Consider the following 494,883-nt stretch of genomic DNA (forward strand, 5'->3'; position numbering starts at 1 on the left):
TTTCTGCCTAAAGTGCCTTCGGACTTCCATCTTAACGAGCCTATCATTTTAAAAACTTTCTTTCCCAATCCTCAATCACATGCGGAAAGAACTTTGCATTCCCTTGACATTAGAAGATGTCTCAAGTTCTATTTACAACAGACTTCTACAATCCGTAAATCTGACCAGCTATTTGTAGCCTACGGAAGGATGCGACAGGGACATTCAGTATCCAAGCAGACTATAGCTCATTGGATTTCTGCCGCAATTTGCCTCTGCCATCAGCAAGCAGGAAGACCATTGCAAACAACTCCGAGAGCACATTCTACAAGAGCATTCTCCTCTTCTACTGCTCTCTTTGCGGGTGTGCCTCTTCATCAAATTTGCAGAGCTGCAACTTGGTCCAGCAGACACTCTTTTACCAAGCACTACTGTTTGGAAGCTGCCAGTGATGCAGATACGTCAGTGGGACAAGCGGTTCTCCGTAATCTTTTTAAATAAGGTGAGCCTCTGTTCTTCCGTCCTCCTCTGTACTGTTTCTCAGACGCATTTCAGACATGATTATTATATATCATAGCATTGCCCTGTATATCCATATATACATGTATTTATGCATAGTAGAGCATTCTAGTTATGTTATTGCATAATGTCTTTTGTACATATGTTTATGTTACAAATAGCGTCTTATGAGCATTATTGGCGTACTGCTTTCTATTCTGATTCAGGCATGTGAATCTATGAAAGATACCCCAATACTGCAGAAGAACAATAGTTACTTACCTGTAATCTGTGGTTCTCCAGTATTGGTATCTTTCATAGATTCACATGCAACCCACCCACCTCCCCTTAGAGGCTGGTTTATGCTCTTATCACTTGGTTCACTCTTGTACGAGAAAATCTGAGAGCCTCAGCCTCTGAGGAGAGCATTCTAGAGGGTGCTGTTGCCTGATTGGCTGCAGTTTGGACTATATATAATGACTTGGACAAGTCGTAGAAGTGGAAGTTTTTTTCCTTGTAGTTTATGACTACCTTACTTCCTGGTTCTAGGTTACCTATGTTATGGTTATTATGTGCATAATTATTGCTTTTTTATGTACCGTGGGACTCCCACTCCGACAACGGGAAATGATTCAGGCATGTGAATCTATGAAAGATACCAATACTGGAGAACCACATATTACAGGTAAGTAACTATTGTTCTTCTTGGTTCAGAAAGAACCCTTTTTGTTAAATGGTGTAAATCCGTTCAGTAGTTCCTGAGAATATCAAAAGTAAAAACACATATATATCTAGGGCCGTGCACAAGCTTTATGCTAATTGGCTATCAACACTCCAAACCAGGAAGTGTTGGCAGCCATCCTGTGCCTCGGTAGAACCGAGGCACAAGAAAACAGAAAAAGTAATGCGCAAAACGCAAAAAGGGGGCAGGGTAGAAACACCCTGACCCCCTAGGCCTGCTCAGGGGCTCCCGCAAGGACCCCCAGGGCCCAAAAAAGCATTTAAAAAAAAAAATCGTCGAGATTCGCGCACCCAGCGCAAATTTCGGGCCAACATTTTTTTTTTAAACGAAGCGCGGGAGGCCGCGCTTCGTAAATATTTAGCCCCCGGGGGCAATATTTGTATTGGGATGGGGACCCAAAGGGGCTCCGGGGACCGCCACCCCCTGGGGCTTTTCAAACATAATTGCGGGGGGCTCACTGCCCCTCCGCAGCCCCGGGGACCGCCACCCCCCGGGGCTTCTTACTTTAATGTTGGGGGGCCTCTAAGGGCCCCGGGGCTCTACTTAATTGTTATTGCGGGGGGCACACTGCCCCCCCCCCCGCAGCCCCGGGGACCGCAAGCCCCTGGGGCTTTTAAAAAAAAAAAAAATAACCTGTGTGGGGGGCTCAAGCCCCCCACACGCCCGGGGACCGCCACCTCCCCGGGGCTCTAAATATTAAAATTGGGGGGGTCCTTGACGGACCTCCAGCCCCCGGGACCAGCACCCCCAGGGCTTTGTAAATTGTGGGAGGGGGGCCACGTGGCTTCCCTTCTGGAACCTTGTCATGGCCCTGGGGACCGCCACCCCCCAGGGCCGGCTCCTGCAGTGTCCAGGGGTGCCCACCCCGGGACACTGTAGTTTGCTATGGCAGGGCGGGAGCCTCGCGGCTCCCGCCCTGCCGTAGCAAACTTGATTTGGATTTTGAAAGAGAGAGCAGGAAAACTGTTCCCACTTTCAAACTGCAAACCAAATTGCTTTTCCACACGGGGAGCTGCATCTTAGCAGCTCCCCATGTGGAAAATCAATGCCGACTCCCGAGGGACGCAGGGAGCCGGCGGGACCGTGGGGGGATTGGGGACGCCCCAACAGTCCCCAACGGAGAGGGCCAACCCCGGAGGATGGAGTCCCCGGGCTACAAGTGGCTCGGCCCTCCCCAAAATTTAAAAAAAACAAAAGCCGGCCCCCGGGGCCATAAGTGACCTGAGGAGGGGGGCAACGCAGCCTCCCTCCTAAAGAATTAAAAAAATAAAAATAAAAGGCCATGCCCCGGGGGATGGGGACCCCGGGGCCGATTAAGGCCTCGGGAGGGGGGCCAAGCGGCCCTTTCCCAATTTATACTTTTTTTTTTTTTTTTAATTAGGGGGCAGGCCCTGGGGGATGGGGTCCCCAGGGCCAATAAATTAGAAAAAGAAGGGGGGCCACACAGCCCCCCTTCTTTAAAAAAAAAAACACCCCAAAAAACAGCATCACGCCGGAGGCCACGCCCCCGCCTTGCAGCACTCTGCAAACATGCTCCCTGTCGCGTTTGCAGATGGGGAACGAATTCCCTTGAACACTGGGGGTCCTTGGGGGCCAACTAGCCCACCAGGAACCTCCAGTATGCGTGAGGGGGCTGCGTTGCAGAGAGGTGTTCTGAGGCCACGCCCCTTTTTACACCTCTCTGCAACGCAGCTCTGTGGCGCTTAATGGAGGTAGCTGGTGGGCTAGTTGCACCCCAGGGACCCTCAGGATTCAAGAGGAGTTAATCCCCTAACTTAAAACGCGCCACGGGTGCATGTGCACAGTGGTGAAGGGAGGTGGCAGGGCCTGAGGTGACATGTGTGCAAACACGCCTTGTGGCGCGTGTTAAGTTGAGGAATTAATTCCTCTTCAATTCTGAGGGTCCCTGGGGGCCAACTAGCCCACCAGGTACCTCCAGTAAGCTCCACAGAGCTGCGTTGCAGAGTGTTGTAAAAAGGGGAGTGGCCTCTGAACACCTCTCTGCAACACTGCTCTCTGGTGCATACTGGATGTACCTGGTGGGCTAGTTGGCCCCACGGGGACCCTCAGGATTGAGGAGGAATTAATTCTCCAACTTAAAATGCGCCACAGGGCGTGTTTGCAGACATGTTACCCTACGCCATGCCCCCTTCCTTCACCATTGTGCAAACGCGCCCCCTGGCGAGTTGTAAGTTGGGAAATTAAATCCCCTTCAATACTAAGGGGAACTAAGGGCCAACTAGCCCAACAGGTATGTCCAGTATGCGCCAGGGAGCTGCGTTGCAGACGTGTTCTGAGGCCACGCCCCTTTTTACACCTCTCTGCAACGCAGCTCTGTGGCGCTTACTGGAGGTACCTAGTGGGCTAGTTTGACCCTAGGGACCCTTAGGATTCAAGGGGACTTAATCTCTCAACTTAGAACGGCCACAGTGGGGAAGGGAGATGACGGGGCCTGAGGTGACGTGTGCAAACACGCCCTAGGCCGCGTTTTACGTTGGGGAAATAATTCCCCTTCAATCCTGAGGGCCCCTGGGGGCTAACTAGCCCACCAGGTGCTTCCAGTAAGCGCCACTGCGCTGCGTTGCAGAGAGGTGGTCCAGGCCGTGCCACTTTTTACACCTCTCTGAAACGCAGCTCTGTGGCGCTTACTGGAGGTACCTAGTGGGCTAGTTGGACCCTAGGGACCCTCAGAATTCAAATGAAATTAATCTTCCAACTAAAAACGGCCACAGGGACTGTATACACAGTGGTAAAGGGAAAGGAAGGGGCCTGAGGTGACGTGTGCAAACATTACCTGTGGCGCGTTTTAACTTGGGGAAATAATTCACCTTCAATCCTGAGGGACCCTGGGGGCCAACTAGCCCACCAGGTGCTTCCAGTAAGCGCCACTGCTCTGCGTTGCTGAGAGGTGGTCTAGGCCGTGCTCCTTTTTACATCTCTCTGCAACGCAGCTCTGTGGCGCTTACTGGAGGTACCTAGTGGGCTAGTTGGACCCTAGGGACCCTCAGGATTCAAGGGGACTTAATCTCCCAACTTAAAACGGCCACAGAGCGTGTTTGCACAGTGGTGAAGGGAGGGGACGGGGCCTGAGGTGACGTGTGCAAACACAACCTGTGGCGCGTTTTAAGATGTCGTTTTAATCCCCCTGCCCTATTATATACTAGGGGCTTACAGAGGAGATCATACTAATCACAGGGGGACCACAACGCATAGTGTTCCCTAGTGTATGTAGGCGTTTTCACTGTATTCTATGTGTCTTTTAACCAAGCACTGGCGCTAGGACTGGTTAGTCAGACTCAGTTACCACCAGTATCCGTCTGAAAAGGTTGAGGGTACAGGATGATTTTGCAACAAGGCTTCTTTCTGCTCTTCTGCACGTTTTCCTTCTTCCTGCACTTTTCTTCGTCTTTGAGGACTTCTTTTGCTTCTTTCTGCATTTCTTTTTTTTCTGTCTGTGCGTTTTTTCTTCTTTCTTCACATGTCCTATCTCTGTAGGCATAGTTAGAAATTAGCATTTAAAAAACCTTTGAAATTCACTGAAAAAACCATAGGTTTCAGGCACGTTATAGTTAGGAATTAGCATTTAAAAAACCTTAGAAATTCACTGAAAAAACCATAGGATTCAGGGGCGTTATAGTTAGTTGGACATTTCACTCGTGCAAAACCATTGAAATTCCCCCGTTATAGTTAGTTCAGCTAACTATAACTCGTATGCCCGCAATGCACTGCTGATGACGTCACATATTACATCCCTCATGACATGGTCAGTGACATCACTCATGACATCTCTGATGACATCTCAAATGACATCACTGATGACATCATCCTTGTGATAGAGTGGCAGACCTCTTCTCACCCTAATATAACCTTTGATACACACATTCAAAAATAGAAACTAAAACTTTCAAAACAATGGACATACCAATACCAGTTACAAAAACCTATTCAGTAATTGTAAGATCCACATACACATCCACTCATTCACCAACAGTCCTATACAGTCCCTCATACATGTACTCACTCATCATATGTACTCATACACCTATACATCCTGTTACACACCGCCACTCATCCATAGAGTTACTCACACACATAGTCACTCATACTAATAAAAAATCAAACATCCATTTACTTGCACATACAGTTATACACACACCACCACACTTACTTCTACAGAAACTTACACATACTTAGTCTTTTAAACAATCACTTATAGAAACACATACTTACAGGAAGTCTTCCAATCTCTCACTCTCACATATACTCACTTATATACACCAATAGTCACATATACTAGTTTAAAACATATGTAGTTACTCATAAAGACACTATTGAGGCAGTCATTCCCTCACTAACACACCCATACACACACTCATCCACCCATACAGTCCTGCACACATGCTGTCTTCAACACATACAAACAGTGAGTCACTCATTCATGCATCTATGCACTACGTAATACCCCCACCGAACCATAGAGACACTCAGACATTCATACTGATACTCAAAAAAACAACTAATAACCTATATAGACACTCATGTAGCTACTCAACAACCCATGCAGCCACTTATACACAAAGTGAGAGACTGATACAGATATTTACATATTTAAACATTACTCACTAACCCATAAGATACACTCAGTCAGTTATACAATCAATTTTTCATAAAAGAAAATCATCCATTTAGACACTTATATACCCATTTATTCTTCCTTTGACCTTCAGATATACATATGTAAAACATATTTAATTTTCAGAAAAACACACATTCACTAGATGATGTCATCAGTGATGTCATTTGAGATGTCATCAGTGATGTCATGAGTGATGTCACTGACCATGTCATGAGTGATGTATTATGTGACGTCATCAGCAGTGCATTATGGGCGCGCGAGTTATAGTTAGCTGAATTTACTATAACGGGGGAATTTCATTGGTTGTGTACGAGTGAAATGTCCAGCGTACTATAACGCCCCTGAAACCTATGTTTTTTTCATTGAATTTCTAAGGTTTTGTAAATGCTAATTCCTAACTATAACGTGCCTGAAACCTATGGTTTTTTCAGTTAAAATATATATATATATATATTTTTTTTTTTCACTGAAAAAACCATAGGTTTCAGACATGTTATGGTTAGAATTAGCATTTAAATAACCTTCGAAATTCACTGAAAAAACCCTAGGTTTCAGGGCTGTTATAGTCAGCTGGACATTTCACCATTGAACCATTGAAATTCCTCCATTATAGTTAGTTATGCTAACTATAACTCGCGCGCCCGCAGTCCACTGCTGTGAGGAAATATGAATTTTTATGATAAATTGTGTCCCCTATCTTAGACCCCAACGGCTCCATGTACATGCTACAAGTACATGTATGTTCCCTCCACTTCCAGCTATGAAGACGCAAATACATATGCGTCCAACGTTAACATGTCCTCTTTCAGATCCACCATGAATGGGTCGGATATTCCGTTCCTAAGTATGCCTTGCCACCGTCTTTATATGGTGTACTTTTCACGTTTTTCAGCTCTGGCGAGTTAGGCCCTGAATTCTGCCATCGAGCCTTTTCCTGCTTTCTGCCTCTGAATGCTCCAGCCTGGACCTGCATCTGTATCCATGACCTTTGTCTTACTTCCTGCGCGGCTAACGGTGCCTGGCCCGGCCTGTTGCCTGCCAAGATTGTATTCAGCCTTCAAGTTATCTGCTCCGCTCCTCGAGAAATACATTCCTGTCTAGTAGTTTAGGTAAACATCCTTCCAGCTACAGAGCAAAGGGCCCGGCCTTACTGTCTCCGTGCAAGTAACTCATAGCTCCTGTTACCATGGTAGGCCCATGCCCCCTCGCATCTCATGTAGACACGTAGACGCTTATACATGCACTAGAAGTCAGTATAGGATAGCCTCTGCCTGAGAGACCTTTCCTTCCAGATAATACAGTTCCTTAAACACAAGATATTAGATACGATTTGGGATTAGGTTGTTCTGACATCCCAGACTTCTGTCTCCTCATGTAGGGCTAAATGTCAAGTCCCCTTCACCCTCCAGTTACACGTCAATCACACGTCATGCTGCCGTGTGCGCATCTCTGCCATGTATTTCTGCTGACTTTGCAGGATTCTCTTATGGATCCACCTACCTGTGTCATCCTCAGAATGACGTTTCTAGTACACGCCCTTATGCACGCCTATTGTAACGCCTTTTTTCATTACGTATGTGTATTCTTATCTCTCTTCTCAGCTGTCACGCCTTCTGCATCTGTCTTCACTGTAATGCATTTACTATATATATGATAACCTGTCAATAAAGTATTGCCCTATCCCTTCCCGAACCTTCGTGGTGACGGAATCCGATTGCCTGGTTCGAACCAATTCCTTTGTAAGGAATAAATCCCCTTTTAAAACCTCAAATACCACGGATTCTGCCTCTTATCTTTACTGAGTTATTCTTATTGAATTTTACCGCATAAATTAAGTCTAGGTAATTAAAATTTACCACATAATTGGCGCCCGAATAGGGACACCTCCCCCACCCCACGCGCCGGAGGTGCATTGCAGACCCGGTCTCCTGCCACAGCCGGACGGACAACTACGCGTACCCGCAGGACTTCCTGTATCTCCCTCAGGCCAACGGAGGTGACTGAGGCTGCGATCAACACCCAGACGAGGCGGTGAGGAGTGCGGAGGATCCCGACCAGAGCCTAGCTGAGAGAGCAAGATCCGAGGTATACAGAGGCCCACCAGGTTCTGAAGTTCCGAAGTATCCACGTCACGAGTCGAGTCGAGTCCAGTCTGGTCTAGTCCAGACCAGACTTTCCGAGGCCTTCTGTTCCGTTCCGTGCTTCCCGGTGAGTACCGTTGCTGGGGACGCATCTAGACGTGCGCATTGGTTTGTGCCGGTCAAGACGGGTTTGGGTACACAGACCTGGTCTGCACTGTTTCAGCAGTGTATCTGTACTGTTTAGCAGTACATCTAGTATTATGCAGTTAGCTAGTTTTATTCTAATTATCATTGTTCGTTTTAAAATGTTTTAATATGTTTTAAATGTCGTGGTATGAGTGATTGTTCGATCTTCATTACTGTGTTTATGGTATTAATTGTGTTCAAGTCCGAGAAAGAATCAGGTAGCAAGGTTTAAGATGCCGTTATTCTCAAAATTAAGACAGATAAAAACTAGAAAAGGGATACTCGAGGAATCCGTTCCCATTCCACCTCGGGACACTCCAGGGTACTTTATGTACCATAAACATGGCCTAGATGCCGTATTATATCTCGAATTGTGGGTAGACTACACCAAGGATTTAGCAGAGAATCAGAGATGGCCCACTACTGGGACATGGGATGCAGATTGCATCATGAGAGTAGAAGAAGCATTATGGAAAAAGAAAGCCAGACAGTCACAGAAAGATGCCATTGAATTATTGCGTAAAGAATCACATAGACGCACAGAGAAAGCGCTCAGAAAAGAAGAGAAAAGTAGGGAGGATTCAGACAAAGCCCGAGAAAACGTATTAATTGAGGAAGGTATCCGAGCAAAAGCAGAACAAGTAGACAGACAAAGAAACACTCTTATGAATGGTATGTATCCTCTTCTGGCCGAGGGTTTACCTAAGGCCACCCTGGAAGTACCGAAAGATCTGCCACCTCCATTGCTTCCGACTAAATTGCTCCCCAAGACCGCAAAGGACATTTTCCTTTCTTCCTATTTAGACGATGTAGCCCCCGAATATGTTAATGCTCCGCCGCCACGCACACCACCTGCTAATGACGCTCGACCCCGAGATAATCTGCCCCCACTTCCGCAGCAACATACTCCTCCTTCCGTTCCAAACCTTCCGCCCGTTCCTTCACTCCTTCCTGCACCTATTCTTCCTACCTTACACCCAACGAATCCTTTTGGACCTAGCACCTCAGGAGGTGCGACAGGAAGTTATCATACGCCACCATCAGCGCGTCGATTGACTTATAGGGATTTAGCACATCAACGTACACCTCAAACAGCGAATTATGACATATTTACAGAGCCTCTTACAGATTGTAGATATGATCCAGTACCCGGTAAAGACGACAGAATGATGCTATCATCAGTACGTCTACGACGAGTTGCGAACTATTTAATGATATTACCAGGAATGATTGATCATCTAGACAAAATATATCACTTTGTCCAAACAGGGCAAGGTCCTGAAAGTATTGGCGAGGCCATGGCATACCAGAAAGTGGACACGCAAAAACTGTTGTTACGCTTCTTCATAAACTGCCTGATAAGACACAGAGATAGGCCAGGTGTAGACCCGGAAGAAATGAAAGCACTTAACAAATGGGGTCAGAATATAGCAGACGGAAAACATGATAAACAGAATAGTATAGAAAGTATGTACCGAAGGATCCGAAAAACAGTAGAACAAATATGTGAAAGAGAACAGCCTGAAAGAGAAACAGATGCAGATAAGACTGAGTCCTCGGGGGAGGAGGAACAACTAGAAATGACAACAGGACAATTACAATTACCAGCTAGAGAAATGATAGCTTACGTAGGTAAGGGAAGATCCTTTAATAATTCAATACGTCCGATACGTCCAGAAAGTAAGAGAATTTTTCAAGCAGCCATGTGAAATCCAAAGACCCCTGAACACTTATTTCAGGCTACTGATAAAATACTTCAAGGACGAATGGGGTACCATGTACTCGATTCTATGGATGAACAAGAATTAGCCAGGTCAGCAGTACAATGGGCTGACAGTTCTGAGAAATACAGTGATGACGCACTAGTACATACGTTTTTGAATCTTTCACCAGACGAACAGCGTTTAGCTGGTATGTACATGATACAACACCTCCTTATATTGTATAAAGGCCAACACTCCGATCCTGGTCCCCTACCTGATATACTGATCGAACTACTCATGAATAAATGGAGAGGTCTAGGTACCGATCTAATTAAAGTAATTCTAGAATATCGACACAGATATAGTGCCTTTCTGTGTCCAGAGCTTGATCCAGCTCCCTCCATGGAAAGAAAAATGTATTACATAGACAGACAGAATCCCTTACGCGAAGTGCACCCAGTTAGAAATGATGATAATACTTTTAGACGCGTGTTTGTGTACACGCCTATAACTAAAATAGAACTATTGGAAATGAAAAAATTAGTGCCCAGCCATGACAGAGATCCAGCAGGTTTTCACCGTGAAATAAAAGACATGTTACTCATGGGTGATTATACCTATCCTGACATTATGAAAATATTAAAAGTATTATTGCCTGCCGGTATTTACGAGAAACTCAAAGAAAAAGAATGGGAGGTGGGAGAACAAAAGATTGATTGGACAGCATTAGAAAACGAAGAAAATGCCCGAACTGCAGGCCTAGGGCTTGGGGACAAAACTAAAGCATTACCAGGATTATTAGTACAAGTATTGCCACGTTTATTAACTACGAAAAAGGAAGACTGGGGAGCAATCTCAGCTTGCAAACAGAAACCCGATGAAGACACTAGTGATTTTTATTCCCGATTTGAAAAATGTTTCGGTATTAATAGCGGTCTGAAAGCAAGTAGCGATTCATATCCACATCTTTTTGTAACAAAATTAGTCGAGAATTCCTTGCCACAGGTTAAGAATAGAGTATTGAAAGTAGAGAGCTCTTGGCAGGCTAATACCCCGTCACAAATGTTACAAATGTTACAGTACCACCAGAATAGAATTAGAGAAGAACATGAACACGAACAAAGACGTATGAAAGACACGAAAATGAAAATGCTCGTCGCCCAGTCAGTTCCAGCTGACAGTCATAAAAAGGGTGCGACACAGTCCAGTAATTCAGCGGTTCCTGTTAAAGGGACATGTAACTATTGTAAACAGCCAGGTCATTATATAAACGATTGTGCAGTTCTCAAACATAATATCTCTACGGGTAAAACCAAGGAGAGACCGCGTCCACCTAGACAGGATCAGATCCAACCACAAGTACCTCAGAATGTACAGCCTATGTCAGCTTCACAACAGACCGTAGCGGTACCGCAACCACAGCCTAGTGTCGCAACACAAAACACGACACAACAGATGTACCAGTATGCACAAAATGACTATCCCGACTATCAGCGATACACATGAAACAGCCTAGAGAGGGAAGTTGGCTTACCTCTTATTGAGGTTCCTGTAGATCAAGAGGGTCCTTATGTACATAGTCAAGTATTAGGGAAAGACAGAAAGTTTTTAATTGATACAGGGGCAAGCAGAACAACTATAAATCACGACGAGGTTCCAGGGGCACCCCTCTCAGGCTCACAGAATGTTTCCCTCGGATTTTCAGGAAAACCTATTGTTAATGAAGTATCGCAACCTCTTCCTCTTGCAGTTGGTCCATTGACACGGACTACAGATTTATTGCTTACAAAATCATGCCCAGAAAACTTGTTAGGTATAAAGACACTGAAAGCTCTAGGAGCTGTAATATGTTGTTCCCCGGAAGGGGTACGACTATTTTTGCGTGACTTTAAAGGTCACTACGTATTTAGAGACATGGATCACCGGTTACAGAATGTCCCTGCACATTTATGGGCACAAGGCCCCACTGATGTAGGTTGTATGCATATTACACCATATCGAGTTACACTCAAAGCAGGAGTGGTATTACCACGAATTCGACAATACAAGTTACCTCCAGATGCTGTAGTGGCTCCCCTGCAAATCATTGACGAGCTCATTGCACAAGGAGTGGTTGTGGAAACCGACTCCAATGTATGTAATTCTCCTATTATTCCAATTCTTAAACGAACTGATCCAAATGCACCCCCAGTTTATCGATTAATTATTGATCTGCGCGAATTGAATAAATGCATTGTACCACAGTACCCCGTGGTTCCAGATATCTCTTCATTATTGACAGCTATTGATTCAGAAGCAACGTTCTTTACTGTAATTGACCTCAAGAACGCCTTCTTTAGCGTCCCAATTGATCCGGAAAGCCAATATTTGTTCGGATTTTGTTTAAATGGACGAAGCTTCAAATTTGCACGCGCACCTCAAGGATTCACAGAAAGCCCCAGCATCTATAGCCAAGCACTGAAAAGACAACTTGACAGTATCCACATGCCTGTTAACACTACCCTGCTTCAATATGTCGATGATCTGCTGATTACCGCCCGAAGCGAACCCGAGTGTGAAAAAGCATCACTGACGGTTTTACATTTTCTGGCCGACAAGGGGCACAAGGTGTCCCCTTCGAAGCTGCAATTCTGTGTTCAGCAAGTTGTGTACCTTGGGCACTTGCTGTCCAAGGGGGGGGAGACAGCTCACACCTGACCGCATCCAGTTAACTGTAAACATGCCACCACCCAAGACACAAAAGGAGGTGCGGGCCTTCATAGGTCTCACTTCGTACTGTAGACAATGGATTCCCCAATATGCATTTCTAGTAAAGCCACTCATTCAGTTGACAACCCAGGAGGCAGCGACTTCGACTGTCCTCCCTTGGACTCAGGCACATACACAAGCTTTTGAAGACTTAAAGAAAGCCTTATGTCAAGCACCTGTTTTAGCGACACCATGTTACAGTAAGCCTTTTACACTTTTTGTTACAGAACGCGAAGGTACTGCCTTGTCAGTACTCACTCAGGAACAAGCAGGTTCACACAAACCGTGTGCTTACTTTTCTAGCACATTAGATCCAGTAGCCCAGGCTCTGCCTACATGCCTGAAATCAGTCGCAGCGACAGCTTTAGCGATCAGACAAAGCGATTCCATAGTATTAGGACATCAATTGACAGTGCAAGTTCCACATTCCGTGGAAGTTCTTTTAAACCGAACTCAGACTCAGCACTTGACTATAGCACGACTGACAGGTTATGCATTAACATTGTTCCAGCCACACATAGAAATCAGACGCTGTAGTACATTAAATCCTGCCACACTTTTGCCATTAAGTGGAACAGACCCATTGGCACATGATTGTATTGAAGTCATTACTATTACGACGAAACCCAGACAAGACTTGACAGACATTCCATTACCAGATCCAGACCTGACACTTTATGTGGATGGTTCATGCATGAGAACAAGTACAGGAGAGTTAGTGGCCGCTTACGCAGTCACGACAGACACCGAAGTTATTGAAACGAATTGTATTGACACATTGTCAGCTCAAGCAGCAGAGCTCATCGCTCTGACACAAGCCTGTATTCAAGCCAAAAATAAAAGAGTCAACATATACACAGATTCACGTTATGCATTCGGAGTTGTACACAACTTCGGAGTCCTTTGGCGAGAGAGAGGTTATTTAACTTCTCACGGTGCCAACATTCAACACGGTCCCCTCATTCAAGCTCTGTTAGATGCAATACATCTGCCTACTTCAATATCTATCATGAAGTGCAAGGCCCATACAAAAATTACCGATATCATTTCCCAGGGTAACGACCTAGCAGACCGAACAGCTAAGCAAACAGCACAGAATCGGACTCATGCAACTGACTTGACAAAGACAATAGTTCCAACATCGACACACTGCATGACAGTTAGGGATCCCGCCCTTGATGTAATTGACATACAGACACATGCTACACCAGAGGAAAACAAGAAATGGACTGAACTAGGAGGGATCCAAACAGATCAGGGATGGATGACGAAGGGAAAATCTACATGGTTTCTTCCCGACTCCATGGTTCAAGTTATCATTAACACAATACATAGTCCAGCGCATCTAGGAGAGAAAGCTATGTTAGACAGTATTCAAAACATTTGGTTTAATAAACACTTACGAGCTGCAGCCAAACAGAAAGTGCGTACTTGCATGATTTGTTGTCAGTTCAACCCAGGTAAAGGCGTTCCTGTAGAACAAGGTGGATTTCAACCTCCCGATCACCCTTTTGAAGTCCTCCAGATGGATTATATCCAGATGGAACGTTGTCGAGGATTCAAATATGTCCTCGTAGTTGTATGCGCACTTTCTCGTTGGACAGAAGCATATCCAGTCTCAGATTACACTGCCCCGACCACTGCCAAGCAGCTGGTTCGTGAATTCTTCCCACGGTATGGTTTGCCCCGTATCGTGTATTCAGATAACGGTCAACCATTCTCATCCGAGCTAATGAAACACATTTCACTCCTGTTAGGCTATCAATGGAAATTCCACTGTGTCCGGCATCCCGAGGCAGCAGGTCTCGTGGAACGTCATAATCAGACCCTGAAAATTCGACTTTCTAAAATCTGCAGAGAGAAAGGCGTCGACTGGATAGTAGCTTTACCAGTTGCACTCTTTTACATGAGAATGATAGCACATTCTCGAACAGGGCTATCCCCGTACGAGGTGGTCTTCGGTAGGCTACCAAATATGTGGGGGACGCCTATACCTCGTAAAATCACTGATGTTGATTGTAATATGCTGACAGATTACCTTGCTTCCTTGATGTCTGCACTACAATCTTGCCGTTCACAGGTAGCTGCAGCCTTTCCCGACAACACCGAGGTGAAGCCCCATGAAGTGGTTCCCGGAGATTTTGTTTTCATAAGAAATTTCGACAGGAGGAGCCCGCTGGAGCCCCGCTGGCAAACGCCGAAATTAGTACTCCTGACCACGAGGACAGCAGTGAAGATTGAGGGTCGCAAGGGTTGGCTACATTCGAGTCATATCAAGAAATTTCATGGACTGCCTTCTGATTTGAACTCTCAGCCCTGCCCTCCTTCACAGACTGACTCAAAACTCCCCCAGGTCGAGAAAACTGCTTCCCAAGAATATAAACTGAAACTAAGGTCTAGCAAGTCAGACAATTTGATTGTTTAAGTCCTCTCCTAGGTGAATCGGTTAAATTAGTCTCTGACATGTATCCTCTAGACCGAAACAGAGAGAAAGATAGACAGAAACAGCTCAAGAAACGTGCATATTGTAAATCACTTCATAGTCACTGTATAGTGACATTGTTGATTATGTTTTTTCTAAATCTTCTGATTATTGCTGCAAGTATACTGTTGCACATATACTATCCTATTTTCAAGCGTGCACATTCTGCTTCCGATGTTACTGCCGAACATTCTTTTAGCGAATTACCTCCACATGAGTTGCCCTACAGATTTGCGCTGCGCAATAACACATTCATTAGTATGTTACATTACTCCCATCAGGCCAACAACGCTACAAATTGTTGGATATGTGGCCGACTCCCTCCCTTCCAGAAATACAAGGGAGTTCTGCCCCTCTTTCCATATCCATTCACACACAATGGTTCCTGTGGTGCATGGTTTAGTTTGATTAATTCCTTAGATTCAAATACCGTAGTTTACCAGAGCAACTGGGTATGGGGAAACCTGAACTTAGTTTTGCTTAAAGCCTGCTACCCTAACAAGGAGGGACTTCCCAAAAGGACAGGAACTGATCTAGAAAATGAAGTATATGGATTAGGTAACTTTACACTTAACCTCATGATTCTGAATGTTGAATCCGAAGCTGCACCAGTCTTGCCTGCTATGTCAGTATTACCAGTCAAAGGTGAATTATGTGTAAGAAAGAATGGTTCAGTACACTTGGGTCATAGTAAATGTACTACTGTGATCGAATTCAGTGATCAAGGCAAGTCTACATGTAGAGCTTCCCGTCATTCCTACTTCATTTGTGGTCATACCGCATATATACGTTTACCGCTAGATTGGGATGGTACCTGTTACATTGCATTCCTTCTGCCACCTGTTTTCCTAGCCCCTCCTGATTATCATAGAAACACCCATCTAGTACACAATAGACCCCAGAGAGATCTCCCGATTGTCGACTACACTGAAACGGCATGGGAACAATACACAGACTTCAATAAAGGTCTCATTCCCTACATAGGTGTTGTCTCTAATAGTAAACTGATACGCAGATTAACCAGAACCCTTGAAGCAGTAGTGAATGAAACTACCTCTGCCCTAGGCAACTTAACAGAGGAGCAGTCTGCGATGCGGATTGTTGTTCTCCAGAATCGTCTTGTCCTTGACGTCATCCTGGCCGATAGGGGTGGAGCCTGTAGAGTCATCGGATCGAGTTGCTGTGTTTTCATTCCAGAAAACGCGCCATCAGTATATAAAGCCATAACTCGTCTTCATAAGATTGCAAGCCAGATACATCAGAATCCAGGCACCTGGACGTGGTCCGGTTGGTTCTGGAGCATGTTGTCAGCCTGGGGATGGAAAGTCCTATCCTTCCTAGGTATTGGCCTTCTCATAGTATTCAGTTGCTGCCTGTGTCTACAATGTGGACCAGCGATTTGCGGCCTGTGTGCCACATCATGTATTCCACGTTCAAGTTCTAATTCAAAATCCCGGAAGAAGAAAGAAGAGCAAATGATGTTACATGAACAGATTGATGGATTCCTGAGGATCGATATCTCATGAAGGGTCCGTAGGGGACAAGGAGGGAATGAGGAAATATGAATTTTTATGGTAAATTGTGTCCCCTATCTTAGACCCCAACGGCTCCATGTACATGCTACAAGTACATGTATGTTCCCTCCACTTCCAGCTATGAAGATGCAAATACATATGCGTCCAACGTTAACATGTCCTCTTTCAGATCCACCATGAATGGGTCGGATATTCCGTTCCTAAGTATGCCTTGCCACCGTCTTTATATGGTGTACTTTTCACGTTTTTCAGCTCTGGCGAGTTAGGCCCTGAATTCTGCCATCGAGCCTTTTCCTGCTTTCTGCCTCTGAATGCTCCAGCCTGGACCTGCATCTGTATCCATGACCTTTGTCTTACTTCCTGCGCGGCTAACGGTGCCTGGCCCGGCCTGTTGCCTGCCAAGATTGTATTCAGCCTTCAAGTTATCTGCTCCGCTCCTCGAGAAATACATTCCTGTCTAGTAGTTTAGGTAAACATCCTTCCAGCTACAGAGCAAAGGGCCCGGCCTTACTGTCTCCGTGCAAGTAACTCATAGCTCCTGTTACCATGGTAGGCCCATGCCCCCTCGCATCTCATGTAGACACGTAGACGCTTATACATGCACTAGAAGTCAGTATAGGATAGCCTCTGCCTGAGAGACCTTTCCTTCCAGATAATACAGTTCCTTAAACACAAGATATTAGATACGATTTGGGATTAGGTTGTTCTGACATCCCAGACTTCTGTCTCCTCATGTAGGGCTAAATGTCAAGTCCCCTTCACCCTCCAGTTACACGTCAATCACACGTCATGCTGCCGTGTGCGCATCTCTGCCATGTATTTCTGCTGACTTTGCAGGATTCTCTTATGGATCCACCTACCTGTGTCATCCTCAGAATGACGTTTCTTGTACACGCCCTTATGCACGCCTGTTGTAACGCCTTTTTTCATTACGTATGTGTATTCTTATCTCTCTTCTCAGCTGTCACGCCTTCTGCATCTGTCTTCACTGTAATGCATTTACTATATATATGATAACCTGTCAATAAAGTATTGCCCTATCCCTTCCCGAACCTTCGTGGTGACGGAATCCGATTGCCTGGTTCGAACCAATTCCTTTGTAAGTAATAAATCCCCTTTTAAAACCTCAAATACCACGGATTCTGCCTCTTATTTTTACTGAGTTATTCTTATTGAATTTTACCGCATAAATTAAGTCTAGGTAATTAAAATTTACCACAGCTGATGATGTCACATATTACATCATTCATGACATGGTCAGTGACATCACTGATGACATCTCAAATGACATCACTGATGACATCACTGATGACATCATCCACGTGACAATCGGATACACCTCATCATACACTAGTATAACCTTTCATCACTCATTGTAAAATACAGAGTACCATATTTGAATCCATTGATACACCAATACTAGTTTCTAAAAACCCACTCAGTGATTACTACATGGTGCTGAATGGGTCACTAGAAGAGTGCAAGGGGAGTGACTTGGTGTTTCCTGGAAGTGTATGGATACTGATACTGACTGGGGAATTGAAGGTGTGAAAGACACGTGTGTAGGTGGTTAGAGGACTGCATGCATAGTGGATAGGGGTTTGAAGCAGTCCATGTGCTAAGGCCTGGCTCACTGCATGAATACTTGGGTACTGACTGAATGACTAGAGTACTGCAAGGAGAGTACCTGGGTGAATTTATAAGTGTTTGGGTTTTGGTGCAGTGAATGGATTAGTACATGATGCTGAATGGGTCACTAGAGGAGTGCAAGGGGAGTGACAGGGTGTTTGCTGGAAGTGTATGAATACTGACTGGGGAATTGAAGGTGTGAAAGACAAGGGTGTAGGTGGTTAGAGGATTGCATGCATAGTGGATAGGTGTTTGAAGCAGTCCATGTGCTAAGGCCTGGCTCACTGCATGAATACTTACACAGTGGTGAAGGGAGGGGATGGGGCCTGAGGTGACGTGTGAAAACACGTCCTGTGGCGCGTTTTAAGTTGGGGAAATATTTCCCCTTCAATCCTGAGAGCCCCAGGGGGTTACCTAGCCCACCAAGTGCTTCCAGTAAGCGCCACTGCGCTCTGTTTCAGACAGGTGGCCCAGGCCGTGCCCCTTTTTACACCTCTCTGCAACGCAGCTCTGTGGCGCTTACTGGAGGTACCTAGTGGGCTACTTGGACCCTAGGGACACTCAGGATTCAAGGGGACTTAACCTCCCAAATTAAAACAGACACAGGGCGCGTTTACACAGTGGTGAAAGGAGGGGATGGTGTAGAAAAGTGGCTCTATATATACTGGACCAAAGTAAGGTACAGTGTGTATAGAGTCCCCAGAGGTTTGGCAGAGGTTAAAGTTAGATATAACCTTACTCTCTAATGTGGTAGCTTGGTCGAGCAGTAAGGCAGTATCAGAGGACAGTGTAAAGCATTTGTTGTACACACTCAGTCAGCAAATGGTCTCACACACTCAAGAACTGAACTCGAGGCCAATTGTTTTGTATCAAAAGATATAGTTGTTTTATTTTAGAACCAACAAGGTATCAAAATAAACTCTTTCAGGATAAGTTACTTTAGTTAAATACTTTTCAAATAGGCAATAGACTTTTTGAATGCAATAGTTACAGTTTGTTGCAATAGGCAACTCAATTTCAAACACGATGCAACATTGAGCTCAATGGGAATTTCTGGTTAAATGCAATTAGTTACTTTGTAGATTACTTTTCTAACCAGAGGACTGGATCCTAGATTCAGTCCCGGGACATGAACTGTAAACAGTTAAGTAAAAGCGCAGTTCGGCTGATTTTAGAGGAATATTTGTAAGTTTAAAAAATCGACACTTAGAAACTTTTTCAGCAAAAAGCAGGCAATGATATCCTATGAAAGGAAATTCAAGTTACTGGTAAGTACGGTTAGAATTACTTTTCAGGATCAGTACTGGGCTCAAAGATGCAGCACTGAGGTCTCTCCTGATAACAGGTGAGTAAATCGGAATTCGTAGTTCGGCTGATTTTAGAGGAATATTTATAAGTTTCAAAAATCGACACTTAGAAACTTTTTCAGCAAAAAGCAGGCAATGATATCCTATTGAAGGAAATTTAAGTTACTGGTAAGTACGGTTAGAATTACTTTACAGGATCAGTACTGGGCTCAAAGATGCAGCACTGCTGTCTCTCCTGATAACAGGTGAGTAAATCGGAATTTGTAGTTCGGCTGATTTTACTTTGGTCCAGTATATATAGAGCCACTTTCCTACACCATCCCCTCCCTTCACCACTGTGCAAACATGCCCTGTGGCGTGTTTTAAGTTGGGGAAATAATACCCCTTGAATCCTGAGGGTCCAACTAGCCCACTAGGTACCTCCAATAAGCGCCACAGAGCTGCGTTGCAGAGAGGTGTAAAAAGTGGCACGGCCTGGACCACCTCTCTGCAACGCAGCACAGTGGCGATTACTGGAAGCACCTGGTGGGCTAGTTAGCCACCAGGGGCCATCAGGATTGAAGGGGAATGATTTCCCCAACTTAAAGCGCGCCATAGGGCGTGTTTCCACACCTCACCTCAGGCTGCGTCCCCTCTCTTCCCCACTGTGTAAACACGCCCTGTGGCTGTTTTAAGTTGGGAGATTAAGTCCCCTTGAATCCTGAGGGTCCTTAGGGGCAAATTAGCCCACTAGGTATCTCCAGTAAGCGCCATTGCAGAGAGGTGTAAAAGGCGCACGGCCTCCACCACCTTTCTGCAACGCAGCGCAGTGGCGCTTACTGGAAGCACCTGGTGGACTAGTTGGCCCCCAGGGTCCCTCAGGATTGAAGGGGAATATTTTCTCCAACTTAAAATGCGCCACAGGGCGTGTTTGCACATGTCACCTCAGGCCCCGTCCACTCCCTTCACCACTTTATAAACGCGCCCTGTGGCCGTTCTAAGTTGGGAGATTAAGTCACCTTGAATCCTGAGGGTCCCTAGGGTCAAACTAGCCCACTAGGTACCTCCAATAAGTGCCACAGAGCTGCGTTGCAGAGAGGTGTAAAAAGGGGCGTGGTCTCTGAACACCTGTCTGCAACGCAGCTCCCTGGCGCATAAGGGAGAAACCTGTTGGGCTATTTGGCCCTCAGGGACCCTCAGTATTGAAAGATAATTAATTCCCCAACTTAAAACGCGCCACGGGGAGCGTTTGCACAGTGGTGAAGGAAGGGGGCGTGGCCTGAGGTGACATGTCTGCAAACACACCCTGTCGTGCCTTTTAAGTTAGAGAATTATTTCCTCCTCAATCCTGTGGGTCCATGGGGGCCAACTAGCCCACCAGGTACCTCCAGTATGCGCCAGGGGGCTGCGTTGCAGAGAGGTGTTCAGAGGCCACACCCCTTTTTACAACACTCTGCAACGCTGCTCCGTGGCGCTTACTGGAGGTACCTGGTGGGCTAGTTGACCCCCAGGGACCCTCAGGATTGACGAGGAATTAATTCCCCAACTTAAACCGCGCCACAGGGTGTGTTTGCACACATGTTACCTCAGGCCCCGCCCCCTCCCTTCACCACTGTGCAAATGCACCCCGTGGCGTGTTTTAAGTTGGGGGATTAACTCCCCTTGAATACTGAGGGTCCCTGGGGTGCAACTAGCCCACCAGCTACCTCCAGTAAGCGCCACAGAGCTGCAATGCAGAGAGGTGTAAAAAGGGGTGTGGCCTCAGAACACCTCTCTGCAACGCAGCCCCCTGGAGCATACTGGAGGTTCCTGGTGGGCTAGTTGGCCCCCAGGGACCCCCAGTATTCAAGGGGAATTCGGTCCCCCTCTGCAAACGTGCCAGGGGGCGAGTTTGCAGAGTGCTGCAAGAAGGGGGCGTGGCCTCCGGCGCGATGCCGGTCTTTTTCTTTTCTTTTTCGTTTTAAGAAGGAGGGCTGTGTGGCCCCCTTCTTTTCCTAATATTTTGGCCCTGGGGACCCCATCCGCCAGGGCCTGCCCCCCAATTTTTTTTTTAATCAAACATTGTGAAGGGGGCTGCGTGGCCCTTCTCCCCAGGCCTAATCGGCCCCGGGGACCTCATCCCCCGGGGCTTGGCCTTTTTTTTTAAATAAAATTATTTTGGAGGGGGGCTGCGTTGCCCCCCTCCTTAGGCCACTTAAGGCCCCGGAGACCCCATCCCCCGGGGCCGGCCTTTGTTTTTTTTATTTTTTATTATTTACTTAAATTTTGGGGAGGGGGGCTGTGAGGCCCCCCTCCCGGGCCACTTGTAGCGCCGGGGACCCTATACCCCGGGGCTGGCCCTCTCTGTTGGGGACCGTGGGCGGTCCCCAATCCCCCTATGGTCCCAGCTGGCTCCCCACGTCCTTCGGGAGCCGGCATTGCTTTTCCACATGGGGAGCTGCTAAGATGCAGCTCCTCGTGTGGAAAAGCAATTTGGTTTACATTTTGAAAGAGAGAGCAGGTTTCCTGCTCTCTCTTTCAAAATTCGAACGAAGTTTACTTTGGCAGGGCCTTGCCATAGCAAGCTAGTGTCCTGGGGGTGGGCACCCCGGGACACTACAGGAGCCGGCACTGGGTGTGGCGGTCCCCAGGGCCATAATTGGCTCCAGGGGGGGGCCGTGCGGTCCCCCTCCTCACATTCTCAAAGCCCCAGGGGGTGGTTGTCCCCGGGGCTGGGGGGTCCGTCATGGACCCCCCCAATCTAAATATTTAGAGCCCCGGATAGGTGGTGGTCCCCGGGGCATGTGGGGGGGCTTGAGCCCCCCACACAGAGTATTTTTTTTTAAAAAGCCCTGGGGGTGGCAGTCCCCGGGGCTGTGTGCCCCCTCGTAATCAAAATTATATCGAGACCCGGGGTGGCGGTCCCCGGGGCTGGGGGGACCAGAGAGCCCCCCCACCTAATTCAAAGAAGCCCCAGGGGGTGGCAGTCCCCGGGGCTGGCGGGCCCCTCTGGGCCCCCCTTGTATTGCCCCTGGGATTAGGCCCCCCCGGGGCTAATTAACAACGAAGCGCCGGAGCAAGCAATTTTTTTTTAATTTGCCCGAAATTCGCGCTGCGTGCGCGAATCTCGCCGACTTTTAAAAAAAAAAAAGCTTTTTTTGGCCCTGGGGGTCTTTGTGGGACCTCCTGAGCAGGCCTAGGGGGTCAGGGTGTTTCTACCCTGCCCCCTTTTTGCGTTTTGCAAGGTTTTTTTCTTCTTTCTTGTGCCTCAGTTCTACCGAGGCACAAGGTGGCTGCCAACACTTCCTGGTGTGGAGTGTTGACAGCCAATTAGCATACAGCTCGTGCTCGGCAGGGTGCGCAGATCCACCTTTGCCATAGATATATAAGTGATTTGAATTTTGATTTTCTCAGGAACTACTGAACGGATTTACACCATTTAACAAAAAGGCACGAGTGTGAACCAAGAGCTACCTCTTTGCCAAATTTTGTATAATTCCGTTCAACAGTTCGGGCTGTAGCTGCGATTAAAGGTTCCTATGGAAAATTGCATGGGGAAAACACGTTTTGGGACGCCCCTTTTTTCTCGGCCCCTGCTTGACGAATCTCCCCGAGACTTTCAGGATAGGAGCGGACCGGAACGCCCCACCAGTTTTGCGAAGATTCGTCAACCGGCGCATAAGTTATTCCAAATAGAATGTTGCGGATTTCCTATGGATAATAGGTCCTAACTATAATTACCTACTGGTGACCGCCAGTAGGTAATATATATATATATATTCACTGGAAAAACCATAGGTTTCAGGGATGTTATAGTTAGAAATTAGCATTTAAAAAACCTTTGCAATTCACTGAAAAAACCATAGGTTTCAGGGACGTTATAGTTAGTTGGAAATTTCACTCCTACAAAACCAGAGAAAAACAGCTGTTATAGTTAGTTGAGCTAACTATAACTCACGCCCCCGCAATGCACTGCCGATGACGTCACATATTACATCATTCATGACATGGTCAGTGACATCACTGATGATATTTCAAATGACATCACTGATGGCATCATCCAGTAACTATGTGTTTCTTTAAAGTTTAAATATATTTTATATATATATCTGCCACGGTGTATTGAAGAATGAGGGGGTATATAACTGTCTAAATGGATGATTTAGTACGTGCGTCACTATCTATATAAGTGAGTCATTAAAGGTGTTTTACTGAATGCATGGGTTAGTGATTAAACTGTGTAAATGTCTGAATCAGTTTGTCTGTTGGTGTGTAAGCGGTTGCATGGGTTGGTGAGTAGCTAAATGAGTGTCTATATGGGTTGTTGATTGGTTGTCTGAGTATCTGTATGGCTGCCTGAGTGTCTGTGTGCGTGGGTGGGGGGTGTGGGACTCGGTGCCATAGATGCGTGAGTGGGTGATTCCTTGGGTGTAAGGGGTTTAGGAGTGCATCTGTGAAGTGCTGGATGGGTGGGTGAGTGTGTGTATGGGTGTGTTGGTGAGTGAGTAGATGTCTCAGTGGTACATGTGTTAGTAACTACATATGTGAAAGGCAGTATATGTGAGTGTTGGAGTATATAAGTGACTATATGTGAGAGTGAGTGATTGTGAGATTGGCTGTATGGATAAGTGTATGCTTGTATCAGTGATTGTATTAGAGAGTAAGTATGTGTTAGTATCTGTATGAATAAGGGAGGTGGTGTGTGTATAACTGTATAGGTGAGTAAATGGGAGTGTGATTAATTTTTTGCATGACTGACTAGGTATGTGAGTAACTCTGGATGAGTGGGGTGTGTGAGTCTCTGTATAGATGTATGAGTGAATATGATAGTGCTTATTGATGAGTGACTGCATCTATGAGTGACTGTATGGGTGAATGAGTGGATGTATGTGTAGACCTAGGAAATAGTGAGTGGGTATGTAGTAACTAGTATTGGTGTGTCAATGGTTTCGAAAATGGTAGTCTATATTTTAGAGTGGGTGTATCAAAGGTTATATTAGGGTGTCAGGAGGTGCATCAGAGGATCACGTGGATGATGTCATCAGTGATGTCATTTGAGATGTCATCAGTGATGTCATGAGTTATGTCACTGACCATGTCATGAGTGATGTATTATGTGACGTCATCAGCAGTGCATTATGGGCGAGCGAGTTATAGTTAGCTGAATTTACTATAACGGGGGAATTTCATTGGTTTTGTACGAGTGAAATGTCCAGCGTACTATAACGCCCCTGAAACCTATGTTTTTTTCAGTGAATTTCTAAGGTTTTGTAAATGCTAATTCCTAACTATAACGTGCCTGAAACCTATGGTTTTTTCAGTTAAAATATATATAATAATAATAAAAAAAACCATTTCTAGAGCGCCTGGTTACACTAACATAGTGTGTCCCTGCGCTAACAAATGCCGCTGCTCCCCTAAAAGACCAAAGTCCGGGGCACGCCCGGATCCAAATACAAAAAATGATTAGTTTTTACACGGAAATAGGTGGGTTTTCAATTTTAATCGGAATCTTGCTTCAGAGGGCTCCATGCGAAGATCAAGAGGAAGCCTGTTCCAGTGTTTGCTGGCTAGGAACCTGAAGGAAGCACCTCCAATCTTGGTCTTGCGAACGCGGGGAAGTTGGAACAACATAGCTCCAGCAGATCTGAGATTGCGGATGGGACGATGGAGAGTGAGAAGGTTACGCAAGTAGCCAGGGCCTCTACCCTGGGCGATGCGATGAGCAAAACAGAGAGCCTTGAACCTGATTCGCTCCTCGATAGGGAGCCAATGGAGTTCATGAAGTGCCTTTTTACCTGATGCTCTACGTGGGAGGTTTAACACCATACGTGCAGCAGCATTTTGTACGCACTGAAGTTGATGAATACCTTTTTTGCTAAGGCCCAGAAGGAGAGCATTGCCATAGTCCAAATGATGCGTGACTAAGGCATGAATGAATATATATATTTATTTTTTTTCACTGAAAAAACCATAGGTTTCAGACATGTTATGGTTAGAATTAGAATTTAAAAAACCTTTGAAATTCACTGAAAAAACCATAGGTTTCAGGGCTGTTATAGTTAGCTGGACATTTCACTCGTACAAAACCATTGAAATTCATCCGTTATAGTTAGTTCTGCTAACTATAACTCGCGGGGCCGCAATCCACTGCTGATGATGTCACATATTACATCATTCATGACATGGTCAGTGACATCACTGATGACATCTCAAATGACATCACTGATGACATCATCCATGTGACAATCAGATACACCTCATCATACACTAGTATAACCTTTCATCACTCATTGTAAAATACAGAGTACCATATTTGAATCCATTGATACACCAATACTAGTTTCTAAAAACCCACTCAGTGATTACTACATGGTGCTGAATGGGTCACTAGAAGAGTGCAAGGGGAGTGACTTAGTGTTTCCTGGAAGTGTATGGATACTGATACTGACTGGGGAATTGAAGGTGTGAAAGACACGTGTGTAGGTGGTTAGAGGACTGCATGCATAGTGGATAGGGGTTTGAAGCAGTCCATGTGCTAAGGCCTGGCTCACTGCATGAATACTTGGGTACTGACTGAATGACTAGAGTACTGCAAGGAGAGTACCTGGGTGAATTTATAAGTGTTTGGGTTTTGGTGCAGTGAATGGATTAGTACATGATGCTGAATGGGTCACTAGAGGAGTGCAAGGGGAGTGACAGGGTGTTTGCTGGAAGTGTATGAATACTGACTGGGGAATTGAAGGTGTGAAAGACAAGGGTGTAGGTGGTTAGAGGACTGCATGCATAGTGAATAGGCGTTTGAAGCAGTCCATGTGCTAAGGCCTGGCTCACTGCATGAATACTTACACAGTGGTGAAGGGAGGGGATGGGGCCTGAGGTGACGTGTGAAAACAAGTCCTGTGGCGCGTTTTACGTTGGGGAAATATTTCCCCTTCAATCCTGAGAGCCCCAGGGGGCTACCTAGCCCACCAAGTGCTTCCAGTAAGCGCCACTGTGCTCTGTTTCAGACAGGTGGCCCAGGCCCTGCTCCTTTTTACACCTCTCTGCAACGCAGCTCTGTGGCGCTTACTGGAGGTACCTAGTGGGCTACTTGGACCCTAGGGACACTCAGGATTCAAGGGGACTTAACCTCCCAAATTAAAACAGACACAGGGCGCGTTTACACAGTGGTGAAGGGAGGGGATGGTGTAGAAAAGTGGCTCTATATATACTGGACCAAAGTAAGGTACAGTGTGTATAGAGTCCCCAGTCCCCAGAGGTTTGGCAGAGGTTAAAGTTAGATATAACCTTACTCTCTAAAGTGGTAGCTTGGTCGAGCAGTTAGGCAGTATCAGAGGACAGTGTAAAGCATTTGTTGTACACACTCAGTCAGCAAATGGTCTCACACACTCAAGAACTGAACTCGAGGCCAATTGTTTTGTATCAAAAGATATAGTTGTTTTATTTTAGAACCAACAAGGTATAAAAATGTACTTTTTCAGGATAAGTTACTTTAGTTAAATACGTTTCAAATAGGCAATAGACTTTTTGAATGCAATAGTCACAGTTTGTTTCAATAGGCAACACAATTTCAAACACGATGCAACATTGAGCTCAATGGGAATTTCTGGTTAAATGCAATTAGTTACTTTGTAGATTACTTTTCTAACCACAGGACTGGATCCTAGATTCAGTCCCGGGACATGAACTGTAAACAGTTAAGTAAAAGCGTTTTGGTTACAGTAGTGATTTTTAAGGAATATTAATGTATTTTAAAAGTTGACACTTAAAACTTTTTCAGTTGGAATTACCAATGTTATCCTATGGAAGGAAATTCAATTTGCAGGTAAAGTATGTTCACATTACCTTTTTAATCCACTACTGGACTCCTAGGTTCAGCACTGGGACTTCTATCTAAAACAGGCAAGTAATTATTTTTTTATCGTTGGCACAATTTTTAGAGAATATTTGTAAGTTTCAAAAATCGACACTTATAAACTTTTTTAGCAAAAACCAGGCAATGATATCCTAGGGAAGGAAATTCAAGTTACTGGTAAGTACGGTTAGAATTACTTTTCAGGATCCGTACTGGGCTCAAGGATGCAGCACTGTGGTCTCTCCTGATAACAGGTGAGTAAATCGGGATTCGTAGTTCGGCTGATTTTAGAGGAATATTTGTAAGTTTCAAAAATCGACACTTAGACTTTTTCAGCAAAAAGCAGGCAATGATATCCTATGGAAGGAAATTCAAGTTACTGGTAAGTACGGTTAGAATTACTTTACAGGATCAGTACTGGGCTCAAAGATGCAGCACTGCTGTCTCTCCTGATAACAGGTGAGTAAATCGGAATTCGTAGTTCGGCTGATTTTAGAGGAATATTTTAAAGTTCCAAAACTCCACACTTAAAAGAATTTCCAAGTGAAAAAGTCAATGTTAGTCTATGGAAGTAAATTCAAGTTACTGGTAAGTACGGTTAGAAATACTTTTCAGGATCAGTACTGGGCTCAAAGATGCAGCACTGAGCCCTCTCCTGATAACAGGTGAGTAAATCGGAATTTGTAGTTCGGCTGATTTTATTTTGGTCCAGTATATATAGAGCCACTTTCCTACACCATCCCCTCCCTTCACCACTGTGCAAACACGCCCTGTGGCGTGTTTTAAGTTGGGGAAATAATTCCCCTTGAATCCTGAGGGTCCAACTAGCCCACTAGGTACCTCCAATAAGCGCCACAGAGCTGCGTTGCAGAGAGGTGTAAAAAGTGGCACGGCCTGGACCACCTCTCTGCAACGCAGCACAGTGGCGCTTACTGGAAGCACCTGGTGGGTTAGTTAGCCCCCAGGGGCCCTCAGGATTGAAGGGGAATGATTTCCCCAACTTAAAGCGCGCCATAGGGCGTGTTTGCACACCTCACCTCAGGCCCCGTCCCCTCCCTTCCCCACTGTGTAAACACGCCCTGTGGCTGTTTTAAGTTGGGAGATTAAGTCCCCTTGAATCCTGAGGGTCCTTAGGGGCAAATTAGCCCACTAGGTATCTCCAGTAAGCGCCATTGCAGAGAGTTGTAAAAAGGCGCACGGCCTCCACCACCTCTCTGCAACGCAGCGCAGTGGCGCTTACTGGAAGCACCTGGTGGACTAGTTGGCCCCCAGGGTCCCTCAGGATTGAAGGGGAATATTTTCTCTAACTTACAATGCGCCACAGGGCGTGTTTGCACATGTCACCTCAGGCCCCGTCCACTCCCTTCACCACTTTATATAAGTTGGGAGATTAAGTCACCTTGAATCCTGAGGGTCCCTAGGATCAAACTAGCCCACTAGGTACCTCCAATAAGTGCCACAGAGCTGCGTTGCAGAGAGGTGTAAAAAGGGGTGTGGTCTCTGAACACCTGTCTGCAACGCAGCTCCCTGGCGCATACGGGAGAAACCTGTTGGTCTATTTGGCCCTCAGGGACCCTCAGTATTGAAAGAGAATTAAATCCCCAACTTAAAACGCGCCACGGGGAGCGTTTGCACAGTGGTGAAGGAAGGGGGCGTGGCCTAAGGTGACATGTCTGCAAACACACCCTGTGGTGCCTTTTAAGTTAGAGAATTATTTCCTCCTCAATCCTGTGGGTCCCTGGGGGCCAACTAGCCCACCATGTACCTCCAGTATGCGCCAGGTGGCTGCTCAGGAGGTCTTTGTGGGACCTCCTGAGCAGGCCTAGGGGGTCAGGGTGTTTCTACCCTGCCCCCTTTTTGCGTTTTGCGAGGTTTTTTTCTTCTTTCTTGTGCCTCAGTTCTACCGAGGCACAAGGTGGCTGCCAACACTTCCAGGTGTGGAGTGTTGACAGCCAATTAGCATACAGCTCGGCAGGGTGCGCAGATCCACCTTTGCCATAGATATATATGTGATTTTGATTTTCTCAGGAACTACTGAACGGATTTACACCATTTAACAAAAAGGCACGAGTGTGAACCAAGGTCTACCTCTTTGCCAAATTTGGTGTAATTCCGTTTAACAGTTCGGGCTGTAGCTGCGATTAAAGGTTCCTACGGGAAATTGCATGGGGAAAACATGTTTTGGGACGCCCCTTTTTTCTCAACCCCTGCTTGACGAATCACCCCGAGACTTCCAGGATAGGAGCGGACCGGACCGCCCCACCAGTTTTGCGAAGATTCGTCAACCGGCGCATAAGTTATTCCAAATAGAATGTTGCGGATTTCCTATGGATAATAGGTCCTAACTATAATTACCTACTGGTGACCGCCAGTAGGTAATATATATATTCACTGGAAAAACCATAGGTTTCAGGGATGTTATAGTTAGAAATTAGCATTTAAAAAACCTTGGCAATTCACTGAAAAAACCATAGGTTTCAGGGACATTACAGTTAGTTGGAAATTTCACTCATACAAAACCAGAGAAAATCAGCTGTTATAGTTAGTTGAGCTAACTATAACTCACGCCCCCGCAATGCACTGCCGATGACGTCACATATTACATCATTGATGACATGGTCAATGACATCACTGATGATATTTCAAATGATATCACTGATGACATCATCCAGTAACTGTGTTTCTTTAAAGTTTAAATATATTTTATATATATATCTGCCAAGGTGTATTGAAGAATGAGGGGGTGTATAACTGTCTAAATGGATGATTTAGTACGTGCGTCACTGTCTATATAAGTGAGTCATTAAAGGTGTTTTACTGAATGCATGGGTTAGTGACTAAACTGTGTAAATGTCTGAATCAGTTTGTCTGTTGGTGTGTAAGAAGTTGCATGGGTTGGTGAGTAGCTAAATGAGTGTCTATATGGCTTGTTGATTGGTTGTCTGAGTATCTGTATGGCTGCCTGAGTGTCTGTGTGCGTGGGTGGGGGGTGTGGGACTCGGTGCCATAGATGCGTGAGTGGGTGATTCCTTGGGTGTATGGGTTTAGGAGTGCATCTGTGAAGTGCTGGATGGGTGGGTGAGTGTGTGTATGGGTGTGTTGGTGATTGAGTAGATGTCTCAGTGGTACATGTGTTAGTAACTACATATGTGAAAGGCACTATATGTGAGTGTTGGGAGTATATAAGTGACTATATGTGAGAGTGAGTGATTGTGAGATTGGCTGTATGGATAAGTGTATGCTTGTATCAGTGATTGTATTAGAGAGTAAGTATGTGTTAGTATCTGTATGAATACGTGAGGTGGTGTGTGTATAACTGTATAGGTGAGTAAATGGGAGTTTGATTAATTTTTTGCATGACTGACTAGGTATGTGAGTAACTCTGGATGAGTGGGGTGTGTGAGTCTCTGTATAGGTGTATGAGTGAATATGATAGTGCTTATTGATGAGTGACTGCATCTATGAGTGACTGTATGGGTGAATGAGTGGATGTATGTGTAGACCTAGGAAATAGTGAGTGGGTATGTAGTAACTGGTATTGGTGTGTCAATGGTTTCGAAAATGGTAGTCTATATTTTAGAGTGGGTGTATCAAAGGTTATATTAGGGTGTCAGGAGGTGCATCAGAGGATCACGTGGATGATGTCATCAGTGATGTCATTTGAGATGTCATCAGTGATGTCATCAGTAATGTCACTGACCATGTCATGAATGATGTAATATGTGACGTCATCAGCAGTGCATTTCGGGGGCACGAGTTATACTTAGCTCAACTAACTATAACAGCCGAATTTCTCTGGTTTTGTATGAGTGAAATTTCCAACTAACTATAACGTCCCTGAAACCTATGGTTTTTTTCAGTGAATTTCTATGGTTTTTTAAATGCTAATTTAATGTCACTAAAACCTATGGTTTTTTCAGTGAATTTTTAAGGTTTTTTAAATGCTAATTTCATAACTATAACGTCCCTGAAACCTATATTTTTTTAGTGAATTTCTGAGGTTTTTTAAATGGCAATTTCTAACTATAACGTCCCTGAAACCTATGTTTTTTAGTAAATATCAAAGTGCTATTATGCTATTTATCCTTAAAAATCTTTTCAAATGTTACCACCACGTACAATAAAATAAACCGAAAAACTATTATGTAATGTATTTCATAAATTACACTGTTGCTTTTTAAAACTACAACATAATTTAACATTTAAATAACATTTTATTTTCCCATTTTTTGGTGTTCTCAGATTCCACTTAACTTCACCATACACAGTGATGTCAATGTAGTATCATCATGAAACAGCGAGGAAAAAAAAACTAATCAACTAGATTGGTAAAAAAACAAATGAGTGTAGAACATTATTTTCAATAGCTGTATCTATATGTGTTCCTCCTTATTATTTTTTTCATTACATCCTTCTTCTACAGGATGGCTTTTTATTTAACTCAACAACATTTTCAAAATGTACACAAATTTACATCTCTTACAATATACAGAACAAATATGTAAACTATTTTCATTTCAACGCGATTTTTCCAAATGCATTATCAATCAGCACAAATAATAGTCCCAACACTAGTTATAATTAAGGCTCCATTAAGGCTCCCTGTTTTCCGTTTTTACAGATAAATACAGACAGAAAAAATTCATTTTATTGTCATTATTTATTTTTAAATGTATATAAAAACGTAAATTGGGTGCTTTTTGAGTAATTCTAAATTATGACTGCCAGGCCAAAAGCTGTGTGGATTGATAGGTAAGGGGGTTAAAAAGGAAAGGAATTTTAGTAAAGAGGCTTTAACAGCAGAACATATGCACACGCCTGGTACTGAAATGTGCATATTTTCATATGAATGCACTGATTTATCTTCTGCGGGTGTTTACAGCACTGAAACCTGGCAGACATTCAAGCATGAGTGCATATTTATCGGTTAAATAAATGTGGAAATATACTAATTTCAGCCTCATTTTTCCACAAAACCCAAAATAAATATGGAAAACTACAGATAAATGTAGCAAAAAATAAATCTGGATAAATGCTGACGGAAATGGCGAAAAAATAAATACCATAAAACCGGGTGCCCTAGTTATAATTAGTAATTGTTTCCAGTGCTCTCTACTTTCTGTTCACATTTTCCCAATAGGCCGGATAATGTATTCAAAACTTTGGTTTATAAAATATCCAATATGAATTAGTTAAAGCATGTTTACATCTTCCCAATAGGGCGAATGATGTATTCAAAACATAGGGTTCAAAAATATCAAATATGAATTTGGTAATTCGTAAGGCAATCTGGGTTTTATTTCCATGTGTGCGTCATTGCAATGTGTCCATCCTTTATTACACTTTAAATACACAATATAGTTTCCAGATGTTGTAGTAGGTCCAGCATGGAAAATATTAGCCTCTGTTTTAAAAGTTCTTCCAGAAATAGATATGTGACTGGCAACAACATTTTTAATTCTAGTTTCCAGTTTTCTTCCATTGGCTCTACAACGTTATAGCATTAAAATCAGATATTTTCCATACCTTTCTATGTGTAATGTAGATAACATCTCTGATAAACAATGAGAACATTTCATATTGTGGTTTGCTGCTTTTACTAGTTTGTTAGAAACTACAGATTTTCAGGCAGGTTTTGTTAAGTATTTGAATCGTTCTGTGTCGACTACAGTGCTTGAAGTTAATGAACACGGTTCACATTTATGATTACATTTGTAACTTAGTCCAAATAAGTTTTTCAATCTGTATTCCTTCATCTTCTAATACTCCAAGCATAACCATCAGAAATTCTTGTGCATCTTTTTATATATAAAGATTGAAGGTCAAAGAATCAGTACATATATCCAAGAGTTGGCGAATACCACAAGCAGTATGGATTTTACTTCTGTCAGTTGTCAATTGTTCAACTACATTATAAAGTGCAGAACATAATCTTTTTTCCTGATTTCCCATAATTTCGTGATGAAGATCTTGTAGGTAAAATACAACATTCAGAATAACATTACTATATCAGTTGATACCTGAACTATTTTCCAATTGGTATCCCACAACGTCATCAAAACACTTTCCAATTTTTGTTTCTTCACACATTTTCCTTTGTCTTTGTGTTTTTTTTATGCTTTTCAATTGCACTTGATTCTTTAACATATTTTCGTTTTGAACACACAACACGTTTCTCATGAATGGGATATTCACCTGAATTTGGTGCATAAAGTCTTCTTAAACGATTATATTCTCTTATACAATTTACATCAGCCCTAATCTTGTAGTCATCGAAATCAATCAAATACAAACCAGACAATGTTCTAACTCGAGATAATGCAACATATGCCATTCCCTCTTTGAACACAGTCCTTCCAATATTTACCAAAGCACTGTCTACCCTTAAACCTTGAGATTTATGAATAGTTACTGCATATGCTGAAGACTAAGGAAACTGTTTTCTGCGAACATGCAAGTCTTTTACAAGCAAAGAACGTACAGCACAACGCCCAATCTGTCTTACCTCTGTAATCTGATAAAATTTTATTTTCAAGAATTCTATTCCATCTCTGTTCTGATATTTTACAAAATCAACAACTTTCCCCATTGCTCCATTTACTAAACCTCCTTCTACATTCAATTTACACCGCAAAATTACCCGACAGTTTATACATACATCTAAAGTTTTTTCTGAGCCAGCAGTTTTAGATACAGACTTTTCCAAAGAGTCCAATTTAGTCTGTAGTTTCTCTGAAAGAAGAATGGACACTCCCTGATGCTCTATTTTATCAGTAGCTTCAAAGTGAACTATTTCTTGTTTTTCCAATTTCAGAACCTCTTGATTAAATGTGCAGCACTCTTGCAGTGTAGGCATTAGGCAAACTATAGACTTATTTTCTCTAATCTTCTTATACATTACTTCAGCTGCTGTGTTTTCTGTTGTAAACAAGTTCCTTCGTAGCCGACTTCCTAAAGCTTGTTTATAATGTTTCGTTAGGACACCAATTCTTATATCTTTCAGAATATTTCCATAATCTTCATCAGTTGCTTGTCGCATATTCTTTATAAGTTCTTTACATTCATATTTTCACATTTCCAATACTTCCCAAACATTTCCTAGTGTCTTCATGCACAAGTGTTCTAAACACTGGTTCTCCTTTTACAGGAGTTAGTTGCAGTAGATCTCCAAATACAATTACATGTTTTCCTCCAAACAGAACATCGTAATCTGTTTTTAAAACCTGTTGCATTCTCAAGTTTACAAAGCCAAGCATTACGTTTGAGACCATGCTCACCTTAACAATGATTAGAAGTTTAATTTTCTTCTGCACTTTTGACACTCCATAAGAAGCATCTCCAGACAACTTCTGATATTCTCATTTATTATCATGTTCAACTGGTAACATAAGTAATCTATGTAATGTAATTCCTTTAATATTGTGCAGTGCTAATCCAGTCGGAGCTGTTACAACACAAAATAAATGTGAATCTGTAGTTTTTTGTAGATAACTGGTCAAAACTTTAATTAAAAAACTTTTACCTGTTCCAGCTTGACCACTGATGTACATAAGAATAGGTTTAAATGATGAAAATATACATTCCTTTTTTTCATGCAACAAACCATGTTGTATCGGTTCTATTACTTGTACATATATTTCTTTCTGTTTAATATTTAGTTGTTCTTCTAAGTTTTCCAACTTAGTATTCTCCTGTTGTGCTTGTTGCAATGCAATTTCTACTTCATACATGGCTGTTGCTGCTTCATTTTCGTTTATTGGTTGTCCCAGTGGATCTTGAATAGCTGGACCAGACCTTTGACTATCTTTAGAACTGTTGTTAGTTATTTCAGCTGTAATAGTCTTTTCTTGTTCAATTTCATCATTTAACATTTGTAGATATGTAGGGGAAATTGTACATGCAGTGATATCTTTACATGCATTAAAAGAATCTTCATAGCAGTCGAAATGTCCAATTCAGTTTCGCTAAGCCATGGCTTGAACAGTTGCAAAAGTGCTAAATAGAAACATTCTCTCTTATCTGGAGTTTCGCAACTGAGTTTTCTGTGGTTAATGAGATTTGCTTTGGCATGTTTTACTAAACAACTGTCAATTACTGCATATTTTCCTTGTTTTAAATTCTGTGTAAAATTTCTTTTAAAGCTTTAATGTTGAAGTATTTGATACAGACATAGCTCTTCCAGATGTAGACTCCTTTTGGGATATTATGTATCCAACATATTAGTATTAAGAATTTCTGTAATTTCCGGTTCATTCACTGCTAAGTATTCAATTTCTTCTAATGTTTTCAACATTCTATTTCGTGTGCAGGCAAGACCTAAACTTACCCAAATTATTCCTCTTGACATTGAATATAAACTGGTAGAGCACAAGCGTTCTGAACATGCATAGGATCCAATTTCTCTGTGGGAAAGCATTTTCAAGCTAAAGCTGTACAATTTTTTGCTAAAGCTCTCCTCTTGTGACATTTCTTCCCACATTTCTTCCATCTCTGTTTTTTCCGATTTAGTTATATATGATGTAACATACTGTGCAACGGCAGTTGAGTTATCTGCAACATATTGAATGTTCATGTTTGCATTCCACATTTTCAAAATAACTAGATTGTTGTCATTAATATACTTTTGCTGTTCTGTTCTTTTTAGGTTGTACGTATTCTTTGGAGATTTCCGAGTTATTGTATGCCTTACAGCAGACATAAAAGAATTTACTTTTCCTTTAGAAATTACTGGACGTGGGAAACCAAACCGACACTTGGTATAAAACTTTCCTTTAGACTTGTATTTTTGTCGACAGTACTTTCCACAACGGTGACTTTGGAAACGTAAAACTTGTTGTCTCAAGCTTTTTTCTCCTCCTTTTCTTGGAATCTCACAGGTAACATACTGTTCGATGAAAGACAATACTGTTTCATCAGAATCCGTTCCAAATTTTGGAGCATTCCTTATCCATGAGAGCATGTGTATATGTGGAGCATCTCTCGCTTGATACTCTTTTGGCCCAAAAAAATCAATAACTTCTCCAAGAAGACAATTATCTTTATTGCAGATAAAAGACATCATAGCTTGAAACCTATGATTAAAATACATGGACACATTTACAGGATCCAATTAACACAGTTCTCCTGGTGGCTTCATTTCAATATTTTTTATATTGGAATTTGCTTCTCGTAGAAATTCAAGTAAATCTTCCCATGCATTCTCCGCACAGCTAAGGGTTACAAACCATGTTGGTGTACCTAAGTTTCTTAACATACACTTAAGTTCACCATGACGACGATACCAATACTCGTTGGTTCCACGTTGACATGCCATCAAATTAATTAACTGTGCTTCTAAATTTGTATCTGTTCATTGAACTTTGTCCATGAATTCTTTGGCTGAAACAAGTGATTGATTAACTCCCGTTTTAAGTATGTGGTTTTCTGCATACGAAAGAGAAAACAAATTACTTTCAAACAAAAGGTGAAACATATATGGAATGCACTGTCGAAATCTAGGCTCTTCAAAGTATAATCTTGTTAAACAATATTCTGAATCTGGAATCCATACAGGTCGCTCATCAAATCGTCCACCTTCTCCAGTGGGGAACAGCTGTGGAAAACAACAAGCTTCTAAGCTTTTCTCCCATACACTGATTGGATTTCCGTGTGCTTTTTTCATTTGAAATAACTCAATGCTGTTTCCTATTACTTCTTTTGAATGTAGAGGACATATTGTGTATTGTTCATAAATCTCTACACTGCTCGACTTTTCCACTTTCTCTATTTGACCACTTAAAATTTCTGATTCATCTTCTAAACTTATTACCTGTTCATCAACATTTATAGTTTTATAATAAATATTGTTCTGTACAAGATATAACGTATCCTTTTGAAGTTTATTAACATCTACAAACTCTTACCATATTTTCCGACTTTTTGTTGGTACACCGTTTACTAGAATAACTACTGGCTCATTTTCCTCTCTGTCTCCACCAACAGTTTAAATATTTTTCTTAAAATCTAAAGGTAAGTACACAACTTTTCCTTTCAGACCTCTTTGTAAGTCTGTTGATGGCAGTTTACCTGTTTTAGGCTCCATGCGAATTATAGCTTGAAATGGGTGAACAGATTGAATAAGAACTGACTTATATGTATTCAAATTTGCCAGTTCCTCTGGAATAGGTACTAATTCTAAATTGTTATGTACTCCTCTAGCTGGCATTTTGTTCTCTTCTAATTTGTTGTAGCAATATTTACAAATACGTTGATCTGTACCCAACTCAAATCGACCTTCTACCAACAAGTAAGCTCCAAATTGCTGCCACATATCATTGTTCTCCTTTTCACTTTTTAAATACAAATTAACATTCCTAGTTTGACTTTTATAATGAGTATGTTGACAACAAATACAAACATAGTTTGATTTTTCAGAACACACTGTCTTAAACTTTCTAATTTCTTCTTCAAACTGATCAATGCTAATCTCTTTCCCATGTTCTTCAACATCTGCAGTTGTCAAGCTCTCAGTTTCTACACACTGCTGTTCTGAACCAAAAAAATGAAATGCAATTTCATCACACATTTTTCCTGCATCTGATAACCAACCAATAAAAGAGCTGTGTTCAGTTCACTTAAACATAATGCAGGGCTCTTTACATTATACACTTTCCTTACACACTTCCACATTCCTGAGTGGTGTACTGCTAACATTCTTAAGTGATGAAAAGTACTCTTACTCACTTTTCTTGAAAGGCAAGCCAGAGAATGTCTGTGCTTCTTAGTATATTGTCTTACATTACATTGATCTAGTCCTTGTAATAACCTAATCTTCCTTTTAACACTTTTCTGTGCATATTGACGTAATACATTTCCAATTATGTCAATAGATTCCTGTCGAATACTGCAAATACTGCAACAAACCCACTTATATACAGGAGCTTGTGTACATTTCCCTTGCTCTTCTTCAGCTATGAATTCTTCTGCACTCATAAAAACAATTTCTTCTTTTCGAATGAGACAACCATTCCGAACTTCGTAACAGCGACCTCGAGTATCAACTTGCAAATTGTAAATTATTTTGTTGAAAGTAGCTTTCTTCATTAAAGAAAGGCTCACTAGTAGAAGTGTGTTTTCATTCACCACTGAAACTTTTACAAAAGTTAGTCCTATTAACAAGTCTTTTTCTTTTGTTTTTGTCTTTCTCAAACTTCATTATTTTATTTAAAGATTTCATTCGTTTTAAAATCAAAATAAATAATTTTCGTTTCAACTTAAAAGCAGTATCAACTACAGTTTCAATCTGCTGCTTCTTTTTGTAAGCTAGCACTCTTCTTTTATACTTCTTACAATGTTTCAATAAATTCTGAATAACTCTACTTCGAAAGAGTCGTTGTCGAATCTCTAGAAATTGTTTTTGTCTTCGAGAAACCTGTGTTTTTTCCTTATTTTTATTTTTTTAATTTTCCTATGAAGTGTCATTCTCCTTCTCCTTAGTTGAAAAACTCTTCTTCTTCCTTTCATTCCTATTGTTCTCATATAATTTATCCACAACATTTTTAAGAAACTGTTTAGTGGTCTTACCTAAACAAACTTTATCCTTGGTAGGATTCTCATTTGTTTCTAACACATTTTGTTTCTTTTTCTTTAAGTAGATCTCTTTTTTTGTTTCCTTCTCTTTCTATCTTTTCTTGCCATCTTGAATTTGTCATCCAAACAAAATAATTTTCTGAAAAACAAAGAACACTTTCAATAGTTTCTTACATCTATTTAATATTTGAAAATAATTACATATGATTACTAATATTAACTTCCAAGCAATTATTTACATTACTATTTTCTGGATTTCAAATTTCAAAACACTACTCATTCCATTTAAATATATAGTGTGTACTTCAACAGTACCTTCCCAAACACTTATACAAAGTACCATAATCACTAATTCCTTTCCTATCATGTCTTTAACCTCATTCACCTCTTGCATCTCACTACTCAGCAACTACTAACAATGTTGGGCCTACCCAAATGCAAACCAGAAACCCTTTCCATGTCACAGTTGAAAGTCTCACCATATTACTGAAAGGACGCATCTCCCTGTCCCTTTTCCTAGTGGCATCATACTTAAAAAAACATACAAATAGATCTATACCTGTGTTTTATAGGTATCAGATATTCCAATACATAACTCATGTGAAAATTACATGTTGAAGCATAGATGTAGCTCAGCAAAGTTAAACTATTAAGACAAATCATCGAACAATGTAAATTGGGGCGATGTGCAAGTTGCAACTATGTGCGTTTTTTTTCTATAGCATAGAAGTTCATTACGACTTTCTCTGTGCTCGTCACATGTCCCCAGAAGGCCAGTGAGGGTCAACGCAGATGGGCCTCTGTTACCTTCCTTTTACAAACAAGGGGAGAGGAACTATTAGAGACCGGGAACAAAGAGGAGGGGGGGGTTAAGGGACGAGTCATTCCCAGTCTCTCGATGTGCTGCCCCTGTGATGTAGGTAGCTTCAGCACAAGCAGGAAGCCTGACAATTGCCTTAACTTATATTCACATGTGCTTCACCAGTGTGAGCAAACCCGTACACCAAGTATGCAGGCAACATTTTATTTTTTCATCTCCCTGAAGTTAATAAAGCATGTCCCTTTTAAAGCCCCTCCCTAGTATTTTCCCAAAAGGTTCAATCTGCAGAAGAGCATTTCTTGTACATTTCCCTAGCCGATTTTGGACCCCAATTGATCCCTCTACCATGGTCACAAGACTATGTAGTCCTTGCAACATAACACATTGCACTCGTGTAGCATTCAACCAATTGTGACTTTCTCTGTGCTGTACAAATGGCACCAACAGGCCAGTGAAGGTGTAAGTGCTATTTTTCACGGTAGATGGGCCTCCTTTACCTTAGTTTTACAATCAACGGGAGAAGAACCGTTAGAGAGCGGGAGGAAGGTGGGGGGCCAGGCTCAAGGGACGTGTCATTGCCAGTCTCTCGATCTGCCGCCCCGTGATGTACGCAGGTTCAGTATGAGCAGGAAGCTTGACAATACCTTATATTCACGTGTTCTTCACAAGTGTGCAATAACCAATGCACGAAGTGTGCAAACAACATTTAATTTGTTTCATCTCACTGAAGTTAATAAAGCATGTCCGTGTTACAGCCCCCCCCAACAGTATTTTCCCAGAAACTTCAATTTGCAGAAGGCCATTTCAAGTACATTACCCCGGCCGATTTTGGACTCCAATTCATCCCTGTACCTTAGAAACAAGACCATGTAACCCTTGCAACTTCACAATCTGCACTCGTGTACCACTGACACTGATTGCAACTTTCTCTGCGCTGTACAGATGCCACCAACAAGCGAGTAAAGGTCTAAGTGCTATTTTTCACGGTAGATTGGTCTCTTTTCCCTTCCTTTTACAAACAACGGAAGTAGAACCATTAGAGAGTGGGAGGAAGGAGAAGGAAGGGCTCAAGGGACGTGTCATTGCCCGTCACTCGATCTGCCGCCCCTGACAATACCTTAAATTATATTTACGTGTGCTTCACAACTGTGCACAAACCAATGCACGAAGTGTGCAAACATTTCATTTTTTTCATCTCACTGAAGTTAATAAAGCATGTCCGTTTTAAAGCCACCCCCCAGTATTTTCGCACAAATTTCAATCTGCAGAAGGGCATTTCTTGTACATTACCCCAGCCGATTTTGGACACCAATTTATCCCTGTACCTTAGACACAAGACCATGTAACCCTTGCAACATCACACCCTGCTTTTTCAAGGTACATGGGCCTCTTTAACATTCCTTTACAAACGACGGGAGACAAACCGTTAGAGAGCATTAGGAAGGAGGGAGGGAGGGGGTCAAGGGACGTGTCATTCCCAAACTCTTGATCTGCCGGCCCTCTGATATACGCAGATTCAGCACAAGAAAAGACCCTGACAATTGCCTCCATTTATATTGACATGTACTTCACCAGTGTGAACAAATTCATACACAAAATATGTGTGGAACATTTCCATTTCTTTTTTATCTCTCACACATAAAACATATCTCTTGTAAACAAACGCCCGCTCCACCCGCCCCCCCCCCACCTGTATTTTCCGACAAGGCACAATTTACAAGCATCCCTATTTCTCTTACATTGACCGGACTGGTTTTCGATATTAATTCAACCCTGTACCTTACTCGCAACACCAAGCAGATCTTTCAACATAAGAGACTGCATTCCTTATTTCACAAAAACACTTAAATATATATGGCGCACTTCAACAATACCTTCCTAAACACTCATACGAAGTACCATAATCACTAATCTCTTTACCACCATGTATTTCACCTCATCTGTATTTTCATTCTTCACTACTCAGCAACTACTAAAAGTGTTGACTCTATCCAAATGCAAAGTAGTAACCCTTTTCATATCACTGTTGAGTGTCACCTTATCACTGAAAGCATGCGTACATGGAGCTGTATCTTTTCCTAGTAGCACATACTTAAAAGAAACATACAAATAGATATATACCACTGTTATATAGTTAACAAATCTCCTGATGCATAACACTTGTAAAAATACATATACAAAGGGACGTGTCATTCTTAGTCTCTCGATCTGCCGGCCTTCTAATGTCTGCGCATTCTGCACGGCCAGGGACTGTGACAGTTGCCTACACTTATATACAAATATAGCTCACCAGTGTCAAAAGTCCGAGCACAACGTCTGCACACAACCTTTCTTTTTTTGGTATTTCCCTCAAGTTAATAAAACATGCTTCTTCTAAACACCCCCCTCCCCACTATTTTTCGACAATTAACAATGTGCAAACGTGCCACATTTTCTTTACGTTGCCCGAATCCATTTTGGAACCCAAATTAATCCTGTACCTTACTTTGATTGATTGAGATTGTACTTGTAGAGCGCGACTATCACTCCGCGAGGAGTATCTTGGCGCTAGCGTCATACAGTGAAGAGAATAACAGGGAGTGAGTTTCCTGAGAATAACTAAATTAGTGCAAGACAACAATCCTCCGGTGTACTATAAATCCAGGTTTTAAGGTCTTTCCTGAATGAAAGTTCAGTGTTGCACAGTTTGATCTGAGCTGGGAGTTTGTTCCAAGCTTTGGCACCCAAGAAAGCTAGGGTTCTTGCGCCTTTTAGTTTGTATCTAAAGTTGGGAAGTTTAAGAAGATTAGCCGAGGATGATCTGAGCACTCTGGTGGTTGTATATGGAGTGAAGCGTGCTGACAGAAATTTGGGGCCGACCCTCAGGATTCTTTTAGGGACCGAGAGCCAATGCAGTTTGTTCAGAGCTGCGGAGGCTGAAGACTTTCTGGGAAGTTTAAGAACCAGGCGGGCTGCGGCATGCTGTACCACCTGAAGCTTCTTAAGGACTGACTTATTGACTCCAGCCAAGAGTGCATTACAATAGTCAATACGAGAAAGTATTAGGGCCACAGCAACAGACTTTCTTGCAGACAAAGGCAGAAACCGGAAGAATTTTTTTAGAGTTTTGATTAAACTAAAACACATCCCTGCAACTGCTTTGGTGTGGGGGAGAAAAGAGAGGGAGTTATCAAATTGGACCCCCAGATTCCTAACAACTTTCACAACCTCTGGTGGAGGGGTTGCTCCGTCGGGCCACCAATTGGACGGCTGGAAGAGAGTATCCGCCCCAATAGGGAGGATCTCTGTTTTGTCTGTATTACACTTTAAATGGTTGATCGACATCCATTGAAGAACCGCAGTCAAACAGAATTTAAAGTTCATCTCGGCTTGCGTGGAATCATTCTCCAAAGAAATAATCATTTGAGTGTCATCCGCGTATGAGATAACCTCAATCCCAAAAGAATTAATCAGGGTAATAAGGGGAGCCATATAGACATTAAAAAGTAATGGGCTCAAGGAAGATCCCTGAGGGACTCCTGCAGAAATGGATCGTTCAGAGGAGAGAAAGGGGCCTAGAGTGACCGCCTGTCTCCGGAAGGTCAGGAAGGATTTGATCCATCTCAGCACCATACCAGAGATACCGCTGCATTCGAGACGTCTCAAAAGAATGTCATGAGAGATCGTGTTGAATGCAGCTGATAAATCCAAGAGAATCAAGACGGCCCTCCTGCCCCTATCCGCAATCATTTTCAAGGATTCGGAGACCTCAATAAGGGCTGACTCTGTGGAGTGTTTGGGCCGAAAACCAGCTTGACATGGATGGAGGGTATGTTGCTCCTCAAAAAATTTAGTTAACTCCTTTAAGACAAAGATTTCCGTAATTTTGCCCAGAATTGGAAGAAGTGAAATGGGGCGCAAGTTTGGGAGTACTGCCGAATCAATATGTTGTTTCTTTTTTAAGGGTTTGACCAGAGCCAACTTCCAATCAGTTGGTACAATGCCCGTCCTAAGAGACGAGTTGACAATCTGGTTTATTATCGGATTAACTACCTCCAATAATTGATGTAGAAATGACGGGGGGCAGGCATCCAATGGAGACCCTGATTTACATTTTTCGATGGCTATGAGAGTCATATCCAACGAGACCGGTTCAAAAGTAGAGATGGAGGCAGAGGTATCCATCAGCGGAGTTTCAGAGATGGAATTACAATCTGGGAAATCTTTCTGAATTTTGAGGATTTTTTCCTCAAAGAACAGGGAGATCTGATCACAAAGTGACTGAGAGGCTAAAAGGTCCCTTTGTTCCGCCCTAGGCTTAGTGAAAGACTCCACAATTTTGAAAATCAATTTTTGGTTATCTTTGGCAATGGTGATTTTTTTTGTGAAAAATTCCTTTTTTGCTAATTGAACCGGAGAAAAATACGCTTTCCTACCTTCCCTGAAATTTTTTTTTTGTTTCTCCATATACCCCCTTCTCCACTGTCGCTCCAGTTGTCTGCAATGCAGACGTGCTCTGGCCAATTGGGGCGTGAACCAGGGAGTATTTAGGTTTTGTGATTTTAACGGCTTGTTGTTCATGTCCGAAGGCATGAGTGCCTTGCCGACATTAGTCAGCCAGGACTGAAACAGGCGAGAGTCTATCTCTGTATTGCCTGTCAACATGGGAGCAAGAGCATTAGCCATCCTCAGTAGATTCGGATTTTTGGCAATCTGTGCCCATGGAGGCCCTTGCTGAGGATTGTTAAAATGTTTCACTATCTGTGTCTTCGGAGGCACTGTGATTCTAAGGGGAATGAAGGAATGGTCAGACCAGATTAAGGGAGAGGGAGTGTCTGCCACGAGCCAGGGTAAGTTAGAACAGACCCCGTCAAGGGTATGTCCTGCCAAATGGGTAGGACCATTCACTATTTGTTGCAGCGAGAATAAGTCTAGGTCTTGAAGAAAATTACCTGCCCCAGGCTCGGTATTGTCCTCTAAGTGGAGGTTAAAATCACCTAAAAGAGTAAAATTAGCGTATTTAGGCATGAAGTAACTCAGAGAGTCACTAAGAGAGTCAATAAATTTGGTATTTGGACCAGGGGGCCGGTAAATAAGAGCACCTGAGAAGCATGAGGTAGCGTTTAGAGAAAGGCAGAAGCCTAAGCATTCGGCTTCTACAATCGTGTCTGGTTCAAAAAAAGTACAGACAAGAGAATCACGCAGGATAATGGCCAACCCTCCACCCCTCCCCACCAAACGGTCCTTCCTATGTATCAGATAGCCAGGTGGAACTGCGTCCGCAACATCCGGGCTACTCCAATCCTTCAGCCAGGTCTCTGTCACGAACAGAATATCCAATTGAGAATCTAAAATGAGATCTCTGATATCCTGACTGTGTTTGCCCATGGATCGTGCGTTAATGAGACCTCCTATGAGTGAACCTCCATTCTTGACATTGCCAGAGCTGGAGATTAATTTCTGAGTGGAAACTCCTGTCGCGAGTACGAACGGAAGATCTGCCAGACATGTACGACACGAACAAGCTCCGTAAATGAGGTCTGGGGAAAAATGTTGACAGGGCGATTTCGAAGTTAGGCTTTTTAAGACATCAGCCTCGTACCTTCTAATCGGTTGGACAAAGCATCCCATCCTTGTCCCGTCCTTGGCGCGGACGGGCGCAGACGGGCTTGCCTTAGGCGTGCCGCCGGCGCGCCACCGGCGCGCCCGCTGCGCGCGTCCGCTGCGCGTCCGGTCCAGCGTGATTGAAGTAGCTGGCCGGCGCGTGAATCCCCAATCACCGCCCTTCCTGGAGGGTCTACCAACACGGATGCTGGTTGGCTGAGGCGTAAGAAGGTGTGTCCGCTTCCCTCCAATCGAACGGCAGCAAAGCCGGCGTTGGACCGAGGAAGCGGAGACAGTAAGCCCACGAAGTGTTCAATATAGAATTGCAAGAATCACCACATTTCAATACTTTAAAAGCAATAAAAACACATCAATTCAATTAAAAATAGAGGAGGAGTGCAAGGTTTAGTTTATCTTTTTAAAAGCAGGAAAGTGCAAATGCGAGACCTGACAAATGTGCAAATTGCAAACAGAATCGATTCCAACAGTAATTCCCCCCAGATCAACCACGAGCAGCAATTAACGATATGCAGTTTTAAAACGCAGGATGAGGGTTTTCTCACCATGTAAGACGCTGCGCGTCCGGTCCAGCGTGATTGAAGTAGCTGGCCGGCGCGTGAATCCCCAATCACCGCCCTTCCTGGAGGGTCTACCAACACGGACGCTGGTTGGCTGAGGCGTAAGAAGGTGTGTCCGCTTCCCTCCAATCGAACGGCAGTAAAGCCGGCGTTGGACCGAGGAAGCGGAGACAGTAAGCCCACGAAGTGTTCAATATAGAATCGCAAGAATCACCACATTTCAATACTTTAAAAGCAATAAAAACACATCAATTCAATTAAAAATAGAGGAGGAGTGCAAGGTTTAGTTTATCTTTTAAAAAGCAAGAAAGTGCAAATGCGAGACCTGACAAATGTGCAAATTGCAAACAGAATCGATTCCAACAGTAATTCCCCCCCAGATCAACCACGAGCAGCAATTAACGATATGCAGTTTTAAAACGCAGGATGAGGGTTTTCTCACCATGATATACTCCTTTAAAAATGACAAACTACACTTCTTCTTCCTCCAAAACTCCTAAATATATATGGGGTACTTGTTCAGCAACTACTCACACTCTATGCACATTTTGTAACAAATGAGAAACAGCACATTTCAGCAACGCTATATTATTTAAAAAATAATATTTTCAAACTTAAAAATATCGCCTCAAAGACTTAACCACTACTGTACAATATATAACACAAGTTATTAATTTGTAACTCACCTCTGTAGTTGGTATGCAGATTTCGATTTTCACAAACACATGCAATATTTTCTTTCTCAGACAATAAATGTAATTCTAGACTCTCGTCAAGAATAGAACCAGTATTGGCAACATTTCACTCTCTTTCCGCACATAAACACATGTACATAACACAAAATCCTTCCTTCATTATTTCAAATTGCAAAACACATTCTTATTGGTTACTCATATTAACCCTCTCTAACTCTCTTCTAAAACGCCCCAACTGGTTCTCTTATTTTGTGGATTGGACACTCCCCGACACTGCCGCATCGCCATACAGCCCGAACCATTACAACAATTCAGAAGCCTATATCTAATAATACTACTGCAAATTTTAAAGAATACACTTCTCTAGACATACTACTCATTTAAAAAAATTAACTTTAATAGCTTACCAGTTCTAATTAATTTTCCATTTCATATTTTAATACCACAGTTATTTCTATTCCTCCCCCAATCACCTTCTTGCCAATTTCCATACCAACAGTTTCTGCACTATTCAACGGAAGGCTGCAGGTCACAAGTTCACCAAATTTCATCCCAACAGTTTCTGCAACATTCAACGCCACGTGCAGGTCATAAGTTCAACATACTTCATCCTAACAGTTTCTTGAACATTCAACGCCACGTGCAGGTCACACGTTCACCATACTTCATCCTAGCAGTTTCTGGAACATTCAACAGCAGGTGCAGGTCACAAGTTCACCATTTTTTAAAGATCAGAACAGTACCTTCCAAATGCAAGTAGCAGGTGTGGTTGCGCTCCGCACGTGTGATCGTATCCTATGTAGTGTACCTTTCAAACATTTTTTATTAACCAATCAGAAACATACTTTTTCACGAAAGTAACATGCACCCTAGTTTTCACTACAGAATGTTCTTCATCACCCAATCAGTAATCATTTTCTCAAAAAAAAAGCTTCTTCTCCACCTTTCAACATATCTCTCATTCTACCAACGGACTACATGAGCTGCAAACATCTTTTCATTCCTCCCAGCCATACCTTAAAAATGCTAGTATGGATCTTAGGACAAAGCTATGTTTTATGGTGCAAAAGGTATGTTGAACACGGACGTAGGTTTACAAAATGTGGACATTAAATGGTTTACACAGAGAGGATTAAAGTGGCACAAATTGTTGCCTTTGGTTAAAACCTCTTTGCATCTCCAACCCCCTGACTTCATGATTGTTCACTGTGGTGGCAATCACCTACACACATTGACTGGGGTAGGTCTGGAAATGCTCATGAAGGATACCTATGGACAATTATGTTGCTTTTGCCTCAAACTGTCTTTGTATACTCCAATATATGCCAAAGACAGAAGTGGAAATGGTCAAATCAATTCCGTCCTCAGATTGAGAAAGCTAGGAGGATGTCAATAAAGCTGTGTCTGCATACCTCGGAGATCACACTGCAATTTTACGTATACCTCCAAATGCGTGCTGCTCCTCAGAGTGGAGAGGAAGGGAAGACCCGTACCCCCCCATATCATTACATGTGCTCCAAGGAAGTGGCGATCCCCGTGACAGAAGTAAACCATGCATCATAACTAAATATTGCTCCCGGGAACTGGCCCACCCGAGGGCTTAATTAAACGAAGCACTGGACACTGCACTTAGTTTTTCTTTTTCCCGCCGTGATTTCCAGTCCCTACACGAATCCCGCCAAAACATATAAACATGTTTCTTTACGTTCCGACTCCCTGTGACACCCCCTGAGCACCCTAGGAAGATCAAAGTGTTCCTATCCTACCCTCTTCTACTTTTTTTCCACCCTACTCGTTTCAGCGGACAAAATGGCTGCCAATGCTTCCTAGTTTGAAGTATTGGCAGCCAATCCTAGGCTAGCTCGTGCGCGGGACGCCTCAGCCAATCAGATCTCACAATTCTCAAATATCGATATCTGTACATCTTTAAATATCTCAAAAACTACTGAACGGATTTACACCATTTTAACAAAAGCGTGCTTTCTGGACCAAGAGCTATCTCTCTGCCATATTTGATGTAATTCCGTTCAGCAGTTTGGGCTGTAGCCGTGTCTAAAGTTTCCTATGGAAATTACCATGGAGAAAATGCGTTTTGAGACCCCCTTTTTTCTTTGTTCCCCTTCACAATTCCCTCCCAAACTTTCGAGACAGGAGCTGACCTGAATGAACAATTTGTTTTGAAAATTTTGTGAAGATTCGTCAAACGGCAGCAAAGTTATAGTTATTGGCAAAACGCTTTTCCTATGGAAGCTAGGTTCTAATCATAACTACCTACTGGCGCCCGCCAGTAGGTTTTATATATATATATATATATATATATCCAAACACCTCACAAGTTGCCTGCTGAGGAAGACATCGCACCACTGGTAAGTAGATTGCCAAAATTCGTTTATTCATAGAGAGCTGCAGCCTGTAGATAACTCGGTTCACAAGTCAAAGGTCCAACCCGACGCGTTTCGTGATATACTTCATCAGGGGCATAGGACTCGAGTGAAGCAGCAGAGCAGTTTTGGCGGCAACTCCTGTCTTTCAAATACCCTGCCTCAGTGGGCGTGGCCTTCGCACGAAGGCTTGCTGGTACTTGTGGTTCCGCCGTATTTCTCAGGTGAGTAGCCTGCTGCTGACTCGAAAATTAAAAGATTCAAATCCCAGTGGATCGTGGCCCAAGGTTATTGTTCATGTCACAGCTGTGGATCTCTTGGAAAACGGCACCAGTGCCATACGTCAGTCCGCCGGTTAACGGACCAACAGGAATGCTGGAACAGCATCGGAACGTCTTCCGCGGCTCAGGCCAGCCGCTTAACTTCAAACACCTCACAAGTTGCCTGCTGAGGAAGACATCGCACCACTGGTAAGTAGATTGCCAAAATTCGTTTATTCATAGAGAGCTGCAGCCTGTAGATAACTCGGTTCACAAGTCAAAGGTCCAACCCGACGCGTTTCGTGATATACTTCATCAGGGGCATAGGACTCGAGTGAAGCAGCAGAGCAGTTTTGGCGGCAACTCCTGTCTTTCAAATACCCTGCCTCAGTGGGCGTGGCCTTCGCACGAAGGCTTGCTGGTACTTGTGGTTCCGCCGTATTTCTCAGGTGAGTAGCCTGCTGCTGACTCGAAAATTAAAAGATTCAAATCCCAGTGGATCGTGGCCCAAGGTTATTGTTCATGTCACAGCTGTGGATCTCTTGGAAAACGGCACCAGTGCCATACGTCAGTCCGCCGGTTAACGGACCAACAGGAATGCTGGAACAGCATCGGAACGTCTTCCGCGGCTCAGGCCAGCCGCTTAACTTCAAACACCTCACAAGTTGCCTGCTGAGGAAGACATCGCACCACTGGTAAGTAGATTGCCAAAATTCGTTTATTCATAGAGAGCTGCAGCCTGTAGATAACTCGGTTCACAAGTCAAAGGTCCAACCCGACGCGTTTCGTGATATACTTCATCAGGGGCATAGGACTCGAGTGAAGCAGCAGAGCAGTTTTGGCGGCAACTCCTGTCTTTCAAATACCCTGCCTCAGTGGGCGTGGCCTTCGCACGAAGGCTTGCTGGTACTTGTGGTTCCGCCGTATTTCTCAGGTGAGTAGCCTGCTGCTGACTCGAAAATTAAAAGATTCAAATCCCAGTGGATCGTGGCCCAAGGTTATTGTTCATGTCACAGCTGTGGATCTCTTGGAAAACGGCACCAGTGCCATACGTCAGTCCGCCGGTTAACGGACCAACAGGAATGCTGGAACAGCATCGGAACGACTTCCGCGGCTCAGGCCAGCCGCTTAACTTCAAACACCTCACAAGTTGCCTGCTGAGGAAGACATCGCACCACTGGTAAGTAGATTGCCAAAATTCGTTTATTCATAGAGAGCTGCAGCCTGTAGATAACTCGGTTCACAAGTCAAAGGTCCAACCCGACGCGTTTCGTGATATACTTCATCAGGGGCATAGGACTCGAGTGAAGCAGCAGAGCAGTTTTGGCGGCAACTCCTGTCTTTCAAATACCCTGCCTCAGTGGGCGTGGCCTTCGCACGAAGGCTTGCTGGTACTTGTGGTTCCGCCGTATTTCTCAGGTGAGTAGCCTGCTGCTGACTCGAAAATTAAAAGATTCAAATCCCAGTGGATCGTGGCCCAAGGTTATTGTTCATGTCACAGCTGTGGATCTCTTGGAAAACGGCACCAGTGCCATACGTCAGTCCGCCGGTTAACGGACCAACAGGAATGCTGGAACAGCATCGGAACGTCTTCCGCGGCTCAGGCCAGCCGCTTAACTTCAAACACCTCACAAGTTGCCTGCTGAGGAAGACATCGCACCACTGGTAAGTAGATTGCCAAAATTCGTTTATTCATAGAGAGCTGCAGCCTGTAGATAACTCGGTTCACAAGTCAAAGGTCCAACCCGACGCGTTTCGTGATATACTTCATCAGGGGCATAGGACTCGAGTGAAGCAGCAGAGCAGTTTTGGCGGCAACTCCTGTCTTTCAAATACCCTGCCTCAGTGGGCGTGGCCTTCGCACGAAGGCTTGCTGGTACTTGTGGTTCCGCCGTATTTCTCAGGTGAGTAGCCTGCTGCTGACTCGAAAATTAAAAGATTCAAATCCCAGTGGATCGTGGCCCAAGGTTATTGTTCATGTCACAGCTGTGGATCTCTTGGAAAACGGCACCAGTGCCATACGTCAGTCCGCCGGTTAACGGACCAACAGGAATGCTGGAACAGCATCGGAACGTCTTCCGCGGCTCAGGCCAGCCGCTTAACTTCAAACACCTCACAAGTTGCCTGCTGAGGAAGACATCGCACCACTGGTAAGTAGATTGCCAAAATTCGTTTATTCATAGAGAGCTGCAGCCTGTAGATAACTCGGTTCACAAGTCAAAGGTCCAACCCGACGCGTTTCGTGATATACTTCATCAGGGGCATAGGACTCGAGTGAAGCAGCAGAGCAGTTTTGGCGGCAACTCCTGTCTTTCAAATACCCTGCCTCAGTGGGCGTGGCCTTCGCACGAAGGCTTGCTGGTACTTGTGGTTCCGCCGTATTTCTCAGGTGAGTAGCCTGCTGCTGACTCGAAAATTAAAAGATTCAAATCCCAGTGGATCGTGGCCCAAGGTTATTGTTCATGTCACAGCTGTGGATCTCTTGGAAAACGGCACCAGTGCCATACGTCAGTCCGCCGGTTAACGGACCAACAGGAATGCTGGAACAGCATCGGAACGTCTTCCGCGGCTCAGGCCAGCCGCTTAACTTCAAACACCTCACAAGTTGCCTGCTGAGGAAGACATCGCACCACTGGTAAGTAGATTGCCAAAATTCGTTTATTCATAGAGAGCTGCAGCCTGTAGATAACTCGGTTCACAAGTCAAAGGTCCAACCCGACGCGTTTCGTGATATACTTCATCAGGGGCATAGGACTCGAGTGAAGCAGCAGAGCAGTTTTGGCGGCAACTCCTGTCTTTCAAATACCCTGCCTCAGTGGGCGTGGCCTTCGCACGAAGGCTTGCTGGTACTTGTGGTTCCGCCGTATTTCTCAGGTGAGTAGCCTGCTGCTGACTCGAAAATTAAAAGATTCAAATCCCAGTGGATCGTGGCCCAAGGTTATTGTTCATGTCACAGCTGTGGATCTCTTGGAAAACGGCACCAGTGCCATACGTCAGTCCGCCGGTTAACGGACCAACAGGAATGCTGGAACAGCATCGGAACGTCTTCCGCGGCTCAGGCCAGCCGCTTAACTTCAAACACCTCACAAGTTGCCTGCTGAGGAAGACATCGCACCACTGGTAAGTAGATTGCCAAAATTCGTTTATTCATAGAGAGCTGCAGCCTGTAGATAACTCGGTTCACAAGTCAAAGGTCCAACCCGACGCGTTTCGTGATATACTTCATCAGGGGCATAGGACTCGAGTGAAGCAGCAGAGCAGTTTTGGCGGCAACTCCTGTCTTTCAAATACCCTGCCTCAGTGGGCGTGGCCTTCGCACGAAGGCTTGCTGGTACTTGTGGTTCCGCCGTATTTCTCAGGTGAGTAGCCTGCTGCTGACTCGAAAATTAAAAGATTCAAATCCCAGTGGATCGTGGCCCAAGGTTATTGTTCATGTCACAGCTGTGGATCTCTTGGAAAACGGCACCAGTGCCATACGTCAGTCCGCCGGTTAACGGACCAACAGGAATGCTGGAACAGCATCGGAACGTCTTCCGCGGCTCAGGCCAGCCGCTTAACTTCAAACACCTCACAAGTTGCCTGCTGAGGAAGACATCGCACCACTGGTAAGTAGATTGCCAAAATTCGTTTATTCATAGAGAGCTGCAGCCTGTAGATAACTCGGTTCACAAGTCAAAGGTCCAACCCGACGCGTTTCGTGATATACTTCATCAGGGGCATAGGACTCGAGTGAAGCAGCAGAGCAGTTTTGGCGGCAACTCCTGTCTTTCAAATACCCTGCCTCAGTGGGCGTGGCCTTCGCACGAAGGCTTGCTGGTACTTGTGGTTCCGCCGTATTTCTCAGGTGAGTAGCCTGCTGCTGACTCGAAAATTAAAAGATTCAAATCCCAGTGGATCGTGGCCCAAGGTTATTGTTCATGTCACAGCTGTGGATCTCTTGGAAAACGGCACCAGTGCCATACGTCAGTCCGCCGGTTAACGGACCAACAGGAATGCTGGAACAGCATCGGAACGTCTTCCGCGGCTCAGGCCAGCCGCTTAACTTCAAACACCTCACAAGTTGCCTGCTGAGGAAGACATCGCACCACTGGTAAGTAGATTGCCAAAATTCGTTTATTCATAGAGAGCTGCAGCCTGTAGATAACTCGGTTCACAAGTCAAAGGTCCAACCCGACGCGTTTCGTGATATACTTCATCAGGGGCATAGGACTCGAGTGAAGCAGCAGAGCAGTTTTGGCGGCAACTCCTGTCTTTCAAATACCCTGCCTCAGTGGGCGTGGCCTTCGCACGAAGGCTTGCTGGTACTTGTGGTTCCGCCGTATTTCTCAGGTGAGTAGCCTGCTGCTGACTCGAAAATTAAAAGATTCAAATCCCAGTGGATCGTGGCCCAAGGTTATTGTTCATGTCACAGCTGTGGATCTCTTGGAAAACGGCACCAGTGCCATACGTCAGTCCGCCGGTTAACGGACCAACAGGAATGCTGGAACAGCATCGGAACGTCTTCCGCGGCTCAGGCCAGCCGCTTAACTTCAAACACCTCACAAGTTGCCTGCTGAGGAAGACATCGCACCACTGGTAAGTAGATTGCCAAAATTCGTTTATTCATAGAGAGCTGCAGCCTGTAGATAACTCGGTTCACAAGTCAAAGGTCCAACCCGACGCGTTTCGTGATATACTTCATCAGGGGCATAGGACTCGAGTGAAGCAGCAGAGCAGTTTTGGCGGCAACTCCTGTCTTTCAAAAATTCGTGCGAAGGCCACGCCTACTGAGGCAGGGTATTTGAAAGACAGGAGTTGCCGCCAAAACTGCTCTGCTGCTTCACTCGAGTCCTATGCCCCTGATGAAAGTATATCACGAAACGCGTCGGGTTGGACCTTTGACTTGTGAACCGAGTTATCTACAGGCTGCAGCTCTCTATGAATAAACGAATTTTGGCAATCTACTTACCAGTGGTGCGATGTCTTCCTCAGCAGGCAACTTGTGAGGTGTTTGAAGTTAAGCGGCTGGCCTGAGCCGCGGAAGACGTTCCGATGCTGTTCCAGCATTCCTGTTGGTCCGTTAACCGGCGGACTGACGTATGGCACTGGTGCCGTTTTCCAAGAGATCCACAGCTGTGACATGAACAATAACCTTGGGCCACGATCCACTGGGATTTGAATCTTTTAATTTTCGAGTCAGCAGCAGGCTACTCACCTGAGAAATACGGCGGAACCACAAGTACCAGCAAGCCTTCGTGCGAAGGCCACGCCCACTGGGGCAGGGTATTTGAAAGACAGGAGTTGCCGCCAAAACTGCTCTGCTGCTTCACTCGAGTCCTATGCCCCTGATGAAGTATATCACGAAACGCGTCGGGTTGGACCTTTGACTTGTGAACCGAGTTATCTACAGGCTGCAGCTCTCTATGAATAAACGAATTTTGGCAATCTACTTACCAGTGGTGCGATGTCTTCCTCAGCAGGCAACTTGTGAGGTGTTTGAAGTTAAGCGGCTGGCCTGAGCCGCGGAAGACGTTCCGATGCTGTTCCAGCATTCATGTTGGTCCGTTAACCGGCGGACTGACGTATGGCACTGGTGCCGTTTTCCAAGAGATCCACAGCTGTGACATGAACAATAACCTTGGGCCACGATCCACTGGGATTTGAATCTTTTAATTTTCGAGTCAGCAGCAGGCTACTCACCTGAGAAATACGGCGGAACCACAAGTACCAGCAAGCCTTCGTGCGAAGGCCACGCCCACTGAGGCAGGGTATTTGAAAGACCGGAGTTGCCGCCAAAACTGCTCTGCTGCTTCACTCGAGTCCTATGCCCCTGATGAAGTATATCACGAAACGCGTCGGGTTGGACCTTTGACTTGTGAACCGAGTTATCTACAGGCTGCAGCTCTCTATGAATAAACGAATTTTGGCAATCTACTTACCAGTGGTGCGATGTCTTCCTCAGCAGGCAACTTGTGAGGTGTTTGAAGTTAAGCGGCTGGCCTGAGCCGCGGAAGACGTTCCGATGCTGTTCCAGCATTCCTGTTGGTCCGTTAACCGGCGGACTGACGTATGGCACTGGTGCCGTTTTCCAAGAGATCCACAGCTGTGACATGAACAATAACCTTGGGCCACGATCCACTGGGATTTGAATCTTTTAATTTTCGAGTCAGCAGCAGGCTACTCACCTGAGAAATACGGCGGAACCACAAGTACCAGCAAGCCTTCGTGCGAAGGCCACGCCCACTGAGGCAGGGTATTTGAAAGACAGGAGTTGCCGCCAAAACTGCTCTGCTGCTTCACTCGAGTCCTATGCCCCTGATGAAGTATATCACGAAACGCGTCGGGTTGGACCTTTGACTTGTGAACCGAGTTATCTACAGGCTGCAGCTCTCTATGAATAAACGAATTTTGGCAATCTACTTACCAGTGGTGCGATGTCTTCCTCAGCAGGCAACTTGTGAGGTGTTTGAAGTTAAGCGGCTGGCCTGAGCCGCGGAAGACGTTCCGATGCTGTTCCAGCATTCCTGTTGGTCCGTTAACCGGCGGACTGACGTATGGCACTGGTGCCGTTTTCCAAGAGATCCACAGCTGTGACATGAACAATAACCTTGGGCCACGATCCACTGGGATTTGAATCTTTTAATTTTCGAGTCAGCAGCAGGCTACTCACCTGAGAAATACGGCGGAACCACAAGTACCAGCAAGCCTTCGTGCGAAGGCCACGCCCACTGAGGCAGGGTATTTGAAAGACAGGAGTTGCCGCCAAAACTGCTCTGCTGCTTCACTCGAGTCCTATGCCCCTGATGAAGTATATCACGAAACGCGTCGGGTTGGACCTTTGACTTGTGAACCGAGTTATCTACAGGCTGCAGCTCTCTATGAATAAACGAATTTTGGCAATCTACTTACCAGTGGTGCGATGTCTTCCTCAGCAGGCAACTTGTGAGGTGTTTGAAGTTAAGCGGCTGGCCTGAGCCGCGGAAGACGTTCCGATGCTGTTCCAGCATTCATGTTGGTCCGTTAACCGGCGGACTGACGTATGGCACTGGTGCCGTTTTCCAAGAGATCCACAGCTGTGACATGAACAATAACCTTGGGCCACGATCCACTGGGATTTGAATCTTTTAATTTTCGAGTCAGCAGCAGGCTACTCACCTGAGAAATACGGCGGAACCACAAGTACCAGCAAGCCTTCGTGCGAAGGCCACGCCCACTGAGGCAGGGTATTTGAAAGACCGGAGTTGCCGCCAAAACTGCTCTGCTGCTTCACTCGAGTCCTATGCCCCTGATGAAGTATATCACGAAACGCGTCGGGTTGGACCTTTGACTTGTGAACCGAGTTATCTACAGGCTGCAGCTCTCTATGAATAAACGAATTTTGGCAATCTACTTACCAGTGGTGCGATGTCTTCCTCAGCAGGCAACTTGTGAGGTGTTTGAAGTTAAGCGGCTGGCCTGAGCCGCGGAAGACGTTCCGATGCTGTTCCAGCATTCCTGTTGGTCCGTTAACCGGCGGACTGACGTATGGCACTGGTGCCGTTTTCCAAGAGATCCACAGCTGTGACATGAACAATAACCTTGGGCCACGATCCACTGGGATTTGAATCTTTTAATTTTCGAGTCAGCAGCAGGCTACTCACCTGAGAAATACGGCGGAACCACAAGTACCAGCAAGCCTTCGTGCGAAGGCCACGCCCACTGAGGCAGGGTATTTGAAAGACAGGAGTTGCCGCCAAAACTGCTCTGCTGCTTCACTCGAGTCCTATGCCCCTGATGAAGTATATCACGAAACGCGTCGGGTTGGACCTTTGACTTGTGAACCGAGTTATCTACAGGCTGCAGCTCTCTATGAATAAACGAATTTTGGCAATCTACTTACCAGTGGTGCGATGTCTTCCTCAGCAGGCAACTTGTGAGGTGTTTGAAGTTAAGCGGCTGGCCTGAGCCGCGGAAGACGTTCCGATGCTGTTCCAGCATTCCTGTTGGTCCGTTAACCGGCGGACTGACGTATGGCACTGGTGCCGTTTTCCAAGAGATCCACAGCTGTGACATGAACAATAACCTTGGGCCACGATCCACTGGGATTTGAATCTTTTAATTTTCGAGTCAGCAGCAGGCTACTCACCTGAGAAATACGGCGGAACCACAAGTACCAGCAAGCCTTCGTGCGAAGGCCACGCCCACTGAGGCAGGGTATTTGAAAGACAGGAGTTGCCGCCAAAACTGCTCTGCTGCTTCACTCGAGTCCTATGCCCCTGATGAAGTATATCACGAAACGCGTCGGGTTGGACCTTTGACTTGTGAACCGAGTTATCTACAGGCTGCAGCTCTCTATGAATAAACGAATTTTGGCAATCTACTTACCAGTGGTGCGATGTCTTCCTCAGCAGGCAACTTGTGAGGTGTTTGAAGTTAAGCGGCTGGCCTGAGCCGCGGAAGACGTTCCGATGCTGTTCCAGCATTCCTGTTGGTCCGTTAACCGGCGGACTGACGTATGGCACTGGTGCCGTTTTCCAAGAGATCCACAGCTGTGACATGAACAATAACCTTGGGCCACGATCCACTGGGATTTGAATCTTTTAATTTTCGAGTCAGCAGCAGGCTACTCACCTGAGAAATACGGCGGAACCACAAGTACCAGCAAGCCTTCGTGTGAAGGCCACGCCCACTGAGGCAGGGTATTTGAAAGACAGGAGTTGCCGCCAAAACTGCTCTGCTGCTTCACTCGAGTCCTATGCCCCTGATGAAGTATATCACGAAACGCGTCGGGTTGGACCTTTGACTTGTGAACCGAGTTATCTACAGGCTGCAGCTCTCTATGAATAAACGAATTTTGGCAATCTACTTACCAGTGGTGCGATGTCTTCCTCAGCAGGCAACTTGTGAGGTGTTTGAAGATATATATATATATATATATATATATATATATATATATATATATATATATATATATATATATATTGCTCCTCCACGCTAGAGTAACTGCCGCCGCTGCTCCAAATCAGAGGGTGCGTCGTCGACCGCGGACTACCCTAGCAACGTCCGCATAACAACACGTAATCCCTTGAAAAGCTCCCAAGGATGACGACGGCTGACTGACAAATAAATACGTTTGAGCCAGGACAAGGCGTCGTCATCCTTGGGAGCTTTTCAAGGGATTACATATATATATATATCTCCTACAGGCGGTCGCCAGTAGGTAGTTTTAGCTAGGACCTATTATCCATAGGAAATCCGCAGCATTCTATTTGGAATAACTTTGGCACCGGTTGGCGAATCTTCGCAAAATTTTCAAAACTGGTGGGGCGCTCCAGTCCGCTCCTATCCTGAAAGTCTCGGGATGATTCGTCAAGTGGGGGCGAGAAAAAAGGGGGGTTCCAAAACGTGTTTTCCCCATGCAATTTTCCATAGGAACCTTTAATCGCAGCTACAGCCCGAACTGCTGAACGGAATTACACCAAATTTGGCAAAAATGTAGCCCTTGGTTCAGAGTCGTGCCTTTTGCTTAAATGGTGTAAATCCATTCAGTAGTTCCTGAGAAAATCAAAAGTAAAATCACATATATATCTGGGTGGAGCCTAACCACACATCTCATCTTGAGATCTGATTGGCTGTCAGCACTTCATCCAAGAAGTGTTGGCAGCCATCTTGGGACCAATATACATGATAGCACCTCATTAAAAAGCATTGAAGTTAATAGAAGGTTTTAAGACTTTAGTTACTTTATAAATCATTTGTTGATGGTACCTTACTCATTTTAGGAATTGTGGTGTGTTCTAAGGTGATTTTACCATGTGAAAAAGCCTTCTGCTGGGATATCATGAATCATGTTTGAGAGAAAACTATTTTCTCATGCTTTTCCCACAGAGGTTTGAAAGGTGATCTATAAGCTAAACTGAGAGCATATTTTCTGTAAATTCACATTATCTTTCTCAGTCATGTGAGAATGAAGTCTGACATTCTCAGTAAAACATGTACATCCAACAAGGGCAGAGACTGTCAGTTGATTCCTTTGTGTTCTACTGCAGCTTCCCAGAGTGTTCTAAGAACAACTAGAGCTCTAACAGTCCTACTTATGACAAACGTATTGCACACCTGAAGCCATCTTGATTGGAATAAAGTGGTAACTCTTAAAACATTTAATTTAAAAAGGAACACAATTAGGGGGTTCATTTTGCCATAGAAAGTATGATTAGTGCTGCAGAAAGAAAAATTATGGCACATTTTGAGTGACTTCTCAAATCCTCTTCTATTTCATTAAAAAATTCTGACATGCAGACTGAAACATGCACTTTTAATACCAGCAGCAGACTTCCCTGGTGAGCAGTAGCTTTACTACAGTGATCTAATGAGCAACTAGAGTGCTAACATTCAGAATTTATGGCAAATGTGTGACATATCTGAATACCTTCTTGATGGAATCAAAGTAAAAAACTGAAAGCATGTCCTACTGAGGAGACTACAGTAAATGAGGAAATTAGGAAACTTCATAACAAATAAATCTCCCAAGATGGCCACCAGAGACAAAAGAGCCCAAATGCAGCACAAATATCACCCAGATGTAGCCCACATGTAGCCCAATGACAGAAGTGTGCAAAACACTTTTTATTTTTTGTGTTTTTGCAGTTTTATATAGTGCAGACTTGTCAGGTATTGGAGTGCTTTACATGAGCATTGGTTACATCACACAAGAACAAATTCATTTTGGTTGTAGACATGGGGAGATTAAGTGATTTGACCAGAATCACAGAATGTCGAGCTGAAGCAGAAACTCCAACCTGGGTCCTCAGTTGCAAAGTCTGCAGCTTTGGAAGTAACACCACATCCTCTCCCCTACGTGCAACATTTCATCAAGTGGTCAACTGGATAAAAAAACATAAAGATAACAAATAATTTAAAAGTGCTTTGTCGCTATTTGAAAACTCAGAAAATATGTCCTCATTTTAGTTTTCTAGAGCCCTAACCATAATTTTGATGCAAATTAGACCCTCTCATATATGTAATTTCTAAAGGAAATGCTCTAAGTATTACAGTTTTGATTACATCAAGATGACGTCAGGCGTTCCACACTTTTGTAATAAATATAGAATGTTAGCAGTCTAGTTGTGCATTAGGATATTGTTGAGGGGCAGAGGCCAGGGGCACAGACTGAAAATTGAAGGCAGGTAGGAGGGTGCAGAGGCAACAATTTGACCACACTGGGCAGGCAAGAAGGGCAGTGGCAGCACAACAGACTACGGAGGGCAGTAGAAAGGGGGGCAGGGGTAACAAACCAACAATACAGGACTGGCAAGAGAGGCTGTGGCAATATAATAGACCATTGTGGGCAGAAGGAAGAGGCAGTGGTAGTACAACCATACATGCCAACAGACCCGATTCAGCCAGGAAATGTCCAATGTTTTTAAGCTCAAATGGGCTTTATTTGATCTGTCTCCTGTCTACAGTCTCCTCTTTTTCAATGTAACTCAAAGGGGAAAATCAATACCCCAGTTTGTTTCCAAAATCTCCCTCTTACCAAGTTCAAAATGTTCGCAAGTATGGTACATTGGATCATGGAAGGCAGAAGGAACTGTTCAAAGAAGGCGGGTATTAGGAACTTTATTGTTTTTAAAATATGTGTCCGTGCAAACTACTTGAAATATGAACAAGTATGCAGCATAATCTCACTTTTATTCAGGAAGAAGAGGACGTTTGTGACTGTGACTCCGGGCTCATTTGGCAGAAACACCCCCTGACCCTCCACCCCCCCATCGCAAAATGTAATGCCCGTGAAAAAGGTAGGTGAACGCAGTGTTATGTAGAATATAGTCCTGAGAGCACGATTGAAAATGAAAACTAGATATAGTGTATGGTATAAACTTTGCACCAAAAAGTGTGATATAAGATGAACCGGGGCATGAAATATAATATGCAATCCATTGTGCACAATGACAGATTCATTGGAGAGCGCGAGATAGCACAGGCACTAGCGCGTGCTATGCGATATGCACCTTGGAGTGTAATATGCACAGGGCAGTGTTGTGTAACCTATCTAGTCTCTAAAGTTGTAATGTAAAATATGTGCTGGGGAGTGTAACTTTGCATATGCTCTGTGACAAAGATATGGATCCCAGATTGTAATATGTATGGCATAGCGCTGTGCGTTATAACATAGGCATCGAGGAAGGCACGTTAGATGGGGCAATATAACCCGTGCGAAGGCAAGTGTGGCATGACATATTCACGGGGTGCCTTGCTCACTTTGCCACTGGATTCAAGATAGCCTGGCTGATGAGGGTTATGAACCCGAAACCGGTCCCAGAATGCTTGTTCCGGTCCAGAGAAGACATGGCTTGGCAGTTCGGGCTGGACTGTTCCCATGAGGCACAGGGTCAGACTGATTTGCATATGGCCATGTCTGAACTGGGGTGGTGGAGTGAGCTAAAGAATGATGATGGATTAAACCGAGATCAGTTGACTGGGGGTGAGTGTTTGATTTGCTCAAACGCTCCGTCCATCATCCCCTTTGGTATTGCTTTGTTCGCCCTAAGTTGGCAGGGTATGCCCAGACGTGGGTCCCTTGCTCACTTTGCCACTGGATTAAAGATAGCCTGGCTGATGAGGGTTATGAACCCGAAACCGGTCCCAGAATGCTTGTTCTGGTCCAGGGAAGACATGGCTTGGCAGTTCGGGCTGGACTGTTCCCATGAGGCACAGGGTCAGACTGATTTGCATATGGCCATGTCTGAACTGGTGGTGGAGTGAGCTAAAGAATGATGATGGATTAAACCCAGATCTATTGACTGGGGGTGAGTGTTTGATTTGCTCAAACGCTCCGTCCATCATCCCCTTTGGTATTGTTTTGTTCGCCCTAAGTTGGCAGGGTATGCCCAGACGTGGGTCCCTTGCTCACTTTGCCACTGGATTCAAGATAGCCTGGCTGATGAGGGTTATGAACCCGAAACCGGTCCCAGAATGCTTGTTCCGGTCCAGGGAAGATATGGCTTAACAGTTCGGGCTGGACTGTTCCCATGAGGCACAGGGTCAGACTGATTTGCATATGGCCATGTCTGAACTTGGGTGGTGGAGTGAGCTAAAGAATCATGATGGATTAAACCCTGATCAGTTGACTGGGGGTGAGTGTTTGATTTGCTCAAACGCTCCGTCCACCATCTCCTTTCGTATTGCTTTGTTCGCCCTAAGTTGGCAGGGTATGCCCAGACGTGGGTCCCTTGCAAACTTTGCCACTGGATTCAAGATAGCCTGGCTGATGAGGGTTATGAACCCGAAACCGGTCCCAGAATGCTTGTTCCGGTCCAGGGAAGACATGGCTTGGCAGTTCGGGCTGTACAATTCCCATGAGGCACAGGGTCAGACTGATTTGCATATGGCCATGTCTCAACTGGGGTGGTGGAGTGAGCTAAAGAATGATGATGGATTAAACCCAGATCAGTTGACTGGGGGTGAGTGTTTGATTTGCTCAAACGCTCCGTCCATCATCCCCTCTGGTATTGCTTTTAAGTTGGCAGGGTATGCCCAGACGTAGGTCCCTTGCTCACTTTGCCACTGGACTCAAGATAGCCTGGCTGATGAGGGTTATGAACCCGAAACCGGTCCCAGAATGCTTGTTCCGGTCCAGGGAAGACATGGCTTGGCAGTTCGGGCTGGACTGTTCCCATGAGGCACAGCATCAGACTGATTTGCATATGGCCATGTCTGAACTGGGGTGGTGGAGTGAGCTAAAGTATGATGATGGATTAAACCCAGATCAGTTGACTGGGGGTGAGTGTTTGATTTGCTCAAACGCTCCGTCCATCATCCCTTCTGGTATTGCTTTGTTCGCCCTAAGTTGGCAGGGTATGCCCAGACGTGGGTCCCTTGCTCACTTTGCCACTGGACTCAAGATAGCCTGGCTGATGAGGGTTATGAACCCGAAACTGGCCCCAGAATGCTTGTTCCGGTCCAGGGAAGACATGGCTTGGCAGTTCGGGCTGGACTGTTCCCATGAGGCACAGCGTCAGACTGATTTGCATATGGCCATGTCTGAACTGGGGTGGTGGAGTGAGCTAAACAATGATAATGGATTAAACCCAGATCTGTTGACTGGGGGTGAGTGTTTGATTTGCTCAAACGCTCCGTCCATCATCCCCTTTGGTATTGCTTTGTTCGCCTTAAGTTGGCAGGGTATGCCCAGACGTGGGTCCCTTGCTCACTTTGCCACTGGATTCAAGATAGCCTGGCTGATGAGGGTTATGAACCCGAAACCGGTCCCAGAATGCTTGTTCCGGTCCAGGGAAGACATGGCTTGGCAGTTCGGGCTGGACTGTTCCCATGAGGCACAGGGTCAGACTGATTTGCATATGACCATGTCTGAACTGGGGTGGTGGAGTGAGCTAAAAAATGACGATGGATTAAACCCAGATCAGTTGACTGGGGGTGAGTGTTTAATTTGCTCAAACGCTCCGTCCATCATCCCCTTTGGTATTGCTTTGTTCGCCCTAAGTTGGCAGGGTATGCCCAGGCGTGGGTCCCTTGCTCACTTTGCCACTGGATACAAGATAGCCTGGCTGATGAGGGTTATGAACCCGAAACAGGTCCCAGAATGCTTGTTCCGGTCCAGGGAAGACATGGCTTGGCAGTTTGGGCTGGACTGTTCCCATGAGGCACAGGGTCAGACTGATTTGCATATGGCCATGTCTGAACTGGGGTGGTGGAGTGAGCTAAAGAATGATGATGGATTAAACCCAGATCAGTTGACCGGGGGTGAGTGTTTGATTTGCTCAAACCCTCCGTCCATCATCCCCTTGGGTATTGCTTGGTGTTACAGTGCACATGGGCTAGAGAGTGTCATAGCATACGCCCTAACTGGTGGAATACAACATAGAGGTGTGTGGCACTCGGCGGGCACTGGTGGGTGTAAGACAGCATTGGGCTCAGCCAGGAGCGCGCTGTGACTCTCAAGTGAGGTTCGTCTCCTTTCCAGAGAGTAAAATAAAAAGTATTACACATCCGGCGTTGGATGTGTGTTTTATTAACTGTGAGGGGGGTTTCTTGCATAGTTTTGGTCGAATTTTTGTCGAATCTCTTTTGAATGGGTTAGTGTGCGTGTTTATTAAATGTGCCCGTCAATAGCCACCCAGCGTTGTATAAATAAATGACAAGGGTGTCTACTTGGAGAGTACCCACCGACGGGGGCACCGGGATTAGGCACGGTAGGGCGTCAGACACATCAGAGCTTCACTAGCGGTGTAAACACATTCCACTTGGATTCATTGTATGCATAGTCGCCTTTTAATGAATATCACGCAAATCGTCATGGTGATAGGTACGTACGGTTTGTCCAGCATGTCCTAGGTGTTTCTATAAATATATTAAAAAATAATAATAAAAAACAAAGGCCGATCCTCGGGGATGGGGTCCCCAGGGCCATAAGTGGCTTGAGGAGGGGGGCAACGCAGCCCCCCTCCTAAAGGTTTTTTTTTTTTTTAAAACGCCATGCCCCGGGGGTTGGGGTTCCCAGGGCTAATAAATTAGAAAAAGGAGGGGGGTCACACAGCCCCCCTTCTTAAAAAAAAAATTAATAAATAAAAGACCGGCATCACGCCGGTGGCCAAGCCCCCTCCTTGCAGCACTCTGCAAACGCGCCCCCTGGCAAGTTGTTAGTTGGGGAATTAATTCCCCTTCAATATTGACGGTCCAAGAGGGCCAACTAGCCCAGAGGTATCTCCAGTATGCGCCAGGGAGCTGCGTTGCAGACAGGTGTTCTGAGGCCACGCCCCTTTTTACACCTCTCTGCAACGCAGCTCTGTGTCACTTACTGGAGGTACCTAGTGGGCTAGTTTGACCCTAGGGACTCTTAGGATTCAAGGGGACTTAATCTCTCAACTTAGAACGGCCACAGGGCGCGTTTACACAGTGGTGAAGGGAGGGGACAGGGCCTGAGGTGACGTGTGCAAACATGCCCTGTGGCGCGTTATAAGTTGGGGAAATAATTCCCTTTCAATCCTGAGGGACCCTGGGGTCGAACTAGCCCACCAGGTGCTTCCAGTAAGCACCACTGCGCTGCGTTGCAGAGAGGTGGTGCAGGCCGTGCCCCTTTTTACACCTCTCTGCAATGGCGCTTACTGGGCGTACCTAGTGGGCTATTTTGCCCCTAGGGACCCTCAGGATTCAAGGGGACTTAATCTCCCAACTTAAAACGGCCACAGGGCGTGTTTACACAGTGGTGAAGGGAGGGGACGGGGCCTGAGGAGCTGTGTGCAAACACGCCCTGTGGCGCGTTTTAAGTTGGGGAAATAATTCGCCTTCAATCCTGAGGGACCCTGGGGGCCAACTGGCCCACCAGGTGCTTCCAGTAAGCGCCTCTGCGCTGCGTTGCAGAGAGGTGGTCTAGGCCGTGCCCCTTTTTACATCTCTGCAACGTAGCTCTGTGGCGCTTACTGGAGGTACCTAGTGGACTAGTTGGACCCTTGGGACCCTCAGGATTCAAGAAGACTTAATCTCCCAACTTAAAACGGCCACAGGGCGTGTTTACACAGTGGGGAAGGGAGGGGACGGTGCCTGAGGTGACGTGTGGAAACACGCTCTGTGACGCCTTTTAAGAGGTAGTTTTAACCCCCTGCCCTATTATATACTAGGGGCTTATAGAGGGGGTCATGCTAATCACAGGGGGACCCCAGCGCATAGTGTTCCCTAGTGTATGTAGGTGTTTTCACTGTATTCTAAGTGTCTTTTAACATAGCACTGGCTCTAGGACTGGTTAGTCAGACTCAGTCACCAGTATCCGTCTAAAAAGGTTGAGGGTACAGGATGATTTTACAACAAGGCTTCTTTCTGCTTCTGTTTGTTCTTTCTGTTCTTTCTGTACGTCTGCACTTTTCTTCGTCTTTGAGGACTATTGTTGCTTCTTTCTGCATTTCTTTTTTTTCTTTCTGCGCGTTTTTTCTTCTTTCTTCACATGTCCTATCTCTGTAGGCATAGTTAGAAATTAGCATTTAAAAAACCTTTGAAATTCACTGAAAAAACCATAGGTTTCAGGGGCGTTATAGTTAGCTGGACATTTCACTCGTACAAAACCATTGAAATTCCCCCATCAGTGATGTCATGAGTGATGTCACTGACCATGTCATGAGTGATGTAATATGTGACGTCATCAGCAGTGCATTGCGGGCGCGCGAGTTATAGTTAGCTGAACTAACTATAAAGGGGGAATTTCATTGGTTTTGTACGAGTGAAAAATCCAGCTAACTATAACGCCCCTGAAACCTATGGCTTTTTCAGTGAATATGTATATATATATATATATATATAAACACACACACACACATATATATGTATATTCCAAAAGACAGCCAATGCATTGGGACACCCATCCTAGCGGATCAAGGCCTTTGAGTCGCATTAATCCTCAAACGTTCCAAAAGCACAACACACTCCATCTCCAGGGTAGTGTAATCAGGCCCAAATACTGTTCATAGTAATAATCCTGTATTCAGACAAAATAGCTAGCATAACATGTTCTGGCTCTCATGAGTCTTTATCATATGCATGGATTGAGTGTCCACTCATTGGTCTTCATTTAAATGAGGAATACAAAAAACAGCGACGAGGGACACAGTCAACTGTGGTTAAAATTGAGGAAAGACTTCTGTTGGAAAACAGTCTCCTAAAAAAAGTTAAATTTCTTTGGTGTAATGAAAATCAGTGTGAGTTTTTATATAGTTTCATGCCTTGGTAAATCCAGTAAACTTTGCTGCTTTTTATCTCCAAATGTACAACAGTGAGCATTGTTCCTCATGTCTCAGGGACCACATTACCCACAATGCAGCAATATTGTCAATTATTTGTCTGTGTCCAACAAGTCACTGGTTTGCAATGTTAATTACCTTGGTTCATGACGTGTTCACCTTTCACAATCCAGCCTTTAAAGGATATATTTCATGTCCTTAGCCGAGGTTGCAGAACTCACATCGTGAAATCATGCTGGCATTTGATTTCAAACTCCTTTCCCTTCATTAGATTCTCTTAGGCACGGTATGCGAGGGTTAATACCTTTGCAAATCCTGGCTGTCATTCCATAGGTTTCCAAATTTAAATAGTGCGGGCCGGCCTTCCAGCAATGGCCCAGCCTCGATCTTTTCGTCCACTTTATCGATACACAGCCGGCGGGCATCCCGTTTCCATATGTTCCCAAACACAGGCAACGCATCGGGACGCCCAGCCTAACGGATCGGGCCTGTTGAGTCGCGTTAATCCTCAAACATTCCAAATGCACATCACACTCCATCTGCAGGGTAGTGTAATCAGACCCAACTACCGTCCATAGTAATAATTCTTTATTCAGGCAAAATAAGTAGCATAACGCGTTTCGACTCGCATGAGTCTTAATCATATGCACGGATGGAATGGCCACTCATTGGTCTTCATTTACATGAGGAATACAGAAAACAGGGACGAGGGACACTGTCAACTGTTGTTAAAATTGAGGAAAGACTTCTGATGGAACACAGTCACCTAAAAACAGTTAAACTTCTTTGGTGTATTGAAAATCAGTTTGAGTTTTTATATAGTTTGATGGGTTGGTAAATCCAGTAAACTTTGTTGCTTTGATATATATATATATATATATATATATATATATATATATATATGTGTATATATATGTGTATATATAGATATATATTATATATATATTTACATATATAAAACAGCGAGCTGTCCCAGAGATTGGAATTCCTCTGATTTTTGGCCATTAATACCTTTATGCCCATTGAACGAATCTCCACTAAACTTTGCAGACCTATAGCTTTTTCTACATTGGTGGTTAATGCAAAGTTTTCTGGTGACTGGTTAAGGGGAGGCAAAGAAAAAAGAGGGACTCCAAAACCTGTTTTTTCACTAATGCATTTTCTGTAGACTTATGTGTCTCATGTAGTGCAAATGTTAAAAAATATTTTGTTTTTGCTTTTAAGTCTTTATCATATATTTTCATGACATTTGCTGTCTGATTTAAATCTTTTGATGGCTTGGCTTGTGTTTTGGCACATAAAGCCAGGCCACATCGCTAGCTCAGCTCTTCCCAATGCAGTCAGTGCCCCCCACCACTCCAAGACATTTAGTGTCTCTATGCCTTTGGACCCATCTCTCTGTGATCTGCAACTCCAGCAGATCTGTCATCTCAATGTAGAGAAATTATGAAAATAATTTTTGGTCCATATAACTAAGGTGATTTATTCCTGCGGCTCTACTAATTCATTTAGCACTCGATCTCAGGAAAAGGGACATGTGATATAAATTACGGAAACTTTCTGGGCCAGATGGTGAATATGGGGGACCTTTCCAGCGCTTCCAGCATGCATGGTCATCCTACCTAAAGCTGATATGTGAAAAAGAATTGGTGAAAATGTCTGCATTTTTCTGTAACATAGCAGTTATCCCTCCCATCCAGAAGTACATAGTACTCACCCAGCCCTTTCTTTTCTGTCACTTTCTGAAGCCAGAAGGACCACAGGGCCAGAGTGCCAACTCAGGAGGACCATCTAATCCCCGTTCTGCACCCTCTGCTCCACAAAGACTGACTTGGGAAGGCTGCATCAAACAAGGCTGAGTATAAGAGGTCTCTAAGCCCCATCGAGTTGTGATGTTACCAAGGACCTTTTTGCCTGCTAGTGGAGCTAACTCCCAGAATGTTCAATAGGATCCAGCTGTCGCTGCCCAAAGCGACTTGACGCTTTCAAGTTGCTGCTCCAGGACTGCATTTGGAAGGAAAACTGCATAAAAGTTTTTCCCCAGGTAGGACCAATCAACTACCAGCAATACTCAAAAGTGCAAAAAGAATAGGATTCTGGGAACAATGAGCTTCACCAACTAAAACGAAACAACTGGTGTCTGTTGGCTTCCATCTCTAGATAAGTGTGTTTTGCTACCTTTCACAACCTCTCTTCTGACCCTCACCCTGCGAAGGCCCTCCCAAGACGAAGGCAAGTCTGGCCATGCAACACATTGCAGACACCAAGCCTCCCAGTGTTCTGAACTTCTGCCCTGCAAGGAAGTACACTTCCAGGGGCACTGACATGAACAAGGCTGTGGGTCACCTGCTAGGGACACCAGATGCACAGTGAACATAGGTAGCCTGCTTCAAGATGACCTCTGTGCATAACCCAAGTGCACACATCACAAGGGCATATCCCATGGCCGCCCTTTCTCCACGTGAACATAATTATAGCCCAGGAGACTAGACAACTTAGCAGCCAGCGTCCTATCATTTCTAGTGGTCTTCATAAGTTATGGTTAACTTGGCAATACGGTTACCAAAAAGTGAAACAATTAACCAAACCCAACAGAATACCAGGTGATTTGGCATGACCCTGTGCCCCTTCTCTGGTCCTACTTTACTGCCGAACACAGATACAGTTTGGGTCACTAGATTTGGCAGCCAAAAACATGTGAATTTGAATCCTGTGCTTGTGCTTGCATCTGAGTTTTCTATTAGTGGATCTAGATACACCACACAACAACAAACACATACACCTAAAACATTCAGACCTATTGGTTTTACCAATGCTTGTTAGCTATGATTTCTTATTTGTATTCAATATCACACAAATCAGTAACAATTCCCATGCTTCCCTCAGCAATCTGTCTTCTGCAATCAGCTTTACTCATACTAATGTCGAGTGTCAGAAGCCTTTAAATCACACTCCTATACAGAGACAATTAATCTTGCATGTGTAAATCAACGTACAGGAAATGTTCCACAAGACAATGAGGACTACAAGGTGTAGGAGTCACATGTCATCAATTATGGTAGTACATTTTGAGAGTGCTTGATTAGGAGAAGTAAAAACACAGGATTTAAAATATAGCACAGTGGTTGGCTTTACTAATAAGAATGAAAAATGTCCTGGCTAACGTAACGGAAAGTTTCAATTCTATTAAGGACTCGGAGGCCAGGATTATGCTCTTCTTTCTTCACTTTATTCACAGCAGCCATTCAAAGATAAACAAACCACCATTCCCATGAACCATAGGGAATAGAACACAAAACAATAGAGAGTCCCAGGATAGACAGTCCTCTTGCAATGCACTAATCATGGGGTTCCTAGGAGTATGTAGTCCTCTGTCCCTCTTCACTCTTTCTCTTTCGTTGCTCTAAGCCAGCCAGTCCAAATCTTCAGGAGTCTTGTTTGCCGGCGTCTCCTGCAGGAGCAAAGCACAATGTAAGCGAAGATCATAGCATATGAGCAAAACCCACAGAATAGATTCCTGAGCCACGTAACAGAATCACCAAACAACAACCAATTACCCTAATACGAGGGCGGGTTACAGGCCTGAAACAGGTACCCTGGGTGGGATAATTGTCGCCTCCGAGTCCTTAATAGAATTGAAACTTTCCGTTACTTTAGGTAGGAAATTTGTCATTCTATGTCAGGACCGAAGGTGAAGATTATGCTTGTTTAAAGCTTGCTCACCACCAAGTGTGCCATGTCCAGCACCGGCTTAAAATAAAACCGTTTAAAGGTGGATACGGAAGACCAGTCTGCTGCGTTCAGAATGTCTTCCAGGCGAGCTCCCAGGGCAAACGCTTTAGAAGCCATGGCCCCTCTGGCCGAATGGGCACCAAAACTCCGCAGATCAATTCCGGCCTCCTGCATCACCCAACGGACCCAACGGGCAATCGTGGGGGAGGAGACAGCCCTATGAGGCTTCTTGAGCGCGATAAGCAACTGCCATTCACCTGGAGGACGGACCTCCTCAGACATCTCCTCGTAAGCCTTGAGGCAAGCAACGACACACAACTTAGGAGTGTCCGGGAAAGCGGGGTAAGAAACGGATGTCGTTCCGCATTTCGTCCGTCGCCAGATCATGATGGTCACCCCGGAGGGAGAATTAATCCTTTCTGAGTCGTCCAGGGCTCGCACATCTGAAACGCCCCTGCAAGATATGAGGCAGAGGAGCATGGCCAGCTTGGCCGAGAGCTCCTTCCTGGACAAGAATCTGTTAGGTTGCCATGATAAGAACAAGTTGAGAACTTGGTTTACGTCCCACAACTGAGAGTAAGAGGTTCAGGAGGCAAGGAAAGTCGGATGCCCCGAAGAAGCCGACAGACCAAGGGGTGTTCGCCCATGGTGGAGCCATCTACCATGGAATGACCAGCCGAAATGGCAGACCGGAAGGTGTTAATGGTTCTGTAAGCCAAACCCTCCTCCGCCAAGGCCGCCAAGAAATTCAGTATGGCCATTACATCTGCTGCCACGGGATTGAAACTCCGTCGCAGACACCAGCGAACCCATCGTCTCCATGTAGAGCGATACCGCTTGAGGGTACTATCGGCCCAGGCCTTGGACATGAATTTCTCAGCCGCTCCCGAAAGGCCTGGGACCGCCCATCATCCCCTGTAATCCACCGCGCCATCAGAGCCAGGGAGCCCTGAACAATGAGCGGATGGGGAGCTTTGTCTGGACTGCGCAGAAGAGTTGGAAACCGGGGGAGTGGGATTGGAAAATCCCAAGAAAGTTCCAAAAGAACCAGAAACCAGACTTGAGACCTCCAGATGGGCAAAATCAGCACTATGTCCACCTGCTGGCGGCGACCCTGGGCTGAGACTCTCATTGATATCGCGAACGGAGGAAAGACATACCCTGCCTCCTCCCTCCAATCCTGCAGGAAGGCATCCGTGGCCGCCGCCAACGGATCCGGCCTCCAACTGAAGAATCGGGGAAGTTGAAAGTCCAGACGGGAGGCGAAGAGGTCAGTTGAGAATGGGCCCCAGACGCTCTGGAGATCCGCGGAAACCCCCAGATATGAAGCCTCCATTGGCTCATGTCGTGGAAATGGTGCGAGTGGAAATCCGCCACCTGATTGTCGAGGCCCGGAAGATACTCCGCCGTGACTGAGACATGGTGAGCGAGGCAATACTGGCAGAAATTTGCCACCAAGTCAGCCAGAGCGCGCAAACGTGTGCCTCCAAGATGGTTTATGTTCCGGCCGGCAGATATGTTGTCCATTTTGAGGAGAACACAGGATCAGACCGACTCCTTGGCCCAACAATTGATCGCAAAAGAGCCCGCCAAGACCTCCAGACAATTGATATGAAGCTGTTGCTCCTGCGGAGACCACACACCTCCGGTAGTGAACTCTCCACACCACGCGCCCCAGCCGGATCTGCTGGCATCGGACTCAATAACGATATCAGGCACGGAACCGAAAATCGCTCGCCTGTTCCAGGCCTCCATATTGGCCAGCCACCATTGGAGCATCTCCCTGGCGTCGGCGGAGAGGGCGACCTTCTGCGAGTAAGAAAAGCCCCTGCGAAGGTGGCGAGCCTTGTGGCGCTGGCGAGCCCTGTAATGCAGAGGGCCCGGAAAAATCGCCTGGATGGAGGCTGAGAGAAGCCCTACGATCCGGGCAAGTTGACGGAGAGACAGGTGGGATTGAGCGAGGGCTCTCCAGATCTCGTGGTGAATCTTCGTCATCTTCCGAGAAGGGAGGCTGAGGGTGGACTCCACGGAGTCGATTACAAACCCCAAAAACACCACCTTTTGAGCGGGCACTAGAGTGGATTTCGCTTCGTGGACCACGAAGCCCAAGCTCTGAAGGAGGTTGACCGCCGTCTGTAACTGCAGCGATAGGGCCCGGGGACATTGAGCCATCAACAGGATGTCGTCCGATATATGATCAGACGCATGCCGGACGCCCACAGACGTTCGATCATCGGTTGCAGGACCTTGGTGAAACACCAGGGCGCGGAGGAGAGGCCGAAGGGCAGAGTGGTAAACTCGTACACCCTGTCCCGCTAGGGGAGTTGAAGGAACCGCCTGTGCGGGGGAAAAATGTGAATTGTAAGATAGGCGTCCTTCAAGTCGAGGCGCGCCATCCAATCGCCGGGTCTGAGGAGGTCACGCAGCAGATGGATTCCCTCCATTTTGAAGTGGCGGTACACCAGCCACCAATTGAACTCTCGCAGGTTGATGACCGGACGCTGCGTACCATCCGACTTGTCCACTAAAAAGAGGTTGCTGAGAAAACCTCTGGGATGCGGAACGGACTCCACGATCGCCCCTTTGTCGAGAAGAGAGGAGACCTCTTGGTCGACCAGAGTGGCATCGGAAGCCTAGAAGGAGAGAGGGCATGGTGGAAGACGTTGTGAAGGATCTCCGTGACACTCTATATGAAATCCCTGGACGGTCTGCAGGACCCAGGCGTCTCCAGTGACAGAACTCCAGGCCTGGAAAAAATGCACCAGACGGCCCCCACTTTTAGAAGGGAAGAAGGGAGAACACTCACCGGAAGAGTTGGAGGCTCTACCGCCTCGGCCGCCTCTGCCTTTCCCACGACGTCCTCTGGTCGGGTAGAAATTGCCGAATCTGGCTTGATCGTGGTACTGACCGCCTCGGGAGCCTTACCCCATGCCCTGATTTGGCCGGCCGGATGAGCGGCCCCTACCTCGTCCGGCCCCCCGGAAAACCCGAGGGCGAAAGACCTTGCGAATCAAGGATTGGGCCTTATCCAGCGACGTGAAAGTATTCACGAACTTGCCTAATTCCTTGATTAAGGGCTCTCCGAAAAGACCCCCTTGGGCCACGGAGCCAGCCTCCGAATCGGCCAAATCCCGAGCTTGGGGTCAACCTTGATAAGTGAGCTCCTGTGCCTTTCCGTGGAAAGCGCGCAGTTGGCATTCCCGAGGAAGACCACCACACGTTGGGCCCAGGCGGAGAGGGTCTCTGGAGAAATAAGGGACCCTGACTGCTTAGCCTCCTCGGCCATATCTAGAATCTTAGTAATGGGGCCTAGGATATCGAGGAGCTTGTCCTGACAAGCCCGCCAGGACCTATCGATCCCCCTCTTGGGGTCCTTAACAAACTTTTGGAGAAAGGTGGCCATGCGCGGGTCAATCTCTGGATTAGCCGCCACCTTTCCCTCCAACGTAGGACGGGGGCACCCCGCCCTCAGACAGCTCCTAGATGTGGCCTCTAACGGCCGGCGGATCCTACTGGCCACATACTGGGCTACTTTCTCAGAGGGGGCCCAGTCCGAGGACCGGGGGTGCAGGACATCATCGGGGTCGAGCATGTCCGCGCAAAGGTTCTGCGAGTCAGAAGGTGGGTCAGGACGGGCGGGGCAGGAAGGACCAGGCTCGTCATCCGCATCCCCCGTATCGCCGTCCCCCGGGGGCGTTGAAGGCACCTGTGTGGACTTGCTAGCCAAAAACACCTGCTTAAGGTGGGCGAACGCATCCAAATCCACCCCGGACTCCCTAGGGCGCTTAGCCGGTGGGACCTGGGAGTCGGCGGGGGTTACGACGTCGCCGGACGAAGGAGCAGGAAGGATATGGGAAGCCTTGGCTAATTGTGCACAAGCCTGCTCAATACGGCGAGACAGGCGATCCTCCAAGGAAGCCATGGCCTGCTCCACTGCCCTGTACATGGAATCGTCCACGACGTTATAAAAATCATCATCCCACTGGAGGGAAGTGAGGGGGTCCTCCTCCCACTGGTCATCCTGGTAGGGCTCCTCCTGATACTCTTCCATTAGAGCAGGAAGCTGGGGCGCCACACAGGTAAGTGGGTAACTGGTGAGGGGTAGCCTCAACTTTAGGGAAGGGCTGCGTGTCAGCCTAATGAATGGTAAGCTGTGCCCGCGTGTATACTGGGCAGAAAACCCTGGGACAATCTGCCCTGGTGCAGTAAGTCTAAAGGGCAGCCTGCCAGAAGGAGAAACTGTCCCAATACAGACTCCTGAAGGAGCGTGACAACAAAGGCCTAAGCATACAGGCCCCCCAAGAAGTCAAACAACCCACAAGCAACACTGCCGAGTGGCAGGTACAGACTCGCTGCACACGCGAGCGTTCACGGGGGCGTAAATTAGCGCACAGCTGCCTAAAAGGCAGTTATACCGACCACAAACAGGGCGTGCTGGCAGGCAAGGCTCTAGCGATCGTCCGCGTCTCCGTTTAGCAATGCGCGGAATGCCGGAGACGCGGACGAACAAGAGGACGTGTCTGGGCGCCCTCTGGCGGCGGGAGGAAGGCACCGCGAGCCCTCACCACTAAGGTAACTGCCGTTAGGGAGTGTGAAGGCTCCCACGGCCGAGCGAGGGACCGAGTAGCGGTCGCCTCGCAAAGACAGTGAAAATCTGTGGAAACCACCTGCAAATGTAAGCTGAAGTACAAACACGCAACGCGCCTAGCGCATAACAACCATGAAATGGAAGGTAGGCCCAAGACAGGCCAGGAAGAACAGCACGTAATAAAAAATCAGAGATCAAATGAAAGATAACACTCTGAAACAGCAAAGCACATGACCAACACTGCTAACAGTACTGCAAGTGATAAAATCACATAGGAAAACACTGCACAGAAACCCACATAGCACATATGAGGAGAAACAAAAAGCAACACTTATCTGACTGCAGCAGCGAAGAAAGAGGGAGAGTGAAGAGGGACATAGGACTACATACTCCTAGGAGCCCCGTGATTGGTGCATTGCAAGAGGACTGTCTATCCTGGGGCTCTCTGTTGTTTTGTGTTCTATTCCCTATGGTTCATGCAGTGGTGGCTGGTGACATTTGAAAGTGGTGAGGCGTAAACGTTCTGTCTGAGTACACAGCAGCGAGCGAGCGCAGCAAGTGAGCCCAAACAACTTAAGGAGGGTTCGGGGGTTTTTCCCCGCGAACATTTTGAAAAAAGAGTGGGTAAATGGTGCATTTTTAAGCAAATTTGAGAAGCAAGAAGGTTAATAAAGCAATTGTGAAAGTGCAGCTATTACATTAATAAAGGGATGTCATATAACAACATGTAGATAGAAATGTTTCTGAAGCTAGGCCCTGCCAGTGCCACGAACCTCTAAGCAATATACCATCCAGCAGGGCTTAACGTCAGAAACATTTCTATTGTTATGTTTCTGAAGCTTGGCCCAGTGCTGGCACTCAGTGAACGTGTAAATGAAATACATGAGTCCAAAATACAGCCAGATTTCAGTTGCCAGGGGAGCACGGAGACACATCAAACAACAGTTTAAGGGGAAACGCTCAGCAGGGTGCTGGCAAATCGCTGGTGACGGCTTCTATTTTTATATCTGACAAACTCACATCACTGTTCTTCAATTTCTTTAGCAAGGTGGTTTTACAGTAAGTTTAGGTCGCAGGTGTCTGTTGACTTTAGTCATGTGGCAACGAGCATCGCACTTGATTAACCTCCTGAGGCTCCAAAGGGAATTACTGAGTGCGGAAGGCGAATTAGAGGACTACCACACCATTAAGACACACATTAGACATTCAACTCAGCAGGCATTCCCCCACACATGTATGCACTTCTGCTGTGATGCATTTTAACTTTGACCTCCTACCACTAATTCCTCAGGAAGGAGAAACATTCCTTCACAAATCACTTTCTTTTTCGCTTTGTTGCGAGAGAGAGGATGGGGCGGACCTGCCGACTTTTGAGCTATGGAACCAAGTCTCGGTTTCGGTTCAACATCCTGTGATTATGAGGCAAATCACTTAATCTCCCCGTGCCGTAGAAAAATGAATGCGCTGTTGTGTATTGTAACCGGCGCTCATGTAAAGTGCGCCAATACCGTCCCGCAATGTCAAACTGCAAAAATTAAATAAGTGCAGCAATGATGTGCTTTGTTGCACCAGAAAGGGGTGGTTAGGTTTGTAGAAAGCACGTGCCCTGAGTGCTAAACTATGAAACTCTTCCAGCGACAGAAGAAGGTCATTCGTCTGCCTACACATGAGAGCAGCACAGGACAACGTCTTGCCCACAGTCCTCGATATGAGGAAATGCGGCATAACTAGATTTACAGTCTACGGTTTAAAGAAGCAGTTGCGACTCGCAGCACTTAATATTCGGGGGGGGGGTCGCGCGGGTGTTGGGGTGGGGGTCGCGCGGGTGTTGGAGGGGGGAGGGGAGGGAGATGTGAAAAGTAACTTACCTGACCGGGTCTGCCTCTTCTGCTCGGCCGGGTCCGGGTCTGCCTCTGCTGCTCGGCCGGGTCCCGCGCCGCCTCCCGCGCCGCCTCTGCTGCTTTCAAACACAGGAACAGGCATGCTGCTCCCTCCCCTCCTGTAAAGGCAGCGTTGTGATTGGCCCTGAGCCCCGGGCGGCGCCCAGCCGGGCACCAGTAGGGGCGCCATTTTCTCTATGTAGGCTGCATGCAGCCTACATAGAGAAAACGCACATGACGCCTGACTGCTTTGGTCGGCCCCCAGGGCCGACCAAGCAGTCTGGGCACTTAGAGTGGTGCAAGCCACTCCTCTCTGACCCGCCCACACGCCCGCCCCAACCAGGCAATCCCTCCCACCCACCCCCTACCAGGCATACCCCTGACATCTGCTTTCTCGCAGTGCGAGAAGCAGGAAATAAAATGGTATTTTAAATACCGTTTTATTTTCTGTTTCTGGCGCAGCGAGAAAGCAGTAGGGCGGCGCCCCAACGCCCTAATGGAGCGGCGCCACTGGGTTCATGGGAAAAGTGGTTTGTTTATCTTTGAATGGCTGCTGTGAATAAAGTGGAGAAAGAAGAGCATAATCCTCGCCTCCGGTCCATACATAGAATTTATTTAAACCCAGACACATCCTTTTTTAGCAACGTTAGGATAATGAAAGACAAGGGAAAACTATAAGTTTCTAACCTATGTCTTGCATGCAGCTGTTTGTTGCCAGTTCATAGCTCACTGTGCTACATTAGGATCTTAGTAACAAAAAGATCTCTGTGACAAAAGCTGTAGCCCACTTAGCCATCTATAGAAAATACAATTCTGTGATCTCCATGGTACTCATGTTTTGCAGCAGGCACCTTAACCCTCTGGGCTACTTTATGGTGAATCGAAACCGTGACTTGACAAACCTCCACCTCTCAACCTCCACCTCTCTCCTGCTGGTGCATTAATCACCAGAGTTACAGGGTCATAATTTTTTGTTTTTTATTAACACATTCCCTTTTTTAGGTTGAGCCTGTGCAGCGCATGCGCTGCTCTGCGATGCATGCTGTATTGAGGCATGGCATAGAAGCTCCACCCATTTCCCGCCCATCTTTGCAATCGGCTCCTGTTCCTGTCCTTGCGAAATGGTTGCTTTTTATTTGTGAATAGGCGTAATATCCTCGCCTTGGTACCGCCTTGTCTGCATTTGTAACCTGCCATAACGACTGGACTTTTTACTTGTGTTTTTACATGGTCTGCTTTATAAGTCGTTGAGCAATATTTTCTTTAATGAGCTTCCCTATTCCACCCACCACATCGCAGCACGCTGCAAAGCTTTTAGTAATGTATTTATTTAAATTACAGCGCAGTCGGCTTTGAGAATAGCGTCCACGCTTATTTAATTAACAGTGCGGGCCGCTTTCACTTTAGTGGCTGCACTACAGAATCTTTCTAAAAGAATTTAACAAAATTCACTTCGGGTAAAAGCGCCCCATACACACATTTCCTTTAATGCCCCTTTCTTTAGACGCTGCTCACTGTAACCTAAATACGCGAGCAGCATCTAAAGAAAGAGTTTGTGCTATTGGCATTAAAAATAACAGTGCCTTTTATATATGTGTTGGTTCTAAGAATACATAAATAAAAAGCATTGTCATTTACAATGCCAATAGCTTAAACACTCGCAAATACGAGACCTACTGCATTGAAAATGCTTGTTTTTGATTGGTCTTAGGCCAGTCCTTTTGGAATTTACGAGGGCATTTAAAATATCCTATTCCTATTTTGATAGTACTTTCTACTGCAGTTTTGCTTTATCTAAGTGTTGCAAATAACCAAGGTTGGTCTTTCTCAATTTCATTAGTACTTAATTGTCTGACCTAAGAAAGATGGAATGCTAAGTTGGACATGCAAAGATCTTTGATTCCATTAGTCGGTGGGAGGTGGATTCAAAGCATGTCATCCACCCGTGTTACTATTGTTATCAATGCTTGTGTGCTCAAGGAAAGGGGAACCTTGGTAATGGCCAACAAGGACTGCTAACGAAAGGAAGCCTTGACCAGCTGCAATTTCTGTTTTAAGCAGAAGGAAGCTGCTGAATGGCTTTTTTGAATTGAGAAATGAAGTACGATAATTCCTTCTGGATTTGGACCCTTTCAAAGCAGGTCATAAGAAATTACTTGTCTTCTCTCAGGGAGAGTTTAGAAAAATACTATTCTGAGGACAATGGTCATATCAATGAATGGGTCTTTCAACCTTTTCTAGCTCATCTTCCAGAGCTCCTTCAGGAAGGCCTAATTGGGGTCCAGAGTGAATGCCTTCTCGAGATGCATTTCAGCAAAATCTCATGGGGGAATTTTGGCTGAAAATGTCTGAAGAACATTCAGGTTTGTCAAAAATTGCAGTCAAGACTCTTCTGCCTTTTAGCTCATCATATTTATATGAGATTGGGTTCTCTGTATTGGTAGTATTAAAGGCGAAGTTCTGTTCAAGACCTGAAGTGGAGCAAAACCTGAGGATGGCAGTAGCAAGAATACATCCACATACTGACTATCTTTCTGGAGAAAAACAGTGCTACCCAGGGCAATTGCCAGTGGTTAGACCTGGAAAGAAGCATCAAAATGCACTTAGACTTAGAACAACCTTTGGGTTCTAGTCCATTTATCGGGTCAGTTCACTTCAGAATTCTTGCTTGCACAATTGCTGAAATGGTTTTGTAGAATTGTCAGTCATACACTTAGGGGGCACTGGACATAGACACCCCAAATGGGCAACTAGATTTAATGGTTTAGGGCTTAACAAACCTGGTCCTATATCAGGTCCCACTGACAATTTAAAAAGGAGGTTCAAGATCATATAAATTATATGACACATAGTCATTGGACGCCATAGTGTAGGCATTTTACATCTCATAAAACTGTCCCCGCTGCAGATAGGTGGTGTAAACAAATTGGGTTTCTGGTTGGCAGAGGTATGCACCCTGTCCAAGCACAACCTAAATTATCCTGTGCTCACCCACTGGTAGCTTGCCACAGAGTAGTCAAGCTTAACGTAAGAGGCAATGTGTAAAGTATTTGTACAACACTTCCTACAACAACACAACACAGTGAAAACACCACAAAAAGACTTTACACCAGGTTAGAAAAATAGATTATGTATTTTTTTATAAACAAAGCAAGACCAAAACAACAAATATCCATCCAGTAGAAGTCAAGATATGAATTTTTAAAGGATAAATGCAAAAATAGTATTTAAACGAAGTGCCATTTAAGACTTGAGATGGAGCACAACCTGAGGGTGGCAGTAGCAAGAATACATGCACTGGAGAAAAACAGGGACACCCATCACTTTAGTTCAGAAAGGTGTTATCATCCAGATAAGTTTTGTCAAATTATATTTTGTTTATGAAAAATAAAGTACCATTGTGCATTTTTAAGGGAATCGTTTTTGGAGACTTTTTGTTTGAACTGTTTAGCAAGCCTCTGACACTGAACCACAGTCATCCACAAACCTTTGGTTCGCTAAACACTGTTTACATTTTTTTGCCCACTTTTACAGGGGCTCTTGGCATCAACAAGTTTGAAGACCTCCGCACTAGGGTATGTCAATTAGATTGTGTTTAAAGAGGGGAGTAAAGGCAATTTACCGCTGGTTAGCAGGGGTAAAGTGCACAGAGTTTTAAATCCTGCAAAAACAAAAATAGGGTCCAGCAAAAGGTGAAAAATCCAGGATTACCAAGCAGAAAAAAAATATTTCCTACAAAGACTTTGTACATACACTCATTTATGGATATGTTTTTACAGTTTTTAGTCCCTTCGCTGCTAGGCCTTTTCTCCCCTGTGATAAGCTTTTTTTTGGTATTTGGGGTAGTTCGCGCTTAGACACCTGTAACTTTTTGACTACATAAGGTATCCTCGCCAAATTTGCGTCCTATTTTTCCAACATCATGGGGATTCTAAAGGTACCCAGGGTTTGTGGATTCTCCTGGAGGGGACCCAGAAATTAGCCAAAATACTGCCCAATTTTGTTTTTGGGGGGAAAAATTGAAAAAAAGGCTACAGATGAAAGCATCTGTTTTTTCCCCTGCAAATGTTATAAAAAAAAGTGGCTGTGGTGCCGAAATCACCATCTTCACAGCTTTCAGGGACAAGCAGACTTTTGTCAGAAAACCAATATTTTTTACAAAGTTTTGGCAGTTCTCTGGGACATAGCCTATTTTTGCTATTTTTTGTGCTTTCAACCTCTTTCCAGTTAATGGCAGAAATGGGTATGAAAGCAATAATGGATCCTGGAAAGCTATACATTTTAGAAAAGTAGAAAAAAATCTAAATTCAGTAAGGGGTTATTTGTGTAGATCCTTCAAGGCTTCTTTATAGAAACTAAACGTTGAAGATAGGAAAAATTGAAAATTAGTTGAAAAAACACAGCCATTTGTGTCAACGGTTTCACCTGTAACTTCTTCTAATTATTACAGCTGTTTAAAAGCAATATACCGTTTCATCCGCTCGACCTCTCTGGTTGTGGGGATATATAGGACTTGCAGGTTCACCAAGAACCCAACGAACCCAGGGCCAATAACTGAGCAGCAACTTGCAGTGTTTTTTTATTATGTACCGGGTATATAGCAATTATTCTGGGAAAATGTATACATGGAAAAATTGGTATGAAAGACACATATGTATTTCTGAAATGGGAACAAAATATAGAGTTTAGAAACAGTAGATATTTGCACATTTCCGAAATTGGGAATACCCATACTAGCATGAGAATTATAGGTCATTTTTCAAAATGACTTCTTTTTTACACATTGTCTTTCATTTGGAAGGCAGAAATTCATCGAATGTCAATAGGTAATGACCCTGTTTTTTGCAAAGTGCCTAGCTGTAGTTTTTGCACCCTAGCTCAGCCGGCACCTAGGGAAACCTAGCAAACCTATACATTTTTGAAAACTAGACACCCAGGGAATCCAGGATAGGGTGACTTGGCTGGCTCTCACCAGGTTCTGTTACCCAGAATCCCTTATAAACCTAAAAAACTGTCCAAAAAAACAAATTTTCCTCACATTTCTGTGGTGGAAAGTTCTGGAATCTGCATAAATCCCCAAAATTCCACCCACCCTGCGTTCCCCAAAGTGTTCCTAGAAAAATGGTACCTGACTTGTGTGGGTAGGCCTAGTGCCCGCAACAGGAAACGGCCCAAAACGCAACGTGGACACACCACATTTTCACAGTGAAAATTGACCCTTTTTTGCAAAGGGCCTAGCTGTAGTTTTTGAACCCTAGCTCTACCAACATCTAGGGAAACCTAGCAAGCCTATACATTTTTGAAAACTAGACACCCAGGGGAATCCAGGATGGGGTGACTTGACTGGCTCTCACCAGGTTCTGTTACCCAGAATCCCTTGCAGACCTAAATATTTGTCCCAAAAAATATGTTTTCCTTACATTTCTGTGGTGGAAAGTTCTGGAATCTGCGTAGATTCACAAAATTCCACCCACCCCGCGTTCCCCAAAGATTTCCGAGAAAAATGGTACCTCACTATGTGGGTAGGCCTAGTGCCAGCGACAGGAAATAGCCCAATAAGCAAGGTGGGACACACCACATTTTCACAGTGAAAAATGACTTTTTTTGCAAAGTGGCTAGCTGTAGTTTTTGAGCCCTAGCTCTGCCGGCACCTAGGGAAACCTAGCAAACCTATACATTTTTGAAAACTAGACACCCAGGGCAATCCAGGATTGGGTGACCTGACTGGCTCTCACCAGGTTCTGTTACCCAGAATCCCTTGCAAACCTAAAAAATTGTCAAATAAACACATTTTCCTCACATTTCTGTGGTGGAAAGTTCTGAAATCTGTATGGATCTACACAATTCTGCCCACCCTGCAGTCCCCAAAATCTTCCGAGAAAAATGGTACCTCACTGTGTAGGTAGGCCTAGTGCCAGCGACAGAAACGGCCCAATACGCAAGGTGGACACACCACATTTTCACAGTGAAAAATGACTCTTTTTTTGCAAAGTGCCTAGCTGTAGTTTTTGAACCCTAGCTCTGCCGGCACCTAGGGAAACCTAGCAAACCTATACATTTTTTTAAACTAGACACCCAGGGGAATCCAGGATGGGGTTACTTGACTGGCTTTCACCAGATTCTGGTACCCAGAATCCTTTGCAATCCTGAACAATTATCAAAAAAAAAAAAACGTTTTCCTCACATTTCTGTGGTGGAAAGTTCTGGAATCTGTGTGGATCCTCAAAATTCCACCCACCCCACGTTCCCTAAGTCTTCCGAGAAAAATGGTACCTCACTTGTGTGGGTAGGCGTAGTGTCCGCAACAGAAAACGGCCCAAACCGCAAGGTGGACACACCACATTTTCACAGTGAAAAATTATCCCTTTTTTACAAAGTGCCTAGCTGTAGTTTTTGAACCCTTGCTCTGCCGGCACCTAGGGAAACCTAGCAAACCTATTCATTTTTAAAAACTAGAAACCCAGAGAAATCCAAGATGGGGTGACTTTGCTGACTCTCACCAGGTTCTGTTACCCAGAATCCCTTGCACACCTAAAAAATTGTCCAAAAAAACACATTTTCCTCATATTTCTGTTGTGTAAAGTTCTGGAATCTACGTGGCTCCACAAAATTCCACCCACCCAGCGTTCCCCAAAGTCTTCCGAGAAAAATGGTACCTCACTTGTGTGGGTAGGCCTAGTGCTTATGACAGGAAACGGCCCAAAACGCAAGGTGGACACACCATATTTTCACAGTGAAAAATTACCCTTGTTTTGGAAAGTGCCTAGTTGTAGTTTTTTAACCCTAGCTCTGCCGGCACCAAGGGAAACCTAGCAAACCTATACATTTTTGACAACTAGACACTCTGGGGATGCCAGGGAGGTATGAGTTACGTGGATCCCCCAACGTTTTCTTACCCTGAATCCCCTGCAAACCTCAAATTTAGCTGAAAAAATCACTTTTTTCACATATGTTTGTGTGGGAAAGCTGTGGCATCACCGGGCTGACACAAATTCCCTACCACCCAGCGTTCCCCTGGTTCTCCCGATAAAAATGAAGCCTCACTCGTGTGGGAGGCACAAGTACCCGCTACAGGCAAGGGCCCAAAACGTATTGTGGCAACATAAAAATTGCCTATCACAAAACGACCTGGTTTGGCAAGGGGGGTCACCTGGGTTTTTGGTCCCGTGCTCGGCGGCCTGCTAGGGAAACCTACCAAACCCACACATTTCTGTAAACTAAACACCCGGGGGATTCAAAGGAGGTATGCCGTGCGTGGATCCACCTACGTTTTCTTACCCAGAATCGCCTGCAAATCTCAAATTTAGCTGAAAAAAACACCTTTTCCACAAATTTTTGTGTGGGAAAGTTGTGGCATCACCGGGCTGACACAAATTTCCTACCACCCAGTGTTCCCCCAGGTCTCCTGATAAAAATGGTGCCTCACTCGTGTGGGAGGCACAAGTACCCGCGACAGGCAAGGGCCCGAAACGTATTGAGGCAACATAAAAATTGCCTATCACAAAACAACCTGGTTTTGCAAGGGGGGGTCACCTGGGTTTTTGGCCCCGTGCTCGGCGGCCAGCTAGGGAAACCTACCAAATCCACACATTTCTGAAAACTAGACACCCAGGGGATTCCAGGGAGGCATGGCTTGCGTGGATCCCCCAACGTTTTCTTACCCAGAATCTTCTGCAAACCTCAAATTTAGCTGAAAAAAACACTTTTTCCACACATTTTTGTGTGGGAAAGTTGTGGCATCACCGGGCTGACACAAATTTCCTACCACCCAGTGTTCCCCCAGGTCTCCTGATAAAAATGGTGCCTCACTCGTGTGGGAGGCACAAGTACCCGCGACAGGCAAGGGCCCAAAACGTATTGAGGCTACATCAAAATTGTCTATCACAAAACAACCTAGTTTTGCAAGGGGGATCACCTGGGTTTTTGGTCCTGTGCTCGGCGGCCATCTAGGGAAACCTACCAAACCCACACATTTCTGAAAACTAAACACCCCGGGGAATCAAGGGAGGTATGCCGTGCGTGGATCCACCTACGTTTTCATATACCCAGAATCCCCTGTAATCCTCAAATTTAGCTGAAAAAAACACTTTTTCCACACATTTTTGTGTGGAAAAGTTGTGGCATTACCGGGCTGACACAAATTTCCTACCACCCAGTGTTCCTCCAGGTCTCTCGATAAAAATGGTGCCTCACGCGGGTACTTGTGCCTCCCACACAAGTGAGGCACCATTTTTATCGGGAGACCTAGGGGAACGCTGGGTGGTAGGAAATCTGTGTCAGCCCGATGATGACACAATTTCCCACAGAAAAATGTGTTGAAAAAGTATTTTTTCAGCTAAGTTCAGAAAATCCCTGGTGGCTAGTAGACTTTCTGTCCCACCTCGGGGGGGGGGCAGATAAGGGGTATTGCCCCATCTGCCTCCCGGGGGGGGCAGAAAGACTGTATCCTTTTTTTGGGGGAGTGGGGGGCCTTGACATGCACATTCTGGTCAACCCCACCTCTACCTATATAAAAAAAAAAAAATCCCTGGCGCTTAGTGGGTCTTCTGATCCCCCCCGGGGCAGATCAGGGGCTATTTCCCCCATCTTCCTCCTGGAGGGGCAGCAAGTCTTTAGTTTTCTATGGGGGTATAGGGTGGGGGCATTTGCATGCCCATTCTGAGCAGCCCCCACCCCGGGCCTATAAAAAAAATAATCCCTGGTGTCTAGGGTGCTTTCTGCCCCCAATGGGGGCAGATTGGGGGCTCCTGCCCCATCTGCTCCCTCCCCCAGGGGGGCAGAACGACTGGAATGTTGTTGGGGGGAGGAGTGGGGACATTGGCATGTCCATCTTTGGCAGCCCCCACCCCTAAATGAATCGTAAAAAAAAACCCTGGCGTCTAGTGGGCTTTCTGCCCCCCTCCCACCCCTGGGGGCATAAAGACTGGAATTTTGTGGGGGGAAGGATGAGGGCATTGGCATGCCCATATTGGGCAGCCTCAGTCCTAATTATAATTAGCAGACAGACTGTGTTTTTATGGCCGGGGGGGTGGACGCATTTGCATGCCCGTTTGGGCAGCCCCCACCCCTAAATAAAATATAAACAAAAATCCCTGGTTTCTAGTGGGCTTTCTGCCCCCGCGGGGGCAGGTTGGGGGCTAGTGCCAAAAGACTGGAATTTTGTGGGGGGAGGGGTGGGGGCTGCCCATTATGGGCATGTCAATATTTAGAATTATAATTCTCAAAAAAAATACATGGTATCTAGTGGGCTTCGGGGGCTACTGCCCCATCTGCCCCCCCAGGGGGGGCAGGAAGACAAAATTTGCCCAAAATATTACGGGGGGAGCAAAGGCCCTTGCCCAAGGGGCCGCTCCCCCCTCCCTGGTGCCTAGTGGGTGGATCCCTGCTTGGGGATTGCCCTCCTGGGGTGATCCCCAATCAGGGATCCACTAGTGAGGGGTACCATTGGAAAGGGGAGATTCTCCCCTTTCCAACGATACCTCTCCTCACTTTTTACGTGCTCAGGGGGCTGAGATAGCCCCCTGAGCATGTCGAAAGTGAAACTGAAATTAGCCTCTTGGCTCATTTCAGTTTCATTTTCATTGGAATGACGTCAGCGCGCCATGCAGGCGATCGGCATTGCAATGAAAATGTAAATTGGCCTCGGGAGGTTGGGGAAGCTCTTCCCCAACCTCCCGAGGCCAATTAAGAAAAAAGGGAAATCCCTCTGCTGTCTGCAACAGAGGGATTTAGTGCCACTGTTCTCATGACAGAATGATTCCGTCATGAGCACAGGAGCACCGATGCTCATGACGGAACCATCCCGTCATGAGCATGGAAAGTGTTAAAGTAACCCAACAAATGACATTTATTTAGTAGTATGGATCAGACATTATATGTAATGATATGTACTGCGACTGACTTTCAGTCTCAATGCTTTACTGTTTTACATATGATGGTTTTAATTAAGTAAGCATGATTATAAATAGAATTGATGTATATGAATTGTTCCACAAAATAATTGCTCATTTTCAATTACAGCACATACATCTTATAGAAAACCCTGTTGCTTAACAAAATCTTGTATTGGACCAAGTCATTTTCAATGTTGCAACATCAATTGCACCAGCATACTGCAGTAAGTATTATGCAGTTCGTCTTCTGTGCTTGCTTTAAATAAGGATCTGAGCTTGAAGTTCGAATCGTTGCGTTCAGACAAGCATTGCCCAGACAGAGCTCTGGGTGTACAGACTGCATGTTTGTTATTACGCGATATTGGTATATGCATACCTGGCATTTCTTTCAATAGGTCCTCTGCAAGCGATACTTAGATATGTTATCAACAAGGTTAAAGGCAGGAGCATAAATATTTAGTTTTGCTGTATTCATGGGGTGGCATGGTGAGCAAAAGAACGATGGATTAAACCCAGAACTTTGTGACTGGGAGTGTATGTTTGCATTGTTCAGCATTCCTTCCATCATTTGTTCGTTTTGCTTTTGTCGCCCTAAGTGGGAACGGTATGCCCAGATGTGAATCCCGTGCTCACTGCGCCACTGGATTTAAACTAGCTTGGCTGATGAGGGATGATGTGCTGAAACCTGTCCAAGGATGCTTGTTTCCAGCCCAGGGAGAATCTGCCTGCTCAGTTTGGGCTGGACTGTTCCCATGAGGAGCAGGGTCAAGACTGATTTGCATATGGCTGGGTCCAAAATGAGGTGGCGTGGTGAGCAAAAGAATGATGGATTAAACCCAGATCTTTGTGACTGGGGGTGAATGTTTGCATTGTTCAGCATTCCACCCATCATTTGTTCCTTTTGCTTTTATTCATGTGGGGGACATTTATATCTTTGTATCTTTGTGTTCTTCTGAATTCACCGTAGAAATGTTAAACCTATTGGCTTTGCTTGGTTTTGAGGATAGAGAAGCTGAAGTGAAATGGTAAATCCAATTGGTCTACATTGGCAAAGCCAAAAGGCAAGCCCTGTTGGCTTTGCCAATACCTGTGTGTTTTTTATACTAGCTCTCAGCCTCACAAGAGATGTATTTTCTCTCTCAAATTGCATGTGCAGCTCATCTGCTTTCTCTAATACACGTGACATCTGGGCTCCTGGTATTTGGCTCCAGGTTTAATTCTTGGGAAGGACATTTTATATAGTTTTAAGCATAGGTCTGCTTTGTGGGTGCTCTCTCTGAATTTTTAAACTGTATGTCTCTGCTTATTCTGCCTTATCTGAGCTTTTTAGGATCTTGATCAAAGCAGGAAAACTTCTAAATATTAACATGCATCCTACGATAGAGAAGATAGTTACCTGTAATTCTAGTTTTCCATTATGGGTATCTTCTGTCCGATAGGCTTACTTTTCCCCTCAAATCCCACAAGGGCAAACAAATAGGTATAGCACTAGGGAAGGCGCTACAGAACATATTAGCACTTTGGAGAACAGATACTACACCGGCGATACAGTGCTGGTTGCACCGCCTTTGGTACATCCTTGGCATGGAGCGCATCTCCTTTTCATTGCAGGGCGATGGGGCTTCCTTTGCTGATATGTGGCGACCCTTTGTATCGCTGTAATCCAGTATTGGGGTATCTTTCATAGATTCACATGCCTGAATCATTCCCCGTCGCCGAGGCGGGAGTCCCACGGTAAATACAAAAGTAGTGCCAAAACTAAATAATAGTAGAGGGCTAAAAGAAAAGGCCTAAGGCCTACATTCTAATAGCCTGTCTACATCATTATAGTAAAAAGAACCAAAACGTGGTTCTAACCAATCAGCTACCAACACCCTCTAGAACCTTCCCAGCAGAGGCAGTTCTCCTCAGATTTTCACCTCACGTCGTGTGGAAGGGAGTATTCCTGAGTGCCACTCAGTTCTTCTAATTTTTTCTTCAGAATGTCTGACAGGAAAGCTCTTTTCAAACCCTGCAGGACCTGTGATAAAAAGAGGGTCCATGTGGATGATCAACATAAGGACTGCATTTATTGCCTTTATCCCAAACATGAGACAAAATTTGCCGTACCTTCCCTACCAAAACTCTTAGGGATAGAGAGGCAAGGCTGCTCTTATGGCTCAAATCTTCTTCGGCTGAAGAGGATGACAGAGCGTCTACTTCCAGCAAGAAAGCCAGGTCCCATGACAGCTCTTCAAGTGAGGGGAGAAAACACTTGAAATCCTCCCATGATGTTTCTGACCCTTCACAGAGGTCACCAAAACGTTCCTCTGCGTCAACGCTGTCTCCGTCATCTACAGCAGGCAAGGACTCAAAAAAAGCTTCCACTTCAAAAACTGTAAGTAAAAGCCATATTCAATCTGTCACGGTGACTACTTCATCCACTATCTCTGTGACTTCTTCTTCTGCCTCATCATCTACGGCTACTATTTTAACTACGGCCATTCAATCGCCTATTCTGTCTACAAAGATCTCTATTTCTACTAAAAAAACAGTTTTTGAGGAGTTGTCGACGAGAAAGTTGAAATCACCGTCGACGACCGCATCGACATCGAGCTCATTGATAGTACAGTCGACGAAGCCTCTGCCGTCGACGAAGTCTGCACCGTTGACGTATGCCTCGACGACGATGGCAACATTGAAGATCTCATAGTTTACGACCCTGTCGACGAAGAGCCCGTTGACGACGATCCCGTCGACGACGATTCCATCGACGACGGTTTTACCTGTTCAATCCACAGTTTCTGCTGGTTTAACTCTACCTGCGCAGTCAACGCCTTAGTCATCAGGTTTTTACCAGCTTAAGACTTTTCAAAGACAACCAGATTACAAGATCTCACCACTTATGCCATCACATCTCCTAGACACTTATACTAAAGAAGATGACTATGAGGATGAAGAGGATGAGGGACCCTTTGGTACGGCTCACCATCCTTCTGAATTAAATATCAAGTGTCAGGATGATGACTACCAGGAGCATTATTATCAAGAAGATATAGTTGTTCCACATCATAGATTCCATCATCGGGAAGGACGCCAGAGGGAAATGAGTCACCTCCCTCCAACGCTCATTCAGGATTTACAAGCCATGCTGGCGGATTACCGACAAAGGTTTCCCCCACAGCAGACAGTTCCGGAGTACCCACCCATACCAGCGGTGGTTCCTGTTCCATTGACTCAACCGGAAGTTCCTGTTACATCTGTCCCTCCTTCAGATCAAACGGAAGAAGTGCAAAATGACACTACCTCCTCCGTAGAAGAGGTTGAAGAGGGTGAACTACCTGACAATACTAATATTCCGGACCCATGGGATGACTACGTAATTCCAATGCCTTCTCCACCTTTTCCTCTGCCGTCTGATTCCCCACCTGAGGACATCGGGGGCTTCCATAATTTGATGCAACGGGATGCATCCAGATTTCAATTGCCGGTAACAGTCGAGCAGACAGAATGTTTCCTTCATGATTTCAAGGAAGAGTCCAGGAAAATCACGAGAGCTGTACCTATAATAGATTATAAATGGAATGAAGGGGTAAAAATCATGAAAACCCCTGCATCTGCCCAGGGTTTTTCAGCGCATAGAGAAAAAATATCGTGCTCCTGCCAACAGCCCAGCTTGCCTCATTGGTCACCCGCGTCCTGATTCGGTGATTTCACAGGCCGCCCAACAGCGATCTAAGAATCCTGCAACACCTGTCACCACACCACCTGATAAGGAAGGACGTCGTCTGGACCTTATAGGCAAGACATTCTCTACCATGGCAGCGGCCTCCATCAGAGCTGCCAATTCTTTAGCCATTATCAGCCGTTACGACCGCCAAATGTGGTCAGACATGACGAGTTTCATTGACCTCAATCCAGAAGACCGTAGGCAAGAGGCAAGAAAGATTCTGCAGGAAGGGGAACGTGCCGCATCAGAAACTATAGATTGCGCTTTAGACATCGTAAACACCCACTTCCGTCTGCTTGCAGGAGCGGCAGTGCTTCGGTGCCAGGGATGGCTTAAGGCCACAACTTTCAGACCTGAGGTGCAAACAAAGATTCTGGACATGGCTTATGACTGAGAGTCCTTATTCGGGAAGCACATTGATGAGGCCCTCTTAGCCATAACAACTGACACGGATACCGCACGATCATTGGGTACCCTTCAGTACAGGCGTGGAAATTTTAGAGGAGCAAGAGGGCGTGTTTTTTCATCAAGAGGAGGATACCAGTATCAGCAGAACAGGCAGTATCAATCCCATTATAGACAGCCCTACAGCCAGTCCTCATACCGTCAATCGTCCACGGCTAGTTTCTCTCGTCAGGGTGGTCGGAAGAGATTACAAAATCAAGGCAGAGACACTAGCAGGAAGCAGTGATTTCCACAGGGCCCCAACCATATTACCCTCCGTACCCGTGGGCGAGAAGATTTCAGCTTTTGTACACAAGTGGCAAGAAATCATGTCATATCAATGGGTTCTAGAGCTAGTAACCAACGGCCACACCCTCGAATTCATCAAACAGTCACCTACTACTCCGCCCAGGGGTCCCCCTCCCCTCGTCTTCACTTATTATTCAAACAAGCCATTACGATGCTCCTCAAAAATGCCATAAAGTTCCATCATCTTAGAAAGGAACAGGTTTCTATTCTTGTTTCTTCTTCATCAAAAAGAAGTCAGGGGAATGGCGACCAATTTTGGATCTCTGCAAGTTAAACAAGTTTCTCAAGAAACAAAGTTTCCGAATGGTCACGCTTGCCGAGATTTTAAGTTGTCTAAATGAAATGGATTTTATGGCTTCTCTGGATATGGAAGACGCTTACTTTCACATACCTATACACCCTAAGCATCGCAAATATCTTCGATTTACTGTGGCTGGCGTACACTATCAGTTCAAAGTGCTCCCTTTTGGGCTGAAATCGTCTCCAAGAATCTTCACGAAGTGCTTGGCACCAGTAGCGGCAGCATTGAGATCCCAAGGAATACAAGTATTCCCTTATTTAGACGATTGGCTGATCAAAGGTCCTTCAGAACAAGATACCAAGGTTGCCACAGAAGAATGTTTACATCTATTCGCTTCTCTGGGGCTGACCCTCAACGAGAGCAAATCACAATTACGCCCTCTCCAAGTCATACCTTTTCTCGGAGCACGGTTAGACATGGTCCAGTGCAAAGCATTCTTGTCACACGACTGCCAGCTGCGTCTTCAGAAATTGGCAAAGCTAATTGCAAAAAGAAAGTCAGTTTCAGTCCGAATGTTTGCTTCGCTCCTCGCAATGTGCTCTTCTACGATACATCTCATTCCCTTAGCACAGGTCAAAATGAGACCTCTTCAGGAGGAACTGCACCTTCAATGGCAGCAGACTATAGGTTCGTTCGACGATACTATCAGGATCACACAGCGCATAATAAATTATCTACTTTGGTGGTCTCAGGCAAAGAATTTAACTCAAGGCCTCACTTTTCTACAGACCATTCCAGATTTCGTTTTAACAACCGATGCCTCCATGGAAGGATGGGGAGGTCATTTGCAGGATTTGCAGATTCAAGGGAGATGGTCTCAAGTTCAAAGGCAGCAACATATCAACAGTCTGGAGCTCCGCGCCTTCTTTCTGTCTCTCCAAGCGTTTCTCCCAAGGATCGCGGGAACCTCTGTGCTGGTTCGTACCGACAATACGACCAGCATGTATTACATCAACAAGCAAGGAGGAACAAAATCAGTTACACTCTCGAAGGAGGCTCAGGAACTGTGGGAGGGGGTCACATTCCACAAGATAACACTGAGAGCCGAACATGTCAGGGGTCTCCACAATACCCTGGCGGACACGCAGAGTAGGTCTCTAACGGACTGTCACGAGTGGGAGCTAGAACAGGAGCAAGCGAACACAGTGTTCCAGGTTTGGGGCAGACCTGCTCTAGACTTATTCGCAACGAGGGAGAACAAGAAATGCCGATACTATGCCAGCAGGTTCCCTCAACAGGGATCAAGAGGGAATGCCCTGTCCATGTGATGGTCAGGGATTTGTGCTTACACTTTTCCCCCAATACCATTGATTCTGAAAGTGCTCCGCAAGATGAAGCTGGAGGGTTGCCGTTTAATACTGATTTCACCCCGTTGGCCAAGACAATATTGGTTCCAGGAACTTCTCCTATGGTCCCAAGACAGGTCCATTCGCCTTATTCCAACGCCTACAATGTTATCAAGGGACAGAGGGCAATTACTTCATCCGGACCCACAGTCCCTGCACTTGCACGCATGGCTCCTGATTTCTTAGAATTTAAGGACCTCAACATTCCACAGGACTGTCGTGAGATTTTGGCCAAATCCCGTTCCCAAAGCACAATAAAGACTTATCGCCTCAAGTGGAAGCGATTTTGCTATTGGTGTGAAGCAAATAATATTCATCCAATTCAGGCTCCTGCAGAACAAATACTCCCGTATCTGCTTTCTCTCGCCAAGTCTGGGCTTACTTTTTCATCAATTAAAGTACATCTTGCTGCTCTTTACAGATTCAGGAAGTGCTCAAAACTTTCTTCTCTTTGCTCATCTTCACTTGTCAAACAATTCATGAAAGGACTTTTCCAGGTTTTACCTCCAGTGCGAGCACCCCCTCCAGAGTGGGAACTCAACACAGTGTTAGCGCAATTAATAAAGCATCCATTTGAACCGATCCATAAAGCGGATCTCAAATTGCTTACTTGGAAGGTCGCCCTTTTATTGGCTCTCACCTCTGCAAGAAGGGTTAGTGAGATCCAAGCTTTCACTATCAAGGAGCCCTTTTTGTAGTTTACTAGTCACTACGTAATCCTTCGAACAAATCCCAAGTTCATACCTAAGAAATCGACGCAATTTCACTTGAATGAGCCGATAAGATTAAAAACATTCTTTCCGGATCCTTCCACTCCAGCCGAAAGAGCATTACACTCCCTGGATGTTAAGCGCTGTTTAAATTTCTACCTACAGAAAACTAGGGACATCAGACAGTCTAACCAATTGTTCGTGGCCTATGGTCAAGCAACTCTTGGGAATGCAGTAACAAAGGCAACTATAGCCAGATGGTTGGCATCTGCTATCCATTTCTGCCATTTGAAAGCTAATAAGCCTTTGCAGAGGAAAGTCAAGGCTCATTCGACAAGGACTATTTCAACTTCTACAGCTTTGTTTGCTCGAGTGACTTTGGAGAATATCTGTCGTGCTGCGACATGGAAAAATGTCCACACGTTCACGAAACATCACTGCCTACAATCTTCGCATCAAGAAGATGCAGCAGTTGGACAGGCTGTTCTACACCATCTCTTTCATTGAGATCAGATTCAGGTACTTTCTCTTTTATGATTAATCCGTTATTTTTTAATATGTATGCAAATATACAGGTTGATATGTCTAAAGATCGTACTTATCTCTGTATACATATGTATATATATATATATATATGTTTATATAGTGTCTTATAGTTTTCCTTATTAAAGGATTGTTTAAAGAAAAAAAGAAAGATATATGTATGATGTTTTTCAACCTTTGTGGATGATATTTGGGAGTTTATGAGCACGTGTCTCCCACCATCCGCGAACGACAGTATAATGGTATACTGCTTGCTACTCTGATTCAGGCATGTGAATCTATGAAAGATACCCCAATAGTGGATAAGAAAACAAGTTACTTACCTGTAACTACAGTGATCCAGTATTGGTATCTTTCATAGATTCACATGCACCCACCCTCCTCCCTGAGGAGACAGTTCTCTATATCTGGTATACTTATTTCTCACTTGTGCTAGGAAAATCTGAGGAGAACTGCCTCAGCTGGGAAGGTTCTAGAGGGTGCTGGTAGCTGATTGGTTAGAACCAAGTTTTGGTTCTTTTTACTATAATGATGTAGATAGGCTACTAGGATGTAGACCTTAGGCCTTTTCTTTTAGCCAACTACTATTATTTACTTTTGGCACTACTTTTGTATTTACCGTGGGACTCCCGCCTCGGCGACGGGGAATGATTCAGGCATGTGAATCTATGAAAGATACCAATACTGGATAACTGTAGTTACAGGTAAGTAACTTGTTTTCTTATCCACCGAGTTTCGTGAACTATCCTGCCTGAGATACTTAAGGCTCCTCCGCCTGCCTGCGCTGACTTACAGCGCAGGCTAATGTCACTATCCAACCTGACAGGGACTGCACCTGCTTCTCACTTTCATGCTAAACATACTTACCGGGGGAGGAGATGGGAGGGGGGAGGAGAGGGTGGGCAAAGAGAGGGGGGGGAAGGGAGTTAATTCTGTTTTTTTGTTACCTTTCGATGCTCTGCGCAGCGATATGATAATTACCGGCCTATTCTGTGGGCCCCACTATCCATTGCATCTGTTTATTGATAATTCAATAAAAAAGATTTCAAACTAAATTCATAAACATTTGACTATGCATGTAGAATGATAAGCAGAAAAAGCATGGCAACACAGGGCAACATAAAATATGCAGAATTAATTCAGTACAACACTATGTTTAAGTTTACGAAAGACAATTTACAACTGGTCTACTAAAAGGGAAATGGAGGCAAATGAAAGAAAGTTAAATGAACACATCTATTTCGCTCTAGAATTGTGCAAAACCAATATAATTTTCAATACTTAGGCGCTCATTACGGACGTCAAGTTATTCTCAATGGGCTGGTAACCATGCTGCCAGCCTCATCTGGAATGATACCATCTGCAGAGTTACCATGAATGTTGTGTCCCATCCCTCCTCCAACCCCCCTTCACCCCCAAAGCATGCAAAATCTCAGTTGGAAACTACAGAGGAAAATGGGGAATTTCTACGGGACTCGGACCTAGAATTACGAATTCCCCCCGTAATTCCTTACAGGTTTTGCAGGGCTTAATCTGGGATCCCTATAAATTTCATACACTTGAATTTAATGCGACCTACCCCACTGGTAACATCAACTCCAAGAGTATGAATTATCATTGCCACATTTAGGGCCCTCATAGTGAGGCCTTTAGTGTGAGTACATGTCACTTTTTCTTTTTTTATTAAAGTTTTTATTAAAACAACAATGATCTGCATGCGTTATTTTACAATCTTAATGTTACTTCTTTACAGTCACTTGATATACATTTCTACATAGGTTCACATTTGACTTCCACAACATTACGTCTTCGCCCGAATCGCTATTTTCTTCTGGGGGTGTGCAGATGTTTCCCCTATATATTTTCCATTTTCCCAACACCCTACCCCATTTTTGAGGGCATTTCCTAATTATGAATGAGGCCTTCTCTGCTACCATGACCATATCCATATCCTTACACCAATTCAATAATGTTGGTACGATCTCCACTCCCCACTTTTGTGCTATGTTCCGTTTAGCTCTTATCGTGCCTGTCGTTGCCCACTGTCGTTCGGCGTGATTAAGGTCTGTCGGACCGCAGACATTAAAAAAGGCAGCATTTGGGCTCAAGCGGGACCTGTTTCTCGATGACTTCTGCGATTGTTCTTACCACTGCCTCCCAGTAGGATGTGAGTTTTGGGCAGTCTCATGAGGTGTGATAATAGGTACCTACGTCCCCACAGAGGCGCAAGCAGCAGGGGTCAGGGGCCCTTCCCACATGTTCCTTTTTCAATTCCTTTATTGTACATCTAGTCGGTATGCTTTGATTTTGTGCTTTCGGAGGAGTTCTTTTCTCTTCTGCCTCCATGCACACATTCAAGCCAGTTCTTCTGCATGTACGAATCATCCTTCATACTGTACCATTCTTTCTTTCTGGTGTAGGACAATATTTGCAAGATTTCCGAGCAGTGCTTAATTTTAAAAAATATAAGTGACAGGGCCCTCTTTAGAAGGCCACTTTCGCTTGCACCGCCCATTGCAAGCACTGCCATTTTCAGTAACAACACAACTACTAACCATCACACGCCTATAAGTGTGACAATTCAGACTATTCCAGGCCTCCAAACCTATGAGAATGGCTTTGGTGGCAGGTATTAGTCATTTTAAATTCAACAAGCAGAAGGAACAGTCTAGTTCAAATGATGGTATACAAAAGACTTTTCCTTCGGAGTCCACTAACTCCAATAAGTAAACAACAGGAAAAGTTCCAAGTAGTTGAAATTAATAGATGACATGCATAATCTTTTTCAAGACACATATGTTCTAGTACGCTTTCTTTATTTCTTCACTTTCTTTATCAAAAAGGAAAACAGCCAACGTGTTTCATTCCAACACATAAGGAATTCTGCGGGGCTGGTAAAAAAACATGTAAGACAATATAATATAAGCAAACAGGCAATCCAAATGTATAAAAATTGGACAATACACGCACATGAAGCGACATAACATTATACAAGTGATGAAAAAAACATGAAACATCCATGCTACAAATTGCTCCAACAGTGACCTTAATTGATAAAAACAAATCAAGCTCACATAGAAGTATACCTGGGAAATTCCAGTTGTGTCTTTAGAAATGCTACCATTTGTGAAACATTTGTTATGTACTCAGATTTAAGCGGATGGCATAAGTAAGTAGAATATTGACATAGAACAGCAATAAGAATTTGTTCTTAAGCCCTTCGATGCCCATGATGGAGCGGTTCCGTCATGTGCATCGGTTGGGCTGTGCTCATGACGGAACCGCTCCGTCATGGCACCCACCCATGGGGAAAGCACTGGCGCTCCCCCCATGAGCAGCCCATCATGTTTCCACAAAGGGGGATGGCAGCGGAAGAGCTTCCGCTGTCACCCCGACGATCCTGTGACATCAGCACGCACAGCGCGTGCTGATGTCATCAGGAAGCGATGGGACACCTGGAAGCCATTTGCTTCCAGGCGTCCCAAGGAGAGGGTGAGTGTTTGTGTGCTATGGTGGGGCGGGGGGCCAGATGCACACGCATTGAGGCATCGGGGGAGAGGAAAGAGTATTTCCTCTCCCCTAATGTCTCAATGCAGGGCATTCCTGCTTTATGATCGCGCACAGTGTCGCGATCGTGCAGCAGGAATGCCCCACTAGAAACCAGGGATGTCTTTTTTGGATAAAAGGAAGTGACCCCTTGGGCAAGGGTCGCTTCCTATGGGGGCCAATTTATTTTAAGACTTTTCAGCCCCCACGTGGACAGATCGGCTGTTTTTTTGGCTGTTTCTGGCCCCAGTGGGGGCAAAAAGCCCACTAGAGCCAGGGATTATTTGAAAATGTATATGGAAGCAACCCCTTGGGCAAGGGTCGCATCCAGGGGGCCAATATTTTGAGTATGGGAATTCTGCCCCCACGGGGGGCAGATCGCCCTGTGTTTTTGGCCAGGGCAGAAACCCCCACTAGACACCAGGGTGTTATGTAAAATTTAAATAGAAGCGACCCCTTGGGCAAGAGTCGCTTCCAGGGGGCAATTTATTTATTTTTTTTTTTTTTTTTTTTTTTTTTTTTTTTTGAAACCGTTTATTGCAGTTCGTAAAAGTTACAGGTATGGGCCTACAACCATCCGGCCGGCCGCTAGAATGACAAAAACATATTGCACACATACAGTAAAAGTCTCTAGGCAGTGTAGAGCAGTGAAACAGGAGTAATCAATGGTGCAGGCCACACAGCTCCAAGCCCACAGTACGGTTCCCTTTTCTTGAAACAAAACAACACCAAAAAACCACACCCGCAAGGCAACCCGCGATCCAAAATAACAGCACGTGCTCCATAAGTGGGGGATCCAAACCAGCAGCAGAACTCTGGAGAGGGGAATGGGAATAGATCAGGGACTGGGGGACCGCGCGCGGCAATTTTATTTTTAATGTGTACTCTGACCCCCCGGGGGCAGAACAACGTATTTATTGGGCCTTAAATCCCACTAGACACCAGGGACTAATTTTAAAATTAAAATGGAAGTGACCCCTTGGGCAAGGGTCGCTTCCAGGGGGCATATTGTTTTTATATGTGTACTCTGCCCCGTAGATGTAAATGAGTTTCATTTCTCTGCATGAATGTGTTTTTTGCAAATGGTGTAATAATAGCAGTATGTTTGGCTTCTGTTTTTTGAGTGTCAAAAACTTTTTGCATTTGTGCTCGATGTGTATTTTGTTGTCTTGTGAGTAATTGGTTTTGTTTTTTTCTTTCTAGTGGGATATCGTTGGTTTTTGCTGTGTCTCTGCAGAGTACGTGCTGGTGAGTGCAGCTGTCTCTTGCAAGTGAATCGTATAGTTTTTGAGTATATAGATCTTTGTGATAAAGGCACACATTTTTTTACTTACGTATTTTGCACAGTGTTGGTTGTTGTTGACTTGTTTATGCAGTCTCCTTTCTTAGTAAGGATAATGGCTAGCCGCAGGATTACTGTTCAGCAGGTTGTTGGTATGCTTTTTGAGTCTTCCTCTAACCATGGTTCAGAGACTGACTCTGCATCTGAGCCAGAGGAGGGAGGGAAAGATTCAGGCAGTGAGTTTTCTCTCCACATGGAATCATCGGATGATGAAACTACTCTCAGTGCGGATGAAGCTTCTCTTAGTGCGGATGAAGTGCCTGTGTTGGAGGAGGACATTGATGTGCCAATAGTGCGGCAAGAGGAATCTGGGCTGCAGCCTGGGGCTGGAAGGCTTCCATTTGAAAGTGCTGACCTCTGGGTTGCCCCAGGCATGGTGCTGCCGGCATTGCCAGACTTTACTGGTGTTCCAGGGTGTAGAGTGAATACTGAAAACTTTTTGCCAATAAATTTTTTCAGTTTATGGACGATGTATTTATGGCAGAGATTGTTGAGCAGACTAATTTGTATGCCGAGCAGTTTTTGAGGGACAACAGTGCCAGCCTTAAGCCCCACTCTAGAGCTACCTGGTGGACTCCCACAAATCTGGAAGAGATGAAGAAGTTCTTGGCTTTAACTTTTTTGATGGGCTTGCTAAGGAAGCCATCAATGCCTTCATATTGGTCTACTAGTCCCTTGATGGCAACAGCTATATTTCCGACAGTCATGATTCGTGATAGGTATTTGCTTTTGCTTCGGATGCTGCAGTTTGTCGATAATGGTTTAGCGTTGGCACAAGATCACCCTGATTATGACCGTCTTTTTAAGATTCGGCCTGTCATTGATCACTTTGTTGATCGATTTTCTGAGATCTATGCTCCAGGAAAAGAAATAGCAGTGGATGAGTCTTTGGTGTTGTTCAAGGGCCGCTTGGTTTTTAGGCAATTCATTCCTAGTAAGAGGGCACGCTATGGAATTAAGCTGTATATGCTGTGTGGCAGTAGGACTGGATATGTCTCTAATTTCAGGGTTTACACCGGTAAGGAATCCAGGATTAACCCCCCTGGTTGTCCGTCCACTTTTGGAGTGACTGAGAAAATTGTGTGGAAACTTGGTAGAGGACTTTTTAACAAAGGCCACCATTTATATGTAGATACCTTCTACACTGGTGTGCGGTTTTTCAGGGAATTGGCCAAAGTGGACACTGTTGCTTGTGGCACAATCCGCTCTAACCGTAAAGGTTTCCTAAAATAACTTGTTTGTCAAAAGCTTGTGCGGGGACAGTGCAGTGCGTTGCGAGGAGCTTCTAGCTGTGAAGTTTTCAGACAGGAGAGCTGTCTACATGCTGACTACCATCCATGATGAAAACACTTCACCTGTGACTGTTTGGGGTCAGGTTGCTGAAGTGCGCAAACCTGTGTGCATTTTAGACTATAATAGGCACATGGGTGGAGTTGATAGAGTAGATCAGAGGTTGGAACCTTACGCTGCTCTTCGTAAGGCTTACATTTGGTATAAGAAGTTGGCTATCCATCTTTTCCACTTGGCAACCTTTAATGCTTTTGTTGTATTCAAGGATTCTTGTCCTGAGTCAAAGATGACTTTTTGCTTTCAGGAGTCTGTAATAGGCAGCCTTGTTCTAGTGGAAGAGGCAAGTGTTCCTACAGTTGGAGTGGTGGAGGATGTGGCTAGATTCAAAGATCAACCAAAAAAGTTAAAAGCTATGAGGTGAAGTGTTGGTAACGTAGATTTATGTGCTAGGTTGTATACACTGCCTCATCTGGGGTCAACATGTTTCTCGCTCTATCTGAGGATTACTCTAGCGATTCTTCAGGACCTAGTGTATTCTATCTACATTTAGACTGTTTATCCAGTATTCAGTAAGCATTCATATTGGTAGCTAGTGTTTCACAAGTTTACCTGTAACCCGGTCTACCCTACCAATTCCATAGGATAGCACACTGCAGTTCCTGGTAGGCTACGCAAGGAGTTCCTTGCGTTAGACACCCCGAGTCCGTGTCACCGGTCGTCCTACCCCGCTCCTCCCAGTCCTGGTAGAGCGGGGTAGGACGACAGATAAATCTACGTTACCAACACTTCACCTCATAGCTTTTAACTAGGTAAGGAGGCTTCATAATAAACTGATTGAGAAGCACTCCCATCCCTATTTTAATTCACAATCACTATCTCCTTTCATCTACATTTAATTAGAGCCCCTCACCCCCACTTCACCGGACGGCTGTTGGATAAAAGATCTCCATAAGAGTGTTCCCTAATAAGGAGCCCGTCGGGTATTGCACCAGCCGACTCGACGTGGAGCAGCCCGATGATGAAGCATGACATCCTGATGGGTGTGTGAGGGCTTCCATATCCAACATTGTTGCCTCTACACAAACTCTCATGCACACCACTTGGTCCGTCTCGTTTGTTAAAGGAACAGCTTCAACACTTTTTTGGTTGTACATTTTAGGGCTCGCTTAGCTGGACCTCCTTTCCAAAGCCCTGTTCGCCCCCCCCCCCCTTTTTTCTTTAAATTCAAAGATCACCACTTTCCTGATCACATTCCTCCCACACCCTCAAAAGACTTTCCCAGTAGGAGATGTAGAGTCTGTTGGCGAAGAGGTACCCGGAAGGAGACTCATTTGTACTGCCCCGAGTGTCCTTCTAACCCTGGGCTGTGTGTGCCTGCTTGTTTTAGAATGTCCCACACGCAAAAAAACTTTTGGGAGCATCCATGAGTGGTAAAGTGAACTGCCTGGCCTCTATTGTTTAATATTTTTTTTTTTTTTATTTTTTTTTTTTAAAACCTTTATTCTGTAAGATCAGTGACACAGCTATTCAGCCGACAACCCGGAGGTACGGCAGCTTTAAAAACACAACACATGCTAGCGTCAACATTCCAATGACAGGAGAATCGAAGGTTCTGTTTTAAATAAACACAAACCCAAACCTAAACACAAACAAGGCGATAAGTACTGTAAGCACCAGAAGGGGTTCTCATCAGGGGAAGCGAGCCCCATTTTGTCTAACAGGCACAGGTCTGTAGTAAGGGAAGGGAGGGGAAGCCAGAGACTCAAGAAGACATACACATATCAGTAAGAAGTTCAAAGCCGGAAAGAAAGCTAAGGGGAAAGCTGCTCCTCGGGCGGGTCCGGGTCCGGGGGCAGGCATATGCCCCCTCTGTACTGGTTCCAGCGCCCCCATTTCCGAGGGCGCCCTCGAGCACAGTACACTGTCTTCTCCCTAAACATGCTCCAATCCATGTTTTCCATCCATGCTGTCAATGTAGGAGGCCCATTAGAGCCCCACAGACGAGCAATGTCGCGCTTGGCAATCATGTTACCCAGGGTCACCCACTGTGCCGCATCGTGGTCAGTAGGACCCCAAACATTCAGAAGACAACACCGCGCCACAGGCTGCATGACGATGCCCGTCACCTCCCCCATCACCTCGTGGATGCGCCTCCAAAACTCCATAATCGCACCGCATTCCCAAATATTATGTAGGAAGGTGCCCACCATACCACAGCCTCTCTTACATAAGCCCTCCTCAGAAAAACCCATATGGACCAGCCTGGGCCCCGTCACGTAGACCCTATGGAGTATTTTAAGCTGCACCAACCGCAGGCGCGCGGGGATCGCGACCTCTTTGAGAGAGGAAACTGCGTACTGCCAGTCCTCGTCATCTAGTTCAAGGCCATCCCTTGTCCATTGAGCACGTAACCCTAGAAGAAGATCTGCCCGAACATTAAAAAGTTTCTTATAAATGAGCGAGATCGTACTCTCTGGCATATGGCCATCCAGGATCCGGTCCTCTAACGGAGAGGACTCAGGCACCTTCTCCCCTTCTACAAGAACTGACCGCAAGGCGTGGGACACTTGAGCGTATTGGAAGAACTCCGTGCTCCCCAGCTCATATTCCTTCTGCAGCTCCTCGAATGATTTTATCCTACCCTTAACCAAGAGGTCTCCAACCCTGGATATGCCGATCAGGTCCCATTTCTCAAACCCTTTTGTATGCCAAAGCTTACCCAGAATATCGGAGTCAAACAGAGGGGTGGCAAGGGTAAGCTTACCCTTCCAGCCCAGTGAATCCGTCGCAACCTTCCATACATGCACAGCCACCCTGGTGGGCCCCGTTAGGGTGAAGTCTAACGACTTCGAATACAGCGCTCTGGAGTAGTTACCCCCACGTAGCAACCATCGGTCCATGGCGCAACCAGGGCTCAGCGCCGGACCATATACACCATGGTTAATCGCACTCAACTGGGTGGCCCAGTAATAACGTCGGATGTCCGGAAGCGCAATACCCCCGTCGTACCACGGAAGCGTCAACTTAGCAATCGCTATACGCGGACGCCCTTCCCACAATAGCGCGCGCTGGTGGCTTTCAACCTCACGGAAGTAACTGGCCGGGACCCAGTCAAGAGTATTCTGCAGGGCATAAAGGAACCGGGGAAGAGACATCATCTTGAACAGTGCGGCACGGCCAAGGAGGGAAAGTGGCAACCGCCGCCAGCCCGCCACGTCCCGCCGCAGACGCGCCAAGGGAGGGAGCAGGTTCTTCTCGTACCGCAAAATGGGTTCGATGGAAATATAGATCCCCAAATACAAAAAACCCTGCTGGGCTATCTGGAGCGGGCAGTTGCGCGGGACAGGCGGGACATCCCCACACAGGACATACAAGTATGACTTCCCCCAATTAATGACAAGACCAGAGTTTCTACCAAAAGAAGTCAAGACGTCACAAACCACTATCAGAGATTTCTTAGGCGAGGCGAGGTATAGCAGAATGTCGTCGGCGTAAAGTGAAATACGGTCTTCGTGGTCAGGCGACCAGCGAATCCCACGTATATCCGGGTGCCATCGTATCCACGCCGCCGCCGGCTCAAGAGCAAGTGCGAACAATAACGGCGACAGGGGACAACCCTGCACAACGACGCTGGCGAGAGGTCCCTCATTGAGCAACCTCACCCAGCCCACAAATCCAGGCCCAAAGCCGAACTTGGCTAGCACAGCCCACAAATACGCCCACTCCACCGTATCAAAGGCCATCGTGGCATCGAGGGACGCCACAACAGCCGGCTCCCGCATCGTGCCCGTCCTGGCAATCTCACCATGAAGGCGTCTAAGATTCAGTGCAGTGTTACGGTGCGGGATAAAGCCCGACTGATCCGGGTGGATCAAGTCGCCAAGCACCCGGACCAGGCGGTTAGCAAGGAGCTTAGCAAGGATTTTCGGCTCGGCATTGAGAAGTGATATCAGCCGATAGGAGCCACACTTGTCACGGGGCCTACCGTCTTTATGTATTACCACAATCGTCGCCAGCCGTTGGTCGAGCGGAAGAAATCCTTTCACCCGCGCCGCCACGAACATGGCACGCAGGTGAGGAGCCAGCTTATCCGGATGAAGCTTATACAGCTCGACCGGCAAACCATTTGGGCCCGAAGCCTTACCGGAGCGCAACGCGCGGATAGCACCCGCCACTTCGTCGACAGTTATATCTCCATCAAGGTCATCCCTATCAATGGCAGAAAGGCAGGGCAGAGCGATATCCCGCAACAGGTCACACGAATCCTCAGTCGGCCTATCCGAGACCGAGGTGTATACCGTACGAAAATGGTCCGAGAAACACTGAACTATACCGTCAGGGTCAGTAACAACCTCTCCCCCATCCTTAGACAACTCCGGCACCACTCGATTGACACGCTCTTTTTTGTCCAGCCACGCCAGCAATTTCCCGGCCTTATCGCCGACATCATACAGTCGACCCTGCTGCTCCCTATGAAGGGTCTTAGCAGCGTTCGTCACCAGATCCCTATATTCCAGTTGCTTCAAGCTCAAATTATGCAGTGTGGCCGGTGTAATATCCTCTTCCAAGGCCACTTCCAAAGCCGCTATCTCGTCCTCTACTTGCGCCACCTCGGCATCTCTCCGCCGCTTGGAGGCCACTACCAGGGAAAAGGCCTCCCCCCTCAATACAGTCTTAAAAGCTTCCCACAAGGACACCGCAGATTCAACTGAACGCTGATTCTCTTGGAAATAGCGGTCAACTGACTTCAGCAACGCACTGCGCAGCTTGGGGTCACGAAAATACCAGGGGTTGATGGGGGCCACCCTGCCCCCCGCCACCCGGCCAATATTCAAGCGGGCCCACACCGGTGAATGATCAGAAATGCCCCGTGCCAGGTGCCTAGCCTCAGATACCAAAGAGGCGTGCGCAGCCAAAGTGAGCAAGTAATCAATCCGGGAGAGACTCCCGTGGGCCCCGGAATGGAAGGTATATTGTCTTTGAGTGGGGTGCCGTAGCCTCCAACAGTCTACCAGACCAAAAGTGTCTATAAAATCGGGAAGCCACTTCTGAGCACCCCCGGTGTCCCTGGGCGGACACCTATCAAGCATTCCAGAACCAACCGCATTGAAGTCTCCTCCCACAACCAGCATCCCTCCGGGGAGTTCCAACAAGGCCTTGCCCAGATCAGCAAACGCGGAGGCCTGCAGGGCAGGAGGGACAAAAACAGAAACCAATACCAACGTTCTGCCCACCCATCTCCCCGCCACAGCCACAAAGCGCCCCCTGTCATCAGCAATGGTGGAATCAACCTCAAATGGTAGGGAAGCTCTAACAAGTATGCCCGCACCCCTGGAGCCCGAGGAGAACCCCGAGTGAGCAATGAATTTATAGCCCTTTCTATTGAGTGCATAACACGTATTCCCTATAAGATGGGTCTCCTGCAGGAGGACCACATCTGGCGAGGTCCGTTTCAAAAATTGCAGGACTATCCCCCGTTTAATGCGATCCCCTAAGCCATTAACATTCCAGCTGATTATGCTCAAGCCCCTATCCCCCATCCCCGAACACAAAGAGACCTCCACCACCCCCCCGGAGAACCACGATCGGACAATGTTGACAACAATTGCTACGCCTTGCAAGAAAGAAAAACACACCCCCCAACAACAACCCCAACATCCCAAGTCCCCCCCCCCTCCCTGCACCCCTGCGTCAGCTTACAAAGCCCCCCCAACTTGCAGTGTGCCTGTCGCCCTATCAAAAACAAATCTACAAAAAGTACCCCAAGGGAGGAAAGATCTCCTATCTTCCCCCCGCCGCCCTCCCATTACTGCAGGAAGGTGCGAGTCACTGTCCGGGGCTGAGTCAATACGTGCCAACACCGGAGGTATCACTTCTGTCCATCACGATCGCCTTCCGCTCCGTCCACGCTGTCCCGGCCGGGCTGCCGCCGAGGGAGCGCATCCAACCAGTCCCCCGCCATGTCCAGTGATTCGAAGAAGAAAGTCCGGTCCTCATACACCACACGTAACCTGGCGGGGAAAAGCATGGCATACTTCAGGTCCATATCTCTGAGCCGCCGCTTCACCCCCAGGAAACTCTGCCTCTGTTTCTGCACCATCTGGGTGAAGTCAGGATAAAAACTCACAGAGGCGTTCTGAAAAGGGACCGGGCCTGTCACCCTCGATGCTTGCAGGATAGCATCTCGATCCCGAAAATTAAAGATCCGGGCTACAATCGGTCGCGGGGGGGCTCCCACCTTAGGCCGTCCTCCAGGCACTCGGTGAGCCCGCTCCACCGCAAAGAACTTGCTGAGGCCCTTAGGCGCAAGATGATTCCCCACCAAATCCTCGACAAGTAAATCCACGGAGAGTTCCTCTGAAGTTTCCGGGACCCCAATAAGGCGCACATTATTGCGCCGGGCCCGACCTTCGAAGTCCTCGAGCCGGCGGGCGGAGAGGTCACTCGCGGTTCGTAACTTACGAAACTCAGCCTGAAGTTCCGAGACATCGTCCGCGAGACCAGTGGTCTTGAGGTCCAGGGACTTGACCCGCTCATTGGTTTTGCCCAGGTCCGCGCGAATCAAGTTGACATCAATCAGAATCATGTCCACCTTGTGCGCCAGGGTCTCGAACTGTCGCCCAATCGAAGATTGCATCCCATCTATCGCCCCTTTGATATCCTGCAGCGATAGCTCCGAGGCAGGGGATGAATCGGCCTTCTGCGCTTCCAGCGACTGTCCCGATCCACCAGGCGACCCCTTCTGCTGGGCATAACGATCCATATTGTTGGATTGGGTATAGCCTCCCCGCCGGGTAGTCTTAGACTTCGACCTGTCCGCATCCGATTTGGTCGACATCCCGAACAGCAGGACAATCAATTGCCAAAGGACGTCCCTCACGCAGCTAGAGGAAACAGGGTCAAATAGGACTACAACAGTCAGTCAGGACCGAGTGGAAGTCCTCCAGGCAGAGGAGGATATGCGTGAAGCGCTCCCAAGCCAGAGCAAACAAAGGGCGAGAAAGCGAAAGTGAAAGTGCAGCGGCATCCGTCCGTCAGTTCACACCTCCCAGGGCCGCTGTTGTTCAATTAGTGGCCGGGCATCCTGCCAACGCAAGCCCCTGGCATCCTTCGGAGGTAGGCCGCAATCTTCCGCCATGCACAACTTCGGTCCCCGGTGGGCGATCTTCGCCCGGACAGCGTCAGTCGCCCCAGCTGTGACTCATCTGCAGGATTCCGTGCAGGAAAATCAGGATTTAGGACAGGATAAGTGCAGGAGGGCGCGAGGGTAGAGGGAGCTCAGGGCTCACGCGGCCATCTTGGTCAAGCGCTAGGCTCCTCCCCCCTGTTTAATATTTTTTGTTCAGTTTCAAGGTTGGCATTTGTGTAGTGTATTAAGTTTCAAGTTCAAGTTCAAGAAAACTTTATTTCGGAGTAACTCCATAAAAGTACATAAAATCAGTATAAAACATTTAACAACAATAGATAAAATCATTAAAAATAATGCAACCACACAGCTAATACATACTAATTACATACATGAATCAGATTGGCATTTTTAAGTATTTTTTCCGTTTGTGCCAGAAAGCCCCCAAGAATTTTGCCACTGCAAACACAATGTGCACGGCCGTTTCACTCTTAAGAATTCTAAAGGCTTCATGGCACCTGGTGAAACCCAGGTTCCTACAGATAGGAATAATCCATTTTCTGCGCGCCTCAGTGTAACCCGTGCAAAAGAATATAAGATGCAGCTCAGTTTCCTCACTTAGACTGCATGCCGGGCAAATACTGGGTGTCGACAGGGACCAGGAACTAGTGAAAGCACGAATTGGCAAAGACCCGTGCCTCCATTGCAAATAAAGCTTCCTGATTATTATAGGGTAAACATTGTCCAAGGCCAATTCAAAGGTGTAAGTACTCTTCATAAGAAGGAATTGATGTGTTAGAGACCCTAAAGAATTAAAAGGTCTGAGTAAAGGTGCCTTGGAATCATGATACACTTTGGTTAAAGCTTTTTTGGAAAGCTTGGGACAGGCATTACAGGGATCATTCCATAGTGCATCTAGACCTAGGCTCATCAAACTATTCCTAACGAATTTAAGCCAGGGAATCTTCCCCGAATTTGGGAAGCTGAGAACTTCCTGGAGACCCTGTCTGTAGTGAATCAATTCGGGCACCGTCCACAATCTACGCCAATAGATCACTGGACGAAGTGCCAGCTCTTCCTCCATTGGTCTAATGCCTAGGTCAAGTCGTAGAGGCACTAGCGGTGTACTCGGAGGAAGAGCTACTAGACACCTGAGGAATCTATTCTCCTCCTTTGTCAAGCTGTCCAGTACTTTGTGACCCATAATTCACTACCATAAGCAACTGCTCCTCTCGCTTGGACCCTATAAATGTGGAGAGGAGGACCTATGGGTTTAAGGGTTGACCTATTCTTCCCCATCATTGCTAATATTCCACCAATATGTTGCACTAGCTTCAACCTCGTTTTCTCCTGGTGTTGACCCCACCCCAATTCCTCGTTGAGTGTAACACCAAGGTATTCAAAGGTGCTTACTCGTTCGAGTATATTTTCCCCTATGCGAGGAATACGGTGGAACCTGGGTGGCGGATTGAAGGCCATGAATTTGGTCTTTGTAGTGTTTATTTCCAATCCATGCTCTCTACAGAAGTCCCCAAAACCATCCAGGACACGCTGGATTCCCATAGGTGACTTGGAGAGAAGGAGGGTATCATCAGCAAACATAATTGCTGGGACCCTCCTTCCCGCCAGCTTCGGGACATCCGAATTGGGGACCCCGTTGAGGTGGTCAATGACCCCGTTGACAAAGAGGCAGAACAGGGTCGGTGCAAGTACGCACCCCTGTCTTACCCCTCTCTCAACGGGAAACTTGTTTGAGAGTGCACCCTGCCCACCGCACCTCACACGAGCATAGGTATTTGTGTGGAGGCGGATGATCATATTCAGGAGGTCAGCTGGCATCCCAACGTTCGCAAGGACTTCCCAGAGCTTACCACGTGGGACCAGGTCAAAGGCTGCCCTTAAATCTACAAATACAGTATAGAGGCTGCCACCCTCCAACTGTATTGTTTTCCAATGTAGAAGGGACAGCCTGAAGACCTGGTCTATAGTAGAAGTCTTCTGGCGAAACCCGGCCTGAAGAGGGCTCAAGATATCCCTCTCCTCGATCCAGTCCAAAAGTCGATCCAACAGAAGCCTCGCAAAGAGTTTCTGTGGGACGTCTATCAGACTGATCGGTCTGTAATTAGCGGGGAGCAAAGGTGAGCCCCTTTTAAAAATGGGCACAATCTCCGCCCCAAGCCAGGTTGGAGGGAGTGCCATCCCATGGATGATGGCATTGAACAGTACCAGAAAGTATAGTGCCCAAATTCTGACTTCATGCCTTAAGAGGTCGCCTGGGATCTTATCTAGGCCTGGCGCTTTTCCTGAGGAAAGGCAAGTAATTGCCCTTTCCAGTTCCTCCAGCTTAAAGTCTCCCAGCTCGGTATGATTATCGGTGGTGGGGGCCACTAGGCTCTCAGGCGGAGTTCCCATTTGGTCTTGCCCAGCTCTACTATAAAGCGATGAGAAATGTTTTTCCCAGACTTCCGGTGCAATGTTGCCTTCTATTGCCATAACAGGCTCAACTGAGCCGTGTTTAACTATGTGCCAAAATTTTCTTGAATCTCTAACTTTGAGAGCAGATGTTATTTCTGTCCAGTTCTCCCAGTCCCAGTCTATTTTTGCAGATTCAATGAGAAGCTTATAGGCCACCCTCTTTTCCCTAATCACCGAGGATGATTCCTTATTTTTGAGCGCTTGGAGGAGATCTTTCTTAGCTCCCCTACAGCTGGCATTGAACCATGAGGCTCTTTCACTCCTCAGTTTCCTGCCCCGGACCACAGGATTCAATACCTCAGCTAAATTGTCGCAGAGGGTCTGATGAATATCCTCGAGGGAAGAACAACCTTCTGGCGAGGACAGTTGAGGGAGGAGACTTTCCACTCTTTCCAAGGTTAATGCCACTTGCTCGTATATTGCCCTTATACGGGTCGGTTTCTCTAGCAATTTGTCCCACCTTAATCTTCGTCTGTTACTGGATAGGGTGAGACTGGGGGCAGGTAATCTATTTCCTCGAGTTTCGGTCCTAAGGAAACCATCTGCAGCTAATGAAAGGATTAGGGGGTTATGATCACTATCTTCCCTTGGGACTATTTTGAAATCTAATGCCAATTTCCAATCCTGGAGTCTGATCAGTATGTAATCAATCCGGGACTCCTGTCGTGGTCTATTAAAAGTTGGCTGGGGCGGATTGTCCCCCTTGAACCTACCATTGCATGCTCTAAGTGAATATGCCAATGTTAATGTTAGAACTTGCAGTAAGAGGGGTGATGCTGCCCTGACTGGCGGACCTGCAATACTTTGGATTCCCCAGAAATCATCCTCCTCACTGCTAATCCCATCTAGGTGAGTCGGAAGTGGTTCAAACTGAATGTTAAAATCCCCTCCGACCAGGAGTGTATCTGGGCCGGTGAAAGAGTCAAGAAAAGTCACTAAATCCTCCAATGTCCTTGAGGTGGCCACAACTCCGACTGGTCTAGAATATATGTTTACCAGACTCAGACCCATCCCATTGGGCCAACGTAAGACCACACACAGAATGTCCAGTGAATTAGTTTCTACCACCTCGGCCGTACAGCCTAAATGACAGGCGATCCATGTTGATAGTCCTCCAGACGGGCGTCCCTTCCCACCCCATCTAGCTGGAATATTAAAAATTGCGAAACCGGGGTGGCAAAGGTTTTCTCTGGCCCACGTCTCTTGGAACATGCATATGTCATGTTCTTTGATAAAAGTTTCCCAGTCAGTATTGCCTAACTTATTAGGGAGCCCAGCCACGTTCCATGACAGAATCTCTAATGGCCTCATGGTCCTATTTGTGGGCATAGAAATCTCATACGGAGTGCTTTCTACCATCCTTGAAGGGGCACAGACCCCCAACTCACTTTGTGCTTTAGATGAAGACCCCTGCAGAACTTTGGTCTTTCGTGAAAAGCAACCTCCCTCCACCTCTACCCACTCCTCCCTGTGTGCGGAACGATAGGGTTTAATAGCTATTTCATCTACGGCCGCCAAGACGTATTCCAGGGGCACTGTATGAGTCGCCGGTAAGGGCAAGTGTGGCCCAACGGAGATAGAATGATTTGGGCAGGAAGTCAACAAATTGGGAATCGGATCCATATCCTCAACCTGGTCCCCCTGTGTGCTAAACCCATAGACAGAAGAAGTACTATGTCAGTCGCAGTCATCGACTCCTGATAAGGCCCCAAATCTATTAGCAACTTCGAGAGGAGTAAATGGTAGCGTGTAGTTCACCCTCCGTGGTCCCATTCTGTGGTTCCCAGGTGGAACCTTGACCTATTCTGCTGCATTTCCGTATGCCACAGAACTGGGTGCATACATGTTGCAGTGTTGAACAAGGGGAGCAGATGTTGCTAAGAATGGGTGAGGGTGAGTCACCATTTTTACTGGAGCCCTGGGGTATGCATTATAAGAGACTGTTGATCTTGGGTAGAAGTAGGATAATACACGGGGATTTATAGACCCCCATGTAGAACCCAAGGGGTAGTCTAAGATGTATTTGACTGCTCTAGGGTCTCTAAAGTTGATAATGATTACATCCCCTTCAAGATCCTTGATTCTGCGACCTAACCAAGGAAGTCTCCGGACATGCAGTATCTCCCCATTAATGTTGGGAGGGAGGGGTCTGTTTGTCCTAAGCCAGTGCACGGTTTTATTTTTTAAATTGTAATAGCCCTCATTTTTGCCCTTTTCCAGAGGCGGAACTTCTGTTAACACTACCACGTATGGTACTGCCTCTGGGGGTAAGTTAACTTGATGGCTATGCAGGTCACTTGCTCTAGCTAAATGATGATTCTCACCCCTCTCCTTTAGGGATGTTACTAAGATAGGGTTTACTATTTCCTTCCTTAATTCACCCTCTTCATGCTGACCATGACTTTGATAAGTTGTGGTATGGGAGGGCTTGTCCCTATGCTGAGAATTAGGGCTACCTATCTCATTAGTCCTAGTGTGCGTAAGAGATACATCTGAAACCATAGGGAGGGGCGGGAGTAAGTGAGTAGAATCTTCCCGTGGCCCCGGGTGTTTTATGATTAAAGATTCTAAATTCCCCAATCGTGACTCTATGTTTTTTAGTCTTTCTATAATGGGTAGAGTAAATGATCTTATCAATTTCTCGATGCTCTCAAGATATGATGGCATTGTACCTAAATCAGGTAGGAGCAACGGAGAACGAGACAAGTCAAGAGGGGGGGGGGGACCAAGGAAGTAGAAGATGTTAAGACCACATCGTGTATTATTGATGGTGGTAATGGAACCTTTGTCAGCGATGCTATGCCTACAGTTTGCATGGGGCCCTTGCCAAAATCAGTGTGGTTGATCTTACCTCTTGGCAAGTTGCCTAACCTCTTTCTTCTCTTGGGCGGAGGGGGCCTTGGAGCTTTAGACACCAACGCCCTCCCTGCCTTCTTAATAGACAACTTAGCCTTAGGTTCAGAGGGAATAGTAACAGTATCAGTTTCCTTTTCAAGAATAATAGTAGTACTAGCAGGGGGCAAAATAGTTAAAACTGGTGACTAATTAAAATTGCTGGGTGTAGAATCAATTGTTCTAAGCAGCTCGGGGACATTATCCATAGCTAACGCCTCCTGCGTCAAGGTAGGAGGACTTAGCACAATAAGGGACGAAGTCAAAGGAGATATACTGTCCATTAATGTCCTATTTTTAATACACTCTATAGAGCGACGTCGCTCAGCCCTTCGTTCGGCGAGCGTAGTCTCCTTGTCCGTGGGTACAATAACCTTTTTAAAATAATCTACCAATGTGCATTTGGTTGGGGCACCATGTTTTGCAGGAGAGTTAGTAGCTACAATCTCAGCCATGTTATTGCTAACAGTATCGAACTGAGGACTCACGGTTAATGGCTAGCACGAATAGAAAGTTCCCCCAGTCCGGTCTCCTCGTGTCTCTGAGGGCCTCAGAGGGCCCGCTCTTTGCCCGGTCTTCGCTCCGGCTCTCGTCCCGCACGCGTCCCGCTATCGCGCGAGAGCCATATTGTGATATTGTAGAAGAATGGGGCGGAGATAGAGGAGGAGTCGGGAAGAGGGCCAGGTGCAGCCAATGTGCTACGCGCACAGCTCCCTGGTCCTCGCAGTCCCGAGTGCTTCGGTGTCACTGCAGAGTCTCCCCTGTGGCAGGTAATAACCTTTCAGGCAGCGTGATGAGTACCAAGATGCAGCGTCCAGTGAAAGCGCTATGCCCCAGGGACCAACAGCAAGGCGGCAGTCCTCGAGCGGCCCCCGCGAAGCGGGGGCCGCGAGTCGTCTTATGCTCGGCAGGGGAGGAGTCGGGAAGAGGGCCAGGTGCAGCCAATGTGCTACGCGCACAGCTCCCTGGTCCTCGCAGTCCCGAGTGCTTCGGTGTCACTGCAGAGTCTCCCCTGTGGCAGGTAATAACCTTTCAGGCAGCGTGATGAGTACCAAGATGCAGCGTCCAGTGAAAGCGCTATGCCCCAGGGACCAACAGCAAGGCGGCAGTCCTCGAGCGGCACCCGCGAAGCGGGGGCCGCGAGTCGTCTTATGCTCGGCAGGGGAGGAGTCGGGAAGAGGGCCAGGTGCAGCCAATGTGCTACGCGCACAGCTCCCTGGTCCTCGCAGTCCCGAGTGCTTCGGTGTCACTGCAGAGTCTCCCCTGTGGCAGGTAATAACCTTTCAGGCAGCGTGATGAGTACCAAGATGCAGCGTCCAGTGAAAGCGCTATGCCCCAGGCACCAACAGCAAGGCGGCAGTCCTCGAGTTTCAGATTTTGTGTTAGTAGATTTGTATCTATTTGCAATTTGTTTGTGTTTTTTTATTTGTATGTAAAAATCCGAAAGGTGATGGCGGTGTGCGTGGAGTGGCGCTTGTCTGGCGGTGTGCGTGGACTGGCACTTGGCTGGCGGTGTGCGTGGACTGGCGCTTGGCTGGCGGTGTGTTTGGACTGGTGCTTGCCTGGCAGTGTGTCTTTTTTCACACATTTTTGTGTGGAAAAGTTGTGGCATCACCGGGCTGACACAAATTCCCTACCACCCAGCGTTCCCCCAGAACACCTGACAAAAATGGTGCCTCACTCGTATGGGAGGCCCAAGTACCCGCGACAGGCAAGGGCCCAAAACGTATTGAGGCGACATCAAAATTGACTACCACCAAACAACCTGGTTTTGTAAGGGGGTCACCTGGGTTTTTGGCCCTGTGCTCGGCTGCCATCTAGGGAAACCTACCAAACCCACACATCAGATTTTTTTCAGCTAAAATTGATGTTTGCAGGGGATTCTAGTTAAGGAAACGTTGGGCTATCCACGCAAGCCATACCTCCCTGGAATCCCCCGGGTGTCTAGTTTTCAGAAATGTGTGGGTTTGGTAGGTTTCCCTAGATGGCCGCCGAGCACGGGGCCAAAAACCCAGGTGAGTGGTAGGAAATTTGTGTCGGCCCTGTGATGCCACAACTTTCCCACACAAAAATGTGTGAAAAAAGTGATTTTTTCAGCTAAATGTGAGGTTTGCAGGGGATTCTGGGTAAGGATACGTAGGGGGATCCACGCAAGCCATACCTCCCTGAAATCACCTGGGTATCTAGTTTTCAGAAATGTGTGGGTTTGGTAGGTTTCCCTGGATGGCCGCCGAGCACGGTGCCAAAAACCCAGGTGAGTGGTAGGAAATTTGTGTCGGCCCTGTGATGCCACAACTTTCCCACACAAAAATGTGTGAAAAAAGTGATTTTTTCAGCGAAAATTGAGATTTGCAGGGGATTCCGGGTAAGGAAACGTTGGGGGATCCACGTAAGCCATACCTCCCTGGAATCCCCCCAGTGTTTAGTTTTCAGAAATGTGTGGGTTTGGTAGGTTTGCCTAGATGGCCGCCGAGCACGGGGCCAAAAACCCAGGTGACCCCCCTTGCAAATCCAGGTTCTTTTGAGATAGGCAATTTTTATGTTGCCTCAAAATGTTGTGGGCCCTTGCCTGTCACGGGTACTTGGTCCTCCCACACGAGTGAGGCACCATTTTTATCGGGAGACCCTGGGGAACGCTGGGTGGTAGGAAATTTGTGTCAGCCCGGTGATGCCACAACTTTCTCACACAAAAATGTGTGAAACAAGTGATTTCTTCAGCAAAATTTGAGGTTTGCAGGGGATTCTGGGTAATGAAACATTGGGGGATCCATGCAAGCCATACCTCCCTGGAATCCCCCGGGTGTCTAGTTTTTAGAAATGTGTAGGTTTGGTAGGTTTCCCTAGATGGCCGCCGAGCACAGGGCCAAAAACCCAGGTGACCCCCCTAGCAAAACCAGGTCATTTTGAGATAGGCAATTTTGATGTTGCCTCAATACGTTTTGGGCCCTTGCCTGTCACGTGTACTTGGGCCTCCCACACGAGTGAGGCACCATTTTCATCGGGAAACCCAGGGGAACTCTGGGTGGTAGGAAATTTGTGTCAGATCGGTTATGCCACAACTTTCCCACACACAAATGTGTGGAAAAAGTGATTTTTTTCAGCTAAATTTGAGGTTTGCAGGGGATTCTGGGTAAGGAAACGTTGGGGGATCCACGCAAGCCATACCTCCCTGGAATCCCCTGGGTGTCTAGTTTTTAAAAATGTATAGGTTTGCTAGGTTTCCCTAGGTGCCGGCAGAGCTAGGGTTTAAAAACTACAGCTAGGCACTTTGCCAAAAAAGGGTCATTTTTCACAGTGAAATTGTGGTGTGTCCACGTTGCGTTTTGAGCCGTTTCCTGTCGTGGCCACTATGCCTGCCCACACAAGTGAGGTACCATTTTTATCGGGAGACTTAGGGTAATTCAGATGTGTAAAGCAACTGTTATTACCTATTGACTTTCAATGCATTTCTGCCTTCCAAATGAAAGACAATGTGTAAAAAATAAGTCATTTTGAAAAATGACCAATCATTCTCATGGTAGTATGAGTATTCCCAATTTCAGAAATGTACAAATATCTACTATTTCTAAACTCTATATTTTTTCCCATTTCAGAAATACATAGGTGTCTTTCATACCAATTTTTCCATGTATACATTTTCCCAGAATAATTGCTATATACCCTGTACATAATAAAAAACCATTGCAAGTCGCTGTTCAGTTTTTGGCTCTGGGTTCGTCGGGTTCTTGGTGAACCTACAAGCCCTATATATCCCCACAACCAGTAAGGTCCCGCGGATGTAACGGTATATTAATTTCAAAGAGCTGTCATAATTAGAAGAAGTTACAGGTGAAAATGTTGACACAAAAAGCAGTTTTTTTCAGCTAATTTTCCAATTTTCCTATATTTAACTGTTAGTTTCTTTTTTTTTTTGGAAAATTCTTTTTATTGGCATTTAAGAATATAAGCATACATACATCACTTTCCTTGAAAATGGGTACGTTACATGAGCGGACAAATAGACCAACGTCAATATAGAGAGTACGTATATGTCTTGTTCCGTGTGGAAGTGGTCTGTATGGTAGCAGATCATTGCCTGTATAGAAAACTGGGGAGGAGAACCAAACTGGGGGATGCCATGAAGTTCTGAGTGACGAGGTCTAGGCTATGTCCCAAGTCTGCCATTGCCCATTCGGCTATATAGCTGCCTCCCATCTAGGGGGGGGTGGGTGTGTGCACAATCCGGGATGAGGAGCCGTGGGGTGCATCAGGTGAGCAGAGGGGGGAACTCATCTGGCCCGGAGGTGGTGCGGGGGGACACTGGGGGGGATCCCCCGCCGTGGAGACCCGGACCGCGTGAGGCGGTGCGGCGTCGGGGGTATTCATGTCGGCTACTAGTGCAGCTGGGGTCTGAGATTGTCTGAATTGGTGTAGTAGGAGCGCCCACTCTAAAGAGATTGGGGTTTTACGGGTACCTTTGGCCTCCTCCTCTCGTATTGCGTCCTCCTCCGCAGCAGCCCATTTAAGAACCGCCCCTACCCAAGCTGCAAGTGGAGGACCAGTAGGGGACCGCCAGTGCATTGCTATACAGCGTTTCGCCAATAGGTGGGCCAGGAAGACGAAGCGCATCGACACCTTGTGTCGCTTTCTCCGCCCCAGGATACCCAACGCGCATCCCTCCCAGGTAGTCAAATGGGTCAGCCCAGTGAGATCTCTGAGTGTTGAGTGGATAGAAGTCCAATAGTTCTGAATGCCCGGACAGGTCCAGAGCATGTGAAAGAAGGCAGCATCCTGCGCCTGACAACGAGGGCATAGAAATGTAGTGTCGGGATAAAAACGTTGAAGGCGCGCTGGCGTCAAATAGGCCCTATGGAGAATGTGGAACTGTATATTCTTAAAGCGGGCATTCCTGGATACTTTTTGGGGGAATTCTATCGCTCTGCCCCATTCGCTGTCGTGAAATGGTCGTCCCGTCTCCTCCTCCCATAGGGCTCGGAAAGGGCACCAGCAGTGGGGGTGTTAGGTCCCCAATTGATTTATTCAACCATGTAATAAGGTGTCGACCCCGTCCCAGTTGTAAGAGTGTGTGAAGGACTGGGTGTGTGGGAGGCTCCCCTTGCGTGAGGTCAGAATATGGTCGAAAGTGGCTGAGGAGTTGATGATGAAGCAGGAACTGGCCTGGGGGCAAATCGTATTCCTCCATGAGCTGTCGGTATGGCCTGAGCTGTCCCTCGTCAAATAGCATTTCCGCTTCGACAATGTCCCTCGCCGTCCACTCCCGAAGCATGGCGGGTGTGAAAAATCCGTCATTTCTGGGCCAGCCGACCAGTGGTAGTGATGGCGTGTATGGAGGGCAGCGCGGTGCCATGCGGTGGATACGTTGCACACATTTCCGGGCAATGTCCACCTGCAGGGGGTAGGTTCGCGTGGGACGGGAACCCGGCAGAAGCGGGCGACGCAACTCGGGCAGGGGCACACGTCCCGTAACAGTGCATGTCTCAAGCAGGCATCGCTCCGCCGTCCAATATGAGAGCCATTGGAGCTGCGACGCCAGGAAGTAGGCTTCGAATGAGGGCGCCCCAAGCCCCCCTTGCGTCGTGGGCAGTCTTAGCTTGGCCAGCGCGATTCTGTGCTGTCCCTGCCCCCATATTAGAGAGCTGAGGAGCGTATCTAAATCTTTGAAGAAGGAGCGGGGGGAATCACTAGGAGATTGGTGAAGTAGTACAAAAGCCGCTGGACCAGTATCATCTTTGCCAGGGCTACCCGGCCAATCGGGGCCAACGGTAGACTCCGCCAGAACCCAATGGAGGATCGTATCCCTGCTAGTGCTCTCCGATGGTTCCCCTCAAAAATGTCGATTGGGGAATGATATAATCGGATCCCGAGGTATCGGGGACCCTCCGTCGCCCAGTACAGTTTCCGGTCATCGATCCAGACCTCCCGAGAGGGGGCGTCCGGGTGGAGGGGATAGACCATCGATTTGTCCCAGTTCACCCTCAGCCCCGAGGCCTCCGCAAACTCCGCCAGGGCGGTCTCAATGGTGGTGAGATCTGCCGTCACATCCCGTATATATATGAGAAGATCGTCTGCATACATGGATACACAGTGTGTGACGTCCGCCAGTGGGATACCCCAGGTCTGCCCATCCCCACGGAGCCGGATGGCCAAGGGAGCTACCGCGAGTGCGAATAAGAGGGGCGAGAGGGGGCAATTTAAATGTTAGTTTCTATAAAGAAACCTTGCAGGATCTACACAAATGGCCCCTTGCTGAATTCAGAATGCTGTCTACTTTACTAAACTGTATAGCTTTCCAGGGTCCATTATTGCTTTCATAAACATTTCTACCATTAACTGGCAGGAGGTTGAAAGCACAAACAATAGCAACAAGCATTTGCAATGCAATAGGTCTCGCATTATTAAAGTTTGAGATATTGGCATTGCTAAATAATGCAACACCAATAGCTCAAACTTTAATAATGCGAGACCTATTGCATTGCAAATGATTGTTATGTTAATCTTGACAGAAGTGCAGGATTGCATTGCCCTGGACACGCACGCACGCACACACACAAACAGAGGAATGCACATACACACATGCTTCGACATACACAGGCAAACACACACACACAGATGCTTTCACATACACAGGCAAACATACACAGGCATGCACATGCACACAGGCATGCACACACACACAGATGCACACACGCCCAGGCAGGCACACACACACACACAGATGCGCACAGACGCCCAGGCATGCACACACAGGCCCAGGTACGCACGCGCACACACACACAGATGCGCACACATATACCGGCACACACATAGGCACGCACGCACACATCTCCAGACACAGATGCTTTCACATACACAGGCAAACACACAGATGCGCACACACGCCCAGGCACACACATAGGCACGCACACATACACACACAGATGCATTCACATACACAGGCAAACACACACAGCCATGCACACATACACAGATACGCACACACGCCCAGGCACGCACACACCAAACACACACACTTACATTCATGTTTCCGTCTGCAAGGCTGCGAGAAACAGTCCATTCCAAACTCAACAAGTAGAAATCCTTAGTGCACAATTTGCCCCACAGCCGGGATTCCGTTTTGGATGCAAACTTCTTTTTGCAGCACATCGGGATGTACACAGCCCTTGGGATACAGAAACAGTGTCCATCAGAAAAAAAAGGGAAATTGTGCATGTAATAAAAGAAACGACGAGCTACAGTGCACACCAACAGTCTGGCTTTTTTGTCCAGCGTAGCTTGGTGTGAGAGCAGGTGTAGGTTAAGGGAACCGAGATGTCAGTCAGCATTATGTGAAGTAAAATGTGTGTCAGAAAAACACAGAAAGCGGACTTTGGACAGTGCGTGTTATCACACACCCTGGCCTCTCTCAACCCTGCACCTTTCCTGGTAAACAGACTGAAGTGAACAATAGGTGCTAGCGTGAGAACCGACAAGGGAGACACGTGATCATTTTACAGCTGCCACCACTTCCCCAAAGCGGAAAGGAAAAAAACGTTATATATCTGTTAGAGTGCGCTCACAGCCAGCGTAATTGCGATGAATAAATATAAAAAGAAGGAAACGCGGAGCAAAAGGCGGGTAATACATTTTTTAATTTTATCTCTTTGCCCCCGACTGGGTTTGTCGCACCCCCTCCCACGCCCCGCTAGTGTTGAGGGTCACGGCCGCACCGATTGAATCGTTTCAGGGGAGGTGTATACCGAGTAAGAGGAGTCACCAGAGTAACTGGGTCGCCGACACAATATATACTGTAGAGAGCGGGTGTGTTCTTTGGGAACGTGGAGGGGACGAGTTCAACCACAACACCTCTCAATTCGATGACTGGGACAGAAAAGACCTCTGCTGAAGAATACTGTTTTTCTGTGTCACATGTGTGCTATTGTGTCACGGTGGAGCTTGGGGAGGAGAAGGGGCACTGTTGAAATTATGGTATGCCATGTTCAAAGTTGCAACTGAATACTGCTGCCTGGACCGGTCATTAAACTCAATAAAGATGTATTTTAAAGAAAGAATAAAAGGCATTTTTATTTATCTACAGATACTACCTGTACGATTCCTCTCTCTGCTACCTAAAGAATAGGTTGCCATCACAGCCATGAGCCACGAGGGATGGGGCAAGTTCAGGGAACTGTCCAAGGCCAGGGTACTTTGAGCTGTTTAAGATGCGTAAGCTGGATGAGGTCTGACACGGTGTGTTGTGTAAGTTATTTTCCTCTGTAGCGTCTGTAGAGAGTATTTGCTATGCTTCATCACAAGATCCACAACATAAGGTAACAAAAGCATTAGGGAAGCTGAAAAAGGCCCTGTTCAGAGCGTCACCACAATGCAGCTTGTGTCCATCACTCTCATAGCCCCTTCACTCTACATGTTACTTGAAACCACATTGTTGCCCAAAGCCCAGCTCGGACCTACAGGCATTCCTCGGCCTCTCGGAAACAGCTGGCTGATCTCGGCACCAGCGCCACGGCCGGAGCAGGGCTTGTCTCAGCACTTCCCTCCCTCGCCAACACATACACTGTCCGCAAATAGACTTTATGACTCACAGTTTCCAATACAAGCGTTATAGGCTTTAGTACAGCGCACGTTCTGCCACAGGTGCGGCAACTTTCCAAGGAGGACCTGCATGTGCAAAGATAAGCAAACCGCGATTTCGGTCTCGTGAGATCCAGCACTTTCCTCCAGTTAGACTCCCACCCAACATGAGCCTGGTGATCTATCTTCCACTATACGACTCATCTTCCTTTAGTTGATTAAAACAACGTACACAAGAACCAAAGATTTACTCCTCGCATTATCGTCACCCCGCGCGCAGTATGTACTTCCGGGCAGCCTACACATCCCATATGGTGACTTCTGTCCACACATCAGTTACTCTCGTAATGGCATGCCCAACATCTGCCCTCCTGTCATTATCACCTGATGATATTACCCCGCCCTGCTGCAGTGATCGCTTCACAAAACATCTCACAACCAGCAAAGCTTTAACATTTACACAACCACCTTCCTTACGGTGCTTACAGCCTCACAGTAACACTGTCTAAAATCCATAGTCTCAGAGATAATCGAAACCCTCTCCAGTCTGGGGCCAGGAGCATAAACTGGTCACCGGCCACCTTGCCCCGATGAACCCTGTGCTCTCTCCCTGTGACATCGACCCAACTTTGGATACGCCGATGTACCGTCTCTTTGGGAGCTGGAGGAGTGCTCAGGTGAACACTCAGATCTCCTCTTCTAAACAAACGTTTCCTCCTTGAAGCGCGGCGCTGAGCTCCAGCCCCGTCCGCAGGTTCACCAGCCTGCCTGCTTTCAAACTGTATGCTATAACCAAAGCTCTGTGCCCCGTCCGCTAGGATCCGAGTCACCCTTCCTTAGGTACGGGTTCTCCCACCTGCTTACCCCCCCTTCTCACCAGGGCTCCATGGGCGGTGCTCGCGTTCTCCACCATGGCCGGCGCCGCTCTGCTGCAGAGATTACAGCTGGCATATGGGCATCGACTTCTCATAGGTGGTTTCAAAGTACGAAAAACTAATTGGCACCAGAGCTAAACTAGAACACACTGCTGCAAAGAAAATAAAAAATGCAAAGAGGGCTTAGCCGCAGCCAGGGACACTAACCAGTTCTTCGGAAAGTAGCAAGAACCTGCGAGCGCTGGTACCAGGAAGAACAAGCAAAAGAGAAAGCAGCTCCACATGCGGGCCGGGGAGAAGACCTGCGAGGGCTGCCCGCGCATGCGTGGTACATGTAACTTTTGAGTGTTCTGCAGCTCGTGCCCAGTGGCGGCGTGTGCGGACTTCAACACCGCCGGACTTTTAATTAGTGCCGCGCAGCTCGTGCGGCCCAGGGAGGGGGCCGCCAAACAGTACAGGAAGTCCGGCGGGAGCCCACCCCGCCTTCGTGAATGGTGCATGGTGTGGACAAAGCAGGATTTCAGGCGGGGCTCCTGTGAGCAAAACAGAGCCCAGCGTGTTGCTGCAGTGACCGGCAGGAAAAGCAGAGGAGCAGCGCAAAGTCCCAACAAGAGCCGGTAAGTGCTTGGAGCGCGCGTGCGCATTTAAAAAAAAAAATGAAATAGCATTAGGCTGCCTAGGACGTGCGTGTTAACGAAAGTGAAACTGCCTGCTGGCTTGCGAGGGAAGGGGGACAGGAGATGTGCACGCCGCGTGGCTGTAGGCGCGTACACCAACTCAAATCCGCCGAGACCAAGCACGTGCCCATCTCCTGTCCCACTTCCGAGGCAAGTCAGCAACAATAGATCTCGCTGGCGACAGCGCTTCGCGCTGCGTTCGCCAGGCGAGACCTAAAATAGGCTATGTCCCAGAAAAATGCCAAAACTGTGTAAAAAATGTTGGTTTTCTGTCAAAAGTCTGCAATTCCCTAAAAACTGGGAAAATTGTGATTTCAGCCCCACAACCCCTTTTTTGATACCATTTGCAGGGAAAAATCCAGACGCTTTCATTTGCAGGACTTTTTCCCCATTGTTCCCCCAAAAACAAAATTTAGCGTTATTTTGGATAATTTCGGGTCCCCTCCAGGGGAATCCACAAACCCTGGGTACCTTTAGAATTCCCATGATGTTGGAAGAAAAGGATGCAAATTTGGCGTGAATCCCTTATGTGGTCAAAAGGTTACAGGGGGCTAAGCGCGAACTACCCCATATAGCCCAAAAAAAGCTTAGCACGGGGGGAAAAGGCCTAGCAGTGACGGGGTTAAAGAAGAAATGCCCCAATTTTGCAGGTAGTGGCTCCCCTACAGAACACATATTGGAATTTGTTGATGTCATCCTCAAACCATTTGTTGTTAACTTAACTTCCTTTGTGCAAGACACAACAGGCATACTAAGTAAGTTTGAGGATGTTACATGGGACTCGGAAACAAAAATGTTTGTGACCCTGGATGTGGAGAGCTTGTTTATGTGTATTAAGAAAGATTTCAGTTTACGAGCTTTGGATTGCTTTCTCTCTACCAGGCGAGACTACTTATGCAAGCATTCCCAGTTGCTTTTGGATATGTCTGATTTGATCTTGAGCAAAACAAGTCTTCCTAGATGATGGACAGTGGTACCAACAGCTTCAGTGAACATCTATGGGGTCCAGGTTTACCCCCTCTTATGCCAACTTTTTTATGGGATGGTTTCAGAGAGTGCATACCTGGGCCCCAGAGGCATCAGAATGGACTGAACATGTCCAATTTTGGGGACGCTATATGGATGATGTCATAATAATCTGGACAGGCTCCCTGTCTCAAATTGAAGAATATATTGAGTTTCTCAACAACAATGACAGGAATGTTAAATTCACTATGAACTACCACAAGGATAGGATAGAGCTTTTTGTTGTTACATTATTACATTTCTGGTGAAAAAATTCAACTTGTAATAGTACTTTTCTGGCGAATAGTGCCAATCCCTCATGCACTATAAAATATATTCCTTACGAAGTGATGTTACATGTCAGGAGAAATTAGTAGGGAGGAGAGGGAATGTGAATTGATCTAAAACTAATGACATATGGGGTGGCACAAAGAGGATATACTATCAAACACCTCAAGAATACACAAAGGAGGGTCAGAAACCTGGAAAGAGATGACCTTCTACGCAATAACAGCTGACAGGAAAAAACCCTGGGATGGCTAGCATTTATTACCACATTTAATTCCTCAAACCAACAGATATGGCGCATTCTGAACAGACATTGGGAATTACTAGCTGGCGTTCCAGACTTGGATTCCACCTTAAAGAGTAAACCGATGAGTACCTATAGAAAAGGTCACACCATCAGGGACATTGTTAGTCCTAGTTATTCACCCCAGGCAAAGGCCAAAGGCACACTGAATTGGTTACCTCCACAACCGAACGGTTTCTTCACTTGCACCACATGTACTATATGCCAATATGGTATGAACAAAACTACCACCTTTAAGTATAACTCCTCTTGCAACTACAAGATGCCATAATCTGTACTAGTGGCAGAATGTACCTTGGAAGTACCACCAGGGAACTAAGATTCAGACTAACGGAACATATCAGAGTCAGTCATACCAGAGACGCAGCATATCCCTTGTCTTCCATACATGCGATAGGGACATCCATAGCCCTTTCAGATTTCATGGGATTGATGTGATACCAGTTGATGGCTGTGTTTGGGATAGGGAACGCACACTCAGACAATGTGAAGCAAGATGGATTTCGTGCTTACAGACAGTAGAGTTTGGTTTAAATAAGGAACATGAATTTCACCTCTTCCTTCGATTTTGGAACAATTTTGCATTCTCTCCGCGTATTGCTGACTTTGGAATTATGCTGAATGTCTAGTGTATTCTTTGTCAGCTATTAGTAGATCATAGTTTAGTAACTTAAATACTCTTTTGTGGCTATGTTTAGTTGCACGCTGCTGTGATGCATTTTGAATTAACTAGGTTTATACTGTAGTGGCTATACATTATTCTCTGCTCACGTCATTGAACTCTGGGACCTCCTCGACACCACATCACCGGACGTCGCCTTCCTGACCGAAACTTGGATGAACGAAACCTCCTCACCAGACATCGCCATAGCCATCCCAGTCAGGTACAAGATCACCCGCAGAGACCGCACCAACAAGGCCGGAGAAGGAATCGCCATTGTCCACAAAAACACCATCAAGGTCTCAACTAACGCCAACGACGCCCTCAGCACCGACGAACACATGCACTTCCAGATCCACACGGACCCCAAGACCACCCTAAGAGGCACCCTCATCTACAGACCGCCAGGACCCCGGCCTCAATTCTGCGACTTCATCACCGACCTCATCAGGATGCACGCGCTGACCTCCACCGAATACGTCCTCCTCGGAGACCTGAACTACCACCTGGAGAACAACAACGACAGCAACTCCTCCACCCTGATCGATAATCTCGCCAACCTCAAACTGAAACAGCTCGTCACGACGCTGACCCACATCGCCGTCACATGCTAGATGCCATCTTCTCCTCAAGCCCCCACGTCACCTTCAGCCACGCCTCCGAACTCACCTGGACAGACCCCCACTGCATCCACTTCTCCTTCCGGAAACCCCTCACACACCACCGCTCCCTGCAGACCCCCCACCGCTGCTGGAGCAAAATCTCCCAAGAACAACTACAGACAAACTTCGCGCTCAACCCTCCGACGAACCCCAACAACCCTGATGAAGGTGCACTCACCCTCGAACACTGGATGAACGACTGCGCCAACACCGTCGCCCCGCTGAAAAACCCCACCAACAGAGACACCAGCAGAAGAGTCAGCTGGTTCACCCCGGAACTCCTCGACTCAAAACGCACCTGCCAGCAACTGGAAAACATATGGCACAGCGACAAGACGCCAGACAGCCGCGCCGCCCATGAAGACGCCATCCGCAACCACCACCACCTCATCAGGACCGCCAAAAGGACCTCCTACTCAGACCGCCTTGACAACAACGCACACAACAGCGAGGAGCTCTTCACCATCGAGAAGGAACACTCCAACCCCAGCTCCAACGCCAACGACATCCCACCCTCGCAAGCCCTGTGCGACTCCCTCGCCGCCTTCTTCCACCGGAAAATCACCGACATCCATGATAGCTTCACACCCCGGACAGCCCCTGCCGACCACACCGCACCGAACCCACTGCACCCCACTGCCCACGACACCCTGACAACCTGGGCCAACGTGAGCATCGAGGACACAATCAAGACCATGGGAACAATCCACTCCGGATCCCCGTCCGACCCTCTCCCTCACCACATCTTCAACAAAGCCAGCAATTCCATCGCACCCCACCTGCACAAAATCATCAACCTCTCCTTCGAGACCGCCACCTTCCCTGATAACTGGAAGCACGCAGAGATCAACGCCCTACTGAAGAAACCCAAGGCGGATCTGAGCGACCACAAGAACTTCCGGCCCATCTCCCTGCTTCCGTTCCCAGCAAAGGTCATCGAGAAGATAATAAACACCCAGCTCCCCCGTCACCTCGAAGACAACAACTTCCTGGACCCGTCCCAATCAGGATTCCGCAGCAACCACAGCACCGAGACCGCCCTCATCGCCGCCACAGACGACATCAGGATCCTTCTAGACAACGGCGAGACGGCGGCCCTCATCCTCCTGGATCTCTCCGCCGCCTTCGACACCGTCTGCCACCGCACACTACGCTCGCGCCTCCACAACGCAGGGATCCGAGACAAGGCCCTGGACTGGACCACCTCCTTCCTCTCCGGCAGAACTCAGAGAGTCCGCCTCCCCCCGTATCGATCGGATGCCTCCAAGATCATCTGCGGCGTCCCTCAGGGATCTTCCCTCAGCCTGACGCTGTTCAACGTCTACATGGCTCCACTGGCACGCATCGCCTGACCACACGACCTCAACATAATCTCCTACGCTGATGACACTCAGCTGATCCTCTCCCTCACCAAGGACCCCCTCACCGCCAAATCCCACCTCCACCTGGGAAAGAAGGCCGTCGCAGACTGGGTGGAGGACAGCTACCTCAAACTGAACACAGACAAGACGGAAATCCTCATCCTCGGGTCCAACCCCTCCGCCTGAGACGACTCCTGGTGGCCCACGTCACTGGGGTCCCCCCCGGCACCCACCGACTACGCAAGCAACCTGGGAGTCATCCTCGACTCGAGCTCTCCATGGCCAAACAAGTCAACGCAGTCTCCTCCACCTGCTTCAACACCCTCCGCATGCTTCGCAAGATCTACAGATGGATCCCGACAAACACGAGGAAGACTGTCACCCAGGCCATAGTCAGCAGCAGACTCGACTACGGAAATGCCCTCTACGCCGGAGTCTCGGCCAAGCTCATCAACAGACTACAGAGAATCCAGAATGCCTCTGCATGCCTGATCCTCGATGTCCCGTGCCGCAACCACATCACCCCCACCTGAGGAACCTGCACTGGCTCCCAGTCGACAAAAGAATCTCCTTCAAGCTCTTGGTCCACGCACACAAAGCTCTCCACAAAACCGGCCCAGCCTATCTCAACAGTCGGCTCTCCTTCTACGAACCCAACAGGAAACTCCGCTCCGCTGACCACGCCCTGGCCACGGTACCACGCATCCGGAGAGCCACTTCCGGAGGCAGATCCTTCTCCCATCGAGCCGCTAGAACCTGGAACACCCTCCCCCTCTACCTGCGACAAACCGAAGACTTGCTGACCTTCAGGAGACAACTCAAGACCTGGCTCTTCGACCAATAACAGCAGCATCCTCCCCCCCCCAGCGCCTTGAAACCCTCACGGGTATGTAGTGCGCTTTACAAATTATTGATTGATTGATTGATTGCTTGTTCACTGTACATAGTGTTAATATCCATTTCGAGTATCATTATCACTAAGTAGCTACACAGCTATTCCAATGGCTTGTTATCAGGAGATTTCTATTTTTGTAACATAGCGTTTTTTCTGCTTGCTAACTTGAGCTAATCTCAACATGCTTTTCAAGCGTCATAATACATAGACGTGGATATACAGTTCTCTTTATGGCTTGTTTACAGGAGATTTTTTAGTTTTGTAACATATGGTGTTGAAACTTGTTGTTTTTGCTGTTCCTGAATGTCGTTTACTTCCATTTTAAGATGGACGACCCATATTCTGGAAGCTTGGTGCTATTTTGTGAATTGCGGTTTCCCACTATAAGCTGGTTGACACCAGTTTTTGTACAGCATTGATTTGCTTCCTTTGCGCTATAAATTAAAATTTCTTCTTGACAGCTAGACAGAATATTATATGATATAAGCCTTCTGTAATAGCGTGGGGATGCATGGAATACCTTGTATTGAGGGCGAAGTCCCGCAGGATACAGGGGCCAGATGTGTTTTCTTTTTTCGAAAGGTATTTGGTTTAGTTTAAGATGGCTGGCGCATTTTTAACGTTTGAGATCCGTGTCTTAAGTTATGGCAGGTGTGCTTAACCTCTTCTGTGCCCATGACGAGATAGTCTCGTCATGGAGCATGGTCGCGCTGTGCCCATGACGAGACTATCTCGTCATGAAACCCGCCCACTAATGTTACGCCCGGCACAGGAGGGGGAAAGGGCGTGGCACAGAAGGGGTTAAGCTGGTCGTTTGTCGGGTACTATTTAAATGGCACAGCAACTTCTCACAATCTTTTTGCCATCCAAGTACACACCCCTCGGACGTTTTAAGATAACCCACGTGGTATACACGTAGGTAAGTGAGGAACATTTTGTCGGTAATTCAAATGTGGCAATTGGAATAGCATGATGTTGTTTAAATGGTTCAGTCACACCGAGCATGCTCAACTTTCCCTTTAAAATTTTTATTTTAATGGTGAGCATTGAGAAAATACAATCATAGGTTATGCCTGAAACTTTTGCTAAATTTTGATTCTGAGGGTAAAGGGGCGGTTTGGTGCGATTTCATATGTTCGGATACAGTATTATTGACACTACGTTCTGTGCTAATGTTTGTCACTGTTTTTCACAATGGGAATTCTACCTTCTGTAGTTGCTCGATTTATCTTAGAGGGGCCACTTCTCGTAATATAAGTGCGTCACTCAAATGGATGGAAGCTAGTGAAATTCTGATTTTGTCGCATAATACTTACCGCGCTCTAGAGCATTTGGAGAGCAAGAGTCACATCGTCCTATGGTGTTTCTTTTTATGGCTTTCATTATAGTGGTTTATCTCTTGAAACATGAACTGAATGCTGCTGGACTCTGGTTGTGAACTTTCTTCTATGAGGTTTTGTTAAGTTCAATCTATTTGTTTTTCGCTTGCGCATCGTGTGGTAGTCTCTCTACATGTGGATTGAACTGCCCCTTAATTTCTTCCTATACAAAGTGACGTACGTTTGAAATGGGAGTTTTGCCATTATTTATCCCTGTATGATTACTGAGTGCAACCTCTTTGACTACAGGTGCATAAATAATATACATCTTTTTTGTGATGATCTGTGTACTGCCTGACATAGGTTGTCTCTTGTGGCCCTTGATGAAATTAGGGTGGGGTAGCTGGTGGTGTTTACAATATAATTGCACCCTAAAATAAGTGCACAGCATGAGCCTTACTTCCCCACTGCATATCTTAACACTTAGACTTCAAGAATTAATCTGGAATAGTGTCACATTGGATGAATGTTCCTTTGTACATATTAACGCTTTTAGTCTTTGTGTACTGCGGTAGTTGGTGAAGTGTGGTTTTGCAATAATAAACAATCCTCTCCTCTATCTACCGGACACTGAATCAAAATGAGGAAGAACACAATATAGCATTTCAAGGACCCAGGACAAGATTGTTATTCTTTTGGTAAGCATGACTACTCCTATATGACTTTTGGGTATTTTCCTCTACATGCAGAATATGAGACGTAGTTTTGATGAAAGAAGAAACTAGTCCATATTGTATAATGTGGAGAAATAGTTTAATGGATTCAGCAGCCATTTCCTCCTTAAGAACAAATTCTTATTACCTATCTAAGTCAATATCCTACTTACTTATGCCATCCCCTTATATCTGACTAAATAAATATGGTATACACCAGGTTAATGTCCACATTTACTATGGGTACCAATGGATATAGTCTAGTAATCTATCTTGTTTAACAAAAGTTTCACAAGTTGTAGCATTTCTCAAAACACAGCTGGTCTTTCCCGGGTGTACTTCTATGTGAGCTTGATCTGTTTTTATCAATTAAGGTCACAGTTGGTGCAGTTTCTGGCATGGATTGTTTTATGCTGGTTTTATCATTTGTATAAAGTTATGTCACTTCATGTGCTTGTATTGTCCAATTTTGATGCATTTGTATTATCTTTTTGCTTATATTATATTCTCTTATATGTTTTTTAACAGCCCTGAAGAAGTACCTATGTGTTAGGATGAAACGCGTTGACTGTGTTCCTTTTCTCTTTTTGATATAGAAAATGAAGAAATAAAGAAACAGTACTAAGAACATATGTGTCTTGAGAAACTTTGTGCATGTCATATATTAATTTCAACTCATTTGAATTTTTCCTGTTATTTACTTATTGGAGATAGTGGACTCAAAGGGAGAAGTGCTTGTATGACGTTACAACATAGGCTTTTACTCTGCATGCCGTTACAACACAATGTTTTACCCCAACTTGCTGTCGGGGGTGCGCTGGAGTTTGGAATAATATAATTTACTATTCCAACTCCAGTCTGTGCAACAGTAGGGAAGGTGTTGGAGTTAAATCCAACAGCTCATATCCCCAACAGCAAGCCATTTTCGTTGTAATGGCCTGCGGGATAAAAGCATGCGTTGTAATACATGCGTTGTAACGGTTGTTTCCCATTAAAGGTGGTTGGCCCTAGGAGTCAGCACCTCATATTGCGGGAACATTACAGTTTGCGGTAACAATATACCAGAACCGCCTATCCTTTTGCTTTTTGTATGTAAACAGTGATTTTAAATGTATACTGAATTAACTTGTTAACCGCGGCGGAAATTCCGCCGCAGTGCGGCCATTTAGCGGAGTGGGCGGGGCCGCATCGGCTAACGGACGTGCGCAGTACTACGGAGGTAGTGCTCGCGACGGCCGTTGGCCGATGTGAGAAGTTGGCCTGATGTATGATGTCACTAGTTATAGTGTACACCTTATATCAGTCCAAATACCCTTATGGTGATCGGTTGTAAAGTCAACCTTATAGACCAGCTATCCTAGTGGTAGCATGGACAAGAGCAGTCTTAGGCTAAACTCTGAATGGCATGTGAAGCCAGCTGTGATACCATATATAATCCCTTGAATACCAAATGAAAGGACACCACAACAGATATATATATAAAATAAAGTGTATTTATTCTAAGCAAACCCTCAGCACTCTTTATGAGATTAGAGGTAAGTACAACACAGTCTTATTTATGCATACATTAAGTCACACAGGTAAGTAATACAGTTAGGCCCTAGGGGCCACGCAAACCATATACTAAGTAAGTGGTATAAGAACCACTGTCACGGAAATAGAGTAGGCCTAGGCCTAGGGAATCGCTGGGGCTACACTACACTAGCGTTAGTTAGGAAGTGGGAGGCCCACGGGATTCGTGTGCAGAGTGGAAACACTCACGCGTAATGCGTAAAAGTCAATAGCAATAGTACAGTTTAGAAAACGGTAGATTTAGGACACTTCCGGAGTAGCTAGGAAGTTGAGACTTGAAAACTAGACACTAGGATAGTCACTATCCTGATGAGCACCGGAGTACCCAAGTTACCTAGCCCACAGGCTGCGGGTGCATAGGGGTGAAGATGCGTCGTTTTCGTCGTCGACTCCTATGGATGCCTGAAGAAAGATGCTGACAGGCAGTCAGTGAAGAGTGTCCGGTGGATCCCAAGGCTGGGATCAAGAAGAGAAGAAACCTGCAAGCAGAAGGGACAGAGTCAAGGTCACTAGCCAGTGACCACGTGGAACCAGGAAGGAACCAGGCGATGTCGTGAAGACTTGCAGGTGAAGGTGAAGCTTGTCGCTGCAGCCAGGAGGACCAGGAAGCGTCGAGGACGACCAGGACCAGGAGGCGAGCTGTCCCACGAAGGCTCTTGCTGTCGGTGGCGTCGAAGTTGGACTAGGACTCACCAAGCCTTGGCAAGCGGAACCCACGAAGGACTTGCTTCTGGTGCAGACCAGGAAGGTCTGGGGTGCTTCTTCTTTGCAGAGAAGCGGGAGCCAGTCTGGAGGAGCCAAACCAGCGCAGAAGATTTCAGGGTGCGTCGTCACAAAGGCCACTAGCCAGCGGGCAAGCAACCGGACAGACGCGGCAAGCAGAAAAATGCTGAAGGGCCCCACGCAGGACTCGTGGAGTGTGGGGGGCTGATCTTCGGTGCAGATGGTGCTTGGAGTTGGGGCTTCTCAATCCCCGGTGCACAACTTCGAGGGTACCTCAGAAGCTGCGCTGTAAGTTACTAGCCACTTTTTCCAGGTAGCCGGTCCCACGTCGCTCGTCGCCTCCACGGATCTCAGCTCTGCTGCAGATGTGGATGAGGGTCGGAGAAGTCTGGAAGTCAAGGCTCTGGTCGGGCTCTGCAGTCGGTTCCTCGTAGAACGGTCGCAAAGCAAAGGGTAGTCTCTTGATGGTGCCTGTTTGCACAGGGTAGCCACTCCTTGGCTGCAAGGGAGATTCTTCAGTCTTCTTCTTTCGTCGAATGTCGAAGGTCCAGAGTTTCTGTTCAGTTTTGCAGGTTCAGGATAATCTAAAGTCTTGAGGCCCAACTCCCACTCTTATACTAATCTGGGGGGCTGGGATACCTGCTAGGTCACGCCTTATGGGTGGGACCTGGGAGGGGGTGGTTACACCCACTTCCCTTTGTCCAGTTTCGCGCCAGAGCTGGGGCTGGAGTGCCCCAGCGCCGGTTTGAACTGGACTATGCAAGGAACACCTTGTGTGCCCCAGGCATGTCTCATTCCTTTCAGCCCACCCTGCCCCAATACACTAAAGGCTGTCTGGGGAGGTGCTAGCACCTCCCCAAGCAGGAAACCTATTGTCCAGGCCTCCCTGGCTGGGATCACTCCCAGCAGCAGGAGGTCAGACTTGTGTCTGTGGCAGCAGCATCCATTTTGTGATGCTGAGGCTTTGGTTAGAGTTAAACAGCAAAGTAGGATTTTAACATGTCTCTCCCTCTAGAAGGGAGGAATAATATCCTCATCACCAGAAATGGTATGGGGGTATTATTCCAAAGTGTTAGACACCTTACACGACATGTTTTGATAAAGCCAAACCATAGTTACCATAACCGTTTAAGATTATAAGGCACTTTAAGAGTATATGGTAGGCTATATCATAGAACAGCTATAAGGACTTGGTTCCGAAAGCTGCAGACAGGCTCAGCTCATGCTAGAGCACCATCTCACATGTTACCAAGCACTCTGCCTCCAGGATTGTTAAGGCCTGCCATAGGAGTGACTGATAGGTACACATGTGTCTATATATAAGGGTAGATATAGGCATACTATACCTAAGCAAGGGGTGATTACACGACCTTGCCCCAGCTGAGTGGTCAGCCAGTTGTGTCTGATTGGAAGGCCAGACCAGGGGTGGCATAATACATGCTGCAGCCCCTGGGAGGCCTAGGGTACACCTATGCCCTGGGTACCTAGGGTACACTGTACAGGGTCCAATAAGGTGATCCTTACCAATTGTGTATGTACCTAGGGTACATGGAGTCCATTTTACAGAGAGAGCAGACAGCCTGAGACCCTGAATGGCAGGATCTCAGGCCAACTAAGTCGAAAAACCAGCTAGACACTAGGCAAAAAGTTGGGGGTAACCATAGTCAGATATCCACCTTCCTACACAACCCCCCCCCCCCCAAACGAAAGGAGATAAGGCTGGCCTTGACAAGGTAAGCCTCTATTGCCTGAGTGGCCATATAAGGAAGAACCAGCACTGGCATGGTTACCCCCTGTCTCATGGTCCACTAAGCAATCCCTCATCCTAAGGATATCATAGGGTCTCCACCATAGGGAATCTCTACCTTTGGTGTGTCTTTGCAAAGTAAAAGGCTGGTGTTGAGATGGAGTACTGAAGTGAGTGTCCTTAAAGTGAGGCCTCAGCTTCCTCCAATCATCCTCCACCATGGATGCCTTTCTTTCTCTAACTGAGTTGCACTGTGCTCTCAGGGTCAGCCTCTGGCCACCTAAAGCTGGAGGCTGGGTCCCTTTTGTGGGCTTACTGGAGGGACAGGTCAGGTTTGGGGCCCTAAGGTCCCATGTTTGCCTGTGCCCAACAGAATCCCTCTGGGGGAGGTCCCTAACTACCTGTGAAGGGGATCCCTCAGGAATGTTTTTACCCATCACCTGGCTAGGGCAACTAACCAGGCAATCCTCATTCTTTTGATGGGGGGGTTCTTGTGGACAGGGGCCCTCTTGGGGTCCACTGGCCTCCCTGACCTCTGCAGCCCTGGGCTGACTGAGGCAGGGTAGAGAGAGGCAGGCTACCTGCACCAGACTGGGTCCCACCTTGGAAGGGGCCACTGACATCAGAGGCTCTGCCAGGCCAGGCCTGGCTACCTCTGGGGCAGTTCCTTCACAAGGGGTGAGGTCAGATCCCTGAGGAGGCTGACCTTTTCCTAATGTCTGGGGAGAGGGAGACTTTTCTTCCTCCCCACTACTCTCTGTTTGTGTGGAGTGATCCATAGTTTCAGGCTTCACTACACCTATATCAGTCTGAGTGTGGGCTGAGACCATTACAGCCTTGCCAACCTTTTCAGGAAGGCACTCAGTTTGTGTTTGAGCTGTGACTGTCACAGCTCTGCCAATTTCTACAGGGAAGTCTGTCTGTGCCTGGGCTGTGGCTACCACTGCCCTTCCAACCTTTTCAGGGAGGAAAGCTACTTGGACAGGGGTTGTGACTGGCACAATCCCACTACCCTTTTTGGAAAGGCCTACCATTTTAGAATGGGTGTCTTGTTCAACTCCAGCCCAAGCTGAGAGTTCTAAGTCATTCCCCAGTAAGCAGTCCACAGGCAAGGTTGGAGACACTGCCACCCTTTTAGGGCCAGTGACACCTCCCCAGCTGAGACATACCTCTGCCATGGGATGACTGTTCTGTTTGCCATCAATGTTAGTTACCTGGTATGAGAAACCAGGCAAAAGCTGCTCAGAGGGAACTAGCCTATGGGCCACCATAGTGATGCTAGCTCCAGTGTCTCTGTAGGCCTCAGCTTTTCTACCATTGATGTAGGGTTCCTGTCTGTACCTACCCAAAGTGTTGGGACAGGCAGTGAAGTTGGCAAACCCCATGCCACCATCACAGACAAGAGTAGCTGCTGCAGGGGAATTGGCTAAGCCAGGATCCCCCTGTGTTCCCCAAGAAAACCCAACCAAATGTTTGGGGGCACTCCCACCACCTGGGGGATTACTGCTGACAGTAATAGGTGGTGTGACAGGAGTAGTTGGAGGAACAGTTTTGTTTTTAGCCTGTGGACAACTGCTGTCAGTTTTCCAATGCCCAGGTGTTTTACACACATGGCAGTAAGGCTTTTTAACTGTGGTAGAGGAGGGAGCTTGGGACCCACCACCCTGTGTGGAGTTTTGGGGCCCTGAGGAAGATTTCTCTTTTGCTTTATCCCCACCCTTCTCTTGAGGCTTGGTGGTATCTTTCTTTTGGTCACCACCCTGATTTTTAGGCCTAATCCTGGTCCTGACCCATTTATCTGCCCTCTTTCCCAATTCTTGGGGAGAGGTCAAATCTGAGTCTACCAGGTGTTGATGGAGAAGCTGGTTCTGACAATTACTAAGGATCTGCTCCCTCATAATCAAGTTGTACAATCCTGTATAGTCCTGCACCTTGCTGCCATTTAACCAACCTTCCAAAGCCTTAGTGGCACAATCCACAAAATCAGACCAGTCCTGTGTCTGTGTCTTCTGGGTGTCTCTGAACAACAACCTATATTGCTCAGTGGTTAAGCCAAACCCATCTATCAGAGCACTCTTCAGGACTTTGTAATTGTTTGCATCCTCATCACTGACTGTGAGGAGCTTGTCTCTACCTTTGTCAGAAAAGGAGAGCCACAAGATAGCTGCCCACTGACTTTGGGGTACCTGCTGTACTTTGCAGGCCCTCTCCAAAGCAGTCATCCATTTGTGGATGTCATCCCCATTCTGATATGGGGGGACTATCTTGCTTAGGTTTCTATGGTCATAAGACCTATCCCTATCTCTAGGAATGTTGCTGCCACCAGTGGGTTCTGACCCACACAATTTTTGCTCTCTAGCCAGAGCAAGCTTCTCTTTGGCAAGGGCAATTTCTTCCCTCTGAATCCTCAGATTAGCTTCCCTCATTCTGGCTTTATGCTCCTTTCTCTCAGGTGAAGTCATTCCCCTGTGAGAGGAAGCATTAGAGATGCTAGAAACATGGGAGTGGATGGATTCCCTTGAAGGGGATCTGTCCCTCCTCTTTCTCTGTGTAAGCCTACTTGTGGGTCTGTATGGGGGGACCCCATGCAAACTCCCATGTAAGCTTAGGTTAGCCTGGCTAAGTCTTCCTACTTGGCCCTGGCTGTCTACCTCTTCCTCTGAAGTCCCATCTGACTCATCTGTGGTGGGTAGACCCTTATCTACAGCTATGGCACCATCCCTGGCAGCTCTTTCAGCATCATAGGCCTCCAGAAGCTCCACTAGCTGTCTAAGGGTAGGGTTGGAACCCTGTTTTATTCCTCTGGAGGTACACAAATGTCTCATCTCCTGGAATGTTAAGGTATAATACCTAGAGGGGGTCTTCTGCAGACCTGCCCCTCCTGAGAGAGCATCCACTTGATCTCCTCCCAGAGGCATGATCTAGTGAGGGTGTGGTGTGTGCACCTACCTACACTAGTTGTTTCTACTAAACCTCTCTAGTAGTTGTAGTCAGGGTGTGTTACTTCCTTCAACCTACAACCACTAAGTCCAGTAGGACTTAAGTATTATAAACTATGTTATATGTACCTAGACAATATCTGTGTGATCTTTCAATTTAGTATCTCAAGATTACAATGGTATTACAACAGCAAGCTCAGATCCCAACCGCTGCTCACCAATGTGAGAAGTTGGCCTGATGTATGATGTCACTAGTTATAGTGTACACCTTATATCAGTCCAAATACCCTTATGGTGATCGGTTGTAAAGTCAACCTTATAGACCAGCTATCCTAGTGGTAGCATGGACAAGAGCAGTCTTAGGCTAAACTCTGAATGGCATGTGAAGCCAGCTGTGATACCATATATAATCCCTTGAATACCAAATGAAAGGACACCACAACAGATATATATATAAAATAAAGTGTATTTATTCTAAGCAAACCCTCAGCACTCTTTATGAGATTAGAGGTAAGTACAACACAGTCTTATTTATGCATACATTAAGTCACACAGGTAAGTAATACAGCTAGGCCCTAGGGGCCACGCAAACCATATACTAAGTAAGTGGTATAAGAACCACTGTCACGGAAATAGAGTAGGCCTAGGCCTAGGGAATCGCTGGGGCTACACTACACTAGCGTTAGTTAGGAAGTGGGAGGCCCACGGGATTCGTGTGCAGAGTGGAAACACTCACGCGTAATGCGTAAAAGTCAATAGCAATAGTACAGTTTAGAAAACGGTAGATTTAGGACACTTCCGGAGTAGCTAGGAAGTTGAGACTTGAAAACTAGACACTAGGATAGTCACTATCCTGATGAGCACCGGAGTACCCAAGTTACCTAGCCCACAGGCTGCGGGTGCATAGGGGTGAAGATGCGTCGTTTTCGTCGTCGACTCCTATGGATGCCTGAAGAAAGATGCTGACAGGCAGTCAGTGAAGAGTGTCCGGTGGATCCCAAGGCTGGGATCAAGAAGAGAAGAAACCTGCAAGCAGAAGGGACAGAGTCAAGGTCACTAGCCAGTGACCACGTGGAACCAGGAAGGAACCAGGCGATGTCGTGAAGACTTGCAGGTGAAGGTGAAGCTTGTCGCTGCAGCCAGGAGGACCAGGAAGCGTCGAGGACGACCAGGACCAGGAGGCGAGCTGTCCCACGAAGGCTCTTGCTGTCGGCGGCGTCGAAGTTGGACTAGGACTCACCAAGCCTTGGCAAGCGGAACCCACGAAGAACGAAGGACTTGCTTCTGGTGCAGACCAGGAAGGTCTGGGGTGCTTCTTCTTTGCAGAGAAGCGGGAGCCAGTCTGGAGGAGCCAAACCAGCGCAGAAGATTTCAGGGTGCGTCGTCACAAAGGCCACTAGCCAGCGGGCAAGCAACCGGACAGACGCGGCAAGCAGAAAAATGCTGAAGGGCCCCACGCAGGACTCGTGGAGTGTGGGGGGCTGATCTTCGGTGCAGATGGTGCTTGGAGTTGGGGCTTCTCAATCCCCGGTGCACAACTTCGAGGGTACCTCAGAAGCTGCGCTGTAAGTTACTAGCCACTTTTTCCAGGTAGCCGGTCCCACGTCGCTCGTCGCCTCCACGGATCTCAGCTCTGCTGCAGATGTGGATGAGGGTCGGAGAAGTCTGGAAGTCAAGGCTCTGGTCGGGCTCTGCAGTCGGTTCCTCGTAGAACGGTCGCAAAGCAAAGGGTAGTCTCTTGATGGTGCCTGTTTGCACAGGGTAGCCACTCCTTGGCTACAAGGGAGATTCTTCAGTTTTCTTCTTTCGTCGAATGTCGAAGGTCCAGAGTTTCTGTTCAGTTTTGCAGGTTCAGGATAATCTAAAGTCTTGAGGCCCAACTCCCACTCTTATACTAATCTGGGGGGCTGGGATACCTGCTAGGTCACGCCTTATGGGTGGGACCTGGGAGGGGGTGGTTACACCCACTTCCCTTTGTTCAGTTTCGCGCCAGAGCTGGGGCTGGAGTGCCCCAGCGCCGGTTTGAACTGGACTATGCAAGGAACACCTTGTGTGCCCCAGGCATGTCTCATTCCTTTCAGCCCACCCTGCCCCAATACACTAAAGGCTGTCTGGGGAGGTGCTAGCACCTCCCCAAGCAGGAAACCTATTGTCCAGGCCTCCCTGGCTGGGATCACTCCCAGCAGCAGGAGGTCAGACTTGTGTCTGTGGCAGCAGCATCCATTTTGTGATGCTGAGGCTTTGGTTAGAGTTAAACAGCAAAGTAGGATTTTAACATGTCTCTCCCTCTAGAAGGGAGGAATAATATCCTCATCACCAGAAATGGTATGGGGGTATTATTCCAAAGTGTTAGACACCTTACACGACATGTTTTGATAAAGCCAAACCATAGTTACCATAACCGTTTAAGATTATAAGGCACTTTAAGAGTATATGGTAGGCTATATCATAGAACAGCTATAAGGACTTGGTTCCGAAAGCTGCAGTCAGGCTCAGCTCATGCTAGAGCACCATCTCACATGTTACCAAGCACTCTGCCTCCAGGATTGTTAAGGCCTGCCATAGGAGTGACTGATAGGTACACATGTGTCTATATATAAGGGTAGATATAGGCATACTATACCTAAGCAAGGGGTGATTACACGACCTTGCCCCAGCTGAGTGGTCAGCCAGTTGTGTCTGATTGGAAGGCCAGACCAGGGGTGGCATAATACATGCTGCAGCCCCTGGGAGGCCTAGGGTACACCTATGCCCTGGGTACCTAGGGTACACTGTACAGGGTCCAATAAGGTGATCCTTACCAATTGTGTATGTACCTAGGGTACATGGAGTCCATTTTACAGAGAGAGCAGACAGCCTGAGACCCTGAATGGCAGGATCTCAGGCCAACTAAGTCGAAAAACCAGCTAGACACTAGGCAAAAAGTTGGGGGTAACCATAGTCAGATATCCACCTTCCTACAGCCGACGAACGCACGCAAAGGGTAAATAAATGGCTGTTGTTTTGCATGTCTCTAAATGAGCCCGTCAGGAATTGCAGCGCCGACCTGACGAGGGGCAGGCTCAAATGATGAAGCATGACACCTAGCTTGCTGGGTGTGTGAGGGCCCTAGTTCCAACTAAAGGGTCTCCCCCCCCCTTTTTCATGACAGACGAAACTTTTTGCTGAAATCATTATTTGTTCTTAACTGACCTGAGGAACTCTGTACCCTTTTTGTCTTACTAGTCGCTTGGGTATGTACACTGGACCTCGTTAAACTTACCCATCTATCCCTCCTTTTGTTGACACATGTCTCTAAATGAGACAAACACTGCCACCATGTGGCAGACTGTCATATGTGCCGCAGTTGGCAATTAAGTGCCGGAGGCGAGTACTGGTAACCACTGGCTCAAATTAAGCACTGTTTTAAGGGCTTTTTCTCTATAGCTAAACTTCGTACCTTTCTTTTTAAATGGGATGTTGTTTACCAGAAATGTCACCCTCCTTCTCTTCCTCTAGATGGTAGCATTGCAATTATATGTGCATCATTTCATTTTATTAAAGTATAGGGCCATAGGTATTAAGGATTTTTGCATTCATACCAAGCCCATAGATACGGAAAAGTGTTTCCAAATCGCAAAAGGTGTTTAGAAATGGTTACTGAATTCGTACTTGGAAATTGAATGTTTGGGCGTCCCTTCTAAATGCTGAAGTGTTACCCTGTGTATCAATGGTTTACAACAGGAATTCATGTCGCAAACCATTGATAAGTTGCTGACTCCCAACTGGGGCGGTCGAAAATTCGCCTTCACTTTGGCTAATTGGGGAGGCAGCTTCAGGGGTAGTAGGTAGTGGTCCAGTAGACCCCTCCCAACCTTCACTAAAGTTTTAGTTTTTCAGAACAGACCTGTTTTCTTTAGTGAAATCGCGTTGCTTTAAGAAAACAAGTTTTCAGTTTTTAGATGCAGAGACAGGTATGGTGGTATGCTTCCAAACACACAAAAGAAGATGGGAGGAATGCTTGCCATCAGTCTAACCACTGGCAATCGTTCAGGGTAGTATTCCAACCTGTTTATTTGTTTACCCACCATGCATCCTCAGATCAGACCCAGTCATTTGCAAATCAGTCTTGGCCCTGCTCTGATAGAAACAGTTCAGCCCGAACTGCTAAACCAGGTCCTTTGCGTATTGGAACACAAATTCGGTCTTATTGGGCCTATTCAGTTTGGTGTAACATGCTTAAGGAATACAGAAGGGACGTTGGACACAAGCATATGGCTGAGTCAAATCTGAGGTGGCATGATGGGAATTAGAACAGTGGATTGGAGTACTACCCCGGGCAATTGCAGATGGTTAGATCTAGAAAGAAGCACCAAAATACACATAGGCTTAGATCAAACTTGGGGTGCTAGTTTATTTATCGGGTCTGTTCTATTCAGAATTCTTGCTTGCACAATTGCTGGAATGGTTTTGCAGAATTGACAATCATCTAGTTTCACTTCATTGGGATGCAGTAGAAGACCATCAGTGGTGCACAACACCCAATTCAAACAACAACCGACGCGTGATGACTCAGACTCTTCATCGCAAGTCCCAGCAGATGCGCAATCACATGTCCAGACCGAAAGCATGCATACTATTTCTCCCACTGCTCCAACTGTGCAACGACGCACGGCAACATATCCACACACAATCTGGGACAGCTAGACAGATGATAATGGCAGGACAGGCCCCAATTCGCAGAAATTAGCCACATCCACAGGTAGGCAGCAAAGTAGCCCCGATACCCCGTCTAATTCACATATCCTGGACCTCACGATCACCACCCCAGTTTCACTCCCCACCTCTGAGTTCAGCACTGTAACCGGTAGTTAATATACCAATACGCAACAGGAAAGAGATGTATCTCCCTAGGAAAGGTCATGTGAACCAGGGTGATATTGTTTATAGTAGCAATTGTACTATGTAATAGATAGATGATCATTCAGATAAATAACTGTAATTCCAATGTTTAACAACGCACGAAATGAAGTCAATCTCAATGTTTTACCATGCAATGCGTTTCGCCTCTGAAAATATTAAGGAAAATATTTGACAAAACAAAAATCAGTGGTGCACAACACTGCTTTTTACATCTCTGCTTAATACATATCACAATAGAATTTGTACCAGAGTCAGTATAGGACTCATTCTCTTGCATATGAGTTTAGGCACTCAAATTTATCAGCTTGAACCCCTTGAAGATTTGGTGAGTCACACCATGGTAGAGAAATGTCACTTGGGGGACTTATTATTGTAAGAATCCTTCCTTGGGGGGGCGTTCCTTTCCAGAATTGAGTGCCAGGACACAATTAGTTTTGTTCTCTAAGAAAGACTCATCGCTAGTTGCAATGGGGGCATTAAAATTAGGATGCAAGCCTCCCAAACTAGGGCATGGATCCTTGGGATTGCTAGTCAGCATTGCATACAGATCATACAAGGTACATACCAGCACTGGACAAATATCTAACTGTGCCATACATAATCAGTCAAGACCTGGGACTAGTGTGGTCTCATGTATAGTTGAATTCCCTCAAGATTGAGCACACAGAAGGGGCGTTGGACATAGACACCCCGAATAGCCAACTAGGTTTAGTGGTTTAGAACTTAACAAGCCTGGTCCTATGTTAGGTTCTATAGACAATTTAAAAAGGAAGTATAAGATCATATACATTGTATGACACGTAGACATTGGATGTCATAATGCAGGCATCTAACCTCTTAAAAGATTGTCCCTACTGCACAAAAAGGTGTTAAAAATTGGGTTTCTGGTTAGCAGATGTATGCACCCTGTCCAAGCAGGAACCACAATGGTAGTCACGGTCGGTCACAACACAACCTAAATTATCCTGTGCTCACCTTCTGGAAGCTTGGCACAGAGCTGTCAGGCTTAACTTAAGAGGCAATGTGTATTTGTGCAACACTTCATACAACAACACTGTGAAAATACCACACAAATACTCCACACCAGGTTAGAAAAATAGATTGTTTTTAAAAACAAAGCATCCAGTAGAAGTCGAGATATGAAGTTTTAAAGGATAAATGCAAAATTAGCACTTAGAAGCAAATATCGCTCAAAGAGTTAATTGGTCTCTTTGGACCGCAACAAAGTCAAGAGATCAGGCCACCCATGATGGAGTGCAGGCCTGCTTCAGGACCATGCAGGGCCCACTGAGCAATAGTCCCCAGGCCTCGAAAAATCATAATGTTACTAGACGTGCAGGTCTAGTGGCTTAAATAATCTACTCGACCTATTTGTAATGCTCTTGACCCATAAACTGGTTTCAAATGATGTGATTTAGGGCAAATATTTTATTTAATCGAGCCGCCATTTTTTTAATTATGACAAATGAGAGTACCTTCAAATATGCGAGTTCAGCATGTCTGTTGTACAAAAAACTCTTTTGTTTGATTTAATAGACTAAACTTTTGCTCCATATAGAATACGAATCTAGCCACATATATGACCCCTGACTTGCCTTTTAGTTCATTAACAGCATCGTCATCAAGGCAGGGGCAGGAATGTTTCTCAAATCATGTGTAAAAACTATCACTTTTAATAAATACATAACTAAAGCATGACGTGGTAGCACACTGCCATTTGCAATCAGCAGACTTTACATTGAAATTGCCACAAACTTTCCAACTGACATGAAGTTCTACTGATAAAACTGTATAATGTACAAACAATAATGTTTGGAAATAGAATTTCTCTTGTAGGGGATTTCCGTGATAGTCATAATCATGTGAATAGTCCCGCCCATGTGCGTGGACCCCGGGGCACTTCATTAGATATATCTTCTTAAGTTGTCATCTTCTGCCTTTCTTCAGGAAGGCCTGCATAGACACTTAAGAGATAAAGAGATAATAATACAGCCTAACTAACTAGGCTACACTGGCCATTACTTCATCTTGAAGTGAAAAAAGATAGCCAGTTAAGTTTTAAATTTAGCAATTTTACTGAGTTTCAACACATAGAAAACTCCCCTTCACAAATCTCCTTTTTTTCATGATAGAGATGAAAGGGTTGGACAGAGAAGCCCCCATGGGCTGCCATTATGTGTCTGCAAATGGATACCGTGCCTTTAAGAGTCTCCAGAGACCCCTGGTATCCCATGATGCACAGCCAGAGGCAGTTACTTTCAGTTCTTTTTTCCGGCTCATGCTAGCAGGACCCTGGAGCATTGAGCTTACCTATTTTGGTATTTTCTTCAGAATCTTCTTCAGTATTTGAATTTTTGCAACTTCACTCGACGTCTTTGGCCTGTATCTACCTTCTGCTGTCTTTTTTTGGCAGAATTTCTACAGTTTTCTTGTCATAATGCCTTCTCTGTTTGACAAGTGTCCTGACTGTGGTAGAAAGAAGGCCAAGTCTGATGCACACAGTCTGTATTCTGTGTCTACCTGTCTCTCATGTGCCTGACACCTGCTCTATCTGCAAAACCTTTTCTAGACACACCCTGCGTGACAGGGAGAAGATTCGGCTCTAAGGGTTGGAGCAGCGAAGACAGAAGGCAGCATCTACAGCCTCTGGGCAAGGAGAGGGTAAGTCCTCTGCCAAAACCGATGCTTCGACCGCTGGTGGGCTCCCCAGCCAAAAAACGGTGAAAAAACTGCGCCGATCTGCGTCGGAAGACGACAACGTCGAGAGCAGGAATGACGAAGATATGCTCTCCGTCGACTCAGGGCTCTGGGTCAAAGCGACGTCGACGCTCCACGTCGAGGAGAAGGACGGCGAGATGTTGGCCAAGATTGCCGTCGCGGATGTCTCCTTGTTCAACGTTGACTCATCAACGCAGATCGCTGTCGAGGCATCATCGTCGCAAGGGTGGTCGCCGGCGATGTGACACCGCCGATCGCCATCCACTTCTACGAGAAGGTCGACATCGAGGAGAAGGTCGAAAAGGTCAGTGTCGAGGAGTCACCACCGACGTTCGACGTCGAGGCACTGTTCCGGGACTCGTTCCGTAGTGAGCCTGTCCACGTTGACAGGGAGTTCATAGTCCAGACGACGTTGCCGTTCGCCGTCAAGCAGTCGATCGACGTCAAGGGGGAGGTCTGGCGTTGAGTCCAGGGCGCCTTCTTTGCAGCCAGCTCGAAAACGGAGGAGGCTGGTCTCTTCTGCAGATTCGGAGTACTCCTATACCCATTCACCATCAAGGACGCCTCCTCCTCCTCGTCAACCGGTGGACCTGCCTTCAACTCCTCACCACCACCACTGCCTCCTCCTTCTCCTCCTCCTCCGGTTTATTCTCTGCCTCAGTCTGGTCCCACAGCTCCTCAGCCCACGCGTCCTGCAGGGCCTCGAATACCATGGTCACGGTCTCGGCCGAGACATCGTTCCCGTAGCCACCACCGGTCTTCCACGCGATCTCATCGCCATCGCTACGAGAGATCTTGCTCCCGGCGTACCAGGGACATGTCTTCCACGAGTACAAGGAGGTACTTGCCTACTCTAACAGACTCTCCTCCTCAAAGAGTGTCTGCAATTGATGATATCACCACCTTTCAGGACGTTATGGTCAGAGGGGCGTCAAAACTTAACATTCCCTCGTCTGCTCCTATGCCGTCGACTTCAGTTATATTTGAAACCCTCCAGCAGAGACAAGCATCTTGTCCCTTGCTTCCGTTGGCGCCTGGTTTATTGGAACCTGCTATGGAACTGTTCTTGACACTATCTTTTATAAAATCTGCGCTTTCAAGGCTACAGAAGAAATACCGGCCACCTGATTCGGATCCTGCCTTCCTCCAATTAAACCCCACCCCGGACTCGGTCATCGTGGTGGCGGCAAAGAAACAGCATGCTACGGCTCCGACTTCCACAGTACCACCTGATAAGGAAAGCCGTAAGCTGGATACAGTGGGGAGAAAAGGTTGCAACACCACAGCTACATCCATGAAGTCGGCCAGCTCTACTGCCTTGCTGGGTCGCTATGACCGATTCCTGTGGGAGTCGCTCAAACAGTTTGTGGACCTCCTGCCCAAGGTCAAGCGGGAGGATTTTTATGAGATATTGAACGAAGGACTGATGGTTTCGAATCAAATCAACAGTGCTGCAGGGGATACTTCGCTCCTTCAGCCCAAGGGTATTGCCACGGAGTTTCTCTCCGGAGGCATTCCTGGCTTCGTCTTACCTCACTGAAGCCGGAGGCGCAACAGCGCATCTCTAATCTACCATTCTCTGGCACAACCCTCTTTGGTTCCCATGCGGATGAAGAGATGGCCCGCATTAAGACGGAAAGAAGACTTTAAAGGCTGTAGGTCTAGAGAAGCCTAAAGAGCAGCTCAAAGCCTTCCGCCCATTCCAAAAACGTTATTCCTCCCAGAGGTTCCAATGATTTCAAAGCCGTTAATTCAATCAACAACAACAGTTTCAGCGGTCTTTTCAGACGTTTCAGAAATGCGAGGACGGTCCAACCAGCAGTCTGCACAAGGGAACAAGGCCCCTGCTGGTTCCAAGCCCTGAATGGTTACTTCCCCTTCTTCTGTTACCCACTCTGGTGGGGGGAAGCATTCAAAATTACCTGGCAGAGTGGCAGAAAATAACTCAGGACAATTGGGTGCTGAATATTGTTCGCAATGGATTCTCGCTACATTTCACAAGCCCTCCTCCAACTCGCTCACAATACATGCTATACGAGTTACGGGGGAGGCCAACATCCTCTTACAGAAAAGGGTGATAGAACCGGTTCCTCTTGCACAGAGAGGAACAGGACTGTATTCTCGGTTCTTTCTAGTCCGCAAGAAAGACATGAACAAGTTCAGACCCATCCTCGACTTATGACATGCAAACAAATGGATTTGCAGAGAAAAGTTTTGAATGTTGTCCTTGCATCAAATCTACCCTCAGCTTCATCAGGGAGACTGGCTATGCGCAATAGATCTGCAAGACGCATATTTTCACGCGGCCATAGCAAAGAAACATTGCAAATTCCTGTGATTCACCGTAGGCAACAACCACTATCAATACTCCGTGCTTCCCTTCAGCCTGAAGTCAGCACCCCGGACATTTTCCAAATGCATGGCCGTAGTTGCTGCACATCTAAGGAAGAACAAGGTGTTCGGCTACCCATATCTAGACAACTGGCTGATCAAGGCAGCTATGTTTCAGGAAGTGCAACTGCATTTCAATCGGTCTTCCAATCTCCTTCTTCGTTTGGGCCTCCCATCAACCTCACAAAGTCTGTCTCAGCTCCTGTCCAATGTCTACAGTACCTGGGAGCCACCACCGATACTCGCACGGCAAACGTGTGTCCTTCGGAAGAGAGACGCTTATCGATCCTTCTGAATGCTCAGGCTCTCATGACCCTGCCCTCCCCGATGGTGAGGAAGGTATCTTCTCTCCTAGGCTCCATGGCCTCCTGTATCGCCCTCACTCCAAATGTACGCCTTCATATGAGACCCCTGCAAGAATGTCTGGAGGATCAGTGGGACCAGAAACTAGGGGATTGGGAAGACAGGATTCAGCTGTCGCAGCAGGCCCTCCAGTCCATCCGATGGTGGTGTTCTCCCCGCAATCTCCTCCGGGGGATTACTTTCCACAAGGAGATACCGATGCAAACCATAGTGATGGATGCGTCTCTCCGCGGCTAGGATGCGCATTCCGACCACCTTCAGATACAGGGCACGTGGTCCCGAAACTTCCTGGAACTTCGAGCAGTTCATTTGGCGCTGAAAGCCTTCCAGCCGTCATTTCACACCAGCTCCCTGCTTGTCCAGACGTACAATATGACAACAATGTTCTATCTCAACAAGCAGCGGGGCTCGAGATCTCGAGCGGTATCTCGGGAAGCCCAGGTCATCCGGAAATGGCTATTGGCCAGGAACCTGACCATCACAGCAACTCACCTCCCAGGTGTTCAAAATGCTCAAGCGGACGCTCTCAGCAGACTCATTCAAGAAAATCACGAATGGGTCTTAAACGATGAAGTGGTTTGAGACATCTTCGGAAAATGGGGTACTCCAGAGGTCGATCTGTTCGCTACCGCGGAGAACAGCAAATGTCGCGACTTCGTCTCCAGGTTTTACCAACTGGGGACACTGGGGAATGCACTGTGGATCAACTGGTCAAGCGGCTTTCTCTACGCTTTTCCTCCAATTCCCTGATCCCGACAGTACTGATCAAGCTCTCACAATCACGGGCAAAGATGATCCTCATTGCTCCGGAGTGGCCCCGTCAGCGGTGGTTCACAGACCTACTCCACCAGTCTCTTCTGCCACATCTCCATCTTCCCTGCCGGCCATACCTTCTAACGAAGTTCGGCGGACAGATGGTGCACCCCAACCTCTCGTCATTGAATTTGGCGGCATGGTCCTGAGTTAGTACAGTACGGACATTTGAATCTCCCTCAGGACTGCATGGAGATATTGAAGGAGGCCAAACGACCATCTACACGCACTTCCTATGCATATAAATGGAAGAGATTTTGCATCTGGTGTGCGTCTTAAGAATGTGCATTCTACCTCCTGCAAGGAAGATGTCATCCTTCTTTACTTGATATACTTTGCTCAATCTGGCCTCCAGTTTCTCTCTATTAAAGTTCACCTGGCAGCTTTAACTGCTTATAGGAAATATCCTTCACAAACTTCCTTTTTTTAAATCCCAGTTATCAGAGATTTTCTTGAAGGATTGAAAAAATTGTTTCCTCCCATTAGGCGTCCTTCGCCTCCTTGGGAGCTCAATGTGGTTCTTTCTCGACTGATGAGGGAACCGTTTGAACCCATTCATAAGGCTTCTCTTCAGCATCTGTCTTGGAAGACAGCTTTCCTTGTGGCTATAATATCTGCCCTCAGGGTTAGCGAACTTCAGGCACTCTGTTGTCAGGAGCCATATACAGTTTTTCATTCCTCTAAGGTACTCAGCCTAAGTTCCTCCCTAAAGTAGTTTCAGAGTTTCATGTGAATCAAATTATTTCATTGCCTACATTTTTTCAGAATCCCTCTTATCCTGCTGAGAGGTCGCTTCATTCCCTTGATGTCAGGAGGGTCTTGAAGTTCTATTTGGACAAGACTAAGGATATTCGTAGATCAGACCAGTTATTTACAAACTATGGCTTGATCCGGACTGGCCTAGCTACCTCCAAACAATCTATTTCTAAGTGGATTGTTTGCTGTATTCAGATGTGTTACCAGAAAGCCAACAAGACTCTTGTTAGTAAACCTAGGGCTCACTCTACCAGAGGTACAGCTGCCACAGCGGCTTTACTTCGTAATGTACCTATTTTGGAAATCTGTAAGGCTGCCACTTGGAAGTCAGTCCATACATTTACTAAGCACTACTGCCTAGACACTGATGCTAGGGCATATGCTCAGGTTGGGCAGGCTTCACTTCGAAATCTATTTGCACAATAGTAAAGTTATTCTCTGTTTCTTCCACCGCTGGGGAGTTGTTTTTTGGGATGGGCTTGCTAATCTATTCACATGATTATGACTATACACGGAAATCCCTTACAAGAGAAGGAATAGTTTCTTACCTGTAACTCCAGTTCTCTTGTAGGAGTATTTCCGTGATAGTCATAAGCAACCCGCCCGCCTCCCCGGTGGCAGAAACAGACGTACCAGGGACTCAGCAGGCATTGCTACTCTACGCCTTCAACAAGAACTGAAAGTAACTGCCTCTGGCTGTGCATCATGGGATACCGGGGGAAACTCTGGAGACTCTTAAAAGCACGGTATCCATTTGCAGACACATAATGGCAGCCTATGAGGGCTTCTCTGTCCAACCCTTTCATCTCTATCATGAAAAAAAGGATTTTTGCGAAGGGGAGTTTTCTATGTGTTGAAACTCAGTAAAATTGCTAAATTTTAAAGTTAACTGGCTATCTTTTTTCACTTCAACATGAAGTAATGTCCAGTGTAGCCTAGTTAGTTAGGTTGCATTATTCTCTCTTTATCTCTTAAGTGTCTATGCAGGCCTTACTGAAGAAAGGCAGAAGATGACAACTTAAGAAGATATATCTAATGAAGTGCTCTGGGGTCCACGCACATGGGCGGGACTATTCACATGATTATGACTATCACGGAAATACTCCTACAAGAGAACTGGAGTTACAGGTAAGAAACTATTCCTTCTGCAAATATACACATGACCTAGTAAAGTGTTCTGGTTTGTTTTGCTCCTATTTAACTCGGTTTGCCTCACACTTCTTCTTCACAAACACATGTACATTGGTAGTTCCTGATATATTTTGAATTATTTGTAATATTAATGTACAGCCTATTTATTTAAATGTTATGTGTTAGAGAAGTATAACTGACATCTTCAGACAACTCACTTGGTAAAAACCTCTAACTGTAGTAAAGAGAGAAAAATAAACTCAGTTTTTCCAAGCAGCAATTAGTATAAAAACAAGATTTTATGGAATCTTTATTGCTCATTCACTTTCTGAATGAACATAACACCTGTTCCTTTTCAGCCTCAATTCACTCCCCAGATGGGACTAGTAAGTGCTAAAAATAGCTGGACCTGATAAAATTTGACTGAAATATTGTGAGTGGGCGAGTAGATTTTTTGAGGCCTGGTATCTTAATCCTTGTCGCAGCACAAAAATGCATTGATGATGGGTGGGTGGGAAATGGTTGATCGTAACTCACTGCCACACTGAATGTATTAACTGTATTGAAGTCCTGACTATGCCAATGTGACATGAGACGTGAGATGTTTATCATGATTCAACTTGTGACCGCATTTCATTTTTGCCCTGTCATTAATAAAAACAGTTTTAAGAAAAAATGCGTTGATGGTCTCCATGCAGTAGGGGTGCTATGCCGGAGTTCTCCACGCAGCTACGGCGATGTGCCAGGTCCGTGAGCGAAGATTCAGTTCCGAAGTACGGCAGTTCTGAAGGTGATGCGCCAGGTTTCTCCACGTTGTAGAGGCGATGTGTCGATCTTCTCCACGCATTAGTAGCGATGTGTCGGTTCCAAAGCGGTGGCTCCGGATGTGATGCGAGGGGTCAGAGTACGATCTGCCGCGCAGTTCCTGCAATAGCGGCAATACATCAATTCTGCCCTCGCAGCAGAGGATCAGCAATTCCACTGTAGCAGACCGCTAGGCCCACTTCCAAGGGTCCAAGATTTGAGTAACAACCATTGGCGGCTCCTCTGTTATGGCGAAGGAGCTTCGCCCCCCCCTGCTCAAAGCCAGCAGAGGCAAGGACATAAATAAAATGATAATAAAACATTTTTATCTGATAGAGATTTCTAGCTGCAGATTCCTTACCACCCAGGCGTACGGACGTCAGTTCTTTTCTTTCCACGTCAGTTAAGCACTGATCCGGGAAGAGCTACCCCTCTGTCGCTTTTTAACAGGCCGTTTTTCCACTTTTGTCAACTTCGAAAAAAATTCTAATTAGTGTGTGAGGATGTTGTTGAGGAAAACAGGGTTTAAGCTGTGCGGTGCTTGTCACTGTATGATTAAGGTTACCGACCCCCACTTCGTCTGTCTCTGTTGTCTCAAGCGCAACCACGATTCGAAGTTGTGCTCTGACTGTTTGGCTATGGCTCAGAAGGCCTTGCGGTAGCTGGCTATGAAGCTCCTTGCAGCCCGGCAGTCGACATTGTCCAGCAAGACTCCGCGGAGGTGCTGGTCCCGATCGAAAAAGTTGAGTTCGCGGGACCGCTCCAGGAGCCCCAAGTCCTCTGTGTCCCACTCTAGGTCTTCGGCACACTCGGGGAAGAGGCACAAGAAGAAGAAGAAGAAGTCCAAGCAGACTTCATCTTTGCCTTGACTGTCGTCCGTTGACGGATGAGATAACTAGCACCGATGCTCTAGGCACGGTTCTGTGGAGCCAGAGCCAGGGTTAACTTCACGCCTCCCTCCCTTTCTAGGAGCCGGAGCAACCCCCACTCACATTAAAGAATTTTACGAGGCCATGCAACGTGTCTTTGAGCGGGCTGACCCCACTGGTAAGCCCTCGGGCCCCACGGGTTCGGAAAAGGCCCCATCGGGTTCTACACCGTCAGCTGTGGCTATGGTGCCGGTGGGGCATCAGGGATCCTATTCCAGATCCAGGTCGATGCCAATCGTGCCATTGCAACCTCCTCTGGCGCCAGCCCCATCATTATCCCCGACGACACGGAGTCGGAACGCCGTCGCTCAATGCCAGTTCCGGTGCTGATTGAACCCAGGGGTTCTATGTTGTCTCGCCTGAACACTTTGATGATGTGTTAAGCTCGGGAGAGGAATGGGAGGGGTCTGTAGACCCTGTGGAACACCAGGATTACTCTGCAGGGCAGTTGGACTGGTATAGGGAACTTGGGGAAGCCAGTGGACTGGACACTTCCCCAGATACTGGCATGCTCTCTCCGCCAACTGAGGCTATGCAGGAAGGGGCATCTTATGCCATGATGGTTAAAAGGGTGGCTGAAGTCCTCGGTCTAGGGCTGCCTTCTGTGCAAGTCAGGACTAATCTCCTGACCGAAGTGCTTCAGCCTGGGGCTTCCACCTTCTGAGCCTCTTTATTGAAGCACTAACCTTATAGACACGTGGTCCAAGCCTAGCATTGGGGCGCCTGTGAAGAGGGCACTGGCACGCCCACATTGCCCAGCTCTGGGTGACCCAATGTTTCTCAGCCAACACCCCACATCCAAAAGCTGGGTGGTGCAGGCTTCGACATCCCAGAACGCTTTCCCTTCCGCCCCTCCAGATAGGGAATCTAAGAGGCTAGATTCACTTGGTAAGAAAATGTTTTCTTCCTCCAGCCTGCCATTGCGGTCAGTGAATACCGCATGCTTATTGGTCATTTCTCCCACTCCCTATGAGAGACGGTTGCCCAAGTGCTGCTACGAGTCCCGGAGGAGGGCCAGGCTGTGCTCTCTCAGGCAGTTAAGGACGGGAGAGATACAGCAAAATTCGCCATAAGGTGTGGCCTTGATACGACTGATTCGCTGGGCAGATCGATTTCCACAACAGTGGCCTTGAAGCAGCATGCCTGACTCTGGCTTTTCAGGTGATGTCCAGGCAAATTTGATGGACATGCCATTTGATGGAACCCTTCTTTTTGGGTAGAAGACAGACTCGGCCCTAGTGAGGTTCAAGGACTCTCGAGCTACGGCCAGATCCTTCGGCCTCTCTTCTACACCTCATGGCCAGTCTAGCTTTCGCCCCTTTTGTGTCAATGGAAGGGGGTTCCAGCCGCGTCAGCCTTATCCCAGCCACAGTCCTGTGCAAACTTCCCAAGCCGTGTGGGGACATGGACGCGTTTCATTCCGACCTAGGATTGAAAGCCAGAAGTCGTCTGCCACCCTAACCTCGGCAGCCGCAGCCTCCGAGCACTCCTAGTCTGACTCTGCAAGACCACACCACTCCAGTTGGCTGGAGAATCCATCATCATCTACCCGCTGGAGGTCCATAACATCGGACAAGTGGGTCTTGCAGATCATTCAGGAGGGCTATTCTCTGCCTTTTCTTTCTTTTCTCCCTCCCATTCTGCCAAATCAAGAACGGCTGACGGAGGATCCTTTGAAATTACTCCAGGAGGAAGTTACAGCTCTCTTGACCAAGGGAGCTATACAGAGGGTCCCGGATTCAGAAGTAGGCAGTGGCTGTTATTCCCACCACTTTCTGATTCCGAAAAAGAACAAAGGGTTGCAGCCCTTTTTAGATCTTCGGACCGTCAATCTCTTCATCAATGTTATGTTATGTTATGTTAAATGAATTTTTAAAGCGCACATACACCAAACAGTTTCAAGGCGCTGGAGTCCAGGGGATACTGCCGCTTGAAAGGTTTAGTCATATGCCTGCTGAAAGAGCCAGGTCTTTAAAAGTTTCCTAAACTGAGCGTAGGAGATCAGTAATCTAATATCCGGAGGGAGAGAATTCCAGAATTGGGGGGCCAGTACCGCAAATCTTAGACCCCCATGTTTCTTGCGTTTAAAGGACGGGACGACCAGAAGATTCAGTTGGGAAGACCTGAGATCCTGAGAAGGGACGTAACGCTGAACCCAAGAAGATATAAATGCCGGGCTGTTGCCATAAAGAGCTTTGAAGGTAATTGTAGTGAAAGAGCCACTCTTGTGGTTTGGCACCCTTTGATGGCCTTCGACTACCACCATTTTTAATTGATTTTAGTGTGTTATTTTACCCTAGCCTTAATGTAGGACTGTCCTGCATATGCCTGCTTCTTTTCTGTCTTGTTATCTTGCTGTCTTTTAGTGGGAGGTGTCATGGAGTAGAACAGTACTAGTGGCTTTGACATGGTCTCATGTCATCTTGTTTTCTGACTTTGCCTTGCTTCTGCGTGCACAGCAGTGCTTGCAAGTTGTTAGGGTTATGAGAATTATAGGTGCTTACTATTGGCTTTGACATGGCCTCATGTCATCTTGTTTTCTGGCTTTGCCGTGCTGCTCGCACGTAGCTGCAAAGTGGGGAGGGCAGATTTCTGCTCTTCACTTGTTTTTCGCTCCTCACTGACCAGAGTGAACTGGATATTATCTGTTGAATGTTCAACTCGGCCTCGAAGTCAAAATACGGGAGCTTGGCCAGCCTCCGTCTTGGCCTTGATGCAGACTGGTACAGCCAGCTCGGTTCTTTCTCATGAGAAGGTGGCGAGGTTTTCTAGAAGCTTCGCCTCACGTTGAGTAATGGTACTAAAGTTGGGAGCCTTCAGGGGCCAGGTGGAAGTTCACCACAGGTTAGGCATATTGCTGTGGAGGTGACGGAACTTGAGTCCTGATTGAACTCCTTCCTGGGCTGTTGAAGGGCTTCCCCAGCTTGAGTTGGCAAGGAGGATGCAAATTCAATCGGTGAGGTGTACCTAACCATTTTGTATATATTTTCTACTCTGTGCTACTTGTATATACTGCATTTTATTTCATTCATTCATTCATTGTAAACTTTATTTCGGCCACCAAGGCCATAAAAGTAACACACATTTTTACAAGACACACAATTATTTAAAATGCATCCAAAACAAATTGCAGTTATACAGTAAATTGTACAAGGCTTCAAAAATGTACAAAGATATATTAGGGCTTGATAATTAGTTACAATATTTCCTGCGTTTTAACCACATGGCATTCAGGAACCGGGATACTGCAAAAACAATTGGGGGATGGGTATCATATTTCAAGACTCTCAAGGCTTTTTCACATTCTCTGAATCCCAGATTTCTACAAATAGGTATTACCCAACGTTTTCTTTGCAGGTGGTACATTGGGCAAAAAAAGAAAACATGTTTTTCATCCTCTAATCTAAAGCCACAGGCAGGACAAGCAGTGATTTCATTAACATCCCACCTCGAAGAAAAGGACCTAAGCGGTAGACTACCTATTCTCAGTTGGAAGTACAACTTCCTAGCAACCGGCGGGGAGATCAAATCTAAAAATGCCTCACTCCTGTAGTTGTCTTTAATCTGTAGAAACTGGGCGGTCAACCTACCAACACCAGGACTCGAATGCAGGCGCAGAAGATGAAAATGTCTGAATTGTTCAACCAATTTGGCCTTGGAAACAACCACACATGAGGCCTCCGGAGAGCCCCATAGATCAGGAAGGCCAATTTTTACACAAGTGTCCCTAACAAACTTTAGCCAAGAAATATTCTTGTTTTTAATTTGGGACCAAACCCCCTTGAATTCTTCTCGGTAGGGGCCCAACTCTGCATTGGACCAGAGTCTCTTCCAATATATCATTGGCCGCAGCGCCACGACCTCTTCCATGGGCATCAGCCCCAGATCTAACCTGATAGGTACCAGCGGGGTACTAGGGGGCAGACCAAGCAAATTCCTCATAAAGGAGTTTTCGGTCCTTTTTAGGGTATAAATCTTGGAATGACCCCATAGTTCTGCTCCATAGATAGAGGCTGCTCTTACTTGAGTTTTGAAGATTTCTATTGCTGGTGCTACTGGCTTGGAAACCTATCCTCTGAAGAGTTTGGAAATTCCTCCTGTTGTTTGAGACAATTTTAGTGTGGAGTTAGCGACTTGGCCCCCCCATCCAAGGTCTTCCTGGAGTATGATCCCCAAATATCTTTACCCGCTAAAGGGGAATACCATTCAGCGCTGGGTTTGGGCGTGTAGACTTGGGGGGGTTGAGGATCATAAATTTGGTTTTCGCTAAGTTAATCTCCAGGCCTCTTTCACCACAGAAATCCACAAAACCGTCTAGAATACGCTGGATACCAGTAGACGTTCGCGACAACAACAGAGTATCGTCAGCGAACATCAAAGCTGGTACCCTACCCGTAGCTAGTCTTGGGATATCAGTGTCCTTGATGCCTTCCAGGTGTTTTATGAGCCCGTTAATGTATAAACAGAATAGCGTGGGTGCCAACACGCATCCTTGACGGACTCCTTGATTTACATGGAAGCGTTCAGACAACTCTCCATATTTCCCGCATCTAACCTGAGCGAAGTTTTCTGTGTGGAGTCTTCTCAGGACATCCAAAAGATATGGAGGAACATTGAGTGCCTGAAGAACTCTCCACAGATTTTCTCGTGGCACCAGGTCAAATGCCGACCTCAGGTCAACAAAAATGAGGTAGAGGCTGCCACCCTCCAAGCTCACAGTTTTCCAGTAAAGGACCTGAAGTCGGAATATCTGGTCCACAGTTGAAACACCCTTTCTGAAACCCGCCTGCAGAGTGCTTAAGATGTTATTGTCTGCCTCCCACCTCTGCAACCTCTCCAAGATTATACGTCCAAATAGCTTCTGAGTAATATCAATTAAGCTAATGGGCCTATAGTTAGAAGGTTGTGATGGGCAACCTTTTTTAAATATTGGCACAATCTCAGCACCGCGCCAGGTTTCTGGGGGTTCTGCGCCATACAAAATGGAGTTGAACAGGACACAAAAATACGGTGCCCATATCTTGGGTTCCGACCGATAGAAATCGCCTGGGATTTTATCCAGGCCCGGCGCTTTGTTGGATATCAGCAGGTGGATAGCGATTTCTACCTCCTTCATCGTGATCGACGGGACATCCTCGGCTCGGCATTCAAGATTGGAGGGAGGGGTGATAATAGATGGTGTACTGTGATTTATGCCTGAATACAGGCCCCCAAAATGATTTTCCCAGGCTATTGGGGCTATATTAGAAAATGTAGTGGGCTCAGATCCTTTTCTACCATTAACTACAATAGTCCAAAGCTTTTAAAATCTTTGAACTGTAGGGATAGTCGCATCTCCTCCCACTTATCGTCCTCCCAGGACTTTCTTGCATTTTATTTCAATTGTTCATTTAATTGTTCACTTGACATTTGGGAATCTGCATTCACTGATATATTTGGCCTACCGTTCATCAATAAACTTGTGTGTGTTATTTTAAATGTCCTTGAATTTGTCTTCTTGCCTCGCCTAAAGGGAGTGCTGCGTCCTTTCCTCGTCTTTAGGGGGTGCTGCTCAAAGTGTGTGTTATTTAAAGGTGCAGTGGTATATTTGCCTCCAAAGTGGGAGTGCAGGGTTTGGGTGTGTCCTTTTAGTGAAAAGCACATTCATTACATCTTGGCGTCATTCTCACAGGATTCAAACGTTGAAATTAAAAGGGGAAAAAATATGTTTTTTCTAGAAAACCGAAGGCAGATTCCCAGATACCAATTGAAATTCCTGGATGGGAGGTAGTCCCATATAGCGCATTAGCTCATGAGTGGGCTGATTGTGCTGGGCTGAGTGAGAATTGGAGTGTGTGTTTAGCTGATGCTGAGTCAGCACAAGTGGTTGCGTGTTTGCAAAAAGTGCCTGTGATGAAAGGAGAAGCGTTTGCTATGTTTGGAAGAAGAGGCTGGATCCTCTTAAGTGCTTATCGTAAAATGCATGAAAAATATGTTCAGCTGAAGAGTGGATTTGAAAAATTAGAGAAACAGTTTGTTGAAGCCAAACATGCCTCTACAATGTTAACCTGTCAGAATAAGTTATTGCAAGATAAGGTGGAAACCTACCAGACTGTGGCAGAAAAGGCTGCAGTTCGTATTGCACAATACAAGTATAGGAAAAGGAGAGGAAGGGTTAACAAGAGATAAGTACGTTTAGCTATTGCAAAGGTTGGCATTGACTGGGACCCTGAAACGTGGGATGTAAATATTTGGGATTCCTCAGAGTTTTCAGAGTCCGGAGGAGAGTGTGATAAAGCTGGCGAGCCTGATCAGGCTGGCGGACAAGGTGAGTCAATGGAATGCAAAGTGATTCAGACGCAACCCATATATCGTCGAAAGATACAAGGTGGTCCAAATTACCCACTGGGAGTTTTGATGGACTGTATGAAGGATTTTACTCAGCAGGAGATTAATGACATTTCAGACAGATTCCGACAGAGACCCGGAGAATCTCTGCTTACGTGGATGGTGTGGTTGTTTGATCTAGGCGCTGCTGGAGTAATGTTAGATCATGGAGATGCAGTGAAATTATGTACGCTTAGTTCTGATTCTACAGTGCAGGAGTAGTTTAGGAATTACAGTGACAATAATCAAATCAGCTTGTTGCAGTTGGCTGTGATTGGATGTAGTCATAAATACCCGACAGAGTCAGACTGGCCAGTGAATGACAAACCTTGGTATACATTGAGAGATGCTATACGGAGGCTTAAGGAGGAGGTGATGAAAAATGCGATTCTTCTGGATAATGCTCATAGGTTGATGGATGGGCGGTTGAATGCGTCTGTGCGAAATAGAATATTTAGTACAGCTCCCCCCACATACAAACAAGTGATGATGACTTTCCTAATCAATCTGACTGGTAATACTTTGGCACAGGTAGTTGAGGCAGTGCATGAGCTAGGAGAGTTGGGAGACTGGATAAAGACTGAAAGAGCTTTCAGGTCTGAGACTCGTACAGACAATAACAGGTTGTCTAGAAGAGACATGTTTATGGCTTTGTTGAATGATGGAGTGGAAACGGAGAAGATGGATGGAATAGAGACTAAAAGTCTGTGGGAGATGTACCGGAAAAGAGGTTTGGAAGGAAGCAGGAGAGTGAATAAACAAAATAAAACGCAAAGACAGTCAGATGAGGACGAGAGCGAGGAGCAGGAAAAGGAGGGGGAGAGACCTGCCAGTTCCAGCAGGCAGGAAGGGAGAGATCTAGAAAGCGACTGGCTCACTGAGGACCCGAGGGAGGAGGATTTTCTCCCTCGAGGATATGAAAAATTGTACCCGGATTTGACTTGGGCAAAGGTTCACAGATACAAAGCAGATTAGGAAATAGGTCAAGCTCCAGTATAGAGATGAACTCGCAAAGACAATAGACCTTATGTTGACATAGAAATTCATTGGAAACATCGTAATGTTCAGAAGGCCCGAGCCCTAGTAGATACCGTAGCGTAGGCCACTTTGATATATGGAAATCCCAGAAAGTTTAAAGGACAGTATTTCACAATTACAGGCTTAGGTGGTAAAGAGACAGCAGCAGTGCAGACCAAGGTCCAAATGAAAATAGGGAGAATACCAAAAAGAGAATACACTGTATTGATTGTGCCCCTCTCTGAATATATTATTGGAATTGATATTTTGAAGGGAATGACTCTGTATTTGGAGGATGGGTACTATCAATTTGGATCAAAGAAGTACATTTCAATTGGCGCTGTAAGGGTAGGTCACTTGAAAATCCCCCCAGCGAAGGTACCTCAGGCTACTAAGGTAATTCATTTGAAAAAGGTAGAATTCCAGGAGGTCATGAAGAGATCAGTGCAACCATACAGGACTTGATAGAGGCATGAGTGGTGACTCCGGTCACTACTGCTTGGAATAACCCTGTGTGGCCTGTGCGCAAAAGTGACAATACTTGGCGCATGACAGTTGATTATCTTGAATTGAACAAGTATACACCTCCTTTGACTGCTGCTGTCCCAGACACTGTTACTTTAATTGAGAAAATACAGAAACACCCTGGGACTTGGTATGCGACTGTTGATATTGCCAATGCTTTCTTTTCGATACCAATTGTCCCTAAATGTCACGAGCAATTCAGTTTCTCATGGAATGGTAGACAAATGACATTTAAATATTTGCCACAAGGGTACTTGCGTAGTCCCACGATCTGTCGCTGGCTGGTGGCAGAGCATTTATATGAGGTTTCAGTTATTCCTGGAGTACAGCTTTGTCATTACATTGATGATGTGATGATACAGGGAGAGACACAAGAACAAGTGCAAACTCAGTTAGACAGGATTGTGGAGCATTTGCAGAGCAAGGGATGGGAGATAAATCCCGCCAAATTACAAGGACCCTCTCTTGAAGTGTGAGGTTTTTGGTTATTCGGTGGCATCAGGGACACAGAGAGGTGCTGCCCCAAGTGAAAAAAAAATCTGAGAATTTGCAGTGCCCCGAAACAGAAAGGAAGCCCAGTGGTTCATTGGTTTGTTTGGTTTTTGGAGACAGCAAATCCCTCAATTGAGTCAAATTTTGGCTCCTTTGTACAAAGTTACGCGAAAGAAAAATGCATTTGAATGGGGAGAGCAACAACAGATAGCATTTGAATTAGCAAAAGAGGCTATACAGCACGCTTTGGATTGGTGGCCAGTACGGGAGAGAGATGTATAACTGAATGTGACAGTACAAGGACCATATGCTAATTTGAGTTTGTGGCAGAAGCAGGGAAGAATGAAAGTACCTTTAGGGTATTGGACAAAGAAATTGCCAGACGCTGGAGAGAGGTACACCCCCTTTGAAAAACAGTTGCTTGCATGCTATTGGGCTCTGGTGGATACTGAGCAATTGACCCTAGGGCACGATGAAATTTTGGGACCTGAAATTCCAATAATGCAGTGGGTGATCAGTTCCCCCAAGACTCACAGAACTGGTCATGCGTAGGAAGCCAGCATAATCAAATGGAAGTGGTATATACAGGATAGGGCCCGAGCAGGTCCCAAAGGCACCACGGTGTTGCATGAGCAGGTGGCGCAGGTGCCAATGGAAGAGACAGATGTGTTGCATGATGTACCTGAAATACAGGAGTCTCCTGTAAAGTGGGGTAAGCCATTTAGTGAATTGTCTGTGGAGGACAAGAAGCATGTGTGGTTTACTGATGGTGCAGCCAGATATGTAGGGGCTAAGAGGCACTGGAAGGCGGTGTCATACAATCCTGTGACCCAGAAATTGTTGACCACTACTGGAGAAGGAAAGAGTAGTCAGTTCGCAGAACTATATGCTGTGTACCAAGCTTTGAAACAAGAATTGCCAGGAAAATGTCATATTTACACTGATTCGTGGTCTACTGCCAATGGGCTAGCAACTTGGCTTCCCACATGGCATGCTCATAATTGGATGATAAATGCAAAGTAAGTGTGGGGTAAGGAATTGTGGAGAGAGATCTGGACCATGTTGACACAAAGTACAGTTACCGTGTATCATATAGACGCTCATTGCTCCACCGACTCACTTGACCGCTGGTTTAATTCTCTCACAGATAAAAAAGCTCATATTTCAGTGGCTGAGGTGGCAATGTAGGATTCTGACCTGGTTGGGATTGCGAAGTGGGCACATCAGAAATGCGGATACTTTGGAGAACAGATTACTAGCAGGTGGGCAGAAAATAGAGGGATACACATTCCCCCATATTTGATTAAAACTGTGTTTTTGCAGTGCCCTGTTTGTCAGCATGCCCGACATAGATCAGTCCCACAGATAGTCAGAGGACCGCTAGGTAGAGGAAAATTACCAGCACAGATTTGGCAGATTGATTATATCGGGCCTCTGCCAACTAGTCGAGGATGTCAATATGTGTGCACGGCTGTGGATACATACTCTGGATATTTGATAGCGTTTCCATGTAAACGTGCTACTCAGGTGAATACATTGAAAACGTTAGACTTGCTGATTTTGTACTATGGAATTCCATTACAGATCCAAAGTGACAATGGGTCTCATTTCAAAGGCAGATTGGTGCAGGAATATTGTGTACAACGTAATATTGAGTGGATCTTTCATATCCCATATTACCCACAGGCTGCGGGTTTGATTGAGCGCATGAATGGATTGTTCAAAGACCAATTGAGAAAGTTGTCTGATGGCTCTTTAAAACATTGGAGAGATCATTTGAGTGAAGCATTACAAATACTGAATAATAGACCTTTAGCAAATGCAGAAACACCTTTAATGTGAATGTTAACTCCAGCTTTGCAGATTCAGCTTCATGTGGTCACCAATACCATTCTTTACTGGGAGATAGCTCCTGGAGCTTTGGCCCCGTACCGGGCGACACCGGAGGCTGCAGGTCTTGACCTGCATGCTTTGAAACTGTACAGACTGAAACCAAGAGATATTACACTCATTGAAACAAGAGGGGGAATTCAGATACCCCCGGAGCACTTTGGTTTAATTGCCCTTCGATCTGGATTGGCTTTAAAGGGCATCCAAGTGCTGGGAGGAGTCATTGATGCAGACTATCAAGGTGAAATCAAAGTCATCCTACTTAATAGTGTGGAAATGAGTCTTTTTAGGGGCCCACTGGTGCAGGGTTCACCCGTATCTGTCCACGGGTCCTTAAACCACCAAAGAAGAAATTGGCACTGAAGCTGAAATATCAAACAACATGTTTATTCATCACTCATGAGGAGGGACTTCATCAATACAGAACCCTCAGGAACTGTATGAGGTAGTACATACAAGTCACAGAACACAGGCCTTATATACAGCTTTTTCTGCACTGTATGCATTGAGACTCAAAGGGGAGGTACAGGCATATACAAGAATAGTTATTGACTAACATGGTCAGACAGGAATCACTTAGCCAGCAGAGTGGGAGGAGAAACCAAACTGCTTACATCAGTTAAAATAGCCTGGCAGTTACACTCTAAGACAGGTGCCTTCTAGCAGCTACAGTCCTTTCTGAGCATACATTGCTCTGGCTCAGTGCTGAAGGAGTTAACTATAGTTGATGACTCAAGCAGAATAGAAAATCAGGCCACAGTAAAGACGGAAGAAGCACTTGACTAGCACGTGGCTAACTAAAATGGCTGCCACAAGCAAAATGGCTTCAGCTTATGCTAACGGTAATTTCTGCGATTTCCACAATAGTGGTGATGCAAATTTGATGATACAATCTTGGGACAGAGCTGCTCAAATGGTGATAATGCCAGTGTACGGAGGGGTAGTTAAGAAAGGGACTGCCCCAGCCCTCCTCACCGTATGTGGGGAAGGAGGGTTTGGCTCAACTGATAAGAACCCAGGAGCCAAAGTGTGGGTAGAGTCTCCAAATAGTCCCCCTGAACCGACAGAAATCATTGCAACTGGAAGGGACAATGTCCTATTGATCATGAAGCCAGGGCAGGAAAAATGTGCCTGCTGATAAATGTTACTTGCGAGAATGAATAATACCTGTTTTATTGCTGTTCTTTTAGATCACAGTATGGCATGTCGGTGCTCTGCTTGCGCTCGCGCTGGTGTGGTCGTGTGTGTGTGGGGCTGGGGCTGGGGGGGACGAGGAGCCCCTTACCCCGAAGTGGCCAGCAGACCACGCAGACTGACAGTGCTGCTAATGCGACCTGATAACGTGTGGCCTTATCTTGCACAGACAGTCCTCAACAGATCGTACTTCTGCATATCCAACATGAAGAGCACCATGGATATCGTTTCCACGTGCATTGTAACTATACCTACCCCTGTTGCGGTGCTCTTGCAGACAATCAATGTTACAAATGCAGACGGGGCAGTGGAGGAACATGATGTAAGATCTCATTTATCACCATATGAGTGTTGCCGATTTTGTCCGGAAACTACGGACAATGACTAGAAGAATTTAACCTGAGTGATTACGTTTAACATATCCAACGGTGATGTTTGCTATAATATGTCCTGTGACCCTGTTACCATTGGTAAATGTGCTCAAATACGACTTGACAGTACTCAACCTACCATGGCATGGCAAGAAGAAACTTTGTGTAAACATCGAAATGACAACGTTTGTAAGAATGTGCAAAACCACAGTATCTGCTGCTAGTCATTTCAGGCATGTCAAACTGCCTGTAGGGTGGCTATTCTCATGTGGTAACATTACTTATACGTAAATTCCAGCGAATATCACAGGAGGACCTTGTGCCTTCACTAGATTAGGTCTGATGATGTTTCCATTAGATCCAGCATCACATGCTCGAAATACGAGAGAAGCTGTTCAGCTTAGTAAACATTGTGACTCTGAAGTTCATTTGTTGTCTAAATCTGAATATATTAGTTTAGCTACTTCATTAGTAGGAATTCCAGGCCTAGCCATTTATAACTCTAGAACTATTAGTAGATTGACATGTATAATGGTGAAAAATATTAATCATACTTCGATTGCTTTAGCAGATTTATTATTAGATGTACGGGGCAAGGAAAGCCATATTACAGAACAAAGCCGCTATTGATTATTTGCTCCTGAAGCATGATCATGGATGTTCAGACCTTGAGGGAATGTGTTGCTTTAATCTTTCGGATCATTCTAAGTCAATTCAGTCCCACATTGATGCTTTACACAAGTTAGCTAAAGATGTCAAGCAGAATGTAGAAAAGGGATGGTGGGATTGGTTGTTTGGGTGGTTGCCAGATTTTGGTAAACTTCGCTCTGTTCTAGGTGGGATATTATTAACGATATGTATCCTGGTATCTTTATGTTGTTGCATTCAGTGTATGCCTAACCTCTTGTCTATGCTTCGTCCCCAAGTAGTTGATTTTAGACCGATATGTTATAGGAGTCATTGGTCCAGGGATGAAATGTTATGAGTGAGGAAAATATATATTGACCATTAACTCCATTTTACATAACTGACTCCATTCTTTGCTATTTCTACATGCTTTGGAATGATTATTACATGCTTTTATGATTTCACAGTATTAATGCTTGTGCTTTCAGTCCAGTACATGAGTTACTGCTTCAGTTTTTGATTTATGAATGTGATGATAGTCGAAGGTCATGGGGTGGAATGTAGTGAAAGAGCCACTCTTGTGGTTTGGCACCCTATGATGGCCTTCGACTACCACCATTTTTAATTGATTTTAGTGTGTTATTTTACCCTAGCCTTAATGTAGGACGGTCCTGCATATGCCAGCTTCTTTTCTGTCTTGTAATCTTGCTGTCTTTTAGTGGAAGCTGTCACGGAGTAGAACAGTACTATTGGCTTTGACATGGTCTCATGTCATCTTGTTTTCTGACTTTGCCTTGCTTCTGCGTGCACAGCAGTGCTTGCAAATTGTTTGGGTTATGAGAATTATAAGTGCTTACTATTGGCTTTGACATGGCCTCATGTCATCTTGTTTTCTGGCTTTGCCGTGCTGCTCGCACGTAGCTGCAAAGTGGGGAGGGCAGATTTCTGCTCTTCACTTGTTTTTCGCTCCTCACTGACCAGAGTGAACTGGATATTATCTGTTGAATGTTCAACTCGGCCTCGAAGTCAAAATACGGGAGCTTGGCCAGCCTCCGTCTTGGCCTTGATGCAGACTGGTACAGCCAGCTCGGTTCTTTCTCATGAGAAGGTGGCGAGGTTTTCTAGAAGCTTCGCCTCACGTTGAGTAATGGTACTAAAGTTGGGAGCCTTCAGGGGCCAGGTGGAAGTTCACCACAGGTTAGGCATATTGCTGTGGAGGTGACGGAACTTGAGTCCTGATTGAACTCCTTCCTGGGCTGTTGAAGGGCTTCCCCAGCTTGAGTTGGCAAGGAGGATGCAAATTCAATCGGTGAGGTGTACCTAACCATTTTGTATATATTTTCTACTCTGTGCTACTTGTATATACTGCATTTTATTTCATTCATTCATTCATTGTAAACTTTATTTCGGCCACCAAGGCCATAAAAGTAACACAAATTTTTACAAGACACACAATTATTTAAAATGCATCTAAAACAAATTGCAGTTATACAGTAAATTGTACAAGGCTTCAAAAATGTACAAAGATATATTAGGGCTTGATAATTAGTTACAATATTTCCTGCGTTTTAACCACATGGCATTCAGGAACCGGGATACTGCAAAAACAATTGGGGGATGGGTATCATATTTCAAGACTCTCAAGGCTTTTTCACATTCTCTGAATCCCAGATTTCTACAAATAGGTATTACCCAACGTTTTCTTTGCAGGTGGTACATTGGGCAAAAAAAGAAAACATGTTTTTCATCCTCTAATCTAAAGCCACAGGCAGGACAAGCAGTGATTTCATTAACATCCCACCTCGAAGAAAAGGACCTAAGCGGTAGACTACCTATTCTCAGTTGGAAGTACAACTTCCTAGCAACCGGCGGGGAGATCAAATCTAAAAATGCCTCACTCCTGTAGTTGTCTTTAATCTGTAGAAACTGGGCGGTCAACCTACCAACACCAGGACTCGAATGCAGGCGCAGAAGATGAAAATGTCTGAATTGTTCAACCAATTTGGCCTTGGAAACAACCACACATGAGGCCTCCGGAGAGCCCCATAGATCAGGAAGGCCAATTTTTACACAAGTGTCCCTAACAAACTTTAGCCAAGAAATATTCTTGTTTTTAATTTGGGACCAAACCCCCTTGAATTCTTCTCGGTAGGGGCCCAACTCTGCATTGGACCAGAGTCTCTTCCAATATATCATTGGCCGCAGCGCCACGACCTCTTCCATGGGCATCAGCCCCAGATCTAACCTGATAGGTACCAGCGGGGTACTAGGGGGCAGACCAAGCAAATTCCTCATAAAGGAGTTTTCGGTCCTTTTTAGGGTATAAATCTTGGAATGACCCCATAGTTCTGCTCCATAGATAGAGGCTGCTCTTACTTGAGTTTTGAAGATTTCTATTGCTGGTGCTACTGGCTTGGAAACCTATCCTCTGAAGAGTTTGGAAATTCCTCCTGTTGTTTGAGACAATTTTAGTGTGGAGTTAGCGACTTGGCCCCCCCATCCAAGGTCTTCCTGGAGTATGATCCCCAAATATCTTTACCCGCTAAAGGGGAATACCATTCAGCGCTGGGTTTGGGCGTGTAGACTTGGGGGGGTTGAGGATCATAAATTTGGTTTTCGCTAAGTTAATCTCCAGGCCTCTTTCACCACAGAAATCCACAAAACCGTCTAGAATACGCTGGATACCAGTAGACGTTCGCGACAACAACAAAGTATCGTCAGCGAACATCAAAGCTGGTACCCTACCCGTAGCTAGTCTTGGGATATCAGTGTCCTTGATGCCTTCCAGGTGTTTTATGAGCCCGTTAATGTATAAACAGAATAGCGTGGGTGCCAACACGCATCCTTGACGGACTCCTTGATTTACATGGAAGCGTTCAGACAACTCTCCATATTTCCCGCATCTAACCTGAGCGAAGTTTTCTGTGTGGAGTCTTCTCAGGACATCCAAAAGATATGGAGGAACATTGAGTGCCTGAAGGACTCTCCACAGATTTTCTCGTGGCACCAGGTCAAATGCCGACCTCAGGTCAACAAAAATGAGGTAGAGGCTGCCACCCTCCAAGCTCACAGTTTTCCAGTAAAGGACCTGAAGTCGGAATATCTGGTCCACAGTTGAAACACCCTTTCTGAAACCCGCCTGCAGAGTGCTTAAGATGTTATTGTCTGCCTCCCACCTCTGCAACCTCTCCAAGATTATACGTCCAAATAGCTTCTGAGTAATATCAATTAAGCTAATGGGCCTATAGTTAGAAGGTTGTGATGGGCAACCTTTTTTAAATATTGGCACAATCTCAGCACCGCGCCAGGTTTCTGGGGGTTCTGCGCCATACAAAATGGAGTTGAACAGGACACAAAAATACGGTGCCCATATCTTGGGTTCCGACCGATAGAAATCGCCTGGGATTTTATCCAGGCCCGGCGCTTTGTTGGATATCAGCAGGTGGATAGCGATTTCTACCTCCTTCATCGTGATCGCCGGGACATCCTCGGCTCGGCATTCAAGATTGGAGGGAGGGGTGATAATAGATGGTGTACTGTGATTTATGCCCGAATACAGGCCCCCAAAATGATTTTCCCAGGCTATTGGGGCTATATTAGAAAATGTAGTGGGCTCAGATGCTTTTCTACCATTAACTACAATAGTCCAAAGCTTTTAAAATCTTTGAACTGTAGGGATAGTCGCATCTCCTCCCACTTATCGTCCTCCCAGGACTTTCTTGCATTTTATTTCAATTGTTCATTTAATTGTTCACTTGACATTTGGGAATCTGCATTCACTGATATATTTGGCCTACCGTTCATCAATAAACTTGTGTGTGTTATTTTAAATGTCCTTGAATTTGTCTTCTTGCCTCGCCTAAAGGGAGTGCTGCGTCCTTTCCTCGTCTTTAGGAGGTGCTGCTCAAAGTGTGTGTTATTTAAAGGTGCAGTGGTATATTTGCCTCCAAAGTGGGAGTGCAGGGTTTGGGTGTGTCCTTTTAGTGAAAAGCACATTCATTACATCTTGGCGTCATTCTCACAGGATTCAAACGTTGAAATTAAAAGGGGAAAAAATATGTTTTTTCTAGAAAACCGAAGGCAGATTCCCAGATACCAATTGAAATTCCTGGATGGGAGGTAGTCCCATATAGCGCATTAGCTCATGAGTGGGCTGATTGTGCTGGGCTGAGTGAGAATTGGAGTGTGTGTTTAGCTGATGCTGAGTCAGCACAAGTGGTTGCGTGTTTGCAAAAAGTGCCTGTGATGAAAGGAGAAGCGTTTGCTATGTTTGGAAGAAGAGGCTGGATCCTCTTAAGTGCTTATCGTAAAATGCATGAAAAATATGTTCAGCTGAAGAGTGGATTTGAAAAATTAGAGAAACAGTTTGTTGAAGCCAAACATGCCTCTACAATGTTAACCTGTCAGAATAAGTTATTGCAAGATAAGGTGGAAACCTACCAGACTGTGGCAGAAAAGGCTGCAGTTCGTATTGCACAATACAAGTATAGGAAAAGGAGAGGAAGGGTTAACAAGAGATAAGTACGTTTAGCTATTGCAAAGGTTGGCATTGACTGGGACCCTGAAACGTGGGATGTAAATATTTGGGATTCCTCAGAGTTTTCAGAGTCCGGAGGAGAGTGTGATAAAGCTGGCGAGCCTGATCAGGCTGGCGGACAAGGTGAGTCAATGGAATGCAAAGTGATTCAGACGCAACCCATATATCGTCGAAAGATACAAGGTGGTCCAAATTACCCACTGGGAGTTTTGATGGACTGTATGAAGGATTTTACTCAGCAGGAGATTAATGACATTTCAGACAGATTCCGACAGAGACCCGGAGAATCTCTGCTTACGTGGATGGTGTGGTTGTTTGATCTAGGCGCTGCTGGAGTAATGTTAGATCATGGAGATGCAGTGAAATTATGTACGCTTAGTTCTGATTCTACAGTGCAGGAGTAGTTTAGGAATTACAGTGACAATAATCAAATCAGCTTGTTGCAGTTGGCTGTGATTGGATGTAGTCATAAATACCCGACAGAGTCAGACTGGCCAGTGAATGACAAACCTTGGTATACATTGAGAGATGCTATACGGAGGCTTAAGGAGGAGGTGATGAAAAATGCGATTCTTCTGGATAATGCTCATAGGTTGATGGATGGGCGGTTGAATGCGTCTGTGCGAAATAGAATATTTAGTACAGCTCCCCCCACATACAAACAAGTGATGATGACTTTCCTAATCAATCTGACTGGTAATACTTTGGCACAGGTAGTTGAGGCAGTGCATGAGCTAGGAGAGTTGGGAGACTGGATAAAGACTGAAAGAGCTTTCAGGTCTGAGACTCGTACAGACAATAACAGGTTGTCTAGAAGAGACATGTTTATGGCTTTGTTGAATGATGGAGTGGAAACGGAGAAGATGGATGGAATAGAGACTAAAAGTCTGTGGGAGATGTACCGGAAAAGAGGTTTGGAAGGAAGCAGGAGAGTGAATAAACAAAATAAAACGCAAAGACAGTCAGATGAGGACGAGAGCGAGGAGCAGGAAAAGGAGGGGGAGAGACCTGCCAGTTCCAGCAGGCAGGAAGGGAGAGATCTAGAAAGCGACTGGCTCACTGAGGACCCGAGGGAGGAGGATTTTCTCCCTCGAGGATATGAAAAATTGTACCCGGATTTGACTTGGGCAAAGGTTCACAGATACAAAGCAGATTAGGAAATAGGTCAAGCTCCAGTATAGAGATGAACTCGCAAAGACAATAGACCTTATGTTGACATAGAAATTCATTGGAAACATCGTAATGTTCAGAAGGCCCGAGCCCTAGTAGATACCGTAGCGTAGGCCACTTTGATATATGGAAATCCCAGAAAGTTTAAAGGACAGTATTTCACAATTACAGGCTTAGGTGGTAAAGAGACAGCAGCAGTGCAGACCAAGGTCCAAATGAAAATAGGGAGAATACCAAAAAGAGAATACACTGTATTGATTGTGCCCCTCTCTGAATATATTATTGGAATTGATATTTTGAAGGGAATGACTCTGTATTTGGAGGATGGGTACTATCAATTTGGATCAAAGAAGTACATTTCAATTGGCGCTGTAAGGGTAGGTCACTTGAAAATCCCCCCAGCGAAGGTACCTCAGGCTACTAAGGTAATTCATTTGAAAAAGGTAGAATTCCAGGAGGTCATGAAGAGATCAGTGCAACCATACAGGACTTGATAGAGGCATGAGTGGTGACTCCGGTCACTACTGCTTGGAATAACCCTGTGTGGCCTGTGCGCAAAAGTGACAATACTTGGCGCATGACAGTTGATTATCTTGAATTGAACAAGTATACACCTCCTTTGACTGCTGCTGTCCCAGACACTGTTACTTTAATTGAGAAAATACAGAAACACCCTGGGACTTGGTATGCGACTGTTGATATTGCCAATGCTTTCTTTTCGATACCAATTGTCCCTAAATGTCACGAGCAATTCAGTTTCTCATGGAATGGTAGACAAATGACATTTAAATATTTGCCACAAGGGTACTTGCGTAGTCCCACGATCTGTCGCTGGCTGGTGGCAGAGCATTTATATGAGGTTTCAGTTATTCCTGGAGTACAGCTTTGTCATTACATTGATGATGTGATGATACAGGGAGAGACACAAGAACAAGTGCAAACTCAGTTAGACAGGATTGTGGAGCATTTGCAGAGCAAGGGATGGGAGATAAATCCCGCCAAATTACAAGGACCCTCTCTTGAAGTGTGAGGTTTTTGGTTATTCGGTGGCATCAGGGACACAGAGAGGTGCTGCCCCAAGTGAAAAAAAAATCTGAGAATTTGCAGTGCCCCGAAACAGAAAGGAAGCCCAGTGGTTCATTGGTTTGTTTGGTTTTTGGAGACAGCAAATCCCTCAATTGAGTCAAATTTTGGCTCCTTTGTACAAAGTTACGCGAAAGAAAAATGCATTTGAATGGGGAGAGCAACAACAGATAGCATTTGAATTAGCAAAAGAGGCTATACAGCACGCTTTGGATTGGTGGCCAGTACGGGAGAGAGATGTATAACTGAATGTGACAGTACAAGGACCATATGCTAATTTGAGTTTGTGGCAGAAGCAGGGAAGAATGAAAGTACCTTTAGGGTATTGGACAAAGAAATTGCCAGACGCTGGAGAGAGGTACACCCCCTTTGAAAAACAGTTGCTTGCATGCTATTGGGCTCTGGTGGATACTGAGCAATTGACCCTAGGGCACGATGAAATTTTGGGACCTGAAATTCCAATAATGCAGTGGGTGATCAGTTCCCCCAAGACTCACAGAACTGGTCATGCGTAGGAAGCCAGCATAATCAAATGGAAGTGGTATATACAGGATAGGGCCCGAGCAGGTCCCAAAGGCACCACGGTGTTGCATGAGCAGGTGGCGCAGGTGCCAATGGAAGAGACAGATGTGTTGCATGATGTACCTGAAATACAGGAGTCTCCTGTAAAGTGGGGTAAGCCATTTAGTGAATTGTCTGTGGAGGACAAGAAGCATGTGTGGTTTACTGATGGTGCAGCCAGATATGTAGGGGCTAAGAGGCACTGGAAGGCGGTGTCATACAATCCTGTGACCCAGAAATTGTTGACCACTACTGGAGAAGGAAAGAGTAGTCAGTTCGCAGAACTATATGCTGTGTACCAAGCTTTGAAACAAGAATTGCCAGGAAAATGTCATATTTACACTGATTCGTGGTCTACTGCCAATGGGCTAGCAACTTGGCTTCCCACATGGCATGCTCATAATTGGATGATAAATGCAAAGTAAGTGTGGGGTAAGGAATTGTGGAGAGAGATCTGGACCATGTTGACACAAAGTACAGTTACCGTGTATCATATAGACGCTCATTGCTCCACCGACTCACTTGACCGCTGGTTTAATTCTCTCACAGATAAAAAAGCTCATATTTCAGTGGCTGAGGTGGCAATGTAGGATTCTGACCTGGTTGGGATTGCGAAGTGGGCACATCAGAAATGCGGATACTTTGGAGAACAGATTACTAGCAGGTGGGCAGAAAATAGAGGGATACACATTCCCCCATATTTGATTAAAACTGTGTTTTTGCAGTGCCCTGTTTGTCAGCATGCCCGACATAGATCAGTCCCACAGATAGTCAGAGGACCGCTAGGTAGAGGAAAATTACCAGCACAGATTTGGCAGATTGATTATATCGGGCCTCTGCCAACTAGTCGAGGATGTCAATATGTGTGCACGGCTGTGGATACATACTCTGGATATTTGATAGCGTTTCCATGTAAACGTGCTACTCAGGTGAATACATTGAAAACGTTAGACTTGCTGATGTTGTACTATGGAATTCCATTACAGATCCAAAGTGACAATGGGTCTCATTTCAAAGGCAGATTGGTGCAGGAATATTGTGTACAACGTAATATTGAGTGGATCTTTCATATCCCATATTACCCACAGGCTGCGGGTTTGATTGAGCGCATGAATGGATTGTTCAAAGACCAATTGAGAAAGTTGTCTGATGGCTCTTTAAAACATTGGAGAGATCATTTGAGTGAAGCATTACAAATACTGAATAATAGACCTTTAGCAAATGCAGAAACACCTTTAATGTGAATGTTAACTCCAGCTTTGCAGATTCAGCTTCATGTGGTCACCAATACCATTCTTTACTGGGAGATAGCTCCTGGAGCTTTGGCCCCGTACCGGGCGACACCGGAGGCTGCAGGTCTTGACCTGCATGCTTTGAAACTGTACAGACTGAAACCAAGAGATATTACACTCATTGAAACAAGAGGGGGAATTCAGATACCCCCGGAGCACTTTGGTTTAATTGCCCTTCGATCTGGATTGGCTTTAAAGGGCATCCAAGTGCTGGGAGGAGTCATTGATGCAGACTATCAAGGTGAAATCAAAGTCATCCTACTTAATAGTGTGGAAATGAGTCTTTTTAGGGGCCCACTGGTGCAGGGTTCACCCGTATCTGTCCACGGGTCCTTAAACCACCAAAGAAGAAATTGGCACTGAAGCTGAAATATCAAACAACATGTTTATTCATCACTCATGAGGAGGGACTTCATCAATACAGAACCCTCAGGAACTGTATGAGGTAGTACATACAAGTCACAGAACACAGGCCTTATATACAGCTTTTTCTGCACTGTATGCATTGAGACTCAAAGGGGAGGTACAGGCATATACAAGAATAGTTATTGACTAACATGGTCAGACAGGAATCACTTAGCCAGCAGAGTGGGAGGAGAAACCAAACTGCTTACATCAGTTAAAATAGCCTGGCAGTTACACTCTAAGACAGGTGCCTTCTAGCAGCTACAGTCCTTTCTGAGCATACATTGCTCTGGCTCAGTGCTGAAGGAGTTAACTATAGTTGATGACTCAAGCAGAATAGAAAATCAGGCCACAGTAAAGACGGAAGAAGCACTTGACTAGCACGTGGCTAACTAAAATGGCTGCCACAAGCAAAATGGCTTCAGCTTATGCTAACGGTAATTTCTGCGATTTCCACAATAGTGGTGATGCAAATTTAATGATACAATCTTGGGACAGAGCTGCTCAAATGGTGATAATGCCAGTGTACGGAGGGGTAGTTAAGAAAGGGACTGCCCCAGCCCTCCTCACTGTATGTGGGGAAGGAGGGTTTGGCTCAACTGATAAGAACCCAGGAGCCAAAGTGTGGGTAGAGTCTCCAAATAGTCCCCCTGAACCGACAGAAATCATTGCAACTGGAAGGGACAATGTCCTATTGATCATGAAGCCAGGGCAGGAAAAATGTGCCTGCTGATAAATGTTACTTGCGAGAATGAATAATACCTGTTTTATTGCTGTTCTTTTAGATCACAGTATGGCATGTCGGTGCTCTGCTTGCGCTCGCGCTGGTGTGGTCGTGTGTGTGTGGGGCTGGGGGGGACGAGGAGCCCCTTACCCCGAAGTGGCCAGCAGACCACGCAGACTGACAGTGCTGCTAATGCGACCTGATAACGTGTGGCCTTATCTTGCACAGACAGTCCTCAACAGATCGTACTTCTGCATATCCAACATGAAGAGCACCATGGATATCGTTTCCACGTGCATTGTAACTATACCTACCCCTGTTGCGGTGCTCTTGCAGACAATCAATGTTACAAATGCAGACGGGGCAGTGGAGGAACATGATGTAAGATCTCATTTATCACCATATGAGTGTTGCCGATTTTGTCCGGAAACTACGGACAATGACTAGAAGAATTTAACCTGAGTGATTACGTTTAACATATCCAACGGTGATGTTTGCTATAATATGTCCTGTGACCCTGTTACCATTGGTAAATGTGCTCAAATACGACTTGACAGTACTCAACCTACCATGGCATGGCAAGAAGAAACTTTGTGTAAACATCGAAATGACAACGTTTGTAAGAATGTGCAAAACCACAGTATCTGCTGCTAGTCATTTCAGGCATGTCAAACTGCCTGTAGGGTGGCTATTCTCATGTGGTAACATTACTTATACGTAAATTCCAGCGAATATCACAGGAGGACCTTGTGCCTTCACTAGATTAGGTCTGATGATGTTTCCATTAGATCCAGCATCACATGCTCGAAATACGAGAGAAGCTGTTCAGCTTAGTAAACATTGTGACTCTGAAGTTCATTTGTTGTCTAAATCTGAATATATTAGTTTAGCTACTTCATTAGTAGGAATTCCAGGCCTAGCCATTTATAACTCTAGAACTATTAGTAGATTGACATGTATAATGGTGAAAAATATTAATCATACTTCGATTGCTTTAGCAGATTTATTATTAGATGTACGGGGCAAGGAAAGCCATATTACAGAACAAAGCCGCTATTGATTATTTGCTCCTGAAGCATGATCATGGATGTTCAGACCTTGAGGGAATGTGTTGCTTTAATCTTTCGGATCATTCTAAGTCAATTCAGTCCCACATTGATGCTTTACACAAGTTAGCTAAAGATGTCAAGCAGAATGTAGAAAAGGGATGGTGGGATTGGTTGTTTGGGTGGTTGCCAGATTTTGGTAAACTTCGCTCTGTTCTAGGTGGGATATTATTAACGATATGTATCCTGGTATCTTTATGTTGTTGCATTCAGTGTATGCCTAACCTCTTGTCTATGCTTCGTCCCCAAGTAGTTGATTTTAGACCGATATGTTATAGGAGTCATTGGTCCAGGGATGAAATGTTATGAGTGAGGAAAATATATATTGACCATTAACTCCATTTTACATAACTGACTCCATTCTTTGCTATTTCTACATGCTTTGGAATGATTATTACATGCTTTTATGATTTCACAGTATTAATGCTTGTGCTTTCAGTCCAGTACATGAGTTACTGCTTCAGTTTTTGATTTATGAATGTGATGATAGTCGAAGGTCATGGGGTGGAATGTAGTGAAAGAGCCACTCTTGTGGTTTGGCACCCTATGATGGCCTTCGACTACCACCATTTTTAATTGATTTTAGTGTGTTATTTTACCCTAGCCTTAATGTAGGACGGTCCTGCATATGCCAGCTTCTTTTCTGTCTTGTAATCTTGCTGTCTTTTAGTGGAAGCTGTCACGGAGTAGAACAGTACTATTGGCTTTGACATGGTCTCATGTCATCTTGTTTTCTGACTTTGCCTTGCTTCTGCGTGCACAGCAGTGCTTGCAAATTGTTTGGGTTATGAGAATTATAAGTGCTTACTATTGGCTTTGATATGACCTCATGTCATCTTGTTTTCTGGCTTTGCCTTGCTGCTCGCATGTAGCTGCAAAGTGGGGAGGGCAGGTTTCTGCTCTTCACTTGTTTTTCGCTCCTTACTGACCAGAGTGAACTGGATATTATCTGTTGAATGAGCAACTCTGCCTCGAAGTCAAAATACGGGAGCTTGGCCAGCCTCCGTCTTGGCCTTGACGCAGACCGGTACAGCCAGCTCGGGTCTTTCTCATGAGAAGGGGGCGAGGTTTTCTAGAAGCTTTGCCTCACGTTGAGTAATGTTATTAAAGCTGGGAGCCTTCAGGGCCCAGGTGTAAGTTCACCACAGATTAGACGTATTGCTGTGGAGGTGACGGATCTTGAGTCCTGATTAAACTCCTTCCTGGGCTGTTGAAGGGCTTCCCCAGCTTGAGTTGGCAAGGATGATGCAAATTCAATCTGTGAGGTTTTCCTAACCATTTTGTATATATGTTCTACTCTTTGCTACTTGTATATACTGCATTTTATTTCAATTGTTCATTTAATTGTTCACTTGACATTTGGGAATCTGCATTTACTGATATATTTGGCCTACCATTCACCAATAAACTTGTGTGTGTTATTTTAAATGCACCTGAATTTGTTTTCTTGCTTCGCCTAAAGGGAGTGCTGCGTCCTTTCCTCGTCTTTATGGGGTGCTGCTCAAAGTGAGTGTTATTTAAAGGTGTAGTGGTATATTTGCCTCCAAAGTGGGAGTTCAGGGTTTGGGTGTGTCCTTTTAGTGAAAAGCACATTCATTGCAGTAATACACCCCAGCTTAAATGTGCTACCTTTGGCTACCGGAAGCCAGAGTAATCTTTTCATTAGTGGCGTAACATGGTGCCATTTAGGCTGATGGTAGATTAGTCTGGCCGCCTGGTTTTGCGCCAGTTGCAATCGTTTTATATGATATTCCGGAATGCCAACATAAAGTGAGTTGGTATAGTCAATGTGGGAGATGACTAAGGCCAGTACTACTTGGGTCAGGGCATCTGTAGTAAGTAATCTGCTAATCTTCCTGATCCTTCGAAGCTGAAAGAAACAGGCTGAAACCACTGTCCCAATCTGGGCTTTCATAGATGGATCATTGTCGATGGTGATGCCCAGACTGTTGATTGAGCACGCGGGGAGTGGAGGATATCCCAATTCGGGTGGCCATAAGTTTGAGTTCCAGGGTTTAGTTTGCCAGCTGATTAGGATCAGCTCCATTTTATCGGGGTTAAATTTCAGATGGTTACTATTCATCCACTCACTTATAAATCGTATGGTGGATTTAAAATTGGAAACAGAAGATGCCGACTGACCGATATCAAATATCAGATAGAGGTCATCGGCGTAGTTGAAGGTATCAACCTTCCTTTCTCCGAGGAAGGGAATAAGGGGCAGTAAGTACAGGTTTAAAAAAACGGTGAGAGAGAAGAGCCCTGCACCATCCCACAGGCTAGTTTGACTTTGGGGGAGGAGAGGTGGGCAAGGCGGAAGGTTGAGAACGGTCTTTCAGAAAGGATAAGAGCCACTTAAGGGCCAAGCCCTGGATCCCGGCGTTACTGACACAGTTTGCCAGAAGATCATGGTCAACCGTGTTAAATGCTGCAGATAGATCAAGGAGTACCAGGGCCTAGGTAATACCCTTGTCGCCCCCGCCTACGTTCGTCCAGAACCGTGAGGATGACGGTCTCTGTGGAATGAGCCGGTCTGAAGTCCGCCTGGTGGGGGTCAAGATAGTTAGGACTGTTCAATTAAGGAGCTGAATCAGCTTGCCACATGTGCTTCCAACACCTTAGCTAAGTAGGGGAGCAGGGAGATTCTTTAGAATGGGAACAATTTCCGCTTCTTTAAATACTATTGGAACAATGCCCTTCTTGAGGGAGTTATTCAGAAGCGCGAGAGGAGGACCCGGGCAAGTGAGAAAAGCTTCCCTTAATATGTGCGGTGGGCAACAGTCAGTAGGGGAGCCAGATCCCACCTTCCTTAGAAGGCTGAAAAAGGCTTCCCTGGTAATTAGAGGGACCTGTTCTAGCAATTGAGGATTCCGAAATGTGGATGGTTGGGCTATAGCAGGGGTATTGGCAGGTATGCTAGACCTAATGGTGGCAATTTTTTCGATAAAGTAGGTTGTTGAGGGAGTCACATAGTGCTTGAGTGTAGGGGGAACTTTGCTGTGACTCTATTTGGCTTGGATAGTTCAACCACAATAGGGAAGATTTCCTTTAATTTATTCGCAGAGCTTAATATCTTGTTAGAAAAATAGGTGGTATTGGTTTGTAAAATGGTGTTTTTATATTCTTTAAGCTGGATTAAAAATATATCTTTTTTGTCTCAGGAGTAAATTCGTCTCCAATTACGTTCTGCTTGACTTAGGGTGAGTTTCATACGTTTTATATTTCTTTCCTCAAGAAGGAGAATTTCATGATGCGCACTTTAGTGGAGAAGTGTGGCTCAATGGTTAGAGCGGCAGACCCTGATGCAGAGTTCTGGCCCGGGACCAGAGTTCAATCCCCCGCCTCGGCGGGTCTTGGATTCAATTTCCTCAGACCTGATAATTCTTGCCGCGGTGCCTATTCTAATCATGGGTCCCACGCTGCAACTCTGGGCAATAGCTTGCTTAATCTCCACAACGGCCCCAGCAGCGCTGGGATGCCTGGCTTCACCATGGGGATGCCCAGGAGTGGACATTTCACAGGGAAAGGCCAGGAAGGGTTCCACAGCGGTATGAGTAAAAGCGCCAGGATACCCCCGTTGGGGGTGGCAGTGCGCTATACAAGTACATACACATTTACATTTACTTTAGCTCAGGTCTTGGCTTCCCTAGACCAAGAAGACTGGATGGTAGCGTTGGAGCTACAGAATGTGTATTTTCACATCCCCATCCTGCTGCTGCCACAGGCGTTACCTGCGGTTCAAAGTAGGCCGCGAGCACTTTCAGATTACCGTGCTTCCCTTCGGCTTTACCAGTGCCCCTCAGGTGTTCACCAAGGTGATGGCCTTGGTCGCAGTTCATCTGCACAGGTTAAGGATGTCAGTCTTACTCTACCTTGACGACTGGCTGTTGAAGGCGTCCTTGCCCCAGGCTGTCATCTCCCACCTTCAGACTACGGCGGACCTACTGCATTCGCTGGGCTTCTCTATGAACGTGCTGAAGCCACACCTGACTCCTTCTCAGACGCTCCCTTTCATCTGAGCTGTTCTGGACACAGTGCAATTTCGGACCTATCCTCCCGAGCAGCGAGTCCAAGATATTCAGGTTATGATTCAGATGTTCAGCCTCTATACTGTATTTCGGTGAGACTGACTCTCAGGCTTTTGGGCCTCATGGCCCCCTGTATCCTGTTGGTAAAGCATGCCAGGTGGCGTATGCTGGCTCTGCAGTGTGACCTGAAGTTCCAGTGGGCACAGCATCGGGGAAATCTCACCAATGTAGTCCAGATCTCGGAAGGAACTGCAAGAGATCTCCAGTGGTGGTTGACGAACCACTAAGAGGTCAGCGGCAGACCCCTCTCCCTTCCCCAACCAGAGCTCACAGTCATGACAGATGCCTCACTTCTGGGATCGGGCGGCCATCTGGGTGAGGTGGAGATCAGGAGGACACTGGTCAACGGCAGGGTCAGGGCTCCACATCAATTTGTTGGAGCTTTGAGCAATTCGGTTGGCATTGAAGACATTTCTTCCCATCGTCACGGGGAAGTTAGTGCAGGTGTTCACGGACAACACCACAGACATGTGGTACTGCAACAAGCAGGGCGTGGTGGGGTCATGGCTGGAACAGCAGGGCATAACCCTGATGGTTCAACACCTAGCAGGTTCTCTGAACGCCAGGGCGGACAAACTCAGCCATCGATACCTAGTAGACCACGAATGGCATCTCCAGTCGGAGTTGGTGCAAGGTCTCTTTCAGCAGTGGGGAGAACCTTAGTTCATCTGTTAGCCTCCAAAGAGAATGTGCAGTATCAGCAATACTGCACTCTGGAGTTTCCAAGGTGGCTATCGCTCAGCGATGCCTTTCAGTGCTAGAGCTCAGGCATGCTGTACGCTGCAGTGGGACCTTAATTTGGTCCTCACTTATCTTATGTGTTCTCCCTTCAAACATTTACACAACTGTCCCCTCCGGCTGCTTACCATCAAGACAGCCTTTCTAGTAGCGATAACATCTGCCCGGAGGGTGAGTGAGTTGCAGGCGCTAACTTGTAAGCCTCCCTACATGATGTCTTTTCCAGACAAAGTGGTACTTTGCATCCGTGCTTCATTTTTGCCAAAGGTTATGACTCCATTCCATCTCGGTCAATCCATCACACTGCCCATCTTCTTTGCTCCCCCGCATCTCTCTAAGGAAGAGGAGCGTCTCCACTGCCTGGACCCAAAAAGAGCATTGTCATTTTACCTTGACCGCACTAAAGAGTTCCGGGTGGACAATCAACTCTTTGTGGGGTACGTGGGAGCTAAGAAGGGGCGGGCAGTGTAGAAAAGGACCATCTCTCTCTGTGTCATTCTCTGCATTAAGATCTGCTATGCCCTGCCCAGAAATCAGCCCCCTGAGAGATTACGGGACCATTCCACCAGGGAAAGACTGCGACTACGGCCTTGGCTCGGGGTGTCCCAGTCCTGGACATCTGTCAGGCAGCAACGTGTGCATTTTTGAACACGTTTGCCAAGCACTACTGCCTGGACAGTCAGGTCTTCAGGGACTGACATTTTGCACGTTCAGTCCTGCAGGACTTTCTAGTGTAATGTATTGATCCACAACCCACCGCCAGGATGGTATAGCTTGGGTATCTAATTCAAAGGTAAGGAATCTGCAGCCAGAAGTCTCTATCAGATGAACAAGTTACATACCTTCAGTAACGCATTATCTGGTAGAAACTCTAGCTACAGATTCCTTATAGCCCCACCCATGCCTCCCAGCTTTGCGGACTGATTTTGTTAGGGTTAGGGTACTCCCCTTTTTAGGGCCCTAGTTTTGCACACGACTACGTCCGTAACTTCGTGGCTCTGCACTTCTGGCGTGGAAAAAATGAAAAGTACTGACGTCCACGCGCCTGGGTGGCACCTATATAGGTAACCGCAATGGTATAACCAACGCTACGCTGCCAATGACGTCACTTGGAGCCAATGGAGCCACCCGATGGCGCACGCAAGGGGTTTTGCTCGAGCAAAAGTTTCCGGATCCAGCCTGATGCATGGGAAATTCAAATGTATGGAACCTGCATCTAGATAGAGTCTCTACCAGATAATGCATTACCAAAGGTAAGTAACTTGTTCATTATCATTTTATTTTGCGTCCTGCAGGCTGCCTGCCAGTCGAGCCGAGGGAGGAGCAGGGACAGCCACAGTGACGCTGCAGCAAGCACCAGGGAGGAAGGGGGAGGGGTGAGTACTGCTTAGTGCGCATGATGGTTTGGCCAACCCCAGAGGGCCGACCAAACACTCTTGGGCACTTACCCTTTCTCCACGTAGCTGTGTTGTACAGCTGGGTGGAGAAACCAATGCAGGCTCCCAGTCAATGTCTTAGCACCGAACTGAGGCGCTCAGACAAATCCCAGCGCTGCTCACATGCTGGGAATAACATTCCGGCCATGTGAACAGTGCTGGGATTGGGAGCTGGGATCCAGCACAGTGTGCAGCAATTCCTGGAAGGAGGGGAGGATCGGGAGGAAGGCAGTGGCATTCGGAGCAGGTAAGTGCTCTATTATTCATTTTTTTATTCTGTCTTTTTTGTGTTCCCCCTCCCCTCGCCCCACTACTTCACAGTACTAGCGGGCGCTACTGGTGGCACCACTTGGCAGGACAGACTCACAAGCAGATGAGCCCAAGGGTTGGAACAGGGTTTGGGTTGGGAGGGTGGTAGTGTAGGAGCATGAACTATGTGAGAGACAGTTTTAGACCTGCTGCCAAAAATATGATGTACAGGTGCTGGTGTACTGACATGACTGATAAGGGGAATTTGTCATCACCGACCCAAACTGCAGAGGCTGGTCAAGGTCAGATGTTTAAGCTTCTGTAGTCATATATTGGTAGCCCTCTCTTCAGGAAACTAGGGGCCACATGCATCAAGCTTTTTACCATTCGCAAACGGGCCGATTAGCAGAATTGGCCAGTTTGTGACCAGATAAAGCCCTTTTCTGATGCATGAACCCATTTCCATTTGCAAATTAGGTAAGCGCAATTTTTTGCGATTACCTAAATTGCTAATGCATTTAGGGAATCGCAAATTGGGATTCCCTATAGGCGATGCATCAAGCCTTCCTTAATTGCAAACTGTGCGTTTAGGAAACGCTAATTACCATCAACTTCAAGTTGATGGTAATTTGTAAAAAGTGCATTCTTCAGTGATATGTGGCGCACACACATGCTCTTAGGGCATGTGTGTGCACCACATGTGCACACTTACCAAATAGTGATTCTCACTTTGCAAATCGCCTTTAGGTAATGTTTATGAATCACAATTTATTTTGTGATTCTGACATGCATAAGGAATTGCGATTCATAAATAGCGATTCATTAAAAATCGTTATTTAGGGGGGGCGTGGCCTAGCAAGCCATGATGGCGGATGTGTGCTAGGCGAGCTCCGTCCAGCCTTGGCTAACATCCTGAAATTATCCTGCTTCTCCGGTCTGCTGCTGTGCTCCGACCGTGTCCCTCGTGGGGCGCGACCGGGGGCTGTGCTTTAAGCTCAGTATTGGAGCTCCGTATTGGACATGAATTGCTGATTCGAGAGTCGAGACAGAGGCGGTCTGGAGTGTGACATGTGGCCGGCGGAGCTTCATCGCCCGGCGTGGCGGCTAGAGGGACGGTTCGTGCTTTGCCTGAGGTCCCCAGTGGGTAGCGGAGCAGACGACGGAGAGCCTGTGGGATGCCTTCGCGGCGAGGGGATCTCAGAGCAGAAGGGAGCATCCGAGTTTAAACTTCTGCCCTCGGTGAGCGGTCGTCTCCTTCCTCCCCTTCTCCCCACGAGGTGAGGCCTGACTGTCGGCGGCCATATTGGGCCGCGAGTGGAGCCGGGCGGGAGTGCTGCCGTGTCGAGGGGCCGGTGGGCGCTTCTTTGACCCTGGGCCGGAGCGGTGTTTGTGGCCATTCCTGATCCTCAGCCCCCGGTGGGAGGCCCTCCACCTACTCTCCCCCTCACAGCGCAGTGCACTCGCATCGGCAACCTATCGGACCACGCAAGCTTATTGAAGGGATATTGGTGGTGGGCCTGGGCCGGAGCCGTGATTGGGGCCAGTTCTGAACTCCGGCGCCCGGCGGGAGGCCCTCTGCTCACCCTCTACCCTATTGCGCGGCATACTCACATTGGCGGCCTATCGGGCAGCATGAGTCCATCGCGTGGGTACTGGCTGTGGACGTTGGCCACTGTGGTGACGTTGGGCCGCTAAGTGCAGGCCCTCGAGGGGGCGAAACAGAGCCTGTGGGCCCCCCAGATTACCGGCTGGCAACGGCAGCAAGAGCGGCGCCTGAGGGTGCGAGGCGGTCCAGAGGGTCGACACCGCTGGCCCCGGTGGGGCATGGTACCGCCCAAGGGGTGGACACTACCGGCAGCGGCTGCTTCAGTTGTGCTGGGCTCCCTGGCCCCTTCCCTCCCCCATTGCTGACGGTCCCGTGTTCAGCTTGCAGGTCGGGCCGCTTGGGCCGAGTCTTCATATTCCTGCTGCCTCCATTCGGCTCAAATAATCCTTGGACTCTGGTGTTGAGGTGGGTCGCTGGCATAGGGGAGCGTGCTTACTCCCTCCCTTCCTTGCATTGGGGGGCCCGCTGTCTCCTTGCGGACCTACACGGTGTGTTGGTGTGAGGCTATCCTGGGAGCCGGGGGCTCGTCGGCCGCCATGACGAGAGACATAGCAGGAGGTGGCTCGGCCAAACAGAGCACGCTTGACACATTTACAGGCCCTGGGGCCTCTGCAGTGGCACCAGGGGGGGCTCATGGAGACATGCCGAACAATGCTGCTCTCAAGGCTGCCATCACGCAATCTAGAGATGCCCTGGACGCTAAAATTGGAGCAGTCGGCTCCGACGTCATGCTGCTGCAGCAAGACCTGCGCAACGCGGTGGCACGTATCACGGAGGCTGAGACGAGAATATCTGGAGTGGAAGATGTGGTCGTTTACCCTGCAGAAGCGAGTGGCTTCGCTGGAGACTACCCAATATGAACTGGTGTCAGGAGTGGAGGATGCCGAGGGAATGGCCCGGTGCAACAATCTCCGCTTTGTTGGTTTCCCGGAGGGTTGTGAGGGGGGAAACATGGAACGGTTCCTTACCCAGTGGCTGGAGAGCTGGCTCCCCCAGGAGTCCTTGTCCCAATGTCTTGTGGTAGAAAACGCCCATAGGGTTCTGATGCAGAAGCCTCCGCCTGGAGCCCGCCCAAGGCCGGTCATCTAAAAACTGCTGAACTATCATGATTGCGACGTTATCCTGAAACAGGCTAGGGCCAAGGAACCATTGCTATTTGATAATGCCCACACCCTGATATTTCCAGACTATACCAAGCTGGACCAGCAACAGAGACAATCATTCTTGGCGGCCAAAGCTCGTCTTTGGGATCTCAAGCTTCCTTATGCTTTGCTGTATCCGGCCGGGCTGCAGGTGGTGTATCAGTCCCGCACCCACTTCTTTGACTCGCCGGAGGAGGTCTTCCAATGGACAGATGAGATGGTGCGACTTCGTTCTCACACGCCGCCCCAGAGGTAGTTGGACTCTTTGTCCAGGGAGGCTGCTCGGAAGCAGCCCAAATTGAAGTCAAAAGGGAATAGACGCTCCAGGTCCAGACGTCGATCTCAGTCGTGCGGTGCTTCTTCCCGGGCTGGGTCGGCCCCTCAGCAACACACATCGGCTGCCTAACTGATGGAAGTGGCCGCAGCCCCATGGGTCTTTGACGCCTTCGTTGTGACCGGAGAAGCACATATGAAGGCCAGTATCTCTGTTGGACCTTATCTGACAGGGAGAGTGCCAGCTGACAATGAGCTGTATGTTGAGGATCCATTGGCGGGTGAGGGGTGGGGCCTTCTGTTGGAGTCTGCAGGCCACACCCGCCGCGACAGGTACTTCATTGTTCTTGAGGTATAGGGTGGGAGAGTGTTGGGTTGTTGTGGTTTTTGGCCTCTGATCGCACTGGTCCACAGTAGTTTAGAGCCACCATGCAAATACCATGCACTTTTCCATGCACCAATGATTTGCATCAGGGCCTCACATAGCAGCTCCTTCAGGTAGCCAACGGGATCCCTCCGGGACTCTTCGAATAGTAAGCTGGAACGTCAGGGGGGTGCTGGACAAAATCAAACGTGGGGCTATACTCAAGCAGGCCAAACGGATCCATACCAACATTCTCATGCTACAAGAAACGCACCTCATGGGGACTAAGGCACTATGCTTTCAACGCTTTGGCTACATCCAGGTATTCCACTCGGGGTTCGTGAGGGAGTCTGGGGGGGTTGCAATCCTGATTCATCGCTGGGTACCCTACACACATGTCAAGACATGGGCAGATACTCAGGGCAGATATCTGTTCCTCCAGGGTACTGTGGGTGAAGAGACTATGGTACTGGGGTGTGTCTATGCCCCCCACCACTCTCCTGGGGTCTGGTAGAGAGACTTATGACCCTGTGGGCAGACATACCAGATACTGTCTGTAGTTGGGGGGGATTGGAATGACGTGATGGATGTGACCAGAGACCGCTGGAGGCCCGGGGGATCTACGGATGTCCGCCAACCCACCAAACTGCACTCTCTGGTGATGGGGCTTGATTGATTGGACCCTTGGCGCCGACTACACGGGACAGCACAAGGATACACATTTCTCTCTGCGGTTCTAGATTCCTATTCCCACCTTGATTATTTATTTGTCCCCTGGGCGGCGGAAGGCAGGGTGGTGGAGGCGGATATCCTTCCACAAGGACAATCTGACCACTCGCTGGTGGCCCTCACGTTACAGGTGGGCCGGGCGCGACAGCCTTTTCGGTGGCGCCTTTCGGCCTGGAACCTACAGAAAGATGACTATAGGGAGCTCATGGAGGGTGCTATTGAACAATACCTGACACTTAACATAGGTTCGGTGGATGGGGCTGAACCTCTATGGGAAGCAATGAAGCCCACAATTGGGGGTGTGGACATCTCCTTCTGTGCAGCAGCCCGCAGAACGCAAAGGGAGTCCCTGGTACAATCTGAGGCTGAGTATTGATCTCGAGAGCCGCAGTAGAGATGGGTGGGACAGTCAGGTCCATCAACAATTGCTGCTGGCACAACAGAGCTATGCCAACCTCCTGCTGGACGAGGCCCGCCAGGCTTGGTGAGCGACCCGTAGCAAGACTTACCAGTGGGGAGATAAGTCTAGTAAGCTGTTCCACAGGCTGTGTCAGGGGATACTGTACCCCCAAGCCCTCCCTGGTATTGTGGGCCCAGATGGGATGTCCCTTTCGGATTCCTCTACAATCGCTGAAAGTTTTGCTACGTGCTATGCAGAGTTATATGCCCCCAGAGAGTGTTTGCATGAGGATGTGATAGGCCGTTTCCTGGATGACCTCCCGCCTAAGGCTTTATCTGACGAGGCGAGTGCGGAGCTGGTTCTTCCACTCACAGAGGAGGAGCTGGGTGCCGCCTTAGGGAACCTGCCTACTGGTAAGGCCCCAGGGCGAAATCGCTTTCCATGTGTGTTTTTTAAACAATATTTTCTGCAGCTAGGGCCCCATTACCGTAGGGTGGTGGAGGAGGCCAGGGAGCGGGGCTGTTTGCCTCGGGATTGGAGACATGCGGAGGTGGTGGTGTTCACAAACTTGGTAGACCTCCTGACCAGCACGCGTCATATCACCCTATCGCTCTACTGAATGTGGAGGCCAAGATTCTGGCTAAGGCTTTAGCCAAACGCCTTCGGTCTCATATCACTTCCCTAGTACATCCCGACCCGACCAGTTTTATGCCCCAGTGGGCGACACGTCATAATATTCGTCGAGCGCATGTTGCTCTTGTGGCTGTCCAAGTGTTGGGAGAACCAGCAGCATTGTTACTGGCAGATATGGATAGAGCATTTGACTCCCTCAGTTGGGTAAATTTATTAGCGCTCTTACGTAGGATGAATATTGGGCCTCGCTTCCTGTCCTACCTGACATTGCTCTACACCGACCTCACTGCGTCAGTGCGCGTAGCTGGCTCTATCACCTCCACGTTTTCCATTGGACGGGGCACCAGACAGGGTTGCCCCTTGTCTCCATACTTGTTCGCGTTAGCTATGGAACCCTTGGCCGCCTGGGTGCGGATCGATGCACAAGTGACGGGCTTTGAATGGGCGCACGAACTGTCGGATCGTACTGCTTTGTACGCCGTCGATGTGCTATTCTTTCTCACCAATTTAGACAGGACGGGGCCGAGGCTGCTTCGCATTATGCAGATTTTCGGGGAGTCCTCTGGCCTATATATGAACCCTCGAAAGTCCACTCTCTGGGTCCTCGGGGATGCGGCGGGTCTCACCTCCTGGGCGTCCTCCGTTCAGGTAGTCTCTGGGTGGATTAAATATTTGGGAGTGTTTCTATCAGACTCGCCTATCTGGCTCCAATATGGGACCGTGTACGGGAGGATCTTAAGACTTGGTCCCATATGACATTGTCTATATATGGCAGATCAGCCATCTTCAAGATGGTCTCGCTCCCCCGCTTACTCTACCATCTGCAAAATCACCCCTATCCGATCCCTCCCAGATGGTTTCGACAGGTCAACGCGGCCCTGGGACAGTTTCTGTGGGCCGGTGGAGTGGCGAGAGTTGCCCTACGGACTTGTTTTCAAACTGCATACTGTGGGGGACTGGCGACCTCTGATATTTTATCGTACTACATGGCCTAGCACCTGCTTGTCTTAAATGAATGGTGGTATGGGGATAGGGCCGACCCTGCATATGCTGTTGAATGGAGGTGCATGGGGGATCTCTCTTTACACACTATACTATACTCTGCACCAATGCGCAACTCCTTGCCATCTGTCACAAAGGTTGTATTCCATATTTGGCGGCAGGCTCTATGGAGGATGGGCTGGTGGAATAGGTTAACGCTGGAGCCTCCCCTCCGGCACAATGGGCGACTGCCGCAATTGGCTACTCTACCTGGGTTTCGTGGCTGGGATAGTATTGGTATTTCTACTCTGGTTGACGTAATGCGGGGGCCGGTCCTGAAGTCCTTTCAAGATCTACAGAAAGATTTCCATATGCCGAAAACCCAATTCTATAGATACCTTTAATTCCGGCACGCTATTTCCCCTAGTTTGGAGGGCCTAGAGTCATTAGCCGAGTTTAGCTCGATTGAGACAAAGGTGTTCATGGGAGATCTCCAAGACCACGAGATCTCAAAAATGTACCAATCTCTGCTTACTCATAGCTCCCCCACGCCGCAGAAACTCAGAGAAGCCTGGGAGGGGGATGTGGGCCCACTGGAGGAGAAGGACTGGACGGAGGCCCTGGCCTCCCCGCGGGGGGCTGCCATAGCCATAAGTCTACGCCTTATCCAGTTCAAGTACCTTCATTAGGTGTACTTCACCAGGGTTAGGTTGTGGAGGGCAGGTTTGGTGGCTTCCCCTGCGTGTCTCAGATGCGAGCGGTAGGAGGGTACCCTGATGCATACAGTCTGGCATTGCTCTGCTTTGGCACGTTTCAGGAGGGGAGTTATGGCATGCCTCTCGGAGGTGTTGGGTTGGAACCCTCCCTGCTCGCCGAAGCTGGTACTCCTACACCTTATGGACGGGGTTAGGGGCAACATATACAAATGCCATCTTATGCTGCTGGCGTTCACTCTGGTTAAAAGAGATATTGCCAGGGCTTGGAAGGCACCGGTAGCGCCCTCAGTGTCCGCATGGAAGAACGGTCTGGACTTCTGTATGATGGGTCTGGAGATTTCCATCTTCACGGCCAGAGGGTGCCCGCTTAAACATTTTAAAATATGGACGCTATGGGCGGACTATCGAGACTTGGAGCTGGAGCCCGTCTCTACGGCAGGACCCCTCGACCCTGCTTAACTCTCTATTTTGTTGCTGCAGGACATAGTCTCATGTGCAGTGACGGACCATACTTTTCATAGAAGGTGCTTTTTCTGTTAATGTGCTGCCCTGGGGTGGACGTTAGTGCGGTGGGGTTATGGTTACTTTGTTGTTTTTTTTCATTTGTATTGCTCTCCATTTTTCCTTGTTTTGCTCATGTAAACAGTCAAAGTCATGATGGTATACATTTCTTATGCAGAAGTTTCTGGCGTACAGAGCTCTGCTCTATATTTGCTACTTGACAAATAAAATCTGTTTTTTACAAAAAAGAAATCAATATTTAGGAATTGCGAGTCCTCACGTTGATGCATGTGGCCCTAACACTTTATATTGTGAAGAGATAGGGAATATGGTTACGTTCCACATAACAACCGTCACAATTGGACATATTAAAGACAGACTAATGAAACATATAGCCTGAGTGTGTTTATGCATCCAAAAATAGGTTCTGTGCAGTTAAAAATTGTCCAACTGATATTGGGTTTTGTGTATGATTTGTTTGTATGAGGCTATTTTCAACATTTCCATGGTTCAGGATGAAACTGGATCTCCTGGGTCCGGGAATGTATACCTTGATCAACCGCCATGATGGTAGCAAGCCAATCAATGTCTGTGTTGATTTGAATGCTCCACATCAGGTGTGTCATGTAACAGATCCATATTCACGGATGGCTGGATTTTGTCACCATTGTATTCAGACATCTTGCCTGACACCCAGTACCAGAAAGGATCCAGGGTTGTGGTCACAAAGACGATGTACACACATCCAGCAAATATATAATTGTGGTACCATCCTGCCTGTCTGAGTTCAAGTGGAGTCCAAACCAACTGTGCATGACTTTAACACAGTTTAACTTTGGTCTTGCCTCTCTCAGAATTCTATTGAGGCGGAGCAAAAGCCCCACCCATTCATAGTCAGAGCAAGTACAATTAAGACCAGATTACCAGTACAACCAAGTGTCTTATGTCTATGAGTCTGGAGAATAATTGTGATGATCAAGTGCAGTCTAGAAATAACTTCATAGTTAAGCACCAATTTTTCCAAGTACACAGGAATTGAGAATAGTTGTGGAGTATATGAAGGTGAGCCTGTCTGGCTCTTCAAGCAGTAAACAAGTTGCATGTAATGCCATCATTTCGTATCATCTAAACCAAATTCTCTGAGAAGTGAGGCAAATGTTTTCAACTGAGCAAGTTATCAATCGCATCCATCCCCAGCTAGAGTAATGCCTCACCGCAAATGAAGAGTCCTGCATTTCCCAAGAGCAGAAAGAGCATTGTAGTGCAGGAATCTGAAAATGTTACGTTTTTAGACCATTATTTAGACCCTTGTCCTTTATTTTATTCTGTATTTGATAGTCACTCACCCTCAGATGTCATGCTAGCATGGAGTCTGCCTGTAATAAGAAATGGGTGTTTGCCTGCCCCTTCAATTTGTTTGATGCTGCTGTTGGTGTGTAGAGTGGGTAGTGGGACATGGAGTGTTCACATACTGAAAAATAGTTGTATCTTAGTACAATAACCATTTTCACACTTTGAACCTTTCCCCACATTGATAGCTGAAGTTGGAACTATTGAATATTAGCAGACGCAAGTAGTCTTGTATCATCATTGCTTGTCCTCTTTTGATTAGAATGCTCTGATAATTAAGTGCCTTTATAATCCAACAAAACCTGTACAGTCCTATGGCAATGATAGTCGTGTTTCTGAACAGCTGTATGACACATTTGTGCCACTTACTCTTGTAACCTGAGAAAGTCATCAAGAAGGATGACCAAGTGTGGGATAGATGTTCTGGAGTTTGAAATGGTATTCAAGATGTCGGCATACAGTATTACCTACTGTTTGTAACGTGGAAACCACTCCTCTGTTTAAAGACTGATGGATAGCTGCAGACAAGGGTTCTAACACTTCCAGGGACAGGAGCAGTGATATAGGGACCTCTTGCGGTGTGCGTCTAGTATTAGGAACATTTCCATATGAAACTTAGCAGTCAATAAAGGCTTTAGGAGAGAAATATATACACTTGACTTTGGAAATGAAATATTGACCCCTGCCTGCCTTTTCAAGAGTTTTTGAAAAATAAGACCAGCCAGGCCAGTCAAAAGACTACTTGGTGTCCAGAGAGGTCTGTCAACTCCCTGGGGGTCATGTTTAGTCTATCTTAGTGTGTGTGTGTGTGGGTGTGTGAACATTCGTCAATGGTTCCTTGATGATCTGCCTGACATAAATACTACCTGAGAGGGGTGTAGCAGTCAAGGGAAGACCTTCATTAATCTATCGGCTAACAGATTGGGAAGGACATTTGTATTAGCACTGTTAAACTTCAGCTTCCTAGGCATCCTTGTATACCTTGTGCAGGACAGGGGATAAGGGAGAAACAACAAGTTTATAGAATTCACACAGGAGGCAATCTTCCCCTAAGGATTTGGTGCCTGGATTCTGTATGACTTCTGGATACTTCACTGATGTAACTATCAACCTGCAGCATGGCCATTTCTTTGTCAGTAAGCATGGTCATCTGAATTGGATTTATGAAGCTTTACTCAACTAACAAACAGCGCTCTTCAAATCATACAAGTCATGAAAGAAATATGTGAAATTGGCTCTGTAGACATGGGATGAGTTTGAATTATAATGCATTCATCAAAAAGTGCACAGGTCGCTGTTGAAGCCTGCTTTGGGTTAACTAGGCAGTCCCCTCCGCTGTTTTTGAAGGATTTGCTAAATGACTTCTGATATTTCCTTGACCAAAATATCTTCCAGAAACTTTGCTTATCGTCATGCATTTTTCCATAAGTTGTAGGGATTGTCCATGTGAGCCTCTCTATTTTAGCTGGATGGGCTGTGGACGACCTGCTCCCCCCCCCCCAGCTTATACCCTTGCTTTGAGTAAGGGTATATTCTGCTTTTGATGTAAACAGGGTGGTTAGGTTAGTTAGAGTTACTTTTCCAGAGGGGTAGGCCAGTGTCCATGGATCAAGTAAACCACTATCATTAAATAATGTCCTGTCAATAGGTTTGTCTATGACTGGTCCAGAGGCCAAGTATGGGCTCCAGAGTTAAGTTTCAGGTACCATCCATAATAATGTGTGCCCAGCCAAACTATTAGAACAGTCTCAATATCTTGAAGGAAGGCTGTCTTGGAGGTATTTGGGAATTAAATGGAACCTTTAATGAGTTTATTTTTGACATTATCAGTTTAAGCAAAAACAAATCTGCCTTCAGGATCCACTTAAGGCTTCTGAAGCCTATATTGTAAAGACATTCTAAGTCGAATGGTGACCTCACATTTCTTAAGGCTAAGGGTTGTACTAAGTTAGTTGTTCCCTGTAGAGTGACATGACTTAACAGGATTCTTGTCTAGGCAGTGTTCTTGGGAGTTGAGGCCAGGGGCTTACATCTTATCTTTGTAAATAGGGACAGTCTTAAGACCTGCTGCCTCACCTCGTAGGTTTTGTCACAAGTAATTATGTGTATAGTAGTGCTTCTGCTTAGTTCTCATTCTCACGCACAATTCTGTGTCACCAATTAAAGGTCTGCAGTTTTGCACTAAATTTACCATCATGATAGACAATACGTTGTATAGTCTATGCTCCTTTGAATTTGTCAGGCACCGTCTTTTAAGCAAAAAGAAAATATCTTGATGTCACCTTAAGCGCAGAATAATGGCCTTTAATTCTCCTTCAGGGCTTGTTTTAGTGATCTGTTAACCCAGTGGTCTTTGGTTAACAGGACGTGTTTTTGTGTATGGCTTTACCCGTAAACATGAAAATAGACAATTCCTCCTTGTGTGTTAAAATGGAGACTAGCTTGTCTATTATATTTAATGTATTTTAAAGTATTTAGAAAGTGTTCTCTGTGTGAAGCAGTCAAAAGAAGAAGGGAGTTACATTGAATAGCAACTTGGTAGCTGAAATGTCATCTGCCCAGGCTCATAGAATAATGCTAGGCGTGACAAATGTGAGGCTATTACAAAATTTCAGTAGGCTAATAAGTTTAGGCTAGTAATTTGGTATTTCTTAAATATCAAAGAAAGAGATGAAACATTATTACCATAGATGATGAGATGAGGATACCATCATCAAAATTAAGAGAAATTATTTTGGAGACTGGAAGCCATTTTAGTTGTTTCCGATATTCTAAGACTTGATCACATTTTCTTTGATTAAATGCAATGCGCATGAAGATGTTCTGGATTTTTTGAAGTTTAAAAAGACTTATTTTTTTGGGAGACCTAAATAAACTAAAGGTCGTGTTTAGAGTTTAGTGGGTACGGTACTGCATCACAAATGTGTCTGATATCCCATCCACTGTGTTATAAGTGCCAAGGGCTTTAATGCACTTGTAATACGCCTGATGGGGCATCCAGCACATTAGTGACGGAGTATCCCATTCTCAAATCTCTAAATAAGGACCAGGGCTTCCATTATCCAAAGCTTGATTGGACAAAAGGATTTGTGAATGTAACTATGAGTGAATAGTAAAAAAGAAAATATCCTGTTACTCTCATATGAAAATGGCATGCTGTGGGCATCTAGCAAAAAGGTGAGAATCAAGTGTGATACCCTAAGTTTGTAACCCCTTTTATTGGTTCTGATGCAGTGCCCATGACGTGGGTCCCAGAGTTGGATTCCACATGCTTTCTTTATAAAAGATGGTAAGGGTTTCTGATTTGGTAACCTTAAATTTAAGAAAATGATCAGTCATCCATGGAAAGGTTGTCTCCAAGGCACTTAAAAGAATGGGAAATTCGGGCTGAGAAGAGTTTATTAGGTTAAAGCTTAACTGAGTATCATCAGCATATAAATACACTGTCACATGAAACTGGTGGAGTATTTCAGCCAGTAAATATATATGGATATTGAGTAAAAGAATGAAAGTTATTGCATCTTGGAGAACACAGTTGGTAGGGACTGAAAAATTCCCATCTTTTCTGAGAAGAATCCTGAGGAGATGTTGATCCAGTCTAGTACTTAACTCCAGTATTACAATCTGCTACACCTAGGAGTAAGAGCTTATGATCTCCTACACTGCATGTATAGTAGGATCTGAGAGCAACCACGACTGCGTAAGGAGTGGTCTATTCCATCACAAGAAGAATTAACTCTTTGCTGTTGTTGCTTTGGCTTATCAGCCACACCAGATCAACGCTGTCCTGTAAATGGGCTCCAAAGGATGGATGTGGCTCTACAGATACCGATTCTGTGCCTTTGGGCTTGCCAGGGGCTGACATTTTCTGCAGCTGCTGTAGAAACGTGTAACTCCCTTCTGACTGATGCACATTGTGGGTGCTAGAGAATACCTTTGTGCTGATTCCCAGGTGCTTCTCCCACACTACTGCTTCTTGGGCACTACGACGGTTTGCCCCAGGTTGCTTTTATTTTATTAGTGACTAAACAAGAAGGAAATCAACCTTTTAATCCTAAAATACCCTGCATGTGGAATCTACATTCCCAGCTGCTTTCCATTGACTACCCTCTGCAATTACAGGACTTCGAAAGTTGTTTCTTGGTATTTTCTAAAGCTAGGATCGTTTCTTCAAGTTTAGGGAGACAAACCCATGAGCTGCCATTGTAGTGTATTGTGTACGGGTGAAGGGGTAAGGTTCTTGTACTGCTTGTGCTCTCTGGCTGAGGGCAACTCTTAAGTATATGGGAGCCACTAAAGGGCTTCAGATGTACTGGAGCAGGGTGTGTATTGCCTCACTGGCTCCTACTTTACTTTCCTAATGGGCACATATCCTTGCATGCTCATTATCTTTACACATGCCCTTGTGTCCTCCCTCAATGTGTATATTTTTTTCTATTGTGGCTTATTGCACTAATTTCCTTGTACATTGTGCAAAGCCTTTGTCCTTGCTCACAGCACACTTGCCATTGTAGGCACCCATGTTGGGCAAATTGCCTTGTCAAATTAAAATGTTTGGCACTTTAGCCTATCTGGCTTGTTATCTAAGAGACACAATTGTATCTTAACCTTCGAATGAAGGGTGAATAAAAAAGCTATGGTGCTTTTAGGAAGGTTGGTTCCCGTTAGCTGTGGCAGTTCCTTCTCTTTAAAACAAAGGGATATGGATTTTGTTATTTAATCAGTCCATCACATAGTGCTACGGTTAAAAGCTCAAGCTGGGAAATTCTGAGTTTCATTTTTATCGCTATCTTGCATCCACCTAAGTGCACTTTATGGCTAGACTTTTCTTCTTGATAATAGCTGTAAAGATGGGCCCTAGTAGGAATTTAAAGACAGCCTAACGGAAAGATATCCCTCCCCTTACGACTACAAATGCTCTCATGGCTGTTCAGATAAATATCGCAGCAACAGCCAACACAACCCTCCCACCTGTCAAAGAATTGGACTTCAGAGGGTCACAAACTCGCCATAGAAATGCAGAACTGAAGATGACCTTTGAGGTATGCTCATGGACGTCAATTCTCCAAAATCCCAGGGGTAGTAGATGTGACAGGACTTGCCCATCGTAGTAAGTGAAATCAAATGACATTTTATTCTGATTACACCATGAGAAGGGACATCAATGCTGATAAAGAAGTTCAAAACTTCCTTTATATTCTCCTTACCTGCTTCCCTTTCATCCAGTTGTTTCTTTCTCATCCACCTGCCTGTCTCAATTTGTTCCATTTCTTTGCCTGCTCTCTCCTCTCTTGCAGCTGTCTGTCATCCACATCTCACCTGTCAATACTCCCTACCTCTCTCATCTATTTGCATCCAAGCTGCTATCTCTTTATGAGACCTTACTCTCACCTGTCTCCATATCTCTAAGGTATTGCAGCAGTTTCTTTGTTCCCCTTCACCTATCTCATACTATGTCTCTTAACAAAGTCTTCCCCACCTGTCTCTCCCCTTCCACCCCTCCTCTGAAATGTCTTTTTTACCTGTCTCTCTCACTTGACTCCTTATCACTTCCCCCACCCTTCCTACCCCTCTCACTCCCTCACCCATCTCTTTCCCCTTCTTGCCTCTCTCTCTATATCATCTACCTTGCACCAGTCCCTTTACCCAGCTCTCTCCGATCTGCCTTTTACCCCTCTATCACCTCTCTAGATTATTTCCCCTTCTCTCAGCGGTCTCTTTAGGCCACATGCATCGCAAAAAATGGCCGATTGCGATCCCAAAATAGCCATAAGCAATGCATGAAGCAAATTCACAGAATCTTCCGCAAAATTGCAAACATTTACGATTACCTACATACCGATTCTCAAATAGCGAAGCTGTAATAGGTAATCTCTAATGGGTAATCGCAAAGCCTGTGCATGAAAAATTTGCAAATTGCGAATTAGCTGCAATTCGCAAATTGCATATTCTAAATACCACCAAATGAAATCAGGTGGTGACCATTTCTAAGTTAACAAATCAGGTGGTAACCATTGTCAAACTATATAAGCAGGCCCAGAAGGCCTCAGAAAGTTTCACAATGCAACGCTCTACATCATGGCGAGGAGGATGAGACTATGAGCAGCAGCACAGAGAAGAAGGAGGATACAGAAGCGCATTTTCAGAGTGCGCATTACATTGTTGGGGCAGACAGAGGAAGAGATATATGACAAATATAGGTTGAGTGCAGACATGATCTATGATCGCATAGCTGAATTAGATCCACAACTACAGCGTCAGACTCGCAGGACACATGCCGTCCCCACTCATGTGCAGGGCCTATGTATGCTCTCTGCACATCCTAGCGTCAGGTAGCTTCCAGGAAGTAATAGCTGCAGCTGGAGGTGTCTCGCAAAGTGCCCTTCACACTTTTTCAACTCATTCCTTGACGCCATGTTGCAGAGGATACACCACAACATAAGGTTTCCCACAACAGGAATATACCAAATAGAAACCAAATATGACTTCTATCAGGTAGCCCATTTTCCCCACGTAATTGGTTGCATTGATGAGACGCATGTAGCCATTAGTCCGCCTACAGTGAATGAGTACATTTACAGGAACAGAAAATCATACCGTTCATTGAACATACAAGTCATCTGCAATTCCAAAAACATCATCACAGACATAGTGGTTAGTTACCCTGGCAGTACACATGACTCCTACATCTTCAGACACAGTGGAATACACACACGTCTCCTTGCGGATGAATTTGGCGAAGAATACCTGCTTGTCAACATATGTAATAGTGTCTTGCAGACTCTTTGGCCATGGTGACACATACCAGTGAGTAATGTTTTTGCTTTACACCCTGTAGGTGTTAGCGCATACGCTGTGTGCTCCTTCAGACTTACGCCATACCTAATCCAAGTACCCCAAATGAGCAGCGATATGATGAGGTGCATATTTCCACCCACAACGTGATTGAGAGTACATTTGGATTACTGAAATCTAGGTTCCGCTGCCTCCACAAAACTGGTGGTGCATTGCAGTACAGGCCAGATACCTCCTGCAAAATTGTGGCCACTTGTGCCATGTTGCACAATATTGCTACTACAAGAGGCCTACCCCTGGAACTCTCTGACAGCGAGCCTGAGGAAGACAATTAGCCAGGACAACCACCACAAGCGCCATGCGGTCTGAGCGCAACAGAGGGGAGACAGAGACGTGCAGAAATCACACAACATTTTTTTTATGGTGGGTAATGATGAGACAACACACTACATGCTCACCTGTTTAGTAAAACAAGATGTGGTAGTGTTAATGCACACATATCAAGGGGGTCAAACAAGCATTGTGTTTTTATAAAAATTTAACATGACATTGCCATGGTGCTTTGATGGCAGTCCAGACAATTTGCATGCTACTGGTTACCTCACCAGATTTAACTTCGTCCCACTGTTGCTTCTTGCGGCCATGCACTCCCGGGGCCTTTCTGTGGGCTTTGCCACATCCCTTGTGGAGCCTTTGGAGCCAGGGGTGCTCTGAGTACTGCACCTCCTGCTTGTGGTTACTGGTGCCAGGAGACTACTGAGGCTGGAGCCCTCCTCACTCCCCCCCCCCCCCTCCAGTGCATAGTTGCCACCAACTGCAGCAGTCTGGAGTTGCTCCACCACATTGGTGACCTGTATAAGGCCCCTGGCCACATCCTTACAGCAATGGGTCATCTCCGCTTGCAACCCCACAGACACAGCTGAGCTGTGGTTGTGCTCAGCCGATTGATAGCCCTGGTGTTCCCATCTAGACGCACCATCAAATTATGATGCCTTTTATGTTGTGATGCATGGTCATCCTGCATCACCCTGCACCATGCATGGCTTTTGTGACATTTGTGAAATTGTCATTTGTGGCCCTCTGTCCTTCCACAACTGTAGTGGTGAGCTCCTTCATGCAGTCCCTGATTTCTCCAATGTTTGTGGCCAATGTACCCAGTTAGGCCTGCATTAAGCACATTTTCTTACATTGTTGGCCCTGGACCTTCAACATCTGTCCCTCCAGGCCACCCCAGACAGCAAACCCATCATCTCCTGCAGCTGCCATGTGTTCCCTTGCCCTGCGTCTACGTTCTGCGCTGCATCGGTACCTCTGCTCCTGTTGTGGGGGTATGGCAAGCCTGTGATGTTGGACGGTCAAGTTGGCTCCCCTCTTTACTTTCAGAATCTGTCAGTGGTGGCACTGTGGTCCTGCGTCTAGTAGATGCGGGTATTGGTGTTGCTGGTGCAACTTGTGTCTCCTCTTCTGACTGTGCCTCAGTATTGTGGGTGTCATGGATTTCACGACCGCCCGACTCCTGCGCAGCTTCATCTGTGATCTTAAGCAGTGCAAGTTCAGTTTTTTTGGTGGACATGTATGTCACATTGAGCATGGCATTGTTTAATAAAGTAATTTAGTTACACACAATGTCTAGTTTATTCACTAGCTTGTTGTACTATGATGCACTAATTATGTTTTGATCCCTCCTTGCCTTTCATATTGTATGTGCTGTCTGCTAATCCCATAATGCATTTGTGTGTGGCAAGTAAAATGTGGACTGGAGTCAGATTTGCTACACTAATCTGCATAGAGGGGAGATTTTTAAGATTTAACAATGAATGACAATTTGCATGGATCTTACCTTGTGAAGTCCTGGCTTGTTCCGAGATGTCAATCTGTGTTACGCCAACTACTGTTCTGGCTGCAGTGTTGACTCCACCATGACCTCCAGGGGTATGTTGGCTGGTTCTGTTGATGGTCCCCCTCCTTTCTTTTTGGCATCTGCAAGCCTTGCGGCCACCCTTTCCTTCGCACGGCTCCGTAGGTCATACCAGTGCTTGCGCAGGTCTGATATGGAGCGCTGTGTGACCCCCACAGCATTGATCCTGGATTGGATCCCAAGCCATATCTTCCTTTTCACCGACCTGGAGTGACAGCTTGCCAAACAGTTTGTCGTGGCTCTGGACGACTTCCTAAATTAGGACTTTAAGTTCTTTGTTGCTGAATTTCAGCTTCCTCTTGCGCCCTTCTGCTTTCTTGTCACCTGTTTCAGAAGCCATGCTGGTGTTCTTGCACAGGTTCTGCTCTCCAAAATGCTTCATTCTGCTCTGCTCCAGCAGTCTGCCTCCTTCTCTGTCTCTCTCAGTACACAGGTGTGAGCAATTCCAGCATCACTTCCTGGTTGTGATGTCATCATGCTGCATCGATATTTGCAAATCGCTATTTGCGATTCGGTAATAGCAGATTCGCGTATTGCGATTCGGTAATGCACAATCGCAAAAAGCGATAGCGAATTTTACCGATTGACAAAAAATATGTGATTTTTTTAATGCATATGGCTTTGCGATTACCAAATAGTGATTTCTTAAAAATCGCTATTTAGAAATCGCAAGTTGGGAGTTTGATGCATGTGCCCCTTTAAGAATTATTTCTCACCTGTACATTACCTCGCTTCTAATTCGTTTCTATTCTTTCTCCTTCACCTATATCACCTCTTTCTCCCATAGCACTCTCACACCAGTCTTTCTTTATCACCTTTCATACACCTGTCTTCAACTCTCCGTCTCTTTAAACTGCCTCCTAGGGCGGCTCCTCCATTGGGGCAGAGGGGCGTTACCCCACTGCTTTCTCATAGTGCGAGAAGCAGAAACATAAAATGGTAAAGCTACCATTTTATGTTTCTACTTCTCGCACTGCGAGAAAGCAGAAGTGCCTTGTTGTGGGTGGGCGGGTCTGCTCGAGAGCAGGGGGGGGGAGTGCCTAGCCCATTGTTGTGTGCCCTGACTGTTTGGTCGGCCCCCTGGGACTGACCAAATCAGTCATGCGCCGTCTCCTTTTTCTCTATGTAGGCTGCATGCAGCCTCCATAGAGAAAATGGCCTCCCCAAAGTGAAACCTCAGCCAAGCAATTGGAGTTTGGTGCTGCCTGTACTGAGACACAGAATGCATCTCACCCACCTGCAACCCACTGTTCCGTTCTAGGCACCCACTTCCAACTCACCTACTTTATTATAACATGGCTGTCATACCCACCTGCAACCTGTGTATTCCATCCTTTCACATGAAACCAACCTATTGAATATACTCAGCTAAAACACACATCCATATATACCCATTTTATCCCACCGGCAGCCTAATACATCGAAAACAAACCCTTTCTTTTCACTTACAATGATGTGTTGTAGGTGGCTATTCTGGCCACCTACAACACATCTATGTATTCATCCACTCACAGAAAACCCATTTGCAAGGGATTGAGCTTCTCATTATCCACACAATGCGAGTAAATGTTTTGTGTGTGAATCACCCCAGTGCCACTAACCCATCTCCAGCCTACCTTTCCCATGCACACATCACTAACTCACCTATCCCATTTGCCCACTCCATCCTGACTGTCTTACTCACCCACCTACAGCTCACACGTCGCATTCATCTTATTCTTCCAACAGCTTGTCAGTTCTTACTCACTCCCACCTTAATCTGGTCTATCCAGCTGTACATATGCTATCCATTCATCTCCATAGCCTGCCCGCTGCCACACATGCCGTTAGCCCACTCACAATCCACAAACCCAACACTTTCACTCACAGTCCATCTATTCCATCTATCCAACCAAGAAATAGCACACCACTTGGCTTTCTCAAATGTTCATCACTGCTGGTTTAGGAGCTTTTTTCTTTACATATTTTCAATATTTAAGCTTCCTTTGAGGATCAGTTTCATGTTCAATTTTTCATGTGAATGGAATATGCATTAGATTTACTTCTGTAACACTGTATGTTCTTTAGTCAAGGGCTCCCCAGAGAAAATGTGCCCCATCATCAACAATATATTTTCTCTGCTTTCACATGCAGCCATCACTTTTCTCTTATGTCACTCAAAAACCTTTAGTCTAAAGCAAAAACAGTCATTTGGAAAGTCATCGTAATGGTGGTGTTCATGCAATTTCCAACCCCACAAGTGGTGAATGCCATTTATTATGAGCTCTCCACACATCAGTTGAGCCAAAGCATGCTCAGGGAATTTGGTGTGATTATATGGGTTGTAGTGAGGGTTGTATTCCTGATTTTGTTGGCAGTGTTTAATATGCTGTATACATTGATATTGATGGTGTTCACTTGTTTCAAATGCAGCAATCAAATGGCTATATAGCATCTGTACATTACAAATTCAAAGCTTTATTCGACAGCATTGTCATAAAAGCATATTTACATCCTAACAATAAATATAAATACTATATTAAAACAATATACAATCTTAAAAATACATTAAACCATGATGCTGGCGAATAGTTCCGATGAATTGATAACATCGATTAAAAACAAATTTATGCTAAAAATAGAACAATGTCCTTGGTGTCAGATGTTCTTTATCCTTCTTCTAACATTTTTAGGGTGCGTGAACGTATAACCCAGGCCCACCCCAAGAATTTTGCTACAGCAATGACCAAATATTGAGTGCAATCAGATTCGAGTATTCTCAAGGCATCCTTGTATCTACGTATTCCCAAATTTAAACATACTGGTTTTATCCATCTACGACGTGGAGTGACATATAATGGACAAACAAATAGTAAATGACCAGCATCTTCAATCAAATCTCGACAGTGAGGACAACAATTATCATCGTTGGGTAGCCAATTCTGTGTAAATGTTTTAACAGGGAGGGTCCCAATTCGAAACTGAAAATACAGTTTTCTATCAAAAGGCCTCTCTATATAATCCCAAAAAGCCTCACAAGATGGAATACTTTTGATGTCGAGATATCGTCCTGTTAGATTGGTGTTCTGGCCAGTAATAATAACAGATGTTGTAATCATATCCCAATACATTTTTTTGAGTGCAGACTTGGGAGGAAATTTTAGCCCATTTAAATCATCCCATAGATGCCCCAAATCTAGTTTTATTAATAAGTCTCTGATTTCTTTAAGCCATGATATAGAATGAAATTGGTCGGCCCTAATGATATCTTTTAGGGCTGTAGCATAATGGGCCAATTCCGGCGTGACCATGATACGTCTCCAATATAGGAGTGGGCGCAATCGTGCCAAATCCTCAAATCTTTTCCTGCCCAGATCATAGGCTAATGGAATCATTGGGGTACTTCGGGGAACTCCCGTTAGGCAACGTAGGAACTTGTTTTCAGCAAGACTTAGTTGTTTCAGGTTGCCAAAACCCCATAATTCTGAACCATATAATACGGCACTAATAGCCTTCATGTTATAAATCTCTAAGGCTGGAGTGATAGGTTTAGTCAGGGATGTTTTATATTTTGAGACAATTGCCCCCGTTAGCTGATGGAATTTTAGGGCAGCCATATCAATATGGTTTGTCCACTTCATGTTACTCTGGAGGGATATCCCTAAATATGTAAATGCCTCTACTTGTTCTAACGGAGTGTCGTTGAATTTGATAACACCTCTAAAATTTTTCCTCTTATTTAGGCACATGAACTTTGTTTTGGAGGTGTTTATTTCAAGGCCACGTTCTCGACAAAACTCACCGAATGCATTTAGCGCCTTCTGCAGGCCACTAGGTGTCCGTGAAACTATCAGTGTGTCATCCGCGAACATGAGAACAGGTACGCGGGTTCCAGCCAATACGGGGGCGTCTGTGGGCGAACGACTCAGGTGTTTTACAATACCATTAATAAACAGGGAGAACAACGTGGGCGCCAGGACACATCCCTGCCGAACACCACGCTCTACAGGGAATGTGTCAGTAACCTCCCCCTGCGTTCCCCACCTAATTCGTGCATAATTGTTTTCATGTAAGCGGACGAGTAGTGTTAGTAATTCTGGAGCAATCCCTGCTTCGTCGAGAACCCTCCATAATTTGGAGCGAGGCACCAAATCAAATGCGGATTTTAAATCTATAAAAACCGCATAAAGGGTCCCATTGGTTAGCTTTACATTCCTCCAATAGAGTGCTAAAAAATAAAATACCTGGTCAACCGAACTAGTGCATGGTCTAAACCCAGCCTGAAAGGGAGAAAGAATGTTATTTTCTTCAATCCAGGTATGTAATCTATTTTGCACTAATCGACCTATCAGTTTCTGGGCAGAATCTATGAGACTGATAGGTCTATAGTTACTGGGTAATGATTTGTCCCCTTTCTTAAAAACTGGGATTATTTCAGCCCCTTTCCATGAGGGGGGTACAGGCGCCCCCATAGCGATAGAATTTGCTAGATATTGGAAATACTGACACCAGGACAATCTATCAGTTAAAAATACATCCGCAGGTATTCCGTCCATCCCGGGGGCACGGCCCCTGGTTATACAATCTAATGCTAAGTTTATGTCTTTAATCGTGAACACCTGCGTTTGAAAATAAATGACCGGGGGGGGTAAGTGCTCTCCTTCTTGCAAGGCTGAAGCATATTGTGGTTTGAAAAAATCAATCCATTGGTTTATTGCCACATTATTTTGGGGAGATGGTGCAACCCCGCCTCTGTCCCATTTTACTATCGCCCAAAACTTCTTTTGATCCTTCGACATGCAAGCTGCTTTCAGATCCTGCCAATGATCCTCGTCCCATTCCTTCTTAGCCTTTAGCTGTGTATGTTTATACAGTTTTCTAGCAGATCTCACACTATCCATGTTTTTTGATCTAAGGGCCAAACTTAAACTCTGGCGAGCTGCTCTACAAGATTTGTTGAACCATCCCGCCATAGGTTGTTTGTCCTTATTGGATTTTCCACCCACTAGGGGTTTTTTAAAAAATTTTTGGAGGTTTCGAAAGAAAGTGGTATGGACCTCATCCATTGATGATAAAAATGTGTTTCCAGATGTTAGTGTAAACAATTTATCCATTTCGTCAGTTACCACTTTTTTAAGATCTGCTAATTCTTCGGGCTTCTCTATAAATCTCTCCCATTTAACATGCCTCATGTTGTTTGATACAACAACATCCAGGCTAGTTTTCCCATCTTCATTTCCTAGTTCTGTGGGCTCATTAAAAGTTTGTAGTTCCAGGTGAAGGGCGTTGTGATCACTGTCATCTCGTTTAATTATGATCATATCGTTCAGTTTAGGCCAAATCCTTATATCCACTAGGAAATAATCAATACGACTAGTGGATCTTCCATTGTCGAACGTATTTGCCCCCTGGTAGTCTGACCGGGTGCGTCCATTAGCAGCCCTAAGCCCTCTCTCTAGGCAAAGTGCTTTCAATTGAATGGCCATGGCGGTCCACCTCTTGACCGGGGGTAGTTCCAGCTGGGGAACCCCCCACTTACTATCTTCTTCTTCTGCTAGGAACTGATCCTCCGAGCCAAGAGGTTCGAACATCGTATTAAAATCCCCACCTACTAAGATAGGCTTCTCCGATGGTAATACAGAGAGATGTTGGTCTAAGACAGATATTACGTCTGATGAGGAGCCTCCAACCGTCCCTCTAGCATAAACATTTGCTATAACCAATCCCTGGTCATTAGGCCAGGTGATATTTAGTGACAGAATGTCACTAGATTGAGAACTAAGTTGGTCAATTTTACAGCAAAGGGATTGGCGGATCCAAATTATCAAGCCTCCTGAGGGACGACCTTTAGCTTTTTTAGTGGCAGGTACGTAGAAATTAAGGAAACCCAAGCGATAAACCGGGTCCATTGACCATGACTCTTGAAATAAAATTATATCGAACTGGTCAACAAAAATGCACCACTCAGGACAGTGCATTTTGTTGCCAATTCCTGCAAGGTTCCAAGATAAAACGGACAAATGAGGCTTAGGTTTAATGGGACTAGTGAGCTCATTTAACGTTAATGAGTATTGGATATCATCTTCAATCCTATTCGTATAATCAGTCCTGCTATTTGGATTACTTAATGATTCATTTATTAGTGCCTGTACTCCAATATCTCCAGTTCCTAGTTGGGTGGGTAATGCAGATCTACAGAGTTCCCGTACAGCCAACTTGGTAGAGCTGGGGTTGCCTTTTACAATACTGTCATTACAACTGGCTGTTCCTATGGGGATAAATGAGGTATCGTGCAAAGTAGATGTTACAGCCTCAAATCTAGCATTCTCATCAAGTCAATCGCAGTCATTCAGATTTGACAGGACCTCAAATCTGTTTTCTACGTTGATATTCCATATCCTATTAAGGTCACCCCTATCCCCTATACTAGGTAATAGGGTTCGCCCTTTCCTCACCATCGCTTGATTTACCACCCCTTTCTTTCTGCAATAGAAATAGTGCAGCGTTAATGGAATGATAGTGCCATGTCTCCGTTGTGGGGGAAGTATGTTATGCAGGATATTAGGAAGGACAGCCAAGTTGGAAAAATTAATGACCACACAATCCCCGGCATATTTTTTAGGATCATGGCCTAACCATGAGACCCTTCTTGCCATGATGATTTCGCCAGCTAATTGCCTCTCTCCCCAAGGAGTCATTCTCATATTTTTTGTTAGCCAATGTAATGATTTACTAATGAGGGAAGATGTAGTTTCTATTTTGTCAGGAGGTAAATTAGGTACATTGGCAAGAACCAATGTAGTAGGAAGTGCCTCGACGATACATTGGAACTGGTCATTCGCTGGACGTTGGGCAAGTCGGTCAATAGGAAGGCCTGGTTTAGATGTTTTCTGGGTATTCCCCTCAGTTGTAGATTGCAAGAGTTGTGGGTTCACAATCTCATTTTGTGTTGCCCTTCGCTCCCCTCTATCAGGTGGTACTATCAGACTACTGTGGCTCAGTGCCGGATACTCAGTTCTAGGTACCTCTTCCACAGGTCTACTTATCAGGGAGTTTAATCTGACTACCTCTGTCATTAATTCATCAATTCTGGCTACCAGAGGAGTAATAACACTCTCAATTTTAATATCAATCATGTTTGCTATTTTCTTGGACAATTCATTCTCAGAATATTTAGCAAAATGAGATTCTGGTGCCTCAGCCTTCTTCACAATTTTGGGTGCAGAGGTAGCCTTTTTTTTCCCTGGGCGGGAGCCATTACTTTTAACCTGATTTTTCCTACAGGTTCTAACTTGCCTGACTCTGGGAGGAGGGATAGAAGAATCGATATCAGCTAATTCGACGGCCATGTGTAAATCTACATCAGAAATGGGTTGTGAGGTAACAGTTGGATAAGTGCTTAGTTCAATAATGTCACTCTCTAACTCATCAATTTCAGTTGGGGTGCTAGTATTAGCCATTAAGGGGGAAGCCAAAAGTGAATCAGACAAAGGTGCAGGCACAGGAGATTTTTCAGAGGCATTTTGAGAACAATTTAACCCCAGTGACGCTCTTCTGTCGTTATTAATTTTGCTAACGATCTGCACCATATAATTGTCCATGGTGTTCGCACTTGTAGTTTTTTTCGATTTCGGCATATTCACCACACAGCTTTACCCGATCTACTTCAAGTTCACTGCTGCTTGATATCAGCTGTGTTAGAGCAAATAACAGCAGTACCCAATGTAACAAAGTTCGATAATCACTCACTCAGACACGATCAAGGTAGTGTGGGTCCGTCCCGTCCTCTGTCGTCCTCGGACGGCCTCAGACGGCCCGCCCTTTGCCCGGGCTTAGCCCGGCGCCGACCCGCGCGCGATCCCGCGTCGCGGGGGCTCCCGCTGCCTTTATGCGCCTACAAGCGCGCTTCTTCGTGACGTGTGCGGGCTCGTCCCGCAAGGGTTGCTGGGTATTGTGGTTTACCTTGCTCACCGCGGCCGCGTAGGTGGTGTGAGCGGCGGCGGCAAGGAAGCACTAGGGTACTCCAGGGCGGCGTCCTCCGGTGATGCAAAACAGCGCGATTCTAAGCGTGGGTCCAATGCAGGCTGCCTCGGTGCTCTCAATCTCCCGCAGGATGCGCTCATGCTCCGCAACCACTACATTACATAAGATAGTAAATAGCTGCAGTTTCTCTGTACTGATCCCTTAAGATTATCTCTGTTACCCTTGTCTACCTTCGCTTTAATTATTTGATGTATTGGTCGGTCCTCATGATTATAAATTTGCTTGAAAATGCACCATTTGTCCACTCTTTTTTCAACATTTTCTCGGGGAGACAACCCCCCCTCCCCATCCGAACCCTCCATAGGTTGTTCGGGATCGCTCGCTCACCGCAGTGCAGTACGATAAATATTTTACGGCTCACCACTTTCAAATGTCACCAGCCGCCATTGCCTCCTACTCACCTATCTCTTTGATTCCTCTTTTCACCCTGTGCCTTCTCTGCAGTGATTTGCTGGCCTGTCTGTTTTTAGCTCTTTTCTCACACCTGTCTCTACTCTTTATCCCTATAGCGCCTTTCCCATTTATATGCCCGTCACATCTTTGTCTTTCCCAGGGTCTACCAGCTGTCTCTTTTTCACCACTTTGTCTTAAACTTTTCTCTTGTCTCTCTTCCTCTTGCCCCTGTCTATCCCCATATCTCTTTCTCTCTATTGTATTTCTTCTCATCTGTCTTGCCCTCTATCAGCTGTCTCTTTTTCACCTGTCTGTCTTAAACTTCTCTCTTGTCTGTCTCTCACACCTGTCGTCCTCTATCTCTCAACATAAATCTCTTTATCTTTCCATCTCTCTCAGTTGTTTCTTTATTTTTCTTTCTCTCACACACACACCTTTGCTTCTGAATCTCACCTATCTGTTGTCTTCTTCCTCCCTTCCGATCCCTCTGCGGGTCCCTTGTTCCTTTCTTAACACTTCTTTTCTTTCTCGCTACTCTCTCCTGTATTTCCCCTCTTCCCTGACATGTCCAGAGACAGCAAGAGACATGGTAGTGCCTTTTTACTGGGCTTCTCAGTCAGCAACAATAAATTATGTTGCAAAGTTTTGCTATTTTCAGTTTACCACTGTGCGAGGTTCTTGCTGGAGACGTAGGCTGCAAAAGCAGCTCAGCCCAAGTGCCACAGGCCACAAACGGTAATATTTTGTTTCAGTGCAGCATAGTTTCATTGCGGATTGTTTTTTATTGCAAGCAACATGTTGGTGTTGGCTGTGAGTTAAAAGAAACACTCTAAGGAAAGCCCAATATAGCATTAGTAAGACTAGTTTAACGATCTACTAGGAAAGGGGTCGCAAGAGGCAAGACCCTGGCGACCCCTAAATTACCCAGGGGTATGCTATGTCTCTTTCCTTCATGGAATTATCAGTCTCTGCCTCTTTTATTGCAGTCGGCTACTGTAGAAAATGGTGAAATGTACTCCCAACAATATGGCAACTGAAAACTCACTTTGTGGGAAACCCATAGACTACGAAGGAAGCTTAAAAGCAAATTTTCTGTAATTTTCGCCCTAAACCTATGACATTTTCTTTATGCCAGACTTAACTCTAAAAAATGTGCCGCCTGTGCCCCTATATCCCACTGGGAATTGTCAATAGGAGACTGCAGAATCATCACTGCCCCTACACGTCAGTGAAATTTCTCTTCTCCCCTCAACCACACACCAAGCTCATGTGCGGCAAAGGAGGAGTACTGATCTGGCTCATACATGTGAATGTTACTCATGCCAGATCCATCGCCTTATGCACTGCTTTGGACTCTCACTTATACCTGTGTTGCTGTCTTCCTACATGTGATGGCACCTCATTAATTCCTCATCAGTGGTCACTCTCCCACTCCTGTTAGTACCCCGACTCATTTTTGCTGTCTCCACAAATGACAGGTAGGCTATGGTATTTCAACCAGACCCACCATGGAGGACAATTTCACAGTCATAATTCTCTTTTAGCTTGTGAGGGCTTCAGGGTAGTTGTGACTCTTCCATTACTCACCATGCTATATCATTTGATTGGGAAGACTGGCAGACTCAAGGCAGCTGATGGAGACTCCTGCAGCCTCTAACGGAAAGAATTAAATGTAACACAAGTGTGCGCCCGGGGCAAAATGTTGTCTGATAAAAACAGTGAAGATGCCAAAGAAGAGCGTCCTGGCAACTCCTTCCAGTGTTCACTTATTTTATGAAGTTGCTAAGGTGCAAGGACTTTTTGTTGTCACATGAAATTTGTTTTCACAGCCACAGCCTACCTGGGAACTGCTAGGTAGGATTCCTGGCCAATTATCTTCAGAGGTGTGGACTTCTGTTCCTTTGTTCAATCTTTGTTCAGAAAGAAAGGTGAAAAAATTGAGCCTGTTCCTCGCTGGAGTCAGATTGGCCGTGCATTGGGCACTCTAAGGTCCTAGCTCTGTTTTTGTTATTACAACCATATATTCCCCTTCGCTGCTCTTCCTTGAAGTTGTTTTGTTTCCATATATCTTTATACCCCACAGTTTTGTTTATCATTGGAGTTTTGCTTTGGGGTGGGTGGTGTCCCCGGCGAGCATATCGAAACCAGTCAGAGCCCTTTCTTCAGGATTGCTCATCACTAGCCTCATACAGTTGTATAGAGTTTCATTCACTTTATACATAACTGGCCTCATAGCATTTAAAGGCGCCCCACTCATTCCCTAACATCAATTAAGTTTATGTAATTACAATCACTGTTCTCATATGATTTAATAGGGTAGATTTCATTCTGCCAGTGGCATAGCCAGACCTTGTGCCGCCCATGGTGGCTCCTGCGTTTTGCCGTCCTGCGACGGCCGCAGGTAAGAGCGGGGTGGGGGTGCTGGAGATCTGTGAGTTTGGGGGGTGCGGCCCACTGCCCCCCAAAACTCATGCGGCCCCCCTTTTTCTACGCCACTGCATTCTGCTCTTTGCTTGATTCATGAACTTTGATGAAATCTCACACATTCCACTACTATGATCATTTTGTCTTCTCTACAATATAAACATCAAGTACAAAAAGAAAAATAAACTTTATTACAAAAGTTATATAAAAATACTAATCTTACAAAATCGATAAATGAGACAGAAAACATCACAGCAGCTGGTACGGGGATCTCTTTCATGAAATTCTCTCTGCTTTTCATAAACACTAGATAGCCCCCACTCCCTTCACATATGACAACCCTGAAACACATTATTTTCACAAAAACTGATAGGTACAAAAAGTATGCCATTAAGAGGCAACATTTTCTACATTGTTTTGTGTTTTAAAAACATTTCCAAAAGGGCAAACTAAAAATATAGTGTATTTGGCTGAAAACACTAATAATTTCAACTGTCTGTTACAACCTTGAGTAAAGGAAAAGCTAATATAACATATTGCTATTATGATGCCACACCTTTAAGGAATTGTAAGGCAACCTGCCTTCTCATCATGCAGTGAAGGAGTTTTTTTGGCTACCTTCAAAGGATCCATGAACAGTGCAACCTTTTAAAGGCTTTTTTTTGGCTTTAAATGTTACATTTTTAGGGTTTGTTTTGCTTCACTCCATGTTATGAGGCATCCTCTTTATTTTCCTTAAGTATGTGCCTTTTGTTCTTGTTTATTTCCAGAAGTGTTCCTCCTCACTCTAGAGCCAGCACTCTGATAACAAGATTTGTCAGTCATCTGCTTTCCAGATTTCCATCCTGTCATGATATGTGGGATTTGCTTAGAGATATTCACCACAACAAGAAATCCCTGGGTCTACAATGAGCAGAACATACAAGGCCTAGTAATGGCGGAGTGTCCATTTTAAAGGACTGTTTCCTTCACCCACCCAAAGGTGGCATGCTTCATCATAGGGTAACCTCCTCTCACCTACAAGCTAGTAATGTGTGGGCTGGTTGTAGCAACACATTTTCTGAAAAGTAGTTTTAATTCCGACAATAACTTAATACAGAAGGGTGTCTAAGCTTCAAGCCCTGTGTTTGGAGGAACCTTATGTGGATTTCCACTTTAAGAAGTTCTCCTTAGGACTCATTTGTCTTCCCAACCCAAAGTGATATCAGATTTGCTTATCAACCTGATAGTCTCACTCCAGGACTTCTTCCAGGAGCATTTTGTATCCAGCAGAAATATCTCTTAGTTGCATACATGTGAAGGGGGTGGTCAAATGCTACTTGGACAAAATAAAAGTTCATAGAAAAATTAAACAAGTGTATATTATGGAGTGTTCTATACTAGGAGGCCTTAATCTCAGCAGAATATAGTTTGATGAATAGTGTCCTGCTTGATTATGTATTATCAAAAGGCTAATAGAACATTTCCAGGTAAGCCACAGCACATTCTACACAAAATGTGCCAGTTTCAGATATCCACATCGTGTCAACCTGGATGTCAGTGCACACTTTCACCAAACATTACTGTGTTGACTTTTATTTTAGAAAAATATACCTAATAATTATTCTAAAAGCACTATCTTCCAGGGATTCTGCACATGCACAGAGATATTTTACTATTTATGGATTCAGAGAGAATACCCATGATCAAGAACTAGGGTTACAGCTAAGTAACATTTCCATCTGCAACACATATTCACCAAATATTCTGTACATCGGCGATTCAGGGTATAGAAAAGCAGTAATATTAATATATTGTTCTTCAGAGTGGCAAAAGGGCCTGCTATCATTGATATTCCATTTAGCTAAATCTTTCTGTTTCATCCATCCATCCAGTTGTCTGTTCACAAAACATTCACCCAGTGTACCTGCAATGGCAATGGCTGTCAACTCAGTCCATGGCTTTTCCAAAAGCCAGCATAATATTTTCTAAGAACCCTTGGGTGCAGTAATACAAACAAAACACATGGCAGTGCTTAGCTGTGTCAGTTCTGTACTTTATACAGGTACTTTACTTGTTTAGGATCTATATAATTCCTAACATTTCCGAGTAGAGTCTTGGTACTGGTGAATTTGTCTTTTATGGGGTTGCATCATGAGGGAGCCCCTAACCACCACTGAGGTTTGGTGAACACATACTCAATAATATAGTAAAGCATTACAATGCTTCTCCATGTCTCCTCTTCTTGATCATATTAGGTATTGTCGCATTTAAGCATCTTAGAATAATCTTTTGCATTCCATAATCCCTTCATGGTTATCAAACCCTCTTTTCTTTCCCAACCTCAGGTCATCTTATGGCAATTTCTAAGCAGAGGGGGTATGGGTAGAGTAATAATCAGCTTTGTAATTTGCGGTCATTCGTATGTCAATAGTGTGCATCTTCACTCTAGCTGAAGTTCTCCAGAAGCAGTCAGAACTGTGTTTTCTCATCTGTTCTCTGTGCAACTAGTAGCTGTTTTATTAACTTAGTTGTCTTTTAGTCTTTGTAGTCAAAGCTTCATTGCCTTGAGCTTCACATTTCTTACCTCTTTTCTGTGTAAGCCGTTGGAACTCTTACACCGAGCTACAGTGCTGCCGTCTTCTATAGGCATAAAGAGCTCAGCTTCTTGTTCTGGCCTCCGGATGCAATAGGAGCTATTTTACATTAAATACAATTCTCACCTCTCTTTACAGAGAAGGCACTGTTAACTGATCTGCAGACTTTTGTTCTCCCCGCTCTGTTATGTAGGAGTTCCATAAGCTGCAGATCTGACCTCACGGTTATAGGCAACACTAACATCTCTCCGCTATAGGCATTTCCTCTTAATTTCGTTGTCCCCTCATTAGAGTAGCCTGGAATGAGAGTTTGAAGGGATCATAAGGGATACATTTATGGTTGAGGTTACCCAGTTACTACCTACAAGGCTAAGTGTAAACACCCTGCTTGTTGAAGTCATTCTCCACTCCCTTGGTTCTGATGAGAGGGGACTGGGTCCAGTCTAGGACTGGTTTGAGTAGTCACCTTCTAGTACCTTTTGGTGTTTCAGGCCGAAGCATGCCTGGAAGTCTTGTCTACAGTCTGTATGTCATGTGCTGATGAAGACAGTTGGGAATACAGTTGGATGGTGAGAGCCACTGTTATTGCCTGGCTCACCTGCCTCCCGTGCCTTTTTATAACATTCTCTCCTAGCAGACGACTTTGGAGGTGCAAAGTTTTAACTTTCCAGGTTGTTCTCACTCATTTGAAATCCTCAGCTTTGTGAGTATAGGACCTGATTGTGAAGAAATGTGCCCAGACTCACACCATTCTCATACAGGTTGCTGTAGAGGCCCGGACTACAATTCATGCTGCTGTAGTCCGTTGAGACCCCGGAATCGGAGACCAGAAGGTAGGGGTATTTGAGATCAGTTTGGCCTGCCCGTGGCTGAGAAGACAAAGCCAACTTGGTGGGGTCAAAAATAGCGTACTCAAAGCTGGATGTAGATGTTTGTTCTTCATAGCTGGCTCCTGGCATGCCGCTACTGCAGGAGCCAGTCCTGCCAGAGTCCCGTTCTCCCTTCTCCCCTGGCTCCTTGTTGCTGTTTGAGGATTCTGTGCAGATGGTGCATACAGACTCCTGTCGCCCCAGCAAGGTCTGAGAGATGGGGCCACCGAGACTTGTGACATGGTTGTCTGTTGCCAATCTGCATGGCATGAGGTTGTCGCCCAGAATCACGTAGCTATCAATTGAGAGCGGTGGCAGCTGTGCAGGCATGGGGAGTTTGCCATCTTGCTCTTCCAAAAAACGTTGCATTTGGGGGACGAAAATGGCCATGTCTTCTGAACCCTGATCATGGCCCAGCGGTAGAGACAATCCAGGTAGTGCAGACGTGAGCTCTGAGAGAACCTCCAGAGAAGTCACCAGGCCTTCCACGTTGTAGACTCCAGGCCTCCAAGACTGATACGAGCTACCGTGTCCAAGCCACTGCTGCAAGAGAAAACAAGTTGGGGTAAGATACTGTAAATGACAAATGCATATTCGAGTTAAGGATGAAAAGGAAACACATGCATAGTGGGCACAGAAATGTGTCCAGGGCCTAATAACAGCTGTTATTGATTCACAACCCTATAGAATTAATTTTATTAACTCCATGAGGATGAAAGGATGAGTTAGCTTTTCAGTATTTCAGCAAGTGAACCTTCCAATAGCCAAGGACGTCTGCATTTTCAATTGACTCATGGTTACTAAGATCACTGATGAAGAATATTAGCCAGTTGAGTTAACGTGCCCGGATTTTAAACCAATGCCCACCAGATACTTACAGATCTACGCAGTGTAAATATCAAGACAACTCAAGTTCTTTTATCAAGAGTCAAACCTGTCACCATCAGTCTGAAATGAGCAGCAGACATTAAAACCCAGGGAACTGTCAGGAGTCCAGCCTGTCTATCTCGTAGAAAACAGAGAAGTGTGCCACAAGTACAATATCCCACTCCGCTGTTACAAGAGTTTAAACTTCTGACTTTTAGGTTGGTCTCCCAAAACACTGATTTTTCGCACAGAATTTAAATATGCTAGCCTTTGACTGCAGGCATCCTTTTACCAGCTCCGGTAGAAAGGGACACACACTTTCAAGAGCCGAACTTGTTGTGTCATTTTCAGAAACTTTGGGCCTGAGGTATATCTTAAAGTATGGAGAGATGTCACATACATCAATCTTTGCTTACATGTGAAAGAATGTGTTATTTTGCAGTGCATATAATTGTAATGTCAGTAATTATGCTTGAGTGGTTATGCAAGCCACATACAACTGTTATGACCGTGTCTAATAGGTTTTAGGAATGTTTGTGGGGACGAAAGAAAGACCCTTCTACATAATCTCAAATTCCGTAGGTTTTAACGTGTACTTGGGCAAATTGATGGTAGAGTTGGTGTCTACCATCTGTAAAACTGCAGCCTGGTATGTCTATCTCTGTAACTCTCCTGATTGAAATACCTTGATGGTCTCCGTCCCCTGTCTCTGCCTCTGTCTATCCCCCGGCCCCTGTCCTGACCTCTGCCCCACTATGATCTACATCCTTCTGTCCCTAAAAAAGTGGACCTTGGTAGGAATCCACATACATGAGAAAGAGTGTGTATGCTGATGAGCTAGTACCTGTTTGTTCGTTGTCTGTTTCTGAACCATTCGATACCCATGATTGAGAGAAAGTTATGCCTCTCCTCTGCATATTTCGTGAAAACCTTCCCCTATTTGTTTGTCTGCCCTAGTTATCTTGTTGCTAATATTCATCTTTTACCTAGGAGTATGTAATTCTTTTGTCATAGCTCTTCAGATCTTTAGCCAGTTTATCTTAGTTCTTAATTTGTGTATTGATTTGAATTGCTGAACTGTCTTTTCTAAATTTTCTAATGCTTCCTTGTCATCAGTCTGCAACTGTGACAAAAGAATTACAGAGTGGTTCAGAACCAGACAATGTACTACCAGGTTCTAGCCTCGCATCATACACACCCTCTCCCAGACATATACTCAGCAGCAGTGTGTTTTTCTCCACGTGCAGATTAGATTTCATTCTCGTTTGTTGATACTATACCACCTTCTGTATGTTGGACAGTCTTGCATGAGATATCATTTACGGAGGTGACCATCTCAGTGACAGAAATGATAACGTTTCATCTTTCAGCTGTTATAAATAGCATTACAATTTTTTCAATTAGTTAAGCAGGTTTATCTTATTTGTTTATAAAGTTTTATATAACATGAACAAGATCCCGAAGGATATCGGAGCGTTTTACAAAAGGATGGAAGGAAGGTAATAAATGCAGTAACAACATCAGGTAGGAGTAGAAACAAGGATAATCACATAATTGAACTACGAATGGGTCAAAGGAGAGTAATATAATAAACAAGTGAATATCGGAGTATAGGGGGGAAATATTATGCGGTAAAGAAGAGCAATATCCAATGATGGTCAAGTGGTTGTAGGGGCAATGGCTGTGAGCAGCATTAAGGTAGGAATTTGTTCATTAGGAATCTTTTGACTTCCAGCTTGAAGTCGGTCATTGAGGAGATTGTGCGTACTTCCAGTGGGAGAGTTTTGTTTGTCCCGTCGTTGAGAAGTTGCACAATGCAAAGAGCGAGCTGTGCTTTGCATTTCGCATTCACCAGTTCAGATGGTGGATTTTTATCCACTTTCCTAAAACGATTTGACTCTGTTCTTTCATTCATGCAATAAGGCATCATTTAATTTTTTGGTGCAAGGCATTTTTGCATGAGATTCTTCGATATCACCTTCATAGGGACAGGAGTGACATCGTTTTATTCCTTCCCTTTCAGTCAGTGACAAGCAAGGAACTTTGTGAGGCCATCAGTTGGGCACACATTTGTAACCTTTAGTTTTGGTAAGTGAATATTTCACTTGGACTATTTATGTGAAGTACTTTTCATCTGACCACCCTATGAAGCTTATGCCTTTCTTAGTCATCTGTCTTTACACATGATGGCTTGCTCTTTTTGTATCACTATCACATTAGCACATCCTGATTCCAAGTAGTATTGTTATAAAATGTCTTTGTTTTATTAATTACTGTTTTGTATGAATGAATTGAACAGCATAACATTGAGCCTAGTGGTCTATATTCAGTATATTCAATATGAAACAATATAGAGATAAGTTAATTCTCTCCCAAAAACTAAGTAAATATTTCTTGAAGTAATTCCGACCTAACCACATGTGCCTATACTGAAAAACAACACCAATCACAAACCAGAAACAAGTCATAAAAAAGTAAATATATGTAAATTATTATGAAACAGAATACCACCCCAAAACCGATTAAATAAAACCTAACAACCTCAATCTACAAAATACCAACAAATAAACATTTAAATGAAACTGTCCCTCTAAGAAGAACATGCATGTAAGTATAAGTAATAAAAGTATTAGCATCATTTTATATGCAAATAACAAACGTATACACATTTAAAATGTGTAATTCTTTATACAATTACACTATATTCAGACATAATGACAGAAAGATCAAGATACATAACTTCCCAGAAAGGAAAACAATTACTAAGTCACATGGACTACACCTACAACCAAGAAAGTACATCAATAGAAAATGTGAATTGAATATGTACCAATTTTTATTCTAATGAATGCTGTGGGAGGGCCACTACAAAATACGATGTTGTAATTAATGTAAGACAACATAACCACCCTCTAAATGTGACAGAAATAGAAGTAAGGGAGGTGCTGCAGAATATAAGCGAGGCAAGCACTAGCTTTCAAGAGCCCACAACAAAAATCCTAAAAGATATACTCCCTAAAGTCCCCGAACACATCACAGGCCAACTACCACCTATAGGCACTTTTAAACGTTTAGGGGTATATTCACAAGAACGTGTGCTAAACATCTCCAAATAATGTTAACGTAACTTTACACATCGCAGCCTATCACGGGAAAATAACCCCGTATCAATTTGGAATTCACAACAAGGCGATACCATGCGAAAGTCCGCCGAAAATGCGGCCAATGTCCGCTATACAACCACCTCGACTGAGAAAAAAACACAAACCTCAACGCGAAAAAACATGCGATGTGCCCAAACGCGATAAGAAAACAGCATACGGAAAATGCCACTAAAAAACTGCATCAACTGCGGAGTACCACGGATGCACCCTGACCGACTGCAGAGGACAACCTGAACCCCACAATCCCCACGGAGGAACACCCAGAGGAATACAGGGCCCGTGGAAGGCCAATGAGAAGAGGAAAAGGAAGATGGGGTACAGTCGCCAGGGAAACCCAATTATCGCCACGGATGAGTCAGAACACCACCACCAACTGCACGTCACCTCCAACGTGTCATTGGCAACAAAGAGGCAAAGATGGCACACCACCTCAGACCATGTGAATGCCGTCGCATGGCACAGGATGACAATGGAAGCACACAAGAGGCCCTGGACTGATGTGAATGGCAAAATCAAGCAGAAACTCGCTGCCAAAACGAAAGCAGCAACGCACCCCGGAGGAGAGGGGCCAGCAGAACACCAGGAGCTGAATGACATGGAGAATATGGTGGCCACAGTCACCAGTCGGGAGACGGTGACAGGAGTCAGGGATCCGGACACTGTCCAACATGACCTGACACCACATCAACAGGGTGTGCACCGACAAAGGAGTGGGTGGACGGGGAGATGGGCCCAATGGCACACATGCACAATTAAGCAGAGCACACTGCACACCCACAATGACTCAGGATCATGTCCCTGATCCCACGGGAACACTTCAGCACACACACAAACACCAAGTAGTCCCACGTACACCATGTGCCCAAAGGGGCACCCACACAACACATCAACAAGCACACAACCAACACATGCGAAACACAGCAAACATGCATATACGTCAGCCACACTGACAATGCAAGAGACACCACTGGATGTGTAGCATGGCTGCAGTGCAATCACCATGACAATGTACACGGCACGACACTGAGGTGGCTGAGTGCGGACCACAACTGGAAAGGGGCAGGTCACACTCGGAGACAACCACCTGCACAAACAACCCCTGACGTCAACGACGCATCTGTGAACAAACCATGCCCAAGGTTCACAACTCGACAAAGAGCACAAGTTAGCCAAGTCTGCAACACCTCAGCACTGTGGAAGCACAGAACTGACAGGCACACCGCATGAAAGGGACCAGTGGCAGACAAATCAGAGCCGCTGGAGCGAATCACCCACCGTGCAGAATGTGCACATAAGTATAAGTGCACCTCGACATTAACAACATCCCGGAACAAACAGCAACACCTCCACAATGGAACACAGGACACAACTGGTGCCGCAATTGTTCACAACATGGCAAATCACATCTGGCACAGCAGCAAACTTTGTAGAAGTACAACCTGTAACCTGCAAATATGTTTTATTCACAGATGCAGTGCTTATGGACATTTAGTACTGTCCCATGATTGCCAGGGACGGCAACATTGTCACGTGCTTATGAGAAGTAATTGTCAATGATGGTGTTCCTACGGATCATTCCTGCCGCAGCTGTAGCGGGATGTGGGCCACCTGCCCCATCGTCCGGTACTTCTGGAACTGGGATCCATGGGTCATTGGTGCGTACACAGATGTTGTGCAACACACAATATGCAACGATCATCTTGCACACGATGTCTGAGCTAAACAGGAGCTTTCCACCTGTGCCGTCCAGGCACCTGACACGTGACTTCAACACGCCAAATGTGCGTTCAACGATGCCCCTGGTGCGTATGTGGGCCGCATTGTACTGCCTCTGGGCGGGTGTGTTCGGGTCTCGGAGGGGTGTCATCATCCAAGGGCAGAGTATATATCCTTAATCACCTGTGACAGTGCAGGGAGAAAAGAGTCAATACTTGGTTCGGCAGGATGTGATGGCAGGTCCACTAATCCAATGACGCCTGTGCTGGCTGTGTGTGGGGCCCTCAGGAAGTAGCTGGTGCTGCCAACAACTCCAACAGTCAACAGGCACACATAAATGCAATGTCAGAACAGCAAGGGGGGATGACTTGAGTCGCACAGGGTTAGTGGCCCCGGATGCTCAGTGGCCGTCACGGGCCCACCGCCATGGGACGCTGACCTGCGGGAGACATGAGGGCAGAGCAGGGTCCCTTATGTGTCATAGGCGCCTTCCGCGGAGTGTCACAGGGGAGAATGGGGAATGGGAGGTCTACCCCCAGGGCATGATGCAGAGGACACATGCCAGCTGTGTCCGGCAACATGGCGGATATGAATGCCACAGACTCATGCCAGACACCAAGTCCGTACCTGCCCGTTGGTGATGACAACCTCCAGGCCACAGGCTCAGACACCAACGATCTCCCGCCGGAGGCTGACAGTCACTCACGGTGCACAAGGTTAGTGGTACCACGTGTCGCAGGCTTTCGTTGAACAGGCTTAGTGGCACCACGTGTCACAGGCTTTCGTTGAACAGGGTTAGTGGTACCACGTGTCGTAGTCTTTCGTTGAACAGGGTTAATGGCACCACATGTCGCAGGCCTGCGATATGGAATTATGCCTCACTGATCAAAGGGAGTCTGGTACTGTGGCCGCTGCCACGGACTTGGGGTCACTGCCATTCAGGACTCAGGACACAGTTCCACATGTGGGACCTACTGGTACGAAGAGTATGCCAGTGGAGTACGTCAATGAGAAAGGAGTGATGTGGGCCAGCGTCGTGGGTGCCAGCGATGGTCTGCGGAGGGTGCAGAGGTCGTGGGACTGGGGCTTGGAGCTTGCCCTGGCACGTGGTGGGCCCTCTTTGACACACGACGTTGTAGGCAGGAGAGCAGTGCGGCCTTGGGGCGCTGGGGCGGGCAGGCCTGGTCTGGGTATCAGCGTCCTGGGGTGCAGCTGGCGCACAGGGTCGCAGGCCCAGCTGCTCACTGCGTCGGCCTCGTGGCGGACTGTGAGGCGCCACCCTGTCAGTGATGTTGGCCTTTCCGGGAGAGAACCACGCTCTGTGCCACGGGCTTTTTGTCCACACCCCTGCGCAGCCCTGGCGTACTCGGTGTCAACCCACTACGCTCACGCACACAGGGGGGGACACAGCGAGCGACATTTCCTCTATCTGACCCACGGCCTGGGGTGACATGGTTGCGTCCACTGTTTACTACTCTCCAGTCACCAGCAGTTGTGGTCTGCAGGGACATATCTGTGGTTTGCATACCCATGTCTGTCCTGCACATCCACGCCTCACTTGTCGTTGTGCACATTCCCATTCACGGGTCACTTGCATCCTTCGCACATGGCTGCATTCCGCATCTACACACGTTCAGCTGTTGTGTGGCTGTGGTGCCATGATATAGCTGTATTGTGTGCAGGGGTAGCCCAGGATCAACATGGAGTAGTGTTGTCGTGTCTGGTAGGTGGGCATGTATTCCCACAGTTGTGCGTTGTGTGATGGTGGCTTTGAGGTGTGTAGATTTGGCACTTACCATGGAGCAGTCCAGTCCCATATGTGCCATCCTGGAAGCGCTGGTTGATGATGGACTGTCAGAAGATGTAGGAATCGTGCACACTGCCGGGGTAGTTTGCGACGACATTGGTGAACATTCCCCGGTGGTCCACTATTGCCTGCACATTGATTGAATGCGTGTGCTTTCTGGTGCGGTAGTGGTGTGCAGTATCCGCAGGGGGCACAAATGGAACATGTGTGCAGTCTATTGCCCCCAACACTGCCGGGAATCCAGCTATGGCGTAGAAGCCTTGCTTGGTCTGCTGCTTTTCCTGGGCAGTGTGGGGGAAGTGAAGATACTGGGGTATGAAGCTGAGGATGGCATCCAGGACAGGTGTGATTAACTTTGAAAAGGCTGGCTGTGAGACCCCTCCGACTCTGGCAGTTGTTGGTTGGAGGCCAACAGGTGCAGCACAGCCAGCAGCTTTGTCTGCAGTGGGATGTTGGTTCTCCGCTGTGTTGGGACCGTCAACCTGTGGCTGATGTGGGTCATGATGCAGATGATGGTTGTCCTTTTGAGCCTGTAGTGAAGTGGGCAATGACTTCCTCGGGCGTTAGGTCTGTGAGACTGGTGTGTTTTCGGTAGGTCCGCTGTCTTACTCTGCGCTGCCTCTGTGGTGGTCCGGGTGGGAGGGGGGTCCGGGTCCTGGGGGTGGTGCCGGTCCTGGGGGTGGTGGCGGTGGATGTTGTGGCCCTGTTGGGGCTCTGAGCTGCATGATGATGAGTAGCTCCATGGCGTCGTTTGTTCTTTAGGTGTGGCTGTGTGCAGGGCTCTGTTGCCTTCTGCAGGTAGTCGTCCGGCTTTACACCTGCAGGAGGCAGGTGTTAAATACCTGCTGCTACCGCGGCTTATCGCGTGGTTTTGACTCGCCTCGCGGATCTGGCAGTTCGTTGTGAAAGTGGTGTTGAGGTTTTTTCGTGTGTTTTTGGACGGGAACGCCTACTCTGCATCTCATTAGGGTTAGTTGGTGGTGTCCACCGTGGAGATCAATTTTGGGGCAGTTATCGTGGGAATACTGGCATTGTCTGCAGTTTGCGCCAGCTTGTGATGGGTGTTAAATCTATCTCCACTTTTGATGCGTTAAGGTGGTGATAAATCGGAGATAAGTCCTTTTGAATATCCCCCTTAATCGCATGAACTAAAAAAGCCATTAGTCATACTCCTCCTTCCCTAGAAGATATTAAAATACCGTAACACTTGAAAATTATTCATAATGAGGAACCCTTCCTGTTATATGATAATCTAAACAATTATAGACTAATCCTAATATTTTCTATAGCAGATTACTTACTAAACAATTTTCAAACCTGGACCTTCAAAATGTGTCCTAAATCTTTCACTCAGCTATACACCAAACATGGAGAAAATCATAACACAAAAAATCCCTTCTATATATGTCCTACTACCAAATAACCAAAGTAGCACTTACTACGAACTCTTATGCCACATTAAACATAAAACGAATAACTACTACCCACAAAAAATAATCCTAGACTTTGAACAAGCCATAATTCAAGCCATTTTAAAAATGTACCCTAAAACAGCCATACAGGGCTGTTATTACCATTACAATCAAAACATATGGAGGCACCACCAACAATCTGCACTAAGAGCCTGATTCCGAGTACGGTGGTCCTAAGACTGCCATACCCGTGGTGGTAGTCCAATCGCCATAACCTCGGTGATCGGACTGCCCAAGACTGCACAACTTGCAGGATCCTGGATCCCAACAGGGCGGCGGTGGGGAAAGCGGGGATCTGCGGTGGCAGTGCCGATGCCAGCAGTGCCGTGCAGATTACAACCTGCCTTTTAAATGAACTGTTCATGGCAGGGACTCCGCCATGAACAGGTCAGCAGAAAAGCAGGAAAAGGAGCCCCAAACAGGACCCCAGGGTGTTTTAGCCCATGGGGGTGTATGCATGGGTGCACATGTTGTTCACCCCCTGCTTGCACTGTCATGCGTGCACTGTGTGCCATGCACAACATGGTGCATGGCACACAGTGCACTGATTTGCAAGCGGCACTGCCACTGCGGAAGCATATGCTTCAGGCTCTCAATGAGCCAAAGCATGCTGCTGTAGTTGCACCGCCGACACAACACCGTCAGCCCAGTGGTGTTGTCACAATTCTACAGTCTGCATTCCACCAGCTTGTCTGGCTGCATCCTGACTGCCGCAATGGCAGTCCAGTGGTCGGACTGTTGATCTCCAAATCTGGCCCTAGGTGTAGAATATGCTACAGTCAATTTGTGTTTGAAATATAAAAAAATTAAACCCTCGCCTTTATCTCTATCACTACAATTTACTAATAGAAAGCCCTTTCTGCCAACAAAGCGAACACATACTAAGTCCCCTAATGGATTATTTCGAAGATACTTGAGTTACATTGAAAATTGTAAAAGTAAAAAAAAAAAAATTAAATATAAATACTATTCTTTATTACATTAAAATGAATACGTTTTTTTTCTTTTTTGGGGCGTGGCTTGCCGAGCCAAGATGGTGGACGCACCTTGATAGTGCTCTCGGACCCCTCCGCCATCCGTTCGCAATCCCACCGTCCTGTGGCCCATCCTGACCTGAGTTTGGACGTCTCCTCGTCGCAGTACCTGTGGCTGTACTGGTGGATGTGGAGAATCCCATGTCTCGCCGCCTTGCTGTTGCAGATTCACCGTCCGTGTTCCATGGCCAAGATGGTGGCCCCCTCGCCCTGATTACGGCTCCTGCTGCCCCTGGGGCGCTTTGGCTGGCCTCCGCCCACACACCGTGGAGATGGTGGGGCTCTCCTGATGCCTGTTTCCCTAGTAGACATCGCTGGCTGAACAAGGTGCCCGTGCCCTTCTCCCCGCCGCACTCGGCTGGGCCTGGGCAGGAGAGGCTGAGACCTAGACTGCCTGGTTCGCATCCGTGGGAGCTAAAGAGGGCGGATCTGGTGTGGAGCAGCCCAGCCGCTTGAACCTGCGGCGGCGCTCGGGCCCCCCTCCCCCGGCTGTGGTCCCGGCTTTCATATCAGACAGCGGGGGCTAGTGGACAACATCGTCTCCACCTGATATGCTGTGAGGCGACTCTGCTGCCCGGATCCGGAAGCGTAGCGGACCATCAGCGGGTGAGTCCCGGTGGCGGAGGGGGTCTGGGGACATTTGCTAGGGCCCCCCCGTGCTCGTGGGAGGCCACCTGGGGTGGGGACCGGCACCCGGGGGATTTCGCTTGCAATTTGGCCTGCCTGGGTCCCCTCCCCCTCCTGGATTCTGTGCTCCCTGGGTCCGATCTCCTGAGCCCTGCCCACACCCTGTGACGGCGGACTCTGGCCGCATACACCGGGTGGCAGGGTGATCGTGCTGGGACCCTCAGCCGTCATCTTGCCCCCCTGACTGGATTTGTTGCCACGTGATCTGCAAGGGGCACCGAGGCTGTTGTGGGGCCTTCCCTCCCCGGCCAGGCCCTGAGGCTCTCATTCTGTTGCATCTTTACCAGGGTGGGGACGGGGGCTGCGGGGCTCTTGGCCGCATGCACCGAGCGGCACCCAGCAACTGGGGAGGTCCTCCACCGGTGGCCCTCGTCCCGCATCCACTGGAGCCACGGGCATACCCTGCTGGTGCCGGGGTTCCAGAGTGGCCCCCTCCCCGGTATTGCCACTCATTTGGGCTGGGGCCTAGGGGCAGATTCGGCCAAAGGGAGTGCCTCTCTTGCCGGTCCCTCCGATCCCCCGTCGCAGCTCAGCCCACGTGACGCATGGGGTAGAATGGGGGCTTCCTTGCAGTTCTGGTCCAGCGGTCTCTTCCCCCCCATCTCCGTTGGGTACTGGAGAGCCATCCTGCCTGAAGAAGCGATACCTGCTGCGCACATTGAGAGGCGACGGGCCTAGGTGGGCTTCCTCGCTAGCTCTGGTTACCCCCCCTTTTCTGATCTCGGCCCATCCGGGCAGGACTGCTGGGCCCCTGCTGCAAGACCCGCCTGTGGAGATTCTTGGTGTCCCCGGCCCTGTGGAGTGCCATCATGTTTAGAACGGCCAAACCACCCAAGAACCCTGCCAATCAAACCAAAATGGACCGTTTCACCACTGCGGATGTGGGGGCCTTCGGGGGCGCCACGGGCCAAGATTCTCCACCGCCCGCCGACTTGTCCACGATCCTACAGGCCATCCACACCTCACAATCCTCGGTGAAGGGCAAGATCGCGGAGGTGCGAGTGGACATGACGCTCATCCGGCAGGACCTCCGAAATGCCATGGCCCGGATCAAAGAGACTGAACCCCTACTTTCCGCCGTGGAGGATGATGCTCAGCAACTCAAGGGGCAAGTAGCCCGTCTCCAGTAGTGGAGAAGTGTGGCTCAATGATTAGGGCGGCAGACCCTGATGCAGAGGTCCAGCCCGGGACCAGGGTTCAATTCCCCGCCTCGGCGGGTCTTGGGCTCAAAAATTCCACGGACCTGATAATTCTCGCCTCGGTGTCTATTCCAATCATGGAGTCCCACTCTGCAACTCTGGGCAATAGCTTGCTTAACGGCCCCCACAACGCTAAGGATGCCTGGCCTCCACCTTGGGGGTGCCCAGGAGTGGACGCCTCACAGGGAAAGCCAGGATGGGTTCCACAGCGGTATTCGTACAAGCGCCTTGAGACCCTTGCGGGTGAGTAGTGCGCTATACAAGTATCAATTTTACAGTAGCTAACCCAGGAACTCCACCGCCGGGCCGAAGATGCGGAAAACAGGTCCCGGCGCAACAACCTTCGCCTGGTTGGTTTCCCGGAGGGGGCGGAACAGGGCCGTACGATGGACTTCCTGGAGAGGTGGTTGCGGTCGTGGGTCTCGGAGGGATCTCTCTCCCCATAGTTCGCGATTGAGCAGGCTCACCGTTCTCTCGCCCCCAAACCGCCACCGGGTGCGGCCCCCCCCGACCGATCATCATACGGGTCCTCAACTTTAAGGACCGGGACGCTATCCTGGCTGACTCCCGCTAACAGCAACGCTCCACTATGACAACCACGCGATCATGATCTTCCCAGATTACACCCATGAGGTCCAGGGACAGCACCGCTCATTCGGTGACGTCAAACTAAAACTGAGAGCACTCAACGTCCAGTATAGGCTCCTCTCTCTGGCACGCCTGCGGGAGGTGTTCGCTAACAAGACTCTTTTCTTCGATACTCCTACTGAGGCCTGGGCTTGGGCGACGGAGGAGTGCCCTCTGCGACTCAAGGACCGGAACCCACTGCCTGGGGAGACAAACGGCGGGCCCGTCCGTCCCGCGCATTCCGTCCCCCGGCCTCAGAGCAACCGCTCCCGCAGGCGCCGTGGTCAATGACGAGCCCGGTCGGACTCTCCGTTGGGCCCTTCTCGATAGCCTATATTCCTCTCCAACGAGTCCTCGGCCGGGAGGCGATCTGGCTCATCCAGCCACCTGGACCTTCGCCCCAGGCCTCAGTACTGGACCTCCCAGATACAGATCTTTCCCGTAGCCCAACGCTCCTGAGAGACCCTGCTTGAACTCGCCTCTGCCTGCCGGGCTTGGTCCGCAGCCGGAGACTGCACCTGGACTTATAGTGTTATTGTTTTTTCTTCCCAAAGGACTTGTGTATGTATATCCTGTCATGAGGAGGGGTACTCCACGCTTTCCCATTCCCGAGCGTTTTAGTTTGGTCTAGTTAATTGGGGGTCGACAGATGCTTCCGTTCTCAAAGTATAGGGAGGGGGAAGGGGGCGGGTTTGGAATTGTGTTTTTTCTTTGTTGTTGCTGGGGGGTGGCAATGTTTGCTCCCAAGGTTTATTATTGTTTTTTGCTGTTTTGTTGCACCAACACCGACACGACACTCGGATCCACTTCTTCATGGGTCCAATACACATGGTCCTTCTCACCACCGCGCCTTCACATCTGCTCCAGGCCCCGCATTTGCCATCAGCTCTCCAGGGTCCGATGAGCCACTGTGACGACTTCCAGCCCCCATGACTGACACACCATCTCCGAAGGCAGCCCTCCATATTTTATCCTGGAACGTTAATGACCTACTAGATCACCACAAACGAACGGCCGTATTGCGCTATGCACAGCACCTCAGTATAGAAGTGCTTCTGCTTCAAGAGACGCACCTGATGGGTAACCATTGCTCCTTTCTAGCGCGGTACGGCTACAATAGGGTTTGGCACTCGGGCTTCGCTCGAGGTTCTCGTGGCATGGCTATAATACCGAAGCGCACCCTCCCCTTTGTGCTTACACAAGTTATTCATGACCCACAGGGCACGTTCATGATCATTTGCGGTACACTTGGGGGCATCCCCCTTAACCTTGTGGCCATGTACTCATCCCCCTCGATGCTCGCCACGACTCTAAAACAATCCACCGCTCTGCTGCCCACCCTCCCCTTGGGGTCCACCATTATTGGGGGTGACTTTAATGCGGTCTCCACCCCGCTTTTTGACACAACAGGCCCTCCATCTATTTCAAGGCTGGCGCAAGCGAACCAGTTAACAAACTGGGCAGAATCCCTAGGCCTGCGTGATGCATGGCGAATCTGGTATCCACATGCTAAACAATTCGCGCACACCTCTGCCGCACACCACACGCAGGCAGGTATAGATGCAATTTTTATTCCGTCTACGGACTGCACCACAATCCAAGATGTCCTCATACTCCCGAGAGGTATTTCCGACCATTCCCCGCTGCTCCTTAATGCAGGGACTCCTCCCCTCCACTCCCGCCCAATGTGGCGGCTGAACACCTGGTTTCTTCAGGACAAGGAATTCAAAAAGGCGGTGGGACTGGAGCTGAAGCAATACTTCGTCACCAATGTGGGATCAGGTCCCTTCCCCGGGTACCCTGTGGGAGGCGGGCAAGGCTACTATTCGTGGATTTGCCAAAGGCCACATCCAACGGCAGCGGCAGGCCGGATTGTTGCGGATCACCTCGCTGGAGGCTCAGACTCTACGCCTTGAGCACTGCCCCTCCACGGATGGTGACGCGGCTCAAGAGCGGCGCCTCACGAGCATTCGCATTGAATGGCGATGGGCGTCGGCCCTCGCTTCCGTCAGATGGTTGGGGTTCTGTACACCCGGCCTCAAGCGCGCGTCTTGGTCAACGGGGTTCTTTCTGACGCCTTCCCCATTCAAAGGGGAACGAGACAGGGATGCCCCCTCTCGCCCCTTCTCTTCACCTTAGCGATGGAGCCTCTAGCGACCTTGATTCGGTCCGAGAGTCTCATTCGGGGATGGGAGTGGCCCAACTCTGAAGCGGACAAGATCGCTCTTTATGCAGATGATGTCCTGCTCTTCTTAACCGAGCCCGCCCAGTCAGGTCCTCGTTGTCTCCACATCCTGCGTTCTTTTGTACAAGCCTCCAGCCTCCGAATGAATTCTAATAAGTCGGTCCTGGTCCCGTTCCATCTCTCGAGAGAATGTTACGACGGGCAGTCCACGATACTGCTTCGGCATCAGTCTTTTAAATATCCTGGGATCTGGGTCGCTCTCCTCCCGGAACTGGGATGGTCCCTTAATATCACCCCGCTCATGAAAAAAGCTAAGGCGGGTCTCCACAGATGGCAGACACTGCCCTTGAACCCCTTGGGGAGGGTCGCCTTTTTTTAAATTATGATTCTTCCCAGATTTCTTTACGTCCGCCAAAACATCCCTTTTTGTGTTCCATGGGCGTGGTTTCGGGAGCTAGACACTATGGCTACTAAATTCCTCTAGGGGGGGAGGGAGGGCCCGGATGGCGTTAAATACCTGTCAGATTCCATCATTCGACGGGGGCAGGGGATGACACATTTATACCTCTACTACTTGGCAACTCGTCTACTGAGCATACATGACTGATTCAACGGGGGTTGGTCTGACCTAGCCTATAGGCTTGAACTAAGTGAGCTCGGCCTGCCCAAAATCCAATCCCTAATGTACGGGGAATCTGTCCCGTCCACCCTGCCTGACGTCACGCGCTCCATGCTCCTAGCCTGGTGGGCGGCTCTACGACATACCAAGTGGACGCACAAACTCACTCACCAAACGCCTTTATGGCATGGCACTTGGCTCGGGGAGGTCAGTGGGTTACAGGGGTTCCGAACGTGGGATCTTATTAGGATCTCTCAGCTTGGCGATGTGTGGGCGAGCGGCCACATGCGCTACTTTAAAGACCTCCAGTCCAGATACTCCCTGCACCCATCACAATTTTACAAATACCTACAATTGCGACATGCCCTACACGTACATATACCGGATGATACCAGGATCCCTGAATACAGTCTCCCCGAGGCACAGACCATATTGGGTGACCTGGGCAGGGGGGTATTTCTCGCATCAACAGGACGCTGGTCAACAACACCCCGACCTCACTAGACCGACTCAGGGGCCAATGGGAGCAGTGGGTGGATCCTCTGGACGAGGAGGACTGGCGTGATGTCCTCATGTCACCCAAGATGGTCACCACATCCGCTAAACTCCACTTGATCCAAATATACTACTTACACACAGCCAACCTAACCCCGCAGCGCCTACATCGAGCCAGCTTCTCCCCATCCACCTCGTGTACGAGATGTGGTCATGACCCGGCCGACTTCTTCCACATGGTATGGGCATGCCCCCGACTGGCGCAGATCTGGGGAGAGACCGAAAGTGAGCTAACCGAGGTCCTGGGGTGAGAGGTTCCCCATGACACACGTCACTCCCTTCTCGGGATTACAGATGGACTAGGCGGGTCCAGGAACGAGAAGTTACTTTACAACACAGCCATGGTTTTGGCCAAACGGGACATAGCCACCTCCGGGAAACTTCCCACACAACCAAGTTCTGAGACATGGCGAAGGGGGGTGGATTGGTGCGCGGCACTAGAAAAACCCATGTATGAGGCAAGGGGGTGTCCTAAGAAATGCCGGAGGGTATGGGGCAAATGGCTGGGCGCCGTGGGGTAGCCGGTTCTTTATACATGATGTTGTTATTTACTGCTGGAGGGTGGGGTTTTAAAAGCAATGTCTGTGTTTTTTTGCGTCACTATTGGTGCTATTCATTGTTGTGTCACTGGTGCTTGTATTCTGTAAAAACAATAAAGTTGTTTATCAAAAACATTTTTTAATGCATTTTAGAATATAGTCTCCAAAAAGAACTCATTCCAATAATACACATAATGAAAATGTAATTATTAATATATTGTTTAATGCATTTTAATAAATAAATCTATGACAAATAACAATAGAATAAAATATAACTTTATACGCTATAAATAACACATATTTATTTAAAATGTCACGATTGATTTATACATTAAACATTTTTTTCAAATAAATGTAAATAAAAAAAGTTTCTGACAATTTATTTACTATGACATTATAATTTTCAACATTTAAAAAAATACATACAAATATTTTACATTTTCAGAAAAAATGAAATTGAAATATAATTAATATAACATTTTTATAAAAACTAATTTTACATACATTTTATAAAATTAAATTTAAATTTGATAAATTACATTTTTTACCGACATTGCTATAATTTAACTCTTTTTGCAATATGTACAAGAATATCATTTTTTACATTCAATATAATTTGTATACATATATATTCAAAACAATTATAAAATGTTATTTAGAATAATAATATGACTAAATAAATGTATTAATTGTGCAGTATTAATTTGCATACCATTAAAATAAGTAACATTATATTTAAATTAAAATGTTCACTTTTAAAAAATCCCCCCACCTTTATCCCCTAAAAACCCAACAACCTGCTACTAAAAATAACATTATATTTTCTTTTACAAATTAATACAACTAAAAATTCAAATTTCTAAAATTTATTAATTAATAAATTATCTTACTAAACACGGAAATAAAAAAATGATTAAACTTATAAATCAAACACACTGCAATACAATACATGCAAAACAATATTATATAGATCAATATTTTCGAAATTGTTATATTTTACAATATTAAAAACACTCGAAATGATATTCTTAACTTTGAATTTCTTGCTGACTATAGTTTTAACATCCCGATATTACTGACAAATTATTTTTGTATCACAATAGTTTTTTATTTAATATTTTGTTCAAACACCTCTGTGCACTATTTTAACCAGTGTTGTGATTCATACATGAGGATTTTCTTTATTAGCCTGTATCACAGTCCGAGTGTGGCGTTTTGTTGACCTCTTTACATTTGGTTGTGTGGTGTATCTTATTGCACTATTTTCCTTATTTTGAGCTGGATCAGAGCAGCGCTTGTTAATATGGAGCAGAATGTTATCTCACCACCTTCTTTTCTCACCAGTCCTGGCTAGCCGGTTGTGGACTGGAAGCAATGAACAAAGGGCTTGAAGCTTACTTGGATGCCATTGAGATGGATGTGTTTACCCATAAGAAGAAATATGCCTTACTTCAGCACTGAACTATGAAAGCAAGAACATCCTCCAACTCTACTGAATATTCCTCTTCTTTTAAAATGGTGAACACACATTTAAAACAATACAGAAATGTGATTCTGGATAGGCATACATTCTACAGGTGGCATCAAAGTCTGGCTGAAACTATTGAAAGTTTGTGTGGACTTTTAGCCACAACTTGTGAATACAAACATTCAAAGATAAAATGGTAAGAGATTAAGGGCCTTATTACGAGTTCAGCGGTCTGACTGCTGAAGGACTGCGGCCGCGACTGCTAAGAGACTGCTGTGCCTGTGGCCTTCTGACCGCCGTATTCTGAGTTCAAATCAAATCAAAGCAAGCTTTATTCGATTAAAAAGATAATCATAAAAGCACATTCAAAATTCAGTACAGTCAAGGGCAGAAACACATGTTACTAATAAATAAAAAAAGGAAGGACCACAAAATTAAAAAAGGAATTTTACAGTACAGGTTCTAACATAAAAATAGTCTTTCTACATTTAGAAACAGACTTTAAAATCAATGTAACTGATAAAGTTATGAGCTCTTCCCCCAGAGATTGCACTAGAAAAGCTGGGCGACATTGTTTCAGGCCTAATGTTCTGAGCACCAAGAGTATCCACCTTTTCCTCTGGCATAAATTTACAAAAAAATAAGACGCGCATGGTAGATTGTGCAGATAGGTCATCACATGGGCAATTGCACAATTGCCTGGACCAATCATTAATTATTGTAAAGCTAAATAGCCTATCCACAATGGACATCCTAAAACGTGTTAATAAAAATCTATCAAAATCAGGGGTTACATATGTTAAGTACGGCTGTATCTTAAAAGTGGTAAGAATGTTTTGGTGTACCAAGACTGAGATTTTTTGAATCTCTGTGTTTAATCTTTCATTGTTGAGATAATGCAGGCAACTAAGTTTCAGAACTTTCCTGTTTAATTTAGTCAAGCTGCTAGGGTTATCAAAATATTCTGGATGGCCCAATTTACACGAAAAATCTTTAATATGCATGAGCCATCCTATGTGAGAGGCCCCATCTAATGCACAGCAGTCTCTGATCACTTAGCGATTTAGGCTGGTCTGTTCTGTGGTCCAGATGTGATGCCAGAGAAGAAATGGCTGAATGCCAATTACATCTTCTATATGCGATAGACCCAACTCCGTGTGACAATTAAAAGTAGAAACGCTAGCCAGAAGAGCAAGCAGATGTGTAAGAAATCTGTTTTGTATAGAAGTCACATCTACATATCCCCAGACACCCGCTCCGTAGGTCGCTATTGATACACATTTCGCTTTGTAGATGTGGAGCAGTTCTGTGGGGGGGCGTCTGCCTAATTTTCTGCCAAAATTGTTCAGAGCTACCAGGGCCTTATAAAACAACATTCTTCGTAAATTTACAGCCTTTGACCATGAGCCAGTGCGGTCAAAAAGAACCCCCAGATATGAAAAAGTATTAGCACAGATTAGGCGATTCTCCTCAAGGAAGAAAGGGCGGCACTTGTTACTCCCCTGGCCACATTTTAATGTAAAAGTTTTAGATGAGTTGATTGTGAGACCCAAATTGGACATAAAATTTACAAAACTATTTAAAATCGTCTGGAGACTATTTGGGGTGCGGGCCATAAGCACCGCGTCATCAGCATACATTAGCACAGGGAGAGGACAATTCCCTGCCCCCGGCAGGTCCCGGCACTCCTTTCTCAAGGTCAGATCTAAGTTGTTAATATACAAAGTAAAAAGGAGGGGTGCCAGGACACAGCCCTGCCTTACTCCTCTACCTACAGTAAAACGGTCAGTACACTCGCCCCCCCTGCCAAATCGCACCATAGCTCTGGCCTCAATATAAAATTCACGCATTAAGGATATTAGAGATAGTTCTACTCCCAACTTCTCTAAAATCGGCCATAGTTTGTTGTGGATGACGCAGTCAAAAGCCGCGGACAAATCCACAAAGGCTAGGTAAAGAGGGCCCCTTTTAGCCTTGGTATATTTGATGGTAATTAATTTTAGGCACTGGTCTATATCGTTCCCAGACCCTTTCGGAAGCCATATTGGATATTACTGATGACGGATTGTTCATCTGCCCAAACCTGTATTCTAGATAAAATTACTCTTCCAATTATTTTGACCGTGGAGTCTAGGAGCGAAATGGGGCGATAGCATGCAGGATTATGCCTATCCCCCTTTTTAAAAATCGGGACCAAAATCAATTTGCTCCAGGTAGGAATAAGGCTGGTCGATATGCGTGCATTGATGACGTGGGTTAAAATAGGTTCCCAGAAGGCTATGTTATATTTAAAAAGGTCCACAGGGATGCCATCTGGCCCTGGAGCTTTACCACTCTTACTCGTTCTAATCACCTCCTCAATCTCATTAAGATCCAGTTGAAGTTGCGAGTGGTAATTAACAATCTGGGGTTCTATCCTATCCCCCTCCAAGTTGCTAATACTTGGTTCAGGGGAAGGGGAAGAATATAGTTTGGAATAGTGGTCTACCCATTCCTCTCCAGATACCGCTATCTCTATGCTTGCCCTCCCTGCGTCAACTAAAAACGGGGCATTTACCTATTTCCAAAATGCTGAGGAGTCTTTCAATTCAGATGCAATTCGGAGATTGTTCCATGCCTCCTCCCTTAGCCTATTTTTCCTCGCTTTCAAGGCATATCGATATGCCCTTCTCGCTTCTTTTATTTCATCGTTATTTGTAGGCTTACTATGAAGAGCAGATTTAAGATTGGAGTGAGCTATAGTACAACTATGATCAAACCACCCTTTCTTTTGAGTAGATTTCTTATTTGAGTTTATGTGTAAGGAATTACCTATAAATTCAGATAGGATAGAAAACCCTCCACTATTTCTGATGCGATATGGCCTTCTCCTGTACATTTATTGATTGCTTCGCTGCAGTTAGATATAACCTTAATCTGAAAGAAACACGTTAGTTAGATTGCTCACCTTAGAATATCCCCAGGCGTCAGGCTGGATCCGGAAAGATTTTTGAAGCAATACCCCTTGCGCGTCGCTAGGCGTCGTCTGCGGCTCCGCGTCCGTCGTTGGCTCCGTGCGCCGGAATGACGTTGTCGGAGTACTTAGACGCCGCCCTCGCGCGCTGACGTCATTTCTTCTTTTTTCCGCGCCAGTAAGCGCCGATCCGGGAAGAGCTTACCCCTAGTCACTTTTTGACTAACTTTTTGGACCTCTTTTGGTTACTCGACTCGACATCTGGTGCCGGTAGGATGCCTGGATTCAAGCATTGTGATGCCTGTCACCGACTGATGTCGGTCACGGATCACCATCGCCGGTGCCTGTACTGCCTGGGGGCCGACCATGACGCGGAGTCATGCCCCGACTTTCAGGCCTTGACGTCGAAGGCTAGGCGGGATAAGTCCCGTAAGCTACTCGAGCTTGGACACTCCGCTCCTTTTCGCTCTCGGTCCCGGTCCTGGTCCAGGAGGAGGTCCGAGGACCGCTCGCGGAGCCGCAGCCATCGACATCGCTCGTCGGGATCTTCGGGTAAGTCCCGTCACTCCAAACACTCTAAGAAGTCCAAGCGGCGTCCGCGCTCTTCGGACTCCCCTCGCCGGTCGCGCGACCAGGCCGAGGGTCCGGGTGGTTCCACCCCCGCGGCTCCGTCGGAGCCGCAGGAGACGCGCTCGTCCCCATACCCTCCGGTCCCTGGGACTGACGCGACTCCGGCGGAGGTCAGTGCCTTCCTCTCGGCCATGAGGAATCTGGCTCCGCCGTCGACACCTGCGGCACCTCCGGCCCCGGCGCCGTCGAGGGCTCCGGCCCCGACGCCGCAGGTCCCCGAGGGATCCAGGCCTGGATCTCTGCCGGCGCCGGTCGACCTCACGACGCCTCCTCCGCCGACACCGGTTCCGCCCCCGACGCCGACCCCGCTCGGCGTTGAGCCTCAGTTTAGCCCTATTCCGGACCCGGCGCCGGTACGGCGCTGTCCGACGTCGTTACCGGCGCCGATGGGTGACCGCTTCATCCACCGTCCGGCTCCGATCCTTCCTCCTGTCTACCAGGAATCGGATGATGAGGGCGACTGGGAGGGGTCTCAGGACCCTCTGGCCGAACAGGCCCAATTGTCTCAGGACTGGGCAGAGGAATTGGGGGACGCCAGCGGTTTGGATACCTCTCCAGACGCTGGATTCATCTCTCCTCCGACTGTGGCCTCGGAGGAAGGTGCAGCCTTTTCTGTGGTGCTGCGCAAGGCGGCCGAAGCCCTGGGGCTCGTTGCCTGCTGTGGCTGTGAGGACTAACGTCCTCACCGAGGTGCTTCAACCGACAGCAAGCTCCACTGAGCCTCTGCTGCAGTTTAATGAGGCCCTCATTGACGTTCTCCAGGGCACTTGGTCCAAGCCCTCCACAGTTCCTCCTGTGGACAGGAACGTTGCCAGGCGCCACCGCCCTGCTCCGGGCGACCCCACATTCCTCTCCCACCACCCCATCCCAGAGAGTCTGGTTATCCAGGCCTCTACCTCCCAATCCTCCTTCCCGTCCGCTCCTCCGGATAGGGAATCCAAGAGGTTGGAGCAGTTTGGCAAGATACTGTTCTCGTCCCTGAGTTTGGGACTGCGGTCTTTAAATACCGCTTGCCTTTTGGACCGTTACTCCCACTCGCTGTGGGATACGGTGGAGGACGTGCTGCCCTTGTGCCCGGAGGAGGCCCGGGAGCAACTCACCCAAGCCCTCGCTAACGGGCGAGATGCAGCGCGGCACGCCATTAGATGTGGACTAGACACCACGGACTCGCTGGGTCGGGCAATTTCCACCAAGGTGGCGCTTCGGTGTCACGCCTGGCTGAGGTCCAAGTCGTTTTCAGGGGATGTCCAAAGCTCCCTCATGGACATGCCCTTCGATGGCACTCGCCTTTTTGGCGAGAAGGCGGACAGTGCGCTGGCCCGGTTCAAGGACTCCCGGGCCACAGCCAAGTCCTTGGGTCTTTCGGCCCCGCGGCCGCAAACTTCCGCCTTTCGCCCCATTCGTGGCCAAGGAAGGGGCGCCTCCTCACGTCCGCCCAGCCACCGGCCGCAGAACCAACCTGCACGCGGACGTGGTTTCCGCCGAGGTGGTTCTGGAGGACAACGTGCCGGTCAGTCCACATCCACCCCGGCAGCATCCGCCTCAAAGCCCTCCTAGTCCGAGCTTTCAGGCCCATTCAACGCCAGTGGGGGGCAGAGTTCGCCATCACCTGCTCCACTGGCGCTCCATCACTTCGGACAGGTGGGTGCTGCAAATCTTCCGAAGGGGCTACTCCCTCCCCTTCGAGACGACCCCTCCAGCCATGCCACCGCAGAACCACCGTATGTCGGGGGATCATTTGCATCTTCTCCGGGAGGAGGTTTCGGCCCTCTTGGCCAAAGAGGCCGTTGAGCGCGTTCCTGGTCCAGAAGTAGGTCGTGGTTGCTATTCCCACTACTTTCTGGTTCCCAAGAAGGGCAAAGGAGGCCTACGCCCGATCTTGGATCTCAGAAGCGTGAACGACTTCCTCCGGAAGGAACGGTTCAAGATGCTCACTTTGGCTCAGGTACTTGCTGCCCTAGACCCTGGAGACTGGATGGTAGCGTTGGACTTGCAGGACGCTTATTTCTACATCCACGTCCTGCCGGCCCACCCGCGTTACCTGCGGTTCACGGTGGGTCAGGAGCACTTACAGTTCACCGTGCTCCCCTTCGGCCTCACCAGTGCCCCTCGGGTGTTCACGAAAGTGCTGGCAGTGGTCGCAGCTCATCTGCGCAGATCAGGGGTCCCAGTCTTCCCCTATCTCGACGACTGGCTGTTGAAGGCGGGCTCGCCCCAGCAAGTCGTCTCCCATCTCCAGACTACGGCAGACCTCCTGCATTCGCTGGGGTTCTCCATCAATGTGCCGAAGTCGCACCTGAGTCCCTCCCAAAAGCTCCTTTTCATTGGGGCGGTTCTCGATTCGGCGCAGTTCCGGGTCTATCCGCCGGAACAGCGGGTCCTGGACATTCGAGCCCTGATTCCCATCTTCCGGCCTCTGTCCTTGATTTTGGTCAGGTTGGTGCTGGGGCTTCTGGGGCTGATGGCCTCCTGCATCCTGTTAGTACCTCACGCCAGATGGCGGATGCGGGCTCTGCAGTAGGACCTGAAGTTTCAGTGGGCCCAGCATCAAGGCAACCTGTCCGACCACGTTTTGATCTCGGAGGGCACTGCGAAACAGCTGCAGTGGTGGCTCACGAATCGCGATTGGGTCAGCGGCAGATCCCTCTCCCTTCCCCAACCGGAGCACGTGGTAGTGACCGATGCGTCCCTCCTGGGATGGGGAGCCATATGGGAGAGGCGGAGATCAGAGGACTCTGGTCTCCGGCGGAGTCTCGGCTCCATATCAGTCTTTTGGAGCTGAGGGCGATCCGACTTGCACTGAAAGCCTTCCTTCCCTCTGTCCGGGGAAGTGTCGTGCAGGTGTTCACGGACAACACCACCGCCATGTGGTATTGCAACAAACAGGGCGGGGTGGGGTCGTGGACCCTTTGTCAGGAGGCCCTGCGCCTCTGGACATGGCTGGAACACCAGGGCATCACCCTGGTGGTTCAACATCTGGCGGGCTCTCTGTACGCCAGAGCGGACGAACTCAGCCGCCGGTGCATGATGGATCACGAATGGCGTCTGAACTCGGACGTGGCGCAAGGTCTCTTTCTGCAGTGGGGAGAGCCTTGGTTAGATCTATTCGCCACCGAAGGGAACGCGCAATGTCAGCAGTCATCTTGGTGGCTCCGGATTGGGCACGAAGGTACTGGTATCCCGAGCTACTCAGTATTTCCATCGATCCCCCGATCCGACTGCCTCTTCGGGAGGATCTTCTGTCGCAGCAGCAGGGGACGGTCCTCCACCCGAACCTGTCCAGCCTCCACCTACATGCGTGGAGATTGAGCGGCGGCAGTTGATGCCATTTGACTTGCCTCCTGAAGTCTGTGATGTCATTCTGGCAGCCAGGCGTACCTCCACAAAGACGGTATACGCCTGCCGGTGGAACAAATTTGTGGCATGGTGCACAGCAAAGGCTGTGGATCCCCTTTCTGCCCCTCTTTCTGAGGTTCTTCTCTTTCTTCTTTCTTTGGCCCAGCAGGGCTCTGCTCTGGGCACCTTGAAAGGTTATCTTGCTGCTATCTCCGCCTTTCTTCGGCTTCCTGATCAGCCTTCTCTTTTCAAGTCCCCTGTTGTTTCACGCTTTCTCAAGGGCATTACTCATATGTACCCTCCTGTTCCTTTCGTAATGCCTCAGTGGGACTTGAACCTTGTTCTCACTTTTCTGATGTGCGCTCCCTTTGAGCCCCTTCATAACTGCCCCATCCGTCTTTTGACTTTGAAAACTGCTTTCTTGGTTGCAATCACCTCCGCTAGGCGGGTGAGTGAGCTCCAGGCTTTGTCATTCAAGCCTCCCTTCCTTTCAGTACATCCGGACAAAGTTGTCCTCCGGACACGTCCTTCATTCCTGCCTAAAGTCGTGACTCCCTTTCACATCGGGCAATCTGTCACGCTGCCCACCTTCTTTCCGCCTCCGCATCCTTCAAAAGATGAAGAGAGGCTCCACCGTCTGGACCCAAAACGTGCGCTATGCTATCCTTTTATTTGGACCGCAGAAGACAGTTCCGGGTGGACGACCAACTTTTTGTTGGATACATAGGGGCGAAGAAGGGTCGTGTTGTGTATTAAGACCTGCTATTCTTTGGCGAAAAAGGTTCCTCCTGTTGGGCTACGGGCCCATTCTACTCGGTCCACAGCGGCCACGACTGCACTGGGACGGGGAGTCCCCTTGCAAGACATCTGTCAGGCGGCGACGTGGGCTTCGCTGCACACGTTTGCGAGACATTACTGCCTGGACAGCCAAGTCCGGAGGGATGGCCACTTTGGCCGTTCTGTTCTCCAGGACTTTCTGGTGTGATCTTGGTTCGCAGACCCACCACCGGGGTTGGTATTGCTGGGGTATCTATTCTAAGGTGAGGAATCTAACTAACGTGTTTCTTTCAGATGAACAAGTTACTTACCTTCGGTAATGATGTATCTGTAAGAAACATTAGTTAGTTAGATTCCTCACCGACCCACCCAGCCTCCCCGTTCTGCGAACCGACATCTAGGGTTAAGGTTCTCCCTTTCAGGGCCCTAGATTTTTTGGCACCAGTGTCGGTCTCTTGCATGGCGCAGCGTCCCTGGCGCGGAAAGCTACGTACAAGAACTGACGTCAGCGCGCGAGGGCGGCGTCTAAGTACTCCGACGACGTCATTCCGGCGCACGACGCCAACGACGGACGCGGAGCCGCAGACGACGCCTAGCGACGCACAAGGGGTTTTGCTACAAAAATCTTTCCGGATCCAGCCTGACGCCTGGGGATATTCTAAGGTGTGGAATCTAACTAAGTAATGTTTCTTACAGATACATCGTTACCGAAGGTAAGTAACTTGTTCTTCATGAATGAATCTGGGTCTATTTTTTTCCAGCTCAGCGTGTAGCCATTTTGTCTTGTCAAAGTGACGTCATTTACACAATAAGTAGAGGAGTCCTTCCCTTTGACTGGTCTACAATTCAACTTAACTCCAATACTCTGCGGGAAGTGGTCACTAAGGGAGATGTCATGAGTCTGAAAACGTGTAAGTCAGGAGGCATGTCTTTATGAAATAAAAATAAAATCGATAGTGGAGTAAAGTTCGCGTCCGTTAAAAGTTGGGCTGAATGGAGCTGAAGAACTACATAAGATGTTTGCGAGGCCCATGTCACCAGTGAGCATAATATCATTTAAAATCTCCCCTGGACCAGAGTGGTTAAAGTGAGGGAGACTAGTCTCACTGTTATATCCAAAGTCACAAACTCCAGTGTCACAATGCTGACAGAGACTGATATTAAAATCTCCGCCCCAAATTATAAAAAGATCTATAAGAAAGGCCTCCTGAATCTTAATAAGATGTAGGGATATGGCCCCCAACATTTCTGCCTGATATTTACGCAGGGGCATTGTTATAAAAATTCACTATCAATAGACCAGTAGTTTTGTCCAGGTCAGCCGCTATTATTTGAAAGTGGCAGTCAGTGACCAATGTTACTATGTTCAATAGGTTTGTATGATATGCTACATAGGTGCAAGGCCTCCCCATTGCTCTCCCATGCTTTGATGCTACTGCAGGCGAGTGGAAGGTCTTAAACCCATTAATGTGGATCACATCTTCGGCCCATGTTTCCTGCAGACACAAAATATCGAACCTGAGTACAAACTCTGTCCACTGTGGGTTCACAATCTTAGACTTTAAACCTGCAATATTCCAAAACAGGGCGTTACAAGTACAATCTTTGAGCTTTTCCTTTGCAACACATGCGCTTGCTTCTACTGCTATGGCAATGCCCACTTTGGGGGACGCTATTATACCGTTATCTAGGCTAAGGGCAGAAGTGACAACTAGGTTTGAATTTTTACCTGCTAGTTCAAAGGCTATGCTGGTTAGGGCAGGGTAAATGTCTTTCCTAAGATCCTTATTTGTGACCATCTCTGGGGTTGTAGATGTATTTACCATAACATTTATGGTGCCCAAATAGTTTAGTCCCTGTGCTAATGGTCTCATATCTATGGTGGCGACTCTACTCAACAAGTTCGGTCCCTCTCTGTTCTTAGGGCGTCAATCCACCTGCTCCAAGTGGGAGAGGAGATCATAACGATTCTGCACTGGGACATTATATAGTGTGTGCCTCATAGGGTATTCCCTATCATGTGGGTATGAATATGTAGAGTTAAAAGATTGATAAAAGAAGCCCAGCGGGACCACGTTGATGTCATGCAAGGAGATAGAAGACGAGCCCGCTCTAGACAAGATGTGGTGAACCAGCTCTATTGACTTAAAAGTCAATATCACACAGTCCCCTGGCATAGACTTCTGGCCCTTCCCTAACCAGCTAACTCTTCTGGCCATTTTGAAGTTATGAAAGAGGTTGTCGGTGGGGCCAGTTTTGGAGCCTAACCAAAACAGTGATTTGTTCCTTAATGTATCCCAATGTTCTACGGCCCCGGCAGGTAATCACGGGACGTTAGCCAGAATAACAGTATATGGGGACACAGCGGGAGGAAGATCCAAAACTATCTTAGATTGATCGACAGCTGAATTGTAATCAGATGCTAAGACATTTAATGCAGGACGATTGTGGATTCCTGAATCATTTTTCTGTTGCTGGCCTGACCTGGGGGCAACGTCAGGGCAAAGGGGAATTCCATTATTTGATAGATTTAAAACAGAATTTAAAGACCCCTACGCAGTGTCTGCGGGTGGGCCCATTGATTTAGTGCCTAAATCTATATTAGCGAGTGTCTGATTGTGTCTTGTTGAGGTCGCGCTAGTACTGGGAATGGTATCGGCCTTTGCAGTTGAGCTGTTTACTTGCCCTTCCAGTACAGGGTCCCTATGGTAAGGTACTGTATGCCTTGCAGTAATTGACTGGCGAATTTCCAGGTGACTTGAAAGTGTGACTTCCAGGATACCCACTCTTTTAACAAGATCGGATAGAGTTTCTCGCAAATAAGAGTCCAGGTTGTCAAACTTGCTGTTTAATGCCGCTAATTCCTTTGGAGTGTTGTGCGACGGGCCCTTATTAGTGTTGTTCCTGCGGCTTCGTGACTCCATCACTGGTTTAATCTTTTTGAAAGTTTTGTCCCGCACAGTGTCGGGTACAGAGTTATTAGTGACAACTCTGACCTCTGGCTGATTGTGGGGAATATTAATTGAGTTAGTTTTAGGATATATAGTGTTCCGCAAGCGTTTGGTCGGGTGGTTGGGGGTCACCATCTAGGTCTGGCTTGCAAACAGAGATATAATCAGAGAGGTTCGCAATGCACCCATTGATGCTGACACTGGGTTAGAAGATTTCAGGAATATCTGATGGAGAAGCGCAACTCTTCTTCCCAGTATCACCCTCTTCTGCTGGGCCAGATCTTTGGGTGTTTATAGCCTCCTCTACAGATGAAATCTGCTGCTCTATGGCCCCCATGGCTCCAGTCAGATATTTCAGAAGAGTCTGATGGCTCCTCCCCCCCGCCCTCCTTATGGGGATTTTTTTGACACATAGTTTTCCTTTTCCCCATATCTTGATGTATGTTGCCAAAAAGATCGATATCAGTCAGCTAATTGCAATACAAAAGTAAAAGGCCAGACGGCACAGACTCACTCGCTCCCTTTTTTTTTGCAATAGCTTTGTGAGTCAAGTGTCCCTCCACCGTGCGGCCAGGAGCTGTGGCCAAGCCCAGCCTACGTCAGCCTATGACGGGCTAAGACGGGCTCGTCTTGGCCCGGTCTTCGCCTGGGCCGAGCCCAGGCACGCTCCGCGCGCGTCCCTTGCTGCGGGACCGCTGCGCCGGTTTTCACATCCCTCCAGGGACTCAGGTTAAAGTACGGTGCAGTTTTGGGCCAGGGGGCCGGGTGCCCAAGCACTTGCCTGCCTTTCGCAGAAGATGGGGTCCTATACCTCGGAGTGAAGATGCTCCTGTATAGGGGCAACCTGGAGAAATGGATCCACGTTGAAATCTGCTGGGTTGAACTGGAAAGGGGTGTGTATGCACCCCATATCCTTTGTCTCTGCTGACCTTGAGGCGGTGGTCTGACCGCTGCAGTCTGCTCTTCGGGAAGCCAACTCGTAATACGGACAGCAGTGCTGCGCCTCTGTACCGCCCAATGGAAGGAGCTTCCCCCAACCGCAACTACTGCGGTCGGCCGTGTTCTGGATGTGTTGGCAGTCCAACAGTGGTCTTTCAAATCCACTCTATTCAACTTGTAATACGGCAGACGGCTCACGGACTGCCAAACTCATAATAAGGCCCCAAGTGCTTGTGAACCCAAGAGACCTTGCTGACACTGTCAATATAATTTGGACAAAGCAATTGAAATTGCAAATGGCATTGGAAGTACAGCATCCTGCATGGATGCAATATCTCTTTTCTCGCAAAAAAAGATCCAGCACTATGTAAATCAGTCTTGATCCTCCTCCTCACGGGAGCAATCTAGCCCGAACTGCCAGGCCAGTTCCTCCCTGAACTGGAGCACAAGCAACCCAAGACCGGTTTCACTATGATTGGGGCTCTTCATTCGGGTGTAGCTTGCTTTCAGTGGCACAGTGAGCAAGGGAACCAGATGTGGGCATACCCTTGGCCATTTAGGTCATTACATCAAACATAGAAATGGTGATGGGAGGAATTCTTGCTGTAAGACCAACCACCACCTTTTGTGTTAAATGTACCGCCCTAGTGGCTATGGCATATCCAGACATGGGTCCCGTGCACACTGGAACCAAGGCACATCCAAATGAAGAGCCCCAATCAGGCCAAAGCCAGTCTTGGGGTTGCTTGTGTTCCAGTTCGGGGAGGACCTGGCTTGGGAGTTCAGGCTGGACTCTTCCTATTGGAACAGGGTGAAAACTGATTCGCAAATAGCTGGGTCCAAACAGTAGTGGCATGGTGGGCTAAAGATTGATGGGTTGGATTGCTACCCCAAGTGATTGCCAGTGGTTAGACTTATTGCAAGCATCCTCTCATCACCTTTTGTTTGTTTGTTGTCTAACCTCACAAACCCAATGTGGTATGGTGTACTCACAAGTAGCCACAACAAGAAAAAGAAATAAAGTATTGCAGAGTAGACAGCAGATTCAGTTTTCGAGGGTTTTGAATTTAGTGTTGATGATGTTTGTGCTCCTAGTGGTGCATGTGGTGAGAATGATGATCTTGTGATGCAGGTCGGTGTGAATGTTATAAAGAAACCATACATATTCATGGTCACTATTTACCCTCATTGGTGTGGAAGATTGGAGTGAATTCCAATATGTGACAATGAGAGACACTTCAGAACCCTTGCATACCATTGGAAACTGATTGATGGGGTGAGTGAGTTTGTTGCCGTTCTAACTTTTAAGGCAAACAACACACCTGGCACTGATTATGTAGCTAAAAATTTGTCTTGCTTCTTAGGATAGGTGGATCAAAGAAATTTGGAAAGTATAATAGATCCCAACAACTTAGAACAAGTGTTGCTTAGAAGGGAGTGTGACTATATATTTTCTGGTGTCAACAGAGTCGGAGAAAAGATAGAAATCTTTTCTCCGACTCTTTACCCCGAAAGGGGTAAGTTGAATAAAGTGAAGGGCTTTTCCATAGAATACAGTTGCTGTCTGGTTATGGATCTGACTTTTACCCCCAGGTATTTCAGATTTTTATTCCTGTCCATCTCTAGCCCAGCATTTTTCTTAAATTTCACTGTTATGAGTGCAGTCTCTTCAAATGTCACATATTGATATGGCAACTATGCGTGTCATAGATAAGGATTTCACTATATTAACTTTGCTCTTTATGATGTTGACACTATTACCTTAGGAAAAAGTAGTTCTCCAGAATGAGTAGCCTTTCAAGATCAAACGGCGCCTACCATTTCAATAGAGTGCTCCTTGGCTTATGGGTGTGGCCGGCCCTGCCTTTAGAAGATTCTTTTTAAATTGAAGGAGAGCGAGGTTTATGATTTCAAGTTTCAAGACCTTTCACCCTCTAACCCTTTCCCCACTACCTCATCCCCCAGCACCCCTTAAATGTTAGTGGCACCTTACCTGAAAGTTACCCTTGTGGGTGGTGAAAAGACCGTCAAAGTGGTTGGAAGGGTCTGGAATCTGCGGCCAGATTTTACTCTTCAGGAACCTGCAATAGGCAGAAAGAAAGACATGTTAAGGGTGTAACATGAACAACAGGAGCTTGGGTTGATGGTATCAATCTTGTGAGAGAGGGAATGGCAGCAGATTTTAGGTGCCAAAATGAAATTTCTTTTGTTGATTGAGGGTCCTTCTGTCTATAAGGCTAAATATTTTCCTGGAATTACCAGTGTTGTCGAAACCCAGTGCAATAACCAACATGTAGATTAGATTGAGAGAGCATGGGCTACAAGTCAATTAACACATTCATTGGAGCTATGAATATAATTTTCTCTAACACTGCTGCCGGTTATTTGCCTTCATGCCTTCAGCCAGTAAAGGATTGTACCTGGACACTAGCTATCACTGCTGTTCCATTCTTTGTTGAATCTATGGACTCTGGAATACTGTGCCTGGACACTAGGCGTTGAGAAGCATTGTTGTCCATTTTCTACCTCAAAATCTCACCCAGTGCATCACTATGGTTGAACACAGTTTGGCACAATTGAGTTATGGGCTGCTTCTTCTCTCAAGACTCTGAACAAATCCTCAAACTCAGCACTAGGTGTCACAGCTATTCCAATGATTAACTCCTACCAATATGCTCCACACATATTTGACAGTGGCATACTGTAGCTGGCCTCTGAGTGACACTGCTGCCTGTATAGGATAGGATAGTCATTTGTATAGCGCAACGAATGCCGGAGCATCTTGGCGCTGGTAGAGAGAGAGGGAGAAACATCATCTTCATCAGCGAGTCTCATTAAAGAGCCATGTTTTTAACCGTTTTCTGAAAGCTTGATGATTGCCTAATGATTTCATAGAGCAGGGAAGCTTATTCCAAAGACCAGCGGCACGGAAAGAGAAGGCTATGCCACCCCATCTGACTTTGCGTATCCGATTTATCTTGATGAGGCTTTGTGTAGTGGACCTTAAGACCCGGCCGGGTACATAAGGAATGAAAAGCTTCTGAACATCCTTGGCTCCTCCTCCAAATATAGCCTTATGTACTAAACATATAGCTTTGAATTCTATACGCTGCTGGATCGGGAGCCAGTGTAATGTTTTAATGCCACCAGAGATGGATTGGTCTGTGGGAACAGCTATCAGAAGTCTTGCAGCAGCATTCTGCAGAGTCTGCAACCTCTTCATCTGAGTCTTATTTATCCCTAACAGCAAGGCGTTGCAGTAGTCAAGTCTCGATAATACAAGAGCCACCACCACCGTCTTGCGAAGGTCAAGTTCAATGAAAGGAAGAATCTTCCGCAGAGTCCTTATTAAAAAGGAACATGATGAAGCGAGGTTGCTGACGTGTGCTGAGAAATTGAGCTGATTGTCAAAGAGCATACCCAGGTTCCTGACTTTATGCACATGACTAGGGCACTCCCCCGCCTCCACCGGCCACCAAGATCCATTCCACACGGGGCTGCCCTGGCCAAACTCTATGATCTCCGTCTTCTCTGTGTTAATTTTCAGGAAACTCTCCCGCATCCAGCTCATAATCTCAGACAGGCAGCTATGAAAATTAGAAGCCACATTGTTTGATTGTTCCACAGTCGAGACAATGAGCTGGGAATCGTCGGCATAGGAAATTATGGTAAAACCATATTTCCTAATGAGCTTGGCCAGGGGGGCTATATATTTGTTAAAAAGCGTTGGTCATAAGGCAGAACCCTGCGGAACCCCACAGGGCAGATGGAAAGTGTTAGACTGCAGACCATCCCATAGCAAACTCTGCTCCCTACCTTCCAAAAAGAAGGAAAGGAGGGACAGAGCGGTTCCCTGCACACCAATCTCCTGAAGCCTCTGCCTCAACACCGTGATGTTGACAGTGTCGAAGGCATCTGACAAATCTAACATCACCAGCACTGCCCTGCCTCCCCCGTCCACTATACCACGAATTTTCTCCGCTGTCACCAGGAGTGCTGGCTCCGTGGAGTGCTGAGCACGGAAACCGTGCTGAGAGGAGTCAAGCAGATCATGGGAGACCAATAATTCTGTTAGGACCCGGTTTAACTCCCTCTCCATGACCTTAGCCGCCATAGGAAGTGCAGCAATCGGACGGTAGTTCTTTAAGATAAGAGGATCCAAGGTGGTTTTTTTTAACAGTGGTCTAATTATTGCCCTCTTCCAGCTTAAAGGGTAACTACCAGACTCGATTACTTGATTGATTAGCGGAGACGGCTCTCCTGCAATAACCTCTGCCGCACGATGAAATACTGATGGGGGGCATGGATCCAAAGGTGATCCTGATTTTATCAAGGTAATCAACCAACACGTTTCCTCCACCGAAATGGGAGGAAAGTTACTAAGGCCAGTGTCGTCCTTAGGACTAGCTACCTGCTCTTGGCCGCAACACTCCGAGCTAGTAAAGGAGCTCATGAAGTCGTTGTGAATTGTCTGAACCTTATCCTGAAAGTACAGAGCCAATTTTTGGCATGTTGCTAAGTCAGGCCGATATGTGCTATCTTGAGGGGGCTTAGAAAGAGCAGATATGGTCTTGAAGAGCTCCTTAGCCGAATTACCGGCTTCCCTGATCTTGGTGGTAAGAAAAGCGCTTTTAGCTGCGATTATTGCTGACCTGTAGGCTGTGAGAGCACGATTGTAATGTTCTTTACCCTCAGCACTGTAATCCCTTCTCCACATACGCTCTGCCCTCCTACAGATGCCCTTCTGGACCTTGAGCTCTTTATTATACCATGGGGCGGATGGTTCAGTTCTCCTGGAGCCACGCAGATTCTCAGATGCTACCCTATCCACCGCAGCCGCCAGCCATCCCTTGAAGAGCAAAGCAGCCTCCGAAGAGTCTTTGCTATGGGTAAGACGCAAACTTCCCAGAGCGGAGCAGAGATTGTCCGTGGTCACCTGAGACCATGGTCTAATCTTCTGCTTACCTAGTCTGGGGCCCTGAGAGCAAGCTAGTGCTCCAGTCCCAATATTAAAATGAACGGCCCTATGGTCAGACCAAGGGAGAGTCATAGTATTAGTTATTTCCAGGTTCATGTTGTTGGTAAAGATACCATCTAAGGTGTGACCCAAACTATGAGTCGGGCTCTTAACTGCTTGGTTGAAATCTAATGCTGCTAGATTTTCAATTAGCACGGCCACTTCTGGCTGATCCGTAAGCTCTAGATGGTAATTAAAATCACCTAGAATCATAAACGGATGGTAGTCCATCTGAGATTCTAAGAATTGCATGAGCTTTACTGTAAAAGTGGCCTTGGGCCCAGGTGGACGATAGACTAATACTCCTTGAGATTTGTAGGAATTGCCTACATAGATGGTAAAAGAGAAAGCTTCCGCTGGAAGATCTAGGTGTGTCTCCGTACAAATTTTTAAATGTGTTGCATATGCAATGGCTATCCCTCCCCCCCTTTTACCTATTCTATCCTGGGAGGTAACCACATACCCGCTAGGTAAGGCAGTGTTCCAGTCTGGACCAGAAGAATTGTTCGCCCAGGTTTCGGTTAAAAAGGTTATGTTTGGCGCGCTTCGCTCAATCAGGTCGTAAATTTGATAACTGTGTTTATGTAAGGAGCGTACGTTTACCAAGATGCAGCTTAACGTATGCGGTATTTTAGCTCTTGTCATGATGTGCGCGTCCGCTGGGCACTTACTCACTGCCTCTACTATATGCTGGCTGTTCGTCACCTTATTCAATCCCAACCCTATGTGATGTCCCTCCTTCTGGAAGTCACATCTAGTGCAGGGCCCAAGCTCTGAGAGTTCCCCACATGGGTCCCAGTCCTGGGACCTGCATGGTGCGCTATCCAAAGCCAGCAGCTCACCTCTGCTATAAAGGTGGACGTGAGCAAGGGCAGGGGTCCCGGCGCTGGGCGCTGACCGGGCGCGGACGGGGCGCGGACGGGGCGCAGACGGGCTTGCCTTTGGCGCGCCTTCGGTGCACCATATGATCAGCTAATACCATACTATGGCCGGTTGCTTGGTTGTACTGTTGCTTGTTCTGCCAGGACATTGCCATACTTTGTCTGGCTGCAAGGTCTCACTTGCTGTTATCAAAGCTTGTTTGTATCCACCAGTATCTTTGCATTGGTCATGTCCATATGGCTGAATGTCACTGCTGTTGCAAACAGTACTCTCCTGCACCTAAGGTTTTGCCTATAGAAATAATCGAAGGCATACACCTTCCATGTCATTTAGCTGACCAAACCATTTACACTACAGAGATGCCCCTGTTCTCAGCTCACAATAGGTTTTCTGTGATTTTCAACTGTTTAACTTTAATGTTTGGAAAACAGATAAAATAATAAATGAGTGGTCTGTAACATATTCGAATAGGGAACAGGCAGTGGTAATGGTTTACATGGCTCTATTTTTCCATCTGTGTATCAAAGTTGGTACACATTAATTGCTATTCTTACACAAAACGATGGTAGACTATAGTTGCCCCAGTCATTGCAAACCGTTCTGCAGTACTGAGACACTGAAATCCTAATTTATTCAAGTTATTCAATTAGACTACTTTTTTTTTAACATTTGATTGCAGACAGCTCCAGCAGTCTGTTCTGAGCACTAATGAAATCAAAACATGGTCAATACATGGTCTCGTCATATCACACATGGTTACACTGTGCCATTGACTTTGCATTAAGTCATTAATGATGTGAATAATGAAAGTCAGGATTTACAAAGAAATGGTTGCAGAAATCATATATGATATTAGATTGAACGTTATTTTTTGATTTGGAGTGAATATTAATGCAGTAGGTCGCAATTTGCAACTCACTCTAATTGGAAGCAATCCCAGGGACGATGACATACTAGGTTAAGCAGGCCACCATGTCTGGAATTGCATCTCGATAAATAAATCTTATTTTTACTGCAGCCCATTTCCTTAAAAGAAACGGGGTTGCTCTAAAAAAAAGTTTTTTTTTAAATCTATTCTTGTTTAAGAATTAGCAGTGGTCTCCTGGACAGCTGCCTACTCTCTAGCAAACCATTTTTAGGTCTCGCTGAGTCAGCGCGCATGCACTGCTCGGAGAGACTTTAGTAGGTGAGTTTTCAAAGTGCTACCCACATGGTTTGGCTGGCTACAAGCTTGAGTGCACGATGGCGTGCACGTGCACAGCTGCTCCCCGCATTCCCCCCTCCCTTCTCGCCCAGCCCTTTGATGCTCTGCTCGCATCTCCCTCCTCCCTTTTCATCAGTTTAATTGTGGCTCCTCTGCTCCTCGCATTCACCCCTCCTTTCTCGCCCAGCCATTTGATGCTCTGCTCGCATCTCCCTTCTCCCTTTTTGTCACTTTCATTCTGGCTCCTTTTCGTCAGTTTCATTCTGGCTCCTTGCATTCCCCTCTGCTCCTCGCATTCCACCCCTCCCTTCTCACCCAGCCCTTTGATGCTCTGCTCGCATCTCCCTCCTCCCTTTTCGTCACTTTCATTCTGGCTCCTTTTCGTCAGTTTCACTCTGGCTCCTCTGCTCCTCGCATTCCCCTCTGCTCCTCGCATTCCCCCCTCCCTTCTCGGCCAGCCCTTTGATGCTTATAACATTGTGTTTCATTTAGGGCATTAAACATAAAGGAGCACTGGCAACGCTGATAAAATGGATTTCATTTTGAGTAGTGACTAAAACTAACCACACACACACACACAACCACAGGCACACACACAAGCACACACACAACCACACACACAACCACACACACAACCATACACAATAACACACACACAACCACACACACACACAACCACACACAATAACACACACCCACACACAATAACACACACAACTAAACACACAACCACAACTAAACACACAACCACAACAAGCCACAAGCACCCACCCACACACACAACCACAACCACTCAGAACCACACCCACAACCACACACAACCACACACACACACACAACCACATACAAGCACACACACACAACCACACACACAACCACACACAACCACTCACACACACACCCACAACCACACATACACACCCACAACCACACACACAACCACACCTACAATCACACACACAACCACACACAACCACAAACACACACAACCCCCACAACCACACACACACCTACACAACCACACACACACACAACCACGCACACAATAACACACAACCACAACTACACACAACCACACGCAACCACACACACAACCACACACACACACAACCACACACACCCACAACTACACACACACAAGCACACACACAATCACACACACATATAACTACAATCACACACAACCACACACATCCAGAACAACACACACACAACCCCCCACCCCCCACAACCACACCCACACACTTAACCACACACACAACCACAACTACACACAACCACAAACACACACACAACCACAAACACACACACATCCACACACAACCACACACACACACAACCACACACAAACACACACAAAACCACAAACAAACACAACCACTCACACACACAACCACACACACACACAACCACACACACACAACTACACACACACAATAACACACAACCACACACGGCCACAACTACACACAACCACCCACAACCACACACACACAACCACACACACACACAACCACACACAACCACCACACACAAACAACCACACACAACCACACACACACAACCACACCCACAACCACCAACAACCACACACACACACACAACCACACACACACAACCACAATCACACACACAACCACACACACAACCACACACACCCACAACTAAACACACACAACCACAAGCACACACACACAACCACACACACATAACTACAATCACACACAACCACAACCACACATGACCAGAGCCACAAACACACAACCACACACCCCCACACATATCCCCCCACACACACACCCACACACACACACAACCACACACAACCACCCACAACCACACACACACACAAAACCACAAACAAACACAACCAGAACCACTCACACAACCACCCACTGCCACACACACAACCACACACAACCACACCCACACACAACCACACACACACACCAACAAACACACAACCATACACACACAACCACACACACACACACAATAACACAGACACACAACTACACACACAACCACACAAACAACCACTCACAACCACAAACACACACACACAGAACCACACACACAGAACCACACACACAACCACACACACAACCACACACACACACACCCACAGCCACACTCAACCACACCCACACACAACCACACACACAACCACAAGCACACACACAACCACACACACAACCACACACACACAACCACAACTCCACACACAACCACACACACAACCACCTCCACACCCCCCACACACACAACCACACACACACAACCACACACACACTACCACAATCACACACAATCACACACAACCACACACAACCACAACTACACACACAACCACAACTACACACAACCACAAACACACAACTACAACCACACACACACACAACCAGACACACAAGCACACACACAACCACAACCATTCATACACACAACCACACACAGCTACAACCACACACAACCACAGCCACACACACACACACAACCACACACAACACCCACACACAACCACAAACACACAACCACACACACAACCACAAACACACACACACGCAACCATACACACAACCACACCCACACACAACCACACACACAACCACAAGCACACACAACCACACACACAACCACAACTACACACACAACCACAAACACACACACAACCACACACACACAACCACACACACATCCACGCACAACCACAAGCGCACACACACAACCACACACACACAGAACCACACACATAACCACAAACACACACACACACATCACACACAACCACACACAAACAACCACAGCCACAACCACACACAAACAACAACACACACAATCACACACACAACCACACCCACACACCCACAACCACACCCAACCACAAGCACACACAACCACACACACAACTACAATCAACCACACACAATAACACACACAACCACAACCACACACACACAATAGTTGCATAACTAAATACTTATAAGGTCCCAAAAGCGAGACCTATTGGCTATGCCAATGCTTGTTATGATTCACAAAAGGGTAGAAGCCCTAAAGGGACCCCTTCCCTTTTGTGAATGCACTACTGCACCAACTTGGAAAGCGGTACTTTTTCAATGTTTTGCTACCGGATTACAGTCTCAAAACATTGATACAACTCATACATATACTCGGTATTTAGAAGGGATAGCTACAACATGCCCCCACAAAATATCAAACATTTACCAACTTCTCAAATGGGATTATTATATTCAAAAACGCAATGTAACTGTCACAAACACAGAATCAGAGTGTTTGCAACAATTACAATTCTTATTACATCTGTCCTGTAGTTTCTACATTAATGTTCTACTTCATAATTCCACCTGCATGGAATAATGATGTCATCCTGGGCCTTCTTTGTGTATTACAGGCATACATTCCTTTCATGCTCATGTGACATCAAAATAATACAATCCGTGTGTGTTGCTTTTACCATTGCATGATAACAATTAATACAATTTTTCTCTTCTGCCTTCCTTTTTCCTATTGAAAAATGCTTCTATCTTGTGCCAGGACCAGAAAGTGTTTTCACAAATCTGAAAATGTAAAGGTCAGTGGCCAGTTTCTTGGTAATACCACAAGATGCAGTGTAGTGGGAGAGAATGTGTATATGAGGCAAACCAAAATTCATGATAAATTACCTCCCTTTCAGCTCGAAGCCTAGGTTTGCTAACAACATCTTGGGGCCATTCAGAAAGCCTCCCTGGAAATGCATTCCATCGATTGCTTAACATTGGCTTGGTGGTTAGTGATTTTTTTGCTTTCTATTTGCTCGTTTTATTTGTTTTAGGCTGTTCAGCTTCAGTTTGTCCCTTCCTTTGAACCCTATTTACTGTATTGTTCCACCAGTACTGAATTTCTCTAAACAGGCCTTTAAATGTTGTTCTTCTCTGTTCACATTTGCTGTGCATTCAAAGACAGAGGTCAAATGTCTCTCAGGGAGCTGGGGTTTACTTTTCTTTCTCTGACTTCAAAGTGAGAGGATTTATGTGACATCCTCCTCGGTGAACCCATGTCAGACAGAAAGGCTGTAGAATGTGATTTCTTTCCAGCTGGCTACTCTGGGTGTGCTGTACGAAGTTATTTTGTTTTCTAGCATAAAACATTTAAATGTCTGTAAACGAACTGTGCAGATATTTCAGAATATGGAAAGCACAAATGAAGCCATTTTTTGGGTAATTCCAAAGTGCCAGGGAAACAAATATTTTAATACGACCAAAAGAAATCAATACACTAGGTAATGCCAATTCAACAAATCATTTTTTGTCAGCTGTGTACTTTTTTTTTTTAGTAACACTGTAAGTCTGTTCAAATGTAATGGTCATTTCAATTGAAGATGTGTTGTCTGTAATGGAAGTGTGCTACAACACCATGCATATTTCACTCTACCCCACTTCATTGTGCTCTGTACCAGTCCACGACACTGCACACTACTCTGTACCACTCCACATGATGCCACTCCACTCAACTCCACATCAGTGCACTCTACATGTACCACTCCACTCTACGCCACTTCACTTAACGCCTCTCTACACCACTCTACGCTAATGCATTCTACCCCACACTACTCTACTGTGCACCGCTGCACTCTTCACGACTGCACTCTATGTCAATCCATTTTAAACCATTCTAATATACTCTGCACCACTGCACACTACGACACTGCACTCTACAACACTCTATGCCACTGCACTGTACTCCACTTCACTGTACTCTGAAACAATCTACTCTATGCCACTCTAATCAACTCTGCGCCATACCACTCCATTCTACGCCCCCAGCAATCTTCCCTGCGCCACTCCACTCTACCCCACTCCACGCCACTGTACTTTATGCCACTGCACTCCACGCCACAGCACTCTATGCCAATGCACTCTACACCACTTTACACACAATCAATACACTCTACACCACTGCACTCTACACCAGTCTTCTCTGCTGCAGCACGGCACTGTACATCACTATACTCTACTCTGCATCACTCTACTGTACGCCACTCTACACCATTGCTCTCTACGTCACTTTACTCTACACCACTCTATGCCACTGCACTCTATACCATTGCACTCTAAAACACTCTACTATGCAACACTGCACCCTCTGACACTGAACTCTACACCACTCTACTATCCGCCACAGTTTTCTACTCTACACAACTATACTCTACTGGACTTTGTGCCAATGCATTCTATGCCAATACATTCTATGTCATTATATTCTATGCCACAACACTCTATGCCACTCTACTCTACTGTGCACCACTGCACTCTATGACACTGCTCTCTACGTCACTTCACTCTATGTCTCTCTACTCTACACCACTCTACTTTATGTCAGTGCACTCTGCCACACTCTACTATGCCCCACTGCACTCTACACCACTGCACCAATATACTCTGTATCACTCTGCACCACTGCACTCTACATAACTGCACTCTTTGTCACTCCACTCAGACACTCTGCAAGATTGCACTCTAAGTCACTGAACTCAAGGCCACTCTACTATATGCCACTCTACGCTCTGCCACTACACTCTTATGTCACTACACTTTACTCTACACCACTCAACTCTACTCCACTCTACTGCACTATAATCTATACTGCACCACTGCACTCTTCTACACAACTCTATTCTATACCACTGCACTCTACACTATACCATTCCACTCTACCGTGCACCACTCCACTCTATGCCGCTTCCCTCTACTCTGAAACAATATACTCTACGCCACTGCACTCTATACCACTGCATTCTGTGCCACTCTACTCCATTGCACTCTATGCCATTGCAATCTACTGTGCACCACTCTGCTCTACACCACTGCATTTTACGCCAATGAACTCTACACCACTTTACTTAAAGCCAATGCACTCTACGCCAATCTACTCTGCCACTGTACTTCACATTACTTCACTATAGTACTCTCTACAATACTCCACTCCACGGTACTCCACTCTATGACGCTGTACTCCATTACACTCTACTCCACTCTGCTTCACACTTTGGCACTTCACTCTATAACACTCTACTCCACTCTATGCAACTCTACGACACGACTCTACTCTACGACGCTTTACGCAGCTCCCTCTACACCACTCCATGCCACTATACTCCACTCTGTTTTACAAAACACTACTCCATTGACTCTATGCCACTCCACTCTGGCACTCTATGCCACCCCACTATGCACTACTTGGCTCTACAACACTCTATTCCACTCTATGCTCTTTCACTCTCCTGCACTACTTCACTCTATGCCACTCCACTCTACAACAGTCTCTACTCTGCTGTACGTCACTCTACTCCAATCTACACAACACCCTCTAAGCCACTCCACCCTGCTCTACACCACTCCACGACACTCTATGCCACTCCTCTCTACAATACTCTACTCCACTCTATGCCAGTCAACTCCACTCTGTGCCAGTCAACTCTACTCCACTGCACATTCTTCATCTCTTACACTCTACTCCCTCCATGATATTCCATAACACTCTACACCATTCCAGTCTATTACGCTTCACTTCACTCCACTCAACTTTACTCTGCGCCACTCTACGACTCTTCACGCCACTCCACAACATTCCGTTCTATTCCAGTTTATGACACTCCACTCCACTCTCCTTTACCCCACTAACTTTTATCCATGTTCAACAGCAGCCACGCTAGTGAACAACATGGCTAAAACATATTGGCAAAGCCAATAGCTGTTGCAAAAGCTAGACCTATTGGCTTTGCCAATGCTTCTTTAAATCATTTTAGCAGCTGGATTTCCAGCATACACTAATCAATACATCAGTGCATTGGACTGTTCAGCTTCAGGTTTTTGTGATCTACGAGCACAACAGTTGGTGTTTGGAGAGTACAGACTTGGCCCCAGAAATTATCATAAGATCAGCAGACAGTACTCCTGCAGGGATCCTATGCAGCACTGCATCTTACCTGCGATGGCTGAGGAAGAGGATGGCAGATATGAGCACCAAACTCAGGGCTACGGTTGATGCCACCACCAACGGCATGGGGTCCAAGTCTGCAAGGCAAAACATGGAAGTTCACAGACCGAACAGTTCTGAGCAAGGGCTGTGACAGAAGGGCTGAAAAACAGCAGAAATTAATAAAATAGGAGTAAAGAGTTGACTCAGGAGGTCTGACAAGCCAGTGAGCAAAAACCTTAAACATGTGGATCCAGGAATGGGCTTAGCTGGTTTGAAATGCCGTTTAGGCGTCAGACATCCTGAGCAGGGAAGGAAGACCAAGAGACTATTGCATGTGAAGAGGGTGAAGGGTGCATAAAAGGTGTTAAAGTGGAAATATAATTAAGGGATGAAAGAGGAAATGGGAGGCGAATAAATGAAAGGGAGATGAATGATGGTACTGTGGTGGATAAGCAACACACACTATCTTATTGGGAAGTTTTAAATAATTAGATTAATAATATATTTTCATATTTACTGCCTAATCTGTGCGTAGCCCCCTGGCAAGACTAATAGACTCCTATGGTCAAAACTGGAGAACCCCAGCAGTTTTCGAATTGAATGGAAGAAGTCACAGACTGGATGAGGAACAATGATCCTATCCTAAATGGGGATAAATTACAAGTATGTGTCTTTGGCAATTCATCCTTATGGTCACAAATGAGGTGGCAACCTAAATTAGGGACTTCTCTAATTCAAGTTAACGGGTCAGAAATGTAGGAATCAGATATGATTATGAGCAAGCCTTAAACCTCAAATGATAAAGCTTGTCTCTACATGTATGCGCCAAGAGCATCATCTGAAAGATTCTCCCCTCTCTGCCTACCTTTTTGAGGGATGTGGTGGTTCAAGCCATAATGCTATCTCGATTAGATCATTGCAGCTCTATTGGTTGGTCTCCTTAAGTATCTAACAGGCAATGTACCAATAGTCCAGAATGTGTGGCAAGCATGGTTCTTGGAATAAACTGCCAAACTTCAGTTTCGTACCACCTTTGCCAGCTTCATTGGCAAACCACTGTCAAGAAGGAGCCTTTTTAAGTTGCTATACCACAAAGCGTTGTATGACAGAAGAACGGACAATCGCATGTCCTCCGTTTCTGTCCGCCATATACCAACCAGAGTGCTGACATCAACCTCCCAAAACCTATGCTATGCCAAGATTTTAAAATAAAAAAACACCGGATTAGAGGAAGATCAATAGCAGTAATCACTGCTAAGGACTGGAACGCCATACCTATTTCAATAAGGACACAAAAAAGTCTCCTCGTCTTCCTCAAACAACTGATGGCATAGTTATACAGTCTCAAATTGTGAAGACGTCCTTGCTTGCCTCTCTGTCTGTAGCACAGATGCTTATTCAGGGATAGGGTATTCTAGAAGAGCCGGGATACCTCTGGCCGAGGGCATATTTCGTGCTATATAAATGACATATTCATTCATTTATTCATTATCCATTTTTTAATTGAGGAAAGTTACATAAATTAGTAGAGGCACATAGAATCACCACAGATAAGTGGGCCTCCCTAGTATTCTTAAAAATTGGATCTTATTTTATTATCTTAAACATTACAATATATCCACCTATGTGTGAGGTCCCCCAAAAAATAGTTGTCATTTTTATTTAAAAAATGATCTGGTAAGGAAAACATACCAGTGGGAGGCTACATTTTCATATTAATTGATTCTAAATCATTCAAACGCCGACTTTTATTCCCCACCTCTGCCTTTAATCCCTTCACTCCCAAAAAACACGGCAAGGGTGCATTACCTTATCATATAAGACGACTCCTATGAGGTTTGTAGGTGCTCCACTGTTCCAGAAAGTAAAAAGTACCAGTTGAGCAGTTCAGTGCAATACAAAGCTCGCAGTCCTATCCAATTAACAACTTTTCAATTATTCTACCAGCTTAATGGAGAGTAGGGTACGTTGCATATTAATTCAAAGAAGGTATGCATTTATTTAGTGTGCATTTATTTTTGTGTTTCATAAAGCGCATAAACGACCATCAGAGCGTTGTACATGGAGAGATTTGAAAAGGGTTACAATATAGTAAGTATCTTAGGGCCATATGTATCAAAGGGTTTTACCCATTCTGTGTCTATGGGAAAATGTGTTCATACATATGGCCCTTAGTCATTTAAGATTTGCTGTATATACATAAGGTTCCAAGAGTAAGGTCTCTAACAATTTTGTACAATAACTAATATGGATAATTATAGTTACAAGTGAGTTATCATGTATAAAGTTCAAAGAGTAAGGTATAAAACAACAGTATACAATAACAAATCTGTGAATGTCAGTTTCAGAGTAGTTCTCTTAGGCCACAAATGTGGCCTAATCTTGAACAGTCTGAATGAGGTAATTGTTCTCGTTGAGGATGGAAGGGAGTTCCATACTTTAGGAGAATATCTGGTGAAAGAGCAGCATTGAGTTTTCCTTTTTTTGCATCTGGCAGGTTCTAGTATGAGGGAATTAGCATTTCTGGATTCTCTTCCACATCCTGAAAGCTTGAATCTTTTCGTCAAGTATTTTGAACCAGAGTGACCTACGACATGTGCCTGTTAACAGTCTTGCTGCTGCATTTATTGTCACTTTCTGTTGGAGCCGGCCTCGTGGCGTGGTCCTGTTCCCCCTCGCCAAGCCGCACGAGGTCCCCTGCACCTCGGGGTTCCTCCATTTTGGATTGTACGTGACTCTGCGCACCAGCCTACGTGACCCCGCTCACCCGGCCTCGGCCCCAGCAAGCCCCGACATCAAGACACCAACAACTGGCCAGGGGGTACCACGTGAACACTTCCCCACTCCCGGCGGAGGGCAGTATCGATGGGACCCCCAACCGTCCTCCCACACCTAGGTGCGATCGCCCCACTGCTCTCCTGGGCCTGGCGCCTCTCCTGCTGAGCATATGGCCGCTCCCAACCCGGCCTCTCCGCCCCTCCGGGCACAAGGGTCCGGACATCAAAGGGCTCCAGACCTATATCTGGGGCGACCCTGCAACAGGACAGCAGTTGTATCCCGGAGTCAAGAGCCCTGCTGATCGGATCGCAGCTGACCCTACGGAGAAAGACTCATCCTGGAACCACGCTCTGAGCCCTGCTGACTACGTCGCGGCTCCACCGTGCTTAAAGACCTTCACGAACCCTTGGGGCCCTGCTGACGCTGTCGCGGCCCGACCTTGTTGAACTTGCCATCAGAGCCCGGCTGACCTCGTCGCGGCTCGACCGAAGCGGACCTACCACCGGAGCCCTGCTGACTGTGTCACGGCTCGACCCAAGCGGAACTACCACCCGAGCCCTGCAGACCCCGTCGCGGCTCTCCACATCCGAGCTGCTTTGAGACCAGCACCTGCCGCTCCGGTTCCCGGAGCCACCTTCGGCCTAACGCAAGGTCTGGCGCAGAGCTTCCCCGTACCAGGCTGGTACTAAGACTGTCCCGCTACCCTGTCCCTACAAAGACATTGAGACTCTTTCTGGATCTCTCGATCCCCCTGTAAATATTTCGAATGTGCTACTATTGATAAAGTACCTAGATAAGCAACTGATACGGAGTCCTGTGTGGTGGTGTTACTGGGCCTAGTACGAGCATAGGAGAAAGACCTCTCCTAGGAGGCTTCTCAGCAGCGCTCGGCTATAACTTTGCGGTAGGAAGGTGCCCCGGAGTGGGCCCCCTGACTCCCCGGTGGTCCTCCCTCCAACATTTGGTGGCCAGCGACGGGATCCGAGCCAGACGCAATCGTACAGGCAAGTAACGCACCCGCTGCCTAACCAGACGGAAAAAGAAAGAGAACCATGAGCAGCCAAGAAACAACCGTGGCCGCAACCTTCCAGCAAGAAAGGTTGGAAGAATACACCCACAAAGAATTGAAACAATTCTGCAAGGACAAAGGGATCCCAACCACAGGATTGGGCACCAAGGAAGAAATGCAGAAAGCCCTGAAAGCCTGGGCAGAATCCAAGGCCACTCCACCCCAAGGCGAAGGGACCTCGGCCCGGTACGAAAACCTGCCGCCGACCATGACCCCGGCAGATGGGGGACGAAGCATCCCGGAAGCCGGCCTATCCCACGAAGAAATGCGAGAACGGGAGAGGGTCCGGACACACGAATTGGAACTCGCACGACTCCGGCTGGACGGTGAACTCCTGCTGGCGGAGAAAAACTTGGCCTTGGAGCAACTATGGCTGCAGGAGGAAATCGAAGAAAAGAAACGGCATCGAGAACTAGAAGAGAAACGGCTAACCCTCGAGCACGAGAGGGGCCTCAAGGAACTCGAACTGAAATCCAAAACGGGGGAGACCAGCACCCCCGGATCCCGGGACGCTCTGCCACTGACCGAGCCAAAGGTTCATATCCCCAAGGATGTCGTCAAGGAGTACTATAAAAACGACGACATCCAGCAATGGTTCCGAGCATACGAGGTAGCCATGACCTCCCATCGGGTACCCCGGAAGGATTGAGGTGCCGGCCTATGGGGGAGGTTCCTCAGCGAGGGCCGGGATACCCTGCTGCAACTCCCCGACGCGGTGATGACCTCGTACGACCACATGAAAGAGGCCCTACTCACCCGCTACGGACTATCAGCCGAGATGTACCGGCAGCGCTTCCGGGACTGCAAGAAGCTCCACGGTACCACATGGGTCGAATACGTGGACTTCTTCAGCAGAGCCTTTGAAGGGTGGATAAGAGGGAGCAAGGTCACCTCGTACAACGAACTGTTCGACCTCATTGTCTGGGAGCACCTCGCCAACAACTGCTTTGTCGAACTAAGGCAACACCTCCTTGACAGCAAACTGACCGAGCCCCGGAAGCTCGCCGCCGAAGCCGACTGATGGGTCAACACCCGGGTCCCCCGGAACCCCGTGGGGGACTACCAACGGAGTACCACGGGACCTCCTCGCCAGCGGGGCGGAGGAGGAGGGTCCCACCGCAGTCGAGAATTCCCGGCCGGGCCGCCCCGAAGCCCGCCGCGAGGCCAAGCCGCCAACCACACGTCCCCGACCCTGGTCCGTAGGGGGACCCCCATCGCCAGGCCTGGACCCCGACCAACAGTGACCTGCTTCGGCTGCCAACAGACAGGCCACTATGCGAGCGAACCGGCCTGCCCCGTGAACCGACGAAACGGGGCCGCTGGGCCCCCTCCCCGACAAATAGCCGCCGCAGCCCTGGGGGAAGGAGAAGAAGAGGAGGAAAACCGCGACGTCGGGTCCCCCGAGTGGGAACCGGCTGCCATGTCACTCGTAGGCCTGGGCACCCGAGAAATGGTGCCCCGAGCTCCCATCCCGAGCAACACCCAGAAGTACCAGCAGTGGGTCACCATCAATGGGCAACGGGCCGAAGCCCTCCGTGACACTGGGGCCAGTGTGACCGCTGTCCGCTGCCACCTGGTGACCCCCGAACAGATCCTGCCGCATGTCCTATGCCCTGTCCGGACCGCGGACAACACCGAAAGCATGTGCCGGATGGCCCGGATCCCCTTCGAGTGGGGAGGAGTGTCAGGCACCCTGAAAGTAACTGTCCGCGACGACGCTCCAGTGGACTGCCTCCTGGGGAACGACCTGGAGAGCTCCCCCTGGGCCCAGGTGGAGCGCCGAGAGCATCTGGGGATGCTAGGGCTGCCCGAATGGGCCTGCGCCACCACCCGGTCCATGACCGCCCAACCAGCCGCTGCAGCGGCACACGTCGAGCCTGCGGGTCCAGAACTGCCACCCTCCTCTGGCACGGAGGAGCCTGACGATGAGGCCGGGCCATCCGAACTTTCCCCCGACGAGGCCGCCTCCCTCAGCGAGATCCCCGAGCTGGCCCAGTGGCGCCACGACGGGGGCCCCACCCGCGAACAGTTCCAACAAGAACAGAAGGCCTGCCCGTCCCTCGAGGGGGCCCGACAGCAAGCGGCCGCCCAGGCCACGGGGGACCCCACGGGAACCCACTGGATCTATTGGGACAATGACTTGTTATATAGCGAACAGAAAGTCGCCGAACTAGGAGCCGGCCGTGTGTTGGTGGTTCCCCTCCGATTCCGAGAGTTCCTCCTGAACCTGGCGCATGACGTGCCCCTCGCCGGACACCTCGGGCGAGACAAGACCTACAGCCGCTTAGTGACCCATTTTTTATTGGCCCCGAATGCGGAGAGACGTGGACCACCACTGCCGGTCCTGCCAGACCTGCCAGACCTGCCAAGCCAGCGGGAAGACTGGGGGTCGAGTCAAGGCCCCCCTCCAACCATTTCCAGCCGTCCACACCCCGTTCGAACGGGTAGGGATCGACATCGTGGGGCCCCTCGACCCCCGAACCGCCCTGGGCCACCGCTTCATCCTGGTACTGGTCGACCACGCCACCCGATACCCAGAGGCCATTCCCCTCCGAACTGTGACAGCTCCAGTGGTGGGCCGGGCCCTGATTGGCATCTTCTTCAGGGTGGGGTTCCCCCGAGAAGTGGTGAGCGACAGGGGTACGAACTTCATCTCGAAATACATGAGATCCCTCTGGCAACAGTGTGGGGTCACCTACAAGTTCACCACCCCTTACCACCCCCAGGGGAACGGACTGGTCGAGCGGTTCAACAGAACCTTGAAAGGAATGATCAAGGGCCTGGAAGAGCCCCTGAGGAGGAGATGGGACGTCCTGCTGCCATGCCACCTGTTCGCCTATCGAGAGGTTCCACAGAAATCCCTGGGCTTCAGCCCCTTCGAACTGTTGTATGGGCACCCCGTCCGAGGGCCCCTCAGCCTGGTCAAAGAGGGCTGGGAGGCGAGCGTCCAAGATGCCCCCCCCCCCGACGTCTACAGGTACCTCTTGACCCTGCGGAACCAGACTCGGAAGTTCCGGGCCCTGGCAAAAGCCAACCTCGAAGCCAGCCAAGAAGACATGAAACGCTGGTATGACGAAAATGCCTCGACCATCGAGTTCGAGCCGGGCCAGCAAGTCTGGGTCATGTTGTCAGTGGACCCCTGCGCCCTTCAGGACAGATGGACCGGGCCCTTCAAGGTGGTTGATAAGAAGAGCCCCGTCACCTACTTGGTCGACATGGAGTCCCCAAGGAACCCCCTCCGGGTCCTACACGCCAACCGGCTCAAGCCCCACTTTGCCCGAACCGAACTAAGCCTGCTGCTGGCTACCGACGATGGGGGCGAAAGCGACTCCGAGCCCCTACCCGACCCCCTGGGGTCCTCGGACCAAGACGGCTCCATGGAGGGCGTCAAACTCTCCACCACCCTGACCCCAGAACAGCGCCATGACTGCCGGCAGCTGCTGCAACCCTTCGCTGCCCTCTTCTCTCTCACGCCCGGGGTGACCCCCTGGTGCGTCCACGACGTGGATACCGGGGACAGCCCCCCTGTGCGACACCGCGCCTACAGAGTGCCCGACCGGGTCCGAGCCTGCATACAAACGGAGGTCTCCAAGATGCTCGCCCTCGGAGTCATCGAGCCATCCGACAGCCCGTGGGCCAGCCCTGTGGTCTTGGTGCCGAAGGCCGCCGCCCCCAGCACCCCCCCGGAACTCAGATTTTGTGTGGACTACAGGGGCCTAAACGCAGTCACCAAGACCGATGCCCACCCCCTGCCACGGGCAGACGAGCTGATCGACCGCTTAGGGGCCGCCCGCTACCTAAGCACTTTTGATCTCACCGCTGGGTACTGGCAGATCAGGCTCACCCCCGGCGCCCAGGAACGATCCGCCTTCTCCACCCCCGATGGGCACTACCACTTTCGGGTGATGCCCTTCGGTATGAAGAACACCCCAGCGACCTTCCAGAGACTGGTGAACAAGGTCCTGGCCGGACTAGAAGCCTTCAGCGCGGCCTACTTAGACGACATTGCAGTCTTCAGCAACCACTGGGCCGCGCACCTAGGACACCTCAGAGAAGTCCTGGCCGCTCTCCAAAGGGCCGGTCTCACGATTAAGGCCAGCAAGTGCCAGATCGGTCAAGGATCAGTGACCTATCTGGGCCATCAGGTGGGGAGTGGCCAGGTGGCGCCCCTCCAGTTGAAGGTCGATGCCATCCAGGCGTGGGTGCCCCCCGCCACCCAAACAGCTGTCCGGGCCTTCTTAGGCTTCACGGGCTACTACCGGCGATTTATCAAAGACTATGGCAGTATTGTGGGCCCCCTCACGGAGCTCACTTCCAAAAAGCAGCCCAAGACGGTGCACTGGACACCCCGCTGTCAGACCGCTTTTGAAACCCTCAAGGCGGCAATGTGCGCTGCCCCTGTACTACAGGCCCCTGACTACGGCAAGGAATTCGTGGTTCAGACAGATGCCTCGGAGTACGGGGTTGGGGCGGTCCTCTCCCAGATGGACACCGAGGGCCTCGACAGACCTGTGGCCTTCATCAGCCGCCGACTGCTGCCCCGAGAACAGAGGTGGAGCACCATCGAGCGGGAGGCCTTCGCCGTGGTATGGGCTCTCAAAAAGCTCCGGCCCTACCTTTTCGGCACCCACTTCCGAGTCCAGACTGACCACCGGCCCCTGCAGTGGCTAATGCAGATGCGGGGCGAGAACCCCAAATTGTTTCGATGGTTCATCTCGCTGCAAGGGATGGACTTCACCATAGAGCACCGGCCCGGCAACGACCACGCCAATGCCGACGGCCTATCCAGATCCTTCCGCCTCGGCGAGGAGAACCCCCAAGGAGATGGGTGACTCTCCCTGCCTTCCGCTGGGGGGGACGCTTGTTGGAGCCGGCCTCGTGGCGTGGTCCTGTTCCCCCTTGTCAAGCCGCACGAGGTCCCCTGCACCTCGGGGTTCCTCCATTTTGGATTGTACGTGACTCTGCGCACCAGCCTACGTGACCCCGCTCAACCCGGCCTCGGCCCCAGCAAGCCCCGACATCAAGGCACCAACAACTGGCCAGGGGGTACCACGTGAACACTTCCCCACTCCCGGCGGAGGGCAGTATCGATGGGACCCCCAACCGTCCTCCCACACCTAGGTGCGATCGCCCCACAGCTCTCCTGGGCCTGGCGCCTCTCCTGCTGAGCAAATGGCCGCTCCCAACCCGGCCTCTCCGCCCCCCCGGGCGCAAGGGTCCGGACATCAAAGGGCTCCAGACCTATATCTGGGGCGACCCTGCAACAGGACAGCAGTTGTATCCCGGAGTCAAGAGCCCTGCTGATCGGATCGCGGCTGACCCTACGGAGAAAGACTCATCCTGGAACCACGCTCTGAGCCCTGCTGACTACGTCGCGGCTCCACCGTGCTTAAAGACCTTCACGAACCCTTGGGGCCCTGCTGACGCTGTCGTGGCCCGGCCTTGTTGAACTTGCCATCAGAGCCCGGCTGACCTCGTCGCGGCTCGACCGAAGCGGACCTACCACAGGAGCCCTACTGACTGTGTCTCGGCTCGACCCAAGCGGAACTACCACCCGAGCCCTGCAGACCCCGTCACGGCTCTCCACGTCCGAGCTGCTTTGAGACCAGCACCTGCCGCTCCGGTCCCCGGAGCCACCTTCGGCCTAACGCAAGGTCTGGCGCAGAGCTTCCCCGTACCAGGCTGGTACTAAGACTGTCCTGCTACCCTGTCCCTACAAAGACATTGAGACTCTTTCTGGATCTCTCGATCCCCCTGTAAATATTTCGAATGTGCTACTATTGATAAAGTACCTAGATAAGCAACTGATACGGAGTCCTGTGTGGTGGTGTTACTGGGCCTAGTACGAGCATAGGAGAAAGACCTCTCCTAGGAGGCTTCTCAGCGGCGCTCGGCTATAACTTTGCGGTAGGAAGGTGCCCCGGAGTGGGCCCCCTGACTCCCCGGTGGTCCTCCCTCCAACACTTTTATTGGTGAAAAGCTGGCTTTCCCATTCCCTACCATTTATGAGAGTAGCATTCCCATAGTTTAATCTAGAGAGCACTAGAGACTGAACCCCCATTTTTAGGTCATCAATGGGTATGAAGGGTTTAGGTTTTCTTAGAATATGCAAATGTAGGTTGGTGCTCCTTGATGCAGCTTGTATGTGAGCTTGCATGTTTAGCTTTGAGTCTAGTGTGATGCCTAGTGATTTTGCCGATTTGCAGATAGTTGGGTTGCAGTTTTGCGAGTTGAGGTTTTGAAACCATAGTTGAGGTAGTTGGGCTTTGAGATGTGGGGAGAAGTGAATGAATTCAGTTTTTTGAGGATTTAGTTTTAGACGGTTGTATGCCAGCCAGATGTGTTTTCCGCAGGGTATCTTCTAGTCTCTGGATATCCTCTTGAGAGAATAGTTTGATATATAGTTGAAAATCATCTGTATACATGTTGTATGATAATTTTGATTGTTTCAGGATTTCAGTGAGTGGTTTTATGTACAGATTAGAGAGCGTTAGCGAGATTATAGAACTTTGTGGAACACCAGTGTCAATGTCTGTTACATTAGATAGGGTGTTGTTGATTTGGACCCATTGTTGTCTGTTCTGCAAGAAGGAGGTGAACCAGTTAAGGATGGCTCCAGATATGTTTATTCTGATTTCCAGAGTTTCTCTGAGGCGTTCATAGTTGATCATTTCGAACACTGAAGATAAATCCAGAAGTATCAGGAGACAGGATTAATTTTGGTCTAGTGAAGCTTGTATGTCATCTAGAATGTTCAGCATGGCCACCTCAGTGTTGTGTCCCGGTCTAAACCCAGATTGATGATTGTCTAATAGGTCTAAATTCTTAATGTATAGGTCAAAATTTTGAATGTGTTCACATAGGCAGACTGGATATTGGTCGGAAGTTGTTCAAGTCTTTCCAATCAGAGCCCGGTTTTTTCAGTAGGGGGGATACTTGTCCCATCTTCAAGCAATCTCGAGGGATCTTTGTTGGAGCGATGTGGTCACAATTTTGGTCCTTTTTGGAGTAAAGGATTGTTGGATCTCTTTCTGTAGATGGTAGGGAATGGCATCTTCAAAATGTGAGTTAGGTTTCATTAGGTGCATGTTTTTCTGTATTTCTCTCTCAGACATAGGTCTGAAACCGTTCCAGAATCTGGTTTTCCTTGAGACATATGGGGAGTGTTGGTCAGTATATATGCTGTGTGTTGTGAGGTTGGGGTTGGTGGAATCAAATCAAATGAAATAGTGCTTTATTCGATCACTAGTATCATAAAAGCAATGTGCAACAACATACAAAAACATTAAAATTCTATAATGGTTCACATCAGGTTAAAACATGATTAAACTAGGTTTTCAAGTTGCTAAATTTATAGGAGATTATGTGATAAAATAAGGATACTAGTAAGGGAAATAAAGTGTTAGGTGATGATATTTTTTCTTTATAAAATTGTAAAAACAAGGATGTATAAAACAGTGAAAGAAGAGGCATTAAAACACCACCAGACAGTAATGTGAATATGTGAAAACTATAAAGGAACTCTCACAAACAAAGAGAATGTATCTCAAGATAGGACACTCTATTTTTTAAAAGCACGTACATTCCTCCCAAAGGTACAAAATTAATGGACTTTTCAGCATGTTGTAATTAATGTACAATGGTAGAGGAACTGCCATTATTACTCGCCATATGGGAGCCCTTCAGAGCTTTGTGTCTGATAATCCAGGCGCGACTCAAAAACGTAGCCACCCCACAAATAATAAGCATGCTTGAGTCAGTTTTGAGAATACGGAGGGCGACCTTACGTGTGCCCATGGATTTACAGATTGGTTTTATCCATTTGGACCTGATGGTAGAATAAGCCGGGCAGGCAAATAAAACCTGGGACACACTTTACAGCGGGGCTCTGCAACAAGGACAAGCCTTGTGTTGATATTCGTGCAGGCTCCATTTAGATGTTGTTGCATGGACTGGGAGTGTGCCTAACCTAAATTGGGTGTATAGCAGCCTGTTGCGTGGAACCTGGATAATATCCAGGTAAGGCTCTAAGCCGCTGCACTGCTTATGACTGAAGAATTCATCTGTCAATCTCCCCAAATTTGTTTTGCTCAGCTCGTTGGAATCAACCCAGTTCCAATAAATATACTTCAGCTCTGGCTTGTTAGGTGCGACTTGAGTGACCCATGATTGGTGGAATCTCTAAGTTGGGTGTTTGCTAAGCTGGGAATAGAGTTGCGTATGGTTGCAATTTTGTCTTTAAAAAAAGTTGAGAAGGCATTGCAAATATCTACCGAGGTTTTAGCCATTATGTGTTCTGCAAGTTTTCCTGATTGTTTCTTTATTATGTCAAAGAGTTTTCTGGGCTGGTTCTTCGCTTTACCAAGTTGACACCCGATTCCTGTTGTTTTGGCTTTTAGGGTCGCATTTTTTAAGAGCTTGTGTTCATTCTTAGTTATTCGATCTGGGTAAGGCTTGGATCCTTCCACCATAGTCGTTCCAGCTGTCTTAGTTGTCTTCTTTCCTTGTTAATGTTTTGGTTGAACTATGGTTCTGAAGCTTTTTTCCTTTAGCCTTTTTAGTTTTAGTGGAGCAGCTTTCTGAACTATGTCAGTCATACTGCTGTTGTAGAATTGCGTTAGATCATGAACCAATGTTTGTTCAGACCAGGGTCACAAGGCAGTTTGACATATGTCCCCCAGTTCTGATCTGTTTACGTTGCTGAAATCCCTCACCCATGTTTTCTCTTCTCTTTTGAGCTTTAATTTTGGTTTATAGTGAGAATTTGATGGTTGGTCTGACGGGTCTACTGGGATTATTTACAGCATATTTACTGAACCCGGTTTAGCAATGATTAGGGTGAGGGGTGCACCTTTGTTGTGTGTTGGTCCTTCGCAGGTTTGAGTCATGTTGAGGTCCTGAAGAAGGTTACTGATTGCAGCCACTGTGGGGTCATTTACATTGTTCCGCTGCAGGTTGAAAACTCCCAATAATATAGTATTAGAAAGTGTAGAAGCATTGATTGTAATTGTTTCCATTAGTTGTTTCAGGAAGATAGTGTTGCCGCCCAGTGTATGGTATAAGAGGAGTGTTTTCACTTTCATTTTCTTTTCATGTTTGATGTCTACTCCCAAGAGTTCAAATGATGATGGCACATCTAGCGAGATCAGGTTTACGGTTAGGGAATTTCTGTAGCTTATAGCGAGCCCTCCACTCTGATTTACTGTGCGGTCAAGATGTAGTATGGCAAAATCCAGGGGAATGAGAAGGTCCATTATTGCAGCTGCTGTAGGATTGACAAAACACACAAGATGATGGACGGAATGTTGTACATTGACAAAACATTCACCCCCAGTCACAGATCTGGGTTTAATCCATTGTTATTTTGCTCACCACACCACCCCAGTCCAGACATGGCCATATGCAAATCAGTCTTGACCCTGTGCCTGATGGGAACAGTCCAGCCCGAACTACCAAGCCATGTCTTCCCTGGACCGGAATCAAGCATCCTAGGACCGGTTTCGGGGGTTCACCCCTCTTCAGCCAGGATAGCTTGACTCCAGTGGCGTAGTGAGCACCGGACCCACGTCTGGGCATACCCTTCCCACATAGGGTGAACAGCAAAACACACAAGATGATGGACGGAATGTTGCACATTGGCAAAACATTCACCCCCAGTCACAGATCTGGGTTTAATCCATCGTTATTTTACTCACCACACCACCCCAGTTCAGACATGGCCATATGCAAATCAGTTTTGACCCTGTGCCTCATGGGAACAGTCCAGTCCGAACTACCAAGCCATGTCTTCCCTGGACCGGAATAAAGCATCCTAGGACCGGTTTTGGGGTTTCACCCCTCTTCAGCCAGGATAGCTTGACCCCAGTGGCCTAGTGAGCACGGGACCCACGTCTGGGCATACCCTTCCCACATAGGGCAAACAGCAAAACACACAAGATGATGGACAGAATGTTGCACATTGGCAAAACATTCACCCTCAATCACAGATCTGGGTTTAATCCATCGTTATTTTGCTCACCACGCCACCCCAGTTCAGACATGGCCATATGCAAATCAGTCTTGACCCTGTGCCTCATGGGAACAGTCCAGCCCGAACTGCCAAGCCATGTCTTCCCTGGCAGTTCAGGCTGGACTGTTCCCATTGGGCACAGGGTCAAGACTGATTTGCATATGGCTGGGTCCAAACTGGAATGGCATGATGAGCAAAAAAACGATGGATTTAGGCCCAGATCTCTGTACTGGGGTGAATGTATGACATTGTTCTGCATTCTGTCCATCATTAGATCTTTTTGCATTTGTCACCCCGAGTGGGACGGGTATGCTCAGACGTGAGTCCCGTGCGCTCCATGCCACTGGAATCAAGCTATTCTGTCTGAAGAGGGGTGAAACCCCGAAACCGGTCCTAGGATGCTTGTTTCCAGTCCAGGGAGGACCTGGCCTGGCAGTTCGAGCTGGACTGTTCCCATTGGGCACGGGGTCAAGACTGATTTGCATATGGCTGGGTCCAAACTGGAATGGAATGGTGAGCAAAAAAACGATGGATTTAGGCCCAGATCTCTGTACTGGGGTGAATGTATGACATTGTTCTGCATTCTGTCCATCATTAGTTCTTTTTGCATTTGTCACCCCGAGTGGGACGGGTATGCTCAGACGTGAGTCCCGTGCTCTCCATGCCACTGGAACCAAGCTATCCTGGCTGAAGAGGGGTGAAACCCCAAAACCGGTCCTAGGATGCTTGTTTCCAGTCGAGGGAATACCTGGCCTGGCAGTTCGGGCTGGACTGTTCCCATTGGGCACAGAGTCAAGACTGATTTGCATATGGCTGGGTCGAAACTGGAATGGCATGGTGAGCACAAAAACGATGGATTTAGGCCCAGATCTCTGTACTGGGGTGAATGTATGACATTGTTCTGCATTCTGTCCATCATTAGTTCTTTTTGCATTTGTCACCCCGAGTGGGACGGGTATGCTCAGACGTGAGTCCCGTGCTCTCCATGCCACTGGAATCAAGCTATCTTGGCTGAAGAATGGTGAAACCCTGAAACCGGTCCTAGGATGCTTGTTTCCAGTCCAGGGAGGACCTGGCCTGGCATTTTGGGCTGGACTTTTGCCATTGTGCACAGGGTCAAGACTGGTTTGCATATGGCTAGGTCCAAACTGGAATGGCATGGTGAGCAAAAAACCGATGGATTTAGGCCCAGATCTCTGTACTGGGGTGAATGTATGACATTGTTCTGCATTCTGTCCATCATTAGTTCTTTTTGCATTTGTCACTCCGAGTGGGACGGGTATGCTCAGACATGAGTCCCGTGCTCTCCATGCCACTGGAATCAAGCTATCCTGGCTGAAGAGGTGTGAAACCCCAAAACAGGTCCTAGGATGCTTGTTTCCAGTTCAAGGAGGACCTGGCCTGGCAGTTCGGGCTGGACTGTTCCCATTGGGCACAGGGTCAAGACTGATTTGCATATGGCTGGGTCCAAACTGGAATGGCACGGTGAGCAAAAAAACGATGGATTTAGGCCCAGATCTCTGTACTGGGGTGAATGTATGACATTGTTCTGCATTCTGTCCATCATTAGTTCTTTTTGTATTTGTCACCCCGAAAGGACGAGTATGCTCAGACGTGATTCCCTTGCTCTCCATGCCACTTTCCATCATTAGTACTTTTTGCAGCTGTAGGATTGAGGCAGATTTCTGTTAGGAAGAGAATGTCCACATCATGCGCTAGGATCACATCTGCTCTATCAGTTGCATGTTTTGCAGCTGATCTGCATTTGTGAAGCATGCATTTCAGGTTTTTTATTGTTTTGAGGACATTGTGTTTGTTGTTATCGGGATCAGATTATTGTGAATGATTTGTAGAGGGTAGTTTTCCAGCTTGACGTTCGGTATTTTGGCTGTTGTGTCAGGGTAGGTTTTCTGTGCTCCCTGATAGTAAAATTAACAGTGTTTATCACTTCTTCAGAGAGGTGATTATTCGTTCTTCTCGGGCAGTGAAGCTTGTTGTCCTGGGGAGTTGTGCAAGTGGTGTTGAAGGTAAGTTTTCTCCTGGATGGGGAGTCAGTGCATTTAGACGTGTGCATATTTTCTAGGGTGTAAAGGAGAGTGATGACTTTCATCTTGACCCATATCATGTCCTCCATGAGCAGTTACAGTCTATGATTTGGGTTACGGGGAGTTTGTGGGATGTGCACTGAGAGATATCATTATCATTCTGTGTAGATGTTTGCAACTCTTTGTGATCATAAGGTATTATTGTTGCCATAAACTGCTCTATGTCAGTGGGATGTTTCTTAGGGACCGACGCACTTCCTGTACAAGAGTAGTTGGACCTCAGGAGGTGTGGGGTGTTTGTAGGGTCTAGTCTCAAACTCTGAGGAGCTATGTGGACTGTGGGGCTGAGATTGCTGACGAGGGTAGTACTTTGGGAGGCAAAAGTGGGTTTAGGGTAGGTGTTAGGGTTTGGAGGGGTATGAGATGGGTATCTAGGAAGTTTTGCTGGGGTGGCTGTTTGCCTTTTTGGGTCTGGGTGAAGATTCTGAGGGACTGGGTTGGCAGCAGGACTGCTGTTATCAATGGGTGTAGTTCTTTGGACTTGATTAGTGAGGAAGGAAGAGCCTAGTCCTCTCTCAGTTTTTGTAGAAAGAACCTAGTCCTTTCTCAGTTTTGTTGAAAGGGGTATGCCTAGAAACACCACTCAAAGTGGCCCAACCCCGATTAGTGTGTATTCTTAAGAATCAGAGTGAATGTCCTCTTTCTGTAATCATTAATTAACGCTTTGGCCATTTTAGAAGCCCATGTGTAATGCTCAAGTGCTGACCAGCCTGAAAACAAATAAATAGTCCCAAAGTTTCTCACCTAATATTCAGTGTATACACTGTAATTCTGCCTGTTAGTTCTGCTCAAGTTGCATCCATCTGGCCTTCTCAATGCTCTTCGATCTTCTTATGTGGTGATTGGGATTCAACTTCCCCTCTGAAGGTTAATTAGAGGGACGTTGATATGACCAGGATAGTTGAATTGTCAATTGTAAAAGGATGCAGTGGATGACGTTGGTGGTTGGAGGGGGGGTGGGGGGGACGTCAGGAATACTCTGAGCGCTTTGCGGTCCCATAGTACTCAACGACGACCATTTCTGGCTCCTGTCCTAGCCTTGCTTAATCTATACCTTCTTTATGGCCTGATGATCTGATGAAATTTGATCCTGTATGGGGCATCTCTGTGATGTCTGCAGTATTGCGATCCCTAGCACCTGGAGCTCTTAGAGGAGCGCCTACATGTCAGCCTAATACAGAATGACAGAGAAATAGAATTTTAACTTAGTAACCATTATTTCTCCATCATGAAAACTTCTCTTTTATTCATAAACCTAAATTAAAAATAGCAAGCTCAGCTCTCTGTTTAGAAAGGGTTTTAATAATGAGAATAATAGAGGGGAGGCCAGGTGGAAGTAAAAATTCAATCATGCATATACGTTTGGTAGGAAACCCAAGGTAACTAACTTGCCAGTCTGTGTCAATGCAATACTTTTTCCTCATGGTATCGATCATACTCCTATTGGCCGCTGTGCACATGCCAAATACGGAGACATTTATCATTTAAGTGTGTGCAGTGGCTGCTTTGTCATTGTGGATTTATGCTTTGGTTTACCAGGGAGTGGTCTGGTGACTTTTTAATAGCTTTCCGTAATGAATGAACATTTCCAGCAAACTAGAGATAGTTTAGCAGATTCCGAACTAGAGTAAATGGATTGGTAGTTCACAAACAACTGCTTTGGCATGCACATATGTTTCATTTTATTGAAATTGCAGTAAAGAGCATCCTTACTAAGAACTGAAACTACCGTTCAGGACGAGAGGTCAGATTCAAGAAGAGCGCTAAAAGGAATCTTCCCATTCCAACATATTTTCTGAAGGAGGAGGACTCTTCAGGGGCCGCTCTAATGTCATTATTATCATCCCAACATGTTTCTCTCCAGCAGGCCCCTCAAGACATACAAACCACTGTTTGCTCAAATACTAATGAGTTGTCTTTTGTTTCCTATAGGCAGTGGGACAATAATACAATTTTCGGAAGATTTTATGCTACCAGATATTGATGTTGTTTTTCATACCAAGGCTGCATTAGATCAAAAACAAGAACAGCTTTAAGGATATTCCTCCAAAAAATACATATGAATAAATTATGCAGCACACCCAGCACCTCTAGCTCGTAATCCCTCAAAGGATCTGAGTTATCTGGTACCCCTGCCATAGACTTTTCTTTACCGAATAATCTTACTGGTGTGCCATACTCAGAATCTTTCTTTGCCTGGAAACAATTTTATATATTTTAAATTGACTTGAAAAATTGGCTAATAACGCAGATTGTAAGCGATTTGTTTGATTAAAGTGAAAAGCCCAGATTTGTTCTAGGAGGAAGGCAGGATAGAAACCTGTTTATAACACTGGGCTTGCGTCATCCACTGGGAATGCTATGCTCTGCCTGTGGCCTGACTGATAGCAGTATGTGAAGCTCTGACTTACCTTTGGGCGTCACCACAGTCACTGGCTCCGACCAGGCACTCCAGTACCCATCAATGCTGCCCTCGTTGGCTTTAGCACGCACAGCTATGGTGTATGTTGTGTGACCTTTGGCATATGGAAGGACCAATTCTGTTTTTTCCCTCATAACCTCGACCTGGAAGGAGAAATACCACAGGGTGTAGAGAAGAAGCATGGAGGAACCACATACATTAAGGGTCATTCAGAGGGACCCTTTTTTGGGGGGGGGCGAAAGAAAGAGAGAGAGAAAGAAAGAGATTAGATAAATGAGATTGTATACAGTGATGACTCTTAAGACAATGACTGCGGACAGCAAAGCCCTCAGTGAAGGGCCCTGTAAGAAGGGCAACTGGCAGTAAGACACCTACTTCAGAGATGTTAGAACTGCTTCAGTGTTAGATATCACATGTTTGTTTTCCTCTGTGAAATTCCATCTAGACATGGAATTGACAGGCTCTGTATCCCTGTGCCAACCCTTTGAGTTTATGAAGTCTGAGTTGAAAGGTTTTGATTACCTTTGCCATTGACTGAGGCAACAGAGACATAACATTGATTGGCTCTGCAACCCTGTGCCAACCCATTGAGCCCACTCAATCCGAGCAGTAATAGTAAAAAAAATGTGTTCCTCATGGTGCTTGATTCCTCCTCTTGCTGACGGCAGGTATTGTGCCATAGCGCCATCGCATGCCCACCCACAGGCTTGGTGTCGGCTTTGCGTCCCTCACAGCTGATCTTCACGCCCTCAGCCCGCAAGCCCCCCTACACTCCATCCTTTGGCCCGAGAAAGTCTTCCTTCTTGAAAAAGAAGAGAGTAAGCTTTTCTTGAAGTGTGGCAGCTGATTACTATCGGCTGTATCACCCCCAGCGTCTTGCTGGTGTCCAGTTGCATCTTTGAAGGTTTTGTTAGTAAGCCAGTGAATTGCACAGAGGTGCGCGAGTGTAATGTGGGGCTGTGGTTTCGCTGCAGTTTATCTGCAGTTCCGAAAGGCTCTGGGCACTTGGATACCTGAAAAGCCAGTAGGTAAAGTTGGTGGCTGGCTGACAGAAACATATAGAGGAGGAAGTAAGAGGTTTATTTCTGGTACTACGCAGCTCGTAAACCTATATGCAAAGTACTCTCTTGTAAAATCGTACAGTAACCCCATTCAATCAGAATTACAGATCAGGCTGGATGTTTTGCAAGTGAGTAGTAATTACTACTACTGAAGCTGTGTCTGTTTGGAGCTGGTCCTCTATGAACTTACAATCCCCTCCTATCGCTGCTCTGTTTTGTTCAGCAACACTGCCATATTTTTTTCCTCATCTGATTATTGGCAGAAATTCTGCCTGTATTTTCCCTTAGCGCAGTTGAAAAGTCCTGTGCCTCTAGGTGTTTCCACCAGGATTGCTGAGCAGTCTGCACAGTCTTTTAGTATTCGGCATTCGGGATACCACACAGCTTTCAGTCACATTCTAAGGCCTGTATTAGCCATGGTAGTGGTGTGTTGGAGAACGGACTGTGCGACAACATAAACTTAATTGAGACTATATAATGACAGCCAGAAAGCTCAGTTCCTTCAGAATAATCTCTACCAGGTCATGCATAAAGACTCAATCTAATCCACTACAAAATAAATTATCTCATTTAAATGCGCTAAAAGGAATCTTCCCATTCCAACATATTTTCTGAAGGAGGAGGACTCTTCAGGGGCCGCTCTAATGTCATTATTATCATCCCAACAAGTTTCTGTCCAGCAGGCCCCTCAAGACATACAAACCACTGTTTGCTCAAATACTAATGAGTTGTCTTTTGTTTGCTATAGGCAGTGGGACAATAATACAATTTTCGGAAGATTTTATGCTACCAGATATTGATGTTGTTTTTCATACTAAGGCTGCTTTAGATCAAAAACACGAACAGCTTTAAGGATATTCCTCCAAAAAATACCTATGAATCAATTCTGCAGCACACCCAGCACCTCTAGCTCGTAATCCCTCAAAGGATCTGAGTTATCTGGTACCCCTGCCATAGACTTTTCTTTACCGAATAATCTTACTGGTGTGCCATACTCAGAATCTTTCTTTGCCTGGAAACAATTTTATCATCTATTTTAAATTGACTTGAAAAATTGGCTTATAACGCAGATCACATTTTAGATGCTGTATCTGTGATTCTTCATTAGCTGGCTGGGAAAAATTAGCTTCCTGAGCATGAGTATGTTTATAAACCTCAAATGAAGTATAGAGATTTTGGGACACAGGCCAGTGTACCTCACTGTCTAAAAGCATAAAAAAGCGCAAGGTCAAGTAAAAGAGATTCGAGATATTGTGCTTATAAAATCTGTTTGTTGAATCAATGGCTGAAATTCCTTCAAAGGTTGTTGCTATTAACTCATCTGAGCCCAAAGATGCTGTCTATCCAAATTTCCAGGGAAAGAGAAAAAACCTAAATCAAAAAGGCTCTACAATCGAAAACAACAGCAACATATCTACAAAAGTGTGACTATCGAACAAACGTCAAAAATTAATAAAAAGCGGTTGAGAAAACTGCGCTTCTCCCCAGCTGTGGACCTAGAAGTCATCCAAGCAGTTTTAAAAGAAAGTGATTCAATCTTAGAACCTTAATTATAATCTGTGGAGGACAAACAAGAGGAAGTTTCTCCTTCAAGGAGAATGGCTCAATTGAACCCTACAAGCTCAGCTAGCTGCCCGCCTTTTTCTAGTACCCTTAATCCTCAAGCTAAGGTGTTTTCCATTGTAACAAGAACAGAAACCGCTAATTGTTGTACTGTGCACAAAATTGTTAAAACTACTAATATTTTAGAAATTCCAGTTATGCTAGATTTTATTAATCTGTTTGACAACCAGGTATTGCCAATGAATAGATAATTTCTTTTGAATAGTCTGATATTGAAGCATTAAAGGTGGTCAGTATTAATGATATACAGTTAGTACAAATATTAGACATTGCTCTAGGTTTAAGATCTAAAGGTACATTTATTTCAAAAATAATTTTACAAACATATGACTATTTCCTTAGCCAGGGCATAGCTATTGTGCCTTATTCTTTTAGAAACAAGATTACAAATGGCAAGCAGCCTAACCATAAAGGACATTGGTACCATGAAGGGTCAGAAGAGAAGGATTTCTCAGAAAATGTTCAAAGGGGACAGGTAGAAAATATGGTAGTCTCCTTGGGTGAGGGGGGAGGGAATTTTCCATTTTCGATTAGACTAATGTCAGGAAAAAGACTAGCTATGATGACGCCAGACATTGGGATTGGCTTGCGGGTGCCCTTAATAATAATAGCCATCTGGGGATTCCACCCAAAACCTCCAAAGTTAACACTGGTTTGAGAGTGATCTCCTGGAACATGGCTGTTCTCTCTGTTGTTATACTAAAAGGTTAGTTCTGTTGTGTGACTATAATGCTGATATTATTTGTATCCAGGAAACATGGCCGACCAGTGTCTTTCAAGCTAAAAGCTATTATGTGCTAAGTTGTCTAGCAGTACCCTCCAAAAGGGGTCATCCAAGTGGCAGGGTTGCAATTTTATTGTCTAATATTTTTGACTGGCCTTATAGCCTTCAATTCCATTCTTCTAAACTAGCCAAATGATTATAGATTTGAAGAAATGATGGCAAAAAGCAGGATGAACTCTCTTTCGTTTTAGTAAATACATACATCCCTCCTGGCTCAGCCTTTTTGCATCTGGTTGAATCACTGTTCAATTATATTAGAGACTGGTGAATTGGAAACTTGCAAAAACATTGTTGTGGTAGGTGATTTGAATGTAAGAGTGTCTAGTGATAAGGCTCTGAAAGAGAGGAGGCATTTTATATCCCCTCAGCGAGTCTACCAGATAAAATAAAAACTGACTCCAGTGGCAGTATACGTTTGGAGCAATTAAGAAAGGTTGAGGACCTAATTGCGACTGTGAGGGTTGATAATGATATTCCAGCCAAATGCATTCATACATCGATTAGGGGTTTCCTCCATTATAGACTATCTGATTGTTTCCTATTCCTTTTTCCCCTTACTCTCTGATATGGACATAATTGACAACTCTTATAATGACCATAAGATCCTCTCATTCCACTTTTATTTTCAAGTAGATGGAGTAAGTCCTTGGAACCTTAAGGGGGATATAGTGAGTTTTAAAAAGAGAAATGGGAGGATATACTAGAATACCTCAAGATTAATACATTTAAAGGATAGGCTAATTAAAATTACAACTGATATTCACAGTCTGTACCTGGACCCACTCATACAATTCAATAGCCATATGAAGTCCCTCTGCAGATGGATGCGGCAATAGGCTAAAACTGATGCCCATACCAGTTAAAGAAAGGGACTGGATCAATTGTATATCGGAATTCTATGTGTAAAATTCAGGTGTCTCACTGAATCCTTATCTTTAACTGTCTCCTTCTGAAACCTTAACTATCTCCTGCTCTGCAGCAAACAATTCCACCTATGCCCCCCCTTCTAAGAAAACTGAAATTTTATTCAGGGTGGTAGATCTTCGAGGCCGTGGGTCCAGACGAAATCCCTGTCTCCGTAATTAAGAAGGAGGCTTCTCTTTGGTCCATCTTTTTAACTCTTTATTTTTATTATTGTTTTTTTAAATATCTTTATTGCATTTTATCTTTTCTGGTACATTAATCCACAGGCAGCTGTACACATCAATATGCCAACGATATCCCTTGTTCCTGAACACTTAGCATATAAATCAAACCATTTCCGTCATTTTACTTCATTGTCAGCCATGCCTGGGGCATGGGGGTTACATTTACGTAAACAAGTCCCTTCGGGCTCCTACAGCCCGCACATTCTGTCATCTCCAGTGGAGGGCCAGGGTGAAGGTGCTAAGTACGCCTCTCCATGGCAGCGAGGGCATTTCGTAAGAACATCAATGCATACTGATAAGTACATTTCGCAATGACATCCAACTCTGGAATTGCATCATATAACGTGTCATAAGTAAATAGATCAATGGGCGTTCCAACGTCAAGTCTGTGTTTTAGATATTATGTTTTTTCTGTGCAAGTATGGTGTGTGGGCTGCTACTTTAATGTTCTGTATGATTGCGTGGTTATGGAAGTGATGCGCTACAGGAGCTGCTTTCGCATGGTGTTTTTGGGGTAATGTGAGGTTCCTGCCTAGTCTAGCGATTACAATTGGGGTGGCATGTAAAGACAGTGCGGTGTCGGCGACCAGGAGCCTCTTTAGGCATCAGGTCCTGCTTGGTGCACTGGAGGCATCTGCAGCATGGCCTGAGGGCGTGTGAGATTTCTTAGCATTTCGTCCCAAGTCTGTGCAATGGGATACTTTCGCAACCCTGCCGTTTCTTCCCTGTGGAGGGTGGTACCCTCCGTCCGTGCCCAGACTTCAAGTGATTTCACCCAGTGTGATACCTCTGGTGGATCCTTGTGTTTCCACCTCTTAGTTATGAGGCGCTTTGCTGTTATGAGGCCCAGGTCCCGAAACCTGGAGCCTGCCTTATTGGCCTTGGTTCTCTTATAAAGCCCCAGAATGCAAACCTCCCACGTGGAGGGTATCTCAGTGCTCGTGCAGTTGGCTAGTTTTTCCAATATCGCGCGCCAGTAGGGTAGAAGCAGGGGACAGGACCACAACATATGTAATAGATCAGCGCCTAGGAAACGACACCTCGGGCATTCGGAAGTGTTGACATTAAAATATTTATTCATTTTGTCTGGTGAAAGGTACGCCCTATGTAATATGTAAGTTTGTATTAGTTTGAATCGTGAGTTTCGCGGTATGTGTGTGGCACTAGCTATGACACGCTCCCACTCTTTATCCGTCCAGTGACGGCCCCTGTCTTCTGTCCAATATGTGAGGAGTCTCTGCAATGGTTTCAATACATGGATAAGCAGGGCTTGCACCAGCCAATGTATCACATGCGAGCCCTCCCCCATTACATGCAAGTACTGTATTAACTGGTGTGTCGGCAGCTCGTCGGTCATGTCACCCCACTGTTGTGTGAATGTTCGCATAATGGCTGCGTGCAAGAGAAACTGGCCCGCTGGTAATCCATTTTCTGCCGTCAGTGTCGCGAAAGGTACTAGGGCACTGTCCACGTACAGGTCACCAAGTGTCTCCACACCCACTGCAACCCAGGGCGTCAATGTCGTGTCTGTTATAGGGTCCCTGCCCCTGGGCGTCCCAAGAAGCGGTAGTACCGGGGCGTATGGGAGCGTGTCTTTTGTGAGGTGAAGGCTTCTCCTGAAACACCTGTGAGCCAGCTCGACATGTATTTGTGTTGGGCGAGGGTTTTTTCCTAGTGGGTGAAACAGTCCACAGTTCTGGGCCTGCGTCCAGACTGTGTCTCCGGTTGTCGTGTCTGCTAGATTCTTGCCACTGAGCCACTTCGCGACCCACAGTAATTGCGCCGCTAAATAATATAATTCCAGGTGAGGGACTGCTAAGCCGCCACTTTCCGGGGGTGCATATAGTTTCTGCAGTGCTATCCTGGGTCGCCTCGCGTTCCAGATCAAGCCACAGAGGATCCCCTCTAATTCCCTGAATAGCTTCACTGGGACATACACCGGGAGATTCGCAAAATAATATAATAACCTGGGTAGTACTATCATTTTGGTTAAGGTGACACGGCCCATCACATTGAGTGGCAAGGACTTCCACAATTTCATCTTTGCTCTGACTGAGGAGACGGCTCGAACCAGATTACCTTCCAGAATATCTGTCTGGGACCTGTAAATATATATCCCTAGGTATCTGAACGTGGTTGGATACCAATGAAGTGCAGCTCCGTTAATGATTATATCGGCTGCAGCTACGTCCTCACAGAAAGAGTATGCACCTGATTTGGCCCAGTTTACCCTGAGGCCCGATACCGCCTCTAATCTACAGAACAGTGCTGATATCTCCGGTGGCACAGCATGAAGATCTTGTATATACAATAACAGGTCGTCCGCATATAGGGACACTGTATGTAGTCCGTCGCTCAAGGGGATGCCCCAGTCCGCGCCACCTTCTCGGAGGAGAGCTGCTAACGGTTCCATAGCCAGGGAAAAAAGCAACGGGGACAGAGGGCATCCCTGTCTGGTCCCTCGTCTCACCCTGATTGCATCTGACAGGAGCTTGCCCATGCGAGCCTGCACTGTGGGCCGTTGGTACAGCAATTGCACCAGCTGTAGATAACCATCCCCATCTCATATTTACGTAAGACCGCTGCCAGATAGGGCCACTCCAGCAAATCAAAAGCCTTCTCCAGGTCCAGAACTAGACAGCCAGATCTGGGCCAGTTCTCCATGGCATATTTCTGGACCCGGAACAATCGTCGAATATTTAGGGAGGTGCTTCTGGTGGGTACAAATCCATTCTGATCGGCATGTACCAGAGTTAGCACAAATGGGACAAGACGTTTAGCTAGTGCTGAGGCAAGAATTTTGTGTTTAGCAGGGCCAATGGGCGATAAGATCCCAGGAGGTCAGGGTTTCTGCCTGGCTTCAAAAGAGAAACCAGTTTTGCCTCATTTTGTGTGAGGGTAAGCGTTGAATATTCTAGCGCTGCCTCGTATACTCGCAACAGCTCTGGTACCAATACATCTGAGTATGCCTTGTAGAATTCGGCCGGCAGTCCATCCTGACCCGGTGCCTTGCCATTCGATAGCGAGTATATACTATCCCTTATATTCTCCGGGAACAGAGGAGCACCTACTTCTTCCTGCTGACAATCCGTAAGTTGCGGCAACGTCAGTGTGGACAAGAAAATCTGTATGTCTGCATCCGTAGCTGTCAAGCAAGATCTATATACTGTGGAGTAGTGTTCTCCATCTTTTTAACTCTTATGTTTAGTTTTTTATGCTAATGGGGTTCTTCTTGAATCTTGGTCCAGGAGTGTTATTATTCCACTTAATAAAACAGGTGCACAAAATTCTCCAAACAACTATAGGCAGATAGCCTTACTTGATTCGATTGGAAAGATTTTTGCAGAAAGTATCCTTGAACACCTACAGGATTGGGTGGCCAAAAAAAAAAGATAATTCCCATAGAACGAGCTGGGTTCAGAAAAAATTGTTGCATGCTAGATAATATAGCTATGTTACAACTAATAACTGAAAAGGATGTCAGTTTGTTTATACTTTATTTGTCAAACCACTCTGCTGAAGCCTGTACGAAAATCCATAATGGATTTTCGTACAGGCTTCAGCAGAGTGGTTTGACAAATTTAATAGAAAAAAACACTGAGCCTAGGAATACCTGTTCCACTTTTAAGATTAATCATAGCTCTACATTCTACCCACCTGGTGGCTGGTATTACAAGGAAGTGACCATGGCCTTTTGACTAAGACCCCTGCTTATAATATCCTAAAACAGGGTTGTCTTCTGGCACCCCTATTGTTTTTGCTTTATATATTTGACTTGCCCATGGCGTTATATAATTATAATGATGATGCCCCAAAAATAGGAGATCGATCGTGTGATTCCTTTTTAATGTATACAGGCGACATTGTAATTTTCGACTTGACTCTTAAGGGCTTGCAAAAACGACTGATATGTCTCCATAACTTGACTTCTAAGGGCTTGCATAAACGTCTGATATGCCTCCAACAGTATGCACACAGTCACTTTCTAAAAATTAATACAATAAAAAGCAAAGTTCTGATTTTTAATGGGAAATGTTACAGAAAGAAAACCACATTTCAATGGAAAGCCGGGAATAAAACATAAGAAATTGCAAAATATTACCCTTACCTAAGGAAACTCTTTTCTAGTAACTTAAACGAAAAAAATCATATACAGCATATTTCTAGAAAGGCAATTTCCCATGGTAATGGCTTAAGAACGTTAGATAATGCCCTCGGTCATCGTCACTTTGTCAATTTGTGACAGTTTATTGTTTAAAAGTTCCTCCTACCCTTTTATATTCTGTGGAAATAGATGAAGGGAATAGCATATTACAATATTCTAACCAGAACACAGAAATAGGGAAAATTACATGACTTTATCTATTCAACAGTTACAGTGATCAGGCAACCGTTCTGGCGTAAACAGTAAACTGTGAGACTTGAACACAGTAGCCATTGTTCAGGCCTTAATTAGTAGCAGCGCTTCCTAAAGCGTTTCTTAACTGGCCGAATCCATATTCTGGCCCCTTAAGAAATGCTAAATGGCTTTTTCAGATGTACAAAGGGCCAAAACCAGTCACAATTTGCGATTTCGACACCGTAGAAATCGCAAATAGGGATTACCTATTCGGAATTCCTAAAGCACATATACAAAGCATTTCCTAAATGCAGATTGGGCATTTAGGAAATGCAATTACCATCGATTTCAAGTCAATGGTAACTATGTGCAAAATAAAAAAAATGCATTAAAAATGCATTTTTTTATTGTGAAATGAGGCGCACATATGCCCCTAGGACATATGTGAACTAACACGTGCACTAGGGAATTTGGGGTGCCTACAGTGGGGCCTTAAGCCAAAGGCACCCTTGGCTGCGCATTTCTTAAAGTGCAATTTCCTATTTGGAAATCACAATTTAGGAATGGCAAACCATTTCCTATTTTGCCTATAGGTGGGAATACAATGGCATTTCCTATTTGCAATTCCCTAATAGCGATTCCTAATCTGTAGGAATCGATATTAGGGACTCACAAATTTTGTACATATCCTTTTGCATTTATTAAATGCGATTCCTACGGAGTCGCCATTTAAGAAATTCAAACGGGAACCTTAATACATTTGGCCCATCAAGCGCTTTCAACGTTTTGACAGGAATAAAATATGGTTGGCTCTTTACACAAACTTTTTTTATGCCTCAAGGATGTTTCAAATTAAAAAGGGTACATCAGAAGAGGTGTCAATACTGCAGTTAAAAAGTCTCCTAAAATAACAGATGGGCAGCATTAGTGCAATCCTTGACAGTGTTGCCAGCTCAGAAAAGGAAAAATATAATGCAAGTGTCTTTTCATATACTTTGAAAAGATCCTATGTGTTGAAAAGACACCTGTCTGTTCTGACATGGAATGTTGAACATAAAACTTGTTGGTGATTTCTCCTAATAAGAATGACTATTTTACCCTTGAAATGTGTAAGTGGGGCTTGGGAAATCTTCCAATCAAGGAAATAACCTGTGATCTATGCAACAATGGTATTCAAGACGTAAACAATGTAGTTTTCCTATACCCTAGGTTGCTTGTCTTCCGTTGTAGTTTTTTAGAATATGACACTTTACTCCGCACGCGTTTACAACGCGTTCCATTACCCCGCATTTTTTACTCCGCAAAATCTTTTACAACACAGGGCTTTACACCGCAATCCATTCCAACGCATTGTCCATTACAATGCAATTTACTATTTTAACTCCACCGCGGCATTGTATTGGGGAATGCGTTGTAATGGTTTGCTGTGTAAAATCCTGCATTGTAAAAAATGTGCGGTAATGGACTGCATTGTAACACAGTCGTTGTAAAGGATGTTTACCTGTTTTTTAAAGCCTCTTTTTACAAGTTTTATTGCTTGCTGAGTAGACGAAGCACGACAACAGACCTTCTTTCCAGTAAATTAATTTATTTGTTTTACATTTTTAAAATTCTTTAAGAGTTTTATGAATTTATATTAAATTGCATACATTTTCTGTATTATGTTATGTGGACCACATACGAGTTCCATAAATCATCATAAGCTTGAACTTGCCTCCTACTGTTGTGTCTGCCCCATGGGCCAGTCTGTGCCCCTATGCACCCTAGGGATCTGTGTATTTCTTACCTTCTGGACATCTGAGGTTGAGATGTTTACTTCATACATAATGCTGTCCTGCAAATATTTGAAGTTAGGTGGGTGCCACCGGATCACCAGCTGCCTCTTCCGATTCATCGGCATCATCTGCACAGACACATTTGATGGAGCATCTAAAAGTACTGGAGGTGGAAAGGGAAAGAATCCATGTGAGACACGGATGGCCACTAATTCTGTCTGAGTCCTAGTGAAGACTAAAAGGGCATTTACGCTGAGTTTATGTAAGATCTCCGATGGGGAGAAATCTCTACTGAGTCCATCTGGGGAAGGGGTCTCCAACCTTTTCTGTATGGAGAGATACTTCTGATAGAGATACTTGTGATCAGTGAAAATCACTGGGAGCTACTGAAGGCCAAACCACTCGCGCAATGTTATCAGGCACCCCCACGCCCAGCTTCATTGACTTTAAACCTAATGCTCATAGAGCCAGATACTGTGGTTTGAACAACATACTTTGACTAGGGCACTAGGACAGAGCTGCCATGTGTGTCAGTGAGAGTGTGATTTTATGTTTATGGGCAAATGAGTTGTATGTACTTGTGGCACACAACATACCTTGTGTCATATGTGCCACCATTACATGTATAACACAAACATACAACCATTTTTTTTTAAATGGGTGAATATTAAGCTGGAGAAAAATGTGCTGCAAAAATGTTCGTAATATGGAACTTTTTTTCTGCACTTTAAATTCCTCTCATTTACAAAAATGGCTGTATTTTTCCAATTATAAATATGACACCATGTCTACCAGCCGCTGGGAGCAAGATGCCTGCTTGGTGTGAATGCAACACTTTGAAATGGTAGAAAAATAAATTGAAGAGTTAACTTTATGTGTATATGGATTCCATAAAACTCCTCATTTAAATTCTCTCCTATTTCAGTGTGTCTCATTTACAAACCACAGGCATCTTGCACCCAGTGGCCTGTAGACAGTGTGTTTATTTATAAGAGAAAAATACAGGCATTTATTGAAACTGGAGCAATCTTTCTGGCTGCCCTGTGCTTATTTAAAAATGAACTCAGGACTGTGAGCTATACTGAAGGTGTCTGCTAGCTACTGGTAGCTCGGGATCAACCGGTTGGAGACACCTGATCTAGGGAATAGAAAGGGCAGTAATGCTGGCCTGAATCTGGGCTAAAAGCCAGAGGAGCAATTACCCCGAACTGGCTCTGTATGAGGTGACTAGTAGGACCTGAAACTAAGTGCAGAAATGCAGGGATATTTTTCTGAACTTGAGGAGACATGAGGAATATTTCATAGTCTGAGTATTTTTGTGAAACCTCATAACTTTCATTTATATGTTTCGTGGCTAGCTCTCAGGTTTGTTGAGCAATCAATGCCTAACACATGGGAACTGGTGTAAAAGTTGAACCAGATACCGTTTAACACAATCATTGCACAAAGAATAACTATTACTGCATATCAAATGGTTATTCTGTGAAAAAGTTACTATAACAATACAATTTTATGTGTTGCCAGATACAGTTAGACTTCTTTAAGAATTACGTACAGGTGCAAATTGATTCTGGTTGTACGTCAGAATATCATCTCTAAAACTTTTGTGTGACATAATGTGAACTATTTACCATTTACAAAAATATTGTTTTGTTTCCATAACTTTCTTCGATCTAATTTGAAAGCATAGATCATCAAAGTATACATATTAAAAAGATAAAACAGTGTCATTCTTCTCAGTGCAGTACAGTTCAATGCATATGAGTTATTAAAAACTAACAATTTAAATAACAAAAAACAATGTTCAAGTTCAAACCCCCCAAAACAATGGGGATATAGGATTGAGCTGTGCAAATTACGCAATTCAATGGCTATTATTTGTGCAGTGAACATAATAAAAGAGTAGATGCTGAGCTGCAGGTTCCCAGTTACCACATAAATACATAGGTTTAAAAACAGATACATTTAAATAAAAAAGACACCGCCATTCTAAGTTATAAAAGCCCTTTAAAAATATTACATTTGTTATGAAGATCCTTTATCTCTTTGAGACTGTTGCAAGTAGATTACGTAGCATGTTCAAGGGGACAAATAAGTTTAACGCTAAGGGTTAGCATAGCTCTCCAATTCTAGTAAATGTCTCCTACGCTTACAAACCCAAAGGAATGCTACACAGAAACATACAAAAGGATCATGAAGCTTCTTCAGATAGAATAGGACGACGCGGCACTGCTTAAAATCGTGCCACATTACAAGAGGTGTAATATATCAAGCTCTCTGCTCCTTATAAAAATGACAAAAGAAGCAAAGGTGGAGGTAAGACTGGGCTGATAGATTATCGCATGGGCAAGTTGTCAAGTCACTATGAGCATAATGTTTTGAAGGGAAACCTAGCATTAGGGGAATTAAGTTTAAGCAGAACTTCAAAATAATAAACCTATGCTGCAGGTTCCTTACCGTGTCCGGATAAAAGTATTCAGCAACTGTCACTGGTGGAATCGAGTGATAGGTCTTTACAGTTATTTTTAACTTCTAGGATTCCTCCCTTTCATAGGCTAGCTTTGCAAAAATGTGTGCCTTTAACCTCTCCTTAGGGAACCTGAACACGAGGTGGGATTTACATACAGCTCAGGGACTCCGAGTGAGTACAAAGTTGTTTTAATGTACTCCAACCAGGGGATCTTGTAAGCTTTATCCAATGAGAGGCAATTCAGTATAATAGTCTGGTTAAGATCCACTGTGTCCCTATTCCCTATTGAGTGCCGGAGCATGATCGGGGCTACTCTCACCATGTAAGACACACAGGGTATATCCAGCTCTAAGTGAGTGACATGGTTTGAAAATGAAAGCGGAAGCGAGGGGATCCTCTTAAAAAAAACATTCTCCAGCTTCTGTAAGGAGTCGGTTGGTGCTGTGCCCCAGACCCCTGCCCTATATGTCGCTGCTGAGATCGTTTTAGCATTATAGATCTTTTTTATTGTTGTTAGGGGGTTTGAGCCTGGTTGCTTGATAAAACGAGAGACTGCCGCCATAGTACGCTCCATTGTTTAGGCCCTACTACCCACCATGTGTGACCAGGTTTGTCTGGTGTCAAAAACAACCCCTAGGTATGAGAAGGTCTCCACAACAGCTAGTTTACAGGTTTCAATATGGAACAACGGAATGTTTTTTGAACGGGCTATTCCTGACACTAAGATAATGGTTTTGGACTCAGTGGCCTTAAGATCCATAGTTGACATGAAGCTCACATTGGTGTCAATTAGGCATTGCAGTGCTACAGCTGTCCTTGCTACCAGGACGGCGTAGGCCAGGATTGGTAATGTGTAGGAAAGTAGGATCTGCTTCTTATGGTTACCCCCACTTTTTGCTTGATGTTAACTGTTTTGACTACTCTGACTGGGATCCTGCTAATCAGGACCCCAGTCCATCTGCTTTCTCCTTAAAACATTATGCCATGTATTTTGGTATACTCCAGATTGGATACTGGGGTACCCTTACCAGAACCCAGTATATGGTACACATGTACCCAGGGCATAGGTACCCCAGAGGCCTTCCATTGGCTGAAGCATTTATTATGCCACCCATGAGAGGCCATCAAAATGGAACTACAGGTCTGCCATTGCAGCCTTTGTAAGTTGGTGCTTGCACCACTTACTTCAGATATAGGTTCACTATATCTATCGGTCACTACAATTAAAACATATAAGTCACCCCTATAGCAGGCCTTAACAATTCTGAAGACAGGGTGCTGGGTTTTACCTGAGAGGGTGCCCCTGCAAGAGCAGAGCCCCTCTGCAGCCTTCGGAGACCATTCTCCCAGGTTGTCTGTGACTCAGCCAGACATATAGGTGGGGGTGTATTATAACCTTGCGGTAAAGGCTATCTCGAAAACGACTGAAATAAAACATGTCGTGTTTGGTATCAAACACCTTGGAATCATACCTCCACACCGATAACCAGTGTGGAAGGTATGATTCCACCCTTCTGAAGCAAGCTTCGTGGGGTCACTGGTCTTTCCGGTGCCAGCCTTCTCGACCCGGTCAGCACAAAATGGATGTTGCCAACCAGAGACACATTTCCGCCCTTCTGCCGCTGAGCCAAGCTCGAGCAGAGGAAGGTAGCACAATAGGTAATCTGTCACAGGAAGGTGTGACCACCACCCAGACAGGATTTAGTGTATTGGGGCTGGGTGGGGGCACTGCCTCAGTGCCTGAAAGTCTGCACCTGGGGCACTTTTGGTGTCCCTGTGCATAGTCCAGTTCAAACCAGTTGTCGGAGCTGTTGGCTCCTGCTCTGGCGCGAAACTGGAAAAAAGATATGGGTGTAAACCCCCACTGTCCTGACCCTCCCCTAGGAGGGTCCCTGAATCTGTCCAACCCTCTCCCATGGGTACATAAGGGATTACCTGATTGTAAAACCTTAGATTTAACGTGGACAAGATTCTGTAACAAGAAACCACTGACCTTCGACCGTCTGGACACTCTGGACTGTGCTGGACTTCGACTAGGCCCGACTTTGTCTCCCTCTCCGTCCAAAGCATCGTCTGTGCCCTTGCACCATACAGGCTCAGTGCAGGATCTGTGGAGCACTAAGGACAACTGAAGAATCTCCCTTGGGGTGAAGGAGTCACTCCCCTGCATTCGGAGGCACCATAATGCCACTAACCGGTCGGCTGATTCTGATGATTAAGCTTAAGTTTAGGCATTGGTCAATCGTGTCTCTGCCCTTCTGAAATCCATATTGGGAAGGCATCAGGACGTTATTTTCTCTTGCCCAGTCTTCTAACCTAATAAGGAAAATGCGCCCCAAGAGTTTGGCAGTGGAATCCAGAACAGAAATAGGGCGATAGTTCTGGGGGTTTGATTTAGCCCCTTTTTTATATATTGCCACTATAATGCTTGTTCTCCATGATGGAATTTGGCCAGTCTTGGAGATTTCATTAAATATGTTAGTTAACAATGGGGTCCATAGGTCTTGATGTTCTAGAAAGAAGTCGATCGGGCCCCATCCTGTCCTGGTGCTTTGGCGCAACTGCATTTAGCGAGAGCAAGGGTTATTTCCTCCAGGTTAAAAGTTAAAGGCTTAAGGGGGTCCCTAAGGGGATATGGGATTCATCCCCTGGGGCAATCACGCTCCCAAATAACTCCTCGAAATGCGCCACCCATATGTCTTCATCCACGTGGTTATCTAATCATTTTTCCTGTTCTTTCTTGAAGAACGGGGCATTTACTGTCTTCCAGAATTCCCTACTACTATTTAGAGATGCGGCTTTAGCCAGATTTCCCCATGCCTCGTCCTTTAACTCGTCTTCCCATGTTTTACAAGCTCTCATAAAGACCAATCGCAGCTCCTTGATCTGAGGATGATTTCTGGGTGATGCGTTCAAGGCCCCACAAAGGTTCTTTAGAGCCTAGATGCAAATCTAGTCGAACCATCGTGTTTCCGGTCTCTCTCTGTTCGTTTTATTCCGAAACAGGGCTAGTTTTATCTCCTGAAGGATTTCTATAAAATTATTAATTAAAGTATCTGATGGGGTAGCCAGGTCCAAACAGTTTGTGACCAGATTCAGTTTATTAGTTATAACTTCCTGGATGGTTTTGGACTTGTCTATATTGTACCGTTTCAGCTGGTATCCATTTAGCCTGGCCAAAATTAATTTTGGGCCCTCTTCACTTGTCGGGGGGGGGGCGGGAATCCAGGTTAAAAAAGCTCAAGGAATAATGCTGTATGGTCACTAAAGTTTGACAGTATGGTATCTGTATGATAAAGATGTCCCTGGCAGTTGGTGGTTGCAACTATAAAATCCAATATGAAATTAGAAACGCCCCGAAAAAAGGTTTTTACCAAACCTCCGCGTCTACTTTGTTATACACTTCCAGATTCCTTGATGCTAAGAACCAATTTAAAGTGTTCCCATAATCATGGTGCGTGAAATGGACAAATGGGTCTCCCTCCATATCAACCATGCCACAAACCGTACCCAGTAAGTTGGGGCATGGTTGGGAGTTAAAATCACCTAGCCATATGATATGGAGTTCTTTGCACAACAGAGACCTTGTGAATTTCTCCAGTTCTTTGTCTGGTTAGTCTATAACAGCCACCATGCTGCCACCAAAATTGTTGTTGTAGTAATCTATTAATAACCAACACCGGTGGCGATCTCCTTCAAAGGCTAGAAAATTTGAATACTGGAAGGAGGTTTCGATTTTAATTACCTTAATGTGCGTGCGTGTTCGAGATTAACAAATACAAAGACATTTTTAAAATTGTCAGAGAGCTCTCCAGCCCTGACCGAATTACTCTGGCCATGACCCAAAGGATATAATAGCATACTGGACGACGTTTGTAACAGCACTGACAGCCAAGTTTGCTAAACAAACCAGGCAAAGAAAACCACATGATAAGGAAAATTTAACATTTTCAAGCACAGTACTCCGACCAGCAAAGAAAACTGTGAATCAACTATGGAGGAAACTTAAAAAAAGGCCATCGGACTCAGAAACATTAATAAAGCTGAGAACAGCACGCAACCATCTCAAGAAAATCAAAAGAGAACTTCAAAGGGAAAACTGGAATTCGTTCTGGGCCAAATTATACCAAGATATCAAAGCGAACAACTCGGCCAGGTTCTGGCGTACCATTAATGGCATTGGCGGGAAAACCACAAAAGTGGCAGCTTCAAACATCTTGGAGTCGGAGTGGAGCTCTTTTCTGCATTGCCATTTTTGTGCCCATTCAGTAGTACCCAATGAACAGGGACGAGAAAATATGGTGGACGCAATAAGAAATGAAGTTCACTCGTCCATTGGGCTGGCCAATAACAACATCACAGTCCCTCCTCTTACCGATCCAGATCCCGCTCATCCAACAAACAGGACAACACCAAGACTCTCCCATTTAATCAGCACTGAAATACTAACAATTCAGGAGGAGGACATAGTAAAACTGATCAAAAAGGGCAGGCAAGACGGTGCCCCCGGCCCAGGAGGCATTCCCCCGGCTTTGTATAAAGAGGATCCAGCTTTTTGGGCATCAAAGCTAGCTCCTTTGTTCTCTTGTATTTTACAAAAGAACATTATTCCACCCCTTTGGCATGGCTCGATTCTGGTGCCAATCTTTAAAGGAGGAAACAAGCAAGCCCCTGCGAACTACAGACTGGTCGCACTCATTGACAATGAAGCAAAGTATTTCGCTGGGATACTGTTGAATTCACTACGGGTTTGGGCGGAGGAAAATCAAGTAATTCCGCCAAACCAAACAGGTTTTATGAAAGATACAGGGACAGCAGTCAACCTCTTGTCACTGTCCTGTTTGATAGATCAGGCAGAATCTAGCAAAGGATCTCTTTATATGGGATTTATCGATTATAAAGCCGCATTCGACAATGTCAACAGGGCAAAGCTCTGGCAGAAACTCAACAGTCTGGGCATACCAAATGATCTATTAAGAGCCATACAGATGCTGCACCATGACACCTGGGTCAGGATCAAAATTGGGGACGGATCAAGACTGTCTCGTCAAATAACAACATCTAGAGGCCTAAAACAAGGATGTGTCTTGGCCCCCACCCTTTTTAATCTTTTTCTATCAGACCTTCCTGAGGCACTAAATAAAATAAACTCCCATGCTCCTAAACTTGCCAGCTTTCGCTTGTCAAGCCTCTTATATGCAGACGATTTGGTCCTTTTAAGCAACACAAAAGTAGGTCTGCAAAGATTAATGGATGCAGCTGCTGAGTATTCAATACGGAATGAGCTCCAGATAAATAACAAAAAAACAAAAATCTTGGCGGTGCGTCCTGGCAAGCCCCGGAAGACGGCTTGGTTCTTAAATATGGTGAGAATTGAAGAAGCACCTTGTCAAAAATATTTAGGTGTATTTTTTTAACAACAACGGTGGCTACAAAACTCAGCTAGAAGAGCAGAAAAAAAAGGGAGTAGCACTTTCTTTTGCTCTCAGCTCCTTCTTTAAGAAATTGTTTGGACCAACATTCACCCCAATTTTACAGACAGCTCAGGCAAAAGTCATCCCCACCCTATCATATGGAAGCGAGGTTTTAAAGGGGCGGGACAGTGGCAACTTGAACACAATTATTGCAAACATTTTTAGAACAGTGTTTAAGCTTCCAAAAAACACCTCATCAGCACAGATCAGGCTAGAATTTGGCATCAGCAATCAAACTCTGGCGAGACTAATGAGTTTTTTAATAAACTGCCATAAACTAAGGTCATCAAAAGCCGGGAGTCTGGCACAATATCTTTGGTCCAATATATATACAAACCAATGGCAGTCGGGGCATGCATACTGGGCCAAAGGCCTGGCAACTTTGAACCTAACAGAAGCATGGGATTTGCAAATCAGCCAAGGCGAATTCAAAAGATTGGCAAAAATAAGCATGAAAAAACTTTCTGTAGTAGAGGACAAATCATGCCTCGCAAAAAGGTCACATGGATGGCTAACCCTCAACACGTACTCCAAATTGTCTTCTCAGGGGTACCTAACTTTACCATTCTCGGCACATACTAAACTTCGTTTCTTAAAACTAAGACTGGGAGTACTCAACCTGCTTTGTCATCTGCCGAAGTGGAAAAGAGATCAAACACAGCAGTTATGCCGCCTTTGTGGGAAACACAGAGAAGATATAATCCATATTCTCTGTTTATGCACATGCCTGATGCAGGATAGAAGGTCCCTCCTAAGGAAAATTTGGAACAAAATGGAAATCAGATCCTGCAGAGCCGCAGTTTTAGCAAGTTTCAACTCACATAACCCGGAGCTAAATTACGCCTTAGTCAGGTTCATGGAGCAGGCCGACAAAAGAATAACGAAAGGGTCAAAAAATTGAAATCATCATCATGGACTTAGCTGAGTGGCTGTTCTTGAGGGGCGAGGTTAAATGAACTTGAAAGCACCCCACACCAAAACTTTGCAAAAAAATTTTTTATAGAATTTTGAAAATGTTTTAGCAAGAGCGAAAGGAGAATGGACTCCGAACCTGAAAGGCTGCACTTTTAGTCACTTAATGCACTTTATTGATTGCACAGAATGTCATTTTAAGAATCAGTACAGTCTTATGGTAATATCGCAACCTCTTAAAGTAATTAATTAAATCATTTTTTTTTTTTTTTTACACAAAAAACATTGCCAATCTATTTGGGCTTATGTTATTGTATAATGAAGTGGATTGCAAAGGTTATTTTAACTAAGCAATAAAGTATTATTATTATTCTCTGGCCATTACCCCCTCCGAGGTCCTGTGTGATGAGTTGAACACCTTCTTTATTAACAAAACCAAGGCTACCCAGGACTCTATCTCTACTAGCCATCAGGAATGAAAATCATACAAGCAATATGAAAACGCCATAACAATGTCCAGCTTTCAAAAAATCAGCCCAGATCAGCTAAAAGAACTTAGAAATAAGATTAAGTCTGGCTCCCCCATGACCATTGCCCTGTAAGGATAGAAAAATAACTGCTCTCTCACTTCTCGCTACCTTTCTCTCCCTTCTAAACACCTATCTGGAGCAATGGGTAGTCCCACTCACCTTTAAAGAGGCAGTGTTAGTGCCATTACAAAAGAAAACGGGAGTAGACCCCAACCTCCTATGTAATTATAGGCCTATCTCGCTCCTTCCTTACCTGGCCAAATTACTGGAGGCACATGTGGCAAAACTCCTGTGCGCCTTCATCGAAGAATCTAATTTTCTAGATCCCCACCAGGCAGGGTTTAGGCCATTGCACTCTACCGAATCAGTTATCCTAAGTGTCATGGACGATCTGAAGGAAGGAGCAGACAGGGGGTGTACACAGGCCCTGGTATTATTAGACCTGTCTGCTGCATTCGATACCGTGGATCACTCCATCCTAGTGGACAGATTGGCAGCGGCAGGTCTGAGAGGCACAGCTCTGGATTGGATGCTCTCATTTCTAGAAGAACGCACCCAGTCCGTCAGACTGGCACCCTTTAATTCCTCTCGGGTCTATACCACTTGTGGGGTACCTCAAGGGTCATCCCTTTACCCTCACTTGTTCAATACATATATCTGCCCTTTGATTCATGCTCTTCAAGAAAGGGGAGTGAAGGTATACAAATATGCAGATGACATGCAGCTGATTTTCCTGCTTAATGAAACAAATGACACCAAGGAACTATTCCAACACACCATGCTTTTCATCAAGGAGTGGATGACTCATAATTATCTCAAACTAAAGTCGGACAAAACAGAGAGAATTATTTCTAATAACAGAATAGAACAGTGGACACCTGTACACTGGCCTGCAGCACTGGGCTCTCCTCCCATACCCAAGAAATCTGTCAAAAGTTTGGGAATCAAGATACATGCTAATCTTTCCATGCAGGAACAGATTAACCTGGTCTCGTCCTCATGCGTTTATCAATTGAGGACCTTCAAGATAATCAGAAAAATGTTCTCCAGCTAGGCAAGCATAGCTATTTTGCTTGCCCTGATAATGTCCCGGCGGGATTATGCCAATTCCATTTATCTGGGACTCCCTGCTTACCAAACTCACAGGTTACAGCTCATTCAAAATCAAGCTCCCAGGCTAGTCTTTCAGCAACCAAGACACTGCCACACTAAACCTCTCATGAAACAGCTCCATTGGCTGCCTGTGATCCAGAGGTCTATGTTCAAGACCGGTTGCATGGTCTTTAACGCACTTCACGAAACAGGTCATAAGTTCATCTCCACTAAGATCTCAAGAAATTTACCCAGAAGGAATCTTAGATCAGCTACCATGAATATGCTGACTATTCCGAGATTTAAGCGAAAGAGAACGGGCGGCTCGCGCTTTTCGGGACTGGGCCCCACACTCTGGAATTCCCCACCAACAGAAATCAGACTAATTCCAGAATACACCAGTTTTAGGAAAAAACTTAAAACATGGCTATTTACTCAAGCCTACTGCTAGGGCCCTGGAGGACAGCTTCCCTCTCCCCACAGCGCCAAGAGACCGTTGGTATATGTGCGCTTTACAAATTCCCTAAGCATAAACATAAACATTAAGGTTACTAAACCCCCTTTGGGTCTTCCTGCCAGGGAGGCAACTGCATAGGTTTGGAAGGATCGATAGACTTTTATGAATATTGGGTCCAGAGTCCATGTCTCCTGAAGACATATAATGTCTCGATGTTTCATTCAGTGTAGATTTTCGGTTATCAACTTCAAAATGACAATATGTATGTAAACAATATTTAGGACATAGTATTTATGTCAAGCTATGTTCTGACAGCGAAATGCAGGTACTGCACCTGGTCCATATGTAGTCTCTGCAAAACACTTTCCACTAGCAGCTACATGTCTTCCATGCTCATCTTATCTCGTATCACTCCTCTCTCTTTCACTACAGGTAATCCTACAGGCATAGACCACTCCCTCGCCACAATTTCATACATTCCATTCCTAAGTAATGAAGCACCTTCACATACACATCACTCAGCTACCAGAAGTACAGTCAAGTCAAATAAATGACACATTTGAACTAGAGGTGTACAAAGTTTTGTGAATAGTCTAATTTTTGCCCCTTACCAAGCTTGCAAAGATTTCTGGTTTAACTTAGCTTGAGCAAAGTTTTTGTTTCACATTCATGACACCTTTCACTGCATAGTGAGATCTTTTTCACTCTAGTCGACCCCAGCCAAGCTGGAAAATGTTAAATCAGTTTTTGAGAATGTACCTCTTGCTCAGCTTTTCCATGCACAATGGCAAACATTTGCAGATTTTTTTTCTGTAAGATTACCTTTTCTGAGCTTTTTCTGTGCGCATTGGCATTATATACAAAAATAATATTAATATCGCAGTTACGAGTAAGATGGTCAGTATGTACTGAGAAGATACACCTTTGCCTGATCATGACTGGTCTGATGTTCCCACACAGACATTTTCTGGGAGCAGGACCATCGTTGTTAAATTTATCGGCCAGAAGATTCAGGAGCATTAATCTGCATGGAACAGCGAATTTTGTGCATAATGTGACCTATGGGGCTGTGATCAAAAATCCTGCATGCACATCTCATTCCCTAAACCCCTAAATGCTCACATTGTGTAGCCTACAAAAACGACACTAAACCCTAGAGCCATCTTATTATTTTTCCAGGAATTTCCTGCTCAGGCAAAAAAATCTTTGAAAAGGCCATACCTGAGGCAAACGTTAAATCAGAAGCCCCACATTTTTTTTTTACAAGACCTGCTTTTTGTCACATCTCTGTGGAAAGGAGATGGTGCATGCGGCAGCTGATAAAGCCATCCCGGATAACATCTGGCCGGATTTTTGTTAGCGCCAGTTCATCTTAAAGTGAACAAGCATTGGTATAGCCAATAGGTCTCGCCTTTGGGACCGTATAAGTGTTTAGCCATGCAACAGTTGATGTTGTTGCACCAAGGATATTGTACTGCTTAACTAAATACTGATAAGGTTCCAAAGGCGAGACCTATTGGCTATGCCAATGCTTGTTTATGTGTGTGACTATCATGCCCATGAAAGGAACATGATGCTACTAACTGTTGATGGTTGTGGAATTATAGTAGTAGGGAACATGCTTTTTTACCTGACCCACAGTGGCGCCTCGAGTTTACAAATGGGTAAATGGATAAGTGAATACATTTACTGTTGGTAGGATGAACAGATGACTGTGAAAAACAAAGAATGGCAAAGTGAGTGCATGAACTGATAAAAGACTAAGGCATGAAAGTGAATTTGCGGGTGAATGGGCAAGGTGATGAATTCAAGCATTCTATCCTTCATTTTTGTAAATACTTCTTAAAGAGATTGGAGGTTTTTTAAAACTAATCAAACATGCTAGGCACATGGCACTGTATTTCATTATATTGTACTGTTAGATACTTAATGAGTGTAAGTCCTCAGAGCACAGAGTGAGTGCCTCAGTCCTGGGAGAGCAAGATGTGTTCCTTAATCAGCCTTGCATTACATCAACAAGTACAGCTTTCTAACTACAAAGATTTTTGGAATCAATTTTACACTACTAGGTATGCTTTGACAGTAATATATTTTTCACATTTTTATTGCATTTCTAATGTGAGAACAAAGGCAGAACTTGAGACTAAAAAGTGCCTTGTTGGTGATCTTGCAACCTCATCCACTAAACTCTGAAAGTAAGATAAACCATCCCAGTGAAACACCCACCTTACTGAGGTTGTAATGAAGGTTTTTTTTAGCGCACTCACTACCTGAAGTAAGCGCTATGCTGGTTTCTAGGCACTCCCACTGTTGCAGTGGCCTCCCCTCTGGAGTAAGTGGCAGTAGCTTGTTTCAGAACAATATCTGTGCAGAATACTGTTTGAAATTGTTGTCCCAGTACCCGAGATACTATTTCATTACAATGGAACAAACGCGCCATAACTCCAAGGTCACAATAGGAAGAAGCTTACATTTAAATGTACCCTGTCAAGTGTTTTATTTATTACGGTGCAGGACACGGGGGCAATGTCAACTGTTTAAAAGTATCTTGTTGCCAGCTACATGAAGTTTCTTTGCCCAAAAAGGCCATTTCATGATTGGTCAAGCACACAATAGCACTTGACATTTACCAGGCGTACCATGCGGTCATGTAAGTACCACGCCTCTGGTGAAGGGTTCGTGCGTACTCTTATCAAGCCTGGCTCCCGCCCCTTAAGGGGCGAGGATGTGGTCTAACAGCCCGCGCTGCAGACTTGGGAGCTGGGAAAACTGTCTTGAGTCTCGGGCGTCGGCTCAACATCCTGTGTTTCAGGGCAAATCACTTAATGTGCCCGTGCCAAACAAAAATGTTGTGATGTAACTGCTGCTCTGCTCATCTAAAGCGCTCCAATACCTCCGGGCCGAGTTTGTGCTATATAAAACTGCAAAAAATAAATACCACTTTGAGACGGGTGAGGAGTGGAGAGATGCAGAGAGTGCATGGAGGTCCGAGAGGGAGTGGTAGAGAGTAGAACGGAGAAGAAGAAAGATTACAAAAAAAATGCTAACAGGGTTGTTTTCTGGACTCTCTCATCTAAACACGAATAGCGCTCCTCTCCGCACACTCCATTTGTTACAACAAAAAGCTAACTTCCCTGCATGCGGGGTCGTTAAGACTCAGTGCTGAAATATTAGCTACGGAAATGCTGTTGTGAAATGGGTTACAATTCTTCCTCGAGCTCCTGGGGCTTGTTGGGAAGACTGCAGCAAAGCTGCTTCCTCTTCCTGCAGCCTTTGAAGGAAACAGGCTTAATATAACGAAGCTGTCCGAAAGCACGCAGTCTGCACAGTGCAGATGAGGGCTCGGGCGGTCCGGAGGCCCCCTGTTTGTCCTGAAAACAATTGGGTTAACCCTGCCTTGAGGCGAGAGGAAGGAACCCGTCTCGGTATCTGCAGCCTGCGCTCTGGAAGTCATCACTCCGTATGGGTTCCTGTCATTGTGAATGCCACGAAGGCTCGCCTGTATTACTACAGATAATGAGGGACACACGGGCTCCAGCTCCAATACCTGGGCCTCTGCCGCCTTATCAGTCCAATTCGAAATGTCGTTGCTACGAAGAACCAAGCACCATAAAAGGGCTCCCCAGTCTTTACTGAACAGCAGGGTGGCAGAGTGCCACGGCGCAATTACTGGAATGTACTATTTAGCAGGGGAGGGGTGCGTGCCACAGAGAGGTCACCCGGAAGTGGAGCGATCCCACCCCTTTATACTCGACCTCCTAACTGCGATTTTAGGACTACAATCATTATACACGAGGTACATTTTGAATTTCAAAATGCTTGTATACTTCGGCATGGTGGGGTGGATAAGGTTGAGCAGCCAGTGATGTACACAGGGTCGGGGTGAGAGAAAAAAGAAGTGCTGAAAGTTTAAAAGAAAAAAGGAATGCAGCGTCCCGCGAGTGGTGCGCGCAAGAGCGAGCACCAGGCCATCTGTTTTGCATTATCGCGCACGCGTCTCGGCACGATAATTCAAAACAGATTGTGCCTGTGTGGGTAACTGCAAGCAATAGGCCACACGCACGAGCGTGTGGTGAGCATTTTGAAGCCCCCTTACTATAAGTCTCGCCAGAGCAGCACATGCGCGTTGCACTAGGCTCGACCTAAAAAGAACTCAGGTGTATATTTTTATTTCAGTAATCAAGGAAAAAGAGCTATTATATACTCTGTAATTGAACAAAATGTGTTTAATCCATAAATTGCTGTCTGGGTCTGGCATGGACAGTATGCTCAGAGAGGGTGCGAGGCTTTTCACAGAGAGGTATGGCAGGGTCGATTCCCCTAATAGTTGATGGCTCCTCTATTGAGGGTGGCAAGGGCCAGACAGGTGGGATTTCTATGAGAGGAGGGTGGGAAGATTTGCACTAGAGGGTGAGTTGATGGGATTTGTTGGGGGAGGCAGTGGTATGCAGATTATAAGGGAATGTAATTCACTAAAAAAATGGAAGTGAAAAAAATAGGTATACCAATAAGTTTTCTAAAGGCATCAAGTGGGTGCGAATGAAGTTGTTGTGTAGACACATTAGTAATTGCATCAAGCATAGGTAAATTAAGAATACTGTCATTGACTTTCAGGGCTATGAATCAGAAGACTAGAAGAAAAATTCTAGTTGAAGAGATAAAAATGGATAAATGTGATATGTATTCAAGAAACTGTCTTTTGCGAATAGGAAATTACAAAACAGTTTAGGATACCAATTGCTGGTATGCACAACACAAGTGGTGTTGCGATTATAATTCTACAGAATAGACGCAACATGGAAGGAAGATGGGTACTAGCCCAACACATATCAGGGTCATATAATTTACTATATATGATCAGTTTAAGGACCAGATATAGAAAATCCTGAAGTGTATACATTTTTGGTAACTAAGTTAATGCAATAGTCTACACCATCGATAATATGTGGTGCTATTAACTGCAAACTAGGCAGAGGTGATAAAACGACTCAGGGATATCAGAAAAAGTCTATAGTTAGGCATTCTATAAAAATATTTAAGGGTCTATGGGGCACATGCATCATTGTTTTTTGCGGTCCCAAAGGGGCAGATTCGCAGTAAATGCCCCTTTGCGACTGCAATTTATGCATCTGGGATGCATCATCCCAAATGCAAAAATCGCTATGTAAGTAATCGCAAAATTTGCGATTACTTAAATTGCGATTGCATTTAGGGAATCGCAAATTGTGATTCTCTAAATGCAATGCAACAAAAAAAAATTGTGATTTCGCTTTTAAGAAACGCAAATGACCATCAACTTAGAGTTGATGGTAATTTGCGAAAACTTTCAAAAATGCACAAAAGTGAATTTTTCAAAGTTCTATGTTGCACACAAACATGCCCTTGTGGCATGTGTATGTGCAACATGTTTTTTTTTTTTTTTTTTTGAAACCGTTTATTGCAATCTCAAATATATACAAGTATGGGCCTACAACCTTCCGGCCGGCCGCTAAAGTGACAAAAGCAAATGACATACGTACAATAAGGCACTTGGCTTTGCATAGACGATAAAGCAGGAGGTATCAACAACGCGGGCCACATAACTCTGAACCCACAATACGGTTTCGTTTTATACAACACAACAACATAAAACCACACCCGCAAGGCAACCCACAATCCAAAATGACAACACGTGCTCCTCAAGTGGGGAAACCCAACCATCCAAAGAAATCCAGAGAGGGGGAGGGAAACTGATCCGGGACTGGGAGAACAATGTGCCCAGGGCTGAGGGAGCGGGTCAACTATGGGGATGGAGCTGGTGAAGCGGGAGGCAACAACGGCGGCTCGCAAATACCCCCGCGGTAAGCGTTCCAGGGGCCCCATATCTTCACCCATGCCCCAGGCTTACCCCGCGCCACATATACCACCTTTTCTCGGAACATGCACCAATCCATATGTTCTTTCCAAGCCGACACCGCCGGGGGTCTCTGAGATCCCCACAGCTGAGCAATGTCACGTTTAGCTATCATATATCCCAGAGTCACCCATCGCGTCTGCGGAACCGAGTAATCAGTCGGTTCCCACACATTCAGCAGGCATCTCCTCGCTTCAGGCAACAGCGCGACATGTGTAACCGCTCGCAGAACCTCATGCACACCACGCCAGAATCGCTCCACCTTCGGACATTCCCACAGAATGTGTAAAAAAGTCGCCAAGGCACCACACCCACGCTTACACAATCCATCCTCGGCATAGCCCATACGCTGAAGCCTTGGCCCCGTCATATACACCCGGTGGAGTATCTTAAGCTGGACGAAGCGAAGGCGAGCCGGGATGGCCACCTCCTTCGGAGAGGCCACCGCGGAAATCCAGTCCTCGTCGTCCAACTCCAGCCCATCGGCAACCCAAGCCTCGCGGAGGCCAGTCAGTAGGCCCGAGCGGTCATTTATCAATTTCTTATAAATGAGGGAGATCGTGCTGTCCGGAACGTGGCCATCTAGCACTCTATCCTCCAGGGGGGAGGACTCCGGGATGGAGGCCACGTCTGGGAAGACGGAACCCAGTGCGTGACGGACCTGCAGGTAGCGAAAGTATTCACTGCCCTGCAGCTGAAACTCTGCCTGCAGCGTCTCGAATGTCTTGAATCCTCCCCTCGTCCAGAGATCTCCCACTGTACTGATGCCTATCATGTCCCACCTCTCGAAGCCCTTCGAGGTCCACAAAGAGCCAAGCCTCTCCGACGCATACAACGGTGACGCCCGGGTCAAACGGTCCTTCCATCCCATAGCTGCATTAGCCGCGTGCCATACTCGCACCATGACACGCGTGGGTCCCGTCAAGCGGGAATCGGGCACGCTAGTATAGAGCGCTCGGTTGTAGTCGCCACCGGGTAGGAGCATTTTGTCCATTTCAAATGCCGGGTTTAGGGCGGGCCCATAGAAGCCGTGATTAATTGCAGCTAACTGGGAGGCCCAGTAATACCGCTTAATATCCGGGAGGGCAATCCCTCCGTCGTACCACGGGAGTGTCAATTTTGCCAGGGCTATACGCGGCCTCCCATCCCAAAACAGACGGCGCTGTAAGCTTTCCACCTCACGGAAGTAGCACGCCGGGACCAAGTCCATAGTGTTCTGGAGAGCGTACAAAAAGCGTGGCAATGACATCATCTTGAACAGTGCCGCCCGGCCGAGCGGCGAAAGCGGCAAGCGCCGCCAGCGCGCGACGTCCTCCTTCAAGCGCTGGAGGGGGGGAAGCAAGTTTCGCTCGTAGCGGGCCACCGGGTCCAGCGTAATATAGACCCCCAGGTATCGAAATCCCTGCGAGGCAATCTGGATCGGACAGCCCCGAGGGAGGACAGGAGCCTCCCCGGAAAGCACATAGACACAGGATTTAGCCCAGTTAATGACAAGACCTGAATTACGGCCAAAGGAGCGCAGAACATCGACCAGGGCAATCAGTGATTTGCGCGGGGAGGCTAAGTACAAAAGGATATCGTCAGCGTAGAGGGACACGCGGTCCTCATACTCGGGGGTCCAACGGAGACCTCGGATGGAAGGGTGCCACCGCAGCCACTCCGCCAGGGGTTCCAGGGCCAATGCAAAAAGGAGCGGCGACAGGGGACAACCCTGTCGCGTGCCCCGTCCCAGCACGAATGGGGCCGAGACTCGACCATTCACCACCACCTGTGCCAATGGGTCCGAGTACAACAATTTGACCCAACTGATGAATCCCGGGCCAAATCCAAATTTCGCCAACATCGCCCAGATGTAGGGCCACTCGAGCGTGTCGAACGCCATGGTGGCGTCCAGGGACGCAAAAATGGCCGGCTCCCGCACGAACGGAACACGCGCGAGCACCCCGTGCAAGCGCCGCAGATTAAGGGCCGTATTGCGATGGGGAATGAAGCCGGACTGGTCTTGGTGGACCAAATCGCCCACCACGCCGACCAGCCGGTTAGCGAGCACCTTGGCGAGGATTTTAGGCTCCGCGTTCAAGAGCGAGATAGGCCGGTAGGATGTAACCCGGTCTCGCGGTCTGCCCTCCTTGTGGATAACCACGATGGTAGCCAGACGCTGGTCCGGCGGGAGGGAGCCCCGCGAGTGAGCCGCAAGGAACATAGCGCGGAGGTGGGGTGCCAGTACGTCCGGTCGCAATTTATACAACTCGATAGGAATGCCGTTCGGGCCCATGGCCTTGCCAGAAGCGACCGAGCGGATGGCGAGGGCAATTTCGTCCGAGGTGGGGGCGGCATCCATCAACTCCCTGTCCTCCATTGAGAGGGAGGGCAGCGCGATGTCATGCAGCAGGGCATGGGAATCCTCCTCCGGGCAGGGAGAAACCGGGGAATATACCTCGCGGAAATAATCCGCGAAGCAAGAGACAATGCCTTCCGGCTCAGTGACACGTACACCATCCATTCTTTCAATCAGCGGGACCACACGATTAGCTCTCTCCTTCCTATCCAACCACGCAATCAACTTACCAGCCTTATCACCCACATCATACAATCGCCCCTGTTGCTCTCTGCTGAGGCCCCTGGCCGCCTCCGTGACGAGGGACCTATAACCCGCCTGCTTAAGGTGTAGAACGTGCAGCGCAGCGTCAGTCACCCCACTCCCCAGATCACCCTCCAGTTCAGTGATTTCGGCCTCCACCCGGGTCACCTCCTCCTGTGCGCGCCTCCGGGCATGGGAAATAAAGGAGAGGGCCTCCCCTCTAAGCACAGTCTTGAAAGCCTCCCACAGGGAAATGGCCGACGGGACAGACCCCACATTCTCCTCAAAATACCGTTGCAAGGATTTAATCAAGTCAGCACGAATAGTGGGGTCGCGCAGGTACCAGGCATTGATTGGAGCTACCCTGCCCTCCCCCCTCGGGAAGACATCAAAGTGCAACAGGAGTGGGGAATGATCTGAGATACCCCGCGCCAGATGGCGCACCTCACCCACTCTCCCGGCATAGGCCGCAGGGACAAGGACATAATCAAGCCGCGAAAGGCTACCATGGGCCCCCGAATGGAAGGTGTACTGCAGTTGAGTGGGGTGCTTCAGACGCCAACAGTCCACCAATCCCAGCGTGTCCAAAAGGCCAGACAGCCACGCTTGTGCCCGGGAGAGGTCCCTAGGGGGATAGCGATCCAGAGTCCCAGAAGCCACCGCATTGAAGTCCCGCCCAACCACCAGAAGCCCCCCCGGAAGGTCAAGCAGGAGGCGTCCCAGGTCCGCAAAGGTGGTGGACTGTAACCCCGGTGGGACGTACACTGAGACAAAGACGACTACCTTGCCCTCCATTCTCCCCACCAAGACAGTGTAGCGTCCCCTCTCATCATGGCGCACCTCATCTATTTCTAGCGGGAGCGAGGTCTTGACCATAATGCCCACCCCTCGTGAGCCTGATGTGAAGCTCGAGTGGGCCACCAAACGATAACCACGTCGGTTCATGGCACAATAGGAGTTACCAATGAGGTGTGTTTCCTGCAAAAAGACCACATCAGGCGAAATCCGTTTCAGATATTGCAGGACCACACCCCGCTTAATCCTATCACCCAGTCCGTTAACGTTCCAGGACAACAACGTCAGGTCCCTACCCCCCATCACATACAGAAGCCATCATTTGTCCCCCCGAGAGCATCTCAAAAAAACCAATACAATAAAGGGTTTGCCTTGCGGTAGAAACGAACCACACCCCACCCCAACCCACCCATCCCAACAGAACTCCCCCACCCTGCACCCCTGCATGAGCCCGAACAGCCCCCCCAAAGTGCAGTGTGCCTGTCGCCCCATGGAAAGAAAACTAACTAGTCCCCCAGAGGAGGAGGGAGATCCCCCAAGAGACCCCGCACGACCTCCGCAGGAGGGGAACTTACCCTAACAGTCAATGGTGACAATAACACAGTCCAGAGCAAGGCCTACCATTAGTCCCTCAGTCCTGATCCGGCGGGCCCTCCCCACCAACCGCTCCCCCCCCACCCCCCCGGCCCCGATCTCCGGGCAGAGTGTCCAGCCAGTCCCCGGCCGCCTCGGGACGATCAAAAAAGTGCATGCGGCCATCCACCTCCACCCTCAGCTTAGCCGGAAAAAGCATCGCATATTTGAGATTCAGGTCCCGTAGGCGACGTTTGACACCAAGAAAACTCAGTCGCTGCTTTTGGACCGCCGGAGTAAAGTCAGGATAGAAATTAATATCCATATTGTCAAGTCTGACCGGCCCTTGTAGCCTGGAGGTCTGCAGGATAGCGTCCCTGTCCCGAAAATTGAAAATCCGGGCGATGAGAGGCCTCGGAGGGGCTCCGGTCTTAGGCCTACCCCCGGGGACCCTGTGGGCACGTTCCACTGCAAAGAATTTACTCAGCCCCCGAGGCTGGAGATGGGTGAGGACCAAGTCCTCCACAAACAGATCCGCTGCCTCTGCCTCGCGTCCCTCCGGCACCCCGATGATGCGGACATTATTCCTCCGGGCCCGACCCTCGGAATCCTCCAGTCGACGATGCATCAGGGCGCTCGCCTGGCCGAGCCTGCGCACCTCCTGTTGGAGGGCCGCCACGTCGGACGTGAGGCCCGAGGTAGTGTGGGCCAAAGAATCGACCCGGTCATTTGTTTTTGAGAGATCGGCTCTCACGAGGCCCACGTCCACGAGGACCGAGTCGATCTTCTGCGCCAGAGTGTCAAAGCGCTGGTCCACCGAGGCCTTCATCTCGGCGATGGCGCCCATGACGTCTCGGAGGGTCAGGTCCGTGGGCAGAGCAGGAGCGTCAGTCGGGCCCGTAGGGGATCTACGTAGCGCCTCTGGAGATCCCTTCTGGAGGGTGTAGCGGTCCATATTGTTGGATTGATGGGCCGCGCCACGACGGGTCGACTTCACCTTAGCCCGGTCGCCATCTTGTTTTGTGGCCATGGTCGCGGTCCCAAATCGAGCCAATCTCCTCAAAAAGGGGGTAGACAATCCCGTTCCAGGGCTCCGGGGGGGGGCGACCACCGCTCCGCAGGACGGACCGCAGCCGGCGGGCCGGCAGGGCACCCCAACGAGGCCACACCACCGCACACCGCTGCGCGACCCTACCTCGCCTGGCAGCAAGGAGGGCGCAAAAGCGAAAGTGAAAGTGCGGGGTGCGCGAGTCACCCAGCCTTGCCCGCCGCTGTTATTCACTTTGTCGCCGGATCGCCCCACAACTCCAGTACGGGGGGCCGGCGTGGAGAAGGCCGCAAACCTTAGTCGGTGCTCCCGCCGGTGTCCGAGGTCCGAATTGAAAACGGAAAACAGGCGTCACCTCAACTCTGGTTCACAAACACAGTCCCCTCATCTAGGACAGGATTCGGTCAGGATTTATGCAGGAGGTCGCGGAGGTCCTCGGGAGCCTCGCACCTACGCGGCCATCTTGGGTGCGCGCTAGGCTCCTCCTCTGCAACATGTTTTTTAATTGTGCTTTCAGGGGTGCATCAGGGTGTCATTTTGGCACCCGTGCACCCTTGAAATTGCATGCGTAATTTGCGAGTACCTATTTGGTACTCGCAAATCGTGCATGCAATTTCCATTGATTCCTATGGGCCTCTAGGCCCATAGGAATGAATGAGAAGGCATTCCTTATTTGCGATTCGCAAATAAGGAATTTGTGGGAGTTGAAAATTTCTTTGCGATTCCTTCATACATAAGGAATTGTGATTCGTAAATTGCGATTTCTTAAAAATCGCAATTTAGGAATCGCAATTCCTAAGTTTGATGCATGTGGCCCAAAATATGGTCATGCAGACTGTTGAATTATATTACACTCTACTGATCACAGTTACACATTTTATTCATATCCTAATGGTAAATATACCCATAATCCTCTTGTTTTAGAACTGAACTTGTGTAAGCTACTAATTGGACTTTTGGAGAACACATTTTAGACAGAGACTATATTAAATTTATAGAACATTGGATACCAACTTTTTGGGCAGTGAATATAGGGTCTGGGGTTTCAGATATAGTGTGGGAGGCTTTCAACGTGGGCTACACTGAGCTATATGGCCAGAAAGCAAAAGCCAGCTCAAGACCAGATCAGGAAATATTATGAAATATTAGCGGACTTAGAAACCAAAGAATTGGTGGCCATTATTTATAAATTATTTACAAATTAAGCTCCACAAATATTAGAAATTCTACAGATATAATTATCTCTTGATTTTATGATTTAGACACCACTTATGCACTTATTTCAGTCTTACTAGTTAAGTGTATTAAAAAAAGAAATGCCTGACTTTTTAATTTGTAAAGGCATTCATTAGCCAATTATATACTGCCTTTTCATCGACATGTACCGTGGTATCCTGCAAAGTTACCACGGTATACTATGGCACAATATATGACTATGGGCCAGATGTATCATTGCATTGCATTACCCTTGCGTCATGCATGGTCTCGCATGAGCAATGCAATACTTAAGTCGCATTTACAAAGCAACACAAGGCCACCATGCTTGGCCCTCTGTTACTTGGGTAATCTGGAAAATGCAAGGCAGCGCAAATCACTGTCTTGCGTTGATCTTCCCACCATATTGTAAATTCCTGACAAATTTAATCTCCATCTATATTTCACTCCACTCTATTCCACTCCACTCTGTGCCACTCCACTCTACCCACTCCAGTCTACGACACTTCACTGTACACCACTATTCTGTACGCTACTCCACTCTACCCTATTCCTCTCTATGCCACTTTACTCCATGCCGCTCTATTCTACGCCATTCCACTGTATGCCACTCCCCTCTACGCGACTCCACAGTACGCTATTCCATTATATGGCACTTTGTGTACGCTTCACTCTGTGCTTCTCCACTTTATGCAACTCAACTCCACACCACTCCTCTGTACACTATTCCACTCTATGCCGTTCTTCTGTACGACACTCCACCGCATGCCGCTGCACCTTATGCTACTCCACTATACGCTGTTCTACAGTACACAACTATACTCCTTGCCACTCCACTGTATGCTATTCCATTGTACCTCACTTAACTGTACCCCAATCCACTCTACACCACTCCACTGTATGCTATTCCACTGAATTCCACTCCACGCTACTAAACTCTACGCCACTCTACTCCACTCCACTGTACGACACTCTACGCTAAACCACTCCACTGTATGCTTATCTACTGCATGCTACTGCAGTGTATGTCACTTCACTGTTCGCCACTCCAATCTACGCCACTCCACTGTACGCTAATCAACTCTACTCTATTCCACTGAATGCAAGTCCGCTCCACGCCATACAACTCTATGCTATTCCACTCTACCCCACTACAATATACTCCACTACACTGTAGGCCACACAATTCTACACCACTACACTCTACGCCACTCCACTCTAAACTATTCCACAGTATGCAACTATACTGTACGCCTCTCCACTGTATGCTATTCCGCTCTACGGCACTCCACTGTACAACACTCAACTCTAAACCACTCCAATGTACACCACTCCACTCCACTCTACACTAATACACTGTAGGCCAATTCAGTTCATGCTATTCAACAGTATGCAACTCCACTCTACGCCATTTCACTCTGCTATTCCACTCTACCCCACTACACTGTACGCTGTTCCTCTGTATGCAGCTCTACTCTATGCTATTCCACTCTACACCATTCCATTCTACGCCACTCCAGTTTAATAAAATAACATTTGGTAAAGATCTTTCCTTTGCACCGCATGTAAGTGCAGTTACTGGTTCTTGCTTCTCCATTCTAAAAAGTCTGAAAAAATGTCTGAGACTTTTGCCAGAATCTACCAGGAAAACCATTATTCATTCATTAATCACTTCATTCTTAGAGTATGCAAATAGTCTCTATCTGGGCTCCCACGCTATGTGCTGCAGCGTTTACAAGTGAATCAGAATTATACCACTTGTCTCCTGCGGAACATTCCTCTGCAAGATCCTATTTATGGATATTAAGATCCTTTCATTCGCTTCCATTCGTCAACACATAATTTTCTAATGTCTTCTGTTTACTTTCAGGGCTTTTCATGATAAAGGCCCTGTCTATCTCAGGAATTGAATTCAGGCTTACCTTCCTTCCTGTAATTTTATATCCTCTAATCAGTTACTGCTGGTGATCCCTTCTGTTTGGCGCACTTGCCTAGTAGGCCACACCATTTTCTTTTTTGGCCCCATAGCTATTGAATGCTCTCCGAACCAATATTTGTGCTACACACAAAGAAGCCTCATTTGAAAAAGGTTTGATAACTTGATTGTTTCAGACAGTTTGATCTTTGTTTTCTCCTCTTATTTGTAATCAGCTTGTAGCGCTGAACGTCTTTTAGACTTCTGTTCACTTTACAAATATATGTTATTCCCCTGCATGTCACTCCACTCTACGCCACTCCAACCTATGCTATTCCACTTTACGACACTCCACTCACTCTATGACACCCCACTCTATGACACTCCACTCTATGACCCTCCACTCTACGACACTCCACTCTACGATATTCCACAGTACGCAACTATACTGTATGCCAGTCCAATGTATACTATTCCAATGTAGCCCACTCCACTGTACCCAAGTCCACTCTGCACAACTCCACTGTACGCTATTCCACTGTACCCCACTCCACTGTACGTCATTCCACTCTATGCTTATTCCACTATATGCCACTCCACTCTAGACCACTCCAGTGTACATCACTCCACTGTACGCCACTCCACTATACGCCACTCCACTCTACGCTATTCCAGTCTACAACACTCCACACTATGGGCCTCATGTAGGTAGCGAAATACCGGTCGGTAACGGCCCAATTTCGGTAAATATTCCGTTACCGACCGGTATTCAGACAAGTGAGATGTAGGAGACCAAAAACCACTTTTCGGTAAATATGAGGCGGTAAATACCGATTCATATATACCGAATACATAATTAACGAATCGGTAAATATGAAGTGGTAAATATGAAGTGGTAAAAAGTTAAAATGACATGTAGGAGCACTCGGTAATTAAGAAATCCAAGAAAATCGGTAAATAAGAGTCGGTAATTAACACGGATTGAAAGCAGGTGGTAACCAACAACAGTGCAGCTAAGCAATCCCAAAATGCAACAGCGTGGACACCCTGGCAGCTATGTACGTCATTGCAATGCGCCTACGTCTAGAGGCAGCAGGACTGAGGGTTTGGCGACGGAAGGAACGCATCCACAGACAGCGCATCACACTATTCCAGCTGACTGATGCAGAGATACATGAGAGGTACAGGCTACACCCCGAAACCATCATGGACTCAATCAGGGACCCGCACCCACTCCTGGACCAGCCAATGAGAAGGGCGCACGCCATACCCCCACATGTGCAGGTGCTCTGCAGCCCACATCTGCTGGCATCCGGCATTTCTCAGGTGGTGACAGCTGCGGTGGGTGGTGTATCCCAGAGTTGCCTGTCCCGTTCCTTCAGGAATTTCTTCCCCCATTATATTGGCTGCATTGATGGGACACACATCCCACTCTGTCCACCAGCTGACACAGAGCACATCTACAGGATCAGGAAGTCCACCCACTCCATCAATGTGCATACCGAATGGAATGATATTGTGAATGGTCCCGTGGGTGGCAGAACCAAAAGGTGCGCGTATGCTATTTACAACGAGGTCTGCAAGTTGCCGCACAGTGATGCGGCTTCCAGACTGAGAGCTATTGACCAAGCAAACATGGAGAAGGCCTAAGCCGTTATAGATATTAGCTCTAGCACTCTCACTGCTAGGATTCAAACATGAGACAATAGGCACATGCAAGTACACGGCGCATGCAATGTACAAGCCCCGATTTTGGCGTGCGTCCTACGAGGTATCCCAGTGCCTGTGATTACACCTTCTTTCACTGTGCTTGCAAACGGTATTCATTGAATAATGATTAATGAAGTTTGCTGCGGGATGTGAGTGGTAATCCCGTACATAACTGTCTCGCATGAAGTTGTCTGCTGCAATACTGTTCTTTTTCCACCCCCGCATGGGCGGCGGGATGTTTCCATCTGGCCTTCGATTCCAACCTTGAAAGCAGAGTCCAACAAGTTGAGCAGAATAGAGCGCCATTGTCCCACAAAGAGGTGCCTTTGACTTTCTCTCGTTAAAATATTTGTCCTTCACGTTGCTACTACGCGCACTGAGGAACAGGCGCCTCTGAATACTGACCTCCCCCTGCATTTCGGCTCTTTGATCCAAAGTATTATCAATGCCTCGTCCACGACCGGCCTGGCTCAATTTTTTCTAACATGTGGGGCTCGGGTCTCGTGACCTCTTTCCAAACAATTTGTGGTGTAATTCCGGCATTTGTTCATTCACTGTTCTCGAGCATCTTTGGAGGTGTTCCGCTGCTTCTGGCGCTGGTGGCAGGTGTGCTGCTTTTACTTTTCATACTACGGAATGGCTGCTCCTTCTGTGCCACACGAGCACCTGTCCCGTCTGCATCTTCTTCGTGATAGGATGCTTGACTTCTATGGTACTTTGCCATTGGCGACTTTGAGCCTGGCTTATGGATTATCCTTCAGGTATTCCTACTTCACCTGCGTACAACCTGTATTGCACTGCCTGGATTGTCCCTTTGAATGGCCTCTGGATTTGTGCTTGACCAACATGGTGTCTCCGGTGCCGGATTTCGATCGACTGATGAGGCCCTTAGTGTCTCACGAGTTGTCCTGTTCTGGTGTCCGGATCATGGCGTGTGGAGCGGCGCATGGTATCCTGGGTAATTGGGACATCTCAGCGGCAGCCTACGACTTCTTGTCCATGAGCTATTTGGAGGAACATTCCGGGTGCCCTCTGATTGTGCTAGAGGCTCCGTTGGTTGGAGAACACGTATGTTCCTTTTCTTTACTCAATTGGATGGCTGAGACTTTTAGTGGCCCTGAAAACGATTGCTTGTTGGAAGCCGTGGCCACATATGCTGCCTATACATTCATGGATTAACTGGATTGTCGTCCATTGCGCCTGTGCTACTGGACAGCACCCTGGCGCAACATTTATTTCTTTTAGTTCTCGTTATTCTCTTCCTGATGGTCTGCTTGAGTTTTTTACTATACTTGCATTGTGTTTTTGGAATTGTATGCTGCAATTAATTGGACTGTAGGACTTTGGCGCTGCATTGGTTACGCCCTGTTCTGCTCTGACGAAACTGAACTCTGCGTTCTCTCTTTTCTTGCCTATTACATATTGCTTCGCTCAAGGGGGCGTGTAGTGAGTTCTCCCTGAATACGTACATGCATTGTTCAGTTGGCATTACCACGTTGAATGTTATGTAGCCATATTTGTGTCTTTGCACACGACACTGCGTTTACATGTTCTTTCTTGAATAAACTGCTGACTCGAGACTTCCTTCAGACGAGTGCATTCTGTTGTTCCCATCCCAAGCTCTGCGCAGCGACCTTGGTCTGTACATGCTGTGACACACAGTCTGGAATTTTACACAATGCATGTTTTCCACTCTAGGTTGTTCGACCCACGATTTAGCCATGGCACACGCGCAGCTGCACATACCTGACAGTTGGTGCTTTTCATATCTCAGACGTCATGTTTCTTATTCAGACCGAAGACGAGCCTTCCTGCGAGGAGACTCCTGATGCTCCTGTGATGTGATTTCACTAAGCTGATCTTTGAGGTATGGGGTCCCCTATTCAAGCCTGAGAGACCTTCTATAATGACATGATTGTGATATTGGCTACTTAGTTAAGGGAAGGTGGTAGTGTCCTCGGTATTTTCCGATTCGCTAAATACCACCTCGGTATTTACCGATTCGGTGGATACCACCTCGGTATTTACCGATTCGGTGGATACCACCTCGGTATTTACCGATTCGGTGACTTCCGATTCGTATTTAACGAATGTTACCGAATCGGTAACTGTTACCGAATTTTTACCTACATATAACTTACCGGTTCTAATTTACCGATTCGGTACGGCTCGGTATTTATGAACCGGTAAAATTTATTTACCTACATGAGGCCCTATGACACTTAACTCTATGAAACTCCACTCTATGAGACTCCACTCTACGACACTCCGCTCTACACTACTCCATAGTACGCAACTATACTGCACGCCACTCCACTGTATGCTATTCCAATGTACTCCACTCCACTCTGCGCCACTCCGCTGTACGCTATTCCACTGTATGCTACTCCACTGTATGCTACTACACTCTAGGCCACTCCAATGTACGACACTCCACTCTACACCACTCCATTGTACGCTATTCTACTATATGCCACTCCAGTGTACGTTCCCCCACTCCACTCCACTGTACACTTGACGCCAATCCACTCTACGCAATTCCACTGTATGCAACTCCACTCTACGCCATTCAACTTTATGCTATTCCACTCTACCCCACTACACTGTACACCACTCCAGTGTACTCTACTCCACTCTATGCTATTCCACTCCAATAAAATAAAATACAATTTGCAAAAGATCTTTCCTTTGTACTGCTGGTATGGGCATTCACTGTTCTAAAAAGTCTGAAAAAAATCTTCACATTTAGACTATGCATATCGGGGGCTACCAGACTATCTGCTGCTACGTTTCCAAGTGATCCGGAAGGCTACAGCTCGGCTCATGGTGAACGTTTCTTGACAGAATTCTATTTCTGGACATTTAAGTTTCTTACATTGGCCTCCGATGCGTCAACATACTATTTTCAAATGTCTTCTATTTACCATCAAGGTTTTTCATAATAAAGGCCCTGTCTATCTCAGTAATATAATTTTGGTTTACCTCCCTTCTTGTTCTCTTAGATCCTCCAATCAGTTACTGCTGATGGTCCCTTCAGTGTGGTACACTCGCAAGGGATGCCACTCCTTTTCTTTTTTAGCCCCTAACCTGTGGAATGCCTTCCTAAATAATATCTGTGCTCCACCCAATGAAGCCTCATTTAAAAAACGTTCTAAAACATGATTGTTTCAGTCAGTTTCATATTTTTTTCTCCTCTTATTTGTAATCAGGTTGTAGCGCAGGACGTCTTTAATACAGCTGTGTACTTTACAAATGCCATATTCATTCATTCATTTATTCATTAAATATATACACTATTCCACTGTATGCCAGTCCACTCTTCGCCACTCTACTCTTCTCTATTTCACTGTATGCCACTCCACTGTACACTACTCCACTCTGTGACATTCGACTGTATGCTACTGCACTCTACTCTACTCCACTCCACTGTACGCCACGCCAGTCTAGGTCACTCCACTATACGCCACTGCACGGGCACTTGACTATACGCTACTCCACTCTATACAATTCCACTCTACGCCATTCCACTGTATGCCACACTGCTCTACGCTATTCCACTGTATGCCACTCCACTGTACTCCACTCCACTGTACCCAATTCCAGTCTACGCCACTCAACTGTGTCACTCAACTCTGCGCCACTCCACTGTACACTATCACACTGTACGTCACTCTACTCTATGCCACTCCACTATACCCCACTCTACTGTACGTTATATTACTGTATGCAGCTACAGCACTACAGTCTACATCACTCCACTGTACAACACTCCATGCTCTTCCACTGTTTGCCACTTCGCTATACACCACACTGTACACTACTCCACTCCATGCCAATCCACTCTATGCTATTCCACTGTATGCCACTCCACTCTATGCTACTCCACTCTATGCTATTCCACTCTACGGCACTGCACTGTATGTCACTCTACTCTGTGCTATTCTATTAATACTATTACTGTTATTATTATTAATATTATAGTTTTGTACAACGCATGGCTACCCAAAAATGGTTTCCCAGCGCTAAGCTACACCAGATGCCACAAGACAGGCCTTTATAGTCCCCAATATCAGAACAACCAGGTTTTTAACCTGTTGTGGTAAACTGAGACACAGCGACATGCTCTCAGAGCAGGGGATAAGGAATTCCATAGCTTCAGGCCTCAGTAGTAAAATGTTAAACCTCCTTGATGGGTTTTCCTAATTCTGGGAACTACGAGAAAATTAAGATTGCTTGAGCAAAAAGACCCCTTAGGTGTATATGGTGACACCAGAGATCTGAGATAGATGGGGCCAGAATTAGAGAGACATTTGTGCACATAGCATAATGTTTTTAATTGAACGCAGCATTCAATTGGCAGCCAGTGGAGATCCTGGAGCAGGCTGGCCCTGAAGGTAAACTTAGGGGGTGAAGGAGGAGTGTGGCTGTGGAGCTTTGTACTATCTGAAACCCTTTGAGAAAGCCTTTGTGATACCTATGTAAAGAATGTTACTATTATCCTGCCTGGAAATGACCAAGGCCTGGAAAACGGTTCTTTGGGTGGAGACAGGAAGACAACCCAGAATTTTCCTGAGCCATCTTAATATGCCAGAGCAGGTTGACGCTATCTTGGTGATTTGGTGTCTCATAGTCATGCTGTCATCAAGCTAGACTCCTAGATTCTTGACTACAGGTACTGGAGTAGGTACAGTACCCATCGCCCCAAGCCACAGATGAGGACCCCAAAGGTGGGAGAGGTTGCCCACTAGCAGAACCTCAGTCTTATCCCCATTCAACTTAAGGGAGTAAGTGTTCATACAGGAACAAACTCGTGAGAGGCAGCTGTTCAGAGCCTCTGATATGAGAGGGAGATCTGGGTATTGTTGGCATATGAAAGGAGAGTCAGACCCCAGTTTTCTACAATATCTGCAAGTGGCCTTAATTGGTTCTGATGAGTGTGAACCTGAAAAACGCGGTCTTGCAGGATAGGGCCAGCCAAGACAGGGCCATATCCTGCACACCCATTGCCTCCAGTCTTTAACGGAGACTGTTGTGGTTCACCGTGTCAAAGGCTGCACTGAGTTCTAAAAGAAACAGTGCAGCATTGCCACTATTATCTAAGTGATACCTCAGACATTCAGACACGGAAGAAGGACCAACTCCGTACTATGGCCTACTCTAAAGCCAGATTGTGAATGGTGGAGCAAGCCATTTTTTCCTTGTACAACGGGAGCTGTTTATCCGCATGCTTTTCCACAACTTTGGACAAAGTAGGCAAGAGAGAGAACAGCCTCTAGTTGACCAGATAAAAGGACCCAAGTTTGGCTTTTTAAGCAAGGACATGACCACTGCAAGTTTCTAAGATTTTGGAACAGTGCCTTTAGAAAGTGATACATTTAGAAGCTAACTGACCAGCTCCAGAAATTGTGGGTCGTGTTTGTCAAGCAACAAAGGAGGACAATGTTCCAAAGGTGCACCTGATTTGGTGGTGGTAAGCAGCGATGAGAAATTCAGGAGATCCAGGGGCTGAAATGAGCTCAGTGAGCAAAGCATGGTAAAATGACCCTGATGGCAATTAGGGTCCAATGCAGGTGAAAAAGAGGCCTGAATGCCTGCAATTTTAATTGAACAAAAACTAGCTAACTCATCACGCTGAGGTTGGGAGAGAAGGGCAACTGGGGCAATGTTTGCAGGATGAGACCAAGTTTTCACAACTTGGAAAAGAGTTTGAAGGCAATTTTCAGCTGAAGTTATTTTTTTCAGAAAAGAAAGAGGCTCTGACATCACGAAAGAAAATTCTGGTAGTCCTTTAAAACCGAATTATACTTTGAATTGTCCCCTTTGTGATAGGATTTACGCCATACTCTTTCCAGGGCTTTCCAGATCTTTTTATTTTCACATAGAATATTATTAAACCAAAGTGCCGGTGGGAGGGTTCTGTGATGCTTTCTGCTTGTGGAAGGAATGAAGGAATCGAGCGAAGATCTAATCCAGTTATCACTAATGGGTGCGTCAGTTTCCACTGTGTTGCACAGCATCGGGCGGTTCAACTCTAATATAGAATTCAGATAAGGAACATTACGTTTTGACCAACTCTTGCCGAAAGAGAAGGGCTCGACCGCCTGCAAACAGGACGCACAGAGGATAAGGAGAGAAAAAAGAGACGGCAAAATGATCAGACCAAGAAAAGGGAATTGGTTTATACGGGATAAAGCAGATGACCAGCCTCGTGAGTGAGAGCGTTGTTAATAATGCCGAGTGCCTTGAAGTCCTCAACCAATGAGGAGGCAGTTTTACAGGTCGTATTGTCAAGATGAATGTTGAGATCCCCGAGTTTTGTTAAGTTGGCATATTTTACAATACACGGGGATAGAGCCTCAGGCAAACTGGTGCTTCAATTGCACACAGATCCAAGGGGGTGATTAATTAGAGCACCTGACATGGCGTAGTTATTAGATAGGATCAGGGGATACAGCAAGTCCCCACATTCAGGAAAGATGAGTTTGTCCATTTTGCAAACATACTGTGCTTAAACAATAATCGCAATGCCTCCCCCTTTCCTATTCATGAGATCCACTCTATGTATGCGATAATCCGTGGACAGTGCTGCAACAATATCTGGCATGAAGGCCTCCCTAAGCCAAGTTTCTGTTTAAAAAAACAGCACTAGGCCCATGGTCAGTTAGAAAATGTAAATTTATGATTGGTGTTTGACTAGTGAGTGGCAATTAATAGTGAAAAGCTTAATGTGGTCAGAGCTGGGTTCTTGCGTGGCAGCGTCTTTAGGGGGTTGGCGGTAGCAGATGGTTTGAGCATTTGGTCCTAAAAGAAGATCAGTGATCGTGAGCCTACAATATGGGCATTTCCCCCCCACACGGAACCTGGTTTCCAAAAGGAGAGACGGGCTCCTAGAGTAGTGGGACGGAGGGCAAGTAAGGGGGATAGACAAGCCTACCTAGAGACACTGGACCAGAATTCCAGACCTCTGGTCCAGTTCGTCTTTGGCTTACCTTCGACACGTCTACACCATGGACGCAGTTAAATAGGCTAGCTCGGAGCAAGAAAGAGGCTGCTAGATGCTAGAGCGCTACTCGCTCTTGGAGATTGCCCAATAAGATAGTCGCTGAGTTCTATAAATCCCCCCCAAAACAAATTGTTCCCAGCGGATTAGCGTCAAGTATTTCTATACGTCAAAATCCCCAATACAGTGTACACAAAACACAAACACATGCTCAAGAGTGATTATAAAATGCAAAGATATTTAAAAAGGCCAAAATGGCGATTAGCGGTGCCACAGGTACCGTTAGTGAAGCCTAGTGTATGCCACTCCTCTCTACACCATTCCATTGTATGGCACTCCACTGTACGCTACTCCCCTGTACCCTACTCCACTGCATGCTATCCCCACGCTATTCCACTCCAATGTACGCCAATACAGTATAGGACACTCCACTTTACGCCACTCATCTGTTCGCCACTCCACTCTACGCGTATTCCATTATATGCCACGCCAATCTAAGACACTGTATTCTATGCTGTTCCACTATATGCAACTCAACTATAGGGTACCCCATTCTACGTCACTCCAGTGTACACCACTCCACTGTATTGTATTCCACAGGACGCCATTACACTCTATGATAGTTTCTCACACCTACAACATGGCATACCACTTCACTCTACAACACGCCAATCCACTCTATAACACTTTGCTCCCCTCTTTGCCACACCACTGCAATGTAATCCACTCCACAGCACAGCAATATACAAGACAACACTCTTATATGACACTTTACTCCACTCTACACTACACCACTCATCTCCACTGTACAACTGTTTAGCGCACTCTACACCACTGTACGACATTCCAATGGATGCTACTCCACTCTACAGCACTCTACTCTTTAAAAGTGCACTCTGCAACACTCTATATCACTGTATGACACTGTACTACACAGTATGTCCCTACACTCTACTGTACAACACTCTACTCCACTCTGTCATTGTGTGACACTCTAATCAACTGTATGCCTCCACAACACTCCACTCCATGACACTTAACTCAGCGACACTACAGTTGACAATACTCCACTGTACAACACTCAGCTGTAATGTAGAACACACCACTCCACTCTATGATACCCCACTGTACTCCACTCCACTCCACAACACTAGACTCTATGACCCTACACTGTATGACACTGTCCTTCACTGTACTCTACGGCACTACACCTAATAACACTCAGTTAATTAACACTCAAGACTACGATTTGAAACACATTTCTATTAAAAAATACATGAACTTGAAAAATTCTAAAGTTATAGTTATAACTTACATTTCTAAGTTATGCACTACTAGCTATAACTTTAATTTATAATGTACGCACTACCTTTAATTTACTATAAGTCACTCACCTCTGTACACACTCCTATCACCTCACTTGCCACACTACATTAACTATAACTCGCCTTGGGAGGCGTGGATACACTTCTAGGAAGTTCCCTGGGGAAATCGGATGGATTGATGGGCGAAAAGGTACTGTCAGATGAGGCGGCTGACGTGGCCTTTGGCTGCTGTTAGGGCCACGTTCGCGATAGGCATCGGATAAGTGGCCCGGTGGGACCCACGAGGCTAGCCTTGATACCCCACTTGCCTGGGTGACAGTCAGTGGTGAGGATCGTAAGCGTCACAAGAGGCGGAGGACAGCAGGGGGGCTTTCATCCCTTTCCGTCCCCGGAATCCTCACGATCAGCAGTGGGCCCTGAGGCTACGCTGCTGCCATGGCCGGATGCTGTGCTGCGCTGCGGGCCACGGCTATTGGGGCTGCTCGCTTGCCTGAGGAGCTCCTAGATGTTAGCCCCCTATCCTAATCTTAGAGCCATGTGAAGTCCTGGTGCGGTAAGCTGTGGTGTGGACAGACACCTCGTCTGCGTGACTCATTCACTGAGGGTGCTGCCCCCCTCATGCACCAGTGTTGCTTCACGTCCGCCCAGGCGATGCAATGCATCGAGTAAGCAGCTGTTGTATGCCCTCCGAACTCCTGGCAGATGGTTTGTGTCGGGATGTGCTGGCGACTTCCCTCACCGAGTACCTAGATGTTAATTGGGCCTCCAGAGCCATGGACTGGGAGGGTCATGAGGGGGGTCTGTATTGGGATCAACTGTGGCGTGCAGCAACAATTGGAGGCTTAGCTTAAGGTGCAGAAGTGCAGTTTGGCTGACCACCATGGCTCAGAGGTATCTTCACCGGAGGTGCGCGCAAGGGGCTTCAGGCCTGGCGGGAGGTACAGAAGATCTGGGATACTCTGGATAAGTGCACTCTTCGAACATGTCGCCAGTGTTTACACAGGGAGGAGAACAAATCTGGTAGGCTTCTGGCATGGATGTTACGGCGGGAACAGGAGGTTCCCCCTATACTTCATATCCGTTTTCAGGGGGGTAACCTGGTGACTAGCCATCGGGATATCCTGAATATTTTTGTGGAACACCTTAAGGGGGTGTACTGAGCCGGAAAGGTGGGTCCCACAGGATTGGTTGAGGATTTCCTATGGGGTGTGGGGTTGCCTGCCCTATCACCAGATCTGGTGCAGGACGTGGAGAGAGATATTTCTCTGGAAGAACTGGGCAAAGCTAGTGGTGCCCTCAACAGATCCAAGGCTACAGACAGGGAGGGCTTCCCTGTGGAGTTTTATCAGACCTACTCCCTCACACTCACAGAGAAATTGTAAGCAGTTCTCCACAAGGCATGGACCAACAAGATTCTACCGCCCACCATGAGGGAGGGGGTTGTCTGCTTATGTTGAAACCTGGGGGTGACGATACAGACACTTCCTCGTTTAGGCCCCTCACAATGCTCAATAGGGATGTAAAAATACTCTGTAAAATGCTTGCAACAAGGCTGGGAGGGTGATTCATGAATTGGTGCACAAGGACCAATGCAGCTTAATGCCAGCCCGCGGCATAGCATTTCATCTTCAGAGGCTAATACATGTGATGCACTAAACCATGGAAGATGACAAGAGCTGGCTCTGGTTTCCCTAAACCTAGAAAAAGCTTTCTCAAGGCAGTGTTGAGAGACATGGGGCTCGGACCCGTCTTCTGCAGTTGGGTGCAATTATTACATACCGCCACATAGTCCGCATCAAGATATGTGGTGATATCTCAGAGGCGTGGTCAGTTGTGAGGGGAACCAGGCAGGGCTGTCCCCTCTTGCCACGTCTCAGTGCTCTCGCGATCGAACCCTTGGCCCTGCTGTTGCAAAAGGAATTGGAACCATGGGGATCAGAGTAGGGGTCACGATGCACATCATCTCTGTATATGCAGACGATGTGCTGGTATTTGTCCACTCCCCTAGCAGGTCAGTGCCGATATCGATGCGATTACTAACTGACTTTGGATGGTGTCTGGGCTCTGGGTTAATATTCGGAAATCGCTCCTTTTTCCACTAGGGAGCCTGATTGCTACAGCGCCCGCCCAGCTGCCTCAGCGGGGCCTCCACTGGGGCACAAAGGGATTCATATACTTAGGTATTCAGATTGCACACACTGAGGCACTCTATAAGTGCTTGAATGCGGATAGGATTGTGGAGGGACTAGAACGGTCTACTGGAACAGATTTCCTTTGTCAGTGATGAGTAAGGCAGCAGTGGCCAAGATGGTTTTTCTCTCTTGCTGCCTCCATCTTGTTCAAAATGTGCTATTTCTACTCTGTCTGCAATTTTTTCATAAACTTGATAGCTTACTCACTTCTTTGGTCTGGGCTGGGTGACGCAGTAGGGTGGCACTGTTGGTCCTTAAGTGTGACTTAGAAGAAGAGGGCTTTGCTCTCCCGGCCATACAGCATTATTATGTGGTGAATTTACAACATGCCGTGTGGTGGTTGGCCGCAACTGACAGTTGGGAAAAGAGTTTGTTTGTTGACTTGCTGGGAGATGATACCCTGGTGCGCTTGCTAATGTGGGGGGGGTCGATCTGAACTCCAGATCCCATATTTGGTAAAGCCGACTGCAGCAATCTGGGAGGCAGTGGTTGGAGGGTGCTGCGCAGGGCCCCTCTTGACAGGAAGCTTTGTCTATGAGATCTGGCACCATTCTAGGTGATTGACTGGGATATATCAATGAAACAATGGAGGATGGGAGGATGCCGCGTGGCGGGGGACATTTATCCAGGGGACGTCTCCATCACCATTCAGGTGGCACAGGAGTCCTTTGAGGTGGGACCGGGACATTTCCTGCATTATGCCATGCTGGAAAGCACCGCACAGGAGGTGTGGAAGGGGTTCCTGGTTGCGCCGCATGTCTCTCAAATGCTTGGCAGTCTCCTTCACTGAGGGGATGGAAAGCAGCGGATTACCTTATTCTATAAAACGATCTGTGGGAACATGGCTACAATCCATTGTGTAGCACGTGGGTCCTGGAAGAGAGACCTCGAGGAGCCCATTGAAGATGCTGACTGGACCCATGCATACGAGTTGGTGAGGAGGGTGTCCTGTAAACATAGATTTAAATTATTACATTTTAACTTTCTGTACCACACCTATGTCACCCCAAGGCGGCTGAACAAGATGGACCCTTCCAGGGTGGCGTACTGTGAGTGATATGGGGAATTGGGGGTGACCTGGCATGGGCCTGCACCGGGATTCAGGGATTCTGGAGGGAAGTGGTGCCTACAATTGTTAAGGCAACAGACGTAGTGATCCTTCTAACTTCACTGGCATGCCTTCTGGGTGAAGGTAGTGAGATGCAAGGGGTGGAAGATTCCCTACAAGCTTGCTGAGCTTGCTCTACTGTTGGCCGAAAGGCAAATAGCCATTAGTTGGATGGACACAAGGGTGCCGCTGAAGTCTTTGTGGTTGCTGGATTTGACAGAATGGGCTGTGGCAGAGGAGATAGATGAGGGTGCTATGGATTGGATTGTGGTGTGGTGTCTCTTCCTGAATAAGTTTATAGATGAGCGTGAATCTAGCTCGTAAGATAGTTCGGAAGATGAGGTATGAAGTTTGGACACGCTATGCCTATGTATAACAAATGAGACAAAGTGAGCTACCTATACATTATTTGCTATATACCTGGCATGTTGACTTGAAACCGTTGTGATACTGTCCCCTTCTTGGCCATCACTCAGCTACTTCTATGCTGCCATGTATGATATTTTGTCCTACTGCACTGCCATAATATGTGACTGTGATATTCTAGTATATGTATGTTTTCTGACTTCCACTGCTGGGTTTTGTTGTATTCCATTGCTAAGACCAAAAAACAAAGTTTTTGAAAACTATAACTCGCCTCTTCTCCATACATTTGTGAAATAATAGCTCTCATAACAACACTTATGACATCTGAGATTACATCAATTGAGAGAACACAGTACATGGTAGAGTTGAAAGTTATTGTTAATGTAGTGTGGGGAGTGAGGTTATACAAGTGTGTACCGTGATGCGTGACTTGTAGTAAATTGAAGGTGGTGCATAAATCATACATTAAAGATATAACTACTGGTGTGTAAATTAGAAATTTAAGTCCTAATTATAACTTCTAAAACTTCAGAATTTCTCAAGTTTGTATAGTTTAAGTTGGGGTTGTATAGAAAGAATAACGTTTTCCAAACTATAACAGAGGAGGCATTCGTAATATTAATTGTTAGAAGTTTGCTAGAAGGTACACACTAAATATTGCAGAAACATTATGAATATAGTGAAACTGTGGGTAAGGTTTTGGCATTAAAACCAAGACTTGACATGAACTAGAAATAGAATAAATGTATCCAAAATAAAAAGGGTGATATTATGTACAGTTCAGATAATATTGCATAGGTGTTTCAAAGAAAACAACCCCAGAAAAAGCTCGAGAGATTCATATCCAGATACTATAAATTTAGAATATCGATCACATGAGGATGAATAGATGTTATAAGCACCTTTCTCTAATAATAAGGGAAAATACAATCTCAGCTTTACCGGTTTGGAAAAGGCGGTTGGAACAGATGGGATACCACTGGAATTTTGTAAGTAGTTTTAGTCTCTTACTATAGCAGTGCTTATAGCTTTGTTATTGGGGGTAAAAAAAGATTGCTATATCCCACACTTTTGGTCCCTTACTAATATAGTAATATTTCTTTTAAGCAAAATAAATTGCCTATAGATCCCAGCTCTTACATGCCTATTTCATTAATGAATAGTTTATTTATTTGACTCAAAAATTAACTAATAGAATATAATGGGTTTGCAACCAAGATATTGGCTTATGCAGATGATATCGCTGTCACAACATCATCTGTGGACATATCTAATTGAGAGATACAAAGTGAGGCCAAAACTTTTGGGAAAATCTATGGTTATCTGTTAAATAAGAAAAAACTCAAATTCTGGCAATTAAATTTTGTATAACACAAGATCCTAGAATCCACATCGGCAGTTACAGCTCCGATGACAGTTAGATGGGAATACATTCAGACAGGATTTGACAGGATAACACTGGGAAAGATAATGTAAGAAAAGCACAAACCAACAGGGGGGCTCCTCCTGGCCAGTTTCTCCAGCGTCTGAGTTTTACAGAGGCTGTGATGCAGGAAAACAATGAATGATATTACTTACAATCACTCCGCTCCCAATTGCAGTTATGAGTTAATGCATATTAGAACATTGGAATGTTGGGAGCTCCATTGAAAACAATGGAGTGCTCCGGGCTTATAATGGCTGGTATAAGCCCGGAGCGCCAACATTCCAATGTGTCTTTGTTCACAGCTCTGGCTGTGAACAAAGACTTCAGGGAGCCGGAGGGGATTTGAATCCCCTCGCGCTCCCTGAAGGCTTCGTTTTGTTAGAACATTCTGCCCTCTAGTGGCAGAATGTTCTAATAGCCTTATAGCCCTTCGTAGCAGGGCTATACCGGCTTTTAAAGTCCCGCTGCTGTTGTTAAAGTCCCTCGCCTTCGGCTCGGGCCTTTAACGCTGCAGCGGGCCTTTAACAGCCGGTATAGCCCGCTACGGCGGACTATAAGGCTATAATAATGATGTATGAAGTCAATATGTAACTTATAATGTAAAATCCCAATAAACAAATTTTAAACAAAAAAAACCCACAAGATCCTAGAATGGATGAGATCGCCATATATCTTGCTGTAAATATAACTGCTGATGTTAATTCATTATTATTCATTATTTTCAAAGACCAAAAGAGATTAAAAGTAATTTAAATAGCATATATTGGTCACTGCAATGTCCTCAAGATGACAATATTGCCCAAATTCGTATACATGTTCAGGGCCATTCAATTAGCTTTAAGGATGGTTGGGTTCACAATTCAGTTTCAGTCTATAGCAACTTTGTATGGGCGTATAAGCGTCCACTGAGGGCATTGAAATATTGTACGCTTATGTTAGGAAAAAGCGGACGGGCACTACTAAATTCTAAATGCTTTTACTTCTCTGCAGTGTTGCTACATATAGCCATATTAATTAATGGCCTCTATACTACAACTTTCAATAGTACCCTCTATATAACAAGTAAGCTTAGGCAATGAAGCAGGCATCTTTCTGCTTTGCAGAACAGAGTTGCCATAAAAAGTGGGCTTCAAATCTGCTATTCGGTTGTGGAAAGATTGGTCTAGACTTTTTAAAATTGAGAACTACTATACACCACTAAGGCAGTCTGCAAGACATGGGGAAAATTCTGGAACTATGTTCCACTAACTCTATGCCGTATGTGACTATGGTGTTATCAATGATGCCATTAATGTCATTTGAAATGTCATCAGTGATGTCATCAATTATACCATTTAACATGCAAAAGTGATGCAATATGGTAGGTCATAAGCAGGGCATGGGGTGCAAGTTATAGATAGCTCAGTAAACTATAATTGGTGAATGTCAGTGTTTCTTTGGTTTGTTTTAACTCCCTCACCGTGCTCGACCTTCCATGGTGGAATGCTGCCCGCAGGACCTAGCCTTCAGCCTGGCCCTGCATCCACCTTCCCCCGAGCACCCAACCCCATATGCAAAAGAGAGTGGTTACTATTTTTAGGTCTCGCTGAGAGACATTTTGTATGTGGGCATTTCAAAGTGCTGCTGGCTGGCCTAACGCTTGCGTTCACGCGATCGTGCACGCGCAGCCGGCCGCCAGCAGCACTTTGAAAACTCGTGTGTCATCGCCATCGCGATCACTTTCGCTTTCAGAGCGATCGCGATCACGATGACGCACGCACATTCATGAAATTTGCAGTTTCCCATTTTACATTACCTGAAACAATGTTTTCCTCTCAGCAAGTTAATTTTCACTGTAGTGCATTCAATTCAGCCAAGCTTTCAAACGTAGAACTGTTGTGCAAGACTGCTTGTTATTCCAACTCCGTAGCGGAACCAGCATACTGCTTACAGCTTCAGGGTTCTTCAAGACGCGACATTCGCGTGTTTTTTTTTATGTCAGTCCCCCGGGGCACAAGCAGGCATCCACTTCTGTCTTTTTGCTGAGATCAGCTGTCCACACAGAAGTGGATGCCTGCTTGTGCCCCGGGGGAACTGCAGGACAGCCGTTAGCATTTGCAATGCAATAGGTCCCTAGTAGGCTTACAGTGTACAGGCGCCTCATACGTGGATGGCGCATTGTATTCTCTGATCGTGGCTTTACTGATGATCTTCACTCACCTTGATGGCCCTGGTCGTAGCTCTGTTTGCTCTTCTCTGCACTGCCTGCTCACACAGGCTCTCCCCCAGGCCCCAGCTGCCTTTTACTGCCATACGCCAGTTACAAGATTGACTCCCGCTCAAATGCCGTTCAGTAGCTCGGACTGACGCTTGGCAGGCACCCGCATTTCAAAGGGACAGTGCAATGAGCCTAACTCTTCCCCCGTGCAATTTGCCTTTCAATGCCAGAGGCCAGACATGACCGACTCGGGCACCAGCCCTACCGTCATCGTTATTGCACCTTTCTAATAGCTGGCTGTCCATGCACCATACCTGCCGTTTTTTAAAATTGATTCTTTCCCAAACCCATCAACTACTTACATGCTACTTATTTCTAGCCCTCATGGCTTTCATTGGCTAGCTGTACTATATGGGAATATTTAATAATTTCAATTTGGGAATATGCCTTTGCCTACAAATAGGTATATGGATTAATGGTACCACAAATATATTTATCGATCTGCCTCTCAAGGGTTACATTGAGACACCTCATGTATCGCCATCTGCCTTGCAGTATTAGACATAAATGCTATAAAAATACATATGATGTACACGTGTCCAAAATGTTGAACACTTTATTTTGTACAAACATTCTACACCACGTTACTAAGCTGATGTCATTTAAAGCAACAAAACCTACTTTACTTTGTGTTGTGTAGCGTAATTGTTAATGATATCCTAATTGACCGCTGCACTTTCTGTGTGTGTGTGTGTGTGCGCAGCAGTAGAGGGATACTGCACCCCGGCTCCACCCAAAAAAAGAAAATGTGCGCTTTTTAACACAACACAGCATTATGCTGCTGCGCAAGGTGGTGATGCAGAACCCATTTGTCCTCAAGGAGCCAAGGCACATACATAGTTACACTGCTCATTAGACATTAATACATAATTACACTCCACATATATCCACTTGGCTCCAAAACACATAACTGCACTCAACAAAATTCAACTCAACAACACCATATTTACACTCCACATAATTCTACACCATGCCACACAGTTCCATCCACACAATGCCACACCACACAATTTAATGCCACACAATTCCATACAACACAACAAAACTACACTCCACTCCATAGCACATAATCACACCACACATAAATCTACTCCATGGCACACAGCAACACTCCACATAAACACACTCCACACGTGCCACATAATTCTACTCAACTCAGTCCCACACAATTTCATGCAACACAATTCAACTCCACACAATTCAATTCCACAGCACACAATTTCACTCCACAACACATAATTCCACTACACACCGCATACATGTAATCCACACCACAGAATTCAACATCATGCCACATAATTCAATACCACCTCACATAATTCCACTCAATACATGACACTTCACAACGCACAATACCACATCAGTCCACTCCAGTTAATACCACATAATTACTATCCACATAATTCCATTGCACAAGCATACCCTCAACCAACATTTCTCATATTGGTTCACTTCAGGTCTTATAGCAGTTTCTTTACCGTAACTTTTCAAAAAATCCACACCACAAACACACACTCTCCTCCACTTCTTTTGGTGTGTACACAAACGCAGCCTCTTTATGTGTCTATAACCTTCTCTCCCAATCATTCTCTCTAACACACTCTTTCTACTACTCTATCTAGTCTTCATTCGCCACTTCATACACAAACTACCTATTCCTCTATCTATTTTATACAGCTCTCACCCCTATCTATTCACCATAACACATAAATACACTACACACCACACAATTCAACCCCACACTCTTTCACAACTAACAATTCCAATCCAAACCACATAATTCCACTACAAACAACATACATCCACTCCACTCCAAACAAAAAACATAAGTAAAAAACAATATCATTTACAATGCCAATAGCTCAAACTCTCGCAAATGCGAGACCTATTGCATTGCAAATGCTTGTTTACATGTGTGTTTTGTGTTGCTTTTCACATTTTGTTTTCAAAATTTTCAGCAAACTTCTTTTGTTTACAGTATTTAACTAGTATTTTTGTAAATTGTTTTGATATAGCTTAAAACGTTTGTGGACATATTTTACTACTTCTTTTATTTTTTACACAAGTCTTTGTGTTCTGTTTGCAGATGCTGTTCAATGTCCCATCTATATCTTGTAGTACTTTCACCACAGGCCACAAGTTTATGGCAGTGTCTGCAGTATATGCCGAAATGTGGATTGTTAGAACAAACTGCCACTAACTGTGCTTACATTTGATGCTGCATAGGCCTTTGACAGGGTAAGTAGGCCCTTTTTACATCAAGTCATCCATCATTATGACCTAGGGGAGACCTTCACTATAGCGATCTGCTTAATTTATAAAACAAAACAGCAGCCAGGATAATTGTGAACGGGAACCTGACCACACAGATCAATATAGAGAGAGGGACAGGGCAGGGGTGTCCTCCATCACACCTGCCCCTTGATCTATATATTGAACCATTAGCAAACAAAATAAGGGCAAATAAGAATATGATTCCTTTTGAATGTAATGGTTGGCTGAAAAAGCTTGTGCTATATGAAAACAACTTGATGGTTTACACACAGGACTTTGATGGCTCCCTCCCAGTTTTATTGCAGACTTTAACAGATTTTGGAAATGTTCCTGGATACCTAATTAATCAACAAAAGACTGAAATCATGACCTGGATTACTCATTTGAATAGCACGCTGGTAAAAATAAAAAAGGATATTTGGGGGTCCAGGCGGTTCAGTATTTGGGAAATATGGCCCAGGTTAACTTTGATAAAAGAAATGACTGAGACTGGGTCTCTAGTAAGATCTTGGGGCTGTGTCCCACTCTCAATTATTGATGGGACCAATTTGGTAAAAATGTCAATATTGCCAAAGTTTACCTTCATTTTTAATGCAATCCCCCTATTGTTTGAAACAAAATAGACCAAAAAGTTACAAAGAGAAATAACAAGTTATATCTGGTCATGTAAGGGAGTGAGAATCGCCTGGAAGAAACTTCAAAGGACAAAAATAGAAGGAGGTATAGCAGGTCCAGATTTCCTTTTATGCTGCTGGGCTTTTCAGCTAAAGAATATAAGATTTCTTTTGTCCAACCTCGCTTATTTTCCTCCCATTTTCAAAGCCATGCTGAAATTTTTTCCACATGGAGGTGATTCTTCTTCTTTAAATTTGGGCGTTCCAGCGGGACTGTAATCTCAATCAGACGCAAAATTACCACTACCTGAGAGTGGTCCACGCACTGCGCACACTCATTTACAGTGGCACTTCCGTCCCAGAGAACTCCCCACTGGAAGACAGAGTACTCCTGGGCCACATTGCTGAGAAACCAGCATCCACGATTTATCGCAAGCTGATAAACAATGTGCCAGATCCCTTGACGACTCTCCGAAACGCATGGGCAAAAGACCTGGAGCCATTTGACGAGGAGGAGTGGCAGGAGGCGATTCAGAGTCCCAGAGAAATAGCGATGCGCCCCCGCTTTAGATTGGTTCAACTCAAAATATTGCACCGCACTTACTACCCGTGCACCCACCTTTACACATGGGGAAGGATCACTGATGCAAAGTGTGTCTGAGGATGTCAGGGGGAGGGAACCTTCCTGCACATCCTATGGGAATGTCCTGAGATTGCACGGTATTGGCGCGGGGTCACAGATGTCATGTCTAGGGTAATGGGTGTGACAGTCCCCCTTGATGGAAAGTGGTTACTGTTGATGATTACAACGGACGCTGACTGGTCCAGATACGAGGGCCTGTGGCTGGCTCTTGCGGCAGGGGTTGCTAACAGGAACATTGCCAGAAAGTGGGGGGCGTCTCTACCTCCGACGCTGGAGGAATGGATACGGGACCTCGATTGGTGCCAATGCGCTGAAGAAACGGTGTACAAAAGCAGGGGTGCCGCTAAGAAATGGGGGAAAATCTGGGCGCCTTGGCGGAAATATAGAGCGTGAACTTGAGAAACTGATCCATGCAGAGGGTGTTGTCTATCGCCTATCATTCAGCGAATGTATCATTTTTGCAAAATGGTATCTGCTTGTCGTGTAACTCTGACTATGCATACTGTGTCTGCAATTCTCCTAAGCTTTGCTAATAAAAAGATTAAAAAAAAAAAATTGGGGTCATTCAAAGTTTTCTAGAGGGTTATATTAAAGATTCTAAATGCTGCTTGTGAGCTTTGGTACCAGGTTAGACGGATTATGAGGATACCCTTTTACAGAGCTTTCATGACTATATGGAACTCACCCGGGACTCTGAACTACAAGACAAGCTAGCAGTCCCATTAATTGACACATGAATAAATAAATGGGGACAAATCATTGAGAAGAATAGCTTAGTCACCTGGGAAACTCTGTCTGTATTCACTAACAACAGGCTATCCAAATTGAAGTATTACCAACTGACAAGTTGAGCACATGATTTGAGTAAAGAGGGGGAAGGAAATAGAGAGTGGGAAAACAAACTACAGGGGACCACCCTCTCAACAAAAAGAGGTTTTCAAGTGGTATTGGATGACGGTGGAATGAGAGGATGGAACTTTTACTTTGTCGGAGGAGACTTGGAGGAGGGACCTGCCTACGATGGAGGTAACACACTTATGGCAAGTATTGATGTCTACTTTGCGATTGTCAATAACATTTGCACCCCTCTGAAAGAACCATTTGGTTTCAGTACACAGGGAGTTTTATACACCAGAGAAGTTATCAACTCTGGGAGACCGAGCAACAAAGGCAGTCTTAAGTGTGCCATGGAAGAAGCAGAGGTTGTTCATATATTTCAGTAGTGTCCTTTGATCCAGGTCTTTTGGCAAGAAGTGGGTAAGGCTTTATCTAAAATTATAGGAACAGAGATAGAGGCAAGCCTTGCACTTGTGATTTCCGAGGTCTTAGCAGGTGAGGGGTCACTGTTAAAACTACAAAAAGTATGCATAATTGCTTTTCATTTTAACCTTATTGGCAAAAAGAGAAATTTGCCTGAAATGGGTATCCTCTCCTACACCCGGGGTTATGGATTATGTAAGACCAGCTAAACGAGTACATTGGCTAGACCACAGCTGTCTTTCCAGCAAAAGAGCGGGGATGTGAGAACCATGGGATACTAGATATAAGAACATATTTGAAGTGACATCCATCTACGGTCCAATGATTACAAAACAAACAAAAACCAATAAATTTAAAAAAGGAGAAACACCAAGTTACCAAGAATTCTCTTATGCATGGTTGCCTGAGGTCTTGAACCAGGTATCAGGAGAAAATAGTTGGAACGATTGAATAAAAATTTCTCCTAGTACTCTTCCTGAGCTTCTACCTCTTTCCTTTCTTTCATTAATGAGGACCGAAGTAAAAGAAGAAAAAAAGAAATGCTGCATGTTACCATCATTTTCTTTCGGTACTTGTTCCAGCACTTCCTCTGGAGAAGTTGGTTTCTTTCTACTGTTCGCTTTTACTGCATCTCTGCATGCTCTATACTGTTTGGGTGCATAATCCTCAGATTTTTCCACATTCTAACAGTTCCTAGTAAATACCATCCCCTTTTACCTCTATGTAGCACTTTCTGGCACAGAGTGCGCATACGTTTCTGCGCACTTATTCTTTTTTGCTAGCTGTAAGTGCGAAAAACTACCTTCCCAGGGATTCTTTCACTGCCGTTGCTTGTTGTTATGCCGCAGAAGTGCTTGGGAGAACACTGATGTCATCATCTTTACATGGTGTATCTTGCATAAGCCTGGTGGATGATGTGTTTGGTATTTGCTGGTCTCCAGTTTTGTATGAGGTAATTGTGGCTTCAGATTGCATCTTCTGCTACCTAGCTCTCTTAAACACCAATCCAATAACGGTGGTTAGTAAAAGTTTAAGTTAGTTTTTAAAAGGTGTGGGCTTTTTGAGTAATGTCTCGGGAGAGTACAATCAAATAGGTGCTTTCATTTTTTTATTTTTTTTTACCTCCCATAGAGTACTGCGATACACCTGCGGCACCCATAGAACTAATGAGAGTGTTCCAAGGGAAACCCTCAAGAGTTTAACTCCAGTTCTAGGTCAAGCTAAACAAATGTTGTGTTCGCTATGAATGGGACATTTTATTTAAAGTTTGAACCTAGAGGTTTCCTTACAGGTCCAAATAGGAGAGATTTCTAGAAGTTTTTAGTGAAATGCCTGAGTTGTTAGGTGTTGAATTACCTGAAAATGGTACCACGGTAGCTATGACAAAAAGAGAAACACCATTTCTAGGCTGTCAAAATTTTGAGGTACAGGCAGGAAGTTCCAACCCTCTTACAATGATAAGGGAGTGGCGGTTCGCACTAATCACACCCTGTCCAGTATCTGATGCCTTTTTTTCTTTTTTTGAAACTTCTGGTGATTTTATCCAGAAACAATAAATGGCATCAGGAGGAGAATACCAATAAAACAACTCAGGTGATGAAGAGGAGCAACAGGTCGACCCACATAGCACTCTCAATCCATAATGTGGGAGTTTTTCACCATCCAATCAGGTGAAAGGAAGGTGTTAGCAAAGGTGGTGACCTGCAATGTATGCAAGATGCAGTTTTACATTTATTACTGCATTACAACGTGAATGAACAGCCGATACGTACTTGAATATTGGAAATAAGTTGGGCGGAGGTGCAAAGACTATTATAATACAAAAGACAACTGATGTATAAAGTTAAAAATGTAGTTGCATGTGTAAAATACAGGGAAATTACTTAGAAAACTGCTGGGGGTGGACCGAATGGTGCATATACGATATACGAGACATATATACTGGAAATTTACTAACGTTTGTATGTTTACAAATACCAATAAAAAAAAAAAATAAAAAAAAAGAAGCAGTTTTACAGAGGCACTGGGAATAAGTATTCGTCTGCACCTCTGGGATATTAAAGCACCCCAGGCAGCTCAATGATGCAAAAATAAAACAGCAAGAGGATGAAGGAGCCTTCACATCCAGCACTCCACTTCACAGTGTCCAACCTGGTGACACTGCTCCTCCCAATGCTGCTGCTGCCCTGAGCCAGCATTGGAAATGCCTATACTGCTGAATTGCTCCTTATTGTATGGATTGCGGCACATATGTTTCTGCAGTGGGGCAAAGTACCAGCGCCTGGGAAGAGCTCTTGACTGAAAACGTGCAGGGATACAAAAAATGTTTTGTTTTTTAAATATAAGTTTTCTTTTGCTGTCCCTTTTTTCATGTTTTTAGTTGAATCCCCAAAATAGTTTGTCATGTTTATTAATGTTAATATATTCTTATAGTCCACCAGAGCAGTATAGCCTGCTACAGCAGACTATGAATGTATAAGAACACTCAGCTCTATGAAGACAGAATGTCCTTATATACCATTAAAGACCTCCATTGCAGGCTGTACCCATTAAAGGCCCACTGCCGAGTAATTACCCCATTCCAAAAATTAGCGTTTATAATAAGGGAATGAGCCTTTAATCGCAGCTATAGGCTTTCAGTCATGCACAGCACACATTTAGACACAGGGCCAGACCCTGGTCCCATCCACACTCGGCCAACCCTGTACTGCGCACAGCCTTCAGCCAGGAAAAGCGTGGCGTTGGGTGCAGGACCTGGCCTTTGGACAGGCCCTGTGCCCAATCTCCCCCTTCCAGGGCAGCCAGACACCCACCGCAGACAGCCTTCGGTCATGCGCAGCATGCTGTTGCAGTAGGGCCTGGCCTCTACTTATGTGCAATGTAAGGTTTAAATACCCTTGATTGACATTTTGGGGTATTTTACTGCAAGGATTAACATTTTATGCTAAGGCAGTTTTGCTTTATAAGAGAGGACGTTTCTACCTGTTAAGAAACGAACCATTAGGTGCTATGCAGCCCTTGTCCACCCCACACTTAATTTTGTCCCATGCTTACCGACTTTGTCCACCGAAAGGCTCCTCTGCCTCAGTAAGGATCCCCCGTGGCCAGATGTGATTGTCAGGTTGAAGGTAGTGTAGAGAGTCACATCCTCCATGGGAAAGGAGCAGATGTAGTACATAGTCTCCGCTGCCGTTTGCTGGGTGCTCAGGACGCAGGCCTTCTCTTCTTGCCCCCTGTGAACATCAATACTCTCAGAGGCAACCCATGAACAGATTATTCTACTAATTCATAACCCCATGACTTCCTGGACCTTGTGTGTGCCGCTGCATGTCCCTCTCCCCAACATACAGAAATCCTCCCTTTTCCAACCTTGTCTAGAACCCAAGTGAATCCCACATAGTATAAGGCAGTTAGTGCTTAGAGCATTGTTCGACTTTGAAACGCTATGCAAGTAACTCATTAGACTATTTTATATTATTGCAATATACACCACTTATATATCAGTGTCTTTGGTGACCATGCACAACTGTAGGAGTGGGCCTCCAGGGAAGAGAGTTTCCTCATATGGAGCTCTCTTGTTACTTCCCACTCACGGCCAACCATTGTTCCCCTGGCCCCTATATATAGGCAGGGTACTCACTCCTCCTGGTAGTAGAAGCTGTATGGTAACCTCTCTCCTGCTGTATTTTCCTCCCAGAAACAGGTTAGATCTTCCAAATTCTGAGTGAAGCACTTGATGTATTTGGATTCCTGGGAAATCAGTATTGACGCTGTAGGGAAGAGAGAACAAATGTATTCAGGGACAGAAATTACCACCAAGTAACTCAAAGAAGCAGACTGCTACTATCATGTGTGTGAGCCAATGATTGCACAGCCCATACCCACAAAAGCATCATTACTTAACATTGCCCCTCAACACTTATTCACTAAGGCTGGCAGAACAGAGGTCTATGTGAAACAAGAAAACCTGTAGCTGTAAGCCTCCCATATTACTGGAGGTAGACACTTTTTTATTGTTATGAGTTAGTGCCCAGGGAAGGCTCGAAGCATTTAAGGATGTTCAAGAAATTGTATCTAAACTATCACTTTACCCACCCATTCAATCTTATAAAGTATGGTCTAATGGGTATTCCAACATGTACCATGATGATATATATTTCTCCAGCAACTGTATCTTTCAGAGATTCGCCTGCTTGAACAATTCCCCATCATCAGGCTTGAAACCCTGGGTAATCAATGTTAACATAGCAGTCTATAACTACACTCAATAACATTGAAACTGCCACAGACTACAGTCAACCTCATTGTGTTCCAACTGCCAGATTTTGTACCGCATGTCTAGTGTTAAGGAATTTGCTGAGATTTTTCACAGGCCTTTGAAATCTATCCCTAGGATCCTTTCTTATAATTTCTCTGTGAAACCAGTGATTCAGCTTTGAATTTATTTTTCACTGAGGCAGCACATTTTTTCAACTGAAGCTGAGAATGGCCAAGGTTTCTGAAACTAAAACTCTGTTTAAGGTGTGTAGATCAAAAAGGAAGATCTACATGGACAACAAAATAAGAAATACATTCACTGCTTTTATCCAGGGCATAATCCAGAGAAATGTGACATTTGTCCAAACTTCTCTGCAAACACACTGAAGGACATACTGTGGTAAATAATTTAATTACCGGGACTTAATTTGATACGGAAACATAATAAAATAGCTCAGTAAATAAGAGGCAGGATCCGTGGTATTAGAGGTTCTAAATGGGCTTTATTCCAATGGTCGATTATAATCGGTTGCTCCAGGTTCCATCACCACGAAGGTTCAGGAAGTGAAGTACATACGTTATTGACAATCAATTACTTTTATACAATAGGCATTACAGTGAGGCCAATACAAGAGGCGTAACAATTGATAGTGGTGATAATATATTCATACGTAGCAAAAATAGGCGTAACTGGGAGTGATGAAAGAACGTCATCAGATGTGATGTCATAAGAGGGTGGTTACATGAAAGAATTTCGCAATGTCAGCAGAAATATTTGGCAGATATGCGCGCGCAGCAGTATGACGTGTGATTGACGTGCAACTAGGGGGTGAAGGGGACTTGATATTTAGCTCTACATGTGGCGACAGAAGTCTGGAGGGTCAAGTCAACCTAATCCCAAATCATATCTAACATCCTATGTTTAAAGAACTATGTTATCCAAAAGAGAGGTCTCTTAGAGTAGAATCTTATTCTATACTGACTATACTGACGGTTAGTGCGTGTACAAGCGTCTAAGTGTCTACACTAGATGCGAGGGCGGAATCTTCCATAGTAACAGGGCTATGAATTACTTGTATGAAGACAGAGAAGTCGGGCCTTTGCTTGGTAGCTGGAAGAATGTTTACTTAAGCTACTAGACAGGAATGCATTGGGCAGGGAGCGGAGCAGATAATTTTCGAAGGTGAAATACAGTTCTTGGCAGGCAGCAAGCTGATGTCAGGCTTCGTGAGCCGCGCAGAGAATGAGACAAAGTTCATGGTCACAGATGCAGGCTCGGACTGGAGCTTCAAAGACAGAAAGCAAGAAGAGTTCGATGACAGAATCAGGGCCTACTTGCCTGGACTGTAAAAATGGCATAAGTGAACCATATAAAGGCAGTGGCCTTTCGTACTTAGGAATGGAATATCCGGCCCATTCATGGCGGATCAACAGAGGACATGTTAACGGTGGACGCACATGTATTTGCGTCTTCATAACTGGAACTGGAGGGAACATACATGTACTTGTAACATGCACATAGAACCGTTGGGGTCCAAGATAGGGGACATAACTGACCAGAAAAATCCATATTTCCACATTCCCTCCTTGTCCCCTACTTGCCCGTCAAGAGATATCAATCTTCATTAATCCATTGATCTGTTCATATAGCATCATTTGTTCTTCTTTCTTCTTCCGGGATCTTGAATGAAAATCTTGATGTGGAATGCACGATGTGGCACACAGACCACAAATCGCTGGTCCACATTGCAGGCATAAGCAGCAACTGAATAATATGAGAAGGCCAATACCTAGGAAGGATAGAACTCTCCATCCCCAGGCTGATAACACGCTCCAAAACCAACCGGACCAAGTCCAGGTGCCTGGATTCTGGTGTATCTGGCTTACAATCTTATGAAGGCGGGTTATGGCCTTATATACAGATGGCGAATTTTCTGGTATGAATATGCAACAGCTTGATCCGATGACCCTACAAGCTCCGCCCCTATCGGCCAGGATGACGTCAAGGACAAGACGATTTTGAAGCACAACAATCCGCATAGCAGACTGCTCTTCTGTTAAATTGCCTAAGGCGGAAATAGTTTCGTTCACTACTGCTTCAAGGGTTCTAGTCAATCTACGTATCAGCTTACTATTAGTAACGGTACCTATATAGGGAAAGAGACCTTTATTGAAATCTGTGTATTTTTCCCATGCCGTTTCAGTGTAATCGACTATTGGGAGATCTCTCCTTTCTCTATTGTGTACTAAATGAGTATTTCTGTGATAATCAGGAGGAGCTAGGAAAACAGGTGGCAAAAGGAATCCAATGTAGCAGGTACCATCCCAATCTAGAGGCAAACGTACATATGCCGTCTGACCACATATAAAATAGGAATGGCGGGAAGCTCTAAATGTAGACTTGCCTTGATCACTAAATTCTACTACAGTGGTGCATCTACTATGGCCCATATGTATGGAACCATTCTTTCTTACACATAATTCACCTTTTACTGGAAATATTGACATAGCGGGCAAAATTGGAGTAGCTTTGGATTCGACATTTAGGATCATAAGATTAAGCGTAAAATTACCTAATCCATATACTTCATTTTCTAGATCAGTTCCTGTTCTTTTGGGAAGTCCCTCCTTGTTAGGATAGCAGACCTTAAGTAAAACTAAATTCAAATGTCCCCATACCCAGTTATCTTGATAAACTGCAGAATTCGAATCCAGAGAATTAATTAAGCTAAACCATGCTCCACAGGAGCCGTTGTGTGTGAACGGGTATGGAAAAAGAGGTAGAATTCCTTTATAGTTCTGATGGGGAGGGAGTCGGCCACATATCCAACAATTTGTAGCATTGCTAACCTGATGGGAATGATGTAACATACTAATAAAAGTGTTATTGCGCAGCGCAAATCTGTATGACAATTCAAGCGGAGGTAATTCACTAAAAGAATGTTCAGCAGTAACATTGTAAACATGTCTAGAAATAGGATAATATATGTGCAACAATATACTTGCAGTAATTATTAAAAGACTTGAGAAAAACAAAATTAATAACGTCACTATGCAATGACTACGCAGTGATTTACAGTACGCCTGTCGTTTCAACATTTTTCGGGTGCTTTCTCTATTCAGGTCCAAGGGATACATGTCAGAGACAATTCAACCGCTTCACCTTGGAGAGGACTTAAACAATCAAATTGCTCGACTGATTGGGCCTGAGCTTTAATTTATAAAGTTCGGAGTCACTTTTTTCCACAAAAGGAAGTTTTGAGTCAATGGGTGAAGACACACAAGGTGTGCTATTCACATCTGATTTCAGTCCATGAAATTTCTTGATATGACTTGAATGAATCCATCCTTTTCTGCCTTCGATCTTCACGGCTGTTCTTGTTGTGAGCAACACCAGCTGAGGTGACCTCCACCTAGGTTCCAGCTGCGTCTTTCGATCAAAGTTCCTCACGAGGACTAAGTCTCCCGGAACCACGTCATGGGGTTTCACCTCAGTGTTGTCAGGAAAAGCTGCAGCTACCTGTGAACGACAAGATTGTAGTGCAGACATCAAGGAAGCCAAGTAATCTGTCAGCATGTTACAGTCAATATCAGTTATTTTGCGTGGTATAGGCGTCCCCCACATATTTGGTGGTCTGCCGAAGATCACTTCATACGGGGATAGCCCTGTTCGAGAGTGTGCTACCATTCTTGTGTAAAAGAGTGCAACTGGTAATGCTACTACCCAGTCGACACCTTTCTCTCTGCATATTTTGGATAATCTTATTTTCAGAGTCTGATTATGTCTTTCTACGAGACCTGCTGCTTCGGGGTGTCGGACACAGTGGAATTTCCACTGATAGCCTAACAAAAGTGAAACGTGTTTCATTAATTCGGATGAGAACGGCTGGCCGTTATCTGAGTGAACAACACGTGGTAAACCGTATCGTGGGAAGAATTCTCGAACCAACTGTTTGGCAGTAGTCGGGGCAGTGTAATCTGAAACCGGGTATGCCTCCGTCCAACGGGAAAGAGCACACACAACTACGAGAACATATTTGAATCCTCTGCATCGTTCCATCTGGATATAATCCATCTGGAGGACTTCAAAAGGGTGATCAGGAGGCTGAAATCCACCCTGTTCTACGGGAACGCTTTTTCCTGGGTTGAACTGGCAACAGATCAGACAGGTACGAACCTTTTGTTTGGCTGCAGCTCGTAAATGCTTGTTGAACCAAATATGTTGAATGCTGTCTAGCATAGCTTTCTCTCCTAGATGCGCTGGACTATGGATAGTGTTAATAATGACTTGGACCATTGAATCAGGAAGGAACCACACAGACTTTTCCTTCATCAACCATCCTTGATCCGTTTGGATCCCTCCTAATTCCGTCCATTTCTTTATTTCTTCTGGTGTAGCATGTGTCTGTATATCAATTACGTCAAGAGTAGGATCTTTAACCGTCATACAATGTGTTGGCGTCGGGACTATTGTCTTTGTCATATCGGATGTTTGAGTTTGAGCAGTCTGTTTAGCTGTTCTATCAGCTAGATCATTGCCTTGAGAAATGATATCAGTAACTTTCGTATGTGCTTTGCATTTCATAATCGATATTGCAATGGGTAAATGTATTGCATCTAATAAGGCATGAATGAGGGGTCCGTGCTGAATGTGAGCACCGTGAGAAGTTAAATAACCTCTCTCTCGCCACAGCACGCCGAAGTCATGTACGACTCCGAATGCATAACGTGAATCAGTGTATATGTTGACTTTTTTATTTGTGGCTCGAATACAGGCTTGTGTCAGAGCGACGAGCTCTGCTGCTTGAGCGGACAAGGTATTTATGCAATTTGTTTCAATGATTTCAGTATCTGTTGTGACTGCGTAAGCGGCCACTAACTCTCCTGTACTTGTTCTCATACATGAACCATCTACATACAACGTCAGGTCTGGGTCTGACAATGGGACATCTGTCAAGTCTTGTCTGGGTTTCGTTGTGATTGTAATAACATCAATACAGTCATGGGCTAGTGGGTCTGTTCCATTTACAGGTAAAAGTGTGGCAGGATTCAATGTGTTACAACGTCTGATTTCTATATGTGGTTGAAACAGTGTTAGTTCATACCCTGTAAGTCTTGCTATAGTCAAATGTTGTGTTTGCGTTCGATTCACAAGAACCTCCACTGCATGTGGTACTTGTACTGTCAATGGATGTCCTAACACTATGGCATCGCTTTGTCTGATTGCTAAAGCTGTCGCTGCCACTGATTTTAGGCACGCAGGCAGAGCCTGAGCTACGGGATCTAGTGTACTAGAAAAATAAGCACATGGTTTGTGTGATCCTGCCTGTTCCTGTGTGAGTACTGACAAGGCAGTACCTTCGCGTTCTGTAATAAAGAGTGTAAACTGTTTACTGTAACATGGTGTTGCTAAAACAGGTGCTTGGCATAAAGCTTTCTTTAAGCTTTCAAAAACTTGTGTATGTTCCTGAGTCCAAGGGAGAACAGTCGATGTGGCTGCCTCCTGTGTTGTCAACTGAATGAGTGGTTTTGCTAGAAATGCATACTGAGGGATCCACTGTCTACAATATGAAGTGAGGCCTATAAAAGCCCGCACCTCCTTTTGTGTCTTGGGTATTGGCATGTTAGCTATTAACTGAATGCGGTCTGGTGTAAGCTGCCTTCCCTCCTTGGACAGCGAGTGACCAAGGTAAATAACTCGCTGGACACAGAATTGCAGCTTAGAAGGGGACACCTTGTGCCCTTTTTCGGCTAGAAATTGTAAAACTGTCAGTGATGCTTTTTCACATTCAGGTTCGCTTCGGGCGGTGATCAGCAGATCATCGACATATTGAAGCAAGGCAGTGTTAACTGGCATGTGGATGCTGTCGAGTTCTCGTTTCAGTGCTTGGCTATAGATGCTGGGGCTTTCTGTAAATCCTTGAGGTGCGCGTGAGAATTTGAAGCTACGTCCATTTAAACTAAATCCGAACAAATATTGGCTTTCCGGATCTATTGGGACGCTGAAAAAGGCATTTTTGAGATCAATTACAGTAAAGAATGTTGCTTCGGAATCAATAGCTGTCAGTAATGATGAGATATCGGGGACCACAGGAAATTGTGGCACAATACACTTATTTAATTCGCGCAGATCAACAACCAATCGATATACTGGCGGGGCCTTCGGATCTGTTCGTTTGAGAATCGGAATTATCGGTGAATTACATATATTGGAGTCGGTTTCTACAACCACTCCTTGGGCAATGAGTTCGTCAATGATTTGCAGTAAAGCCACTACAGCATCTGGTGGTAACTTGTATTGTCGCATTCGTGGTAGTACCACTCCTGCCTTTAGTGTGACTCGATATGGTGTAATATTCATACAACCAACATCAGTAGGGCCTTGTGCCCATAAATGTGTAGGTAAAGTCTGCAATCGGGGATCCATGTCTCTAGACACATAATGACCTTTAAAATCACGTAAAAACAATCTTACTCCTTCCGGAGAACAACATATTATAGCTCCTAGAGCCTTCAGTGTTTTTATTCCTAACAGGTTTTCTGGACATGATTTAGTAAGCAATAAATCTGTAGTTCGGGTCAAAGGTCCTATCGTAAGTGGAAGAGGTTGTGACACTTCATTAACAATAGGTTTTCCTGAAAAACCAAGGGAAATATTCTGTGAGCCTGAGAGGGGTGCCCCTGGAACTTCACTACGTTTTATGGTTGTTCGACTTGCCCCTGTATCGAGTAAAAATTTCCTGTCTTGGCCTAATAATTCACTATGTACATAAGGTCCTTCTTGATCTACAGGGATCTCGATAAGGGGTAAGTCAACTTCCCTCTCTAGGCTGGTTCATGCATATCGTTGATAATCAGGATAGTCATGCTGTGCGGTCTGGTACAGTTGTCGTGTCGTGGTTTGCGTGGCAGCAACAGGCAGCGCTGGTGCAGCTGGCACAAACTGTATAGTCTGTTGTGGAGCTGGCATGGACTGTGCATGCTGCAAGGCTCCTTGTTCATTCTGATCCTGTCTAAGTGGCCGCGGTCTTTCTTTTGTAATGCCCGTGGCGATATTACGCTTCAGGACTGGACAATCGTGTACATGATGACCTAGTTGTTTACAATAGTTGCATGTCCCTTTTACAGGTCCCGCTAAATCGCCAGAATGTGTCGTACCCTTTTTATGTCCTTCAACTGGAACTGTCTGGGAGACTAGCATTTTCATTTTCGTGTCTTTCATGCGTCTTTGTTCATGATCTTGTTCCTCTCTAATTCTATTGTGATGATACTGTAACATTTGTAACATTTGTGATGGAGTGTTACCTTGCCAGGTACTCTCGAATTTTAATACTCTGTTCTTCACTTGGGGCAAGGAATTTTCAACTAATTTTGTCACAAACAGATGTGGGTATGATTCGCTACTTGCTTTTATACCACTATTTATACCAAAACATTTTTCAAATCGTGCATAGAAATCACTAGTGTCTTCATCTTGCTTTTGTTTACAGGCTGAAATTGCACCCCAGTCTTCCTTTTTCGTGGTTAATAAACGTGGCAGTACCTGTACTAGTAGACCTGGTAGTGCTTTAGTTTTGTCCCCAAGCCCCGAACCTGGACCTCGGGCCTTTTCTTCTGCTTCTAATGCTGTCCAATCTATCTTTTGGTCTCCTACCTCCCACTCTTTTTCCTTGAGTTTTTCATAAATGCCAGCAGGCATCAATACCTTTAATATTGTCATAATGTCGGGATAGGTATACTCTCCCATGAGTAACATGTCTTTAATTTCTCGGTGGAAACCCGCTGGGTCTTTGTCATGACTGGGTACCACTTTCTTCATTTCCAACAATTCTATTTTCGATATGGGCGTATATACATATACACGTTTAAACTCATTGTCCTCGCCCTTTATTGGGTGCACTTCTCGTAAGGGATTCTGTCTGTCCATGTAATACGTGGTTCTTTCCTTGATGGGCAGTGAGACATGTTCTGGGCATATAAAAAGAATGTACTGCTTTCTTGATTCTAGTATTTCTTTAATTAGCTTAGTACCTGAACCTCTCCATCTATTCGTGAGTAATTCGGTCAATATATCAGGTAAGGGACCAGGATCTGAATGTTGGCTTTTATATAGTATAAGAAGTTGTTGAATCATATAAATCCCAGCTAAACGCTGTTCATCTGGGGTGAGATTCAAAAATGTGTGTGCTACTGTGTCATCACTATACTTCCCGGGACTGTCAACCCAATGGACAGCTGACCTGGCTAATTCTTGTTCATCCATAGAATCGAGAAAATGATAACCCCTTCGTTCTCGGAGTAATTTATCTGCTGCTTGGAATGAATGCTCGTTAGACCTTATATTTATTATTGGTGTTTGAAATTTCCTGTTATTTTCTAGACACATCGGACGTATCGGATCAGTAAGACATCTAGTACTATTACAAGATCTTCTTCTACCTACATAGGCTATAGTTTCTGACTGTCCTGTGGGCAGTCCTGATGCTTCTTCCTCGCTTTGTTCGAACTGGTCTACCGCTAATCTTTCTTCGTGTAGGCGTTCTATTTCTTTACGGATCTTTCGGCACATGGCTATTATACAGTTTTGCTTATCATGTCTCCCTTCTGATATATTCTGGCTCCATCTGGTAAGAATCTGCATTGCTTCTGGGTCTACCCCCGGTCGGTCTTGATTTCTGATCACACAATTTATGAGGAAACGCAACAGTTCCCCCTGTATTTCCACTTTCTGGTATTCCATAGCTCTGTTAATACATTCAGAATCTCGCCCGGTTTGGACAAAATGATATATATTATCTAGATGTGCAGTCATTCCTGGTAATTTCCCTAAATACACTGCGGCTCGTCTGATACGTAATGATGCTAGGGTCATTTCGTCCTCTTTTCCGGGCACAGGATCATATCTACAATCTATAAGAAGTTCCTTAAGCGTACGGGCATTTATGAGTTTGGGGGTACGTGAATGTGCTGACTCTTGAAAAGTAAGTTTATTTATTCTAGGTGGCGTAGAAAAGATATTGGTAGCACCTCCGGTAGCCCCATCTGGGGTATCGGGTGTGAAAGGATTCGTTGAACGTGATACAGCAACTATAGGCGTGGATACAGCTATAGAAGTAGCTGTAGGAACAGATGCAGAAACAGATGTGCTTGCCGGAACTTGTGTCAGAACTTGTTGCTGTAGCGATACGGGTACTGGATCTTGGCGTTGAACCTCCCTGGCAGGCGGTCTATGTGGGGCGGGATGAGCATACTCGGGAGCTGCGTCATCTAAATATGAGGAAAGAAAAACATCTTCTGCGGTTCTAGGATGCCCCTTAGGATGTACCTTTATTGGAAATAATAGGGTTGGCAAGTCTTTTGGTATCCCTGGGGTAGCCTTAGGTAATCCTTCGGCCAGAAGGGGATACATACCATTCATAAGGGCATTTCTTTGTCTGTCTACTTGTTCTGATTTCACTCGTGCACCTTCTTCAATTAATAGATTTTCTCGGACTTCATTGGAATTCTCTTTACTCTTCTCTTCCTGTCTACGTGCTTTTTCTGTACGTCTATATGATTCTTTACGCCATAATTCAATGGCGTCTTTCTGTGATTGTCTAGCTTTCTTTTTCCATAATTCTTCCTCTACTTTCACGATGCACTCTGCATCCCAGGTCCCCGCTGCGGGCCACCTCTGACTTTCTGGTAATTCCTTAGTGTAGTCTACCCATAGATCAAGAAATAATATGGCGTCTAGGCCATGTTTATGATACATGAAGTACCCTGGAGTGTCCCTAGGAGGAATAGGAACAGCTTCTTCGAGTACCCCTTTTCTAGTTGTGATCTGTCTTAATTTCGAAAAGAGTGGCATATTGAGAACTGATCTGATACTGGATTTTGAACAAAACTTAATGAGAACTGATCTGATACTTGATCTTGAACAAACTTAATACAGTAATCACAATAATGAACAGTCATTCATACCACAATATGCAGAACGTACTAAAAAACATTTAACATTTAACATTTAACTGAGCAACAATAATGATGACGATCTAAAGAAAACTTAATCACTAAACATAATACTCGACTTGAACTGAATTATTCTGAATTTATATACTTGATATACTAGATATACTGCTAAACAGTACAGATACACTGCTGAAACAGTGCAGACCGGGTTTGTGTACCCAAACCCGTCTGGACCGGCACAACTTATGTGCACGCCAGAACGCCTCCCCAGTAATGGTACTCACCGGGTAGCTCGGAACGGAAGGCCTCGGAACGGATCTGAACTGAACTTGAACCGGACTGGACTCGATTTGAACACTTCGGAGACCGGACTTGACTTGGGACTTCGGAAACTGGTGGGCCTCTGTGCGGGCTTTTGTATACCTCGGATCTTGCTCTTTCAGCTAGGCTCTGGTCGGGATACTTCGCACTTCTCACCGCCTCGTCTGGGTGTTGATCGCAGCCTCAGTCGCCCCCGCTTGACCGGAGGGAGACACAGGAAATCCTGCTGGTACGCGTTATTGTCCGTCCAGCTGTGGCAGGAGACCGGGCCTGCAACGCACCGCCGGCGCGTGAGATGAGAAAGTGTCCCTGTTCGGGCGCCATTCATGTGGTAAATAATTTAATTACCGGGACTTAATTTGATACGGAAACATAATAAAAATAGCTCAGTAAATAAGAGGCAGGATCCGTGGTATTAGAGGTTCTAAATGGGCTTTATTCCAATGGTCGATTATAATCGGTTGCTCCAGGTTCCATCACCACGAAGGTTCAGGAAGTGAAGTACATACGTTATTGACAATCAATTACTTTTATACAATAGGCATTACAGTGAGGCCAATACAAGAGGCGTAACAATTGATAGTGGTGATAATATATTCATACGTAGCAAAAATAGGCGTAACTGGGAGTGATGAAAGAACGTCATCAGATGTGATGTCATAAGAGGGTGGTTACATGAAAGAATTTCGCAATGTCAGCAGAAATATTTGGCAGATATGCGCGCGCAGCAGTATGACGTGTGATTGACGTGCAACTAGGGGGTGAAGGGGACTTGATATTTAGCTCTACATGTGGCGACAGAAGTCTGGAGGGTCAAGTCAACCTAATCCCAAATCATATCTAACATCCTATGTTTAAAGAACTATGTTATCCAAAAGAGAGGTCTCTTAGAGTAGAATCTTATTCTATACTGACTATACTGACGGTTAGTGCGTGTACAAGCGTCTAAGTGTCTACACTAGATGCGAGGGCGGAATCTTCCATAGTAACAGGGCTATGAATTACTTGTATGAAGACAGAGAAGTCGGGCCTTTGCTTGGTAGCTGGAAGAATGTTTACTTAAGCTACTAGACAGGAATGCATTGGGCAGGGAGCGGAGCAGATAATTTTCGAAGGTGAAATACAGTTCTTGGCAGGCAGCAAGCTGATGTCAGGCTTCGTGAGCCGCGCAGAGAATGAGACAAAGTTCATGGTCACAGATGCAGGCTCGGACTGGAGCTTCAAAGACAGAAAGCAAGAAGAGTTCGATGACAGAATCAGGGCCTACTTGCCTGGACTGTAAAAATGGCATAAGTGAACCATATAAAGGCAGTGGCCTTTCGTACTTAGGAATGGAATATCCGGCCCATTCATGGCGGATCAACAGAGGACATGTTAACGGTGGACGCACATGTATTTGCGTCTTCATAACTGGAACTGGAGGGAACATACATGTACTTGTAACATGCACATAGAACCGTTGGGGTCCAAGATAGGGGACATAACTGACCAGAAAAATCCATATTTCCACAATACAGAGGCAACTAGCTGCAGCGTTCCTTGGGGCGAAAATTGAAGGCGCAACTTCTAATGTCTAGAAACAGAAATTGAAGTTGACACCCTCCTAAGAGACCTCAAAAGGGAACGCTTCCTTAGGGATCCACAGGCCCTACTGCTAAGGTTCACAATTTTGGTCAACCACTTTTAGCTAAGAAAAAGAGTGATTCTTCCAAAAACCATCCCCACAAATCCAATAAAAGGTCAGTGGCATTAGTTTCTGATAACCAGCATAAAAAGTTGAAAATCACATCATGAAAAAGCTTGTCAGTTCCCAAATGAGTGACTGCAACAAATATGGCTTTGTCAACATAGGCCTCTTCATTCCTTGCAACGAAGGATCAACCTGCAAGGCTGACTTCTTCCAGTAGGACATCTCCATAGCTGATGAGATTACTGTTGTCGACAACAAAGCTGTCATTAACAAGTCTTCATACCCCAATGCCTCTTCCTTCCAGCTCAACAGAAAGGTGCACTGCCGATAAGTGCACCATCACTTTGGCGTTGTGTCTATAAGAGTGGATTTTTAGCATCCTCTGTCAGTTACTATAGTGGTGTTATCGTAAAATGTTAGGTTCTTTCTAGGATCTCCGGAATCCAATAGCTCCCCTTTATCATCAATGATGCCTCTCCAATTGATGTTAGTCTTGCTAGTTCCACTTCTGTATCCAAGAAAATTGATACAGTATGCTTCTTCAGGGCAACAAAGAGATCATAAGGAAATGATCAGGATCTAGACCAAATGGAGAGATTTTTCAGTGAGTGTGACAATCAAAAAGATAAACAAAGGGTGGAAAGGGGGTGGCCAATATGGCGGACTAGCCGAAAGCTTTTCTCTCCTGTCGCCCCTGGGGCCTAATGCCAGTGATGGTGCAGCGGTTATTGTCTTGAAAGGTTTGCGCTGCCGATGACGGTTTTATTTCAGTTCCTCCTAATGCCTGAAGTTGGAATCAGAGTCCCCGATGCGAGGCTAGGCCCGATTCAGTGAGACTAAACCATCTACTGCCGATCCCACGCCTGACATTTGGTTTGATGTCATGTGGTGGCGGTTTCCCAAGGTGGAGGGTTCCCTGAGGCAGAGGGTGCCAAGAAACGGCACAGGAGAGGTGAGAAGTGGGGGCCATTGCGGAGCATAGCAGGGGCTAAGCAGTGCTTAATTTGAGCCGGTGTTCTGCACCTGCATTAGATTGTCAGCACCAGCTCTTATAACAGTCTTCCACATGGTGTGGCTGTTTTTCTAATTTAGTGTTCAGCACAACAACAGCTGTTTATTAATTCATCCTGCATTTTAACTGACTAATACCTGCCTCCCATGCCATTCTTAAAGCTTTGGGGACCTGTAATAGTCTGAATTGTCATGCTCTTATGAGTGTGATGCTTAGTTGTTGTGTTGGTACTGTCATTGGTAGCACTGACAAGAGCAATGGGTGGAACAAGATGCAGTGGCCTCCTAACGAGGGCCCTGGCACTTGTGTTATTTACAAATTAAACAGTGGGCCTGAGGAGACGCTGAATGAGGCCTAACAGCCAGAGCTGAGATCCTGGCCACATCAGCAGGCGTGCCCACAGCCTCCTTCCCTCGGGCCGTACCAGCTGGCTCTGTTTGCTGGGTTATTCGCTGCAGAGGCACTTACTGGTGCAGGCCCCCTTGGATGGTTCTGAAGAGTGCCCGACCCTATGGAGGGGGTCCTGTTCATTACATCTGTCATGGGGGTGAGTGTCTGTACCCACTTCAAAGTTTGAGCTTGGTGGCAATTTGTGGGAGCCTAATGGACGCCGGGGGCTGTGTGAGGGCCCAATATTCCCCTATGAAGAAGATAGGTAGGGGGAGCCTATTTGCCTTCCTGGGCAGAGTGGGGTGTGACATTAATAAGGCTCCCCTTGAGGCGTGACACCCACCTCCGGACCAGGAAGATATGGCGCTAATTAGGAAGGACCTCATGGGCAGTCTTCACTCTTTTAAATTAGAACTGAGAGATGAATCGCTCCAGGACCTGGATAAAGAGCTTAATACTCTACATTCCAACTTGGGATTTAAATTTAAAGAATTGCGCATAGACAAGGGGTCTAGGCATCTTGATTGTGGAGGGATGCTTTGATTCACTCCTGGAGCAGCATGCCTCCTCGTCCTCAGTCATTTCCAAGCTGGACAAATAACTGTAATTGGCCTTGGACAAACTTGAAGACTTGGAGAACCCCTCTCGGCGGAAGAATCTATCGATCTTGGGGCTTGAGAGGGAAGTATCTGAACACAGTTTGAAACTTTCATCTCTAACATGTTTTCTAATCTGATGGGAGACAGCACTGGTGAGGTGAGTCTGGAAATAATTCATAGGGCGGGCCACCAGTGGTTGGGCCAGATGCACAGGCCTGGGGCTATATTGGTTACATTTCAGTACTTTATCAAAATGGATGAAGTTTTAGAGAAAGCTAGGGAGGCCAGAGACATCGTCTTTCAGGATTTTGCCTGTTCAGCCTACCAAGACATTGCCCAAGCCACTGTACTGCACAGAGCTGAGCTCTGGGAAATTACATGTAAGCTGCATAGTGATGGCGTCAGGTACTGTTGGACATACCCATTTGGCCTTACCTTTGAGCTGGGCAGCTCACAACATCATGCAATGAAGAGATGCAAAGCTTGCCACATATTGGGCTTCTCAGAGCCTGAGAATACTGCAGACCCCTACAACAGCGACATGGTACTGACACTTCTTTCCCCAAGCAAGCTGGGACAGGTTGGAGCGGCCCGAAGGTAGGACTCAGGGAATCAAGAATGGTGCTAAGGAACACAGTGCGGAACGTCCATGTGGTGTCTTCTGTGTTCTTAGCCTTGAGTGGAATTCAGGTTCTGGCACTCAGCGTGGCGTCCTGGCCTGGGTCAGGGGAGGCAGGTGCCTAGGACCCTGCTTGATGCTGGCTGTGCAACCTATATTCTCACTTACATCTGAGCACTGGGTGTGGGGTTGACGTGAGGGGTTCATAAATGTATCCTTTTGTGGCTTTTAGCTGTGCTGGGGAGCCTGGTTAATCCTCTCTGTTTTCAGGCTATGACGGTAAGTTGCACCATCTCGGAGGAAAGGAGTTCCCCTGTTCCCAAAGTCGTTACCCTTCAGGTAGGGGTGTGCCCCAAATCATGCTTATTCAGTAGTCTTTCTCCTGTCACTTTTTCTGTACTCGTTCTGTTGGTTTTCTTGGTTGGGTTTGGTTCTCTGACCCAGGGAATGCATATTGATTGTCTCTATTCACCTGCACACCACATCAGTCCACCTGCACAATCGTGTGCATAACTCTCTATGACTTTATTCATTGTGACTATTACTCCATTAAGGATGAGTGGTCTTAACTCCCTCAGTAAGGGAGTGGGTTTCTGGAAGCCTCTCAGAGATCAGCAGCTAGAAGATATCTGCCTACAAGGTAAGCACTTATTGAAAATAGACCAGGTGTAATTCCGACACAGGATGTATCCTATTGCCTTCTTTGCCTCCATGTCTACTAAACATCAAGGCGTACACATCCTGATCAGACGCAATTTCCCTTTTGTAGTTTCAGAGACCAAAACTGATTGAGAGGGTATATATCTTATCTTAATTGGAACTCTCGGTGGGCACCTTATCACCTTGGCCATGGTGTACGCCCTAATTCATCCCAGAATATCTACCTCTTCCAGTTACTCTAGACTCTAGCAGGGGTTGCAGAAGGCCTCATTTTTCTTACTGTGAGCTTTAAAACTGTGTTGGATCCTCAGATGGATAGGGAAGCAGGCCGACTAAGGGGTATATTCACAAGAACGTGTGATAACTGCCGCAAGAGTAGCGTAACGCAACTTTCAATATCGCAGCCTAGCACGGGAAAATAACCCTGTGTCAACGTGGAATTCACAACAAGGCGTTAGCATGCGATAGCCACCAGATAACGCGGACAATGTCCGCGATACAACCACCCCGACGGAGATAAAAACACAAACCACAAAACCACAAAACCTGCGATGAGCCCTTCCGTGATGAGGAAAGCAGGGATAAGCAGCGCGAGGGCAGCAATACTCACGCGCAATGCGGGAACAAGCACAAGAACGGCGTACAGAAAATGCCACTGACCAAAATACAGCAACAGCTGAGTACCACGGATGCACCCTGGCCAAATGCAGAGGACAACATGCACACCACAACATCCAAGCACAGTGAAAGGACAGAACCGACAGGCACACCGCATGAAAGAGACCAGTGGCAGTCAAATCGGAGCCGCTGGAGCGGCACACCGACTGTGCAGCATACGCACATACGCAGAAGTGCACCTCGACATTGGCAACATCCTGGTACAAACAGCAACCCCTCCACAACTGAACACAGGACACAACTGGACCTGCAAATGTGCACAACCACGCAAATCACATCTGTAACCCCAGGGATATGTAACATGACAATGCACAATTCCAAACGTTAACCTGCAAAAATGTAATTCACACATGCAGTGCAATTGGACATCTACTACTGTCCCATGATTGCCACGGACCGACACAATGTGACATGCTCATGAAAAGTAGGTGTCAATGGTGTAGTTCCTACGGGCTATTCCTGCCGCAGCAGCAGTGGGATGTGGCCCACCTGACCCATCACCATCATCATCGTTAGGTACCTCTGGTACTGGTATCCATGGGGCCCTGGTGGCCGTGTAGTCCGACATGTCGAATGTGGCTTAATCACGTGTGCATCCCCACTGATGTGCTTTGTGCGTTGTTGGCTGTGGGATGTGTGGTGTGTTGATTTGGTACTTACCAACGAGCAGTCCAGTTCCATATGTGCCATCCTGAAAGCGCTGGTTGATGATGGACTGTCGGAAGATGAAGGAATCGTGCACACTGCCTGAGTAGTTGGCGACGACATTGGTGAAGAGTCCCCGGTGGTCCACTATTGCCTCCACATTGATGGAATGCGTGTGCTTTCTGTTCGCGGTAGCGGTGTGCAGTATCCGCTGGGGGCACAAGTGGAACATGTGTGCAGTCAATTGCCCCTAACACGGCCGGGAATACGGCTATGGCGTAGAAGCCTTGCTTTGTCTTCAGCTGTTCCTGCGCAGTGTTGAGGATGTGAAGGTATTGAGGTATGAAGCTGAGGATGGCATCCAGGACAGGTGTGATGAACTTTGATAAGGCTGGCTGTGAGACTCCTCCGACTCTGGCAGTTGTTGGTTGGAATGTTTCAGAGGCCAACAGGTGCAGCACAGCCAGCAGCTTTGTCTGAGGTGGGATGTTGGTTCTCCGCTCTGTTGAGACCGTCAGCCTGTGGGCAATGTGTGTCATGATGCGGAGAATGGTTGTCCTTTTGAGCCTGTAGTGGGCAATGACTTCCTCGTGCGTTAGATCTGTGAGGGTGGTGCGTTTTCGGTAGGTCCGCTGTCTTACTCTACGCTGCCTCTGTGGTGGTCCGGGGGGGGGTGCGGGTCCGGGCCCTGGGGGTGGTGGCGGTGGGTGTTGTGGCCCTGTTGGGGCTCCAAGCTGCATGATCAGTAGCTCCATGGCGTTTTCTGTTCTTCGGGTATGGTTGTGTGCGGGGCTCCGTAGCCAACTGCAGGTACGCGTTTGTCTTTACACCTGCTTGAGGTAGGTGTTAAATACCTGCAGCCACCGTGGCTTATCATCCGTTTTTGGTTCGCTTCGCAGTTCTGGCAGTTCGTTGTGAAAGTGGTGTTGTTATTTTTTCGTGTGTTTTTGCACGGGTACACCTACTCTGCATCTCATTAGAGTTAGTTGGTGGTGTCCGCCGTGGTGTTAGATTTTGGGGCAGTTATTGCGGGAATACTGGCGATGTCTGCAGTTTGCACCTGCTTGTGAATGGGGTGTTAAATATGTCTCCACTTTTCTACAGGCCCGAGCACACATACAATATCATTCAAAGTTAAGCAGAGCAATGTAATGCACAACAACAATATATAATTCTTTTAATGTTCTTTCTTGAGACTCAACGACCATACTGGGTGCCGGTGAGAAACGCGGAAACACGTCCGAGTATGAAAGTGCTGTTTTCTCTTAATTCGGAAGTCGGGACTGACTCGGTCCTACTTGTCACAGCTACACACGCGGATAGAGCAACCACTGATGGAACTATAATTAGACGTGAACTGAAATAACCAATTATCCCTGCCCTCTTGGCCAGGAAGGAATTATAACCGGTCCAAAGGTTGATCGTTCACTTCCAAAGTCAATTAGCCCTGAGGAAGTCGTGGGTTACTCCCAGGTGACGAAACACGTGTTGGCTGGACCAATGGAAGAAAGAACATTAAAATAATTATATATTGTTGTTGTGCATTACATTGCTCTGCTTAACTTTGAATGATATTGTATGTATGCTCGGGCCTGTAGAAATAGTTTTGTGATCCCCTTGAGTCACTTATGCTGAGGGGTGGATGACCCCTCTTCCCTTAAGCACCAACAGATAGATATTAGTAAGCGCCACAACCATACGGGGACAATTTCATCCTATCTAGTCATATCTCCACTTTTGTTGCATTAAGGTGGAGATAAATCAGAGATAAGTCCTTGTGAATATGCCCCCAAGTGCGGCAGGAGCTTTCTCTGGACGTCTGAAATCTACTTTGGCATAACTTGGCCTCCGAAATCTGTGGCAAGAAAAGTTTCAATGAAAAAAAAAAGACATATTATTCACATGTCCATAAAACTCACTTGTGGATAGATTGCATCCTGGTGAACAACCCCTTTTATCAGAGCTACAGGAGGTACGAAACAAAAAGGAGAGATGGGGGTCTATGGCCATGCGCTGAAGTTGGTCTGCTTGGTTTTAGGGACCAGGGCTTCCTTGCCCAGTTGGTGCCTCCACCCCCTTACAAATTAGAGATCCTGTGATTAAGGAAGAAATTGGTCAGCTCATTGAGGAATATTTCACTCTGAACGAGGGTTCGGGGGTGCCTGATGAGGTGGACTGGGATGCCTTTAAGCCAGTAATCAGGGGCTGTTTGATAGATCAGATAGTCAGCGTCTTTGGAAACTAGTCAAACAGCTTGAACAGGAGATACAAGAGTAACAGCAGGTGAGGGTGGAGCACCCCATATTATAGAATACACATAAATAACTTGCGGCATGTGTACAACTTTGCTTGCATTATACCAACAGAGCCGAGCTGGCACTCTTACATCGAAGAAAGAGGGCTTATGTCACAGAGGATAAGGTAAGCATGCAGCTAACTAAATTGCCATGCGGCTGACATGGAAAGGATTATTTAAAGGAAAAAGTCACTCCCACCGGAAGCATCCTCTCTGATGATGCGGCAAAATTTGACAAATTATGTTGTTTCTATTCAGACATATTCTCTGGTGAGGCATGTCCTTTGACCCAACAAGAGGCACACCAGAAGGACATAAAGCTGTCTTGGAAAACTGGGGACCAGAGAGAAGCCTATACAGCAGTAGGAAGTCAGAACAGCTATTAAGGACCTGAAAAATAACAAAACCCTTGGTCCCAATCAATTCACAGCCCAATTCATAAACTATTCTTGAGCACGCTAATCCCAAAATGTACAGATTTTTAAACTTTTGTGCTGAGGTCGATTACATTGCACCCACAATTGGAGAGGCAGTCATTTTGATTTTTGGGAAACCGGGCTAGGATGCATTGAAGTGTGCTTCTTGCTGCCTCACCACTCTCTTAAACTTTGGCACCAAATTGTATACGAATGTTTTGACTACTCGCCTTTGAATAGGTTCTCCCATCCTTGATAAATCCGAAACAGGGTGGCTTTGTAAATGGGCGACAAACTCATGACAATATATGGACGACTGTCCACCTTGTTGGAAAAGCCTTGCTCAAGGTGATTCTGGCGATTTAGCTGTCATTAGATGTGCATAAAGCCTCCAACCAGGTGGATTGGTTGTATTTGTGCCTTGTACTCCTGTGAATGTGGATTGGCCCGCATTTTTAAAATATGTTATTCGCCAACTATGCCACCTCAATGGCCAAGGTAACCATTAATGATCTGCTCTTCCATATTTTTTGCTTGTATAGAAGCATGAACCCCCGGTGCGGGGGGGGGGGGGCCTCAGCACAACACTTCGGCTAGAGTGCTCCTGATAGAGTCCAGAGGGTGCCCCTCCACGTACCTTGCAGGGGACCCACTACATTTTCGTTACACCACTGGCCCCTGACATGTCAGATTCAGGATTCCACCTAGGTGATGTGTATTAAATTTGGTGCCAGAGAACATAAACTCTCCCTTCACATGGACGATCCTGCTGACTCTGGGGTCTCTGCAAGCATCCCTTCCAGCAGTTTTATCCCTCCTCAGGGCTTTCAAATTAGTCTCTGGGTACAAGATCAATTTCACCACATCGGTGGTACTTAATCTGGCAATTCCTGTGGCAGTTGAAATCCTTTGTGCTGTACTACGAAATCCATTCACTACCTGGGAGTGCAGATCACGAGAACACCGGGGAGTTGTTGCAAGCTAACTATCCCTCTTTACGGTTTTCGATTTACTGGGACTTAGAAGTGTATGACCGCTTAAATATCTTTTGGATAGGGAGGATAAACGGCATCAGAATAAATGTACTCTCATGCCTGCTTTATATATTTCAGGCCCTCCCGATTTGGCTAGATAAGAAGTATCTGTAGCTAATATAACACCATTTATTGCAATTTGTTTGGAGGGGAAAGGCACATAGGGTCTACTTCTGGTGCAGGACAGAAGAGAGGGATTGTTGGCCAGCCCCACTATTTCTCTGTACTATGCTGCCTTGTTGTGGTGGATTGGTCTGTAGGAGACTCCCAAAAGAACTGGAGGCACATGGACCACGCCATTGCCTGATGGCAATTGTGGTACTTGGTGTGGTTGGACAGAAAGCTTAGGCAACCCAACACCTACCTCAACACACCAGTAGCTACGACACTTCAGGTATGGGATGAATATATATAGCAGCTTTTGGATTAGTGATGTACCCCTCGCCATATACTATCATTCATTATAACACTGATTTTACCCCTTCTTTGGAGAGTACTGCCTTTCGGGCTTGGCGGGAAGGGGGTGCAGAATGCTGGCTGATATGTTTGAAGTCTCTATTCCAAAGACGTTCCTCCAATGCAAGTGTGATTATGGACTCTCAAAGCACGAAAGGCTACAATATGCACACCTTCCATATTGGATCACTAATCTGGTTGTACAGGAGGGTGCAACCGTGCTTAAAGTAGGCCTGGGCGGTAAACTTTGCTCTGTTCATGGAGTTTGCAGAGTTTTTTACACTTGCTCATGCTCCCTAACGGTAAATTGGCGAGCGAGGAAAATCCAACACTAGACCGCTTCTCAGTGAGATTTCTTAAAGCGGGCGGTCGTGGATGGTTGCTAGCGCTCACATTGAGAAACCTTGCATTCGTGTTGAAGAAGCTGCTGCTCTTGTAGAACTTCTACTCAAGCAGTAGAAAGAAGCAGTGCCCGCTTGCATGTGATGCAGTTGCCGCTGATTTTACAGCGCGGGACAAACACCCAGTGCTAAAAATCAGTTAAAATGGCGCAAGGTAACGCCCTGCGCTGCTCGCGGAACTCCACGTAGCTTGGCAGAGGTTTTTGTCACTTCTCAGAGTTTCGCGTATCGTAACTCAGCAAACGTCGCCCAGGCCTAGCTTAGAGCTGTGTTCCCAAAACTTGAGTGCTCCAAGGGTAACCTTTCTAATTTGTACCAACTTTTGCTTGCATGAGAGACTCTCCAGAGTTGGTGCCACAACAAAGATTGGGTACAAATCTTGAATGCTCGGTAGTACCAAAAGAGTGGGAACAGCTGGGCAGGGCTATTCATTTGTCTTCCAAATCTGTGATTGGGGAGAGATTCATTACAAAGTTTGATTTGGCTGGCATTATATCCATTCCCGTCTGCATAAAATGTTTCCAAATTCCAACCCCATAGGTTGGAGAGGCTCTGCACATTTGATGGGCTTGTGCACCCCTTTTGGGAGGAGGTGGCAGATTTGCTTCAAGAAATCCTGCTGCCTTTTGTGCCAGAGGTTTTCTTGCTTGTTTTGAAACCCCCTACTTTGGAAGCGATGGCTAGAACTGATTGGTACACAGTACTGCAGTGCTTGGGAGCAGCTAAAATAACTATTGTTTGTAATGGAAGCTATTCATTTGAAGAAAATTGAGACCCTCCCACTCTCAAAGTGGTTGCACAGATTACGGACGATCCTGGCTATAGAACAATTGACTAATAATATGAATGGCGCAACACTGGGCTTTGCCACTAAATGGAATCCGCTATATGCAGCTAAGTGTTGGGGCCTCTCGAACACTGTTCTTTCTCCCCTATGATGTGCACTAATGTTTTTTTCTTTCGAGTAACTGTTGGAGGGGAGGCCTTTTTTTCTTTTTCTGGGAGAACTCTGGACATTCCTGGGCAAACTCTGGACATTTGTCACCATTTCAGTGAGCTTGGTTGGCTCAAATACTGTCTGAATGAACTCCTTGTAGTACAACCTGGAGTGTGGGTGCTAGTTGTATCCGATCCACTTGGGGGAGGGGGGGGTCGAAGTAGAGTTGAGGGGTCTTACCGGTTTTGTTTCATTGTCTTACAGTGGTAATGAGGATGATAATGATGCTGCAGGTGACTCTGCTGACCAACAAGCTCCCTCTTGAAACAAAGATTCTGAATGGATGCCAGTTTATCCAATCAGTTAATTCGATTCCAGAGCCAGTACCTGAAGACTCACCACTACATGACTTCAGAAAGGTTCATAATTCAACAGATAAATCATCTCAGAGACTTAGCCTACCTATCGCTGCTGGAGAAAAGTCATGTTGTATTCATTTTAAAGAAGCATGTAGATTAAGTTAAGCAATTCCTGTTTTGGATAATTATTTGGGGGGAGGCCTTGTCAACTATGAAGAATGCAGCCTCTGCTTTAGTCAATTTATCAAGAATTAAGAGAAAATGTAAGGCAAATTACTCTTCCCCGAAGGTATCTTGAACCAGGTAAATGCAGAGTCATTGGTATTAGGTCTAGAAGTCCTTCTATCCCCCTGTACAACTCCGCCTGACAAGAAAAGTCAATAATGGGACACAAAGGGAAAGCAAGTTATGTGTTAGCAGCAAGGTCTGTTAAGATTGGTAATACACCGGCTAGCTAATCCAGGTATGATTGGCAGTTATGATCCAACATCTCTCCTTTCAAAGATAAACGTCCAGAGAAAGACAGAATGCAAATGACAACTATCCTAAATAGAGGAGAAATTGCTTCTTTAGCACCATTTGTGGATTTAGACAAATCAGTAATTAAACAATCATGAGGCAATATGACTGGCTCAAGGGTACAACCTTTACATTTGAAGTCCTTCCATGGCTATGGATGTGCCGTTTCACAGTCAGAATGCATGGAAAGTAGGTTTATGAGGCTCTTTGGGTCAATAACTCGCTATAACTCGATATAGAAACAGTAAGGTCCCTAGGATCGTTTCAGAATCGTCAATCCTCTCCGGATTATAAAAGGCCAAAACAAAGAAGCTACCAACATCAGTTCTCTAATTTTAGCCATAAAGTATGCTGGATAAGGAACCCAAACAAACCCAAAACCAAAGGCAAGACAAGAGTGGTGAAGCCCCTGTTGACAGAAAGTCCATCAGCATTCTTTAAAATCAGGTGGTTTATCTTGTTTCTGCCGTTGAACCCATGCTAACTCCCTTAATGGTTCATTGGTGTAAGTACCGTCCACCCCACCGAGTGAGAACGGTCGGATGTACTTATTGTGTTCGGGACTGCCAGGAAAAGCCTTGTGGTCCCAAAGAGAACAAGCATTTGCAATGCAATAGGTCTCGCATTAACGCTTTGTTTGAGCTATTGGCATTGAAAATGACAATGTCTTTTATTTATGTTTTGGTTTTAAAACCTAAATAAAAGGCATTTTCATTTACAATGCTAATAGCTTAAACTCTCCCAAATGCGAGACCTATTGCATTGCAAATGCTTGTTATATATGGATGAATTTAAAACTTGACCTGTATTTTTGTATTTATTTTATTGAGATTATTTTTGAAACACAAACCTAGCCCCGAAAGGCTGGTGAGCACTGCACTGCGGAAGAGAATACATAGCGAATATGCGAGGATACCGAGACGTGTAGGTACATTTGCAATGAGAATTGGGGATTCTAATATAGAAAAACATGGCATCGCCAGGAAGTGAGGTGGAGAAGGAAGGGAGCGTTATATGTGGTAGGAAGATTGTGAAGAGGTGGATTTTAGATCTTTCTAGAATTACACCAACAAAGGAGCAACTCTGAGGTGCACAGGAAAGACTTCCCAAAATTTTGGTCCACATGCGCAAATAGCTTTTTGTCTTGTATGTTCCTTCTGAGTAGCCTTGGATTCTGGCCTGGCAAGGGAAGTGATCCGCGTAGTGCAGCCCCACCAGACATGTTGAGTTTAGAAAAAAGGTAGTCTGGTTCATTCACGTGAAGTGCCCTAAAGATCACACAACAAACTGTGAGGTGGATTCTGGCAGTTGCAATGGAGCAAATGTATATCTTTCAAGTTAGTGGTGAGGTACTTGAACTTTGGTTGGTTATTAGTCGATCAATATTAGTCGAGTGAATAAGGATGCCGATTTTTTTCCTCCTGACGTTTGAATACCTATAAATAAATGTCCAAATATTTCAAAATATATCAGCAAATACTAAATATTTAGCAGTGAGGAAAGCACAAAGGAAGCAATTCTTACTTTTAGTGATTATTGAAAGGTGATATATTTATGGACAGTTCAAAGTCAGTTCCTCGTTGCCCCTGCAGTAATGTCGAGCTGTTGACATATTTTAGTCAAGACAACCGTATTACTCTTATAATTCTTTGCCAGTGCGACTGCATCTTTCAGAGTGCCATTGTTTTTCCGAACATGATCACATGTTCTGACATTAAAGCACTTTAACCGTTAAAACAAAAAAAAAGCAGTTTCTCCACCCAATTTAAATTCTAGAATGCCACTTTAACGTGTGTTTTGAGCTGTATGGTGACATCATTCAGCGAACCGGCCCTTCCCAAAGGTCTGTTAGAGGAGCTAGAAGGCATGAGGAGTTGTGTTGATTCATGTGTGTCTGTGGTGACAGTGTCTGCTGCATAAAGCTTGCTGCAGCCTCGTGTAGTCCTGGCGTTGGGAGGTTGAAACACCAATTTGTTGGATTCCATGGAGATTTGCATGTCACCTCGTCCTTGTTTCCCCAGTTCACCCTTGAACGTACCCTTGCTTGCAAGCCGCCTCTCTCCCATGTGCATGCGATGTGTGGTGCATCGGCGTGTGTAGCAGCACCCGCAAAGTGTGCGGAAAGTGTGTCTCCCGACGCGCGCCTCCTCCCGGTGACGTGCAGTCTGGAGCGTGATGGAAGTCACACCGCACTGATGCAGCTCGCCGTGCCCCCGCTGCTGCTGAGCCAAAGGGGCCCTCTAACCCCCTCATAGGCCGTGCGGGGCGAGGTGGCAATAGAAAAAAGCCTGAGCTGAAAAAAGTATATCAATAAGTATATCAATAATTCCCGCAATTGTATGCGTAACTGTTAGCGTTAGGTTGCATTTTAATGCTAGGGACTGGATTAGGTTTAGCACTGGTCGTGTTAGGGGAGAGTGAATGAAATATGTTTTCAGTGTAAAGGAATTTGAGCTACCAGTTTTTCTGTAGGGATCCTTCTGATGTTATTAAGTTGTTTAGGTTTCTTTTCAGACATTTATCTGTGACAGTATTTCTCTAAACTGTTTTCTCTACAGTAGTGTCTCTCTGAAGGTATTATTTATAGTGACAGTGAGCCATATGGGTAGGCTGGGCCATGAGCGAAGTAGGCTGTCCTGCAGAAGGTGGCTGGACAGGTGACAACATTTCCCATTGCTTTGAAATTATTCTTCATAAAAAACACCCTAACAAGAGCTTGGCTTAGGTAAGTTCTAGGACTTCCTTTCTGTTCCAGAGGAGAAGAGCATGCCAAATCAAGTTTGTCGTACCCATGCTGTGGTTCCTCCTGGTGAGTTTTTGGTTAGTCAAGTTTTTCAGGCTTGAGTGTCTTTAGTGGGCCGTTGTCTAAAGCATTGTCACTTTTCTCCTGCGTTGGACCAGCTCAGCTGGTGTTCTTGTGTAGATATGTTTTTTGGACTTGCAGTACCGTTAAACATAAGCAAAAAAAGTTGGTGATGGAGAAAAGTGTACCTTCATCAAATCTACGTGACTGTTTCTCCAGGTTACTTAGGACAGTTCAAGAAGCTCCAACTAAGACTTTTTCCAAAGGTCTTTTTTGCACCATTCTCTCTTTCATAGATTCACTCACTTTGAATATTTCTCGCTATAATGCAAGGCTTGGTATATTATTAATACAGCATTTTTAAAATACAACGAACAACAATTTAAAGGGAAAGTCTTCCATCGCATTGGTTCTGTTTCTTTTAGCCAAAGGGCATCAGGCTATACCGAACGCAACCCTCATGTTTGGTCCTATCACTGCATGTCGAGTGAAGGAATTCCTCAGTAAAACTTTTACTTAAAAATCAGGATTTTTACTCTTCTAAAAAGAAAATTATTGTCAAAATTGATATTGTTTTTGTTTAGATATTTAGCTTTATATTTTATTGTTTTTATACTGGCATCATGCTGAGCTACGGTCTGGTGATCAAGTTTCTTCTCTCTGCACTAGGAAGGTTCTTCATTATGACAGATATAATAGATTAGACTAAGCAAAGTTTTTACAGGAACTATCCGAAGTGTAACTAAATAAAATAATTACTTGGAAGATCGACATTCAGAATGCACTTAATGACTGTGTTCGGAATACAATGATGAGTACTCAAATATTAGAGGTATTTTCATCCATTGCATTAGCTTTTCACCGCAATAGTCTACTATTTACCTTTAATGAAGGTCCTTATATTTCTTCTGGTGTACTAAGCCCCACTTTCAAAGCCTAACTTTCGGTGCCCTCCAAGCATATGCCCACTAATCTGACAAATGAGCACGTGTCTATGTTTGCACTTTTCTGGGATGATAGCTAAATCTGTCTTAATGCCTAGGTTGCTGTCCTATATATTTTCTCAGCATACCATTTTCTACACTTGTTTGGCTACCCCTATCTATGATTCAAGCAAATAAACCTTTTACCACTAAGGACAACCTCTTCTCCAGCTAGAACCTCCTTAACCATGACCTTGATTAAGCCTCGTCATCGATGAGGCAAACAACAGCCTTGACATCAAGGCCTGCTTCAGTGACATCTCAGTGACATTCACAACTTCAAGACCACCAAAATGACAGTCTTTATATCAAAGGCCATCTCTGACGTTTATATCCTTAATGACAGTTCTGTTTTTTTAAGGTTTTCAGAAACTTTCCCAGAAATATGTTTTCCTTTATGACAAGAATGAAAAGGAAAGACAGCTAATATTAGTTTAATAATTAGTTCACTTCAATAACTCTTTCTTTTAGGACGACAAAGATGTTGAAAAGCCAAACCAAGTAACTAACATGCAACTTGAACAAGACCGTTGTGCTACCTGAGGATTACTTCTTTGGTCTATATCTACTTTGTTTGCCTACATAGTCACTGCCACCTCCAAGGCTCGTTTCTCTTTTTTAGCCAATATGGTCTCTCCGCCACTTATTACGTTGCCAAATTTTATGGATAACATTTGGCCAATGTCAGTACCCATATTTCTCCAAAGCAGCACCCTGTGCCACAGCCTAGGAGTTGCCTCCAGACCATTTGGAAATCTAGAGCCTTTGGTACACTTGACCTCCAAGTGAGACAACACTGTGCATCAACTCTTTTCAGATTACAACCCTCAAGTTAGCCACATCATTTGAAAAAATAAATTGCGCTGGCTCTTTGCCATTGGTCAGCTAGCAGTCACCCACACTGAGGACATGCATGGCAAATTCATAGAACACCCATCCATAAAAATTGCTACCTCTTGCATTCCGTATGAGTTTACCCATGTCATTACTCTTACAAATCTCAATGAATGTTCATTATAACATCTGTATTGTTTTGTTATCCTGTAAAGAGTTTTTGCATTATACAAATAAAATACACAAGTTATTCATGCTTCCTATTTCCTTCCATCTAATAAATGGAAATTCCTCTTGTACAAATGTACCAGAAAGTGGCTCCCTAGAACATCGTAAGCCTGAGAGCCTTGGGAGCCTATCTTATAGAATCCTGGAATAGGACCTCAGTCTGGACCCCTCTGACTCCTTCATACTTCGGTTCTCATATTTCCACTTTACTACATGGATTGCTACTGCCTCCTCTGGAGATTTAGATGAACTGGGTGCCTCGTATTTTTAGGTTTTGCCTAAGACCGGGCATACGCTGCTGGTTGCAAGACACATTATATTACAGTTGGCTTAGAGCCCAGACATTGCTTAACCTTGGTTTGCTTCATTGTCACTCTCATTTGCTTGCTTCTTATTTGTAGCTGTGTGGGCATTCCTTCCTCTTCTTGTTTTTGCCCTGCCGCTAAATTGGATGCATTACAATGTATTTCCATTGCTCGCTTTTTCAGGCGCTACTTTTTTCTTTTTGTTTAAGCGCTCTATGAGAGTAATTGTGTTTGCCTGCTGTCTCCCTTGTGTTCTTCTCCTGCCCCGCAGCTGTCGGTGTTCCTCTTGTTCACCTGTATGCTTCTACCACACCAGCTCCATATTGCTCTGTCACCCATGTGCCCTGACTTGCTTCCACCCATCCCGTCTCTGTGTTACTTCAGCCCCTTATCCCCATGATGCTTCCGCCACAACTTACGTCTCGCTGTCTTCCTTCTGCCCCCTGTGTTGCTTCTCCCACCCACTTTGAAAACCTGCACACCACCCGCGCCCCTGTGTTGCTTCCGCCCCTTGTCCATTTTGCTTCCGCCCCCTACTGTACTCCTTAGTTGGTTCTCCCGTGTGTTGCTTCCCCAACACCCAATTTAAAAAAAAGAATCCTGTTGGACTATTTTTTTCGTTTTTGCTACTGATCCAACTCGGTCTGGTACCTAAAAAGAAAAAATGGCGGCTGCATCATTTGATAGGTGCATGCATTTGTTACGGGCCGACAATACGATGTAGCTGTAGAGTTGTGGGCCTAGGCCCACATGCTACTAAATAAGTGACACAGACACAGTTGGTATAGTTAGTTAACTGGTCACGAGCACATTCACGAGGACCCTTTTATTTGCAGGGTCACGTCACTCGTGACGTCTGTAGTGGATGGGTGTGGGGTGCAAGTGTGTTCAGCCCTCGAGGGAGTGGCTGGCAAACTGTCTGCTAAGACACTCTAACGTGTCCAGCAGTACACTACAGTAGCCCCACTTCAAAATCCTTTTTTTTTTTTAAATTCCCTTGCTGTGCAGCACGGATACTGTGCTTTCTGGCTAAAACCAATGGCAAAGCCAACAGGTCCGAAAGGCGAGACCTACTGGTTTTGCGAATTCTTGGTTAATTTTGGTATACATCCTATTTGATTTATACGCTTTTTGTCCTTGTTTGCCTTCTATTGTGTGTTTCTCAAAATGTAAATACTGAGAAAAAACACTTTTTCGGTTTCAGATGATATTTTCCTTTGTTTAAAGTCTTTCCCTCGAGACGCTTCCTTGTCTTTCTTATGCATTTTTGTGTACTAGCAGCTTACAAGGTTTATTAAAATAATTTGTCTCTAGCAGGACAGTTTTGACATGGAGCATTCGTTATGAATTGCGAGAGTTGCTGAGGAAAATGACAAATCAAAGCTATTTCCTCCTTTAGATGCCTCTGACCCAATTTTTTGAACGATTCTCTGATCTTTAAGACTAAATATTTATTGAAACGAAACGAGTAAGGCGTACTCTATCCTCATAACTGCTAAGTAGCCCTGTACCGTGTAAAGTGTCTTCAGTCAGTACTGGATTTTGAACCAACAGCTGTTCATTAGGAATTAATGAAAGTTGTTCGTTTGGACACAGTTTCAAGTCCTTTCACGACCCCTTTATTTTCCTTAGCAGAACAGGCACAGCTCTGCCTCCCTCTCCCTCTTCTCACTCATCTCCACAGCGAATAATCTTCCGGTGCAGCCGCAGTTTCCTCGGTTGGCGCTAGAGGTCGCACGGTCTCCGCTCTCTGGGTCCAAAGGTAATTTCCCTCGAGATGCTGGGCTTATCTGTACCAGACCAGGACAAACTACTTTTCCGTGGGGGTGTTGATTTGCTGCCTTCAACCCTCCCACCGCCCTCCGCCCCGCCCCGCCCCGCCCCCTTTTTTCAGCCACTGCACCGCTGATAATCGAATAGATTTTTACCGATTTCTCAAGTACAGTTCAGCCATAAGCAGCACATGTTTGGATTGTCTCCACCAGGGGGCAGCATGGCACCGCTCATAGTTGGTACGTGTCACTCGTTCTCACGCTCAAACCCAAAGGTCACCCACCACGTACTAACAGCAAATCTAGGGCCTCCTCAGTCTCCTTGTCACTGAACGAGCCTTGTCCTATGAACATTCGGTGGTTTCTTAACCGAGATCCAATGTTTTAAATCAGTTTCAAATTGTTGCATGTTAAAGCACCTCTCTCAGTTATACTGGTGAATAAAAAATATGTTTTATAAAAATAGTAGGTATTAAGTCAAACTTGCCTTCAATAACTTAATATTTGTAAAGAACACCAGAAATATTTTTTATATAGACTTGCAAGTTCATCATGTACTCGTGGGGGACCTTTATGCTACAACTGTACATTTTGCCCACAGACCTAACATTCCTTATCAAAGTAGTACAGCACCAAAAATGTATGAAAAACACCTTCTCCAGCATTGGATCTTTCATAGTCATTCCCCATTAGTGACTTGGAAGCTCTGTGGTGATAATTTAGTAACAGTATCAATAAATTATATTACAAAACAGTACAATACAGCTTTGCTTCAGAATCACAGCCAGCTAATTAGAAAAGATTCAAACATCAACCAGTGAGTCGAGAGTTCTCTGACCTCCACTCCCCCAGAAGCTACCACACTTTAGACTGGACCGCGTGTGGAAGGGAATCTCTCTCAAAGCTCTGCTCAAAGATCAATCTTTTCATCGTTTTTTCTCTTTCGCTTCCCAGAAATTCCAACCATTTAGACATTGACTGAGTGCCACTAGAGATTAGAGATGTTTTTTTCAAGGACGTCTTTGACTTCATTTACACCATGTGATCAGCCGGAAACGGCGCAGTGGAACAGTTCAACAGAGTACGGAAGGGCATTATCCAGCTGGCCAACAGCAATAGTCTATGCTGGAAAAAAGAGATCCTTAAAACCTTATGGGCCTACAGAATTACACCATGTGATTCCACTGGCCACAGCCCATTCGTACTCATGCGAGGTAGGACACCCCTCACTAGAGACAATGTGGGTTGGACACTAACTGCGAGAAGAGTGCACTGGTCTACTGACCAAGTAAGAAAGAGAGTTGAGCTTGGGCAGCACAAAAGCAAAAGTAGGTATGACCACAAACACAGCTGTAAACCAGTAAAACTCTCTGTAGGAGACACTGTAAAGGTTAAGAGAAGTGGACACATTGGGAAGGGACAGGACAAGTTCTTCCCACCCCTATCCGTTAACAAGGTGTATTGTAACTCCGCCCTTTTGAGCGATGGTAAGGTGTGACACTTCTCTGCCCTCTGCGAGCAAGCCCACCTCAGAAGACTCCACAAGCACGCCCAGTAAGATATCTGGCAGTGAACAAACCTGTGTCAATAAGCATCGCATTGCCCTGTCAGACTCGTCTGATTGCGAGTCTGCACACGACCCGCTCACATCACACACTGAGGCATCCAACCCGGCGGCACCTACCACAAATCACGTGGCACGTGCTGCCCTTACTGGCACCAACTCGGGAAGAGTAGTCAGAGTATTGCCCCCGACTCCTGGGCACAATGAGTCACCACTTGTCAGTACCAGCAGGTTTGGTAGAAGGGTGTTACCTCCGGTGAAACTGAGTGATTACGTTTGTGATTAAGTGTCTGTTATGCTATGCAGTGTATTTAACATTTCTTTTTCCCTCCTATCTCTCTTATATCTCTTTCTCTCACTCCTCTCTTCTTTTCCTGTTCATTCGGGGGAAAATGTGTTATGTTCTGGACGTGTGTCCCTGCAAGGACACCGTATCGCTGTTTACCTCACCAGCTGTCAGTTGACTATTGACAGTTGACAGCTGGTGATCCTGAGCAGCTGCAGTTACTTGCGCTCCACGTTCGGAGCAGTGTTGGCGAATACAATAAAGAACTTATTCCAAGCAGACTTCTGCGATCCGCTTTGTTCTTTACAGTGTCTAATCCACAAAAAATGCTTTATTCAGACCATGAGGCTCTTGTGGGAAGAAAAGGATGTTTGTGGATAGCCCGCATACTGACTACTTATATTTCCTTTACTCTCAGCACAAACCCAAAGAAAACAAGGTATGGCGGAAATTTTCAGTAAAGACTTTGAATGACTGCGAAGTCATCTACTTTATTGCCTCCTTATTGACCAGTGTCCCAGTCTCTTATGGTTGCGATATGTCTCAGAGCACCTCTCTTGAAGATAAAAAGTAGCTTGAACGCCACGCCATGTCTGTGGACAGTCTGCCATGGACGTCTGGAGATCCCCTCGTAAGGCCTTAAAAAAGTCTGACCGTGTGACGAATGAAGCACCGAGGAGGCGATGAATTCAAAGAGGTAATTTATTATCCACACAGGTTGCCCATGATCTGGATAGACTGGTCAGCTCGGGAACCCAACCATAACTGAGGACAGCAGTAGCGGCCGGTGTTTGCTATGAGTGTCCGGGCAGGCGGGGAAGGGGGAATAGGGGTCGCAAAGGGATGGGGCCAAAATAAAAAATAATATTTTTTTTTTAGAAACCTTACCTTCAGCTGGCCGTGTCCCGCGTCGCGTTCCTCTGCTCCTCTTCTTCAGGCACAGGCCTGCCCTGCGGCCAATCCTGAAGCTGCTCTTGCATGAGAGCAGCTTTAGGATGGGCCTGAGCGCTCTCGATTAGCACTCCAGGGCAGAGTGGGAGTCTGTGCCTGCTTTCTACAACCCCAGCAATGCAGCTGCGGTTGGAGAGAGCTTCACTGAGCATGAGGGTTTGACCGGCCCGAGACGGCCAGCCAAATTGTCCTGCACAGTGAAGGAAATGCTACACTAATACTCCCCTCTGTGCTGTCACCCCCCTCCCCCGGCCCGCCCCCCAAACTCGTCAGGAAAGAAGAAATAAAACGAGTGTCATTTTTTTCCCCTTTCCTGCTGTTTTTGGGGGGGTGACGTTCCTCCGCCATAGCGGAGGAACTGTCGCTGGAGGAGAGTCACAGTTGAGTTCCTGACTACCAATCCATTACAGAACAGGAACGCAAAGCATAAATCAACATTGACACACACGTGCCATTTAGTAACCATGACATCTTACATACACTACAAACCTCCCCACAAAATAAAAACATCATAATAAAAAGATCTAAAAGCAAATAAACATTCAATACAATACATATTCATTGTATTTTGCTGTTTTTTTAATAACAAAAGAAGTACAATGTACAGGACTGACCACAGCGTTATGACTTTTGTGTTTACCCACTGCCAAATATGGACCTTTGCATTAACACGTTTCCTCAACATTTTTACTTGCTGACGTGTACAGCCAATTAAGCCAATCTAGAGCTGCCCCATCTGACTCACCAATGTTTCTTCTGGTTTCACTGATGGAGACAACTTGCTGGGGAGTGAGTTTGACCAACTGTCTGCTAATTCACCATCTCTTACCATCCAATAACACCTCACATTACTGATTCTCACTACTTGAACCAGCAATGAAAATCTCGATTTACCTTTCCTTACCATACCAAGTTTTTTTAAAATCCAAACCCAATCACCAGTTCTAAAACGTACCTCCTTAAGATTATGCTTTTGATTAAAATATTTCTTCATTGCTGACTATCTGATAGATATATTGGGCATCAGTTCATCAAAATTACAAACATCTTTGTCCGTGTCTTTGTTATTTTTACTCTCCAGCCAACCAGGAAATAGATTAGTGTGTGACGCTCTACCCCTCAACAATGTGAAAGGTGACACGCATGTAGTGCAGTATGGTGCAAAATTGTTGCTCCACACTTTGGTTTTTTAAAAACCTAGCTACATTACCTGCTGAAGTGACTGCAGTTTGTATGCCTTCCTTCAACACTTTGTTTGCCCTTTCCACCAAGCCATTAGATGAAGGTGAGTACAAGGCAACTCTCAAATGTTTAATATCATGCTTTTTGAGAAATGCACACATGCATTCAGAAACAAATTGTGTGCCATTATCTGTCACGATTTCATTTGGTGCCCCTTCCAAACTGAAAATATTTTCTGAAAAATTGATGGCAGCATCCATGCTAATGGAATACAGAAAAGCATAATATATCCATTTTGAAAAGTAACCAACCAGTACTATTAGATAACGCATATTGCCTGGAAAATTTACAAAAGCTTCTGAAACATCCACTGCTACCCTCTCCCAAGCAGACCCGGGAAAAGATGCAGGATTTAAGGATGCTTCTCCAGTTTTCCAATGCTTATCAAAGATAAGGGACTGAGCACATTTGTTGACAAAATGTTTTACTGGACCTTCAAGGCAGGGTGCCTAGTAACATTGCTTCAGATTTCCGCACGTTTTTTGGTGCCAAAGTGTCCTTGATGTACCAACAAAATGAGATCATTTCTTAAACCTTAAGGAGATATAAAGAAGTTATCTCTCATGACCATGTTATTCACCAGAGATAACTGAACCGCCACCTGAAAAAACGTTTTTGGGTCATTGCTCAGACACCTGACTTCCGGCAATCCATTCGTAACATATTGCTTAACCTTTTTTAAAGTTTCATCTTTGATATAAGCTGTCATCCACTACAGTTCGGAAATGACTTGTTTACATTAAAACACATCATCCACCGCAGCCAACACATATTGCACTTCATCTGGTAACTCATCATCATCATGAGTAGTGTTAAGAGGCATGCAACAAAGACAATCAGCACACAAATTCCTGCCTCCAGCCTATTGTTTTCTCATAAAATTATATGTCTCAAGCTTGGATAGTAATCTGATTAACCTGGCTGATCCATTATTGGTTTTTGTTTCACCTAACATGTACACTAGAAGATTATGAAGAGTAACTAATTTAAAATCACGTCCCCATATATACATCCTGGATTTCTGAACAGCACAGGTGCAGGCTAGCGCCTCATGTTCAGTCGTATTGTAGTTCTTCTCACTGTTCCTGAGCATCCTGGAAGCAAAACCTACAGTTTGTTCCTTGTTTCCAACCCACTGACAGAGTACAGCTCCTAAGCAGTACAAAGTTGCTCACCGCTAATTATGCATTGACTGCCTTCCTTAAAAGAATACAAAGGAGTTTCCTCAGTCATTCTCTCCGCCTTCTCAAACGCTGTATTTACCTCATCTGACCAAATACATTTAGCACCTCTTCTCAACAATGCTCTCATAGGTTACACCATGTGTGCATACCCTTGAACAAACCGAGCATAATACTCAGCCAGTGGGGCGTGGCTACGCAAACACTGAAGATGGACGCTCTTGTGTAGAGCTCCGTCTGCGGCTCCTCTACCCAGCCGCAGTACTCCATTTGCAGCGATCCTCTGGGGCCGGAAACCTCAACAATTGAGTCCGGAGCCGTCCTGCAAGCAGCGTGTCAATTCACAGCGGAATCGGATCGGGCAATTCGCGTTTGAAGCCTCGTGACCCTTGGGGCGCCGAGTACCTCGCTGGTGCCTCGGGAAAGCCTTCTACGTTAGACAGCGGCTTGACTCCGCCCACTAGGCCAGTGCAAACGAAGCACGCAGATGTTGAGGCCTATACACCTCCTGCCAAGCTCAAAGCTACTTCTGCCGGCATCTGAAAGGTGAGGCGCGGTGCACCGCATAGGCCATTGCTGAGAGGACGCCCCCAGCTCCGCAGCAGGTGAGCGCTGATATATGGATCCACTGCCCACGAGCACACAGCGGTGCAGTATTCTCACGCGGAGTGGTTCCTGAGTTGCAACATACACAGGCTATGGGCAAATGAGCACTGCCTCATTTTCAGAGTTGCTCAGCAGTGAGGAACGTAGGGAACGGTGCCCAGACATACTGTTAATGTACTACTGCGACACCCCTTACTGGAGCTGAAACAAATGGTGACACATGGGATCATTGCTGGAAGCAGTGGGAGCATGATACTCCGGTCTACCTATCACACTCTAGCAGACATTACAGGGCGGTAATCCACGCCTCTGACGCCAGATACTGGGAACAACCGTGCCTGCGCCTATATATCCAGCATAGAGCCGCATGGAGACTCGCGACAATAAACAGGCATAACTTCTGAACTGCCACCGAGCAGATACTGAAGTCTAGGAGCTTCCCCGGTCTGCGTACAGTGCACGATTGAGATTGAGTGCAACTTTGAGGCCACCTGGCGGTTGTCCTGCGCTGCTGCGCCCGAACCAACTGACTGCCTATGCTGCTGACCACTAACAGTTGCTGAACTACTACGACACCCACGGCCCTGCTACGAGCATGGATGCCCAGAGACTTATGTCACGCGGCAGTCGCACCAGCACTGGTGTTGGGGGCACACATCCCCCACCCCTGCTAACCCGCGCCCAAACTGACAAGATGACCAAGGAGGGAGCGACCGACCTCACGTCCAGCAACCTAGATGCAGTACTGGCGGCGGTGGAGAAGGTTGGCGAATCCTTAAATCAAACCCGCACCTCCTTGGAGAGCAAAATAGACAAGGTGGCCATAGCCCTAAATCTACTTCGAGCTGACCACCGTAAACTGGCGGACAGAACATTCACGGTGGAGACCACCATAGCGGACATTTCCCCACAAGTGACAATAGCGGAGAGGAATATCAAAGACCTGCCCCATCGTATGGAATTCCTGGAGGGCAGGGCCGAAGATGCCGAAGGCCGGTCGTTGTGCAACAATGTTCGCGTGTTGGGTCTCCCGGAAGGGACGGAGGGTAGAGATCCCGTGGCATACATTGAGTCCTGGCTCCACACGCTGATGCCCGAGGACACACTCTCCCCCTACTTTGTTGTTGAGAGAGCGCATAGAGTGACGGCCAGACCCCCACCCCCAGGCTCCATCCCAAGACCATTTAATTTGTCTGCTAAATTACAGAGACAGGGATGCCATACTGCGGAAAACCAGAAAACGACAAAATGTGCAAGCCGACAATCACAAAATCATGTTCTTTACGGACTTCACATTACTAGTCCAGAGGCAACGCTACTCATACCTAGCAGTGAAGAGGCTACTTAGGCAACAAGACCTGAAATATTCCCTGATGTTCCCGGCCCAACTAAGAGTGGTTGCAGGCGAAAAAGTAAATTTCTTCAATACTCCGGAAGAGGCGGGGGAATGGCTTGACACTTCTATCTCAGTAGGACCCAGTACCCGGGTCGCTGGCACAGGAGACACCGCTGCCGGCGCCCCCTCTGGTCGTCAACGTCGAGAAAAGAAGTGCAAGAAGCTGAAAGCCCCTCAAACAGTTGGACCAGATCCAGCGCAGGTGTTACACGATCAACGCAGGGCTCATCAGGCGGTTGCAGACATCAGTGGGACGCCAGAGGAAACAGCCTCAAATTCCAGTCTACAGGAACAAGCCAGCGACGAGGAACTTTCAGACGATTTTCCGAACTCACATGATTCGAGTGAATTGCCACGGGTCACTCCTCAGACTTCAGATGACATTACCTGAATATATGATCTGAAATCTCTTACCTGGTATAAGCGAGAAAGGACACCATATACGCAAGTATAATATGACTATGTTATGTTGCGTAATGATACCACTTGACAGAATGTAGTTATGTGCTGTAAAGCTATTAGGGTCCTGGGGGTGGGTGGGAACGGGAGTCAAGAGCACAGTGTATTCAAGTGTTGTCAAACAGGGATATCCCTTTTTACCCCTCCCCAGGGTACAGTATAAATGACTCCTATGGCAAGGCCCTGGACCGCACACACTTGACTGGTAACTGGAGAGCCGCCGAGCCACTATTTTTCTTGGTTAACATCCGCATCTTGCTGCGTACAGCAACCCCCCTAGACATTGTTTAAATATTATTCTTATCTCTTGTTTGGTCGATTGCCTGTTGCACACTCGCCCTACTGGTATTCTCAATTTTGATTTACATTCGTTTTGTCGTCTTTTACATGCTGGGACACGATGATTTGTATGAAGGCTCGCTGGGGATATGACAACAGAAGTCTCTCCTATATATTACGCGCCAGATTCACAAGGCTACTGATTTGATACAATCGTACATGCTAACATTCACTATCACTAATGGCTCCAATTAATATAGGTACTTGGAATGTGCGTGGCATACACAGCCCATCACGGTGTTACCTTATCTACTCATATCTTAAACGTCACCATATACAAATAGCCCTCCTACCGGAGACTCATTTGTCGAAGTCAGAGGTGACTCACAGAGGAGATGGAGGGGACAATTATAAGCAACAGGCTACTCAGCATATGCCAGAGGGACCTTGATCTGGGTGCTACCGGGGACCCCATTTCGAATCATAGACACCTTAATAGACGCTGAAGATCGATACGTTATAGCGAAGGGTACACTAGACGGCAGGCCAATAGTCATTGTGTCTATCTATGCACCAAACATCTGACTGTTGAGTTAGCAAACTGGCAGGTCCCAATGATACTGGGAAGTGATTATAATGGTGTCCTAGATGTCTCGCTGGACCGCTCCTTCCCTCTCCTCACTAGCATGTCCACATATGCTGCAATGAAGGCATTAAATAATTGGGCAACACAATGGCATTTAACAGACATATGGAGACATAGGAACCCACATGACAGGGTATATTCCTTCTACTCAGCGGCGCAAGGACTCCATGTACTCGGACCACAATCCGCACATACTAGAGTTGGAATGGGTCAGTGCCACGCCACCGATCCCGACCTGACACCTACAGCCTGACACCATACTGGACGCGCCATTCCGAGATCTTCTGGCCGCCAATGTAGCGCAATACTTTGAAGACAATGCGGGCACAGCCTCGACCCCACTAATTGAGTGGGATGCCTTTAAGGTAGTTACCAGGGGACAGTGCCTAGGCACACAAGCCGGTATGGGGGTTTAGCTGGAGAAAGATCTCACTTCTATAGAGAGAAAGCTGGCGTCACATGAACAAGAAGCGAATGAGGGCTCTGATAGATGACTGACATGTGATAGGGAGGAACACGCGCGATTTCTAGAACGGCTTAAGTGCCTTAACTACTCAGCGCACTCAGCAAGGACACACCACATGGACGACAAGGCGGGCAGACTCCTAGCCTGGCTAATACGACAAGATGAAAACACATCCCCAGTGGCATCAATACTCAAAGAGCAGGGCACCACGGTGTATACACAGCAGGAAATACATCATGCATTCACTGCTCATTACTCCTTACTATACAAACCACACACGCTTCCACCTCAGCAGACAACCGTGGCTATCTAGAAGACATAGCCTTACCATGCCCCACAAAAGAGCAATGATCAGATTTGAATGATCTCTTCCTTTTGGAGGAGGTAAGGGCGAGCATATCTTCGTTATCAAACAGCAAGGCCCCAGGGCCGGATGGCCTACTAGCAGAATTTTACAAAGCTTACACACAGACACTGGTGCCCCAGCTACTAAAGGTGTATGAAGCCGCTATAGATAATTCCACCCTTTCTGACACACAAAACAAGGCACTGCTGATCTCGCTCCCTAAACCTGGTAGAGATCCAGAATCCCTTGGTTCTTACCGACCTCTAGCCCTCTTGAACACCGACTATAAAATATTTGCTTCCATTGTGGCGGCCCGCCTAGCTCCACTGGTAAAAACATTGGTACACCCAGACCAGAATGGTTTTGTCCCTACTAGGAATACATCACTTAATATATGCAGATTGTTCAAAGTACAAAAATATGCACTGGAACACTGGCCACGTTCTGGTTGCCTTGTACTGGACGTGGAAAAGGCTTGCGAATCTCTGAAGTGGCCTTACCTGTTTGAAATGGTATGCAAATATGAATTGGGAGACCATTACCTGCAAATGGTTCAATTACTTTATCGTAGCCCCTCAGTCAGAGTTCAAACAGGCAGGCTCGTATCGGAGGACATTCAAGTGAAATGGGGTACACGACAGGGATGCCCTTTATCTCTGTTACTTTTCTCCCTAGCTATGGAACCGCTAGCAATGCTACTCCGCAGAGATGGGGAAAGATGGGGCATCCAATTGGGAGACGGAATACACGCCGTCTCCTTATATGCAGACGATCTATTGCTATATGTACGAGACCTACATGATATCCCCACTACCATAGCGGACATACTTAGACCCACATGCATCAACACAAAAACCGGTCGCAAACGGGCAGATTCTCAGAATCTGACCCTTTGCTCCCGGTATTTTTGCATTTGGGATGCATCATCCCAAATGCAAAAATCGCAATTTAAGGAATCTTTAAATAGCGATTCCTTAAATTGCGATTGCATTTAAGGAATCTCAAATTGAGATTCCTTAAATACCATGAAGTTGAACTTCATGGTAATTTGCAAATACTTTGAAAAATGCACTTTTGTGCATTTTTCAAAGTGTCATGTTGCGCACACACATGCCCTTAGAGCATGTGTGTGTGCAACATATGTGCACATATCAATTTCAGGGGTGCAATAGGGTGTCATTTTGACACCCTTGCACCCTTGAAATTGCATGAGCAATTTGCGAGTACCTACTGGTAATCGCAAATTGCTCATGCAATCTACAATTCATTCCTATGGGCCAGGAGGCCCATAGGAATGAATGGGACGGCATTCCTTAATTGCTACTCGCAATTTGCTAGTCGCAATTAAGGAAAGTTAAGGAATCGCTATTTGAATAGCGATTCCTACGTGCATAGCCTTTTGCTATTCCTTATTAGCGAATCCTTATTTTTCGCTAATAAGGAATCGCAAATGGCATTGTTGATGCATGTGCCAGTTAGAGATTTCGAAGAAGTATCGGGTCTCCGGGTGAATTGGGCAAAATTGGGGGCGTACCATTTTCAGTGATAATACCATGGTGACAGAGGTGCTAATTAATGACTCTACCCTCAAATTGTATATCCAAACACATTTCGCTACTGCGGTATTTTTATATACCAGACCCCCGCAGATATATTAGAAGGGAATTTACTCAGAGCCTTTTCTGCTATCCGAGCTCAAACACACTTTTGGAAAACTCTCCCATTGATTGTTATGGGCCGCATAACATTAACGAAGATGGTCATACTGCAGAAACTGTTAATTATTTTTCAAATATTCCGATTTACGTTCCAGCCACGATATTTCGCGACTTGGAACAACTGATCAGCGATTTAATCTGGAATAAGGGAAGACCCCGGAGAGCATTATGGAAATTATATGCACCTACCAGCAAGGGCGGGCTGGCTGTCCCAAACATGGAGTTGTACTATCTAGCAGCACAGCTACAGTGGGCAACACGATGGCTAGCAGGCATAGGATTTGAGGATACAGCAACCATGCAGCAGGTATGGTCCCAAACTCAGATTTATCATTTATTCCACCCTAACACTCGACTTCCACACCCATCCCAAATTCATTTACAACTAACACACAAATGCTACAAGAGAAGTCTCTACCTCACTAGGGAAGTGATCCCCTATGCCCCATCCCTACCGCTGGCAGGAACGCCCAGAGGAGGAACAGGCTTTTCAGACAAGGCACTTAGATGTTGGCGTGAGACGGGACTAGACACACCCGGTGACTAATATACTGACGGTGCCCTGCTATCTTTTGAGACACTAACAACAGATTATGATCTACCCGCAGGTCAATTTCTTCTCTATAGCTCTATTCTGAGGTCACTTACATTGGCATGGGGAGACTTAACGACAGAACCCAAAACACACTTTTTAATGCAATACCTACACATAATGGGGCAAGGCTCACACATAGTGCATTGGCTGGCAGAAGCATTAGTTACTCACACGTTAAAGCCCATCTCAACTCTTGGAGAACGCTGGGAAACGGACAGAGGACATCCTTGGATGGAGAAAAAAATGGGACGCGATTCTAGCCTGCTCCACACATATACCGAGAAGCTCTAAATTGAAACTCATACAAACCTACATAACGCAGAGGGCATACCTTTCACCTTACAAAATGAATAGATACTTTAACATTGCCACCTCAGTGTGCCCGCGATGCCAACAGGTAGACACGGGTCTCCTTCATATGTTATGGTCCTGCACTTCTCTCCGCACTTATTGGCACACAAAACACGCAGCACTCACAACTTGCACTGAGGAATTCGCTGTCATATATGTGGGAAGTCTGCATCCTAGGCCTATACCCCAGAATGAAAAAAAAACAAAGTCACCTCTAGATATTGGGATTTGGGGCTGATTGTTGCGAAGCGCCTCATAACCAAACGATGGAAACACACCACCCCTCCAGTAGTAGCAGTTGGAGAAAGTCCCTCTTGGTGTGGGCACTAGCAGAGAGCACAACACTACACAAGGAAGAAACAGCTGGGCAACGCAAATACCCAATAGCACAATATTGGGACACGATCCTTACTGACTTTAAACATGGTAACGGGGAAGATAGTGATACTTCCTCACAGGACGCTCATGAAAGTAATGAGACCGCCCAGGTGTAGACATACGACACCTCTGCAGCCAGAACCAGTATTGGACCCCCTCCGACACAATATTTGCACCCATATAATAAATGCAAAACCTTAGCCATTTACCCAACACCTGATGTATTAAGTCCCTAGTTGCACGAAAGCATTTCTGACTTGTCCCAGCGCGCCAAAAGCTATTCAGGCCCACGTAACGGATACCCTGCCACAGCTGTAATACGTTAAGGACGACACTCTTTGTTAGTTAATTTAAGTTAAAAATATAAATAGACATATCTTGCTTGAATTCCTTATTGTCCATATGATTGAGCATGGAAGTGACCCCTCGTGGGCCATACATTTTCTTTTTATACAGGACAGGGAACACAGTGATGCGTATAACCATAGGGACCACAACCATGCTCTATACTAGAATGAGCTGCGGGGGCATATTCATTCAGGACTTACACAGCCAATGAGAAATATTGGTCGCTAAGTACAAATGTGTAACTCATTATGATGTAAGATCACTGTCCCTGGCATGTTTTGTTACAAATATACTGGAAAATTATACTGTGTGATCTCTAATATACTGTCGGAAAATGTATGTCAATCTGTGATCCCAAAGGACCCATGTATCCCTGTAATATGCTATAATCATTTGTTATCAAAATGAAAAACATGGAATAAAGATATCTAAAAACAAAAAGAATAATACTCACCCAGTACCAAAAAGGAAAGAAGGGCATCCCTACCTTTAGGTGGAGCTGATTCTCTAATGGCTCTGATAAGACACATTTTGGGTTTGACACCTGAGGCAGTGATTCTATGACCTAAATAATCTAACTCCTGCATCCCAAATTTACACTTGTCTTTTCTAATGGTCATACCAGTACGTAACATAATAGACTTCTGATGGATACATCTGCCAGTGGATTCCTCACCTTGTGACTATCCCCTGCGCCAGCAACATTCGGAAACTTTTGTAGCTCTCCACGCTGACGAGGACGACATCACAGAAGCACGGCTCTGCACGCGGCTCCGCTGACGTCACTGGATCCATAAGAGGACCTCGTCGGCGTGATGACGTCAGTTCCCTTTTTTCCGCGCCGTCCACGCTAACGGTTTTTTGGGACTCTCTGTAGCTTTTACTAGTTACTTTGTGTTTCTGCTAGTGTTTCTGCTTTCATCTGCTTCTTTTTCAAAATGTCGATGAAGAAGTCAGGGTTCGAGCCCTGTAGAGAGTGTGGTAAACACATGTCCATTACAGATCCACACGAGGATTGTGTCTGGTGCCTGCCGTCGGATCATGACGTCGAGGGATGCTCTTGCTGCCGCAAGATGAATCCAAAGGCCTTAAAGGAAAGAGAAGCTAAGCTATTTATAGCGAAAAGGAGAAGGGAGGTCGAAGGCGTTCAAGATCGAGGTCGAGGTCGAAGTCGGGCTCAAAGTCGACATCGGGTCATGCTTCGAAGTCGAAGAAACATAAAAAGAAGAAGAGGCACGGCTCTCTACGCCTTTCAGATAAGGAGACGGCTTCGAGATCGACTTCACCAGCTCCTCGACGTCGTAAGGACTATGTTTCTCCCTCTCCTTCTGTGTCGAATCAGGCTTCTCCTGTTTGCCCGGCTTCACCTGCAGCTTCTCCGGAGCGTTCTCCGGCTCTGGCTCCATCACTGACGCCAACGCATTCTCCGGGTCCGGTGGAAGAGGCTTCGGCTCCTGATGGGTCGTCGGCTCCATTGGCTCCACCATCGGCGCAAATTGGCCTGAGTCCGGTAATGCCTCAATCTGAGCCTTACCCCCCCCTTTCCTGGCCAAGACCCATCGCATTATTTAAATGCTATGTATGGTGTCTTTTCAGGAGCGATGTACCCCTCTGGAGCACCTTCGGGTTCCATGGGTCCTATGGCCTTTAATTTGGGGGTTCCTCAGGCCTATGCTCAAGCTCCCTTTATGCCATTCTTTTCAGCGACTCCGTCTTGGCATTTCCCGGTGCCGAGGACGTCGACGAAGCTCCCTTCTTCTCCGGCTCCAGCTTGACCTTGTTCGACTCCGGCTGCTGCTCCGGATCCGTGTTCGATGCCGGCTCCGTCGGAGTCGTGTGCGGCACCGCCGGTTCTGCGGATTAGATCCAGGCGAGAATCACAGAGAATTTTGGAGAAGCAGAGGTACCAGGTGGAAGAAATGGAAGAGGGTGAGCTCATAGAGTCAGATGACTTGTTTGAGGAACTAAGAGAGGCAAGTGGCCTTGATTTGTCACCGGAATGGGAGCTTACTCCTCCTACTGATGCTCCCTCTAAGGATGTGGCTCCTTACCACACTGTCATAAGGAAAGCAGCGGAGCTTTTGGACTTGCAGCTCCCAACGGCTGAATTTAAACCCAACATCCTTACTGAGGTTCTTCATTCTCCCTCCACCGTGGTAGAGCCTTTGCTTCCTTTTAATGATGCCATCACTGAGCCAGTCATGGAGGTTTGGCGTAAAGCCCTTTTCGGCTCCGGCAGTATCTAAGTCTGTTGCTAGGAGGTACAGGGCGGCTCCAGGAGATCCGGACTTTCTTACATCCCATCCTTCTCCTGAAAGTCTGGTGGTTCAAGCTGCCTGTTCAAAGAAGTCTTCTGGGGCTTTTCCACAGGTTCCTAGTGATAGGGAGTCGAAAAAGCTCGACCAGTCGGCCAAAAAGTTGTTCTCCTCGGCGAGTATGGCCTTAAAGTCCACAAATGCCACCTGTCTCTTGGGCCGTTATATCCACGCTCTCATGGATTCTGCTTAACAGCTGGCTCCTAAGTTGTCTGAGGAGGACAGGCAGAATTTTAATGAAGTCCTGTCGGACACTCAGGCGGCTGTACAACAGGTTATCCAGAGTGGTTTGGACTCTGTTGCCAGGATCATGGGCTCCTCGGTCGCCACAAGGAGGAGTGCTTGGCTTAAATCTTCAGAGTTCTCTCCTGATGTGCATGCAACACTTCTGGACCTGCCTTTTGATGGTTCTGGGCTGTTCTGGAAGAAAGCGGATGCAGTCTTGGAAAGGTTCAAGGACAGCAAAGCCACGGCCAAGTCTTTGGGCCTGCAGGCACAGCCTAGAGGTTCCTCTTATAGGAGGTACAGAGGGTTTGGGAGGTCGTCCTTTCGGACCTTCAGGCAGCCTCAGCAGCAGCAACAGCAGCAGCAGCAAAATACCCTGTATAAGAACTACAGGGGCAGGAACAGTGGTCGTGCTTGAGGTCGTCAGCTCTCCTCCTCCTCTTCTTCCCTCCCCCTACCACTGCAAAGCAGCCCTAGATCCAACATTCTGGATCATGCTGGTCCTGTGGGGGGTCGGCTTACCCATTTTCTACAAGATTGGGAATTGGTCACTACAGACCTTTGAGTTCTGTATCTTGTAGAAAATGGGTATGCTCTTCCCTTTTGGGAATTCCCTCCGAATTACCCTCCTTGCCAAGGTGCTTGCTCGGAGGACCACCTTCTTCTCCTGCAGGAGGAAGTCCTTACATTGCTAAAAAAAAGGTGGTTCCAGATCAGGAAAGGGGTCAGGGATGCTACTCCAGGTATTTCCTGATTCCAAAGAAGGATGTCAGGCTACGTCCAATCCTGGATCTCAGGATCTTGAACCTTTTTCTGAAACAGGAGAAGTTCAAGATGCTCACCCTTGCGCAGGTTCTTTAAGCACTGCAACAGAAGGACTGGATGGTGTTGATCGACTTGCAGGATGCGTATTTTCACATCCCCATCCTGAAGTCACACAGGAAGTATCTCCGTTTTACGGTAGGGTCGCAACATTATCAGTTTGCGGTCCTCCCGTTTGGTCTTACTACTGCACCTCGAGTCTTCACCAAGGTGATGGCAGTGGTGGCAGCCCATCTCAGAAGGTTGGGGATTCCAGTTTTCCCCTATCTGGATGACTGGCTGATCAAAGCGGAGTCGCCAGAGAAGGTGCTTCAACATCTGCAGGTTACAACTCAGCTGTTATACAAATTGGGTTTCTCGATAAACGTGCCCAAATCTCACCTGGTGCCCTCTCAGCAACCTGTTAATAGGGGTGGTACTGGACACTACTGTGTGTCGAGCACTCCCTCCTCCTCAAAGGATTCTCAACATACATGAAATGATTCCCTTGTTTTACAATGGAGCGGTCGTTCCAGTCCTGAAGGTCCTTCGTCTGCTCGGTCTGTTTGCTTCCTGCATTCTGTTGGTCAACCATGCACGCTGGCACATGAGGGCGCTCCAGTGGTGCCTCCGCAAGCAGTGGTATCAGCACAACGGAGATCTCAGGGAGTCTGTGAGGATCTCCAGAGAAGCTGCAGCGGATCTGTCTTGGTGGAGCGTGGAGGGCAATCTGTCTCAAGGAAAGCCCTTCCATCTACCTCCATCGGTGGCCACAGTGATAACGGATGCATCCACTTTAGGGTGGGGTGCGCATCTGGGGGATCTGGAGATCAAAGGTCTTTGGTCTCCGGAGTAAAGGTTACTTCACATCAACCTTTTGGAGTTGCGGTCGATACGTTTAGCACTCAAGGCCTTCCTCCCTTCCCTACGCGGTCAGTTGGTTCAGGTCCTGACGGACAACGCTACCGCGATGTGGTATGTCAACAAGCAGGGAGGAGTGGGGTCGCATTGTCTCTGCAGAGAGGCTCTGCGTCTCTGGTCCTGGGTTCAGGATCATCAGATTTGTCTGATGGCAAATCATCTGGCCGGAGTTCTGAATGTGCGTGCAGACAGTCTCAGTCGGCAGTTCTCTGCCGACCACGAGTGGAGGCTCCATCCGGAGGTGGTTTGTCACGTCTTTCGGACGTGGGGAACTCCTCGGGCGGACCTGTTTGCCACTCACGAGAATGCTCACTGCCCGTCATTGGGCAGTCTCCAGTATCCGATGCAGGGAGCTTTGGGGGAAGCGTTTCAGTTGAGATGGGACTCACATCTCCTTTACGAGTTTCCTCCCATACCCTTGATTCCTCGGGTTCTGAGGAAGATTCACCAAGACCGGGCCCAAGTCATTGATCGCCCCGGACTGGCCAAGAAGGGTGTGGCACACAGATCTTCTCCACCTCTCCTCGCGCTCTCCGCTCCGTTTCCCTCTCAGGGCAGACCTCCTCTCACAGTCGGAGGAGCAGGTTCTACACCCCCACCTCCAGAGCTTACACCTTCATGCCTGGAGATTGAACGGGGCAACCTGAATTCTTTTTCTCTCCCGCCTGATGAGGTAGACGTAATTTTGTCTGCCAGGCGTCATTCCACCAAGTCTATTTATTCCTATAGGTGGTCTAAATTTGTTCTTTGGTGCGGAGAGCAGTCTATTGACCCTTTGAGGGCTTGTTTATCCAACATTCTTCAGTTTGCTCTCTCTCTTTCTTAGCAAGGTTTTGCTTTAGCTACTGTGAAGGGTTATTTATCGGCCTTGTCGGCATTCCTTTGTTTGCCGGATCAGCCGTCCTTGTTTAAATCACCCATTGTATTACGGTTCATTAAGGGCCTGGCCAACAAATTTCCACCCACTCCATTTATTGTGCCTCATTGGGACTTAAATCTTGTCTTAACTTACTTGATGGGTTCTCCGTTTGAGCCCTTGCACAAGTGTCCCTTAAGGCTATTGTCTTTCAAGACAGTTTTCCTCATTGCCATTACCTCGGCAAGGAGGGTAAGTGAGCTTCAAGCTCTGAGTTCGAAACCCCCGTTCTTGACCATACATGCTGAAAGAATGGTACTCAGGACCAGGGCTACTTTTCTGCCTAAGGTGGTAACTCCTTTCCATCTGGGGCAGTCCATTACCCTTCCTACCTTCTATCCTCCCCCTCACCCTTCCAAGGAGGAGGAGCGTCTTCACCGCTTGGACCCTAAGAGGGCGGTGAGCTTTTACCTCGATAGAACTAAAGGTCTTTCGAGTGGATGACCAGCTCTTTGTGGGCTTCGTTGGCTGCAGGAAAGGCAGAGCGGTGCACAAGCGCACCCTTTCCAGATGGATTATCTTATGCATCAAGATATGTTACTCTTTGGCCGGTAAGGAACCTCCAGAGGGTATAAGGGCTCATTCTACCAGGGCTAAGTCTTCTACATCTGCTTTATCTAGCGGTGTTCCTGTGGAGGACATTTGTAGGGCGGCAACTTGGGCCTCCCTCCACACTTTTGCAAAGCATTACTGCTTAGACTCCGAGGTGAGGAGGGACGTTCACTTTGCTTGTTCCGTCCTTCAGGACTTTTTGGTATAGAAAGGTGGACACTCTCCTCCGGGAGTGGGACTGCTGTGGGAATCTTTTCACAAGGTGAGTAATCCACTGGCAGATGTATCCATCAGAAGAACAAGTTACTTACCTTTGGTAACGCTTTTTCTGGTGGATACAGTATCTGCCTGTGGATTCCTCACTGACCCACCCGCCTCCCCGTTGTCCACTCTTGTATACCTTCAATAGTGATGATGTGACAAGATTTATCTATTACCTGTCAAAGGAAGTGTGTTATTTCTTTTGCTTTCCTGCATTGTCTTCACACTGTGTGTGTTGGTTTGTATATTATGTACTGTGTATACTGTATATATATTGTTGTTGGTCCGTCCATGTGCCTCGAAGGCACGGAAAAAAGGGCGGAACTGACGTCATCACGCCGACGAGGTCCTCTTATGGATCCAGTGACGTCAGCGGAGCCGCGTGCGGAGCCGTGCTTCTGTGACGTCGTCCTCGTCGGCGTGGAGAGCTACAAAAGTTTCCGAATGTTGCTGGCGCAGGGGATATTCACAAGGTCAGGAATCCACAGGCAGATACTGTATCCACCAGAAAAAGCGTTACCGAAGGTAAGTAACTTGTTCAATACCTCTCTAAGAATGTTATTATGTCTGTCCACATTTTCTGCATAGATCAATATATCATCTTGATAGGCTTGTACTCCTACTACATCACCAAACAGGTTATCCATTCGTTTTTGGAAGGCACTGGCTGAGGATGCGAGCCCAAAAGGTAATCTCAGGTACTGGTATGCCCCAAAGGGTGTGACAAACGTTAACTCTTTAGAATTTGAAGAAAGTGCAATTTGAACATATGCAGAACACAAATTGATTACAGAAAAAAATACAGTAACCTGAATCTCCTTGTGGGCTTGAATAGGTGGCAAATTGACAAAAACTTCTTGCACTGCACGGCCCAAACAACCGAATAAAAAAGTCAACTTGCACGCAGGAGTAAACTCAACAGCATCTATTGCGCGCAGGAGTAAACTCAACAGCATCTATTGCCACCAGATCATTTTCAAACAGCCGTAATCATGACTTCCATTTTGTTTGAGGTTTGCCAGGAAGAGCAAGAAATGAATGAGGTTGCGCAAAATGTTGTGCTATAGCCATATTAGCCAACATGCAGAACGGTAAATGCAGAAACAAAGATAAATAATATAGTACCTACTCCTGAAGAAGTTTAAAAAAGTAGCAGTTCTAAATTCAGATCAAGTAATTCAATAAAAAAAACTTGTTGTGATGTAAAGAAACACAACACTACCCCTTTGCAACTGAAATAACCATATAAGAAAGGAATTCTGTTAATCGCGTCACAAAATAAGCGATTAAACTTGTGCTGGCTTCTGAAGCAAGTTTTGAGTAAACTTAAGATGACTGCCTACATGATGATAAAACAATGTGCAGTGATCCAGTCAGAGCCCAATCCAATATGGCTGCTGACGTGATGACGAAACGATGTGCAATTAAGAAATAATGATCCAGTTATGGCTCAATCCAGTATGGCCGTCAACGTGATGACAAAGAAGCGTGTCAGATACTTATGCAAGTCAAAATGTCTGACACCTTGATTAGCCAAAAGCTCCCGAATCTTAGGCAGGGGATGACAATCCTCTAATATATATTTGTTGAGTGTTCTCAGATCTGCATATAAACGGGTCCCTCCTGACTTTTTCCTTGTGACCACTATTGGTGAAACCCACTGAGATGAGCTGCAAGCTTAAGGATACCCTCCATACATGTATTTTTTAGCATTTCTTTCAATTAATCCCTGATGGTAAGCGGAATAGGGCAAACTTTATGAATAACTGGTTCCGCTGAGGGTTTTAACCTAATTTGATGTTTAAATCCTCTCACATTACCCACATGTTGTTGAAAAACATCCTTAAATTCTGACAGAATACCATCAATGTCACTGTTACATTCTCCACTTGAAATATATGCAATGGATTCTTCACCAACGACCACAGGATTGTCTGCGCCAGGTTACAAACCTAACTTCGCTAAATCCTACCTTTACCTGCCAAATATATTTTGGTTTCAGTACATCTCCACAAACATTCCACGGATGAAACAAAATACCCCAACATGTATATATCCTTTTCTCCAAATTTATTTATTTTACTTGAGTTTTATATAGCGCTGGCTAGCCCCGGAGGTATCAGAGCGCTTTACAGGAGGAGAGTTACATAAGTTACAAGTTACACATTGTTACAGAAGGTACGTCAATTACAAGTTACATCCGTTGGTTCAAGGTGTATAGACGGTAAGGGGGTAATGTAAAAGGGCGACGGGGAGGGAAAGGCTTTAGGATTAATGTCAGTATGTAAAAATGTTATAGAACAGCCCCAAAGATCATAAAAAGTGCTGTCCCTAAGAACCGTCACAGGTGGACCAGAGTCAGCCATGACCTGTAGTGATATACTACCAATCTTTGCTTCACATAGCGGCCCTTTGACTGAACCATCATTGCTAACAGAAGTACATTCAATAGTGAGTACAACATTGCTCAATCTCTCAGTTACTGCATCACCCAGGACATCAATGGTGTTAATTATGACAGAACTCCTACTGACACCTTTAAAAACGTTTTGTAAATGCCCAATTTACTTACATGGTAAACAGCGTTATCCAATGGCGGGACAATTCGGATTATTGCCAATGTGAGATTTCGATCCATACCTGTATCAAACATAAACTGGCTTCTTGGGGGGGATATTTTCCCCTTTCTTCTTTTATTAACCAAAGACACAGAGTCCATTCCTTGTTCAGAATCAGAATTTGGAACATCATTGATGGAGTCATTAGAATTTATGGCCTTGGAAGATATTATAGACCTTTCAATACTTTTAGCCAGATCGCCTATTTTCTGTAAGGGAGGATTTCTGTAACTTAACAACCTTTCTTGGACTTTTTTCGAATAGCCGTTAAAACAAACTTAATAAACATATCTACATTTGCCCCAAAGTCGCAAGTTGCAGCCAAAACTTTCAATGCAGAGACGTATTCCTCAACATTTTTATCCAGTTGTTTCCTTTTATGAAAAGTGTGTCTCTCCAGCAGGATACTGGGTTCTTTGGAATATTGCTTAGTAAGACGTTGATGCCTCTTTGTAACCATCCCAGTCATTGTAACCTGAATCTCCTTGTGGGCTTGAATGGGTGGCAAATTGACAAAAACCTCTTGCACTGCACGGCCCAAACAACCGAATAAAAAAGTCAACTTGCACGCAGGAGTAAACTCAACAGCATCTATTGCGCGCAGGAGTAAACTCAACAGCATATATTGCCACCAGATCATTTTCAAACAGCCATAACCATGTCTTCCATTTTGTTTGAGGTTTGCCAGGAAGAGCAAGAAATGAATGAGGTTGCGCAAAATGTTGTGCTATAGCCATATTAGCCAACATGCAGAACGGTAAATGCAGAAACAAAGATAAATAATATAGTACCTACTCCTGAAGAAGTTTAAAAAAGTAGCAGTTCCAAATTCAGATCAAGTAATTCAATAACAAAAACTTGTTGTGATGTAAAGAAACACAACACTACCCTTTTGCAACTGAAATAACCATATAAGAAAGGAATTCTGTTAATCGCGTCACAAAATAAGCGATTAAACTTGTGCTGGCTTCTGAAGCAAGTTTTGAGTAAACTTAAGATGGCTGCCTACATGATGATAAAACAATGTGCAGTGATCCAGTCAGAGCCCAATCCAATATGGCTGCTGACGTGATGACGAAACGATGTGCAATTAAGAAATAATGATCCAGTTATGGCCCAATCCAGTATGGCTGTCGACGTGATGACAAAGAAGCGTGTCAGATTCTTATGCAAGTCAAAATGTCTGACACCTCCAAAGGAGCTACATTTCGTCAGGGAGGAGCGTGCAAATTGCTTTAGTCAAAAGCGGGCTGGAGGTAAATTCAAAATCAGGGGCCCACTCGTGACCCAAAAATACCTTACAAAGTTCCCCAGAGCCATCAAAGCTCGAACCAGAAATGATCCCAATGTGGGCATCAGCTTGTCGCTAATATGTAAAGAATGAGGCACTGATTGCCCACGACCTGGATGGACCTGGATCTGCCTCATCGTTGATGGAACATCATCTACCATTGAAAACTACACCATCGATGACCACAACTTTGCTGACGGCGCAGCCAATATTAATGACACAATTATTGATGACACTTCTTTCTCTGAGTCCGGAAGGCAGGAGGATTTCTGCTTTGCATACACTATGGAAACTAATCAAGTACAGGCACATGTTTGAGTTAGTTTAAATCCCCCTAAAGTTACACTGGAGAGAACGACACACCAACCTCTACTGCTTTTACAAACTGAGATACTGTACATACTCTAGAAATAGTCCTCTGAGTCCGACCCCAAATCTCCATGAAGCGAATGGTTTTACTGCATGCTTATTTTGGTCAAGAAATAAATCAGGAGGCTGATGTCCCATTCTTGATCTTTGGTAACTTGACAAATGCCTGAGGAAACAGTTGTAAAAAGAACAAATGTCCTGAGTGGGATGGGTATGCCCAGATGTGGGTCTCATACTCACCATGTCACTAGAGTCAAGCTAGCCTGACTAATGAGGGGTGATACCCGAAACCAGTCCCAGGATGCTTGTTTCTGGTCTAGGTAAGACCTGGCCTGGCAGTTCGGGCTGGACTGTTCCCATGGGAGCAGGGTCAAGACTTATTTGCATATGGCTGAGTAAAAACTGGAATGGCATGGTGAGCAAAAAAGCAATGGATTTAAGCCATAATCTCTGTACTGGGGGTGAATGTTTGACATTATTCAGCTTTCCATCCATCAATTGATCTATTTTTTAAGAAATGGTTGTTCCAATGAGTGATGTTTCAATACGTGCTGTAATTGCTACAAGAAGAGGAGATCTTTTATGATTTGAATAACGATGTGCCACTATCAATTCAAGGTTTGCCTTTTGGCATGGTGTTGCCACAAAGTATCATCAAGAAGTGCATAACTTCAGTGGTGGCTTTCCCACACCATGAAGGTCACTACATTTTCTGTATTTAGATGATAGGCTGTGGAAGACAATGGCAGAGACATCCACACACGAATACACAAACTGTTCAGAAACTGTTCAGCTCATTGGGCATGTCTGTCAGTGTAGCCAGATCCTATATTCAGCCTATTCAAATCCTTTGAAGCCATGTTGGAGACCAAGGCAGGCAAAGCCTTCCTGTAAGAGGAAAGAGTTCTCTGTCTGAAGTCACTCACTCAACAGATCCACAAGTTACAATCAAGGTCTGCTGTCACTTCAAATCATTACGGGCATAATAACCTCCTACATTCCTCTCATACCTCTCTGCAGACTACAGGTGTAGTCTCTGCAAGGAGAATTGGTGCCCAGAGGCTTGGGGTAGCCTTATTTTTTGATGATCAGATTCATATCACGCCATATCAAGGATGTCTTAGCATGGTGGCTGAAGTCAATCAACATTATACAAAACGTATATTTTAAACTCAAGCGGCTCAAACTCTCGTGACAATTGATGTACCGTTGGAGAAGTACTGTGCCCTCCTACAAGTGCTCAAAGGGAGGATGTATTGGTTGGTCCTAGAAAAAAGAGCTCCACATCAATGTCCTAGAGCTCAGGGCAGTCCGAATGGGTTTGCAAATCTTTCTTCCATGGTTGGAGAACTCACCGGTGTTGGTGAGAAAGGAGTACACCACCTCCAAATTTACATTAAAAAATGTTGAAACAATTTCTCTAGCACTCTAAAAGAACTACAATTCCTATGGGATTTGCAATTGTGCTCAGCATTTTACAGAGAGCAAAATATATCCCAGGGATCACCAATACATGGACAGATACCCTCAGCAGGACAGTAAGTGTCCCACAAGCAGGATTTATATCAGGATCCGGTGAACATGGGTCTTTAGCAGAGGGGTCACCCAGTGTAAGACCTATTCACGACACCATTGAACACGAAAAGCCGGTGCTTTGGCAGGAGTCAGTTGCACCTGTGGTCAAGGGGCAACTTGCTTATGCCATTCCATTTCAAGATTTAAGACCTTTGCATATGCCATTTCATCACTTCCTCTCATCCTAAGAGTTCTCGGCAAAGCCACTAGATAGCCTTGCCGGCTAATGCTCATAGCCCCAGTCTGGCTAACAAGCTATGGTTGACCGATTTTCTGCACGTTTTGGAGGCTCCTCCATTTGCCTTGGGAAAGCACCATGGTCTTCTGTCTAGGGGTAATGACCAGATTCTCCACTATGACCCAGCTACCCTAAGCTTATCGGCATGGCTCTGATCACTGAAAATTGCTCAGCTAGTCATCACAGTGAATTTCTGGAATATATACTCAGGTCAGAGCTTCATCTACTACTACAACTAGCCTAACCAAATGAAAATACCTCTAATAGCAGCACGACTACACCAAATGTTGTTCCGTCTACTGCAGCTAGCCCTGTCAGGCCTTAAACACCCGCCCCATCAAGGTTCACTTGGCTTCTATTACAAGATATGGATGATCTTCTGAAACCACATCTCTTTTACCAACAGCAAGCAGTAAGGAGTTACTTAAAGGACTGTTTATAGGGTTCCTGCCCATACAGGCATAGGCTCTTTGATCGGGGCCTAATACCATTCTTTGTCAGCTTCTGAGGGAACCTTTTGATCTAATACATAAGACAGACCTCAAGTTTTTTTACGGAAAATAGGTCTACTTTTGGCTCCTGCAACTGTTAAGAGTCAATAAAATTAATGACTTCACAGTTAAACCTCAATTCTTGCATTTTCACAAAGAGTGTACTCTTACTCACCAATCTGAAAAGTATTCCTTGGTTGCCTGCAAACTCTCATCTAAATGAACCAATTATGCTCAAGACATTTTTCCAAAACCCTTGTAGGTGTGCAGAAAGTGCATGATGTTTGCAGATGCTTAAAGATCTGCAATATCCACCCAAAATCCTTTTGACAGTTGGGACAGCTTTTTGTTGCTTGCAGCTTCCAGCAGAGAGAACATTTGCTCTCAAAACAAGCAATGACGAGGTATATAATAGCAGTTATTGTATTGTGCCACTGTTGGACTGCCTGTTCCCTGTGCGCTATATTGCTGGCTCATTCCACAAGGTGGTAGCAACCATAGCAGCACTTTGTGCTGGAGTTTCTCTGTTGGACAGCTCCTGGGCGGCTACATGGAAAAAGTGCCACACTTTTATTAGACAATGCAACATGGATACAGATTCTTCAAGGGAATCTGCAATGGGTTGCGCGGTCTTAAGTCATATTTTCCATTAAAGCAAGCCTCTTTTTGCTTTCATCAAGTCCATTTCAAGGTTACTCTGTATGTAATTGTTCTACCTGTATGGATTATGACATGATTGCTACTATCTATTCTGATTCAAGCATGTAAATCTATAAAGGATTCATTGCCTCTTAATGCTTGACCTATCTGCTGTGATTGGTACTGCATATCACTTGAATCCTTGCCATGTTTTGAAGAGGTGGTTTTGCAGGGAAGAGCTGAGTTATGGTTTGCATCCTTTCTGTCTGGTGGAAGTGGAACCCAATGTTTAGCTATCCCGTCTTATTGATAAGAGTCTTTCTGGACTGAATATTGTTCCTCGTTGTTCATTGTTCTCCTGCATCTTGTTCAAATTCCTCTCACAATGTCACCCAGGCTTTCAACTTCAGAGTAGTCTCCTATGCAGATGACAATCTAATCTCTAATCATTTTGAAGCTTGGTAAAAATGTCTCTAAAACAGAAGTTCTGGCTTTAGGGCATAATTCTTCGTGGTCCCCTGCTCTCTGGCCAGCCTGTATAGGGATTGCTCTGGACCCTGTGGATGAGGACACATGTTTCGGTTTCTAGAGTTATAAGGGCCTTTGCTTCTCATCTCAGATTAAAGTGATGTTTTCTCTTGCCAGTATAAAATGAGGTGGCCTTCATTTCTGAACGTTTATGAGCTTGTGAGGTCTATGCGTTTGTCAACTCCACGTTAGATTATGCCAATGCATGGTATCTTAGACATCCAGGCATTACAATGGATTCAAATGCATCTGTGCATCTCCTCAACAACTTTAGAAAGTTTGACAGGGTCTTAGGGACTTGCCAGAAACTGCATTGGCTCTTAGACTCCTAGCAAATACAGTACAGGGCGCGACGCTTTTGTCATAAAGCTTTAAAAAAGTTTGCGCTTTTCTTTGTGCAGATTTTACTGTTCTCATCACTAAATGACAACTTTGTCAGGCTCACTGTACTGGCAGTGCCTCACTAGGGCAAAGCGTGCTCCTTCTCTATAATTATGCACTCTTTCTGGAGCACCCTCCTGCTTCGCCTGTGCAAAAGACAGGATTACTGAAGGTTCAGAAGAGCACTCAAAAGTAACTTATTTGTTGATTTATGGTCATTATTAGTTCTAGCACCAAGATGCCCTTGTGTTGTAGTTACGCTTATTATAAGTCCCTCCATTCATTCATTCACTAAAGTAAAATTGTGTTATACTGTTTTCTAGTGCAATTTAATGGTATTGCAATTAAAATATCTCAAGACTCCCTCCTCGTCGAGAGGGAATGATTTAAGTATCTAAATCTAATTGAGATATCAACAATGGCGGATAGTGGTTACAATTAAGTAACTTGTTTCTTCTTACAGTCCCACTGCTTTAAAGCAGTGCAAAGGAAAAAATAAAATGATAATAACGGACAATTATTATCACTTTATTTTTGTATTACAGTTGCCGCCAGGTTAGGGTGGGGATGGGCTGGGCTCCCTGCGTCACAGGTAGGAGGAGTGGCTGATGCTGCACCTCAAGTGTGCATGACTGTTGGGCTGGCCATCTCGGGCCGGCCAAAAAGTAATGTGCGTTATGCATGTTCTCCACCCAGGCTGAATTACAGCCTCGGTGGAGAAAATGCCCAGGCTTCCACTCCCTTTCTGAGCGCCGAACAACGGCACTCAGGACAATACCGACGGATTTGCTAGGGGAGTCTGGAAGCCTGGGTACTTCCTTTTCCTGCTTCCTGAGGAGAAGAGGCAGTGGCTAGGCCCGGCAACCAGCAGATAAGTTTAATTTTTTATTTATATCTTGCCCTCCCCTCCACCTTCCCCTGCCCTACCACCACCGTCCCCTACCAGCCGCCACTGCTTACAGTCCTTACAGCCACAGGCAATACATTTAGGGCACCGGCAGACAACAAACTTTGTAGTTTATGAAGCCCACCTAAGCAATGTGACGTGTTTTACAGATCTCTTGACAAAGGTTCACCACTCTCTAAAATAGCTTTCAGCCTTCTGGGTGAAGAAGTAAATAATACTAAAAGAATGGAAAAAATATTACATTTGAAAAATGCTTCGGGCTCATAAGGCAGTCTGTCTTACAAAAAAATGAATGGTTAGGTCCTCATATAAAATTATGGTATCACTCAAACATTTGAAGAAATGATTTCTGAGTAGGCAAAAATGGAATTCAAACGGAGACTGGCAGATGGTTATAAAATGGCTTACTGAATCATAAGTGCCACATGCAGCCAAGTAGAGGTGTCAGCCAGATGTGCTGCCACAGAGGTGTTAATTAAGTGACATGCTTAATTTGACCTCTGCCCATAATCTGGATTTATCACATCATTTTACCATTTCACGTTTAATTATCTAAATATCTCATACCTCCTCCATCCGACACCTATTACAGTTTATTATAGGCCCTTCAAAATCTTCCCCAATCACATTATTCAATAGCTGTTGAGCAGTCTACCACAGAAACCCGCACTTAACACATTCCTGAAGAAGTTATCTTCGCCCTCCAGGCCTTCACCCATTCCCATGCACCCAGCTTCAATACGAATTTCAAGCCACAATCCAATGGCGCCCGGTGCACCTAATTTAATAACAAACGGATTAACACAAGTCTAGTGAAAAGCTGTCGTTCTTAGGTTGTTTTGTAGTTTGTTGGCCTAACTTTGTGTGATATTTGTATAGCTCAGCCCCAGTTTGTGCAATATTAATACCCCAGTTCAATAAAATGAATAAAATATTGCCTCCGTCCTAATAGAAGAAGAGCAGAAGAGCATTTTAGACCTCTCTCCATAAAAGATTATCCTTTTGTTTATATTTTACACTGCCCATTATCAGGTGTCCTCCAGTTTTCTAATTGTCCTTTTGGCCTGGGAAACACTGTATGACCAAGAACCACCAATAATTTTCGCCATAGAAGTTCAGAAAAGATTGAACCAGTAAGAAACTGCGAATAAATCAGTCCAAGTACCACTAAATGAACACTTCTCTACCTCAAACAGTCATTTGGATTAAAAAAAACAGATCTGAATTGTCCGGTGTTCCGTCTGCGGCTAATTTGATGCTCTAAGGCCCCAGTAGAGTCAAGAATAGCTTTAAATCTGCATCGGTGAGAAACAACTTCCCAAGGCTACTGGATTTTATCCACTGTCGGTTAGGGATTAATTCATTCCATAGCTTCTCTGTTATTCTTCACTTCATGATCCAGGTCATTCGGTCCCAAGTTATTTTCTCAAGAGTTTGTATGTCTTTGGTTCTCCTACCTTCTTGCTTCTTGAAGGCCAGTTCTCACAAAAGGTCAACAGAAATATACTTGCAGAGTGACTCCCTGACACAGAAGATTCAAATTTCATATTCTGTAAAGGGATCCCTAATGCTGGTCCCCAAATTCCAATGTGCAGATCAGCGTTCCATTCCAAATACCAGATCCAGAGGTTATTATAACATCAGATTCCTTCAAATACGAATGAGGAGCTTTAAAGACAATTGCAAGTTGGTGACAGGTCCATGAGCTAAGGCATTTCGGGAGACTATCTCTTTCTCGCCTCTCCCTCTCTTTATATCTCTCTATTTTACCGGGAAAACTGATAAAGAAGGTGCACATACTAAGACTTCGGAACCCTCTAAAGGATATGAAGTCATACTATACAAAATGTTTTTGCAACTTCAAAGACCAGAGAAGGCCAAACAGATGAATTGTGGACAGGGTAGCATTAATCCTCTCTGCAAGAAACCTTTTTTATTGACTTGAAGCACAGAATCCTCTGCTGCTCTATACCTTTAAGCTGCTTCACAAGGTAATCATCATGTTATACATGAGTCTTCTTTCTTCCAATTTCCTGATAGCACCATTGGGTTCCCAGCAGTGGTGGTTTTCTTACTTTGTCTGACTGACTCAAATAACTCACTTCCCTCTACTACTTCATACAGCAGACCTTCTGTCACTGAGGCAGAATCTGCTTTAGCCCCCTGGACTTGAACTCTGAACTTAAGTGCACTGTTCCTGATAATGTTAATCTTCCCATTTTAATTTCTTTTGTTGCACCGTAATTATTCAAGATGCAAGGATAACTGTACTAGAAAAGAGTACAGTATAGGCCTTTCAGGCCTGGATGTACTCAAAATTTCAATGAAATTTGTTTATTAAATTTTTTTTAAGAAGAGTACGGTACCAAATGGAGTTACTTCCGCTGTGTGACGAAGAAAGGGGAGGAGGAGCTAGAGTAGCAAAGAATAAGAGCAATAGGGGAAGTAGAGGCACTCGCACTCTTAGCTTCTAAGCATGTAAATAGTTTGGGCACCTTCTTCTCTAAGGATTATCAAAAAAATACTGCATCTCTCCTCCAAAGCAGACCGGACTACAGGCCTTCGTTGTCTCTAGATTAGACGGCAACAGCACGTTTTTTATAGACATGGTGGCCCACCAGCCCTGCTCTTTATTGAACAACATGGTATGCCATGGCCAGACTGATAACACGAATAAGAAAATAGGATCACATCACGCACAACTCAAAAGTCTCCTGTGGCAACCCACAGAGAACCACATTCAAACTATCGACAATTAATACAAGAGACTATACCTCTAAAACAAGTTTAGGGTCTAAACACACAATTCAACCACCAACTGGTAGCGTCTTCATGATAAACAAAGTGGGGTCCATTCAGCAAAAGACGGGACACAGTTCTAGTGGAGTTAAAATCGCACTATGCCCGACCAACCACCAGACAGGACCTCTACACATTGTTTTTACCAATTTCACTGGGCAAATAATAATGAACCCCTTACATCTGGTGTTTCTAGCAAATACGTTGCATGTGCTTGCTGTAAATGCCACGTCTAGAGATGTTGACAGAATTTCTGGTGTTCTTAGGTATGTACACACATCTAAAACATCAGAGCTTCTGGTGATACCTCCACACCTGATGCTTCTAGCAAGCCCCCACATACATACTTAAGAGCACCAGAGCTTCAGACGAAATCTGCATACCTATCAATACCTGCCCTTTCTAATAAGTCCACCACACACATATCTAACAATAAGAGAACTCCATACCAAATCTGCATGTATGCCCTTACTACCAAGCACATCACAGAAATTCCAATAAACAACAGAGCTTCAGACAGGCCTGCCACATTTGGAATTTCTAACAAGAATATTGCACACATACCTAAGAACACTAGGGCTTCGGCTGAAACAACCCCCATCTGATGGTTCCAGGACGTACACTGCACACTTACATAGGAACACCAAAGCTTCAGACAAAAACCACAGGCCTGCCTAAGAACACAGAAGCTGCAAATGGTGCCTCCACCACCAACATTTCTAGCACGTCCACCTCGTGCATACCTAAGAACTCTAAAGCCTTACAAGAAATGCCACTCCAGGTGTTTGCAGCCAATCACCTGCGCGAATACCTAAAACACCAGAGTTTAAGATGGATCCTCCCTCCACACCTATTTTTTCAAGCATCTCACCCATCTACAATCTATAAGAACACCAGAGCTTCAGATAGAAACTCCACATCTGCCATTTTTAGCAAACTGAGCAGACACTACAAGAACGCCTGAGCCGCAGCCTCGTCTCCTTTCAATTACAACGAGGCAAGCTCTGACTTGAACTGCAAGCTCTACAACTGCCATAGACAGAAAGGAAGACATGTGTCGGGGTCATTCTGGCAGCCTGGTGCATCCAGGGTGCAGTAGGCACGAGCAACGTGTCGGGAGGAAGAGTGGGGTGAGAGGCACTCGCCCGCTGCATTGGAGTAGAGCACACACACACACACTCGTTTCTTCTCCCACCACACATGCTGCCCTGAGATAAGCAGGCTGGAGTACGCTCTGTCCCTCTTTCTGGCTAATCGTCTCGCGGCGGTGGGCAGTGACGCACAAGACAGCCAGGGCTGGCGGGAAAAGAGCCTTCACTCGATCTTGTCGCCTGTTTCTCTTTTTCTCTCTCTTACGCCGGAACTGCTGAATCTTCTCATTCTCGTGCTAGCTTTTGGAACTAAATGCGTGATTGGAAACGAATACTTCCCATCCTATCCATGGCCGTGCCTGGCAGCATCATCCTTCCAATGTGGTTTTAACAAAAAAATGCATTTGTAAAAAGGTTTTCTGTCATGAGGCAGGCTGTTTCACTTCATGCTAGAGCAGAAACAAATGTACAGATACTCAAAACGCACACACACGTATGTAAAGTTGTGTTTTTTTGTTCTGGTGGAAGGTTTTGCAAGTTCTGATTTGAGTCACGCAGACTTTGCACTTTTCCGGCTGGTCTTGATTCCCAGTTTACATTCGCCCGAGTGAAGTCATAATTGTTACCCCCGAAGCGAGATAATTGTCTACCTGCTAAAGACTGGTCTCACAAGGAATGTATTTAGCTGGTATTCATTTTTCTCGCCATTCTGGGTTTCCAACCTCAGCGTGGAGGACAGCGTGTTAATAGTGCACAAACTCAGAATGTGCGTTATTGGCCTGCCAGAATTGACCCGGATTTTACCTGGTGTAAATCTTGTGGGTAAAAAGCCCTCAAGTGCGCAATTTGTACCTCACTTGTAATCCTCTAATCAGGATTAGCTGGACGGACTGGAATTGGAATCCTGCAAGGTATATATCTGTATCAGAATAATTTTATGAATGGTAAAGATAGATACAGCACAAATTGTGGCAAAAAAATCATAATTTTTATGGAGGAGTGTAAGGGCCCATACAATTGTAACTTTCATGTAGTTGCAAAGTTCTGTAACCACCTTCAAAAGCTCACACTCCCTCACACGCACATTTGCGCACTCATATCTATCTCAGTCAGCCCTCTTGCTTTCAGGGCGTAGGTTCTACAAGCAACCTTGTCTCCTTCAAACCAGCCTACTAAACAGCTCTGGCACTCTCCGGTGTCTTTTTTGCTTTTTCCTCTAAGATCAGTTCGAAAATATCGTTTTACATTTTTGACAGGCATGTGGACTGTTTCTGAGGATAACTCGAAGTTATTTTGCCAGGCTTTATTATGTGACTGTAACTCCAGTTTCGGGTTCAATAGGTGCCAGAGTTCTATGTATCTGTTCCATAATATGCTGAATCCATTGCTTTAGGTCTGTTCCTAGACAAATCCTAAATCCACTTGTGAAAAAGCTCTCACCGTGATTCAGGATTGTGTGATTCTGTGATTTGATTCCTGTGGTTATAGCTGCTTCCTGCCCCCTCTTCCATTCTTATTCCTGCTCCTTAGACTCACCCCAACTGACCGACAATAATGAATCAATCTGAATCGTAACTGACACCAGCCTCTCCTTCAAATAACACATAGTTAAAAAACGAAGACAGCATGGTATCAGCTCTCCTTCCTAAAAAAAAAAAAGTGAAACCGTGCCTACCTAAAACAGATAGATTTAGAATGACAGTACAAACCCTAGGCCTCTATCGCCTGGATAGAAGCCACACTCTGCTCGGTGGCCTCTCCAACACTAGCCTGGCCTCCCTGCAACGCAAGCTAAACACTGAAGTTTATATCATCCAAGGCTTGAACAACCTTGAGCCTGTCACTCCAACATGAAGGAATTTCACTGATTCCCCCTTCACATCTGCATCATCTTCAAAGTACCATAGAAGACCAACACAGAGGTCTAAAACCACACCCCAGCATACCAAACTGAAACGATCATCATCTCAGGTTAAAGTTCCAAGCCAGGACCCAAGAAATCACCAGACTGGTGCTTGGGTAGTTCAAAAAAGAAAATACTCGAAGACACTGTCTATGCTACCAGGATCTGGAACAACATCTACATCAACATCAGAACTGCCTTAGCCCTTTGAAAGATAAAAAGAACTTGGAAACTCATCTCTCCAAAGAGCACAACCTGCCCACACAGAGGGAAACTACATACATAACCTGTCTCCCATGCATGATCACAATGACTGCTCTCTAACTGGGTTTTCACTACACAAATATAAGTGCATATATACATACAAGGGAGAGTGGTCCCTCTAAGGACCCAAGCACAAACAACATTTGATGGACAGAATGCAGAACAATGTCATACATTCACCCCTGTACAGAGATCTGGGCATAAATCAATCGTTTTTTTGCTCGCCATTCCAGTTTAAACCCAGCCATATGCAAATTAGTCTTGACCCTGTGCCTCATGAGAACAGTCCAGCCCGAACTGCCAAGACAGGTCCTCCCTGGACTGGAAACAAGCATCCTAGGACCGGTTTCGGGGTTTCACCCTTCTTCAGCCAGGATAGCTTGATTCCAGTGGCATGGAGAGCACGGGACCCACGTCTGGGCATACCCGTTCCACTCGGGGTGACAAATGCAAAAACAACAGTTGATGGACAGATTGCAGAACAATGTCATACATTCACCCCAGTACAGATATCTGGGCCTAAATCCATCGTTTTTTTGCTCGCCATGCCCTTCCAGTTTGAACCCAGCCATATGCAAATCAGTCTTGACCCTGCGCCTCATGGGGACAGTCCAGTCCGAACTGCCAAGCCAGGTCCTCCCTGGACTGGAAACAAGCATCCTAGGACCGCTTTCGGGGTTTCACCCCTCTTCAGCCAGGATAGCTTGATTCCAGTGGCATGGAGAGCAGGGGACCAACGTCTGGGCATACCCGTCCCACTCGGGGTGACAAATGCAAACACAACAGTTGATGGACAGAATGCAGAACAATGTCATACATTCACCCCAGTACAGAAATCTGGGCCTAAATCCATCGTTTTTTTGCTCACCATGCCATTCCAGTTTGAACCCAGCCATATGCAAATCAGTCTTGACCCTGCGCCTCATGGGGACAGTCCAGTCCGAACTGCCAAGCCAGGTCCTCCCTGGACTGGAAACAAGCATCCTAGGACCGCTTTCGGGGTTTCACCCCTCTTCAGCCAGGATAGCTTGATTCCAGTGGCATGGAGAGCAGGGGACCAACGTCTGGGCATACCCGTCCCACTCGGGGTGACAAATGCAAACACAACAGTTGATGGACAGAATGCAGAACAATGTCATACATTCACCCCAGTACAGAAATGTGGGCCTAAATCCATCGTTTTTTTGCTCACCATGCCATTCCAGTTTGAACCCAGCCATATGCAAATCAGTCCTGACCCTGTGCCTCATGGGAACAGTCCAGCCCGAAATGCCAAGCCAGGTCCTCCCTGGACTGGAAACAAGCATCCTAGGACCGGTTTCGGGGTTTCACCCCTCTTCAGCCAGGATAGCTTGATTCCAGTGGCATGGATTGCATGGTACCCACGTCTGGGCATACCCGTCCCGTTCAGGGTGAGTGACTGAAAGGTTTCAGCGCTCCGTCCATCATCTCCTTGTGTTTGCTTTGTTTGCCCTAAGTTAGCAGGGTATGCCCAGACGTGGGTCCCTTGCTCACTTTGCTACTGGATTCAAACTAGCCTGGCTGATGAAGGGTGTTACCCAGAAACCGGTCCCAGGATGCATGTTTCCGGTTCAGGGAAGACCTGGCTTGGCAGTTCGGGCTGGACTGTTCCCACGAGGCACAGGGTGAAGCCTGATTTGCATAAATCTGGGTCTGAACTGAGGTGGCGAAGTGAGCTAAATAATGATGATGGATTCAACCCAGATCTGTGACTGGGGGTGAGTGTCTGAAAAGTTTCAGCGCTCCGTCCATCGTCTCCTTGTGTTTGCTTTGTTCGCCCTAAGTTGGCAGGGTATGCCCAGACGTGGGTCCCTTGCTCACTTTGCCACTGGATTCAAGCTAGCCTGGCTGATGAAGGGTTTTACCCAGAAACCGGTCCCAGGATGCTTGTTTCCGGTTCAGGGAAAACCTGGCTTGGCAGTTCTGGCTGGACTGTTCCCACGAGGCACAGGGTCAAGACTGATTTGCATATAGCTGGGACTGAACCGAGGTGGTGAAGTGAGCTAAAGAATGATGATGGACTCAACCCAGATCTGGTACTCGGGGTGAGTGTCTGAAAAGTTTCAGCGCTCCGTCCATCATCTCCTTGTGTTTGCTTTGTTCGCCCTAAGTTGGCAGGGTATGCCCAGACGTGGGTCCCTTGCTCACTTTGCCACTGGATTCAAGCTAGCCTGGCCGATGAAGGTTGTTACCCAGAAACTGGTCCCAGGATGCTTGTTTCCGGTTCAGGGAAGACCTGGTTTGGCAAAACGGGCTGAACTGTTCCCACGAGGCATAGGGTCAAGACTGATTTGCATATAGCTGGGTCTGAACTGAGGTGGTGAAGTGAGCTAAAGAATGATGATGGATTCAACCCAGATCTGTGACTGGGGGTGAGTGTCTGAAAGGTTTCAGCGCTCCGTCCATCATCTCCTTGTGTTTGCTTTGTTCGCCCTAAGTTGGCAGGGTATGCCCAGACGTGGGTCCCTTGCTCACTTTGCAACTGGATTCAAGCTAGCCTGGCTGATGAAGGGTGTTACCCAGAAACCGGTCCCAGATGCTTGTTTCTGGTTCAGGGATGACCTGGCTTGTCAGTTCAGGCTGGACTGTTCCCACGAGGCACAGGGTCAAGACTGATTTGCATATAGCTGGGTCTGAACGGAGGTGGTGAAGTGAGCTAAAGAATGATGATGGATTCAACCCAGATCTGTGGCTGGCGGTGAGCGTCTAAAAATGATCAGCGCTCCGTCCACCATCTCCTTGTGTTTGCTTCCCTCTAAGGACCCAACCCACTCACTGCATACCTTTCATTGAAGAGACAGCGCCCTTAACAGCCCCAGGCTGCTCAACACATCACTCTACACCACTGAGAGAAGGATACAGGGCCCTATGCTATGCAGGCTCTTAATCTGTGACTTGCCTACCTTGCTGCTTACCTTCCACCAAATGTATGCGAATTACACCCCTAGGCAACATCAAATGCTAGTGCTGACTTACCTACCCTTCTAAAGGCCTTCTAGAGCCCTCAGAATCTAGTCATCAAACAGTGACCCCCAGACTGCGGCAGTCGAACTTCTCACTGCACACATGTCCCAGAAGCGAAGCCAGGGTTCTCTCCTCTTAAGGGCCGGAATCTGATATCCAAACCCCCTCATTTCTGCCTCTTTTTATAGTGTCCTCTTTTAAAGTTTAGGTAGAAGCCTGGTTTTCACTCTGAGTGACCGTCGCCTTCCTGGCACTTTGCAGGGCTTGGTAAGCAAATCACTTCATACAACGAGCAAAGCCATGTAATTCATTCAGTTATCCCCTAAAGATTACACTAACATCAGTGCTAGAAAGTAGGAGGATCTCGTCATATTCTAACTCCAGCAGCTATTTCTGTGCCAGATCTGGGATTTGACCTATCCAGGGAAATATGCTTAATTTATCTTGGTGTAATTTTCTGACACCAGATTATAATTCAGCAGCGACCGCATGTTGTCTGCATTACACTTGGAGCAACAACCTGCAGGCAGCAAGGGGGATTTTTATTTTCACTTCCAGCCAGACACACACAAAGGCCTGATTTAAAGGGACATCAGCCCTTTTTCTGTTCAAGTATCATCCTGGTTGGGAGCTATATAGAGCCAATTACCTAGATGCCAATGCAATGGAAGGAAACAAAGGCAGACAGCTTATCACTACACAAGTACTTTAGCGAAACTATTATTTGGAGCTAGGTTTTTGACTTTGTTCAACATCTTATTCAAGAGACGTGCATGTACTGTAAGAATGCAAGATTTTTGTGTGTGTATGCATTTACACAAATACTGATTTAAATGGCACCTTCTATTTTTTTTAATGTAATTATTTTACATCACTACTCATCCCAATGTAGGGCGCCAGAGAACTTTACATCACATACAGAGGCACTATAAATCATATAAGTGTGTAAATCAATGTACAGGAAAAGTTACATAAGATGATGAGGGATGTAAGGGGTTGGAATCACATATGATCCGTACTTGTAGACATTATATGTTAAGAGTGAATGGTAGGGAGTAAGATAGTCAGCATATAAAATGGTAATGCAGTGTTTGTGGTTGCCTGTACTAACAACACTTTATTACTTCCCAAAGGAACCCTTCTTTGCAATCTTAAAATAACAAAAGAATAAAAACACAAAAGGATCTAAACCCATGACTTACAGTTTGCATGTAGCTCCTTGATGCCGGTAAATAGATCATTGTGCTCTATTAGAAGGATTGCAACTTACGAACTGGAAGTAACAAAAGGATCTCAATGTCAAATGCAGTGACCCACTTACCTATCTACATAAAATACAAATATGTGATCTGTGTTTTACATGATGTGCTTTGCAGCAGGCACATGAACCTCCTATGCTACTTTATGAGTCAAATCTCTTGACTGGACAAATCACATAATTCTCCCAGATCTGTGTTAACCACTAGCGTTATCTTACCGCTATTATAATTCCCTTAAAATTGCTGGGCACACAATGATCTCTGCAGCAGGTTTCTTTTCCTTTTCTTAACCCTGTTAAATATTTTTTAGTACAATTTCATTATGGTCAAAGCAAGAAGAGATTTAATGTCACATATGTCCTTGTAGCAAATTTCTTTGTAGCATTTGTTTCTTTAAATAAATGTATTCTTGACTGTCAGACCCTGTATTTCAAGCTCTGCCCCTAGTGTTTCCACCCCTTTCCTCTGCCATGCCCTGACCCCCAGTTTATGGATCCACAGAGTATTTTTTTCTCCAAATCTAGCATTGACTAACAGAACATCTTTTCACAGCACCTATCCCCGTGCCCCACTCCCTCTATCGGGTGCCTTGATAGAGATGCCCACAGCTCGTACCTTTCCTCTGGAAGACGTCGTCAGGTGGCAGATGTCTGTTCTGTGCCTCTGGCGGGGGAACTTCGGCTCTGCCCTGGCTGCTGTTGCCAACCAAGAGGCAGAGGAGGCCTATGAGAGCCCAGCGGGGGAAGGGTGAACCGCGACTCTTCATGTGGTTCTCCATATTGCCAGGCAGTGCTTAATTTGAGCTGGTGGTTTCTGGTGCTGGGTACCAGCACTTAATTGTCAACATCGGCACTTATGACAGTCTGGCATATGATGGCGCTGTTTTGTCTAATTTAGAGATTAGCAGAAGAGCAGTCCTTAATAAAAAATGACTAATACCTGACGCTTATGCAATTCTTATAGCTTTGGGGGCCTGAAATAACGAATTGACAGACTTGTCGAACTGTGATGGTTAATAGTTGTGTTGATACTGTCATCAACAGCGCTGGCATGGGCAATGGGAGGTGCAAGCTGCAATGGCCTCCTGACGAGGGCCCCGAAACTTATTATTTCACAAATTAAGCACTGCTGCCAGGCCTCTTACTTTGGTGTCACTCCTTGTCCACGAGGCCGGCTGCTTGAGGGGTGTTTACCTTTCAAAGCGTCCCCCCTTTATGTATAATACACTGGCATTTCCATTGGTGTCCTTGGACGCCAAGCCTTCACCGTGCCATTCCAAGACGTCTGCCAGTCCTTGAGCCCAAAACGATCAGTATTGACTACTCGCTGTACCACTACAAGAACAATACCACGATGGCTTCCCTGGTCCTTGAGAGCTGAGACCTTGTTTTGCTAGTCGACGACGACTTCCATTCCGACCGTTTCAGTCCCCCACATTTAAGATCTCGCCAAGCCAGGCCACCAAAAACCCCACTTGGGCCCATCCATTCCTTGAGAGCCAAGCACCCACTGTAGCTGCCCACGAAAAATTCCAGCTGAGCTCTCAGCCTGCCAGTCCACAAAGATGTTCTCAGTGGCTCTCCCGTTGCTTGAGCCCCAGTGCCCCACTGTGCCACGCCGTAGAATGTTTGCTCTGGCCCTCTCAGGCCCTTTGTGCCAGGCTCAGAGCGTGTCAGTTCCCCAATATTGCAGCATCGAAGAAGGTCCACGGAGCGGCCTGGCGGTGACGTCAGTTGCTATGACCCTTTGTCAGTTTCTCTCTCTCTGTGAAATGTCTCCGTCGCTTCTGTCCATGTGCATGCAAATGTGTCTGGGTGCCCGGTTCCCAGGCAGCTCTGTGCCTTTCTGGCAGTTTCTACTCCCGCTGCTCTCTTCAGTGTCTTTTCTGTCTCAAATCCTCCTGTCTGCTTTATCGCCTCTGGGTCTCTCTGCCCTCTCTGGCCAGTGCACTTGCTCCTGTTTACTTACTGTATGGCCTCGCTGTTCTTCCTGCACCTCTCATGAAAGTACATCTGTTCGGTGCCTCAGTCCCTCCCACCCGTGTCTTGCACCCTTAGTCACCCCCACCTCCCCGCAAAGGCCTTAGAGGAAACACTTCCAAGAGTGTGGGATCTGGAGGCTGAGATAAGAATGAGTGAGCAGGAGCACAGTCACAAATTGACGCAAGTAACGTGAACTGTTTGTCTGTTCTCCCGCGGTTCTGTCCCTAGGCTCCATAAATGCATCAAACTCTTTGTTTACAACAGTACTACTGGGAAACTCAATTTGTGACTTCAGATCAGTTAAAATACTTTTAGGGCTATTAATTGTGTCTCTGCTAGATGGCTGTGACAAACAGCAAGCACACAGTGTATCAATTTCTTTTTTAATAATCAAATCAGAAAATTATTTCAAAGCACCCCCATGGTGTATTCTTCCATATGCCGAACTTTACGTTAAGAAACACACAGGCGGCTAACCTTAAACCAACAAGGATTCTGCCACCATACACAATTCAGGCTATACCTAAGTCCTCTAGTGCATTGCACTTTCAGTTATCTCTTCAATACATTTTTCTGGGTAACTTCAGAAAAGATTTTCCACCCTGGTTTTCTATTGGGTGGTGGGTGGGTTGCCTGCGATTTCAAAGAGGATTTCGGGGATGTACACTTTGGATTCCAGGTTATTAGGATTTTCTATATCATGGGATTTTAATTGATAATAAGGGACACTGAACAGAATAGCAAACTCTAGGAAGGTGAGCGGCAAAACCAGGAAACCAAGGTCGGGAGAAATGAAAAAGTTTTCAGTGACTTTGTACATCTACTCTAGGTTCAAAGTCAGTTCAGTCACATCTGACAAAGAAGTCGCCCATCCCCACTATAGTTGCTTTGCAAATCTCATTGAAGGAAATACTTTTACTAATCAGTAATGATCGCTTTACTTCTCGTAAATGAGAATGGGGCTGCCCAGAAGTGACCGGGTGCCTCTCTGGTAAGAAGATGACATTCAACCGAACTATACATCTTGCCGCGGATTGTCTAGGAGGTCCAGTTTAAAATGTCAGCAATGGGCAACAGGGGCGGAACAGTTTACAGGATGATGTTGTTCGTTGCAGTTTGGTTGGATCTTTCTCCTTACAGAAGGAGAATGGAATCGGTATCCAAATCAAGAGACAACCATGGAGGTTAAGCAGCAGATTCAGCAATTGCTGTCGGCACGCAGAGTGGCACCTTAGTAGTTGCCTTCAAAAGTTTCCAGAGCAACACCACAGGCTCACTCGCTTCCCTAGTTCTACGAGTTCAGAAGGAAGTTAGCAAGTCACGCACTTCACGGCCGGGACTAGCATGGTGTTTTATGCATGGTGTCAAACACAAACTCTGTATCAGCATGTTCATCATCCCATTCCAAGATGGTGCATGCCCACTTCCCCTTTATTCCTGATGTCACCACAGAAACAGAATACACCACTTCAAGATGGTCTTTCCAGATGGTGACATGTCACCACCAGGAAAATATGCTGGCCGCCCTATGATATATAAATTATGTGTTTTCAAGGCAATACTGGCTGAATATCATGAGCCGCCCTCGGGTATTTCCCAATGGCATATCAAAAGTGTAATTTGTGTTTTGTCATGTGACGAAATATGCTTTAGCTTTGTGCACTAATCTTGCAGCAAAGTCTACAATACTTTTTTTGACCGCCTTTTGGGCTGATTTTAGAGAAAGACAGACTATCCAAGAGGACCAGATGAATGCGGCAGCTTTCTTAAGAACAGGTCCTGTGCATTAGACCTTTTCATCAGTTCACCTTTGATGAGTCATGGACTGATGAAACAACTGCTGCTGCACTCTTTCAAGCTTTGGATTAGAGCTTGAAAGAGGCAATACCAACCATTGTTCACTGACCTACCCCTGCTGTTGCCCTCATTGATTTGCTTCTTAAGGTTAACCCTTTCACAATCAGAGTGTTTATGCATCTGAGTGCCAGTGCTTTTTGGAAAACATCAGTATTAGGTTTTTCCCACAACAGCACCTCTTTGTGCTCTTAGTGCAACCAGGCAAACTATGTGTTGTGTTAAGCACATTCAGGGCTAATTATGGGTGCAAACCTCCAATCAATATCTCATTGCATTCTGAAAATATATTGGAAAATGTGGAGATATTTTCTGTATTTTTTAGCACATCTGCTCAACATTCTGTTGCATTTCTTAAATGAAGAAACACATTCTGGAACGCTTTCAAAGGAAGTGTTGCCCTGAATATCTGTAGTCCGGCAATGCCTAATACATGGGAGATTAGCTCGGAATGTTGTCTGCACAACAAATTATGTAATATTAGCACAGACCACTACATTGTGGCAGTATCATTGTTTTTGTTGCACTGTTCACTTGTTGACTCAAATTCAGGATTATATCGAAAGCTTACAAATCATATATTTTCTCATTCCGTACAATTTAACCAATCAGGTGGAGCAAGCCTGATTTCCCTTATTCTAATTGGTTGGTCGAGTGCGTGTGCTGAACATGCCCTTTGGCAGATTTTCAGCCATTTTGTTCCAGAACATGGCCATTCCCTCTAATCTCCCTTGTGCAGGAACATATCCCTGACTTAACCCACTTCTGTGTTTCCTTGGATCTCCTCGGGGGCTGGGAGGTTACAATAAATATCTGTTTCCACGGTTTCAAGATGCCAAAAGGCAATACACTTGGTGCAGTGTACTTAGGAACTTTCAAAAGCAACTGAGTAAAAATGCCTGTTTAGTGTATCTGTCTTTTGGTCGCAGATATCACCTCTGGGCTGTATAGAAAACAATAACAAATAACAACCATACATCCCACGAGCCCACACCAGTTTCCTGGACAGACAACCCCCTCATCAAATTCAGTATCCCAGTCCCAGTCCCACGCACATGCACCACTGCCAGACCAGCTTTCCGAAAGTGAAACAGCAATACTGACAAGGACTGGAACACTGCTCTTAACATTGTCAACCCAAACATAGCAACAGCACCCCAAAAGCTATCAAGAATATCAACAATTAGACAACCTCCTGTGCTGACTTCCTAGCTCTCCTCAAACGCAGCATTACATGGAGGAACCAAGACTGATGAAGCTCCACTGCAAACAACTGGAGCGCAAATGGAGAAAGAGTCAGGACAATGCTGACAGGAGCAAATTCAGAGCTTCCCTCAGACACTACTAACAAATGATTCAGACCACCAAGCTCGTTGCTCTGGTGCACCGCATCGATGACAGCACCAACAGAAGCACAGAAAACTTCAACATTGTGAAGGTTTTCACCTCATCAGAGGCCGTCTCCAACTTGATCACCCCGCTCACAGGACATCTGCAGCAATCTCTTTCAATTCTTCAGCAACAAATTTACCACCCTTTACAGCAACTTCAAACCACAACCAGACCGGAAAGACCATGTTAAATGCCTCCCGATCATATCCAAAGAACAAATGCTAACCACATAGCCCATCACCAGCCCAGAAACAAATGCGGCCTCATTGTAGTCCTTACACTTAAGGGCCCCATCGGACCCAGGCCCCCACCATGCCTACTCCAGATGACTGCAACCTATCAGCGACATGCTCACATCCATTCTGAACATCTCCACCACTTCTGCAAACTTCCCAGACACTTGGAAACACACTACTGGCCTCCCATTTCTGAAAAAACCCTCCTCGGACCCGTCAACGCTCCCTGCTACCATTCCTGGCCATGGTCTTCATGAAAATCATCAATGTCCGCCTCGCCTTATACCTCAACAACCACCAACTCCTCACTACCACTCAGTCCGGTTTCAGACCCAACCACAGCACGAAAATTGCCCTCATTGCCGCCATGGATGGCATCTGCTTGACTCTTTGTCTCTAACGGACACTTGGTGTCCCAACCTAGATCAATCTCATGCTCCATCCGCCTCATAGGTACTGGGTGAGGCAAGGGTATTGTGACTCTTTGTCTCTGACGGACCCTCAGTGTTCCAACCTAGATCAATCTCATGCTCTATCCGCTTCATAGGTACTAGGTGAGGTGTAGGGTTTTGTGACTCTTTGTCTCTGACGGACCCTCGGTGTCCTAACCTAGATCAATCTCATGAGATTGCTCTAGGTTGGGACACCGAGGGGCCGTCAGAGACAAAAAGTCACGACACCCTCGCCTCACCCAGTACCTATGAGGCGGTTAGAGGATAACAAGAAGGCTGAGTGTAAGCCACTATTATTTACAGTAAAATTATCAGTTCAAAGACACGTAAGTAGATACTTACTAGTCACAAGGTATCTGTCGATCTCTAGAGCCAGTCCTGACAAAGGCCATTTGAGCAATAATGGCAAAAACATGTTGACCTACACAAGTGATGTTAAGGGCAATTTACACGTCCGAATGACATCACCACCTTTTTTTTATCTTACCACTATATACTGCACTTATCTTAAACGTACATTTTTACATATAACAGGTAATTGTAACTTTTTCACTATACGGATCCAACCAGTAATTTCCCCTGAGAAGAGGTGATACTCACCTATGGAAGCGAGTACCTAGGTGCAAACCACAATGATGAAGCTGCCCGATACAACACCATAGTGGTGACCACTTAACACCACTAGTGGCTAATATTGGTTGAGGGTTTTGGGTAGCTAACTGGTACATGAAGATACCAGCAAATAATTAAGTTCACTGTCTTTAGATTACGATGTTAAACTTGTGGAAACTGAGTGACCTTATCATATGTTTCTACCTATCTCCCCCCAATTGATGTTTCGTGAAATAATATTTTTGACAGAATTTGATTGTAGAGTTGAGGTGTCCATGATTTAAATCTTCACTTGAGTGGCTGATTGGACGGCACGTCACTCGTTGCCAAATTTCAAGTTCACCAGCAATGGTCCACACAGCTTCACAGGATGAAGTAAATCTTCTTTGATGAATAATCCTATTGAGAGACCCCATCCACATCAAGATCACAGAGCAACTGACTCAGAATCTCATTATCTCAACATTCCATGTTAGCATCCAACCATACATTGTAGAGCATTACCTCATTGCTTAGTTACAGAACACCACACAGGACAGGAGTACTCTTTTTGATCCTGCACCTTCACACTAACAGTGGAAGTATATACATAATATAATTGTGAAGTGATGCAGATATGGTTTCTATTAATACAATATATATGCCATGCTGACGAAATGTATGCAGCTCATACTTTATTATGTCCTGAATGCTCTTTGTGTGCTGTAGTATGAATAAAGTGTTAAAAAATTGTTAACAAATACAAACATAAAGGAAAGTTCATCTTCCCTAGAAAACGTTCCCACTCGTTTAGAGGCTCAACAGTGCTGTCCCATATTGCTGGTCTCTTCCTTGGCTTTGGAGCTTATTACTGTGCCTAAAAAAATTAAACCAAAGTTCCAGGCTCCTTCTGCTGATCCTTTCGAGGTTAAGGACTTACAATAGTTCATGTTGTTTATCTTCAGGGTGGCCCTTGTACCAATCGGTCAATCCTTAAGGGTAACCCTGATCCTGCAGGGCTTGCAAATCCAGTTTATTTAACCCCAACAACTCAATTTTCTGTGCCACCACAGACTCTGGTGTCTGTGGTGCTTCTGGGGAAGCCCATGTTTTCGAAGGTGTCAACACTTTTGCCTTTGGCACCAATCACACTGCCAACACCGGCACCATCCTTTGAGCTGCCTTTGGTGCCGCTGAGCCCCAGGTGGATAGTTTTTCGAGTGCCAATAGAAAAGTTTTAACTCTCCATTGCGGACCAACCACTGGGAAAGCCTCATTGGAGCACATTGATTTGCTTTGTTTGAAGAACAGCTTCGGATCTGACTCTGGCACTTTGTACATGTTCAATTGAGATTAACATAACAAAGACTGGGAAGTCAAGGAAACTGAGGGAATCCTCACTAATGTTTGCAGGCAAGGGTCCAGGAACAGTGTAGAGAAACACCATTTGTAACCATGTTTCTGTTGACAGGGATTCCATCTGCCTGGCACCTTAGAGAAGTCAAGATCATAGTGGTGTTCTCCTCCATACCTTACTGTCATTGGTGATACTAGGAATCCTTCATCCACAAAGGGCTTGTCAGTGACTTTTTCATTGATTGAGGAGATCAGATAGCAAGACCTTATTGGCCACAATCTTCTTGATAAAGAGACGTTCTACCAAGTTCCTACTGACCAGGATCCTCCTAGACAGCAGTTTCATGGACTGCCAAGCCATCTCTTCTGAAACTGGTAAGAACATTTGCTCATATGGACAAGCTTGTGTCTCTACCTGGAATTCTTTGGTAGATGATGTCCAGTGCTCATAGAAAAAAGATTTTACTCTCTGCTTTCCTTAGAAGAAATTTGTTAGAGTGTAGGAACTTGCAGAGGAAAGGAAAGAGGTTGTTCTATTGAAAACTCCTATTGAAAGTCGCAGACCCCAAACGCAGACTCAGAAGAAGCCTTGAGATTAAGGATATGGATTGGAAAAAAGAGCATATATGTAAAGGAAATCAGAGGGGAGGAAACATAGTGACCCTTCTGTATTCCTACTAAATTTAAATTCTGACTAACTTAAATCTGTGACATACAACATTCAGTAATATGTTCAATGGTCAATTTCTAAGGTTGAATACTGCGAAAGGAATATCACATATAAGCTGGTGGAGTGAACAAATTCAACCAGGTAATTGCTTGTATGTTGGAGCCTAACTAACTAATGATATATAATCTTTGAAAGAAACTTTGTTTTTGCATGTATATTGTAATTGTTTTTAGTTACTAGAGTGTTACAGAATCCATAACAAGCAAGATCACGATTACACTTTTCTTTTATAATTGCTATTCATCAAGAGGTTTCTTGCTACTAATATCACCTTCTACAGTATCTTATTCCCTTCATATGAAGGCCCATAGGTATTTATAAATCAGTATTTGTACTGGAGGGATTTAAACATATTAAACATGTCTTTAAGAGAGCCATGGTGGCCGATGTCCACCAATTTCATACTCTGATGATGACAAAAGCAAGAGGTAGACTCAGCATAACCAGTGAAGGTACTTACTTGAAGATTTTTTCCATATTATTTCCTCACTCCTTAAGTTAATGTACTTTTATTACATTCTTCTGAAGTTGTTGCAGTTTTAAGATAGTTAAGAGATTTTTTACTTTGAGAATGTGCAATATACCTATCAAATTTTAGTGCCCATCTGTGTAACAATAGCATTTAACAAATGTGTGGAATTTGATCTTAGAGACAATATTCTTCCATTTGTATTCAATCCTTAAATTTAAGATCGCTGTGGATAGCCTCTGTGGCTTGAAATTCTAAATGGAGGATGGAGTTGTTTAAGTTTGTAAAGTAAATTGTAGGAGTAATGCTAGGGATGTTCATAAATTTGTAAATCAATTCAGTCAACAAATTTATATTAACGAAACATGTCTTTGCTATTATAAAAGATTAATAATTGAAAGCATTTCCAATTGATCTTAGATTTTTCCATCTATAGGTATGAAATGCAAAAAAAATCATATTTATTTTGTATCTATTTATTTATTTGTAAAGCACTCTGATACTGAAAAGGTTCAAGGTGCTGATTCACACAAAGGACTGCAGCTGACCATCCTAAACAAAAGGAATATTTTAAGGCTTTTTTGGGAGCCATGTTTATATCATAATTTCATATATCCAAGAGCAGCCTCTAGCTCAAGTTGTCTTCACTTTAGGTAAAAAAATCCTGCAGTGTGATTTAGGAGTGCATGGAGCATAGGTATGCTGGCATTGAAAATGGATGGTTGAGCTAACAATTCCGAAGAATCCATTATTATTGTTAATCTATACATCAAACCAAAGAAAAAAGCAGCAATAGCCAGAAGAATGGCACCTCAATTAACCCAACTAAAAGATATATATCACAAACCATACTGGCTAGTCACAGGAAACTTTAATCTAAACCTATTCCATCAGCTAACTGAGAAACACACTGACACAGATGGAATCCTTCCTGTGCAAGTAATGCCACCCAAAGTAATGACACCCAAAAAGTGGAAGGATAAAATTGGAGAAGAACTAATAAAGGCCTGTGAGCTAATGGGCTTACTGGTCCTGAATGGCCGGAAGTCAGGCAACACCCTGCCCTCCTGGACAAGAGTATGGGGCACCACAGCCTCCATCCTAGACTACACACTTGTCTCACTGTCCCCATTCAATCAGCTACGCAATTTTAGCATTGTTCATTGTGTGGAGATCGACCACAATCCCCAGGTGATTACGGTAAATACAATCATATGTAAACACGAAGCAGTATCTATGCTACAGGGGGGCATTGGCACTGAAAGTCGGAAGCATCTTAAGTGGTCCTCAAGCACAGTTAAGAGATTTGCAGAGGAAGCAGTAGGAAGCCTGAAGGATTTAGCCCCAACTGCCTCCACTCCGATAGCGGCATGGCAGATATTCACCAACAATTTGACCTAAATCTATAAAGATAATAGTCGGAATAAGGGAGCTCTCCTAGCTCATCATAAAACTATAATTATGCCACTCCATATTCGAAAACCCAAACACAAAGTAGGCAAGCTCTTCCGACAATTACGTCAAAATTTAGGAAACATAGAATTTTTAAAACATTTCCACACCAAGAGCTTTTGCTTAAAAAAAGAGATTTGGGTGTATAAAAAAGCCAAATAGGAAACACATTGGGCCCAGCTGCTACATGCCACAAAAACAAATGAATCAAAAAGATTCTGGAAGCTTATCAATAACATCAAGAAAGTTTCGGGAGCAGCGAATATTGCAAATATTAGTGAGTCGGAGTGGGTTTAATATCTAAAACTACACTTTAAGGGAAGTTCTCTGGACGTAACAAGATCTCACTGGCCCTATAAAGATAACTTGGCACCATGTGTATATACCGTGGGGGAGGTAGAGAAAGTTATCAAAGTCACGGGCATATTGTGCACCAGGCCCAAATGGGCTACCACAGGCATTCTTTAAGCATTCCACATCAAGGTGGGCAACCTTTTTGCACCAATGTTTAACTACATTTTGACAAATGAAGTTATTCCTGAAAGCTGAATGGGCTCAATAAACCATCCCATTTTTAAGAGAGGACTAGCACCCTCGCAAAGTAATTACCATCTAATCACTTTCATGGATGTCGAGCTCACATTTTTTTCCAAATACTATTACAAAATCTGGAATTCTGGGCATATGAAAATGGGAAACTCCCTCTAAATTAAACCAGATGTATAAGGGGTCAAGTCATTATAACCAATCTCATGAACTTGGGCCTCATATTAAATAGAGCAAAGGCAACCGGTACATCGCTCTAGATGTGTTTCATCGATTTTAAGGCAGCCTTTGACTGTGTTCCACATAATATGTTATGGCCAAGCTCCAGAGATGGGGTATCCCACCTAACATCTTGCAAGCAATCAGGTTAATATACTCGGACACTTGGGTCAAGATAAAAATCGGAGATGGTACCCGCGTATCTAAGAAAGTTCAAACAACAACGGACCTAAAACAAGGCTGTGTATTAACCACCCTTCTGTTCAACCTATATATCTTTCAACAGAGTTAGATGGCCAGACAACTCATGCACTGAGTTTGGGTGGTCAACAACTGTCAAACATCCTCTATGATAATGATTTATGTCTGCTTAGTAATCCTCAAATAGGCCTTCAAAGGCTACTTAAAAGCTTTGGTATACATGCAGGCATGATCGGCTTGGAAGTACATCACAGAAACAAAAAAAATGTGATGGCTTTTACTCGGCCCAGCAACAAAAATCGTAAGTGGCATCTCAGTGGAAATAAAATTGATGAGGCAGCCACGTATGTATATTTAGGGGTTAAAATAGGCGCAAGTGGAACTTTTGCATCCCAGAAAAAGGCAGTTAACCCCTTAGCTGCTAGGCCTTCCTCCCCCCTGTGCTAAGCCTTTTTTGGCTATTTGGGGTAGTTCATGCTTAGGCCCCTGTAACCTTTGGACCACATAAGGTATCCATGCCAAATGTGCGTCCTTTTCTTCCAGCATCATGGGGATTTTAAAGGTACCATGGGTTTGTTGATTCCCCTGGAGGGGACCCAGAAATTAGCCAAAATACAGCTAAATTCTTTTTTTGTGGGGAAAATGGGAAAAAAAAGTGCTGCAGGTGAAAGCGTCTGTTTTTTTTCCTGCAAATGGTATCAACAACGGGTTTGTGGTGCTGAAATCACCATCTTCCCAGCTTTCAGAGACTGACAGACTTTTGTCAGAAAACCAAAATTCTTTACACAGTTTTGGTATTTTACTGGGACATAGCCTATGTTTGCTATTTTTTGTGCTTTCAACCTCCTTCCAGTTAATGATAAAAATGGGTAGGAAAGCAACAATGGATCCTGGGAATCTATACATTTCTGAAAAGAAGTTACAATTCTGAATTCAGCAAGGGATCATTTGTGTAGATTTTTCAAGGTTCTCTCATGGAAACTAACAGTTGAAAATAGGAAAATTTGAAAATGAGTTGAGAAAACAGCCATTTGTGCCAATTTTTCCACCTGTAACATCTTCTAAGTATGACAGATCTTTGAAAGCAATGTACCGTTACATCCGCAGGACCCTTCAGGTTGTGGGGATATATAGGACTTATAGGTTCACCAAGAACCCAAAGAACCAAGAACCAATAACTGAGCAACGTCTTGCAATGGTTTTGGATTGTGTACCTGGTATATAGCATTTCATTTGGGAAAATATAAATAGCGAAAAATCTGTATGAAAGACACCTATGTAATTCTGAAATCGAAACAAAATATATAGTTTAGAAACAGTAGCTATTTGCACATCTCCGAAATTGTGGGTACCCATACTAGCATGTGAATTATAGGACATTTTTCAAAGTGACTTCTTTTTTACACATTGTCTTACATTACATTTTGGAAGGCAGAAATGCATCGAAAATCAATAGGTAATAACAGTTGTTCTACAATTCTGTGTTCCCCTAAGTCTCCCGATAAAAATGGTACCTTACTTGTGTGAGTTGGTCAAATGCCCGCAACAGCAAACGGCGCAAAACGCAACGTGAACATACCACATTTTAACAGTGAAAACTGAACCTTTTTTTGCAAAGTGCTTAGCTGTAGATTTTGAACCCTAGCTCTGCCTGCACCTAGGAAAACCTAGCAAACCTATACATTTGTGAAAACTAGACACCCAGGGGAATCCAGGATGGGGTGACTTGTCTGGCTCTCATCAGGTTCTGTTACCCAGAATCCCTTGCAAACCTCAAACTTTGTAAAAAGAAACACATTTTCCTCACATTTCTGTGATGGAAAGTTCTGGAATCTGCGTGGATCCACAAAATTCCACCCACCCTGCATTCTCCAAAGTCTTTCGAGAAAAATGGTACCTCACTTGTTTGGGTAGGTCTAGTGCCCCTGAGAGGAAACAGCCCAAAACTCTTTGTGGAAACACTACATTTTTACAGTGAAAACTGACCCCTTTTTTGCAAAGTGCCTAGCTGTAGATGTTGAACCCTAGCTCTGCCGGCACCTGGGGAAACCTAGCCAACCTATACATTTTTTTAAACTAGACGCCCAGGGAAATTCAGGATAGGGTGGCTTGTCTGGCTCTCAGCAGGTTCTGTTAGCCAGAATCCCCTGCAAACCTCAAACTTTGTAAAAAAAAAAAAAAAAAAAAAAATACACATCTTCCTCACATTTCTGTGATGGAAAGTTCTGGAATCTGCGTGAATCCAAAAAATGGTACCTCACTCGTCTGGATGGGTCAAGTACCCGCAACATGCAAGGGGCCTAAACGTATTGTGGAGACTTCAAAATTACCTGCCATAAAACAACTTGGTTTTGCAGGGGGGGGTGCACCAGGGTTTTTGGCGTCAGGCTCAGCGGCCATCTAGGGAAACCTACCAAACCCACACATTTCTAAAAGCAAGACACCCTGGGGAGTCCAGTGAATTTTGCTGAACAAAATCACATTTTTCTCAACATTTTGTGTGGTAAAGTTGTAGGGTCACTGGTCTGACTCAAATTTACTACTATCCCACTGGGTAGGAAAACTTTTGGGGATCCACGCAAGCCATACCTCACTGGACTCCCCAGGGTGTCTAGTTTTCAGAAATGTGTGGGTTTGGTAGGTTTCCCTAGATGGCTGCTGAGCCCGGGGCCAAAAACCCAGGTGCCCACCCCTGCAAAACCAATTTGTTTTATGATAGGTAATTTTGAAATCTCCACAATATGTTTAGGGCCCTTACCTGGTGCGGGTACTTGACCCATCCACACAAGTGAGGTACCATTTTTATCGGGAGACCTGGGGGAATGCTGGGTGGTAGGACATCTGTGTCAGCCCGGTGACCCTACAACTTTCCCACACAACAATTTGAGAAAAAATAGATTTTTTTCAGCAAAATGTGAGGTTTGTAGGGGATTCTGGGTAGGGAAACGTTGGGGGATCGATGCAAGCCATACCTCCCTGGACTCCCCAGGGTGTCTAATTTTCAGAAATGTGTGGGTTTGGTAGGTTTCCCAAGATGGGCACCGAGCCCAGGGCCAAAAACTCAGATGACCCCCCTTGCAAAACCAGGTTGTTTCAAAATAGGAAATTTTGATGTCTCCACAATACATTTTGGGCCCTTCCCTGGTGCAGCTACTTGGCCCACCCACACAATTAAGGTACCATTTTTATCGGGAGGCCTGGGGGAACGGTGGGTGGAAGGACATTTGTGTTAGCCGGTGATCCCACAACTTTCCCACACAAACATTTTAGAATTGTTTTATTTTTTCAGCAAAATTTGAGGTTTGGATGGGATTCTAGGTCGGGAAACGTTGTGGGATCCACGCAAGCCATATCTCCCTGGACTCTCCAGGGTGTCTAATTTTCAGAAATGTGTGGGTTTGGTAGGTTTCCCAAGATGGCCAATGAGCCCAGGGCCAAAAACTCAGGTGACCCCCCCCCTTGCAAAACCAGGTTGTTTCAAAATAGGAAATTTTGATGTTTCCACAATACGTTTTGGGCCCTTCCCAGCTGCAGCTACTTGGCCCACCCACACAAGTGAGGTACCATTTTTATCGGGAGGCCTGGGGGAACGCTGGGTGGAAGGAAATTTGTGTCAGCCGGTGATCCCCACAACTTTCCACAGAGAAGTTTGAGAAAAATGTGATTAGTTTTGCAAAATCTTATGTTTGCAGGGGATTCTGGGTAGGAAAACGTTGGGGGAACCACGCAAGCCATACCTCCTTGTACTCCCCCGGGTCTCTAATTTTCAGAAATGTGTGGGTTTGGAAGGTTTCCATAGATGGCCGCCGAGTCCGAGGCCAAAAACCCTGGTGACCCTCCTTGCAAAACCAGATTGTTTTGTGATAGATAATTTTGATGTCTCCACAATACGTTTTAGGCCTTTGCCTGTCGCGGTTACTTGGCCCGCCCACACGAGTGAGGTACCATTTTTATCGGGAGAACTGGGGGAACCCTGGGTGGAAGGAAATATTTGTCAGCCCGGTGATCCCACTACTTTTCCACACAGAAATTTGGGAAAAATTGGATTTTTTCATCAAAATTTGATTCTGGGTAGGAAAACTTTGGGGGATCCATGTAAGTCATACCTCCCTGAACTCCCCCGGGTGTCTAGTTTTCATAAATGTCTCAGTTTTGTAGGCTTTCCTAGATGGCAGCCGAGCGCGGGGCCAAAAACGCAGGTGCCCCCTTGCAAAACCAGCTTGTTTTCTGATAGATAAGGGGCATCTGAGTTTTTGGTCCCGGGGTCGCCAGCCATCTAGGGAAACCTACCAAACCTACACATTTCTGAAAACTAGACACCCAGGGGAGTCGAGGGAGGTGTGACTTGCGTGGACCCCCCAAGGTTTTCCTACCCAGAGTCCGCTATAAACCTCACATTTTGCTGAAAAAATCTAATTTTTCTCAAATTTGGAAAAGTTGTGGGATCACCGGGCTGACACAAATTTCCTACCACTCAGTGTTCCCTCAGGTCTTCCGATAAAAATTATTCCTCACTTGTGTGAGTGGGCCAAGTACCCGTGACAGGATAGGGCCCAAAACGTATTGTGGAGACATCAAAATTACCTATCACAAAAAGATCTTGTTTTGCAGGTGGGGGTCACCTGAGTTGTTGGACTCGGGCTCGGCGGCCAGCTATGGAAACCTACCAAACCCACACATTTCTGAAAACTAGACACACTGGAAAGTCCAGGGAGGTATGGCTTGCGTGGATCCCCCAATGTTTCCCTACCTAGAATCCCCTGCAAACCTCAGATTTAGCTAAAAAAATCACTTTTTCCACAATATTTTGCGTGGGATCATCATGCCGGCACAAATGTCTTACCATCCAGCATTCCCCTTGTTCTCCCGAATAAACTGAGACCTCACTTGTGTGGGTGGGCCAAAGGCCTGTGACTGGGAAAGGCCAAAAACATATGGATTAAGGGTATAGCACTGCAAATTCTAAGCGCTACATTTAAAACAAAAATAAGTTTTTAGCTGATTCTGCATTGGACAGCCACACAAGTGAGGGATCATTTTACTCGGGAGACCAAGGGGAACGCTAGGTTGCAGGACATTTGTATCAGCACAGTAAACCTACACAAAAATGTGTGGAAAAAGTGATTTTTGTCAGCTAAATTTGAGGTTTGCAGGGGATTCTGGGTTTGAAAACAAACTTTGGGGGATCCACCCAAGCCATACCTCACTGGACAGACCCAGGGTGTCAAGTTTTCAGAAATGTGTGAGTTTAGTAGGTTTCCCTAGATGGCCGCGAGCCTGGGGCCAAAAAACCAGGTGCCCCCCGCAAAACCAGGTAGTTTTATGATAGGTCATTTTTAAGTCTCCACAGTACGATTTGGGCCATTTCCTGTTGCAGCCACTATGCCTACCCACACAAGTGAGGTACCATTTTTATCGGGAGACCTGGGGGAGCGCTAGGTGGTAGGAAATGTGTGTCTGCCCGGTGAACCCACAACTTTCCACACAGAAAAGTGAGGAAAATGTGATTTCTTTCATCTAAATTTGAGGCTTGCTGCAGATTCTGGGTAGGGAAATGTTGAGGGATCCACCCAAGCCATACGTCACTGGACTCCCAAGGGTTTCTAGTTTTCAGAAATGTGTGGGTTTGGTAGGTTTCCCTAGATGGCCGCCGAGTCCGAGGCCAAAAACCCTGGTGACCCTCCTTGCAAAACCAGGTTGTTTTGTGATAGGTAATTTTGATGTCTCCACAGTAAGTTTTGGGCCCTTGCCTGTCGTAGGTACTTGACCCACCCACGCAATTGAGGTATCATTTTTATCCGGAGGGTTTGGAGAATGTGGGGTGGGTGGAAGTTTGTGGACCCACGCAGATTCCAGAATTTTCCATCACAGAAATGTGAGGAAAATGTTTTTTTTTTTACAAAGGTTGAGGTTTACAAGGGAATCTGGGTAACAGAACCTGGTGAGAGCCACACAAGTCACCCATCCTGGATTCCCCTGGGTGTCTAGTTTTCATAAATGTATAGGTTTGCTAGGTTTCCCTAGGTGCCGGCAGAGCTAGGGTTCAAAATCCCCTGCTTGGGGATCGCCCTCCTGGGGCGATCCTCAAGCAGGGATCCACTAGTGAAGGGTACCATTGGAAAGCGGAGATTCTCCCCTTCCCAAAAATACCTCTCCCATGTGTTTCGGTGCTTGGGGGGTTGAGATAGCCCCACAAGCACCGTTCGTCATTACGAGGAAAACCAAAAACAGGCCTCTGGAGGTTAAGGAAGCTCTTCCCCACCTCCCAAGGCAAAACAAGGGAAATCCCTCTGCTGTTTACAGCAGAGGGATTTTTTGCAAGTGTGCTCATGACGGAATGGTTCCGTCATGAGCACACTTGCACTAGTGCTCATGACGGAACCATTCCGTCATGAGCTTGGAAGGGGTTAAGGGGAAAGCTCAGGCAATCAACTATGCATTCTCATCACTGGCAAGATCCATCCGAGGCCATGACCTGAAACCCCTAGGAGCAGTAATGAAGGCCAAACTGATATCAACCCTTGCATATGGATCAGAGATTATGTTAGGTACTGAGGCTACAATACTCAACAAACTAGTGATAAGATCTTACCAACAAACCTTTTCGCTACCCAGATTGGCCTCACCTGCGCAAGTTTGTTTGGAATTTTAATTAAACAAAACAGTCACTCGCCAGACCTGCGGAATTTGTAAAGCTCTGCTACAAATTGCGTGCAGCTGCCGATGATAGGCTGGCTAATCAAGTTTGGTGTGATATCAATATACAATAGGGGAATGGTGCCTATAAGAAATACCTTGAGAACAGCATCAGGATTGTAGAATAGAGTGATCCATGGAACTCTAATATATCAGGGCAAGCCTTCAAGAAAATGGTAAATAAATTGACTACATTGCAAAGTGCGACTGCAGATAACGAAAGGTTGACCAGGAGTCTACATGGGTGGCTGGTGTTGAAATCATATTCAACCCTAAAAGAATCACCACTTCTTGCAGCCCCTTATCACTGGAAGGTCAAATAGTCATTCCTGACTCTCAGACTTGGTGAGATACCAACACTAGACTTCCTGTCAAAATGGAAGAAAAGGCTCCCTAGGAAAAGACAAGAGCTGCCGACTATGCCATCAGAGGATCAAAACTCTACAGCATGTCATATGTATTTTTCCAGTACTGGTTAATCAGCAAAGAAGCGTATTAAGAAGAGAGTTCATCGATCTGGGAATCAGGTCCTGCGGGACTGCTCTGATGGAGTCATTGGACCCAAGAAACATTAAATTAGTGCCTTATGTGGCAGTTTTTTTTAAACCTGAAAGAAGTATAGGTCCTGCCCTAGTTGGATCTGGGTGGGGGTTGGGCTGTGAATTGACCTGATAGGTACCTAGTGGGCTCATGGTTTTGTTGGTCCGGGCTGCTGAGAAATTGATGCAAGGTTTGGTCAAACTCGTCAAGCTTTGCAAATAATCGTGAATGAGTAAATTGATGTTTAAGGAAAAGCAATAGAATCTGTTCAGTTATTTTTCGATTTTTTTTTTTAACATTGGCACTTTATCCTCTCTGTAATCTTGCTCGCTGGCACTTTAACCGCATTATAGTCTTGCACACTGGCACTTTATCGGTAGATTTACAACTAGCCGCACAGTCAGTCAAGTATATATATTCTCGCTAATCAGGGAAAAACTGGCTTATGAGGAATTACTTTTAGATTTGTAGGTCGGTGTTGTGACTGGTTCGCCTTATCCGACCCCCGCTAACCTTTTGTACACTGGTATTTTTACTTTTATAACTATGAAGGGCAGCAAATAATGAAACTGTCTTTCAATTAGGATGTGCAACGGTTGCTCTGATGTATTTTAAGTTCTTTTAAACCTTTTTGGAGAAATATCTTATATGATTTTTGCAATGTTTATGGTTTTAATTGGCTAATAAACTACTTCCATCCATTCAGTACTGTGCAAAGGCAAAACATTTCATGCCTTTGGTATCTGATAGTGACTTCTAGCCACAGATTCCTTGCCTTAGAATATTCCCCATGCCTCAGACTGGATACAGAAAATTCTTGAGCAGTACCTCTGATCGCCGACAAGTGGCATCTTTCAGCAACGCAGATCTGTAGTGAGTTACCTCTGTCCACATGCCTTTTTTGACATTTTGTCAAATTCTTTTGAATATTGTCTCCCTGTGTGCTAAGGAGTCCCCTAAAAAACCCATGAGCTCTAAACCGTGTGGTTCCTGTCCGAGACAGATGTCCCAAGCCATCCTAACCCAGGCTACTTCTGATTGCAGGGATGCAGCAAAGCATTCGATGCGGACTAGATACAACTGACTCGCTAAGTGGAGTGATCGTGTCATCAGAGGCATTCAGACACCACGCCTGACTGAGATCTACTGGCATTTCGAGGTATGTCCAGGCATCCCTTATGGACATACGCTTTGATGGCACCCGCCTCTTCGGCAATAAGGCAGATTCCACGCTGGAGCGCTTTAAGGACAGCAGGGCCACTGCCCATTTGTTGGGTCTCCCCATGGCCCCACACCAACCTCATTCTGCCTTTCACTCCTTAAGTGGCTACAGTAGGGGCTACCAGCCTAGCCCATTCCTGCACAACCACCAAGGCCAACCGGTTCCCCAGTCCTTTTGTGGCCACGGATGTAGCTCCCACAAGCCCAGGGGGCACACAGCCAGAGGTCTATCCAGTCCGCAACACACTTGGCTGCCACAGCCTCCACACCCCTTTAGTTTGCCCTCTCACCGATATAGGCTACTGTTGGCGGCAGAATCTGACACCACCTACCCTGCTGGCAATCCATAACATCGGACAAGTAGGTACTTCAAATTGTTCAGCAAGCTTATTCCATCCTTTTGTAGAAACCCCACCGCCCATGCCACCATCCTAAGACCAGCTGATGGAGGACCATCTCTGCCCGCTCTGTCAGGAAGTGCAGGCACTTTTGCCAAAGGAGCTATTGAGAGGGTCGGTCATCAGCAGTAGGTCGTGGTTGCTATTCCCACTATTTTCTGGTGCCCAAGAAGGACTGAGGTCTTTGCCACATTTTAGTTCAGTGCCCTCTCAACTTCGTCCTGAAGAAGGAGAAATTCAAGATGCTCACGTTGGTTCAGGTCCTGTCTGTCCTAGACCCTGGAGACTTGATGGTAGCGCTGAACTTGCAGGGCGCCTACTTCCATATACCTGTCCTGCTTGCCCACAGGCGTCACCAGCGGTTCACTGTGGGCCACAAGCACTTTCAGTTCACTGTGCTACCCTTTACCCTCACCAGCGCCCTTCAGTTGTTTACAAAGGTGATGGCAGTGGTCGCAGCTCTTCTGCAAAGGTCAGGGTTTCCAGTTTCCCCTACCTTGACGACTGGCTGTTGATGGTGGACTAACCCCAAGCAGTCACCTCCCACCTGTGGTCTACCTATATTTGCTGGGGTTCACTATCACAGTGCCAAATTCACACCTGACTCCCTCTCAGATGCTACCTTTCATCAGAGCTGTCCTGAACATAGCGCAGTTTCGAGCCTATCCTCCAGAGCAGCGAGTCTAGGATATTCAGGCTATGATTCTGATGTTTCAGCCTCTATCCTGGATTTCGGTGCGCCTGACTCTGAGTCTGATGGGCCTCATGGCCTCCTGCATCCTGCTGATAACGCATGCCCACTGGCATATGCGGGCCCTGCAGTGGGACCTAAAGTCCCAGTGGGTGAAGCGTCAGGGGAATTTTTCATCCTGGTCCAGATTTCTGAGGGAACTGTGAAAGATCTGCTGTGGTGGCTGAAGAAACGTGATTCCATCAGCTGCAGACTCCTGTCTCATCCCCAACCGGAACTGACTGTTGTGACAGCAAAGTCACTCCTGGATTGGGTCAGCCATCTGGGAGAGTTGGAAATTAGAGGACTCTTGTCTCTGGCAGAATTTCAGCTCCACATCAACCTGTTAAAGTTGAGAACAGTTCGCCTGGCATTGAAAGCCCTTTTTCCCTTCCAGTAAGGGTAGACTGGTTCAGGGGTGCAGGGCCAATGCCACTGCCATGTGGTATAGCAACAAACAGGGCATGGTGAAGTTGTGGATACTGTCCAGAGGCCCTGCGGCTCTGGACATGGCTGGATTTTCAGGACATATTCCTGCAGGTTAACATCTGTCAGGCTCTCTGAACACCTGAGTGGACGAACTCAGCCATGAAAGCCTCGCGTTTCACGAATGATGTCTCCATCCGGAGGTGGTGCAAGGTCTCTTCAGAGATTAGGGAGAACCTTGGTGAGATCTATTCGCCACCTCGAGAAGGCACAGTGTCAGCTCTTCTGCACGCTGGAGTTTCCAAGGCGGTTCGCACTCTGGTATGCATTTCATTTCAAGTTGAGGTCAGGCCTCCGGTACACCTTTCCACCGATACCACTCCTGCCCAGAGTTCTCAAGAAAATCACGAACGACCGGACCCAAGTCATTCTTGTAGATCCGGATTGGGCACAGAGTATGGTATCCCGAACTCCTGAGCATGAGCATGGGTCCTCCGATCAGGCTGCCTCTTCTGGAGGATCTCCTGTCACAGCAACAGGGAAGGGTCCTGCACCCCAACCTGCGTACACTCCAACTTCATGCATGGATATTGAGCTGAGGCATTTGACAGTTTTTGACCTTCCTGCAGAAGTCTGAAATGTCATTCTGGCAGTCAGCCGTCCCTCAGTCAAGACAGCATACGCCGCTTGACATTGGGGCAGATTTGTGGCTTGGTGTACTACCACAAATGTTGATCCCCTTTCTGCACCTCTGTCTGATGTGTTGTTGTTTGTTCTTTCGTTAGTCTGGCAAGCCTTTTGTTTGGGCACTGTGAAAGTTTACATTTCGGTCATATTTGCTTTCTTGCTACTGCCGGATTAGCCCTCCCTGTTTAAGTCACCTGCTGTCATCCATTTTCACAAAAGTCTCCAACACTTTTCCCCCTAAACCTTTCATCATGCTCCAATGGGAACTGAACTTGGTTTTGACTTTTTTGATTTGCTCACAACTTCAGCATATAAAGCTATGCATCTCTGACCAACAAAACAACCTTTCCAGTGGCCTTTACATGGGCCAGAAGGGTTAGTGAACAGGACGCACTCTCAATACACCCTTACGCAACTAGTTTCCCAGATATACTGGTTCTGAGAATATGTGCCTCTTTCCTACTGAAAGTGGTGACACCCTTTAACAAAGCAGATCAAAGGGGGAGGGAACCACACTGGTCTTTATGCCAGAGTCTCGCAAAGATTGTGTTGGAAATCCTCAACTACTATTTACTATATAATCTCCACTGGAGTCATATAGTTGGCAGTGTCATCATCGGGTTTCCCACCTGGAAACTGGTCCTACCAGGTGAGGGACGCCTCCACCAGGAGGGAGATTGTCTGGATGAAGTTAATGGTGGGATCTGAACAGTGTAACGAAATTACCTCGTGTGCATATTACTGTGAATTATATGTGAAAGAAGGGATGGGGTAAAGTTAAAAACATGGTGATGTTGTTCAGACATATTACCAATCCTTAGCATCTAGTGATTCGGACAACATGGTTTGGCCATTAGAGCCTCTGTGGGTCAGTCGGCCTACATCAGAACTTTGTAAAGTAGAAGAGCCCTATGTATATTAATGTTGTTGGAGTGCTCACGTAAGTATATTCACGTACAGGTCTTCGTTACAAGCGTGGTTGTTGTCTATAACCTGGAGGAGACAAGATGAAAATAAATGCATGGAAGTATTCATAATAAAAAATGATTTCACATCTGATTACCTACTTGATAACCTGATGTGTTGTGTTGTTTCATTACAAATTTCCTACACTCATTAAGTGCAGGTTGTGTAGTTACACTTTTGAGTTTTCTTTATCTCTTCAGATACGGTAACCAATCTCTATTTTGGAGATGGTAACTCTTGGTGATTATTAGTGTGCATGTATAAAAAAGTGCATGTTTTTCCTTTGCACTTTGTATCATGAATCTGCACTTGCACTTTAACAAAGTGGAATGACTGTCAGTGTCCATTCTTCTGTTAGTACGAGGGTATGCTAATGTAATTTAATGAAATCTAATGCAATGATGGTCTTTTGCACGTTTTTCTCCTACAGGAATCAACACTTGCACTTTAATAATGTATGTTTGCGCCCATTCTTTTTGTTAGCTCTATGGCAGGGCAGAAGTACTCAATGGGATCCAATGTAATTTAGTCAAAATTTGGGGAAAAATGTATGTGGCAATTCGGGCCACAAAGAAATGTATACGTACGATTGTTGAAATATGCCTTCTGCTACATGTAGGCTATGTGATTTGAAAAAGTACTTTCTTTTTCTTTCTTATGTTTTATTCTGTATGCTGGCAATCTGCTCAATAAAATATATATTTTATTGAAAGTGTGTGATGTTAGCATTCATCCAAAAGCCAGAGGAATAGTACAATGTTGAACGCGTCCCGGGACGTGAATCCCTCTGTCAGGGATCCGCCGCTAGGACAATTCCAGCACAACTGAGAAATCTATATAGACTTGGCGCAATCCAGCTACCCTGATGGTGATGGAGTAATGTTAGCCAGCAGAGGAGTCCGCCGCATCGACTGAGGTGAGTCGCTTATGTAACGGAAAACACTCTGTCAACGTGACGGAGGATCAGGCAGCCAACATCAAAATATAGTGGGTGGGAATCTGTCAACTTGACGGGGTACTTGTAAACGCCGCCAAGGCGGATGACGGGAGTCCCGCCAAGATCTAAATCAGGTCTCTTAATGTGTCCTGTTCGGTCCTTTCTGGCCGTTGCAGCGGAGTCATGCCAGGAGGCCTACACAAAACCCCTCCACAGTTGATCTGCACCTCAATTTAATGCCAGAGTCACTCCAGGAGAGTGCCTTTCTTTTTGGCTTGGCAGGTCGGGCTGGACTGTTCCCATGAGGCACAGGGTCAAGACTGATTTGCATATAGCTGTGTCTGAACTGGGGTGGCAAAGTGAGCTAAAGAATGATGATGGATTTAACCCAGATCTGTGACTGGGGGTGAGTGTTTGAAAAGTTTCAGTACTCCGTCCATCATCTCCTTGTGTTTGCTTTGTTCGCCCTAAGTTGGCAGAGTATGCCCAGACATGGGTCGCTTGCTCACTTTGCCACTTGATTCAAGCTAGCCTGGCTGAAGAGGGCTGTTAGACCGCAGCTACAACCCACCCCCCAGCACGTACACTGCTGAGCCACGTCGAAAGAGGTCAACTAAAATAGATGGCACAAGCAGGGTGAAAAGGCGAACAGCAGAGGACAAAAGAATTACGAAGGAAACAAAATGGACACCACAGCCAAAATGGCTTTTGTTAAGCTAATGTCAAATATTACACGTCTCCACAGACGACCCTTTTAGCATAAGCTAAGACATTTTCTTGTCCCTTCTAAGGGGTATGATATATATCATGAATATCAATTAACATCATTTCACAAATTTCTCGTTCCATTGCTAAATGGACATTTGCATTCTGGACATTCGTTTTAGATCGTACACAAGTAGTACAAGTGGAAATACAGAGGGAACAGAGCATTGGTCCACATTGTATGCATAAACAACAAGAGAAGAGAATTGCAATAATTATGAATAAGGCCGACACTACTTTCAGACCCCATACAGAAAATAAGTTCCAGAACCATCCAGTCCAAGTCCATGTTCCTGAGTCTTGATGTATCTCAGTGGCTATTTTATGCAGTTTGGAAATGGCATCATAAACAGAAGGGGTGTGGTCAGGGATAAGTACGCAAAAGCTACTCCCAATAATGCGACATGCTCCACCACAATCAGCTAATATTACATCTAAAATCATTCTATTTTGCAAAGTCACAATTCTCGTAATTTGGAGTTCTTCTGTAATATTTCCAAGAGCCATTGCTGTTTGATTAGTCACAGCCTCTACCACTCGGGTCAAGCATCTTATTTTTCTACTATTCAAAGCTGCACCAAAAAAGAAAAAGAGTCCCAAATTAAAGTCAACATATTGCTGTAATGCAGTGTCAGTTTGATCCACTTCACCATTATTTATAGTTCTTTTGAATCGGTTCAAGGAAACGTCATTAAACAATTTTTGATCTGTATGATAAGATGCAGGTGCTAAGAACACAGGAGAAAGCAAGAAGGACACATAGCATATTCCAGACCATCCAATTGGTAGATGATAGTAACCTTTACTTCCACAAATGAAAAAGTGTTATGTGAGGATAGAAAACAGCTATTGTTCGTTTCAGTGATATTCAATACTGTAGTACAGTCACTTTTTCCAACTGGGATACTGCCAAAACTGCTCACACAAAGATTTGCTTGGGCTCTAGTAACAGCGATAACAGGAGGCCCGTTACCCTTGGCCATTTGAGTGTTGGGGAAAACGTAGCTTGTGGAGGAATTTCCTTTGCGATACTCCTCCATTTCCCATACAGTTCCTTTGGCTTGAGGGAGGCCTTCATCATCAGGGTAACAAACTTTATTTAGTTGTGCATTAAGTCCTCCTACATCAGCTAGAGCAATATTACTAATTTCAGAGACCCACAACAGTGTAAACCAGGCTCTACAAGAGCCATTATGTGAAAATGGCAGGGGAATGAGAGGCGTTCCTCCCTTCTTCTGACAGGCTGGCATCATTCCACATACCCAGCAGTTGGTAGTATTCGTAGCATTATTAGTATGATGCAACATTTGTATGAAAGTGTTATTGAGATATGACATTCAGTGCTTCTTTTCATTATAGGGAAGAGTGAAGTAATAATGTTCTGTACTAGTAACGTTCTTACTCGGGTTTAAATGTTGAGGATAATATTTTAGCTGTGAGATACGAAGAGGGAATGTTTAGATTAAAACAGCACGTGTCAATACTTTTTTATGGCAGATGGAACTTAGCATGGCTCCAGTATATTGACGGATACTAATGGATTGATACTTGACACAGGATGTATAGTGATCTCTATGTGTAACACTAACGGAGGACATAACAAGAACTCGAAAATTAGGTAAGAGGCGGGTGCCTTGGTGCGCCCTGACTCATAAATGATATTAACTCGTTGATTTTGGTGCGTATTGGTGACAAATGGAAAGTTATATTTTTAGCAATATCTTTGCAGCAATTTGGACATATGAGTATTCAATGGTTGGAATCAAAACTACTTGCTTGCCCATTTGACAAACAATATGTGAGTTATAACATTGATGAGGTGAGATAATTAGGTTTCAGTCTTTCTTTTTCTCTTCGCGTTATGTGTTAAGGTGGAAGTGTACTTAACATCTTTTTGAAATAAACAGACACAGGGTGTTATCTTTGGAAAGATACGTGATGGCCTTTCAATTCTTTCATTGGGTGCATCATTACCTGTATATATATATATATTTTTTTTTAAACTTCTTACTATTCACAAGTATTGCTTTTTTCTATCTATGTAACTGTGGGGTGATTGGTGGCCGGTTTCAAGGAATAGCAGCATAGATTGCTAAATGAGTAATTTTTAAATGTAATAAATGGATGTCTAAAAATGATGTTTTTATATACTATAATATACATATATTCCAATATATGTTTTTTTTATTTTATTTTTTATTCCTCATACTGCAATGTAGTGTATCTGGAGTTATCAGGGACCCAATTCTCTATTTTCTGAACCGGCCCAGTTGTTCGAATTTCGGGGAGGTTCATTCTGTGGATTCTGCAGAGTAGGGTCCCCTTTCGTCCGTACCACTTTAATTACGCACTGGGGGAGCTGACCATTCTAGTCACTCACACAAGCATTATGCTTGTGGTTTTATTGCCATTGCATAATCATTGGAATTAGGTGTGTCCATACTTAATGACGTAGAAACTATAGGATTAGTTTGCGAATTGGGAATCTTCCCATATTTCCCAATACTCATACCTTTTACTGGGTTTCCCTTTCCTATCCCATTTATTTATTCTGTTAATTGAGGCCACCCATTCCAAGTGTGTAGGAGGGACTGGTCTTATCCATTTTAAGCAGAGTTCCCTTCGTGCAAGCAAAATCATAATAAACAAAAGATTCTCTTCCTTCTTAGTTAACGTTATTTCCATATCATGTCTACTGACCCCAAAAATAACAAGATCTATACTTACTTTAACTGGTCTTCTTGATACCAAATCTATGGTTTTACTCACTTCCTGCCAGAATCCTTCGATGTGAGGACATAACCAGAACATATGCACATCATCTGCTCTTGGTAGAGCACATTTGGGGCATAACTTCGTAGCGGAACCTCCAAAACTAGAAAGACGCTTCGGGGTCCAGTATGCTCTGTGAGAAGTAAAGAGATGATTTCTCCTTAAGGTAGCAGACTTCACAATGGACCAGCAAATGCTCATTGATACTTGCCACAAGTTTTGGAGATCCAGCGCCGGCAGATCTTTCCCCCAGATCACATCAGGAATCAGAAAATCCTCCTCTCCTGCTTTTACGAATGCCCAGTACCATGTTGCTATTTCTTTTTTCTTCGGGGGATTCTTTATCATGATTGTTTCCATAGTCCTATTTCCGGTAGATTTCTCCTTCAGTGTTTTTGCCCAGCTGGTAAGTTGATAGTATTTGAATTTTGAAAGGGCTACACTCGGATTCGTGAGCAAGGTTCCCCAGTCTATTATGCTATTACCAACCAATAACTGGCCCCAGACTCTAAATCCTAAGGATTTAAGAGGTATTGCCAAGCTGTCTTTAAGGCATTCAGGTGTTCCTGGGGAGTCCCATATGGGCGCGAACTCACTGTAATATGGAATATTTAGAGTGCACCTGATTTGATACCATAACTTAGCTGCTGCTCTCAGAGTCTTCAGTTTCACCTTTTTGAAGTATTTTGGGTGACCAAATTTGAATAGAAAGTGGCCAGTGTTTCTAGTCATCACTTTAAGGTGTTCTGGATACAAATCATAGTTGTTTAGTAGGACCCTAATGTGTTTGAATTGGAAGGCTCTGTAATATTCCACTAAGTCTGGGCTGGCAATTCCACCTTCTGCTTTTCTTCTTCGTAGTTTGCTCCAGGCTATACGTGTACTTTTAGCCATCCAGATGAAGCTCGCTATTTCTCCTTGTATTTTTTTTAATGTTTCCCTCTTAAATTCCAATGGTATTGCACTAAATAAGAATGTGTATTTTGGGAGAATAGACATCTTGATTATGTTGGATCTACCTAAAAAAGTTAAGGGAAGACATCCCCATGCTTTCAGTAGTTTTTTCACGTCGGCTGTTACTCTGTCCATATTTATTTCAGGTATTTTGTCTAGATTCTTAATCAGGTCTATCCCCAAGTACCTGATTTTCTCCCTGGTGTAAATATTAACTACCTGGGAATTCCAACTCATTATTTCCGTTTTTATTTGGTTAGTTTGGTAACCTGAAACCCTTAAAAATTTCTTAAGGTGTCCTCAATAGCTTGGACAGAACTTGCATAATCACTCGTAAAAATCATGACATCATCTGCATATAGGGCTATTTTTTTTTTACAGGTCTGGAATATAAATGGTATTATTTCCGTGTGATCTCTGAGCCTGTTTGCCAGGGGCTCAATATATAAGTTAAAAAGGAGGGGAGACAAGGGGCATCCCTGGCGGGTCCTTCTACATATGTGGATATTTTCTGTTAACTTCCCATTAATTAGGACCTTAGCTTTTGGTTCTCGATACATTTCTTTAATAGCACCCTGAAAATTTTCTCCCAAATTATATTTTGTTAAAGTTGCGTTCAAGAAGGCCCAGTTTACTCTATCGAATGCCTTGGCCGCATCCAGTGTTATTATTGTCAGAGGGATTTTTATAGTTATTGCTATGTCTATTGTCCCGATAAGCTCCTGCGTAAGATCTTGTAAGTGCCTACCCCTTATAAAGCCTTTCTGATCTTCTTTAATCAATTTTCCTGCTATATTTCCAAGCCTCTTAGCTAAAATTTGTGTATAGATCTTGTAATCACAATTTAATAAGCTTATGGGGCGGTAAGATTCGCATTTAACTGGATTTTTACCAGGTTTTAACAGGATACTTATCGTAGCATCATTCCAGGAATCAGGTAGTCTCCCCTTCTCAAGATAAATTGTATTTAATAAATTTGTAAGTGGGGGTACTATAATCTCACTAAGTCTGCTATATAATTCATTGGGGAGAGCGTCTGGGCCTGCTGCTTTACCTCTCTTCAGGCCTTTCATTACTACTTCAACCTCCTCTTTAGTAATTGGGGCGTTCAAATCGTCTTTTTCCGGGTTTGTTAACTCAGGAAGTTCCAAGTTAAGTAGGTATTCTTCTAAGGCCTCTTTCGTTGGAGCGGTGTCTGGAGATACAGACGATAATAAAAAAGTGTATAAATTGTGTAACGAAGTAGGATCATCTAGATTCGGCCCATAATACCCGGCTATCGTGTACGGAGAGTTGTTGATTCTGACCATAGCAATTGCCCATCTACCTTTTTTATCTACTTCAAATCTCTCTATTCTAGCTTTTACTGACTTTTTAAAGAGTATAGCCACCCCTTTTCCAACACACTCCTGATCTGTGCAAACATAACAGTCTACCCAACTCGTTTTTTTTTATTATATCCTCCCATTCCTTCTTTAATAGATGTGTCTCTTGTAATATTATAATCTCACAGTCAGTCATCCTTAAATACTCCAAAATTCGACGCCTTCTGCTTGGTATCCTTAACCCGTTTACATTCCAAGATAGAATATTAATATTTCTTCCAGACATTTCTTCTTCTCTCTCCTAATCTTGCAAGCTGGTTAGCCCTGTCTTCTCGTAGCTGGCCTTGATAGGTCTTAATAACTCCCATTGCCTTTTCTATTGTTTTTTTCGCATTCTGAGGATATTTTTTCAATTTTTTCCCTAATTTGCTCCCCACCCTTGTACATTTTTTTTTTACTTTTATATTTTTTGAAAGATAAAAAACCCACCCTGGGGAAGCCTCCCTCTTTATTTCTTTGGGGTATATTGATAGCCCCTTCTGAGCTCCATGACTGCTCATTTTTCCCCCTTTTTTTTTTTCCTTTTCCCAGTTTAGTTTATGTGGACTCTTCTTATATATATATTTTTCATTATTGTTTTTTAAATTGTGTGGATTGTGTGGATTGTGTAAGTTTCGCTTTTATATTTTAAGTTAACTATTCAGACACACAAACTCTAAACTAAATCACCAAGAGCTAAGTCAACAGTCCTACTCTCCTACTGATTTAGACTCCAGTAGACAGCCCTATTAACTCCTTACTTGATCTTTCATTTGCTCAAGGAAAAGTGCAATTTCTGCGGGATCTCTTATGTTATGCATTTTATTTCGCCACATTATTCTGAGACTGGCCGGGAATTTCATTTGTACTGAGGCTCCTAAACTTTTTAGTTCCTGCATGTACTGCCCGAGTTCCCATTGTCTATCTTGAGTTGATTTCGCGATGTCTGATCTAATCCTGAAGGACCATTCATCTTTATTGTGGGAACCTTTTTTTAATGCTTCACTCAGGATTCTTTCTTTAATGTTATATGTTTTAAAATTTACTAAGATTTTTCTTGGGTTTTTCCTCTCTTTGTTTCTGCCAAAGGGGTCACGATGAACTCTTTGAATGTCTTCATCTAGTCCTAATTCTTTTGTCCATGGAAATTGTTCCTCGAGTAACTGGATTATGAATTTCTTGACGTCTACCCCTTCTTTTCCTTCGGGGACATTTAATATTCGTAAGTTGTTTTTTCTTGCCTGATTTTCCAAGGACTCCAATTTTTCATTTGTACTTCTTTTACTCTCTTTTAGCGCTCTTAAGTCTTTTTCATTTTGTTCAACTTTTTTAGAGCGCCCCTCAACAGTTGCTTCAACTTCATTAACCCGGTCATTCAATGCGATCATCTTAGTGTCTAAGGCCTCACATACCTCCCGGATTTTGCTCTGATTCATCTCTGATATTGCAAATTTTGCTCTCATTTCTTCCAGCATTTTTTCCAAGAACTGATCCGTTGGGCTTAAACCTGAGGTTGGGGTTTGTGTATGGTCCCCGGAACTCTATTCTCACCAGGGTGTGGGTTCGGTTGATCGTCTGCTGGGGTCAATTGGTGGCCCACCAGCTCATCTACCGTTGACTTAGACTGAGCTGGCTGAGCTGACATGACTGAAATAGGGAGGGCAGTCGCTACTTTAGACATCGATAAGAAAGAGTCGGGTGTCGATGAAGCAACGGTTTTGGGATGAGACCCGGTTGATACAGGGGCAGAAGGAGCAGAAGCCAAGGGAGTTTTCTCTGCAGAGGAGGAAGTCGAGAGGGAGACAGTTTTCATAGAGCCGGTCCCTTTTACTAAGCTCTTTCGACTTTGTTCTTGGATATTAAAGAAGGATCTGAGAGAGGGGGTCACTCGAGGGGGGGGGGGGGTACAATGCTTCCACACCTCCCTGATTCTTTTCGGGTTCTTCCTTTCGTATAAAGACTATTTGAGTCCAGCTTACCCTGTTTTTTTGAGCTTCTCTTTGTACTACAAGGGGCAATATGTAGTTTAGGGCCTACTGGGTCTACTGGGATTGCGTTTTGAAAGAACTCTCTATTCCTTAGACAGTAAGTGGACCTGCCTTTCTCCTGCTCAATGTTTGTTATTTCTCCATTAGCTTGTGTTTTAGATTGTGCCTCTTCTATTTGAGTCAAAACGCTCGGTCCTCCAGTACTCGTTAATTTTGGACAGCTTATCCCCCCACCCTCACTTCCTGTGCCTTCAATAGCGCTGGACCTTGACATCCAGAGTGGGACTCTAACAATTCTCAAAGAATTGGCAGTACTTTTCTTCCCACGCTCATTCAAAATCAAGAAAGTCCCTTCTGGAACTTCAATATGAGGATAATCCACTCTGTTTTCTAATGTTTCTCGTTCCAGTGTACTCTGTACAGTGTCCAAACTCCCCTGAACACCACTCTGCCCAAAGATCAGCTCTCCCTGATTCACACAGACCATATGTCGCCTTGTCCACGTTTCCAGGTACTGTCCGCACTTAGGAGGAAAGCTTTGCAGCTGCAGCTGTCCCCCGGCTATACTCAGCGTCCCGCACCCTGCCTTACCTTCCGCTGTTTCGACTGTTCTGTCTCTTCCCCCGCTGCCCCGGAACAGAAAGGACACTCTGCTCGCGGCTCGCCGAACGGCTTTGCGAGCTTTACGAGCAGCGCCCCACACCCCTGTGGACGGAGAAACCAATGCCTCTCCTGCCTTACTCGTCGGAGCACAGGGTACAGAACATTCGGAGTTGAGCACAAACATTGAGTTCTTCCGACTTCCGAGTTTTCTGGAGAGGTGTGGAACTCCTCTGAAGGCTCGCTATGCTTGCGGGAAAATCTCTGTATGTCGGGCGTCTACTGCCTCCGGTGAGTTCTATACGATTTTAAGCGGTATCCATGGTCTCCCATGCTCGGAGTCCTTTTTCCGCAACATAGAATACGGGAAAGAAAAATAGCCGTTTTGCTGGTATTATACTAGAGCAGTCACTCGGAGCTCCCGACCTGGCGTCCTAGCCGGCCGCCATCTTCCCCCTCACAAGGTGTTTCCAGGTACCTCCAATATATGTTTTTATATGTAATTTGCAGTCTTGAGGAAGCCCAGGTGGGGTGAAACACACGTCAGCTGTTGTGCTCTATAAAGAAATACAAATCTGATTGATCTACAGCTACGTTGATTTCTATCGATATTAGAACTTCTTGACGTATGACATACGGTTGCGGATAGTGCCCAATGCACAAGGGATGAGAGTAACTATTGTATGGTGTGCACTGGTGTAATTTCTGTGAATCTGTACCTGAACCACTTGTTGTGTATTCAGGAATCAACACTCTAGGTGGATGAGTGTTTGACACCATGGTCGCACCCGAAATTTGACGAATGTGTTATTGTCTAATTATTATACAAAGGAAACACTTTAATGTGCAGATCATTTAAAGCATATCCACCTCAGTGTATAGAAGTTAGATACATTTTTGCTGATCTAGCACTCATTTACCTATGAACTAAGAAGGAACAATTTGGGAAAAAAGAACAAATTGTGAGTTTTGTTTTGAATTGAATTTGCTTATTGCCATTTCTATATCAATTGAATTGTATGTAAAAAGAACATCATAATACTAATATGGCCACCTTTGATGATAATAGAGACGCCTTATTGGAGGATCTCTTTAGTACAAACTCCGGACGGAGTGTGATCAATTCCAGGTCATTGTCTAAAAAGGGATTACGACAAATATTTGTGAGGTTGGAAAGGCTAAAAAAACAAGAACTTTACTGCTGGTGGGATGCCACAGTATTGCGTAAATATATTGATAAGGGTCAAGTCCCCAGAGGTCTACGTGTTCTGACTTTTCCATCGTTTGAAGACTTGGATAGGGGACACTTAAAGGAGTGGGAAAAGCTATTATTAAACTCCTCGATGGGTATGATGGATATCCTCATAAGAGATTCTGAATTAAAACGTGAAAAGCTTCTCTTAGAAATTGCCAGCTTAGAAAAAGAGATACAAGAACTAAATCTACCTGAGGTAACGTAACGTAACTTGGCCATACTAAAAGATAAACTGCAGAAACATCAAATGTATCTGCGTGAAAAGAAATCTCATAAAATAAAACGAGATGAGAGAGATTATCGTAATGGCAGGGTTTACACCTTTGCTAGGAAATTCGATAATATCAAACCTTATATGAACAAAGAAGGGTCAGAATGTACATCTCAGTCGACAGAGATAACTAGCATGTCGGATGTTTCTAGCAATAGCAGTATGATAAGTGGAGAGTCATCAAAAGCCCAGAGTGGTGCAACTGGTGTGGTTCCTGATCCCTTTTTTTTAGAACTACAAAGGTTCAGGAAAGGCAACAAACAAGCGTTCCAAAAAGATATATACCCAAAAGAACGCGGAGGGGCAAATCAAGATCTAGATCCAAATGAGAAAGTAGGGGTAACCACAAGATCAGGTACACGCAATCAGAAAATGTAGATGACCCCCATGCTGTTGAATTGTCTGATGCCATAAATATTGTCAATCTCTCTGAACATGTATTGTCAAATGCAGAAATAAAGATATTAAGCAAGGGATTGGGTTTCTGTCCTAGTTCACTACCAGATTTTACATTGTTTCACATCAGTTGTTTTAAATTTGTGAGAAATATCAAATTAGTTAAACGCTTTCAGGATAGACCCATTATTCCTAATGCATGTATAACACCATACCTAAGTGAGGATACGCCATCTATAAGAGAGATTAAGGATGTACATTTATTACTTAGTTTGGATGATCAGGAGGATAATCCAACAATACAAACAGTGGCTACTGATTTGAATTTGGATACATACAAAAGAATGGAAAGTGGATTTAAAGTTAAATCTAGATTCACTCCTCAACTGCAAGGAGGAAACAATGTTGACAAATTGCAGCAGAATGTAATGCTGGATTTATACAAAATGGAGGATAAGACAGAACATCACTGTAGAAGAAAGAAAAGCTTTAGACAACTTAAAGAAAAAGGACTCTCTTGTCATCCGAGAGGTGGACAAGGGATGAAACATAGTTTTAATGAATCACCAGGACTATATGTCTGAAATAGAAAGACAGTTAGGTGATGTGATGACATACATGAAGCTCAGTGGTAATCCCATTAAACAAACCAGAGAGATTATACAAAACCAATTTAAACGTTGGAATGAGCAGTGTCTGATCTCAGATCTGGAGACTAAATATTTGTTCAATGGCATTCCAACTTATCCGTGGATCTATTGTTTACCCAAAATACATAAAGGAGGGGAATTTCCTCTGGGGAGGCCCATTATCTCTGGTATTGGGTCTCCTACGGAGAAATTTCAGAATATATTGATTTATTTTTGCAGCCTTTGGTGACCAACCTCCCTTCGTTTATTCAGGATACTCAAGATGTCCTGAATAAAATTGGTGATGTGGACTGGGTATATGGACATTATCTAGTAACAATGGATGTCTGCTCTCTATATACGAGCATTCCAGGTAAACTTGGACTTGATGCAGTACAACATTTTCTAGATACAAGTCCAATAGAAACCTATGAGCATTCGATGATGTTGTTGGAAATGATAGAACTTGTTCTAAATAACAACATATTTCTACATAATGGCAGTTGGTTTCGCCAGATCAAAGGGGTAGCCATGGGGGCAAAATTTTCGCCATCTCTTGCCAACCTCTATATGGGGTATTTTGAATTAATACATCTATGGCGTAAAGACCCAGTTAACTTGATGAATAACATTTTGTATCTAGGCAGATACATTGATGATATTTTAATGTTCTGGTCTGGTACCATTGAGGAGTTAGAACAGCTCTTTGTACACATGAATGATAAACCCTTCAATTTAAGCTTTACAAAGGAACAAAGGACCACTAGCATACATTTTCTGGATATCACCATTGTGGCTAGAAATGATAAATTATTATCAGTACCCTTAAGGAAACCAACTGCACTCAATGCTTTATTGCACACTGAGAGTTCACATCCAATCTCACAAATTAGATCCATTCCGTTCGGAGAAATGGTGAGAACCCAAAAAAACTGTAGTGGCATAACCAAACTGGATGAAGAACTATTCCAGGTCGAGAAAAGATTCTTGGCTAGGGGATACGATAAAGACATGATTGGCAAAGCACGTTACAAAATAAACAAAAGAGAGAGAAACACCCTCTTGACAAAGAAACACAGGAAAAATACACTAAATAACAACAAAATTAGATTCATTACACGCTACTCATCAGTTAGTACAGAGTTGTATAAAATTTTGAATAAATATTGGCCCTTGTTGATGGAGGATTTGAGTCTGCATGAAAAGATAGGTATCAAACCTTCAATTACATTCAAAAAGGGAAAGACACAAAGGCAAACACTGTGTCCGAGTTACATTCCACCAATGAAAGCCAACACATGTTTACCCACTGCTTCAAAAGGATTTCACAAATGTGGAATGTGCAGTGTATGTTGTTTTGCAATGAACAAAACAACTAAGTTCCAATATAATACTGCAAAAACATACACTGTGAATCATTTCATTAACTGTAACACGACACATACGGTATATTGTATTAAATGTATTTGCAATAAAATCTATATTGGCAGTACTGTGAGGCCTCTTAAGGAGAACATTCAAGAACACGTAAGGGCCATACGTAATAACAATACACAATACCCACTTGCAGTACATTTTAACACCATACATGAATATAAAGAGATCATTAATAAAGGGTTTCATGGCATAGATGTCGCACAATTGGGTCAAAGAGGTGGCAATAGAACATCTAGATTACGACAAATTGAAAGCAAATGGATCATTTCCCTACAAGCTGTGGAACAGGGAATTTACATAGACAAGGAACTCTTTGAGTTTCTATGATGGGGATATTGAGACATGTGACCTCTGTGCCTATGAAAACAACATATATCTGCAAAATGACTTGGTTTGTGAGTGAAGTTACTCTGGATAGGGAATGTAACCATAGTATTGAATATTATAACATGACCATTAAGGTTAACATCTAAGAATGACCAATGAGTGAGTTTGTAATAATAACGGTTTGATATACTAATTCTGGAATTCTTTTAACATTACTAGTAAGTTTGCTAAAATTAGGCAAACTGCTGTTGAGTATAATTAACATTTTTGCAGATCAAGAGATCAAATTGGTTTATAAAGATGTAAAATAGTGTTTCTGAAAATTATAACGTGTTTGTCAACAACAGAAAAACTTTTTTTGAAAATATATCTTTATTTGATAGATAATAATGCCAGTCGTAGCTAAACAGAGAATTAGGTACATGTTTGTTATAATTACATGACCTGTGTTAGCCTGTGATACATACATATATATTTGTGGAAATTACTGAGTCTATATTGGTTCATAACAACACTGGTACTGATGCACCCGGAGGAAGATGAAAGGCGGCTTGGTTAGGATTGGGGATATTTAGTTTAACTGTTTGAATTAAAGGATTTTAAATATATTTGCATCCACTGGCAATGTTATTTATGCCAGTTTAAAGATGGCCGCTATGGTAGTGTCGAAAGGAGGCTACCTAGATAATAGTGTCCGTTCTTAGTCTCTATTGCTGACGTTCACGTAATTAAAATAGAGTCGGGAGATATGGGTGTGTGAAACCCAGACATTGGAAACACGGAGACGCTGTGAGAACGGAAGCTTAACTTTGCGGTATGTTAAAACGAGATACTAGTAATGTTTTTACTCGGTCTTAGACATTGAGAATAATACTGTAGTTGTGAAGCTTTTTTTTTTTTTGTCCTCATTCACCACAGAAAAAGAGAAAAATGTCCATTTTTTCTGCCCTTATCGTTTGTTAGGGTTGCTAACCTCTAACGGGCATACTCCAATAAACACCAACCTTTATGCGGCTGTGTCTCATATCCGGTATTATACCGGTACTGCAAGAAAAAACGGTGAAGGCCCTGAAGCAGTGCAGGAGTGTTAGCCGGTGTAATCATTGTACGTGAACTAATACTAGTATCGTAAATATAACCCTAACCATTACTTCATTCACCTTCCAGCCAAACAATTAATAGATTCCAGAAAGCCTTCTTTTTAGACACTTTCCCTGAAAGATCCATTCGAGACATATATATTAGGGATTCCAACCAATCCGAATGCTGTGGAGTTATGTTGCTTACCCATTTACGACAGATTTCCCTTCTGGCCAATAAGACAGCATAAAACAACAAATCTCTAGAGGTTCCTGTTATCTCATCATCCACCCCAAAGATAACCAGAGAGAGGCTTACCTTTATTAGCCGAACCAAAATACCTGTCATGGTTGTTTCTACTTTGCGGTAATCAAAATGAGGCACTGTTCCGTAGTGAGTGTTGTCGAAAGGCAACCTACACTTACACAAAGGTAAGAGGTGAAACAGAGGGAGATACTAGGTCAGGGACTTAGTGATTAGGGTGGGAAGAGGCACAAATTGTCTCTTGTAGCCCTCACACATCCCGAAGGATGTCATGCTTCATCATCGGGCGGTTGCTCCTCGTCGGGCCGGCGGTGCAATGCCCTACGGGTCCCCCGAAGGGTCTCTTTAGCGGAGATCTTTTAGAGAACTGCCGATGGGTGCATGTGGGTGTGTGGATCTAAGTACCATGTGAGAGGTGAGGGTAGTGCGTGCAGTGTAAGTTAAAATTACCTAAGGGTTCCCAAAAAAGAAGGTAATTTTTAATAAAGAGGTACCCTTGGTAAACTAAAAAACCCGTAGGTTAACAGTTACCAATAGCGACGCAATGTGTCTAGGTAACTAAATAATGGTCGACATGTTTCACGCCTGGGGAGGTCAGGAGGATCCTTGGCGTTTCATCAGGACCAGGGGTGAGGGTGATGTGAGGTGGGTGCACGAACGTATTAGTGTGAGTGGGGTACCATTAGCCCTCTCACAGATCCAACAGGGGGTAAGTGAAGTCGCCTCCTACACTAATTGTGAGTGGCTCTTAAATAAGTTATGCCCCCTTTGATCGCAACCTAGAACAGTGGGAAAAAAAGAACAAAACAGAGAAGAGGAGAGTTTAAAAACAGATATACCGCTCATGGTAGTTCATGTAGAGCGTATGTATATTAACATCCTGAACACGTAACCATGAGACAGTTGGTCCGAACAGGAGGTGAGACATGAAACTCATAAGGTCAGTTCCGGTTCCTCCATGAATGGTGTGTCCCGTGTCCGCACCAGGCAGGGGCATCAAAGGGAGGGCGCCATCGAACTCAGCTCGAGAAGTCCGAGTGAGTTCAATAGGCGTCCCAACCCATGTACCCCCCAGCCGATGCTGAGACAGCAGGTCATCACCAAGTACGGCAGGTAACGATCTTAAGGGCACAGAGACAGGAGAGGGCGTGCCATATGCCCCAAACTCCCCCCAGTCGGAAAATAGCGGGGTTGGAGCGTTGTGTTGGCGCTTACCTAAAAGTGGAGCAAAAGTTACTCCATGAGTTTAGCGGCGTTGGGTGCACACACCTTCTTGGGCTGCAGGTGTACGGTCAATGGCAGTACAATGATCGGGCCATAGGAGGGGTGGAAGAGAAAGGAGAGGCCTGTGCAAAGCACAACGTTAGCGGTACAGTAAATAGCAATCATGGTCGAGACTTACTTCCAAAGTGGCTGCAATCAGCGGATAGGACTCAAGGGGCACTCATGGTTTGCTCGGGTGTCGGCTCTAGAAACCTGCCCCATCCAGACGCCAGCTCGTAGGTAGAGTGAAGTGGGGTTCTGGCTGTCCTTAAAGTGTTGAAAAAGGGGGCGTGTGGGGAGGTTCCTATTTCCGGAAGAGCGTGTCATGCTTCGTCAGCAGGGAGATGAGTGCGCATGCGTGTAGCTGGCCCCGTACGAATGCTCATGCGCGCATACGTCTAGTGTATCGTGCTGGTAGTGCGCATGCGTAGCGATGAGAAACAGTGAGCTAATAACGGGCGGAAGTAGTTCAGCACTCTAGAGCACTTAATGCCTAGCTGGAAAATGTGCACAAAGATAAAAAGTAATAATAACGCCCGAAAAAATGATATATCGAGCATGTACAGGCAAGTGCCTCCTCTGCTAATGTGTGGTAAGCGGGACAGACGAGTTTACTGTGTATCCAGTATGGAGTGAGTATGTATGTTAAAAGCTCCAGTAACGCTGCCTGTAATGTTGTTACAGGTGTGCCCCAGTGTCTCCTCAATCAAATACTGAAGCATGGAGGTAGAAGTAGAGGTGACATAGTAGGGGGCGCAAGTATTGCTGTCAACATCCCTGGTAGTGTGGGTTGGAGGTAGTACGCGAGTGCACACATCTCTTAGTACTGGGGTGTAGGAGAGAGGTTAACCAACAGCAGGGTCAGCCTGCAACAATGTCAATAGTAGTCTAAAGGAACGACTGGATCAGGCAGTTATATCAGGAAAGTTGTTTTTCAAAAGCCCACACATGAAGGGTGATGGAGGACTCTACAGTTCTGACCACGGGATTTCATCGTTGAGGCCCTGTGTGTCAGTGTGTAGGCGGTGGACCCAACGTTGTTCGCGTCTAAAGAGAGAGTCGCTGTTCCAGCACGGATTGACCTCTAGGATGGTCCACTGGATGGCTTCACATGGGTGGCCTTTTTCCAAGAAGTGGTTAGTCAATTTGGTAGCTGAGCGTGCTCGTCGCACTGTGCTCTTATGTCCGCTTTTCTTGATGGCTCTGGTCGTCATCCAAATGTACTGGAGAGTGCACGGGCATGTGATTATACACAGTTCGTTGTATTGCAATTAGTGTGTTTGCATTGTTCCCATTTCAAGTTTCCCAGTTGTAAGAATTTTGTGTGTCGCGTAGAGGAACATGCCCCACATGTGCCACAAGGATAGTGTCCTGTGACAGCTGGGAGGTCCCACAGAGTGGTTTCTTTGGTCATCTGTTGAGCTCGTGGTCGTGTGTTGATTAACTGGTCACGTAGGTTTTCCGTCCTTTTGAAGGCAAACCGGGTGGTCAGAATATTCAGACTATCACTATTGAGGATCCTCCAGTTCCAGTTGATTATTTGTTTGAAGACCTTCACGTGTATTGTTCCTGGCCCGTTTTCTAGCTCTTCTGATCACCTGTCCTGGGTAGTGTCTCTGAGCAAGGTTGTCTGCCAGGTGGTTGGCTTGAAGTTCAAAATCTTGTATTTTGCTGCAATTGCGTCTGATTCTCAGGAATTGACCGTTGGGTAGGTTCTCTCTCAAAGCTTTGGGGTGGTAGCTCTTGAAACTAAGAAGGCTGTTACAGTCCGTACCTTTCTTGTATGTGGTGGTATGAAGTATACCATTCTCGAGGCTGATGGAAAGGTCCAGGAAGGGGATCTTCTCCTTGCTGGTCGTCATCGTAAATCGAAGGTGCATCCTGATTGTTGATCCATTCCTGGAATGCCAATGCCAAGGTTTCGTGCCCCCTCCAAAGGATCAAAATATCATCAATGTACCGTTTCCAGGTTACAAGATGCTCATGGAAGGGGTTGGTGCCTGAAAAGATATGGGTAGTCTCAAAATGGGCCATGTACAGGCCTGCCAGGCTCGGCGCAAAGGTGCTACCCATACTATTACCTTGTACCTGGTGGTATATGGTGGTTTTGTACATGAAAAAGTTGTTGGTGAGTGCCAATGCGATAAGTGCTGAGATGAACCCTGCCGGGGTCTGGGTAGGGAGTTCCGATTCTCGTAGGAGGTTGCTAATAACTTCGATGGTAGCATCCTGGGGTATGTTTGTGTAAAGTGCTTCTACATCGAGTGTTAGCAGTAGGTTGATGTCCTCCGTATTCTCCTCGTTGATGACCTGAATCAAGTTATGGACATCACGGGTATCCTTCAGGTACGCTGGCGTTGCTTGGACCAGAGGACGTAAGAAAAAGTCGCTGAATTGGCTGAGAGGTTCCAACAGTGAGCCAATGCCTGATACGATGGGACGACCAGGGCACGGGGTGACACCCTTGTGGATCTTGGGGAGGAGGTAGAAGTAGGGCATCCAGGGTGTCTCATTAACTAAGAAAGCTGCTTCTTTAGGTGTGATCCAGCCTTCTATTGAAGCTTCATTCACCATGATGCAGATCTGTCCAAGTAGCATCGTGGTCGGGTCAGTCTCCAGTATCTCATAGTACTCCGTATTGTTTAGTTGGCGGGTGCATTCCTGTTCATAGTCCTCTGTGTTAAGAATTACAGTGGCGCCCCCTTTATCTGCTGGTTTGATCACAATTGTGATATCATTTTTAAGGGAGGTCACCGCGTTCCATAGTTTGTTGGACAAGTTGTTGCAGGGACTGGGAGGTTTTAGGAGATTGGCTTCCTTCAGGACTGCCTTCTCGAAGGTGAGGACCTCATGAGGGACCATGCCGGCCGTAGGTGTAAACCTGGAGGGTGGTCTAAGTCCTGTGTCATCCTGTTCTGGTGTGATGGTATCCTTGAAGAAGGCCCTCAGTCTCACTTTGCGGAAAAGTTGATGTAGTTCTTCATTAAGCCTAAAGTTTTCCTCTTTTGGGGTAGGAACGAATCCAAGTCCTAGTTCAAGAGCTGCAGTCTCGTCTGGATTAAGGGTTCTGGATGACAGGTTGACGATCAGTTTCTTAGGTGTGTCATGCTCCTTGTTGTTCTCTGTTGGTTTTCTGAGTCCTGCCATTGGACCTGTTTGTTCCCTCTTCTTCTTCCTCTGCCCCTGCCTCTGTTCTGAAAAGTAGGAGGAGGGTTATGGAAAAAAGGTTGCTGGAACCCTGGTTGGGGTAAATATATGGAGGGTACCACATAGGTCCTGGTTGTGGATAAGGTTGGACTGGATAACCAAATAGTGGTGGCATCCCGGGGGGTGGTAACAGACCTTGTTGATTGGAGCGTCGGCCCCAGCTCTGATTGCTAGAGTTGCTAATGGAGGAGTGACCCGATTGATTGGATGTGGATGAGCCATCATCAGAAGTCGCATCAGTGTCAGTTGGTTGAAAATCTTCTTTGATGTATGGATAGATTTTCTCCCTATCGAATCTTTTAAGATCCTTTTGCAGTTTTGTGATTTTCTGATTAAGAAGATAGTCACGGTGGTCAGTAATTTCCGTGTTAATCTCTGCCAGGCGGGTATTGTATGCTGATAGGCTGATGCCTGTTTTGAGGCCGTTCTCTGCTATATTGATTTTAATGATGAGTGCTTCAGAGAGTTGTTTCGCGGTGCTGATAATCAGGACAATCCAGTCACGGGTGCATTTCCATGGTATTTGGCTCCATTCCCGCCTTTGCTCCAGAACTCACTGATTTCTGGACATAGGAAGAACATATGGACATCGGTTGCCTTTTCCAACCCACATTTCGCACAACTGGTTTGGCTTCCTTTCCCCATCTTAGAACGTTTCTCTGGTGATATGTAAGCCCTATGAAGTGAAAAAAGGTGGTTTCTTCTTAAAAAAGCGGGTTTAACTGTGTTATAAAGAGTGCGCATAGATACTTGCCAAATATTCTGCAACTGGTCACCAGGCAAGTGCTTTCCCCACAGCTCCTCCGCCAAAGTGAATTCTCCATCCATGCTATCTTGAAGGTACCAATACCAAAGAGATGTTTCTTTGCTTCCCGGTGGCTTACTTATCAGTTGATCTTCCAGGATGTTATTAGTACCCAATATCGATGCCTTGCTTTGCGCCCAACTTTTTAATTGAAGATACTTAAATTTTGAGGGGGAACCCATCATCAAACCATTTAAGTCATACCAAGATAACAAATGTCCATCTCTAGACAGGTCTCCCCAGATGTTTAATTTGGCTTCTCTGATTGTTAGCGCCAATTTATCATTAAGACACTCAGGGGACCCTGGGGAATCCCAAATTGGGGCAAAATGTGAATAATAGTCCATTTTCAGCGAGCGTCGTATATGGTACCACATTGATGCCATCGAGTGCAGTACCTTCAATTTAACTTTTTTGAAGAATTTAGGATCTCCAAATTAAATAGAAAGCCATCAGGTTTTATTTTTTGCTCTTTTAGCATAGCTAAAAACATTGAGCCTATTAAAGATTTTTCAGGGGTCTTCAGAAGCACTCTGGAGTTTTTTAATTGGAAGGCCCACGCATACAGCTGAATGTCGGGTAGAGTTAAACCCCCCTTCTCCCTTCTTCTGCGTAGCTTCTTCCAAGGAAACCTAATCCCTTTATTAGCCCAAATAAAATAATTAATTGCTTGCTGGATACTGTGTATGGTAGCATTGTTAAAATGTAACGGTAGTGAATTAAATATAACAGTGATTTTTGGCAGGATACTAATTTTTACCAGGCTAACTCTCCCTAGAATAGTTAATGGGAGATACATCCAGTTTTTCATTAATTGCGCTATCTCTTTGGACACTCTTCTTAAGTTTGTTTCAGCAATTTGATTAATATCCTGGACTATTCTAAGACCAAGATACCGTATCTTCTTTTTAACTGATGGATTAGAGCTGACCTGGTTCCATATCATAGCTTCGGTCTTAAGTTCTTTTACAGAATACCCCGATATTCTTCCAAAGTCTGTCACTATACGCATAATAATAGGCAGAGCAGCATCTAGATTAGACGAGTATATCATGAGGTCATCAGCATATAAGGTGACTTTTTTAACCCAGTTACCCTGACAAAATGGTGGAATATCAGTTGAATGTCTAATTCTAAAGGCCAAGAGTTCCATATATAAATTAAATAAAAGAGGAGAAAGCGGCCAACCCTGTCTTGTGCCTCTGAAGATCTTGAAGGAAGAAGATATTCTGCCATTAACTAATTCTCTTGCCACTGGATCTTTGTATATGAGTTTTATAGCCTGACAGAAATTATCACCCAAATTATAACTTTTTAATACAGAGAACAGGTAAGACCATCGGACCTTATCGAATGCCTTAGAGGCGTCCAAAGTTGTTATAGCTAACGGTGTATTAAGGCAAGTTGCAAAATCGATAGCCCCAACAAGCTCATAAGAAAGCTCATGTAGATATCTACCTTTTACAAAACCTCTCTGGTCTTCATGGATAATATACCCCGCAATTTTGGCTAGCCTGTCAGCTAACATTTTGGTAAAAAGTTTATAATCTGAATTTAAAAGTGATATTGGTCTATAAGACTCGCAAGACACAGGATTTTTACCCGGTTTCAAAATAAGGGTAATTGTCGCCTCATTCCACGATTTTGGTAATTGTATTCCTTGATCTAATATCTCATTTATCACTGATGTTAAGAGTGGGGATATCTCATCGACTAAGATCTTATATATCTCTGTTGGGATGCCATCTGGCCCTGCCGCTTTGCCTCCTTTACTGGAATGAATTACTTTAATTACTTCTTCCTTACTAACTGCTTGATTTAGAATATTCTGTTGACTAATATCTATAGGACTAGTAGATTCATTAAGCCAATCCTCTACCTCAGTTGCTAGTATTTCCTCTTTTTCTTCTGTGTATAGATCACTAAAGAAGTCTTTGAAAGTCTCTCTTATCTCCGTCTCCCTATTTAGTATGGCTCCAGACCGTTCTTCTTTGATCTCCTTAATCCTGTTCCTGCTCCGATCTGACTTGACTTTCCAAGCTAAACGTTTTCCCGCCCCCTCACCATACTCAAAGTGTGCCAGCTTACTGGTCTCCCATCTTTTTTTTAACTCTTAATTGGAGAATCTCTGATAATGGATTCTTCTTAAATAGTAGCTGCTTCCCAAGCTTCTCTTTTTCTTCTGATTCAGATCCACTTATGTGTAGTTCTATGTTTTTCATCTCTTCCTCTAGTTGTGCCATTTCTCTTCTGTAGTTTCTATTTCTATGGATCATTATACTAGAGATTTTGCCCCTTAAAAAGGCCCTTAGACTGTCCCACACTATTCCGTTTGATGCCGGGCCTATATTAATCTCTATGAAATCTCTAACGTCAGATTTAAGCTTTTCCATTGCTTCGGTGTCCATTAGTATAGTTCTATCCAATGTCCACCTAATCTTTTCACGCTCACTACTGTTTTTTAGAGTTAAAAGTACAGCCGAGTGATCTGATAAATGAGCCGCCTTATATTTGATATCTAAAATATCTTCTCTAAGACCCCAGTCCACAAGAAAGTAGTCAATTCTTGACCTGCTGCCATATTTTTTATTATGGAACGATATTCCCTGTAAGATCCCTGCTCTTTCTCTCCAAAGATCACATATTGTATGTTGAATCATCAAGTTTTTTAATAGTACACGTGAATTTGGGGTTGGTGTGGTTCTAGTTTTACTTGATTTATCCAATTTTAAATCTAGCACAACATTGAAATCACCTCCCATAATTATCGGACCAGTGAAATCCAAGAGGTTAGAGAATAGGTTTGTCAATGGTTCACAATCATCATAATTCGGGCAATAATAGCCTACTAGCGTCAATGATCTATCATCAATTTTAGCTTCTGCAATAATCCATCTGCCCCCTTTGTCTGTTTTTGTACGTGTTACCCAGACTTTTGTCTGTTTTTTTACTATTATGGCCACCCCCCTGGTATTCCCGCTCTGGTCTGTACAAAAAACTTATTGTACCCATCTTAATTTTCCAAAGATATCTAGACACTCCTTTTTCAATAGATGTGTCTTTTAGATATTGGAGTAGCCTGGCCCTTCGACCCTTCACCCGTAACCCATTTATATTCCAGGGTAACCCATTTATATTCCAGGTTAATATCTGTATGGACATATCTTTAATAATGTAATTCTAAATATAAGCACTAATACTGAGGTGTTTGAGAATTTTATTTTTTTATTTTTTCCCATATGCTCCCCACCCTGTGACCCCCTTCCCTCCCCCACCCTCCCCTGGAGAACCCACCCCTGCTTCTTCCTCTTGGACATGATGTTAGTCCAAGTTAGACTTTTTGCTCCATTGGCCCACCCCCGTCTCACCAAGTCTCAATAAATCTCATTAAGCGTAGGAAATGCCTAACTTTTAGCAAAGAAAAAAAAAAGAGAGAGGGAATCGCCTCCTATATGTGTGCCCTATAGTGTATATTCAATATGAGTGCCTAAGAACCTATCTTTTTTTTTTTTTTCATTTGTTTCCTCCCCTATTCCCTCCATCTCAATTTCCCCCCCTTAATACTTCCTAGCAAGTCCTCTGCCTCTCTTATGCTCCTAACCATATACATTTTGTTATTAAACATAACTCGTAGAGAGGCTGGGAATTTGAGCTGTACAGTTGCCCCCACTTTTTTAAAGTCATCCATGCGCCTCCCAAGTTCCCACTGTCTATCTAATGTGGCTCGTGATAGATCTGATCGTATTTCAAAAGAAAAATCAGGACCCTTTAGGGTTTTGAGTTTTATCGCGGCTATCAATATTTTTTCTTTAAGAGCATACGTATGGAAGTTTATCAAGATCTTCCTTGCCTTTGTTCTCCCCGGGGCTCTTTTAAAGGGGTCCCTATGTATTCTTTGAATGTCTTTGGCAATCTCCATCTCGCTCTCCTCCACCTCAACTGCTGCTTTTATGAGAGCTACTACATACGTTTTTATGTCTTCCCTTTCTTTTCCTTCTGGAACGTTAAGTATCCTCAGATTGTTTTTTCTTGAGGTATTCTCCAACTGCTCAACCTTCTCCAAAAGCCCCTGTTCCTCTTTGCGCAATGCTTGGAGTTCCATTTTATTGTTGACGAGGTCCTTTTTTAGCTCCTCTACTGTGTCCTCCAGGATCGCTGTCCTGTCTGCTAATGTATCTAATTTCTTCTCCAGAGATTCACAAAATCCGCGAATCTCACGCTGGTTTGCCTCTGACTTTGCAAATCCGCTCCTTATTTCCGCGATAAGCTCCCCATCATTGTCTCTAACGAGTTGACCAGAGGTGCGCGTGACTGAATATCCAGATCTCTACTGCTAGGAGCTATACTGATTGATGAATTTATGTCTGGGCTTGTAATACACAAGATACTAGTATCTGGCCCATTATCGACATGGTCATCGCCAATAACATGACCCCCACAACCTATATTTAGGGTGTCAGTAGGGTTAATCACCTCGTGAGGAGGTTCAGGTATTTCAGAATTTGTGAGGACCTTATTCACAACATTCCCCTTGGGGCTCCCCTGTCCTGAATTTATACCATTCTCCACACCACTCTTCATAACAATGGGGGTAGAATTAGTAGCCATGCTAGCCCCAGTCACTGCAATTGTACTGGACGTTAATTTTAAATCTACTAATGCAGGTTGCGAAGGTCTTTTTTGGGCAAGTACTGAAGGCTGGACTTTAAAGAAAGAGCGTAAAGATGGTGTGATCTTAATTTTAGGCTCTATATAATCCCCTCTCTTCTTTTGTATTTTGCCCTTCTTTTTAAAGTCTTTCTTCGCGCTACACTTGGGTAGCCCCTTCTGTGGGTACTCAGAAGTCACAGTAGTGAGGCTCGGGGAGGCTGAATCACGCTCTTAAGATCTGCCCCCCTTTTTGCTCAGTACACTCACTTTGTCTACTTTGTTCCTCCTTTCCTCCCTCCACTAAGGGGCCCTCTTCAGCATTGTTACAAAACAGGATCTCCTCATTAGGTCGCCTACCTTCCATATTCTGTAATTTTTCCGCCTTGGTGCTGGAAATGGCGGATGGCTGCCTCGAGGAAGCTCCAACTTCCAAGCAGTTCAGACGTGTAACTGCAGGGTATGTGCTGACGCTGCCACTGCTCGTCCCGGGATAGCCTCGCGTTGCTGCCCTGCGGCTTTTCCTGAGCTCCAGGGCGGCTGAAAAACAACGCGGACCGCTGTCCGGATTCCGGGGGATACAGGACGAAACAGAGCTCAAAGAACTCAGGTTAAATCCCGTTTGAGGCACATAGAAGCGGAAAGGTACGGAAACACGGCAATTAAGTAAGTTTAGGCGCAATGGCTCGGCTCGACCAGGAGCTTCTGGAGCTGCGACCTACGTGCTTACGTGGCCGCCATGTTCTCCTCTGTAGTTGTGAAGCTTGGAGAGTAAACGGTTTTATCAATATGTTGTAACGAGATACCGGTAATGTTTTTACTCGGTCTTAGACATTGAGAATAATACTATAGTTGTGAAGCTTGGAGAGTAAACGGTTTTATTAATAGTTTCAACGCGATACTAGTAACGTTCTTACTCGGGTTTAAATGTTGAGGATAAATTTTAGCTGTGAGATACGAAGAGGGAATGTTTCAATTAAAACAGTACGTGTCAATATTTTTTTATGGCAGATGGAACTTACCATGGCTCCACGATATTGATGGATACGAATGGATTGATACTTGACACAGGATGTATAGTGATCTCTATGTGTAACACTAACGGAGGACATAACAAGAACTCGAAAATTAGGTAAGAGGCAGGTGCCTTGGTGCGCCCTGACTCGCAAATTATATTAACTCGTTGATTTTGGTGAGTCTTGTTGACAAATGGAAAGTTATATTTTTATCAATATCTTTGCAGCAATTTGGACATATGAGTATTCAATTGTTGGAATCAAAACTACTTGCTTGCCCATTTGACAAACAATATGTGAGTTATAACATATATGAGGTGAGATGATTAGGTTTCAGTCTTTCTTTTTCTCTATGAGTTACGTGTTAAGGTGGAAGTGTATTTAACATCTTTTTGATATAAACAGACACAGGGTGTTATCTTTGGAAAGATACGTGATGGCCTTTCAATTTTTTCATTGGGTGCATCATTACCTGTATATATATATATATTTTTTTTTAAGACTTCTTACTATTCACAAGTATTGGTTTTTTCTATCTATGTCACTGTGGGGTGATTGGTGGCCGGTTTCAAGGAATAGCAGCCTAGACTGGTAAATGAGTAATTTTTAAATGTAATAAATGGATGTCTAAGAATGATGTTTTTATATACTATAAGATACATATATTCCAATATATGTTTTTATATGTAATTTGAAGCCTTGAGAAAGCCCAGGTGGGGCGAAACGCGCGTTGGCGGTTGTGCTCTATAAAGAAATAAAAATCTGATTGATCTACAGCTACGTTGATTTCTGTTGATATTGGAACTTTTTGTCGTATGACATACGTTTGCGGATAGTGCCCAATGCACACGGGATGAGAGTAACTATTGTATGGTTTGCACTGGTGTCTTTTCTGTGTATCCTTCATAGCATACGCCTCCACCCATTTACTGAAGGCACAAACCACTACTAAGACATATTTCAGATTATTACAGTGCTCAAACTGAATGTAGTCCATTTGCAGGACCTCAAAAGGTGCAGATGGTGTCGCAAACCCACCTGTTGGGGTTCGCGTTCCTTTTCCAGGATTATACTGGAGACAGACGAGACAAGACTGGACTATCTTTTTGGCAGTGCCGGCAATATCATGATGATCCCAAACTTGCATGAGTTGTTTTGCCATTGAGGATGCACCAACATGTGTCGGCCCATGTGCCATGTGAATCAAGGGGTATAAGTATGCTGTGGGTAACCTCCATTTGGTCATATCTTTATTCCTCCAACAGCCCTCATCATCCAGTGTTCCCTCCTTAGACCATTGGTCTAATTCATCAGCAGAGGCAGATTGTTGCATGTCCAGCACTTCCTGGCTGGCATCATGCCAACGTTCAGCTTGTGACTTAACCGCATACATAGATGTGGTGCTTCGCTGCATTGCGGTCACACGGGCAGTGTGATCCGCAAAGGCATTACCTGCTCCTATTTTATCAGTCACTTTCTTGTGTGCACTACACTAAGAATTGCCACTTTCTTAGGATAAGTTAGGGCAGTAAGAAGATTATGCACTAATTCTCCATGCACTATCTGTGTCCCATGTGAGGTGAGGAAACCTCTTTCTTTCCACAAGCGGCCAAAATTGTGTGCCACCCCAAATGCGTACTGGCTGTTGGTGAAAATGTTGACACGTAAGTCTGTACTAAGCACACATGCTTTTGTCAGTGCAATCAGTTTGGCCGCTTGGGCCGACTTCTGTGGGATGCAAGCTGTCTCCACTACTGTCTGAAGTGTCGTAATAGCATAAGCAGCAGATGTAGTGCCATCAGGTAATTTCAAACATGAGCCATCAACCCATAACTCCCCATCAACACTAGAAAGAGGTGTATCTTGTAGGTCAACACAACACTTTGTTTGCTCTTCAGTGAAAAATATGCAATCATGTAATTCTTGCGACTGAGGCTGAGTAGATGGAAATGGTAGTAGTGTAGCAGGGTTTAGTGTCAAAGATCTTTTCAATGTGATATGGGGGGGCCAAAAGTGTCAATTCAAATCCCGTCAAGCGAGCACTACTCAAATGCTGTGTTTTCGTTTGATTTAGCAAAGCATCAACTGAATGGGGTACTAACACAAGCAGTTTGTGTGACAAATCTATTCCTTCACTCTGACGTATAGATACAGCCGTTGCTGCCTCCGCTCGGAAACATCCAGGCAGCGTGCGAGCGACTGGGTCAAGGACAGCTGAGAAATATGCACAAGGACGTTGTTTATCACCGTGTATCTGTGTTAACCCCTTCCATGCGGGGCGGATTCCCCCGCTGTGCTGGCTGCTGCTTGCGCGGGCGTGGTCATGACGGAACGGTTCCGTCATGAGCACAGCTCAACCGACGCTCATGACGGAACCGTTCCGTCTTGAGCGTCGAAGGGGTTAAAACTGATAGGGCACAACCTTCCCTCTCGTGTACATAAAGTGTGAAAGTCTTAGTGTAGTCTGGAGTTCCTAATACTGGTGCAGAGCAAAGAGCTTGGCATAACTGTTGAAAGGCATTCTGACATTCAGTAGTCCATGGGAGGGGCATCGGAGTATCTTTAGTCAAAAGGGCAAACAAAGGTTTAATAATGTGCGAAAAACTGGGGATCCACTGCCTACAAAAAGAAGTAAGGCCAATCAGTGCATGGACATCCTTCTGAGTACGGGACACAGGAGTATCTAAAATGGCCTGAAGGCAATCTGGTGTGAGCGCACGTCCCTCCTTAGACAGAAGGTGACCTAAATAGGTAAACTGCTGTCTACAATATTGCAATTTCTTCCGGGAGACTTTGTTTTTATGGGAGGCAAGAAATGATAACAATAACAGTGTTCCTTCTTCACACTGCTTAGGGGTATCTGCAGCTAACAAGATGTAATCAACATATTGGATAAGGGCCACCCCTTTTGGAACAGGAAAGGAATCAAGTTGTCTTTTTAATGCCTAACTGTAAATACTAGGACTCTCTGTATAGCCCTGTGGAGCTCTGCAGAACCGAAAGGATCTATTTTTCAATGTGAATCCAAACAGGTAACAGCTTTCAGGGTGAATGGGTATTGAGAAAAATGTGTTCTTTAAGTCGATCACCGAAAATGTAGTGGCAGTGGGAGGGACCATAGTGAGAAGGGTTGTGATATCAGAAACTGCGGATATTGGGGCTCTACAATTTTATTAACCTCCCGCAAATCAATAAGAATCTGTAAATTTTAGTGTCATTATCTTTTTTCAAAATAGGAAGGATAGGGCTATTGCAAGTATTATAAGGAACTTCTTTCACTACATCCACTTCAATCAAATCCTGAACAATATTTGCTAATGCTTCTTCACCTTCTTGGGATATTTTGTATTGTGGCAGACGAGGCAATGAGACACCTTCCCTTACTTGGATTTGTACAGACGGAATAACCATTTGACCCACATCAGTATCTGATCTAGCCCACAAGGTGCAAGGCAAAGACTTCAGAGCGGCATCCTCACTGATAAGACAAGATCTCTCAACCATCGGGTAATTGTCATTAAGGATAACACGCACACCTTCTGGAGAACAACGTATTGTAGCACAAAAATGTTTAAGTATATCGATACCCACAATGTTGTCCGGCGTGTTAGAGGAAAGCAAAAATAGACATGCTGCAGTGAATTTGTCAAGTCTGAATTCAAGCGGCTGTGAAAGTGGGCTAGGTGTAGGTGTTCCATCGAACCCTCTCGATGTTATCATTGTGCCGGACAGGGTAGAGCCCTAGGAACCAATCTTTTAGACAGAGCACTACAGGTAGTTCCTGTTTCAACCAGAAAGCGATCAGCTGATCCCAAGACATTTGCGTCAACATAAGGACCCATTTAATCTACTAGCACCTCAACCGGTCCCATACCCCATCTTAGGCATCCCTATGCATAATCAGAATCTGCAAGTGCATCAGCAGAATAATCAGACATTTGGTATTGATTTCGTCTATCAAACGTATTAGAGTAATTTGGTCCATGTTCAACTGCCTCAAACCTGGGACGAGCTCCTGCCCCTCCTCTGTTTCCTGAATTCCCTGGGCGTCCTCTCATACTTCCCCTTCCCCGCTGGTACTGCTGACCTCGCAAAAGCACTCAGAACGCCAATGCCCAGTCTCTTTACAATAGGCACACTGATCAGGGGACAGATTTGCTTGAGGAAGAGGGAGCGCTCCGGGTGTATACATTGCACGTCCGCCTCTTCCACCTCCCCTAAATGGTGGATCATATACTTGGACCAACATAACTTTTGTCTTTAAGTCTTTAACCTTCTTATCCTCCCTACCTTTCGCTTCCTGTTCCTGTCACTCATAATATTGGGCCATGGTCAAAAGGGAAACTGGGGAAGACGTGGTCCAAGAACTCTCACTGGCCTTAAGGCGACAAGCTATTTCCGGTAACTTAGTAGCGACAAATTTGTCGACAAACAAATGCTTACCCGTATCATTGGCCAATGACTGGCCTCTAAAATCATGGAATTTCTCCTCAAATCTAGGAAAGAAATCAGAAACTGACTCATCTTTCTTCTGTTTACAAGACGCTAATGTAGTCCGATCTATTTTATTGGGAGGTATGAGAGTCTTCAACTTAGTCACAATAGCTTTAGGAAGATCTAATATCTCCTTCTGAGGTTTCTGCGCAGGCTCCCTGTACACATCTATTTCTTTTAAATGTTCCCAGGTATCATCAAATGCCACATTGTCATCTATTTTATGTATTGTTCTCCACATATCAGGGGGAAAAATAAGCCCGAAAAACATATCAATATCTGGCAAGGTCATAGTGCAGGAGCTGATAGCTCCTTCCACCTCCTCATAGAAGGCGGCGGGATTTTTCCGAGGGTCGGGCAAAGCAGCCTTAAGAGCCATAACATCTGCTCTGCTCCAAGGAGTAAAAAACTAATTATATATAAAATATCCCTTTGCATCATCCGAAGTTTTATCATCATTCGTTCCCGCACCCTTCGGGGAACATACAGGGGTGCAGCTTCACACATTGGTTTCATAGCAACTTCACTACTACTGGGTTTGTTCGCATCCACCAGAGCATCTACTTTCTTTGTCTGAGATTGAACTGTTTCCACAACTTTATTTTTTCTAGCTAATTCTTGCTCCTTTTGTAAACGCAATGTTTCATCTCGTAATTTAACTATTCGTCAAATCGTATCAGGTATATCTGAAAAAAGGTAAGTCCCATCTACTAACCGCTTATAATCAAAGTTCAGATCAGCTGGTTCTGTTTCATCAGAAATATGCCGCCAATCATATATTACCTCCCAACAGAATTTTTCTACGAAATATAACTGGTCTATATCTTTCCAAGGTTGAACCATATTTATGAGGATCGTCGGTGTAGTAGTCCGACGAGCTTCCTCTTAAGCAGCAGTTTTTAATGTATCTTCTTCTGCTTTAGTCAAAGTAGAGCGAGTCTGACGCCCACCTTGTTTGTCTTTATCTTTATTCTCTAAAGAAGAATGCTCCTCGTACGAAGCCTCATCCTCACGGGCACTGGGAGTGGGGAATTTATACGGGGGTGGGGGTCGTTCTAATAGGATGCAATCACTGCAAAATACGCCAAAGAAAACCCCAGTTGAGATCTGCCAGCACCTGAAGGGTCAAATCAGGAAAACCGGAAAAGTCACGTCGGCCTGCAAAGACAAGGGTCTCTTCATGAAGCGTGCATCCTCAGTAATATTTCGATCCGCCACCGAGACCCGTCCTTCGGACGGTCGCATCTCCGATGGGGTCACACGTGCTGGGCGCCAACTGTGGAAATGTACCCAAAAGTGAGCACACTGGTGCAGGGTCACCCTGTCGTCCAATGGTCCAAAGACTAACAAAAAGAGAGATCAGCACTGGAGTTGAAGTAAAACAACAAGTTTATTAATCACTCATGAACGGGACCACATCCACACATAACTCTCAAGTGTTGTAGGAGGAGGTACACAAGTCACAAACCGTCGTCCTTATATACAGCTTTGTTGCAATGTAAGCATATGGACAGAACTGGAAAGAACAAGTTTAGAAATAGCTATCAGCAAACAAGGGCAGATGGATGACCACTTGGTCAGCAAATAAGGAGGGGGGGGAGCAGGAATGCTTATGGCGCAGTAAACAGTCAACAGATAACATCTAAGACCAGGTGCACCGGCAGCTACAAACCCCCCAGCACGTACATTGCTGAGCCATGTCAAAAGAGGTCAACTAAAATAGATGACACAAGCAGGGTGAAAAGGCGAACAGCAGAGGACGAAAGAATTACGAAGGAAACAAAATGGACACCACAGCCAAAATGGCTGTTGCTTATGCTAATGTAAAATATTACACGTTTCCACAAGCATCACAGCGCTGTAGTGGTTACTAGAGTTGAACAGGACCTCTACGGAAAAAGCCAGGTCTTTAGCTGTTTCTGGAATGCGAGATGGTTGGATTCCCTACGAAGATACAGCGGAAGGCTGTTTCAAAGTTTCGCGGCATTGTATGAGAAACGTTGTCCGCCACTTCTGGCCTTCTTAATCCTGGGTACCACTGCTAGGTGGAGCTCATCTGAGCGGAGTCTTCTGTTGACCTTGTAAGGGCAAATCATGGTTTTAATGATAGGCGGTCCATTCCCTCCTAGAGACTTGTGGGCAACGCAAAGGGCTTTGAAGTTATTTCTCTCTTGCACCGGTAACCAATGGAGGGCGCGTAGCGTCGGCTTTCCCGACAGCGGTTATGGGTTCCTGTGAGCAGTCTTGCAGCGCAGTTTTGTACACTCTGCAGTTTCATGATCACTGCATTTGGGGCGCCCAGGTAGAGGGCATTGCTGTAATCAATCCTGGAGAGGAAGGAGAGCCTGTACCAGCGTTTTTTTTTTGCTTGGTCAGGTAGGAGGGGCAACATTTTGACAATCATTCTTAGCATGCTGTAACATGATGCAGCAGTCCTCCTGGCTTGCGTTTTAAATTTGAGGTCTTGATCTAACCAGACGCCTAGGCTTTTTATCTCGGTTTTCGGGGTCGGTAATGGGCCCATACATACTGTCCACATGGTACTTGATTTAAAAGTTAGCTGGTTGCCAAGAAGCATGAGCTCGGTTTTATCACCATTAAGTTTTAAATGGGACAGAATCATCCACTTGGTAACTTCCTCAAGACAAGAGTGAATATCAGAGGGCGTATGGTTGACCTGGCTCAATGCCACGACCAGCTGTGTGTCATAGGCATATGTTACTATATGAATCCCGAAGGGCGATATGATATCCGCCAGTGGGGACAGATAGACATTAAAAAGGGTTGCGCTCAAGGCTGAGCCCTGAGGGACTCCACACTGAAGGGGGATAGGTTTTGAAAAGGTGTCACCTTCAAACACCTGGAAGCACCTATCTTCTAGGAAGGATTGGAGCCATAATAGGGCCTTGCCGGTCACTCCTATGCTCCTGAGACAGTGAGCCAGGATTGGATGATTCACCGTATCGAAGGCTGCGCTTAGATCGAGGAGGATTATGGCCGACGATCCTCCTGAATCACTTCCTCCACCACCGCTAATAAGGCGGTCTCAGTGCCTTGACGAGGGCGGAAACCCGTTTGTGAGGGGTGGAGCAAATTATGGGACTGTATTCTTGTTTCTTAATGGGTGAGAAGTCTTTCATCCATATCCTTTCCAATCTTTTGCATTGTTCTTTTAGGATACGTAGCTTAGGGGAGAACCATGCGGGCTAGTTAGGTCCCGCTTTCTTCTGGATTGATTTCTTTAGGAGCACCGTGTTCAGTGACCCCTCAATCCAGTGTGTAAAAGTAATCCGCAACTGGATTAAAATCCAGGTTTGGTTTGGTGTTTTCCAGTTCCTGAGTCGTCCACTCCAAGGGGAGTTTGGGCCAGGGACGAATTTGTATTTGTGTTGACTGAGTGTGTGAGATGGGGATGAGTGGGTACCAGACAAACAGGATTAAAGAATGGTCTGACCATGGGATGGGGATGGGGGCTTTCCCTTTTAGTTCCCCCAGACTTAGAAAAAATTGGGTCAAGAAGTTGGCCTTTAATATGAGTTGCTTGGGGGACCTTCTGGTGCAGTTGACAGGCCATCAGATCTCGTGCTAGTTCAGTCGCCGATGATGCCGGGGGGTCATCAAAGAGCAGGTTAAAATCTCCGAGGAGGGTCAACTTAGCCGAAGAACTAGCAAGATTAATGACTGTTTCCAACAGGGATGTACAAAATTGGCTCATTGTCCTAGGTGGACGGTAAATCAGAGTACCTGAGAGTGACAGTGAGGGGGTGAATACAATAGAGAAATGGGCATTCTCGCAGTCTAATAGCGTGCTGCCTAGCAATCGGCAGGTCATAAAGTCTTTATAAATAATGGCGATACCATCGCCCATCCCTGTCATTCTATCCTTCCTCTGGATTAAATATCCAGGAGGAAGTAATTTGACAATGTCCGGCTCTGAGCTGCCAGTGAGCCAGGTCTCCGTAAGAAACAAAACCTCAGGGTCAGAGTCTTTTAACAGCATTGAGATCTCAGTAGTGTATTTGGGCAGAGATCTGCAATTAAGCAAAAGTAATTTATAGGAGGTCCCAGCTGAGGATAAGAGGAGAGGAAGTGGGGAGATTTTAAAACCACAGTGTGAGCACCTGTCTTGATGCTCCTCGAGAGATATAGTATGAGCGCAAGTGGGGCCTGGGGTTCTGTTTAACTGTTTTAACAATGAACTAGAATAGCGAAAGCCTTCTGGGGGTGCAGACACAGGGGTTCTGACCCCTGGGTCCGTTCGGGCACGGACAGGCGCAGACGAGCTTGCCTTTGGCGCGCCTTCGGCGCGGTTGCACCGTCTGGTGTTTTTATGTCGTCAACTGTGTGTCGGGTCCATGAGCTAGAACGCTGAGCCGGCGCCTAGAATGCGTGAGCCCTTGCCTGAGCTATTGCACAGCTCCCCCGTGTACCCACCACCGGAGTATTGAACACAGCTCTCCCGTGAGTAAAAATAATTATAAAAACTGTTTTTAAAACAATATTAAACAGTAGCAGCAATTGTTTAACCCGTTTGCTGCACCCGTCGGACAACGGACGTCGCGAGCACTACCTCGGTAGTGCTGCACACGTCCATTGGCCGACGCGGCCCCGCCCACTCAATGGAAAGCCCAGCACCAGTAAACGGGTTAAAAAAGTAGCGCAACAAACAGTAGAGCGTTCCTGTTCGGTGAGGGCAGTAACCCCTCTAGTAACCACTGCCCTTTCGCGCCATCTGGTGTTTTTATGTTGTCAGCTGTGCGTCGGGTCCAGCTGCTAGAACCGGCACCTAGAATGCGTGAGCCCTTGCCTGAGCTATTGCACAACTCCCCCGTGTACCAACCACCGGACCATTGAACACAGTGATGATGGATTCAACCCAGATCTGTGACTGGGGTGAGTTTTTGAAAAGTTTCAGCACTCCGTCCATCAACTCCTTGTGTTTGCTTTGTTCGCCCTAAGTTGGCAGGGTATGCCCAGACGTCGGTCCCTTGCTCACTTTGCCACTGGATTCAAGCTAGCCTGGCTGAAGAGGGCTGTTAGCCAGAAACCGGTCCCAGGATGCTTGTTTCCGGTCCAGGGAAGACATGGCTTGGCAGCTCGGGCTGGACTGTTCCCATGAGGCACAGGGTCAAGACTGATTTGCATATAGCTGTTTCTGAACTGGGGTGGCAAAGTGAACTAAAGAATGATGATGGATTCAACCCAGATCTGTGACTGGGGGTGAGTGTTTGAAAAGTTTCAGCACTCCGACCATCATCTCCTTGTGTTTCTTTTGTTGTCAGACTTTTAACACGTAGCCACACATGGATGATATGATTATTGGATTGAAAACTGCTTCCTCCATCCATCAGGTGTTTCCACTCCTGTTCCATATGGAATTCCAGGCAACAAGCATAGACACTCTTTGATGTCATCTCAACGTTTCCATTTCATTGGAGAGGTCATGGACAAGCTTGTCGGATTGCCCTTCTGCAAACAGAGTTGATTCTTGCAGCAGACCAACCAATTTGTATTTATATAGTGCAGCTTATCACCCCTTGGGGTATCCAGGCGCTGTGGTCCCGTGGCCTTTAGTTGAGGTGCCAGATCTAGGGTCCCGTCCTGAAGTCAGCGAGTGAAGGTGAGGTTGTAATTTTAGATCTGGTCCTGTACCACAGCTTGTATGCTTCAAAAGACCTTGTACACAGCTGTAGTAATGAGAACAAGTAGGATACTCATGGTAGTCTATGCCTGGCATCCTCTTGGTGTGGGCCAACCAGCAGACTTGTATATATAAAAACGTTCTATTCAGATTATGGCTTTAGCACAAACCCTGATCTTTCAGTTTCACCTGTATGGTTTTCATGGACACAGCCTTGAATGTAAATGTTCTGCTCTGGAGGAAAATCTTTAAACGTAAGAGCCTTCATTTAATTTCAGAAAGGAGAGAGTTTTATTCTTAATCAACTTACCCATTGTAGTGTTTTATATAAATAAGCTGGAGGAACTCACCTCTTGTTCTTTGTAGATTTGGCCTGCCTTGGTCAATGTTACTTTCCGCCACCCACTGAGCTAAATGTATAGGCTCAGCTCACTTTCCCTTGCTCCTTTATAGCAGGAGCTTTTTTGTATTGGTTGAATCCTCTTTTATCAAACTTTGGAGAATTCTAACACACACCTGTTTCAACCCATAATACATTTGATATGTTTATCAAGCTAGCCCTTCACTGTTCAAGAAATGTGTTAATTCTAGTTTAGAGAAGGCAATTTCTCTACCGCTATTATTCCTCTTCTCAAGATTCCAAACCTCGCACTCAAATTGAGAACAAGACATGGGTTTGATACAGTAGCACCCTACTCGCTTGATTTTTGGTTCCAGATCTTCTAATACTTTGGATAGATCCCCCAAAAATTCTACCACTAAGTAGTACATTCTGTTTCAACACAGAGGCCTCATTTTGCAGCCCCCCTGCTGAGATATATTTACCTGGTTTGTGCACGCTAATTCACATAATTCTTGAAACATCTCAAGATAACTCAAACACTCTTCTGGCAGACAAGAAGGTTTCCATAAGGAGTATCGTTCTTCATCTTACATCTCGGCAGGCTGCAGGTACAGTTTGAGTCATCAAGCACATATTTGAAAATAAGACAAAAGGCAGATTCCTCTTTAACACACGTTTAAGGTCACATGACAAGCAGTGCAGGATCCACCACGGTGGCACACAAGTTGTACAAACTTTACAGGTAAGCAAACCATGACTAACTGCAGCTGAGTAGCACTCACCATGCATAAGATGATTAAAGAATACATTTTTAGGCAATGGAAGGAGGTGGATCAATCAAGACGTATGCGTTAGAAGACTCAGAGAAGGTCATTCCGCATAATGTTAGAGTTGATTTCATCTTAGCTCCTTTCCTTGGGTGGACTGTGGTAAACCCTGAGGACTGTACTCCAACTGATGCAGTAGACGGAAAGGTAGATAGTGGTTTAAACAAGTCTTTTGCAGCAAACAACCTGGCCCTTTAAACCGGCTTAAGTGGATTACGCATCTAAGTACCAGGTCAGGGACTAACAGTCGCTGACTGTACCAATCCAAGAGGGTACAGATTGTTCTGATCTGCTGGATCAGAAGGAATAAGAGGCGAAATTCTTAGCTGAGATCTCCATTGGCATTTTGAGATCACCAGCGGAAGCTTTATGAGCTACAGTCCTGGCCAGGAGAAATTTATGGTGAGGGATTGGGAAAACAGATTTTTCTGAGGAATAATCCTCAGTGAAATTTCCGTTTGAAGTCAACAAGAGATGACTCTCAAATCAAAAAAGCCTTCAAGGATAGGAAGTACACTCTGCCCTATTAGGGATGGCCATTCCCTTGAGTCCTGGAACCAGGACTATCACTGAGCTTCCAAGAAAGATCCAAAATCCTCTACATTGAGCAAAAAGATGTTTCAGCATAAGAAGCCGGCTAAGGTTCAGGAGTCTGCTAACATTTCAGGTGCCTCCAAGTACATATCCCGAAAATTACCATCATCCTTCTGACACTGTGGGAAGAAGGATCATAAGCTTTCACGGAATGTGGCAGAAGACCAAATCGGACCAATGGGTGTGGAACATAATCAGAATGGTTATCGAATAGGCTTTGATGGTTTGATTCCAGACTCAGGAGTCCTCCCTATACCCTTCCACACATATCCTATCAGGAAATAGACCTTATGGGAAGAAATTCAAGCACTGATGGAAAAGAGAGATAACATTCCGATTCCTCTGGTACAAAGGGGTAGTGGTGTTTATTCTATACTCTTCCTGGTCCAAAAGGCCTCAGATAAATATAGGTCAGCAGTCAGCACAGGTCCTCAAAAGAGTAAATTCTTGGAGACAGGCATTTCGTTTCAGGACAGTCCCACTACAAAAGATAATTTCAATGATTTCAGAAGGATATTTTCCTGCAACCTTCGACCTACAAGATGCCTATCTTCATATCCCCATTTAAGCAAAAATACAGAGGTTTCGATTTTTCTCGATAGTGAATTGCACCTCCAGTCATGTCATTTGGGCTGAAATCTGTCCCACAGGTCACTACCAAGGTTCTGGCAACCACGGTTGTAATAGAAGGGATATTTGTTCATCCCAATCTGGATGACCGCTTACTCAATTCTGTGACAAGGACCCAAACACATTCTCAGAGGAAAGAGTTCTATTTGTACTGAAGGATCATGAGTATTGATAAGCACAGTAACATCCCAACAGGTTGCCTCTCAAGATTGGGTGATTACCGGAGCGAGTTCCGTACAGATCTGGATTTGGTAACTCTGACTAGAGAGTTCAAAAGATCCAGGAACACATATCTAGACTTCAGGCGGTAAATGCTCCAGTAGTAGCAGTGTGGTTACAGGTGCAAGTGCATCTGGCATTGACTGTGATTCAAGTGCCTTGATCCAGGTTTCAACAGAGTAATGAGACATATTCTCACCCACTGCAGTTCATCATGTCAGGTCTTTCACTGCAGATCCCATTGCCTCATGGCATGAGACAGGAGTTACAATGGTGATTGAAGCCACAGAATGTGTTGAAGGGTATTTGATTGTCCCCTCTGCCTCCTTTGATTGTAAAAACAGGCGCCGGAGCAGTTGGATGGGTAGCTTGAGGGCTTCACAACAGATTCAGATCCTATTGGATCAAGCTCAGATCTTCCAATTGGAGGGAGTTGGAGGTCATTTGTTTAGCCCGTATGGCTTTCTCTACCCTGATGTTGGGCAGTTACCTTCTGGTCAGGATGGACAATATGTCAATGAAATCATACATCAACAGACGGGGAGACAACATCACCTTCTCTCTCTCTATGCTATCAGATCAGATATTTAGTTGGGCAGAGTGTGAAATCTGCTCACTAGGGGCGGTACACATTCAGCTCATATCAAATACATTAGCGGACAGGTTGAGCAGAATGATTCCATCCTCCCAGGAGTTTTGTCTGAATCCTGATGTGTTTTTCTCAGATTTTTCAATCATGGGGCGGGTGGTGATAGACCTGTTTGCTTCACCTAAAAACTCCCTTCTATCTCTTTTGAGTGCACAACAGAGTGGAAAGGAGAGAGGGGTTTGAGGAGTGTATGCATTCTTGTGTCTTTGACCCAGGAGTCTCTTTTATGCCTTTCCTTAATTTCCCTTGATTCTCAAATTTTTGATCAGGATAAAGAAGGAAAGGGCTGCAGCGATTCTGATTCCACCAGCCTGGCCCTGCTCATGTTGGTATCCTATCTTGATGCCATTGAGAAGTGTACTGGAGTGGATCCCACGTAGCATGGGATGCCAGCACCCGGGCAAGGCAAGTATCCTTGCACTTTTCTTGAACCCCTATTAAAATGTTGCGCCCCTAAAACTGCCCCCATGAAATTTTCGCCTGGGGCAACTTCCCATGTGCCCCCTACACCCCACATGCTACGCCACAGAATATTATTTCTGCCTTGTTGCCCCCTCTCCTATGACCTTTCCTCCTCTCCATCTCAGTTCTTGGCGAGGCTGAGACTGCCGACCTGAAGAATGAAAGAGCAGGACTGAAGAAGAGGGATATTTAATATCATTTGGTTTTTGCTCTTCAGTTTTCCAGGACAGCTTTTGAGCTATGCTAAGCATTGGGACACATTTAGCAAAGTGTGTACAGCAAGACAGTTAAAGCCACAGAACAAGGAGTGGGTCCAGATCCTCTCCCTTTTTTTGCAGAATGGATATATGCTGGGACTAGTTTCAATATTAAAGATCCAGTAGGCAGCCATAAAGGTATTTAGATTATCTTGGGAAAACTTGTTGGGTGAGCAGGCTTTGGGCCAGAGCTGTTCAGATGGTGTAATATGCGAACTCCGGCAGAGCCTATATTTCCATCTTGGGACTTTTTTGTGGTTCTAGAGGCTCTTAAGAATTCACGATTTCAACCGTTAGTGTTAATGGATATTAAGATGTTGACTCTGAATTCTTTCTTTCTGGTAGCAGTAACGTCTGGCAGAAGCCTGGGAGAATTTGGTTTCCTGTTTTAGAGGCATTCGTTTTTCTGAATTTTTGAAGACAGAATAATTTTGCGTCCGGCCCTTCCTTTATTCCTAAAGTATATCAGTCTTTTCATAAGGGGTAGGAGGTAGTGCTTCCAGTATTGCATCCCACTCCTGGGAGTCAAAAAGAGATAATTATTGACACTTTAGATATCAGAAGGGTCATTCTCATTTATTAAGACAGAGTATATGATTTCAGAGTTTTCTCTACTCTTTTCGATAGTTTTGGGACAGCTAAGAATTGTTTTAAACCTACAGTACAAACCCTTAGCAGATGTGTTAGGTCCTTGATAACTTTGACATACAAGGAATCAGGTTTTCTCTCTGTTGCAATCAAAGATGATATCGAGGTGGTAGATCCAAGTTGATGTTTATTAGTTGATTACAGGATGGTAGTTACATAGTAGATGAGTTAGATCAGGTAGATATATGGTCCCACCAGGAACTGCATCTCTGCTGCTCAGCCCACTCTCTCCAACTGTCATACCTCCCAGTCAGCCAGGCACACCAACATTCCATACAATCATCATGCATTCCATCATTCCATTCACATACCCATGCATACTGGCTAAGCAGCAAGAAATGTAGATACAACACATCCTCTTCCTTTACGAAATCAAAAACAAAACTAATATAAACAAGCCTAAATGAGAGTAGCCTCAATATGCAGAAAGCCCGTTAAAACATTACATTCAAAATATACATCATAATTGAAGAAATTATGTATAATGACAAAAGATAGTGAGAATGCTAAGTGAGTGAAGATATATATAGAAACGAATTAAAGATAGTGAGAATGCGAAGTGAGTGAAGATATATATAGAGAAGAATTGAGTGCAAAAGAGAATATAACAATTTTACACAGCACCCATCCCCTTTCCTTGGAACAAAATAACCTCAAGAAGAATACAGAAAATTAGAAAAGGTAAGAATGGAAAAATATGACACAAAAAATTGAGGAAAAGAAAGAAATTCGCATGGAAAGAAAATTTCACCCTGAAAATGAGAATGACAAAACCACCATATTAAATTAAATTAAATAATAACATGTCCAATAAGCACTCAACATTTTGACAATTCAAGCATTCAATAATAAATTGTCATAGTGCATTGAACACTTCAATATTTCAACAATTTCAATATAGGGAACACTGCCCATTGCGCATCAAAACTTCCAAATATAGGGAACACTGCCCATTGCGCATCAAAACTTCAAATGTAGGGAACTCTGCCCATTGCGCATCAAAACTTCAAATATAGGGAACACTGCCCATTGCGCATCAAAACTTTCAAATATAGGGAACACTGCCCATTGCACATCAAAACTTCAAATATAGGGAACACTGCCCATTGCGCATCAAAACCTCAAATATAGGGAACACTGCCCATTGCGCATCAAAACCTCAAATATAGGGAACACTGCCCATTGCGCATCAAAACCTCAAATATAGGGAACACTGCCCATTGCGCATCAAAACCTCAAATATAGGGAACACTGCCCATTGCGCATCAAACTTTCAAATATAGGGAACACTGCCCATTACGCATCAAAGCTTCAAATATAGGGAACACTGCCCATTGCGCATCAAACCTTCAAGTATAGGGAACACTGCCCATTGCGCATGTATAAATAAATAAATATCAGGCTACAAAAACGCACACTGCTAGGTACATAACAATGGAGGAACTATGTCAATTGTACCTTAAAGTGTAGTATTATTGATGATACACTCAATATAGGGAAACACTATATCAGGCAAAACAACTTAGTGGCACGTTATACTTAAAACTTGGCTAACACCAGATAATAAGAAGAGAATAACTGTAATAAACACAGATATCATTGAGAAACGTATTAACTGTAAATCACTAAGTAACGTTCAATAAAAAAATAAAAAAATCTTTTATAATGCAGTCATTTTTCTTGAAATACGCTGTGAAAACTGCCAATAATCTTCTAAATGTCAGATGTCAGCAAACGCGTTGAACCAACCAATGTGATCAGCAAAATATACGTTCCATTAACACGCTGACAGAAAAGCACAAAATTAAACACATTCTGCTCAGATACAAACTTGCCGCGTCGTTAAGTGGATTGCAGCATCTAATTAGTCCAGGAAGCTTTCCGTGAGCATGACATGAAAACGGCCACTTGGAGTTATGTGCACACGCTAATGACTCTGATGGCATCATTGAAATAACAGGATACAGTACTTAAACAAGATGGCGGCACTTAAGTAATCAAGGCGTCGAGTGGTTCACGTACGTCGAGTGGCTCACGGCGAAGACGTGCTCCTCTGCCTCCCGTGAGTAGGGTAAAGTACAAGACAGAACGTGCTCCATTATGTTTCCTCGCGACACAATGCTGCATAGGTAAGTGGCGCATGGCAGCCTCACGATAGATTTGAAAGTCGCCAGGACGCGCTGAGGCGTTAAGTACCAATTGAATGGTTGACGTTGCGCGCGGCTCAAAGTAAACTCAAAACAGTCAAAGTCAAAAATACACCTCGACAAAAACTCACCGAATGAGTCGCCAATGTTGCAATCAAAGATGATATCGAGGTGGTAGATCCAAGTTGATGTTTATTAGTTGATTACAGGATGGTAGTTACATAGTAGATGAGTTAGCTCAGGTAGATATATGGTCCCACCAGGAACTGCATCTCTGCTGCTCAGCCCACTCTCTCCAACTGTCATACCTCCCAGTCAGCCAGGCACACCAACATTCCATACAATCATCATGCATTCCATCATTCCATTCACATACCCATGCATACTGGCTAAGCAGCAAGAAATGTAGATACAACACTCTCGTCTCTAGGTGTTCAGAGTAGGTTGACTAGAGTGAAGTCTTCATCCTTAGAGGAGGTTCAATGAGCTTAATTAGCGAAATTTACAGGGAAGCAACTTGGACAAATCTCTCTAGTTTTCTGAACCATTACAGGATAATGCAAGAAGTCGATGTAAAGGATGTTTTTGGTTTCAAAGTACTTTCTTCTATTGACTCAATACGAGAAAGACTTGATTTGTATTAAAGATATAACATAACGTGTATTTGTAAAGCGCACGTTCAGCCAGAAGGGTATCTTGGCGCTGAATAACAGAAGTTTATAAAGATCAGAGGAGTGATTTACAGCAGTCCTGGTGATTTGCTTGGGTAAATTTCACGTCATGATGAATTCATAGAAGGGAGGACGAGGAGGTAATGCTTTAATCACTTACCAGTAATTTCATTACTCTGAGTCCTTTCTTCGCTTTAATTTATTACTTCCCTCCCTCCTGCCCTGTTGTTTCCAGGTCAACTGTAGAGTATGTCGCTTGTCACAAACAGGATGGGATGAAGGGGAAACTGATGCTGATTGGTGGTGTCTAAGTGGCAGGACTGCCTCACACTGTAATAAATTAAAGCGAGGGAATGACTCAGAGTAATGCATTTACTGGTAAGTAATTGAAGAATTAGAGTAGGTTTCTCCAACAAGTGACTCGTGAGCTACCAGTAGCTCTCCGGCTACCTGTAAGTAGCTCTCCTGTGAGCATTTATTTGAGACGAATATGTGTGTATTTTTAGAACTCATAAGCTGATATGTGGACAAAATAGTTGAATTTCCAAAATATATTTCAAAATGATATTTGAGTGAGAACAATCAAAACAGTGTTGGGGAGATGTATCACTAATATGATTAACTTTTTCACCCACAAGGAGACGCATCCAACAGAAAGCGACACTAATCTGAGACCGAAATAAACTTTCAGCCCACCTACACACCTGGTGCCCGTCGAAATACATGCTTTTGAACAAGCTATCATGCAGGAAGTGGAAAACCTGGGGACCACAGTTAAAAAACCTTACGTAAACTTGACCAGAAAGGAACAAAGGGCCATGGAGGAACTCCGCAAGAATGAAAACCTTATTATCAAACCAGCAGACAAAGGAGGAGCCATTGTCCTCCTGACAAAACAAGGATACAATCAGCAGTGCAATGACCTCCTATCTGATCAGAGGTTCTATACAAAACTAACCTCTGACCCAACCAAAAGACTACAAAGAACCATTGAATTAATGGTAGACGAGGCAGAAATCAACCAGTGGATCTCGAAACATGAGGCCAATTTCCTAAAAACAAAATCACCAAGAGTGCCATATTTCTATTCTCTACCAAAGACCCATAAGAACAGAACTCCACCACCAGGACGCCCCATAGTGTCAGGAATTGGTTCTGTCTTAGAACCACTCTCTCAATTTGCAGATCAATTTCTGAAACCTTTGGTACAAAAAACACCCACGTACCTGAAGGACACACGTGCCCTTCTCAACCTGCTGGATGGACAAACCTTTGATGAAAACACCATGCTTCTAGTAGGCCTCGATGTAGAGAGTCTCTACACGAGTCTCCCCCAACAGAAGACCTTAGACACTTTGGAAAACATCTTATTCACTGAAAATTGGACCTACAAGACACCCAGACATTTTGTACTAGAGTGCTGTAGACTAGCTCTTACCGAGAACTATTTTGAATTTGAAGGCACCCTTTTTGGACAATGTCACGGTACTTCTATGGGTAGTACATTCGCCCCTAGTGTGGCGGGGCTGTATGTGAGTAGTTTCGAAAAAGAACATATACAGACTCCAACCAACCCCTTCTATAGGGGGATAAAACTTTGGCGGCGCTACATAGACGACGTGATTATGATATGGGAAGATAGTCGAGAAGCACTAAGTGATTTTCTAACCTGGATAAACACAAGGGATGACTGTCTCAAATTCACATACACAGCAGATAAGAAACAATTGGATTTCCTTGATGTTACCATTTTCATGCAAAACGGTATATTACACACCAAAACCTACTATAAACCAACAGCAAGAAACAGTATTCTCTCCTATAGCAGCTTCCATCCCCGACCTTTGAGAGATAATCTGCCCTATAGCCCGTTCCTATGTCTAAAACGAAACTGTAGCAACTTGGAAGATTATAAGCAAGAGGCTAAGGATTTAGAAAACAAACTTGCGAAAAGAGACTACCCAATCAAGACAATAAAAAGGTGCCAAAAAAGAGTTCGAAACCAGCCCAGAGAAAATCTGTTGCTGACTATACAACGAGAAGAACCCAAGGATCTACTGACTTGTGTAACGACGTACAACACTGCATCAAACATAGTGAAAAAGATCATTAATAAGAACTGGAGGATACTTACATCGAACACACTGAAATGGCCAAGACCGAGATTCGCTAACAGGAGAACTAGGAATATCAAAGACATCTTGATACACACAAGACCAAGAATCATTACTAAAAGAGAAACTAAAACTTTAGCATTGAATCTCAGCCCAATAACTGGACATTACCCATGCGGCTCCTGCTCCGTGTGCAAGCTGACGAAAGTAACTAAGAATTTGCAACTTCTCCCAAACTTGAACTGGGAACTACGTAACCATAGGAACTGTACTCCAAAATTGAGCTAATATATTCTCTAAACTATGTTTTTTTATTGAATAAAGTTAAAAAACAATTGAAGGCGTGGCATAAACTTCCGCTGAGTATTTTGGGTAGATGTAATGTCATTAAAATGAAGGTTCTCCCTAAATTTCTTTATCATTTTAAGTCTATTCCGTTGCGTATCCCGAATGTTTTTTTTAGGAAGTTAGATGGCATTCTTAGTAGTTTTATTTGGGGGTATCGGAAGGCAAGAAGGGCGATAGGATTAATGAAACTTCCATATAATCAGGGAGGGTTAGACCTTCCTGATTTTAAACTTTATTTTCTTTCAGCTTTTGTTACCCGTTTGCGGAGCCTTCTGAATTCTGAATCATCGGAGGCTTGGCATTGGTTGGTTTTGGGTTCTGAGAGCAAAATGTTTCTTTATCGTATTAATGATGCCAACTATTTTAAACGTGTACGTTTTAAGACTATACGCAACTCTATATATATTTGGAAAAATATTGAAACCAGACTTTCTCTCCCCTAATGCATGATAAACTTCCTATGTGGGGCAATCCAATGCTTCCCGGCATTTATCAGGATGGTATAGCCCATCTATGGGCCAAATATGGGGTACATTCTCTGGGACAATTGTTTGATTGTAACGGTATGAAGTCATTTGAGAATCTTGGAGTAACATTTAGTATTCCACAAAGTTTCTTTTTTAAATATTTACAGATCAGGGACCATCTGGTTAGGAAGTTAGAAATACGGACGGTTAGCAGGGCTAGTATGTGGGAACTTATCTATGGACAGAGTCAACAAGCAATTATTAGTAAGGCATATCAAATGCTGTGTCAAAATAGGGCAGATGGCTGTGAGAAATTGGCGCGTAAATGGAGTGAGAAGCTGGGGGAGGTTATTACCATTGATAAGATGAGGATAGCTTTTGATAATATTTCCCGATTTGTACACTCAACTAATATACAGCTGCAGCAATTTCGGACACTGTGTCTTCTTTATTATACACCGGAAAAAAATGCTCGATGGTCTCAAGGTAGGAATGTATTGAGCGGGCCTCATGGAGGGACTCGACAGAACTGCCCTAAATGTGGGCAGCATGCGGCTGATGTAGTACACATGTTTGTACTTTGCCCTTTGTTGAAAGGGTTTTGGGATGAGATCATGGTGACTATATCAAATATATTGGGTCTAGTTTTTAGGCTGTCAATAACTGAGAGGATGTTAGGATATAAAGAAGATGATGGGCGAAATGGCCCTATATTTTCAATAATGATTGTAGCAGCACGATTAACGATTGCCAGAGCCTGAATCTCCACTAAACCTCGAACGGAGATGGAATGGTGGCTACTTCTTAAGGAAATTGGGGAAAGAGAGAAAGTCTTGGCCAAAGTTAGGGGAGCCCAGGCTCTCCTGAAGCATAGATCTGTCTGGGGAATGTTGGAATAGAATAGTTTTAAGATATCTTGCTCTTACGTAAAGAAACTAAAATTAAAAAAGACATTATTCAAAATCAAATATAATTAATCTTTGACAAAGAAGCATAAAAAAGAATGCCAGAGTGTAAATTCGGTGTTATATTTGGATATGCTATATAATTTTAATTGTTTTTTCCTTTCTTTTTGTATTCTATCTGAATGTATGATTGCAATGTCTCTTCTTTTTGACAATAAAAAAAACAAAAAACATACGATCTGTAACACAACCCACGTAGTGTACATGATTGTTTGCCCATGTGGCCTAAAATACATAGGGATGACTTGCCGTAAGATCAAGCAACGTATCATTGAACACCGCAGCAACATCTCATGTAAAAAAGCGACAACGAAGATGAGCAAGCACTTCATAGAAACCAATCATGTTCCAGAAGACCTGAACTGGGTAATTCTGGAAACTTTATCAATCAAGGGCAATAACGCTGAACGAGTTCTGTACGAGAAGGAACAACGTTGGGTCCAACGTTTAAAAACGGACAGAGAGGGACTGAACGATACCATTCTCTGGCATTCGTTAGCTTAAAGAGATGACACTAACATTACCCTCCACTACAATCATGATTTGAATACAATCCCAGATATACATTACACTTCTAGCAATATAAAAGAACTAAGGGACATAATGAACTAACACACAAGTTCATTAGAGACTATGATGACATATATTCAATTGTTCATGTAGACACCCTTACTGTAACCCACCAATAATGTTAGAAAAATCGGTTGAATTCAATGTAATTTTATTCATAGTTTTTTCATTATCACCAATACTTGTGTCAGGTAAGCTTTTCGCTTTTAGTGAATGATTTAACATACAAGCACATTAGGGACTAAGAAGACATACAGTGATCAACTGTTTATACAGATACTTTTATTGTCATCCACCAATAATATAGAAAAATCGATGGCACCCATTCTTATTCTATTGATAGTCTTTTAACTGTCACCTGTACGTGTGCCAACCAACCTTGCCAACCAGTACAATCGGTAGTCCTACCTTTATTTCTGCATACTCGGACTATGTAACGCAGATCTAAACGGGCCCGCGTCATCCCGGGGACCATTGTCAGAGTCAGAACAAGCGAAAACAGTGAGTAAGCGGACACTAACCAGCTCCTCTTTCCACCAGCAATAGGTTCTTCAAAGCTCACTGGTATCCTGAGGGAGCGAAGTTTCACAACAATAGAGGTAAAAGACTTGTATCGAACTTTCTGATTGTCTGTAACCGAGGAATCCCTTTTGAACTATAACGCAGTAGTTTAAACATCAGGTATTAACGCGGGTATATTTTAGTGAATTGATTCTCGTTAAAAACTGAAAATCACTGTACAACATATTGATTACGGAACGCCTCCATGGGTGAACTGCTACTATACATGTACCCATAATTATAACGTTTAAACGGATAAGCCATTTTACAAATGGAAGACCACGATCCTGTTCTCTCATTATTTTGTAAATATTTTTGAGTAAGTAGTATTAAATAAACACCGCATCCACTACTATTAGCGTCAACGAATGTGGCTCCTTAATAACTATACATGTACTATCTTCACTACCCAACGAGAGGCGCACATGAAAGGAACTTGTTACTCCCTTTCTTAAACAATCAATACACAAAGCGGGTCGCACTACAGAATGCTTACCAACATCAAAAATTCTATAGCATAACCACGTGTATCTTGACACGATACCTTTTTGAATATATAAACATGGTCTAAAGAGTCTAAACTTTTGACAAATCCGATAGAATGTGTTTTTACAAACCTGCCCTACCTTCTCCCTCACGTTCAGTCCAACATTAATATAACGAGCGCCAACAATACGCCAACTTGTCCCCATCCCAATATGGATTTATGGGGACCAATATAAATGACTACCGTCAGAGCATAGATTACGTTGTATGTCTAACAGTCAAGTTGTTGTTATTTTGACATCACGTACATTTTTCCTTACATGTACAGATACTACAGATCTGACCTCTGAAAATAAGGGCGGTGAGTACAATATACCCACCCCATCACTTCAAGAGCTATAATGTGCTCTTAAGAATTCCCGGTCCTGACGAAAGCTTCTAGAGATCCCAAGAGGCTGAAATATGTTGACCATCACCAATGCGATGGACCAATAACTAGGTCTATACACGCATGACTACGTTTTTAATTTCCCACGTCACCAATCTCAAGAATAAAGGACACAAGATTTGAAATAGGGAATTTTATTCTTAATTTCACACATCTTGAGCACAAGCACGCCCTCTTTTTATTCCTGGCCACTACTGCAAAACCAGTTGGTCTTCCTCCATGTGGAGGTCAGCATATTGACAAAGGAAAAGACCCAATGATCATGCTGTTACGGTACACGGAGGCGGAGAATAAACATATACCGCCCATCGCCTGTGTACGTATATGAGGGTGTTTTAGCGATGGTTTGCCATGTTAATTAAGACCTTGGTTACATAGGACAAGTGGTCCATTTTCTCCCCTTTTTTTGATATTTGTAACTTGTGACACGGACATTGCATCTATAGCTGTTATATATTACCCATGTAGACGCATTCCACATTGACAAAGCATTTTTACATTAGTGCTGACAACCGATCCTGATCACAGCTGGTAATCTTTGCATATAGTGACCACTAATGCAATCTTATCTGATTGGAGGCAATTCTTGGCATATGAGAGGGCAACCATGATATGGTGGCACCAATGGCAAAATGCTGGCTTTTGTATACCATAGGTCATTTTGGTCATACGGGGTGTCACGGATATATTATGTGTGATTGTTGGCCTTCAGAGTTCACCAATGGCATATGGGGAGACATCCATTACAAAATGCTGTTCCTGGCATATTTCCGACGTGTGATGAACCAATGGCAAATGTTGAAAAAACTGCGGTCACCACCTGGGGACGATCTGACTTCCTTGGCACACCTTGAAACTATTGGAATATTTCATGAGTTCCATTTCAGAGCCCATAGCTTTTTAACAAATGTATTTGAAAATTCCCCTTTCAAATGCACTATTTGAAGAATTTTTTTTTTTTCACAAAATGTTCTCAGAAGAGAATTTCAATAGAAGTGTGGATCACTCTCTTCAGAAAAAGATGACACCCTACTAATTCACCACTAATCCTTTATAGGCTCCGGAGTAGCGTACTACTCACCAAAAAAGCGCTTTAACACCCCATGAGGGGTAGCAAGCGCTATATAAATGCAAACCTTTTTGCCTCTTCTATCCCTCCATTATCCTTCTCCATTCAAATAACTGACTAACATATCCATCACTCAAATTACTTTCATATTTCACTATACTAATTCACCACTAAGCCTTTATGGGTTCCGGAGTAGCGTGCTACTCGCCGACAAAGCGATTTGCCGCCTCGTAAGGGGTAGTAAGCGCTATATAAATGCAATTACAATACAAACCAATTTCAAACATCACTGGATACTATTAGATGTCAATAAAATTAATAGCATTGTCCAGTCTTAAAATGGATGACTGCTTACATTTCGCTGTTGGATAACACCACAGTACTCACCTTCTACCCGCTATTCTCCCCGATTTCGTTTAAAAATTGGGTCAGGTGACAAGGGCCCAGCCAATAATCTTATGAACTTGGCTTCTATGATACAAAAGTTAATTTTCTTTACGGTCATGCAGTTAGTGGCCATGTAAGGGCACATTTTGGTGTTGAGCTGCGAATCATTATGTCACCAATGCAATGACCAAGGTATCTGCCATTGTTGTTATTGTACTCTGGTGCCAAGACTGGTGCTGATACAGTCTGTTATTCCAAGTTTATGCCTGTCCTCTTAGAGCTTCACAACATGTTTCTGTTTTTCATTTCTTATCTCTCTCCCTTCACACGCACTGGGGAACTGCTCCTCCTGAGATAAGAAATATGAGTTCTACAAACCCCCTGCCCCTCGCTGAAGATCTTGCGGGCATTTGTATAAAGCAACAAACCTGCTTAACATTTACAAAACTGTCACAGAAGTCTCTCGTACTACACAGGAAACGAAGAGAGTTCAAAATTAACATCCCCATCTCGCTCAGTCATGTTATTGTGATATTATCACCGTTGATTACTGTGATATTATTAATGTGGATTACTGTGATATTATTACTATGGAATACAGTCATAATATACCATGGATTACTGTGTTATTGCGGCGTGGATTACGGCGTGGATTACTGTGATATTATTACTATGAAATACTGTGATATCATTACTTTGGATTACTGTGATATTATACCGTGGATTACTGTGATATTATCACTGTGGATTACTGTGAAATCATACCATGGATTACTGTGATATTATTACTATGAAATACTGTGATATCATTACTTTGGATTACTTTGATATTATACCGTGGATTACTGTGATATTATCACTGTGGATTACTGTGATATCATACCATTGATTACTGTGCTATTATTACTATGGCATACTGTGATATTATACCGTGGATTACTGTGAAGTTATACTGGATTACTGTGATATTATTACTGTTGATAACTGTGATATTACTATGGAACCCTATGATAATATTACTACGGATTACTGTTATGTCATACCATGAATTACTGTGATATTGTCACTGTGGATTACTGTGATATCATACAGTGGATTACTGTGATATTATTACTGTGATATTATACCGTGGATTAGTGTGATATCATACCGTGGATTACTGTGATATTATTGCGACAATATTACTATGGATAACTGTGATATTAATTATTATTACTGTGGCTGGACTGACAGCATTTGAAATGGAAATTCAACATTTAGCCAGTGAACAGATACAGCAAGGAAAGCAGCCATACAAGCGTCATTCAGTCACACAACAGACACAGCACAAATAACAGCAACACCCAACCCAAGCCTCTGATCACATAAAACAGGTAGCTCAGGTTTTCTTCCAACACAAAATAGTCAGGATTGCACAGGCAGAAATTTAGAGCAGGAAGAGGGCTAACATCTGCTCTGCAAGTCTTCATACACAGTGCTGGCAGGTTCTGTAGAAGCAAAGCAAACTTAGCTCACACACAAAAACACACATATACAAGAAGCTACAAAGTAAGCTCTCTCCATGCATACAGGTCGAGCACATCACATGCATCTGCACTGCAGGTTCCACTCACACACACAACATTTACAGCATGGGCAAAAATAGTGCAAGTGTCCCTTGCTCCTTTCCCGGTTCCTTTTATGATATTTCTTATGTTCATGAATAAATGGTATTTCTTATAATCATAAACTGCATTGGGTTGTCCAACCTGAAATGTTGTTTATTGTTTTGGTCCTGAGCTGGAAAGAGAAAATGGTCATACCTGATACAAGACACATTTAATGTATATTGATTTGGCAGAGATGTATGTGGGTCCCAGTGTAGTCAACTGTTGCTGTCTTCCCGGGTCAGGAGATTGTATTGTATTGTAATTGCATTTATATAGCGCTTACCACCCCTGACGAGGCGTCAAAGTGCTTTTTAAGGCGGGTAGCCCGCTACTCCGGAACACAAAAGGATTAGTCTGAATTAGTATAGGGAGATATGAAATTAATTTGAGTGGTGGATATGTTCGTCTGTTCTTAGGATAGAGAAGGATAGTGGAGGGATAAAAGAGGGAAAGGTTTGCATTATATAGTGCTAGCTACCTCTGATGAGGTGTTAAAGTGCTTTTTGGCGGGTAGCACGCTACTCCAGAATCCAAACAGGATCAGTGGGGAATTAGTATAGGGAAATATGAAACTAATTTGAGCGGTGGACATGTTACACCTTGACAAAACTGTCTTGCATATTCGACTTTGGCAACCCATTCGAGGAATATACTTTACTCAATGTTCCTTTATTCAGGCCAGAACCATGCACTGATATCCCTCTACTTTGACATTCACAGAGCTTTCATGATACACTTCCATACCTGCCTGCAACATGCACTACTGTGCTACTATTGAGACTTCTGCAGCTGATGTTCCCCTGCTCTAACATGACTCCTGTGGTGTGTCATCATTGACGCTGTTTCCGGTCCTGGGCTTTTGACCTAAAAAATATTCCTATAGGGTGTTCTAATCCAATTAATTCAACAGAAACAATGCAAAGATACAACAAAATACATTTGGTTCTCGGATGAAAGCCTATGAAGTGAAACACTCAGTGGTGAGATGGAGTCGGGTGGCCACAGGAAAGGTCGGAAGAGCGGCCTTTCAAGAGCAGTGCTCGCAGCTAACTGCTGATGAGCAAACACGAACACTACCCTAAAACAAGGGCAAGCTAAGGAACATGTGTCAGCACCCCAGACTTTTAAGGCTACGTGGAGCCCTACCCCTTTAATACTGTGTAAAGCTTAAACATTACCGGAATATGTCTGTGGAAACACGAGAAAGCACGTTAACATACAAGCAGTGCTTGAAATGGAAAAATAGAAGTGCTGGTACTCTGTATCAGAGTACCTGCTTGTTTACGAGAAGTGCCGGTGCTCTCTGTGTAAAAAGTTACATGTAATTACCCTTTGTGAATCATTGCCATTGTATTCATTGTGGGTTAGCGCTGTCAATTGAGTACTAATTCTCTGCCTCTCGATTGATACAGCATTATAGTCTTACTTCTATGTTTGCGGAAGTCCATTTTCTTGTTGTTTTTGCGATTGCCTCTCGATACCTACAACAGGATAGTCTAACGTCGAAATGTTCCATCATTTGATTTTTCAAAACCTAGCCACCAACAAGTAGCACAGCACGGTCTGCAGATACGGCACCTTCGGAGCTCCCAGAAGGTGGGGGCGGTGTTTCGTGTTGGCTAAGGCCTTTGTCGGCGGTTGTGGGCCAGCAGCGCCATGCTGCCAGTTGTGCATGTCCTGTGCACGACTGATAAGGAACAACAACATGTTGATGGCCTAGGGGAAGGCGTGGCCAAAGGGAGACTAGTGTGCAAGTGTTATTATTGTGATTCAAACCGCGCTTCCCGATAACGGGCACAAGCCTGCCTGAAGTCACAGGCACCTGGTGAGCTATCAATGTCTCCAGTACTGACTCCTTCCCGCCTCTGAATGTGGATTACATTACCCCTAAATCCGACTTCACTAAATAATAGCCACAGCTCTCAAGATTCCCAGATTCGTGCGAGACCTGCTCAGCTTGCCCAGGCTCTTGCTTCGCATTCTGGGGCTTGCAGTTCTCTTTTATCTTTCATAAAATCAGCTGTACATGTCCCAAAATGCAAAGCAAATAAAACAAAAACATAACAGGACCTTATAATCTATTCACGTATGTATGTACCTGGGAAACTTGAAAGCTCGGAGAAATAAGCAATGATCGAGTTTTCTTTTTCAATACGAATTACAGCCCCGGTGACCGCCTTTTCTTTTAATTTACCATTTGATAAAAGGCACCGTAGTCACTTGTGGGTTTATGCTTCAAAGCTACTTTATAGCCCGTCCTACTTTTACTAAACTTTGAAGATAGAAAGGGTTAGAACATGTGACCTACGAAGGCAACAAAAAACGGCACTATCTCACTTTTGCAGCGTGCCCTATGGTCTGGGACTACCGAATTTTCCCCCTCCCCCCTGCGCATAAACACATTACACATTTTAATGAGAGACATGAGAGGTAATTACTTTTTGGAGGCGGGGGTCGAACAACCCCCGGCCGTATTTATTAAAATATGAAAACAAAATTAAAAATTTTGAAATAAACAATATTTACACAAATTATATGCAGAAACATAACACGACATTTGATTACAATTCATATGCACAGATTTCAGATGGCTAACCTTAACATATCTCTAATACATAGTTCTCCTATCCGAATCTAACATAATGATCATAATCATACATTAATTACTTTTCTGCGTATCCTATTTGGGCCTACGGCAAGGTCACTGGTGTCAGATCCTTATCAATTTACCACGCCCCCCGTAGGGTTGCGCATACGCAGAGGGCCCGCTTACCGAGAGGGTACTCCCCCCCCCCCCCCGGTTACCCCCATACGTTCCCTGAACTCCATGCCAATTTGTGGGGTCTTGCACTCTGCGCCATTTAGTGATGTCCATGCCAGTGCGGGGTGGCCAACCAGCCTAAAAGAAAGCGTGACTCCCCCCTTTCCCCGCACCCATCCAGCCAACCGGATGTACCGCCCCTGGAGTTCTAGGAGAGACCCGTTGTCCCTCCCCCTGGGCGACCCCATCCGAGAATGACGCCGCCCCCTAAGGACCTTAAATTTACTGCTCACTAGTCATGACCTTACCGCCACAGGCCAGCATAGTTGCCCGACTATCTGGCCCCCCCCAACCTATCCCTCAGAAAGGTCATGCCCCCCCTTCCAGACCCTCTAACCAGGCCATAAAATTCTCTAACATTATGTCATTACCTAACCTAGTCAAGTGGACCCCGTCTTTTAAGAAGCACGGTTCCCCCCTGACACACCCATGTGCAATGCACTGTAATTTAGAAGATCTGAACAGTTTCCCTATTTTATTGTTGACCCTCTTTACCGAGCGGTTCAAAGCTCTCACAGAGTCCCCACCCCTCCATTTAAATCTAGGTATCATGTGCGACCAAACTATGTAGCAACCCTGGCACGCCTTGGCTAACCAACCAATCTCAGAGATTATGTTCTCAAACAAGACCCTCCTGCCCAACGTCACCAAGTCATTGCCCCCCAGGTGTAAAATAACGATTGTGGGAGGAGGACTGTGTCTCTTCAAAAGATCAATCATAAAGCCCCTAAACTGGTTTAGACAAAGGCCCCCTTTTCCATGGAAGGATATCGTGAAACCCCTTTGTTCTGCTCTTTTCCCATAGTTACCTGAAAGGAAAACAGATTTCATACGCCGTACATATGAATGCCCCACAATCCACACATTACGTGTCCTTATGACCTGTAGCTTTGATGATTGTTGAGGAGAGTGTTGGTGCTGAGACGGTGGCAGTTCCCCCCCTGCGTGAAAGGTTTGAGAAACTGTGAAGAAAACGACAGACAAGCAAGCATCAGTACACAATCGTATTGTATATTCACAACATGTGCAGCCGCACATAACGCTTATAACTATTGGAAGCCCATCGTCCAATCCTCTGTACATTAATGGAGTGCAACCCCCTAGCTGTTGCCTCAGTGGCAGCCCCTATCCTGAAAGAATGCGTCCCAAAAACCTTTGGATCCATGCCCGCCTTGCTGATTGCCATGTCCAATACCTTTTGAAACTGGTACATGGTAAGTGGGGTACCGTCCGCATGTAATAACAATGAATCCCCCAACCCGCTGCTCCTCTGTCTGATGTAATTTTCAAGGTGCATTACTGGGCAACACGGGTTATTTTGCGCCCTATGGAGTACCACCCCTTCACCCCGAGCTTCCTGATCAGTTTTTGATTTTTTGATGGTTAAAAGCAAAATGTCGCCTTGTATCTTAACGTGCTCCATTAGGAGCCCACCCTTGCCATCCAGCTTGTTGCGTGCCACCAACTCACCTACTCTGAATGCCCCATAAAAGGCCAATGCAAAGGCAGCTCTGAATAATAGTGTCTCACCCATTGAACTGCATATGGCGCCCAGTGCCGTCAGCAACGCACTCAGCCGCGCCAACCCTATCGGCTGCCTGGTGTCAGGAGCCGCACCCTGGATGCGTCGCCACCCCTTCAATGCCTTTCTCACAATGAAACTGTTCGTGGGATCATTTGTGTCTCTGATCTGCGCAAAGAAGGATACTGCCGCTACATGTCGCCTGGCTGCCGCCACAGTGCGCCCCTCCCTATGCAGGTTGTCTAAAAACAAGAGGAATGCGCCCGACGTATCCCATCTATCCTCCCAGTCTTGACCCAAAAAAGTACAGTAAGACCAAAACGCCCCTTCATAAGCTTTCCTGGTCCTTGGAGCTAGGCTAGCAGCCACAAGGTTCTGTAGCTGGGGCACCAATCTGCCAAAGAGCTTCGGGAAAGTGTGCTGATGTTGTCTCTGCGGATGGTAGATTTTCCCTGAAAACCTGCATCTTGAAGCGAGAGAGTGCGTCAGCAGCATTATTCCGCACCCCCGGGACATGTTTTGCCCTAAACTGTACATTCAGCTTCATACATAGCAGCACTATCTCTTTCAACAGGCGAAGAATCATTTTACACCTTGCCGCCTGTTGATTAATGGATTCCACGACTGTCATGTTATCTGACCAGAAAATTACAGACTGATTCTGCAGATCATGGGGCCACACCGTCAATGCAACCCAAATGGGGAACAGCTCCAAAAATCCTATATTGGCTGTTAAACCGCTCTCGAGCCACCACTCCGGCCACTGCTGTGCCACCCACTTGTTCCCAAGTATGGCACCAAATCCCACACTACCCGCTGCGTCAGTCCATAAACTCACCTAGCAGAAGTAGTGGGGGGACCGGGCCACACTACTCTGCCATTGAAACCCTCCAGAAATGCAATCCAAATCCGCATGTCCTGGCGAACCTCAGATGACAGTCGTGTGTGGTGGTGTTTTTCCTGTAAACCTGTCATGGCCTGTGAGATGGAGCGAGAGAATGGTCGAGGCACAGGTATTACCCTTAGCGCAAAATTCAACTGGCCTACAACCTGCTGCAACTGGTGTAGGGTTACTTTATCCTTAGACAGACACTTTTGCAAAGCTGTACGGAATTTCATTATCTTTTGTTCAGGTAACCTAAAACACCCTTGTACTGAATCCACTTCAATGCCTAAGAACTCAATTGTGGTTGTTGGCCCCACTGTCTTCCCCTGAGCCAGGAGGACCCCAAATGTACGCATGAGTACACAGAATTCCTCCAACGCCAGAGAACATTCCTGGGAGCCCGCCGGTCCCAGAAAGAGAAAGTCATCAAGATAATGCATCACAAAATGATGTTCTGTCGCTTGTCTGAAAACCCATTCCAGAAATGAACTAAATTTTTCAAAGTAAGCACAGGAAACCGAACAACCCATGGGCATGCACCTATCCATGTAAAACTTTCCTTGAAATGAAAATCCTAGCAGGTGATGATCTAAAGGATGCACCGGCAACAGTCGGAATGCGGATTCAATATCTGATTTTGCCAGCCATGCCCCTGGTCCCAAAACCCTCAACATCTCTACCGCCTGATCAAATGAAGCATATTTGTCACTGCAAAGTTCCTCATTGATGGCGTCATTCAAAGACTTGCCTCTAGGAGCTGATAGATTATGAATCAACCTAAACTCCCCTTCCTCCTTTTTTGGTACCACCCCCAGGGGGGAACAGACAAAATTTGGCACAGGGGCAAAATCAAAAGGACCCGCTATTCTCCCTAAGCCCAATTCCTTCTTAATTTTTTGCACTACAACTCCTGGATTTGATCTGACAGACAACTGATTTTTGCACTCTGATATCCCTTTGTAATCCCCAACTGGTATCCTGAAACCATACAAAAAACCTTCTTGCAGCATCCTAGCCGTGGCATGATCTGGATACCTATTCAACCAGGGATTCATAGTAAAGACATCAATGGGTGACTGCGTTACCTTTTCTCCTTTCTCTTCACTCCTGTTTCTTCCCCCCTCTAATCCCTGAAAAGGCATTCCCTTTCTTAAGGCATTTTGACTCTGGGTGAGAGGGGTGGTTACATATGGAGCATGAGTGCCTGAATTTACAAGTGCCTTGGGCTCTGGTACATGTCTTTCTATCAAAATCCCAGCATACTCCTTTTCGCCTTCCCCCTTTTTCAGTACCCGGTGCTGAGCCCCCGGTGTGCCCTGGCCGAAAGGGCTGATGTGGGGGCTCAATGTGTGCCTTGCCCCAATTCTGGCCTGTACTGCCCGGCTGTCCTGGCCCAAATTGGTCAAACCAAGAGATAGAATCCACCCGGTCCCATATGAGTGAAGGGTCAAACTCTTTCGCCTTCCTGTTGTTCATATCATATTCCTTCCAACCCACACCACCATATTTATCATGTGTCATTGCCACCCTGCTCTGGTAACATGCCATTTCTGCCTGCATATTAGGTGTACGTTTGGCCACTATGGCCATAAACACAGAAAATGCCCTTATCCAGTTTGTCAGTGTCTCCTCCACCCTGAATCTTGACATTTCTGCCCGCCACTCACTAGGAAGCATCCATTCCTTCTGCCTCTTAGCATATTCCATTTCCCTGTTGTCCACCAGCAAAGAAAACATGTTTACATACGCCCCAGACCAAATCAATTCCTTCACATCTCGCGCAACATGCCGCGCTAAATATTCCTTCCTGGAAGGTAACACCCCTGCGCCCAACAATGGCAAAGCCAGCTCCTTACCCACTGCCTCCGCCGTCTTTCCTTTGCCGCTGTCGCTTTCCTGGAGCACTGACTGTGATGGCGTGGCCTTATCCGCGCCCAGGCTCTGCTCCCCGCTCGGGGCCGCCATAATCTTTGCCACCATTCTTTGCGCTTCTGCCAGAGGATCGGCGCCCACCGACAAGGGCAACACCCCCCCCCTTTCCTAACCATGGAAGGACTGCCGCTATTTGTGAAGCTAATTCCAGCGGCACCTGCCCACCCCCTGCTGGTGATAATGCAGGGGCCGGGGCAATGGGAGTCAAGACTGGAACACTTGGGCATGATGGGGGTAAAACCGGTATGATACTTGGCACTACCGGCTCGGCCGCTGGAGGCACTGGAACTGGTGCAGGTACTGGCACGACTAACTCTGGAACCTTGGGCACTGAATCAGGATTTTTTCCTGGGATCTCTGGCACTAGTGGAAGCCCAGAAGGACCCTCCCCATCAGGTGTCTCCACGGGTTGTGCTAATTTTGGCTCCTGATTCTTCCCCTTCTTATGCCTAACCCGCTTAGGGAGAGCTTCTAATTCACCCCATGGCTTCAGTGGGACTATTGTCCGCTTGGGCCTGCCGGACGGCCCACCCTGATCCTCCACTTTCTGCCTGAGCTCTGCTAGGCTATGTCCCATTTGTTCCACCTTCCCCCATCTCCTGTCCATAGTCGCCATCCTGCGCATCATAGCCTCTAGCATGTGCTCCATGCGAGAACGCTTAGCTCCCCGCTTACCTGACATACTATGAACACAAAACCCACACACCTATCACTTAATATCCCAGCCAATACAACCCCACGTGGTCTTTGCCTAGGGAAAAAACAACAAGCAACACAGTCTTAGCGCAATATAAATAGCACAGATCACTTAATATCCCAGCCAATACAACCCCACGCGATGTTTGCCTAGGGAAAAAACAACAAGCAACACAGTCTTAGCGCAATAAATAGCACAGTACTCTATCCACTCTACAAACCCTTATTAATCACACATGCAAGGCTGTAACCCTGAGAGTGCGTAAAATTTTGCACCAAAACAACCAAAATTGTGAAACTGAACGTCAACAATCTCCTCTGTGTATGGGCTGGAGATAGACGACGAAGAATGGCTGTATGCTTTGGCCTCACCGCGTGAGGTCGCGATATCAGCCCGACTGCGACTAATCCAACTGAAGATACTACATAGAATATACATCTCTTGTACTAGGCTACACTTAATGGGGAGGGCTGACACGGTACTCTGCAGGAGGGGATGTGGTGGCGCGGGTACCTTCTTCCATGTATTATGGGGCTGCCCGAAGATTCAACGGTATTTGAGAAGGGTGGTGCAGTGTATGCAGGAGGTATGGGAGGTGGAGATTCGCCCAGAGGCCAAGAGGTGTCTCCTCAATATATGGGAGCCAACGGACCTGCCACCGAAAGGGAGGCTTTGGGTGACGCTCGGACAAATGGTAGCAAAAAGAAACATTGCCAGACTTTGGGGAAGCCCTAATCCACCAAAACTGACAGACTGGCACAGCGATATGGACTGGTGTATGCTACAGGAAAAGACTGTGTATGTAGCGAGAGGGTGTCCCTGGAAACGGGTGGGAGTATGGTCCAATTGGAACGATTTCAGGGGAGGCATCTGCGAGCCTCCGTCCACCACGCACGCCGGCTCAGAAGATATGTAAGGACCCTAACGACCTTGTGGCTCCAGGTGCTTTAGAGTGGGGCACTATAGTTGCATCACCGGTACATAGGTGGACTTACTGTGCTCAACGTGGTGACCGTGTTAGTTAGGGGGGGGGGGGGGGGGGGGGGGTTGTTCGATTGTTAGGCTCACTTGACGATATTCTTGAAACATGTTCTTGTTTTATGGCTATAAAAAAAGAGGAAAATGAGACCTTCACTATCCTCCTTTAAACTGTGAGACACTTGCACTTTATAACGCCGCTGTACCCCCGGGGCGACGGCAATGGGCTGTGTACTATACGAAGCAATGCATGTGTTACATACTGCGCGGCAGCCCGAGGGGTTGTAGGCTGGAAGCTGTGTATCGTGGAATAATGCAATAAAGGTCTTTAAAAAGAAAAAAAAAAAAGTGTGTCTAACTATCTATAGCTTACCTCTGTTATACCAAATTCAAGTGTATGATCCACCCCCAAATGTTTCAGTTCTATGTTCACCCGCAATTTGATTGGGCCAAGCAGTGGGGTGAGGACATCACACCATAACACACAAGATGATGGACGGAATGTTGCACATTGGCAAAACATTCACCCCCAGTCACAGATCTGGGTTTAATCCATCGTTATTTTGCTCACCACGCCACCCCAGTTCAGACATGGCCATATGCAAATCAGTCTTGACCGTGTGCCTCATGGGAACAGTCCAGCCCGAACTGCCAAGCCATGTCTTCCTTGGACCGGAATCAAGCATCCTAGGACCGGTTTCTGATGGATACATCTGCCAGTGGATTCCTCACCTTGTGAATATCCCCTGCGCCAGCAACATTCAGAAACTTTTGTAGCAGTCCACACCGATGGGGTCGACGACGACGTCACAGAGACACGGCTCCGCTCGCAACTCCGCTGACGTCACCGGCGCCATAAGAAGACCTCGTCGGCGTGATGACGTCAGTTCCCTTTTTTCCGCGCCGTCGAAGCCAACGGATTTCGGGAATCGCTGTTGTTAGCGTCGTTGATACTTTGTGTATTTTCGTTGTTTTTCCTGTCTTCTTTGAAGATGTCGACAAAGAAGTCTGGGTTTAAGCCTTGCCGGGAGTGTGGCAAGCATATGTCCATCACTGACCCACATGAGGACTGTGTGTGGTGTTTATCCTCGGACCACGACGTGGATGGCTGTACCAGCTGCCGAAAGATGAGCACGAAGGCTCTGAAGGAACGGGAGGCAAAGCTCTTTATTGCCAGAATGAAGAAGGACAAGAGAGGGAGAAGGAGATCGAGATCGAGGTCTCGATCGAAGTCGAGGTCGGCGTCGAAGTCGACTTCGGGGCATGCTTCTCGAGCTAAGAAGCACAAGAAAAAGAGAAGGCACTCCTCTCGGCACCATTCAGATAAGAGCACGGCGCCGAAGCCGAAGTCACCTGCTCGGCGTCGAAGGGACTCTGTTTCTCCTTCTCCTGTGCCGGGTTCGCCTGCTGGTCCTTCATCTCCGGTGGTCTCTTTGTCTCCGGCTTCGCCAGTTCCAGCCCGGACTTCGATGCCGGTTCCATCTCCGGCTCTGGTTCAGTCTCCGGCTCCATCTCCGGCCCCGGAAGATCTTCAAGCCCCGGGTGAGCCTGCGATGCCGTTGATTCCACCGTCGGCGCTGGTTGGCCCGAGTCCGGTGGGGCCTGGCCAGTATCCTGCTTTCCCTGGGCCAGGTCAGGACCCCTCGCATTACTTAAATGCGATGTATGGGGTATTTGCTCGTGCCATGTATGTCCCTGGTGCACCTGCGTGTCCGACGGGTCCTTTGGCATTTAACTTAGGGGTGCCGCAAGTGTATCCTCAGGCCCCTTTCTATCCATTTTATCCAGCGACGCCGTCTTGGAATCCTCCTGCTCCGAGAACGTCGACGCCGCTTCCATCCTCTCCGGCTCGACCTCGTTCGACGCCGATGGCTCCGCCGGATCCACGGTCGATGCCGGCACCGGCGCCGTCGGAGTCGATTACGGCGCCGCCGACGCCGAGGATTCAAATTCGCTCCAGAAGGGAGACTAAAAGGATTGTTGAGGAGCAGAGATACCTTCAGGAGGAAGCGGAAGATGGAGAATTGGTGGAGTCGGATGAGGTTTTTGACGAGCTTAAGGAGGCTAGTGGCTTGGACCTGTCTCCTGAGTGGGAGATTACTCCGCCATCAGATGAGCCATCCAAGGACGTTGCACCCTACCATGCAGTCATAAGGAGAGCTGCGGAGTTGCTTGATCTCCAACTTCCAACACCGGAGTTTAAGTCGAACATCTTGACTGAAGTCTTGCATTCTCCCACAGCGGTATCAGAGCCTTTGCTTCCATTTAATGAGGCCATTGTGGAACCTGTGTTGGAGGTGTGGCGCAAACCGATAACTTCTAAGAAATTATATCTGATAGTGAGATGTTCATCATAGCTATAAATAGCAACAATATGGTACATATGTTTCAGAGACATACTTTGTGAAGAGCAAAGAATTTTGAGTTTACAGCCCTGAGGAAGTCGTAGGGGGACTTACCCAAAGACGAAACACGTGTTGGCTGGTGTAAGAGGTGCTAATTGATTAAAGACTAGATTTGATGAACGTGAAGACTGCTGGAGTACTTTCTTATGGACTAAAGATCGCATGCGCTCAGAGCTCTTGTTTCAGATGATGCTTACTTGGTGATGCGGGTTGACATCCCTACTCTTTGGAGCACTGCACTGATTGTTTACATTTAAATTATTATCAATACTATGTTCCAGTGCGCCTAACTTCCCTTATTCACCCATATGAATGAATGAAATCGCTTTTATAAAGCATATGGCTACCCGGGAGCATCCCAGCGCTGAAGTGTTTACTAGAGTTGGCCAGGCCATCTAAGGAAAGAGCCACGTCTTTAGTTGTTTCCGGAATGCTAAATGGTTAGGTTTCCTACGCAGATGCAGCGGCAAGCTATTCCATAGTTTTGAGGCATTATATGAGAAACGTCGGCCGCCACTTTTAGCCTTCTTAATCCTAGATACCGATGCTAGATACAACTCATCAGAGCAGAGACTTTGATTGGCCTTGTAGAGGTGAATCATGGCTTTTATAATAGGAGATCCATTCCCTCCTAGAGTCTCATGGGCAACACAAAGGGCTTTAGAATGAATTCTCTCCTGCACCGGTAACCAGTGGAGGACCTGTAGTGCTGGTTTTGCCAAGCAGCGATTGTGTGTTCCCATAAGCAGTCTTGCGGCGGTGTTTTGTACAATCTGCAATTTTGTGGTGACTGCATTTGGGGCACCCAGATAAAGGGCGTTACCGTAGTATAACCTGGAGATGATAACAACAATTTTTTTACTTGATCCGGTAGGAGGGGCAACACTTTGCGGATCATTCTAAGCATGCCATAACATGAAGCAGCTGAATTCCTGGCTCGGACTTTAAATGTAAGATCTTGGTCCAACCACACCCCCAGGCTTTTTATCTCAGTTTTAGGGCTGGGTGCAGGTGATGCAGCGGAGTTTACCAGCTCTACACCTTCATACACACAAAACTCATTTGGGCCCATATATATTCATACACACAATGAGCTGGCAAATATCCACTGGTCATCAATTTTATTTTACACTAGGAAACCTTTACACCAGTATTCTTACCATTCCTGTCTCCTGAGTAAATGAACGTTCGATAAGATCTAGTAGTAGATTAGAATAGGGAGGAAAGACTATAATGCATTTATCTTTATTTTAAAGAACCACGGACTCAGAAGGAGTTTTAAAAGTCAAATAAAAATACACATGAATATACCAGAAATCTCCATCAGGAAAAATAGTACAGTTAGCTTCTAATCAGTTTGCATTAATAAATTCTTGCAATGACAGCACCTGAGGAGAGAAAGGACAGAGAGCAAGTACGGAGCATTTACCCTACAGATATATTTCCCTAGAATGGTATGAGGACCCCGACATCAGAGAGTCTAAGATTCAGGACAGGTTCAGGACAGGGAAAGGTGACCTCTTCTAGTGTAACGCCAACGCTACACCCCTCTCTGGTGCTACTCTCTCCGGCTCGGGCTCGTCCGGACCCCTTCCTAGATGTGCCTCCTCAATTGTTCCGCAAATGTTCCCTAGTGTTGGATACTTTAATCAGATTGCAGCAAAATCGGGCAGCATCTCAGCATAGCATCAGCATCCCAGCATCAAGTGTGTCTAACTATCTATAACTTACCTCTGTTATACCAAATTCAAGTGTATGATCCACCCCCAAATGTTTCAGTTCTATGTTCACCCGCAATTTGATTGGGCCAAGCAGTGGGGTGAGGACATCACACCATAACACACAAGATGATGGACGGAATGTTGCACATTGGCAAAACATTCACCCCCAGTCACAGATCTGGGTTTAATCCATCGTTATTTTGCTCACCACGCCACCCCAGTTCAGACATGGCCATATGCAAATCAGTCTTGACCCTGTGCC

At 45.6% G+C, this 494,883-nt stretch overlaps 1 protein-coding gene across 2 annotated transcripts; it reads right to left on the minus strand.

The window, feature by feature from the left end:
- Positions 1 to 210,460: 210,460 nt before the first annotated feature.
- EPOR (erythropoietin receptor) lies at positions 210,461 to 483,242 on the minus strand. 2 transcript variants are annotated; one of them, XM_085600545.1, is made up of 8 exons: positions 483,086 to 483,242; positions 337,227 to 337,356; positions 336,641 to 336,819; positions 286,468 to 286,619; positions 275,716 to 275,869; positions 257,351 to 257,438; positions 245,256 to 245,343; positions 210,461 to 214,280 (listed from the first exon to the last, which is right to left on the minus strand). In XM_085600545.1, exons 1-8 carry the CDS (start codon positions 483,105 to 483,107, stop codon positions 213,564 to 213,566), a joined length of 1,530 nt encoding a protein of 509 aa, XP_085456671.1. In that variant the 5' UTR covers positions 483,108 to 483,242; the 3' UTR covers positions 210,461 to 213,563. The 2 variants fall into 2 exon arrangements, with proteins under 2 accessions (XP_085456671.1, XP_085456670.1); XM_085600544.1 differs by lacking the exon at positions 483,086 to 483,242 and adding an exon at positions 406,508 to 407,866.
- Positions 483,243 to 494,883: the final 11,641 nt, after the last annotated feature.

Source organism: Triturus cristatus, chromosome 4_2 (assembly GCF_964204655.1).
Source record: "Triturus cristatus chromosome 4_2, aTriCri1.1, whole genome shotgun sequence".
Classification (NCBI taxonomy): domain Eukaryota; kingdom Metazoa; phylum Chordata; class Amphibia; order Caudata; family Salamandridae; genus Triturus; species Triturus cristatus.

Excerpts from the sequence above, each read along its gene's own strand:
- EPOR (XM_085600544.1), bottom strand. The coding sequence starts at position 406,670 with ATGGAGAACCACATGAAGAGTCGCGGTTCACCCTTCCCCCGCTGGGCT. Across the intron at positions 257,439-275,715 it reads GACTGTGGTGACGCCCAAAG|ACTTGGACCCCATGCCGTTG; the intron begins GTAAGTCAGAGC and ends TTTGCCTTGCAG. Across the intron at positions 214,281-245,255 it reads CCCACAAGGGTAACTTTCAG|CAGTGGCTTGGACACGGTAG; the intron begins GTAAGGTGCCAC and ends TTTCTCTTGCAG.